The sequence below is a fragment of the Lepidochelys olivacea genome, assembly GCF_965140295.1.
Source record: "Lepidochelys olivacea isolate rLepOli2 genome assembly, chromosome: 6".
Lineage (NCBI taxonomy): Eukaryota > Metazoa > Chordata > Testudines > Cheloniidae > Lepidochelys > Lepidochelys olivacea.
This window is the reverse complement of record NC_140416.1, coordinates 102229053-102789022: the sequence shown is the minus strand read 5'-3', so window position 1 is coordinate 102789022 and position 559970 is coordinate 102229053. Positions and strand designations below refer to the sequence as shown.

Below are 559970 nucleotides of genomic sequence, written 5' to 3'. Positions count from 1 at the left end.
CATTAGAAGGTTTTAGAAATTAATCTGCAGTTGGTTGCTTGACTATGATAGAAAAACTCCTTAGTTCTAACACTCATAACACTGGAAGAAATAATAGCAATTAGTATTATTCCCTCTAGATGTGCCAGGTGCAAAATCAGATCCTTCCGATTTATTAGGACAATTCTTGAATTTGTAGATATCCATTTCCTTACATCATCATCAAGACAAAAAACCCCACCAGTTTCAATTTTCCATGTAGGGTCATAGATATAAATATAAATGTAAAGCAACTTCATTATTTTTCACTCAGATGTATGCTAAACTAAATTACACTGAAATTATATGGAAACAATCAGGACTATCAAAAATAATTAGCTTATGACGGTCACAATCTAATAACGAAGGTAAGATTTTTATGTCAAACTGAGGTGGCTGGAATGAATTGTCCTTGATTTAAAAAAAAAAAAAAAAAAAAGAATTGGGTTGACACACATCAATTACTTGGATACAGCAGATATTAACTTTTCATAATGTTGTACATGGAGGCTGTATTGACGTTACATACAGTGCAATTTAAGGAAATCTTACAGTACATCCTTTTATATCAGTCTCATTCTAATCATATCTTTATGACTGATACTTCAATGCATTGTATATAACACAATGCTTGTGAAAATCAGGGATTAACTGTAATTCTTTTAGAGTTATCCTTTATGCATGATAATAGAAAACAAATTTGCATCATGCACCTAAGTGTGCAAAAATATATGACTAGGGCTCCTAGATGCTATAACAATACAAATAAATAAGAACAATTAATAACAAGCTGGTCTTTAACACTTTTTTTTTTAAGTCTAAGTGAGCACTGAAATATATTAGAGAACTTTAGTTAATGAAGCCACTTAAAAGGAGTATAAATCATACACCTATAGGTTTTCAAATGTGAGATATCTATGATGCCATCTTGCTTTGCTTAGTTTAATAATCCAAATATTTTTGCTTCTTGCGGGACATGATGATCTGTAGTATAATTTGAATTCTCAGACTGTTCTCCCTATATCATTCCCAGCAACACTCCAAAGATAGACAACCATCTCCAACTCTGTAATTAAAGCAAGGAGGAATCAACAGGCAGAGTTGATGCTGAGTTACAGCCTGCGAGACACCTCAACTTTTTGCCCAGATCCTCAGCTGCTGTAAACTGGTGTCGCTCTGTTAAAGATAATGGTGCTTGCTAGCTTACACCAGCTAAGGATATGGTCTTTTGTACTCTGGTATGAGGCACTACCAAGTGTTTCAAATGCACCTGAGAAGCGTCACTTCTAAACATGATGCCTAAAGTGCCGTAATGTGATTATTACTTATAATAACAACTGACATTTATATAGCACCTTTAATGCAGATAGATACCAAGTAATTTATGGATTTTTTGTGCCTGATTCTATGCTCAGGTACACCAGTGTAAATCAGGAGTAACGCCACTGAAGTAAATGCAAATCCAGGGTAATAGCAAGAAAAATCAGGCCATTTAGAAACTGAGAATGAATCAGGCTGTTTATATAAGGATTGTTCATCTGTCACTGAAAATGGCCACTTCTGGGGGTGGAACACAGCAACAATTCTACACCAACAATATACAACTAAACAGGTTGTGCATGTTAATAATTCCTTGTCTTTGGTTATGGCAGGAAGCATTTAGTGAATAGGTGTGTAATTATTTTCCCACACATGTAATGTTTGTTTGCTTGTGTGCATGTCCTGTAAACACACTTCTGCAAGAAAACAATTATTCCAGTCAGAGAAACACCCATAGAGAACAAACATTATAAATGATAATGCACAGTTTCTAAAATGAACTGTACCATAACTAACAACAAAGCATTTATTCCAAGATCTAACTGCCTATCCAGTCAGTTAAACAAACTATGTAAAACTGTCTGACAGTGCCATCTGGTGACTCCCAAACCTACAAAGTAGGTTTACAACATAATCTGAAGATGGTTAGGCTTGAGCTCAGACTTATCCCTTCTGGTAAATTGCTTTACCTACCAGAGAGATATGGATTTTTACCTTTGATCATGAACATTTGATCTCCAACTTTTGCAAGATTTGTCCGGGGCAGGAATACAGCTCCATTGCACGGACAGGTAGTCTTTTTTGTAAATAGGTTCAGGGACTTTCAGATCAAGACCAGGATGTGGATTTGGTGCAGAAGATGACCTGAGAGCCAGAGGCAGAGGCTTCCTACCTGACTCCGCATCCCTGCAGCTCCTAGGTGGTGGAGGCAGGGGTCAGGGAAAGCACTCCACTGCTCCCATCGGCCAGGAACCGCAGATAATGGGAGCTGCAGGGGCAGGGCCTGTGGGTGCAGGCGGTGTGGAGCACCCCCGCCAGCCCCTCCGCCATGTAGAAGCTGCAGGGGGGCCATGACAGTGGGAGCCGGGGAGCCTCCCCCCCCCCCCCCCGCATTCCCCAACCCCTAGCCCTCAGCCCTCTCCCACGCTTCCAAACTGCTGCTGCTGGAACAGGGATTGCCTGGCTCAGGCAGCCCCTGAGCCAGCACCAGCCGCTGCAATAGTCATGGAGGTCACGAATCTGTGACCGCCGTGACAGACTCGCAGCCTTATTCATGATTAGTGATGAGTATGGATATGATTTTGTCATGGTAAAATTAGGCAAAATTCATGGAACGCTCATGGTAAAAATGTATAAAATCAGCATATGGTCATGGCAGGGCTGAAGCCCAAGTTGGAGCCTCACCGCAGGGGGATGAAGCCCAAGCCCATACCCTGCCACACACTGTAGCTGAAGGAGTCACAGATATCTATTAAAGTTACAGAATCCATGACCTGTGTGAGCAGATTGTATTCTTAGCGATGAGCATAAGACCTCAAGGCTTTTTACTTTGACACATGGTGATGTCAGAGTCTGAACCGGCTCCTCAAAGCATTTTTCCCTTCCCATCAGCATCACTTTGGCCTTGCTCCAGTTCAGTTTGAGTCAGCGATTCTTCATCCTGGTGCTGATCTCTTGTCAACATTGTGACATCTTTGCAATGGGGCGAGTGTCTTATTGAAATGATCGAGCTGGGTGTGTTCAGTGTATTTTTGGCAGTGGAGCCTATAACATTTCCCTGCCTCTCCAAGAGGTCTCCTAGGGACATAGAAGCAACGTGGGGACAGTAGTCATCCCTGCAGGAATCCACATGCCACCATATGGTTGCACCATCCACTACAACTAGGTCATGTAATCAGGTCAACAGCACATTGTGGTCGACTGTGTCAAAAGTTGCTGAGAGATTCAGTAATAAGAGCATTGTGGTTTTGTCTCTGAATCCTTGAGGAGAAGAACAGAAATGAAGATCAGAGACTCAGCAGCATGAAACAGGAGCGAAGCAACTCAGTCAAGGCAGAGCACAGAAGGAAAACAGGTAGAAGAGGAAGGGATCAAGCAGCTGATGATTTCTATTGCTATTTTATTTTTCTACCATGTGAATTAATTATTCATGAGGCCTGACATTTTGAAATTAGTTCCACATACTGTTAGTAATGACTGTCAGCACAGTCATCTGACAGTTTTTAACCTACCAGATCTCAGCAGTATCTGAATCCACTTTAAAAGGCTCATCTTGTGTATGTGGGGTATATGTATCACCCATGAAATGGTTGATCAAGTCTGAGGAGTTTCTCAGTAACAGTGTCCTGCACTGAGAATCACTGATCAGCTAATAAAAATGTCCCCTGATGAAATGTTGCTTACTCTAGCATGTTCATGAAGGTGAATTTACCTCTTAATAAAAAACAGTTATTTTTTAAATTAATCTCCAGAATCATTAATAGCATTACCCCATCTCCACAGTAGCTAAGGAAATAAGCTTAATTCTCCTCCTGCTATGGTGAACCCGAGGACTAAGGCAATAATAGCCCAAAACATTTTGTTTGGGTTGTAAGCTGAGAAAACTTTTCCATGTGACTTATAGAAGAAGCACATGTTCTGGGCACCCAAAGTACCTCTTCCGCAGACAGAGTCTTTTCACTAAAATTAGACCTTAAAAATATCTGAGATGTGAAAAGATTTTTGTGAGATTTTCATGAAGGATTTTTAGTACCCTCTGCTGTTATAACCAGAAGGTGTTTAATAAACATGATATGCAGCAGTTGCTAAGCAGAATCTGATTTATATACAGTAGCAGTAAGAAGCATCTACACATCAGGGTTGTACACTTTATTTGACTGTGAATTCTGATTTTCTTATGGAAGCAATTGTGCTGAACTTAATAATCAGCTTACAACATGAGTAGCAGTATTGTAAGTGCTTCTCAAATTACATAGCAAATCTTGTTGTCTCCTTGGGCAAATAAGAAACCTACATCATGAGCTTTAATTGTAATACAGGTCACTGTCAAGGGTAAAACACTTTCCAAACCCTTCTGATTAGCTGAATTGTATAGGACTTAGGGATGGGTGTTATTTCCAGTGCACCAGTAGATACTGCTGCACCTACCCAATAAATAAATGTCAAAAGAAATTGGCATTCAAATACTGCTTTTATTAAGTTAACAATTAAATACAATAAATTTTCATGTGCCAGCATGTGTGTGAGTGAAAGAGGCAGGAAGACAAGAGATTCTGATCTCAGTTACAGCAGTGTAAATTGAGAGTAATTCCACTGAAGACAGTGTTAGTCCAGTGGAATTACTCCAGATCTCCACCTGTGTGCCTGAGATCAGAATCTGGCCCAAAGACAGAGAGAGCAAGAAAGAGGAGGGATGGTTTCATTTAGTGAGTAACATGATTCAGATACACAGCTTGAATAAATCCAGGAAAACAGAGACAAGGATCATGTAAGCCTTCTTGTATATTAATTAACCAGAGGACGAGAACCTGAGATGGTGAAAATCAGCATCGTTCCAACAACTTTGTTGATTTACAGTAACTGAGCATCTTGGCTATCATATATAGGACCTGTGACTGCAAAATGCTTTAATAGGGGAAAATCTAAGACTCTCGATTATTTTTCCCCTTTTTATGATGCTCTTCTCCTTTCATTTGTTTATTCTGAAAGACAGCTGACAATTTTAAAAAATCATTTTGCAGTGGGCCATAGACTACCCTTCCTGATGGTAGAAGTTGAATAATGCCATCGAATGAAGTTTACCTGGCTTGTGTCAAAATAGGCAAAATAACCCTCCTCTTGAACTGTTCCTAGGCATAGCAAAAACCAGTTCTGGGTGTGCTATTGGTGTCAAATTGAAAATATTCCACTGACAAGACTCTGTCAAGTCTTTAAGGGACAGAGTTTAGGTTTTAAAAATACCATTACAACAATATTAGATTTGATAAACAGTCTGGCTATATAATCTTTCTTTCTAGAGGATCCTGAAGTGTTTTACCAATGCTGTGTCCAATCCTGAAAACTTTGGTATATAGTCCCCACTCCTGTGAATAATCCCACTGATTACTCATGGACGTAAAGGTTTTTTGGATTGGACCCGTTATATGTACAGTACCACCTCCTGTAGTCACAGCAGTATGCTGCACAGATTCGCAAATCTAGGGAAGGTTACGGTAAGTAGAACAAGAGTGGGAAGAAAAGACATTTTATAGCCTAGAGTGAAGCTGGCTATTACTTGACTGGGCTAAGAATGCTGTCCATCTGCTTAGTGATGCTGTGCCAATACTATATGCCTTTTTACTTAGGCATTGCTCTGTAGCATTGAGAATCTGGGGCAATCCTATACAATTCAACAAGACATCTAAACATATCAAGTAGGCAAGGGAAAACCTTGACAAGACCAGTTTAAATCTAGCCAGGCCAGTCCTTGCCGAATCTAAAGGCAGAATAAAGACATCTTTGCCCTCTCACTGCCTGGGCCATGCCTGTTGTTGCATGTGCTGTGAGGCACAGCAGAGAATCTGTCCCGTGAGACTGTTCTTTTCTGAGCCACAGGTAGCCAGATTCATCCCTGCAGTAACCCTGCTGAACTTGGGAGATGAATTTGGCTCAAGACCTCTTCTCCATGAAGATTCCATGCTTAAACATCCCTCTCCTTCTGCCCAAAGACAAGATACTCCTCCATGTTGGTGTTCTATCTCATAGGCACGTCCTGAAATACAGGACACAGCGGTCATGCATAATAACCTTCAAAGCTTACTTTGTTTACAGTGTTAATGTGCTGTGTCAAGCTAAGTTCTCACCCTTTTTCCTGCTGGCCTGGTCTATGAGGTTTGCAATTCTCTCAGCCGATCAATAATGGCTTAAGTGGCAAATACAGCTCCCATCCCCCAGTGCTAATAGACCTTCATGAAAGCAGAAAGGATCAAGATAAACCTCAGCTACCACTATGCACCCTGTTTAATGTATGCATTTTTATGGCCTTTGATGTATATGGTTCCATTACTGCCTATGAATACAGAGTGCTGTAGCTAGTTAATGTATTATTTATTTTATTACCCCTTTGTATAAGCTGGTATTTGTAATTTGGAATTTTATACACTTTGGTTCCGTAATGGTTTTATAATGTGTACACAGCTCAATAATTAAAAAAATATATCTTACTACCTCACCTCACGAATCGAGCTTGTTTACATGGCTAAATGCATGCTTAGGTGAAGCACTCATCCACAGTCATCTCCCTTCTTCTCCCTGTCCCCATCCTTTTTTCCTGCCTGGGTCCTGCCAGCTATTCTTGACCCTAAGGGGACAGTTCCACCAACCGTTTGACCAATGTAGTGCAATTTTGTTCTTCCCCTATTGGCCCGGAGAGAGAAGTTTGAATTTCTTTGTTTCCTTGTCATTTGTAGACCTTCAAGAAAATATGAAGGAACAAGAGCCTCAGTAGCCATCACGGGGGGGGTCTACTCACCCATTCATATCCTCCCTGGAGCAGGTGGTCAGGGAGTGGGCAGGGAATGGGTTGAACTGGCTCTAACCTCTTCCACCATCCTCCTCACTGACCAGAGTAGCTAAATCGTAGTGGTGTGGAGGGGTAGTAATTTACTGTGGTATAGGCCAACAGTAAATTACTACCCCTAGGAGCAAGCAGGAGAGAGATTGTGACTCAGAGGGGCGACTGAGTCAAAAAGCCTCATGGGGCTCATTCTGGAAGGTTTCAGCCTATGTTCCACCCCTTGATCAAGACTGCCTAAAGTCAGAATCCCATAGATTGGTTGTGTTTTGACATTGCAAATAGCTCTTTTTTCTGCAACACCAGGATATCATTTTAGAAAACAATTAGTAAGACCAAGTGGGAGGTTTTCAGGGATAAGTATGAATGTCCCCTTGATTTCACAGGCCCCGTGAACATGAGTAACATGATAAAGGGTATTTATTTCATCTCAGACTTGCAGCCTGTCTGTCGTTTGTCATTGCACTCACGGTGGTTTCTGCTGAATGACAAACAGGAGGCACCGCCATGGGAAGTGCTGCTTCAGCACTGAAACAAAAGTCAGCAGTGAGTCAGCCTGCAAATCAGAAGCCTTTTTACATGTGGAAAGTTTGGTGGGAGACGCATTTGCCCCTCTGACCAATGCATTTGCCAGGAAGCAGCTCGCTTTGCAAACATCTTGATTGTTTCGCTCTCCATCGCAACCCCAGGTGGCTCTCTGATAGTGGGCTTGCACATCAGTGACCAGAAGAGAATGACTTAACGTTGACTTGAGCTGCTGCTGTCCACAAAGAGGGCGAGGGGGATGGCTTCCATTTTCAATAGAGTGGATTGCAGATTGTTGGGATAGACAGGACTAAAGAAATGGTCCTGTGGAATTGTGAGATACTTCTGGCTGACTCCCAGGACCTGAGTCAAGCGGGGCTGTGTCTACAATGCCAAGCAATAGTGCTCAGTCCCGGGTCCTGGCTTAACCTTAGCTCGGACTCTCCAGCCCTGAAGGGTCCCTTGGTCTGAACCCTGGGTTAGCACAACTGGAGTGTAGCACGGGCTGAAGTATAGGCTTATGTTGCAGTATAGATTTACCCTCTGTGGGCAGAAAGGGAGAGGACAGGGTAAGAAGCAGCTGACAGTTGGGTCACTGAATTTACATTAGTGGCAAAGGAGGCCCAGTCAACAACATGAGGTGCCCCATAGAACTGCCCCTACCAGACAACCTGACCCATACTGAAGGATGCTGAAGACACGAAACCAACACCTAAAATACCCAAATATGAATTGTTTGGAAGATCAAAACAATACATTAAATTGTTACAGATCCCTACACAGAACCACACAACTACAGACTACCTCACCCCAGTGACATGTGCAAAGCTAAGACAGACTCTGACCAAACACAGAATACCTGACCATAAATTAGAGGTGGGAACCAGGACACACAAAGCACCATTCAAGCTAAGAAAACAACTGCAAGCAGCCAGTGGGATAGAGAAGAGATTGAAAAGGAGAGGCAGATTCTACTCTAGGGTCCAAAACACAGGGGAGTGTAAGAAAGATATTTACACTTATTATCAGAAGTAATGAAAGATTTTTCATCAAAAAGTGATAAGGGGAAAAAAACCTGAGCAGAACTTTGTAAGAAAGAAAAGACATGGCAAGGAAAGTTTCATGCTGTATTGCAACCTGGCACCAAATCAGGAAAAGACAAATGGGCCCAGAGAATCAAACCTCAGACCCACTGAGCTGGACAGTTCATACTTTAGGACAGATAGCCGGGAGATCTGTCCTTCTTTTATGGTCTAGCAATACTTGTGTAGCTTGTCATGTGAGTAGAGTATTACTGAACTGAAAAGAGGAAAGGCTGGTTTCGTTGTTAAGATGCTGGACAGGAGATCTGGGTTCACTTCCTGATTCTCCTACAGACCCCCATGTGACCCCATGCAAGTCGCTTCATCTCTCTGTACCTCTCTCTCCCATCTCTAAAATGAGAATGATAATAATACATCCTTTCTGCTACCCTTTGTCTGTCTTGCCTATTTAGATTGTGAGTTCTTCATGGCAGGGACTGTCTCTTACTTACGTGTGTGTATAGTATGCTTAGCACAATGTGGCCCTGATCTCAACTGAGGCCATAGGTGCTATCATAAAAGTTCTACTAAAAATAAATTGTATTAAACCATTCTTCACGATCTGCAACTGACTCAGTGTAAGTGGCCAGTGTTAAAAGTGCTGAAAGCAAGCATCCCAGCCATTCCACAAAGAGAAGAGCCTTCTCTGTTTAAATTAACCAAGTACATTTTGTTCACACACACTCATGCACGCACACACACACGACAGTTTTGCAAAAATGAGGATGCAGATGAGAGACTCAAGGACAGTTCTAACTTGCCCTCTGTCAATTTACAAGAGAATTTATTCCAGACTATTCATACATGAATATTTAGCATGGCAACAATTACATCCAATGACACCCATGAGATACATAGTACTGAAGACCCTCTCCAAGGAACATACACAATGCTTGATGTCAATTTTAACTGGCCTGACTGTGTGAAATGCAAGAATTAGCTTATTTCATGAGATCTTTCAGTAATCCTTTTTTGAAATTATATTAGTTTAAGAGATATTTCTGCCACGTTTGATACAAAAAAGAGGTGTTATTGATTTACAGTAGCAGAAAGGGGTATGTGACAGAAAGTTAAGGGGGGCTATGGTGGTTGCTCAGGTACATTACATTAGCCTGTGGTCAATCTCATTCTTAATGCAAAGTCCTTGTTTTTGTTAAAAAAGGGGGAGTTCTTAGGGATATTATTTGGTGCTTAAATACCACAATCTTAAGAACACAGGAAAGAGAGGGCATCTCCAAGCCACCTAATAGGGTAGAAAATAAAATACAGCTGCAAACATAAGCTCACTATATATGGGTCAGGAGAACAAATTTTCTGTCCGTATGTTTTTTACTTTGCACAGTTAAATACTCTGTTCCCATCCCTGACCCTAGCTGCTGCTCAGCAGAGGGTATCAATTAAAAAAAGAACGGTGGGGGAGGGAATGCTCATTTATGATACATGTTCCACTTGCAAATCCAACAACATGAGCATGATTTACTCCTTCCTTTCTCTTGACAGTTTCTTGCTGGGCTTCAGGTCTCAGGTTTTGGTCATTAATGTTTTTACTTGTTGTACAGAAACCAGAGGAAGGATTCACTGTTCCCTTTGGTAGTGTAGAGGGGTGGCAAACTTCCAACACAGCCAGAGGAGAATCCCCCGGTGTAGGGACTGCATCCATGCAGGTCCATATGCTGGTCCTCCCACAAACCTAATGGGGGGATGCTGGGAGTGGGAAGGCACAGGGCCACAGTGCTTGCCACTACAGCTATTCTGACTTGCACCGCAGGGTTGCTGTAACTTAGAGCAGCAGCAGGGCAGTTCTAAGTTACACGGGGTGTCACGGCAGCCTGCACTGCAGCCCAGAATTGGGAGGGCATAAAGGTGACTTTTAGTCACCTTTGCCGATCCCCTGCCCCACTTGGGCTGCCCCACCTGGGAGGTGCAGCACGGAATCTGACCCCAGGTGGTTTTGAAGATGGGTGCTTAATAAAAGATATTTAAATACATTAAGGGTGAGATTGGGCCAGGGCCTGGGCCTAGCAGGGTCACAAGGGATGGCGGGGGAGGCCCTTGTGCTCATCGCTCTGTGGAGAGGCTGGGTACAATCCCAGGCCAAGCACTCACGTGAATTATTGTGCTTGGCACCACCAATAGAACTCCCAAAGTGACGTGAGAGCGGGGCAGGCTGAAGACAGGGTCACAACCCTGCACCCCCCTCTCTAGCCACAGGAGCCAGCCCCTTGCAGGGGGAGTTCATGTTGCCACTCCAAAGATGCAGCACTGGCTATGCTCCCCCCTGCACTCCCGGAGGCATTCTGCTTCTGTGGAGCCTCTAGTTCTCCCGCTGCCAGAGCAGGGGCAGTCCGCTGGGGCTGCTATAAAGCAGAAATAATCTCCACAGAGCAGCTCCCCCAACCTCAGGGGAGAATTCCCCCTCCTATGCAGGCGAGGTGCTAAGTCCAGAATCCGAGGATATGACCCTAGATGTGTGACACGCTTCATTAAGTGTTCATGTGATCAACGTGCTTATAATATGTAAACCTTACAAAATACATGAGTAACGTATTGAGAGTTGTGTTAAAGAGCCAGTAAGTCTCACACACATATGTAGATGTTTCCTTTAAAAAAGAACTATTCCGCTTACTCTGGGTCCCTGTGACAGGTTGTCATATAAAGTTCCCGTCACTAGGAGCAAAGTAGATTTAAGGCCATTTCAGCCACACTATGGAGTCTGCTAGCAGACTAAAAGAGATTCCTCAGCAGAACAGTCTTTCGCTGGTGCATCTTACTTGGCTAAAAGAACTTTTTAATACTCCATTATTTATTCTATTGAAAAGACAGAAATCTCTGTATGATCATAATAAATTGTGTTAGGACAATTAAGTGTAACAGTACTTTCTTGTGAGGTTTTATAGCCTTCTGGAGATGTGTTCTTCCTGGTAATGGTAACATCAGAAGCTCTTTTACTCCATCCTGTAAAAGTCACCATAGAGTGTATTCCCAATAAGTGGTAATCATTGTGGCATCCACAATTATTTTGCCAGTGGGATACAGTCTGTAGCAGAAAGTGAGTCCAAACTACACCCTCCACTTGTATGGCTAGGTATTACATTATGAACCCAGCTATGATGAGGCAAGAATGAATAAGTTGCACAATCTTACTCACTGATTTTTTAAAAAAAAACACCTAAGATGATGCAGCAGCTCTGTGTAAACTGGAAAGCTTGTCTCCTTCACCAACAGAAGTTGGTCCAATAAAAGATATCACCTCAACATAAGAACATAAGAACGGCCATACTGGGTCAGACCAAAGGTCCATCTAGCCCAGTATCCTGTCTTCCAACAGTGGCCAATACCAGGTGCCCCAGAGGGCATGAACAGAACAGGTAATCATCAAGTGATCCATTCCCTGTCGCACATTCCCAGTTTTTGGCAAACAGAAGCTAGGGACACCATCCTTGCCCATCAGCCATTGATGAACCTATCTTCTCTGAATTTATCTAGTTCTTTTTTGAACCTCATTCACCTTGTATCTCTAATATTTAAAAATCACACGTTTAAAAGTAAAATACAGTTGGAAGGAGATAAGCTATTAAGAGGTTAGATACTACTGCACAGAGTAATGCAACAAAGTGAAGAGATGAGACTAAGCTTTTTGGCCCATCACTACTCCTTTAAAACAAAACCACAATAACAAGGCACCGAAAGAGAAGAGCTAGCAAAGAGGAGTTAATACCATCTCTGTGAAATGATCCTAGTCCCTGATCATGATGGAGAAAGGTCAGATATTTTCCCACCTTACAGATGGATTCCAAAGAAGACTGCTTGGTAGAAACTCTGTTCGTAGCTTTTGTGCATGTGGTTTTAGTGCCTGTGAAAGATGCTAGTTTGACAGAGCAGGCTTTCTTCTCACTGGGCCTGATTCAGAGTCCATTGAAATCAATGTGACTCTTTCCACTGATGTTAATAGGCTTAGAATCAGACCCACGTTACCCTACCAACTTGCCTCAACACTAGCCTCTAACAGTGGGAGGATCACTCCAGTCTTAGTTTGCACTGAGAGGTGCTTGGGCCCTTGGCTGAGACGGCAAACACCAGTTCTGCTGGTGGTTTTCGTAATGTCGCCATTTGTCCAGTAGAATGTTGACTGAGACCACAAACCCATAGCACATAGGCCACCAGACAGATATTAGTGACTTTCTGTCACTATATGGGCCCAGTCTCGATCCGAACTGCTAATCCAGAGGTGCCATATCCTGTCCTCAAACAACCTATTTTATATTTCTGTGCTGCATTCAAAATCACCTCTCTGTTCCATTTGCAGACTGCCTCAGTGTTACATTTGGGCAAATACTGCTACCCTCTTCCTCCACATACAGACGTACACACTGTCCTTAGTCTTTGGTCCCTGACCACTAATATGTTCTCTTCTCATACTCTGTCCTCTGAGATTCCTTTTTTTTAGGTGACTGTAATGCTAAGGGTATGTCTACACTACGGAATAAGGTCGAATTTATAGAAGTTGGTTTTTTAGAAATCGGTTTTATATATTTGAGTGTGTGTGTCCGCACAGAAAATGCTCTAAGTGCATTAAGTGCATTAACTCGGCGGAGCGCTTCCACAGTACCGAGGCTAGAGTCGACTTCCGGAGCGTTGCACTGTGGGTAGCTATCCCACAGTTCCCACAGTCTCCGCTGCCCACTGGAATTCTGGGTTGAGATCCCAATGCCTGATGGGGCTAAAACATTGTCGCGGGTGGTTCTGGGTACATATCGTCAGGCCCCCGTTCCCTCCCTCCCTCCGTGAAAGCAAGGGCAGACAATCGTTTCGCGCCTTTTTTCCTGAGTTACCTGTGCAGACGCCATACCACGGCAAGCATGGAGCCCGCTCAGGTAACCGTCACCCTATGTCTCCTGGGTGCTGGCAGATGCGGTACGGCTTTGCTACACAGTAGCAGCAACCCATTGCCTTCTGGCAGCAGACGGTGCAATACGACTGGTAGTCGTCCTTGTCGTGTCCGAGGTGCTCCTGGCCACGTCGGCTGGGAGCGCCTGGGCAGACATGGGCGCAGGGACTAAATTTGGAGTGACTTGACCAGGTCATTCTCTTTAGTCCTGCAGTCAGTCCTATTGAACCATCTTATGATGAGCGGGCAGGCGATACGGACTGCTAGCAGTCGTACTGTACCATCTTCTGCCAGGCAGGCAAGAGATGAGGATGGCTAGCAGTCATACTGTACCATCTTCTGCCGAGCAGCCATGAGATGTGGATGGCATGCAGTCCTTCTGCACCGTCTGCTGCCAGCCAAAGATGTAAAAGATAGATGGAGTGGGTCAAAACAAGAAATAGACCAGATTTGTTTTGTACTCATTTGCCTCCTCCCCTGTCTAGGGGACTCATTCCTCTAGGTCACACTGCAGTCACTCACAAAGAAGGTGCAGCGAGGTAAATCTAGCCATGTATCAATCAGAGGCCAGGCTAACTTCCTTGTTCCAATAAGAACGATAACTTAGGTGCACCATTTCTTATTGGAACCCTCCGTGAAGTCCTGCCTAAAATACTCCTTGATGTAAAGACACCCCCTTTGTTGATTTTAGCTCCCTGAAGCCAACCCTGTAAGCCGTGTCATCAGTCGCCCCTCCCTCCGTCAGAGCAACGGCAGACAATCGTTCCGCGCCTTTTTTCTGTGCGGACGCCATACCAAGGCAAGCATGGAGGCCGCTCAGCTCACTTTGGCAATTAGGAGCACATTAAACACCACACGCATTATCCAGCAGTATATGCAGCACCAGAACCTGGCAAAGCGATACTGGGCGAGGAGGCGACGTCAGCGTGATCACGTGAGTGATCAGGACATGGACACAGATTTCTCTGAAAGCATGGGCCCTGCCAATGCATGCATCATGGTGCTAATGGGGCAGGTTCATGCTGTGGAACGCCGATTCTGGGCTCGGGAAACAAGCACAGACTGGTGGGACCGCATAGTGTTGCAGGTCTGGGATGATTCCCAGTGGCTGCGAAACTTTCGCATGCGTAAGGGCACTTTCATGGAACTTTGTGACTTGCTTTCCCCTGCCCTGAGGCGCATGAATACCAAGATGAGAGCAGCCCTCACAGTTGAGAAGCGAGTGGCGATAGCCCTGTGGAAGCTTGCAACGCCAGACAGCTACCGGTCAGTTGGGAATCAATTTGGAGTGGGCAAATCTACTGTGGGGGCTGCTGTGATGTAAGTAGCCCACGCAATCAAAGATCTGCTGATATCAAGGGTAGTGACCCTGGGAAATGTGCAGGTCATAGTGGATGGCTTTGCTGCAATGGGATTCCCTAACTGTGGTGGGGCTATAGACGGAACCCATATCCCTATCTTGGCACCGGAGCACCAAGCCGCCGAGTACATAAACCCCAAGGGGTACTTTTCGATAGTGCTGCAAGCTCTGGTGGATCACAAGGGACGTTTCACCAACATCAACGTGGGATGGCCGGGAAAGGTACATGACGCTCGCATCTTCAGGAACTCTGGTCTGTTTCAAAAGCTGCAGGAAGGGACTTTATTCCCAGACCAGAAAATAACTGTTGGGGATGTTGAAATGCCTATATGTATCCTTGGGGACCCAGCCTACCCCTTACTGCCATGGCTCATGAAGCCGTAAACAGGCAGCCTGGACAGTAGTCAGGAGCTGTTCAACTACAGGCTGAGCAAGTGCAGAATGGTGGTAGAATGTGCATTTGGATGTTTAAAGGCGCGCTGGCGCAGTTTACTGACTCGCTTAGACCTCAGCGAAACCAATATTCCCACTGTTATTACTGCTTGCTGTGTGCTCCACAATATCTGTGAGAGTAAGGGGGAGACGTTTATGGCGGGGTGGGAGGTTGAGGCAAATCGCCTGGCTGCTGGTTACACGCAGCCAGACACCAGGGCAGTTAGAAGAGCACAGGAGGGCGCGGAACGCATCAGAGAAGCTTTGAAAACCAGTTTCATGACTGGCCAGGCTACGGTGTGAAAGTTCTGTTTGTTTCTCCTTGATGAAACCCCCCACCACTTGGTTCACTCTACTTCCCTGTAAGCTAACCACCCGCCCCTCCTCCCTTCAATCACCGCTTGCAGAGGCAATAAAGTCATTGTTGCTTCACATTCATGCATTCTTTATTCATTCATCACACAAATAGGGGGATGACTACCAAGGTAGCCCAGGAGGGGTGGTGGAGGAGGGAAGGAAAATGCCACACAGCACTTTAAGCACAGCACTTTAAAAGTTTACAACTTTAAAATTTATTGAATGACAGCCTTCTTTTTTGGGGGCAATCCTCTGTGGTGGAGTGGCTGGTTGGCCAGAGGCCCCCCCACCGCGTTCTTGCGCGTCTGGGTGTGGAGGCTATGGAACTTGGGGAGGAGGGCGGTTGGTTACAGAGGGGCTGCAGTGGCAGTCTGTGCTCCAGCTGCCTTTGCTGCAGCTCAACCATACACTGGAGCATACTGGTTTGGTCCTGCAGCAGCCTCAGCATTGAATCCTGCCTCCTCTCATCACGCTGCCGCCACATTTGAGCTTCAGCCCTGTCTTCAGCCCGCCACTTACTCTCTTCAGCCTGCCACTTACTCTCTTCAGCCCGCCACCTCTCCTCCCGGTCATTTTCTGCTTTCCTGCACTCTGACATTATTTGCCTCCACGCATTCGTCTGTGCTCTGTCAGTGTGGGAGGACAGCATGAGCTCGGAGAACATTTCATCGCGAGTGCGTTTTTTTTTCTTTCTAAGCTTCACTAGCCTCTGGGAAGGAGAAGATCCTGTGATCATTGAAACACATGCAGCTGGTGGAGAAAAAAAAAGGGACAGCGGTATTTAAAAAGACACATTTTATAAAACAGTGGCTACACTCTTTCAGGGTAAACCTTGCTGTTAACATTACATACATAGCACATGTGCTTTCGTTACAAGGTCGCATTTTGCCTCCTCCCACCGCGTGACTACCCCCTCAACCTTCCCCCCTCCCTGTGGCTAACAGCGGGGAACATTTCTGTTTAGCCACAGGCAAACAGCCCAGCAGGAATGGGCTCCTCTGAGTGTCCCCTGAAGAAAAGCACTCTATTTCAACCAGGTGACCATGAATTATATCTCACTCTCCTGAGGATAACACAGAGAGATAAAGAACGGATGTTGTTTGAATGCCAGCAAACATACACTGCAATGCTTTGTTCTACAATGATTCCCGAGTACGTGTTACTGGCCTGGAGTGGTAAAGTGTCCTACCATGAAGGACGCAATAAGGCTGCCCTCACCAGAAACCTTTTGCAAAGGCTTTAGGACTACATCTAGGAGAACCACAAATGCCAGGGCAAAGTAATCCTTTCACATGCTTGCTTTTAAACCATGTATAGTATTTTAAAAGGTACACTCACCAGAGGTCCCTTCTCTGCCTGCTGGGTCCAGGAGGCAGCCTTGGGTGAGTTCGGGGGGTACTGGCTCCAGGTCTAGGGTGAGAAACAGTTCCTGGCTGTCGGGAAAACCGGTTTCTCTGCTTGCTTGCTGTGAGCTATCTACAACCTCCTCCTCATCATCATCTTCTTCGTCCCCAAAACCTGCTTCCGTATTGCCTCCATCTCCATTGAAGAAGTCAAACAACACGGCTGGGGTAGTGGTGGCTGAACCCCCTAAAATGGCATGCAGCTCATCATAGAAGCGGCATGTTTGGGGCTCTGACCTGGAGCGGCCGTTCGCCTCTCTGGTTTTCTGGTAGGCTTGCCTCAGCTCCTTCAGTTTCACGCGGCACTGCTTCGGGTCCCTGTTATGGCCTCTGTCCTTCATGCCCTGGGAGATTTTGACAAAGGTTTTGGCATTTCGAAAACTGGAACGGAGTTCTGATAGCACGGATTCCTCTCCCCAAACAGCGATCAGATCCCGTACCTCCCGTTCGGTCCATGCTGGAGCTCTTTTGCGATTCTGGGACTCCATCATGGTCACCTGTGCTGATGAGCTCTGCATGGTCACCTGCAGCTTGCCACGCTGGCCAAACAGGAAATGAGATTCAAAAGTTCGCGGTTCTTTTCCTGTCTACCTGGCCAGTGCATCTGAGTTGAGAGTGCTGTCCAGAGCGGTCATAATGGAGCACTCTAGGATAGCTCCCAAAGGCCAATACCATCGAATTGTGTCCACAGTACCCCAAATTCGAGCCGGCAAAGTCGATTTAAGCGCTAATCCACTTGTCAGGGGTGGAGTAAGGAAATCGATTTTAAGAGCCCTTTAAGTCGAAATAAAGGGCTTCATTGTGTGGACCGGTGCAGATTTACATCGATTTAACGCTGCTAAATTCGACCTAAAGTCCTAGTGTAGACCAGGGCTAACTGAAGTTCAGGATTCACTTTCCCTGCCAGAGTATTCATTGGATCTGTTAGACACAGGTACTACAAGTCCTGAATGATTCTTATATAGTAAACATGAAGGACAATCTGTGCTGCCAGTGTAACCCACAAATCCATAGAGAACCTCAGCTGTTTGCCCTTGAGTGTGTTTGCAAAGTGCACATTAAATGCTATTTGGCAAATTGATGCCTAATCTGTAAGTGAAACAGACCTTGGCTACTTTGCTTCCTACAGTCAACCTACAAGTTTCAAACCAATTTGAATAGTTGTTGCTTGAAAAAAAATGTCAGTTTCACTTTAGAGACTGGCCCAAACCAAACCTCTGGATCTGAATACCCCTTATCTTTGGAGAAGTTTATTACTATTTATGATTGATATAGTGCAACAACATGCTAGGCTTTTTAAAGACAAGTGCAAAGACTTGGGGATCCAAACTTAATAGCTGGTCCCTTATCTCTATAATGGGCCAATGCAAAATCTCAGTTAACACAATAATGGGGTTAGTATAAATATACAGACACATAGAGTGACTTTGGGAAAATTCATACCAGAATGGGAACATTACGGCTCAGGCTAATCTCTATTTCAGTTCCATCTAAGGTATTTTATTGTACTTAGTTATTCACATGTATAGAAGTATCAATCCAAGACAGGCAAAAAAGTAACATGCACATGCTTTATATTAACTGAGATGTGTAGTTTCTCTCTTTTGAGTGTGAATCCTCTCAGATGAGGCCACATTACAACTAGAAGTTTTAATATGATGGTGGTATGATTTGAGTAACTGAGGGTATGCATTGTGGTTAGTTATATGCTGGAAGTGCAGAAGAGCTTGCTATTGATGGAAGGCATTGAGAGTATATGGGTAGGGTGATGTTGGGGTGTTAAGGCACATACATGAGAGTTGCCTTAATCGGTGATTTCTTTGGTCTTTTGGTGGGATTTGCACTTGAGCAGCCTTAATTCTAAGTAAACAAGGTTTTCAGTTTGGGACTTGTTACCATTCTGGAAATTTTTAAAATGCTTGAATATTTTTTTACTGCTATTACTATATACTGGAGCTTTTTTATTCTGTTGCAGCACCCAGATTGGTGACCCTATTTTCAGTTTTTATCTTTCTCTTTTGGTCTTCCTCCACTTCTTCTGGAATGCTATCACTCCTGATTCACTGTACTTAGTGACAGCTCACTCTGCTCCTGGGTTCATCACAACTCCGTGTCCTGGGCTTTTGCTTTTCCTCTCTCCTCAAAAATTCTCTATCTAGCTCTGACCCTGAAAACATTTGAAATATCTTGGGCTGTTCTGAATAAGTAAGTAACAAAGTATATATCTCCTTAAAGACGAGCCAGCATTCTGACTTTCTTTTCATATGACCATTGGAAAAATGAGACATTGGACTTTAATTGTTGGAGTTTAATGATAAAATGAGTGACACTGGTCCTTCTTTGCCTTGCTTAAAGAACAGACTCCCCTCACTATAATCTGCAAATCATGGGTTAAAATCTCATGACTTCAAGGGGATTACAGGACAGTTACTATAGGTACAATTTGGTCCAGTACATTTACACAAAATTCAGCCCAGTGTCTCTGCCATCCATCACAGGTCATCCTCAGCTCACCTTATGGCCCAGATCCCCTGCAATCAATGCTGCTCAGGCAGACTATTGCATCTACAGAGAGCTTCACTGGAGTCTATAATGAGACTTCCCTTGAGTGCAGGGATATGCCCATACAAAGATCATTACTAGACTGGGGCCATAGTGAATCCCCAGGAGCTTCCTTTCATTCTGTCCATGAATTCATAGATTCCAAGACCAGAAGGGACTCGTGATCATGTAGTCTGACCTCTTGTATAGCATAGGTCATAGAAATTCCGCCCAAAAATTTCTGCAGCAGATCTTTTAGAAAAATATCTAAACTTGATTTTAAAATTTTCAGAGATGAAAAATCCGCCACGACCCTTGTAATTTGTTCCAATGGTTAATTTACCCTTACTGTCAAACATTTACACCTTACGTCTAGTATGATTTTGTCTAGTATCAACTTCGAGCCACTGTATTGTGATATATCTTTCTCTGCTAGATTGAAGAACTCGTTATTCAAGGTTTGTTTCCTATATAGGTACTTATAGACTGTAATCAGTCACTGCATAATTATTCTTTGTTAAGCTAAATAGATTGAGTTCTTTCAGTCTGTTGCTATAAAGCAGGTTTACTAATCCTTTAATCATTCCCGTGGCTCTTCTCTGAACCCTCTCCAATTTATCAGCCTCCTGCTTGAATTGTGGGCACCAGAACTGGACACAGTATTCCAGCAGCAATCACACCAGTGCCAAATATAAAGGTAAAATAACTTCTTTATTCCTACGTAGATTCCCCTGGTTATGCATCCTAGGATCGCATTAGCTCTTTTGGCCACAGCATCAGCCTGGGAGCTCATGTTCAGCTGATTATCCACCATGACCTCCAAATCTTTGTTAGAGTCACTGTTCCCCAGGATAGAGTCCCCCATCCTATAAGTATGGCCTACATTCTTCGTTCCTAGCTGTATACATTTAAATATATGCTTCAAATGTTTATGGTTTTGGTCTGATCTTTTCCACACCCATCTTTCTCCAGTGAGGCTAGCAAGCGTTCAAGAGCAGCAAGGTTCCCATAAGTTCTTATGATGATTATTCCCTTCACCCAGCAAGCACTGTGGCCCCATTCTTTAGTGGCTATTGATTATTGCTTCCAATTAATTCTGTGTTAAAGAGCTGGGGGATTGTTGGGGTCCAGTCCCAGAATCAGGCACAACAGTTTTGCGGTTACAAGGTTCAGTCAGTGTCTGGTTGGGAACCCCAGTGTGCACAACAGAGACACTCATACTGAGGGCAATGCTAAACTTTAACCACTTCTATTAGCACAATTAGTAAAGACAGAAAAGCTCCAAACCACATAAAAAGAGAGCAAAAATTCAGATTTCAGATGATATCGTGTATCATTCCTCACACATATGCTCACACCCTTCCTTGGGGATCTGGTGGTAAGGGACAAAAATACAGCCCTGCCACAGGCATGCCAAATGAGACTGATGGTCCGGATCCACCCACACACCTTACATGGTAGTCTGGCCCATTACAGGGCTTAGGGTCTGTCATGAATTCATTCAAATGCCCAGCCTCTCTTGCCCATATCTAACTGCCTTACCCTAATAATGTTGGGGTGCCTTTTGTCCCATAGGTTAGTATATATAGTATGATTTTAGCTTATTACCACATATATCAACTTGTTGCCAAGGCAAGTTCGTGGTTAAGCATCTGCCAGTCTATCCTAAAATATCCAAGCATAGTATCAGTTCAATATTCCTGAGGTTACCTGGTACTGTTATGTATAAATGCCTCCTCGAGCCCCCCCAAATATGCTATTTCCATTTTCGCAAAACTCAGGGTAACTTTTGGGCCATTTATCTATGCTCAAAGTCATAGGTCTCAAAACTTTATGCTAACTTACTTATACCACATGCTGACTGCTTAAGCTAATGTCTTACAGAAATCAGGCCAAAATGTTCCTTGAGTTACTGCTAAGTAAAAATAAAATGTCAACACTATCTCTACGGGCTACAGCATGCACACAAAAGTTTTCTTGCCAGTGCTTATGATTTTAACATAAAATCCACTTTAGTACCCTCTAAAATATTTTGGAACACTATAAGTTAAATAAAAAGCTCATTAAGAGAAGCAAGATGCTAACCAATGAGCAAAGGAAACAACTCAAGGAGCACTAGCTGTGTCCAGTTAAATTCAGCAGTTCACAGATGTCCCCATGAAAACACCCGTTTGCATCCAGACTCTGTTTTCTCAAAAACCCAACATATTTTGACAAAGCAGAATATTTTAACCATTTTGTTAAAGAGAACTTTCAATTTTATACACCAGGAGCCCAGTTTTATACACCATTTAAAGCTCCTTCTCAGTCTGTGAAAATAACGCAGTCAGACTCAAATAGTTGAAAGATACAATCGTTTTAAAGAGAGAATTAAAAAGGAAGAAGGAGCATTCTCCATTGGAACTTGCCTCCCACTGAAGTTTCTTTTAGTCCCTTCAGATAATCACAACAGGTCTTTTCCCCTAGTGTCAGTTCACAGCAAATGAGCATCCCCACAGTCAGTGAGTTCCAGCAGTGTACTGACTTCTTCTTCAGCAGAACATTCCCACACAGCCAGGGTAACTGACCTACAATCTCCCTCAGCTTGGTACCTTTGAAAATCTCTTTCTGTAAGTCAGGTGGACATTTGGAGATTTGCTGATGAATTTTCCCACATTTTATGCTGTGAAACTGCAAAGGCAAGTGAGCCAGAGGCATCAACTAACTCATATTAAAATGGTGAATAATACATAGATGTCCTTCCACAAGTCAGTGGGCTCCAAAAGCGCATATGCAATTATTAAAGAGAGGAGTATTGTGAATGGCATGCACCAGAAGGAGACGCAATATTACCGTGTGCAAAGGAGCTATTGTCTTACTAGCCTCCACTGAATAGTCAACAATGTTTGCTTGATCTTAAGTTACGTGTTTTACTCTGGAACCACCTCAGTAACCAAAGATTGAGGGGAATTGTAAAACGGGTTGCTCAAATTACACTAAGCCACTGCACCAAAAGCCCACATCTACCCAGACTGGGAAGGGGGAATGTGAAGGGATAGTGCAGAAGGAAGGGTGAGGGAGAATCAGCTGTGTTTGGAGAGGATAGTTTGGTAAAACGGGGTCTTGAAAGGTTGGCAACACTAGAGCACACACTTAAAGTTGTGGTGCATGGCCCCGAGGTGTACAGTAGGTCTGGTAATGGCCAGGGGTGTGCCCATGGGTAGAAGAATAGAGGACATGTATTCATCAGCTTCACTTTTCCTTTCTTTGCTTTCATGGGTTTGTGTCAGGTGTGTAGCAACCTTAATTGTTACACAAACATAAGTCACTGTGTTCTATTAATCTGATGTTGAGTCTGCTCATTCACAGGGGGCTTATCTGGTCTGTAAACCTGAGGGTCATTGCAAACAGGAAGCCCTCTAGGTACTAAGAGTCAGCATGTTGACTGATATCAGGGGATGGTCCTTTGAAATGAACTACTGGCAAAGACGGCAAGTGCAGTTCAGACTCCTGACTGGCATAGAAAGGGTATAGAGATGCTAGTTGGCTACAGATGTGAGCCTGCCTCAGTGGGGTTGAAGAATTGTTCCTGAGTTCATAGACCCTGTTAGGAGGGTAAGGGGACCTGCTCCTCTGAGCCTCTCACTCCATTGCCTGCCATTTTCTTTTGCTCAGTTGTCTCATTACATACAGCCCAACAATGATCAGGCATTGCATTGCACCCTCTCCTCAGTGCTACCCCTTCTCCTCCCCCAAACATCCCCAGTAACCTTCTCCCCCAAACTGTGGTATGTGTCCCCCAATTCTTTCAACCTTCTCTCCTTGTTTCTCCTTGCCCCTACCCTAAATACTGACTCTCCTCCACCTTCCCTATACCAGTCCTGTCAGACCTCAGTAAATCCATCTCTCTTTCTTCACGGCTGCCTCTCCCTCTCTCTCTTGTGGGTGTGCAGGGGGGCTCCTTACCCTATGCGCTGTCTGTTTTCAGACTATGCAGGCTGCAAAAGACTCAGTACGAGGGTGTACTGGGACTAATGCTTGAGCATGTCCTGGTTGGGGAGTGCTTCTGACACTACTGCCTCATTGTCCCCCTTCAGAACCCTCTTTAAAACTCTCTTCTGATATGACGCCTGCAGAACTTGACAATGGCCAGGCCACTGGTGTGTTGAGATCACTGCCTATTGTGCTGACAGACAGTGTCTCATAGTTTTCTTGTACTCCCCCATCTATCTGTACCCACCTGTTGTCTCTTGTCATGTAGTTAGCTGTAAGCTCTCTGAGGCAGGGACTGTCTTTTCGTCCTGTGTTTGTACAGTGCCTAGCCCAAAGAGGTCCTGGTCCAGGATTAGGGCTCCTAGGCACTAGAATATTAATTATTATTATTTATTTCTATTATTGTAGCAGCTCAGGACCCCAATCTGCTAAGAGCTGTACAAACACAGAGTAAAAAGACATTCCCTGCCCCAAAGAGCTTACAATCTATAAATAAGGAAAAAATAATATAATAATAAAAACAACAACTAACCTTTGAGTGTTCAGAGAAGTCCTTGAGCATGCCAGGGCCTCTGAAAATATTGTTCCAGCATCTAGCTTCCAAATCGTATCCCCGTATTGCCCTCTTGAAGCACTCGACAGGTTGGATGTGACCAAACACATGCACTGGAAACATGACAAGTGCTCAGCTCGCACTAGAGCCCCCCACTGGTGCCCAAACACCTTATTGTGCCCACCCAAGATTTGCAAATGTTGACCCTAATCATTCCATATTTCAGCTCTCCCCCTGTATAACAGAAATACTTCCCTACCTTGCATGGTGTTGTGTGTGTGATGCTTTTGAGGTGCTTGGCTACCATGGCTAGAGCTGACTGGAGGATGATAATTCCATTGACCAGCAACTTCCCAGGTTTCAAAATTGGATTTTGTTCCACAGTGCAATGAAGACAAAAATCTTTCACAAAAATTGAGTTAGGTTGCGCATGTGTGTCCAGCCACGAGGGTAGGGCTCTGGCCTGGAATGTGGGAGCCCAGATTCAAGACCCTGCTCAGCCTGATCTGGGATGACAACAGGACTTGAACCTGCAGCTCTGATATCCCAACCCAGTGCCCTACCCACCATGCTTTAGAGAGAGCCATTTTTGTGTGCACACAAGAACTTTGTCGAAATCCATACGTCTCAGTGAAACATTTCAGCTTCAATAAAACAGCATATTTCACCGAAAAGAAATTTCAGTGGAAATATTCCAAGCACCTCTTACCATGGTGATGAATGCTATGGAAAAGCCTATAAACAAAAAGTCTTGAAATATCTATTTTAAACAATCCACATTTTGTCCAATTTCAACATACATTTCTCCGAGTAAACATACTGGGCTGGATTCTGATTTCTTCAATAGAGATACACTGATTTACACCAGCTGTTCATTACGTTGCACTTCTTATATTTTCAGAGTAGCTGAGAAGGTTTTGCAATTCTAAAGCAACATAGAGGTTTTATTAGTTTCCTGGAAGTTTCAGCAGTGTTTTTTCTCTCCCTCTTTCTTCCTCTCTCAAGAACAATCAGAATGATGGAAAATATACAATGTAGCTATGACTACACCTGTTTATCCTTTGGTCTAATTTTTCTTACGCATTTGTTTATAGCTTTCTGGAAGTAGGAATTCTGCTTTGAACTAAAATCCTTAAAACAGAAATTATAATCATCTCTCACCTAATGCATCACAGAAGAAGAAAGAGAATTTATTATCCTTCAAATATACTTTCACAAAGAATTATCCCAGCAGATGGATTCAGTCTATATGGGGTAGGTAAGAGTAAAATCTGACCCACAGATTTCTGAGCTACTATAAAATAGGCACTTATGTTGGTACCTTTACTAATAAGTGATTGGATTTATATAAATTTAAGTTCCTCTACTTCTTGATGAAGTAGACTTAGGTAAGTGAGGGTTAAAACTATTTTGTGGCTGAAAAGAAGGCTTATTTCTTTAGACAAACCTATATGTATATTACACATTAAGAAATGTTATCCTCTTTCTGATTTTCTATCCTCTCTCTATATATTAGCTGCTAATTTTTGAATTTATCAGTTAGTAAGCGGAGATGGTTTTAGTCTTTGCAGAATTGGTCAAGGATAATAATACCCAGTCTCTTGACAAAAGAATCTCTCAGCTCTTAATCTTCTAGTTCAGTTCTAATTATTGAATCATTAAAACAAGAGACTTTCTTTTGCTTAGTCGATACTTTCATAGTAGTTGGATTACCAAAATTGCCAGTGGGGTTGTTATGGGTTCTACACATGCACTGTCCTAGGTTTAGAATGGAGTTTTCTAAAGTAGTAGCATTTTCGCTTCATTCTGGAAGCAATCTACACATCAGCTGTTTTAAGAACACTCATAGCTGGCATTAGCATTTTTGGGTGGGCCTGGGAAACTTTTGCCATCTACTGTGTTCACAATTTGAGCATATCATCTCTTTGCAAAACACCTACAGAATAACGAGATGTCCCAGAGAATTATTCAGACAGAGAAAAATCTATTCAAGAAAGCTTAAATACCTATCAACCTACATTTGTAAGTGGCCTCCACATTACCACAGCAACAGAACACCTGAAATTAAAGATCTTTATCTAGTTTTGCTGGAACTTAGAAATACGCCACAGAAGGATTAACTACAAATGCTAATAGGCTGATGAACAGGGACTTCACATCTAATAAGACTTGAGTTACACAAACCTAAGGAAGACTATTAGACTTACAGATGCAATTGGAGAAAAAGCCAAAGAAACACACAATATTATTGTTTGTTTAGTGATAGCATCTAGAGGCACTAATCAGGGATCAGGGCACCATTACACAGACCTATATAACAAAGTAAAGTCCCTACGCCAGAGAGTTTACCGTCCGTATTAGAGAGAGACAACGCAGGTGAGGTAATATCTTTTCTTCGACCAACTTCTGTTGGTGAGAGAGACAAGCTTTCCAGCTTACACAGAGCTCTTCTTCAGGTCTGTATGACAGATATACTAATCCACTGGTCAAAGTGACAGTAGCAACCCGTCCATCTGCGAACAGACATTCATAGCTGGAAGCTAACAAAAGTTGTTACCCCCACAGCAGAGTTTTGTTCATATATTGTGGAAGCAGTCCGTGGTAGCACAGAAATCAATGAGATTTACTGGAAATGCCTGGGGTGTCCCAGACACTTGTTGACATAGGATTAAAAGATGGAAACTTGATTCCTCAAAGAACAGATCATGGAATGAGATCATCTATACCAATGCCTACAGAAGTATCAGAGGTATCATGTTAGCATCACAAAAGTCACCCCATGCATGATCATTACAGATACACTCATTGCCAAAGTTGCTAAATCCAAGCAGCACGTGGATGAAGCTAGAACGTCACCATTCTGGAGTGAGTTAGGCTGAAATAAGCAACAATTGACTAATCAGATGACTTTGGAAAGTCATTTCAGGATTTGTTGACCAGGTGTAAGTTATGTTATTTCAAAATTAAGAGTGTTCTCTTCCTCATAGGGAGGAATTAAATGGGCAGAGCCTTTCTGCTCCCTTTGTACCACTCAGGCAAAGCAAAAGGGAGCAGAAACTGGTCTTATGTTTCCACCTAGTGATTCCTCCTGACATGGGGGAGACTTCAGAGAGTACAGAACCAGCTTAGCCAGCTCCAATGCCATTCTTATGCACACAGCCACAGCGTAGGGCATCTGGAGAAGAAATGAACAGCTTGGGATGAGATGTGGCCAGAGTGTCCCCGGCTGGTGACCATTAGCAGCTGGAAGAGTTTAGAGCTGCTTTAAACTCCATCAGCAGCTGCAACTGGCATGAAACAGCCAAAGAGTTAAAAGAAAAGGAGTACTTGTGGCACCTTAGAGACTAACCAATTTATTTGAGCATAAGCTTTCATGAGCTACAGCATCCGATGAAGTGAGCTGTAGCTCACGAAAGCTTATGCTCAAATAAATTGGTTAGTCTCTAAGGTGCCACAAGTACTCCTTTTCTTTTTGCGAATACAGGCTAACACAGCTGTTACTCTGAAACCAAAGAGTTAAGGAACTGTAACTATTTCCCAAACACCTGTGGCAGAGTGCTGAGAGCCAGAAACTGACCCAGCACTCTGCTCACTGCTCTGCTCTGTTCTGCTCACTGTAAGACCAGCTAGTTTCCATGGCGAAAGGCCTGATTGAGGGATGCTGGGGCTAATTACTAGATCAGTCTGAACTGGAGAGAGCTAAGGAGCTCATTAATCCTTTAACTGGAAGAGTAGAAAGGCCCACCAGAAAAAAGTGCAAGGTGGGAGATATGAGAGAGAGAGAGAGAGAGAGAGAAAGGCCAGCAGGCTCAGAGTAAAGGGAGATCTCTGCTCAGAGAGATCTCTTCCCTCTCTGCTCTCTGGTGAAAAGGGATGATATTTGTATGTTACTGTAAAGAGAGTTCTGCCCAGGTCTGCAAAGGGGTGATGGGTGAGATACCACAAACAACCTACATGCTGGGGTTTACAAACCAGAGGTGTTGAAGTCATTTGTACAAGAAAACGGGAGATGTCGTCACAATGCCCCACCCCTGCTGCACCAGCCCAACTAGCTAAAAGAGGGCATGTAAAGAGAAGTAACAAGTTAACAGTATGGGAGTGACTACGCAAATAAGATGGCGCCATGATATTGTGGGAGTGACTATGCCAGCACCTGTATTAGACCACTGAGTAAATACTTCCAGATGTCTGACCAAAGCCAACATTTTGGTTCCAAATTCTGCTGAGGGCTGTTTATTTTTTTATTTACTTGTTTCCCTTTGAATTTAGAAAAAAAAATCATGAAAACGTTCATGTTGGCCTTAGCCTCAGTAAAAGCTTATTTTTACAAAACCCATAATTTGAGTCTAATTTGCCCTGACAGAGTCAACTGACCATGCAGTTACTTGGCACCTGCTGAATGCTTCCCCATTAAGCAAAATTTACGCTAATAAGCAGCGGTCATTACCACTTGCTAACATTAGATTAAATCAGTTACCTGAAACACCTTCTGATAAAGCATAAATCCAGATAAGGCAAATGCCAGGCAAGAGCTAAATTCTAAAATCTTACTCAGTCTCATTGATGAGCTAGATTGTGCCTTCCAGGACCTCCTTCAGTCAATGGTGGTGCGCAAGTTGCACCATCCCAGGAAGCACTGCAGCTGCAGAGTTGGATCAAAAACATTTGTATCAAAGAGGGGAGTGAGACATTACTTTAACTTGAGGAAAAACAAATAAAATATAAACTAGCTAAATTGACTTGGACCAAGAGGCTTTAACCTGAAGATGAGCAGTAGCACTCTCGAGTAAGATACCACGACAGGTGAATAATGAATCAAGAAAGACACTCAGAAGTAAATTTTTAAGGTGCAGGCCTGTATGCCAAAGATGCATGTGCACTTATCTACCCATATTTGTGTAGGCAATAACCCACAATTCCAACAACTAATCAAGTATTTGCATAAGGAAATGAGGAGCTAGGCATCTGCACATCAACCTAGTTAGCACACAGAAGTATAGCAATGGTACACACAAAAACAGGTGCACATTTGCATGCGTATGTTTTGTGCCTTTTAAAACTACGATCCTTAAATTTTCCTGCATTTGCTAAAATAAACCTGATGACCTCATTGTATTATAGCAATACCTTTAAGAGTCATGATAATGAAAATCTGTCACTTTCCATCTATGGTGGATCTATTTTAGGCTGTCATGAAGTGTCCATTAAAAGTGTCCTTTTCTCTGACAGGTTGTGTACCTAGGGTTAAATTCGTTGTACACAGATGTTTATTTTTAGAGATTGTCTATACTGTTTGTTATTGAATGCTTAACTTTCACTGAGGATCAGAAAAGTCCATCACTAAAGAAACTCCATATACATTAACAACTCTGCCATGATCTCTTATTTAAAGGAAAAATATATCTAATGAAAATATAATTCTGAGAGTATTTCTATTGTGAAAGAAAACAGATAAATCTATTTCTATTTAAGCCTAAACTATATTAAATAAAGTTTACTTTTCTGAATATTCTGAATGACAAATATGTAAAGAACAACACATCAGAGAATGTTCATTGTCTATAATGGTGATGATAAAGATTTTACATTCTCAGACAAAAAGCTTTGTGAGGTAGACTTAACATTGTACAAATATAGCAATTAAACTAAAATAACGTGGTTATAAAATACAAATATTGGCATACATTTATTTAGTATTGAATTAGAATAAAAAAAGGAAGGTCAAGAAGTTCATCCTTAATGTTTCACAAACAACCATAATCCTTACCCTGCATCCCTATACACCACTACCTAGCTTATAGGGTACTGAGGTCAGAGCTGGACTTCGCAAGTCTATGGTGTATTCCAATCAATATAGCTTTTAGTGAGTGGATGAGGTTGATTGGGCTCTTTGACTCACAGCAGAATAGTGGTGTGTATCAGCCTTAACCTGAAGTCTGAGAAATCATCAAAGATTTCTCTTATGCAAAACAAAACAAAACCTTCTTGATAGAGGCCTTGATATTGGCGTTAAATATTAACAAAACACACGCACAATCCAATTCTGAGCGATCAGAATTCTGTCTCAGAAGTCACTGTGCATTTCAGGGTTGGTTACTCAATTCAAAGAGTAAACAAAAATAACCTACACTTTGCATAGACTTGATTTCCAGGGACCGCTGCCTCTCTCTCTCTCTAGGCACATATATCATGTGCATCACCATGGAATCCAAGCTAGTAGACTCCCTGAGCTCTTGAGGGAAATACAGAGCCATTCCCCTGACATTTCCTTCCTCATAATGGCTGCCCAGTCTTTATGAGCAATGTCATTAGCAATGAAGTGCAGCTGTCATTTGTGGATCAAGCTCCAGTGGGACCCAACTATCCTATGTTTACTCCCAGAGAGAGAAATTCTCCAGCATCCTAGCTTACTCTGGACCTTTACCATTCCATTATTTACTATTACTTCCTTTTATTAGGGAACATAGATTGGGAATGGATTGTGATTATGAGGGCCCTTTTTAGAGTTCCAAAGGACTTCTACAAACCATCAGAGCTGAATATGGAAGGATAAGAGAGGAGATGTTCGTATTGATCGGTTAGTGTGGTAGTTGAAGTGGAAAAGGATGTGACTTCAGATCTGGGGTCCTTATGTGATGTGATGTGAGAGGAGAGGGAGAATTTGTTTCTGCAGTCTGACTGATGTTATTTCCAGTAGGAACTGTAGTCAAAATCTCATGACCCCAGTATTGCGGCAATCCCAGTAGCTCAGATTCTTTATACTTTTACAGAATCTCAAAGTGCTTTGAAATATTAATAAATTAAGACTCACAACTCCCCTGTGTGATCAGTATTATTACTGTCCATTTTAGAGGTGAAGAAATTAAGGTACTAAGTAACCTGCCCAAGGTCAGGTAAGAAGTCAGTGCCAGAGCTCAGAATAGAACCCAGCTGCCCTGGCTTTCACTCCAGTGTTTTAATTACAATTCCATCAATACGCTACTTGGCCCTGGTCCTGAGAGGTTTTAAGGACCCATAACATCCATTGAAGGCCACACCCCACTGTGGAGTTCTCAGGCTGGCTGAGGCTCTGACAGTGGGATGCTGAACTGTCTGAGCTGCATCTGTCCAAGTCGACTAAACTTTAATTTCCATGGAGGGGTATTTGTAGTGCCATTAGATTTGGTGTCTTGATAGTTGCAGCCGGTTTTCCACCACTCTTATGAAGAGCACAGTTAGCTCTTTACATCCTAATAGCATGCAAGTAGGTTTTCAAACACGGTGTTTAGCCCATGGGGATTGGGCATCCTGGTGTAAATGACATTTGGTCTGGTGAGTCATAAGAAGTGATTCTATCTTGGAAAAGTTCCCACAGTTCTTAGAAAGTATCAAGGTTGCCTCAGAAATAAAGAGTGATCTTTTCCATTATCAGACTAAATAGGATATTTGGTGCGCTCATTTACATGTGATAGAATCGCTTGGGTAGCAACAACATCTAGAAGTAGATCTAATCCTTCTCCCAATAACCGTGACTCTCCTGCTCACAGCGAGTTTGTAGCCCCGCAGTTGTGTGACTTTTGAGAACCAACTGAAAAATGTGGGCATGTTGGTGGGGGGCCTGAATTCTTTTCTGCATTCTTTGCTTTTTTCAAACTAAAATGCCTGAAATTACTTAAGAGAAAATGAATTGTTCACAAGAGTTCCTACTGAAGTGGGGAGGGGGAATTGTCAGAGCTGTTTAAAAAAAAAAAAAAAGACCTTCGCTTTAATGGACAACAAAGAAATCAGTTATTTTTAAATGTTGCCTTTTGTGCAGTTTCTGGTTTTCCCCTCAAGCTGTGTCAAGTGGCATAATAAAGTTGCTGCAGACATGAGAGGTTGCAGTGCTTTCCCCCAGCTTTTCTTCTCTTTTCTATAGCAGCCCCGCTGCTGTTAGTAATGCTCATTTTGTAGCAAAGCTTCTTTTGGTGGGAGGGGAGAGGGTGGGAGAGCTAGCGTAGAAGGAGAAAATTAAAATAACAATTGACTCATATTGTGAGGTACAACCTTCTGACACTGACTCAGCAGGCCTGTGTATTTTTCTCATGGGGGCAATTGGCCAAGTGACACATGCTGACCTGGTTGACTCAGTTAAAGCATTTGAAATGAAAAGTTACTACAGACTTAGAACTCTGTGGGGTCCTTAAATATGCAGCGTCTTCCTCAGAACTTGAGAAAAGGAAGAAATACGTAAAGAGGGTGGGTGGGTGCGTACAGGGAGAACTATAGAATGGACAGTAATGTTGCAAATCATTTACAATTTAATATGTTCAGAGGTTAGACCCAGGGAGTAAAAAGTGAAAGCACCATACTTAAACCGTACCCACAATCCGAGAGAGGAGGGTTCAGAGCTGCCAATTCTAGCACAGCTCCATGTGTGAAATTTCCCAGCGATAAGGAAAAGTCCTTGATTTCCCCCTTAGGATTTCCACCAAGCAGTGGCAGCAGGTGTGGGGATGCAGACACCTATTCCCTACACACCTCAGCAACAAGGGGATTGCAGAAGTGAGCCAGGAGTAGATAGGGGCATTGGGGAAGCCAGTGGGAACAAAGGCATTAAAGTCAGGGGCTACGTAAGGGGGACATTGTATGAGAGACAATCTCCGGGAAGCTTGGGAGGATGTTCCTCGGGGCAGTGTGAGCTTAGGCCTGAGTGGGCAGCCCCCTCCAATCTGACCCCTAATTTCCCTTCCCTTTATTCTGTCTACCACTTCCTCCCCTCATCCTCCATCCAATCCCTACATGAATCTGTGGGCAGCAGAGAGATGACTCTGCCTTTACTCAATCTTACTGCCTGAACCCAGGCATCATTGCTGCCCCCAGAGTCCTAGAGGAGCCACTGCAGCTGACTCCTACAATCTGTCTTGTTGCAGCTGGGGTGTGGATAGGCCTGAGGGGGCCGCCTGACATGACACGTGTTGGCAGCCTTGCTGGATAGGTCAGCTAAAATGAGTGAGTTAACATTCTGTTGAGGTGAATGGGAGCAGTTCACAACTGCCAGAGCTATTAGGCCATATTTGGAGGTGCTGTGTAAGAGAAGAGGAGAACGGAAGGGTTTGTCTACATGAACATTCAGTTGATAGCAAGATGGGATGTGAATCGACCCCACCCTTGGTGGCCACAGACTAACTCTCCACGTGAATCCTGCTGACACACATTAACAGTTTCTTAGTGTGCTTTGAGCTACTCCCCTTTGAAATGATCATTAACAAAACATTAATGAGTGTTTGCTGGCTCCACCCAGACAGTTAATCCATGGCAGGGAGTAGAGTCACCTCCCAGCTTCCCGTCAGCTGAACATTCATATAGACAAGCCCTACTTTACATGGGTAATATGGACATGTCGGTGGGAGCCTAGAGGGAATAATGTGAACATTTCACTCAATTTAATCTCCTTCTAGGTTCACTTGGCCCTGGTCTACATGACAAATTTATGTCGGATTTAACTACGTCACTCAGGAGTGTGGAAAACCATGCCCCTGAGCAACGTAGTTATGCAGACTTAGCCTCCAGTGTAGACAGAGCTATGCCAACAGGAGGGCCTCTCCCGTTGACATAGCTACAGCCTCTGGGGGAGATGGGGTACCTACACCAATGGGATCAGCTTTCTCGTTGGCAAAGGTAGCATCTTCACTAAGCACTACCTGGTGCTTCATTTGTAATGAAAGAGGTGCCTGGGCCTCAGCCATTTTTTTTACATTCTTAACTGACGCGGCAGGCCCAGAGGTGCCGGGGCTATGAACTGCCAAGCCTAGAGGTGCTGGGGCTCAGCCCTGGCACAAATTAAGCACTGGCTCTGCAGTGGTGCAGCTGTGCCGCTGCAGCACTGTAAGTGTAGACAAGCCCTTAGACTTAGCTCTGAAGGTGACCTTATTGTACATCTGTCCGAAAACACGGACAAGCAGAATTGTATTCATTCACACGTGGAAGGTTTTCATCACAGCTAGTCCAGAACGCCACCAGTTACCACTGGCCTCACCGCTGATTTGGTTGAAGTAAGCGATTTGCTTGAATTAGAATCATTGTGATTTGCAGATTTCTCCACACTATTACCTGTTTTCTAAGGTTACAGCATATACAGTAGCATACGCTGATTTGGAATAGTCTCCTTGAAAAGAAAACATTTAATTATTTAAAAAGTTCATTTGGAAGCAATGTTGTGTAACACACTGGGTAGAACTGAGCTAACCGTTCTGAGTGAATAACTTATTGATTAAACATAGTTTTTTTCTGTTTGGCAAATCCGTCCAGGAACAGATCATTATTTCTACATACTAGTTATTATTAAAATAGCATTTCCTTCAACTGTATTTCAGGCGTCAGTTTTCTTCACGGAGACCATTGCTCTGTGCGAGCATTTAATATTCATAATTCTAAATTTGGGCACCTCCATCTCAGCTATTGTTTCTGTCAAATTGGATGACTGTCAATCTTAGGTTGACCCTGGGGATTTTCAAACATTTATAATCATGTCTTTTTTGCTTCCGCCTAAGTGCTTTATATTCTTACTACATACATAAGCTGAAAATTTAAAAATAGTTGAGATATAACAGTGCCTGGAGCCCCCACCCTTCCTCACTACAGCTCAACTCTTTTTTTCTTTTTTAATGACAATTGGTTGGTTGCAAGACAACTGCCATCTTAACAGACACCTCAGGGATCAAACCAGGGGCCTACAGAGCTAAAAGCATGATCCGCTACAGCTCTCTGTCAGGAATAGTCACACACCCATATCCTCTGTGGATCCAGCACAGAGGGGTGGGGGGAATCTGTAACACCACCCTCACCAGTGGGTTATGTTTTCACCTCTCATGCTCTCCCTGTCTCCTACTATCCTCACTCCCAAAAAAGAGGATCTTTGCTTTGGCCATGTAAGCACTTGTGATATATTTTCATGAAAACAAATGTGCATGCACTATGAGCCTCCGCCCAAGCATTTGTGCAACTAGAGCATTGCTTGCAAAAGTCTAACAACAAAGAGTATGAACAGTTAGATTGAATTTGACTGAATGTTTGTCAATTCCACCCCCCTCACCGCACACACACACTGTTCTCCAGATTCTAGGTCTGGAGTTTGCCCAGCAATGCTAAATAAATTGAAAGCAAAATTATTTCAAATAAGGTTCCAAGCATTGTTCCTCAGAATTTTTGGCTTCAAGAATTGTGCATGTCTTGTATCAGGCCCAGCCAAGCCTTGTCTCACCCCTGTTATGATGAGGCTTACACATCAAGGAGGCATCTCATCATCTTTCTGTTTGTGTGACACTGAAGTCAACAGGAGATCTGTGTCAAAATTGATGGCGGGATAGATCAAGTCACATACTGCTTTCTCACAAACCACTGTACCTTTAAGTGATCAAGGGAAAGCAATGTCCTGCTTAAGCCACGCTGCCTACAAGACATGCAAAAAAGAGACTAAGCAGCTGAGGCCAGATGCTCAGGTGGAGTAAATCAGTGTAAGGAGGAGGGTCCAGTAGTTCAGGCACTTGCCTGGGACTCATGAAAGATGGGTTCAATTTTCTGCTCAGCTACAGACTTCCTGTGTGACATTAGATAAGTCACGTAGCCCTATGTTTAAAATTTATATTGGCATAACTATCTAGGTCAGGGGTATGAAAAAAACCTCACATCCCCTAGTGACGTAGGCATGCTGACAAAAGTCCCCAGTGTAGATGTAGTTATGCTGACAGAAGGGTGGTTCTGTTGGCCTAGCTAATATCATGCAGGGAGGTGGTGTTCCTACACTGGCATACGCTGTTTCTACCCTAGGGAGTTATGCCAGCACCTGTAATGTAGATATCACCTTAGTATCTTTGTGCCTCGGTTCCTGCTTTGTAAGTTGGGGATAATGGCACTGATTTACCTCACAGGGTTGCTGTGAGGATAAATATTAAGGACTGTGAGGTGCTGAGATACTGCAGTGTTGGGCCTTATAGGTAACTAAGATTCCTAGCAGATAAATAGTATAGATCTACTGAAGTCAGCTGACAATCCGGTGCTGGCACTAGGCAGAGAGGTGTATGTGTGTAAGCAGTGTCAGGATGAGCTCCACCCTGACATCTGGTGGTGAGGTGTGGCAAGTTGTGGAAAAGAACTTCAGGGGCCGATCTCATTTGCATAGGCACACCCACCCCGCCTAGAATGAGGCCATAGCTGCCCAAATGGTCACTTTGGCTGCTGTGGGATCCCCAGTGTCTCTGTTACTGGGGCAGGAAGAATAAATTGTTATTACCCTGATTATGGGAACTGTGCTTGGAACTGTACTTGGCCTTTTGTTATGATGGAGGGACTCACCATCAACTAAGTAGCACTCGCTAGGCAAGGGTCATGGGTTTTAAAACTCTGTGACTGGAGAGAGGCTGGGGACAAGTATTAATACTTGGTGGCATGGGCCCCTTGGTGAGGGCCTTACATGCTAATTGCACTTCCTCCTCTCTCCACTGTGGAATATCAGAGCTAATTTTGATTCCATTAGGAGTCTAGTTACAGGCTGCTGAGCTCACTTCGAGCTAATGGTGCACCAGCACTGAGACTCCCCTACTGCAAGCTGAATTCACCAAAGAGCTGAACTGACTAAGAGCTGAAATCACTGAGTGTTGTGTTAAGTAGTGGGGGAGCCTGAAGATATATTGTGGAGCAGTTTGTGGGACGCGGAGCAGTTCGTGGGACAGCGGGAGCTGCTTGTGGGCCACAGGGCGGAGCTGAGCGAAGGAGTTCATGGGGCGGCTGGCGGAGTGGAGCGAAGTGAAGACCTATGGAGCTGTGGGGTGGTCAGCTTCAGATCATGTAAGGTGCCTCTTACCCCCGTCCCATCTCCACCCAGGTTGGGAGGTAAAGCTCCGCAGATAAACTTTCGAACTCTGGGGCTGCCCTGACCAGGAACAGAGACTTTTGGGTCATTGGACTTTTGGGACTTTGGGTGATTTGGGGTTGCTGGACTCAAGAACCAAAGGAAAAGGGGCATGCCCCAATTTGCTTGGGGTGGGTTTTTTTGCTCATGGGTTGTGTTATGAATCCTGTTGGTGGTGTTTCCACAACATAATGCCACATTGTTTCTCTCTGTTATTAAAAGGCTTTTTCCTATGCTCAGACTATGTGCCTGCGAGAGGGGAAGTATTGCCTCTTGGAGGCGCCCAGTGGGGGTGGTATCTATTTGTCCAAGGTCTCTGGGTGGGGGCTTGAGCCGGTTTGCATTGTGTTATTGGAATGGATCCCCTAGATATTGAACCCAGCCCTTGTTGCTGCCAACTCTGACGGGCAGAAGGGTTACATGTGTCTGAGCTGTGGTCCTGACTAGACTTGTTCCGTGTAAATGAAACACCTCTTTAGTTTTCTGTAGAACCACATCTTTTGTCTCAATTGAGCAGGACCTGGCACAACAAAAGTGAAATATTTCCCCTTCACTGCTGCTTAGGAACCTGATTCTACTCCCATTAAGGACAATGGTAAACGTCACATAAGCATCATTGATATATAGTCAGGGCCTATGGGTCTAGAGAAGAGAAGAACAATAGAGAAGGGATCTAGAGATGGGCATGGACCTCCACCCTGTATCCAAATATGCTCAAACCTTGTCAAGTTAGGACCAGAATCTGAAAGCTGTGCCTTAGGCTAATTTTTAATGGGGTCTTTAAGAGACTCAGATGTGGTAGAGTGACTGTGGAGAACCAGAACCTTGATGTTCATATGGGATGGAACTCATCCCTGTGCAGGGGACTAACACAAGAACACTTAATTCTTCCAAATAGGGCCTAAGTGGGATATAAGTGCTGCATAGGATTTCTGTTGGCCCGGCGTGAATTTCACCCTAATCCATCCATGCCCACATCTATGGCATACCAACTTGAAAAGCTTGATGTCTTATTTGTCTTTGAGATCAAAAAAACTTGTGAAATTTACCTAACACTGGTCTGATCCTTTGTGCCAGCAGGGTGAGGCATGACCTCTCAGTGCTGGAAAGTTCGCCCACAGATAACGTATACACTGTTTTGCCCAGGGCCATGTTTTTCCCTCATCTGAAAAACTCTCTCTATTTTCTGTATTTATAAAGTTCTTTTGTCAATGATGAAGCCTTCTGCAGTAGTGCACATGTTCTCAGACTAAACACTCAGTGCAAGTCAGGTACAGAGGTGTGTGCTTCTCTGAAGCTGCCCACTTCAGTTTTCTCTTTATCAAATAAATTAAAGGCACTTCATCTATACTTGTAAGTACATCATTACTTCTGAGTGCTATATCATTATTATCAAAGTGTTCTAACACCATCACCGAAAGACCTTGACACGCTGTAAATAACTTTGCCTCTTGCTTTGATACTGCACAGACTCCTGAAATTGTGTTTATTGTCTGCAGGCATTATGGATGCCTAATGTGAAAGAGCTGGAGAGCACACACTCAAAATGAATGGATATATATTCTATTTCTATTCATAACCATTCTCTCCCTCAGACAGGGTTTGATATATCTTCTTGGGCTTTGAGGCCGAAAAGGGAAAATAGACTGATTCTTTCTTTGAGAAGTTTATCTCCCCTCCCCCACCCCGCCTCAATAAATGGAGGGGAGGTAGAGGATTATGGGAATAGTGATGGCTGAACCTCAAAAGATTCAAAGGTTCCACCTCGAAGTTTATTCATAAACTTACCCAGACCCTCTTTGATTTGTGAATCTTGTGTGAAGGCCTCTATCATCAGATTTCAAGTACTTGCTACCCCAAGTTGGCCCAGGCCTACCCAACACAGTCACAATTGTTTAGTACTTCAATGTCCAGTCCTAGACAAAACCAAAAAGTTCAGAGGTCTAGAAAGGAATATATTAAAGCCGATTATGGATCAAGCCCTAGATACACTGAAGACTAAATTTTGAGCTATGAACCACTTTAATAGTTAGACTGTTCTGGGACCACAAAGCAAGGATGACACGTGACAGCAGTGGACAAAGCATTCTCAGTCAAGGGGATTGGCTATGACACAAACTTCTGGAGGAGCACAGGAGAATCCAGAATCTGACCATATTTTGGAAACACTGTAAAAGCTTCCACATTGAAAAGGCCTTTTCACCATAAGAAGGATACTAACATTGACACCCTCTCAAAAAAAGCCCAGTGTGATGGGGTAGACTAACCCACACTGGAGAGCAAGGGGTTAAGGAACAGCTCTGGGCCCAGGCAGCCCCACTCAGCCACCCCTGAAAAGTTCACACAAGTTGGAGGCAAGGCTTTATAAAGGTGAGCAGAGCGGTTCAGAGACGGGCAATAGAAGGGAGCAGAAGTGGAAAGTGCTGCCTAGGTGCTCACTGCCTGAGAACTGACCACACAGACCTGTGCAAACCCAAGTGACTGAGTGTGCAGGTCAGAGACTTGATTGGAGCAATTTACTCTGGGAAGCTAAAGGGGACTGGAGTAGGAAGTGTTCAGGGAGGCAGCAGCTTAGCACCCTAAGGTGTCAGGCAGAGCTGCCCACCACCAAGCCCTGGATCAGAGCCTGGTGGAGAGGGTAGTCCCAGGCTCCCCTACCCACTCTGAGAAGATATTGCAACACCTGGAGTCTTCACCTCGGTGAGAGATCAGCTAAAAAAGGCCTTGACTGGTCAAGGACTCAGCCCCCAATAAAACCTCTGTGCTAAAGGGGAGGAATGGAAACCTTTGGGCTGGAGGCACTGAAGAACCAGACTGAGGTCTGGTCTACACTGTGGGGGGAGGGGGGATCTAAGTTACACAACTTCAGCTACATGAATAACGTAGCTGAAGTCGACATACTTAAATCTACTTACCACGGTGTCTTCGCTGCGGTGAGTCAACTGCTGACATTCCCCCATCGACTCTGCCTGCGCTTCTCGCTCCGGTGGAGTACCGGAGTCGACAGGAGAGCGCTCGGCAGTCAATTTATCGCGTCTTCACTAGAGGCGATAAATCGACCCCTGCTGGATCCATCGCTCCGGAGGTAAGCGTAGACATGCCCTGTGCTTTTCAACAGGGAGGTACCCTGCCAAAGCCCTGCCTAACCATTAGGCAGCACTCTTGGTGACTCTGCACCTTTATCTATACCCAGCCAACCCAAAACAAAAGTAAATTAATAAAATCTAAAGAAAAACATAAACCCTCCCCTAAGCAGATTTTTTACCCTGAAAAGGGCAAGACTCCATGAAATCCACTAGGGACTTTGCTATTGCTCTCAATTTTACATGCAGGCACTCAGATGATGGCTGGTAGGACATAGATTAGACAAATACATAGAATCATAGAATCATAGAATCTCAAGGTTGGAAGGGACCTCAGGAGGTCATCTAGTCCAACCCCCTGCTCAAAGCAGGACCAATCCCCAACTAAATCATCCCAGCCAGGGCTTGGTCAAGCCTGACCTAAAAAACCTCTAAGGAAGGAGATTCCACCACCTCCCTAGGTAACCCATTCCAGTGCTTCACCACCCTCCTAGTGAAAAAGTTTTTCCTAATATCCAACCTAAACCTCCCCCACTGCAACTTGAGACCATTAAAGAAATCCTAAACACACAGGGAGGTCAAGTGTACAGTGAACCATAAATCCTTACCCAGACTTTCCAAAATATCCCAACAAATAAGAAATAGCAGAAATATTTTCCAGCACTACCAGTGAAATAACTCACAGATGTGGAATGTCAGACCAAGTCCTCGCACCTATTTCTTCCACTAAACTCTCTCCTTCAGTTCCAAATCTTGTTTCCAGTAAAGGCTAATTGCCTCCAACAGACTATACCACCCTGAGATCTCATAGCATTATCATATAAACCAATGGTTGACAGAGGATCAAAGGCAGCAAGGACATTAGAGTTCAGAGGAATGTCAAAGCCATCAGTACTTCCACAGCAAGGCATCCTGGTGGCTATATAGCCAGTGAAGATGGAGAGATAGGACATTTAAATAATTGTTATTCAGGTTACTAAGGAATGCTATTCTGCTCAATAGATCTGTTCCTCGGGTGCATTTAAAAGCATAGCTTTACTGACTAAAATAAGTTTTTATCTCCTTTTAATTCCTGTTAAGACAGCAGAGCCAATACAGCCTTGGAAGAGTCAGCTGGATTCTAGTCTGCTTTAATTTACTAAATATTGATTGCAGAACCTTTATTGTTGGTGAGATATGAGCCAGAAAGAACTCAGCCTTGAAAAAAAACCATGTTTTTATTACTCTTTTACTTATTGTCTCTCAGTGATTCCAGCTCAAGTCTGCTCAATGGGGGCTTGAACCTACACTAAGTTAAATCAATGGCAAAGCTCCCATTAACTTTAAGGGTATGTCTACACTTACAGAGTTTTTCCGCTGTCAGTTTCCCCAGTGATAGGGAACTGGTGAAAGTAAAGCACCGATTTGTGTACTCACTTATTTCCACAGGCGTCAGAGAGTGTTTACATCTGCAGCACTTCCATCACCGATGAGAGCAGGGTACTGAGAGCAGCTATCCCACAGTGCAGCTCTCTCCATTTTGACAATAGGTCTTGTGGGAAGGGGATGTGCGGAGGGCATTCTGGGTCCTTGCTTAGTGTCCCGTGATGCATTGCTTCATGTCCCAGCAGCCCCATTACTTCCTTGTTCCTTTCACGGCATTTTTTAACACCTCTTGCTCTCTGGCTTCTTTCCCCGCCACATCTACAAGCAGGAATGGATCCTGCACTTCTGTCCACTGCTCTGATAGCTGTCACTTGCACATCACTCATGGCAGTGCAGCTCTTTCTTAAACTTGCAAAGAGAACTGCAGTCAGAGATGCCTGATGAGCTGCCTGAAATGGAAAGCAGTAACTTTCGATTGCTTTTGGCATTAATGGAGGAGCTGAGCACTGTGGAATGGCGTTTTTGGGCTAGGAAAGCTAGCTCAGAGTGGTGGGATCATATCATTATGCATGTCTGGGATGACTACCAGTGGCTTCAAAACTTTCAGATGTGGAAAGCCACCTTCATGGAACTGTGTGCCAAGCTTTCCCCAGACCTGCATTGCAAGAACACCAGATTGAGAGCTGCACTCACTGTAGAGAAGCATGTGACAATCATTGTGGAAGCTGGCAACTCCAGACAGCTACCGGTTGGTTGCGAACCAGTTTGGAGTGGGGAGATTGACCGTTGGTGCCGTGGTAACTCAAGTGTGCCAGGCCATTAATCGCATCCTACTGCGCAAGACCATGACTCTTGGTAATGTGTGTGACATTTTGGATGGCTTTGCAGAAATGGGCTTCCCTAACCGTGGTGAGGCGCACATCCCTATTGTTGCCCCAGCCCACCTTGGCACCGAGTACATAAATCATAAGCGGTATTTCTCCTTGGTTTTGCAGGCGCTACTAGATCTCTGTGGGCGTTTCACTGATATTAATGCTGGATGGTCCAGAAAGGTGCATGATGCATGTATCTTCAGAAACACTGGCTTGTACAGAAAGCTGCAAGTGGGGACTTTCTTTCCATACCAGCGGATCACCGTCGGGGAAGTGGAAATGCCCATTGTGATCCTGGGAGACCCAGCTTACCCATTAATGCCATGGCCATGAAGCCATACACTGGAAACCTCGATGTCAGTAAGGAACATTTCAACAACAGGCTGAGTAGGTGCAGAATGGCTGTCGAATGTGCATTTGGCCATTTGAAAGCACGATGTTTGTACAGTAGACTGGAAATAAGTGAGAAAATATTCCCATGGTTATTGCGGCCTGCTGTACTTTACATAACATTTGTGAGGAGAAGGGCGAAAGCTTTACTCCTATGTGGAGGGTGGAGGCCGAACGCCTGGCTGTTGAGTTTCAGCAGCCAGATAGCAGGGCTATTACAGGGGCACGACATGTGGCAGTTAGGATCTGGGATGCCTTGAGGGAAAAGTTTGAAAATGAAAATCATTAAACTTTGCTGCTGTACTTGGGAAACAAAGTGTTAACAGCACGCGCTGTGCTACATGGCGCTTCTGTCTGCGATTTCAGTGACGATGAAGTTGACTTGGAGCTGTGATGACATGTACAGAAATGTGAACACACAAATAAAGCTTGCTTCTTTTTGAAAAAATTGTGCTTTTATTTAAAAAAAAAAAAGAAGAGAACACACCACATTCACATATATCCACCCTCAGTGATGGTGGTGAACAGGGTGGGGGACCCGTACACCTCACAGCTGTTTATAACTTCAGCTGTCATTTGACAAGCTGTCTGGAGGTGTGGATTGTGGGGGGAATGGAAAAAATTTGCAGTGAGCCTATAAGAATGTGCAGTGTGAGTTTGGGGAGTTCATGGGAAAGAATTCTGCATTTGCTGCAGTGGGGAGTGGGCACGAATCAGGTCACTCTGCAGTGTAATGAGAGAATGCAACGTATCTGTCTGACGCTCCAAAACATGGTTAGCCTCTCCGTGGCTTCCCTATGGAAAGCATGAGTCTCTTTTCAGTCTCGGTTCTCTCCCTCTTTCCACTTTGTCATGGTTTCTCTCCATTTATTTTTATCATGCATTTCCTCACGAAACATGTCCACCCTTGTGCATCTTGGCCGCTTTCTTATGCATTGCAGGCACTCTGCTACAGTGGGGGGGTGGGTCTTCCACAGTCATTTCTGGGGAGACCAAAGCAACATATTACTGATATACATACATATAGGAATCACTGTGTATGTTTCAATACACCACTGGTAAGAAATCACCATCTTGGTGACAGAAGTGAAGCATCCCTGGTGCACAAGAGCCCAGCAATGGTGAGGGAACGCTGGGTTAGAGGGTTTATTGCACACACCCATTCTGAAAAGGGCAAGCGTGAACAGAGGGCACCCAGCACACAAATAGCCACCTTAGTACTTTCCTGTGCCCGCTACCTGCTTTATGCATTGTCAGAGCAAAGCAACTTACCAGAGCTCTGCTCTCCTGCCTCTGCCTCAGCGGCCGCTCACAGTGGCTAGACACCTCCAGAGCGGAGAAGGGGCCCTGAGCACACGCAGCAACGGGCTCCACAGCTTCCTCAGTCTCCTCCTCTTCATCTATGACTCCTCCTCCTGGCTAGGGCCACTTTCCCCTGCCTCCAGACATGCAGAAGTATCTACTGGACTTTTTGCAATGGAGGTGAGGTCATCACTTAGGAGTGCATCCAACTCACTGTAAAAACGGCAGCTTTGGGGCGCAGGACCAGAACAACCGTTTGCTTCCCTCACCTTGTGGTAGGCGTTCCTCATCTCTTTCACCTTCGCTCTGCACTTCAGAGTGTCCCTGTTATGCCCCTTCTCCTACAAGCTACATGCAATCTGCTAGCAGGTATTGAAATTCCTATGGCTGGAATGCAGCTGGCACTGCACAGCCTCCTCTCCCCAAACACTGATCAAGTCCAGTGGCTCATCATTGCTCCAAGCAGGGGATCGTTTGCTGCATGGAGCAGCCATGGTCACCTGGCCAGATGAGCACTCGCAACAGGAAAGGGAGTTTCAAACTTCTCAGAGCTTTACAGGGGGAGGGGCGGACATCCGTTTACCTGGCATCAGAGCAGCAGAGGTGCTGGCCAGAGTGGCCACCTAGGCACTGCGGGATAGCCTCTAGAGGCTAAAAGCAGTTTACACAGGAAGAATGTGTCTTCACTTGCACAGCACCCCAAAAGAATCAGCAGTAAGAGCTGTACGCCTCTCATGGAGGTGGTTTTCTGTTTGCAATGAAACTTCCGAGTTTCACCACAAAAAGTCATTAACAAGTGTAGATGCTCCCCTGGTTTTGCTTTAAATGGCAAATGTAGACATGCCCTAATGCTGCTGGTTTAAGAAAAAAGATAGCGAATTCTATCCTAATCTAGTCAGATTTTAATACTATGCCTACCTCCATGGTCTCTAAGCACCTTGCTAACTGAGCTAAGGCAAGTTACAGAGCCCAGCCAAAAACACCGACTGACAACCAGCAAAGCAAAAGGCACAACTGAGTGTACTAGTTGCCTGGGTAGAATCGGAGTAAGGACATGAGAATCTGGCAGCACCTCTAACCACTCATGTCAATCCCTAAAAACTGATTTGAAATGCACATTTTTAAATAGTAAATAAAATTTAGCTGCATTACACGCAATTGGCAGTGATGGCTTCCTCAGTCTATGTAGAAAGCTTCAGAATGGTCAACAATAAATCAGTGACTTCTTGTTTTAGTAGTTTTATATTTCAGGGAAGGGAGGTGTCATTCTCTACCCTGCTAACAAAAAAAAAAAAACCCAGCAGATTGTAATAACGTCCTAATTTAATGCCTGATAGGTTTCCTCACTGGGTAGAATAAGAGACAGTGGAACACTCTGGAAGGCCTAGTTCGGTCTAAAAGAAAAAGAAAATTATTCTAAATTTCAATGGCAATACTCATCATATGATCACTGCCACCTAGGCAATGAAATTAGTTACCGTGGTAACCACAGGTTGCATCATTAAGAATTTTTAAAATGTTGACATTTCGGAGGCAGAACTTGAAATACTAGGAGAAGAGCAGGAGAGATGAAGACTTGAGAGAGGTATAAGAAGGAATCAAAGGGTTGAGTGCTTTCAAGAGATTGGATAAGGAAACAATGTGGGGAATAGGAGGCATAGATATATTAAGTGCCTTTTCTGTTTTCTTTCCTAGAATCATCGAAGCAAAGAGGAGAGGGAGGGGAAGTTCCCCTCCATATTTCTCCTTTGTCTCTCTTCCCAATTTGACAGACAGACGGACAGAAGAAAAAAAGAGAAAAAACAGTTAACTGTTAAGGTTGATTGCTGTCAATCTGCAATTATCTCATTCTGCATTGTGCTCATGAGCCTAATGAGAAATGTACACAGCTGGCCAAAAAACAAATTTCACCTCCATGAAAATTTTTGAATCTTTGGAAAAATGTTCATCCCAAATCAGGATGAAAAATCAGAGACTCAAAATTTTTCACAGAACTGAAATCCTGCAATATTTTATTTTGGAAACACTAAAATATTCCCATTACTGGAACTGTTTAGCATTTCTAAAATAAAATATGTTCTCTGGGATCAGTAGCTCTCCTGTCCGGAGCCAAGGAGCCTGGAAAGTAGGGATCTACCGCAATCCACCCAACAGGCTGCCAAGGAGTGGAGGAGCCAGAGCCAGGAACAATTTTCTGATGGGAAATATTTTCCAGGGTAAATTTAACTTTTGTGCAAAGTGATTTTTCCATCAGAAAATTCCTCAGATGGAAAATTCCCAATCTGCTCTAGAAATGTAGAATGAAAACTTTAGTGTCAGGATTTGCACATACTCCCTCCCCCACCCCGGATTTTTCTTTTAAATTTTTCTTTGTTATATATGAAAACAGATACAAATGTTTGATTTGGGGAAAACATTAGATTTGAGTGTATTCTTGTTCTCAGTAAGACACGGATAGCTTGTATTTAATAAATTATTTTGCAGCATAGAACACAGTAACCTGAGCAGCTGATCTCTTAGTGGCAGTCTACAGTTGTTCCCTGATCTGTCCCTACAGTCCAGAGCCCCACCATCCTAGGTGCAGCATGATCTTTGGTCTCGGTAGCCATACCCCACTTCCTTACTCAACAGTGACATATGGAATGAGGCTTTCTTCTGGCAACTCGCAGAAGCTACTAGATCGCACGCCCTGGTTCTCATGGGCGACTTTAATCATCCTGATATCTGCTGGGAGAGCATTACCGCGGTGCACAGACAATCCAGGAAGTTTTTGGAAAATGTAGGGGACAATTTCCTGGTGCAAGTGCTGGAGGAGCCAACTAGGGGGAGAGCTTTTCTTGACCTGCTGCTCACAAACCAGGAAGAATTAGTAGGGGAAGCAAAAGTGGATGGGAATCTGGGAGGCAGTGACCATGAGTTGGTCGAGTTCAGGGAAGAAAGGGAAGCAGCAGAATACGGACCCTGGACTTCAGGAAAGCAGACTTCGACTCCCTCAGGGAACTGATGGGTAGGATCCCCTAGGGGAATAACATGAGGGGGAAAGGAGTCCAGGAGAGCTGGCTGTATTTCAAAGAATCCCTATTGAGGTTACAGGGACAAACCATCCCGATGTGTCAAAAGAATAGTAAATATGGCAGCTGACCAGCTTGGCTTAACAGTGAAATCCTTGCGGATCTTAAACATAAAAAAGAAGCTTACAAGATGTGGAAGATTGGACAAAAGACCAGGGAAGAGTATAAAAATGTTGCTCGAGCATGTAGGAATGAAATCAGGAGGGCCAAATCACACCTGGAGCTGCAGCTAGTAAGAGATGTTAAGAGTAACAAGAAGGGTTTCTTCAGGTATGTTGGCAACAAGAAGAAAGCCAAGGAAAGTGTGGGCCCCTTACTGAATGAGGGAGGCAACCTAGTGACAGAGGATGTGGAAAAAGCTAATGTACTCAATGCTTTTTTTGCCTCTGTCTTCACGAACAAGGTCAGCTCCCAGACTGCTGCGCTGGGCAACACAGCATGGGGAGTAGGTGGCCAGCCCTCTGTGGAGAAAGAAGTGGTTCGAGACTATTTAGAAAAGCTGGACGTGCACAAGTCTATGGGGCCGGATGCATTGCATCCGAGAGTGCTAAAGGAGTTGGCGGCTGTGATTGCAGAGCCATTGGCCATTTTCTTTGAAAACTCATGGTGATCGGGGGAAGTCCCGGACGACTGGAAAAAGGCTAATGTAGTGCCCATCTTTAAAAAAGAGAAGGAGGAGGATCCTGGGAACTACAGGCCAGTCAGCCTCACCTCAGTCTCTGGAAAAATCATGGAGCAGGTCCTCAAGGAATCAATCCTGAAGCACTTACACGAGAGGAAAGTGATCAGGAACAGTCAGCATGGATTCACCAAGGGAAGCTCATGCCTGACTAATCTAATCGCCTTCTATGATGAGATTACTGGTTCTGTGGATGAAGGGAAAGCCATGGATGTATTGTTTCTTGACTTTAGCAAAGCTTTTGACACGGTCTCCCACAGTATTCTTGTCAGCAAGTTAAAGAAGTATGGGCTGGATGAATGCACTATAAGGTGGGTAGAAAGTTGGCTAGATTGTCGGGCTCAACGGGTAGTGATCAATGGCTCCATGTCTAGATGGCAGCCGGTATCAAGTGGAGTGCCCCAAGGGTCGGTCCTGGGGCCGGTTTTGTTCAATATCTTCATAAATGATCTGGAGGATGGTGTGGATTGCACGCTCAGCAAATTTGCGGATGATACTAAACTAGGAGGAGTGGTAGATACGGTGGCAGATAGGGATAGGATACAGAGGGACCTAGACAAATTGGAGGATTGGGCCAAAAGAAATCTGATGAGGTTCAACGAGGATAAGTGCACTTGGGATGGAAGAATCCAATGCACTGCTACAGACTAGGGACCGAATGGCTAGGCAGCAGTTCTGCGGAAAAGGACCTAGGGGTGACAGTGGACGAGAAGCTAGATATGAGTCAACAGTGTGCCCTTGTTGCCAAGAAGGCCAATGGCATTTTGGGATGTATAAGTAGGGACATAGCCAGCAGATCGAGGGACGTGATCGTTCCCCTCTATTTGACATTGGTGAGGCCTCATCTGGAGTACTGTGTCCAGTTTTGGGCCCCACACTACAAGAAGGATGTGGAAAAATTGGAGAGAGTCCAGCGAAGGGCTACAAAGATGATTAGGGGTCTGGAACACATGACTTATGAGGAGAGGCTGAGGGAACTGGGATTGTTTAGTCTGCAGAAGAGAAGAATGAGGGGCGATTTGATAGCTGCTTTCAACTACCTGAGAGGTGGTTCCAAAGAGGATGGTTCTAGACTGTTCTCAGTGGTAGAAGATGACAGGACAAGGAGTAATGGTCTCAAGTTGCAGTGGGGGAGGTTTAGGTTGGATATTAGGAAAAACTTTTTCTCTAGGAGAGTGGTGAAACACTGGAATGCATTACCTAGGGAGGTGGTAGAATCTCCTTCCTTAGAAGTTTTTAAGGTCAGGCTTGACAAAGCCCTGGCTGGGATGATTTAATTGGGGATTGGTCCTGCTTTGAGCAGATGACTTCCTGAGGTCCCTTCCAACCCTGATATTCTATGATTCTATGTTCCATACATTGATATACAAGTACATGGCCAGATCCTGAGCTAATGTAAATCAGCATAGCTCCACTGATGCTAATTGAACTGCACCAGTTTACACCATATAATAATTTGTCTCATTCTTTATTGATTGGAAGAAATTTAGTCAGAAGATAAGATCTGTATCAAAGTGTTGCATTCCTCCAGACAATCAAACCTTTCTTTGCCTTCATTTTCTTTTCCCAGCTCTTATTTCTCCATTATCTCTTAAGAACCAATTTTCCAATGTTGAAACAGTTTCTTTGGTGAATTTCTAGGGGCATTGACATAGTAAGCAGAGAAAACACAATCCTGACAAACCTCTTTAGATTTTTAACATCCAAAAGGCTCTTACCTTGGTTCTGGGATCTTTTCACTGCTCTAAATTGCTCTGAGGAAAGGTCAAGATCTTTCCATGTGTTTGCAGGTCCCTGCCAAGTACTGAGTTGTTATAACTTCCACAGCACGCATGGGTTGCCTTGGTGGGAAAAGGGGACTGTGAGTGCTTAGGCGTTGGTCCCATGACTATTGTTTATTGCATCCTTATACTTTCTCTCTCTTCTGTTTCCCCATTTAGCAACTAAACTGAACAAACAATCAGAACAACACAGAAACAAACAACACAGCCTTAGGTCTAGTTTCTATCTGACTTAAGAGGGGGCAAGCTGGCCTTTTGGCCCAGAAATGAGTGGATTTCCTCTAGCCACAAAGACATTTTTCTTTCATTTCCCTACTTCTTCCTCCTACCTTCCCTGGTGGACTCATGCTGGCAGCAGTTGAATGAAGATAGCCAGTGGGAGTTGGAGGAGAGGCATGTGTTGCAGTTTTCAATCCTCCATACCATTCAGTCTATTCTGGCTTTTGCCTCACACAACCCCAAAGTTGTTTCTAACAGATTGGCTTTGGAAGTTGGAGTGTTTATCTAGGCAATTTAACAGCAATATCTCAGGAAACGTCCAAAAGGAAGCCAAATGCTGCAGGAAGGTTTCATGTTATTAGTTCCCTGGTTTTTACAGGCAACAAATACATTTATATTTGAATGCTGTAAACAGACATGAAGTGACATGCAGATTGGGGAACAGAATCTCTCACTGAGAGTCCACTGCCCTGTCCTTTATACCAGTCCTGTGTCATCACTAAGCTTCTTCCTATCGACTGACTTCCAAAGCAGCCAGCTTTCGAGTGTTTCAGTGAATCACATCCACTAACTCACTTCCTTGCAGAAATCTTCATTTGACATATGTAAGGGATATTTTTAAAACAGCACTGGCAATTTGAAAATCTTGGAATCCACAACTAGCATGGCTATGATAAAAATTCTAGCATTCAATGTGCATCAATAAAATCTCATCTACAGAACCTCCTCAGACACTCAGAGGCACCCTTTTATTAGGGAATGTAGTGTGTCTAGTGGTTAGAGCAGGTGACGGGGACATAAGACTCCTCTGTTCTGTTCCCATCTCTGAGAGGAAGCCTCATCCAGTAGTTAGTCAGGACTCCTGGGTTCTATTCCCAGAGCCACAATTTACTGACTGTGTGCTTGGGAAAGCCTCTTCATTTCTCTGTGCCAACTGAGAGCAAGTTCTAGCAGGAATTTTGAAATGCTGAACATGCTTTGGTCTTGGTCGTGCTTGCAGTTTAACCATGTTCAGCAACCATTGCTGACACCTGTTAGAAATAAATATTTTCCCTAGTGTAGACCAAGTTAATAGGGTGCAAATTTTACCTTCCTATGAGTTTGTCTGGCCAATCAATTATCTAGGTATCAAGTAGCCCACTACGCCTGGTTTTGCAGGTTCATAAGTATCACTCTAAAACACACTTTGCTTTTAACTTGAAACTTGAGGAATATAAAATATGAATTTCCATCCAGGAGCGATCACTAATTTAGGATACAGGAATCTAGATGGGACTTAAACAATCACATTAGCAAAAAGCCTGGCTGTCACGAAACAATTAATAGAGATGAACTTTAAAAAATACTTTATGCAGTAGGTCTGCTCATTTTGCTATGGAATAATCAATAGTTGCACCTATATGTCAAATTAATTAGCATACCTATGAAATGCAAGTGTGCCATCAATACAAGAATGAGTACTGGATGCATGTTTTCAAATTAAGAATAAGCAATATGTCAGGAATATATTAAACTGAATGGAAGACGTAGTGCCAGTGATGTGTAATTGGTTTTTCCATTGTCTAGTACATTTCTGTGGAAGGGTGGGGAGTTTGTTTTTTAATACATTAATTTGTCTCACAGATATATGCATTAACATGCCTCCTAATACAAGAAGAGATCTTTCCTGGCCAGGGTTAATGCCCGAAGTGGGTGTGCTTGTAAATCAATTGTAAACAACTGAGACAAAAAAAATTAGGAATTTCATGCTGTCTGTACCACAGAAATGTGCATTACAGTTGTGATAACACAGAAATACTACTTCATTGGCACAAGTATGTGAACTCACTCTAATGTTTGGAGATTTACATGAAATTGTTTAGATTAAAAACTAATGAATAAATCAGTACAGTCCTTAAACAAATTACTTTCCTCTTAATGCTGTTAGACGCATTTTAGTTTACAATGGATGTGTAGTTTACAGAGTCAGGTAGAGGACTTTCCCATCAGAAGCTGCCTCACAAATCTGCTAGGTTGTTCAAATTTTTTTTGCCATAAGAAAGATTCCATGGGAATAATAGCTCCTTCCAAAATCATTTCCCCATTTTTGGTCTTTCCTAATATTTCCCAAGTTCCTTTCAACAGCTGATCTCAGATTTCAGTGATGACGAGCAATGATCAGATTCAAGTACTCAGCTGATGCCTCTTTGACCCTTCTGAGGGGCCAATCCTGCAAGATGCCCTCCCTCATGTCAGCAGAAATTGAAGGCACTCAGCACTTTGCGGCATAAGAGGTTAGAGCTTAACTTTGGGCCCTGTCCTGCAAGTTACTGAGGGGTCCCCCTTAAAGTAACAACTTGCAGTTCCCGCAGAATCCTCAATTTACCGCATTTTTCTCTTAGTTTGAGATTGCTGGCCAACTTGATCCACAGACCAAAATCATATTACACATCTACCCACATCTGACTGACACCACGTACATCACAATTGGTGGAGAAATGGAAGAGACTTCCACTGGAAATTTCTATAGGGTTGGGACATCATAATATACATGAATATTCCAAAATATTGAAACAAATTGATTTGGCTTCCTTTTAAATTGGACTTTACCAAATAAAATTTTCCTCCCTGTGTCTTGCATTTTGGGACAAGCAGTATCTGAAGCTCTATTATCTCTTCCATTCTGGCTGCCACATTTAGTCTCTTTTTATCCCAGCTTGAAAGATAGGCCAAAGGCCATTTTTATGAGAGCCCATCCTCACATCACTCTTACCAGCCTGACTGGAGAAAAGCTTCCTTGTGCAAGCACCAATAATTGGTTAAGTCCCCTCTTGTGACTGTCCACCAATTGTCAAACACAACAGCTGTTGATAAGGATGGAGATACAGCTCCCAGAAGGAGAGGTGAGTTTAAAGACTGGCTACCATCTAAGGCCTTGTCTACACTACAAAATTAAGTTGATGTAAGTTACAGTAATTATCATGGTTTTTCATGTCCATGCTACCATCCTTCTGCTAGTGGTATGCCTCCTCACCAGGAGCGCTTGCACCAACTTAAGTGGGGCAGTGTGGGGGGCTGACAGTCTGAGCTGTCAGCCGCTGACAGCTGGATCCCACTCCGCTAGGGGTGGTGGGAGGGACTCCAGCTGTAAGCCCCATGCAGGGCTGACAGGGCTAACTACATCGACCTAAGTGTTATGCCTCTCGCGGAGCTGGAGTTATTAGGCTGGTGTAGTGGGTTACTACATCAGCGGAAGCAATGTTGTAGTGTAGACATTTATGGAGTTAGGTCGACATTAGCTGCTTTACATTGATCTAACTCTGCAGCGTAGACCAGGCCTACCTTTTAGCACAGCTCCTGCTGCCGATGGACCATGAAGCTTCTGGTTGAAGCCTCAGCTGTAATATTTTGAAGGACATTTACACAGCAATTCCAGACACCAGATGAGTGGCTCTGTTAATTGTTTTGTGTCGGGACACCAAAGTCCCAATCCAGCATGTGCTTAATTTTAAGCATACTCAATAAAGTCTATTTACAAGTCTAGACCCATTTAAATCAGTTGGTCTACTCACATGCTTAAAGTTAAGCACATGCTTGAAGTGCTCTCCTGGCTCATGGCCCAGTTTCCAGATACAACATATAGTCAGTCCTCAATCTGCAGGCTGCCACTGCCTGAGGGCAACGGTTTAGCACTTTCTGCCCAAGGACCAGCCGAAGAGTGTAGTGAGTGGAGACTAGATGCTACTTGAATGATTTGAATGATTCTGCTAGAGACTAGGGTAGATTTTGCATCTCCTGGACCATCTTATCCTACCCCAGCCAGGGCACTTGAACCCAGCTCTACTCATGGAGACAGTTTAGCTCTCCCTTTTTTTAAAAAAAATCTGTTAATAAAAGTGCTTTCCTAGAGTGCAAAAAGTACAAGGCAACAGGACATAATAACATGTATTAGCAGTCTCTGATATTAATAGCACAGATTGTCACATGATATGACAGTGATTAAAGTGGGCATGGATGGAGGTCTCCCTTTCTTCTAGGACGCACTGTTCCCCCATGCAAACAGAAAATAAACACAGCCCTTCCAGAGCATAAATGCCAATAACTGTGAAATTTTGATTAAATAATAGATATGTGTTCAGAAGCACTTCTTTATAGTATGTGATTAAGAAAGATAACTAGACATCCTTACAGCTATAATGATAATAATTACCACAACACATAAAGTGTAGAATATGACACTGGAAAGGCCATTATTAACCTTTCCCAGGGTTATTTTTTGGTGTGTTTTTGACACTATGGACAGCAGTGTTCAGAGAACTAAATAAAACTCTAGCCATGGCAATTCTTTTCAGCCGCCTCTCTAATATGTTAAAGAGGAGGGAGGGAAGAGTGAAATATCTTTTATTCAAAACAGATGTTTGTTTAATATCAAACATCTGGGCAGTTTTACCAAGATTATTATGTTAAGATTTCTGCAACTATTGGTAATTTAAAAAAACTGACAAAGGGCTTCCCTGTTTACATATAGCTATAAATAATAGCGCTGTGCCTCAGACCCAGGGCCCTTTTATTCCTAGCAAACAAGTTTTATGTCCGTAAAGCACCCCACCACATTGTTCAGCATGTCACACATGTTATCAGATAATGCTAACCTGCAAATTCCACATTATGACACCAATGCGCTTTTGCAACTCCGGTGGTGATCAAATCATGAGCTATTGATTATAACTTTGTAATATTAAAGTTCTACTTTGGTTCTTACCAGTATTGCTTTATATGGTTGGGCCATAGAGAAAGGTTGGATTTGATGGCATCTTATACCATCAGTTTTTTTAGCATCAGAAACAAGGATCTGCAAGACATTCTGAGAGTTTAACTGAGACCCGAAGGCAAAAAAGAACACATGGCCATAAAATGAACAGGCTGACTCGACACTGGTATGAATTGCTCCAAAATTCCTGAGGTTGAAAAAGTGAGAGCTGTTTACAGAGCTTTTGTAATCCACCTGTAGGAAAAAGCTAGCCTCTGTAAAAATCAATCAAGGTTTGGGAGCTCGCCACAAATGATTAAACAGCCTTCCGTGTTTCAACTCCACTTTTCATATGATAAAAAAAGGTACTATTAGTCAGAGTCTTCACATCTGCAAAAATCATTTTGCATGAAGGCAGGAAGATGCCATTACTTTAAATTATGGCATTGGCGTGTGATAGATAGAGTGTGGGAAAGCCATAAATCCTGAGTCATTCTGTTCTGTAGTGTCCTGTAAATAACATAAGAGAACCAATAATCCGAGTGGCACAGGATAGTACTTTGAAACAGCTCTAATTAAGTCAGATCGAACCAAACCCAACTAAGCCAAGGTTTCTTCAACAATTTATTATTGAAAACACATTTAGCTGGAGGCATTCAGAGGAGCTTTGTGAAATCAAAGGCTGCACTGTAATTTAAAGTAAGTTTCCAAGTCACCAACTCATTAATAGTAGAGAAGGATTGCATGGCTGAAAGGCACTGATTCAGAAGTAAAAATATGGAACCATTGGTATCATTTTTGGATGAAAATACAAATGATAAAATAATAATCATAGAATCGTAGGACTGGAAGGGACCTTGAGAGATCATCTAGTCTGTACGCTGCCCTCTTCCCCTATTCTTAGCTCAACTTCAATGCTAAAACTTAGAACTTATGAACGTCTGCTCCCTGGATAAAGGGATTTGTCTGTTTCAGCGCTTGCATTAGGAATTCTGTTCAATCCCCAGTTATATAGGTATATGTGGCATGAACTTCACCAACCTGCTGTTAAAATCCATTTAAAATTATTCCACTACTAGTATGAAGTGGAGATACAGCTACTTGCTTAACTGAGCAGGATTCTTCCTTATTCTTGCATTCTTTAGAACAGAAAGTAACATCCACACTGTCCTTGGTGGGGTCTCACACAATCATATATGCAAGGTAAAAAAATTACGCATCATCTGCCATTGTCACAAAAGATTGACTTTCAATGAGACTTGGGCTCCTGAGTAGTGCTGTTTGGAAATATTTAACAAAACTTTTCTTTTCCTAAATGAAAAATGCCATTTTTGTTGAAATTGAAACTGTTCATGAATGTCTATTTTGACAAAAATTCCCATGGAAGAATATTTTTTAATGATTTTTTCCCCCCATTTAGGAAAATTTTCATTTCAGAAAACACTGAGTTTTCTTTTCAAGTTTTCTTTTATGCACAGGTTTTCCTTTTTATATTGTTTTTATTATTTTTACATTATTTTATAACAACACTAGTAGTGCAATAGTGCATAATCCCAATTCAAAATGAAAACCAAGTTTGGAATGTTGAAATTTCCCACAAAACAGAAATTCTGAGTTTTGACTAGATCTGTTCCTGAGCTCCTAAGTCACTTTTGAAAATGGGACTTGGGACCCTAAGTCACTGAGGATTAGGCACTTTTTAAAATATAACCCTCCCCATCCTATGTTGTGCTGAAGACAGAGGGAATAAGACTTAAAGAGCTTCTTCCCACCCCCAAGTACACCCAAATGAACCAAACCCAAACAAGAACTTTTTTTGTGTGTCTCCCCTCTACTTGCTGGATTGAGCCAGGAGCAGAAGCAGTTGACATAGATCAAGTAAAGATGGTCTTGTCATGTAACTTTCAGCATAACATGAAGCAAGTACAACTCTGGTTAAAAAGAAAAGGAGTACTTGTGCCACCTTAGGCACACCTGCAGTGTTCCATCACCCATTTTATCATGAGTCACATGATATTTGTTGTTTTTATCAAAGCCCCAGCTCATGGAGTCATGTGACAACAAGAAAATCTCATTTTTTTTTAAAGGAAGTTTCTAGGTTCTGAAGAAAAGGTTGAAACTGTGAAATTGCTAAAGACTCAAAATCAGAAGGCAAATGAAAAGAATCCAAAATACATGTGGGGTTTTTTTAAAAAAAAATCTCATTTTTAAATCAATCTCATCAATTCTGGGGGCTTGGCTCATGGTTCGTCAACACTTGGAGTTGGCACTACTTTACCTGTAAAATTACAGGTGCCAGTGTGGAGATCTGATTGAGTTTCCTTTGAAAATTTGCCAGTTGATGATTTACCCCAGTTTTGAGCTCATGATCTGAAATCTCAGGCCAAATTCTACTCTTAGTCACACAAGTGGAACCACACTGATTTCATTCCTATGAAATAGTATCAGTGTGTATATATATATATATATATGGTGTCTGTATATGTAAGAAGTAATGGATTATCATGTATGTACTATGCAATCATATGAAGTCAATGGAGTTGACCCAGGGTATATGAGAAGATAATTCAACCCATAAAATTCAGGCAAAAGATCTAGTAAGGCCAAGAATACTGTGGGGCAAATCCTGAGTTGTTGCTGAATAATTGCTTGATGTCAGTGAAAGTTGTGGGTGCTCAGCAGCTCTCAGGATTTAGCCTGAAGTATTTAGAGAGGCTCTAATCTTTGATATTCCCTGCTTATTCTTTGTATTTCCACAAAATAAGGTACTGATGGCAACTGTATGATCTTCATAAATTAGATAAAGAAGCTTAAATCAATACAATTAGAGTCAATAAAGATAATATGAAGTGGTTCACTTAGGAAAGAACTTACCTAATGCACAGTTACAGACTGTCTATGCAGTAGTTCCACAGAGGAGAATAAAATGGTTACTTACCTGTACAGTAACTGTGGTTCTTCGAGATGTGTTGTGAACATACACATTCCACTGTAGGTGTATATATGTCCAATGCATTCGAGTCAGAGACTTTTGCCAGCAGTACCACTAGGCCACACGTGCCCCTGCTCTCCTCGTGCGCCAAGCTAAGCGCATAACATGGGCATAGTTGCTGTCTCCTTCGCCATTCTTTTGCACCACAGTCTATCTAATGTCTAAAGTAACGGGGAAAGTGGGAGGTTTGTGGAATGTATATGTGCACGACACATCTTGAAGAACTACAATTACTGTACAGGTAAGTAACCATCTTTTCTCCTTTGAGTGATTGCCCACTTATACTTTCCACTATAGGTGACTCACCAGCAGTTCTCTTACAAGTTATGGGACTCCAGATTATTTGAAAAGGGATTGCAACTCTGACTTGCCAAAGTTGGTGTCGTCTCATAAAGCTTAGTAATAGTGCCTGGAGAAGGTCTGAATAGATGACCATGTTGCTGCCTTGCAACTATCTAGTATAGTACTATTGCTCAGTAAGGCTGATGAAGTGGGCTGAGCCCTAATAAAGTGGGCAGTTATCCTTGGTGAAGGAGAGACTTTAGCAAGATCATAGCAAAGTTGAATGCAGTCCGAAATCCAATTCGAGATGCATTAAGCGGTAACTGTTTGACCTTTAACTTTCTTGGCATAGGCCACAAAGAGCCTGGGGGAGGTTCTGAATGACTTTGTGGGGTCCAGGTAGAATGCCAGGTAAAAGACTGTGGAGTCTTTGTTCAGCTTTGGAAGTGTGGGGTTTTGGGAATAATACTGGAAGGTGGATGGCTTCATTGAGATGGAAAACAGATACTACCATGGGAATAAATTTAGAGAGTGGCCTAAGAGAAACTTTGTCTCGATGGAAGACCATAAAAGCAGGGTCAGCTAGGAGATCCTGAAGTTCTGAAAATCTCCTTGAAGAGATGATTGTAAGCGAAAATGCTGTTTTGATCGGCAATAGTGGTAGCACAGTTGTTGCAGAGGTTCAAAGGAGAAACCCATTTACCTAGATAGGACTAGATTGAGATCCCATCAAGGTAGTGGACTAGGAGAGCAGATGTTGAGTAGACCCTTTAGAAATATAGAAACCAAAGGGTGAGAAAAGATAGAAAAGCCATTCAGCGGTGGGTAAACTGCAGAGATAGAAGCCAAGTGGACTCTTAATTGGTAATCCAGTATTTGTGTAATCCCTGTGTGATTAGGCAGTAACTGGTGAGATTGCACCCAGGTTGAAAACCTTGTCCATTATATGATGTATGTGGCCTTAGTGGAGTCCTTTCTGCTGCTCACCAAGATGGCTTAGACCTCCCTGGAGTATAATCTCTTGGGAGTATTCAGACAGAAATCATCCATGCGGTGAGTTGGAGAGACTGGAAGTAGGGATATAGATACTTGCCCAGGTTTTGAGCCAGGATCCTTAGTGGATGCAAAGTTATAAGGGGCTGGATGGAGAGTTGAGGTAAGTCCATGAACCAATACTTTCTTTGACAAGATGGTACTGTGAGGCTTAATGTTGCCTCGTCTCTTTTCAGTTTCCTGAGTACCCTCAGAATGAGAGGAACTGGAAGGAAAGCACAGAGCGGATGATTGGACCAGGGAAGAAGAGAGGCATCTGTCATGGAACCTGGGCTGTAGCCCACCATTGAGCAAAATCTCCTGCATTTGTTGAGGTTGGTTGCAAATACCCTTACTGTTGGAAGATCTGAAGGAGATTGTCCTTTCTGTTTAATCAATCATGCTTGTCTATAAAGTCCCTGCTGAGGGGATCTGCAATGGTGTTCCCTACCCCTGAGGGTGAAAGGCTTTCAGTGAGACCTTGTTTCTTATTCAGAGATTCCTCAGGTGGATGACTTCTTGGTACAGCTGAGACAACCTTGCATCTCCCTGCTTGTTCAGTTAAAACAAGGCAGTGGTATTGTCTCTGGGAACTTGAACCAGTTGGTTCCAAACAGTGGACATACATGTCTTGCAGGCTTGAAGAATAGCTCAGAGCTCCAACTAATTTATGTGGAGCAACACCAGCTGAAGTGACCCAAGAGCTTGCATCTGGAGTTGACTGAGATGGGCCACCCAGCCTTTGGTGAATGTCTGGTACCAGACTCATAGTTGGTACCAGTAGCCAAAAAGGGAACCCCTGGCAGATGTTCACTCCCAATTCCACAAGAAACTGCATTTCCTGAACCAATACAGTCATGAGAGATGAGTCCATGAAAAGGACAAGGGGAGTGGGTTGGGCAAGGAACTTGAACTGGATGACATATCCCTCCTTTACGGTGCTGAGCACCCACTTGACCTACATGATCAGTTTCCAGATTAGTTTTAGATACCTAAAGAGTCAAGTTTCCATTTAGCTGAGCCAACAGTACTGACAGTGCCGATGGTGCTGCGGAGAAAGGACCCAGTAATGGTAAAAGACAGACAGGCGCAGTCCAAAGGGAGGTGACATATGGTTGGTGTTCTGTCCCTGATGGTGTCAAGTATCAGAGGGGTAAGCCATGTTAGTCTGTATCCACAAAAACAACAAGGAGTCCGGTGGCACCTTAAAGACTAACGGATTTATTTGGGCATAAGCTTTCATGGGTAAAAAACCCACTTCTTCAGATGCATGGAGTGAAAATTCCAGTTGCAGGCATTATTATACTGACACATGAAGAGAAGGGAGTTACCTCACAAGTGGAAAACCAGTGTTGACAGAGCCAAATATAATCAGGGTGGATGTAGTTCACTCCCAATAATTGATGAGGAGGAGCAATCAAAACTGCTTCAAAGCTGCAGCAATCTGGTGAGAAGGGCCTGTTGTAGATGATGCCAATAGGTGATGTCAAGGAGGCTTAGTCTTTCTTTTGAAGTTGTCCTGAGATCTCTGCTGACAAGAGGGTCTTTAATACAGCTAAGGTTTAAACTGTTTCCTCTTTGTTACTGGGGTGTAAACCCAGAGTGAATGGAGAGTTGCTCAGAAATCTTTTAAGGTATGCATGGTATCATCCATTTTCTGGGGAAACAATTTGGACCCTTTGAAGGGTAACTCTTCAATGGAATTTTGCAGCTCCCTTGGGATGCAAAGGCTTGCAGCAAACAGGAGTGCCTCATCGAGATGGTTGTAGCTATGGAGTATCAAGCCATGTCAGCAATGTAGATGGCCACTTGAAGCAAGGTTTGGGCAGTGAGGTGTCCTTCAGAAACTATGGCCAAGTACTGTTCTCTGTATTCCTCAGGCAATTTGTCTGCAAATTTGAGATTGCTGACCAATAAATAAAGATGTATTTACACAACAGTGTCTGGTAATTTGACATTCTAATCTGAAGGCTGGCAGTGGTCTAGGCCTTCATGCTATATAGGTCCAGCCTTTTAAACTCCTTGTGTTTAGGAGAGGCCATAACCACAAGAGAGTCTAGAGTCGGGTGGGCAAACAAATCATCAAAGTCTTGCTGATGAACCTGATAGTGTCCGTCCACCTGTTTGGCAGTGGGTGACACAGACCTTGTGTCTGCCAGAGGGTTTTGACTGGTTGCAGCAAGGCTTCATTAATGGGAAGGGTGACCCTTCCTGGGGCAGGAGCCTGTAAGGTATCTAGGAGCTTGTGTGGGTATCCTGTACAAGCTCTGTCTGCACTCCCAGAAATGTGGCCACCCTTCTCATAAGGTCCTGGAACACTTTAAAATCTTCCTTCTCCGGAGATTGGCAGCCTTGTCCAGGGAAGATGATGGGGGGGGGGGAGAAATATCAAGCGGTTCCTCAGTTATCTCCCCTTCTTGTGTAGGTTCCAACAAAGGAGAAAGCTGATGGATGGTAGAAGGGGATTCTCTAGAGGTCCCTGATATAGGTGAAGGCAATCTCCTTCTAGACTGGGATTCCAGTGGAGGACTAGACCTCTTAGAGTAGTCCAAAGTCCACAATAAGGCCAGAGGGGGTATTCCACTCTTTGAACTGCCCACGGTGATAGGGACCATATGGGACATCCTTGTAAGAGTGCCAGTCAGGGATTTTAGATTTAGTACCTCCAGAACAAGGTCTATAACGTGATCTAAAAGACCTCAGAGGGGATATTAGTCATTCATAGTTCAAGTCCAAAAAGGAGATGTAACTCTCCTGGGTAAATTGAAAACAGTCCCAGCTGGTGTTTGTGGAGGTCTCAATGTTGGAGAAACCCAGTGCTTCCCTTTTGGCATGGATATAGAGGAAGTGTGCAAGGGAGTTAGTAGTAGTGGTTCAGGGAGCCAAAACACCAATAGCTAAGTTGCTGCTGATGGAGCCATCATAATGGTAAATACCATGGTTGGCACCAGCGGTGTTGAGACTGACACCATCGGTGCTGGATGGTGCAACAAAGGAAAGTCTGGTGCTGGCAAATGCAAGAGGTCCTTCACTGCAAGGAAGGCCTGTGGAATAGAAGATACCTAAAGAGTCAAGTTTCCATTTAGCTGAGCCAACAGTACTGACAGTGCCGATGGTGCTGCAGAGAAAGGACCCAGTAATGGTGAAGACACTGGTCTTAATGGTCCAGAGGAACTGGAGTCTACAGTGCCTGCAAGCAGTCCTTGGCATGGGAGGACTCACTGGCAGCCTGTGTGATGAAGAGTGGGACTTGACCATTTGTGAGACTCAGACATGGCTAGTTTAGAGCACTTTGAGGAGGCTGCTGGGGATGAGGAGGAATGGTTTCTCTCTTCAGATTTAGGCTTGAAAGCCAGGGATTCCAAGGGGGCACTCCTTGTGAATTAAGTGTCTGTCCTCTTATGGTCAGGGTCCGGTTCTGAAGGATGCATCACCTCCTCCATAATGCGGCCTTTGAGGTGGAAATCCCTGCATTTCTTGTTTGTTCCAGTAAGGAAGGAGCTACAAATCGAACATTTGTCCTTCACCTAGACAAATTAAGCAGCTTTTGTGCCTATCCATGAAAGGGATCATCTCCGTACACATTGCACACTGCCTGAACCCTGTGGAGTTTTCAGGTTAAATCCACCAGTTCTTGTACTAACTATACTAAAATTAAACTAAATTATATACTAGAACTAGAACAAAGAACTAGGGGTCACCAAAAGAAATTAATAGACAGCAGGTTTAAAACAAACAAAAGGAAGCATTTCTTCACATAATGCACAGTCAACCTGTGGAACTCTTTGCCAGAGGATGTTGTGAAGACCAAGACTATAACAGGGTTCAAAAAAGAACTAGATAAATTCATGGAGGATAGGTCGGTCAATGGCTATTAGCCAGGATGGGCAGGGATGGTGTCCCTAGCCTCTGTTTGCCAGGACCTAGGAATGGGTGACAGGGCATGGATCACTTGATGATTGCATGTTCTTTTCATTCCCTCTGGGGCACCTGGCATTGGCCACCGTCAGAAGACAGGATGCTGTGCTAGATGTACTTTTGGTCTGATCCAGTATAGCCGTTCTTATAGATTAAGAAGAACTCTTTATGGAGGCTGGTGTACTGAAGCTAAACAACTATGGAGTGGCCCCTCCAACTCTCACCACAAGTGATGAGACAGAACTGAGAGGGAGGTGAGAGACACTCCCCTTTTATGCCCTCAGTTAAGCATACAAGGAGAGCAGGGAATGTGCACCACCCAGTGGTGCTGCCTGCTGGTAAAAGTTTCTGACTCCAGTGCACTCTCTGCATATATACCTACAGTTGAAGGTATCTGTGCACAATCACTTGAAAGAGAACTAGGAGTTATAACGCCTGGTAGACCAGGGAGAAGTTATTATCATGACAGGTTTCAGACAGGTAGCAGCCATGTTAGTCTGTATCCGCAAAAAGAAAAGGAGTACTTGTGGCACCTTAGAGACTAACCAATTTATTTGAGCATTAAGCTTTCGTGAGTGATGCTTCCAATGAAGTGAGCTGTAGCTCACGAAAGCTTATGCTCAAATAAATTTCTTAGTCTCTAAGGTACCACAAGTACTCCTGTTCTTATTATCATGAGAAGCTTTACTCATTTTAACCAGTGCATTAACAAGAATTACTACATGTAAATCAAGTAGGATATTTATACACCTTACTTGGCAACAGTTAGGCCCAAGTGGGAAACAGTTTCAGGATTCAATAGGAGTACAGGGCTGCTTTCAGACTTGGCTCCTGTACTTTATAAAAGACAGAAACAAACGGAAGAAAGCACAGAAAAAAAACCCAAAAAAGTGGTTCAAGATTTGAAAAGTAGGTCTCTGATGGAAGTTTAGGGAATTGGGCATTGTTTAGCCTGTGGAAAAGAAGATGGACAGATGACATGGTTACAGTCTAGGACTTCATAAAGGGATATTAAAAAGACCCCTTATTTTCATTAATTGATGAAGATACAACAAACAAACAAACAAGACAATGGGGTGTAAACAGACAGAACCTTGTTTGAACAGGTGTACACACACACACACAAACCCCATATATAATCCAAACTCACTCTTCTCCTAGGGTCTATACCCCTTCTGCCAAGTGTTGTTGGCGGCAAAAAGGACTAGGTTCAATTTTCTATGAGTTTCCTTAAACTCACTTATCTAACACCAGCTCAAGTCCCCACCCAGAAACCCGGGAAACTAGATGCGTGACCCTGGGTGCCCCGATGAGCAACTCTTCCCCATTTGCAAACAATGAGTTCAGGGGTTACAAGAAAGAAAAGTTTATTGTGGAGGGGGGAGGGGGGAAGAGATAGGGAGGAGGGGAAGGAAGACACTAGAATTAATTTGGGAAAACCAGCAATTAACAAATTCTGTGATGTAAGACTTCCCCTCTCCCCAGGGTGTCTTAACAGTAGGCCCAACCTCAGTCCTCCTTTGGCCATTGCGAGAGGCTGGTGGGTTCTGGCCACTTCCCAGCTCCCTACTCATGGCTAGCTCTCCTGGGTTGGAGAAGTCCAAAGATCCTAGCAGGTCACTGCTGCCTGGGCTGCTCTGGGGAACTCTACTACCTATGCCAGGTGGAGTGATTTCAATTTTAACTGATGGGTAGCAAGCCCATACCAACATCCTTTGGGAATGATCTGGCTGTGGTTCTGCTGCCACTCTGCGCCGTCCAGCCCCTCAAAGGTGCTGTCACCACCACTCTGAGCTGTCTGCTGCCTCAGAGAAACTGCTGTTCTAACACCATCAATTCCCAAAATGCAGCTGCTGCTTCCTGGCAGCTGCCCTCACTCTGCACTGTCCCCTGGTCACCAGGCTCAGTGCTGAGGAAAGGATCCACGGTATTTACAACTTTGGACAGAGTCCATACCACCAGCAAAGCACTTTCAGAAGCAGACCGAAACTTTTCTCCCTGCACTACCCACCACCACCCAGGCTTCTGTACCCAACAGTGCCAGACAGCAGGGAGACCCCAGGCCGTTCAGGGTCAGTGTCTTCTCTTTCCCAGCAAGGTCAAGTGCAATCTTACTGCCCCCCAAAACTTAACTGAACTTTAACCAAAATGTCCCCAAACTGCCACAAAACTGAAATGCAAATAAGCCCTGGCCTAGTCACTCAACTCCCCTGGCTTTCCAACAGATGCCAGCGGAGAACTCCCTCACCAGTGTAGCTCTGCCCATCTGCAGTTCTTAAGCAGCTCGACACCGCTCTTCTCCCATTTCACCAACAGATGACAGTAGTGAGCATCCTGCTCTCCAAGAGTATGTCTACACTGCAATTAATAACCCGCAGTTGGCCCGTGCCACCTGACACGGGCTAAGGGGCTGTTTAACTGCGGTGTAGATGTTTGGGCAGGTGCCTGGGATCTAGAATCCAGAGAGCTGGGAGGGTCCAAGAGATCTGGCTGCAGCCCGAACCCGAACGTCTACACCACAATTAAACAGCCCTTTAACCCGAGCCCCATGAGCCTGAGACAGCTGGCATTGGCCAGCCGCAGCATAGACATGACCTACAGTTTTAGGCCACAGGGATTACACTAGTAACTCAAAAAACAAAACAAAAGTCTTGCTCAGGATCAAGCTGTCGTCCCAAGCTTGGCTGTTCCTCGGAATTTCTCTATCCCAGGACCTAGCTCCCTTTTTCCCATACAGGCAGTCCAACCCCCTGTATGTTGTGATTGGAAATAACAGGATCCCCCTTCCACTATGAATCTGCAGTAATTACTCTACATTTATTGCAGGATTCTAGATCCTTAGGTTTGAGTGACTCAACAAAGGAGTTCTTCTCTCCTTCCCAGGATCTTAGAAACTGTCACACTGTTACCATCAATTCATGGGCTTAAGATGCAGTACGGAAAAGTGAGGTTAAGAAGATAGAAAGATCTGAAGACTGTAAAGACATCTAGGCAATGGAACAATTAGCTGTTTAGGTTATGGATGGCTAGATCAGTGACAACTGGGAAAAAATGAAACCAGTTCTGCCACAAGGCAGGGGGATGTATTAGATGACCCTTAAGAGGTCCTTTCAAAACATGATGATTTTATAAAATGTGAAGGGATCAAGGAAAATGATTAAGTAAATATATTTAAAATTTGATCTCTAATGTACAATGATGATGTTGGTTATAGCATCCTATAGATTCTAAAGCACCCATCTTTCTCCACCAAGTCTGGGCCTGCTTGCAAAAATATTCACGGACAAAACCTACCTCAGCACAAATTATCTTCAAGAGCCATTTGAATTGAGCTGTTATAAGCAAATATATAGCCAGGTTTAATTACTGAGCTATTTGTAATTTTCTCTCCTGGTGCATCCCATGACTAGAGGTGCATGACATGGCAAATTTCTGTATTTGATAATGAGCACATCACTTCTCAAGAGTGCAGCAAACAAAACAAAAACTAATTTGTAACCACAACTAATCAGGCATCTGCAGGCAATGAGAAACTTCCATCAGTGTCCTCCATGGGTTTCTCACCACTTTATGTTTCTGCATAGGATTATTCATTTTGTGATGTAACCTCACTGACTCCATACACCTCAGTGGAGTTACAGCAGGATTGAATTTGGCTATGGCCCAGGTCATCAAGGTATTTAGGCTCTTAATTTCCATGGATCTGAGTATGCAGTGTTGTGATTTCAGGGAAGTTAGAAGCCTAAATATGTTTGAGGACCTGGGCCTACGTGAGTTGAAGTTAGTTTTTGAAACTACTAAACACGAGAGATGGCTGGAAAATGGCAATAAACAAACAAACATCACACAAAGTTTTATGGGAGAATTTGTGTCTTGTCAAAAGCTTGAAATTTTGAAAAAATTCCACAGCTTCACTAAATGCAGCATACAGGCTTGTTGCAGAAATTAATAGTTGAGGTTCTATGGCCTGTGTCATGCAGGAGGTCAGCTGAGATGATCATAATGGTCCCTTTTGTCCAGAACATCTATAAATCAATGATTGATGAGGAATTTATATGATTATATTTATATTTTTATATCAGACCACCAGTTTTATTGTTGGAAAGACAGCTAAAAGGTAGGATTTCCATGCTTAGCTGATATTTAGATTGTTAGAGACTATCAAGAGCTTAGTGGCTAAGTAGACATCCATCCAACCAAACAGATCTTTAGCTATTCAGTCAGAGGTGAATACTATACAAATAAAGCAATTCAGACAATTCTCCCATATTAGAAAAACGGGATTCGTTCTGGCAGCATCGTTATTTGAACTGTAACATTTGGTTAATATATAAAAGTCACTTAAATTCTTCATCATTCATCACTTTATAGATGTTAAAGCCAGAAGGGACCATTATGATCATCTCAGCTGATCTCCTGCATGACACTGACCATAGAACCTCAACCATTAATTTCTGCCTCAAGTCCGTAATTTCTGATATAGCATATCTTTTAGCAGGACATCCAGTCTTGATTTAAAACATTTATTGTATTTTTATCTTTTATTTAAAGTACAGTAGAACCCTGTTTAGCTGATCTAATCGGGACCGGGGCCAGGGCCAGATAAGATAATCAAAAATTCAGATAAACAGGAAAATGGGCAAAGAGCTTTCCATCCATTATTTTAAGCGGCAGAGTTGCCTTTAAACTAGCTGACCCCTGCCAGAAAAGCATTAAAATATGCCTCCCTTCTTATCTACTTAACAGAATATACAAAACATTAGTTCTTGCAAACAATGTTTTGTTCATTCATTAACAGGAAAACTGACATGAGTTTTTAACAAGTTGTATTAATCATTTTTACACTCTTTACCTCTGAACATTATAGGGATCGTCTACAAAATCTGTTTAATGTTACACAAGACACCATCTCTAGCTTGTTTACACATAACGTCACAAACAGTACAATTTTTAAAAATTCCAAAAATGATAAGCATTGAAACATACCCCCTTTTTTTATTTACAGCATACATGAACTGTTACTTCTAGTAAAGAGTACCAGTTTTTAAAAAAGCAGAAACTCATTTTAAGTTGCAGTGGTTGTTCAGTTAATACAGACAGCTGGATAATGGAGGCTTGGATAAATGGGGTTCTACTATCTCTCTCTTATTTAGCACCTAGACACTATGGTGACGGGTACAATAGCAATAGATAAATCAGTAGATCTATGAAGCTGATTTTTCTCACTGTAATGTAACAAGTGCATCGTATGATAACTATTTCCATTTATAAATGCAGACTTTATAGATATTGCCCAAATGAGCTCAGGCAGTTTTGTTTTGAAGTGAGAATTGGAGGCCTTATGACTACAGCTATAGTTTTAGGGAAACCCATTCATGGATGAGTCTGGGTATGGACAAACCCAAGAAGGAACTGATAATCTCCTGGATCATCCAATGTCTGAGAATCCAGAAATGTCATACATCATGGAACTGTCTCCGTAATTTCCATCAGGGACTGACTACTCCCTTCTCAAAGATATTGGAAGCAAAACAACAACAACAACAAAAAACCTACCAGAGAAAGCCCTGCAGGGATGACTAAGTTGCATCAGTTCTCCCAGAGGTAAAATGTATACAAATCAAATCAAAATATAAATCATTCCACCCTGTTGTGGGGTTTATGCACAGTTTCTTTTAATAAAATATGCAAATATTTTGCAGTAAATTGATTTCCCAGTTTCAGTTCTCTTATCTCCATATTTATTATTCATGATCCTTCTACTCCCCCACTTGAGTAGAGGGAAAGAAAAAAAAGGGGGAAAAAGGGCTGTGTAGAGTTCACTTGCTTTTAGGAACTAGCTTTATTATTGTTATTATTAGCACAAATTTTATACTCCTAGGAGTGAAAGATAAATGTAGATATTACTTCTAATCGCAACCAAAGCTAAGAGGTAATATAATGACACCCTCTTTAATGCAAATCATTGCTATAAATGACTACATTGCCTGAGAACTCTACTGCATGGCAAATTGTAATGAAAGTTTGAATTGCAGGAGCAAAATGACTATTGTTTAACCTGCATCCAAGCTGGATGGTATTACGACTGTTTTTAAACATGTATACATCATGACTTTACAGAGAAACAATCCATTAACCTAGAATTGTTACTGTAAAAATCTTAGTGCTTTAAAAAGAAAAATAGATTTATTTTCAAGCAAATGAGCAGCTGAAATCTGCCTGTGACTTTTACATAACAGTAGCTAATGTAAATACTACCGTGGAGAAGGCACCAAGTTTGATTAGACTGGGGAGCAGCAACCTTTGTTGTTGAAGATCTCTGTTGACATAAAAGCGGGGGTGAGGGGGGTGGGGGGGGAAGCTGTTGAATCACAGGACAGAGCATGCTCAGCCAGGCACATGCCATAGGAAGAGGGGAAGGAGAAGGAAAAGGAAAATGTGAAAAAGATTTTGAAGATAGAAAAGTGATGGGACTCTTTCCTAATTACACGCAAGGCCCGTTGCACCACTCTGGCAGTATGAAGGGATCTTAAAGTGGTTGTAAACTATAGGTGTAAGTTACATTGCCACCTGTGGTAAGGCATGTTGGCACTGCAACCGCTGTTCGAAAGGACTTTAGAATCAAGCCCAATGACTTCTCCCCATTAAGAATCCCACACTTATGGGTAGCACTTTCAAAACCACCTAAGCAACTTGGGGGCCCAAGTCCAATTGACTTTCCAAGGGACTTGGGCTCCTTAAGTGACGTAGGTGCTTTTGAAAATGTTACCCTATACAATGATCCAGATTCTGCAAATATGTGACTAAGGACTAGAGCTGAGCAAAAATCTGCAGGAAAGTTTAGATAATCCACTGGGAAAAATTAAACAAAATATTTTGTTTTTGTTATGGATTGGTTTGACCTGAATAGAAATATTCTGGTGTGTTGAACTGACGTGAAACATTTTGTTTCGGATCAGTTCAAGATTAAACTGTGCTGGCCGTGATGGCACGTTACCTCATGGGCGTTGTAGTCTGGGTACATGTACTCATGGAAAATTTAGATTTTGCAGAAACTGCATTTTCCATTGAAAAAATAATTCCAGTAGAAAATTCCATACCAGTTCTGCTATAGAGTATTTGTGTGAGGGAAGGTAGTGCAGGATCAGATCCACAGCATTCAAATTAGGGATCAAGTTTTCCTCTGGCACAACTCCATTGAAGTAAATGGATTTGGCCATATGCATTAGACCTGAAAAGTGAGTGTACTGCATCAGATCTCTCCAGTTAAAGTCTCTAGTGATACAATGCATGGAGCATTTCAGATCAAATACAGGGAAGGAAATACGTTTAAAGAAAAAAATCACCAATTTCAGATTTTTTTTTTCCCCCGGGGAGAGAGTTTATTGGCCTGATTCTCCACTCCATCACTCGGTTTTCACTGGTGAAAGTCCACTGGCTTAAAAGGACTAAAAACAACATAAAGCTGGTGTAACAGCATTGAGAACCAAGCTCAGTATCTCCGAAAGAGACTCACACCTAGATCCAGTCGTAAAAGAATCCCCTATGCAGTCTTGCAAAATTCTATTTGCTCACTCATCCAGGGCAAGTACTTTTTATTTTTTTAAACAAACAAGTGAAATACCCTTTTTTTCCCCTCCTCATAATCACTGGTCATCAGATTAAAGGGCAGATGAATGGATTTTGTGCCTGGGTTGTTTAATTTTCAGTTGTACAAAGGCAGCCCTGCAGTATCAGCCTCCCTGAAGCGTATCTTCTATCCATACACACATACACACACACCAGATTTCTTAGGTGAAGGACAGCTTTGCTAAGATTCATATAGTAGTACCATACAGTAACAGGCATTTACCATCATGGTCAACTGTGGTTCAGTGGTGCTCTATCATATCCAGTTCTGAACAATTTTTCAAAAGATATAAATTAAACTTCAAAAACTCTCTAACAGAAAAGTCTGCTTAAAAAAAGTTTCTTCCTGTTGCCGAGTATTATCTGTAAGTCCTCCAGCTAGTCTAAAAGCCTCTCCCACCGCTTGGTGGGATTTCTAGTGAATTAATAATGTCACTGATGAATATTCAAAAGTAGGCAGCTATTGTGCCTCCAAGCACATAATTAATTATTCATTACACATTTTTATTCACTGAATTAAAAAACACAGGGTGCTCTGGGAAATGAAGTGTACTTCACTGCAGGGGCATGAAATTCCACACTGTCCCTTTAAGGATTATTACTCTGTATTTATAGTTGCCAAGCAACATAAATGCTGGGCAATTAGATCATGGGTTGTCCCTGAAGACTGATGGGATAATAAGCAGTAGTCAAGTATTAAGCTGACCCAGTAAAGGTCCCACATGAATAAACCTGGGGTAGGACCACAGCTGGCATCTTTCAAATGAAACTTTTACATTAATACAGTATAAAAGGTGCTTCTATTCAGGAATTTCACATGGCAAAAATGCAAAGGCTGTGGAATGGGTTAACACCACTTTACGCGGTGGCAGGTTTAATGCATTTGTCCTTCAGACTAATCTTTGATTGCGAAGTTATGAGCATGCTGAGTCTGAGAAAGGCTTCAAAAACAGAGAGGAAGTCACTGGTTTACCTCCCAAGAGCTGCCTGCTCTCATGTTGATGTAAAATTCTACCCCTAATTATTCAACAAGACTCATTAACAGGAAGAAAATACAGTTTTGTTCTTAGCTTTACAAAAAATCAGAAAAGAATTGTTAAAATTTGTGAAGAGGTTACACTTCTCAACTGGAGATAAACAGGGGCAGAGACAAAAGTGTCCTCAACAGAAAGATAGGGCAGAACAAACCTCTGAAAATTATTGCTTGAAACGGTGTCATAAGTAGCTATCGAATGGATCTCACTGGACAGTAATCCTGTAATCCTGAAACAGAACAAATGGGGTCAGAGTGATTTCCTTAACCAGCTCTTTCAGTTTTGTTGCAAATACAAACTTCAAATTGCTGCTGGCTACTAGCCATCTCTTTCTTCACAGAATTAATTTTTGCAAATCCTTCTACTTAATTTCAGACAATTCTCTTTTCTCTCAAAACTATTTTCAAGTGAAAAAAATCCATAGAAAAAAAACCCCTCACTCACTTCAATATTTTCTCATTAATATTTGTTATTTTTTTAAGCTAAATATGTTTCAGTATCCCCACTGGTGACATGAGATGATGGTTTTATTGTACTTTTAGATCATTAATTTTGTAGAGGAAAATGGGAAATCATAGCTTATCTCTGTCTGCAGACACTTTGCTATGCTAGAGCATGAAATAGTTCTCAGCTGGAGATACAGTAAGGCTTTCTAGAGTTTTGTAATACAAGGCAAAAAGTACAATTCCCAGGAAGTATCATACATCCCTTAGTGTAAGAGAAAAGAGAGTATGTGCATGTAAATTTAACAAAGCACATATCTATATACATCATGTTGCCTTAGACAGTCAGGGGTGTGTGTGTGTGTGCGCGCATTCATTAAATTGTTTATATATTGTAAGCTTGGTTAGTTTTGTAGTGAAAATATTTGGCAGAAAAGGCAAATGCACAAAAATAATTTTACTGACACAATATTATTTGCAAGGAAGCCCCAAAATTTTGCAAATGTTTTATTGTTGATACTTTTAAGCATTTGGAGCAGTATTTGAGCAGGAGATCAGAATAGATGTGAACCCCAAAATAGATTAGGAGCATCACAAGTAATTCAACAGGTGATACTATTGACTATACTCATTAATGGTTTGATCCTGCTCAGCAATCTAGCCCCAGTTAATAGAACCAATCGTGTACTTGAACCTAAGCGTGTGCTTAAGAGCGGTCACTGGATCAAAGCCCGAGAGATCAGCATCTTGCATGACTAAGCCGTAAAAAATCTGTTCACAAGGATACCCCAAATCAGAGAGGAAAAAGAAATCTTATAAATATTGCAAAAAATAATTCAGTGAATATTGCACTTAAAAGGGCACCTAAAGAAGGAGAATGTGGTGAAGTGGGTGTGGCTCGCCCATAAACACTCTACCCTAATGTGTAGCTCATCTACCCAAGCAAGCATTCCACCTGTGAGCTGGAATCAACTATATGATAAGCATGACCAGCACAGCTCAGCTAGGGTGGTGAGAGTCATTTTGCCATCAGGCAGGAATGAGTTATAGCCATGTGAGGCTCACCACCATCTAGTAGTGAAATCACACATGGAGCCAGCCTGGCTTAGGGCACAGTCTTAATGTTCCTTTTATTACTTATTGTTGCATCCAGTGCATATTTCCCACTGACAAGTCAAGAGATGCTGGGAATATTTCTAGGTGCTAAATGTATTCACTTTAATACTTATATAAAATACAATCATATTGTTATTTGTATGCAGACACTATATAATTTAAACTGTCTGCTCTGAATTAATTTTGCTGCATTCATCAATTTCAAAACTCAGCAAAAATTAATTTCCAGCAATTATTTTTAGCAACAGGTAAGTGGCATAAGAATAGCAGTTTGCAAAACTTGAATCCATTTATTGGTTATACAAATGCAAAACACAGGGGAAAGTGGTTTTGGGGTGTGGAAAACTTTAGGACACCTTTAAGTGAAACTGTACATTCATTGTCTGTAATGTTCTGAGACTGACATTCATAGATATATAGGGCCTCCAGCACAGACTCATGGCTCCTTTGCTTGTGAGAGTTGCATGACTTCATGGCTTCATTGGTGGGTGAGCACTAGCAGGAGTCGTCCCGGGAATGGTGACACAGGCACAAGCTCAGACACAACGGGATATGGATTTATTACTGGAAGAGGAGGCAGAGGCAGCTGCCCTCCTGCTGCTGATGCTGCAGATTACAAGACACTTTCACTTTCCCTGGGCAGGTTGCACTCCCAGGTGCCATCTTGCAGGAGTATGTCTTGGCTCAAGGATCCTTTCCCTCTGGAAGGAGGTGCACACACAGACCCAGACAGCACCGTAACTGTTTCCCTGCACTGATTTGCCACCTAGGGTGACCACCTAGCAAGTGTGAAAAATCTGGATGAGGGTGAGGGTCTTGGGGGGCCTATATAAGACATAACGGGACTGTTCCTATAAAATTGGGACATCTGGTCACCCTATTGCCCCATCTGGCTTGGGAATGGGGGCGGTGGGCTCTCCCTCTTTTCCCTGGACAGACCTGGGGAATCAAGCCCATCAGCTGTTTTCGTTAATACTTATTTAGAAGCAACAACAGTGGCCCACTTCCCCTGAGATCACAGTGCCCTTGGGACACTGCTGCTGTAACATCCTTAAAATCCCTGAGACATTCTTCCTCCATGAAACTTCTCAAAGAGTCATGACAGGGATTGCCCCTCTCACGCACACCAAGGCCATTAGTGACAATGGAGCATACGCTGCTCCATAAATATCAACCTGACCTGCCTCTTCCAAACTCAGTGCTTTCTCCCTCTGCCTTGACCATCTCACCCCTGCCCCCGCAGGTGCCTTCATGGCCTTCACATCTTCAGCATCAGAATGAAACGCCTCATCCCCACCTTCAAGGTTTTACACAGCCCTGCCCCTGCCCACCTCTTGTCTCCTGCTGCTTGGGGAACCACACTTCGCTAATCATGCTTTTCCTCTTGCCTCCCTGGTCCATTTTTCCCTCAAGCAAGTACCATGCTGCTCTTACCCCTGAAGCATCCTCCTCCATCCTCTTACACCACCCAACCTGCCATTCCTCCTTCCAACCACGCCACAAAACCTACTTCTTATATTCTCTCTTGCAATGACCCACCCCCGTGCCAAATACCATCTACATTATTAATCATCAATAACAATTAAGCAACAGTAAAGGAACTAACATGACGTGCACCTTGAGAAAGCAAGCTGCCTCACAACCCTATTTTGTATAAACCTCTCTCCCCTGCCTGTCTGGTATCTTGCCTTATGAGTCAGGTCAGTCATATCTCACCTCACCTGAAATCTCCTCAGGGCAGCCATGTTTATTCTCTCTGCAGAGGGCAATGCACACCAAGGAAGTTCTAGATCAGTACTAAATGACAATCATACCTCTGCGTGCACATGCCTGGGATTCAGAACTGTGATATTACACCCATGTTCTGCCATATTTTTTCCCACGAGGGAAATAAAGAATATTCCAAAAGTCTGACGTCCAAATTTAAGGGAAAATCCTGCCCCATTTACAAGGGTGCACAAGGCTCGAAGCACAGTGGAAGCAGCCTGGCATCCATGGATACACAAGCCATAGAAAGACAACTCAGGGGGAATCTGCTCCAGAAAATCCTGATTCATCAAATATGGGAGCGTTTGTGGAAGTGTATTGGTTCAGAGGAACCTTTCCTCAGGAAGATTTCTTAGGTCCAGGATGGAATTCTTGTAGCTTGAGTGAGAAACCCTATTCTCTGTTTCAGAATAACAGCCGTGTTAGTCTGTCTTTGCAAAAAGAAAAGGAGTACTTGTGGCACCTTAGAGACTAACCAATTTATTTGAGCATGAGCTTTCGGGTTAGTCTCTAAGGTGCCACAAGTACTCCTTTCCTATTCCCTGTGTGGGAGCAAGGCATCTGCATTTTTAAAAAGAAATCACTATAGTCACTGTATTTGGATCAGCAGGAAGCTCTGCTGGGCCACTTACCCCTGCTTCTGACTGCGGGGAAACCACTCCCCTTTTCCTGGGGTCAAGCTGTGCTGCTGGCAGAATTCTGAGAAAAAGTCAAGTTTTAGTTCGCATCAGCGGATAAGGGGGTTGTAGAGGGCCAGTCACGAGATACACGGAATCAGAGGGAAGTACAGGGAATGGATGGCACTAAACAGTAGAGTCTCTTGCTGTCCTTGGAGAGTTACCTCGAGAGGAGCTGTTTCCATGGCCAGGAGATAAGAGGGACCCATCAATCGTTTCTGCTAGGTCTGGAACAGGCTTGGGCTGCAGTGGCATCTGTAGTGCCTGGGCTGCTTCTGCACCTATAAAGTTGTCTGCTGCACCCAAGTGAGTGAGGGCCTGTTGTGGAGGGAGTAATTGGGGATGCCCAGGTTTCATAACTCAACTGGTGCTTGTAGGTGCAGTGCCAGTCAACGGGAACTGGTGCGCATTCCAGTCAGAACTTCAGTTTGGGGGTTAGGGGGGTCACGATCATGGTGCCCAGCCTAGCCCCATTCTCCAAGCCTGGGCTCGATTCCTTTGGGCTGGGCTCTTCATGGGGCAACTGGAGATAGCATAGCCCAGCTCGCCACGGTAGTAACACAGAGTAAGGCATCACGAGTACTCTCTCTCTTTTCAGAGACAAGTTTCTGGTGGGCCGGCTAATAGAGTGGAATCTGAAAGCAGGGGAATGGTTGCGACACCCCTCTTCTTTCTTCCCATCGCTTGCTTAGACGATTGTTGATCTGGATAACAAGATCTACAAAAGCATCCAGACCTGCTGGGGTCTCAACTAGAGCCAGTTCATCCTGGACCTTGTCCTGCAAGCCTGAATTGAAGAATTGAAATAACTGGGCCACCTCATTCCATCTGGTGGCTGATACGAGACAGCAGAAGTGAGCTGCATAGGAAGTGGTAGTGACCAATCCTGTTGGAGTTTCTGGGCAGCCTCAGTGAAGCTGGTGTGGTTGGGGTCATCAAAGATGGTTGCTCTCCCCTGCTGAAAGGCATCCCAGTTTGACAGCACTGGAGTGATAGCCTCCAACAGTGGGGAGGCCCAGTTCAACACCTTCCCAGTTAGCAGGGCTGACTACCTGGCCTATCTTGGCCTGGTCAGAAGAGTACATCTGTTGTCAAACAAAGAACAAGCCTCATGAAGCCTCAGAATTTGGAGCGACTTCCATCAAAGCAGTTAGGCAGAGGAATAGTAAGTCCCAGCTCAGATGACAGCATGGCTAGATGGGCCCGGAGCACAGTGTTCAGCACTTGGAGTTGATAGGCTTGCTCCTGCAGTGCCTGATTCTCAGCAGCCAGCTCTGTGTTCTGAGCGTGCAATACCTGCCTGGAGTTGGATCACCTGCTTGTGCAGTGTGAATGCCCCTTGTGGGACAGGGAACTCCACTGGGGTCTATCCTCCTTTGGGCTCCCTCAAGGAGTAGGTAGGATCAGAGCAAGCTGTAAGGACGGGGGCATGGGTGGTCATGCCTAGTGGTTAGAGTTGGAACTGGAGCTGAGAGTCAGAGATGGAAACAGTCAGGAGTCAAGCCAAGGGACAAATCAGGGAGTCAGAGTCAGGTCTGGGGGGCAAAAGCAGAGACCTGGAGTGAGGCAGGAAAGCAGGAATCAGGGGCAGATGGGGATCTGGGATAGGGAGGGCAGGAATAGTCTGGGAGGCAGGAACCAAGAGAAGACAGGGCTCAGGAGTCAAACAAGTAGGCAGGGTCGGCAATGGCAGCCAGCCAGGGATACACCTAGTTGTCTGGAGAACTTCCTGTGCCTCCCTCTAGATGAAGTAGTGTGACCAAGTGAACCAGTGGGACCAGACATCTCCCCCAGTCAGGAGCTTTGTAGGCAGAGCCCTGGGTGAGCTAGAGAGCTGCTAGCCCCCTTCTCCATGGGCATAAACTGGCCATGAACAAATTCAGGCTGGAAATTAGAAGAGGGTTTTTAAACCATCAGAGGAGTGAGGTTCTGGAACTGCCTTCCAGTCGGAGTCGGGGGACGGGGGTGGAGGGGGGGGGAAGGGAGACAGACAACCTAACTAGTTTTAAGATGGAGCTTGATACATTTCTGAATAGGATTATTGTAAGCTGGTTATAATACTGGTATATATTAGGCGACTACACTTGATGGCTCGGGAGTTCCCTCTTCCAGTCATATGTTTCTACTGGCCTCATTTGAGCAGGACTTGAATCTGGGTCTCTTATGTCCTAACTGTGCACCATAGCCACCAGGCTCTTGGCAGTGTTTTTTCTCTTGCTTTGAGAACAAGCCTTGTTCTCAACAAGCCAAACAGGCTCTTCTTGGAGCATATATATGCCATGTCTGAACCCGAACTAGCCACTCTGTGCACCTACTTTCAGCAGAACTTAGTCAAGGGCTTTATTTGTAAGTCCACCTCACCCTTATTTTTTTTTTTAAACAAACAGTCCACTCATAATTGGAGACTACCATCTATCGGGCACTGATTCAGGTCACTATTAGATACCGGTACCTATTGCCACTAATCCCCAAGCTAATGGACTGTAGGTACTGCTCGGGTATACACAAAGCTGGACCTCTGGGGGCATACATCCTAGTACGCAGTAGAGCTGGGAACGAACAGAAGACTGCCTTTAGAAGTCATAACAGTCATACTGAGTATCTCACAATGTCCATTAGCCTGACTAATGCACCCACAACATTCCAACCTTTTATTAATGACATACTCAGGGACATTCTGGAGCAATATGTTGTAGCTTACCTGGATAATACACTTATTTTTTCAGACAATGCCAAACAACACACCAAGCATGTCCATTCCATCATGAAGAGGCCTCTGCGCTACCTTAGAAAAACACACCTTTGATCAGTCCTCCATAGAATTCCTGGGGTTCATCCTGTCCCCTGCTGGTATTGAAATAGATGCATGCAAGTTAAAGGCAATCCTCAAGTAGGCAGCACCATGGAACATTCATGAACTACAACGTTTCCTGGGGTTCACAAACTTCTGCCAGCAGTTCATCCCAAGGTTCTCAGAATGGATCGCCCCTCTTACTGCCCTGCTCTGAAAAAACACCAGTTTCCTCTGGTCTCCAAGGCCCAGCAGGCCTTTGAGTAATTAAAACTCATTAACTACTGCTCCCATATTGCTTCACCCAGGCACCACACAAGCTTGCATCAAAGCAGATGCTTCCAACTTGACAATTGGAGCAATGCTATCCCAAAGGCACAGTCCACAAAAATTGTACTTTAATGTGCCCTGTACTCCAGGAAACTCACACCTATGGACCAAAATTACAAAATTTTGGACAAAGTACTTCTGGCAATTAAGACCACTTTTGAAATGTGGCACCACTATCTGGAAGGAGCTTGGTACCTCTTCCAGGAGTACACTGATAAGAAGAATCTGGAATATTTGCATAGGGTCAAGGCCCTCAAGCAGTGACAACTTCAATGGGCCTTATTGTTTTCACACTTTGATTTTGTAATCTCCTATTGTCCAGGAACCAAAAACAGCAGGGCTGACACACTGTCCCAGAAGGCAGAATACTACTCTAATCTAAAGGACTTGAACCCTAAACCTCCTGAATCCTCAAGCCTCTTAAGTTTCTGGGCACAGCTCCCCAACAAGACCTGCTCACCAGGCTGTTTTGTGTTCTAATCCTGCCTCCACCACTAAATCACTGCGAGGCCTTGGGCACATCTCAGCCCTCTTCTGGTTCAGTTTTCACATGAGATGGTAAAAAAAAGGGGGAATGATACTTAACCACTATTCTCACAGAAATTATTAGTCCATGCCCATACCGTGCTTTGAACATATAGGGTTAGACTCTCTAGTCTAATAAATACATTTTGCACTGTTTGAGAGGTGTAACCTGGATTAAACTGCCCATAAACGGCCAGCGAAGAATAACCCCTGCCTAGGGGAACTCTCTACTGGCAGAAAGCAGGCTGAGGTGGTGGAGCTGGTGCTGACTCCCCACTGTAACAGGAAAGAAGGCAGGGGTCAGGGGCGTGCTGAGGGTGCGGTGGGAGAAGGCTGGGGGTGGGGAGAGTCATGGCAGGGTAGAGCAGAGCTACACCCACCCCTCCACTGGTGTAAGATCACTGCTGACTGTTGCACCAGTATGTTAGTGCTGCTCCTCGGCAGCTCTAATATGTGACAACCAGGTTTCGCCTTGAGTTGCCTGCTGAGTGAAAAGCGTGTCGGAGGTGGGTAGATAAAGCCCTTGTGGAGGGTTTAAGGATTCTTGTCCTGGAAATGTGTTTCCACCATGACTGCCATTTGGTACAAGCTCATGATTCCAAAGGCAAAAGGGAAACGCTCCCTGCAGAAGTGTCTGTTATACTTTAGTCTCTACAGCATAAATGATGTTAATTTCTAGAGGTCCTGCTCCCTCAGGAATTTTTCCCATAGATACAAAATAACCCTTGACTCGCTATTCACTAAAGGGTTTTGAGAAAGATGTTAGCAGACTGGGGAAGGGGCAAGCTTAGAGAAAAGGGTCCTTTTGCCTTTAGTATTATTTTGTTGGGATTGTCAAGATCAAACCTGTTGAGAGGCTGAGATGGAGGGGAAATGAGTGAGACTGTGTGAAATGAGATGAATGACAGTGTGTAAGATTTGATTTATCAGTTATTATCTCTTTAAGTAGTAGACTCTGCTCAGCAGCCGTTGCATGACCTGGACTGAACTATCAGCAAGTACAGCATTGAGCAATAGAGCCAACCCACGTGGCCTAACTTATTACAAAACAGGGTGGCAATTTTTCTCTCATGGGCACCTCTTATCCTCCATCTTGGTGAAAAGAATTTGGTCCTGAGTGTGTCTTACTGACTTGTCCCCCACATTTGTGCTACCTAGGTAGCATGGATCAGTGGATGAGCCTGGGACTGGGAGCCTGGCTTTGCTGATGGCAAATGTAAAGGGTTATATCCGTGCTAAATATCATTTGTCTCCTCAGAGAGCCTGGCCTCTTCTTTTCCCAGTGGCTGCTTGGCCACTGTATAATTGGTAATAATAGTAGATAACTAGATCCCCTGCTTGCCACAACTGAGTTGGGCATCCAATTTGCTAAGCACTGTATGCCCAGAGATAGATCGCAACTCTTTGGGGATGGGTCTAAATAGACAAAACAGGCGGGAGGAGGGAAGTGTTATCTCCATTTTACCAATTTAGGAAGTAAAAAACCCAGATTAGGAGCCTTGCCCCACATCACACGAGGGCTCAGTGGCAAAGCCAGGAATTGAATGCAAATCTTGTGGCCCTAGTTCAGTGCCATAACCACAAGACAAACCTTTCTCCCCTCACATTGCATATTGCAGAAGGATGTAGCAAAGAGAACTCAACCTGTCATCTTAGCTTTGGTTGTAGGCCAGTTGGCTTTGCCTCACTGAAGTCATCCTTGGTTTACAACAGCTGAGGATCTGGCCCTAAAACTGTATTGGGAGTTTTCATTATCAATAGAAAGGAAGCTAACAAGACAGTGGCCACAACAACAGTCACAGGAAGAAAGAAGGAGGCTTCTGAACAGGTACCTCTGCCCTTAGGAGTGTCAAAGGCACAGCAGTAGAGAAGAGAAAGAAGCAAAGAAGAACACAGTGTGAAGGGGAGAGGTGGGGGAACAGGGCAAACTATGCACTATTAAAGCTAAACATTAGAAAACTGTGATGAAAGAAAGTCTATGTCTCAGACCCGATGACAACCCAGCTAACTCAAATGCAAGTCTTCTGGCTGATCCGTCATAAGAACTCTTTGATATATTTCCTTTCTTAAAAGGAGCCTCTTGTGTAACAACCTATATATGCTTATTGCAAAAAAACCCAAACAACAACAAAAGACATTTTTAATTAGACATTTCAAGAAGTGAAGTTTCAAGTATCTGTATTCCAAAATCTGGTAAAAAGTGGGAAATGGAGAACAAAATTAGAACTAGGATATTAAATGCCCAGCTCAAATGGAGAGAAATAAGTGATGTCATAAGCAACAGGAAGATAACAGTAAAATGAAAAGGAAAAGTCTGTAAAATGGAGGGCCATCCAGTTTTAACATACAAGGAGCGTTAGGCAACAAAGAAGAAAAATGAGTAAATGATTTGTTCTGCAGAAATGCTAATGTTGAGATGGATGAGTGGTAAGCAAGAAAGACAATATGAGGAATGTGTATGTTAAAGACATGCTCAAAGTAACACCCATAAACAAAAAACGGAGGGAGTCCAGGCTTACATGGTTTGGTCATGTAAAGTGCAATCCTGACAACTATGTAGGTAAGAGAGTCCCACAGATCAAGACTGAAGGAAAAAGACAGCGAGGCTGACCCAAGAAGCAGTGGCGAGACGTCAAAGGGAGGGCTGGTGATAGTCTATACTGGGAACTTACATTGGCAAGCTACATCTCTCAGGGATGTGAAAAAGCCATACCCTTCAGAGTCGTAGCTATGCTAACCCAACCCCAGGTCCAGACAGCGTTAGGTCGATGGCAGAATTCTTCTGTCGACCTAGCTACCACCATGCGGATGAGAGAACTGCTCCTACTGGTGTAAGTGGTGTCTACATTGAAGCACTACAGTGGCACAGCTGCAGCACCGCATCTGTGCTGCAACAACATTTTAAGCATAGTCACACCTGTAGACACGTTAGCATGAGGTCTGAGAGAGGAGATGACATTGAACAGCGCGCTTTGAGGACTCGTAGAGCAGACCCCAAGAAGTGCAGCTATACCAGAGGCTGGTAGAGTGAGGGGAGCTGAAAGCAAATGGCCTTTCTTATAACTCCCCATCATAAATTAAGACACACACACACACACACAAACAGAAAGACAGAGATAAAAGGCTGTGCGTGCATCAAAGGGAACACAATTCCCTGGCTCTACGGAAAGTTCAGAGTTTTCCTTCCAACAGAAGCTAGATATTGATCCATAGAAAAATGTTCACTTCACTGGAGGCTGCATGACAGCCTCAGCATCTGACACAGAAGAAAGTTGTTCTGAATTCTTTCAGGCGAGTTGGAAGGCAGAGCTGACTTGAGTAACAAGAGGGCTGGGGGGCTTGCAGATGCCCTCTTTGCTGAAAACTTTTTTCTTAGAAAGCAAACTTCATCTTCTCAACTTGTGTTTGGCAGACAGGACAGGAATCCAGGCTTACCGTGCAAAATATTTCATCCTAGCATTAGTGGATGTAGCCCCAAAGAAGTTAATAGCTCCTTTCCTCCTTGGAGCCTTTCCTATTAAACTCTGCTAATCATCCCCCCTACATTCCCATGACCTCCCTCTCACTCTGCCCACAACACTCTTTTAATCTCTTTCTCCCACCAACTTGTCTTCAATCTCTCTCTCTTCCCTCTTCTGATTCCCTGCAGATATTCTTCTCTGCCTTCAGGCAAAGCTGGTCAAGAAGACTGAAAAATTCCTTCTCTTCCCAGTGTTGTACCCGAGAAGGTTCAAGCTCATCTGTATGTGAGCAGAGAGATGATACACTTTGATCTCAACAGCGGAGCCATGTAAAATTATTCAGAAATTTAGAAAGCTCATCAGGACAAGGAATGTTTTTTCTTGGTGTTTGTACAATGCCTGGCATTAATGGGATCCTGTTTGAGGCCTCTGGGCACTGTCCTACAAGTAATTGTAAAGCACTTTTAGAAATTCAGTTGGTAGGACTGGAGCATCAGCATTAGCAAGCTTGGGCTTTGCTAACAGGGTACTAATTGCATGACACCAATCACAGTCCACTCAAGATCAGTGCCAAGTTTCCAGTCCTGGTTTTCAGTTGACAGACAATTTCTTTCAGTGCTGATATTAAAGGTCTGCTCTGTCATCATCTTAAGCCATGTCCATATTTTCTTTGGAGCAATAATTAAAATAACATATTCACCAGCTGGTTTTTTTCCCTAGATTTAATCTGCTCAGGCTCTGATTTACATATTAAAAGCACTAATTAGCCCCTCAGAGTGTCTGAGCACGGATAGTGCAATAACTGGTCATGTAGTCACTGGAGACCACTCCCTAGTGCTTTTGGTAAGATCTCGTGTATACAGCCTCAGTCTCTGGATGGCAGTAATGGCCATGTGTAAAGGGTTGTCTGCTTTGTTTCACAGCATTGAGGGACTGTAATGCTGGATTGCTTCATTCTTGTATTTTTTCGTCTCTTTGAAGTGTCGTGTTTGATCTGTCTGCCTGTCTGTCAATTTATCTTCCCCTGCTCCCTGCCTTTCCCCACCAAATCACGTGTCAGAGACAGAGAGAGGATGGACAGCCTTTGGCCAATGCAGATGCTGAAAATTCCAATCCAATCAAAGGCACAATGGTCTTTTCTCCTAGCTTTGATGCAGCATTCAAATAAATAAGAACTGTACTCTGAAAAAAAAAAAAAAAACCCACCCCATCCAATATGTCCTTTGAGTTATTCTTCCGGCTAAGGATATTTGAAGGAATAATTTAATTTTCTTTGCATGTTTAAAAGTCATCTACAAAACTGTGTAATGCTGGCTCTGATTCAAATTGGCTCATTGGCCTGGAGGCAACACTAGGTAAGGGAGATAACCGGTTTGAATCCTGATTGTTCATTCCCCTATCTGGCTGGAGCTCTGAATCCTGTGGGGAACATAGAGCTCTGCACTTAGCTCCCAGGGTGCCTACCACAGCCATATCAGAGAACCGTGTTAAAACAAAAAATGTGCTCAAACCCCAAGCTCTGTTTCCAGATGTAATTTTGAACCCCAGCCAAGTTCCAGAGTGTACAGATCCAGAAAGGCCCATATCTTAAACAGATTAAAAACAAATCAGTGCCTTATTATGCAGCCAGTGTGTAGCATCAGGCATAATCCGGTGGGTAAAGTTAGCAGACAGACTGGGATTCTAATCCCGACTCTGCCATTCACCTACTGTGTAAACCCCAGCACATCACTGCTGCCTATGATGATATGTATGGCCCTCATTACCACAATATCTGAGCATCTCACCATTACTAATGTATTTATCCTCTCAGCACCTTAGGAGACGCAGAACTTCTGCAATTCCCACGTTAGAGAGGGGAAACTGAGGCACAAAGAGACTGTGTGACTTGTGCAGGGTCACAAAAGGATTCAGTAGCAGAGCAGGAATTGAACCCGGGTCTCCCACAACTCAAGTTAGATCCATAGCCACATGGCCATCCTTGCTCCTCTTCCAGTGATGTCACCACTCTGTACCTCATTTTCCCCCTTCTGTAAAATGGGATTATTGATACTTGCCCACTTATTATGGGGTGCTCTTCTCACCACTGGAGCACCTCCTTCTGGTCGTATCAGGGGATTAGCTCTGACAGGCTGACGACCCTTCCAGAGTTTTCTCACTCCATCACTCTCTCAGAATTCAGCTGATCCTGCTTCGTGGCTTGGTCCTCCAGCCAGGTCACTATAGTTTTCCCCTTCCAACAGTTGCGTGGGTGTGGGTATATCAAAGTCTCCTGGGACTCACAGTCCAGGCAGCCTTCTCTTTCACTGCCTCTTAAAGGTGCCACTTCCCCAGTGGCTGGTAGGGGAACCCAGGCCCACCCTCTACACTGGGTTCCAGCTCAGGTACCCTGAAACAAGCAGCCAAGGTCTGCAGTCCTAAACCTTACAGCTGTATCCCTGGACTGCTTCCTATCTTGCCTTCTCTCACACCGAGAGTGACTACAGCCTCTCTCTCTGCAGCCACCTTCTGCTCTTAACTACTGAGCTTTATACAGCTGCCTTCCCGCCCCAGCTCCTGTCCAGCTGAGCTTCATCTCTAATTAGTCCTTGCTCCCTGGCTTCTCCTCCAGGTGCAGCCTAGGTAGTTAATTGGCCCACCTCAGCACCTTAACCCCTTCAGGCCTTGTGTGGGGTGGACACCCCATCACACCTCCTTTGTAGAGTTTTGAGCTCTATGAAAGAATAGTTCTTCATAGGGCAGCTAAGCATTATTAATGGCTGTCACTGACTTCAATGACAGTTCCTCATATGCAGAGACTGCATAATCAGGTCCCGGATTTATAACAAACTATGGCTGGGGCTTTCTGGGATGCACCCGGGGGTCTAATCTACACCACACTTTTTAAAAAAGTCTGTAGACAGCCTTGGTGATACCAATACTGGAATCCTGCCTACAGTTGTGGTGTCTACATTTACAGAGGATGTAAAAAAATTGGAGAAGATGCAGAAAAGGGCTACAAAATGATCTAATGGCTGGAGAAAATACCTCACAGTGACAGATTTAAAGAGCTCAATCAGTTTATCTTATCAAAAAGAAGATTGAGAGGTGATTTGATTGTGGTGTATAAGTACCATCATGGGGAGAAATACCAGGTACTAAAGGGCTCTTCATTCTAGTGAAGAAAGGCATAACAAGAACCAATGGCTGGAAGCTGAAGCCTGACTAATTCAAATCGGATTTAAACAGTAAGAGGGATTAACCATTGGAACAAACAATCCAGGGAATTGGTGGATTCTCCATATCTCAATACGTGCACCTCAAGACTGGCTGCCTCTCTGGAAGATATGCTTTAGCCAAACACAAGTTATAGGATTCAATATGGGATAACTGGGTGAAATGTAATGTCCAGTGATATACAGGCAATCAGACTGGTAAACCTCTTGAGCTCTTTTGGCCTTCAAATCTATGAATAAAACAGGTGCAACACAGGATTTAGATGGCTGAGGCCAACTAGCTCCAGGGCCAGCATTACAAGTAGGCTGCATAGGTGACCAGTTTGGCTTTGAATTTTTAGGTCATCCCCCATCCCCACCCTACTAGCCAGGACTGCCATCAGCATAGCGGTCTGTCGCTTTTAAGGCACCAATGATCCTCACACTAGCTGGGGGTGAGAACCACTACACCAACATGGCTCTGGCCTGACTACCACCACCACCTCCACACTCAGCCAGGATGACAGCTTTTAAGGCAGGGGCTTGTCTAGGCATCAAACTGTTGCCTAGGAGAAGGAGGAGGAGGAGGAGGAAGAGGGTTACCACACCAACACTCTACATAGACATCTGCTGGCTCGCCCAGGGGAATGAACATTAGTCCAAGCCAGAGGATGGTGATGGGTACACAAGGCATGTATAGAAGAAAGCAAGACTGGGTGGAAGGGAAGAGGAGAAATACAGACTTCATGAAAATGCAGTCCTGAGCAGAACGCATTCCTGTTCAAGTCACTGATTTTGATGAAGTTATGTCTCACCTGCCTGGAGGAGCCTCAGCACCTGGGGAGGATGGGAGGGGGGAGGGTTGTAATACCACAGAGGTAATACTTCGTCTCCCCTAAATCTTCACAAGTGAGGCTCTAAGAGTTTTACTTGGGTTAAAATAACTGCGAAGACTATAGGGCAGCCTGGGCCTGAACTCAAGCTGCTACCTCAAGTTAAAAGCCATGTTACCATGTCTTCATTGCTATTTTAACCTGAGTTAGCTAACCCTGAGTTAAGAACACACCTTTTCTTGAAGTGCAGACATATCTTAGGATACACAGGAGCTCCATAGTAGCAGAGACCTTCATTCCTTCAGTCAAAGGAACCATCCCACATTTTCAAGCACCAAGTCAAAGCTTGCTGTCCACCTCCCCTTATTATCTGAACCCCCAGTCCCCTGATCACTGGGGCCTGTACGTTTTGATACAGATTCTCCCAAATAAAGGGATTTGGCAGGAAATACAACAGGAGCCAACACTTCCTGTTGACTGGAGATTGACAACCAATCATAGCCCATAACATTCAGAGCCACCTTTCGGATTTGGGGTGACATGCAGTAAGATTGGTCTGGAGGGCTCCAAATGCGTGATGCTACTTAACACCACAGTGGCTCCAAAACCCACACACAAATACCATTCAAGCTAATCAGATTTACTCACCTTACAGGCTACGTACAGTCTTAGGCACTATTGCAGTATAAATAATAAACAACTTAACCAACCCCTAAAGCAAGCACAGCCCACATGCAGAAGTACCCAGGTCATTACAGTCACTTGAAAGTCTTGGTTGGCTGTAAATATTACAGTTGGGTGAACTTAGGTGATACGGGACTGTAGGGGGTCCTATGTGCATCGTCTCCTCTTGCACTTTGCTGGCATCTTCTGGCATTACTTTGTATTTTGCATTCCAGCCCTTCGCTCTCTCTAACAACTCAAAGCAAAGCTCAGCTGCAGCCACAGAGTCCCTACTGTTCTTGTGGCTAAGCCACATAACACTGCGTTTTGAATGGACAGCTTTCTTCCAGAGCCCATCAAGCAGCCCCAGGTTCACACAGAAGGGTCGCAAACCCTTTCAGTGGAGCTGGCCTGAGCTTGAGGTTTGTAACAAAGCTTAGATCCAGGTGCGTCGTGTACAGTTCAGCTTTTGTTGTGAATACTTCCCCCAGCACATCAGCTTTGTGGCCTCTCACGTTGTTTACCAGTGTCAATACTGTATTATAGGCATTGACACTTCTTATAGCTGTTGAACATTTTAACAGCTTTCTTACCTAGGGAGTGAAATCTTGCTGTCCATTGCACTGGCAACGCAACTCTATTAACATCCTTGGTGTAACCAAGTTCTGAATTTGGCCCAGAGTCTGTTATTCAGCTGTGAAGTTTTCTGCTTGATATTAATCTCAGAAGAACCCAATTCTTCCTCTTGAGCAGAGGCTGCCACTTGTACTGCATTGTGTGTTTTTTTAAAATAATTTTTAAATTGCTACAGCTGCTAAGTGCAGGTTAAGAGGGGGCCTCGCAGTAATAAATAGGGCACATCTTTTCTCTCCCTGCAGCAGGCCTGATTCAATAGCTTGCATTTAGAATCAAGTCAATTTGCAAGCTCACAAAGCAGTCCTCACCAAGCAGGCCAAAGTCCACAGTTCTGCGTTTCAGCAGCAGAAAGATGTTGCTGAAAATAATTGGGCCTGGCAGCACTGGATTTGTTTCCAAAACCAGTCCAGGAGTTCCAAGGCTCACTGAATCTTTGGTTGCTCTGTAAATCAGCCACATGACTAGATATTGTGCCCAATTAATCTGGAATGAGTCTGACTATAATAACATACATTTGCAACAAGCTGCTTCTGTGAGGGACTTAGGGGGCGGGGGGGAAGTGGCTCTAGTCCTTCTTTTCAGCCCAGCTCCACCCTTTTCCCTTTCTGTTGTCACCGGCATGGCTGCCAGTGCCCACAGGGATGTGGGAAGAGACAACAGCACAATTGGCTTACTGACAACAGAGAGATGTCATGCTGTTAGCCATTGACTAGAGCACCAACACTCTGAAAGGCAATATTGCTATAATACATTCTCTCCAGAGAAAGCCATCCTCAGAACTCACTACTGGTGCTGAAATGTTCCCAGATCTCACTGCACCTTGGGGGTTTTCTTTTTAAAAAACACATTCTGAGCACCAGGGAGCCAGGCGAGCATTGAGAGTTTAACATTGTTGGAAATAGTGCAATACACATGCCACTATATCCTCCCACATTCACTTCTGGAGTGTTTTTTCTTCCCTTTGTGTTGCATCCCCATCGCCATTAACAATGCTTTGTCCTTCCATTTTAGTTTAAGACATCACACCCATGAGAGGAATGAACTGAATTCATCAGTCATGCCAACTCAGAAAAATGCAACAGAGCCATCATCTGATTGTTCCCCGATGCCTTCCCTTTGCTTGCTCTAGTGTTCTCCAGCATGTGCTACATTTAATCACGCCTCGCTCTGTTCCACTAGCATTAGATACAAAGCTACCACCATATTCGGAAGGGCAAGGAGTGGGAAAGATATCCTTCCATTCTACCCAGCAGCAAGTGTCCATTACCTTCCTTAGAATCCAAGGACCACACTGGTTACATCAGTGTAACCCCTGGGCCACTCCACTGAAGCCAATGGAGCCAAGAATGGAGTTAGTAACTTAGAGCAGAATAGGCCTCCTCCTAACATCCAGCACAGTGGGCCGAACTGATGGCTAGCTTGCTGGCCAGCGTCCATCTCAATTTTTTCTCCTTTCCAGGATTTGCTTGAAGAAGTGAGCTAGGACTCAGTGAAAACACCAGCTCAGAAGATGGTCTCTAGGAAGAGTGCCCGCATCATAACTGTATGGCTGTGAGCAGCAGGGAAGTTGAGGTTTCAGCTATTTGCTTTTATTAAACTATTATAGTGAGAACTTACAGAAGAAATCAGATTTAGGGTCTTACTCAGAGACCCCAAACTCTGTTTCCATGTCTCTCTCTAACCTACTTTCCCTTGCCTTGTTAGCTACAAGTAGGGGCCACAAGATCGCACTATGCCACATGAATGGAGATGAACTAGGGAAATAACACAAGAAAGAGTTAACGTCTTTTGCGTCTTGGGAGATTTGCAGCTTTGTGTTAGCATATGCAATACCCTCTTCTACTAGTTTGGGAGGAAAGGGGCTGCATTCAAGTACAAACAGCCAAGTCTCTATTTCTGAGCAAGTGTTATCATCCCCTCTCATTCGATGCTTGAAGGCATCAGCTAGATTGTCTACTTCCAATTTCTTTTCCTGCTGAACAGCTCCCCTCCTTCCTTTTCAAGAGAGACTGGAACGGGGGTTAGCTTCCATCTTTTGGCTCCCACCCCAGCCAAAAAAAGACAATGCAGAGGGAGCACTTACCACCTGCTGGGGTCTTCTCCTCCTTCCCTCAGCCCCTCCCCAAATGGCATATTAGTCGACCCCTGAGGACAGCTCACATTTCTGACCAGATTGAGCACTGGATTCCAACAGTCGCCTGGAAAGTCACTCCAGCAATTAAGTCTTGGTAGCATTTTTTTTTTTTTTTTTTTTTTAGTATGAAGGATATGCCCCACTGTGTGGGGTATTGCAACCACCCTCCCTGTCAGGCCGTTTCACAGTAGTATTGTGGCGCCATGGAGAGGAGCTAATTGGATTTGTTGTCACCTCCCGAAGCTGCCAGGAGCTCACGTCTGCTCTGGTTACAGATGAAGACATCATGGTGACAGGCCTAGAGATGGCTCAGCTGGCATCCTAGGGCCACTAATAGAGCCATGTTGATTTAATGTCCGAGCGGAGAGGTGTGGACAAGCTGTTCAAGTTTTCTATTCCAAACAAAGCAGAGATCTGTTATCAGTTGTCTGCAGGAGCAGTAAATAAACTTCCATGTGGCTCTCGCAGCACCTAACCGTTGCTACAGAAGAATGACAAAGTATTTTAACATTGAGATGGTGCTTTTAAATGAGAGCACTGTCTCTATGGTTTATATTGCCCTGAGGGAAATCAGTTAATTCCTTCATACATAAATTTTACTTAACTATGTAATTATGGATGAATCCTATTAGTCTTTAAATTGCTCACTAGTTAAAAGGTGTGTGTGTGTGTTTTCTATGTCTCTTTTTGTGGAATTTACAGATCATCTGCACTTATGAAGATTAAAAGCCTATTTGCAGGATGGGTTCCCCCCACACCCTTCTTCTTTCCACAGGGAAAGCACAGAATTTACCCAAGGAACATAGCATGCTTCCCCTCCCTGTGCCTTACTGGGATGCCGCTCTTTGCACTGAGTACCATTCAGGTTGTGTTTTCTTTATTTCTAGTTCTTTAGGCTTCTATTGTTAAACATTCCTCTGGCCTGTAGCTAAGTTATAGCTCTGGGGCCTGATTCTTTGCTGCCTTGTACCTACAATGGCCATTTACACCGGTAAAATGTGGAGGTGAAAGGCAATGACTCAGAAGAGTATCCTTGTAAACCCACTTTGCACTGCTCTAAAAGCCAAGTCTCCAACAGAGCTCAAGGCCAGGTGGTCAAGTGCTCGACTCTCAGAACTGCACCCGATTGTCAACAGAGCTCCATTCCCATTTAGGCATCTAAGGAGCCAGATTTTCAAACATGGTTGAAACCCCACAGCTCCCACTGTGACACATTATGGCCAGACTGTCCTAAGAGCTCACCACACTCTGGCTCTGATTCAGGTGCCTAAATGGGAGCTGGGTTCTTTTGAAAACTTAGCCCTAAATAACTGCATAAGGTGCCTGAGTGAATCAGGTTCATGGTTATTAGAAATAACATTTCTTTCGCACCTTCCACTCAGCAATCTCAAAGTGCTTTGGAAACATTAACTGGGTAAGCCTCATCCCCCAGGACATGTTAGCAGTAATTACTCTGCCATTTTCCAGATGGGGGATACCAAGGGGTTAAACAAGTTACCCAAGGTCACAAAGCAAATCTCTGGCAGAGCCAAGAAGAGTACACAGTTCTCCTGAATCATTTCCCCTCCACATGGTGCTATAAATGCTCCCAGTGTCTTAGAACAAAGCCCCATCTCTGCTCCAAGCAACATACATTACTACCTGGAAGCACACAAAAATAAACATTTGTGGGGTTTTGTGCCCTCCTTATTTAATAACTACCTGACTATAGCATTTTTTACCAATAGGTCTTAAACTGCTTTATCATTCTCCTCATTTTACAGATGGAACAGAAGTAAAAAGTGACTTCCCCAAGGTCACACAGCAGGTCAGTAGCAGAGCCAGGAACAGAACTCAGGGAGCCCAGACTAGTGCCCTCTGCCCTAGACCACACTGCCTCCCCTTTAAACATGGTTAGTCCCAGCACACATTTATCTGAAGCGTGGACAGGGCCTTTGCAATACACAGAGCACATTGCACGGGGAAAACAAAGCAAAAACTATCACCAAAGACTAAGAACACAAAACCTTTCTTCCTGCATTCAGCTTCCCAGGTCTTCCTCCCCTGTGTGTGGGGGCTTGGAGCATGCTCTCAGTTCAGCCTTCAGGAGCTCTAAAGGGAATTTTAGTCAGCCTTAGGTGTGCAGAGGGGCCCACCATGCAAAAAATGAAGATGTTTCGAAGCTAAAGGCTGGCAGTCTCTTAACTGGCCCCCCTGTATGGGGCTTTGCAATGTGTCAGCTCAGTATGTTTGGTGACATGCTACAGCAATACATGTAAGACAAGTGAAGGATGGAGGGCAGGCCCTTACTCACAGCTTCAGTGTTACCTTCCTGGAGATTTGGGGGCATGGCTTCCAGGACTCAGCTAGAGGAGAATGTGGTGGGGGTGGGGGAGACACACAGGTGTCCTTGACCATGTATTAGTTTAATTCATTGCTAATCAATTGTGGTCTGTGAATCATGAATGGCTTGCAGAAGCCTTCCTGGTGGTGCAGACAAGGAAAGGGTTTTAGAGCCCAATGCAGAGGCCTGAGGTATTGGGAAAGGAGGGAATTGTCCTCTTCTAGGAGAGCTGTCTCCTTCACATAGGAGAGTTCCATTCTGTTCTAGAGAGGTGTTTACCCCACACTCATTGTTGTAGCAGCCAAGTCGGAGGACAACTGGTTTGAGAAATCGAGGGAGATGACAGAGGAGGCCCCCTCTTGTCACGTATTCACAATCTGTGCCCTGGTTAATACTGTAGCGTAAGATTTTCAAAGGTGGTGCAGGGAGTTAGGAGCCCAAATATCACTGTAATTCAATGGGAATTGGGCACCTCTCTCCCTTAGGAGCCTTTGAGAATTCCAGTCTTAAAGTGTTTAAGCATACAAAGAGTGAAACCCCTCCCAATGGCAGAGATGTTCTCTGATAGGGTGGTGTATGGGGCCTGAGGAGAATCGTTTGTCCCTAGACAACCCCTCAGCGGCCTGAGTTGTTACAGCTCCTAAATAAACTTTTTTAAACAATGCTTTAGACAGATTCACTTTGTTATCATGCGAAAAATTTCCATCTTCTCTTCTAAGACATCTCCTCCTTCCAGGCCTTGCAGTGGTGCAATGCACAGAACAACATTATGCTGTCCTAACTCCTGGAGAGCAGTACTCTCTCTTCTCCTCAGCCTTTTGCCGATGAGCTTGTGTAATTTCAGTTTAATATTTAGGGGTGAAAGTAATATTAAACCCTTACCGGTACGGGGCCCCGGCTCTGGGCCCCCCGGAAGGGGTGGGGCCTCAGGCAGAAGGGGCAGGGCTGGGTGTCAGCCTCCCCCAGCCAGCCCATCCGCACTGCCTGGCCTGCGCCACCCAGGGCTCCAGTGGTGATTTAAAAGGGCCGCTGCCACAGTAGTACTTTCACCCGTTAACGTTAGACACATTCTTGATCAGAAGACTACAGCTTAGCAGGCTTGATGAACTTTTCGGTCTCTTCATACTAGGCTCTGAGTCCAGCTGCTTTGGATATTCTCTCCAGAGGCTTTCAGGACAAATGGTTCAAAGTGCATTTCTATTCACCCATACAAAATGAGCAAACTTGCTCACAGTACAACTCCTGACCTAGTTAAAGAAAACCACCCAGCTGGAAAGGCAGCTGCAGAACTCGGGGTTCTTCAAGCTGACCGCCTTGGAGAACAATGAATATTTGGATTGAGATCTTGATTAACAGAATTAGAAAAGCTCTGATCCCTGAAGACTAGTTGTGAGGCTGCTTCTCCTCAGGGATGAGAGAAAGTGAAAGTCAAAAGAAAACAATATACAGAGTAACTAAATCCTGACTGCAGTAGCTGGAAGGAAGGACATGGCTAAATGCAGCAGTTAGAGGCTAAACGACCACCCTCGATGCTGGCTGTCTAGCACAGATTTAAAGGGCCAGCCAGGAGAGCTATTAATTGCATAAACCCTGCCTGAGAAGTACAGGAGATGCCATGCAGTCAGTAAGTAGCGGACTCTGAAGTCAGACCTTTCTTCAGGCCAGGAATCTGTGAGAAAGTCAGATTTCCAGAACAGTAACCTCCTCTAAGGTATGTGAGCTAGTTGCATCTGTCTTGTTTTGTTCCGACAGACAGGTTAATACATATCCAATCCCTTTTGAGCATCAGTTGCTTCTTTTGATGGGGTCTCACCATCCCACAAAGGTCCATCTGGCCCAGTATCCTGTCTTCCAACAGTAACCAATGGCAGGTGCCCCACAGGGAATGAACAGAACAGGTAATCATCAAGTGATCCATCCCCTGTCACCCATTCCCAGCTTCTGGCAAACAGAGGCTAGGGCAGTAGTTTCCAACCTTTTTACACTCAAGGTCACTTTTTGAATCTAAGGGCAGCTCAGGATCTACCCCACCCCCAGTCCTTCCCCTGCTCACTCCATCCCCCACTCTCTCCATTGCTCACTCTCCCCCACCCTCACTCACTTTCACCGGGCTGGGGCAGGGGGATGGGATTTGGGAGGGGGTGCAGGCTTGCAGTGTGAGAGGGGGCTCTGGGCTGAGCTTGAGGCAGGGGGTTGGGGTACAGGAGGGGGTGCGGGATGCAAATGGGGGCTCTAGGCTGGGGCACAGTGTTGGGATAACAGAAAAGGAGTACTTGTGGCACCTTAGAGACTAACCAATTTATTTGAGCATAAGCTTTCGTGAGCTACAGCTCACTTCATCAGATGCATGTTGGGATACATTCTCAGAAGGAATTTGGGTGCAGGAGGGGTCTCTGGACTGGGGAAGAGTGTTGGGGTGCAGAAGGGGGTACAGGGTCCTGGCTCTGGGAGAGGGGTTATGGCTGGGCAGGGGGTTGGGGTGCAAGCTATAGGGTGCTGGCCCAGGGAAGGTGGTGACGGCTGGGGCTTGGGGTGCAGGAGGGGGTTCAGGGTGCAGAAGGGTGTATGTGTTGCTGGCTCTGGAAGGGGGCTGGGGGTTGGGGTGCAGGCTCTGGGAGGGGGCTCAGGGATCAGGTGCAGCCTCCTGCCAGGCAGCACTTACCTCTAATGGCTCCCGGTCCGTGGCGGGCGCAGCGAGGCTAAGGCAGGCTCCCTGCCTACCCCACTCCCGGAAGGGGCCAACATGCCCCTGCAGCCCCTGGGGTGGGGGCACGTGGCTCCCTGCGCTGCCCCTCTCTGCAAGCACCACCCCGGCAGCTCTCCCAGCCAATGGGAGCTGCAAGAGCGGTGCTTGCAGGCAGGAGCAGTGCACATGGGCAGAGACTCTGGCCCCCTTCCCCCAGGGCCGTGGGGCTGCAGTGGCTGCTTCCAGGAGTGGTGTGGGGCCAGGGTAGCCTTGGCAGCAGCCACACTGTGCTGCCACCGGAGATTGCGATCGACCGGGAGATCCTCTAGGATTGACCAGTCGATCACAATCGACCGGTTGGTGACCACTGGGCTAGGGACTCCAGTATTTCCTGATTAGTTTACTTTGCTCTATCAGAATACTCTTCATATTGGACAAGTGGCGAGCTTACTACCACTTACAGAACACAAAGGGCCAGATTTTGTTCTGTGTTATGTTGGCATGTGTGGAGTTGCACTGAGGTATTGACTGGCGAGATTGAGATCAGAATCTGGCCTGAATTTTTAGACTTCAGAGAGAGCGAGAGAAAAGACGACTGAACACAACATACTGGAGGGGTCTATAATTTGGTCTTTAACCCCAAACTGAAATGAAGATACCAGTAAGAAGCCAGGGCATGCAGAACTGAATGCAAAAGAAGGTACATTCTCATATACAGTACTGTGTGTTGCATCACTGTGTTTACTGTAATTATTGGGAATGTCAGCTGTAGAATGGGCTGAGCAATCTGCAAACAAAACCCAACCCCTTTCTGGCTTTACAAAGTGGAAGGATGGGACAGATCCAAAGCTGAACTGGTAGCAATTCTCTCTTGTCAAATTTCCTACATTTCCCCCCCACACTGGACTGTGTAGCTATAGGGCTTTTCTAAAGGAATCATTCTCATGGAAGTTAGGTTTGGAGCATGTGCTTTTATTTCTATTGGCAGGTGGGTTCTAAAGAATCAAATGCAGACTGTTCTACTCCCTGCTTCTGTGTTCTAGCCAGCAACATTTGCCAAGAGGGCTCTAACAGCCAAGCTATTAGGATGCCCACTTAAAATTCCATCCCCCCCCTCCATCTAGTTACCACTCTATCCCTGCATTTTGAAGGCTAGACAGTCTTTGCTGAGCCAGGGCCAAACCTGTACAGTGCATATTTGCTATTGCACACATCCAGATTAAATGAGTGATCTGGGGTGTGTATTCATGCCTGATTTTGACAAACCCAACAGGGCACATGCATTTTGCAGATTTGGCTCTGGAAGTTTACTCTGGAGCCAGAAGTACCAATAAAGCTGCTTCTTGTGAATAGTAACTTCATCTTCTCCTCTGCCCCATCCTGCTTCTTCCAATGGAAAGACTCACGTTAACTTTAACAGGCATTGAATCAAGTCCTGAGTGGACTCTTCTAACAAACTTGGCAACACATATGCAGACACCAAGACAGTCAGTGAGGGAATCCAATCTGGGACTTTCAGCCCTCAAAGCACTGTAGCTATTGAGCTAATGCAGTAACTGTTAGTTGTGAACAAGAGGCAGGCAATAGTTATAGTTATAGTCTGTTATAGTCACTCAGAAAGAGGTGATCACTCTGTTAAACCAGTGTATTATATACTCAAACCCCAACTGTTCATAATCTGGGAGTCCTGAAGATGACTCAAATCCAGGTCCGCAAGTGGTGGTGGAAGGCACTGCCAGTTGACCCATTAGGCCAAGTATAGGTGGGTTTGATAATAATGATGAGTGGCATTAAAATTGCACCTTTAATTTAAGATCCTAAATTGCTCAGCAAACTGATTATTAAATTTTAAATACATATAATTCACCCATCACTGAAATGAAGTCACTAATGGTATGGAAGACCTGCAACCTTTGAACAAAGCAAATCAGCATGAATTAGCAGTTCAGAACAGACAGTGAAGATCACCATGTGTGACTGGAAACACAAGGGGAAGATGTGGGTATGCAGAACACAGTTATCGAACCTGAAAGTGACCAGGAGAACAGGGTAACATCCTTATTCTTTCAGATAGAACCATAGGATCACAAGTGGTAAGGACTTTGGTTTCACACCTCATACCACTGTCAGCAGCTCCAGAGTCCATCATCACTATGATTAGGCAATATGGATTCAGAGGGAAGAGTGCCTCCTACTGAGTCACCAGAACCAGTGGCTGCAATCTGTTTTTTCCTTGAAGTCATTCTCTTGGCTCACCTTACGTCGTTTGTGAGAGGTGACCAGGTCACAGCACGGGGTGCTATTGCTGCATCAAGTAAATTCCACATCAGGTTTCCTCTAGTTCAGACTTTCTATCCAGCCATTGTTAAAATGTTTATCTCCTAAGAAATAAGCACAAATTCTTCACATTTGGAGGATTTAAATATAATTGAGTCATCAGATAATTTACATGCATTAGGAGGTGATAATGTTCAGAGCCAGCAACCCTGAAAGAATAGAAGACAGACCTGCTGCTGCTGTTTCTTTTTACAGAACACTTTTAGCAAAGTTCACTGATGACACTTCAAAGTGAAGAACACAGTGCTGCATTAGCACTCTGGCCTCCAGACCAGAAGGTCCTAGCTTCACATCCCACGTCAGACAATGGGCTCACACACTGTGCTGACAGTGCAGTGACATACAAGATAAGTGCTATACTCACCTTCACAGGGCCAACCTGTGGACAAACCGGCCTCCTGTAAACATCAAAACAGTGGCCTTTTGCCTCCAGAGGTAGGTAGAGATACATTTTAATCAGAAGAATACTCCGAGTTTCAAGGCCTGCTCTCAGTGAGGAGACCCTGCTAATTTGGGGCTGTGGATATGCAGCTATGAAACCCTGAAGGCTCTGTTTTCTTCATGCTCTTTGCACAGGGAGACAGAGGAAGACCCTCTGTGGTTGCAGGACTCACGGGTGTCCCACTTCCTCACAGGTGTCTCCGCTTTGGCTGATGTTAAACCAAGATCTTCCCTGCCCAGCTCAGCTCTGCTGTCCAGGTGGAAGGATCCATCCCCCTTCTGGAAAAGGGCAGAGATAACCCTGGTGTCCTGCCCCAGCAGTCCCTCCCTCATTAATCAAGTGCTTTCCCAGAGGGACCAGCCCAACATAGCTGACTCTACTTCCAGGCTTAATCAATAAAGGGGAAAACACAGAACCTATTGCCTCTTCTTGTCCCAGGGAAAGTGGGTTCAGTTTTCTTCCCATCGTGAAAGCTTTTTTTAATCACATCACTCAGAATCTGCTTACTTTGCCCTCTGGGTCTGAATGCACTTCTGCAGCTCCTCATATTGGGGATATTCACTCAGGCATGGAGGGCCCATGCAAGCACCCCTACTGGGCGCAGAAACTATACACCTGGTCTACATCACAGACAGGGTCTCTGTGTCCGCCTGGCATAGGCTGAGACACAAGCTATGTAGGTGGACCTAGGTAGGAGCCGTGTATATGCAGTGACCCCAGCATGCCACACAAGGCACGTAGAGCTCCGGCAGGTGCTATAGCCCACGGATTAGAATAGCAGCCATGCAGAGTACTACACTGAAACCTTGCTTCTGGGTGGGGTGGAGGATGGATTTCACCTCCCTAAGGCCTGCACTTCACACACACACACACACACACACACACACACCCTCAAATCCAACTAGCTCATTCTTTAGTAGGGTGAAATTAATGTCCCCTGGGGTGCAAGCAAACCTGGACTGATTTTAAGGGTATATCTAGGAAAATAATACAATAAAACCAAACTCATGTACTAACACATGAATTAACTAACTCTCTCCCATATAGAGCCATAGAAATGTAGGACTGGAAGGTACCTCAGTAGGTCATTAATCCAGTCCCCTGCACTGAGGCAGGACAGTATTATCCAGACCATCCCTGACAGGTGTTTGTCTAACCTGTTCTTAAACATTTTCAGGTGATGGAGATTCCTCAACCTCCCAAGGTAGTTTGTTCCATTGCTTAACTACCCTTCTCTCCAGGAACATAATACTTCTGTTTATGCAGAGATTCCAGTTACACATACACTATAAAGGTTTTGGCCCAAACTCTTCCCTCAGCTGCAGCTGTCAATGGGATGCCATGGCTGTACCAGGAACAAAATCTGACCCGGAATTCACTGAATGTGTTGATATTTGTAACTGTAAGTGAAACCCTTTTAAAGTAACAGCCCACCCAGCTGTCCCTGCTCTGCTGATACAATACCAGTTTTTCAGGGTTGGTACCAAGTACATTAGTAAATTCACCAGTTTCCCAGTAACCTCATGGTGGGTTCCTGTCAAAGACTCCTTTATCTCTCTCCTCTAGTCCTTTATTATCTCTCCTGACCCTCCTTATCTTCCCAGTGTTACAGACATTCAGGGCTGTCCTATTTGAATTGTATCCATTTCTCTCTCCTGCTTGAATGCTGGAGATTCTGGAGTAATTGCTATAAGCATTAAAGTTATCATGCAAATAAAATGTCTGCTGCAAAAGGCTTTCTCATGCCTTCACTCTTCAGTGGGTTTCCCTCAGCTAGAGGAAGTGCTTTTGCTTTCAGTAGTACATATACTCTTGGCAAAGTTCTGTTTTCCATGCTTTGCTGAACTCCTGAACACAGATGTCCCATTTGTGTTTCATTAGTTCATCAGCCTCTCTGAGGCTTTCGACCTCTGCACTAGGCAATAATTACCTGGCTCAAACCCATTCCCTCACCAGCTGGCCTGGGATCTGCTCTGCTCAGACCAGAGTTCTCTCTGCTGTCAGCCCTTTCCAGTCAACTGGACAGCTCAATCAGCAGAAAATATCAAATATGGTCATTGTTTGAGCTCAGCCAGCATTGTTTCTGCTTGATCTGACAATGCATCTCCAAAGAAAGATTATGCTTCCCAAAGTCGAGACAAGGGAAGGTAGAACTGGGGCATCAAGAGCTGAGAGCGGTTTGCTGAATTTGGAAAACCGTTTCTTCAGGCAGTTTGTTTTAAACACCTCCTCTCTGACTGCTTCCGCTTCCCCCACTTCCAGAGATTCTAGACTGGAAGGAGCTCTTATTTGGCTTCAGCAATGCCAGAAGAAATGGCTAACATGGGTGGCAAAAGACAGATCTGACAGTATTTTTATTTCATGAAGAGGATTGCAGGGAAAAGAGTCTGGAAAGGAAACTGGCTGTAAGAGGCCAGCATAGGTCACATTAACACTTTTCTTTGGGCTGCATTGATCACAGGTTGGGAAAGCCCGATTGGCAAGGTTTGATTGAAACAGTCACAGCCTCAATGCGGGCTGCCAACTGCCAGCTGGCCTAAGAGAGAGGAAGGAGAGAAAAAGAGTCAAGAGACCAGGATTCTGTTTTTGACTTTGCTGCAGACTCACTGTGTCTCCTTGGACAAGTCACTTAACCCAGTTTCCCTATCTATAAAATGTGGATAAAATGTATCTCAACCTACTTCCTGGTGGCATTCCAGGCTTAGTATTTGTAAAGGACTTTGAGATCCTTATAAAGACAGAACTGATGTTCATGTGGACAGCCACATGGTATTGTTATTTTATACTTGATTCTCAAAGGCAAAGAAAGAGGGCAGCAGCTCCTTCACCAAGACCACATAGAGGTCAGTAATTCTCAGCTCTGTGCCCAGATCGGGAAAAGACACTCCTGGCCTCTATCCCAGGTTACTAGACAGTGCCTGCAGCTGAAGGGCTTCTGCTAACTTGTGCAAGCTCTGTTGATGCAGGTGACAGTGGACTTCAGATAGGGACCAGTTTTCATGCAGGTGAAATGCACAGGGTCTCTGCAGCTGCTGCTCCAGCCTACAGACCCAGGTAGTGGCCATGGCCTCTCTGCACCACTTGGGCAGGGTATTGGAGTCCCTGAAAAAATGTGACTTCTGTGATTTCCTCCCCTGGAAAGGGCCACCATGTTTTGCTGCCGTACAATATTGCCAACAATACTGTTGAGTTGAAGAGGTTGGCGCATGTTGCCTTACTGATTTTTCCTTAGAGGACATGCTTGATAGAATTGACGGCTTATCTTCGAAACGTTTAGGTTTAAAAGCTATATAACAAACACACCTCAGTTATATTCTCCATGTACAATACCTGTCTTAATGAACCTACATTAAGGGCCATCTGGAGTGTCTCACAAAGCAAGGGATGAAGGAGATAAAAGAACGTGGTAGGTAACAAAGAGGAAAATTTAGCCATTGAAACCAAGATTTCGGCAAACACCAAAAGCTATGCTGCTCATGAGTTAGAGGATGATCATCCTGAGAAGAAACCACAGACAAAAAAAAAAAAAAAAATCAACCAACCAGTGATATAAAGACACGAGGATATGATCAGTGATCTGGTCACCAGGAGCGAGCAGCACAGTCCTGGATCTCTCTGATTTGGATAAAGAAAACAGTATGGTTGGCTGGTTTCTAAATTCCATGGCAGATGCTAGAAGAAGAGCACCTGGATGCTCTGGAAAAATGCTGAGGAATTTCTATTTGTCTGAGTACCCAACAGTCCCATGTAGTCCCGGAAACAAAGGGCATGAGTCAATGTAGACTGATAGAATAAGAATACTTTAGGAACCGGCAAAGAAAAGAGAAGATAGAGATGACACTAACGATCCTGTAGGTGCCTTAGACAAATGAAGAAGCTAGAAAACGATTCTGGAGACCAAACAATGGTGGGGAATCACATATAATTAGAATGTCTTGGATGGTTGGAATTACTGGAATAATTGGATGGTTGCCACTAAAGTGGATGGAGCCAGGTTGCTGGCTTCAACAGCAGCAGGCATCTAAAAGTAGGGTTTCTTCCAGGTACAAAGGAGTGAGGCTCCCATCTCACTAAAAAAATCCTCCAGGGTCTCTACTTTTAAGACAGGGATGTTCTGCAACAAATGATAAATAATATTTTTTTAAGGAATATTAACATACAGGATGCAAGTGCCTATTCACAAATGGGAGAATGTGGAAAAAAAGCCAGAACAGCTATAAAGGGTAGTGAGTGATGGATAATACGATCTTGTGGGCCTAATGGAAACTTGGTGGGATTATTGTCATAATTGGAATGTCAGTATTGATGGGTTCAATCTATGCAAGATAAAACAACAACAATACTTAGCAATGGTACAGGACTTTTCATCTTCAAAGCTCATTAACTAATTAATCTGTACAACACCCTGGTGAGGCAGGTAAGTCTTACGGTTATTATCCTATAGAAGAAGGCAAGCACAGGAAGAAGAGGGGGAAGGTGGTACCATGAGCCAGAAGTATTTACAAAACCAGTGAGCTGTAATTTGATAATGGAGTGGGTGGCGGCAAAATCAAATCCACAAGTGCAGCAAAAGAGATGGGACATCCTAAAAGGCACCACAATTCAGGCACAACAAACACAAGAGCAAGGAATTTGATCCTCCTTCTGGATCAAAGGACAAAGCAAGAACAGAAGGGATAAAGACCCAAGCGATAGACAGAGGGGTATGGTTTGCATTAGAAAGAAAACGGCAGCAAAAAAGCACAGCAGAATGAGTTAATTCCAGCCAAGTGGGGCTAAAAGGAATAAGATGAGATTTCACAAATATACCTGAGGGGAAAACTCTACCAGAGAGATAGTTTCAATGTGTGCATAAGCCTAAGGGCAAGAGACCATGGTCATTCATTCTAAAATGACTGAGCTATTAAATTGGACTTTAACAAGAAAAAATAAAGACCAGATCTATGGACAATTAAGAACTAGCAAAAACCTTGTCAACAGAGCTATTGATAAAATTTGGAATGCAAGGATGAAACTTGGAGCAATTGTATATATAAATAGTAACTGGCTCATGTCACATGAACCCTTTGAACTTGAGTGAATCAGCTAATGAAATTACTGAATTACTGGCTGTTACCTTTTAAGTGCCCAGCACTGCTGGAAATTTCATTTCAGGAGTTTCAAGTTGGAGAGTCAAAAATCCAGAATCATAAAATTGTGTATTTCAGAAGATGGTGACCGTAACCTTTCCATTTCTCCATCCGTAAAATGGGAATAAGCTCACGGTTGTGAAAGGCCCTATACAACTGAAAAGTATTAAATATTATTAGAATATAAATGTTGTTGAGATTCATAGATAGACACAGGATAATTTGTCCCTGAGCCTAGCCTATATTACAGAATAATGGCATTATAACATCTTTATAGTTTTATCTTCCAAAAGGGAAGCCAGGCAGATTATGGTAAGGAAGGCCAGTGGCAGAATTAACGAAGGGGAAAGAATTGGGGTGACGAGCCCTTGAAGGCTGTAAATTCTCTACCAGCTTGGGCTAGATTTTGTGATAAAACTGTCCCCCCATTCGGACCCTAAGTGGAGTTGCAGGTTCTTTCTGTTTGGGGGTGTAGAGGTTCAGCTGTGAAGCATTTCTCAGAGCGCTGGCTTTACATTTTTGGTTTGACCCACAAAAGCTATTTTTTATCACCTTTCCCTTCCCAAACTTAGCAATTTCCCTTCCCACCCCCCACGCACCCTGCATCACAACACTGGGGACAAGGGCAGCCTAAGAATTTTGGAGAAGGTTAGCAAGCTGATGCTTGGGGATACACCCCGCATGTAATAGATCTATTTTACATACAAAGCACGTGCAATGACTTTTTTTGTGTTCTTCTCTGCTGGCTGCTGTGGAGGGGGAACCTACTTACTTGTACCTTTCAACCCTTGAAATGTGCTCTTACACTGGTTTATGTTTTCCAGGCTATTTTTGCAAGAAAAGGGGTGAGAAACTTGCCTTTGGATTTTAAATGAAAAGTGAGTCTCCTTTCCAGGACTAGTTCTCCCAAATCTGAGAGAAACTAGGGCCTGTGCTCTGTGGGGCTTGAGAGCGACCTCTGCTTTTGCAACACAAAATGAAAGCCCCTCTACAGAATTAACCAGTAGCATAGGATGTTTTCAAGATCCGTGTGTTTTTCCTCGCTGGAGTGACCTTTATGGAGCTACCAAAGCTGCTGCAAACTTGCTGCTGCAAGTGTCCCCTTCAACTACATTGTAATTTCACACAGAGTCTGTCCATTATCAGCAGATAGCACACAAGGGATTGCCACAGCAATTACACAGATTTAAAACGTGCATAAAAAGCATGCAACTTGCCCCCTGCTGCTTCTCTGGGCTGCATGATGCCTCCACTTGTGCTCTGTAGTATCTGGAAAACACTGTTGTATATCCATACAAAAGGTACTAAATCAGGAAGGGGAGTGTCTAATGCAATGTGAGTTCTATGGCACAATTTGCCACCTTCCCTAACCTTGATAAATTGATGCTGTCCCAAGGGACAGTAGTACTCTGTCCCCTCTAACCATGATGGTACATGGCACACACTGGGCGCTATAGACTCAGAGTCGCATTACTTTCTGATACAATAAGACAGCCATGTTGGATAGATGCTTTCAAATAAAACATTGCATGCTGAAGTGTGTAGTCTTCTCTAAACCACACCTACACGAAAAATGAAGGCAGGTACAAACTGGCCTGTTTTACACATATTACGTATGGCCCTCACTGTGGCAAAGTTTGGACACCTGGATAGTTCAGATAGGAAAGCCCTCTTTGCCTTATTACATAATTGAGATGTCTTTACTTACACATTATGGGAAAGGCTTATTGATTTAATAAACTGCTTCACTACTGTGGGGAAAAAAAATCACATCTTCTCCTTGGGGAGAAAAATGCATTTTCTGTGCTTCTCCTTGAGTGAACTGTATAGATGAACCATGTGTAGGTTGATCGGAGTAGTCTTTTTTTTAAAAGATTGAGACCTGAATTTCGGAGTGTGTGCTTTTGTGTTATTCAGTACCACTGATACAGAAGGGTAAGGTTGAAGTTCAAGGCAAGCACAGAGAAGTGTAATTTCTCCCTGCACAGTCACAAATAAAATAAGGCTCAGCTCTACAGGATTAAATTAATTAAAGATGGATCTTGTGCTTGATGGTAGTTGATAGAACTGGAGTGTGTAGTGCTTGTATCATGAACATAAGTGGACATCTCTAGTGGTTAGCTAGTGTTTTCTTTATACTCCTGAGTGTTTGCAATGGCATACAAATGTTAACTGGTTTTATCACACAGTCATCATATCTCCTTTCTTTCTACTATTCAGGTGACGCTACTGCAAGATGATTTTACTATCAGCTCAAGATTACATCTGCTTTATTGGGGGTGGGGTGTGTATGGAAGGGTAGCTCTGTTTTATCTATGCTGTTAACCGTTAGTCTCTCCAGTCCTCAAAACACCAGAAAATCATTTATTTTTTTAAAGCCGCATGTTAAAAATTGCAAGCAAGAAATAGCCACACATTCCCTTGAATAAACTGCGAACAGCTTGGAAGGAAATACATGCAGTGTGAGTGTTTATCTGGAAAAGTCAGACCTTATGACATGCACCATAAGATTAAGCAAAGAGTCTTCCAAAGGTGTCTTTAAAGTTGAAAACATAAGATTTAATCTAACCTAAAAATGAAATACTTTTACCAAGAGCTGCAAAGTTTGTATTGCTGTTCAAAGCAAGGACATTTCCTCAAGCATGTTCTGTACACTAGTGTTTCCTATACAAGGGGGACTAGGGATACTGGAACCATATAAATAAATGCCTTTTAACTTTTCTTCTTCTCCCTTGTTTTCGAATAAATATTGAGAAAGATTTTTTCCCTCCTTTTTAAATGCAAGAATCCATTTGAAGGTTTCATTTGTAGCCTCACACTGATTAGTAACTAACATTAAGGGGGTCTGGCATTTGGAAGGTTAATTTTCTTATCAAAACTGTACGAAATCCTAATTTTGCAGAGTAGCAATTTGGAAAAAAAAATCAGCAATGGGAAAATGTTGGTTATGCAGCACTAGACATTCAGTACTCAGGGGATCAATTATAAAAACACTCATTCAGCTATTTCTATTCAAATGAACACCTGAAGAGGAGGTCTCAATGGTTTTAAAAGTGCGTGGATATTACTGGATAAATGTTAGTCCAATAAAAGAGATCATCATCTGCTATTTGTGTGCATTTAAGTTGACACTAAAAAGATCTTTGTGGAGTATTGCTGCTTCTTTTTCTCTTTGTGTGTGCATCTTTTATCTCATATTCCTTTAACAGTTTGTGAACTGAAGAAAACAGACCAAATGAGCCGTTCTTTAATCTTAAAGGGGCAGCGTTTGGTTGGACACACCTGAATGTGGAAGGAGTCTGTTTCCCTCATACTTATGAATATGTAATGATGTGCTTGGAGGCACAGTCACGCACCCCTAATAAGAATTCACGAGTCTGTGTTTGAAAACAGACATTTGCATTTGCCCTCAGGTCACAGTACATGGGTCATTCTTCTTCAAAAATGTATTTGCCTTATTTTCCCCATTCTCAACTCCCTCTCTTTGCCACTTCAAACTATTTTTTCATTTCTAGGTTTTATTTTGAGCAAAATTAAGAAGAGGGATAAAACTGCCAAAACAGTCAATAGTCAATTAGAGTGCGCTTACTCAGGAATGTATATTTATACGTGCAAGTGGAATATATATATTCCATTGTCTGTTTGCCTTGAAATGAGAATGTTTGTCTATTTCATCACCCTTACAGAAAGGGCTTAGGTAAAAAGCAACATGGGCACATAAAACACAGAATTTACACAAAAAAGAAAGAAAAAGAAAAAGCCAAAAATAGAATGGTCAAGGAGATGCTATAAACCAATCTAGACTTAGGATATACTTTTAAAATTTGTGTATATACACCGAGAACAGTATTATCCAAAGACAAATCCACAGAGTATCATAAATGTTAACATCATGTGTTAATATATAATATACCAGGCTACCAGCTTTGAAGATCTGGTAATCCAGGTGGGGGAATAGCAGACTGTTAAGACTAGCACTTAATGAGAATATTGTATTTCTATTATAAATTTCTTGCATAAATAGCTTTCAATGTGTCATTGTAAAATACACCCATAAGGCATTGTTTCGGTTTTTGCACTTTCAGGACCAATACATCTATCAGTGGATGGGGGAAGAAAGCTTGTTTAATTATTTGAAGTTGTAGGAATAGATTTAAGACATGGTTTTTTAATTGTTTCTTTCTCTCCCTCCCCTCTACCTCCCCCCACCTTTTTTCCTGCTTTCTTATAGAAACACGTTGCCAATCATCTGATAGGCCTGATTCTTCTGTCAGAGATCATATTGTATGTGTAAGTATGAGCCAAAGACTATGAAAAGAAGAGAAGAGAATGTATTTGTATACAATCGCATGACTGGGCTATTGTAAATTACTGTAAACAATTTCAGATGTTCAGAATCAAATCACCACGTTAATGTTTACACATTCTAACACCCTGCCGCAGATTGCACCATCACTTTGCTAAGGGTCCACGGAAGTTAAATACCAATCCCAAATCAGGTGGGATTTTGACAGATTTTCAGTCTAAAAGTAGTACATTAACTACATTCTTTCAGAAGACACATTTAACTTTACTTTAGAAATGCTGAGTTAGTGCCTGAAGTGTTTATATCTACTCATATATAAAACAATACACACAATTTATGCACAGATATATAAGAAGGGGTCTAATTATATTTTTTGCACATTTCATAGACTTTGTATTGCTATCACAAGTATGACTTTGGTAGGAGAAAGATTCCATTATGACAGCAATAGTTAAAGAGCAAACCTTTATTTCAGATCGAATAGTGACACCTGCAGTTGAGCCTAACACACTGACGTGCAAACATCTTAAAATTAAAAACATATAGACATATTCTGAATCAAACTGTTCCAGCCGTACACATCTCCTGCTTAATTACACTGATGTACCTAAAATTTGCCTCTCCAATTGGCAGCACTATCAGCATCCACCAGCATGATTCAGCTTTTCTCCTGTAAGGCAAACAGCCTGCCATAATGCGTATAAATAGTCTAAAAAACCTTCCCTGGGCTGCTCAGGGGGAGGATAACTACCCATCCACACACATATCCATAGATTCTTCCTGAAGAAACACTCATTTAAGAAAGTCAATTGTATTCTCCACCTGAATTCCCTGCCTATACAAACCAGACATTTAATCATCTTTTTGTGTAGTGCAATATAAAATGATTGTGTTTGGTCTGAAACAGGACTGTGGTTTTGACAAGATGATTCTCCCGCACTTCCCCCCCACCTTATTTTTGGTGACAGAAGCCCACGAGTGTCAGTAAGTGTGGCCTCTGTCTCTGCTCTCCTCCTCTTTCTCAGATGCTCCAAGGACAGTAGATTTTTTACCCACTCACCTCATTCTTTTCCACCTATTGTTTAAAGTGTACAAGAAAGCTAAAAGGAAGAAAATCCTATTAAAGCTCTTATTTTTCATTGTTGTTTTAGAGACTATTGCTAAGGGGGCCTGGATTCACATATGAATAAGAACTAAAATGTAAACCTTGATCTATTATTTGTTTTCCTCTTTCACTGTTTATTATTCTGCTTCATCACAAAGCCTGTGATAGAAAACATGCATCTATCTCAACACCTTAAAAGCAGACATCGCAAGTGAAGGCAAAGCCACCACTTTGCTACAGAATAAGCATATTCCTTTTTTACTATCAATCTTATTGACCCACTTTCACTGCAACAGAAAGATTCTAACAAAATTCAAGACTCCCCCCCTCCCCCCACCCCAAACATTGTATGAATGAATTTGATGCTCTCCTTATGGATTTGCTTTACAGCTCTTATATCCATTTCTTCCTGCATGTAAATGTCTGCAAGTTTGTGTTTATGCGAGCGTGAGAATGAACAAAAAGATTTCTTTATAACTTTTCTCAATATTCTGCTGATTGCTAGTTCAGTAGCAGATGTGCTATGCTTAATGGTGCATATACAAGAAGCATACGCTAATCCCTAAATGAACTTCTTATCTCTAAATAGATACAGGACAAGCTATATAAACTCAATTTAGTCACTAGGCTATTAAATCTACCAGAACTGAAAAGTGATAAAATATTGTTAAAGCCAAGCAACTGTTAGCAAATACTGAACATATTAATAAAATTAAACAAAACATTGATGACCACAAGTCAAAACAAAGCAGTTACAAGTCCACAGATTCGTTTCTACTATCATTTGCACCCTATTTACTAGTAACAGAAATGCATATATGCAGTTCCAAGCACACACTTCTGGGTTTGCTAGCGTCAGTGTGTCGGTTACAATTCATTGCCAAAAAATGAACTGTCTTTAGATTAGTCTTCCTAGCTTTGCATGAATGCAGATGGGTCTATTACAGGGTTTGAGAGACACGCACAATGACAGGAAGCGTCATCTACTGGGCGGAGCTCAAAACTAGGAAGCCCAACTCTGATAGTTCCAGCTGCGACACGGACTTTCTTTGTGACTTAGGGCAAATCATTTAACATCTACACCTCTGTTTCCTTTTTTTAAGAATGGGAATATTCATCTACCTCATAGCTGTGCCCCCAAGATCTGTGCACATGGGTCTTTTATCTCACAGAAGGGTATGGTTTGCTTGTCAGACACCCCTGCAACAACATTCCCCCTTTCCCTGTACCCTGCAGAGCAGAGAGCAGCCCCAGGGGAATGCCTGTCATATTCCCCAATGGCCCTGTAGAGATTCCCTCGGAAAGATAATGAATCCCAGAACACTGTCATATTGAGATTAGAAATGGCCCTTAACATGAGACCCCGGGGGTACCTGCCAGCTAGAGAAGCCCTAGCAGCATGGTTCCAGTGGAGCCACAGCACTAGAGAAGAGGGAACACCAATGACCCCAGAGTCTCCAGGCAGACGGCTCTGACCTACTGCTGGTCTCCCAGCATTATAGCTTATTCCATGGGTGGGGCACACTCCAATCCCGATCGAAGAACTGCAGGGAAGCTATACGAAAGGAACCTTGGGGAGATTTCCTCCTCTAGAGTACCCTACCATAGATTTTTTGCAGGAATGGGAAATCAGGTCCAGAGTATTGAGAGGCGGGATTCCTTAATCTTTCCACTGAGGTCCAATGCAAGGAGAGAGGCGTCCACTCAAACATACACACACTGTGTGCTCATCAGAAAATGAGCACTGCAGCCTTGTCTTGAACTCCATTGTTATACCCTGTGCCATCTTGAGAGAGAGAGAGGGATTGGCACTGACTTTTCCCATCATAGAAGTAGTGATAAACTAAGTGGTAAGAATATGCAGAGAGCACACAGTAATGGATTAAACCTAAAAGGGGCCCTTTGTTTGGACTGCATCCAGCCCACACTAAATAACATATTGGTGTTCGCAGCATTTCTGGTTCCTGATGCTACCTGCTCCCTAGTCTCCATGGCAGATTCCACCACCCTCCAGTGGGTCATCTCTGTCCCAAAAAAGGACTCTCTGATTCAGGCTTTGTGGGTTCATAGGCCCCTAGACCTGGATCCACTTTAATGAACATGCGGGTAGTGAAGTAGCCCTAGCAACTTTTATCTTTGCAGACCTGGGTTTGAAGGTGACCTAATTCCCAAGTGAAATTAGTTGATGGCTTCCCCGGAGAAAACTGTTCATGTAACAAGAGAATCATGAAGATGACCACACCTCAGCACAAGAGGAAAGCCCCAGGGCTGGTGAGTGCTGAGGTGCATGTTTAAGAGTATCAACACAGCTTCTGTCCACATGGTGCTCAGCTCTAGCCCATGTTAAGGTCTTGTCACCTTGGCTAAACATTAAAAAAAACATTTAAAAGAAAAGGCTGATGCATATGCAAAATGGATTCAAATACTTTCAGATTACAGCATAGAAAAGCTGTGGCCTAGTTTTTGAAATACACATTTCACTTTATGTTGCACACAGCTGGGTTTATATTGGCAATCACACTAATATGCAAAATGCAGTATCTTGTATTCATAAATGACTCTTCATAAAATGCAAGAAGGGCACCTGTCTTCTTTTAAGTCCATAACATGACCAAAAAAATAACATGTATTAATGGCCAACTTCCAGCTCTGACCATAGCCTAAGAGGACATATGCCAGCTGGGTCTGAAAGAGTGTTTGAAGCAAGCACTGTCCCCTGCTCAAAAGGAGTTACATACACTTTGTGGAAAGAGAGACTTGTTAATTAGACACAGAGTATTGGGGAGGGAGTGTTTGTCAAAGTTGACCGCGTATGGAGCAATTATGCAGAAGTGTATACAAACTCATACACATCGTAGACATAGTCTGATCAGCTGTGTGGAATGATACGAGGAGACCTGGTCCAATCAGATTAAGCATATAAACAAATATTCATTGTATGCAGATCAACAAATGCAGCAAAACACCTGAATTCAGTGTTATCGGTGTTCACATAGCTACCAAAAAAAGCAGGCAAAATTACCATGAGTAACCTGGGAAAATTGGTGGTATTTCCTATGTTAAGAGTCAAATATTAAAGTGTCTCATCCCAGTACTTTCAAAGGACAGGAACTGCTAGAAAGGTTTTTGACATGATTGGCCCGCTTCATGGGAAATTACTCCTCTCACCTTCCCATTTGACAGAGCCTGGATGTTTTTATCTTCAGGTCATGATGCAAGACGCATCAATTTTCCAGGATTTTTACTGAGAAGGTGGGTTGCAGTATATGAAATCATTTGACAAAGAAAGCTGGTTTTTGAAAGCTTGATTAAATGGGCAATTTTTATTTTAAGAGATGGATTGAACAGCCAAGTCTCTGCAATGGGGGCATTTAACGTCTGGCTTTGTACATTGTTCAATGTTTGTACAAGCACCTAGAGCCGCATATAGTATATATTAATTTATTTTAAAAGCCCCTAACATTGCATCACATTGTATTAGCCAGTGTCTCTCAAAAGTGCAGTGCCTTTATCATTCATTTGATTTATTTCACAAGGTTTAGGAAGGCAGAGCTCTATTCTCCATGATGAAGTATTTCTTTTGAAATTCATAATTATATTTGAATTGTAGTTCACCACTTTCAGTGCCTGATGCTATTTGAGGAACCCTCACTATGAGCAGCAGAATCATGCTGCACCACTGTCCCATCTTCTGTCACATCTGAACAATTGGTAAATCACTTAGAGATAAGAGTAATCAATAGCAAGAGCTCTGCCTAGAAATATTTGCATACAAGAGAAATGCACAGCAACAGCACAGGAGAAGCGTGCTTCATGTGTGGTATCTCAACACAACTCCCCTTGCTAGCCTTTGTTCTTCCCTGAAGTTTGCCATCAATGATCATTAGTCGCTATCATAGCCTCTCCCTCTTTGCTTTTAATTCAGCATACTAAAGATATCAAATCACGGAAATCAAAGATGGAAAAGACCAAATAGGCCATGTAGAGACTGCAGTACAGGATTGTGTCACACAATGTGTTTCCTGTCTTATCTAAATTACTTTTAAGGTTCTCCTTTAAAAAAAAAATTCTACTAACCAAGGACATTACAAGCTCAACTCCCAGCAGGATCAGCACAGACCACCATCCTTCCACAGTAGGTAGGGTACCATAAGGTCAGGTAAGATCTTATGTTAACTCCTAGTTGTGCTTTAGTCAGGACATTAATGACCCCATCCACGGCAATTTCCCCTCACCGTTGTGCAGCACCGTGCGCGCTACTTGGCTGCCATACCAGCAATAGCTGTACTTCACTAATGATATATATGTGCATACATTATATATTGCCAAGTATCAAAACAAAAGGTCCGTCATCCTCTAAAAATAGAGAAGATATAGTGCACAATCCTGCTGTAAGGCAGCAACTGCTTGTGCAGTGTTATGTAATGTTCATAAAAGGACTCTCGCTGTGATCAGACTGTAACTGACACACTCATGTTTAATAAAATAAGCAACCTCAGGGCAGCTCTGGGACAAAGTCCCTGCCCTCAGGCCACGTCCTGCTTCCTGGAACAAGGAAGGAACAGGATAGGGGAGAGGAGGTGGGACTCAGCAAAGTGGGCAGGATTGGTTGCAGGCAGCAACTCAGCAGCTTCTCTCGCCAACCGTCACTGAACCCTCCTTTCTCATTGCCACAATGCTTTACAGTGGTCCAACAGCCCAGATGTTCGCCAGTCTCCCGGTTATATTCCCTGTGTAGATCAGTGGGCATAAAAGCAACAACCAGTTGTGGGGGTTAATATGGTAAGGTGCCTGGAAATTTCTGGATAAAAGATGTAAGTGTAAAAAATGGATTTAATTCTGCAATACTTACAAAAGCCTGCTTTAAAAGGGAACATGAGGAGATGGAAGATGTTTGTTAACAATTAGCTATAATCTAATAAAGGTCTTTTGACATTGATGCAGAGAGTGTGAATTTTATGTTGATCAATTAGGCTGTCTTGGTTAGCTATTTTACTGATAACAAGAACACTCAGGGTCAAAGCCTATGAGGGATATGTAAAATATAATACCCACCCCTCCAAAAAAAACCTATTATGCTACAAGGACTCCCAAAATGAAAGTCCTCATCTTATCCTTCCAAGAAGGGCAGTGTGCTATAAAGATGGTAGTGTAAAGATACTGTTTTAGTTTCATATGGTAGTGAGCCATTGTTTTGCTAAACTGGGTGTGCTTTTTTTTTTTTTTATAACTAATAGATGACAAGGTCTGCCCAGTACAAAATTTGATATGGATAAAGAAAATTTTGTATGTAAAACATCTGTTTAAACAACTATAGTCATCTTACATGGGCCTTCATATTTCTATTTCCCCCATTCCCAATTACTGCTAATCCAACTCCTGACTCAGATTATATTTAAATTAACAGTATATCCCTTTTCTGCATTCAGTGAAGACAATAATCAGAACTAGAAGGGAGATTGCTGTCAAAAAACAGAATGCATCAAAACAAGAATGGTTTGTTCTTCCATTATAGTTGGTATATAAACTGGGTAAAACATGTGGGGTGGTTATTTTAACAGAGGCTACAAACAGCAAGGATTCACAAAGCTCTACATGATTAAGAGCTACATTCATTGCCAGCGTTTGGACCACAGAAATTTGCTGATATGACTTTTCCCAATGTGACCGACTGGTCGTTGGCTGCTACAATCCAGGGGATAAAAAAGATCTACTGGGTAGAAATTAGGAGTGATTACTTATATTCTCAGCTCTATTGCTGAATCACTGGGTAACCTTGGGCAAGACATAACCTCTATCTTTATTTACCCATCTAATATATGCATCAACTATATTTATTTAGCTCATAGGGGTGTCATGAGACTTAATTAATGTCTGCTCAGAGCTTTGAGATCATCAGATGAAAGGTGCTTATATAAAGTCCAAAATATTATAAAGACAATGAGAAAAATGGATCAGCGCCAAGGCAGTCAATTGGACAAACGGCTTCTCATATCAGCATTGTCCATATTTCAGTTTCTAGTTTATCAGTGGAAATATACACGGCTGTTTAAATAAAAACTCATACATATTCAACTGTGTACAGACCCAGTCACCACAGTTTATAGTTTGAAAACCATTAGAAAGCTTTAAGAGAACGTTAGCAAGTCATATATTGTACCTTTAGTCCTAATAGTGTAATAGTCTATCTTACAGTGTTTGTACACACTAAGGGGAAATTTCCAGTGGCAGCTACCAGCATGTATTGGGGTTTAAGTGAAGATTTTTTATATACTGTAATATTTGATCAATGGGCACTGGAATTGCTTTCCCTTGACTGTTTTACGGGCAAGAGCTTGAATTTAGTATCTGCCAAGCACATCACCAATGCCTAAATAAATAAGAATCTTTTACTTCTCAGAAGATACCCATGTTTTAGTATTGAGACTACAGGCATTAATCTTTTACCAAAGGACTGGAGGAAGGAACTCCTTTCACTGCCTTAATTGGCTGTAGGGATCACTGATTAATGGAAGACCATCTCCTATCCTTCTTCCCCAATTTGGTGATGGGTAACCATAGCTGATTAAACAGCATTCAAAGCCCCGCTGGTACTGTAATCCAAAGTGCAAGCCGCAAAATAGGTGAATTCTCATGTCTGAACTGCTGTAATATGGTTCTGCCCCCTCAGTCCTTAACAGAAATAGCCTCATGCCTCACTGCTACAGATAGGGCTGGTTCAGCCAAAGATGCCAAAACTGCAGCTGTAGGGGCCCTACCATTTCTGGTGTGATCACTGCTCATGCTCCCATGGTACATGAGGCTAAGCATGAGCTACTTTTTACCTAATTCCAATGAGCTCTGTAACATGGAAGTAGTCCCCCTCACAGCAATGACAGCAACACATTTCCTTGTTTCTTCATTGCTGTCTATTGTAAAAAATACAATGTGGCTCTTTTTGTCCAAGAGATTTCAAAGTGGTCTACAATGTAGTCAAAGATGATCTTTATGTTACACATGGGAAACTGATGTGCAGACATGTTAAGGGTCTGAAAATGTAATAGTAATTAAAAAAAATCTGCTATGTAGTTGTGCTTCAGAACTAAACTTTCCCCAAAATTGAAGCAGTTATCTTACAAATGTGAACCATGTCCAGTAACACCTGCCTGAGGGCTCGTCTATACTTAAACCACTATAATGGCATAGCTGAACTGCCGTAGCAGTTCAACATAGACAGTACCACTCCAACGAGAGAGATTCTCCCATCGGTGTAGGTAATCCACCTCCCCAACAGACAGTAGCTAGGTCATCAGAAGAATTCTTCCATCGTCCTGCTGTCTACACCAGTTGGTATAGCTATGTCTCTCAAGGGCATGGATTTTTCACACCCGAGACACTTAGCTATATTGATGTAAATTCCCAGTGTAGACTAGGTCCGAGTCTGCAGACAGCATGACACTTCAGCATTATCATAGAATCATAGAATATCAAGGTTGGAAGGGACCTCAGGAGGTCATCTAGTCCAACCCCTGCTCAAAGCAGGACCAATCCCCAATTTTTGCCCCAGATCCCTAAATGGCCCCCTCAAGGATTGAACTCACAACCCTGGGTTTAGCAGGCCAATGCTCAAACCACTGAGCTATCCCTCCCCCCCCGTTAAAACTCACTGGTCCCTGGACTGAGCTTTGCTTCTGCCAAGTCCTTTGGGGTAGGTCTACACAGCAAAGAAAACCCCCTGGCTGGCCAGTGCCAGCTGACGCAGGTGCGAGGACCCTTAGAGTGGGAGGGTCCCAAGCCTGGAAGTCTACACAGCAATGAAACAGCCCCGCACCTTAGCCAGACTCAACTGGCATGGGCCAGCCACAGGTGTTTCTTTGCTGTGCAGACATACCCCCAAGAGCCTTCATCAGCATGACAACAAGCAAAAGTTTTGTACTAATGGGAAGCCAGCCCCACTGCAGTCACTTACCAGACACAGCCCAAACTTCAGTATTTTTCACTTTTAGGAAAGTTACATTTACTTGACAACCAAGACAACATTCTACTCCCTTCAGCCCCCCACCCTCCTCTTTCAGTCAACAGAGTATACCTTGTAAATAGAAAATTGTCCTAATAAAGTGTGGCATAAAAAAATTCCCCATATCATCCCTGTCAGGTCAGACCAGACCTAAAACTTAACAAGCATCACCAAAAAGGAAATCATAGATCCATCTGGGTGTTCATGGAGCTGGAAGAGTGGATTCACTATCTGGATATAGCAGAAAGCCCTTGCCTCCAATACACTGAAAAAACTGTATGTCTCACCATATAATACGTCTACAACACCTAGACTGTTTTGTTAGAAGCATGATAGTGGTATACAGCAAATTAATTCTGAGAAATACAATCAGTGTATTGTACCATGCCAAAAACCCCACATTTTTATACACTGATGAAAATGAAGAAAAACATGCTCTTAGATGAGGTTCCACAATATGAAAATGTGATTTAAACAGGGAAACCAGCCATGGTTAACTTTTAATAATATCTATATTATTTTATTACAGTAGCACCCACAGCAAGTAAGGCTGAAATTTAAGATTACAGATACATAGAAGGAAGGAATACAACATCAGACTAAACAATTCAGGTGGTAACTGGCTATAGTGGTAACTAAAAATTAACGAGTGTTATCTACCTAAAGAACTCTAGCTTAACTTCAAGATCTCACCTGAAAGGAAAAAACAGCCATGAGATATGAATGAGCTGTGATTTAACGAACACCAAGGTAAAGCAGTACTAAATTGGCCAATCTCAGTTTTTATCTTCTCTGGGAAGATGTACCTGTTATTCATATATCAGATGACACACATCTTAATATACAGATACAAAACCATGTAAATCTAAGACTACAGAGCCCCTACTGGTGTGTATTACATGTACAGTAGGGTTCAAATAATAATTTTACAGCATCTTCCCTATGAAGATTCTCAAAATGCTTCACAAATATTAGATCTCAACATTCCTGTGAGGAAGGGCTGAAACATTATTCTCATTTTACAGATGGAGAAACTGAGGCAAAAAGATCAAGTGACCCAGTCAAGCTTATATGTTCATGCCCATCTCCGGACTAGACACCCTCATCTCCTGACTCAGTGTTGTGCACTGACCATTAGAAAATCCGGCTTCCCAGTGAAAATAGAGAATCCAAAGAAATGTAAAACATTGACAATTAGTTGACTACCCTATAGATAAAATTAAACGCTTAACAAAATGTATCAATATAAATTACAGAAATTAAAAGTTTCCCATACTTGGATATCAAGAGGTTTGAGTCCAGATTCAAACTTTTAGCACCTACTATATGTATGACTAAATGAAACAAATAATGTGACAACCTAAAATTAACACACAGAAACATAAAAGTTATAAACGAGTAAGTAAATAAATTCCCCACTTTAAGTAAATAACCCCAAACTAGAAACTTATTTTCAAGAAAAAAAATCCCCAATTTTATGTTAGTCTTTTAATGATTGTTGGGCCAGACAGTAAAAGAAACTCTGTGCTGTGGCTGTAAAGACTCAAACTGTGAATTTCATGCATCATTATTTCTTTTTAAATACACCCCACAGTAATCAAATCAAAGTATTCTCACTGTTCAAAAAGAAACCAATGGTGAGGAGCCCAAACTTGCTGTTTAGACTTTATCTGCAAAAGGAAGAACATCTGGTGTACTTCTGGCTAGACAGGTTTTAGGGGCAACATCACTGGAGAATACAACGCAGATCCCAGATCTCCAAAGGAAGGATAAGTGTGGAAATGAGAATTATATAAGCACAACAGAAAAAATTCCTTGGGTTGCTTTAGTCTAAAAGCAGGTGATTGGTAGAACCTCAGTAAGTAAAGCTGAGATTCTCGGGAGTCAAATGTGTTTTCAGATGCTCAAAGATTTTTGAAAAAGTTCTCTTGGAGATAAGACTTCACATGATTGATCCTAGCCAAGATGTAAAATATGGAAACTGAAGAGGGAAATCCTTTCAGCCATATTGAGCTATTGCCAAAGAGGTATTAATTAGGATTTTCCTGATGACTAAAGAGAAAAACGTAAATCAAAAAAAAAGTACAGAAAGCCTTCAAACTTTTCACACACACAGTCCTTCTGTACGAATTGTATCTGTTAGCGGGTTAGGAAGAAGTGTACAAGGATGTAATTGCAAAAAATCACTTCTGGGCATGCTTAGTAGGAATCTACAAAAACATTTTTTTTTAAAAAAAGCAGACTACTAAATCTTTGCCCCCTTTGTGCGATCATAATGTATATTTTCCAAATCAGGGCTAGGCAATCCTGTTAGGATAACATTAGAATACTTCTGTCTTATGTTATTTGTGTCATTCTGTCACAAAGAATGAGTTCCCACCGCACAAAGTAGGTTAGCACAAAAACCGGAAGAATATGAAGACGCTCCCTCCTGTAAACAAAAAAGACAACACACTAAATAAGATTAGAATAGGGTCTAACTAATTATTAACTAGCTTTGGGTCTAACTAACTAACCCCTGACTAATTATTCCTGAAAATAAGGAAAGCAGATTTCTCATCAGATGGTTACAACTAATATATACTGTTAAAAATGTTCCTAGCAGACATACTGCTTCTAGTAGTCAGAATAATTTGATCAAGAACAAACACAAAGCCTGCGCCCTCCTCAGAGTGAAGATTAAGAACAGCTAGAAATACCATTAGTACACATACATAGGGCTGCGCAAACAGGGACAAACTACCAAATGTTATATCAGTCTTGCCATTCTCATATTGTGATGGATTAAAATTATTCACAATAAACTGTGGCTAAGACACTGAGCACATCCATCCATCATTCTAGGCTACTCTTATTCCAACCATGTCATCGAGTTGAATCAAGCTTATGACACATCTCGGCAGGGAGATTCCTAAGGAAGCTAATATCTAGATTGAGTACATGAATAATGCATTTTTCCATAAAAGCCCAAAATGTTAGCTTTAGCCTTAACAAGGGAACAGAGTTTTACTTCACTGAACAGGACCAAAATGGAAAATTCTTAAAGTCCTAACAGAGCAACATCAAAAATATTTCAGGATTGGACATTTAGAATAGCACGTGTGTCATATCTGAAACTGAAATTTCTCTCATGCCATGAAACTAACAAAAACCAGTGTGTGAAAAATAGACCAAATTAAAATGGATGCCAGAAAGTTAAAAGCTTGATAGGAATCCTGTAGTATAGCTGAATATTCTTCTCTCCTCATGCACCTAATAGTCTTGGCACAATGTCCAGGCATGGCCGGCTCTCTGCTGGGGACAGCATTCTTGGCTGTGAAGGCAGAGCATGCCCTTTGTCACTCATGAGGAGCAGTCCCATCCAACTGTCTCTTTTCAACAACTTTATCATCAATCTCTTTATTAACAGCTCCACTGCAAACTGAGAACGTAAACAAGGACCAATGCTCATGCCATATTTCTGGAAGGCAAAGAGTACCAGGCACAATGCAGTGTGCAAGTTTGTAAAAAGGGTATTTGAAGCAGAAGAAACTGAATCCATAAAAACTGCTTTTGTTTAATTGTATTAAAAATATACATTTTATCATGCCGAAGGTCTTAATTTAGGAGCAATCTAAAATTGACTGATTTTGGGGGAAAAAAATCAAAGAATATTCCTCAACTTCAAACTCCAGAAACTTCCCTCAAATGATTTCATTTTGCAGCTCAAATTGAACTGTCATATTAGTCAGGGCTACATGATCTAATATACCTTTCAACTTTAATAATTCACCATCCATGCAAAGAAAGTATTTTATGTTTTAAATGCCTTAGGACTGCATATTATTACTATAGAAGCAAACTTATACCATAATATGAAGATAATTGTTTTCAGTGAACTCTAATAAATCTATGTATCAATTAAAACAATTGAAGATTTGTTTTAAACTACATAAAATGTGACCCAGAGTAGCCTTATCAGGAAAATTTATTTTTAAAAAAGACAAAAGTAAAATGTATTCATAAAATGAGAATTGCTAGCTTGTAAATAAAACATACAAATTAGAGGCAAGAAGCAAACAAGATATGCTAGCTGTGAGATGTCCAGTGTCTGTATGGGTCACTGGAATTATGGGGCTGTTTAAATGCACTGGCTATTTTTCTATGTTTAAAAAAAAAGATTCAGCTTACTTAGCCAACTAAGTCTGAATTTTTACAATCATACATTAATAGCATTTTGCTTTATTATTCTTTTCCATTACAGCTGAAAGTCTCATCTGGGTACAAATTCTTATTTAAAACAGTAATTTACTGGAACACTGAGTTTGAGAATATCTGCATATACCATTAAGCACAGTTTTTCCATCCATCAAGAGGTGGTTTTATTTGAATTAGTTTTCTCATTCAATATCTTTAAACCTTATTTTGTTAGTTTTTCATTAAAACACGTGTAGGAGCTTCTTACTTGCACTTAGATGAATTAGAAACATTCCACTACAATACTAGACTTATGTATACACAGACATGCAGAATAATTTTGTGAATGTGACTGGACAACTCTCTAGATGTGAAACCCCCACTCCGGCCCGAAAAACTACATTACAGAATATAGTAAAAACAGAATACGACTAAACTTTATTAAAAACACATTAGTTTAAATATAAAAAAAACAAATGAGATATCCAACAGTAGTTCACTGTATTGTTTTTTAAATAATAATCCATGTACTCTGAAGTTTGATATCAAAGTTAATTTTTTTGGTGATGACAGTGGCAAATGTTTGATGTTTATAGATATTTCAAATATTAGTTTGAGCTTTGTAGACATATGAAATTGCATCTGCCTCTATCAACAAATCTGTGCTTTGTTTCTAGTAAACAGTTAAAAAAATCTTTAAAGATGATTAAAGTAAACTAAAAAAATGGTTATTGCTACTATGTTCTATAGCATGAACGCTGGGATCTTTGAAAACATGCACCTACAAGGCGTATTCTTTATTATTTTTATGGAAGGGTATAGAAGTGGAAATTTACTTAATGTGACTTCCAATGAATTGTTTGTTTACCTATAGTAATGATCACAAGAGGTAAAACACTTCAGCTGCTTTTCAGGTGGACAACCCCAAGGAATTAAAATGATTAAGCTGTAGTGACCATTTGAACATGTGAGAATTCTTTTATAAGTAGTCACATATTTTCCAAGAATGTAAATGGAAGAAAAACTAAACTAAAGGAACAAATATTTACATACCAAAAAGCTATTTTCCTTTCACTGTTAAATTTAGCTGGGATATGAGTATGGACAAGTGTAGCTTTTGGCTTAAAGTGAAGTCAAGTCCAGACTGTACTCTCTCACAAGTGTGTTTATTTCAGCTGTAGATCTGTTTGTTTTACATAGCATTTAAAATGAAGCTCCAGAACAGTTAGATCTTTCAGGGTACATTTAGTGATTTTCTTGTTATATTCTGATTACTACTTAAAGCTGTTGCTCACTTACCACCAGAAGCAATGCTAAGGTGTGATAAGAAATAGTGTAAAATAGAGGTCTAGAGCACTCACTGATGCACAATATAAAAGCAAAATTTTAGCTAGCAATCATTAGTTCACTGAAGCCTAACTCAAACTAACATACCCAAAAGCCACCTAGTTGTGGAAATTAGGAGACATTTATATTAGAAGCACAGTACTAACAGTACAAATTTAAGTCAAATTTAGGTTGCCTTTCTAAATGTTTGCTGGATTTAAAGCTAATAAGCTAATAAGATCAATCAAGTGATGCACAGTTACTGGCACCTTTTGAATTTGTAGTTTCAGTGCATGTCGGAGTCAGTGGAAGAAAAACAAGAGAAACAGTGCCATCTGCTGATAATTTATATAATGAACTGCTTCCAAGACAGGAAACATGGTGCGTTTTACAGAGTATACCATGATGGTTTCAATGAATATTTTTACGTTAGAGCAGTGGTGGGCAACCTGCGGCCCATCAGCGTGCTGGCTGCCGCTTCCTGTGGCTCCCATTGGCTGGGAACAGTGAACCACGGCCACTGGAAACTGCGGGGGGCCATGCCTGCGGATGGTCGACGTCAGCAAAATGTCTCACGGCCTGCAATCAGATTACCCTGATGGGCTGCATGTGGCCCATGGGCCGCAGGTTGCCCACCACTGCCTTAGAGGATAAAAAGTTAGTTCAAGCTTTTTAAAGTTGTAATTTAAAAAAAATAAATAGTCTATGTAAACTGATTATATATGCTATTTTTCTAGTTTTGCCTACTCCAGCCTTTAAGATTTTGATGCAGGCACCCAAATCAGGGAACAAGAAAGGGGTGCTATTCAAATGGATCTGTTCTTTTAAAAACTAAACGACGACAGAAAATAGCAATTTACATTTCTCTTCTAAAAACAGACTAAGATTTAGCATGCTGCTAAATGCCACTTTTTAAATCCAGACTGAATTTAAAAGTGCATTGTTCTTTTCAGGCCGCATTGCATTCTATATCAGCAGAAACAATTAAGTAATTTAACTGACAAGTCTGGAATAAAAACAAACAGGAAAAGCAATTTTGGATATTTGAAGAAAATCAGGCAAATGTGGGATTGTGCTGTTTTTTATTGTGTTTTCAATGGAGAAATACATCATCTGTTTACAAAATAGCTCTTGAAAAATACAAGGAGTACAGATACTATAAAACAAAGCAAACTCCAGTCATGAGACACTACGTACATCATGCGAAAGCAACAGTCTGATCTCCAGGTTATGAAAACTAGAATTAAAAAGTCACTATACAGAAAGATTCCAAGTTTCCAGCTTGGCAAAACTTGGGTGCAGTTACATGAAATGTTTAATAAAATGAAAAAAAGATTTCCCAATGTGTAAACAAAATGACAAAACTAAATTTGTGCCTGGCAATTTCGATCTAAACTCCATAACTACACAAAATACACAGACACCTTGTACACTTCAATTGTTAGTATAACCTTTTTCGAGGTGGATGACAGCAGGCTGCACAGGGCAAGGGAAAGAGAAATATTGTATACTAGACATCTTAGACAAATGGCAAAAAGAAAAACCTCAGTTACTGCACAGCCTAAGGAAAAAAGTAAGCTACACTCTGACTTTGGAAAATTAATTTAGAAGGATATGGGGACAGTGTGTAAGTAATTTAATTTTAACATGGAAGAAGCACATGTAATAGGATGGAGCACAATGGGAGGAGGAAATTCATAAAACATGCTAATCAGAAAGTATGGGAAGGATGATTTTTACCATCCCAGTTTTTCAGACTAAGTAATAACAACAAAGTTTGTTATCTACATCTGGTGTTATCACCAACATCCCTCACATTTCCTAAACACTGATGTTCTGCTGCTTAATCATGAGAGATTCAGTTCTTTTAAAGAAAAGATTTGCCGCTAATCCTTTTTTGCTAGGACTACAGAACAAAAAAGTAGGAGGAGTAAAGAGCTTGCTAGATGTCAAGTGCTTTCTAGAAATATGATTGTTAAAAATTCAGTGTTGTTCAGTATGTAAAACTACTATTTTTGATAAGCCATCTAGAAATAAAAAAAGATTAAAATCGTTGGGGATTTTTTCTTGCCTTTATATTTAAAATTTGAAATGTTTTAATGCAGACAGAACTTTTATGGAGTGTACAAAAATTATCTTATATTTAGTGATCAAAAGGCCATCAAGACAGGTGTTATGCTTCACAGGCACAGTTTATTCACTCTGAAGTTTTAGCAATGGGACAAAATTTGGTGTTTGTGCCTTTGGGGCCCAAAGTATTGGGTTTATGTAACATCATGAGTTTTAATAGCATAAAAAAAAAAAGCATTTATTTTTGACCGTTGTCCTATTTTGTGCATACAAGCTGCAAAAAACATTAAACACAAAAGCTTTTTCCAAGAAATATGGCAAGGGGATCAGCAAGGGAGTAAGGAGTTTGATTAGGTCAAAGGAAAGTGTATTTGCTGTTTGATCGCTGATCTGTATGCACCATAAAATAATCCTATAAATAAAAATAGATCACATCTTAATCATGTCCCATCAAATTCCAAATGCTTCCCAATTATTTTCTCAACGTATGTCATGTAACCTCAAGATTTGACATTTTATTTTAAAGGTTTACTGCTGCTTGATGGTAATTTAACTAGATATACTGTACACTTTGTCTTCAATGCACAGTATATCATAGAATGTTATCCAATTTGCAGATTACTAGTACTGAAGAATCTCTTCAATAAAAATGAAAATATCAGTTGAATATCTAAAATTAGTCGTACTCCAATAAAAAAGGTACATAAAAGTGCATTTAAGGGATTCTTTTGCCAGTTTTAGCTCAAAATTTTCAAACAATGCATCAAACATAAATCCAATCAGAATGTCAATTATGGCTACAAATAGTGTTCATGTTTGTTTTTAAAGGCAGTAATCCTTCGAAATATTTAATGCAACTGTTGCTAACACATTAAAAGTACTCCTGGCTTCACATACTAACCTGGACTTCCAAAGAGGTGGTGATTACAGCCCAGTCAGGGAAGTGCACAAAATATACCTAAATCCATTTGCAGTCATGTTCTAGTCTTGCACCCTCCAATCTCCTTTTTTAGCATTAGAAGACAACAGGTTGAGTTGGCAGATATTGTTTATGGACCCCTGAGGTTGTTTTTACCGATTCAATCTCAGTTTTATTGAATTCTTGATAACAGGAATAGGATTTGCAGGGAGAGCAGGGATATCTGAAAGGTCTGTACTAGGTGTTTTCTGACAAGAAAGAGGAAAAAGGAAAAATTTTAAATGTATTTTAATTCTCAAAAAATATTAGTTTAACAAAAACCAAATATCTGAGCACCAGGTTTCAAAGGTTTATGTTGTAATATATTTTGATAGGGTATTCAGAAATATATACCAAAAATAGCGTTAATTACAACTTTTCTTAGGCAACAGAAAATGTGATAGTTAAGGAAAGAATGTTTATAATAGTCCCTCTCATAGCACGCATTTAGTTTTCTACAAGTTGAAGAAATAAGAAAAATAGAGCTCAACTATAACACACTTGAAAAACTCCCACAAATAGGTTTATTGCACGAGTCCTACAAATGCTATCCGAGATTTTCATTCTTCTTTAGGATGGCTTTAAACTATTTGATATCTGAGACCCTCCACCCCACTTGTGGAGGCACAAGGAAATACAACTGGAACCTATTTATCATAATTTCCTATTTCAGAAACAGGAATCTACATTGCTGATACTGAAAGTTACAGGATTTTATGGTTTGTTCATGAAACCAAACTAAACCACACACTTGAAAAATCAATGCTCATACTGCTGAGTAAGAATTTAAAAATTGTTTACATCTAAAAATTCTAATTGATTATATTGTGTCTATATTTAAAAGATTTACCAGAAAGTTTGTGCTGCCAAACGTATCAGTTACGCTTTCCATATTAAAGAACTGCAAATAGTATAATAGTGTTTGATGGCAATAAGAATGATCTCAGTTTATAACGTTATAAACTGAGAAGAAGATTAATCAAGTTGGCTTCTCCTCGTTTGTGGAAAAAAATGAAAAATATTAAAGAAAGTTAAAACTAATGCAGCACAACTAATTAGTATAAAACAAAACAAGGAAGCAAACCAAAGAACACAGGAATCCAAACATTAATTATGAACAAAAAGGATATAAATTACCAATATGCTTAAAAAACTTTGTATTTCCTATACTTAATTGTCAAATTTTTATTTAAAATAATTTTCAGTTGCCCCTCTCCTGACCATATTGCTTTAGACATCATGGTGATCAAGTTATTTTGTGCTGCTCAGAATTTATTAGGAACGTTTATTTCTTACATGTACAGATGGTCAAAATTCACACAAGTTTTTCCGTGCACAGGGAAAAACAGTGCACATTACCATGACTACTGTGTTTACTGACCTTCCCATATAAATGAATGGAGGTAGTAGTGATGGATATGGCAGTGAGTGTAACAGAAACAGAGCTCAGACATCAGAGTAGCAGCTGTGTTAGTCCGTATTCACAAAAAGAAAACGAGTACTTGTGGCACCTTAGAGACTAACATTTATTTGAGCATAAGCTTTTGTGAGCTATAGCTCACCTCATCGGTTGCATCCAATGAAGTGAGCTGTAGCTCACGAAAGCTTATGCTCAAATAAATTTGTTAGTCTCTAAGGTGCCACAAGTACTCCTTTTCTTCTCAGAGCTCAGACAGTACACAATAGCTGTTGTATTTTTATTCACTTCAAACATTTTCTTGTGCTTTTCCCTCAGTTTACTCCTATTTTTTGGCTCATGTTAGCCAAACTTTCCAGAGCTTTTGAATTATTGACAGGAATAAGGAGGAGCACGCTTCTGTGACTTACTCTGTGCAAAGCAGATCAAACTGGGAAATATGGTGACAGATGCAGCAAGACCAAGATCAGTGGTGGGAAATCTGTGGACGCAGCCAGTCAGGGTAATCCTCTGGCGGGCCGCGAGACAGTTTGTTCACATTGTCTGTCTGCAGGCACAGCCACCCACAGCTCCCAGTGGCTGTGGTTTGCCATTCCTGGCCAATGGGAGATGTGGGAAGCGGCGGCCAGCATCTGCTTGCGGCCCACACCACTTCCTACAGGTCCCATTGGCCGCGAACCGTGGCCACTGGGTGCTGCGGACAGCTGTGCCTGCAGACGGTCAATGTGAACAAACTGTCTCGCAGCCTGCCACTGGATTACCCTGACAGGCAGCAGGTTGCCCACTAGAGACCTAGATACAGCCCACCAGAATTTTGCAACATCCAAACTGCATCTCTGCCACGATTGCAACAAATCATTTTCTGAGATGTCAGAACTACAGAAACTTAAAGAACATAGCTCTTGGACAACTGAAAACTTTTGTTTATTTCAATATTTGTTTCTATGTTAGCTATAAAGATGCTGATTTCTGTGAAGCAAACCATTTTATCTTGCTTTGCTGAGCATCTACAATACATAAAATCTAGTTTGTCACAAACAATCTTGGCACCTACATAATTTGTTTACTGCTTACCCCCATTTCAAATCAAGTTAAGTGAGCTATGCAGCAGTGCAGCTATTTAAACAAGTGCATGTCTACAGGAGGTTTGCAATGGTGCAGCTACATTAATGGAGTAACAATATGCATTAAAACCCCAGTATAGACTAAGCCTTGTTTTAGAACTGAATTTCCATATTATTTGTAAACAGGAAAAACTTAATTATGGTGCTAGACAGCTGTATAGTTGAAGACTCATTCTTTTCAGGGTATCTATCGAGAAGCAACATGCAGGTAGCAGAATATGTGAAGTTACCTTTTTAACATACATTTGAGAGCCTTAAGCAGCTGACTCTGAATAGCAATTATTTAACTGACTTGTTTGGTTTTAAAATGGAAGTTCTCCCCCCCTTAGATTACATCATAAAGGGCAAAACAAAGAAAAAAGTGAACCATACTTTAAGTGTTGTTCTGACATAAAGGTAAATATTAAGGGCACAACTGAGAAAAGATAAGAGTCAGTCCAGCTTTTCTAACGAGCAACATAGGCACTAAGAAACAAAATACATATGTAAGATGTGCTTACTTCACAACATTCACAAGCAACCTGCCATACAGATATCTATATGAAAATGTTCCATTATATATTTCTTTGCTGTCATTTTTAACATTTGGATTTACTTTAATCTCATTATTAGGTCATCATGATTAGAAAATTCACAATATGACACTTCTTTAATGTCAGTACCTGAGGAGCTTGCAGAGATGCCATTGTCTGAACAGTTTCTGTTTGAGAAGAAATATTTGCTTCTGCGTCAAGTTGTTCCTTTAAAAAAAGGAATAAAAAAACGTAACTGCTTGTATATATCCCTTAGAAGCTACACAAACAACATTATAAATACAGCCCAATGTATCCCAGAACGAGCTGCACACAGGCAGAGTCTCCACCGAAACCAGAGTGGCTCTGCACTGGTATAAGTATTTGTCCATGTAAATCTCAATGCAGGATCAGGCATATGCATATTATACAGAGGCAAATATGACTATTCAGTGCATCACTAAATATTTTTGTACAACAAAAAATTAACTGGTTATCTATTAGAATGCCCTGTAGCTTGCCTAATTTTACACAGTTCCTGATTTGTCACTTACACCTTTTCTAGGAATCTTTCACATTTGGATCCATGTGGGTGGAAATCTTTAAACAAGAAATTATCTCCGCATTTTTTTGGTCCCACTCAAAATAAAGTGTTAAGGATTTTTTGCCCCCCATATTCTGTTTAGCATATCATAAAACTCCTTGATCTGTGAAAAGTACACTATAAGCATAGGAAAATGTAAAGTCACAGCATTTCCTGCAGATTCCATTCTTTGCTCTAGCCCTTTTCCATTGACTAGAAAACTTTAAAAACATGAACCAAATGTAAAACATTGCAGTGTTATCTTCCAAAGTCTGCAAACAGGCTGAAATAATAGCTCTGAGATGTGAAATGTCCTATTAATCTCAATGGGATAACTCAAAAAATGGAGATGTTAGTTTCCATTTTAGCCGTAATACCAGTTAATATGCTTTCACCTCAACCCCAAACTACTGTGCAAAGTTCTAATAATTCCCTATCCACCCTGGTATCTTACAGTACAGTTATACATGGTCAGTAAAAATCTTCAGCATGTTAAAAGAGAAAATTTGTGGACAGCATAAAATAATTTAAATTTACTATCAAAACAGGGTCTTCTGTACCAATTATTTAATCCATTAAAGACCTTGATTTTTCACTTTAAATGAAGCATCTGAAGAACCTCTGATCTGACATACAAGAACACATGCGGCTCCTTGTACAGACACCAACTCCGCGGCTGGAGCTACAGGCGCCAACTTTCCAATGTGCCGGGGGTGTTCACTGCTCAACCCCTGGTTCTGCCACAGGCACTGCCCCCCCTCCACCCCTTCCTCACACACTCTCTTGAGCCTGCCGTGCCCTCACTCCTCCCCGCAGAGTCTCCAGCTTGCCATGAAATAGCTGATTGGGAGGTGCGGGGAGGGAGAGAGCAGGGAGCTGATCGACAGGGCTGCCGGTGGGTGGGAGGCGCTGGGAGCGGAGGAGCTAATGGGGGGGCTGCTGACGTATTACTGTGGCTCTTTGGCGATGTACACTGGTAAATTCTGGCTCCTTCTTAGGCTCAGGTTGGCCACCCCTGCTCTAGACTAAGCAATACTGTCATCTGAAAGAAAAACCAACCCATACTGCCATGTCAAAATTAAATGGAACAAAATGTAAGAGGGAGCTTTAGGGCTGGGTGGTGCAATGAGTTATTTGTATTGCAGCAGCAGACTTTTCAGTCATAACTGAAAGGTGTTTGAATTTAACTTAGACTGCAGTGGAATATTAAAAATATAACGCAACTGAAAATTATTCAATATCAGCACTTGTTTGGAAGCAGCCCAGGAGCTTTTAAATGAACACAGCCTTATGGAAGAAGCCTGCACAACACCTGCCAGTACTAACAGCAATGGCTAGAAACATGCATAGTCTAACTTGTATGGGCAACACAATATATTCTATTCTGTTTAAAAATGTAAGAGTCATATATACCTTAGTTTCCATTTTATCATGATCACTCATATCAAGACAACTAGCATCTTCATTTATTTCATCCTGTTAAAACAAAAACTTTTGGTAAAATAGGCAGAAAAATAAAGTGACAAGAAGAAAACTTTTAATGGAACTCAAGATAAACCAGTCACAAGCAGAATTTATACACACCAGTGGTAAAACTGTGTTTTTAAGGACAGAGTGTGGAATATGTTTAGTACGTGTGTTATTGTTTGGAGTATAACAAATGACCTAAGCAATTTCTGGCTTCAAACAATTCTGGTTTCACTACTGTTGATTTAGGATTCTGTGACTATCTAGGTCTCCATGCCCCTTCCTGAGAACATCTAGCCCACTCCATCACACTGAGGCAAGATTATGCATACCTAGACCGCCCCGACAGAGGTTTGTCTAGCCTGCTCTTAAAAACCTGTGATTATGAAGATTCCACAACCTCCCTTAGCAACCTGTTCCATTCCTTAACTATTCTTATAGCTAGAAAGTTTTTCCTAACATCTTACCTAACTCTTTCTTCCTGTAAATTAAGCCAATTACTTCTTGTCCTACCCTCAATGGACAAGGAGAACAATTAACCACTGTCCTTTTCATGACAATTTTTTACTTATTTGAAGACTTGTCTCCCCCTCAATCTTGCCTTCTCTAGACTAAACATGCCCAATTTTTTCAACCTTTCCTCCTGGGTCATGCTTCCTAAACCCTTTGTCATTTTTGTTGTACGCTAAACTCTCAGATTTGTCCACATTTTTCTTAAATTGTGGTGCACAAAACTGAACACAGTACTCCACTTGAGGCCTCACCAGTGCCAACTAGAGTAGAGCAATTACCTCCCGTGTCTTTCATAGGACACTCTTGTTAATACATCACTGAATGACATTTGCCCTTCTTGCATTAGCACACTGTTGACTCATGCAATTTGTGATCCACTCTATCCCCAGAACTTGTACTGTAGTATCACTGCCAAGCCAGTTATTTCCCACTTTTGTATTTGTGCATTTAATTTTTCCTTCCTAGAGTGCAGTACTTCACACGTCTTTATTGAATTTCATCTTGTTGATTTCAGACCAAGTCTCCAATCTTTCAAGATCTTTTTGAGCTCTAATCCCATCCTCAAAAGTGCTTGTGACCCCTCCGCAGTTTGGTGACATCTGAAAATGTTTAAGTGTACTCTTCACTCCATCTTCCGAAAGGTCAACGAAAATATTGCCTAGTACCAGACTGAGAACAGACTTCTGCAAAACACCACTTGAAATGTCTTCCCTATTTGACAGCAAACCATTGATAACTACTCTGAATATAGTTTTTCCTCTTGTGTACCCACGTTACAAAAATTTCATCTAGACCAGTGGTTCTCAACCACGAGTTTGGGGCCCCCTGTGGGGCTGCAAGCAGCTTTCATGGGCTCCTCCAAGCAGGGGCAGCATTAGACTCGCTGAAGCCAAAGCCTGAGCAACTTGGCTTCATGGGGGCCCCTGTGGCATAGAGCGCCAGGCAATTGCCCCGCTTGCCTAATGCTGATCCTGGCTTTTATATGCAGAAAGCCAGTTGTAGTGGATAAGGTGGGCCACAGAGTTTTTATAGCATGTTGGGGAGCCTCAGAAAAAGGTTGAGAACCCCTGATCTAGGCCACATTTCCCTAGTTTGCTTATGAGAATATCATGTGGGACTATGTCAACAGCCTCATTAAAATCAAGATGTATCACATGTTCAGCTTCCCCTCCCATCCACTAGGCCAGTAACTGTATCAAAGAAAGAAATTAGGGTGGTTTGGCAAGATTTGTTCTTGACAAATCATGTTGTCTATTACTTATCACCCTGTTATCCTCTAAGTGCTTAGAAATTGATTGTTTAATCATTTGTTCTATCATCTTTCTGGATATGGAAGTTATGACGACTGGTCTGTACTTCCTTGGGTCTTCCTTTCTCTTATTTACAATGTAATCTCCCCATAAAACAAATGTCTGAGGTGCAGTACAGATAATACATTCAGTCACAGACTAGAGAGAGGTTTAAGGTTCTAACCCAAGCCATCAAGGCTAATGAACACTATACCCCAATGGAAAGGTTTAATTCTCCACTTTCAGCGGGGGTACAGAATTTGCTCCTAGGCCTGGAAAGTCTCAAGCCATCAGACCTGAAATTTCTGAAGTTTTTTCCCAAGGTCCTGTATAATTAGAATCATGGTAAAGGCAGTCTGATTAACAGGTAGAGGGAGATTAAACACGGTTGATACTTCTTCCTCAAATAAGTAAACAAAAACATTTTCTGTAGAACATGTCTCATATATAGCATGTGTGAAGGTATGGTATAAGAGATTTATTAGCAATTGCATGGGATAACTTCACTCATAGCTTTGACACTTGTAAATAATGGGGACACCCCAAACCTATGTAGATAACACCTTTAACATACAAATGTATTCTACTGACAAAATAAATTATTCAGTTATATTTGGTGCCCTTTGCCATAGCGTTGAAGCCCCATGCAAAGTTTAAAAAAACAGACTTTAAAATGAGTGAAATCTTGCACAAAATTATCCTATTTAAATTTCTTTTGTCCTTAAATATTTATTCCCTTACACTGAGATTTTCAAAAGAGCCAAGCAGGTATAGGCATCCAAATCTCACTGAAATGCAGCGCTGTCTAACTCTCTTAGGCTCTTTTGAAAATCTCTGCCTTAATAATTCTTAAAATAGGCAGCAAACACGACCTTAAAACTATTGATAACTGCACTCCTAAAAATTTAGAAAGTGTGTGTCTTACTTTGGAAACAGAAGAAGTGTGTTTGTTCATGCATTCATAAGTACATTTTAACCTACTGATTTAACAATTAGGAATAATGGTCAATAAAAGTGATAGTTGCATTGCAAAGTTCAGTTTATTATTTAACTTTAAACAAAGTAATTAAGGAAGAAAATTACTTGGAACTTTTGTAGGTAATTCCTTTTCTGTCAATGTTGTTTATCTTTTAAAAAAAGATTGTTGAACTATTTTCTGTTTATCAAATTCCAGAAATAAGCTAAATACATTTTGACTGATCATATAAAGCCTGTGTAATGGGTACTAAAAAACGAACTCAAGCTCTGTGCATGCTTTTAAGTTATCACATAATTCAAAACTGCAACTCACTACTGACAAGCACAAAATGCAGGGCCAGATTAAACTGATTAAACTTGAGTACCTTCTATCCTTTACCCTTGGTTCTGTTTTTATTGTGAAGTGCCTTGAAATACATTCACGTAAAGTACATGTATGAAACAAGTTCTTAAAGTTCATTTAACACTAATATCATAAAGATGACCTACCGCCACTTAACAGAACCAATTTATTTTACATGTACTTTTTAAGGGTTATCCAACTAGAGCAGACAGACACACAATTTAAGAAGATCTCTCACTGCAGTACCACATGTATCAACTCTCTGAGCTGGCAACAATACTACTGCTATTTCTTTTGCGTGGATACAATTACGATCAAGGATAAAATACCTCTTCTGTTTTTATTTTCTTAGGAGACTCTTCTTTATGAGGGGAAGATGTCCTCTTCACCCCTACGACAGGGCTAGGTATTTTTGTTGCTGTGTTCCCTGATGGTCTTGGTGATTGGTTTGCCAGACGTGTTGAGGAAACAACTCTAGAGATGGTAGGCTTTGGTGGTGGAGAAATGGCTGGCTGTGTGGCAGTTTGAGGAATGCTTTCACTTGAAGTACCTATGAAATAAATACGATACATTTTAAAATAGTTTCAACATTTACATTTAATGTTCACATCAATTCCACAGTAGTTTGTTTTCTGTATCTAACCCCACTGGCACTGAGTGAGCGGAACAAATAGCTTGGTTCCAGAGCATCAGATTTGGAACACAGACTACCTGAAACCACAGGTTTAAAATCAAAGAATAATTAAAACTTGGACTTTATCAGTCTAACTAGATAAACTGAACATCCTGCAGTTTACTGTATCTGTGTTTGGAGAAAACCTTAAAGGAGACTGGAAGGTCTCTGTTGTGTAAGAACATTAAGAGTAGGCATTCATGAGAAAAAAAATGCCCCTTTCTCTCAGTGTGGTATCACATACAGTGAACTAATTAGCTGCCTCACTCTGCTAACCGAAGATGGTTGCACATATGCAGTTGGTGTAGCCCTCTAGGCATCTTTAGAATGCAAGATAAATATAAAATTATAATAGTGATTGCTCATCAGCATGATTGGGTCACACCACGTAGCTGACTGAGATGCGTGAATTAGCAAATCGGGACTGTTCTTGTTTAAATCTTTTTCCAAAATCCGGAGTAGTGTCACCCCTGACCATCTGTAGCACTGGCTAAAGACAAGGTTGCTTACATTGGAGGCAATTGTGATTTATGACACAGGACAAAGTGGTGAAGTCAGGTCATCCTCATTCAAATTTTAATTGTACTAGGGAGCAGAAATACCCAAGAAAGTGGCACTATGAGGGCTTTAGCCAGTACCTAGCCACACTCTCCTTCATTGGCCTAACTGGGAGCACTGCCATCATCTACACTCTGTTTGCCCTGAGCAAACCTGTGTTGCTATTATGAACAGCAAACATGAATATCCATTTTTAGAGGATTTGCAACTGACATAAATGTAGATTACTGAAATTCTAGTATATTATGGCTATTTTGATAAGTATATAAAAATATCCTGAATCCTACAGGACATGGTTAATGTGTAAATCAGTTCAATGAGATAAGGCTACAACATGCAGTAAATTTAAATCTTCCAAATAACGATGATACATCTTTAGTAAAATACTCTCTAGAAATCAATGCTAACAATATAGTATGTAATTTTCCCTACCCCCTGAGCTTTCACTGGAAATGGTTGGTGGCACAGTGACTTCAGAAGCCTGTATGTTGATCACAGATGCTGCTGTTACAGTTGGAGCAGGACTGCTTCTGCTAAAACATGAAAAAGGCAAAATGGATAACACTGAAAACTAAAATATGCATATGGTATCAAACTGTTTGCCTTTCATCACATATCATCAGCATTGCCAGAGACTTGCATTGATGTGATTTAGCCAATAGCATCAACACAACAATGTTAGAAAAGGCCAAATTATATCATTGCAATTTTATGAAATATAATGTGAAGATAAGCAAGAGTGTTAGCAACATTACTGTTATAAACCTGCACTATGTGAAATACTACAGGAGAAGATTAATTTTATATGAAATAATCCAAGTTTCAATAAAGTTTTTAAAGCTATTTGAAAGGGAAAAAGGAAAAACTCATGTCCATTTTTTTTTAAAAGAATCTATAATCCCCTTTACCTTTACAATAGAGCAAGCCAAACTGAGAAGGCTGGCATGATAAGCATGTGTTAATATCCCATAATATCACATGCACATCATCACTATAAATTCAGTCCATAGATTGCCTAATCAAGAAATTGGGAATTAACAGGATTGCAGCCTTGGTTTTGGCATTATAATAGATTTTGCTATATCAAAAAGGATGGGGGCATGATGTGTTAAAAACCAAAATTTAGGCTAGGTTAGATTTCAGCCCTGAGAACCATGATAGTATGCTTAACTGTACACTTGCTTTCTTTTTTTTCCTTCAAGAAGAGTGCTCAGTAATGTAAAAATCCTGAGAATAGTTTAATAAATGAGAATGATTAAAGAGCAGCTGTCATAGGCATTAAGAAAAGCTAGCTACATTTTTTCTACATGATACTCAATGTTTTATCATTCAATTTGTATATTGCATAGCTGTAGAGAGTCCACATTATCATCAGATACTTTGCATATTAACATAAAAATATGGAAGTGACCATTTTATCAAACAAAGCAAGCAACAGACTGGAAAAAAGTGTATCATTAGTAATGGAATCTAACAGAGCAAATGAAAAAGCATTTTATTAGCTGTAGACAACGAAGACATAGTGCAGTGATCTCCCCCCACCCCCAAAGTTAAGTTTAAGATAAATGATAATGTGCCCTCTTGCAATATACACAGTAAACACATGTTCTCTAACACATGTAACTTTTAGAGGATCATAAACTCGAATAGCGAAGGTTAAGATTAAAATAATTACCCCTGAGAGCTTCCAGAACTGTTCAATGGACTTGTCTTCATAGCACTAGTAGGAGAAGGCACAGACGTGCTGTTATCACTGTCCATAGATAAGTCTAAGCTGCTGTCATTCAGGACTGTCAGTCTGACCCCTTCTGTTGAATGCTACAACCAATCAGACAATAAATCACAGGTGTTACTTATCCCATTAAGGACTGAGAATCAGTTGAAAGTCAATGAAGCAATATTTCAATTATACTGATAATTTTGTGAAAATTAATTAGACTGAGCTCAAACTGATATCTCAAAAAATTTAAGGTTAATTGTCTTGACAACAGTTGCATAGGTAAAGAGCATTTTTAGAGAAAAATAGCACTGATAAGTTCTAGAAGGCACACCAAAGAAGCAAACCAAAACCAACTACATTGAGCGGCTTGAACCTCAAATACAAAGGCTTCTGAAAGTCACACAAAATAGAGATGTGCAGAGTTTTCTACATACAAAGGTTCTACTGGCCTGCTACCAGAACCACTTAATTCCTATGTTCAAAATTAAGGCCAGAATTTGAATGATCCATCATTTGCACCCAGATAATGTAGCATACAAAACCAATTTCTCCTGTACTACTTGTGTATCTAGAATTCCAGCTTCATTTCAAGTTTATTTGATTTTGTGGAATAATAATCTCTCAGTTTCAATCAATACAAGCGTACAGTATCAAGAACTCAAAGAAATTAGGTAGTTGACCTAGTGGTTTTCCAGACCACTGGGTCATTTTTATCTATCATCAGTCCTCATGCTGATCACCGAGTTTCTGTTCATACTCCAGAACTGCCTAATTAGATGCATTGAGTGAGGTTTATATTTTCCTCTGAAGCAGCCAGCATTGGCTAATATTGGAGACAAGATACCAACCAACTAGATTCCTACTGGATTTGTTTCAGTCTACCATGTGCAAACTTTGCTACACAATTTAGAGACATTTTTAAATGGTGACAATGGCTTTAAAAGGATACTAATATTATATTGAGCTATTTATATGAATGCAGACAAGAGAACAGCAATACATAACCATGACATGCATGTTTCCAAAAAGACTTTTTTTTACAAGTCAGCTTTCATATATGATTGCTCTCAGACTACATTCAAAGAGTGAGGCAGGGACTTTTTGCATTAGTTACTTGGCCCATAAACACTCTTTCCTGTTGCAATTAATCATGCTCAAACTAACCAAATAGCTTGATCTTAAATTACTGCTGCCCTTCATGAAATGCTGTTTTGCAGGCTGCCCTTCTTCTCACATGTGATCACATAGGCCTGCCATGCATTTAAGGGGAAAACAACTTTAGACAGAAAACAGCATCTTACTAAAAATTTTCTGTATAAGTGTAGCAGACAATTTTTGAGATTCATTCACTGTCATTTAAATCTTTCCCATCTAGGAGTAAAAGGTTATATCTAAGACAGAAAAAACTGTCAAGTGGAGACCTTTTCAAGTTTTAGGCCACAGCATATAGTCAGTCACATTAACTGTTGAAAGCATTCTCTAACCCACATCTTTAGTTATACGAGCAAATGTGTGTTGTTAGCTACAAACGGCAGCAGCAAAGCGTTCAACATTCTACTGAGTCATAAGAGAGGTCATACAATTTCTTTAGTAATTTTATGGCCTACACACAATCTCAAAACTATTAGTACAACAGGGAGATGTTAGAAAACAAACCAAATTCTTAAATTTGTGTGCACCAGATAATTTTTGTTAATCATGGAAGTGCTGCGTTGTACATATTTCCCTAATTTGGCTTCCAAATTACACTAGCAAAATAGCTTTGAGTTCGCTAAATTAATCAGACTTAAATCTGTTTAGTCTAGTATTTCCAACAAAAATCATCATGTCATACCTGCATGATTTCAAGGAGAAGAGATGAAATCAGAAGCAGATACTTCCAGGAGGTAGGAAGAAAGACATGCATGAAACGTATGTACAAATAATTCAGTATTAACTCATTGGTATTGATGCAACCGGGAACTATCAATGTTAGGACCAATAGATTTTGCAGATCAGGGTATCAGTACCGTTGTACCAGATAGGTTAGAAAGTTTGTGTAGGTTACACAAGTAAAACTGCCCTTTTAAAGTGGGTTTTAGTTATTTTGTTAGTACACCAAAGACCTTTGGGAATCACTAAATTATAATGTAATTAATTATATTATAACATTAGTTATGTTTGTCAGTAATTTGTAGGTTTACCTTTTTCTTTTTCTGAAGCACATGATTAGGTAGCAGTTGATGAAGTTGCTTTCGTTTTACATGCATTGCAGCAATTTTCATATCCATCTCAAACATCTTGCTGTTTATTGCTTGCCTATAAACTACACAATTAGAAGAAGATGATGACACATTGAAACATTGTGGAAAATGCAGTTACTTGCCCTCGAAGAAAGGATTGACATTCCAGAGTATTATTCAACAAGAAGGCTAATATTTCCTCAGTCTTGAGAAAAAACCAACAGCCCTTCCTCCTGAACTGACAATTGCATCACATCTGAGAAGATAGTAAAGTATTTGAGTTTGCTTATATTTTAAAAAAGGAAAATCCATTAAAACGTAAATTTCCTCTCTGAAATATGGGACTGAAAAAGTATTTTAAAAGTATGTGAGCCCCGCATTGTACTTATGAAAGAATAAATTCAAAGATGGAACCAAGCAGAGTCAAGAGGTTTCTTGTCTAACTTGATATAAATTAAAGTTAAGACATTTATTTAGCTCTCAATAGCAGAGATTATCTTTTTGTTATTGTGTTTGTATCAGAATTCCAGCTTCCAGAATTCCATGCCTGACACTGACTGGCCTTGATACATGATCGGGGCCATTAGGTGCTGCTGTGATTATTGGGCCTAAAAATTTACCCTAATTGTAAGTTCAACTGTAAAAGTATGTCAAAGTTCATAAGAAGTCTCAATAATAAATTTTTGCCTGCTTGGGAATTAACCTTGGAAAATAGGTCAAACTGTTTTCAGTAATGAATGCTATGAACAAGTGCAAAAAAAACAGACAGACTGAATTAGTCCAAACAAAAAGAGGCCTACTGACATGATTCAAGGACTGTGCCGAGGTTGAACTTAAAAACAAGAGATATCAGTCCTGAAATTAATGGACCAAAATTGTTATAGCAGATAGTAGGCCTAATTGATGGACAAAATAATGAAGGGATGAACTACGACACCAACTTTTTTTAAGAATCTCAAAAGAGTCAAGAGACATTTCCCCCCCAAAGAGTCTTATCCCAGCGCTCTCATCTTGTCCCATCTCCTCAATGCACCTCATCTTCCCCAACCGCAAGATAGAGGGAGCACACCTGACAGAAGGATTCATTCCTGAGGAAGCAGGCTGTGTTTGGGCAGCCCCCTTACACTGGTATGAAAGGTGTTAACAAGCCCTACGGAGGCTGTGCAGGAAGCAGCCAATAAAAGAGAGGCTCTGAGAAGCTGCCAAATCAGGGTCCAGCAGGCTCATACTGCAGGCAGAAGAAAGCTAGCACTGTAGACAGAGCAGTACTGGGCAGGAACAGGGAAGCCAGAGGAAGCTCCTGCGCGCTTGCTAGGACTGGTATGCTGAGGCCTTGAAGCAAGGGTGAAGAAGGTGCTGGGACAGTGGGAAAGTGGTTCAGGGAAATGTACCGAAGAGTTGGAGGGGATGCGGTACAAGGGTGCCCCCTGCAAGGTCCTTGGCCTGGGACCCAGAGTAGTGGGCGGGCCTGGGTATTCCCCCCTCGCCCCGCCCACCACTCAGTATATTTTCTGAAGTATACCCAAACCAGGGTCTTAAACCTGAGATCCTCTCTCTACTCTTCCAATCATCTACCTTACTGACTGTCCATCCTATGCATTCAATAAGGGAAGGGTCCTGTAGAACAAAAACTTTAATTACATAGTCACAGTATTAAAATGGATATTTATAAAGGGGCTGAATTAAAGTTGCATATTGATGGGGATGGCTGTCGTGCTCCACTAATTCTTGGCTGTGGAGAAGCCCATAAGCTGTTGTGTAAGAATGGCTCTAATGTATACAGCCTTTCTTATTCCAAGGGCTGCGGTCCCTGAAGTAGCCCAGATTCTAGGAGGCACAAAGTTTGCCTACAGCCATTTGCAACGCCCCCCCCCCCACCCCCGAGATGAACAGAATCTGGCTTCTGGATTCTATTCAGTTTTACTAGAAGTGAACTTTTGCAACCCTGCTGTTACCTCATCTATTCAAAGAATTGGAAGGAATAACATTTTCCTGCCTCTAGATTAAGGGTATTACGTCTTGCATAACAGGCATTCAGAAGTGCACTGAATTACTAACACCAGTCAGTGGAAGAGAGACTAGAACTAGATAAGTTCATGGAGGATAGGTTCATCAATGGCTATTAGCCAGAATGGACAGGGATGGTGTCCCTAGCCTCTGTTTGCCAGAAGCTGGGAATGGGAGACAGAGGATGGATCACCTGACGATTACCTGTTCAGTTCATTCCCTCTGGGGCACCTGGCACTGTCGGAAGACAGGATACTGGGCTAGATAGACCTTTGGTCTGACCCAGTATGGCCGTTCTTATGTCCTCCACTGATCAAAGCAGATAAACACAAGTGGGAGCAGTTAACAAAGAGAAGGAACTGCAAAGATGTACTGCTCTCCCAAACCTGGGAGAAGGGGAGGAGCTCTTTCTCGGTTTTTAGTAGAGGAGGCAGAACTGAGATCCTCTTTACTTTAATATATGCCTTCTCTTACGCTAATGTTTCACATAGGTAAAGGTGTGATTGCAGCAGTTGCTGCTATTGTTGCTTCATCATCCTGTCCATAAGGATCTCTAGCTGTGCTAAGGAACATGCATAATGAGGCTGGCACTAGCGAAATTCACTGGGGTGGAGCATGCTCAGTGCAGATGGAATCTTCAGAGGTTCAGCAGAAGTCACTAACAAGCTGGGAGCATATGCAAATAGCAATTTTTAGTTGCTTATAACTTGGTCAAATGTAGGTGTATTTTCACAGGAAAAGCAAAAAGGACCTCCCCTGACACCACAACTATGTCCCTAACAAATTTCAATTCCAAATCCTGAGCTCTTCAAATAATATTTTATATATATTGAACACCACAAAACGTACCTATTTTCCTCTAACCTCATTCCTGGAAACAGCTGAACTCTAAGTTTAAGCAAAAAAAAGGCAGAGAGCAAGCATAGAAAGTTTCAGCAAAAATGGTTGTGTGGCAAAGTTATAAGCAAACAAAGACAGTGGTTTATAACAAAATGTCACACAATCTTAACATTAGGCTCAGTAATGATGATGTCGTCCGGGGAAGGATTTGATGATACCCTTAGATTCCTGGGTGAATTGTAGTGTGAGATAGTCTTTGGGTAGTTTATAGCAGGTGGTGTTGGAGTGTTGTTGTTTGGCCTCATTAATGTAATCCTCATGGTTGAGAATTATGAAGGCACCCCCTTTGTCTGCTGGTTTGATCACTAGCTGGTGGTTGATTTCAGGGACTCCTCTCAGCAATGGAGCGAGTGTGCCAGATGTGATATTTGTTAAGGATTTCACTGTTGATTTTTTTCCCCTGAAGTAATCAACGTAATGATCAAATGTGTGGCTTTTTCCACTGTGGGGTGTCCAGTAAAATGATTCTTTTTTCTTATGATTGTTGGTGGGGACGTGGTAGTTGTGGGTGGCATATTCATTGTTGTGAAAGAATTCTTTGACGCAGAGTTGGTAAAAGAATCTTCTAGTTCTCCACCTGTTAGTATGGTATCAGGTTCTGTGCAGCAGTTCAATCCCTGGGAGAGTACAGATAATTCAGTTCTGGTTAGGAGTAGCCTTGACAAATTGATGATGCTGGGGTGTGTGTAGTGTCCATGTGGTAAGGTCCTTGTGCCATGGTTTCTCTCGGCGATGGTGTTCTGGGAGTTGTGGTAGTTACGTCCACTTTTTGGCTCTGGGTTGGATGGCTGTCAGATTTTTTTTTTTTTTTTTTTAAATAGTTGTTTTGGGTTTCTTGCATGATCTCCAGGTAGGTTTCCTGATTTTTTCCTTCCAGTGCATGGAACTTTGTGACAACTTCTTGTCTGAGGTGGCTCCCTTTTTGAGAACTTGAAGGACAGAAAATAGTTCCTCGGTTTTTTTGAAGTCCTCCTTCACAGCTGTTTGGCATATATGGAGTTGTATGTAGTGATCAGAAAGTTAGAGAGGGTGAGTCTTCAGGTGATGTTTTATTTCTTGCTTTTGCTCAGGAAGCAGATGTTGCTATTAAGTTTTTCCTCCTTTTTTCTTCATGTTGTGGAGTTGCCATTTCAGATGGCAAAATACGATGTCCTCCATTGTTTGCAGTTTTGTTGTACCCACGTTGGTCACAGGATATTAAAAAAACTAGGTGGGTGAAATAATATTAATACCTTTTATTGGACCAACTTCTATTGGGGAAAGAGACAAGCTTTCAAGCTACACAGAGCTCTTCCCGTTTGGGAAAGGTACGCAGCAAGTCACAGGTAAATACTAGGTGGAACACATTGTTTCCCAGTAAGCAGTTTACACGTTTTGTAACAGACCATTGAAGTGGCCAGTTAACACCTCTACAGTCATAGGACAAAAAACGGAAGTTAAGCGGGTTAAGGACTCTTGTAATAAGACATTAATCCTGTCTCTTTATTAAGACCATGATTTTTAGTGTCTAGCAAAGTTATAAATTTAAGCACCCAACTTCATCTTTTGAAGGTATTGTGCAGGTTTCCTTTGAGATGACTGAGATATAAAGATATATCAGATATAAAGTGATTGTTCTGTGAAACGTGTGTGCCCACAGGTGATACAGTATTTCCAAATTGTTCATTTACTTTGAAAATGTTCTTTTTGTAGTGGCTCATATCAGCAAAATATTTTTACTTCCGAACTCCAGATTTGTTTGGTTTGCTTTGTTGAGTGCCATTTAATATTTTTTTTTGGGGGGGGGGGGGGAAGGGGAGGAAGGGGATGGCAGCTAATGGTAGATTGATAAAAGTTTATACAAACATATATAGAGTGATGTTTAAACAAGTTTAAATATCTGCAAACAGCATGATTTATAAAAAAAAATCCTATTAGTAGCACCAGGCAGCTGGCATGAGGTAGAGAGGTTTTGGGCAGGTGCGTGGGGGGTGTTGGCAAAGGAGATGGACTGATGAATGGGAGCACTGGTAGGAAACCGGGAGAAAAAAAACAAGTCAAGAAGCAGGAGTTCACGGCATAGAATGGCATGGAGCCATTCTCCCTAGTCTGACAATGGGGAAAGGGGCAAAGGTTATGGAAAGTATACTAGAGTCTTTTCTATAATAGAAATTTAAGAGTTTGAAGCTGTAAATCCAGAAAATATGCAAATGCTTAAAATTTTACGGATGGATATAAAACTACCTCCTCTGCCCCAAACAGATATAATTCCCATCCTCTCATGGGCTTGTTGAAGTCTGCAGGAGTGGCCCCCTGCTTCAGTGAGCCTCACTGTGTATTTGCAAGGGTAGCACTTTTACAGTTAAAGTGCAGCTTGCAGAGCCCTCCATGCCTCCCCACCCCATTCTCCGCCTACCAGACTTGGGGTGAGAGTGGAAGCTCGGGGCTTCTACCCTACAGCAGGAAGGTGAGTCTAGGGGCTTCTGCCCAACAGGGAGGAGGGGGTCTCAGGGCTGAAGCCCTGGCAGGTGCCTCCCACAGGGAAGAATTCTCTAGCCCCACCACCCCACTGCAATGCAGGAGCTCTGCAGGGCTGAAGCCCTAACCCTGACAGGCATGCCCAGCTCTTCAACTTCTGAAGATTATTGTATGTGGCTCAGAGGGTCAGTAAGTTTGGCCTGGTGTATTGGAAGAGGGTTCTCCTTCTGCAGACCTTAATGAAAACCTAATTTAAACTTCTGGTGCTCCTTCAAAAGACAAAGGAAACACCACAAACGAAAAAATATTCTAAAAATTAGTTAAGCTTGAGAGTATATTATATTATTGTCCAGCTAAAAGCCCTCCCAAATTACACTTTGACAAGGAGTTTATAGCTTCACAAAAGAATAGTAGAAGGCATGGTAATTAACAGTTTAAGGATCCAGTATAGTAGGATTTACATCCAGTTTATGATTCATCACCATCTCCCCATCTGACTTAAAGTTACCACCTAACTTTAATCTTTCACCCTTATATTTGCAAAAATATAGGCAAACTTCAAAACATTACATCACTGAGAGATTAAATCACATTTTCCACTCAAAGCACTTCCCCCGCCCCCAAGTATAATGCCACACTATCACACTACAACTAAACTGTGAGATGCAATACAATTAATTAAATGTACAAATTTACAAGCTCTATACGCACACATGTAACTTAACACCATATAATCTTTATATTTGAGATCTTTCAATTTCATGAACATTGTACTCTACCAAAACAGACTATAAAGAAATAAAGGAAAGCTAAGAAAAAATGGTTACCTACTTTTCATAATTGTTGTTCTTCGAGATGTGTTGCTCATGTAGATGCCATTCTAGGTGTGTATGCACCCACGTGCACAGATGGAGACTTTTGCCTTAGTGGCATCTGTAGGTTTGGCTGTGACGCCCCCTTGAGTGCCGCACTCATGCGCCAGTATATCAGGTGCTGTTGGCCCTATGCCCTCTCAGCTCCTTCTTACTGCCCGCGGTGGCTGGTGGGCACACCTCTCTCCCTTGCCTTGTAAATGGTCAGCAGTTTCTTTCCCTCTTGAACTTCATGCCAGGTGTAAATAGTTTTGTTTTATTGTAGATTAGTTAGTAAGTAGCTGTTAAGTATTGTATTTAGTCAGTTAACATTGTCTCGGGCTTTCTGGGTAAGCACATAGTGAGACATGAACGTATGGATGGATGACCAGGTGGAGGTCCTGCAGATATTCTGAATTGGCACACGGGCCAGGAAGGCCACCACCGAAGCTTGCATTCTAGTTGAGTGGGTGGTTACAATCGCCGGTGGGGGCATCTTTGCTTGATCATAGCAGAATTGGATGCAGGCAGTGATCCAAGATGAGATTCTCTGGGTGGACACTGGACGACCTTTCATCCTATCTGCTACCACGAGGAACAACGGCGGCGACTTACGAAATGGCTTGGTTCTCTCTATGTAGAAGGTTAGCGCTCTCCCGACGTTCCTCCTCAGACCTATGAAGCTTTGGGAAGAAGACCGGTAAAAACATATCCTGGCTCATGTGAAATTGCGAAACCACCTTGGGCAGGAAAGCCGGATGTGTCCACAGCTGGACCTTTATTGATGAAAGGGACATGGCCTGGAGCTTGAGATGCATAAGGTAGTCCAGGATCAACTGCAGCGAGGCCTGGTCAGGCCTAACCCTTTGGGCTGAGGTCCAGCACGTGAATCGTTTCTATTTGGCCAGGTAGGTCACTCTACTGGAGGGCTTTCTACTACCCAGTAGGACCTGCTGGACTTGGGCTGAGCGCTCCTGCTCTTTGGCAGTTAACCAAGCAGCAAGCAAGCTGTGAGGCGCAACGCTGACAGCTTCAGGTGCAGGAGCCTGCCATGATTCTGCAACAGGAGATCTGGCCAGAGGGGCAGCTGCACCGGGGTTGTCACCAACAGATTCATCAGAGTGCAGAACCAGCGTTGGCGAGGCCAAGCCAGGGCTATCAGGATAACCTTGTCCTTGTCCTGTTTGATCTTCATGAGGACTCTGAAGCAATGGCACTGGTGGGAAAGCACACATCAGAGCCCCTGACCATTGAAATAGGAAGGTGTCCGACAAGGAGTCCCTGTCAACGCCCCCTCCCCCACAACAAGCAGAACAGGTGACACTTGCTGTCCGGACAAGTTGCAAACAAGTCTGCCTAAGGAGACCCCCTACTTTTGGAAGATCTCTTTGACCACGTTAGGGTGGAGTGACCATTTGTGGTGAGACAAAAAGACTCTGCTGAGGCGATCTGCCAGGACATTTCTGGTGCCGGGGAGGTGCACTGCCATGAGATGAATGGCATGCTGCACACAGAAGTCCTAGAGCCAGATGGCTTCCTGGAAGAGGGCTGATGACCTGGCTCCGCCTTGTTTCTTGATATAAAACATCGTGGCGGTGTTGTCCATCAGGACTTCAACCACTTTGCCTTGTAAAGTGTGACCGAAAAGCCTTACAGGTCAGGAGAACAGCCCTGAGCTCCCTGACATTTATGTGGAGAGAGTGGTCAACCCCTGACCAGAAGTCTGTGTACTGAACTTGCCCAGGTGGGCTCCCCAGACCAGGTCTGAGGTGTCAGAAACCAGAGTTAGCGACAGGGCCAGGGCTACAAAGGGAACTCCCTACAATACCGATGTGGGGTCCAACCACCATGCCAGTGATGACCAGATGTGGTCCGGCACCTTGACTACTTGGTCCAGGTCATGCCTGTTGAGGATGTAGACCAACGCCAACCACGCCTGCAGTGGCCGGAGTTGTGCATGACAGACCATGTAAGTCCAGGCAGCCACGTGGCCTAGCAACCTCAGGCAAGTGCAGGCGGTGGTGAGCGAGTCGCCCCTTACATGGGAAGTTATGTCTGACATGGCTCGGAAATGGGCCTCCAGAAGGAATGCCCTGGCCTACGTGGAATCGAGGACTGCTCCGATGAACTCTATCCGTTTCACTGGTACAAGGGTTGATTTCTTTTTGTTCACTAACAGGCCTAGATCACAGCAGGTAGAATGCACCAAATGGAGGCTGCTCTGCACTTGATCCCGCGATCTCCCCTTGATGAGCCAATCATCGATATAAGGATAGACCTGGAACCTCCCCGATGCCTCAGATAAGTAGTTATTAGGGCCATAATTTTTGTAAATACCTGCGGGTCAGAGGAGAGGCCAAAGGGAAGTGCCGTGAACTGGAAGTGGTGCTGGACACCATAAAACAGAGGAACTGTCTGTGTCCTTGGAAAACAGAGATATGGAAATAAGTCGAGAGTGGCATACCAGCATCCCGGATCCAAGGAGGGGATGACAGAGGCCAGCGAAACCATGCAAAATTTCTACTTCTTGAGTCGTCGCAGATCCAGAATAGGTCTTAGACCCCCTTTTGTTTTTGGGATCAGGGAACAGCAGGAGTAGAAATCTTTCCCCCACATTTCCTGAAGGGCCTCCTCTACTGCCCCCAGTTGTAGGAGACTGTCTACCTCCTGAACCAGGAGTTGCTCATGAAAAGGGTCCCTGAAGAGGGACTGGGAAGAGGGGGGATGGGAAGGAGGGTGGCCGAAAACTGGAGGGAGTAGCCCACTGACAATTTCTAGCACCCAGTGGTCCGAGGTGACCCTTGACGAGGCCGAATGGTAGGGACGGAGATGGCTGAGGAAAAGATGTGGACGATCCGGGGAGGTGACCGGGGTGTCGCTCTCAAGTGCGGCCTCAAAACACCTGCTTCTGGTCCCTGTGACGTTTCGCTGGGCCAGGCTGCGCAGGTGAATGGGAGGAGGAAGAGCAGAGGTGATTAAAACTAGTGTCCCTTCTCCTTGTAGATACCTGCCGAGGCTGCCAAGACCTTGGTGGCAAGGGCAGCCAGAATTGCTTCCTCGCCATCGGAGACGTATGCAACCCCAGAAAGTGAAGGGTGGCCCAAATGTCCTTCAGACTGTGCAGCCTCATATCCCTTTGTTCTGCAAACAGCCCAATTTCATCAAATGGGAGATCTTGTATCGAGGACTAACATCTCCTGGGATAGGCCCGCGGTCTGAAGCCAGGAACTGTGCCTCATGACCACTGCTGAGGCAATCACCCTGGCCACTGAATTGGCTGCATCCCAGGCCATCTGGAGGGAGCACCAAGTCACTGCGGTACCCTCCTCAACCAGGGCCTCAAACTCCTGGGTCACTTCCTAGGACATGAAGTCCTTAAACTTGTGGAGGAAGTCCCACAGGTTAAAATTATATCACCTCAAAAGAGCCTGGTGGTTCGTGACTCGGAACTGGAGACTGGCTGTGGAACAAAATTTCCTCACGAAAAGGTCCAGTCTCTTGGCCTCCTTATTTTTGGGACCGGAATTAGAATGCCCTTGCTTGTCCTTTCTGTTGGCCACCGACAAAACCAATGACTCTGGGGTGGGTGGGTGTATAAGTAGGGCCCTACCAAATTCATGGTCCATTTTGGTCCATTTCACACTCATAGGATTTTAAACATCGTAAATTTCATGATTTCAGCTATTTTAAATCTGAAATTTCAGGGTGTTTTAATTGTAGGGGTCCTGACCCAAAAGGGAGTTGTGGGTGGTTGCAAGGTTATTGTAGTCGGGGTTGCGGTACTGCTACCCTTACTTCTATGCTCCTGCCTTCAAAGTTGGGCCCTCAGTCAGCAGCCACCATCTCCGGCTGCCCAACAAGGAAGGCAGCAGTGCAGAAGAAAGGAAGGGTGTCATGGTATGGTATTGCCACCCTTACGTCTGTGCTGCTGGTAGGGTGCTGCCTTCAGAGCTGGGAACCTAGAATCATAGACTTTAAGGTCAGAAGGAACCATTATGATAGTCTAGTCTGCACAACGCAGGCCACAGAATCTCACCCACCCACCCCTGTAACAAACCCTGGACCTATGTCTGAGCTATTTAAGTCCTCACCTCGTGGTTTAAAGACTTCAAGGTGCAGAGAATCCTCCAGCCAGTGACCCATGCCCCACGCTGCAGAGGAAGGCGAAAAACCCCCCCAGGGCCTCTGACAATCTGCCCTGGAGGAAAATTCCTTCCCGACCCCAAATATGGCAATCTGCTGAACCCTGAGCATGTGGGCAAGACTCAACAGCCAGACACCCAGGAAAGAATTCTCTGTAGTAACTCAGATCCCACCCCGTCTAACATCCCATCACAGGCCATTGGGCATATTTACCGCTAAGTCAAAGATCAATTGCCAAAATTAGGCTATCCCATCATACCATCCCCTCCATAAACTTATCAAGCTTAGTCTTGAAGCCAAATATGGCTTTTGCGCCTACTGCTCCCCTTGGAAGGCTGTTCCAGAACTTCACTCCTCTAATGGTTAGGAATCTTGGTCTAATTTCAAGTCTAAACTTCCCGATGGCCAGTTTATATCCATTTGTTCTTGTGTCCACATTGGTACTGAGCTTAAATAATTCCTCTCCCTCCCTGTTATTTATCCTTCTGATATATTTATAGAGACCAATCATATCTCCCCTCAACGTTCTTTTGGTTAGGCTAAACAGGCCAAGCTCTTTGAGTCTCCTTTCATAAGAAAGGTCTTCCTTTCCTCGGATCATCCTAGTAGCCATTCTCTGCATCTGTTCCACTTTGAATTCATCCTTCTTAAACATGGGAGACCAGAACTGCATACAGTATTCCAGATGAGGTCTCACCAGTACCTTGTATAACTGTACTAACACCTCCTTATCTCTCCTGGAAATACCTCGCCTGATGCATCCCAAGACCGCATTAGCTTTTCTCACGGCGATATCACATTAGCGGCTCATAGTCATCCTGTGATCAACCAATAGTCAGAGATCCTCCTCCTCCGTTACTTCTAACTGATGTGTCTCCAGCTTACAACAAAATTTTCTGTTATTAATCCCTAAATGCATGACCTTGCACTTTTCACTATTAAATTTCATCCTATTACTATTACTCCAGTTTACAATGTCATCCAGATCTTCCTGTATGATATCCCGGTCTCTCTCTAAATTAGCAATACCTCCCAGCTTTGTGTCATCCGCAAACTTTATTAGCACATTCCCACTTTTTGTGCGAAGGTCAGTAATAAAAAGATTAAATAAGAGTGGTTCCAAAACTAATCCTTGAAGAACTCCACTAGTAACCTCCCTCCAGCCTGACAGTTCACCTTTCAGCATGACCCGTTGTAGTCTCCCCTTTAACCAGTTCCTTATCCACCGTTCAATTTTTATATTGATCCCCACCTTCCCCAATTTAGCTAATAATTCCCCATGTGGAACCATGTCAAATGCCTTACTGAAATCGAGGTAAATTAGATTCACTTTGTCTAAAAAATCTGTTACCTTCTCAATAAAGGAGATCAGGTTGGTTTGGCATGATCTACCTTTTGTAAAGCCATGTTGTATTACCAATTACCCAATTACCATTGACCTCAATGTCCTTAACTACTTTCTCCTTCAAATTTTTTTCCAAGACCTTGCATACTACAGATGTCAAACTAACAGGCCCGAAGTTCCCCGGATCACTTCCCTCCCCTACCTCTTCTTAAAAATAGGAACTATGTTAGCAATTCTCCAATTGTACGGTACAACCCTTAAGTTTACAGATTCATTAAAAACACTTGCTAATGGGCTTGCAATTTCATATGCCAATTCCTTTAATATTCTTGGATGAAGATTATCTGGGCCCCCCGATTTAGTCCCATTAAGCTGTTAGAGTTTGGCTTCTACCTCAGATGTGGTAATATCTACCTCCATATCCTCATTCCCATTTGTCATCCTACCATTATCCCTAAGCTCCTCATTAAAGACTGAGGGAAAGTATTTGTTTAGATATTGGGCCAGGCCTAGATTATCCTTAACCTCCACTCCATCCTCAGTGTTTAGTGGTCCCACTTCTTTCTTTGTTTTCTTATTTATATGGCTATAGAACCTTTTACTATTGGTTTTAATTCCCTTTGCAAGGTCCAACTCTACATGGCTTTTGACCTTTCTCACTTTATCCCTACATATTCTGACATCAATAACGTATTGCTGATCCCTCCCATCTTCCACTCCTTGCAAGCTTTCTGCTTTTTCTTAATCACCTCTCTGAGATGCTTGCTCATCCAGGTTGGTCTACAACTCCTGCCTATGAATTTTTCCCCCTTTCTTGGGATGCAGGCTTCTGATAGTTTCTGCAACTTTGACCAAGTAATTCCAGGCCTCCTCCGCCTTTAGATCCACAAGTTCTTCAGTCCAATCCACTTCCCTAACTAATTTCCTTAATTTTTTAAAGTTAGCCATTTTCAAATCAAAAACCCTAGTCAAAGATCTCTTTTTGTTTATCCTTCCATTTAGTATGAACTGAATTAGCTCATGATAGCTCGAACCAAGGTTGTCCCCTACAACCATTTCTTCTATGAGGACCTCACTACTCACCAAAACCAAATCTAAAATGGCATCCCCTCTTGTTGGTTCAGCAACTACTTGGTGAAGGAATCCATCTGCTATCGCATCCAGGAAAATCTGAGCCCTATTATTATTACTAGCACTTGTCCTCCAGTCTATATCTGGGAAGTTAAAGTCTCCCATGATCACACAATTCCCATTAGTATTTACTTCATTAAAAGCATTAAAGAGGTCTCTATCAATATCCAAATCAGATGCCAGTGGTCTACAGCACACCCCAAGCACTATTCCAGGGGAGGCTCTAGTAGCTCTCTTTCCCAATGTGATTTTTGCCCAGACACTGTCTTATTCATTCCATCAGTTCTTATTTCTTCACAGTCTACCTCATCATTGATATACAATGCTACTCCACCACCTTTGCCTTTATTTCGGTCTTTCCTAAACAGCACATACCCCTCAATACCTGTACTCCAGTCATGACGACTATTCCACCATGTTTCTGTTATCTCTACAATATCTGGTTTCACTTCCTGCACCAGTAGCTCTAGTTCCTCCATTTTGTTACTTAGGCTCCTCGCATTAGTGTACAAACATCTTAATTTTTGCTGTTTGGCTTTGCCCACATTCTTTACCTGATTAGGCACAGACATTCTACTGCCAGTATCACCTATTAGACTGGTATCTACACTACCCTTCCTCCTTACGTCCATTCTCCTACCCACGGCTGTATCCTTTCTTACTTCGTTTTCTTCCCTCTCAATGTTAAAATCCGGCGTGGAGATTACCTGGACATCTCCCAACCATTTCCCCCAAATTCCTAGTTTAAAGCTCTCTTAATCAGTTGTGCCAGTCTCCATCCCAGAAGTCTATTTCCCTCCTTACTCGGGTGCAGTCCATCCCGAGGGAACAGTGCTCTGTCCACCAATGCTTCCCAATGGCCATACATCCCAAAGCCCTCCTTATAGCACCACTGCCTGAGCCATCTGTTGATCATCAAAAATCTTGTCACACCTTTGTTGACCTTCTCTAGGAACAGGCAGAATTCCACTGAAGATCACCTAACCCTCAATTTCCTTAAGTTTCTTCCTCAGCCAGGCATAGTCTCCCTTGATACGTTCCAGGGAGAATCTACCCGTATCATTTGTTCCCACATGAAGGACAATCAGTGGATTCTTTCCCACTCTCATTAGGATCCTTTTCAGCCTCAGGTCCACATCCTGTATCTTAGCACCCGACAGACAACACATCTTTCTGTTCTCTGGATCAGCTCTGGTTACTCTCCTGTCTAGTCTTCTCAGTAAGGAGTCCCCAATCATGTAGAGCTGCCTTTTTCTGGTGATGGTGCAATTTTCCAGTCTATCCCCTGTTCCGTCTGGCTGCAAGTCCTCTCGATTCCTATTCTCTCTTGCAATCCTCTGCAACCCATCCCGTATCCTCCTGGGGCTCATATTTGGTGTTGTCTCCATTGCCTCTTCCCCTCTTCCTATAGGACAAGCTACTCTTCTCTTCTTCCTTGCCCTTTCACCTTCAGTGACCACCTGCTATGCCCCTTCTTAATTTCCCAACTCTACAAACCTGTTCCTGAGCTCTATTTCTCCTTCACTAGCCTGTCTGTTCTTCTGCCTGCCTCTCTTAGTCTTCCACCGAAGCTCCCCTTGCAAACACCTGGCCAACATCCGCCCCTTTCCAGCTACCCAGCTCTGAAGGCAGCATAGAAGTAAGGGTGGCAATACTGCAACTCCTCCTAAAATAACCTTGCAATTCCCCTGCAACTACCTTTTGAGTCAGGACCCTCAATTTGAGAATGAAATCTGTATAGTATAGGGTAAAAGCACACAAAGACCAGATTTCACAGTCCATGACGCATTTTTCATGGCCATGAATTTGGTAGGACCTTAAGTATAAGTATTCAAACCCCTTGGCAGAGACAAAATACTTTTTCTCAGCCCTCTTGGAAGTGGAAGGGATGGAGGACAGGGTTTGCCAGAAGACTTTGGCAATGTTTAGGACCCTTTCATGCACCAGCAGCGTGACATGGGTGGGGGTGGATGCAGAAAGCACACTGAACGAAGTGTCTGATTGCTCCACCATCTCTTCTGCCTCTAGGCCAAAGTTAGCGGCTACCCTTCGGAGCAGAGCTTGGTGCTCCTTAATGTCATCTGATGGGCTAGCAGGGGAGGGCCCCACCACCACTTTGTCTGGAGAGGGGGACGATGACTAACCACTGGGGGAGGACCTCAGGCATCATCCCCTGCAGGGGAAGGGGGTCTCAGGGTGGGCACCTGTCCCTCCACCTCAGCGTCTGCTAGTGCTTCACGCACCGAATCCGTTGCTACTGGTGCCGATTGGAGCTTGTCTGATGTGGCCACCGACAATTGGCGAGATGGGGGCATCGGCATAACCGGCATGCCCCAGGCATTCCAGTAAGACCATTGCGCTGGACACTAGCCCTGTTGCCAGGACGGCATCACTGAGGTGGATGCAACCTCAGGATCCCAGTTGCGACAGTGCTGTTTCTGTGAGGGGCTAGACTCCCTCTCCATGCCGGAGGAATCCTCCTCTGGTGACCAGGACAGGGCCATTGATGCCTGCGTCTGGAGGCTAACCGGCACCATGAGTGACTGGTGCCTCAAATAGACCGGTGCTGGGAGTAGGGGGAGCGGCGCCATGTTGAGGAGCACCCCGAAGGTCTCTGTGACAGTGATAGTCAGCATGGGGAGGGTTGTCACAAAGATGACTGGTGCCGACTACCTGGCGACTGGCGCTTCCCTCTGGGTGAGACTCGATGCGAGGGCAGAAACCAGGAGTGCAGTGCTGGCCATCTGTAGCAGTGAACTGGTTGGGCTGATGCGGAGACCAGGGATGCGGCCACAAAGGGCTCTGCCTCGGCTCCGGAGACCAGCAGCGCTCACTCGCTTTCTAGGAGGCTTTCACAGCTGGCTTGCCCTCATAGGGAACCTTTTCTGGGTCCATCGCTGCACATGGTGCCGGCTGTGGTGGGAGAGTCCTTTGCTCTCTGGGTGCCGGGAAGGCATTGACTCCACCATCATTCTGGATCACCTACCGCTCCCTGGAGTCTGTTGTGGATCCCTTATGGGGGTAGGAGGACGTGCCCCCTCACAGCTCCGGCGTGCACAGGTGACCCTGGCAGGGTCCTCTGCACAATGCCCCTTGGTCTATCTTTCTCGGTACCAGGTCCCACTTCTTGGTCTTCTTGGGCACCAGCAAAGGGGATCGGTGCTGGGTAGAGCCTAGTGCTGGGGATGCACTACACACTAAAGCCAAAGTGCTGGGCATTGCATCCAGCTGGGCTGGCTCCGAGGCTGACTGAAGAACTGCCTCCATGAGGAGGGCCCTCAAGTGAATGTCGCGTTCTTTCTGTGTCCTGGGACAAAAGTTCTTACCGATGCGACGCTTTTAATGTGGGATTCCCCCCAGGCAATTCAGACAGCTACCATGTGGGTCGCTAACAGGTATAGGCCTATTACAGCACATGGCTTAAAACCTGGTGACCGGGGCTTGTCCTGCCTAAGGCAAAGTCCCTGCCAGGACCCTAACTGACTATGCTACAGTTCTTAAGAGCTACTTACTAACTAATCTACAATAAAACAAACTATTTACAGATGGAACACAAAGTTCAAAAGGGAAAGAAACCACTGACCACCTGCGATGCAAGGGAGAGAGGCATGCCGACCAACCACCACGGGCAATAAGAAGGAACTGAGAGGGCATAGGGCTGGTGGTGCCTGATATATCGATGCATGAGCGAGGCACTCAAGGGGGCACCACAGCCAACCCTAGGGATACTGCTAAAGCAAGTCTCTGACAACCGTGCATGGGGGTGCGCACACACCGAGAATGGAATCGACATGGACAAACACTCAAAGAAAAATGTATCTTTAGTCTATATTCCTGTCAAAAATAATTTAAAAGTTACATAAAAATCAATATGTACCCAATAGCATATTACCATCAGATAATAAGAAAGGAGTAAATTCATAGATGAAATTGATAGTCTATGTCAGGTGGGATGAGTACTGAAAGATTATATAGCAATGGGAGCTGGATTAATCCCTTTGCTGTTCATTTCCAGATTAACGTCTAGTTAAGATTCCCCATACCTCAGAAAGAAACGTTTCTGGGGGTATTTGTTAAAACTAACTAAAAGTTTTGGTTTGGATATAGTCTATAAATTCTACTGATAGACCTCCGTGTTTGACAACTGAGATATTCAGAGACCATTCAGAAACGAAAGTCTTGAATGTTGTTTTCAAGCGATAAGAATTTAGGATCTATTTGTAAAGAGTATATTTGCCATTCCAGTTGAGGGAAGAGCTTCTAGATTAGATTTTAGATTGTAAAGCAAGATAATTAAAAACACTAAGTAGGAAGAGTGCTAATCAGCCTGTCTACATTCTCTAGTCAAATCAAAGGAGTGTAGCACTTGCTATCTTTAATCAAGTAGCTTATATTCACTGTTTTGGGAGAGGGAAAGAAATTTCCTTTTGATTGAGAACAGATGTTAACTGCACATAGAAGCACCAAGATTTTCAAACACCCTTCAAAAAAATGTATGAAATCTTAATAAAATTGCCCTTTTTTTTTTTTTTTTTTTAAAAAGGGGGGGAAGGTCAGGGAAACAAAGGGAAGAGTAATGAAAGGATGACAGAATGCAAGTCATTACACAAATATCTCAAATCAAACCAGTTTAATGTTTAAACTAGAGATTTTAAACATTTTTATGTTGGAAATCCAGAGGTCCATTTACAAATGGCTGAATCTTGCATTTCATGTTGGGAGGTGGGCTTGTGTGGTTTCTCTCCCTCCTCTATTTAAGGCAACTTCATTACATTACAACATTATTTTAGTCCAGTTTAAGATACTTTTCCACATTTTACATTTACCACTTATTGCGACTATATTACTGTATGCCAAATTCATAGTATTCACTAAATAAGCCTCAACTTGGGAATCCATAGACAGAGGTTTGTTAAGAAATGCTTTATTGCACATAGTACGGAAGTTATGAAACTATACTTAAACTTTTGTCAAAACAACACTGTCAATACATCTAATCAATCTTCCACAGAACACTGCCATATTCTTAATTTTGCTCTCCAGATGTTATGTTGCAAATTTCCACCAATGTTGTCCTTTTTGGTTTGTCAAAAGCATTTTAAACAGATTGTGAAGTTAGCATGACTTGTTTATTTTTGTGTTGTGTATCATCTCTGAATATAGGTTTCAGAATAGCAGCCGTGTTAGTCTGTATCCGCAAAAGGAGTACTTGTGGCACCTTAGAGACTAACCAATTTATTTGAGCATAAGCTTTCGTGAGCTACAGCTCAAAGCTTATGTTCAAATAAATTGGTTAGTCTCTAAGGTGCCACAAGTATTCCTTATCTCTGAATATAGTCAGTACAACACTAGGAATGAATTACACTTTACTAGTTAGGATGAGCTCCAACATATTGGATTAACTGCAGCAATGCACAAGGTATGTTGCCTAGGTTCTGCTATTAATCTGTTTTCAGTAACAAATACAAACATGGAAAAAGATTTACACTGAAGCATACATTTTCCATTAACATACGTAGGTCACATTTGTTGATTAAGTATAAATGTTTATACTATCACTTAAAGCCATGTAATTTACTATATTGAATAAGAAACATTTTAAAAGTTTTACCTTTTTCAGTGAGAAGTATGTTGCAAATTATGCCTTAAATAAGGTACAGTTTATGAAAAAATTAAATTCTTATGACCAAATTAGTCAGTTATGTCCCAAATATAAAGTTGCCGAGTTGACTGTCCTGCAAATGTCTCCAGAATCAACATACTGAAGCCATCCAAACAAAAGTTTTGCTACTAATTTTCTATACATCCAATAAGCAATAAAACAACCATTATATCATATCCTTCCATCTAGACCCATGGTAGAATATTTTGAAACGAAGGCCACATAATTACACATTCAGCACAAATGAATTAATTTCAAGCTTTTAGAGAAGCCAAGCTTACCTGTGTCAGTGAAAGACTGGATGTCATATGTAAGATCAACACTCAGATTTTCAGAATTTTCTGTCTTCTTAAACACTAAACCAATCACCCACATTGTACGGAATTCTTCCCTGAAAAGTTTTATAAAAAGAATCATGTAATATTGGAAGAAAGCATTTAAATTACTTAATCTAAAACTCAGATGACGTGGTTTGTAACACTGGTGCAAAATTTGATAATGTGGTTGGTTACATCTTAGCTCAACTGGCATGAAACAAGATTAAAGTACCCAGAAATCCAACTGTTAAGAATTCCTACTAAACCATAAATAACAAAAATAATTACTTAGTATTATAACTAATACTAAGTATTAGTATATAAATACTAGTAAAACAAAAAGTCAATTTCATATTACCTACTAATCAGTGTTATTAGCCATATTTTAAAAGGTATAAGGCAAATATAAAACACTTCTTTAAATTTTGCTTTTTCAGTTTCAAGTGTAGTCTGTTTACACAAAAATCTGCAGACGTTAACAAGAAAAGTTACTTGCTTTTTAGTTTGCCTACACAGATTTTCACTTAAGATTTTCAAGACATCTGAGGTGGGCAAACTACAGCCCGCGGGCCACATCCGGCCCTCGGGACCGTCCTGCCTGGCTCCTGAGCCCCCGGCCCCTCCCCCATTGTTCCCCCTCCGCTGCGTGCTCATGCAGGGCAGCGCAGCAGCGTGACTGGCTCTGGCCAGGCAGTGCAGGTGTCAGACATGCTGCTCTGAGTGGTATGGTAAGAGGGTTGGATATGGGGCAGGGGGTCCCAGGGGGCGGACAGGGAGCAGTTGGATGGGGCCGAGGTTTGGGGGTGGGGAGGCAGTCAGAGGACGGGGAACAGGGGGAGGTTGGATAGGGCAGAGGTTCGGGGGAGGGGGGTGAGGGGCAGGGGTCCCGAGAGGGGGCAGTCGGGATGGGTGCAGGGTTCTGAGGGGGGCAGCCAGAGGGCAGGAAGTGGGAGGGGTCGGATAGGGGGTGGGGGCCAGCCTGTTTGTGGAAGCACAGCCTTCCCTAGCCAGCCCTCCATTCAGTTTCACACCCCGATGTGGCCCTCGGGCCAAAATGTTTGTCCACCCCTGCACTACATGCTTTGGTATGTAAACTCAGAATCCTCTAGCAAAGGTCAACTGTTAGGAGCAATGCATGCACTTGTGTGGATCTACACATATCAAAGCAAAGGTCGATAAAGGATCTTGGGTCCAACTGTCCTCATTTCCCCCCCACCCCTTACTGGTTAAAGAGCCTAAATTGCAGAGAAGGAAGATGCTGGCATGGGTCTATCTGCAATCTATTCAAAGAACTACAGTTACAAATAAGGCTACATCTATACACTACCACTTATGTCACTCAGGTGTATGAATATTCCACCCCCCACCCCTTCCAGAGCGACATAAGTCACGCAGGCATAAGCGCACATCTTCTGCCACTCACCGGGGTGGTTTAAGGCTTACGAGAGAGCTTTCTCGTTGGCATAGAACGTCTTCACTACTCACGCTGCAGTGACACGGCTACACAGATACAGCCATGCTGCTGCAGACCTGTAAGTGCAGACATGCCCTAAGTAACCTCTTTTCAAGCACTGCTTATATATATATATCCTCCCACTCTTGGTAGAGTCATTAGTCATTACAATCCTCAAAGAATATGGGTCTGAGAACTATTTAACAAAAGAACGCAGGGACTGGTCTTCCAAAGATGACATAAAACCTAAATGACAAATTAAGAGAGCCATACAGATACTAATTGAGCAATGCACGAGATAAATCACATTTTCAATGATGTTTCCATATCTAAATTTGAGATAGAAATTTGTTAAATATGCTGTACAGAATTCTTTGAATACGGTATAATGCTTTGATCTTTAAGGTACTGAAATATCGTGATCGTTCCCCTCTATTCGACATTGGTGAGGCCTCATCTGGAGTACTGTGTCCAGTTTTGGGCCCCACACTACAAGAAGGATGTGGATAAATTGGAGAGAGTCCAGCGAAAGGCAACAAAAATGATTAGGGGTCTAGAACACATGACTTATGAGGAGAGGCTGAGGGAGCTGGGATTGTTTAGTCTGCAGAAGAGAAGAATGAGGGGGGATTTGATAGCTGCTTTCAACTACCTGAAAGGGGGTTCCAAAGAGGATGGCTCTAGACTGTTCTCAATGGTAGCAGATGACAGAACGAGGAGTAATGGCCTCAAGTTGCAGGGGGGGAGGTTTAGATTGGATATTAGGAAAAACTTTTTCACTAGGAGGGTGGTGAAACACTGGAATGCGTTACCTAGGGAGGTGGTAGAATCTCCTTCCTTAGAGGTTTTTAAGGTCAGGCTTGACAAAGCCCTGGCTGGGATGATTTAACTGGGAATTGGTCCTGCTTCGAGCAGGGGGTTGGACTAGATGACCTTCTGGGGTCCCTTCCAACCCTGATATTCTATGATTCTATGATCCCTGAGGGTTGACTATAAAGTGTAATCCATGTGGATAGCCTGAAAATTTGTAAACTGAACTAGTCCTAGAAGACTCCCCACCACTTCAAGAAGCATCTTTACTTTGTCAAGTATGAAATCTAGGAAGAGACACTGGCAGACTGATAAAGACTGGTTCAGACCAAGCCCAGATGCAACTGATTTCAAAGGAATTTAAGGAATCCAGGTTTGAAAGTTGTGGCTCATATTTAGGGCCCTACCAAATTCACAGTCATGAAAAATGCATCACGGACTGTGAAATCTGGTCTCCCACTGCGAAATCAGGTCTTTTGTGTGCTTTTAACCTATACTACGCAGATTTCACAGGGGAGACTAGTGTTTCTCAAATTGTGGGTCCTGACCCAAAAAGGAGTTGCGGGGTGGGGGGGGGGGGTGTCATAAGTTTATTGGGGGGGAAGAGGAGAGGAGTTACAATATTGTCACTCTTACTTCTGCGCTGCCTTTAAAGCTATGTGGCCAGAGATCAGCAGCTGTTGGCCAGGAACCCAGCTCTGAAGGCAGCGCCCTGCCAGCAGCACAAAAGTAAGGGTGGCAATACCATACCATGCCACCCTTACTTCTGCACTGCCGCCTTCAGAGCTGGGCAGCTAGAGCAGAGGCTGTTGACTGAAGGTCCAGCTCTGCAGGTAGCAACGCAAAGGTAAGGGTGGCAATACCATATCATCCCATCCTTCTGCACGGCTGTTGGTGGTGGCTCTGCTGGTGGTGGTTCCCGGCCAGCAGATGCCACTCTCCAGCTGCACAGCTCTGAAGCCAGAGCCGCCACCAGCAGCACAGACAGAAGGAAGGGTAGCAGTACCACAACCTCTCCTCCAATATCCTTGCAACCCTCCCACAACTCCTTTTTTGGGGTCAGGACCCCTACAGTTACACCATAAAATTTCAGATTTAAGTGACTGAAATCATGAAATCTGCAATTTTTAAAATCTTATGATGATGAAATTGACGAAAATGGATGCTGAATTTGGTAGGGCCATGCTCGTATGTACAAACTTTGTTTACACTTGGAAATTAACCCATTGGTAGAGAAGTTTGTCAGCAGTAACTCCCCTAAAACCAGCAACAAACACGGTTTAACTATTAGGCCTGGTTTACACAACACAGTTAGGATGATACAAGGTAGCTTACACCAACCTAGTTGTGCATGCGTCTGCATTCTAATTAGTCTCCCACCACTGTACGCACCATTACACCAACACAGTATCACCACCTCTCCGAGTGGCATACAGTCAATGTATTTAAGTCAACACAGCGAGTGTAGACACAGCATTCGTTATGTCGACCCAAACTGCCCCACAATGACCCACACTAACTGCTCTGGTCACCATTGTGAAATTCACTGCTCAGGGAATCATGGAGACCAGAACCACCCTCCCCTTTAAATCCCTACAAATTTTTGGAATTCCTTTTCCTACTTGCACACCTAGCAGCTCTCCACTGTTTGTGAAACTGCCTAGCTGACCATGCTGGCTAAATGCTTCTGACATGGCCCTGCCTCGAGTAGACAGGAGATATTGAATCTCCTGGGCCTGTGGGGAGAAGAGGCTGTGCAGACACAGCTCTGTAACAGCCATAGAAACGTTGACATCTACGAGCAGATTGCTCAGGGGATGCAGGAGAAGGAGTACGACCGTGATCAGCAGCAGTGCTGCATAAAAGAAGTTGCGGCAGGCATAACAGGTGGCGAGGGAGAACAATCCAGCTGGTGCAAAGCTGCAGACCTGCTGCCTTTACAAAGAGCTACACGCCATACTCCGCAGAGACTCCCCCCACCCACCCACAGCACCATGAATACCTCCAAGAAGCCTGAGGCACAAGCCCCTGCCATGAATAGCGAGGAAGATATGATGGTGGACAAGGAAGAGGTTTATGGGGAACAGGTGACTGGGGGCTCCAGCAGTGCAGTGAGCCAGAATCTGGTTTTGATTTCATCACAGACCAGCCAATCAAGCACAGGTGAGCCCAATTCAGGGGAAGGAATCTTAGGTAAAAGTATGTAGATAAGTTTTCAATTACATGGAAGTAGCAGAGCACAGTATTTTAACTATTCATTCATTTCCTTATGCTAGAAGAGGTAGTAGTTCAACCAAGAGGGGTAGAGTTGCTATCAGCTTTTTGTTTCCCCTGTAGAGTCGGTGGAGGGGCATGCCATGCAGGGCAGTTTGTTTATATACACAGGGATGTCTTCTGAATCCTCCTGAGAGATCTCGATGAAACTTCGAAGGAGGTATTCTGTAATCCTCTGCCAAAGGTTTAGAGGGAGGGCTGCCTTATTTCTTGCTCCATGGTAGAACACTTTCATATGCCACTCAGTGATAACTTCAGCAGGCACCACTGTAGTACACAGTTACCAGCATATAGGCCAAGGCAGCTTCGGGACACCAGCAGCAGCAGCTGTGCTCTCTCTGCCTTTGTTACCCTCAGGAGTTAGATATCAGCTAAAATCACCACCACCTGTGGAAAATGGTGCCAGTATTCAGTGCCATTGCCTTCTGCTACTAGAATCATGCAACCAAGCAATTCCCTCCTCATTTCCCCAACCTCTGGAAGCCATACTCACCATGGCTAGTGCCGTCCACATGCAGTCCCAAACAGAAGTGAAAATGTAGTGCTCATAACTTTAGGGAAGCAAGAGGAGTGAGTTCAGCATCCTAAGTTCTGCAGTGAATACACTGACAGTGGTACCTCTTTGTTTTATCTTCTGCTGCCTTTGTGGCCTTCAGTGTCTCCCCCTCCACACCTGTGTAACACCTGAGCCAGAGAAGGAGGAGAAGGAGAAAGAAGAGGACTCAGGATGACATGTTCAATGAGATCCTGCAAGCCAGTACTGCAAGGGACAATGAACACAGGACCTGGAGAATGAACACTGTAGATAGCCTGGAAAAGAAACAAGTGAAGAGGAGGAAGGTCTAGGAGTCCCAGCAGGAAAAGGAGGAGATGCACCAGGACATAATGGGGTTTCTCAGGCAGCGAAGAGATGCTATAGACACTGGTGAACCTGCACTTTCAACAGTCCTGGGCTTGCCTCCCCCTGCAACCCATTGAGAACTCAATGCCAGGAAATCCCAATAACCCCTCCCCCCCAACATTCCGTGAAGCATCATGGTTTGCAGCACTATTCTTACCACTCCACCCCGCGGGCCATTAAAGACAATCACAAGCTTCATCTACACAGACACGTGAAAGCTATGGTTAGTGTATATATATATATCTCTAGTGGACATGAATTCTTTCCCCTTCATAAGTTCAATGGAGATCTTGAGTGTCTCAGGTCCGAAGCAGAAACAAATTGCAGATCCAATACTGTGCCATGATATGAGCCTCGCTGAAGCAACAGACACCCCTCCAATGCTTGTTGCTCAGAGAAGGAGCGCAGGCAGGATACAGAGTTCTTGAACCCTGGGACACGGGCATAGTCCCCAGAGGGAGGGGCTGTCTCCGAACAGGGATGACCAGCTAACTTAACATTAACTACTACTAACGCAACAACTACTAACTATGAGAAGAACTGCAAAGAACTATGAATAATTATATACAATGGAAGAAGTCACTCTCTTAGTAAAAACTAAGCACACAAAGGAACAGGGCTTGCGGCAGTGAGAGAGAACTGGAGAGGTGTCGACTTTCACGGCCTATTATGCCCTCAACTGTGAACATGAGGAGATGCACGGTATATCAATGGACACTGGTAGGGAAAACCTTCTGGTTCTGGTGCATATGCAGCCACGTTTGGAATATATATAGGGACTATCACTTGAAGAAATCTGATTGTTCTCTTAATTCGTTGGGCCTTAACTTTTTAATATATTTGTTTTAAAAATGCATGGGTTTTTTGGCACCGATTTTGTTACAGAATAAAATTCTGTTAATAATCTTTATGAGTTCACAGCATATGCTACTGAAGCTCAGCAGTTCTGAAAGAAATCAATTATCTGCACAGTGTCATACAACTCAGAGGATCATTCACAAACAAAATAAATAGGTGCACTGATAATGTTACATTCCTACAAATACAGCAATCACCACATAATTCCTACCAGGCCACAAAAGGGCAGTGGCCAGGTAGAACATACCAAACACTACTCTCTCACTGTGAAAATGGTCTTTCAAAGCCTCCATGAGTTGTATAGTGCTGCACTGAGCTCTTATAATAGTCCTTGTATCTGGCTGTTCAAATTCAGCAGGCAGCCTCTCCACTCTACCCTCCATTTGGATGGCAACTTCTCCCCCTTTGCTTCACATATATTATGAAGGACATAGCACGCAGCTATAATCATTGGGGTATTTTTCTCACTGAGATCCAATCTTGTGAGTAAACAACACCAGCGACCCTTCAAATGACCAAAAGCACATTCAACTGTCATTCTCCATCTGCTGAGCCAGTAGTTGAATTGTTCCTTGGTGCTGTCGAGGTGGCCAACGTATGGCTTCATGAGCCAGGGGTAGGCTGGGTCCCTCAGGATCACTACTGGCATTTCAATATTCCCAATGGTAATCCGCCAGATGGGAAAGGAAGTCTTCGCTTGTAGCTTTCTGAACAGTCCCATATTCTTGAGAATGAGAGCATGCCATGGACCTTCCCTGACCAGTCCACACTGATGTCAGTGAGGCATCCCCAGTGATCAACCAACGCTTGCACAACCATAGAATGGTAGCCCTTTCTCTTGATGTACTCAGCGGCAAGGAGGTCTGGTGCCAAAATAGGGGTATGTGCTGTCTATTACTCCACTGCAGTTCAGGAACCCCACAGCTGCAAATCCTCCTACTATGTCCTGCACATTACTTAGAGCCACAGTCCTGCGCAGTAGGAAGTGATTAATGCCTCTTCACATTTGCATCAGTGGCCTCTGCAGTGGATTTCCCGACTCCAAATTGATTCTTGACTGACCATTAGCAAACTGACTTTGCACATTTCCACAATGTGATTGCCACTCCCATCTCCACTGTCAGTACAGCTCTAATTTTTGTGTCTCTGTGCTGAGAGGCCGGGGCAAACTTAGCACACAGATTTAGGAATGTAGTCTTGTGCATCCAAAAGTTTTGCAGCCACTGGTTTTCATCCCAATTCTGCATTATGATACCATCCCACAAACCAGTGCTTGTTTCTCCACCAATTACAGCTGCTCCATGAACTCCACCAACAATCTTGAATTGATTATCACTATGTCCCATAGCAATCGGTCCCCGAAAGAAATGCCATGATCCCTGCCAATTCAGTTCTTCTTGAAGCTCTGCCAATACTTCAGGATCGTACGCCCTGTGCTTGCAACACTAATGATGATAATGCAGAGGTGTGCAGGCTCTATGCTTCTGTCAGAGATAGTGGACAATGAGGAGGGCCTTGCAGGTTTGCGAGATTTTGAAAAAAAGGTACAAAAACTATGGGATACAGGTAACATTATGGGATGGACACAGCTGCGGACTGAGAAGTTGACCCCTTGCTCCCAGTCACCCCTTGGGCGATTTGTTTTGGCCTTACATGTGTCATGGTTCCTTCCCCACTCTGAACTCTAGGGTACAGATGTGGGGACCTGCATGAAAGACCCCCTAAGCTTATTCTTACCAGCTTAGGTTAAACGCCGCCGCCACCAAAGTGTTACACAAAGAACAGGGGAAGTGCCCACTTGGAAACGTCTCCCCCCCAAAATATCTCCCCAAGCACTACACCCCCTTTCCTGGGGGAGGCTTGATAAAAATCCTCACCAATTTGCATAAGAGTTGCATAGAACACAGACCCAAACCCTTGGATTTTAAGAACAATGAAAAGAAATCAGGTTCTTAAAAGAAGAATTTTAATTAAAGAAAAAGTAAAAGAATCACCTCTGTAAAACCAGGATGGTAAATATCTTACAGGGTAATCAGATTAAAAACATAGAGAATCCCTCTAGGCAAAACCTTAAGTTACAAAAAGACACAAAAACCGGAATATACATTCCATTCATCACAACTTATTTTATCAGCCATTTAAACAAAACAGAATCTAACGCATATCTAACTAGATTGCTTACTAACTCTTTACAGGAGTTCTGACCTTCATTCCTGCTCTGGTCCCGGCAAAAGCATCACACAGACAGAGAGAACCTTTGTTTCTGCCTCCACCCAGACAAGTATCTTGTCTCCTCATTGGTCATTTTGGTGAGGTGCCAGTGCGGTTATCTTAGCTCCTTAACCCTTTACAGGTGAAAGGGTTTTTCCTCTGGCCAGGAGGGATTTAAAGGTGTTTACCCTTCCCTTTATATTTATGACACCATGCATTGCCAAATCTCCCCAAAGGACTGTGCACTGGATGATGGCGGGTTGCACAAAGGGATACCTACCCATGATGCACTACACTTTGCATCAAAAACAAACATGAATTGGTGAGTACACGCACTGCCAACACAAGGAGCCAAGCACACATGTGCACAAGTGACGTACTGACTGGGCGGCTGTATGCAGAGGTAACTTGAGTCGACATAAGTTTGTAGTGTGGACATGGACTTAGTATAGGCAGAGCAAAACTAATTTCAAATATGCTTTCTGTAAATGAAAATAATTTTGACACTTTTACACCATTAGTCAGACCATTTTCAGCACCGTTTCAAGAAGATCTGTTAGCAACTACTTTGAACAGGTAATTTCTAGGGCTGCCAGTTAACTGCCATTAACGCACAACATAAATAATACGTTAATTTTTTAAAAGCACGTTAATCTCAGACAATCGGAGGGGGGGGGGCGCAGCATCAGCTGCTCCAAAGAACCTACCTCGGGTCAGGTGCAGTAACGCAAGAAGCCACCAGAGGGCGGGTGGAAAGAGAAGAGGCTACAGAAAGACATGGTTCTCATGCCAGCTCCAGCAGAGAAGTATTTTTTAAAAGTAAAAACAGGATGGCCAGAGGCTCACCCGAGCCACCCCCGCACTTGCAGGGCTTGCCCCAGCCACCTGCCCCATGCCTTCACCAACCCCCTGCATCCGGGCCTGAGCCCCACAGAAGCTCTGCACTGCCCACAGCAGGGTCTCTCCCCCCCAGCCCCGTGCCGCCCAGGGCTGGGGTTGAGCCTGAGCCTCCCTGCCCCCAAGCTTCGCACTGCCCATAGTGGGGTCTTCCCCCAAGCCAGCCCTGTGCTGCCCATGGCTGGGGCTGACCCCACTCCTGAGCCCCATGCCCCCCAAACTCGGGAGCTGACCCTCCGCCCCCCAGCCCCGTGCCACCTGCAGCTGTGGATGACCTTGTCTCTCCAAGTTGGGGAGCTCACCCCCCTCCTGAGTCCCATGCCACCTACAGCTGGGGGCTGACCCTCCCCCACCCTCCGAGCCCTGGGCCACCTGGGGCTGACCTCCACACCCCCATGCCTGCTGAGCTCCGTGCCGACTGCACTTGGGGCTGAATTCCCAGCCTCCCCAGTTCCCTCCCCTGCTCCTGGCCAGCTTTGCGCCACGCAGGGGTCAGCTCTGAAGCCAGCACTGCCCGCCAGCAGCAAATTTCTCTGCTTTCCTGCTGGCAGTCAGTGCTGTCTTCAGCTGGCCCCTGTGCAGAAGCTGCCACTCTCTGCTCTGCCTTGCAGCCAAGACAAATGCTCAGTTTTGGTGAAAAAGTAGGGATGGCTGTGACAGAGCTGAGAAAGGGAACTGTCCTGGCCAAAATGGGACATACTGTCACCCTAGCTGGCCCGTGCACTATTGTGCCCGGCCCGCTCCTCAGTTGCGGGACCAAGCCCCCTGCGTCGTGCCCCATTGCCCCAAGCCAGCCACTCGTTCCAGGGGTACCCCATAAAGAACATGGGCCTGGTGAGCTCAGCCTCCCTGCACCAGCCTCTCCTCCCCTGTAGTATGAGTCCCTGAGGTAAAATCCACCCTCCCTTGCAAACAAAGGCTCACTCAGCTGAAGGGAGACCACCAAGCTCAGTAAAAGGAGGCGAGCCCAGTACCAGAAGCCACCTTTCCAGAAGCAGCAGCAAGACACCTCCCTCACGCTCCTCCTGCACAAGTTATTGCATGCTACTCCGTGTTGTCACCCCCTGCCCTCCCAGACTCTCCTCCTGTACAAGTCTTTGCTTACTTCCCCCCTCCCCTATTCTCCCCCAACACCAAATGCAGATTTCTAAAATGAAACTCTTCGGACAGGAGGTGTACCTGGTGACCTCAGAAACCCACCTCCACTGGGGCAGCATCAAGAATTCACCTTTCTCGTGCATAACTCACACACCTCTTATCTCCAGAGTACTGACTTTCTGGGATAAAAAAATTTTACCCCTTTCAAAAAGCCAAGACTCCTCTGAAGGACACATACAAAATAGTATACAAAAGGCTAACCCAGGAGCAGCAGAATTAAAAAAAGCCTCCTGCACAATTCAGTCTCCTACTGAATGTTAATCCTGAGGTAAAATCTTTCCAAATCCATGGCAAAGACTCTTTTGAAAAGGACACTAATATATTGATTATATAGAAGAATTTATTGAATTATTCTAGATATTGACATTTCTACTGTGTTTTCATGATCTGGACTGATTAAATATCAGAAAAAGTTAATGGAGCAAAGCAGCAACAGTTCAGGTCTTTCGAATGGCAAGTTTATGTTTAAAATACTTCCAAATGGTTTTTTGTCTATAAAGACTTATCTGTAGCTATTGCATGGCTGAGTCCCAATACCACAGAAGCACTTCAAGTCTGCACTTCCACCTATGTTCTAAGCATGCTTTTGCTTATGGCTCTTGTGCTACAGGTAACCCACCGCCAGCAAATTAATCCAGCCAGCCACAACAGAGTACAGTTATAGAGTTTCAGGATTGCTACAAGCCCATGAATCAAACAAACAAAGTACAACACCTTAACCAATACTACTGCAAAGTGGATAGCTATGGACTGCAGACCACTCAGCATTGTAAATGGTCAGAGGGCTAAGATATTATTCAAATTGCATCTTCCAATCAGTCATACACCTTGCCCTCCCAAGGAACCATTGCATCTCAAATAAGTGATCTATATGACAACAGAAAGACTACAAAGTTGGAGCTTCTGAAAAATGCACTGGCTGTTGCTTTTACTGGTGATTACTGGACATCCTTGAGCAATCACAGCTATCTTGATGTCACGGCACACCTTACTGATGCTGCATGGACACTGCAGTTGTTTGCTGTAACAGTAACTCATACTGAAGAGAGATTATGCTGAAGCATGTGCAGAGCATTTCATTTATGTTGAGAAAGAATGGAATATTCAAGAAAAGGTAACAATTAGTACTGACTGCACATAAAATGGTAGCAGCAGCCAGTCACTTGCCTATTGAACACATGATATGCATTGATCACAGACTGCAGTGATCCATTACAGTGGCGCTCAGTGATGGTGGTTTTGAAAACGTGCTGGCAAAATGTAGAAAACTTGTGGGCCATTTCAAACACAGCCCAGATAACAGTACAGAGCTAGGAATACAACAAGCTGCAAATGGACAAAGAAAAAAGACTCTTGTACAAGATATTTCAACCAGATGGAACTCCACATTGGCTATGATTCAGAGCCTACTTTGCAATAAAGCCACTATCACATGCACATTAGCTCTTCAAAAGCACAATATATCAGTGCCAACAGGTAAGGATTTTGAAAAACTGCAAAAACTAGAAACATTAGTTGAGCCCTGCAGGTTTGTGACTGAACTCCTTGTGGGAGAGGGGAGAAAGAAGAGAATTGTATGTCTCCTGCTCCGTGGTTTTACCTGTATTCCACCTTATGACAGTCTCTGATGATGACCCAGCATATGTTGTTTGATTTAAGAACACTTTCACAACAGATTTTACAAAATGCAAAGATATCAATCTGAGATTTCTAAAAATAGTTACAGCACTAGACACAAGATTTACGACTCTGAAGTGCCTTCCAAAATCTGAGAGGAATGAAGTGTGGAGCATGCTGTCAGAAGTCTTAAGAGCAACACTCTGATGCAGAAACTACAGAACCCGAACCACCAAAAGAGAAAAATCAACTTTCTGCTTCTGAATCATATGATAAAAATGAACATGGGTCAGTCCCCACTGCTTTGGATCCTTATCAAGCAAAACCCGTCATCAGCATGGACGTATGTCCTCTGGAATGGCGGTTGACACATGAAGGGGCATATGAATCTTTAGTGCATCTGGCACGTAAATATCTTGCTATGCTGGCTACAACAATGCCATGCCAATGACTGTTTTCACTTTCAGGTGACATTGTAAACAAGAAGTGGGCAACATTATCTCCCACCAATGTAAACAAGCTTGTTTGTCTGAGTGATTGGCTGAACAAGAAGGACTGAGTGGACTTGTAAGCTCTAAAGTTTTACATTGTTTTATTGTTAAGTGCAGTTATTCTTTTTTTTACATAATTCTACATTTGTAAGTTCAACTTTCATAATAAAGAGATTGCACTACAGTACTTCAATGAGGTGAACTGAAGATTTTTATAGTACAAATGTTTGTAATAAAAAATAAAGTGAGCACTGTATACTTTGAATTGTGTTGTAATTGAAATCAAAATATTTGAAAATGTAGAAAACATCCAAAATATTTAAAGAAATGGTATTCTATTATTGCTTAATTGCAATTCATTTTTATCTAGTAATTTCTTAATTTTAAACAGTTCTATCAATACTCTTGCCCAAATTCACTTTTTGGGTGTGCAACTAAATTATGCTTACAGCAGCCACCAATGGGCCCAATCCAAGAAGCCACTGCCTTGTTGAAGAGCCTGTGTAAAAGGTCACGTGGACTTTCTGTAGATATTTCATAATGAAATGAGCACTGATTTTAAAGCTAAATTCAATATGAAAATGCTTTACACGCTACAGACAACACAAAGTCAAAATGTTACACCTGCAAAAATACATGTTAGAACTGTTCACAAAAATTTATTTCCCAACCTCAGACTTGACATAAATAACCTCTCACTAATCTGGCTATGGCAATTGATACATAGAAAACACCAAGTCAAGTGCAGTTTTCTGGCCAAAAACCAACCAACCAAGCCCAAAACACAGTCCTAACAGTCTGGAAAGCAAAACAACAGAATCAGAACTTGCCAAACATCCTAATGTCAGTTTTGAAACATTTACTTGCTTTCTTCCTACAGGTACCAGACATTAGTGTTTCCTAAAACATTAATCATTGGCAAGTTAAAAAACAAAAGCTATTAGCTATAGATGTATTTCAAATCTCCAAATCTAACTAAGCTGTCATTTTGGCTGATAATGAAATCAATAAGAGACTGAGTCTGTGACTCTTGCTTGATTCTCAGTGCTACTAATAAAAGCATAACAACAGACTTTGGTAATAGTCACTCAGACAATTGAGGCACAAGAGGGGAATACCAAGGTTAGTATTATAGCAACTTTGCACAGTATATATTGTGCTAATTAGTGAAGTTGTATCTCTCCATTAAGGTATTACTACTGCTACAAAAGTATCTGTGCGCTAGCCAAGTGATTTTTATGTAAGTGGATGCCAGACTTTACCAATAATTGCTGACAACTTAAGTCATTAGTCAAGTTTACTTTTAATTAAATGTTCATCCATTTCAGTAATGGATTTGAATAATGTAAATTGTAAATTTTCAGTTATCTGCATAGAATGTCCTTCAATTATTGCATTAAAGAGTGAGGATTTGGCTTACTTGTCAGGATTTTCCTTGGGTGCTGGGAATGACTGAGGATTCACGTGAGCCAGTGTAATGAACTCATTCTTTTCCAAGCTTCCAACTAGAATTCGGATTTTTGACTCCACCAAGCCCACCCTAAATGAATAAAAAAACAAAAAAACACTTACTAATAAGTGGCAGTTTAAAAATACCTGAAATACAACTACACACTTCTGGGAGGAAAAAGCCAAAATGTTCTGGTTAAACCAATATCTGGAAATACCAAGAAACTAAATACTCGGCCAGACAAGCTCACTCCAGACAAATATCCTAATATTACTTTCCAACAAAGCCATGTAGCTTTGTTCAGTGGAATTCCACATCATCTTTTCTTGAAGTCATGACGACCTTGTCCAAATTGCCTGTGCCCAAAATGACATCAACAATGAAAGGTTTTCCTGGGTGTAGTAATTAAGTTACTATGCATTGGTAAGTCTTCAGAAATCAAATAATACCCTAGCCAGGAAAGGCTGAAGGCAGAAAATTGAGAGAGGAATGAATTTGTATTCAGATTAAGGTTTTTTGGATTTTTTAAAAAGCTATTTTACTCTAATGCCTAAACATGTGAAAAAAAAAGATGTATCTTTTGAAGATTCAACACCTCCGCTGCTTCAACTAAGGTGAGAGAACTCAAATATCGGAGAACCCCGAATAAAAAACAGAGGAGAGGGAATGAGATCTAGCTATTCAGGCCTTCTCCATACATCATAAAACTCAAGGTAATATCTTTTTAAACCTTTGCAGGTCCTTTTAAATAGAGTACTGCAGCCAATAATATCCTCCTTCATTCTGTTTCCTTAATGAATTTCTGGATTAATGAAAGAGAGCAACATTATTAATTGTCTTCATCTATTTAATTCCAGAGCACAGAATCTTCACCCACGACAATGTTTTAGACCCATCAGGCACTGGGATTTCTACCCAGAATTTTTTCCGTAATATATGTATTACTTGTTCATTTACATCTCAGGTTGGTTGGATAAAATTATTTTGTAATTTGAGGAATTAAAAACCCCCAGCATGCATGATACTCACCATTCTAGTCGCTGTTTTTCTGTTGGTGCACTTGCTAGAAGTACAATGTAATGCCTTTGAAGATAAAGACAACAGGCTATTCTATTTATGTCTGACACTGGACATTCACAGTTATTAACATCCTTATTAGTTTAAGCTACAAATGCAGACAGAAGAATAAAATAAAGAGCTTAAACAATCTACAAGAGGCTGCAGAGGAGTCTGGTATTAACAGATATTTTTTCAAAAAAAAAATTCAACTCACATTGACGTCCACAGCTGCATTAATATCAACAAAAGGGTAATAAATGCATGGCAGTGCAGTAGCTCTTAAGCCAGAATCTCAACTAAGTGCGACTATGACTTAAATCGCCAATTGCAGAATGCTACTCACTTTGTGGAAGCAAAAGAAATAAAAATAAAAACCAAATATTCAGAGTGCAGCCATCTGGTGTTTTCGTCACAATTATCTTTTTCTCAAGACATAGCTAGATGACTGGTTTGACACACTGGTTTGAGTATTTTATCAAAAAGGTAAATATAGCGATGAAAGGTAATACAAGTATTGCCAACTTTAAGAGGTTTTCCAAACAATTTTTCCTGAAGCCTCCTAAAGTGTCTTTCCTCTCCCCATTAATCAGAGGCTTCAGGATTTACTCTAGAATAATCTACTATACTCACAGATTTTCAATATATTGAGTCAAAAATCTCTAACTGCATAAAAATCCAAAATATTTTTAATGAAGGAAGAACTAGAACAGTTAAACTCAAGGGAGGTGGATGGGCAAGGGAACCTCATTTAAAGACAAGGAATGAATTAAATTTTGGTTATTTTTTAAAAGATTAATGGAATAATAATTTCAAGAAGATCTTGTAAAATGATCTCAAAAGCTGCACTCTACATGCCTAAGACCTAAACCTGCAAAGATTTGGACAGGTAAATTTATACACTGAATAGGATTACTCACTGTGTAAAATTAATGCATACCTAAACCTTTTCCAGATTGGGGCCTAATTTTTTAAGGCCAGTAAGATTAGGAGCTATATCATAGTGTATTTCATGGTTACACACAGATTTATTTATCCACTATCTTAAAAAAAAACCAAAATACAAAACCTTCTGTCCAGAAAATTGCAAGGTCAGTAATAGTGAAACATTGTGATACAATTCCGCAAAATTGTAGGAAAACTTGCAAGTCCACAAGTCACTAGAAAAGTAACTCAAAACCAACAGATTAATCAATATGCACACACATACCTTACCTAGGTCTAAGGGGGAAAATGGACTAAAGTATTCTGGACTAATAGAATTCAAAGGCTTGTACTTTAAGAAACGAAAGGGGGAAGGGAGGAAGAAATTTATTTTCTTTTAAAAGTGGCTAAAATGAAATTTTACTATAAGATTCATTTGGTTATGTTAATATTATCATGAAGCACCTGATGCAAAGAAATGTTCTGTCTTAGTAAAACAATTTTATCAGTTTTTTAAAAAATACTTGAGAAACCACTAATAAGTCGTTTAAATTCCACAGAACTAAAATATTACTTAAAAATGTGCAGTGTCACAGTTACAGACAACAATTGATTCTTTTCAGAGTGCTGTTCCATGAATTCAGCAATGTTATTGCACCCAAATTCATGCACCTGAAGCAGAAAATAAGGGTCTTTTAAATATTACTACTACATTATCTGACTTTATACTCTTATGTAATTTTAATACCAATTCCGCTTAATGAGCACTAGATTTTTTAAATTTTTCTACTTGACACACCAACAGGATCTCTCACAATGGGAAATGAACCTTAGTAGTAAAAGATTTTTATAGTGAAGTGGACATACTTCTAGGTATTTAAAAACATTAATTTTCTAGTGATTAACAAAGCTGCTCTTCAAAGGAGCTTTAAAGGCTTTTAAGAACAATTCTATGAAAACAGCTTGATAAATCTAAAATCCTTGATTGGTTAGTGAAGGATGCTTCATATTCCGATTATAAATCTCTTAAACAATTAAACCATCGTTACTGAAATCAGGATTTTAAATAAACTCAAGTCTATTAACTGTCCTTGTTTAGACAGGGTCAGTGAACGCAGATTGGAATTGAAGAGGAGGAGAAGGAAGGGAAATCAAGATAACCAGGATTTTGTGATTTTTAAGGAAGGATTTTGTGTTGCATAGCAGGGTGAGAAATAATTTAATCACAGGATATCGAGTATTTCCAGCTTTCCAGTGAGAGAGTATTAGTTTCTAGCCACTGGTGCTTCACAAAACATTGGATCTTAAAAGTTGTCATGGGTCCTATGACTAATAGCAAGTAACATCTTATTGTAATTGTCAATCCCTGATTTTCTTACATAATTCTTTTAACTTTACAGTGTCTTTGGTGCTTTACCATGAGGTTAGAAGAAAATAATAATCCAGCTATTACAACAATTTTTTAGCAGTGACACCACTATTGGGAAGTACAGTATATACCTTTCAGAAACATTTGAGTTTTCCTCCATTATGCCTCTTCCTGAGCAATTTTTTAAAAATCAAGACTACTGAATGAGAATTTAGTGAACTGCACTCCATTTTAAATATCCATAATCACATAAAAAGCCAAAAGCCATATATCCTGTTGTGCCTCTTTTATTCAGAATGTTTTGGAAAAAATATTGTAATGAACAATTGAGGGTACCGATCTGGACTTGCCTACTTTAAATAAGGTTTCTCCAAATCTAGGTTTAGTTATATTGAGTTAATAAATGTAAAGTCTTATTATGTGCACAAGATATATTAGTAAGTAAAGTACTCCTTTAAAGTTTCCTTTTTTTTTTATTTACTACAACTGATTTTGTTTACTGAAGTTTGTACAATGTGTTTAAAGTCATTGTATATGGAGAGTATTTTATTACCACACAGTTTTTATTTTTAAACGCTAATATGGAAAGAGTCCATCACTTTTGTCATGTAACTACATTCAGATGTTACACCATGTTGGTAACTTTTTGTTTGTTAATTTTTGTATGAGCACACCAGATGTGATGTTTTCTGTTGTCTCCTTAACACAGTTCTCCCATCTAGAAAATGGAAACAGTAACAAGTGCAAACAGCCTGAACTCTGGTCTCTCAAATTTGAAGTATTGGCAACTATTCAGACAAATCAGACAATCTTTTCTATTTTGAATCCCCTGCAATGCAGGATATATAGTAACCCCCGAAGTTCTCTAGAATATTTGGAATTCACTTAAATTAAACAATCATTTGAGAGAAATTAACTGTCTATTCTGCTGCTGATGTATTGTTTACCAAGGTAATTCTCATTAATAGTGATACACATTTAAAATCTATGCATTTATGGGGTAAGAGTCAAACAGATTTGATATTATTTTAAAAGGTGAACTTCAAGGCAGGAACCATGTCATCTTGTGTCTTGTAGAGCACCAAACATTTTAAAGTTTCAGCAATAAGAGGTTTGAACTGTACAAGGATAATAACCAAGGCTGAAAGAAATCTAGTTTTTAGATCAAAAGGTTTGGCCAAAGTAGCACAAGTTTCTTATTATTATTTCTTATTATTACTGATAATGCATTTGTATTTAGAGTTATTAAAAGTGACTAATCAAAGTTTTAAAAGACTAATATTTTTCTTTTATACATTGTAATTACTACTTTCAAAGTCCTCCCAATTCTGAATATTAATAGGCTTCCATGTACCATTCCATTGTCAAGAAATTAGGAAGTCAGTCATTTTAAGTAGAACCTACAAAGCTTGTGCACTCACTGCTTGCAGTGACTACATCCACTGCTATGTTGCTGTAATTACTGATGCCGATGCACATGCCAGGATATAAAACTATATTAAATAGGTCTTATTTCAAGTCAACTCAGCCCTGTTAGTGTCGGTTACCTTCAAAACTGGGAGAGAGCATTTGGCAAACTGAAAGGGGATATACTTTCAGCCTTTTTAGAGGGCAGTGCTAACAACAACACAAGAGTGAAAACAAAAATTCACTTTCTAAAAAATGAAGTCACCTTACAGTGTCCATTAAAAGCTTTCAAATTGAATCTCCAAGATACAACATAAAAGCTGTTCAGGTGTTTTAAAGCTTTTATCATCCAAAAGATACAGAAACAAAACACAGACACATTATGATGGTCATCAGTCTTTTTTTTAATGGGGGAAAACTGTATATTTCAATCTTGTTTAGATTAATACATAACCACCCAAAACAGGAACAAAACTGTAGAAAATATTTAATCTTAACTCCAAAAGTGGGTCTCCAACAAAATTGAGGGCAAATAAAATGTAGTCCATATATTTTAATAATCTGTATTTATTATAAATTACATTTTTCAGCAAATCCAGTATACATTTAAACAAGCTTCTCCCCTACAACCACAACATACCAGTAGGAACCCTTAAAATGTCAGTTAAACCTCAAGAATTCATTTCCTAGATTTCTCTTAAAAATAAATGTTTAAGGATAAAAATTCTGCAAACTTTTCCCTAATGTAACGACATTACACGGCAGTTAGAAATAAACTAGCTGCAATAAAGATGAATATATTCTGAAGCCTTGATCAGCTTTATTTCTTACTGAGGAAAAACTAGTAAAAACTTTAGTCGATTGAGCTGCCAAATGTACTAAAGGATATATTTTATTATTAAAATGTATGTTGTTTACCATTATGGTAAAAGAAATGCATCTTTCTAGTGGAACAGTTTTAAATATCTACTTTCTCGGGCTAATTTCCTCAAAAAATATTTTGTTTGTGGAGAGGCAGACTTCATTTTACTTGACTTGATTTTGGGTTCTATCAACAATAGCAGCTCACTACCACCACCTGGAACATTCACCAATTGGTCAAACCAACTTCTAACTCAAGTATCCTAGTTTTAACCTACTAATTCTATAGCTCTCCAGTAACGTTCTGCATATCTGATCATAGTCTATTAGGGTGATCAATTATACTATGGAAAAGAAAAAAAGCAGTATAATTATGTTATTTAAGTCTCTTTCCTATAAAAAATGAAAGTACTGCAAAACTGATCTCAAAATTAACCAGGAGAAAAACCCTTCAACAAAACGGAGAACTTTCAAGTTTTTCTTTTTTAATTTTATTTTAAGGATATAGCACTTTAAAGGTTTCTAATGGAAGTGTTCAACCATACTTAATGCTACTGATGCAAGTGCCTGTCTATAAAGTACCATTTTTTTTTTTTTTTTTTGTAAATGATAAGAAACTTAAACATGTCTGCCATGCCATAAAATACATACTTGTACTTTTGAAAGAAGTTTGGAGCTTCAAAAAGTTTGGACCACTCTGCCTTACTCAGCAAAATTTCATCTGTGATAGCAAGACCTGAATTATAAAAACACATTTAAATCCTTTTCACACAGTTGATCCACACCAAGTATCCACAAAAACAGTCCATAAACTAAACAAAGGTTATTTCAAGTTAACTGCTAATTTGCTCTTTTTTAATCCAATGGTCGTCTCATCCAACAAACTTTGCTCCCAGTGGTATTTTATATGTATCGTCATCAGCTACTCAGTGTGTGTTGTTACAAAGTTTCTTAGAAGCTTAATTGGACCAGACTATTGTATTGCAAAGCTCTACTACACCACCAGAGAATTTTATTCTCTTCTGGTTCTTGTTCACTTTCCTGGAATAAGGCTGAACATGCCGCAGAGGAAATGTGCTAAACCCACGAAGGAAAGGAAAAGGTTTTCCTTATAGGGCTTAAATCCTCTTTGGGATGAGGGTTACGTGTTGGGACAGATGACTGTTAGAAATGGGAAAGTGAGCACAACATCCTGATGAGAATTATCAGTATTTCCCCATGTGCATCAAGGCCTTGCCTGGCCAAGACTGTCTCAGTAAATGTCCTTTGACTGTCAGAAGGTTTAACTCAACTGAGGCAAGGTACCATTCTCCTCATTTGCTTAAACAGCTAAGCATCCTGCCTCCTTAGCACCACTAGCACATGCCAGCAAAGACGACAGAATTGCACTGTAGTCCTCCACATGGTAATGCAGACTGTAAGACCACTGGAACAGCCTAGAAAGAACCAATTGTCAGGGTATGATTCCCACTTACAGAGAATGCTACTTTCCAATTAATAATGATCAATTTCTGGAAGGAAGAAATGGATTATTTATAAATATTTATAAATATCCATTAAATTTCCAAGTTACAGACAAAATATGAAGTAAAGAAGACTGACTGATTCAGTTGCTTTAGGAAGGATGCTTGTTGTCGTCAACTAATTATTCCAAAACAATGTTGTGCCTATGATGGAATTATTTTAAAGTCTTTTGGAATATATAAGAGCATAAGATAATACTTACCTTGTTTAAACTCCTCAACCATGACCATCCGTGTAGAAACGGACACATTGTAGGTAGAGTTCTGCTGTGGGTATGCTGGTGTAATTATAGGCATAAGATGGTACCTATCACTGGGATTTACCTATATATAACAACAGCCAATCAGTTTTCTTCAAGCACACACAAAATAAAAAAATTTGGAATTCTCTCTTTGCTAAAATGAATCTTAAATTCCAATGTAACAAATGAGATCTTAGTATACAAATTAGACTGAACAACTGTGCACAGAAGTGGAGAATACTCAAGGATAACATCTTGTCTGCATATTCCTACAAGTAAATTACATTGTGGAAGTTATTCCAAACTCAAATGGAACAGAGAAGATCATAAACTATCAGCATGCCTCACTATCGATACTGGGTAGTTTTAAAAGCTAAAAATACCAACTGAAATAGATAAGTGGTGAATTTATTATTACATCTGCAATGGAAGCTAGCCTGTGATCATACTGAAACACGGGTACCTCATTACCACTTGAGCATCTTGGACACCTTCAGAGAAACAGCTGTGTTGAGACCCTTTGAAATATGATGTCTGATTTATTCCTATAACACTACTGAAAATAAAGAGCCAGTCTAAGAGGAAAGGCTCTGGGCATCCTGAGGGAAGTAGCTCTTGTGTTAACATATCCTTTATTAAAAAACAGCACATGGGGAAATAAAAGAAGGAAACAGCAAAGACAAAATCACATTTAAATAACGTTAAGCTAGTGATCTTGTGTTTTGTCAGGTTGTAAATTTGAAGTTAAGGTTCAAACCCTGTCCTTAACTTACCCTGTTTTGTTTAGTTACTACAGCACATATGGTTCGTAACATCACACACTGACCTCAAACCCCTACAACAGGAACAATAGGGTGACTTAAGAACATTGTTTTAATCTTACTTTACATCACAACCCAGACGTTATTTAAATGTAGACTTTTGTCAAAGCAAGCGGAAAATGTATTTAAAAACATAGGTCATGCAGTACAGCTTTCAAGCCTATTGTGCTCACACTGGCTCCCCCCCCCCCCCAAAGATGAACCGTAAGAACATTTCACTATTGGTGAAATAGTACATTTCCTATTTGACAATACCCCCTATTTACACCTTAAATAATAATGGTTTTATGTTTAGCATAGGATGTTACTCTGAGTCCTTACACGTTTTTCAACTTTTAAAGTGAAAAATATAAATCATGAAGATGCTACGAAGTAGAGAGGTCAAAATTATGGTAACTGAAAGAAAGGCAAAGTTAGTTTTATTTATTTATTTATTTAATATTTGTATTCCCCTTTGGTCCAAAACACAAAGGACATATTATTGCAAAATTTACAACAAATGTACCACAGCAGTTAAAATACAATTTTGAAAATAAGTTAATCACCCAGACAGTGAAATGTCATAAAGAAGTGTGATCTATGTTCTAACAAATTGCTTTAGTGTATGTATCTATTTATATAAAAATTGTACAGGGAGCATTTAGCAAGCATTTATTTAGATCACTTACTGCTGAAGTTGGACAAAAAGCACAGTTACTAAAAAATCTGGAGTTTAGATGTAGTTTACAGAATGTGAACTAATTATGTTCTGCACAGTATGGAAGAATTATAGATGAAGTTACCAGAAAGAAAATGTAATATCCACACATTAAGTTCATTTATAATCTAAAAATAAAGTGTCCCTGGGTTTCTTTAAGCAGTTGATTTACTCTACTGTACAGTGTAATTTATACTGGGAAAAAATAATACACTAACCCTTGGGTCCCATACAGGCAAATTAAGATTGCATTCTTCTGGCTGTTTCAATAGCACTGGATTTGGCCATTCCCTGTTTAAAAAGATTGTAGCACTGAATAAGACTAATGGACATAATGACTTATTCTGTAAAACACACAATACTTTTGAATGTGATCCTTCTTCATTTTGCCCTCCTGGCACAGCATCAGATGATTTTTTTTTCTCTCTTGAAGTCAAGTCAGTCTACTGTTGGTTTTTAGTAGCTGAGCTAACGACTTTACATGGATTTATAACAATTTGCTCCAATGCATCAGCACAAAGCAGTTTGTGCCTCTTAATTAAGGGAATGAAAAAAACAAGTAGCTGTAAAGCAAACTTCTTTAAATTGCTCTTCAAATATACTCAGACTTTAAGGTCAGAAGGGACCATCCTGATCATCTAGTCTGACCTGCACATTGCAGGCCACAAAACCTTGACCACTCTTGTAATAGACGCATAACCTCTGGCTGAATTACTGAAGGAATCACCTCTGCAAAGATGTACTACTAATTCTGTCTTCATGCTAGTTCTGTTCATCGACAATCTAGAGAAGAAACTATCAGTTGTGACTATGGTACACTGCTGTATGATTAGTTACTATGAACTACATGCATTAAATTTAAAGGTTTTTCCCATCCAGATTATTTAAGAAAAAGCATGCCGAATGAAACACTTTCTAAATGAAATGCAACACTTCTTCTCTTCAAGATGCCCTTAACCCTACAGAACACCGCCAATTAAGAAGTACATTTAATAGTCTAATAGCCACCAACTAGGTTTTCTTTAAATTAGTATTATAAAAATGAGAGTTACCTGCAATGGGGTTTTGCAATATTTGTGCATTATGCTCTTGGGCACGGCACATGATCAACAGTTTTTAAAGTCCTCACATAAAACTGGCAATGCATATGCTTTGAGTGTACAGTACCCTATAAAAAGGGGGTTTCAATCAATCTGCTGAATCAGCATCATGTGACATGAGGTCAACAACTTTCTATTTAGGAATCAACCCCCTAAAAATACTAGAGACTATGAAGCCACGGACTTTCAGAAAAAGTGAACAGTAATAATGATCTTCATGTTAGCAAGTTAAAGCAGACATGCTGAATTTAGTATCTAGTTGTCATTTTGTACAAGGATTTTAGAAAGTCTCCCTCGACATCTCACACGAGGGAACACATAGCTCAAGGTTACAGATACAACCCTTCTGGAAAATTTTAGGCAACTATTCTCTGCAAGTTACATGTTTTGCCAAATTTACTTTGCATTTTAATGAACAATCCCCTTGCATACTACCACCATTCCTTTAATGTCTCAGAATATACAATAATTCTTCAACATTTTCGTGCTCTTTCTGATTTAGGACTATGCAAGGGTCACATCTGAAAAGTAACAGAGGTCCTGAGTTACCACAAATGTTTTAAAACCTTCCAGTTAAAAATCTGCAAAATTTTGTTGTGTTTGTGGTTTTTTAAAAGGCTAAACAGTAGTATGTCATATAACCTTTAACAAAAGGCTATGTTGTCTAGCTCATCAGATAACACAATTCACTAACACGGAGGCAGCAATATACTTTGTAAACTACCAACTTAACCTGACACCAGCTGAAGAAATGCCATAGAAACAAGACTAAAATTCAGTGTCTACAAACAATTTTATTTTAGTGTAATCTAAAATTAAAACATACCATTTAGAAAATACCAAGAAAAATTTATGTACAAGAGTTGATGCTATTGCATTTGGATAAAGCTGGCAAGTTCTTGCTACTAACATAGCCCAGGAAACACCACCAAGGAAACCTAGTATATTGGAATAGATGTTGTGGCCTGTTGATGCAGGGGGGAAAAAGACAGAAGAAGAGAGTTAGTCATCATCATCAGTTGTCACTGATAAGAATTTATCGAGAACCTGTTTTCTGAGACTAAACTTACGTTTTGCCCACAGTTTGATAGCTCTCAGTGTTAACCTGAAGTTGTCGATGTTTGGTACTAGATGTAAAATTTCATCGGTTACCCTGCAACCTGGCCAACAGAAAGCACCTGTTACCTCTAATGGTTAACGATAAAGAATCTGCCCTCACCCCACCTTCAAATCTAACAAAGATCAGCACAACAAGAAATTACATTTCACACTTGGCTCACTTATGTTTTGAATGTGAAAATGGTGTTTGCTTTTAATATATTTTCATATGCTTTTTATTATGTTGTACAGCAGCAGCATTTTGGGGAAGAAAGGATAATTCATATAAAAATTAGGGCTGTCAATTAATCGCAGTTAACTCACGCAATTAACTCAAAAAATTAATCACACTTAATCACAGCTGTAATTGCACTTTTAAAGAATAGAATACCAACTGAAATTTTGGAAGTTTTTCTACATTTTCAAATAAATTGATTTCAATTACACCACAGAATACACAGTATACAGTGCTCGCTTTATATTATTTTTTATTACTAATATTTGCACTGTAAAAATGATAAAAGTGTTATTCAATTCACCTACTACAAGTACTGTAGTGCAATCTCTATCATAAAATCGCAACTTACAAATGTAGATGTTGTTGTTACATAACTGCACTCAAAAACAAAACAATGTAAAACTTCAGAGCCTACCAGTCTACTCAGTCCTACTTCTTGTTCAGCCAATCGCTAAGACAGGCAAGTTTGTTTACATTTATGGGAGATAATGCTGCCTGCTTCTTATTTACGTCACCATAAAGTGAGAACAGGTGTTCGCATGGGCGTTTTGTAGCCGGCATTGCAAGGTATTTTACGTGCCAGATATGCTAAACATTCGTATGTCCCTTCATGCTTCGGCCATCATTCCAGAGGACATGCTTCCATGCTGATGACGCTCATTAAAAATAATACGTTAATTAAATTTGTGATTGAACACCTTATATAGTAGTCTTGGATGATGACTCAGCACATGTTCATTTTAAGAACACTTTCGCTGTAGATTTGACAAAACACAAGGACTGTACCAATGTGAGATTTCTAAAGATAGCTACAGCACGTGACCCAAGGTTTAAAAAACTGAAGTGCCATCCAAAATCTGAGAGGGACGAGGTGTGGAGCATTCTTTCAGAACTCTTAAAAGAGCAAAATTGCAGAAACTACAGAATCCAAACCACCAAAAAAAGAAAATCAACCTTCTGCTGGTGGCATCTGACTCAGGTGATGAAAATGAACATGCGTCAGTCCGCACTGCTTTGGATTGTTTTCAAGCAGAACCAGTCATCAGCATGGATGCCTGTCCTCTGGAATGGTGGTTGAAGCACAAAGGGACATATGCTAAACATTCGTATCTGGCACGTAAATACCTTGCAATGCTGGCTACAAAACTCCCATGTGAACGCCTGTTCTCACTTTCAGGTGACATTGTGAACAAGAAGCGGGCAGCATCATCTACTGCAAATGTAAACAAACTTGTTTTTCTGAGCAATTGCCTGAACAAGAAATAGGACTGAGTGGACTTATAGGCTCTAAAGTTTTACATTGTTTTGTTTATGAATGCAGTTATTTTTTGTACATAATTCTATATTTGTAAGCTCAACTTTCATGATAAAGAGATTATACTACAGTATTTGTATTAGGTGAATTGAAAAAACACTTTTTGATTTTTACAGGGCAAATATTTGTAATCAAAAATAAAAATACAAAGTACACTTTGTATTCTGTGTTGTAATTAAATTAATGTATTTGAAAATGTTAAAAACATCCAAAAATAAATGGTATTATACTATTGTTTAACAGTGCGATTTATTGCACTATTCATTTTTTTAATCGCTTGACAGCCCTAATAAAAATTAATACAACATACAAAAAGGGTGGTACCTGCATAACAGCAGTGTACAAACACAACAGAAATATGAAGAACAGAGATGTTGCACACAGACTTCTTATAACTAGGACCAGATTTTTATGCAATTCATTGCTACGGAATTTGACATAAAATTGGACTGCAGAATATCAACAACAGTGTTGAAAAATTAAGCTTATAGCCCTGATGGTTGTGAAATCTTCCAAACATGAACCGTTGCAGTGGTGAGTTTGTAAAGGAACAGCATCAAACAGCTCAGAGATATAAACTATACCATTAACTCAATGGAGTACCAACTCTAAAGCTTATGGATGCATTATAGTACTAACTTTAACAGCTTCACCGATTTTAACAAAACTTCTCCAGTTAACGTATGGTGGCAACTATTGCTGTTTAACTCAGGGAGACAGCTAGTTGGTGGGAACCAGGAGTTCAGGGCCCCTTCCCAAGACATTTCACACAAGCAGAAGGCACAATGGTGCTGAAAATTTGAAGGCCAAATAAAACTGACTTCAATAGAACAAGGAATACTGTCCTGATTACATTTTTATTCTGTACTTAACTGAATAAAATGCCTACTTTTTAAATTTACTTGAAGCAGTCAGAAGTTTCAATTTGCCACAGAAACCAAAGAGCCCTCACTTCAGTTTTTATGACTATTTTGTGACAAAACATGTGACCCTGAGTACAGAGTTGCAACACAGTTGCATTATATAAAAATGCAATTTTCATCTACACTTACATTTTGAGATGTCAATGAAAATGCTTATTTCACACCTCAGAAGTTAGATCAACTATAAAAACTTGCCAAATTTACTGAAGGTCTGACAGGACCCGGCAAGTAATCCTGATACTAGATAGCCCTCAAATCAGTAGTGTTTTGACATTCCTATTTTGCCATGGAAGAGACTGCTACATTTATTTATTTCATGTATAAGTGGCTAGTGCTCTTGGTGAGAAATCCACAACCAACCCAATTTCAAGTTTCTAGGCTTTGATGTTTCAGATATGATTTGACAAGAAGGCAAAAGAATCTGACTAACAAAAAGAACAGCCAATTTTTCAAAATGTCATAATAGTATTGGCTTGGACAAGTTACTTTAAATCTTGGCAAGTTGAGCCACCATGAGTTCACTTAAACTTTGCAACTCAGCTACATACCTATTAAACTGCCTCTCCTCCGCACACACCACTTGAAACTAACTTGACAGAGAAATGGATACTTAAAAATTCAAAGTTGTATACATACCGTTAAGACTTCGTATGCATCTAATGTCTAAATTTTTAAGTAGGCTATCATCTCGAAGGTCCAAATCCTCAGGAATAGTTTGCAGTGCTAATCTTGCAAACAAAATATCAATCTAAAAAAATAAAAAAAAAAAAACAAAAATTGACTTTTAACCCTCAATCAAGTTATTTAGTGCATTATTTTAATCAAGTTTTCTACCATGAAGAAAAAGCATTTATTCCCTTTAGGGTAATAAATCTCTTTCCACAAACTAAATGGCCTAAGCCTGAATGTGTTTACCCCTAATAAGTGTTAAAAGAAATGCTCTCAGCATCCGCCCTGCTTCCTATGATATTACCTCAAAGTCAACTCTAGGATGCAAGAAACGACCCAATTCATCTAATCTGAGGTTGAATAGGGAAACCGGTCAGAGTCAGTTTTCCTTGCAGATACTACTGAATTGCAGAAAAGAAGTGAATAATTTGCCTGGCACTGAACTTGCTGAAGCTTACATGTTACTAATTAAGGCTATTGATTTGTCATGGCTATAATTCCCGTGACTTTTAAACTTTTGTTATTTGTTTAAACAGAAAAAAGTCACGGTCTGAAATCCTGGCAAACCATCAAAGTTTGCATGGTTTGTTTAAAAAGACACGAATTTGGCACTATATGTAGTGTCGTGGCATACATATTTTCAGCGTGTTTAAACTGTAAGTATTATTAAATAGATTTGATAAAAGATCTCTGGAGGCAGCAGAGTTGGATTATCATCAATAAAGGAAGCTGATGGGTTGATAGGTGGTCAGAGAGGAGACTACTTTTAAGGGATGTAAACCACTCACTCCTGTTTTTTCAGTAACTAAACTGAAAATACCATACCTAAGATATAAATCTAGCAAACTGTCTTTTACAAAATACTATTTTCTCTGTTTTTAATACATCTTATCTTGATTACAATTGCTTGTGTCAATACAATATCATCCCCTAACAACCAAAAGTCCTGTAATTTGTAAGGAATGGTGCTGAAAGACCATGAATTTCTGGAAATCCCCACCATCTCTGTTAAGAGCCCTAGAAAAAGGCAACCACCACGCGCAAAAAGTTGTGTTTCATTAAAGTAGGTAAGCAGAAAGGGAGAAACCAAAAGACCAAGGCAAAGACAGGAGCTGGCAGTGTTGTTCGTAGTAGAGTGAAAATATTGGGACCAAAAGGATCACCTTAATTTTTGAAGTAATTTTGAGTTTGAAGACTGGACAATTAAGGGTTAATTTTTGCTAGTACTAATTAAAAAAAACCATAATTTTTCATTGACTTGCAGACAAAGAGTACTCTATTAGTACTAATACTTGCAACATTCAAAAGGTAGCTTTGTCTGATCAGCAGTTCACACAAGCAGGGCCCTTGACATATAACTCTAATAAGAATTACACACACATCATGGGGAACCATAGAAGTGTTAACATTTTGATTATGATTATAGTAAAACAAGACTCAAAGACAGCTGGCTAAACCTTACCTCTATCCCATCAAAACACAGTTTGATAACTGGGACAAATGCCTCTTCAACAGCCTGGAAAAATAAACATTCAGTATTATTTTCAACATGGAAAAGAGTATCCACAAATAACACAATGACAAATTTAAATGATTACTTCGGCATTAGAATTTATATTGACATTTCTTCTCCTTCAGACTCAAAATGATTGCAATAAATAGAAGTAACTGACAAAACTTAATACACAATAGAAGTTGGATGCTACCATTTTAATAGATAAGTTGTGGCTATTTTCAGTTCATGTGAACTAAAACCGTGGCGTGAATCTTGTGGGATTTGACTGTAGTCTTTCCTACTCTTAACAGATGTAAACCACTTTTGCTTTACTTATTCTGTTCACTAATTTTACATCATAATTTGTGTCCTAACAACTCTTTGTTAGAGGACCAACATACCCTTAAGTCTTTTACTTCTTCCTGTAGTTTCAGTTTTTCATAAAATGAGGTGAAAAAGTCGCTCCTGTCAACATGCCTTGGTGCAACACATAATGCATCAATATCAGCTCCTAAAACACATGTTCATAAACACCATGAGGCTACAGACACTCTATACAAATACACAGAGAATACTAGCAACAGCCTACAACATAACATTCTAGCAACAAAGGAAAATGCAACAGTCATCCTTCATACAGCTATAATCTAAGTACAAGATATTTCAAGATGTGCTCCAAAAGTAACAATGAATGTGTCTTTTTACAACCACTGGACACATTGAAAATACCTACATATATATCTTTGGTAAGGGAGGTTTACAAAAGTTTTCAGTAACTGTACATTAAAGCCCCGAGAATCCAGATATACCCATTCCTTGTACAAAAAAATTATATGCATCTCTGTGACTTCAGCCCTTCTCCCTCCCAGACCTTGAACAGAAAGGGTTCAAGGTATCTTATTTTGAACTGATTCTCCCTCCTTTTAAGGCATTATATGAAATTACATACTTACCATAGCCACATGATGCTTCAAAACCAAAGTAACATTTCTAATGTCTTACCTATGACATTTTATCAATACTTCATTAGGTCAGATATATAATTTTTTTCATAATTAGCAAGGTAAATTTTACCTTTTGTGTGCACCCCTAGTCGGTAGGATCCAAACGTAAAAATTTTTCCTCCAACATTTTCTATTACGGATTGTGGAAGATTCTAATGGAGCAAATATACAACTAGTTATTTTATAAGCAAAGTATATTCAGACAATGGACAACAGTTACAAGAGAACATAACAATGCAAACAAAAGTAATTCAGAAAATAGATGTTAAATTGCATAGATTAAAGCTTATTCCTGTTAGGATAGTTTGTTCTCATTTTAAATAAATACACCAACACCCAGAAGTTATCCAATCAATTCTAGGTCACAATAATGGAATTTGGTGGCAGACAAAGGTAATAATTTGACACTCAGGAACCATGCATATGACGTGACAAATATATATATACACTATAGTGCTAGAAATTTGATTACACTAGTTGTAATCATTTGGTTACCTGTGAATCAACAGTCAAAAGACAGTTTCTGGACACGGGGTGTTCTGCTTAAGCTTGCTGTAGTAACTTATTTAGCACATTTGAGACAGAGAGGAACTTAGTCTATTGCATAAAGACTGAGGTGTATCTAATCTGGTATGCCTGAAACCATTAATTATGTTTACAATATTATACGGTTATTTCCTTCAACTGTGATTTACTTCTAGGAAACTTACTAAATATAAATGTATCCAAGACAAAAATCATCAACAAGATGGGCAAGTATAATATTTAAAACTACCAAATCCATGCAACCTAAGCTCCACTTGCCAATTTTGGTTTTAAAATAAAAGTGAAAAATGAATGTAAAGGTTTTCCCCTTCTGTTTAATGTGTGAGTAGACATTCACACAAGGAAAATCTAACTATACAGAGAAAACAGTAAAATCAATTACACACGAAGTAAGTTGAAAAAAGACTTTTAGTTATAGTAATCTTTGGTCTTAAATATATTATGTAAAAATTCACATAGAAATGTGATTTTCAAGTTCATATCTCTAAGAACTTGAAAATGAGAGCAGCTTAAAAAAATATGGCCTGACAATTTAAAAGAGTGTTTTAAAAAAATTTAAAAACCTATTATTGCGCTAAGAAAGTAACAATGAAAATAGTAATTAGGTGTCAATTTAAATAAGTTCTGAAGAGTTAAACTTCATAGGAAAAGTTAAAATGGCTCAATGTAAACAATAAGATCTTATATTTTGCTCTACCTATCAAAATATATTTATCTGTCTCAAAAGAACTTTATTACTCCTGACCACAGGTTCAAATGACCAAACAAAACTATGTTGATAATTAAGTTTGAAGTTAAAATTCAGTTTTTAATAAGAATATATAATAAATTCCAATCCCACTTTAGTAGATGAATAGCTCCCCCCTCCGATTTGAAAATTAAGCAGCAGCTAAAGATAAATCTCTCCACATCCATTAACACAGATGTTTCAGTCTTGCACACCTATCTAGTAAGTGTTTACTAGAAGTGACATCAAGAACATCCAGAAAGAAATGAATCTTACTTTTATTTTCTAGTGAGATAAGACTCAACAGATTAAGTGAAATACATCTCTTGAACTAGGAATACATGCTAGAATTATCCTGTATGCAAGAAATTTTAATACAAGTAACTCTACAAGGAAAATACATCCATACCTTGATTTCACTGATTTCCTGTATCCATTCCTTTACCAGATTATTTAACTTCCCCAAAATTAGAATCCTGTATTGATACATGAGAATTCAAAAATAATAAAATTATAGCAAACTAATTGCTTTAAGATTTTGATCACCATTACAATAAAAAGTTAAACAGAGCACATTGGAAGTCTAACAGCAGCAGATCTTATCTGTTTTAATACAGCTACAGAAATGAATACAGTCTGCAAATATTTCCACTATTTTTGTTACTCCAGTTGAACAAACAAATCTCGTAATCTGAGCCAATAAGGGCTCTTTGGTATACATGTATGCATGAACTGTACACACACTTTAAGCGTGTGCTTCCCAAAGATGTGAACTTTCTATCATTTGCTCAGGTTCACATGTTTTTTGCAGTAATGAACAGTAGAAAGACATGCTTCAGAAAGTTTTAACAGGAAATGTATAGAGGAAAGTAAATGGGACTAATACATAAACTAACACTGCCAAATGCAAAGACTAGCCTTAACTTAGGGACACTAAAAAACTGTTAGAGCTCTGCATTCTGAGGGATTTCTCACTGATTCCTACTGTTGAGAAAAAAGAGTCCAGACATTTTCAATAAGGTTAATTATTAATTTTGAAAACTAAATTTAAACATGATTTTTCATTACACTGAAATACTCTTTAAATTAATATTAGAAAGCAACTACTGCAACATTCACTCACCTGCGCTGCAGTTCCTCCTCTTCTTCAAACACACCGAAGGGCTTTAGGGTATCAATTAATTTCTGGGTAAGTAGACAGTCAATCTCCTTGGGGGCAGCCAAACTGATAGGTGAGGTAATGCCATAATGCTTCTGTAGCTGTTGTGTTTGTTGTGATCCCTGGGTTGTAACTGGACTAAAAAATAATTAGATAAAATTACTGTCAGAAACATGAAAGAAAATAGCAGAAGTTGTCATCATCGAATAACCAGCACAAAGACAGATCAATGAAAAAACAGGATAAATCTCTTATTTGCAGCCATTATATCACATAACCAGAATAAGTTGTGACTTTAAGGTGAGTTTATGTAATGGTTTTAATCTACTCTTGATCAAGGTGTGATCGTTACTGTGAAAAGTTACTATAAAATGTCACCTTACTCAGATCTGGTCCCTAAATATTTTGGTTTACAACTAACTTATGTTGATTTTAAAAGTAATGTACATGTCCACCTGTATAATTACATCGATTTTAAAACAATTGTAATTAAACCAGTGCAATTTGCGTGCATGGACAAGGCCGCAGTGATGTTAAGAATGCGAGAAATTTGCCATCAGGAACAGTTTTAAGATGATAATGTATTTCAGAATCAGGGAAAAAAATACAACTTCAGAAGAATTCTAAAAAACAAAATCAAGAACCAATTAATTAAATTTGAGCTGATTATGTAAAACAGTTAATTTAAAAGAAGATCTAGTTTTATTAGATACAGAAATTGTTTGATAATTGACCTATAAAGAAAATCCTGAAATATATAACCATCCTTGAGTGCAGATGACTGAAGTTCCTTAAAAACAGTCATTCAAATTAAAATTAGTGAACAGAATTAATATTTTTGACCAAAAATGGTCATATCTAAAAAACAGAACAATGAGTAGCGAAAAGATGTTTTGACTAAAATATTATTCTCAAGAACACATGAGCAAGACAAACAGCAGCTCAACAGCAGACTTCAGGAACTCTTATTTAGAAGCCAAAAAGTTGACAGGCTACAAGAGGTACACTAACATTTTTGTTAAGTATTTAGCCATCAAATTTCTCTGGATATGATTAACTTCTTCCAGCTTATATTACAGTAAAGTTGACAGCATCCACTAAAGTTAAGTTGCAATATGTTTTCCCTTACAGCCCAGCCCCCATGTTCCCTCCTTTTCCAATGCTCATAACTTGAGAAATGAACGTTTGCATTGAAAGTTTTCCTTGGTTCACTTCAGCACAAGTTAATTTTTGAAACAGTAAGCTAAATGTTTGGGAAATGTTGTTACACAGGTAGAACTGAAACAGTTTCATCAAACGTTTTACACTTGCATAACCAGACAATGACTACAAGTTTGATCAAAATTGATTTGTACAGGTCTCACTGAAATCTAAGAAAAAAGCCCACCTTGAAGGAAACTGTTTGTGGGTTTGAAATTATGAGCATTGAAAGTTTACTCACATATGCATATAGAATTTTCAGATAGGACTATTTGCTTCGTCTACAGTTTCAAACAGGGATTCTCAATCTATGCCACCACGCACAACGCTACAACCAGCCATAATTTTTTGCTGCCAATTACGTAGATCACATTCCAAAATCATTTGCAGCCACAATTTCTAATTTTATAAATCTAAAATATAAAGTAACAGTTTAAAAAAATTTTAAGTACTGATAGGTTGGAGGATGAGAAGAACAAAGAATGAATAGTGGTGCATGCAGGAGAAAGGGAGGCATGAAGAATTGTAACAGGGGCTAGTAACAGTAGCAGGAAAAAAGCCTGAGTCAGCTTGGAGTGGGTACTGTCAGCAGAATACCTCCACACACAAAAGCTCTCTCCTAAATCATCATTTTTACCAGATGACTGGAGGATAGCTAATGCAACACCTGTTTTTAAAAAGGTGTTCCAAAGGCAATCCTGACAGCTACAGGCCTCTAAGACTAACTTCAGTACCAGGCAAATTGTTTGAACCTATAGTGAAGAACAGAATGATCAGACACAAAGGAGCACCATTACGTTGGGGAAGAGTCAACACAGCTTTTGTAAAGGGAAATCATGTCTCACCAATCTATTAGAATTCTTTGAGGGATTCAACAACCATGATCCAGCTGAAATAGCATACTTGAACTTTCAGAAAGCTTTGAAAGGTCCCCCAGCAAAAGCTCTTTAGTCATGGGCTAAGAGGGAAGGCCCTCTTATGGATCAGTAACTGGTTAAAAAGACGAAACAAATGGTAGGAATAAATAATCAGTTTTCACAATGGAAAGCAGAAATAGTAGGATTCCCCCAAGGATATGTACTGGGACTAGCACTGTTCAACATACTCATAAATGACCTGGAAAAGGGGGGGGGGGAGGGAGAGTGAGGTAGCAACGTTTGCAGACAACACAAAATTACTCAAGATAGTTAAGTCCAAAGCGGACTGAGAAGAGTTACAAAGCAATCTCACAAAACTGGGTGACCAGGCAACAACAACAACAAAAAATCACAGATGAAATTCAGTCTTGATAAATGCAAGTAACGCATATTGGGAAAACAATCCCAAATATATATACAAAATCATGGGGTCTAAATTAGGCATTACCAGACATGAAAGAAATCTTGGAATCATCAAGGATAGTTGTCAAAAACAGCTACTCAGTGTACAGCAGCAACCAAAAAAGCTAACAATGTTAGGAACCATTAGAAAAGGGAGAGAAAATACGACAAAATATCATGCCACTATATAAATCCCTGGTATTCCCACATCTTGAATACCATGTGCAGTTCTGGCTGCCCCATCCCAAAAATATATTAAAACTGAAAAAGGTAAAGAGAAGGGCAACAAAAATGATTAGGGGAATGGAACAGCTTCCATATGAGGAGAGATTAAAAAGACTGGGATTGTACAACTTCGAAAAGAGAGAATATGATGGAGGTCTATAAAATCATGAATGTGTGGAGAAAGTGAAGAGAGAAGTGTTATTTACCCCTTCATATAACACAAGAATCAGGGGTCACCCAATGAAATGAATAGGGAGCAGGTTTAAAACAAAAAAACGATGTGCTATTTCACGTAACAGTCAATTTGTGGAACTCGTTGACAAAAGGTGATCTGAAGGTCAAAAATGTAATGGGCTTCAAAAAAGAATTAAGTAAGTTCATAGAGGATAAGTTCATTGATGGCTATTAGGCATGGTAGTCAGAGACTCAACCCATACTTTAGGTGTCTTTAAACCTCTGAACTGCCAGGACCTGGAAGTGGACAACAGGGGATGGATCACTCCATAAGCCCCCCTGTTCTGTTCATTCCCTCTGAAGCATGTGGCACTGGCCACTGTCAGTAGACAGAATATTGAGCTATACGCACCGCTGGTCTGACCCACATGGTCATTCTTATGTTGTCATAGTGATGCAGGCAGGAGTCACACTGCTGCTGGTCTTCAGACTGGCTGCAGCATCCCTGCTTCTCAGCCTCCTGTTCCCTGTTTTCAGGTAGGCTGGAGACCAGTCCAAGAGGCAGGATACCTTAGCCACTACTATGCCAGTAAAGGGCTCTCTGTGTAGGAGTCCTCATGCGACCCCACTGTGGAGTCAGCATTGAAAAGGGCAGCATAAATTGTTTTACCTGGTGTTTGTGGGTGGGAGAAGTAGCCTTAATTGGAAGCTCCAACTTCAAACTCAGAGGAGACCAGGATCTTCAGTCACAAGAGGTCCCGACAAGCAAGGGGCATGTGATTTCGTGAAACTGGAAAAGTTTTCCTGATAATTAGATGTATTGCCTGGACCAGTAAGCATTGGGTACATTTTTCAAGCTTAGTATTTGATCTACAGAGTAATGGAGCGTTTAGGCTCTGATGCAGAGAATGGTTTAGCAATCTGCTCATCGCATTTGGCATCATGTGCTCACGGAAGTCAAGGTTAAAGTCTTGTAGACAATACTGGCTCTGGCCTTCATTCTTAAATTATATAAATTGAGTTCCATGCAGTTTATTGCATGGATAGTATTATCCCCACAAGACCTTTTAAAAAAAAAAAAAAAAAAAAAAAAAAGAGTAAAGCCCTGTCCTTTCTGTATGGACATTGAAGAGTCTATCATGGATGCTGTAAGAACAGGAACCTGCTCCAGGGGTACTGTACAATCCTCCAGCTCTCCACAACTGTTACATCTGATGCTCTAGTTCGCAGCTTTCCTCCACTGGAGAAACTGGTGCATAAGCATCACATGTTACAATATACTGTTCTTATCTGGGACACATTTAATAAGGAGAACTTTAGTGGGACATCTCCCAGGAAACTGACCTAGCCTAATTACCTTTTATTATCATGATTTGTCTCAGTTGGGACAGTATTAGTAACAGTAAACTTTCAGGAATAAAATTAATCCAAATCTTGATGAATTTTGGGGCGTGCTGAAAGATCCTCCTCTTCAGTAAAACACTTCTACCATAACTGGCAAGATGATTAATACCCTGCAAGCAGTCTCTCCCAGGAGTACAGCAGGAGCAGAAATCTCGAAGTTCACTAGGGATTTTCACCATGCTGATTTAGTTTATAGTGTTTAAATACTACAACAATAAATACTAAAGAAAATCCCAAGGCCTTGCCTCCACTAGAGAAGTCAACAGTTAAGTGATCTGTTACTGCAGGGGTTCTCAAACTGGGGGTCGGGACCCTACAGGGGGTTGCGAGGTTATTACATTGGGGGGGGGGGCATGAACTGTCAACCTTCATACCAAACCCCGCTTTGCCTCCAGCATTTGTAATGGTGTTAAATATATTAAAAAAATTTTAAAATTTTTTAGGGTGGGGTGTCACACTCAGACTTGCTATGTGAAAGGGGTCACCAGTACAAAAGTTTGAGAACCACTGTGCTACTGCATCCACATAAACACAAACAGTTCAGTGTGTCCACATTAAACATGCTGAATTAATTTAAGAATTTTTGCATGTCTACCCTGCTTCAACAGGAGCACTACTCTAAACAATCTCAGGCTATGTCTACACTAGAGTGCTGTACCGATGCAGCTGCGCCGCTGTAAAATTTCTCATGTAGCTGCTCTATGCCAACAGCAGAAAGCTCTCTGGCTGCCATAACTGTGCACACTAGAGCTTATGCCCGCATAACTTGTGTTGCTAACGGGGCGGAATATTTACAACCCGAGCCACATAAGTTTTGCTGACATAAGTGGCAGTGTAAACATAGCCTCAGTAACAATTTCCTCTAGGTACCTATGCCACAGTTCCCAGCACAGCTTCCAGAAGCAGTGAATTCCAAGAGATTTCAAAAGACTAAAGGTGAATTGTGGGGCTGTAATGGAAGAACTAGTTGAACCATACCAGCAATTCTGTCCCCTCAAGCCCCTGTCTACATTAGAAAATTAAGCTGTCTCAACTACATATGCTCGGGGTGTGAAAAATCCACACCCGAGTGACACAGTTAAACCGATCTAACCCTCATTGTTCTTTCCCTGACCTAGGTACTGTGTCTCAGGGCTTGTCTACACTTACATTTTATAGTGCTCTAACTTGCTGGCTCAGGGGTGTGAAAAATCACACCCCTGAGCACAGCAAGTCTGAGCACTTTAAAGCACTAGCGTAGCCAGGCTTCGAGCACGGCGCTAACCCCTCATGGAGGTGGAGTATCAGGAACGCTGGGAGAGCTCTCCCTCAGCGTTCATGCCCGACCACACTTGCACTTCAAAGCACTGCCGCGGGAGCGTTCCAGCGACAGCGCTTTGAATTTTCCAGTGTAGCCATACCCTCAGAGAGGTGGATTACCTACAGCAATGTGAGAACCCAAGCTGTTGGTGTAGGTAGTGTGTACACTGAAGCACTACAGAGGCACATCTGTGCCGCAGCAGCATTTCAAGTGTAGACAAGCACCTAGTATTCCCACACAAGCTTAAGGGATATGCCTTCCTGAGTTTTTGTGGTTCACAAGCTGTCAAGACAGATTCAGAATTTTACTAGCTTCAATAGCAATTATTAGCTTTTTTTAAAACCCCATAAAATACAACAAAAGTAAATGCAATATTAATGTTGAAAAATCAAATGTCAAGAAACACAGAATCATGGTTAAAAGTGAAGATGACTTGACAAAAATTGGTCATCCCTCTTCATTCCACTCCCCGAACAATACATGTTCTGCTTGGGTTTTTAACCACATCAGGAATATCAACTCGTTTTCCCTGGTTCTCCTCAATTTTTTGGAGGGGGAGGAAGGGGGGGAATTGAGGGAAAAGAGGAGGTGGTCTGTGTTTTACTGTTAGCTCTCTGATTGATGGGGCAGGACATCCTTCATCCAACATATTAGCCACTGAAGCTATGCATTAACAAAAAGTTTTTAAACAGTGACTAAAACTCCCTTCCCAACTGCTCAACTTTCACTCTTCTCAACTGTGATGTCACACTAGTGCTAGTCATTGTAAAGTCTTCCTCACTAGACAAGGCATGCCTACCTAAAGGTTTTTGGGTTTTTTAAACCTTCATTATATGTCATAGAAAACAAGGTACAGTTTTTATTTTGCCCATCACCTCAACTATGTTCTGTTTGAATTTGTTCTCTAATAAGAGATGTCTCTGATCCTTTTTTTTTCTTTTTTGGGGGAGGGGTACAGCGGAGGATGGGGTAAGTTACCGCACAAAACAATTTTGGGACCTTATTTGACTGTCTGAAGACAGTAAGTTGAAAAATTCATTCAGTTTACAGCCAGAATTACTGTGGTTTACAATACTGGGCGGTATAATTGTAAACTACCTTTAAAGCTATTGAAATTTTTTTAAAACTTGGCTTGATTTTTAAGGCTCAGTACAATCAAACCAAGTTGAATATGCTGTACATAAAGCTGCATATGAAATTCTAGTCTACATTATATTGACAGTAGCACAACTGAGGGTATGTCTACCGTGGCACTTTTGTCGTTCAGGCGCGTTAAACCCTCTTCCCCTGAACGATTAAAGTTCTACCAACAAAAAGCGCCGGTGTGAACAGCGCTTTGTCCGCAGGCGTGCTCTCTTGCCAACAAACAGCAGCTACACTGTGTGGCTTTTAGCAGCATGGCTGTAGCAGCACAGCCATGTCGCTAAAAGCTGCATAGTGTAGCCATATCCTGAGAAAGATCTCTCTCTTCAAAAGCAATGTCACAAAGCTGGTGGATCAGAGTATCGGTCTCTATATATATGGATACTGCAATGTTGAATAAAAATAACTAGTTACACCAATAGTCACCATTGTTACAGAATTGTAATAAATTTTGTGTAAAGTATGTCATGTAAGGTACGTATGGAAAAAGTTGTGATTTCCTAAGTATGATTATATTGTTTATATGCATGTACCTTTGTATCTGACATTATGAATATGAGCTAGGCACTTATATCTTAAACATGTGTTGTATTCCTAGGTGACATCCCCTAGCCAGATTTACATCAGGGCTAGTCAGCTATGTGTTGATGGCCCATTAAGGATACTTAACTCCCACAATGGGCCACAGAAAAAACACCTCCAGCCCAGATACTGTAGAACCTCAAAAGTTACTAACACCAGAGTGACAAACTCACCAGTCAACCACACATCTCGTTTGGAACTGGAATGTACACATGCAGGCAGCAGCAAGGACCAAAATAAAAAAAAGTAAATGCAGTACAGTACTATTAAACACAAACTACTTTAAAAAAAATGTAAAGCAGCATTTTTCTTCTACATAGTAAAGTTTCAAAGCTGTATTAGTCAATGTTCAGTTGTAAACTTCTGAAAGAGCAACCATAACTTTGTTTCAGAGTAACAGCCGTGTTAGTCTGTATTCGCAAAAAGAAAAGGAGTACTTGTGGCACCTTAGAGACTAACCAATTTATTTGAGCATGAAGTGAGCTGTAGCTCACGAAAGCTCATGCTCAAATAAATTGGTTAGTCTCTAAGGTGCCACAAGTACTCCTTTTCTTTTTGCATAACTTTGTTCAACCATAACCTCCTTCCTTAACTCTAAGGACTAGTCTACACTGGCAACATTATAACATGGCTTGTGTAGTCATGGCAGAGTGCTGGGAGAGACTGGTGCACTGTCTAAAGAGGTGCTTTACAGTGCTAAACCTTTCACACCCCTCAGCGAGAAAGTTGCAGCGCTGTAAAGTGCCAGTGTAGACAAGCCCTAAGATTTGACTAACTCTCCTCATGTGATGTGGACATGTGATCTCGGACTCCATTTTTGTCAGTAACTGTCCATACACACAGGCTTTGGACTTTGTTTGGGACAGTAAATTTCCATGCACGCGGCAGAGGATATAAAAGATACCTGAGACAGCTCCATTTTGCCTCATTCCTGCTCTAATGCTCTGGACTGCGGATTTACAACTAAAAGGAATATTTTAACTATGGACTGAGGATTTTCCAGTCTTTGAAAGTTACCAGAGACACTTTTGGAAGCTAGAAGTCTATACCATCACTGCTACAAACCTGATCTAATCATTTGTATATTTATGATCTATTAGCCATTTATAACAAATCTTTTCTTAAAGAATCTTTAGTTTACTTAGGATTGGTTGACAGTGAGATATTTGGATAAGACCTGAAATATGTATTGACTTGGGGGTAAGTGTCTGATCCTTTGGAATTAGTAGGATCTCAATATGGTGAGCTGGATTTTCAATAACCTCTCATGACATTAGACTTGTTTGTCTGGATGGGAGTCAAGTGGTGGAATGCCTAAAAGGGACTGTGTTAGGGCTTGTCTACACTGGCACTTTACAGGATTGCAACTGTCTTGCTTGGGTGTGGGAAAAAAAACAAACCAAATCCCTGAGTGCAGCAAGTTTCAGTGCTGTAAAGCGCCAGTGTAGACAGTACCCCAGCACTGGGAGCTCAGCTACGCCCCTCATGGAGGTGATTTTTTTTAGAGCGCTGGGAGAGCTCTCTCCCAGAGCTGCGCTGCAACCACACAAGCCACATTAGAGTGCTGCCGCGGCAGCACTTTAATGTTGCCAGTGTAGACTAGCCCTTAGGCTTCTTGTTAACCAGTGTGGTGCTACAGAAGCTCTTTTGCTACTAGTTTGGTGAATCTAATCATAGAATAAACCACCAATTTGAGGGGGTGCGGGGGACTGTCTTCCCTGTTTTTTGCAGTCTGCCCTGAGATGGTACTCTCAGCATGGTCCATCCCAGGCACCCAGTCACAGTACCGGTAGATCCTGGACTTAAAGGAAAAGACATAATAAGTAGTGCTACTGATAAATTAGTCCATGTCTCCCCCCTACCCCAGCGAAAAAGCAGCAGAGTGGAAAGAAATGAAGCTTCTTGTATATATCTTATCGCTCCAAGAAGTGCTATGAACATAATAATAGAGGTACATGTACAGGGTTCCCACCATGAAGAGCATGCAGCCCAGCTTCCAGGAGCCTATATTTATTATTTTCCAGAGTATTAAACATGCAAAAAGGCTTAAGTGTTCATTTTAACCACTGCACTACTGTGTGTCATCCATACAAATGCACTTGCTCTGAAAAGGGAACTGCTATGCAAATCAAACATACTGGGCATATTACCTATTTTCTAATCTTCATTATTTTCAAGCACCCGAAACAGTGAAGCCTTACTACATTATCAAATGAAGCATGATGTAAGCACAGGATATATACTTGGTCCACCCTCAGCGCAGGGAGCTGGACTTGATCACCTCTCGAGGTATTTTCCACCCCAAAATTTCTATGCTTTTATTAACAAATTCTGCCACTGAACTCTACTCAAGCAGTCCTAAGTTCCACTTCCACACCCAATCACAATGAAGTTAAATAAAAGCTAGCTTTAGCTCAACAGGTCAAATGGCTGCAATCAGAAGTTTCCATTTGCTAAAACTAGTGCTGTCCATGGCAGTAAACTAAAAAAAAAACAAAAACAAAAAAAAAAAAAAAACCAAGATTAGTCCCAGTTTTAACCATACTGTTAAACAATAGAATACCAACTGAAATGTATTAAATATTTTTGGATGTTCTTCCTACATTTTCAAATATATTATTTCAATTACAACACAGAATACTTTATATTTTTTATTACAAATATTTGCACCGTAAAAGTGATAAACGAAAGAAACAGTATTTTTCAATTCATCTCATACAAGTACTGCAGTGCAATCTTTATCGTGAAAGTGCAACTTACAAATGTAGATTTTTTTCATTACATAACCGTACTTACTACTTCTCGTTCACAATGTTACCTGAAAGCAAGAAAAGGCATTCACACGGAACTTTTGTAGACGGCATTTTAGGGTATTTATGTGCCAGACATGCTAAACATTCGTATGTCCCTTCATGCTTCGGCCACCATTCCAGAGGACATGCTTCTATGCTGATGATGCTCATTAAAAAAATACATTAATTAAATTTGTGAATGAACTCCTGGGGAGAAAATTGTATGTCTCCGGCTCTGTTTTACCTGCATTCTGTTATATATTTCATGTTATAGTAGTCTCGGATGATGACTCAGCATATGTTGTTCATTTTAAGAACACTTTTGCTGTAGATTTAGCAAAACACAAAGAAGAAACTAATGTGAGATTTCTAAAGATAGCTTCAGCACTCAATCCAAGGTTTAAGAATCCGAAGTGCCTTCCAAAATCTGAGAGGGACGAGGTGTGGAGCGTGCCTTCAGAAGTCTTCAAAGAGCAACACTCCGATGTGGAAACTACAGAAACTGAACTACAAAAAATAAAATAAATAAATAAATGAAAATTTAAAAAAAAATCAACCTTCTGCTGATGGCATCTGACTCAGATGATGAAAATGAAATTGCGTCGGTCCGCACTGCTTTAGATTGTTATCAAGCAGAACCTGTCATCAGCATGGACGCATGTCCTATGGAATGGTGGTTGAAGCATGAAGGGATATATGAACTTTAGCGCATTTGGCACGTACGTATCTTGCGATGCCAGCTACAATAGTGCTATGTGAACGCCTGTTCTCACTTTCAGGTGGCACTGGGAACAAGAAGCGGGCAGCATTATCTCCTGCAAATGTAAACATACTTGTTTGAGCGACTGGCTGAACAAGAAGTACGACTGAGTGGACTTGTAGGCACTGAAGTTCTACATTGTTTTATTTTTGAGCACAGTTTTTTTTTTGTACATAGTTATATATTTGTAAGTTCAACTTTCATGATAAAGAGATTGCATTACAATACTTGTATTAGGTGAAGTGAAAAATACTATTTCTTTTGTTTTTTACAGTGAAAATATTTGTAATAAAAATAAAGTGAGCACTGTACACTTTATATTCTGCGTTGTAATTGAAATCAATATATTTGAAAATGTAGAAAACATCCAAAAAAAAGGGTATTCTATTATTGTTAAACAGTGCAAATTAAAAGATTATTTTTTTTAATCGCTTGTCAGCCCCTAGTTAAACCAAAATATTCTCAGGCATATCTCCTTACACCATTAGTCCATCCTCCCATTGGGACTGTTTTCATTCATTGTGTTGGTACATGTATCAATAAGTTTGTAAACTCTCTAGGATAGGGTTCTTCTCTTATTTTATGCTGGTGAATTGCCTTCCACTTATGGTGCTACATAAGTAAAAGTAATCCTTTTATGAGGAGTACACTGTATTACCTATACAACATTCAGACACATACTAAGAGCAACTGAGATGGCTAAAAGCAAATACCCAATTAAAAACTGCAATACCAGGAAACAGAAATCCACAGTGAGCATCATGTTAGCTAATATAGGTAAAAATCCCTCCGTCATTAACTCGTAATGAAAAATGTCATTAATAGTTGACATTCCCTCACAATTCATGTATTTAATGCCTTATTCAATACCCCTGTTTACTAAAATGTGTGATATCTTTGCTTATGTGAGGAATTTCAGGACTGTCAACTGGTTTTTCATGAAGGTAGCTCGAAAAGAGGAGAGACTTCAAGTCTAAAATTCTTGAGTCTTTTTAAAAAGCCATGCTAATTTAACTCTAGATAAATTAACACTTGCTTTATAAAATTCAAAAGAGCGGATTTGTAATTTTAAAATATTTAATAAAATAACTGTCGAGAAAAACACACTCAAAAAGTCCCATGAAAATCCTGTGCAGACTTAACTTAATCATGGAGCTGCTATCTGTGCCTCCATAATCATAGCAGAGTACCAACTCTGCTAAAGTTACGGTGCGGCATCACTTTCTGTTTAAAGGTGGTTATTCATGGTGCCTTAAAACCCACGCATTGATGCAGATTGTCTTGAAATTTCCTATGCCTCATAGGGGTAGTGAGCAGGGCTAATGGTCCAGACGTCTAAAATACAGCCTCCGATATGAAAACCAAACAAAAAAAACCCAAAACCAGTATTTTACAAAATAATGTATTTTTTTGGGTGCACACCAGAAGCTCCAATTATGGCTCTCATCCTCCACAAACAGAACTCAATTGCTTTGGATTTATTTAGTGTATGGCACCTGCTGCACTTTTGGGGAAGCAAGACAAAGTTAAAAGCGAAGTTTGTAACTCAAGGCTGGAGCATGCCAAACTGATGTGTCCAAAAGACCACAATGCATGTGTAAAGACAAGACTAGGGTTGGCTCTGTTGAAGCAAGAGGGTTCATAGGGAATATGCTGCCATAGTAATTGGGTGGCTCAAGGCGATATGCTGTGGTCACTGAACCTGAGCTGCATGCATGCACAGTGAGCTACCCGTAGCAGCTTTCAGAAAAGTTGTCTTGTGCACATTCCTTGCTCTCTGCCTGCATTCAGCAAGGGCTCCTTCTAGAAGTTTAGCCCTGAGACCAAAATTTCTGGTTTAAGAGGTATTTTCCCAGTGCTCTAAAAACCATATGCAGACTTTTTACTTAAGTACTGCCAAGGAAATTAGCATTAATTGAATAGAGGGGAGAAGAAAGACTCTTGTAAACAGTTAGAATAATGTAATCATGTTTCTTGAACAAGGGGACCAGTTTCAGAGTAGCAGCCGTGTTAGTCTGTATTCACAAAAAGAAAAGGAGTACTTGTGGCACCTTAGAGACTAACCAATTTATTTGAGCATAAGCTTTCGTGAGCTACAGCTCACTTCATCGGATTCATGATCCGATGAAGTGAGCTGTAGCTCACGAAAGCTTATGCTCAAATAAATTGGTTAGTCTCCAAGGTGCCACGAGGGGACCAATGGTGATCAAAGGAAAGAAAGCTGTTGGGTTGGTTGGTCAAACAGTTCCTGATACACAGATCCTCTGAACATGAGCTGCTCATAAGATTTTCAGGCCAGGGGTGAGGAAATGGTGGAGCTGGGGATTAAGGGCAGGAGGCCTATCAGCTCCACATTCTCCCCTCCCATTTGAAATCACCATCACTTCCTCAGCCCCACTCCATTTTTCCTGACTGGGCACTGGGGAAAGATACCTCCCATTCACAGCCATATCCCTCAGGGCAGAGACAATAGAGGGTCTTGCCTCATGCACAGGATGGAGGAATGAGGCAGCAGTGACTGGGGGAGAGTGAGCGAGTATACTGGGTGCTCTGCTTCTCTGGGGAATCCTTGCCTACTTGTGTGTTAGCTAGGATCTGGAGGGTTATAGCCCCTCTCCCTGCATTAGCTGGAATACTAAATGCGCAATGGAGGAACGATGAGAACATGCTCCGAGATGAAAGGAGGAGTACTTCACATGTCTCAGAGCTATTGTTTGAGGGTGCATTTCCTCCAGCAGGAATTCAGCTGAGAATATCTCACTGAGATGACTAGGTCACTGCTCACCTCTCTGAGCCTCTTATGCTTAAGGCTCCATGAGAGACAAAAAGGCATCCTTTAAAAAGTGGAAGTTAAATCCTAGTGAGGAAAACAGGAAAGCATAAACTCTGGCAAATGAAGTGTAAAAATATAATTAGGAAGGCCAAAAAAAATTTGAAGAACAGCTAGCCAAAGCCTCACAAAGTAATAGGGGGAAAAAAAATAAGTATATCAGAAGCAGGAAGCCTACTAAACAAATAGTGCAGCCACTGGACGATTGAGATGCTAAAGGAGCACTCAAGGACAATAAGGCCATGGCAGAGAAATTAAATGAATTCTTTGCATCGGTCTTCATGGCTAAGGATATGAGGGAAATTCCCAAACCTGAGCCTTTCTTCTCAGGTGACAAATCTGAGGAGCTGTGTCCCAGATTGAGGTGTCGTTAGAGGAGATTTTGGAACAAAATGATAAACTAAACAGTAGTCACCAGGACCAGATGGTATTCACCCAGGAGTTCTGAAGGAACTCATATGTGAAATTGCAGGACTACTAACTGTAGTTTGTAAGTATCATTTAAATCAGCTTCTGTACCAAACGACTGGAGGACAGCTAATGTGACGCCAATTTTTAAAAAGAGCTCCAGAGGTGATCCTGGCAATTATAGGCCAGTAAGCCTGACTTCAATACCAGACAAACTGGTTGAAACTACAGTAAAGAACAAAATTGTCAGACACATAGATGAACATAAAATTTGTTGGGGAAGAGTCAACATGATTTTTGTAAAGGGAAATCATGCCTCACCAATCTACTAGAATTCTTTGAGGGGGTCAAGCCTTTGACAAGATCCCTCACCAAAGACTCTAAAGCAAAGAAAGTTGTCATGGGATAAGAGGGAAGATCCTCACATGTATTGGTAACTGGTTAAAAGATAGGAAACAAAGGATAGGAATAAATGGTCAGTTTTCAGAATGGAGAGAGGTAAATAGTGGTGTCCCCCAGGGGTCTGTACTGGGACCAGTCCTATTCAACATATTCATAAATGGTCTGGGAGAAGGGGGTAAACAGTGAGGTGGCAAAATTTGCAGATGATACAAAACTACTCAAGATAGTTAAGTCGCAGACTGCAAAGAGCTACAAAAGGATCTCACAAAATTGGGTCACTAGGCAATAAAATGGCAGATGAAAGTCAGTGTTGACAAATGCAAAGTAATACACATTGGAAAACAATCCCAACTATACATATAAAATGATGTGGTTAAATTAGCTGTTACCACTCAAGAAATATCTTGGAGTCATTGTGGACAGTTCTGTAAAAAAACATCTACTCAATGTGCAGCGGCAGTCAACAAAGCGAACAGAACGCTAGGAATCATTAAGAAAGGGACAGATAAGAGAAAATATATTGCCTCTATATACATCCATGGTACACCCACATCTCAAATATTGCGTGCAGATGTGGTCACCATCTCGAAAAAGATACACTGGAATTGGAAAAGGTTCAGAAAAGGGCAACAGAAATGATTACGGGTATGGAATGGCTGCCATATGAAGAGAGATTAATAAGACTGAGACTTTTCAGCTTGGAAAAGAGACGACTAAGGGGGGATCTGATAGAGATCTATAAAATCATGACTGGTGTGGAGAAAGTAAATAAGGAAGTGTTATTTATTCCTCCTCCTAACACAAGAACTGGGCGTCACCAAATGAAATTAATAGGCAGCAGGTTTAAAACAAACAAAAGGAAGTATTTCTTCACACAATGCACAGTCAACCCGTGGAACTCCTTGCCAGAGGATGTTGTGAAGGCCAAGACTATAACAAGGTTCAAAAAAGAAGTAGGTAAGTTCATGGAGGCTATTAGCCAGGATTGACAGGGATGATGTCCCCAGCCTCCGTTTGCCAGAAGATGGGAATGGGCGACAGCAGATAGATCCACTTGATTACCTATTCTATTCATTCCCTCTAGGGCACCTGGCATTGGCGACTGTCAGAAGACAGGACACTGGGCTAGACAGACCTTTGGTCTAACCCAGTACGGCCGTTCTTATGTACATGCACCCTTGCAACACAACTCTGCCCCCTTTAAGCAATTACCCAAAATGCCAACACCACATGTACTACCACTCTATCCTCACAGATACTGCAGAAGACTTTGGAAACAGAGCACATGAGCACGGTAGGACAAAGTAACAGGAGTACTTGTGACACCTTAGAGACAAACAAATTTACTAGAGCATAAGCTTTCGTGGGCTACAGCCCACTTCATTGGATGCATAGAATGGAACATATAGTAAGAAGATATATACACACACACGTACATACACACAAGATGGAAATTGCCATACAAACTGTAAGAGGCTAATTAATTAAGATGAGCTATTATCAGCAGGAGAAAAAACTACATAACATAGGGAAATAGATTCAATGTGTGTGGCTGGGTCATTGCATATATTGAATCTATTTCCCTAAGTATCCTCACACCTTCTTGTCAACTGTCTAAATGGGCCATCTTGATTATCACTACAAAAGTTTTTTTCTCCTCCTGATAATAGCTCATCTTAATTAATTAGCCTTTTACAGTTTGTATGGCAACTTCCACCTTCCCTGTATGCGTGTATATCTTCTTACTATATGTTCCCTTCTATGCATCCGATGAAGTGGGCTGTAGCCCACGAAAGCTTATGCTCTAGTAAATTTGTCTGTCTCTAAGGTGCCAGAAGTACTCCTGTTCTTTTTGCAGATACAGACTAACACAGCTGCTACTCTAAACCTGTAGGACAAAGTCTAATCCTTCTCTTTGTTAAGCCAAACCTTCAAGTTTAGGTGAGGTGCAGCAAACAGAAGCTACCTAAACCTACCCTACAGTCAAAGAATGACTTATGTCACACAAGCCACCTCAGACTTCAGTGTTACCAACCCTTCACACCCTTTCACTGAGGATTCCTTCTGAGACATTACCCTTAACCAAGCCATGGAGACTACTGTCACATATGCTGACAACCCTGACAAAAAACAAAGACAGACACAAAAAAACACACAACATGCTTGTGCGCCCCTACTGATGCAAATTTAAAAAATTCAGTTCAGAAATGAGGCACACTTATCTCTCAAGGTATACATTCACATGCCAAGATGCTTCAACTTATCCCTCCAACAATCAATACAGCTATATCTAACACAGTGAACACAGCTGGAGTGCATGCAGATAAAGTGTTGTATTCCACAGCTTTGAATTCCAACAAACAGCACATTCTTTGAGTTTTTCTTCATATCTACTTACTGTAGATTCACAGATTTTTAAAGTGACTCCTATATTAAGCCTTGTAATTTGTGATTGACTAAGGCATCTTCCAGTAACATGTCAAATATTGATTTAACACCACCAAGTGATGGAAAAATCTAACACTTCCCTTGGTGGTTTGCAAACCTTTTATTCACCTTTACTGAACCATTCCCAGTGGCTTCTGCCAGCTCCTGGGGGAAGTAGGCAGAATTAAAGTTGCATTGCAGGTGTAGTCATGCCCTAGTTTTCAGATGTTTACATTTAGCCACACTATATTCTGGAACAGCACAAGGCCCCATTGGGCAACCTTAACTCTGCAATAACCAAGTTTGGGGGTATTTATCATATCCATTACAAGATACCAGGTTGCATTCCTGCTAAGAGCAATGTTATAAGCTCCAGGGGAAAATATCTGTCATACTTCTAGGGAAGTCTGCATGTGTCATCAGAATCAAAATGACATAGTATCAAATTAGCTTAGAGACAATCACTGGGTTGGTGTCCATATACAAGTGGCAGAGCACTGGAGAACGCTTTCTGTTTGCTAGAAGGTGATAGCTGTGGTAGAATTGAGGTGGGTAGGAGCTCTACAAGTCCAATTCATAAATTGGAGTATGCAGCATTAGAAGGACATAGCAAGAGAGATATTGCAACAGTATTTTGATTCACATTCACAAGATTATCTCTGGAACAATAAGGACGAGAAATCTGATTTAAAACATCATGTTATTCAGAATGCTATTTCCCCTAGGAAAATATTGTTCAATATTTAAAAATTTAAAAATCAATTCCTCCCTGTGGAAGGAAAAGGCCCGGGTAGAGACCGTCAAATCGTGGAAGTCAACAAATGGCTACGCAGGTGATGTCGGAGAGAAGGCTTTGGAGTCTTTGACCTTGGGATGGTGTTCCGAGAAGGAGGAGTGCTAGGCAGAGATGGGCTCCACCTAACAAAGAGAGGGAAGAGCATCTTCATAAGCAGGCTGGCTAACCTAGTGAGGAGGGCTTTAAACTAGGTTCACCGGGGGAAGGAGACCAAAGCTCTGAGGTAAGTGGGATACCGGGAGGAAGCACAAACAGGAGAGCGCAAGAGGGGAGGACTCTTGCCTCATACTGAGAAAGCGGGAGGATCAGAGAGTTATCTCAAGTGCCAATACACAAACGCAAGAAGCCTGGGAAACAAGCAGGGAGAACTGGAAGTCCTGGCACCGTCAAGGAATTATGATGTGATTGGAACAACAGAGACTTGGTGGGATAACTCACATGACTGGAGTACTGTCACCGATGGATATAAACTGTTCAGGAAGGACAGGCAGGGCAGAAAAGGTGGGGGAGTTGCATTGTATGTGAGAGAGCAGTATGACTGCTCAGAGCTCCGGTACGAAACTGCAGAAAAACCAGAGAGTCTCTGGATTAAGTTTAGAAGTGTGAGCAACAAGGGTGATGTCGTGGTGGACGTCTACTATAGACCACCAGACCAGGGGGATGAGGTGGACAAGGCTTTCTTCCATGAACTAATGGAATTTACTAGATCGCAGGCCCTGGTTCTCATAGGAGACTTCAATATCTGCTGGGAGAGCAATACAGCGGTGCACAGACAATCCAAGAAGTTTTTGGAAAATGTAGGGGACAATTTCCTGGTGCAAGTGCTGGAGGAACCAACTGGGGCAGAGCTCTTCTTGACCTGCTGCTCACAAACCGGGAAGAATTAGTAGGGGAAGTAAAAGTGGATGGGAACCTGGGAGGCAGTGACCATGAAATGGTCGAGTTCAGGATCCTGATACAAGGAAGAAGGAGAGCAGCAGAATATGGACCCTGGACTTCAGAAAAGCAGACTTTGACTCCCTCAGGGAGCTGATGGTCAGGATCCCCTGGGAGAACAACATGAGGGGGAAAGGAGTCCAGGAGAACTGGCTGTATTTTAAAGAATCCTTATTGAGGTTACAGGGACAAACCATCCCGATGTGTAGAAAGAACAGTAAATATGGCAGGCGACCAGCTTGGCTTAACAGTGAAATCCTTGCTGAGCTTAAAACACAAAAAAGAAGCTTACAAGAAGTGGAAGATTGGACAAATGACCAGGGAAGAGTATAAAAATATTGCTCGGGCATGCAGGAGTGAAATCAGGAAGGCCAAATCACACTTGGAGTTGCAGCTAGCAAAAGATGTTAAGAGTAACAAGAAGGATTTCTTCAGGTATGTTTGCAACAAGAAGAAAGTCAAGGAAAGTGTGGGCCCCTTACTGAATGAGGGAGGCAACCTAGTGACAGAGGATGTGGAAAAAGCGAATGTACTCAATGCTTTTTTGCCTCTGTCTTCACGAACAAGGTCAGGTCCCAGACTACTGCACTGGGCAGCACAGCATGGGGAGGAGGTGATCAGCCCACTGTGGAGAAAGAAGTGGTTCCAGACTATTTAGAAAAGCTGGACGAGCACAAGTCTATGGGGCTGGATGCACTGCATCCGAGAGTGTTAAAGGAGTTGGCGGATGTGATTGCAGAGCCATTGGCCATTTTCTTTGAAAACTCATGGCGATCGGGGGAGGTGCTGGATGACTGGAAAAAGGCAAATGTAGTGCCCATCTCTAAAAAAAGGGAAGGAGGAGGATCCGGGGAACTACAAGCCAGTCATCCTCACCTCAGTCCCTGAAAAAATCATGGAGCAGATCCTCAAGGAATCAATTCTGAAGCACTTGGAGGAGAGGAAAGTGATCTGGAACAGTCAGCATGGATTCACCAAGGGCAAGTCATGCCTGACTAATCTAATTGCCTTCTATGACGAGATAACTGGCTCTGTGCATGAGGGGAAAGCACTAGATACGTTATTCCTTGACTTTAGCAAAGCTTTTGATATGGTCTTCCACAGTATTCTTTCCAGCAAGTTAAAGAAGTATGGGCTAGATGAATGGACTATAAGGTGGATAGAAAGCTGGCTAGATTGTCAGGCTCAATGGGTAGTGATCAACGGCTCCATGTCTAGTCGGCAGCCAGTATCAAGTGGAGTGCCCCAAGGCTCGGTCCCGGGGCCGGTTTTGTTCAATATCTTCATTAATGATCTGCAGGATGGCGTGGACTGCACCCTCAGCAGGTTTGGGCCAAAAGAAATGTGATGAGCTTCAACAAGGACAAGTGCAGAGTCCTGTACTTAGGACGTAAGAATCCCATGCACTGCTACAAATTAGGAACCAAATGGCTCAGCAGCAGTTCTGCAGAAAAGGACCTAGGGATTACAGTGGACGAGAAGCTGGATATGAGTCAACAGTGTGCCCTTGTTGCCAAGAAGGCCAATGGCATTTTAGGGCTGTATAAGTAGGGGCACGGCCTGCAGATCGAGGGACGTGATCACTCCCCTCTATTTGACATTGGTGAGGCCTCATCTGGAGTACTATGTCCAGTTTTGGGCCCCACACTACAAGAAGGATATGAAAAAATTGGAAAGCGTCCAGTGGAGGGCAACAAAAATGATTAGGGGACTGGAACACATGACTTATGAGGAGAGGCTGAGGGAACTGGGATTGTTTAGTCTGCAGAAGAGAAGAATGAGGGGGGATTTGATAGCTGCTTTCAACTACCTGAAAGGGGGTTCCAAAGAGGATGGATCTAGACTGTTCTCAATGGTAGCAGATGACAGAACGAGGAGTAATGGTCTCAAGTTGCAGTGGGGGAGGTTTAGATTGGATATTAGGAAAAACTTTTTCACTAGGAGGGTGGTGAAACACTGGAATGCGTTACTAGGGAGGTGGTGGAATCTCCTTCCTTTGAGGTTTTTAAGGTCAGGCTTCAGAAAGCCCTGGCTAGGATGATTTAGTTGGGCATTGGTCCTGCTTTGAGCAGGGGGTTGGACTAGATGACCTCCTGAGGTCCCTTCCAACCATGATATCCTATGATTCTATGTTTGTAAGTAGCATTTCATAATATTTTTTTAAATTGTGGAAACATCTAATGCTCTTCAGTTTTATAGAAGCGCTCAACAAAATTTAAGTTAAATGCATTCCTTTAAACAGCTTTCACCTTCCACCCCAGAGTGTCACAAAAGTAATGGATTGACAGCTATATATCCCTTAAATACATCATACAAGTGTTTGTGGGGCTTCATTAAATGCTTATGAGGCTGGATCATCAAATCAGAAGGGCTATATAACTTTCAGGTAATAGTATTGCAAACAGAATCCCAGTTTGTACCTTAGAATCATAGAATATCAGGGTTGGAAGGGACCTCAGGAGGTCATCTAGTCCAACCCCCTGCTCAAAAGCAGGACCCATACCCAATTAAATCATCCCAGCCAGGGCTTTGTCAAGCCTGACCTTAAAAACTTCTAAGGAAGGAGATACCAACACCTCCCTAGGTAACACATTCCAGTGCTTCACCACCCTCCTCGTGAAAAAGTTTTTCCTAATATCCAACCTAAACCTCCCCCACTACAACTTGAGACCATTACTCCTTGTTCTGTCACCAGCTACCACTGAGAACAGTCTAGATCCATCCTCTTTGGAACCGCCTTTTAGGTAGTTGAAAGCAGCTATCAAATCCCCCCTCATTCTTCTCTTCCGCAGACTAAACAATCCCAGTTCCCCCAGCCTCTCCTCATAAGTCATGTGTTCCAGTCCCCTAATCATTTTTGTTGCCCTCCACTGGACGCTTTCCAATTTTTCCACATCCTTCTTGTAGCGTGGGGCCCAAAACTGGATACAGTACTCCAGATGAGGCCTCACCAATGTCAAATAGAGGGGAACGATCACGTCCCTTGATCTACAGGCAATGCCCCTACTTTTACAGCCCCAAAATGCCATTGGCCTTCTTGGCAACAAGGGCACACTGTTGACTCATATCCAGCTTCTCGTCCACTGTAACCCCTAGATCCTTTTCTGCAGAATTGCTGCCTAGCCATTCGGTCCCTAGTCTGTAGCGGTGCATGGGATTCTTACGTCCTAAGTGCAGGACTCTATACTTGTCCTTGTTGAACCTCATCACATTTCTTTTGGCCCAATCCTCTAATTTGTCTTGGTATTTGAGAATGCCTTAACCATAAAAATAAAAATGGGTCAGACTGCTATCACTACAAAAGGTGTCGTTGTCCCCCCGCTCTCCTGCTGGTAATAGCTCACCTTAAGTGATCACTCTGGTTACAGTGTGTATGGTAACACCCATTATTTCATGTTCTCTATGTATATAAATCTCCCCACTGTAATTTCCACTGAATTCATCTGATGAAGTGAGCTGTAGCTCACGAAAGCTTATGCTCAAATAAATTGGTTAGTCTCTAAGGTGCCACAAGTCCTCCTTTTCTTTTTGCGAATACAGACTAACACGGCTGCTACTCTGAAACCTGTCATTATGCAAGGCACTGAATTGAGCCGTATGGAGCGGAAATCTATCAACTTCATGAAAAAAACTCATACAGATACAGACAGACATCACCTTCCTTTCCAAATGCAAACAGAGGGACACATCATACCAAAAGGACTGAAGGTAAAAAATCCATTACAATCTACATACCACACAGACTATCCTGACAGCTTGTGCCACACTCTCTCAAAGAAATTGCGGAACCACCTGATCAACATCCTCTACAGCAAACAGGGAAAGATTAAGAACGAGCTCTCAAAACTGGATACTCTCATAAAAAACCAACCTTCCACACAAACTTCCCCGTGGCTGGCCTTTACAAAAACACACACTTTGCTTCTCTACAAAAGAAAAAGGACACTAAACTATCTAAACTACTACATGCCACAGGGGGCCACAACAGTGGTTCCCTTAACCCACCCAGCAACTTTGTTAATCCATCCAACTATACTCTTAGCCCAGCAGAAGAATCTGTCCTATCTCGGGGCCTCTCCTTCTGTCCCTCCACCCCCACGAACATGACACACTTCTGTGGTGACCTAGAATCCTATTTTTGACGTCTCCGACTCAAGGAATATTTCCAACACACCTCTGAACAACATACTAACCCACAGAGACCTTCCTACCAAGACTACAGAAAAAAGGATTCTGGGTGGACTCCTCCTGAAGGTCGAAATAACAGACTGGACTTCTACATAGAGTCCTTCCGCTGACGTGCACGGGCTGAAATTGTGGAAAAGCAGCATCACTTGCCCCATAACCTCAGCCGTGCAGAACACAATGCCATCCACAGCCTCAGAAACAACTCTGACATCATAATCAAAAAGGCTGACAAAGGAGGTGCTGTCGTCATCATAAATAGGTCGGAATATGAACAAGAGGCTGCTAGGTAGCTCTCCAACACCAATATTCTACAAGCCATTACCCTCTCATCCCACTGAGGGTTACCAAAAGAAACTACACCATTTGCTCAAGAAACTCCCTGAAAAAGCACAAGAACAAATCCACACAGACACACCCCTGGAATCCCAACCTGGGGTATTCTATCTGCTACCCAAGATCCATAAATCTGGAAATCCTGGACGCCCCATCATCTCAGGCACTGGCACCCTGACAGCAGGATTGCCTGGCTATGTAGACTCCCTCCTCAGGCCCTATGCTACCAGCACTCCCAGCTATCTTCGAGACACCACTGACTTCCTGAGGAAACTACACTCCATCGGTGATCTTCTTGAAAACACCATCCTGGCCACTAGGATGCAGAAGCCCTCTACACCAACATTCCACACAAAGATGGACTACAAGCCACCAGGAACAGTATCCCCGATAATGTCACGGCAAACCTGGTGGCTGAACTTTGTGACTTTGTCCTCACCCATAACTATTACACATTTGGGGACAATGTATACCTTCAAATCAGCGGCACTGCTTTGTGTACCCGCATGGCCCCACAGCATCCCAACATTTTTATGGCTGACTTAGAACAACGTTTCCTCAGCTCTCGTCCCCTAATGTCCCTATTCTACTTGCGCTACATTGATGACATCTTCATCATCTGGACCCATGGAAAAGAAGCCTTTGAAGAATTCCACCATGATTTCAACAATTTCCATCCCCCCCATCAACTTCAGCCTGGATCAGTCCACACAAGAGATCCATTTCCTCGACGCTACGGTGCTAATAAGCGATGGTCACATAAATACCACCCTATACCGGAAACCTACTGCCCGCTATTCCTACCTACATGCCTCCAGCTTTCATCCAGACCACACCACATGATCTATCGTCTACAGCCAAGCTCTACGATACAACTGCTCCAACCCCTCAAACAGAGACAAACACCTACAAGATCTCTATCAAGCATTCTTACAACTACAATACCCACCTGCGGAAGTGAAGAAACAGATTGACAGAGCCAGAAGAGTACCCAGAAGTCACCTACTACAGGACAGGTCCAATAAAGAAAATAATGCCAGTAGCCAATACCTTCAGCCCCCAACTAAAGCCTCTCCAACGCATCATCAAGGATCTACAACCTATCCTGAAGGACGATCCCTCACTCTCACAGATCTTGGGAGGCAGGCCAGTCCTCGCTTACAGACAGCCCCCCAACCTGAAGCAAATACTCACCAGCAACCACACAACAGAACCACTAACCCAGGAACCTATCCTTGCAATGAAGCCCGTTGCCAACTGTGTCCACATATCTATTCAGGGGACACCATCATAGGGCCTAATCACATCAGCCACGCTATCAGAGGCTCGTTCACCTGCACATCTACAATGTGATATATGCCATCATGTGCCAGCAATGCCCCTCTGCCATGTACATTGGACAAACTGGACAGTCTCTACATAAAAGAATAAATGGACACAAATCAGATGTCAAGAATTAGAACATACAAAAACGAGCTGGAGAACACGTCAATCTCTCTGGTCACTCGATCTCAGACCTGAAGGTCACAATATTAAAACAAAAAGACTTCAAAAACAGACTCCAATGAGAGACTGCTGAATTGGAATTAATTTGCAAACTGGACACCATTAACTTAGGCTAGAATAAAGACTGGGAGTGGATGGGTCATTACACAAAGTAAAACTATTTCCCCATGTTTATCCCCTGCCCGCAACATTCCTCAGACGTTCTTGTCAACTGCTGGAAATGGCCCACCTTGATTATCACTAGGAAAAGTCCTTCCCCCCGGTTCTTAATAGCTCACCTTAAGTGATCACTCTGGTTACAGTGTGTATGGTAACACCCATTATTTCATGTTCTCTATGTATATTAATCTCCCCACTGTATATTCCACTGAATGCATCCGATGAAGTGAGCTGTAGCTCACAAAAGCTTATGCTCAAATAAATTTGTTAGTCTCTAAGGTGCCACAAGTACTCCTATTCTTTATACTGAGTTTTTGTTCACTGAATTTTGGTTTTTTAGGATTACACACTTTTGTATGCTCTCAATCTAAAGAGGGATAACTCTTGGGGCATGGGAAATCTGGTTGTACAGGGTTTCCTGGAATGGAAGCAAAATCCTTATTGGGGTCTCCAGGCACTATCATGCAAAACTAAAAAGATCTACAAGAAGTTCATAGAGAAGTTAGGGTGACTCTAGCTACACACGTTCTGAAAGTGGACTGCATAGCAGTGATAGAGCTAGTGGTACGTGTGTGTGTGTGAGAAAATGCTTACTTGCATTTAACATTAGTAGATTATTTTCCACTTGGCATAAAGATTAATGCCTATTTGCATCCAACAGGAGGAAAGCATAAGTATCAAGGGAAAAGTAATATGCTAAGTTTTCAAAATAGTGAGACATTTTAACTAATGCCTCTACTGACCTAAAATAAGTCAGACGTACCATTTCATAAATTCAGAGATTAATTAACATTATGGATTACTTTTATTGTACCAGTTTGTTTGGAGTCATGGCTGTCTAATGAATTTTTAAATTCCCAGTAATTCCGCAGTCATACAAAGTACTACTACAGAGATTTTTTAATAAATAAAACTTGTCAGTCTTTTCTAAGTAGACAGAGTAACAAGTTCACTGAAGTATCAGAGAGGTAGCCGTGTTAGTCTGGATCTCTAAAAGTGGCAAAGAGTCCCGTGGCACCTTATAGACTAACAGACGTATTGGAGCATAAGCTTTCGTGGGTGAATACCCACTTTGTTGGATGCATCCAACGAAGTGGGTATTCACCCACAAAAGCTTATGCTCCAATACATCAGTTAGAGTCCTGTGGCACCTTATAGACTAAGTTCATTTAAGAGATCAAAAGTGCAAGTTTTTAAGATTAAAATTATGATTTGTAAAATTACTAACACTTCCAAAACAAACTATAAAATAATATATTACAGAAGTCCAACTGTACCAAGCAACAAATTAAATTCCTTCATTTTCTATTGCAAAAAAGTTCTCTCAGGATGGAAATCTGTATGACAAATTCAATCCGGAAAAGACTTTACAATTTTAGAGTTAAACCCTATAAATCAAGAAAAGCGTAGTAATAAACTAATAATGTACATAATCTCAAACTTGTACTATATGTGAAAGTTTGGGACTCACCTACTCCCAGGCTTATATGTGCAATGGTTCAACTTTAGAATGGATCCACAAATGGAAGCGTACGTACAAAAAGAATTACTTACCTTAATTTTATTTTCTCGAGACATAAAACCCACTATGGAATTATCTACTGGATATGAGAACCACTTTTTTTGTGGTCTTTTTATAAAAGCCTTGCAAAAAAATCCTATATTGTACACCCCCAACCAAATATAGTCAGCCACTCTTACCATAACGATAGTAATGAAAAAACCTGAGTATTAGTTAAAAAAATGTATATTCACGCCAACCAAATAGTAAAAGATAGCCTTGATGTGTTCCGTTACCTCACTGAAACCCTCTTTGTTTATTCACGCTGTATACTGTTAAATCCAAGATGACTTTGAGCTCTGTGGGGCATGGACTGTCTGTGTGTTATGTTTCAGAGTAGCAGCTGTGTTAGTCTGTATCCATAAAAAGAAAAGGCGTACTTGTGGCACCTTAGAGACTAACAAATTTATTAGAGCATAAGCTTTCGTGAGCTACAGCTCATTTCATCAGATGCATACAGTGGAAAATATAGTGGGGAGATTTTATATACACAGAGAACATGAAACAATGGGGGTTAATACAGACTCTAACAAGAGTGATCAGGAAAGGTGAGCTATTACCAGCAGGGGTGGGGTGTTTTGAGTGATAATCAAGGTGGGCCATTTCCAGCAGTTTCCAAGAACAGTAGGACGGGAAATAAACAAGGGGAAATAGTTTTACTTTGTGTAATGATACATCCATTCCCAGTCTTTATTCAAGTCTAAGTTAATTGTATCCAGTTTGTGTGTTATGTTGTGTTTGTACATTGTGCACAAAGGGGTTCTGGTCTATGCCTGGGGCTCCTAGGTGCTACCATAATACAAGTAAATAATAAAACTAACATTTGTATAGTGCTTAGTACAGTGGGGTCTCCTGACTGGGGTCTTTAGATATTACTGCAATCAAACTAACGTCGCAGGAATACAATATTGCTCTTTTAAAAAACATTCTTGGGATTTAAAAAGACAGCGCATGTAGTTCCTTATTTAAGTTTGAATCATGTGTCTTTCCTTATTACTATCAAAAAAATCGTTCGTAAACCAACATGTCTGATCTTTCAAAAATATTTAATTACCCGCCCATATCCAGGTGTCCACTAAATTTAGACAACAGTAATGGGCCCATGCCAAACAAGAGCCTTCAAATTGCTAAAAGGAAACAAAGGAATTGCAAAACTTCATCTGTTTCTTAGGCTGCATGATGGGGCAGTGTTTCTTAAAAACCTGCTGCAAAGGAAGAGATACCCAGAGCACCAGTCCTAGCTCTTCCAAAGAACTGTAGCCAAGAGATGCATAAACCCCACTGTTTTTCAGAGCTGGAATGGTGGTGGGAAGCAGAGAGAGAAGAGTACGAGGGACTACTAACTACTGGCTCCCACAGGGCAGGGGGCGCTAACGTCATAGGTTTACAGAGTAACCTGAACAGAACTGCTTCTTTCCAGCCTAGTAGAGAGATTGGAGAAACATTTGCAGGACAACAGCTTAGTCCGACGGAATCACAGGTTAGAAATAGAGGTAGAAGAGCAGCCCTTCCGCGTGCATCGCTTCTATGGAAGAGGCTGCCTGAAGGCCGCGCTCAACTCCTCATTGTGTGTGGGGGAGGGAGGCAGGCGTGCGGCCCCCACCGCGCGGTTGCCTGAGCACGGAGGCGGCGCGGCCCCTCACAGTGAAAAGGAGGCCGGCTACAGGGAGTCCTGGCAGAACGAAGTATGGGCTCTTCTAGAGTCTGGTAGGGGGCCGGTGCTACATGACTCCTTCATCCCTCCCATCCTATCATAGGGGGCCTCAGAAAGACCGGGGCCAAGGGGAGCGAAGCCCGGGAAGCTGCAAATCCGCGGCCCCTCACGCTGCGGCACCGGAAGAGTCTGGAGACCTGGGGAGGGGGAAAGCGTGAAGTCCCGCTGCGCAGGGGAAGGGCTTGGGGGAGCGAGCCGGCGAGGGGAGCCCGGCCCCACGCTGGGGAAGAAGGCTCGGGGGAAACAAGGCTCAAGACTTCGAGACACCCTGCCGGGTTCCAACTTACAACGGCATCGTCTCTCCGGCTCCCCCGCTGCCGCCGCCGCCTCTTCTTCGTCCCCCTCCTCCTCCCCCGCTGCCGCCTCCGGACCGGTCACTCGTTCCGCCGGGAAGCGGAAGCCGTGAGCATGATATGGGCCGGAGTCGGGCCCTAGAGGGAGGAGGGAGCTGTTCGCTGGGCCTAGCCGCTGCCGCCGCTTCTCCTTCCTCTTCCCCTCCGGCCTCCTCCTAACATGGCGCCCGGGCGCTACCACAGCAACGTTCTAGAACGGGGGCCTACGCAACGACGCGCTCCCCTCGTACGCACGACACGCAGAGCCTCCGGCGCATGCCCACTGGACCCACAGCTAGCCCACAACACGGGATTTGTAGTTCTAGGCAGGGAGAGGAGAGCAGCGATGGGTTTTGAAAACAAAGTTCTAACGGCCGCCAGAAAGGGGAAGCGCACGCGCAGGAGAGTCGGCCAACGAGGCTTGGTGGGCGAGTCCTGAGGGGGGGGGGGGGGGAGGAGCTCCCGGTGAGCCTGTCGTTCCGTTCCCTTTGAGGACGGTGTCCCCGCGAGGCAGGGAAGTGTTGCGGAGCGGTGGTAGGTGACCTCTCCCCTGGGCGGAGGGCGCTGTGCCGGCCTCCCCGGGTGACAGTAGCCGGGCTCTCGGCAGGCTGCGAACGGACAGCCGCGCCCTGAGCACTAGTGTAGGAGCGCGCTCGGCGCGGAGGGAACAGCCTTCCGGACAGCGCGTTGTAGGCGAGCTGACAGTGAGGTCCCTGGCCCCGGGGATGGGCAGAACTGCGGCTAGCTCTGGGATATAAAGGGGCAGCCTGTGCCGAGCGCTCCTCCTGCGGCGTGTCGGGGTTTGCAAATCAGACCGCCTTCCCGTTTCGTAGCATCCGAGACTCCTGTCCCCGCTGGGGAGTGAGTAGGTCTGACGGGACACGTTTTACACATAGTCGGAGTCGCAGCCGTGTTAGTCTGTATTCGCAAAAAGAAAAGGAGGACTTGTGGCACCTTAGAGACTAACCAATTTATTTGAGCATAAGCTTTCGTGAGCATCCGATGAAGTGAGCTGTAGCTCACGAAAGCTCATGCTCAAATAAATTGGTTAGTCTCTAAGGTGCCACAAGTCCTCCTTTTCGTTTTACACAGAGAGAGAGAGGCAAACAAGGCAAAGCCACGCACACAGAGAGGGAGTCATTGTCTGATTCAAAACTAGGACTCCAGCCATCCATCCTGCTTCTCATGCTGGTGCTCAGACTACTCGGTTTCTCTTTTTATGCACTCCATACAGATCAAAGTTTTTATGGTCATGCCCTATGGAAGGTCCACCAAGCATATGTTGCATGGAACTCCGTTTTTGTACCTTGGAAAGTTGAAGGATTGAGTTCTCTCATTTTTAAAAAAAATTCCCTCCTAGATTTCTAACGTTTCAGCAGCAGTCACGTTAAGACGGTTTAAGAGAATTTAATGGTGTGGTATGAAACTTTGTTTTATTCACATAAACAAATCCTAATAAATATGGACTGCATAAGGAAGAAAGAAAACTCAGTTTATTGTCGCAAAGAACTATTAGTCTCTTTAGGGATTTATGCAGTAGAGTTTCTGCTGGGAAGAAGATAGTCTCAGTAAAGTCCAAACCAAAATTCACTTTTGATCAAGTTTTCTATCAAACACAGGTCTCTCACACTATAAGATTGTCTGAACGCTTCTAAAGACTTATTAAATATTTAAAAATACTTTAAAAATTGTCTCCAAATGAATCCCAGGTGAATGATAATTGGATTGGCTGTCAATGGGATTTTTAGATCCACAAAACATCTGTCTGTTTAGAATACAAGCATTGTTCCTGGCTCTGTCACTGACTTGGCACGTGACCTTGTGCAAGTTATGTTAGCATGCAGAAAAAGAGTTTTGTGTGTTTGAATGGGAACACAGTGAGAATTAATAGATAAAAGTCCTATATTAAAAATAAAATATTTTGCATTTATTATATGTAGTATTAATAGTTCATTATCCTTTTTAGAAATGTTAGATGTTTTTGTTTCTCTTTTCCTTTTCAAACAGCCCCCATAGGCATGCTTTCTGTTTAGGGATGGTATGGTGTTACATTTTCTATAATAAAAAATATTTGAAGACGAATACTATCAAAACCTCATCAGCTCAAGACAGATGGTTTATTTGGCCTTTTTGACAATATACATTAGGTCAATACAAAATCAAAATAACCAAATGAAAGCCTTCCAACTATTGTTGAGAAACTAACTGTGACCAACCCAGGAACTCTTTAGATTTTCCTTCAAGAAGTGCTTCTATGGGAATCTTAAAACAATTTAATAATGGTACAGAAATATTGAATATCCTTTGACTATTAAACCTAATATTGATAATACCAAAACAACACAGAAAATTAATGGCAGATCCATATTGGGTCACCAGGCATTTACCCAGTCACTTTAGTGGATTGGTATCCTTCCACATCTGGTACAAATGGCAACACTTTGTGTGCTCCACTGTCTGTTCTTGTGTAACAGGCAGAGGGTGTGAAGCCCAGGTCAGAATTACCACTTGCTTACTATGCCTCATGTAGGGTGCTCAAAACCCCTGGACTGAAAGCCTTTCTAGTGCCTTAACAGTCTCCTAATAAGCAGAGGAGAGGAAGCAGCTTTACACTTGGAGAGTAGTAGAAAGATAGTCCTTGATGCTCCTGTTTCCTTCCCTTTATCAGTAGCAGCAGCTGCCCCCTTTTCAAAGACTGGGGGAAAGAATCCCATAGCCTTGCTTCTTTCTTCCATTTTGCTAGAGAACCAGAAAAGAATTTGCTGGTGGTGCTAGTCATGTCAACTGCACTAGAGAATGGGAGGCAAGGAACATACTCCCAACAGTGCTGCCCTTCCATGGTGATGGAGTGGATTCTTTTGGACCACCATTTCAAATAGGTATATGCACAAATATTCTGATGTATATGTGCATAATTTAAGGTGTGGTCATAAACAGAGTATTTAGTGGAGTGCAAAGCTATCTACTGTACTATGAGCAGTAAAAGTAATATGTCAGAAATAAAAGTGAAAATTACACAAAGAAATATAAAGAAAATAGTTTCAATGTAATCAATTTTTTTGTAAAATACATTAGAAATGTTCTGCCTTTTCATTAGTGTGATGATGTGCTGGGGTTTTACATCTGTCAGTAGTCTTTCATTCCATTTCAGGATTGTTCTTGAAGAGATATTCTGCCTATAGACAAAAAAGATTGACAAAAAGTAAAGGTAACAGTTTTACAGACTCTAAGTGTTCAATTTTAAACTTCCCCAAATTAACAGAAGTTTAGAGGATGACACCACTTTAAACAAAATCCAAGCTCCAAGATGGTAAAGCTGTAAGCCCTGATAGATATGCCATCAATTTCTATGACATTTTTTAATACTATCACCCCTCTTTACACAAAGTGTACAATTACTTCAAGCAAACAAAGATTGTATCACCTACTACTGAGGCCACATTGTCCTTCCCCATAAAGATGAAAATCCAGGAATGTGTACATCTTCTCATTTTTTTCCTTAATGTAGATCATAATTCTTATTCTTAATAGACTGAGAGCCCTCCCTTCTCCCTATAGATGGATATCATTCTGATTCTGTACATCATTGGGCAGAGAGCAACAATGTAAGGACATTATATACTGCCCACAGTAGCACAAAACGGATGCATTCATTCTAAGCCTTGACTAAGCCCTGGTCTACACTGCAAATTTATGTTGGTATAACTACGTCACTTAGGGGCGTAGAAAATTCACACCCCTGAGTGATGCAGTTATACTGACCAAACTCCCAGTATAGACAGTGCTATGTTGATAGGAGGGCTTCTCCCATCAATATAGCTTCACTAAGGCATAGAGTAGCTACACAAGCGAACTTACTGTGGTGCAGCTGTACTAGTGCAAGCTCTATAGTGTAGACATAGCCTAAGTGTTACAAGGGCGCAGCTGCAGCGCTCTTAAATGTAGATGAGCCCTTAGAGGAAGCATCCGTTAATATTTCCCCTTTCCTCCATGCAAATATTTTTTATATATGGTTTAGTGGAAAATTAGGTAAGATCACCAGGATGGCAGTAATTCTGCTCATCTTTTATGGCTCACTTGGGAGCTTGGCTGTGTGTTTGTGCAGGGTATTAAGGAGGCATAAGGCCCCTCCTTATTTCCCTGTTTGAGCAACCTGCTTTGGAGATCCTGTGTGGTGGGTAGGGAGTAGAAGCCCAACCTCCCATCCCAGTATACCAGCCAGTACAGCTCAGCTGATACAGAGGGTGAGCCAGGACCAAATTGTGAGAATCCCTCCCATACTCCTGGGCAGTGCAGCTACATGCCATCCCTTATTGGGTTGTTTCTAAGGTGCCAATCCAGTCCAAAAAGATTAGGTTTCTGTATGTTCTACTTTCATAACAACTCTTGGTCTCCTGAACAGTAGCAATTTGAGTTTGGGCCTCCTTCAGCTGCTGCTTAAGATAACTGGAATTTGCCACTGATGTCAGTTGGAAGAGAACTGGGCTCTTTCTTTGATTTCATAAGCCTTTGCTATCTAAGCCGTGGTCTACACTAGGACTTTAGGTCGAATTTAGCAGCGTTAAATCGATGTAAACCTGCACCGTCCACACGATGAAGCCCTTTAGTTCGACTTAAAGGGGTCTTAAAATCGATTTCCGTACTCCACCCCAACAAGTGGATTAGCGCTTAAATCGGCCTTGCCGGGTCGAATTTGGGGTACTGTGGACACAATTCGACGGTATTGGCATCCGGGAGCTATCCCAGAGTGCTCCATTATGACCGCTCTGGACAGCACTCTCAACTCAGATGCACTGGCCAGGTAGACAGGAAAAGAACTGCGAACTTTTGAATCTCATTTCCTGTTTGGCCAGCCTGGCAAGCTGAAGGTGACCATGCAGAGCTCATCAGCAGAGGTGACTATGATGGAGTCCCAGAATCGCAAAAGAGCTCCAGCATGGACTGAACGGGAGGTATGGGATCTGATCGCTGTATGGGGAGAGGAATCCGTGCTATCAGAACTCCGTTCCAGTTTTCGAAATGCCAAAACCTTTGTCAAAATCTCCCAGGGCATGAAGGACAGAGGCCATAACAGGGATCCGAAGCAGTGCTGCGTGAAACTTAAGGAGCTGAAGCAAGCCTACCAGAAAACCAGAGGGGCGAACGGCCGCTCCGGGTCAGAGCCCCAAACATGCCGCTTCTATGATGAGCTGCATGCCATTTTAGGGGGTTCAGCCACCACTACCCCAGCCGTGTTGTTTGACTCCTTCAATGGAGATGGAGGCAACACGGAAGCAGGTTTTGGGGACGAAGAAGATGATGATGAGGAGGAGGAGGTTGTAGATAGCTCACAGCAAGCAAGCGAAGAAACCGGTTTTCCCGACAGCCAGGATCTGTTTCTCACCCTGGACCTGGAGCCAGTACCCCCCGAACCCACCCAAAGCTGCCTCCTGGACCCGGCAGGCAGAGAAGGGACCTCCGGTGAGTGTACCTCTTAAAATACTATACATGGTTTAAAAGCAAGCATGTGAAAGGATTAATTTGCCCTGGCATTCACGGCTCTCCTGGATGTACTCCCAAAGCCTTTGCAAAGCCTTATTGCGTCCTTCATGGTAGGACACTTTACCACTCCAGGCCAGTAACATGTACTCGGGAATCATTGTAGAACAAAGCATTGCAGTGTATGTTTGCTGGCGTTCAAACAACATCCGTTCTTTATCTCTCTGTGTTATCCTCAGGAGAGTGAGATATCATTCATGGTCTCCTGGTTGAAATAGGATGCTTTTCTTCAGGGGACATTCAGAGGAGCCCGTTGCTGCTGAGCTGTTTGCCTGTGGCTGAACAGAAATGTTCCCTGCTGTTAGCCACTGGGAGGGGGGAGGGTTGAGGGGGTAGCCACGCGGTGGGGGGAGGCAAAATGCGATCTTGTAATGAAAGCACATGTGCTATGTATGTAATGTTAACACCAAGGTTTACCCTGAAAGACTGTAGCCACTGTTTTATAAAATGTGTCTTTTTAAATACCGCTGTCCCTTTTTTTTTCTCCACCAGCTGCATGTGTTTCAATGATCACAGGATCTTCTCCTTCCCAGAGGCTAGTGAAGATTAGAAAGAAAAAAAAAACGCACTAGTGATGAAATGTTCTCTGAGCTCATGCTGTCCTCCCACACTGACAGAGCACAGACGAATGTGTGGAGGCAAATAATGTCAGAGTGCAGGAAAGCACAAAATGACCGGGAGGAGAGGTGGCGGGCTGAAGAGAGTAAGTGGCGGGCTGAAGACAGGGCTGAAGCTCAAATGTGGCGGCAGCGTGATGAGAGGAGGCAGGATTCAATGCTGAGGCTGCTAGAGGACCAAACCAGTATGCTCCAGTGTATGGTTGAGCTGCAGCAAAGGCAGCTGGAGCACAGACTGCCACTACAGCCCCTGTGTAACCAACCGCCCTCCTCCCCAAGCTCCATAGCCTCCACACCCAGACGCCCAAGCACGCGGTGCGGGGGCCACCGGCCAACCAGCCACTCCGCCACAGAGGATTGCCCAAAAAAAAAAAGGCTGGCATTCAATAAATTTTAAAGTTGTAAACTTTTAAAGTGCTGTGTGGCATTTTCCTTCCCTCCTCCACCACCCCTCCTGGGCTACCTTGGTAGTCATCCCCCTATTTGTGTGATGAATGAATAAAGAATGCATGAATGTGAAGCAACAATGACTTTATTGCCTCTGCAAGCAATGATTAAAGGGAGGAGAGGAGGGTGGTTAGCTTGCAGGGAAGTAGAGTGAACCAAGGGGCGGGGGGTTTCATCAAGGAGAAACAAAGAGAACTTTCACACCGTAGCCTGGCCAGTCATGAAACTGGTTTTCAAAGCTTCTCTGATGCATACCGCACCCTCCTGTGCTCTTCTAACCGCCCTGGTGTCTGGCTGCACGTAACCAGCAGCCAGGCGATTTGCTCAACCTCTCACCCCGCCATAAACATCTCCCCCTTACTCTCTCAGATATTGTGGAGCACACAGCAAGCAGTAATAACAGTGGGAATATTGGTTTCGCTGAGGTCTAAGCGAATCAGTAAACTGCGCCAGCGCGCCTTTAAACATCCAAATGCATGTTCTACCACCATTCTGCATCTGCTCAGCCTGTAGTTGAACAGCTCCTGACTACTGTCCAGGCTGCCTGTGTACGGCTTCATGAGCCATGGCATTAAGGGGTAGGCTGGGTCCCCAAGGATACATATAGGCATTTCAACGTCCCCAACAGTTATTTTCTGGTCTGGGAATAAAGTCCCTTCCTGCAGCTTTTGAAACAGACCAGAGTTCCTGAAGATGCGAGCGTCATGTACCTTTCCCGGCCATCCCACGTTGATGTTGGTGAAACGTCCCTTGTGATCCACCAGGGCTTGCAGCACTATTGAAAAGTACCCCTTGCAGTTTATGTACTCACCGGCTTGGTGCTCCGGTGCCAAGATAGGGATATGGGTTCCGTCTATGGCCCCACCACAGTTAGGGAATCCCATTGCAACAAAGCCATCCACTATGACCTGCATATTTCCCAGGGTCACTACCCTTGATATCAGCAGATCTTTGATTGCGTGGGCTACTTGCATCACAGCAGCCCCAACAGTAGACTTGCCCACTCCAAATTGATTCCCAACTGACCGGTAGCTGTCTGGCATTGCAAGCTTCCACAGGGCTATCGCCATTCGCTTCTCAACTGTGAGGGCTGCTCTCATCTTGGTATTCATGCGCTTCAGGGCAGGGGAAAGCAAGTCACAAAGTTCCATGAAAGTGCCCTTACACATGCGAAAGTTTCGCAGCCACTGGGAATCGTCCCAGACCTTCAACACTATGCGGTCCCACCAGTCTGTGCTTGTTTCCCGAGCCCAGAATCGGCGTTCCACAGCATGAACCTGCCCCATTAGTACCATGATGCATGCATTGGCAGGGCCCATGCTTTCAGAGAAATCTGTGTCCATGTCCTGATCACTCACGTGACCGCGCTGACGTTGTCTCCTCGCCCGGTATTACTCTGCCAGGTTCTGGTGTTGCATATACTGTTGGATAATGCGTGTGGTGTTTAATGTGCTCCTAATTGCCAAAGTGAGCTGAGCGGCCTCCATGCTTGCCTTGGTATAGTGTCCGCACAGAAAAAAGGCGCGGAATGATTGTCTGCCGTTGCTCTGACAGAGGGAGGGGCGACTGACGACATGGCTTACAGGGTTGGCTTCAGGGAGCTAAAATTGACAAAGGGGGTGGCTTTACATCAAGGAGTATTTCAGGCAGGACTTCACGGAGGGTTCCAATAAGAAATGGTGCACCTAAGTTATTGTTCTTATTGGAACAAGGAAGTTAGTCTGGCCTCTGATTGATACACGGCTAGATTTACCTTGCTGCACCTTCTCTGTGAGTGACTGCAGTGTGACCTAGAGGAATGAGTCCCGTAGACGGGGCGGGGGAGTGTGTGTGGAAAGCAAATGAGTACAAAACAAATCTGGTCTATTTCTTGTTTTGATCCACTCCATCTATCTTTTACATCTTTGGCTGTCAGCAGACTGTGCAGAAGGACTGCATGCCATCCACATCTCATGGCTGCCCGGCAGAAGATGATGCAATAGGACTGTTAGCAATCCGTATTGCCTGCCTGCTCACCATAAGACGGTTCAATAGGACTGACTGCAGGACTAAAGAGAATGACCTGGTCAAGTCACTCCAAATTTAGTCCCTGTGCCCATGTCTGCCCAGGCACTCCTGGCCGATGTGGCCAGGAGCACCTTGGTCATGACGCTGATGGCTACCAGTCGTACTGTACTGTCTGCTGCCACAAGGCAAGGGGTTGATGCTGCTGTGTAGCAATGCAGTACCACGTCTGCCAGCACCCAGGAGACATAGGGTGACGGTTACCTGAGCAGGCTCCATGCTTGCCATGGTATGGCGTCTGCACAGGTAACTCAGGAAAAAAGGCGCGAAACGATTGTCTGCCCTTGCTTTCACGGAGGGAGGGAGGGAACGGGGCCTGACAATATGTACCCAGAACCACCCGCGACAATGTTTTAGCCCCATCAGAGCGCTCCATTGTGACTGCTCTGGACAGCACTCTCAATTCAGATACACGATTGTTTGCCGTTGCTCTGATGCAGGGAGGGATGACTGAGGACACGGCTTACAGGGTTGGCTTCAGGGAGCTAAAATCAACAAAGGGGGTGGCTTTACATCAAGGAGTATTTCAGGCAGGACTTCACGGAGGGTTCAAATAAGAAATGGTGTACCTAAGTTATTGTTTTTATTGGAACAAGGAGGTTAGTCTGGCCTCTGATTGATACATGGCTAGATTTACCTCTCTGCACCTTCTCTGTGAGTGACTGGAGTGTGACCTAGAGAAATGAGTCCCCTAGAGGGGGGGGGGGGGAAGCAAATGAGTACAAAACAAATCTGGTCTATTTCTTGTTTTGATCCACTCCATCTATCTTTTACATCTTTGGCTGGCAGCAGATGGTGCAGAAGGACTGCATGCCATCCACATCTCATGGCTGCTCGGCAGAAGATGGTGCAATATGACTGCTATCCATCCTCATCTCTTGCCTGCCCAGCAGAAGATGGTACAGTACGACTGCTAGCAATCCGTATCGCCTGCCTGCTCACCATAAGACGGTTCAATAGGACTGACTGCAGGACTAAAGAGAATGACCTGGTCAAGTCACTCCAAATTTAGTCCCTGCGCCCATGTCTGCCCAGGTGCTCCTGCCCGATGTGCCCAGGAGCACCTCGGACGTGACGATGACAGCTACCAGTCATATTGCACCATCTGCTGCCAGAAGGCAATGGGTTGCTGTTACTGTGTAGCAATGCAGTACCGCGTCTGCCAGCACCCAGGAGACATAGGGTGACGGTTACCTGAGCGGGCTCCATGCTTGCCGTGGTATGGCGTCTGCACAGGTAACTCAGGAAAAAAGGCGCGAAACGATTGTCTGCCCTTGCTTTCACGGAGGGAGGGAGGGAACGGGGGCCTGACGATATGTACCCAGAACCACCCGTGACAATGTTTTAGCCCCATCAGGCATTGGGATCTCAACCCAGAATTCCAATCGGCAGCGAAGACTGTGGGAACTGTGGGATAGTTACCCACAGTGCAACACTCCGGAAGTCGACGCTTGCCTCAGTACTGTGGAAGCACTCCGCCGAGTTAATGCACTTAATGCACTTAGAGCATTTTCTGTGGGGACACACACACTCGAATATATAAAACCGATTTCTAAAAAAACGACTTCTATAAATTCGACCTTATTCCGTAGTGTATACATACCCAAAGAGATGCTACTGTTTTAATGCACTTTTCCTTTGGGCCTTGTCAAAAGTATCTGAGAAAACAATAATTATCTTACCAGGAAGTCAACTGGATCATCAGGCCTGATCTTGCAACATTCATTCAGCCCTTGCATAAGTGTTGGCATGACATTCTTCATTAAGTAGTTCCTTAGAGGAATGGACTGGGCTTCAAGTAATTCCTGTTCCTGCCTCTTCACTTCCTCTAGACATTTATTCTAGAAGTAATAATAATTTTTAAAAATTTCAATTCTATTAAATAGCATTTGCCAAAAATCTAGAATGGTGGCTTGTAGGAAAAACATGATCAGTTAGAAATACTGGTAATTTCTTTAAAATGTTTGAACAATTTGTACCTGGGTTCTTGTATTAGAAGGATGGGGCACAAGGGTGGGAGGGAAGGAGGAGAGATGAAAAGGATTCAGTCCAGTGAAGAATGAGACCATCTCCCTTCGACTGTTTCTTTTGATTTTCCTCTCTATCTAAAGTCTAAAGATGTTTTCCATTGCTCCTATTGCCAAAAGGTGAACATGTTTGCAAGTCCCAGGCAAAAAACCAACAGTTCTTTTTGCATGTGCCAGAAACTTCTTGAGTCCTTTTTGGGCACTGTTTTGAACTTCACAGAGAACCCTTTGATCTTACTGGATGGTTCTACAGAACAGCTCATACAAGGTTGTGGTTTTTTTTTTAAAGTGCCAATGGAGTTGCACCTTCTTACAGCTGCTGAAGTTAGCCTTAAGTTTGTTACAGTCCTTTCTTTCCCAGCAGTAACCTGGGTTATTAGTGGATATAGAAAACAGTAGAAACTCTGGAGAACTCAGCAGATGGCTCTTTCCCATTCAAAAACTGGCACAAGAGTCAGGTTCATACAGTAATGGCTGATGAATGGGTGAGAGGAGGCCTAGATGCCGGCCTTCTAAATCAAAGAAGCAGATATTTCAGGTTTCCAAGTCCACATGGTTGACATACCTCAGGAGTTTGCAGTGTTGTAGCAGTGTTGGTCCCAGCATATGAGAGACAGGGTGGGTAAGAATACCCTTTTAGTGAACCAACTTCTGTTGGTGAAAGAAACACACTTTCAAGCTTACACAGACTCTTCAGGTCACGAAAGAGCTCTGTGTAAGCTTGAAAGCTTGTCTTTCACCAACAGAAGTTGGTCTACTAAGATATCACCTCAGCCACCTTATCTGTAATAGCTCAGAAGTGACATTTGACAAGCTTTGGATGTGGTTTGTGAGCATGGACATAGATGGCATGAGAACCTTTACCAAGAGGGAAATGGAGGTGTTGAATGTAGCCTTCTTCTTGTTACTGTCCTTAGAGCAGATTGATAGCTATTTAGAATTCCAAAGTGCTTTTGTATTATATAGGTTAAACTTGAGCACTCACTTTATATTCAGTGTGGAGTTTTCACTTCTGAGTGGTTAAAGCCTTTAGACAGTGCATAGATAAGACAGTTGGTTCATTAACATAAGAGTCCACATTATGCTTTAAGACAAACTCTAGGGGAAGGTAAAACACTGCTTAATCCGGAAAAAAAATGAAGATGTGTGGAGAGATAGCAAGGGCTCTACTTGGCACTCCTATATTTCAAACTACAGTTACAGTAACTGCAAATGCTACATTAAAAGTGAGTAGTTTCGGGGCATTCCCTCTCCAAGATTCATAAGCACATACAAAAATGAAAAAAGACCTACTGTGGAATTATTGGCCTGTATTTAAGTTATAAAAAATATAAGAGTTGCTTTCTGGGATATAATATCCTGACTCTGCAGAGGACCAAAAAAATTGCTGGGGCATGCACTTACAAGTTATTCACCTTAAGACCTTTTGTGAATCCTACCAACCAAAACCTGAGAGTGTGCTGAAGTAAACAGGAATAAATGTCAATGTGATGCTCTTGTACCTACTGGGGAAGACATCCCTGATTCCATAGTATGTACTAGAAGTGGACTTCTGATTGCATCACATACTTTACGCTCTCCACTGAAAAGCCTTTCTATAGCTATCAGAGATGCTTATCTTTATAGGCTGTTAGAGATAGATGGTCTGGATTGCAGTATTGAATGGATCTTCGGGTTAGATTTAAAGATCTTGTTTGAAAGTTATGTTCCATGGATAAAGACAGCCCACTCATGATATCAGAGAATGAAGGATATCAAGGACACCTGGGCAAAAACAAAATCCTGCCTGACTTTCCATAGTTGGGAATCTGAAGAATGGGTGGGTGAGGAGCAGCCCAGCTCCATGCTCTAATCCTTGGATATTCTAGGTAATTTACCAAAATCTGGGGCATTTGTTCAACTGGTTTGTCTCTAATAAGATATCAGAACTTCGCAGATACTTCAACTGCAATGTGCTGGGGATGCAAACATTGTTTCAAAATATGAGATGCTTTGCTAAGACCAACTTCTGAGACATTCTCCTTGCCCCTGATGATGACTGCTATAAGGAAAGAAATATGGGATTCTGCCTAAACACAAAAGCAGAAGGCTTCTGACAGGAGCTGAGGGCTGTGAGTGCCCCTTGTCAGTTTACATATGCCACTGGAGCTTGTTTGTCACACTGGACTAAGACACAGTGTTGAGCTAGCAGTGGTTCCCAGGCAAGAAGAGCTAAGCATATTACCAGTAATTCCAGTGCATTAAAGCACTGATAGAGTGCCCAAATGGACACCTCAGCCTGAAATGGTGGCATCCAAGACTATGCAGATGAGGGAAGAGAGGAAGGGGAAGAAGGCAAAAACAAAGACCTGCTAAAAGTTTAGTGGTGAGGAAAGCGATTATAGCAGGATCTGTCAAGTTCTGTGGGATAGGGAAAACAATTCCTCCAAGAAGGAAAGTGTGCAATCTTCTGGAGGAGGAAAGTCTTCAGTGGATGGAGATTAAATAAAGGGCACCAAATACAAAGCCTGTGAAACAGAGCTGGAGAATATGCCTGGCCAGATCTGCTCTACTGTCCCCCACTTGGGAGAACTGTTGCGCTGGGGCACTTGAAGCAGCTGAACAGAGTGTGGTGTTAGTCAGGGCATGTCTACGCTTACTGTGGATCGCTGCTGTGGCGATCGATCCACTGGGAGTTGATTTAGCGTGTCTAGTGAAGATCCGCTAAATCAACCGCAGATTGCTCTCCAGTCGACTCCGGTACTCTACTGGAACGAGAAACATAAGGTAAGCATACGTGAATAACGTAGCTGGAGTTGATGTAGCTTAGGTCGACTTATTGTGGTGTCTACACAGTGCTGGGTCGATGGGAGAAACTCTCCTGTCGACTTACCTTATGCTTCTCGTTCCAGTAGAGTACCGGAGTCGACTGGAGAGCAATCTGCCCTTTATTTAATCTCCATCCACTGAAGACTTTCCTCCTCCAGAAGATTGCACACTTTCCTTCTCGGAGGAATTGTTTTCCCTATCCCACAGAACTTGAAAGATCCTGCTATAATTGCTTTCCTCACCACTAAACTTTAACCAGGTCTTGGCTTTTGCCTTCTTCCCCTTGCTCTCTTGCCTCATCTGCATAGTCTTGGATGCCACCATTTCACGTATTTCACGTAGCTGGAGTTGCGTAACTTAGGTCAACTTAGCCCCATAGTGTAGACTTGCCTCAGAAGGGACCAGCAAAGTCAGTCAACATAGGGAGAGGGAAGAAAAAAAGAGTCTCAATACTAGCACGAATACCCATCTTCTGAGAGAAGAGGTTACTCAATGGGTAGCCAATCACGCAACCTCTGAAAAGTGGTGAACTGCGTCTTGTATTCAGTCTAATGAGGCCAGGAGGGAGGCAGAAGGGAGGAATTGTTCTCTTTGATGCTGCCCTTTTTGACCCTTGCTCTCCTCTTTTCTTTCCCCAAACGCTTTCTTTGCCCTAATTTTCTCCTTTTGTTTGATCTTCCTCGCCTGCTTCATTCCATCTTGTTAGGAAAAAAAGGGGAAGTAGGACTAAGGTAACTGCTGTTCCTTGCTTATTGCATGTAGTAGGCAAAAAAAAAAGAGGGGAAAAAAGGCTGGATGGACCGAAAAGGGAATATTACAGTAGGTACACTACAGAGAGGAGAGAATGGAGTTACAAGGTCTCACATTCAAAACCCATAAAAGGAAATACTATTTTAATTCAACACAGTTTAGCCTGCAAAACTCAGGACCACGAGGTATCACTGAGGCCAAGCACTTAGCAGGATTCTAAAAAATTATTAAACCTATGTAGATAACATGAATATCCAGAGTTATAAAAGTAAATATTAAGTAAAAAAACAAACAAGGGCTCTGGAAGGGATACAAGTCCTTAAAATGAGGGCATAATCCAACCTCTAAATCTTGAGAGTTATCATGAAACTTTTCATGGGAGGGCAGAGTGTTCCAAAATTGCCTACTAAAGGGTTTATTTTCTTGAAGCAGTTGGTACTGGCCACTGTCAGACGCAGGGTACTACATAGGACCACTGGACTGATGCAGTATGGCAATTCCTATGTTTCTATAGACAGAGTTAAGTACTGCAGATAATTGACAAATGTTGAATCCTTATCAGTGGAGTCATAAAGATGACAATCAAGACTTTAGCAGACAAGAAGAGAGAAGAAAGTAAACTGGAGAGTTCCTGGCAGGATGGAGGAGGAGGAGGAGGAGGAAAATGCTCATAGCATCCGACGAAGTGGGTATTCACCCACGAAAGCTTATGCTCCAATACGTCTGTTAGTCTATAAGGTGCCGCAGGACTCTTTGCCACTTTTACAGATCCAGACTAACATGGCTATCCCTCTGATACTTGACATATTATAGTAGACAATTACAAATGGCAAGATAAAGCAGCTTATTACTGCTACTGTTTGGCTCCATAGAAGGATTTCCCTGAGTTTTGTCAGTTCATTTCAACACCAGCAAGAAATGACATAATGTTAATTAATTTTGATTTCACAGGCTCAATAAGGTGACTGAAAGGTTGGTAAGAGGGAATCTTTGGCTCTCCTGGGTTCTGCCCCTTTCAATGTCTGAGTGGTTCTGCAAGTTTCAGCAAGTCCACCTGGAGACCATTTATAGTAGCACAAGACAGCTGGAATCTTTATGCCTACTGTGTGAGCAAAAGTGTGCAAAGGTAGCCAAAAAGGGAGCATGGAGAATGCACACAGGAGATGTGTTGATTCAGTGCATCTCCTTGAAAGCCTCATCTGGGGCAGCTCCAATGGTGCAGTAGTCTTTGCCCATCTGTGGCAAAATCCCAGAGGAGGGGTAAGGTGATGGTGTAACTCACTGTGGCACACTTGTGTAAGGGCTACTAAAGCCCTTTTTCTTCAGTTTCTTGCTCTGGAGTTTTCCAATCAATATCTGAAATCTCACTGGACATTTATAAGGCGTTAAGAGGAGGAAGATCATCAAGCTTGTTTTAAGGATATTTTGGTAACGACACTCAAAAGCTTCTGTTGTAACTTTATTAATATTTGAACTCTTTAACAAGGGTCTCAAAATACATCCGATGAAGGAAATATGAAAACAAATATGCAACTTGGTATAGGAGACTACAGAGCAGATACCACACTTTTGAAATGGAACGACACTGCATATAGCTCTTACCCAAGCATCACATGCATGCCCAAGTCAAACATTTTTGCATAAGGTCAAATGATAAGGCTACTGGAGATCCCATAACTGCTATTTTCTAAAACAGGTATATAATTAGGTTTGTGCAGAACTCTGTAATAACTTACCCACTCTTCCCAGTTTGCCACCTTTTCAGCCCTTTCCTCAGCGTCTTTACGCTCCTGTTCAGCATTGTCTTCTGCTTCTTTGGCAAGGCGTGCTTCGGCAGCTTTGCGTTCTAGTTCTTCCATTTCTTCATCTGTCAAACCATAATTTCGAGGTTTTCCAGTTTCTCTGATGATCTTGTTTACAATAAGTCTGTTCTCAGGATCCTCAAACTTTGCTACATCTTTTAAACATAAGAACAAAGAACATAAGTGTCCTCATTAATTACAGGGGAAAGGGATTTCAATGATTATTGTGAGACCTTTAAAATATATTTGATATATTAGTTAAGGTTAGCCAACACTTTCCATCATAAAGAGCCTGTTTTCAGTTGTGGTAAACTGTGTCAAACTTCAACCATCTTGGCTGAAGTTTTCTACGCCAGGTGTCTGCTCAGGCTGACACATATAAGGCTTCAGCTAAAATGATTGTCATTTCTGAGAATGAGATGGGAAAAAATATTGTTTTGCCCACTATTAAACAAATTCTTACAACTGTTTTATTGAGTAACTCTAGCACCCCCATACTTTGGAGCAAGGGCTTGAAATTTGGCAAGGGGGTGGTCTGCGGTAGGAATGTGCCTTTTACCATCCCTGCAAAAGTTCATCCATATTTGGCCAAGTGATGAGACTATGAGGAAAAAATGCAGTTCAGATTTAGGAGAGACTTGTTAACAAGTTTCGTGTCTAAGATCTCAAAGATGCCATCCATAGTGAGGATGTTCCATCCCCACACAGATTCTATCTGTGAGTAGATTTTACGAACACAATCACCATTGAGTGATTAATTGTGTATGCTGCAACAAGGCCGCAGACACTGAGCAAGATGCCTTGTAATTGCTCTTCCACTCTGCTGGGGTTGCTGTGGCAGTGGACACTGGCACTGAGAGCAGGGCGACTGTCTCTGTGCTCTCAACACTATCTCTGTTGGTGCCCAGGCAACATGGAGGAGCCTGACGTGAATGCAACAGGTTGAGGGACAGGAGGCAGAAGGAGTGGCAGGAGGTGAATAGAAGCATAGTTGAAGAATAGTTGGTGTTGGTCCTGCTTTGAGCAGGGGATTGGACTAGATGACCTCCAGAGGTCTCTTCCAACCCTAATATTCTATGATTCTAAGCAGGAAGGAGAGTGGGTTGCAGGAGCTGGAGGGTCCAGGCAAGCAGGGTTTTATTTGGTTTTTTTTTGACCGGGGTGTGTGTGTTAAATAAGCACGGAGGGAGATGAGGGCTGGTGCAAAGGAACTGGGAAGGGTTTGGATACGGGCAGGGGGAAAGTAAGGAGGACAAGCCAGGGGCACAAGGGTTTATAACTACTAGAATACATCCAGAGCCTGGAATGGAACCCAGGAGTCCTGAGTCTCTGCTTTCCTCTGCTGTCATACACCATCCTGGCAACCGTGGATGTAGAATTCCTCTACACCAACATTCCACACAAAGATGGACTACAAGCAGTAAGGAACAGTATCCCCGATAATGTCATGGCAAACCTGGTGGCTGAACTTTGTGACTTTGTCCTCACCCACAACTATTTCACATTTGGGGACAATGTACACCTTCAAGTCAGCAGCACTGTTATGGGTACCTGCATGGCCCCACAGTATGCCAACATTTTTATGGCTGACTTAGAACAACAGTTCCTCAGCTCTCGTCCCCTAATGGCCCTACTCTACTTACACCTCAAATCAGATGTCAAGAATTATAACATTCAAAAACCAGTCGGAGAACACTTCAACCTCCCTGGCCATTCAATTTCAGACTAAAAGTTGCAATTCTCCAACAAAAAAACTTCAAAAACAGATTCCAATGAGAAACTGCAGAATTGGAACTAGTTTGCAAACTGGACACCATTAAATTAGGCTTGAATAAAGACTGGGAGTGGATGGGTCATTACACAAAGTAAAAATTATTTCCCCATGCTAATTTTTCCCCTACTGTTACTCACACCTTCTTGTCAACTGTTTGAAATGGACCATCCTGATTACCACTGCAAAAGTTTTTTTTCTCCTACTGATAATAGCCCAGCTTAATTGATTAGTCTTGTTACAGTTGGTATGGTAACACCCATTTTTTCATGTTCTCTGTGTATATATAGCTTCCTACTGTATTTTCCACTGCATGCATCCGATGAAGTGGGTTTTAGCCCACGAAAGCTTACGCCCAAATAAATTTGTTAGTCTCTAAGGTACCACAAGTACTCCTTGTTTTTTTTGCTGATACAGACTAACACAGCTACCACTCTGAAACCTGAATTTACAAAGTAAAGAAACTCCAGAACTAAGGTTGTCTACAATCTTAATTTACTGCTTGTGCATATGAATGATTGCAACTTCCTGCTCCTTTTATACTGTCTTTGATTAGATGGTCACATACTGTTTTTCCCCACAGGACCCCTAACAACAATACTTTAGTATTAACCATGGATAGAAACTTCCGTATCACATGGTCTACAATTCTGCTATTCATCTACCCATCTAAATGGTTAAGACTGCAATACAAATGCTACAGAAGTCATACTTAACTGCATAGCCTCAGAAATATACTTGTCTTTTTAAATAAGAGCTGAGGTTATTTAAATAAAAGAGCCACAGAGGATACATCTACATAGCCCACAGCAGTGAGCCTCTGAGCCCAGGTAAACATACTCTAGATTGTGGGGTTCATACTAGTGCTCTAAAAATAGAAGCCCACCACCCTCTCTAGGCTTCAGAATCTGAGCTCAGCCCAAGCTGCAACTTCAAAGCACCATCTACACAGCTATTTTTAGAGGGCTAGCATGAGCCCTGCAACCCCAAGTCTGTCAACAGGGGCTGGGAGGCTCATTGCCCTAGGCCATGCAGGTGCACCCTTAAGGGGTCACAACAACTGGGGAGCCCACAATTGAGGTCTTAAAAGGCAAGCACTGTTAAAAGGATAACACTGCTTTTCATTGAATAAAAGTTTCTTTATCAGTGGTCTCACCCACTGACTAAGCCTCCCTAGATTCCTGAGTTATCCCCAATTTGCAGATGGGAAAGCAGACAGAAGTTAAGTGCTTTACATAACTCGTGCAGAGAGAAAAATCCAGATAACTTGATACCTTCCTGTTTAAACCACAGTGCAGACATAAAAAAAGCCAGCTCAGAAGGCCACATTTTTAATAGTTGGCAGTCTTCTAAAATCCTTGATGATAGTAAAATCATAAAATTCAAATATTTGGATCAATATTAAGAAAAAGCCACACATAAAAAAAATTCCCTACTCTACAACAAAATTATATCCCCCTTGTGATTGGGCCAGCAACCTTTCATAAACTCTCTCATGGCCTAGAGTCAAATTACAGGCACCCTGCCTCAGTTTCCCCTCTTGGACTATTCATGTAAATTTCACTTCAGGCTTTTTCTTGATCAAAAGATATCCCTCCTTGGGAACTAGGTTTATCAATATAGATTAAATGATAAAACTCAAAACCAAGTCCCTTCATAAGTCCACACAACCCAAGGTTTCTCCCCTTCTTCCTTGGCCTTCCTACCTGAGCCCTTTACCATCCCTACCCTGCTTGTACCAGCCTCCCTGCCTAGTACACTTTCTACACACTCTACAACAACTTTCTGACTTTCCCCCAATTCATTGCAACTTCCTGCTCCTTTTATACTGTAAGGTGAAGTTCATGCTGTATTCAGGGTTGGTTTAGCCCCTGGCTCTTCAGCCCATGGAGCAAGCCCTACCCTGTTACATTCCCACTAAACCCAGTACACCCAATCAGCTTCCCCCAGAAGAAGTGTGAGAAAACAATCAGGTTTGCCGTTTGATCTTCGGGTCACTAAATGTAGGCTGTGATGGACCTACTGGGGATGAGATTTGGAGTAAATCTCAGGAAAAACTTCTTAACTGTAAGAACAGTAGGACAATGGAACAGTCTGCCCAGGAAGGTTGTGGAAGCTCCTTCACTGGAGGTTTTCAAAAGGAGACTGGATAGCCATCTGTCTTGGATGGTTTAGCCACAGCAAATCCTGCATCTTGGCAGGGGGTTAGACTACATGACCTGTGTGGTCCCTTCTAACCCCATGATTCTATGAGGTAGGGTGAGAGAAGTGGGTTGCAGAGCTAAAGAGCCTTTACTGAAATTATTCTTGCCATAAGTCATCTTTTTGCACCAGAAAACTGTAAACTTGCACACTTCAGTTGATTGCAGCTGCAAGGATAGAAGCAGTTCTGAAGGTAACCAGGACCTAAGCCTGTTGCTTTCAAGATGAAAGTCAAAATCTTAAATTGCATATGGAAATCAGCTGGAAGCTAGTGAAAACTGTGAAACATGGGTGTGATGTCCCTGTAAGAAGCACCACCAGGCAAAGCAGCATGCCTCCTTTGGCACTAGCTAGAGTTTCAGAATAGTCTTCAGGTGTAGCCCAAGGCAGAGGACAATGTAGTAATCTAATTATGAAGTGAAGTCAACATCAAAAAGAGAAAAAAAAATCATTCTTATGAAGCACAGATTAAAAAACAAACCCATTCTAGGCAAGTGCTACTACCTAGACTTCCAGATGAATATGTGTGAATATAACTAACAAACGATGGGCAAACCCCCTCAATCAAGAAGGCAGAAATAATTACCACTTCTTCCATTTGCTTTCCCTGTCTAATAGCATTCCTTGGTCTTCCCTGAACTGAGACGTAGGCCTTGTCTACACTGGCAAGTTTCTGCGCAGTAAAGCAGCTTTCTGCAGTGCAACTCCCAAGGTTTACACATTGCTAAGCTACTCTGTGCGCAGAAACGCCTCAGTTGCAGCGTTGCAAAAGAACCACCTCCGCGAGAGTTGTAAGCCTTACAGCACAGAGGCTCCAGTGCTGTATTGGCAGTATAAATACATTACAGTGCAGAAAGCAATCAATTGGCCTCTGGAAGTGTCCCAGAATCCCTCAAGTGGCCACTCTGCTCCTTGTTTTGAACTCGGCTGGCTGCCATGAAGGCATGTGCCCTTCCCCTTTCAAAGCTCTGTTTCTGACAAGTGCTGGGGAGGGAGACAGGGGCTGATGTCGGGGTTTCCCCCTCCCCCTGTCTCAGGACTGGTTGCTTCCTGCTGCTCTCTGAACTTACAAGACAGCATGCTGACACACTCTGTCCCCCAAAACACACTCTTTCCTGCCCCCTCCATACACACACACTCCCTGTCACACACTCTGCCCCCCTTTCCCCACACTTCAGTTGAAAAGCAGCTGGCAATGTAGGAAAATGCCCACAGAACAAGGAATTGGGAAACCTGCATCATGTGACGCTGTACCTGCCCCATGAGGCATTGCAAACCCTTCCCAGAGCACCCTACGGCCAGCTGCACAGTGGAATAGCTACTACAATGCACTGCTCTCTTTGCCCTTGCAAGAGCTGCTAATGTGGATGCGCTCCACCGTCACAAGGAGCGCAGTGTGGACACACAATAGCAGTTTAACTCTAGTGCTTTAATAAAAGGGGTATAACTTGTTGGGCAGAAACTTGCTAGTGTAGACATACCGTTAGCTAGCTAACCTGCATCCAACTCCCACTTTAGTAAGACATTGAGGTAAGTCAATCAACTTCACCATCTGGATCTGATAAGGAATGTTGTGGAGCCAGTTGCATTTGCATACTAGATGTAGAACTGATCAATGAAATTGTTTTTAATTGTTCACTTTATTAATATAACTTCATAAGCAAAGTTTTATTAATCAACATTCATTCATAAAACCGGTTACCCCAATAACTGGCTAATTGAGTTTCACTTTCAATCCAATTGCTGCTTAAATCGCTGAAACTTACACTGTTTCAACATTGTAACTTCTGTTCACTGTTTGCCATTCCTTACACTTGTCCATATTGTAACTCAAACTCCATTTTAGCTTGTCCCAAACTCCATTTTAAAATGCTCACTTCATTTTGTAAAAGCTTGCTGCAACCTTCATTTTTGCAAAACCCTGCTGTAATCTTATTACTTTAGTTTAGATGTGTGAATGAGGTATGTATGGATGATGGAATCAACCTCCAGCCCCAGCCTGTCCTGATGAAATAAAGTGTAAACACCCAACCGCTAAAGATGCAGACAACAGCACTGACAAAGTAAGAGGAGTCCACCCTCAAAAGAAAAGAACAAAAGTACAATTGAAGAAACATCAAAGCCAGGTCCTAGGCTGAAAGTCATGTCTGCAATTGACAGGTGATCAATCACACCGAACCCAGAGGCAGGGTGACACAGCAAGACCTATAGACTCTGGATTCAAACTAAAGCCTACAAAAAGGATGGGTGAGATGGAAGACTTTGAAGGGTAACATTCTGCTGCCAACATGGAAGGGCATCGGTGCATGCCCAACAGAGACCCAGCTCTTCCTTGTGCCTGGTTTTCCTGGCCAGTTTGCCGCCACAAGCTACAAACCTAAGCCACGAACTCAAGCTACATTCAGGACTGGTAACTATACAGCAGCTGCAGAACCTGTATGTGTGTATGAACGAACGTGTGAATGAATGTGAAACTGAATGAAATGTTATAGCTATAACTGACTGGCTACTATGATTCTTTTTGTATTCACAATAAATGTGACATTTTGTCTTATCCTCTTTAATAAGATCCTGCTGATTTTTTATTTTATTGGTTTAACATAGAGGCACCAGAGCTCAAATATTCTCATTATTTCCCCATGTGCCCTCCTATATGCTTTGAACGGGAGGGACAATAGAATAGACGCTTCTGAAATACAATATAAGAACCCTCAGGACAGATGAAAAATTACCTAATGTTATTACCCACTAGGACTTCTTAGGGAAAAAAAGGAATGGAATTCCTCATGAGCAACTCTACCTATGCTTTCAAAGGTCCAAAAATATGTCAACTACACTTCATGGTCAGTGTGACAAATCTGAAAGGATCAATATGGACACATGGTCTTTGTCCATTGCAGAAGATTTCCTACCAGTACAAGTAGCACAATCTCTGTACCATATTTATAGAATCATAGGACTGGAAGGGACCTTGAGAGGTCTGTAGATGGTCTGCTCAAGGACTGAATGGAAGAAAAAAAAAAATCTGGGAACTCCAGGTATCACCAGGGTTGTTTCACCATAACATTCTCATTATCTGAGTCCACAAAAGGGACATTCAAGACAGGGTGATAATTAGTGTGATTATCCATATCAAGGTATAGCTTTTTTGTGCACAGGCTGAACATAGCTTCTTAAGCAATGCTGGCATATTGCTCTCATTTTGTTTCTGAATAATCAGGCTCGATTCACCAACCCCAAGAGTTCCAGTGATCAGGTTTTGTGGATGGTATGTTGGAAGACATTTTTTGGGGGTGTGTGTGAAGGGGGATTTCAAAAATTTCTTATGTCATAGCATTCAGAAGCATTACAAGAGTTCCCTCCCCAGTGCCCTAGCCATCGTCATGCTTCATCTGTTGCAGATCATTTATATACCATCATGACTTGTGAGAACAAAGCTGAGGAAAAGGTTTATTGGGTGCCATGATATTGAAAATCAAGGACTGGATATTACTGTACGAATTCACCAGCCATCAATAGTGGGGTCTGTGTTCTCATTATAAAAGGATAGTTCACTTAGCCTCCAAAAGTGGAACCTTTAAAATGGGTACATTGTATGAGCCAATGGCAGTTAGAGTACATTTCCCCAAATTATAAGAGTAAACAAACACTCCTGCAGTAGTGCAAGCATGTTCTTAGATTTGTACTTCAGTGACCATTAAAATATGCCATTTTATCTATGTAAAAATATTGTATTATTTCCATGGAAGAAAAATATACTATGTTTCTAATGGCTTATATAAAAGTTTGTTTTTATTCCATACCAATAAACTGTGGATGTATTTCAAGTTCATCAAAATAGTTGACAACAGTCTCATCTTCAGTGTTTAACTCTCTGAAGAGACTGAGAGTTCTCAAGAACCGGTCCTGAGTATAATGAGTTCCAGCCACAACACTCTCTGGAAGATTCATTACTCGGTTTTTTAGGAATTCATCTGAGGCATTCAAAGAAATAACATATTCTGTGGAAAAAAAACATTTTTGAGAGTTAGATGTAATGTCATAATTTTTGTTTTATTTTTCTGCTATCACTAGATATCATCTATGAATAACAAATTCCAAACTACTAGTGAATAGAAACAGATGTCAAATCTTTAAATCTCTCCATACAAAACGGCATTACAGAACGCTCTGTCTCCAACTGTGTACGCTTGTAGCAATTCACCAATATTTAACAGTGAACAAAAGTGCTTTGGAAAGAACCCTGATATTCCAATGTTATCTCAGTTAAAAACCGTAAAGTTTAACTACAAACTATGGACCATATCCTGCCACCCTTACTTATTGAACTCAGTGGGACTATTTGGGGTGTAAGGGACTACTCAACATGAGTAACAGTGGCAGAATCTAGTCCTAAAGCCCCACAGAAAGCTACTATACACACCAGTCAAAATGCTTTAAATAGTAAAATCTGAAAAGATCTATGTGAATTGTGTGGCCAATGTAGTAAATAGGACTGGAAAACTTAACTCATCTATTCAAAAGACCTCATGGACTAGATTACTACAGTCTGGGATTTCTAATCTCATAAATAAATGTACCTATGCTTGGGTTAAGTAAACTATCAGGCACCTAAGCAGTACATAAAAATAAAATATGCCAGATGCAATATAATTTAGTGTCACTGTTATCTGTAGTACAGTGGTAGGGAAAAATACTGGAAAGGCATGTGAAAACATTTTACTTTGTATTAGTTTAACAGTCTCAATTTTTTATTCTTTATAAAATAAAAATCTTTATTCATATCTTTATTCAGCTTCAGTGAAAATGCTCCCTCTGCTGACAGGTGGGCTTCTCCTGTCAGTATAGGCAATCCACTTCCCTGAGAGGCAGTAGCTATGGTAACAGGAGAAGCCCTCCCATTGACATCACGCCAGGAGGTAATCAGTATACTTGTGTTGCTAGGAATGTGGATTTTCCATGTCCTTGAGCAACATAGTTATACCGACATAAGTTGCTAGTGTAGACTTAGGGCTAGTCTACTCTGGCAACGCTAAAGCGCTGCCATGGCAGCACTGCCACCTCCATGAGGGGCATAGCTACCAGAACTGGGAGTGCAGCTCCCAGCGCTGGGGCACTGTCTACACTGGCGCTTTACAGCGCTGAAACTTGCTGTGCTCAGGAGGGTGTTTTTTCACCCCCCTGAGCGAGAACTTTGCAGCGCTGTAAAGCGCCAGTGTAGACAAGCCCTAAGCCTCAGATAAAGCTGCCACTAAAGTCAAAGGAAATAAGGACTAATTTATCTCATTTTATAAATACCATTGTAAATTGGTGAAGCAGTTTAGCAAAGTCAAGCAGTAACATCTTTTCTCGGGGAGAAATTTATAGAACCAGGTACAGCATAACAGTCAGTAAAACTCAGAAAATGAACAAAAATGCTTCCCACCTCAGCATAGCCATGGGTTGAGAGTGCAACCTTCTCTCATATAGTCACTCTTCTTTTCTTGGAACAGTTGTGTTTTTAGACCTCCCCTGCAGATCCTGTTGCCAGGGTCATCACAGTGCATCACAATGATTTATTCATGTTTTCATTTTAAAAATGTGGACTACAAGTGTCTCAATTTATGAATAGAAGAAGCTGCTTGGTTCAAAAGTTAGTGCTTCATCATCTGTTGCTGTCTGTCTAGAGGTCTGGACCAAATCTTTGTTCCAATGAGATTAGGGCCACTATATGCTTAAATCCAGCAACAGAAGGAGTGCTTCTTAATGGTGTGAGGATTCTTTTAAAACTCTGCCCTTTGTAGTATAGTAAACTTACCAGGAGTGATTAATTTATTATAGCGAGGCACTTTGCTTCTTGTCTCTTCTTCCTCATCATCTTCAACTAAAATAAAAGTACTATATAATTAACACTGTCACCTGAAGAAACTATATTACTAACGTTAACTAAAGAGGTGCTAGTAACAATATCTGTCCTTTATGTAGTACCAGTTCTTTATATGGTCAAATGACACTAACTAATGAATCCTGACAGCACCATTGTGAGATAGGTGGGTAAATAATTCAGGAAAAAAAGTTTAGATACTTCTAAATAAGAAGCACAAATGATGCTAGATCTTCATGATTCAGAAGAGTTCTATTGTTTAAAATTAGCTTGGTGCATATTCATTCTCTCTTCTCCCCCCTCCCCCCGATATGGTATATGAACATCGGACACAGAGATCCGGCCAGCCAATGCAGGATTCTGCTGAGAGACACACTTTTCTACATCTCTGAGCTGGAGCAGCATGCACACCCACCATCTTCTGGCCAACTCCTGCTACTGGCAATAGAACATATACTAGCTGTTTTGGGGAGCTGGGGTGGACATGTCTCCGAATGTGTAGATAATGCCTGCTTAGAGACTTGGGGAAAGATCCTCAACTGGTGTAAATCACATAGCTCCATTGACTTCAGTGATTTTCAGTGGAGTTATGCTGATATACATGAACTGAAGCTCTGGGCTGGCCCATTAGCTGGACTCTTTTCTTAAAGCAGTCCTGTGGAATTCTTACATAGGTGGAATAGGCTCCTAATCTATTTCCCCCCAACAACTCACTATACACTAGCTCAGCACACAGAAGGACTGAGCCCTCCATGTTTGTACATTTATTTATTCATTCCTTTATTTACCAGGACATATTTTGAAAACACTGACTTCCTTAACTAAAATGAAGTGATATAGAATCCTTCAATTGCAAGCTTCTTGGGAAAGGGACTGTTTTTATATTTGTGTCCTATACAGCAATCAGCATAATGCTGCTGGTGAACATATAACAAATAATAATACTCTGCATAGAATCATAGAGCTGGAAAGGACCTAGAGGTCATCTAGTCCAGTCCTCTGCACTCGTGGCAGGACTAAGTATTATCTAGACCATTCCTGACAGGTGTTTATCAAACCTGCTCTTAAAAATCTCCAGTGATGGAGATTCCACAATCTCCCTAGGCAATTTATTCCAGTGCTTAACCACCCTGAAAGTTAGGAAGTTTTTCCTAATGTCCAACCTAAACCTTCCTTGCTGCAATTTAAGCCCATTGCTTCTTGTCCTATCCTCAGAGATTAAGAAAAACAATTTTTTTCCTCCTCTTTGTAACAACCTTTTACGTACTTGAAAACTATTATCATGTCCCCTTTCAGTCTTCTCTTTTCCAGACTAAACAAACCCAATTTTTTCAGTTTTCCCTCAGAGGTCATGTTTTCTAGACCTTTAATTATTTTTGTCACTCTTCTCTGGACTCTCTCCAATTTGTCCACATCCTTCCTGAAATGTGGTGCCCAGAACTGGACACAATACTCCAGTTGAGGCCTAATCAGTGGGGAGTAGAGCAGAAGAATTACTTCTCGTGTCTTGGTTACAACACTCCTGCTAATACATCCCAGTAGTACGTTCACTTTTTTTTTGCAACAGCGTTACACTGTTGACTCTTATTTAGCTTGTTTCAGAGTAACAGCCGTGTTAGTCTTTATTCGCAAAAAGAAAAGGAGTATTTGTGGCACCTTAGAGACTAATCAATTTATTTGAGCATGAGCTTTCATGAGCTACAGCTCACTTCATCGGATGCATACCGTGGAAACTGCAGCAGACTTTATATATACACAGAGAATATGAAACAATACCTCCTCCCACCCCACTGTCCTGATAATAGATAATAGATAAGCTATTACCAGCAGGACAGTGGGGTGGGAGGAGGTATTGTTTCATATTCTCTGTGTATATATAAAGTCTGCTGCAGTTTCCACGGTATGCATCCGATGAAGTGAGCTGTAGCTCACGAAAGCTTATGCTCAAATAAATTGGTTAGTCTCTAAGGTGCCACAAGTACTCCTTTTCTTTTTACTATATTTGCCCTTTTCCAGTCTTCATACATACATAACAAATACAGCAGAACTCTGTAACTTACGATTAAATAGATCTTTTGCCTGGTCATAGGTCTTTGGAAACCCATCCAAAATATATCCTTGATTCTTGCAAGGCATAGACTTTAGCTTTTCTTTCATGAATCTAATCACATACTGATCATCCAGACGACCTGAAAATTTAACATATGCATTCAAATAGAGTTAACCTATGTATGGTTTATGTGGAAGATAAACATCTGAAAGATTTTACTAACATTTTTATACACTTGTCAGAGAGTCTTTGAGTTGAGATCTGAGAATGCCTAACTATCTGCTTGGCATCACTATTTGGTAACTACACAGAATCACCTATGGTAATATGTACTGATATGTTACAGAGTCTTCAGAGTACTACAAAATTATCATCAGGTATAAAATGAAAGATTCCTTTCATAAGACTGTTTATGTTTGATGAGTTTAACTATTATCCCAGGATCAAAGGAGTAAAAATAAATAAATTGGACATAGTAGTATAACATACTGGTAACGTCCAGGGACTTGCACTCTCTCCTGAAGCATCTAGAATTAATTTCTGAATTTACTTCACAAAACAAAAAAAACATTTAGAGAGAGGAATGTAGCAGAACAGTTAAGCTTGCAAAATGTTGGATTTTACTAAGGGCCTCAAACAGTTTTACAAACACATATTCAATTTGTCATTAAAACACTTGGCAAAACCCATGTGAGACAGGTATCATGCTCACTTTCAGATGGGTAAACTGAGACACAAAGTAGTTTTAGTGACTTGGCCCAGGTCATTAAATAAACATTACAATAAACCCCCAATGTCCTGGGAATAAAACTCAGATTCTTACTTCATCTGTAATCATGACTCCAACTCCCTCCCCTTCTTTTTGCTTCATTTTTAAAAAGTCTTAGTTAAATATATATAATCCACTGTAATCAAAATATTTTGACTGTAAAAGCTTTCATTGTTTTAACAGTAAAGCAAAGTCATGCAGGAGATAATGCAGCAGTGCTCATTAATTTTGCAGATAAAGCATACATTAATTAGACAAAACAATCCAGTGCTTTTTCCTGGGAAATCATTGCAGACCTCAGTGTGTTAAGAAACACAAGGCCAAAAGCACACATGATTTAGCCACAAATAATAATTAAAACACTTATATGGCACTTTTTCCATCCACAGGCCTTAAAGTATTTTACAAACATGAGTAAGCATTATTTACCCTTCACCAAAGGGGGGAACCAAAGAACAAAAAGTTAATTGATTTTTTTCAAGGTTAGTTGCGATCAAGAAACCCAGTAAAACCTGGCAAGCTTTTTACTTTAAGTGACATTAATTAGGCTTTCACTTCTGAAAGGTAAGCATGATATAATTAATTACAAAATATTCTTGCCAAGAATCTAGAGAGACTGAATATAGAGCTGTAAGTAAAATGTCAGTTTGTAGTGTCAAAAGGGCTGCATAAAAATATATGCAGAAAACAATTGCTACTATTATAATAGCTTTTCAGTGTTTAAAAATGTATATGACTTTTAACAGACACATTAGTTCAAATTTTGCCCCGTTACTCTCATACAATCCCAATTATTTCAGTGGAATTGTACAAAGGTAAGTGAGGTAAAGGTTCATAACACTGCAAACAGAAGGCATGACCCTTGTCTTCAATGGGAGCTATAAGGTCTAAAGGTACAGGCACAAATCAATTTCCTGATTTTTCATTTGTATAAAAGTTACATCTATTAACTAAAATCCAGGCTACCATTATCAGTATGCCTTTCCCTTTCACACCTTACCTCCATTCTGCTCCATGTTTTCTTTGACTCCATCTAAGAGTTCTTGTGCCTCTTCTATACTGTTCCCTTCTTCTTCTTCATCTTCTTCTCCCTCCTCTCCCACCTCTTCAGTTTCCACTGTTTCTTTAGGAGCAATAATTTTTTCCTATATACAAAAATAAGGTTCAAAAATAGTTTGGCTAAATTCTGCCTTTGGTATTAGACAGGTATAATTAAGGACAACATTTGGGCAACTGTCCGCATCTTAGTTTCAGACTAATAGCTGAAAGCCTGTGCTGTCACACAGGTGTAATTCGTAAAGTTATGTATGTAAAAAAGCCAATAATGGCTCAGGTAGATGGTAACAGACCATGAATCCCAATGACGATTGAACCTGGTGATATTTTAAACAAAAAGCGCTCTCAACCATGCTTGTAGCTGTTTCCATTGCTTCACATTGGTTCAACAGACATTCTAGGCTTAAGAGTGATCTTTGGGGTTACTGTGTGTGCTGATTGTGTTGTGTGGCTGGTTTTGTTGATTTGTGAGTGGGGAGTGTTGTGTGGATGGCAAATGAGGGGAATGTGCCACAGTGACGGTCTATGTGTATTTGGGGTTATTGTATATGCTGGTTATGTTGTGGAGGGGAGGCTATGTTGTGGGTAGGGGGGAGTTGTGCAGATTCCTTCATACAACCAATGAAATTTTTGCATGCAAAATAGCTGTAGACTAAGGGCGGTGATTGGGTTGATATCACAATGGTCTAGGACCCTTGGCATGGCATAGACACATGCCTTCCTGTAGGTGTACACAGTACGGGTGTAACTCAAAGTCAAAATGGCCGAGAACTTAAAAATTAGATGGTAACAGACTCCGAATCCTAGTGATGATTGAACCTGGTGATATTCTGAACAAAAAGAGCTTTCAACTGTTCTTGTAGCTTTTTCCAGCTTCACACTGACTCAGACATTCCAGGCTTCAGAGTGACACACATAAGAACATAAGACACACGGAGTGACAATCCTGGAATTTTATTATATAGATATGGAGCTCATCTAAGGCTCTAAGCTGTGAGGTTCTGAGCCATCTTCACTAATTACAATCAGTTAAAATAAGGCGTGCTCAGTACTCAGCATGTCACAAGATCATGCCTTTACAGCCTAGGTTAAATAAAATATTTTTTGGCTTTTGCAGATATTGAAAAATGGAAAAGGCAGGGATTAGTTTCAACAGCAACAGTTGGGCATCTACAATGGAGTTAGGATATTTTTAATTCCTCATTGCATTCTACTAGAAGAAGGTTATTTCCTATGGTCATTCTTCAACTTCTAAATCACAGTTTTCTAACTAATTCATAAATGATTTCAAACATTTTACATTTTAAAACTATGAAAACCAAAATAATAATCCTAAAGAAGAGTTACCCACGTACCAGATTTTCCATTGCTTCAGAAATTACATCCTTTATTTTAATGTGATGTAGCATATAGTGTTTGCAGAGTTCTTCAGCAATGGTAGATTTCCCAACTGCAGGAGGACCAAGAACACAAATTTTGACTGGCTGAAAGAAAAAAGATAAAAAGGAATTAAGCAAACAGTGTGATTGTTTTAAATGACTGGTCTTTCCCCTAGGACCAGTAGAAAATATATGAACAAACAAATTAACATACAATTGGATACCTATTTTAGATGAACTTTCAGTGTATAAATTCTGCCCTTGGATGTCCTATTTCTGGAGCTCAGTGTCTCCTACAATTCTTGACATCTGGGCAGCTCTCCTCTCTCTGCAGCTTACAGAGATGGATCAAAGTTTTGGAGCCACATGGTATGGCCGTGCTCCCTCAGCTCCTACTTTCCTCTAGTTTTTCTGACGCTGACATGTGTGGACAGTGCTTTTTAAAGCTCCCAGTTTACATCTGCCTATGGTTTTGGGTTGCGGGGGGAGGGGAATGTCAAAATTTGGGGCAGGGCTGAGCAGCAATTGTCCTCCCAGCCTCTCTTCCCCTGTTGGCCAGTTTTTTTAGCCGTGTGTTGGAACCCTCTGGAGCCTGGGCTGCAGTGCATCCTGCCGGCTCCTCTGCACCTTCTGGATATGGCAGAGTACCCTAAAAAGCACCAAATGAAATCCATATGGTGCTCCATCTGTGAGACTGCCTTCCCAGGCTCAGCAGACAGTGATGTGTACCCAGCCTACACCCAGCCTTCTACCCCTAATTCTGTTAGGTCCCAGTGCTATGAGTCAGGCAGGCGTGTGGAATCCTCTCGCCACCAGAGCAGCTGTGGTTCCGACATGGCAAAAATGGACCAAGAATCTATAGGCAGGGCAGGGAGAGGCTCCAAGTATGAGGAGGGCCTAGTGAACCAACTCAGGGGGTAATTCCCAGTGGGCCCCTGGAGAAAAGAGAAAGCAGATTTACAAGGTCACAAATCTCCCCCTTCCCCCAAGTTCTAAAAATGGATTCTGATCACTCTGGAAAAAGAAACAGGGATCATAAGTAGGGTGACCATATTTCCTTATGCTGAACACGGGACACCTGGTAACATTACTCATATTCAAGTGATTTAAGCAGCAATCAATCGTACAAACATTCAAATTAACATCAAGTTGACTGAGCCCCTGTTAAAAAGAAATACTGCGTAGTTGGATTCTTTTTATTTACCTTATTATCTTGAAGGCTTTAGGGTTCACACGGGGAGGGGTGACACACATGCACTCCCATTCACCTCTCTCACAGGGGGTGGGAGTGAGACCAACAAACCCGACCCTCCCTGCCCAGCGCTCACTGCCCTCCATGCCTGGCTGGCCAGGCTCTCGGGACCGACCTGCCTCTCCTGGTACCTGGCACTGCATCTTCCTGAGGCAACATGTTGGGGGGAAGGGGGGGCGGGTGTGTGTGCACACAGGGTCACATGCCCTCCCCGTCCCCAGATTTCTACCAGGGTTCACACCAGAATGTGGCCAGCAGCAACCTTTCAGCACTGTATGGGAGGGAAGGGACAGGAGCTGCTTCCAGCTGCAGGGGAGAGGGCGGGGCAGGGATGACCTAGCCCATCTCTTGGCAGAGCTCATCTCCCCTCCACCCCACCGCTCCCGGGTGGCTGGAAGCAGCTTGTCCCTTCCTGCCCGCACAGTGACAAAAGGCAGCTAACACCTCAAGGCTGCTGCTGGCCACTGACATAACCCAGCCACCTCTTGTCCCTCAGCTACAGTGCAAGCAGGAAGGGTTAAGTCCTAGGGATGCATTGTGCACCAGGGCCCAGGGAACTTGACTGTAGGGGCTTCAGCGAACCCAGGGCAGGGGGGATGAAGAGGGTGCTAAGCCTCTGCTATGGAGCCTGCAGGTTCAGGCGTGAACAGGCTGGAAATCGCTTCCCCTCTGCCACTCCAGAGCATAGTTGAGGGGCAAAGTGGCTTCCCCATGCCAGCACTGTGTGGGGCTTTGGCACATACAGGTCTCGGCTCTTCCTGGCCAATGCCCCAGGCCAGAGGGTCTTGGGATTTCCCAGGGCACCAGCCCAGCCAGACGCAGTAGGGGGAGGAAAGAGTCTGCTGGCCAGGCTGGTGGTGAGTTCAGTGCTCTAACCAGGGGCTGGTTTTCTGCCCAGTGCTGGGAGCAGGACATGTCCTGCCAGTGGGGATATGGAGGAGTAGCAGGGCTGCCGGGGGGGAGGGGCACGGGAAGGGACAATGCAGGGGACAGCGAGAGGGGGAGCATGTAAAGGGCCAATAGGTGAGCAGCAGAGGCGACATATAACCAGTCACCACTTGCCCTCACTCACCAGCCACTGCAGCTCACAGGCAGTGCCAGCTGGAAACGGGGAGGGGGCCCTGCTGGCCACGAGCCAGCATGCAGCAGGGGCTGCGCTAAGGGACCAGCCCCTGCCACCAGCCTTGCACACCCACCCCCATAGTCAGCCACTGGACCCAAGCCATTTACCGCTGGTAGGCGGGAGGCTGGCAAGCAGGGATCTAGCCAGCAGCAGGACCTGCCAGTACTGATGCGGGGGAGACAGAAAATATGGGACAATTTTCCCATTTTTAAGAAAAAGTCAGGACACTTGCAGGAGGGCTTAAATACAGGACTGTATTTTTAAAAACGGGACGTCTGGTCACCCTGGCCAGATAGAAGCCCGCTGTGAATTTTAAGAGTCTACTCTAATAACGTTTAACAATGTAAGTAGAACTGTGCATGTGTAAAAGATTACAGAGTAATCATGTTTTTGAGGAAAATAAAAGATGAAGTAGCCACAAAGCTAGAAGAAACTGGTTTGAGCTAACACTAAACCTATGCTGTCAGGGGATGAGAGTGAACATGGAAATCAGGGACTAATACATATGTTTAAAAAACAACAACAAAAAGTTATAAATAAAACTGTGTAACAAAGGGAGGTTGAAGCTGTATGTCCAGTGTTGGAAGTGATTGTGATGAGATCATCCTGATGAGCTTCCCACTTGTAATTCATCACTACTTGATGAGTGTTTTTGCCTTAATAAAGATTTGTGAGATCCATCTGATGAGTAAGAGAATCTCAATTCAGTAATAACCACTCCTCCTCCTTCCCAATCTGGCCAGGAGGGCTCTGGAAGCATTTCCCCTCACTCCTCCCTGAGTGAATAGGGTTCAGCAGATGGAGACTCAGAAAGAGATCTCGTGAGATGACTTCAGATTTTCAGCAAGGCTAGCAGCAAAAGACCTCACCAAAGTCATGACAGAGATTGTACACTCTCTCAGCAAGCTAAAAAAAAAAAAAAGCTTAAAAAATTAAAAAATAAAATCAAAGAAAGTGAAAAAGGGGAAGAAAAAAGCATTAAAGAGATAGTATGAGCCCTTTCACTCCTCCCCATCTTCCAAAGAGGAGGATGGATTGTCAGGCTCTGTCTCCCATCATGACCAGGGAAAGACTCAGGAAAGGTATTTTCCCCCTGAGAAATTCAAGGCCATGTGAACCAAACAATGTTGTATCCACTATTCAGATTCAACCTGAACAAAAAACTGAGAGTAAGTGTACGAGCAAATTTCTCCCTTCAAAATTCTCTCCAGAGGCCCTGATTCCCCCTTTGAGGAAGTAATTACAGATGAATGGGACAAGCCAGACAAAGGTAAGCACATTGACAGAACTGGATCTTGGGTTCTACAGGATCCAGGAAACAAAAGTCCCAGTTACTGAGATATCAAAGGTCGATGCAACTGTAGCATGTCTAGCTAAGGATATGGTTCAGAAGCAGAGTTCTAACCGAAGGATCTCATGGATAGAAAAATGGAGGCCACTCTCAAAAGAGAGGTTTTAGAGTAGCAGCCGTGTTAGTCTGTATTCGCAAAAAGAAAAGGAGTACTTGTGGCACCTTAGAGACTAACCAATTTATTTGAGCATAAGCTTTCGTGAGCTACAGCTCACTTCATCGGATGCATAAAGTGGAAAATGCAGTGAGGATATTTTATACACACAGACCACAATCTTTCTGGTCACGCGATTACAGACATGAAAGTTGCGATATTACAACAGAAAAACTTCAAAACCAGACTCCAGCGAGAGACTGCTGAATTGGAATTCATTTGCAAATTGGATACAATTAACTTAGGCTTGAATAGAGACTGGGAGTGGCTAAGTCATTATGCAAGGTAACCTATTTCCCCTTGTTTTTTCCTACCCCCTCCCTCCCCACTGTTCCTCAGACGTTCTTGTTAAACCCTGGATTTGTGCTGGAAATGGCCCACCTTGATTATCATACACATTGTAAGGAGAGTGATCACTTCAGATAAGCTATTACCAGCAAGGAGAGTGGGGTGCGGGGAGAGAAAACCTTTTGAAGTGATAAACACCCATTTTTTCATGGTCTGTGTGTATAAAACATCCTCACTGCATTTTCCACTTTATGCATTCAATGAAGTGAGCTGTAGCTCATGAAAGCTTATGCTCAAATAAATTGGTTAGTCTCTAAGGTGCCACAAGTACTCCTTTTCTCAAAAGAGAGTGATGCCTCCTCAGCGTCCTTCGGGGCGTCCCTAGCAGCTACTTGCTTTGCAGGGCATCTCTCTTCTGACTGAAAGATCTCAGAGCCCTCAAGGATAGAGATCACCCTCAGACTGATTCTATTTTAAAGAAAGTTGCCCTGGCAACAGCATTTGCTCAATGGATGCTATGAGATTCTCAGCCAAAGCCATAGCCTCCAGCTCAGTGACCAGATGCCACTACAGACAGGTGTAGTACTCTGCCGAATTCACAGAAGCCCTACGTTTTGGAGATAAACTAGCCAAGGATAGTGGCAGACAATGCTGCAAAATCTAAGCAATCCCTTCCAACACAACACCATGCCTTTAAGAGAGTACATGACAGCGTTCAAACAAAGGTTTTCCTTTTGGCCTTCATCCTCACAGAAAGACCAGTGAAGAGACAGCATGTTCTCCAGAGGAAAGCCGTGGAACCGTGGCTCGGGAGAAAAGCCCCAAGGGAACCCGGCTGCTCCTAAAGGCTTGTTATGACAAAGACCACATAGGTCTTCACCCAGAACTGAGCTTGGGTGCAGGATTTACCATTTCCTGGAGGAAAAGGTTGCTTTGACCACAGACCTGTGGGTCAGGGAGATAGTGAGCCAGGGATATGCTCTTAAGTTATGAGCTCCATCCCATCAATTTTTCATCCAGTCCCCCATTTAAGGGACAAATCTTGTCTCTGTCCACAAGCTTAGAAAAACCCCTTGCAGTGGAATCAGTGTGGCTGTACTGTGCAAAGGTAAGCAGAATTTGAAGAGTCTACTCTCCGAACAGAACAAAAATTGGCTTTCTAAGCCTCAGGATGCAGTGAGGATCTGGATGGGGTAGTGGATATACTACTACCTTTCTCCATGAGAGGTGGCACAGGAAACACAGGTGTTATTTCAGCTCTAAAACCAGACCTGCAGGTCTATGAATGACTCCTCCCTGTCAGTTCCACAGAGATCCACAGCATACTGCCAAGCCATATGGGCTAGGCATTAGCATCAGGATTCAGGGCTAAACGTATACTTGCTAAAATACCACTCTACAATGTAATTGACAGTAGTATGTCCAAAACTCACCTACATCAGGATCTACTAGTGCTGATGCATGTGCCTACATATGGTACCACTAACTTCAGTAAGACTCTGGACAGGGGAGGGGTCTGCACTAGCAGTTCCTGAAGCAAGACAGGGGCCTAAAACTATATACAAACATAAGACTCTCTAAAATTCTCTTTTGCCTGTCAATAAACAGTTGATCGGGCTGGTCATACGTTGGGCCACTGATAATAAGAGTTTTAACATCATCCCTTTCCCACCTCCAAATTGTTTGTATCAGTATTTCATGTATTTACTTGAGTGTTCTTTTTTTGAACTGGTATGTCCATGTGATCACAGATCTAGCAACCCAGCCCAGCCCTGAAAACCCCTTTCTGTGCATGAGTGCTGGGACTTTCAATGAACCACAAGAGTTTTCCTTTGTTCTGGACCTTCTGCATCCATGGAGGCTTGGACAGGATTTACTCTTTACACACTGATATCACAACAATCACAGTCATAGCCAGGAAACTTTACAAAATTAAAGACAAAAGAGTAACTGCATGGTCACAAAAACTCTTGGACCATTGGTAACTATACTCCTGATCATTTGAATATAGCCAAATATTTAGCCCACTTAGGAAAGAGTGTTCCATATGACATTTGGAACTGGGTGAGGGAACAAATGCCTTATAACGGAGCCTGCTGATTTAGTTGTAACCAGAGCACACAAAGGACATAAAATACTCTCTCAGCTACTGATCCTAAGGCCAGGTCTACACTACAAAGTTTTGATGGCATAGTGACGTTGGTCAGGGATGTGAAAAAACCCACACACTTGACTGTCATAATTATGCTAGCAAAAACCCCTCGCCCCCATGTAACTGGAGCTATACTGGCAAAAGAAGCCTTTAAGAAGTCAATATAGCATATGTTACGTCGGGAGGTGATTTAGCTATACTGATGAAAGATCTCCTTGTGCAGGTATACACTGCATCTCCACTGGGGGGGGCTCTCTGCTGATATAGCTATACAGTACCAATGTAGCTGTATTGGCAAAGCTTTTCTAGTGTAGACTAGCCTTAAAATCAAAACATCTGAGTAAACACATGTTTCTTATTTCATTCCAAAAGTCACCATATTATGGTATATCACATGAAAGAGCTAATTCCGGAGCCACAGCCCTCTGCTGATTTCACCTGCAGAATTTCAGTTCTAGGGACAACAGGAAAAGTATTTCTTCTCTTTAGTTCTTCGGTCCTTCTTTCAGTTTTAGTTCCCAATATATTGTATTTGTCAGTTTATTTTGAAACTCTTAACAGCATTCCAAATATTGTCACTTAATGTATATTTATACACTCCTCTTTGAAAAATATCAGAGCACTTCAATACAGCATACAGGAAATAATTACCAGTAATTCCCGACTTTGCTTGTATTCTTTGAGGACTTGCCCAATATTCTCCACCAGTCCTGTCTGAGCAACCCACTTAATGTTGAAGTTCTCCTTCAAGAATACAGCTTCCATCCGCAGGTTCACAAGTAACATATCCAAATGTGTTTGCTAAACAAGCAAAAGTACATTTAATTGCACACAGAATTCCCTGTTTGATATTAAAGGGACACTGCCAAGTAGCTTAATCCCAAAATGTAGGTCTTTTTAAAAAAAAAAAATGGAGGGGTAAGGAGTGCTGCTTTACAAAACCAAAAATTAATATTTTCAAGATTTAACAATTTAAATGAAAACAGGTTTTATTTTTAATTTAAATATTCCCATGAAGTGTTGGAAATCCAGCCACTATACCACTGGTTTGTGATCATGCATGGAAACCAGAGAGTGGAACTTTCATTTTCTAAGCAGAGTGAAGGGCAAAAAGTAAACAAAGGGCCCTAATCCAAAGTGCACTGAAGTCAATGGAATGACTCCCATTGACTTTAGTGGGCTATGATTTAGGCCTAAAGACAAGAATTCAATTTTAAAATTTTAGTTTTAATAATCTAGCTTGTTATTAATGACAAAGAGTTAAGGAAATAATTATGTAATATGATTTTTATCTTGATAGTCTCTCTCCCAGTCCTAACTCCATGCTGCAAAGACTACCATCTGTGGGCATTTTGTTACTGTAACCAACGAAGCAGCAGTCATTATTTCCATCTCTCTTAACTCCTGAATCTATTCTCATTCAGAGATTTTAATGATAGAAGGACTTTTATAACACAGACCATATTCACCCAATTATCCTTGCACTGAAATATTAAAGGGACACATTCTAAAATGCCTTTGACAATTCATACTTAGTTTACTCCAAGCTGCTTGTAAGAATACAGAAACAATTCACATCTGCCACATCCTATTGACTAATCAGAATAAAAAATTTTGTAGCTCACTATTTACATCTTATTTCCTCTATAAAGGCTCAATTCTATGCGGGCCTCCTGTGAGGTGCTTAGCATCTTCAACTCACATCAGCTCCAATACGCCACTGGAAAGCCTCAGGATCAGGTTCTACATACTAGCAAAAACTCCTCATAATTCTCTATTATGTGGTTTATAACTTGCTTCTTCATTTACTTTATCTAATTATAGTTTATGCACTTTTGTTGACATATTTTTTGTGTAATATCTTTGTGCTGATGTAAACAATAAGAAAAGAATACATTGCATGGCATTTATATTTTCATCTCATATCCCTTCCTTAAAGAAGATATTCAAAAAAGGAAACAAAATACTAACCGTCAAGTCTTTGCTTAAGAAAGCGTTTTCTCTTGGAATCTTTTGGATTTTTCCTGGTCCAACATTTTTGCTAATGCACTGTCAGAAAACAATATTGTACACATATTAAATTGGGTACTCATCTAATCCATACTTCTGACATGCACAGCAATCTGAAGAACATGTGTGTACTAGTTCAAGTTTAGAGACATGGTAGAATACCTCTGCTAGGCTGTATATCAGATCTTTTTTGCTATCTGTACTGAAAAAAATAGTGTTGCAAGCTTTCTATTTTATGGACCACATCGTAAAGCCAAGAGCCAACCATGGACCTGCTTTATTTCCCAACACTCCCACTACATGATTCTCAAAATATTTTATTCTGCAGATGACCAGAAAAAAGGCTCTGAAGTCCATGGATTACCATCTGACAATCTCTGTCCTAGTATGTTCAATTTTCAGTGTCGGTAGGCAAATCAATTGCCAATTACTTCGAAAGCACTTTTAAATAATAGAGATTTAAAATCACCAGATTGCTACTTCACAGCAGGTTACTTTGCTGGATTCTGCTTCAAGGCATGTGATTAAACAAAGTAACAAACTATATTCCTACAATTCTAGGGAAAAAAGAATTTCAAAAAGACACTGACTGCCTAGTTACAGTATATACGAACTGGATGAAAACATAAGGTCGAATCCATCAGCCCTTTATCACAGTCAAAACCCCTTTTGAAACTAATAATTTTGCCTGAATATGGACTGCAGGACTGGGCCCACATTTTGCATTATAGGATTTCAAGACTAGTTTTTATAAAATTGTTGCACAGAATCATTCAGAGAAGATTCAGGGACTTTTAACAGAGTGAGGCCTAAGGATTTACAAGACTAAAAAGATACCTAGACAAAGAAACAAAATCTTAAGCTGTTTTACCTTAACTATGGCCTGAAGAGTATGTATAGATTCATCCACTGCCACAATGTAGTGAGTCCTTGGCCTATGGTCGGCTATATTTTGTAACACCCTGCAATATAGCAAATGCAATAAATGCCCATTAGTGGAAGGAAAAATATTGTGTCTTTAATATGAAATATAATATAGAAGCAACCCCGAGGCAAAGGGTATGAGGAAACTCTGAAGGTGAATATTCCAAAGCATGCTATTTTCATATTGATTTTTATTCGTAAGATAAGATACCTAGATATCTCAGTTTGGCCAAGACAATTCAGGAATATGAAACAATGTCTCTAGAAAATATACGCCAAACTGCTACTTGTCCTTTCTATCCTGGTTTCAAAAACTGTAGTGCAGTTCCACGTTGGTTCCATTTGGTTGACTGGTACTATGTTCTGGACATGGTACTTCTACGAATTTCTTGAAAGCATGGCCTCAATGTGCCTGTAAGTTATTACTTCCAGAAGGCCTATTTCATGTTGGAAATATTTAAAACTCCATTTGCCTGAAAATGATGTGCCAAAGTCAACTGCAATACAATGCCATTTTAAAATATAATTAAAAAAAAATGGTAGCAGCTGTTTGAAATCTCCACTGGTAGGTATGGTTTTGGTACATATATGGATACTAAGCATTTCTAGGGATGGCCATCCCTAAAAAGCATACTTACGCTGCTAAATCAACAACATGAATGGTTGGAAGAAAATTGTTTCCATCTCCAAAAACTGGTATTGCAGGAGTCTCACCAAGCCAAGCTGTCTGAAAATAAATACAAACGAAGCAGGAGGGTTATATTTAATTAGAGTTGCAAAAAGGAACATATGTACAGTTGGTGAAACTAGGTACATCCTGAATTTTAATGTTCAGTTTCTTGGATGTGAGTCTGAGCCACAGCTGAGTAATCAATTCTGCGAGCTGCTGATGTAGGCGAGCAGTCTACAAAGAGCCTACAAAGTTAGTGGGCATTTTTGACAAAACTGCTCAGTTTTGGAAAAGCTTTATTATTATTATTTTATATCTCAAAGGATATAAAATGAAAATAGAAATAAAGAAAGCTTCAGGGGCGGGGGAAAAAAAAATCACACTTTACTGAAAAAAACATTGTTCTCCTAATCCCCAACAGGCAGGCTGCATACTCCGTTGGGGTTCCATGATAGATATACGATATTGGGGGTTGGACTAGATGACCTCCTGAGGTCCCTTCCAACCCTGATATTCTATGATTCTATGATTCCCTGCCCCCTGGCTCTCCCTTCCCCAGCCAGCCTCCTCTTGCTCTCACATTCTCCCTCCGGCCTCCCCTCCCCACATCCACCTTTCCCTCGCAGGGACCCCCCCCACCACATTGTCCTTCCATTCCAACCTCGGTTCCCTCAGCCCCATAATTCCTACCTGCAGCCTGACTCCCCTGCATCGCCCCAAAATCCCTGTCCCCATCCTGCTGCCTGAATCTCCATCACCTGCCTCCTGCCACCTAAAGCATCCCTGTTCCCCCGACTGCCCACACATCCCCTGAACCTCTTTAGCCTCCTCCCTCTGCAGCCCAGGGGTGACTGAGGGGCATCGCTTACAGGGGTGGGGGGAATGGGAGGGTCTCTCTTACCTTCCCTCCAAGCGGCACCATCCCTGGGAGCAGGGGCTGGGGCCCGGGAAGGGGAGTCCTGGCCAGGCTGGGGGCTCTGCCCTGGGAGAGGCTCCGGGGGCAGAGCAGGAATGTTACTGTCTTACACTATACCCTTACCAACATAGGATATACTGGGATATAGTTCAAAAAGTGGGGAATGACTGAATATGATTTAAACTAAAAATCTGCTAAATGACTCAATGTGGCCATGTCCACACTACAGGCCTAGGCTGGCATAGCTGTATTTATAGGCTGGGAAGAATTTGATTTTTTTAAATATATAATTTCAAGGAATAATATCAATGTTTATTCTAAGCATTTTTTCTTGCACTATCGATTGAAATAGTCACAGTTGTGGGAAATTAGAGGGTGGGGTCAGACAATTATTTAATTGCAGTCTCTAGTAAGTTCTCAAGCAGCAACCTAATTTCCTTTTTTTCAGGGTTACTGGCCTATTGGATGGAGGAAGCTGTAGAACTGATATATCTTGATTTTAGTAAGGCTTTTGACACAGTCCCACATGACAAACTCATAAGCAAACAAGGGAGCTGTGGTCCAGATGAAATTACAATAAGGTGGGTGTATAACTGATTGAAAGACCATACTCAAATAGTAATTATCAATGGTTCGCTGTCAAACTGTGAGGATGTATCTAGTGGAGTCCTACAGGGGTCTATCCTGCATCTGATACTATTCAATATGTTAATTAATAACTGATAATGGAGTGTAGAGTAAGCATATAAAAGTTGCAGGTGACACCAAGATGGAAGGGTTGCTAGCCCTTTTTAGGACATGATTAGAATTCAGAAAGACCTGGAGAAATTAGAGAGCTGGTCTGAAATCAACAAGACGAAATTCAATAAAGACTAGTGCAAAGTACTCCACTTAGGAAGTAAAAATCAACTGTACAAATACAAAATGGGGAATAACTGGCTAGGCAGTAGTATTGCTCAAAAGGATCTGGGGGCTATAGTGGATCACCAGTTGATTATGAGCCAACAATATGATGCAGTTGCAAAAAAAGCTAATATTCTGGGATAACAGGAGTATTGTATGTAAGACACTAGAGGTAACTGTCCTGCGGTATTTGGCACTGACAAGGCCACAGCTGGGTCTGGTTTTGGGCACCACACTTCAGAAAGATGAGAGTTCAGAGGAGCGCAACGAAAATGTTAAAAGGTTTAGAAAAACAGACCTGTGTGGAAAGGTTAAAAAAACTGGGTATATTAGTTTTGAGAAAAGAAGACTGAGGATAGACCTGATAACAGTCTTCAAATATGGTAAGGGGTTTTATAAAGAGGATGCTATTCAGATGTTCTCCATGTCCATTGAAGGTCGGACAAGAAGTAATGGGCTTAATCTGCAGCAGGTGAGATTTGAGTTAGTTATTAAGAAAAACTTTCTAACTATAAGGATAGTTAAATACTGGAATGGTCTTCCAAGGGAGGCTGTGGAATCCTAGTCCTTGGAGGTTTTTAAGAACAGTTTAGATAAACACCCGTCAGGGATGGTCTAGATTTACTTGATCCTGCTTCAGCACAGGGGGCTGGACTAGATAACCTTTCAAAGTCCCTTCTAGCCTTAAATCTCTATGATTCCATATTGGCATAGCTATGCCAATACAGACCCCCAGTGTAGACACATCATGTGCTGTCAGAATGAAGAGTTCTTGCGGCACAGTAATACCATCTCCACAAACAACATTAGCTATGTCAACAGAAGTACTTTTTTATCGGTATAGTTGTGTCTCTAATGGAGGTTTTGCCAAAATAACTGGGTCAACTAGTGTGTGTATTTTTTTCACACTACTGGTCAAAACAATTATGCTGTGTAACGGTGCGCAACTCACCCCTGTGGCACCTCCTGCTGGTTGTCCAGGAATTAGCTCTTTTTACCAGCTCCAGAGCACCCTCTGCTGGTGTCCCGCCACTGCTGGCCCCCGTGTCCCTCCCGGACCACGGTGCCCCTTTATCTGGGGGTTCTGCCACAGCAGTGTCCCCTCACTCTCAGGGTTTCCCCTCCCCAGGGAACCCTCAACCCCCTAATCCCACCTTGCCTCAGCACCTACTGCCAGTCATCATCTAGCCCCCACTCTCTGGGGCAGACTGCAGTATAAGAGCCAGTAATCATAGGCAAGGGAGGTAGGACCTACTGCCTTTACCTAGCCCCGGGCTGTCCCTTCGCAGCCCCAGAACCTGTTTAGGCCCCGCGCAAGGCCCTGCAGCCTGGGGGTTTCCAGGCAGGAGCTCCCCAGCTCCTTTTGCCTTTCCCCAGCGCCGCTCTACTCAGGTAGTTTGCTCAGTCCCCAGGCAGCCAGGTCCTTCCCTCTCTACAGTCAGAGAGAGACTGCCTGAGCTCCTGGCTCACAGCCTTTTATAGGGCCCAACTGTGCCCTGATTGGGGCATGGCCAAACTGTGGCAGCTTCCCCAGTCAGCCGAGGCTTGCTGCTTTCCTCAGCAGCAGCCCCCTCGCAGCTGAAGCCCTCTCCCAGGACTGGTTTCAAGCCCTTTCAGCCCTGGAGCAGGTCACCACCCTGATACATGCTGGTATAAGTTTTAAGCATAGACCATGGGAATGGACTTCAAGAGGCATTGGATCAGGTGCTCTGCCTTGTTAGTAGAGACATTGAGCATACAGTAATACTGTAGTTAGAAGTTTGTTAAATTCCCTTTCAGTTTACTTTTAAGAACTGTGCAATATTAAACTAAACTTCACCAAAATTGAAAAAGTCTACCTTAAAAAAGTAGTGAAATATTCCTTCTTCAGCTCCATACTGAAGGCCTGAAGCAACAACATAGGTTGAAAATTTGTTTTTGTTCTGTGGAGTAAAACAGGAAAGTTTTAAAAAACACTATGAACAATGTTGTAAATTAAATTTTGTTGACTTACCGTGAAATTGCACTTGAATTCTATATATGGAATAGTTCACTTACATCACTTCAGCGTGGAAGTGAGATGAATTCCTACATAACTACTAATGGGGAAATAGGCCTTTTGCTAATACTGCCAGCAGAAACCAACAGTGAAACTAACAAGCAGGCTAGGAACTACCATTCCCAAAAGTATCCTGAATCCAAGTGAGATTCATCAAGAACAGACAGGCCACTCGTGCCAGTGGGGCTAATTAAATCTGCATGAAAATGATCTAAGTGCAGCTCTTCTTTTGGATGCAGAGGACGAGGAGAGAGAGGAATTAAGTATTTTATCAACATGTTATATCCACTTTTCTGAGATAACTTCTTTCAAGAGACTGAATTGTTACATTCCCATCCAGCATCTTTAATGACCTGAAAAATCAAAAGAAATTCTACTAAAAGTGGTAACATGGATAAATTGCTAAGGATAAATACAAAAGAATAGCTCAAAGTATGCAGGGACAAAATCAGAAAGCAGAAGCAGAAGTGACTGTCTATTTTTTTCACTATGAGGATAATGTATCTCTTGAAATCACTTTTACAGCATTTCAGAAACATATAATTATAGTTATAAACTTGACTTTATAGACAAAATACTACATAAAGGGAACCTGGTTTGCATATTTAAATAAGTAAAAGTTTACAATAACAAACAGGAAATATTTCTCAGATCAGTTGACTCTAACAACTTTTTAATAATTATTGGAATAAAAAGATTTTGAATCAGGGGAGATTAAAGATGGAATATTTACCATAGACCATTGAAATATGAGCTAGTGGGCCTTTGAAAGGATTCAGGACTTCTAAAAATATCTTTTCAGTGCCATAAGTCATGTGCATGAGAATGTATTATCCACCATTGTGACTATAAAAATTTTATTAACATTTTGAATAATCAAGCTGTAATCTTGCAATGTAGGTCTGCTGGGATATATTGACATACCGGTACATTGTGATTCATATATTTATGTAATATGTTATAGGTCATTGAGGCCTGGTACGAATAACGCGTGCTTGACATGAATACGTGCACTGTAAGTTGGCAACCTAAGCAAGAACTTAAGGTCAAGAACTATTAAAACTATTTGTGCTAAAACAATCTTGTTATGTTCAGAGAAAAATACGGAGAATCAGCAGAAAAGGAAACAATACCAGCTGGATTGATATAAAATTATACACAAATCGGAGGAAATGGCATGCCTTGGATAATGGCGGCCCACCCAGGATTGTCTCTTTGGAATTGTGTGGGTAGAAGGCTGAGTAAACAAAGGCAAAGAACTGATGACGTGATGAAATGGACTATAAATGGTGGCCTACGATTTCTGCAAATTGCAGTTGTTTATTAATCCAGAGTCCCGGGTGGATATAGATGTGGTTTTCGCCAGCTCCCCGCATCTTCTGATCTTATGATCAGAAGAAATTTCAACTGACCATCGGGACCATTCTGACCTTTGGACTCTGGTATAGTATGTTTGGAGTGTGAATGTGGAGTGAGTAAGGTTTGTTTTGTAATCAATAAAGAGCATTTAGAGTATTATATACCAACACCGTGTCCGGTACCTGCCTGCTCCCCATCCTGTAGGGAGACCTCTATTGTGGGTCTAACATGTGATGGAGAATGTGGAGGGGGAGAGATATTAAGGAGTGCCAGATTTCAAGACGGGGGGAGTGTTGGGGGAGTCCTTATTTAAGATCAATGAGGGTGACTCCTTTTTTGTGAAATTTGTAAGAAAAAAAAAAAACAAGTGGGAAGATACCGCATGGTGTTATTGTAATAATGTTTAAAACACTGTTCAGAAGAGAAGTAAAGGGATGGAAGAAGCAACCCTGTGGACTAAAGTTAAAGCCCCTACTCTGTTAGAGGAGGAGATTATTGCTTTTGAGATGTGCCCTTAGATGGAAGGTGCAATGGAACCAGATGTAATATTTGATACCATAGAAAACATGTTTGAGAAACATGTACAGCTGCACAAGCCTAATGCCAGTAAAAAGCAAACGGCCATAGTATGACTGTAGTGGCAAGCTGTAAAAAAGGCAATTGCATGTAATGAGGAAGTCCGTGCAGAGTTACAAACATTACAAGAGAATTTTAAAACTTGCCAGGAAAATTTGAAGCGGGAAGTGAGGCAGACACAGATCATGCAAACTCAGTTCGAACAAATCGGGAAACAAAATAGGAAATTGGAGAAAAGAATGATGTATTGGGAAAAGCTTAAAGCAGACAAGAATAATTTAGACCATCAAGTGATAGAAATGAAACAGTTAATTCAAAATTTGACTAAGGAAAAGGAAAAGGAGATCGCAAGCGTTTCTCACAGTTGGTGCAAGAAAACTATAGCAACATTGAAAAAGCATGTGAAAATACAGGAGCTGCAAGTTGGGCTGTGTGTCAAAAAGAGAGAGATTTGGATTTGTATTCCAATGATATTTGGTATGGAGAGTACCTGTGAGGGGGTCAAGAGAAAAGGGAATTTGATCAACCTCGAGAGGGGCTTTATACTAAGCTGAGGAAAGAAATAAGAAAATGGCTGGAAGAGCCTAAGACAGAAAAGGCTGTAGCAGTGATAAAATGGAGATCAACCATTAAGAATGCAGCAGGGGAAATACAGTCAGAGCAGACACAAATAATTCCTGCAAGTTCGTCAGACTTACAGTTGATGGTAAAGTCAGTAGGCCCAGTAAATATAAAAAAATTGACTACATGGCTAGTACAGTGGGCAGAGTTAGGAGGAACAGAGAATTTAAAAATGAGTAAATCTTATAGGTTTATCAAGGCAGTTACCACTGGAGAAATTAGACAGACAGTAGATTGAGTGAAAAATGCTTTGGAGAGGCAGCCAGCACACCAACTGATACCAATTTATTATGCTGTTAGGGAAAGAGATAGGTCAAAGACCCATAAAAGTGTTATCCAGTGCAGATTACATGAAGCCTGGAAATTTACCCAGGGATTACCTGTTAAGGAGAATAACATTGCAATTATTGGTTGAAGAAATACAATCAGTGACTAATCCCAGGGCAAAGGTCGCCAGACATGTCACAGCTGATTCTCTGATGGCAGTTGATTTGAATCAGAGATAATTTTAAAATGATGTGTTTAAAGGATTGGACAAAAATTTATTAGTGATGTCTACTAATTTGGTGAACCAAACAGCCCAGGATGAGGGGTTAACTGTTATGGATGCACTGGAGCACTGAATAGTATCCCAACAGATGATGAAAGGGCGAAGCCAGGTAAAAGGATTAAAACCCAGAGTACCTTTTGTTGAAGCAATAATATTCAAATGAAAGTGCTTGTAAATCAGGATACCGTAAAAAAGGAAGCAGCTGTGGTAGAGGACAAAACACCCTACAAGAACGTAGAGGGTGGAATAATCAAAATAAGCCCTAAAAGGAAGTAGATGTAATTCGGAATATCGCTTGAAGGTATTTAAAATTGAGGGGAGTAAATATGAATAAGTGGAATGGGAAACATACTAATAAACTGATCAAAGAAATGCAAAGGATGAAAGAAGAAATGTTTAAGGAGCAGAAAAAGGTTGTAGGTATGCAAGCTGAGGGTTCAGAGAAACCTGCTCGATAGGAAAGCCATGATGACAAGTTGCTCCCACTGAAAATGGGTCCTCAGGAGTGGGAGATGGTAACTAGATTAAAATGGAATTCAAATGGGAGGGCTAGGACAACTGTCATTGTGGGAGATAATGAACTAAAAAATGCCCTATTGGATAGTGGGGCTGTTGTAAATATTGTAAATAAAAGTTGTAATTTCTCTCGATATGTGTCAGGAGATCATTACAGCAGCCTCCTTTTTGGGGAAGGAGTAACAGGAAAAATGTATCATTCAGTAGAAATAGCTATACCCAGAGAGAGAGAGTGAGGGATTTTTGTTGTAAAAAACAAATGCTTCAGATAGATCAGGCGGCTGAGCCACTAATATTGGGGTCTCCCTTTTTGAAGAGGAGTTGGTTAGTTTTGTATTTAACTAATGAAGTTCTGTGGCGTGTACCTGGCTGTACAGAAAGCGTCCTGACAGCAGGGTACATTCCAAGAATATATGCTGCAGAAGCAGTGGAGAAAATTATACTGGATCAACAGGATGTGTGGGTAAAGAAGTTTCCCGATGTATAAATTAAAAATAAAGCAGGATGTGGTAAAATCGAAGCATGTGTTAAAATCGTGGGGGACAAAGTGCCATGATTAATGTATGTATGTAAATTCTTGTGTGGCTCAGAACAGTAAATTATGAAAAATCAAAAATAAAGTAATGTATTTAAAATTAATATTAAAAAATCATGTCCTGAAGTCTAAATGGGTTAAACCATTTTCCATCATAAATAAAATTTTACCTACTGTAGTACAGATTTACATTTAAAAAAAAAAAGTGGGTCCACACATCACAATTCAAGTTATGGCCTAAAAATTAAATAATGTTCCTTTTTATTCTTTTAGTTTATCTTACAAAGAAAAAGGAATGCCCAATTGCACCGAAAATTATCCTGTCTGGACCTTGAATTTAAAGTGTAAATACGGTGCTACAATTTTTGTAATTGGCTTATTGCTTATGCTTGCTTTGCTTTGCATTTTGTGCTTAGTGAAAAATTGTGTTGTGTGAGTTATATTTTAGAAAAATAATAGCACCGGCGCTCAAGCAAAAATAAAAAAGGTTAGTATAAGTATTTAAAATAACACGTCCGAAAGCATCAGACATTATTCCTATGGAATAATAGCCATGGCTTCAATATTAAGAATCCTCATAATTCAAAAAGGGTAAAAATTTCTGGCTTTTATGGTTTTTGAATATTTGGACAAATTTAGGGGTACATAAATATACATATGGAAGCACCTCTAAAATGAAGGTACGCATCAAAGGAAATAACACATTAAACTATTAGTGGAACAGAATTAAAAAACCAACCAAACAAAACCAAATGTAAAAAAAAAAGCCTTTTAAGATAAAATTTGAAATATGGTGGAAAGATGGCAAAAATGCGACATCCAAATATCTAAAGCCAAAAAATTTAAAAAAGCAATCAAGGTATTTGTACATACTAAGGGGGGAAGGTCAACTAATGTTTAAATTTAGTTATAATGAGAACAATCTAAATATAAGTACTCTGAACTGTACCTTTTAAAGTTTAAAATTTGATGTAGTCACCCTAAATGTCTAATAAATAAAAAATTGGCTAATACTCATGTAAAATAAAATAAGTCAATGGCTCTTAAATTATGAAAATATGGAGTAATGGCAAATCCTTCCATAATAATAAGATTAAGTTGCTTTAAAAAATTAATGGGAAAATGTATTTTCAGAAATATGGTCATTTTTTATGTTTATTAATCAAAAACCAGTAAACAGGATTGCACCAGAAATCATGGCAGATGAGCCATATAAAAAAAAAGTAATCAAAGCCCCAACTATTGTAAAGCAAACAATGTAGTTAAAAGATGTGCAAGTAAACATAAATGCACAACATCTGGAGTGCATGCAATATGCCTTGCCTTGATTACAAGCGTGGCAACAACAATGGGGAAACAGAACCATACAAAATAAAAAAAAGTATAGGAAAATATATGGTAGGTGGTACTGGTGCTGAAGCTGAAGTTTTAAACTCATTTAATATTAAGATGTTACAAGGGAAAATGTCAGCGTTGGGTAAAGTTTGGGGGCTATACAGACACATGTAACACAATTTTGGTGCACTATTGAAACAAAATATTAGAAGTGTAAAACTCCAATTCAAACAAGCCCAAGCCTTAAAAACATCTCTAAATGTAAATCTATTTGGTGCGTCTAAGATTAACAATAAAACTGTACTAGCAATACAATGTGTACAAATGCAAAATTATCAAATAGAACTGTAAAGTAAGGTTTGTTTTGTTATCAATAAAAAGCATTTAAAGTATTATATACCAACGTTGTGTCCAGTATTTGCCTGCTCCCCATCCCGTAGGAAGACCTCTATTGCAGACCTCTATCTGACAAACAGTGCTCTTCAACTTCTTTTGCAATATTCTTTAAAGCCACTAGATGTCACATTCTAGCCATGCAGTGGGTTCTAGCCCATGAAAGCTTATGCCCAAATAAATTTGTTAGTCTCTAAGGTGCCACAAGGACTCCTCGTTTTTTTTGCTGATACAGACTAACACGGCTACCACTGAAACCATTCTAGCCATTGTAAACCATTTCTGTGTTAGTATTTGTCTTGTTCTTTGTACTGAATGTCCCAAGCTGAATGTTGTCACAACAAAGACAAAGAGATTTCATGTGGTTATTTTTCAGACTAATTAACAAGAAAGTTTTCCTATCGCTGCAAAATAATGCCACGAGAAAGCTTTTCCAACATTCTTCTCTGATGCATGCACCAGTTTAAAAGGTAATTATATACTAACACCTTTAGTAGCCTGGTTAGGCACAGACTTAGCACATAGGAATAGCCACACAGATTCAGACCAGTGGTCCATCTATTCCAGTATATTTTTTCTCATAAGGGCCAATGTCAGACACTTTGGAGGCCAGGTGTAACCTCTGGCCCCCATAATGGGTAATACTGTGCCTGTGAGGGAAATTTCATAACATACATATCAGGGAAGTAAAGGCAATTTTTTTTGGCTTGCCACAGCACTTTATACAATATTGTTGATTGTCTTGTCATGCCATGGCTAATGTTCTGTATTGTCATTAGCCATATGAGAACCAAGTATGATTTGCAGTGCCATTCTCTCTCTCAGAACAAGGGGTGCTACACTTAATTCAGAGTAAAAATATTCATTTTTGGTGAGGTCATCATTCCCCCCCGGCCCAAACTAGACTGACTGATGTCCAAGCTTATGTACAGCCTAACCCTGTAAGATAGTGAGTTCCCCCTACAAAGAGATGAATGCTTTCATGTCTCATGGTGCCCTCATCTAAATATTTCTTGGAGGCTTTGAGCATCTTGCAAGGCCAGGTCTATACAGAATGAGTGGTTTTCCCTAGAGTACACACTTGTATTTCCTGGTTTCCAGTTTTCTGCTCTAACCTCTACAATGCTCTAAGGAATTTAGTATGAGCCAGGAGAGCAGGAATTGGACTGCTGTTATTATTATTTATATGGCAATAGTGATCAAACATGAAGAGAGACAGTGTCTTCCCGAAGGAGCTTAGCAATCTAAAAAAGACAAAGACAGATGAAGGGTGAGGGGAAAAAGTTATAACATGCATGCAAAGTGATCAGAGTGATGATATGCACACTAGGTGTTTGGGATGAGTATGTGGCCCTGATTCTGCAATGGAGTACACACAAGCCAATGAGGCTCCATGCAGACACAGCAGTCTGGCGGCACACAGCCTGTTGCAAGATCAGAGTCTGTCTAGATACTCACTGCTCAGAATTTATGTGCCCCATCACCACAGTATCTATCTGAGAACCTTCAAAGTATTTAAATTAGACATAACAATAACTTAGTAACTAACCAGAATTTATTTGCTGCTGTTCTTCTTTTCAAATTACACATTCTAAATTCCCTTTCCCCCACCCTTCCACACCCTTGTCTTTTCCCCATAAAAGCCCCCAACTCCAATTCTATTTCTAATATAACAAATACATGAACACATATCTTATGAAATAAGTATGATTTATTCATTGACTCAGTAAAACAGCATGAATTTGTAGTGGAAATAGGTTAATATAAAATAAACACACACATTTAAATCTCTAAAGGGTCAATTCCCTTCTCAGTATTTTTACACATTTCACATTACCACCACTGGGAGCTATTCACATTTATCAAGGAGTTAACATACTTGCAGAAATCAGTTAAACATTGCAGACAATTTCTATTATTAAGATGATGTTATTCTTCAGTTTAAGTAAAAAAGAACTGCATTCAAATAGGTTATTTTGTGATACAGTACTTACTGTTTTTCCAAGTTTGATAATCACTTTTTCAGCATTTACATGGTCCATAAAGTTAGGGTGAGGTTTTCTTCTGCGATAATCTTCTTCAGTAAAAGGAATTTCTGAATCATCCTGTAGAGAAAAAACTCTAAGAAAAATGTCCTACTTTCCTGAAAAACCATTCAAAAAGTTCTACATGGCTTAAAACCAAGATATTTTTAAAAAGTACACAGTCATTTTAAATTCAATTTACATTGTATATAAAAAGCCTCTGTTTTTAAACATGTATAAAAAAGAAACTCTCGAAATCTTTGAGAAAAAAATCAAATGATCAACGCTTTTAAAAATGTAGATGTATCAAAACTATTTAAAAGGAAAACAAGCATAACAAAATCTTGAAGTTTGCTTCTCACATCATTAACATATACAGTTTCAGAAAGACTTTAAATTTGTGAATGTCAAAAAGATGCTACAAAATGCCACACCTGGTTATCTATGGTCCCAATCCTGTAAATTTTACATGTAACTCCACACACGAATAGTCTATTTAATTAGTTTACTATATGTATACATATATAAACTCAAAGTTTTGCAGTCAGTGACATAGGTGCAAAAATCAACAGTGAAAATAAGTTTGCTGATGTTGACCATGTTCATTACAACTAGGGTACATACTACAAATATTTAACAGAAAAGAGAATATTCAGCAAAAATGAATATTACTTACTGGGTCAAGAGGTTTGCTTCGTGCCCATGTCATTATTGTTGAAACTAAGATAAATAACTTTCGTTTCTCAAAATGTAGTACCTCTCCATGTACTGCTGTATAATCAAAGCAAAGTGAATCATAGAATCATAGAATATCAGGGTTGGAAGGGACCTCAGGAGGTCATCTAGTCCAACCCCCTGCTCAAGGCAGGACCAATCCCCAACTAAATCGTCCCAGCCAGGACTTTGTCAAGCCTGACCTTAAAAACCTCTAAGGAAGGAGATTCCACCACCTCCCTAGGTAACCCATTCCAGTGCTTCACCACCCTCCTAGTGAAGTGCTTATTTTACTGTAAGCAGCATTACTTCTACTGTATTTATGTTTTCAAGTAATAACGTTCCACAATAACAGTTACTACAATGTTCAATGTGACATAACTTTTCCCCGCAAATAACTGTCATTAAGTTTGATATTAAATACATATTTCTTATTGCTTAGCAAATTAAGATAATATAATAGGATTAAATTGCCAGAAATTATCATCTCTTCCCTTAAGATATACTGTGAAAAAAATCACTTGTCAATAAAGATGAATCACTGTGATCTTGATAGCAAACTAAAATATGTATTGCTTTCATGGTTAGAATAAAACATTATAGAATTATTCTAATAATGCAGCCCCCTTATTTTAATCCAGAGCTAAATAATATAGTTAGGGTTAAGGTTTATTTGTTTTCCACTCAAATAACTATGATATGACCTATATATTTACACTGTAAACATGCAAGTATAATTGTCTTAAATGTTATATGAATACCTTCTCATTTTCACTGCAGGAATCTTTTGCAAAGCAGTTAACATGGGTTAAATTGTCGGGTGTATAATAGCAAGTGGTGGGTCATAATGGTTCTACTGAAGTTTTAAGTCAAAATATAGTTGAAATTGTTTTGCAAAATACGGAATCTTGATGTCGATATGAATGGCAAAGGGGAAAATCTTCCACCCAACTACCAACCCAAACAGATTAGCTGGGCAGTAGGCAGTTGTTTGAAGGAAATAAATGTCCCCTATCAGGTCACAGAGTGGCTATGGAGCCATTTGATGGAGGCTATTCCAGCTCAACAGGTAGAGAAGGCACCATGGCCCCTTAAGAAGCCCAGATGAGAGGAGGATTGGAGGATCTGCATAGCTGCAGATTTTTTCCTGTGCCTTTCCCCCTCTCCTGTCTTGTCAAACCCTCTACTTGCTGCATTGCAGAGTGTCCCCACAGAGTCCAAAGCAAAGCTATACATGAGCACTGTTAATAAAGGATGCATTGTACTGTAAACAGAATTTAACCATTTCACATTTTAATTGCATATCCAAATTAATATGTGGTCCAGCTGCTGTAAAGCATCTTGGTGGAAGATGCATTCTTTGCTGCTAGGAAACCAACAAGCCGGAAATGGAAAGAAAGCTATCTTTCTGATAATGAGGTTTGAGATATCTTGTCAAAAGACAGCAAAGCAAAATACGACTAGTAGGGTGAATGGAGAATTCTGATTTGATGGAGTTTTACACTCTGTGTCACAAATATGCTACTCTGTTCATTGAGAATAAAATGTACATTGATTTAATAGCTTTCCCTTTAAAATACATTTGTATTTATTTTTGGCTGCCATTGTCTTGTGACTTGATCAAAAGTTTACTGACTCCTTTGAAGTACAAATGTGTCCTATCCAATGTGTGTTGCAGTAATTAAAGTTCACCATTTCTCCATACTGCTCTTTCATCTAGGAACCCGGTTTCATATCATAGCAAATTACAAATCTCAATTTATTTAACTAAGTTTCTATTGCAAATTCTGATTGCTGCATAACAGGGAGTTTTCTGTTCAGTTACTGATTATACTAACCAGAAGCAGCCCAAGTAGCTTCTTCAATTTGATTTGCATCTTCAGTGATGTTATAAATAATGACATCACACTCAAGTAGGTGACCTAGAAGTTCTTCTCGAGTAGAGATCTGGAGAAAAAAAAACCCAACAACCCAATAATCTTTTATAGAAAGAATGAGTTCCCCTGCCCAAAATTGGTCATTTAGGTGTCTCAAGTCGGGCACTCAATTCTTGAGGCATTCAGAATAACAAGTCACTGCTGAAATCTTGGCTTCAGTGAATACTTAAAGCCATCATACATCTCACATTGCTCACATAATAAACAAACACATCATTTCCATGAAGTATGAAGAAATGGATAAAGTGGGGAGGAAAGACAAGGAGTTCAGTTTTGGCCATTCTAAGGTTAAAGTGATAGTGAGAAGGAGATGTCAGAGAAAGAGGCTGAGATGTCTGGATGTAGAAAGACAAGCTAGGAGTAGAAAAGTAGACAAGTGAGTCATTAGCATAGAGATGTCAGTCTATCCATGCATCTGATGAAGTGGGCTTTAGCCTGCAAAAGCTTATGCTCAAATAAATTTGTTAGTCTCTAAGGTGCCACAAGTACTCCTCCTTCTTTCTGCTGATACAGACTAACACGGCTACCCCTCTGAAACCATTCTATCCATTGTGGATCTGATCCAAAGCACACTTAAAGCAATGTGAGTCTTTCCATTAATTTCAGTGTTCTGTGGATCAGGCCCTTTGTGAGCTGATGAGATCACCTAGAAAGAGGCTGTACAGGAACGAGGGAGAATAAAATACAAATGTAGTACTTCTAAAAGAACACGTAGAAAATAATTTTAGAAATATATAAATCATACTCACAAGTCTACAATATATATTATATATATATATATATATTTTTATGGTTTGGAGTAATCCAAAGTTTGTCTTAAAGATGACCTAAAAAGACAAAAATATTTATTTACTACCAATTTAACAAGACTGTTACTCACTGTGTAAGTTTCCTGAGCAAAATCTGGTTTCATACTCTGTGCCTTAGAAAGAGTCCCCACTATTTGGTAGGCTCCCTCCTTTGGTTTACTGAGAGTAACATCTATAACTGACATAATTTCATCTTCTTCTTCTTCTTCTTCCTCTCCCACTTCTTCAAGTGATGCTCCAGCAACACAGTTAGATAAATACTACAACAAACGAGACAGAAAAAATGATCTATAAATAAAAGGAGACTCAGTTTAATATCTGTACACATGGTAAACAATTTCCCTCTTCAATATTAATGCACAATTTGTGTTTATTTCAGGTACAGTAGATACAGGGGTTCTCACAACAAATTTTTTGGTGGCCTCAAAATGCGGCCACCAACTCTTGCTGGTGGCCACACTAACAATTTTTCCTAAAATTCTTAATTAACTTTAGGAAAAATAAATAAATATGCACATACCTATGTCCAAATTATTGTAATTTATTAAATCTTTTTACAGACTCAACAATAAAAATAATGTACAGTTGTCTCTATTCTTTACTGGACCAGAACAGAAACACAAATAAGGTGTTCTGAAGGTTCTTGACTTTTTTGTTGTTGTTTCTTTTGCTTTTTAAAAAAGATTTGCTAGCTAGTAAGTCTGCTGCTGTGAAAAGTGATATTAACAAACATACAAATATCACTTTTCACAGCAGCAGACTTACTCAGTCCTGGCAAGCCCGGGGACAAATTAAGCCTTTGATGGGAAGGTCGATGGGGGGAACTGGGAGACAGGGAGATGCATGACAGGCCAGCAGAGGCAGTGGGCACCAGGGGTGATGCAGGGGGAGCCCCACAGCTGGGATTTAGAACTCCATGGCCAGAGCCTGCTTCCCGCCACCCCAGGACTGGAGCCCGACCCTACTGTCCCCAGGAAGGTGGGGAACTCACTAGCTGCCTGCTTCTCCAGCATTTGTGTCTCGGGGGGGCGAGGGAGGGGGAGTGGCAGGGTCCCCCTCAACCACTGCCCAGGAGGCAGTGGCCGCAAGAAAAGCCCCTGATGACCACTTGCGGCCACGGTGGCTGCATTTGAGAAACACTGCGTAGAACCTCAGAGTTACAAACTGATCAGTCAACCACACACCTCATTTGGAACCAGAAGTAAACAATCAGGCAGCAGCAGAGACAAAAAAGAGCAAACACAGTATAGTACTGTGTTAAATGTAAACTACTAAAAAAAAAAAGAAAGCAGCATTTTTCTTCTGCATAGTAAAGTTTTAAAGTTGTATTAAATCAATGTTCTGTTGTAAACTTTTGATAGAACAACCATAATGTTTTGTTCAGAGTTACGAACATTTCAGAACTACAAAGAACCTCCATTCCCAAGGTATTTGTAACGTTAAGGTTCGAACGTAATTTTTCACAGATTAAGATATCAGCTTTTCATTGATGTCCTTCAGCAATTGCTCACTTTTTAAAAAAAGACAATGCCTATGGCAGGAAATTATAGTTGCATTTCATTTAAGAAACACTGCTTCAAATTCCTTTAAAAATCTTGACTTGTTTACTTAACACCTGGGTAGAGATGAGCCAAGGGAGTGTTCTGTAGTTAAGATCTGGGATTTATAGACCAATCAATCAGATTTGAAAGTCCCAAAAACCATGTGTAAAAAGAAAAGGAGTACTTGTGGCACCTTAGAGACTAACCAATTTATTTGAGCATAAGCTTTCGTGAGCTACAGCTCACTTCATCAGATGCAACACGAAAGCTTATGCTCAAATAAATTGGTTAGTCTCTAAAGGTGCCACAAGTACTCCTTTTCTTTTTGCGAATACAGACTAACACGGCTGTTACTCAAAAACCATGTGTGTGATTCTCATGAGATTTCTGCCATCTTGGATTGAATGATCTTGATAACAGCTATTCATGTAAGATTTTGTTCACATCAGATCCTGAACTGGATTCAAGGAGGGACCAAAACCACAGAACTAATTTGGATTCAGGGATACAAATCTGAATTCTCTCAAATTTCTTTCTATATTTATCCAATATAATCAGGGAATCTATCACCTTGGTATCTAAGCACTGTACAAAATTAGGCCCCAATCCTACAGATGACTTCATATGGGCTTACAACTTAACCAAGGAAGTCAGTGGGGCTCTGGGTATAGTGCAGCTGCCCATCCATGTATAAGAAGCTAAAGGATCAAAGCATTTAGTACTGGTGTCAAGATTCATAATAAAAATTATGTTATTTCTCTCCTTCCCTAAGGAACAAAGATATGTGAATTTCTCTTCAGAACTTGTCTAGACTAAAATAAAATAACACATTTTAAAAGTCTAGAGTAAACAAGGCACACTGACTTTAACACATGCTAAACTGGTGAGTTAAATCTTGGGGCCAGCCTAACGTATATACAGCCTTGCCAATGCTAAACTTTGGAAACATATTAGTTAACACATTCTCACATCACATTTTAAATCCTAGTCTAGGGTCTGTGGTTGTAAAGGGTTTCTATCCTGGTTTTATCACATCTGTACATTGAAGCATTTTAAGACTGAAATAATTTTTAAATATAAATGCATGGTCATTATTTGCACGGTTTGCTTTTTGCATTAGCCTCAGTTAAAACAATTAAAACAGACTAGTCAGTTTCACTTTTGTTTATACTAACACTGCTTGGTGTCACTTATTAGCAGCTAGATAGTGTTTGAGTATCAAGCTGCAACCATTAAAGTTGCAAACAATGGCTAGCGTGTGTATGAGAGATGGTGTTTAAATCCAAATAGATGACCAAAAAAAAATGTTTTCCCTGACATATCATGAAACATTGGTTTTGTAAAACTTTAATTGAAGAAACCTAAGAATTACACAGTTCTGAGGGTGAAGGCAAATCACGCAAAATAAAAAACAACACTGTTATACTTGTGACATATTTAATTCCAGTATTTTGAAAGCCACTGACATGAGAAATAAATGGTGTACACTATTAGAAGGCTGAATTAATGAGCTTCTTAACTCACTGTGGAGCATGGGTTGTTCAAAATCCCACTTTTGTGATACCAAGTTCTGTTCAGTGTGACTATGACAATGCTATTCAAAGATGTCAAAGCTCAACGGTAGATCAGAAAGCAGGGCTCAGATTAGGTTTGCATGCTAGTACAGCATGATGGCACAATTTCCTTGTACCCTTTTCATGTTGCCTTCTTGTTCTCCAGAGTCTCAGCTTTTATTAAAAAAAAAAGACTTCAGCTGCTGTGGCTGTTGAGAGTAACTCAAAAAAGTGAACTGGCCAGTGTTTGCAGAAACTGAAACAATAACTCTGAGGTGTGACCGACCCCATTCATTTAAATGAAGGCTAATTCAGATAAGGAGTAATAAAACTTTAAACATCAATATTGTTAACTATTTCATTGCTCATGAAAGCATGTAAGAAAGGAGAGAAAATACTATATTATGAAGATTTGCACAGTCTACTGTAAGTTACAGGTCCTTTAAGCATAAGTGAGAAATGCCAGGACTACAATAAAAAAAGTTTTTTCTGTACAACTATACAAGGAAACCCTCTGAGTTTAGATATGGCTAATACATGGAAAAGATGCTTTTGCATAGAATTGAGCAGTTCCCTGAACGAAATAAGCTGTATTGGCAAAAATACTTTTATGCTGTTATAACTGCATCTACAAAACTAGGGCTTTTGGAGGTATAGAAAAGTTGCAAAATACATATACACAATAAAAAGTTAGAAATAATATTAAGATGCCAACATAGCTTCATCAGGAGCTCTTTAATACCTGAAAATTAAAAAGGTAACCTACAAAAAATGGAAACATGGACAAATTGCTAAGGAATAGAACAAAAGAAAGGCTAAAGCACAAAATGAGTTACACATAACAAGGGACATAAAATGCAACAAGAAGAGGTTCTATAAATATATTAGGAGCAAGAAAAAGATGAAAGAAAGTTTAGGTCACTACTTAGTGGGGAAGGACTGCTAATAATGGCTGACATAAAAAAGACTGAAGAGTTTAATGCCTATTTTGCTTCAGTCTTCATTTAAAAAGTTAATTGTAACCGATGCTTAACACAATTAATATTAACTAGGGGAAAGGAACACAAGCCAGAATAGGGAAATAACAGGTTAAATAATATTTACATAAAGTAGCTATATTCAAATTGGTAGGGCATAAAGAAATTCATCCTAGGGTACTTAAGGAACTAGCTGCAGCCATCTTGGAACAGTTAACAATTATCTTCGAGAACTCATGGAGGACTGGTGAGGTCCCAGAGAACTGAAGAAGGGCAAACAAGGACCTACGTTTAAAAAGGGGAATAAAAAGGACCTGGGGAATTATAGGCCAGTCAGCCTAACTTTGATACCTGGAAAGGTACTGGAACAAATTATTAAACAATCAGTTTGTAAGCATCTAGAGGATAATAAGGTAATAAGTAATAGACAATATGGATTTGTCAAGAGTAAATCATGCCAAACAAACCTAATTTCCTTCTTTGACAGAATTACTGGTCTAGTCAGGGATGAAAGTAAGTCTAGGGACTTACTGGTACGGGGCTGGGCTGGGGCCAGCTCTGGCCCCTGGAAGGGGTGGGGCCTTGGGCCCTGTACCGGCGAGTGCCTCCTTCCCTCTCCACAGGGTAACAGCGGCAGCCGGGGGCTCTTGCAGCGGTTTAAAGGGCCCTGGGTGATAGTGGCGGCCGGAGCCCTGGGCCCTTTAAATCGTCCCCGGAGCCCTGCCACCGCTTCCCCAGGGCTCCGGCAGCAGGTCTCCAGGGACGGGGCTCCGGCCGCCACTACCGCCCCAGGCCCTTTAAATCGTCCCCGGAGCCTGCCGGAGCCCTGGGGAAGCGGTGGCAGGGCTCCGGGGACGATTTAAAGGGCCCAGGGCTCGGCCGCCGCTACCGCCCTGGGCCCTTTACATCTCTGCCCCAGCCCCACCTCAGCACAGGGAGCTGGACTTAATGACCTCTCAAGGTCCTTTCCAACCCTACATTTCTATGATTCTATGGTATATCACACTTCTAACTGACTTTACTATATTGGCAATAGTTTCTAGTGTAAACTTGGCCTGAACTTGGAAGAGTATTGCCACATTTTTGAGAGGTCTGATGGTCCTGGTGTTAGCACTGTAGCCCTGAAAGTGGCTCTCCCACTGGGTGAAACAGAGTGGGGTTGGGGGAGGGCCTGGACCTAGCAATGACCTTGTGTTCTAACTTGTGTCCAAAATAGTCCTGGGGGAAAAATTAGGAAGGCCACTGTGCTCCTAATATTAGCGTTGTTGTCCTCATGGACTTGGTGATGAAATACTAGATATGAACATGTTACGGGCAGACATGGCATCTCAGACCAGTCTGACCATAGGAAAAATGTTGCTGAACTCTGAAGGCTACGCAATTATACTATTTCCACACAAGAATAGACAAACTGACATGAAGATCAAATAATGTCTTTACCCAGAAATAGCTTGATCATGTTACTATTTAGTAGGTGTTGGAAAAGATCAGTGTTGGACACCAGGGTGTATACCTATGCTGAGGTCAGAAGTGACCACCATGTTGACATTGGGACAATCAAAATAAAATTAAAGAAAGTAACATCACGCAAGGCAGAGGGTACATATATGTCTAGCAAGTTAGTAGATCCAGCAGTGAAGGTGAATTTCAAGCAGCAGCTTAGCAACAGATCTTAAGAGTTAAAGGCACTCATGGAGGTCACAGAAGAACAATGGGAGTTTTTCAAAGAAGCAAGTGTGGATGCAGCCAGGACTTCAGTGAGGGTGGGAAGACCTAGGAAAGAAGACTGACTCCAGCCCAATACATGGAGGCTTGTTGAAGAGAGGAAGGAATTAGAGAGAGAATTCAACAAGAATCTGACAGCAGTGAGAGCTATTCTGCAACAAGAATATGCAGACTAAAACAAGGGAGTTAAAAGATAAACCAGAAGAGATAAGAGAATGGATGGAAGCTGAGGAGGCATACAAGAGTATTTTAAAAAGCTTTTTCTAATATCTAAACAACTGACATCACAATTTTTAAACCATTGTGCCACCGTGAATACCCAAGAAGGTACAGTTTTAAGCACAAAGGAAGAACAGAGAGCCCACTGGATGGAACATTTACAGGTTGTGCTCAACCAGATAGAACCACTAATATACACTGAGGTATGTGAAGAAATACCTTCACCTATATCACTAAAAATAATAACCTTTGAGGAAGTAACTGAGATCATAAACCAACTGAAGAGAAGTAAAGGCTATGATAAGATAGATGCTAAAATGTTAAAAGTCAGAGAGTAAGTGATGGTGAATTACATGTGCAGGTTGTACAGAATGGGAAAATAAGATCTGTCCTAAAGATTGGAGAAGAGGTTTTATCTGCAAAATTCCTAAAAAGGGGGACCAATTTATTTGTGATATCTGGAGAGGGGTGACACTCATATCTGTACTTGGAAAAGTGTTTTGCATTATCATTTTGAATAGGATGAAAACTGCTGTTGATAAATACTTGTGGATGAACAGGCTAGATTTTGATCTCGTGGGTTGTGTTCAGACCAGATTTTCACCTTGAGAAGATGATTGAGAAAGGCCTAGAATGCCATCAGAAACTGGTTTTTAACTTTCTTGATTTTAAAACAGCGTTTGTTGATGTCCAAAGAAAAGTCCTCTGGAAGGTCTTGAGTCACTATAGAATTCCATCAAAAATTATTAATTTAATAAAAGCTTTGAATGACAAGTCTGTGAGCTGTGTCAGGACAGAAAGTAGAGACACAGAATGGGTTAAGATTGTTACTGGCATAAGGCAAAGTTGCATATTATCCCCACTTCTCTTCTGCATTGTCATAGACTTTGTGATGAGAAGAGTGATGGCTGCTGCTAAGGACACTGGTATTGTTTGGGGCAGAGATAAGCTGCAAGACTTACATTTTGCAGATGATGTATTCATACTGGATACCAAACTTGGATGGAATGAAAAGACACTTTATGAGCATAAAGCAATACACAGAAGAGCAAGACCATGGAAATAGGAGAGAATGCTGTCAATATTGGAGAATGTAATTGATGGAGAAGATTAGGAAAGAGTTGATGACTTTGTCTATCTTGGAAGAACAATATCTGCTAATGGCCAGCTTAGTAAAGAAGTGAAGGCAAAACGCAGTGAAGCCTGTGGATCAAATTCCTGTTTGTCAAACATCTGGAAGAGTGAGAAAATACATCTGCACACTAAAATGAGATTGTGCTATGCTATTATCCTTCCAACGTTATTGTAGGCTTCAGTAACATGGCAGATGGTGGAAGTACACAACAAGAGGATGAATTAATTCCCCCAGTTTTGTTGGGAATTCATTGGAGAAATTATGTAACCAATGTGGAAGTGCTGCACCACAGAAATCAGCAAACTGAGAACTGAGTAATTAGATAGACAGAGCTATGGTGGTTTGGCAATGTCATCAAAGAATTACAAGGTATGAGATTGGGTTACACCAGGAGGGAAGAGATAGGGTTGCCAACTTCCTACTCGCCCAAAACTGAACAGCCTTGTCCCGCCTCCTATGAGGCCCAGCCCATGCCCCACCCCTTCTCCAAGGCCACGCCCCCTACTCACTCGATCCACCCTCACTCACTCACTCATTTTCACCGGGCTGGCTCAGGGGATTGGGGTGCGGAAGGGAGTGAGGGCTCTGGCTGGGGGTACGGGCTCCAGGGTGGGGCCAGAAATGAGGAGTTCAGGGTGAGGGAGGGGACTCTGGGCTAAGGCAGAGGGTTGGAGTGTGGGAGGGGGTACGGGATCTGGGCTGAGGGTGTGGGTTCCAGGATAGGGCCAGAAATGAGGGGTTCAGGGTGCGGGAAGGTGCTCCGGGCTGGGACAGAGGGGTTTGGAGGGTGGGAGGGGGATCAGGGCTGGGGCAGGGGGTTGGAGCATGCGGGGGAGCTCCAGCTGGGGGTGCGGGCTTTGAAGTGGCACTGGGGATGAGGGGTGTGGGGTGCAGGAGGGTGCTCTGGGCTAGGATCGAGGGGTTTGCAGGGTGGGAGGGGGATCGGGTGGTGCTTACCTCAAGCAGCTCCCATAAGCAATGGAAAATTCCCCATCCAGCTCCTACGTGGAGGCGCAGCCAGATGGCTCTGCGCGCTGCCCTGTCCACAGGCGCTGCCCCCGCAGTTCCCATGGGCCACTGTTTCTAGCCAATGGAAGCTGCTGAGCTGGTGCACGGAGCCCCGTGGCTGCATCTATGCCTAGGAGCTGGAGGAGGGACATGCCACTGCTTCCGGGAGCTGTGCAGGGCCATGACAGGCAGGGAGCCTGCCTTAGCCCCACTGAACCGCCGACCGACCGGAGTTTTAACAGCCCGGGCAGCAGTGCTGACCAGAGCTGCCAGGGTCCCTTTTCGACCAGGCATTCCGGTTGGAAACCAGACACCTGGCAACTCTAGGAAGAGAAGGTGTGGAGGGCAAAGAATGACTTATCCTAGTACCACTGAAAAGGATGCTGCCATCCTGGAGACAACTTACGATGCAGTCAAACATCTTTCTCCGGAGAGATAACAGTGGGAAAAATGGGTTGCTCTATGTGCCACTGGGCACAGGAGAGATTCTAAGTCTATGTAAATCTATTAACATTGCACCTCAGCATACGGTTCCCATTTGGGAGGACTGGCGGGGGGCACCCCATAGTGCTTATAGCCTTGTAGCCCAGCAAGCAGTTGCTGATGATGGGGGTACTAAAGAGATCCTGTGGTCCAGGTGATGTTGCCTGCATCATAGCTCAGCACGTGCCTTTGTGCCCAGGGAAGCATGTGGGCTGGCAAAAGTGCCCTGGCACCAGCATGTGGCTCCAGGAGGAGTATTGCCATGCCAGGGAGGCTGTGCTCTCGGTGATGGCTAGCACCTTGTGCTGGGTCATGGGGCCGCTCTCTAGCCCTGGCTCTGGCATCAGCCACACCCCAGCAGGTTGTTCACGCCCCGTGGGGGTGGGCAGCGATGGGGCCGTATCCCAGCTTGCGGCTTGAGGGGAGCTCGGAAGGATCCTGCGGCCCAGCCCCCTCCCAGGGACGCCCCACCCCGCGGTCACCTTCCCGATGCTGCTGCCGCTGTAGGAGTCCAGATGGTTGAGAAAGACCCTCTGGCTGCGAACGGTCCCTTCGGCCGCGGCCACCGCCTCCTCCTCCTCCGCCGCCGCCATGGCGCTCGCCGGGGAAGCCGGGCCGTTGCTAAGCGACCGAGCCAAGCGGCAGCGTCCTTCTCCGCACCGGCCCAGGCATCGGGGAGGGCCGCCACAGGGCCGGGCCAAGAGGCGGGCAGGGGGCGGTCCCTGCAGCTGGCGAGGCTGGTGCCAGGGCGCCTCCGGGGAAGGGAGGCTCCCGCTCCCTGGGCAAAAGCCGGGAGAGAGACCGATACTGGGGTAGGCAGAGCCCGAGTCGAACAGAAGGGAAAAGGGCACGAACCTATAACTATTCCCTAAAAGAGGGACAAAGATCTACAGAGACAGAGCTATGGTGGAGGCGGTCCAGGAACAAGAGGGGAGAGAATCATGACAGAGGCAGAGAGTTTGACGTTTTAAAACAACACATGCTGTAATCGAGAGTGGGGCGTACTGGAGTGGGCCAGGTCAGTAAGATACTTGCCCAGCTCTGAGCTGAGGTAGGTGAGGAGGAAGCATTTATGTTCATATGGATTTATTTGTTTTTTAAATAAGAGGGTCAGTATTTCATAGGCATTTTCACTAATATGGTAGAACCCCTCTTTTATGAACTATCTGGAGATGGAAGTTCATAAAATTGAGTATCTCCAAGTCTCAGTACCAAAGTTGCAGTATAGGGCACTATATTACTTTCTTCTTATCCTTTGAAACGAGGCAAAGCATTTCCATGGCACTGAAAGCATTAGGATATCACTTTTGTTATGTGATTTTTTTTTTCCTGTTGGGAAAAATAGTTCATAAAACCAGTTGTTCATAAGACTGATGTTTGAAAAATCAAGGTTCTAGCCTGTGCAGATTTACAGGAGAATTAAGTGGAAGATAAAGGCTGGCCAGAAGTCCCTCAACCCTGCACTTTTTACACACCCCCATCCTAAGAAAAAACGGGAGAGGAAAGAGGAACAGTGCTGGTAAAGCAGCTCTGTGCTTATCAGACAATTGGTTACTACCATTACATGTTTCAGAAGTAACGGTCAGATGAATATATGGTCCTGCCTCAGCACAGGGAATAGTCTACCTTACCTCTTGAGGTCTCTTCAGCCTTAAAATCATAAATATGTCCAAAAGGCATTTTACAGTTGTGGACTTGCTCGTAGTTCACATTCTCTATATTGCAAGTTCTGCATCTTCATGCACCACTGAGCAATTATGTTATCAGTGTATGTATGCACTAGCACTTTAAGAAGAAACAAGAACATATTCAGCATTTAGGTTAATTAATCCCATGTTTCAAGCTTACTGTCTTTGCAAATCATCTCTCCCCTCAACCTTCTTTTGGTTGGGCTCTTTGAGTCTCCTTTCATAAGGTAGGTTTTCCATTCCTAAAATCATCGCAGTAGCCCTTCTCTGTACCTGTTCCAGTTTGAATTAATCTTTCTGAAACATTAGAGACCAGAATTGCACAGTATGCCAGAGATCTCATCCCTGCCTTGTGTAAGGGTACTGTCACTTCCCTATCTCTACTGGGAATACCTCACCTACTGCATCCTAAGACTGCATTAGCCTTTTTCACAGCTGCAACTCATAGTCCTCCTGTGAGCAACCAGTATATCAAGGTCTCTCTCTTCCTTTGTCACTTCCAACTTCTTCTTAGCATCTGTGCGTGCCTCAGGTGGCACATGACTAGGATTCATCACCCAGTTTAGTCCATTAGTTGGATCATTAGCTTTCTTAGCTCAGGCTAGGTACTGAAGGGGAATGCGACAATGGCTGACCTAGGTTTCCCCCATTACAACTGAGCAGTCCTCAATTTATAGGAAAAAGTTGCTATAGAGGCAGCAATTTTTTTAGAAGGATCTCTGCCTCTAAAAAGTTCAGCACCAACTCTGGTACTTTTTAATATAATGCAGTTTTACAATGAGAACAGCATCTGACCTTTTTGCAGTTTGTTTGCTTAGCAAAAATGTTATTTGTGTACTGTATCAAACAACTGACTGCACTGTTAAGTATATGAGCTTTAGATACAACTTCCATTGACCTTATTAGGTGTTTGCAACTGAAGTTTGAGAAATAGTGTTTAAAAGAGCATTTTGTATTTTTAAAATTGTAATATGCAAGCTACTAGCTGAAAGACAGACTTGAGGTATGCATAATAACTTTTAGATTATCACTTCTTATATGTACTGCATAATCAGCAATAGCAGATAAACAACAGCATCATTCTTTATACAAAGATGAACTCCTCTTATCCTATTTTACATTTGCATTCCAATACTACTCCGAACTGGAGTGGGCTCTCGTCCCGATATATCCACAATTCAGAGCTCTAAGTACATAGCACATTCTTCAGCATGGCACAAAATCTTTGGTAACATTTTGAAGAATGGAGTTGACCTCAGTACTGACAGACATCCTTAGAGCAGGCAGCTGTTTATAATCTCTTAATAAGATAGTCTCAAAGTGATTAAACCGTGCTAATCTTTGAGACTTTTCATAATGTCCAAGGTTGTGTTTTGCTGTCCATTCCCACTTTTATTTAATTGAAAGCCTATCCATTCTCATCCTTATGGAAGGTATATCCGTTCACAGATCTATGGCTTTATCAGATGCCCAGCAGCACAGGATCAAGGATTCAGATAGGTATATAAAGCAAACAAGTACGGAATTGTACTAAAAGGTCTACTGTTAATTAGCATTTCAACTGAGCCTTTTCACACAGCAGCATTTTCTAGTATAACTATTTAAGAGTATTCCCACATATTACAAGCATACTAACCCAACTATGTGCATGACTAGAATCCCTTTTCATTTTCAAGTTATAGTGTAGTCAATTATTTCCTAGGGAAGTGAGGCCTCATCTGGAGTACTGTGTCCAGTTTTAGGCCCCACACTACAAGAAGGATGTGGATAAATTGGAGAGAGTCCAGCGAAGGGCAACAAAAATGATTAGGGGTCTGGAACACATGACTTATGAGGAGAGGCTGAGGGAGCTGGGATTGTTTAGTCTGCAGAAGAGAAGAATGAGGGGGGATTTGATAGCTGCTTTCAACTACCTGAAAGGGGGTTCCAAAGAGGATGGCTCTAGACTGTTCTCAATGGTAGCAGATGACAGAACGAGGAGTAATGGTCTCAAGTTGCAGTGGGGGAGGTTTAGATTGGATATTAGGAAAAGCTTTTTCACTAAGAGGGTGGTGAAACACTGGAATGCGTTACCTAGGGAGGTGGTAGAATCTCCTTCCTTAGAGGTTTTTAAGGTCAGGCTTGACAAAGCCCTGGCTGGGATGATTTAACTGGGAATTGGTCCTGCTTCGAGCAGGGGGTTGGACTAGATGACCTTCTGGGGTCCCTTCCAACCCTGATATTCTATGATTCTATGAAGTAGGTGAGATCTGCGGCTTACACAGCCTTCCAACAAGTTTATGCCTTCTGGTAAAGGCTTCTCAATTTCTGTTGTAAAGCTATAAAAATATTCCTTGTCAGCCATAGGCATACTCAAATTAAGTGAAGAGTTACTATAATGTAATACTATCCTTGAAGTTGTTCACCAATGTTTAAGTACTTGATCTCCACCCCTTTTTTACATTGGCATGTTGAATAGTAATGCAGATCAATTTTAAATGCTCTTATATATTTATACACTACAGCCAAAAGGTATTGTTTAAGCTACCATGTGTTTACTTGACTTGTGTGTCTGAGACTTGCACGTTTAGAAAGATATAGGTATACATTTTCAATTTTGGGGGAGGAGAATAAAAAGCGGATCATACATAAGTTTGTGCATTTATTCAAGTGTCTAGTCATTGAAATAAACAGGTGCGTTGTTACAGGGGTAGATATTAAGATATAAACTTGGCAAAGTACATTTTCCTCATAGAGGATTAAAGCACATGCCACAAAACTGAAAAAAAAAAAAAAAAAAAAAAAAAAAAAAAAAAAGGAACCATTTTCTTAGAGCATGAAAATACTTTTAACAAAATTATATATTAACATGAGTTGTTTCAACCTACTAAGATAATAAAACAAACATTACACTTGAAAACAGAAGCTCTGACTGTAGGTCCCTTCTCAGTCAGAATTACAGCATCATTGCCACAAAACTATAATAAATGCTCAACTTGTTAACTGGTCCCTCAAATTAATGTGACTGATCCTCAGCTGGTGTCAATCAGTCTAGTTCTGTTGAAGTCAGTGGAGCATGTTTATTTACAAAAGCTGATAATCTAGCCCTCTTTGGATTCACATTTACTTTTTTTCTAGCATGAAACAGACAAATAAAGGCAGAATTACATAAACAAGGATGCATAGATATTGAATAGTACAAGTGTGCAAAACAGTGATCATATAATCATAGAATGCTAGTTCAATAGTACTGGTGCTTTAAACCAACTGAATACTTTTCACAAAGTCTCTTCCATTCATACACCCAAATCTCTTCCACACATTCAAAAACTTACAGTAGCACAATAAGTTTATAAAGATCTTTGTATTTTTTTTATAAAATAGAAAATATGCGACTGTCTCCCAATTCAATATCAATCTCTGAATGTTTCATACAGCCTTAGGTTTCAAACCAATACACTGCATTGACATTATATACTTACTGTTCTTTAGGACAGGACACTGTACAATTGAGGGAGAAGAGGGCAGCCTTACAGGAATACCTAAGCACTGCACTGTAAAAAGTAAAGACTGAAGCAAAAATACTTGAGTATATTCTGTACATCATGTAAACAAACGTTTAGAATAGTAAACAGGCTAAAATGTCTTCCACCCCCTCCCAAAGTTATTAGTATGGTCTAAATTTAAGAAAAAAAATGTCACCTGTTCTTCCTTGTTTTCTTCTGTGCTTATATCATTTGCAAATTTAGAGGATACATTCATATGCCAACAGTTATCTTTTGTTTACGGGTTGGTGGTTGCCGCCAACAAGGGTACACTGAATAATACTGAACATTGCTTTTAACTCAACAAGGACACCAAGGTCTGGTCTAAACTAGAAATCAGGTCAGTTTAACTACATCGGTCAGGGCTATAAAAAAGTCCTCACCCCTGAGTAGTGCACTTAAGCTGACCAAAATCCCCGAGTAGACCGCTAGATCAATGGAAGAATTCTTCTGGCAGCTTAGCTATCACCTCCTGGGGAGGTGGATTTCCAACAGGAGATGCTGAAGTGCTACAGTGGCACAGCTACAGCGGCATGGCTGCAGTATTTTAAGCACAGGCAAACTCAGAGTAAGCAATGTTCAAATGATGTATGATATTGTGAGGTTCATACCTTGTGAATGAAGCAGAGAGTTTTCAGGTTTGCTTACAAAAAAATTGAGCTGAAATAGATATCCTCTAAGTGGAATAAAGTAATTCCCATTAATTTAGCTAGAGCAAGTAGTTAAAATTTGGTTTTAAGGAGCAGAGTTAAAATTTACAGATAGACATTAAGAAAGTATTACTACTTTCATACATGGCATTCAAGATTTGCACAGTACCAATTAAGATATTTCTTAGAATAAGATATTAGATCATATTGCTTTGGAAAGAGATCAAATTTCTTCAAATGCTGTAGAAAGCAAGTCACTGTCAACTGATGATCTACAGCAGAGTTTAACAAAAAAGGTACTACTTCTACAGTCCACCAAAATAGCTTAAAGTAGCCTTGTGGACAAAGCAGATCCATAGCAACATTCATATTTTACAAGTCAGTTCTATTGTAAGGAACTTAGATGTTCAGGCAAGAAATGAAGCTTGATATACGTTTCTGGCTAGATCCGAAAGGAAAATCTCAGTAACTCATACTAAGAATTCCCACTATTATTAACCATTCCCCAACATGTGCTTGTTACTGCAGACTGAATCACGACTGCCCATCCCTTTTTAAAGCTTCTAGTCTCTGTAGTAGTGCATTTCCAAAAGCTTCACGATATGCTGGGCTAAGGGAGTCCAATAAAGAGTAGACAGTCTCATGATACGCCGTTTGTAAGCCATCATCAGCCTGGTCAAAAGCATAACCCACCACCTGTTGCAAAGAGACCCATGGTTAATTTTTTTGCAGTTAGTCATTTAGTCATAGGAACCATAAAAAAACCCCCACAAAATTAGTCACATTAGTGCACTGAATGAAGGATTGCCAGACCCAACAAACCAATACTATACTTTGTTTGTAGTGTTGTAACCATGTTGGTCCCAGGATACCAGAGACAAGGTGGGTGAAATATCATCTTTTGTTGGTGAAAGACAAGCTTTTGAGCTTACACAAAGCTCCTCTTCAGGTCTTGAAAGGCACTTAGTGTCACAGCTAACTACAACATGGAACAGACTATCCGACATAAATAGTTAACACGTAGGAGATCATTCAAGGTGAAGTGTATTTAACTGACACTCAGGCCTGGTCTACACTAAAAAGTTAGGTTGACACATTTCTGTCGCTCAGGGGGTGAGAAAAATCCACACCCCCTGAGCAATGTAGTTAAGCTGACCTAACCCCGGATGTAGAAAGTACTAGGTTGACAGAAGAATCCTTCCGTCAACTTAATTACAACCTCTCCGAGAGAGGTGGATCACTTAAGCTGATGGAAGAACCCCTCCCATCACCACAGATGGTGTCTACACTTGAAGGCCTATAGCGGCACAGCAGTGCCACTCTAGCACTTCAAGTGTAGACAAGCTCTGAAAAAGTGAAAAGCTCTGTGTAAGCTCGAAGGCTTGTCTTTTACCAAGAGAAGTTGGTTCAATAAAGCCTATACTTCCTCTTCCCTACTCAAGACGTTAAGTAACAATTCATCCTCTAAAGGAGTTTCCAATATTCTGTTCTCACAAAAATTGAGACCACCAAAGACACTAAATATACAGAGGCTTACTTTTGAATTTGGCTGGAAGTTCACTTCACCACACAAGCAATTTAAATAGTGTGAATGGGAGATGCATACATAGAAATCAATAATTAGTGTTTCTCATTAAGATTACAGTAGTCTGTTCTATAAAATGCAGTCTGATGTGGGCACAATATCATCTACTTTTTCTTACGCCTGCTGCAATTGTTGTGCACTTTTCTCAGACAACTGTGGACTAGAAGATTGAAGAACTACAGTGAAAAAGGTTTCAGAGTAGCAGACATGTTAGTCTGTATTCGCAAAAAGAAAAGGAGTACTTGGGGCACCTTAGAGACTAACCAATTTATTTATTTATTTTGTGAAGCTCACGAAAGCTTATGCTCAAATAAATTGGTTAGTCTCTAAGGTGCCCCAAGTACTCCTTTTCTTTTTACAGTAAAAAAGTCACCTGTAACACCAAACATTTCAGTTATCTACTTCCATCTTTATCATTCTGTAGATGTTTCTGATAAATGCCTGCTTTTCATAATCTAGGTTAACTGTTGGGTTATTAAACTAAAAGCATTGGAGAAAACATGAGGATGGGCATTACCTCACTTCTTTAAACAGGGTGCTAAAACGTACCCTCTACTTTAGCTAAGAGTTAATGGATTATTATGGGGCTTAAACACTTCAGTTTTGAAAGTAAAATGAGGCACAATAGCACATGTCAAGGATACCACAAGCCTCAGCTCTTAGGTTCCAGGGTTGTGTCAACTGGTCAGAAATTTATTTTTTAAGAAGTTATCATCTTTATCTAATGCCTAACTTTAGCACCAGTTACTGCTTTCAGCCCATGTTAGTGAAACATAGAATCAAGATAAAACCATGCAGAGAAAAATATTGTATACCATACCCCAGTTATGCAGGGCATAATCACTGTTACAACATACAGAGCTTTACTTGAAATAGTGGTCATTGCATCAGTTCTAACTTAACATTTTTCCATTCATGTAAGATGCGCTTTGGCAAGACAAGTGTGTAAAATCTTCCCCTTTTGGATTTAATTGAAATGGCATAATAGTAGTTCCCTTAAACGCTGAATTTTGAAATATGAAAAAAGAGTCTCAAATGTATTCAATAAAGAAAAGAGCCTATGCTGCTTTGATGACAACTGAAAACTTTTACTAGACACCTTTCAATTAATATTTATTGTAAACAAATAAGCTTTATAAAAGGATAAACGGGTTACCCTAAGTCCTGCTTCTGTGAGCTCCAGGCAATATCTGTTTCTTTCCCTTGTCTCCACATTAATATATGCCACAGCCTCTGCACATGGAAGGTTTTTTGAGACAAACATATTGCTGACAGCAAACAGAACATCATTCACAACAGCTTCCGCCTCTAGTCTCATATCCTTCACATCTGTTCCTTCAATGTCCTTATATTCAGGATCTTCTTCAAACCCTGTGTTACTGGACAACTCCATGGGATTGTAATCAGTCTCCATTCTGTGGATGGAAACACCATATTCAATTTTATATGGCCACAAATTATTATGCAAAAATCAATGATATAAAACAGATTTTTTTTTCCAACAGAAAGAACTATTTTAAGACACATTCAATGTCCTGCAAAACCAAAGGAAGATATGGGCCCTGTAGGGCTACTAGCAGGTCAACCAGGATTTTTTTTTAATTGGAGAATCTTGAAAGACAAGGTATTAACCACAATGTTTCAGCATAACAAACTCACAATTCTGTGACTATGGTATTAAAGTAACTGATAATGCACACATCTATATTTTATAAGCACAGTATGCAGTGTTCTTAATACACAAGCAGTTATGAGTCTGTCCTAAACAACTTATCTGCTGGTCCCCAATGAGTCAAGAATTGATGTCTGCATCAGCAGGAGCAGGAAGGGGAAGAGAGAGGACTCAAATGAAAGCTCAAACTCTTGGAGTGAAAGTGAAGGGTCACTAATATTTAAAGGAGCTAGTTAGTAAAACTGGCTGTTTGCCTGTAAAGAAAGTCAATTCGTTCAGCCTCTCTCTGTATCTGTTTGTTAATACAAAGGTCAGTAGCATGTGTTCACAGTTGTAGTTCACGAAAGCTTATACTCAAATAAATGTTAGGCTCTAAGGTGCCACAAGTCCTCCTGTTCTTTTTGCCGTTACAGACTAACACGGCTGCTACTCTGAAACAAAAAGGCTGAACACTGGGACACGTTTTCTGCGTTCGTCCCAAGATGCAAGTCATGCAAGATGAAAGGCAACGCAAACCCCCTTTGCAAGCCCCACTCTGTCCTCGGGGCAGGGTGCTCCCACAGCCCCGTAACACACCCACAGCCGAGAGGGCTGGTGACCTCCCGTGCACGCCCCGTGCAGCAAGGCGCCTCACGCTCGAGAACGACCCCGCTCCCCCGGCAACTCCCTGGGGCTACAGGCAGAGGCAAGAAGGGGCCGGAAGAGCAGCTCGCAGCAGGCAGCCCCGCCGCTCCCTGGAGAAGGGCCTGCAGCGCAGCCACCGCGGTGACAGCCGCACAGCGCGCAGGAGAATCGGGCAGCGAAGCCTCGTTAGTGCCACCCTGGGTTTGATACGGGGGGAAAAACCCCTTAACACAGCGACGGGACGGGCCCTCCAGCTGCCGCCTCTTCTACTGCCCCCCGCTGCCACAGGCCGAGACCCTTCACCTGTCCGCCACAGACGCACCTCTCGTCCGTCTTCTACGGCCGCCGAAAAGGAGCTTTGTGGCTGGCCTGCCACCCACTCCGACTTCCGCCTCATGCCCGCCCCTTCACTTCCGCCCCCGCTCTGTGACTTCACTTCCGCTGAAACGTCACCTTGGCGTCACTGTCGCTCGGTTCCGGTGAGGGTAGAGGCACGTAGGAGGTGGCTGCAGGTCCCCTGAAGGGACCGAAGCCAGGCGGCAGTGCGCGCGCGCTACCGCGGTGGAGCCCCGAAATCACCAGCCGCCCCCTCGCATCCCGGGGCGCTGAGAAGATGGCGGCGGCGGCGGCTCAGTGAGGATGGAGCTACCTGTCATTGCCTTCTTCCCCTGAGGGTGCGGGGTCCGGCCCCACGGGGTGCGAGTCGGGGGACGGGGGACCGCAGGGAGCTCTTTCCCTAGCAGAGCTGACTCGAGCCCGGCAGCTCCCCGCCCCCCGTCGCCCCAGCCGATTAGCCCCCCCACTTCCAGCCCAGCAGCTCCAGCCTAGTGACCCCCTCCCGTCCCCGACCCGCCACCATGCCTTGGCCTTTCTCAGAGTCCATCAAGAAAAGGGCCTGCAGGTACCTGCTGCAGAGGTACCTGGGCCACTTCCTGCAGGAGAAGCTCAGTCTGGAGCAGCTCAGCCTGGATCTGTACCAGGGTACCGGCTCTCTGGCGCAGGTCCCTCTGGATAAATGGGTAAGAGAGGTGCAGTCCCCACTACCCTGCTGCTCCTGAGGGATCAGCCCCAGGCCCCTCCCCTCCCTCGGGTGCCACCTGTTTTATTTTTAAATCACCTTTTTTGCCTTAAAAAATAAAGTCAACTCTAATATTTTATCTAGGGAATTGTACTTGTCGCCATGGTGTCTGAGTACCTTGCCAAAAAATAAATAGATAGTTTGGTGCAGTTGGTTTTCCTGCCCTGCCCATGTGCAGTAACACTGAGTGGGGTTTGGGTGCTTTTAAAAATGTTGTTTGAAAGCAAAGGCAAAGAGACTGATCTTGAGCCTGGCCTCAAGATGGCAAGATAGCTGGTCAATCAGCTCTTCGAAAGGGAGGTCCATTCTTCAGTGGGCTTATTGCTAAAAATGCTCCATCTCCAACTCTGTCCTGGCTTTATGGACAGCTCCACTGTCTTGAATAGAGGAAGCTCTGCTGTCATGAAAGGACCTGGTAGGGGAGAGGGAAGTGATAGCTCAAACCCAGAGCACTCAGAGCTTTAATAAATAGTTCCCTGGCTTAGAAATGGACCCGGTATTCGGTTGGTAGTCAACAACAGAAGCAGTGGGAGTGGGAGGATCTTGCTCTGCTGGTGTTGCTTAGCCCATGGAATGCCACATTCTGAACAAAATTGATTTTTTTCAGGCCTTGCATATTCATTCCCAGATATAGTGTTACAGTAATCCAGCCTAGCAGTCACAACAACATGCATCTTTATGGCTGGGTCTGTATCTATTAATATTTGGCAGTCTCTTGGCCAGCTGTCAGAAGAAGGAGGTATTTCTAGGAGTTGTTGACATTTGGGTCTCCATTATCAGTGAGGATTTTAAGGCTGAGCATCGTTTTGACTATATGTGGCTTGACTGATAGGATGTCAGTTTGTTCTTCACAACACCTTCCTCTTTTCACAACACCTTCTTCTTTTCAATAGCATCACTTGTTTTGTCTGTGTTAGGATTTAGTCAGCTGGTCTTCATCTTTGTGTTGATTTCTTTGAGACACTAGGCTAGGTAGTTAGTCATTTTTGCACTTTTTATGATGGAGATGTAACTCTGGATGGTATTAGCATAGTCTCAATCTTTTAATATGTGTTTATACAAACATTGAGTTAGGTGGGGGAGAGGGTAAAGGACTGTGGAATGCCATAGGTGAGAGTTTGGAAGGCATGGGAACTTGCCAGTCAGAACTATCTAGGTCTAGTCTGAGGTAAATCAGGAGCCATCTTAATTAATGTAACTCCACATAACTCTGAATGGTCTGTAAGGCAAGTCACTAATATATTGTGGCTGACGATATGAAATACCAGGGTGGCCTAGTAGCATGAATATGGCAGTTTGCTAGCTGTCCATGGCTATGAACAGACTGTCCAACCACCAACAAAACATAAATTGCTTCTGTACCATATTCTGGTATAAACTCCAGCTGAGCAGGTTCCAAAATAGTGGTAGAGGTCAGTTGTTCTTGGAGTTGATGCTTTGCAAGCTATTCAATCACTTCGCTGAGGAATGGGAAATTAGACATTGGGTGGTATATTGTGTCATATTACAGATCTGAATATGCCTTTTTTGTTGTTGTTGTTGCAAAGGTCCTAAACTTCTCTCTTTCAGGGAGTTTTTGAAGTTGGTAAATATGTGGCCCCAGAACTCTTAACTGCCCTTCACCAGTGAAGAAGGCCATGGGTCAGTCTCATGGGGTCCAAAGTGGTGCCATCATTCCAGAATGCGTTTATGTGAAATCTGGGTTGTAGGCCTTGGTTTGTTTGTTTGTTTGTTTGTTTAAGCCCTTAATTCTGTAAACATGTGTGCTTAACTTTACTACTAATAAACTGCCACTAAACTTTGTTAATAGTAAAGTTAAGCATGGATGTTAATGTTTGCAAACTTGGGATCTAATTCTGTAAAATAGGTATTATAGTAGGCGTGTTGTGTTTTACGTAAAGGACTTCTGAGATGCCCTAGATAAAAGACACTTTGTAAATGCAAAATATTAATTTCTTCATTTGGTCCTGTGGGACAGCTGTTTTTGTGTAGTAGGTGTGCAGACTTAATGTCTGAATAAGATTTCAGTGCCCTCTAGTGGATATTAAAACAGCATTTGCTAGTTACACTAGACTTGAAAAATAAACATTATGAACCCTTGCAATTTATGTAAAGTGCTTGGTGTATTAAAGAAAGTTAGTAAAATGTGCATATAATGTTCATTTTCCAGTTTGGAGAAACTTTTTTTTTTCTTTGCTGGGCAGTGTTTTCTGGCCTATAAATTAGTGAGTGGCTAGTGCTTTTTAGATATGGCTCTCTCATTCATGACAGAAAGATTACAAAAACAGGTGTTGCAAAAGTGCTATAGCTGCTTTTTTTTTCAAGTCACTTTAAACTTGCTGTCTACATGTCCTCAAGGAGGCTGTAGTTTTAACCTTAATTATTTTCTCATTTTTGTTCTGTTTTTGAACTTTGTTCTTCATCGACTGGTTTCATTTAATTTTTTAAAATATTTTAAAGTATACATAATATATACACCATTGTCTTGGTGTTTACCGTATACAGAGGGACATGTTCTGACCTCCACTGTACTTGTGCAACCCCTTTGACCTGAGGAGGGTTGCATTGTCTAATGAAAGTCAGAATTTAGCCCACAATATTTGTGATTGAATATATAAATATGCTTAATGATTGATTTCACTGCTGCTTCTGGAGTTAACCCTGCAAAGCCTTTCCATGTCCTGAATTCTCATTGACTCCAGTGGAAATTCCTCAGTGATGTAGGATCAAACCAGCAGTTGGTGTAGATACGTGGAGTTTTACAATTTTATTTTAAATACTTTTTAATCATTTATTCGCTAAACAGATCTTTATCTTTTATTAATGCCATTTAACTGTAATAAACATACACTTGTATTTTTTCTTATAGTTTGCTTAAAATAGTTGGAAAGAATAATCACAATAAATTTTACTTTCTGTTTCCCTATATGTAGTTTGTAAAAAGAGATCTGAGGCCAGACTTATTCAAAATTTGTTTTGATATGCTAGATTTTATTAATATTCATATATATAATTGTCCATACATGTAGCTCAGATACATGTGAAATACCACAGTTTGAATTTATACCTCATTTTTGTGGTAGCAACAAGTTTTTCCAATGTACACTAATTTTTTTGCTCATACTTCTGCTACGTGAAACATTTCACACTGTTGATTGATAACTACAGTTACTGCATTATCTTTTATTTTAGAAACAGGTTTAACTGCGTTGAATGGTAATCGTCGTATACATATGATAAATCAAATTGTTTCTTTCCAAAACTGTTTCAGGGTCTGATTCAACTCTTGTTAAAGTCAGTGAGACTCTTTACATTACTCTTAATCGATGCTGTATCAGACACTAAAATAGTAAAGCACATCAAAAATTCTTAAGAATGTAAGTAGGACCAACGAGAAAAAAAAACGATTGAAGGCAAAAAGTATAGACAGAGTAGGGAACTGGCAGCCTGTGTTTAAAAAGTGATTTAAATTAAACTTGCAATTTTTTCATATGTGCAAGGCCCAACTTCAGGCACATGAGTAGTCCATTTATGTTGAACTCACACGACAAAAAATTCTCATATCCATAACTGTTTGCAGGATCAAGGCCTGAGAATGTTTTATGAATCATGATTCTTTGTGTACTGACCTCCAGACACTGATTGGAAGTGTTAGTGAACAAGATTGACATACAGCATTTTTACTGGTGTACATGTGTTTTGAAGATATACTCATGTGTGAAATTAGTGAGTGTATATTTAAGATGTAAATATTCCTTCCCATTGGTTAGTCTTTGTTGGCAATAGGATGCCAGCACTTTTCACTTTATTATTAGAAAATTGTCACGCTTGATAAATACATACATATAGGCATTTTATAAAATGATGAAACAACCTATATTATGGTTAAATTATATGTGGTCTTTAGAATATTATGCTTGTTTAATAAAACATAGAAACATAAAATGTAGGGCTGAAAGGGACCTTGATAGGTCATATAGTCCTGCTCCCCATGCTGAGGCAAGACGGATATACCTAGACCATCTGTGGCAGGTATTTGTCTAATTTGTTCTTAAAAACTTCCAATGATGGGGATTCCACAACCTCCCTTGGAAGCCTATTCCAGTACTTAACTATCCTTACAGTTAGAAAGTTTTTCCTAATATCTAACCACTGAATACTTCTTGTCCTACTTTCAGTGGACGTGGAGAACAATTGATCCCTGTCTGCTTTATAACAACCCTTAACATATTTAACAACTGTTATCATGTCCCCCCCTCAGTCTTCTTTTCTCAAGACTAAACCTGCCCAGCTTTTTTAACCTTTCTTCATAGGTCATATTTCCTAAGCCTTTTATAATTTTTATTGCTCTTCTCTAGACTCTCTCCAGTTTGTCCACATATTTCTTAAAGCATGGTACTGTGTTCCGTTTTGGGCTCTCTAGCTGAGGCTGATTACCTCCCATGTCACACATCTGACACTCCTATTAATACATCCCAGAATGATATTAGCCTTTTTCGCAATTGCATCACGTTGTTGGCTCATTTGTGATCCACTATAACCTCCACATTCTTTTCAGCAGTACTACTTCCTTGCCAATTCACCATTTTGCATCTGTGCAGTTGATTTCCCTTCTTCCTTTGCACACTTTGCACTTGTGTTTGTTAAATTTCATCTTGGTAATTTCAGACCAATTCTTCAATATGTCAAGTTTATTTTTAACGTTAATCGTATCTGCAAAGTGCTTTTAACTCCTCCCAGCTTGGTATCATCTGCAAATTTTATAAGCATACTCTCCATTCCATTACCCAAGTCATTAATGAATATGTTGAAAAGTACCTGATCTGGGACAGATACATCCTTCCAGTTTGACAGCGAACCATGGATAACTACTCTGAATTCAGTCCTTCAATCAGTTATGGACCCACTTTATAGTTATGATGGAGAATTTAAAAACTGTATATTTAAAAAAAGCTTAATTTGGATCTTATTTAACAATATATAAACATGAAAAACTTAAATGAGCATAAATTAAAGGGGTTTTCTTTTAAAAATAAGTGATCTTTTAATGCAAAGAAATGTAGCATTGGAAAAAAATGGTTGGAATTTGTATAGAATGGATGAAAGCTACAAAGAGCAATAACAGGTTTTCTCTGGGATGTTTTCTAGAACTGAATAGGCTTTCAGAGCTGAGGTCTCCTTTTTTATTAGCTATCTCTCCAAAGGAATCATCCAGTTCACCTTCCTGTGAGTCTGGAACTTAAGGCAACATGATAGTGTGAGCCCCTTACTTCCATTCATCAGAAACCAATTTTAGTATGAGGACTGGTGTATTAAATATGAAGGGTCTATGAATAGTACTGTTTTTGTAGAACACCAGCCAGTCAAGTCTGTTCTGATTTTTACATTTAAAAAATAGTGGTAGTTTGAATTTTGAATACTGGAAAAAAAATACTAGTTTTGAACATTACTGGGAATAACTTTTTCATATATTTAGAACTAACAAGCAGTCAATACAGCATGCAGTACAATAGAAATAAATCTTTTTGGCTCAGTTATCACAGTCAGACAAGTATGGAATGAGCATTACATCAAATTTAGTTATTTGGCTTGTGTCCTAATCAAAGCTTCTGGTCACAATGAACAAACTGTTTTTATCCATTTACTATGCTGGCCTTTCCTATAGCTGTAATTATTTTTTCTTTTTGTGGTAACATTTTAAGCTGCAGTACTATAATATTTCTGTTAGGAACATATGGAACATACAGAACAGTTCAGTAGTATAGATCATAAGAAAAACCACAGCAGGAATTGTATTCGATTAAAAGTTTAGTGCTTAATTAGCATGCATCATTGACAGAACCAAAGTAGAGGATAACTTCCAGTTTTTAAAATACATTAATTTCTTTTAACATATCTTAAATGTTTTGATTCTGTTAATATGAGCGTAATTTTGGATTCTCTCCTTTTAGTGTCTTAATGAGATTCTGGAATCAGCAGATGCACCTCTGGAAGTCACTGAAGGGTTTATCCAGTCCATTTCTCTGTCTGTTCCCTGGGGGTCATTGCTACAGGATAACTGTGCACTAGAAGTGAAAGGATTAGAGATGGTCTTCAGGCCAAGGCCTCGTCTTGGTAGGTTTACTGCATTATCTTATTTGGCTTTTACATTGATAAATTAGGAGTATTCTTTATGTTCAAATGTTTGAGATTATACTGGCAGTTTTGCTTCAACCAGTGGTTTTTTTGTTGTTGTTTTTTTTTTATAATATTACACGTACAAGATAAAAAATTGTGCCTAGGCACTATTTGTTTAAAATATGTATCTTAGAAAAAGAGAATATAATAATTATCAAGTGTTCTTCAATAGGTCAGCGGTTTAATTAATTTAAGTCTATAATATTTTGAAGTTCTGTGTCTTTGCTTCCGCATTTACATAGATGTAATTTTAGACATTAATAAAGAAATGTTTCCTCATAAGTGTCCGTTTTGTACCTAACATTTTATAGTCAAACAGCCATGTTCCCATATTTTTCTTTTTTATAAAAGCAAATCTAAATCTTCTTCATTTTTGCTTCTGCTTATTTTTGACTCATAGGAAAATTCTCTAGAGACCTTAATTGGGACTGGTCTACCCATAATGTGGCATGCTGCCGTGTGAGGACCACAAGTTTGTATTTTGCTTCATTTGTGCTATCTGGACAAGCTGTATTGTATAGGTAGCCCTTTAAATAGTGGATAGAAGAGAGTGTTTTATTAATTATCTATTATACAATAGCTCCTACTGGCCAGTTTGAGTAGATACTGAACTTGACTGGTTGGGAACTGATTACTGCTCATGGCTGGAGGATGGTGCAATGGCATGGACTTATTATGGGGAGAGATGATGATACTGTTTCTTGTGGGTTTGTCATTGGGTGGCTGCTTCACATATGTCCTCTTGTGGCCTCTGGGTGGCCCTGCAAGTGGGTTCCCCACTCCCACCTCAGTTTCCCCCTTCATGGGGCTTCAGTAATTCACAAACCCTTGTATCCATTTTCACCCCTTCCTGGGTTCTGGTTTAATGTAGCAAACATTCAAAATAAAGTTTGCAATTCCATTTGTTACCCCTTATCAGGTCACTCCCTGGCCTTTCTTGCCTGTAGTCTCACTCCCCAACTTTCTCTACTGGAGTCTACTTGCTCCCAGCAGCTTCTGTACTCCACGTTTGGTCTCCCTGAGAATCCCTTCTCTACAGCTTCTTGCTGCTCTTTGAGGAAATCAGCTGATCCCCATGTGCCTCCTTAGTAACTAGGGTTGGCTGCCCCCTGGTCTCCAACCCTTAAAGGGGTGAGCCATCCTGCTGCAGGGTTCTTTCCTACTCTTTGCAGAAAAGCGCTGTCATGCTGTCTAGAGTGCCTACCTCAGGGCAGACTGTGAAAAACAGGGCAGACACTCCAAACTGTCATCTATAATTAAATTTCACCAAGTCAGTAACAAATGTGAACTCCTGGATATCTATAACAGTCTTACCATGGAGTCACAGACAGGCCCCTTACACTCTCCAGTCTATCTCCCCTCCCCCCGCAAACTGGACTTAATAAATGGGTAAATGGTCACTTACACCAAAAATCACACCACATTCAGGTTGATTCCTGTCCCATGATACCAGTCACCTACCTGGATCAGTTGGTACCCTAGATTTTACACCAAAGACACAGCCTGTAGCCAATCCTGTAATAAACTCTCAAGGTTTATTAACTAAGAAATGGAAATGAATCATTTACAGAATAAAGTGAGCAAACATATACACACAAATGAGTTAACATCTAAACCCTAAGAGTGACAGAGTTGTAGTGATCTGCCAAATCTAAGTGTCTTTCAGAGTGGACCCAGGAGACAGCTGGACAATTCTCATGCCTGAGTTTACAAGTTCAGAGCAAGCATTTTCAAAGTTATAAAGCAAAACGTACATATTGGGCGAGGGGGGGGGCAGGGAAATAGCTCAGTGGTTTGAGCATTGGCCTGCTAAACCCAGGGTTGTGAGTTCAATCCCTGAGGGGGCCATTTAGGGATCTGGGGGAAAAAAAAAAATTGGGAATTGTGCCTGCTTTGAGCAGGGGGTTGGACTAGATGACCTCCTGAGGTCCCTTCCAACCCTGGTCTTCTATTTTATTTATTTTTTATTTTTTTTTATTTTATTTTCTTATAGCATGGAATACAAACGTTGCAAGTAAGATTAATGCATGTAGCAACTTATGAGTATTTCATAGTGTCTAAACACACAAAATACATTCTGATAAGACTAATACCTGTTTTGAGCAAAACTAATGTACAGGTGACTTGTTCTGGTTTCCCCAGGGTTGTCAGTTCTTAGCTAATGCCTGGCATCTGGCCTGCCAGCATCACAAGCACATTTTGGTGGCTGGATGTAAATCTACTCCACTCTAGGCTGCTACATGCTCGCTGTCCATGTGGGACCCTGGTGCTATGCACTAAAGGTTCCCTAGTGTGCTTTGATCTGTCCTGCTTTGAAATGGGAGTGGATCAAAGTGCACTAGGGAGCTTTTAGTACTTGGCAACAGGGTCTGCGTGGACTAATTCATGGTAGCCTAGTGCGGGATAGATTTACACCCCAGCTTGCTGTGAACTAAGTATTCACGTAGAGAATCCCTTTGGTACTGTTCCCTAGTACAGTGGCTCTCAGCTTTCCAGACTACTATACCCATTTCAGAAGTCTGATTTGTCTTGTGTATCCCCAAGTTTCAACTCATTTAAAAGCTACTTGCTTACAAAATCAGACATAAAAATGCAAAAGTGTCACAGCACACTATTACTGAAAAATTGCTTACTTTCTAATTTTTACCATATAATTATAAAATAAATCAATTGGAATATAAATATTGTATTTACATTTCAGTGTATAGTATATAGATTTTATACAAATTTTAGTTTGTACTGACTTCGCTAGTGCTTTTTATGTAGCCTATTGTAAAACTAAGCAAATATCTAGATGAGTTGATGTACTCCCTGCATGCCCCTGGTTGAGACCCATTCCCCTAGTACACAGAAGTCTTCTTCGGAACAGTGTTGGAGGGACTGGTAGAACCATCCAGCTTGTCTGTGTCCACACTGGCACTAACCTAGTTCAGACGAAACTGGTTAGGCTGAGACGTGGTCTGTTCTAATGCATTATTAACCATGTATGGACTATTTGGGGCGTTTTTGTTTGTGGATACATATTTTTATACAAACATCCTACCGGCTTAAACTGTTTTAATTTTTATAGTATAGAACAGACCACAGTGTCCTTTAGACTGCTCAGGATCTGAATTTTGAATAATGGAAAGATAAGAGAAATGCTTTTATGCTGCTTTTAGACACCATAAAGAAGTGACAAAAGGCATAAGAACATTTTTTGTCTCTTTGAAAGTCCTATTTGAATAGGTTTCTTTTAAAATCATGTATATTTTTGTTGTTCTATGTTTCATTCTAATTTATTGTAATAAAACTTAAATCTTAGGCTAATTTTACTTGCTAATGTCCATCTAAGAAGATATTATCTTACAAAGAATGGTAATAATAGGTAGTAATAAATAGGAGGAATGGCCTTCACTTTGGTGCTGGAGTCTAATATTATGAATAAGTATGTGAAAAAATACATTATTAATTATTGCTTTGTACTAGCTAGGATCACTGTTTTTGTGGGGTTCAGGAAGGAGTTTTTCACTGATCATGCTTTTCCTTTCCCCGATTGTCAATGAGCTTTATTTTATTTTTTTGCATGGATGTGTGGTTGTCCTTTGCTGTCACAAATTGTTTAAAATTGGAGCATGTAGGAAAGAAATATTGTCACCAAGCAGCTACAGCCACAAGATTAATACATGGTGTAGGGATTTTTTAAAACAGACCTAGCTACCTTGAGGTAGTTAATCCCATCTGAAACACCACTGAGGTCCTATCATGGATGCAGTTTAGTATCTACTGTAGTGTTAGCTTCAGTTGGGCTTGTCTACAGTGGAACTTTTACCTCAAATTAATTGATGTGCCTTGTTTACTTTTAATACGAGCAAACGTCAGACTGTTATCAAGTTAGCTGTTAGAGATGACCGTCAATTGTGTTATCTGGCATCCTAGGGTTGACCTCTATCAACAAACATGATTGTAAAGATGTCAAATAGCGTCTAAGGCCTTGTCTAGACTAGGATTTAAAGATGTGATGTTAGCACATTTTAAAAATCTAGTGTAGATGAGACACGTTGCTTTTAACACATGCTAAACTGGTCAAGTCAAATTCTAGGCTCCCCCTTAGTGTTTAACTTGACCAGTTTAGCTAATACATGCTAATAGCATGTTTAAAAAGTCTAGCTAGGCCAGACACAGTGCCCTCAGCATGTGCTAATGTGCTAAAATCACACCTTAAATCCTAGGCTGGATGAGGATTGAGGTGTTGAGTGATGTTTCAAATCTTGTTAGCTTCCTCAAGGTAGAGATGGACTTCCTGTAGATTTGGACAGTGTCTAGTACATTTTTGTTGCTACCACAATCTAACTAATAATTGGTGCTCCTCCTTAATACCCGGAAGTCATCTTCAATTACAGCTACCTCAAGGAAGCTAACTCCATTTAAAGAACAGCATTTTTTCTTAGGCCTTGTCTATGCCTAGTCTTGCCTACAGAAGTCACACCAGTGTAATTAAAAATCTGTTTAAAAAACTGATTTAGTTAAATCAGTGCCAACCCTTCTGTGGCCCCACTTGCACTGGTTTAAAACTGGTTATACTGATTTATCTTGTACCTATAAACTTACCAACAGAAGCTAAAAAGAAAGAAGCCAATTTTAAATTGATTTGAGTGTGTCCATGCAGGGGTTTGTACCAGTTTAAGTAATGGTTTAAAATCAGACTTTTAGTTAAACTGGTGCAGCTTGTGTGTAGACCATACCTTTGTCTAGATATACCAAACAAATAATTTGTTTGCTTTGGTTTTGTTGGTTTTACATTTATGGCCAAATATATTTAAGACTTTTATCTTATTCTACAGCATCTGGTTCAGAGCCTATGTATTGGTCAAGTTTTATGACCACTAGTATGCAACTTGCAAAAGAATGTCTTAGCCAAAAACTGACAGATGAACAGGGAGAAGGGTCTCAACCTTTTGAAGGGCTTGAGAAGTTTGCAGAAACTATTGAAACAGGTATGACTCTACTATGCACCTTGTGAATTAACATCTTAAGTTACATTGTGTTAGCCTACACCATGCCATAATATTACAAAATGAGAGCTCACTTGCAACAGCTTCTCTTCTCTCTCAACTTTTTATCAGTGACTCTATCTTCTACCAGTTAAAACAGGAGAGAAGAGCAGGGAAATAAAACCACAGTAGTAAAAAAAACCCAAAGAACTGTTTCTGCAGTGTGCTGATTCAACTCTTCATTAGAGCCAAATTCTCTCATTCATACCAGTATAAATTTGGATAATTCCTTTCATTGACAGGGCTGACTGGCAGAATGTCTTGTTTCTGGCAGTGCTGGTTTAGCACATCATATGACAGTTGGATCAGCATTGGTGTTAATAGCCCTAGGAGAAAAAACCTGGTAGAACAGTCTTCTGTACAGTTCATGTTTTTAGCATAACAAGGCATTGGATGCAGTTTTGAAATTTTGAAGTGGGTTTTCTTCAGATTGCTTTACATTTTTTTGAATGTCCAACTGGAAGAAGCTAAGACTTACTGATAGAAAACTAGGTTCTCATTTGGAATTGTGATATTGTATTAGATGCTATTCATAATTCTAACAATGAAATAAATATTAGCTTTTAATCAACAAAGAAGAATTGATCTTTTTATTCATATATTAAGTCATCAGTGTGTCTCAGTGATTTTAAATGGTCATGATGTAACTGTATTGTCTTCTGGTTTCCTCACGTCAGTTCTAAGAAGAGTGAAAGTTACCTTTTTAGATACTGTTTTGAGAATCGAACATGTGCTGGAAAATTCTAAAAGTGGGTCTGCACTTGAAATCCGAATTGAGAAGTAAGTGTTGCTTAAAATAAACATTTTTTTTCTTGTCTTTATATGCACAGATTTACACACAGGCACACATCCCCTCCCACAGTATAGCCCTGAAGTCCAAGTCATCCATGCTGTTGACTTTTGATGCCTTAAGTGAATTTTCTAGTAAAATGTTTCCACCCAATTCTTAGCAGGGTTACTTACTCTATAATTGTCAGAAGCGTGCCAGATTTTCAACAGATGGCAACATTGAACGGCTCCCATTTTGATGACAAGAGGGTACATCGCCATAGCAAAAAAAGACCAGTGGCAGCAAGAGTCCGAGCCAGGGTCAACTGATTCAGGCTTGTGCTGCAGGGTTAAAAATAGCATTGTAGATTTCGGGCTTGGGTTGGAGCTTGCGTTCTGAAACCCAGCGAGGGGGAAGTGTCTCAGAACCCAGGCTTCAGCCCAAGCCCAAATGTCTACACTGCTATTTTTAACACTGCAGCATGAGCACCGTGAACCTGAATCAGTTGACCTGGGCTTGGAGACTTGCTGCTGCAGAGTTGTTTGTTTGTTTGTTTGTTTTTTCTGTGTAGACATGCCGTAAATGAGGGACTAGATTTTTCTTAAATGGTCAACACCCAACAGCTCCCATTATTAAATCAGGCCACTCCATGTAGGTGACTGAATTGGAGCTTAACCCTTTAGAAAATCTGGCCCCAGTTGTGGATGCTGAGCACTTTTGAAAACCTGACCTCACAATTCTATATTTAGGAAAGAAGCCTTAATCCTGCAAAAGCATTACTGTACCAGATCAGTAGAAATCCAGCTTTTGCATAATCTGCTAGAAGTACCCACATATGGTGTAAAGCAAATTTTATAAATAATTGAAACTTGTGAACTGTAGATGTTCTTAAGGTATTCATTTAGCTCATTTGGCTAATAAGCTCATTTTAGTTGGTGCCATGATGAAAACAAAAGTATCTTACTGTATTAAGATCACTACAAAATAATGTTTTTACATACACAAAAATGTGGATGAAATATTGTTTGTTCTTAAATAAATAAATAAAAATAATTGTTGCAGTTGCTGAGTTCAGTTCAAGAGAGAACCGGTCAGTAAACAAGTCTATCTGAACCCCTCCACCTTCCCCCCCTTTAAAAAATCCCCTGTACGTTAAAAGCTACCCTTAAACAAACTTTTTGAAGAGAGAACATCTAATTCAAGTGTTATAACAGAGTGGTACTATTTGAGTTATTTTAGTTAAGATAAAATTATGTGTGTGTTCCCATTGTAAATTATATCTTTTAAAATTTCTACTGTTCTTCTATTTATACAATTCAGTAATATTTTAATAGATAAAATTTCATTTCAGAAATTTAGAAGGGTTAATTTTGGGCATGTCCTATGCATAATTTAAGTTCTGTTAATTTATTAAACAAAGATGACTGACATAAAGGAAAGTGTTCCATCCAAGTAGTGCTTTAAGAGTATATAAAATACATATGTTGTAGATGTATCCACTCTAAAACCATACTTTAGTCATGAGACTAGAACACAGTTATAGATGTCTTAATGTAAACAAACAAAAACAGTAATATAGGGCAAACTTCTTCACTTTGAGATAAGATTAAACAGTAAATAGTAGGATCTCATATTAGGGCACATTGACTTCAAACGTATAGCACAATTGCTATTAATAGTGTCCTGCAAGAACCTCAAGATTTCCACCCATTCGCAGAAAGTGGTGGTTTCTCCTTTCACATCAGTCAATGTCCTTGTAAATAATCTATGTTGAGAAAGCATATATAAACATGAACTGTAGGCTAAATAGCACAGTAGAAGGTAAAAGTGTGCATGCCATCCCTACCGTGCTTATTTCCTTGCTTTTGTCTCCCAGAACTATGTACTGTGATGAAACTGCTGATGAATGCTCTGGAATTAATGTACATCAGCCCACAGCTTTTGCTCACAAGTTACTTCAGCTCTCAGGTGTCTCTCTCTTCTGGGATGAGTTTCCAGCATCAGCGAAGTCCTCTCCAGTGTGTTCAGCTACACAGTTGGTAAAAATAAATAAATCATATAAATATGTAGAGTTGATGAAGGATAAAATATATTGTATTGTAATATACATATAAGCCTAATACTTAATAAAGGAATTGAACCTCTTCTTGGAACAATATTTAGGTAGCTCATTGCACTCTTAGCTCATTTACATAAGTGGTTCTCAAACTACTGAGCCCAGCGACCCTTGTTGAATTTGGGCAAAAAATTTATAAATTCCTTTGTCAAACACTTATATTATGTAAGAGTGGAGATGGTAAGGTCTGAAGAGCAAAATTATAGAAGACTAAAAATGCAGTACTTGAATCTCACTGTATCCTTAATCTTTGTAGAGAGTCTGGCATCTCTCCATAATTTACTATTTGAAGAAAAATTCCATCATTTCCTGACGCTTCAAGATTCTGAATGCTTTTTGATACCTGTTTATTTAAAATTTGCTAGTAAATATGTTTGTTAATACAGATGTCAGATTTGCACTTATGTGAAACTGTTTTTCATTTACACGTAGTATAGATTTATCAGACTTGTATATGTATACTTTGTGACACATACTAGGATGCTTGCTAATTGCCTCTTTTTCCCCTTGCATTTTAAAGGCAGCGGAACCAAAGCTTTCCCCTAGCTGGAACCCAAAAATTGTGTATGAGCCACATCCACAGTTAACCAGAAACTTGCCAGAAGTTGCTCCCTCTGACCCTGTGCAGATTAGTAGGCTGATTGGTAAAATGAAGTTGAGCCTTACATTAAAGCAACATGAAGTACTTCCTGGAGCTAAGGTTAGTTGTTGTTTTATATTCTTTAACTAACTGGACACAGTCAAGTAGCTATTTGGTTTTGGTTTTTGCCTACTGCAAAAGTTTTGAGAGTTTTAAGGAAAAAGAATTGGTTTGGGCTATGTTTAATTTTGCTAATTTTATTTTCAATGATCTGCATTTAAAGGCAATGCAATAACCCTTGTTAGAACATCCCTTCTTTAACCAACAAGGTCCTAGAGTGCTGAGAATACGTTGTGGAATGCATGGAAATGCATGTCTAAACACCATGGGCAGATTTGCTCTGTTCACAAGCCACTCTATCAGGGGAGTTGCACACTCATAACTGAGTGCAGAATTTGTCCCAGTATGCATTTGGGGGGTCTTATTTTCTTTGGTAGGCAGGCATGTTGACCATTTTCATACCCTACTCACAACTTCTACCAAAGCAAATTGTAAAAGAAGCTATGATAAATCATTTGGTGATTTCATTTAAACTACTTTCAAAAGTACAGACAATATAGTGATGTCTGTTTCTTAAACAAGGTGCAGTGTATCTTAGAGACAGCTTGAATTCTATGTATTGCAATAATTCCCAAGAGAATTGCTTTGTTTTCATGAAAAGTCCGGTTGCTACCCATTTATTTTTTTGCTCTGTGTATTGTAGCCTCCTGATTTTGAAATTTAAAAAAATTTGACTTAAAAAAAATCATTGATTTAAATCAGGTTGAGGCTTGCTTTGTAAAACTAATTTGAAAATTTATGCTATTGAAATTTTAGATTAAAATTTACAGTGAATTAAATTATAATGCTGGGTTTTAAAAGAAAATGCCACTACTGGGAGGGTATTTTATTTGAATTTTCCAAAACTTCTGTAGACAAAACAGAAATATTGAAACTATAAGGCCCTGATCCTACAAGCGTTAGGCAGTATAAACTTTATTCACATGAATATTCCTATTAACTTCAATAATAAAATTGGCTCTGAAATCATCTTCAATGAAGTGTACTCACATTGGTGGTTTATAATGTGCTCTGATACCTGCGGATAAAAGGTAAATGATAGAAATTATTTTAAAATTTAAATTGAAAATACAATTAATTGAAACAAAGAATACAAAATACAGCAAGCAGAAACTACTCACTATGGTTTCTACTACAGTGAGGAATTTTGTTACATATCCTGCAGTTGCTGGTTCATTTTTTAGAACTTTTTTATATTTGTTCAGTCCAGAACAATTCTTGACTTAAAGTCCTTGCGGCAACATTTGCTGAAAAGGAAGATACCATGAAAATGCAGTGTGGGAAATACAGAAACAAACTATTACAAGATATTAAAAGCTCTGTGGTTATCAGTTCTAGATTTACTAATAGCTAAGTGCTTTACTGCAACCCTTTTAAAGATCAAAAGATTTCCTACTGTCAATCATTACATTTATTTAAAGGTGGCAGGAAAAGAACCTCTTTAGTTCAAGATCTGAGTCTAGGACTCTATGTTGCACTTATATTTGGTGACCTGTCCAATGCCTTAAATAGAACACAGTGCAACATTTCTGGCATGCTTTGTGCGTTGTTGGGTATTGTAGTGGGAGAAACACTGAACAAATCAGTTGGTGTGATAAACGCTATTGTGATTTGTAAGTTTAATTACATTCTGTTACTGACTTTGAATATTGACTTCATCTTTTTGCATTAACTGTATACAAAATACATTTTGTTTAACACTAGTCAGTGAACACTATACATGTTACATGGTGTGCAAAATTAAAAAGTGAACTCAGTTTTGATTTTGGTTAATTCATTAAATAGACTATACATATTCATAGAAATAGAGAAAAAGTATACAGAACGTGCAGTTGGTTTTCTTCTTCAAAACATACAGTCTAGTCCAAGATTTCCTCCTGATGGGTCGGTTTGGTTTCTTTATTTAAATATGTGATTAAATAAGGTGTTTAAATTAAATCTATCCAGATTTTAACCCTCTCAGGAACTAACAGAATTTAATTTAATTTCAAGTGCTAGCACAATTTAATAATTTGAATCTTCTTTCTAGTTTTCCCAAGGAAAGGAAAAGCTGGTAGGAGCCAGTTGTAAAGTTTTAGGGATCACCTAGACCAGTAAGAGGTTTGGTCACTTCCTGCCTTGTTACCTTATCTGATCTATGCTGTGCTGCTTTGGTTCAGAGCCCTGATACTAGCAGCCTACCCACAAGCATAAAGTCCTGGCTTTCACCAGCCTAGTTACTCCTTGCAGGGTGACCGCAACAGCCCTTTGAGTGCCAGGTCTCCCTAAATTCATCCACTGTGAGTTCGTAACTACCAGACCCTCAGACTTTTCCCCTCTGGTTCTTCACCTCCGAAGGTGTGAAATCCAGCCCCGCCCCCAACCCCTCCCTGACATCTTTGGTGCACACACTCACCACAGTTTGTGCTTCACAGACCTGCTTAGGGTAAAATAAATAAAATGTTATTTAATAGAAAAATCACAGATTCAAAGATAATATAGTAAGGAAGAGAAAACATATACAAGTTACACAATAAACAAACATACAGACTCAGCTTCAGGCTTTACACTTCTACATTAGATAAAATCCCTGTTCTAATGTAAAATAGTTGTTGCCTTTTGAATAGTGTTCTGGTGTACCCCGTGCAATAAAAGGGATCCAGGGTTTCATAGACAGCACCCGCTAAGTGACTGTCGCTCAGTTTCTAGATGAAAACTTCAGTTTTAAGCATCCTTTTAAATAGGCTTTTCTCTCTTTTTATTTTTCTCTCCTGGCATGGTGACTGATCTGTACTAGAAAATTAGATTGTCTTAATTATATCACTCAAGGGTGTGAAAAATCCACACCCCTGAACAGTGTAGTTAAACCGTCCTAAGTTCCTGTGTAGACTGTGCTAGATCAACAGAAGAATTCTTCTGTCAACCTAGCTACAGCCTCTCAGGGAGGTGGATTGCCTATGATGATGGGAGAACCATTGTTGCAACTGCGCTACTGTAGCATTTCAAGTGTAGACAAGCCTCGAGAGTGCAGAAAATTCCCTCTTGTGTTGAAGCAAGGATGTCACAATGTCTTTCCATTAACTCTAATGGTCTACCCTTGTATTATGTAAATGACTCTTGGGAGGTGCCCTCCCACTCTGCTTCAGTGCCCTGTTGCCTTATAGTTACAGTTTCCTATATACACATACATACATAACCCTGGTCTGCATACGTATCTCATGATGACCATAAAGTTCAGAACATTACAAGCTTTCATAAAAGACCATTCTCAATATATTTGTACAGTATAATTACTTTGCATGAAATCAGGTGATTTAACTGCTTATTTAGGAGGTGAGAGTTAAACCTCCTGTTCTCACTTGGTGTGAAAGTCAAGGTCCAGACACACCATTGTACAAATAAATTGTAATTGGTTAGTTGCTTTATGTCCTTTAGTTATGTGAGGACTTGGCATGAGCATTGGTGTATGTCACTAATAGGTATTTAGAGAGTTGAACAAGAGAGAAGAAATTATTAATGAACCGTAATTAACTATTTAATTTTTATTTTTAACAAAAAAAATCAAATATATGTATGAGCTGTAGCAACTATAGATAGTAACTTGTCATTTGTCTACAGTAATGTTATCCCTTTCGTAAATGGTAGTTGTGGTACTCCCTATCACAAGACATCTTCATGAAGACTACTTGCTCCATCAAATCTTTTCTCCAACATATAACACTTGCCAGTGGAGCAACAAGTGAGAGCGTAAGGGGTTTTAGAATTGGACCCTAATCTGTATGAGCCCCTAAGCAAGTAATCCTACAGCAAACATTGGGAACAAGCTCAATTTGTGGTGCAGGCTAGTGGTCTGGAGAGAACTAGTTTAATTTCCTTGTTTTGTTACTGTTGTTACAGTTTATAATAAATCTTAGGTATAACCCAACATTATTTAAGAAAATCAGTAATTTTTTATAATATAGATAAATACTAGCCTATGTGAAAATTATTTGAATTTTTAAGGAAATAGTACCACATAAGGTGCAAGTTTTACTATCCTGTATGTAGTATATAAAATAAGCTTTATGTTGGTGCTAGTAATTACATGCAAGAGTATTAAAGAAACAAAATTGCTAGTTGCTTAATGATGATCATGTTTTTTCCTCCAAGGGTGCATGTTTTTTGGATGGTTTTGTTTGTTTTGTGTACAGCATAACAAAATAAATGATCTTTGGCACAGTAGCAATGTTTTGTAGAAGTGCTATGTAACTCAAAGTTGGAAGCAATTGTACAGTTAAATTTCAGGCTGTTCCCAATTGGAAGAATATGAAGGTTCAGTCCCAAATGTTGCAGGAAGACTATATCCTTCAAAGCTTCCAGATATAACATGCAGTTCACTTAAAAGCAGCATGGAGGTGGTGACATAGGAGAGAGTGAAAGAAGGAGAATTAGGACTTTAGTTCACTTTCCCTACAAAGCAGTGGTTGTCAACCAGGAGTACGTGTACCCCTGGCGGTACACAGAGGTCTTCTGGGTGTACATCCACTCAGCTAGATATTTGCCTAGTTTTACAACAGGCTACATAAAAAGCACTAGCAAAGTCACTACAAACTAAGTTTTCATACCGACACTGACTTGTTTATACTGCTTTATATATTATACACTGAAAAGTAAGTACAATATCTATTTTCCAGTTGATTTATTTTATAATTATATGGTAAAAATAAGAAAGTAAGCCATTTTTCAGTAATAATGTACTCTGATGCTTTTGTATTTTTATATCTGATCTTTTTAAAAAAATAGTTTTTAAGTGAGGTGAAACTTGGGGGTACACCAGACAAATCAGACTTCTGAAATGGGTACAGTAGTCTGGAAAGGTTGAGAGCCACTGCTATTGAGTGGTACTGTACACTATCTAGTGACTTGTAGTTGATTGGGGAAGCTTAAGTGACATGTCTTTGTTCTAAGAGTTTATAATTTTTTTTTTTTTTTAAGTTGGATGTGGATGGGCAGGTAGACTCAATACACCTATTCCTGTCACCGAGGCAGGTACATCTTCTATTGGACATGTTAGCAGCCATTGCTGGACCAGGCAAGTAAACATTATATTAATATTAAATGTGTATTTGATGAGATAGAAAGTAGTAAAGAAAGCTTGCGTAATAAACAAGTCCCCTGATTAGGTATATAGTAATTACTATAACAGATTACTAATATTCATGATCTATTTATTTGCATAATGATAATATCTAGAGGCCCCTATCATGTCTCCGGGCTTCATTGTTCTATATGCTGTACACATATGCAATAACCTTTTTAAAAGAGTTTGAAATCTTAGTTTGTGCTGAGCTAACAGGTGGAGAATACAATTAAATGTCTGGGGAATAGGAGTGGTGGAGGGAGAAAAGGACAACATAACAGTGAAACGGTTTTGTTTGGTATAGTTTGGACCAGAGGGGGGTCCATCAAGTCCAGCTGCACTGATGCAGCTGTGCCGCAGTAGCACTTTAATGAAGACACTCTACACCAATGGGAGAGAGCTCTCCTGTTGGTGTACTTAATCCACCTCCCCGAGAGGTGGTAACTATGTCAACGGGAGAAGCTCTTCTGCCGACATAACGCTGTCTACATGGGAGGAGGGAGTTTAGGGGTGTGGATTTTTCATACTGATATGGGTCTGTAGTGTAGACCAGACCTAATATAACTATGGATGCTCTCATTGTTCATATAAATATGCAATCCTTTTTGGAATCATAGTGTATAAAATAATAAAACTTATTTTACTGGATCAAGTGTATAACTAGATATATTCCCAATGCTGCAAATTCAATTACTATGTCAATTTAGGTAATGATTTTAAGATCCTTGGAAGAATGTTGGAAATATTTTCCTATTCCATTCATTAAATGGGGCCAATTCGTGTTATAATGTAATTTATAGATGATGTGTCCATAAGTCTCTAAAGCCAACATGGACCAGAACTTTAAAAAAAAGATTCTGTAACTGTTCTGACTACATAACCTCAAAATCTTCCTCTTAGGTTTGGGAGTAATAATACAGAAGGAAAAAGGGTTAGTTTTCCATGCTGGTTTGTATTTGAGAAGTGAAAATGGAAGATAAATTCATAAAATGTCAGTCTGTTTTCTGACTAGTTGAAGTTTTCCATGGCGGAATGGAAAGGAAATACAAATTATGTTTCCATTTCCTCTATTTGAATATAGAGAGCCCCAGCAGGATAGAATTATCAAATAAAGATAGAAAGAACCGACCCATGCAACAGGAGGACGAGTATCGGATTCAGATGGAGCTGAAGCGTTACTTAAGAAAAGAATCTTTGTCAGCAGGAGCATCATCTGAGCAGAGCTTTTATGAGACCGAGACTGCCAGAACACCTTCTAGCCGTGGTGAGTATGAAACATGATGCCAGTATGTCAGACAGCCTAGTATCAACATCATGCAAAATAATTTTTAATGTACTGTACTAAAGCACTCTTGATCTTTCAGAAGGGCCAAATAACAGTGACCTTTATAGACTTTTAAACTTATTGTCTACCATTAATTATACCCTTAAATCAGGATATAAGGTCTATTCACGTTACTAGCCCAGACTGAAGTCATAGTTCGTTTGAGGCATTTAATAGTCTGAACACTAATGCACAACGAAACAGACACTAATTCTGTAAGATCCCTTTCAGAACTAATGGTTGAAGGAACTAAATGAAATGTAGAATACTATAAAACTTTCTTTTGGTTTTCTATTATAAAACCTAGTTTAAACATGCATGTACTGGAGGAATGTATTTGAATTTAAGACAGGAATTTCATGGAGAAGAAACCTGGAATCTGAAAGATGCCAATATTTAGATTAGTACAGCTCCATTAACAAAGGTTTACAGTAGTCTGTTATTTTATTTGTTCTTATATAATTTATTTAATGATTGTTTATATTAAATGTGAACTGCTTTACTTTTAATTTTGAGCCCATGGATAATTTGTTACTGGTTTTTTTAGGTGCCAATTCATATCTGATTTAGCATGGGAAGTGCGAATTAATCACTGCAACCTTTAGCAGTCTTAACCTGAACATGAAAATAAATGGAAATATTTTATATTATGTGTACTCATAACATTGCTGGAATTTGGTGTTGCCTTGGTCACACGCTCTTTTTTGGAAAAATCTTTTTTTCCCCCTTGGTTATTACTGGGCTTCAGTATAAGTTAACTAGGAAATGCTGTGAATAAACTTTTAGCTAGTTAATGTCATATCCAGACTATTTTGTTTCTGCAGCTATGATTAATTTGGTGTATTATAACTAAAGTTAATGTTTGTCATTAGAAAAAAAACCCTATTGATTATACATAATTTCTCCTTAGAAGAAGAAGTTTTCTTCTCAATGGCTGACATGGACATGTCTCACAGTCTCTCCTCTCTTCCACCTCTTGGAGACCCACCAACTATGGATCTAGACCTGTCTTTAACTAGTACATACACTACTACACCAGCAGGATCTCCACTGAGTGCTACAGTGGTATAGTATTGTTTACAGTTAATATCTCTGTAGAGTAAAAGGTTGGGTTTTTTTTTTTCATATTGATTCCTCATTGCTAATGCCTAGTGAAAAATTCTCAGATAATAGTAAGTACACACCTATTAAGCTTTCTGTTCCAGTGGCAAAATCAACTAGCAAATTTGTATGGTTCCTTAATGCATAAAATCACTTTCTGGCTTTCCTTTATTAAGGAGTTAGGTAGATTTTCAGTGGTATTCCCGCAGCAAGTTGCAGCTTTGAAACCTGGGATTCTATAAGTTATAAATTTGTTTGTCTAGCAGACCAGGAAATAGACTATGTATGTTTCCAAGCTGCTATAAGTTTAATGTGGAGTTTTTGTGACAGACCCTTGTGTTACATTTCTATGTTTAATATACAAGGCCAGGAACAGAATAAAAGCACACAAAGGTGTGGTATTGCCTAAGTTAAGGTCATAGCCTGTAATTCAACAAAGTATTACTGTGGTTTAAGTTCATCCCTACTCAGTTCTTATGCACATGTTTTTAAATACTTTGCTTAATAGAGGTCATAGAGAACAGTTCTAGTTTCCTTTGGGTAACAGAAGAACATGTGTTAGTTGTGAGGGCAATGTTATCTCCCTTTCAGAAATACAAGGGGAAGATCATCATCAGAGCTAAAGAACGTAGCTTGACACCCAGATAAACAATAGACAAATTATTGATTAATATATCATGAAAATGACGACAAGCTGGAAAACTACTTTTTATGGTATATATGCACAAGGGTCTTGCATACTGTCTTTTGGTCACACGTTACTGTTTGCATTAGATTAATCCTTGAGAACTGTTGTGTTATGCAGATGAGAGATCAGATATATTTGTGTTTTAGCTTCAGCCAACTTGGGGTGATTTTCATGACCCTAATAAACAAGAACCACCACCTCCACCACCAAGAAGTTCATCATTTACACCCAGTATTGTTCACCAAACTCCTTTAAGAAGGACTTGTAAGTAAAAACGTGTGTTTACTTCCTAGTCATTTTATACTGTTGTTAGACATTTTTCATTGTTGTTCTGAAACTTGTCAAAAGGGCATCAAAATCCAGAAGATCAAAATGTCACCTTTCCCTAATTGCTTCTTCAGTTAATGTGTAGTCTTTTCCTCTAGACAATACAGTTTAAGAAGGTATGCTGAATTGTGCACTTCATGACTTAGATCTATTGCACAGATTGCTGCTTAGCTGCTTTCTCATAAGTGAGTGAGAGGTTTACATGGATGTTCTTCATTTATGTGGGGGATTTGGCCTAATTTAAAAATGAGGTAAGGGAAGAGTAACGTCAACAAAAGTAGTTCTACACAAGGTGTAAATCTTCTATAGTAAGACTCAATATATTACAGTGTATAAAATTAGTCGTATTGTGATTTGCATAGTATTCATAGTTTGACGTTTGTGCATTTCTTAAGGCTATGCTGGTTAATAGATGTGCAAGTTGCTATTGAAAACTAACTTTTAGTGAGAAATTTAATTTAATTTTGTATTTCAGCCCTTCCATCCAGATCTGTTTCAGTGGATGAATCCAGGCCTGAACTTCTTTTTAGATTGGCACTGGGCACTTTCTCAGTATCTGTACTTCACATTGACCCTCTGCCACCACCTGAAACATCACTGAACCTTAACCCACTGACACCAATGGCACTGGATTTCTTTACCCGAATAGAAAAGATTGATCCAGTTAAGTTTTCAACAGAAGATTTTCTGTCCTTCCGAGAAGTATTTGCAGAGGCTTGTTCTCATGACCACCTTAGGTACAACTTTGCCTATTAACTAATACAACAAACAAAGAACCAAATATTCTTTTAAATAAGCTTTGACAACTTAGGTTTATGCCCATAAATATTTGGAATCAAATCATACTTTATTTGAAGTACTAGAAGTTTGTTTTTTCATTAAATGTTAAAATAGTTTTGGACGGTTTGAGTTCCAAATGAAAAATCTCAGGAAAAGAAAGAGAACCATGTGTGCACAACTCATCCTAAATCTCTTCGTGCCGAGATAGATCAAGACAGATGCAGGTTCTACAATCAAACACACACAGTCTGGAGCATAAATTAGGATGTTTACCTATTTCTTAAAGATGCTGTATAACCCAGAGATAGTTTATAGAGCAACTTTATTACACAAGTGGTCTTGAGTGAGATTTTTTTTCTTTGTGGTGCAAAATGGGACGTCAGTTGGGGCACAATAAAAAAGTGAACAAAATCATCCAGGAGTCAGGAACCAATTTTTCCATGGCATAGTATTGCTAAATTACAGTATGTGCATTGTAGAGGTTTTATGTGTTCCTCTGAAGCATTAGGCATTGGTCACTGTTGAAGGCAGAATAGGTGGATTCCATTATCCTAGGTTCCTAATGTCAGAGCCTATTATAAGTACTAATGGAGTGATACTCAGACCTCAGTGGTTCAGGAGCCAAATTAGCAATTAATGTTACCCAAAAGAGCCACAGTAGTGTTGATTCATGGTTTCATTTACTATTATGTATATTATTCTCACAGGAAAGTGACTGTCCTGACCAAGTATTCTACAGTTGGTTAATAACATAGTAAAAACATCCTGATTAGCTAATAACTTAGATTGGTTAATAATTAAATCACACAGAGCTTTAATATCATGTGCTGCAAAGAACTTCAGGAGACACATTAAAGAGCCACTTGCGGCTCCTGAGCCTCAATCTGAGTATCACTGTACTAATTTATTTCTTTATAGCATACATGTACATATTAGGGCTGTTGATTAAGCTACTCCTGGAGGAATTCTGTGCCCCTTCTCCGGCAGCCCAAGCGCGTCCGCTGGGAGCAGCTGTCAGGAGAGAGTAGATCACCGCAGGTGGGGAGGAGGGAGGCTGGGTGTGTGTGCATGTGTCCGTGGAGAGACGTTAAGGTAGGCTTGCCAGGCATCTGGTTTTCAACCTGAACGCCCAATCGAAAAGGGAGCCTGGTGGCTCCGGTTGGCGGTGTACCGGGTGGCAGGGGCTGAGGCAGGCTACCTGTCTGCCCTGGCTCCGCACTGCTTCTGGAAGCAGCTGCCAGGTCTCTACAGCTCCTAGGCACTGGGGTGGCCAGGGACTGGGAGACTCTGCGCGCTGGCACTGCCCCAAGTGCGAGCTCCACAGCTCCCATTGGCTGGGAACCGCAACCAGTGGGAGCTGTGGGCGGTGGTGCCTGTGGGCGTTAAGGCAGCATGCACTGCACAGAGCCTGTTGGTCGGCCATGTGCCTAGAGGCCGTAGGGATCTGGTGGCCGCTTCCTCAGAGCCATGGTAAGTGCTGCCGGGACCCGCACCCCAAGCCCTCTGCCCCAGCCTGGAGCCCCCGCCCACACCCCCAGCCAGAGCCCTCACGCCCCCCCCCCCACCCCAACCCCCTGCTTCAGCCCAGAGCCCCATCCTGCATCCCAAACCCCTAATTTCTGGGCCCACCCCAGCCCCTGGCCCCAGCCCAGTGAAAGTAAGTGAGGGTGGGGAAGAGTGAGCGATGGCATGGCAGGGGGGTAGGAATGGAGTGAGCTGGGGGCGGGCCTCGGAGAAGGGACAGGGCGGGGACGTTTTGTGTGATTAGAAAGTTGGCAACCCTATTTTAAGCGGGTGGGGCTGGGCGCGTGCCTGCATGCGAAAGAGTGAGAGAGACTCACTTGGTCCCTCTCGCTCACTGTTGCTGCATCCCAGGCTTGGAGGCATAGGACTGTGTGAAGCAGGCTCTGTCCCTGAGGCAGAGCAGAAATGTAACAACGAAGAAGGTAGACTGCTAATGTTCCCATTGTTAGTTAATTGTTCCCATTCTTAGCCAATTAAGGCTCCTTTATCTTGCCAGAATGGTGTAAAGGGGCCTTATTGTAAATGTCAGTAACGGAATCCTCCGCTAGCAAGGTCTATGTGCTTTCTCGCTTTTTTTTTCCTGTGCCAGAGAGGCACAGTGGGGTTAGATTACAGCTCAGGATCTATTTTACTTGTCCATTTAAAAAAAAAAAATACAGGACAGTGATTAGCAAAACTGTGTGAAAGTCTGAGAAATTTAAAGCAACATTTTACTTTACAGAACACCACAATAAAAGTAATGTAATTTAAATGAAAATCCAGGATTATAACTGGAATGCAGGGTATTGGCTACCAAGTATTTGTAACTTAATTTTCATGTGTTTAGGAAATGCTGAGCAGTTACTGTGATTTTTTTTTCTGTATGGTAGTTCAAATAAATTACCAAAATAAGTGAAACTGGTGTGATTATATTGCATTATTTTAACAAATAAAATATGCAGAATTTAGGATTTTTTGGCACAGAATTTAGGATTTCTTGGCACAGAATTCCCCAAGGAGTAATTAATCGCAGTTAACTCACGTGATTAACTAAAAAAAAAATTAATTGCAATGTTAAACAATAGAATATTGATTGAAATTTATTAAATATTTGTTGATGTATTCCTATATTTTCAAATATATTGATTTCAATTACAACAGAGAATACAAAGTGTACGGTGCTCACTTTATATTATTATTATTATTGATTACAAATATTTGTACTATAAAAACAGTATTTTTTAGTTCACCTCATACAAGTACTGTAGTGGAATCTCTTTATTGTGACAGTGCAATGTATGGATGTAGATTTTTTTTGTTACATAACTGCACTCAAAAACAAAAACAATGCAAAACTTCAGAACCTACAAGTTCACTGAGTCTTACTTCTTGTTCAGCCAATCGTTAAGATAAACAAGTTTGTTTATATTTATGGGAGATAATGCTGCCCGTCACCAGAAAGTGAGAACAGGCGGTTGCCTGGCACTTTTGTAACTGGCATTGCAAGGTATTTATGTGCCAGATATGCTAAACATTTGTATGCTCCTTCAGTGCTTGCCCAACATTCCAGCGGATGTGCTTCCATGCTGATATTTTATGTTATAGCAGTCTTGGATGATGACCCAGCACATGTTGTTCATTTTAAGAACACTTTCACTACAGATTTGGCAAAACACAGAGCAGGTACCAATGTGCGATTTCTAAAGATAGCTACAGTACTCGACCCAATGTTTAAGAATCTACAGTGCTTTCCAAAATCTGAGAGGGACGAGGTCTGGAGCATGCATTCAGAAGTCAAAAGAGCTACACTCCAATGTGGAAACTACAGAATCCGCACCAACGAAAAAGAAAATCAACCTTCAGCTGGTGGCATCTGATGATGAAAATGAACATGCATCAGCCCACACTGCTTTGGATCGTTATCGAGCAGAACCAGTCATCAGCATTGACACATGTCCTCTGGAATGGTGCTTGAAGCATGAAGGGACATATGAATCTTTAGCACATCTAGCACATAAATATCATGCGATGCTGGCTACAACAGCACCATGCGAACGCCTGTTCTCACTTTCAGGTGACATTATAAACAAGAAGCAGGCAGCATTATCTCCTGCAAATGTAAACAAGCTTGTTTGTCTGAGCAATTGGCTGAACAAGAGTGGACTTGCAGGCTCTAAAGTTTTACATTGTTTTAATTTTGAATGTAGGGTTTTTTTGTACATAATTCTACATTTGTAAATTCAATTTTCACGTTAGAGATTGCACTACAGTAGTTGTATTAGGTGAATTGAAAAATATGATTTCTTTTGTTTCTTACAGTGCAAATATTTATAATAAAATATAAATAGAAAATGAGCACTGTACACTTTGCATAATGTATTGTAATTGAAATCAGTATATTTGAAAATGTAGAGGGATAGCTCAGTGGTTTGAGCATTGGCCTGATAAACCTAGGGTTGTGAGTTCAATCCTTCAGGGGGCCATTTAGGGATCGGGGCAAAAATCAGGGAGTGGTCCTGCTTTGAGCAGCAGGTTGGACTAGATGACCTCCTGAGGTCCCTTCCAGCCCTGATATTCTATGATACTGAAAACATCTAAAAATATTTAAATAAATGGTATTCTATTATTGTTTAACAGAGCGATTAATCGTAATTAATTTTTTAAATTGCTTGACAGCCCTAATATATATGTATACACACACACACACACACATATATATATATACACGAGACGTTTCTGAATTTTCAAAGTGGTTACTGCAATCCATTTTATACATATTTATACCTTTATTTCTCATAACAGATTTATAGGTACTGGCATCAAAGTCTCTTATGAACAAAGACAAAGGTCTGCTTTTCGATGCTTCAGCACAGATTTGTCGATTGGGCATATGGAACTACTGGAATGTCTTTTCTCTACCGACTCCTGCTCCATTCAACCTCACTACACAGAGGTAATTAAAAATACTGTTATTAACCAAGCACCAGGGCAATTGAAATGTTAACTGGATAGGTTTTCAGAAGGGAAATCATACTCTATTGTTAGAATTGGAAAAGTTAAGATTACTAATTTATTGTATTTTTGTAGTGATTGGGTAGTATTAAGACATGTCTTAAATTTTAATTGAAAACTCAGATAATGAGCCACAGTGTCCCCTCTTTCCCTGCCACCAAAGGATCAAGCCTGTAGAGTTCTCTAATGTTTTGTGTGTGTGAAGCAAAAGGAATTGTGTTTTGAAAATTAGGTTGAAACATTTCAAAGTGCTGCGTGCCACCCCATCCACCCCAGTGGGCAGATTTTCTTAGGTGATGGCTCTTGGCCCAACTGCTCCTTGCTCATACTCAGATTGAGATGAGCCTATGATATTGGATTCATGATGGTGGCCCTAGTTGCTGTCATTCAGGCGCTGTATTCCATCTGCTCTCAGCCGCGCCTGTGCTTGTTGATCACTTCCTATCTGTCTCCTCAAATGTGGTATGTGAGGCTCAGGGCTTTCTGGACAGTCTCCCCAGTTTGAATCAAAAGTTGTGGCTCTTTATTGGATCTGTGGCTATCAGACAAGCAGCTGAATACTGGATTGACTGGCAGTTTGGGCCAGATAGACTATGCTTTTTCCTGCTCTCTGGTTCTTTTGTTTGTTTTACATCTATTAATTATTTAACTTTTTATTTTCAAGCTGCTAACATTTCATTCTGAAAAAGGAAATGATACACATCCTCTTTCATGCCTTCAGCTCCATTATAAGCACTCAGATAACAGAGGACCTCAGGTAAGGTTGAAAAAAAAAACAACCTGACTGCATTGTTGCATTATGCTGTAGCATAATATTTTTTCTCTAATCTTTAAAGGTAACTTTATATCTTGATGGTTGCATAGAAAGATGTATATTGCAAGCATCCTTTGTTTTTCTAATGTATTTTTCAGTATTTCATTGAGAATATTGATGTGCTTATTTCTGTAGGGTAGTCAAGGAAGACTGAGCTCTGTTCCACAGAAAGCAGAATTGCAAATCAAGCTAAGTCCAGTATTTTGTGAACTGGATATCAGTATTGTGGACAGACTAAATTCTTTGCTTCAGCCACAGAAACTAACCACAGTGGAGATGATGGCATCTCACATGTACACATCTTACAACAAACACATTAGTCTGGTGAGTGAAATTAATTTATATGCATGCTGGCAGGCCTGGAGCTACCAGGAGGCAACAGGAACATTTTAAAGGGTCTCAAAATTATTGTCCGGCCAGAATAGGTACAAAGCCATCCAATGTAAAGTAGTGGGGTAGCAGCAGATTGAAGAGTTGTCATCCTTTTATATAAATTATAAATAACAATAAAATACCGACACATTAGCCAAATTTTACTTTTTTAAACTCTTAAAATCCAAGATTTTCCAGGGATCTAACTACCCCCTAGCCTCTTGGAAGGTTGTTTGTTTTTTAAATGCAGGTGCCCCAAAATACCCATTTGATCTTCCGATAATGGGAATCTAGAAGCAGCCCTGCACCCCTGGTTTAAATTCTATACTTGTGTAGCTCTGTCCTGAATATTTTATTTTTTTCAATCCTGATTAAGTATAGAAGTTTGACAATACCTGTTCTAATAGCTTAGCGAAAAAAAGTATGGGTGGTCCATATTCTCTTATAGTTCACGTATAGTACTGTATGAAATTGTATAAAAAATGCAGCTTTACCTATTACAACCATTGTATCAAGTCAGTAAAGTGTTTTTTTTTTGTTTTTTTTTAAATGCTGCTTCTCTAGTTTGTTTTTCACCTTGTATTTTTTAGCATAAAGCTTTTACCGAAGTTTTTCTGGATGATTCACATACACCTGCAAACTGCAGAATTTCTGTGCAAGTCACTTCACCAGCATTAGATCTTTTTGTTCGCTTCCCTATACCTGACCTACGATCAGATCAGGAAAGAGGACCATGGTTTAAAAAATCACTTCAGAAGGAAATCCTTCATCTTGAATTTACAGACATGGAATTCAAGACTGAGTTTATAGGAGGTTCAACTCCAGAACAAGTTAAATTAGAACTTACCTTTAAAGAGCTAGCTGGTAAGAAGTACAAATGTTATATTAATGCTAACTATACTTTTCAATTGTCAAACAGTCATTTGGTTGACAAAGAGGTCTTGCAAGTTTAAACAGAACTTTTGCCCTCTTGAGAATACAACTTTCATTTTGCACTTAGGAGCATTTTATCTGTGTTACTTCAGTTTCCGTATTTCTATGATAGAACCTCAACCCAAGTCGAAGTATATATCTTAGCATAATACAAAACTGAATCAGAATCCCAGATAATTAAGCTTGGTGTTTAATGTTTTTAGTTGTATTATATAATTAAGGTTTCTGGTTCTTAGCTGAAATATGCCAATACAGGCAAAAGCTTACTGAAGTTAAAGTAAAGTCTTTCTGGGTAATACAGTTTGTTGTTGTTAGGAAAAAAAAGAGATACTTAAAATGTGACTTGTTTTACTGGTGTTGCTCGATATCAAGATTGTAAAAGTACTAGCTTCAGAATTGTTAAAATCATGGAGCGGGGTTCTGCTCAGCTATACCTGCAGGCAGACTCTGGCCCCTGTATTTTTGATCTTTCTACAAACTTTTCTCCTATTTAAGGCTTATTTGAAGAAGATAAAACAGAATCTTCAATAAAATTCTTTCAAGTGTCCAGTGGCATAGATGGAGATATGATATCATCTGACAACTTTGATTGGCCACGGTAAAATATCTTTAATATTTCATCATAATTCTTTTTAAAAGCAACACTTTCTTTAATAACTAATATAGTCAGAGACAGTTACTTTAAATATAAGGCACAAAGTAAGAATGTGTCACTATTGATCCCTGTAATTGAATAGAACCTAGAGATGAAGAAATCTTATCTTGCAGAAATAACACAGATCTTTATTAATGGATGGAATGATTTCTGGATGGAATGAGCCAATTATAAGTAAATTCCTACACTTTTGGTGGGGAAAAGCTAGGTGAATGGAGAATTTTGAGGGAAGAAAGCTGGGGGCTGTCTGGGACAAGGAAGCTGGGTGGGTGAGAGAGTCCAAAGATGTTATGTGGGAGTGATGGCTGGTGGAGTTGCCTGGAGGTAATGGGGTGACTGGAGATGCTAGCAGGTGGATGGCTCACTACTTGGATGCACGGAGCATTTTCACCAGAGCTCTTATTAGATGGGTAGGTACTGTGGTGCCTGGGGCTGCTGAGATGCATGAGGTGTGAGTGGTGCGGGAGGGAGGAGACATCCTGATTTAGCAAGCTAGATGGTGAGGGAGCCTGGAGTCAATATTGGGCCCCTCGCCTTGTGCTGCTGGTACAGTGCTACTGTCTCTTCCTGGGATTCAGCAAAGAGGGGAGTGGGAGTGGGAGGCAGAGAGGCTTGCTTGTCAGCAGGTACCACAGCAGCCCCATGTGGCAAGAAGGCACAACTGTATAACTTCACAACAAATAACTGCTGTCTTTCCCTGGCTCAGCTGAACATGTGAGGATCCCGATGAGCTGTGGGAGTGCATGATGGCACTGCCAGATGTGTGATGTTTGGCAGTATGATTGCTTTTAATTTTTGATTTGAGTAAAAGTTTAAACAGTTTTCCATCCGTACACTGTTCATGTTCATTTTACTTTTTCTCTTACTTCTGAAATTATTATACTCTTAAAGTGAAAATCTAACACACACAATTAATTTTTAACTGTTAAGATGCTGGTGCAAAACCAGAAAATTTGAGCGAATACTGAACCTCTTCTTAAGCCTGGATATTATAGTTCATATCACATAAAAGGATGTTTAATGTTTGGGAGACCCCTGGTTAGATGTTCATACTGTCTATAATATAAAGGCCCCAACCTATGTAGCTACATAAATTAAAGAGGCAATTTCAATCCAATCTCTGAATGTCCTGTTTTTTATTGATTTATGCCAGACCATGTAATGGAGTCTCACACTTTTTTGGATGAAAGTTTACAATGTGATGAATTCCTACGTACAATAGTACATGTAGGCAATGTAACAATTTGGACATCTAATGTGTTAGTTTATACATAATATATGTATCAATGCATTTCACAGGCTAACTCATAAAAAAGGCACATATACATCTCCAGTGGATATCTACTGTAAAAATTCTCAGCATATATCACTAATAATTTATTCTGCTTGCTTTTTTTAATATCAGGATTGTACTGAAAATAAACCCACTGGCTGTACACTCCATTCTGGAAAGGATAGCAGCTGAAGAAGAAGAGGGTGATGGAAACTTTCAAGAGGAAGAGGAAGGAGGATCTCATTCTCTTAAAGATGTCTGTGATCTTAGAAGACCAGAGCCTTCTCCTTTTTCCTCTCGTAGGGTCATGTTTGAAAATGAAGAGGTAAAACAAAGTCTTACTGTTTACAGAATCTTTGTAGATACAAATGAATATTACCTTTCTGGCTTATATGCAGCTTCTGTTCCAGATAACCCTCAACAGCTTAAGATTGTGTTTTGTTTTATTTTCAGATGGTGATGCCAGGTGATGCAGTTGAGATGACCGAGTTTCAGGATAAAGCAATCAGCAATTCTCATTATGTACTGGAACTCATGTTACCAAATGTTCACTTAACGCTGCCAAACAAGACCTTTTATGAGAAACTTTACAATAGGTGAGTATAAGCATTAGTTTGCTTGGTTAGTATGACCTGTATTTCTGGTCAGTGTATTCATTGGTCATAAGAACAACTAAGTCAGTAGCTGCAGTAATTAATTTGACCTGTAATATTTGTACAGCTCTATAACAATGTAAAGTGTTGTATAAATGCTATTCTAAGTTATTATCAGAAGTGCAATGAAGTCTCCTCTCTGGACCCTATCTGAGCAGCCAGCCACTCAAAACAATTTGGCAGATCTTTTCTATTGAGAATAAAATAAATAAGTTTTTGCTTCCACCAAATGAACGTTTGTTTTAAGATCTTACAGTTGCCACAATCTAGTTGAATTCCTCTTCAAATTCCACTTCAGAAATTGTTGAATTAGATTCTTTTCCCTTCCCTTTGTGTGGTTTTAAGTCGGGCTGTTGATTAATCACAGTTAACTCATGCGAATAAATAAAAAAAAATAATCGCGATAAATGGCAGTTTAATCAAACTGTTAAACAATAGAATACCAATTGAAATTTATTAAATATTTTGGATGTTTTTCTATATTTTCATATATATTGTATTCTGTGTTGTAATTGAAATAAAAGTGTATATTATTTTTGATTACACATATTTGCACTGTGAAAATGATAAACAAAAGAAATAGTATTTTCCAGTTCGCCTCATACAAGTATTGTTGTGCAATCTTTGTTGTGAAAGTGCAACTTACAAATGTAGATCTCTTTTTTTTTGTTACATAGCTGGGCTCAAAAAAAAAAAAAAGCAATGCAAAACTTCAGAGCCTAGAAATCCACTCAGTCCTCCTTCTTATTCAGCCAATCACGAAGACAAACAAGTTTGTTTACATTAACAGGAGATAATGCTGCCCTCTTATTTACAATGTTGCCAGAAATTGAGAACAGGCATTTGCATGGCACTTTTGTAGCTGGTATTGCAAGGTATTTACCTGCCAGATATGCTAAACATTCATATGCCCTTTCATGCTTCGGCCACCATTCCAGAGGACATGCTTCCATGCTGATGATGCTAATTAAAAAAATAATGTGTTAATTAAATTTGTGACTGAACTCCTTGGGGGAGAATTGTATGTCCCCTGCTCTGTTTTACCTGCATTCTGCCATATATTTCATGTTATAGCAGTCTCGGATGATGACCCAGCACATGTTCATTTTAAGAACACTTTCACTACAGATTTGACAAAACGGAAAGAAGGTACCAATGTGAGATTTCTAAAGATAGCTACAGCACTCGACCCAAGGTTTAAGAATCTGAAGTGCCTTCCAAAATCTGAGAGGAACGAGGTGTGGAGCGTGCTTTCAGAAGTCTTAAAAGAGCAGCATTCCGATGCGGAAACTACAGAATCCGAACCATCAAAAAAGAAAATCAACCTTCTGCTGGTGGCATCTGACTCAGATAATGAAAATGAACATGTCGGTCTGCACTGCTTTGGATTGTTTTCGAGCAGAACCCATCATCAGCATGGACGCATGTCCCCTGGAATGGTGGTTGAAGCATGAAGGAAATATGACTCTTCAGTGCATCTGGCACGTAAATATCTTGCGATGCTGGCTACAACAGTGCCAGCAGAATGCCTATTCTCGCTTTCAGGTGACATTATAAACAAGAAGCGGGCAGCATTGTTTCCTGCAAATGTAAACAAACTTGTTTGAGCGATTGGCTGTACAAGAAGTAGGACTGAGTGGACTTGCAGGCTCTAAAGTTTTACATTGTTTTATTTTTGAGTGCAGGTTTATTTTTTATATAGTTTTACATTTGTAAGTTCAACTTTCATAATAAAGAGATTGCAGTCTAATTGTATTAGGTGAGTTGAAAAATACTCTCTTTTCCCAGTGCAAATAATTGTAATCAAAAATAAATATAAAGTGAGCAATGTACACTTCATTATTCTGTGTTGTAATTGAAATCAATATATTTGAAATTGTAAAAAACTTCCAAAAATATTTAAATAAATGTTAAACTCTTATTGCTGAACAGTGCAATTAATCGCAATAATTTTTTTAATGGCTTGACAGCCCTAGTTTTAAATAAAGCAGATTTGATAAGGCAAAGTAAAGAAAAAAAATCACCATTTGCAATCTTAGCACCAGTAATGTACAACATAAAAACATGCAAAAATAGTAAAGAAAAATTGAACCAGCCTTGAAAGAATATAGAGAGAAGTCGATATAGAAATCAACACTTAAGTACATAGTGAAATAGCAAACCAAAATTTTATTAAATTTCTAATCAATGTGCATGTACTTACACTAAATTACTCTAACCCTAGCCTTGAAAAATATGAAGTCCTATCTTTTTTTAGCCTCAGCTATCCCTTAGGAGCCTGACTTTGCTCTCTGCATGACACCTCAGCCATTAATTAAGTACTCCATGCCCCTTCAGTCCTCTCATTGGACAAGTCTTGCAAAGTCACTTCCACTTCAAGCAAAACCTTTTACTCAAATTACCCAAAAGACTGTCTTAAGCAAAGAAATCTAGAATGTGCATCTTGTGAATTTCTTTAATATCCAGGAGGCAACCAGAGTAACTGTTTTTGGCATATCCATTGAATTAGTGTATGTAAAGGATTTGTGCTGCACAATCAAATGCCTGACATAATTAATAATAATCAGATTTTTGTAAAAGATCTAAAGAGCAGATTATTAGGATTTCTTTGCTCACTAAAATATGTTACTGCGATTTGTGCTCTTGAGCTCATCTCATCCTTTTGCAGACTATTTTGTATGAAATCTGTTACAGGACTGTTGTACATTAATTTAGCTTTAATTCGAGTGGCATTTTAATCAGATGTTTAATAATGCAACAATAACATGTTTTTCTTTCTAGGATCAGCAATGACTTATTATTGTGGGAACCCACAGCTCCATCTCCTGTAGAAACATTTGAGAATATTTCATATGGTGTTGGACTGTCAGTCGCCAGCCAACTGATCAATACTTTCAGTAAAGACAGCTTTAGTCAATTCAAATCTACAATTCATTATGGTAATGTATTTTATAAATCCTCTCGAACAACAGTGGTACAAGGTAGATATACTTGCCTGAGACTATTAAGTGTACAAAGGGAAGACTTGAAGATATAAAATCAATTATATATCCCACAAAGAAATGTGTAAATGAATGTTTTGATATGGATAGAATGTTAGCTAAAATACTGCTGTGAAATTGAATGTTATTAAAGGTGAAAAACTTGTAATTTTCTTTGATAACTTTTGTATTTGTTGTATCAAGATATTTTGTTGTTGTTTTCTTGTAGATGATGAGAGTGGATCTGAGGAGGAAACTCTACAATATTATTCCACAGTTGATCCAAACTATCGTTCACGCCGGAAGAAAAAGCTTGAATTGCAAAACAAGAACACACAGAGCTCTCTCTCTGTTCTTCTAAATGTTAATCATGGATTAGTGTCAATATTCACAGATGTAAAGGTGAGGTTTCAGGAACGGAAAATATTGTGCTAAGTCTTAGGTTTACTTACAGGCATAATGAAAAGGAGCACTAGTGGCACCTTAGAGACTAACAAATTTATTTGAGCATGAGCTTTCGTGAGCTACAGCTCACTTCATAGTCTCTAAAGTGCCACTAGTACTCCTTTTCTTTTAGCGAATACAGACTAACATGGCTGCTACTCTGAAACCTTACAGGCATAATGTATCTTGTTATACTGACAGGAGCTCTTGGTGCTATCTGTTGTATTATGGCTTTATTAGCAGTTTTGTTGTACAAGTAGTCGTATGAGTGTCTTTCAGATATTAGAGTCTCACTATCTTAATGATATAGTTAAGGATGCATCTGACTATGATTCTGTGTTTAAACATTTTTGATTACTTCATATTTGATGTTAGGAAAATTAAATACAAGGAGAGGAGAGCTGTATTGTAGCAAGTGACACGTTCTATTATGCTGTCCTAAGCAACAACAATAATTCCACAAGCAGCTATATGTTTCTGATTCTTTCTTCAGCAGGATGGTGGAAATATTCTGGAAGGCAAGCGTGGTGAATTCTGGTTTGAGTTCAACAGTGGTTCATTATTCTGTGTGACTAAATATGAAGGTTTTGAAGACAAACATTACATCTGTCTTCATTCTAGCAGTCTCAGTTTATATCATCAAGGTAGGAACTTAAAATGTGAGTGGATGTAAATTTGAGTAAAGATTAATAAATAGTCAAATACAGGCTCCTTGGGGCAGGGACAGTCGTTTTATTCTGTGTACAGCATTTAGCATAATGGGGTTCTGGTCCATGACTTGGGTCCCTAGGTACTATAGTAATACAAATAATAAATAACAATAATTAATATGTTTGCTTCCGGATCATCTAGCTTCAAGTGACCTCTGCAACTGCTGGCCTACAAAACTCTCAAATGTGCAGAAACTGTCTCTTTTTCAAAAAGTGTCATTCTCATTTGTTAATTTCCATGTAATTCCAAAATAGTACAATTCTGTGTGCACTCCTTGAAATCCTAATTTAGGTTTTAGGTCATTTTCTGGCTGGCTAAAGTGCAGTCAGCCAGTAAAGTATTTTAAAGTGACCTGACAGCTCCGTTGTAGCCAAGGAGGAGAGAGTGGGACCTGTAAGTTTTAAGGTTTCCTGTTCCTATAACCTCAAATGAGTGGCAATGAGGTTAAGGGAATTTCAATGTGAGGGCTTCTATTAAGTTGGGGGATGACGTACATCTGGCACTGTGTCTCATGATCTTCACCAGCCTCCCAATCACTAACTTCTAAGGACAGAGGATGTACAACAGCAGAAACTTTCCTATCACTCATGTCTGAGCTCTTGTTTCTGTTTTTTGCTAATACTATGGCAAAGTTAATTGCTGTTAATTAGCTGGAGAGTTAAAATGATCTTATCACCAGGTAAGGGTAGACAGATTTCCAGTAGTTTTACCTAAATCACAAACATCTCTGCTGCACCGGATAACCATAGCTACAATCTCTATACAGGTGTGGTGGATGGAGTTGTCCCTCCATCTGAAATACGACTGCCTAACACAACGCGTCCACACTGGTTAGAACCTACCATTTATTTTTCCGAAGAAGATGGTCTCAGTAGGACTTCTTCAGATGGTGTGGGAGTGGACTGTTTAAGTATGCTGTCTGTTGCAGTGAAAATCCAGTCACATAAATCGGAGAGCAATACAAAGGTTTGTGTTTCCAACTCTAAGCTTTCGTGCATCGTCTAGATTATTTCAGACACCTAATTTACATGAAAGCATTTACAAGAATTCAAACTTTCTTCTAAAGGTCATAGATAAACACAAATAACTACAAACTTTGAACGATGTCCATTTTTAAACTGTTAGTTTAATAGCTATTGAAATCTGAATGCTTTACTAGACTTTAAAACTACTTTAATATTCCTTGTGGTTATGTCTGTTATTTAGCAACATAGCCCAATTCTTCATGTGATTCCTTGTGCTGATCACTATTGCTTTTATCTAAAGGATCTATATTTTTTGGCCAGTTAGTCTTCTTACCTATTCTTTGCTCTCTTTTACCTCTGCTATGCATTTGTGGAGGCCATTCTCCCACCTCAGGCAGGGATAAATACAAAGAGCCATAAGCTTAGTGTTCAGTTCATTGGCAGCTTTGCCTGGTAGGGAAATATTGCATCTTTTACCCTAAAGAACAACCTTTGCCTGCCTACTTCCAGTCTCACTGTTCGCATTGGTAGGAGTTCATTTGGCTTGGCTCCTGCATTCATTGATATGGGCAGAAGATGAGAGCTCTGGCTCTGCTTTGCTCTCTCTCCCACCCCCACTACCCGCTCCCAGAATCCAGCAGCTCTTGTAGTGGCACACAGGTGGGATGGAAAAAGAGGAAGTCTCCAGTGACAGCCAACTTCAGACCATCACAAGGGCTCAATGGCTTCAAGCTTTGCCAGGGCCTTGACAACCTCCAGCACAGGGACACCAATAGACCTGTAGTTCCCATTCTTCATGGACCCCAGAATGATGCAACAGATCATTGGTCACCTTCCTAATGCTCTTTAGCCACTGCCTCTAACTACAGGGCATCTCCACTAGCCACCATTGATCTTCATAGAATCACAGAATATCAGGGTTGGAAGGGACCTCAGGAGGTCATCTAGTCCAAGCCCCTGCTCAAAGCAGCACCAATCCCCAACTAAATCATCCCAGCCAGGGCTTTATCAAGCCTGACCTTAAAAACTTCTAAGGAAGGAGATTCCACCACCTCCCTATGTAACCCATTCCAGTGTTTCACCACCCTCCTAGTGAAAAAGTTTTTCCTAATATCCAACCTAAGCCTCCCCCACTGCAACTTGAAACCATTACTCCTCGTTCTGTCATCCGCTACCATTGAGACCAGTCTAGATCCATCGTCTTTGGAATCCCCTTTCAAGTAGTTGAAAGCAGCTATCAAATCCTCCCTCATTCTTCTCTTCTGCAGACTAAATAATCCCGGTTCCCTCAGCCTCTCCTCATAAGTCATGTGTTCCAGTCCCCTAATCATTTTTGTTGCCCTCCGCTGGACGTTTTCCAATTTTTCCACATCCTTCTTGTAGTGTGGGGCCCAAAACTGGACACAGTACTCCAGATGAGGCCTCACCTATGTCGAATAGAGGGGAACGATCACCTCCCTTGATCTGCTGGCAATGCCCCTACTTATACATCCCAAAATGCCATTGGCCTTCTTGGCAACAACGGCACACTGTTGACTCATATCTAGCTTCTCGTCCACTGTAACCCCTAGGTCCTTTTCTGCAGAACTGCTGCCTAGCCATTTGGTCCCTAGTCTGTAGCGGTGCATAGGATTCTTCCATCCTAAGTGCAGGACTCTGCACTTGTCCTTGTTCAACCTCATCAGATTTCTTTTGGCCCAATCCTCTAATTTGTCTAGGGCCCTCTATATCCTATCCCTACCCTCCAGTGTATCTACCTCTCCTCCCAGTTTAGTGTCATCTGCAGACTTGCTGAGGGTGCAATCCACACCATCCTCCAGATCATTAATGAAGATATTGAACAAAACCGGCCCCAGGACCGACCCTTGGGGCACTCCACTTGATACTGGCTGCCAACTAGACATGGAGCCATGGATCACTACCCATTGAGCCTGACAATCTAGCCAGCTTTCTACCCACCTTATTGTCCATTCATCCAGCCCATACTTCTTTAACTAACTGCATCAGCTGGGGTAAGTGCCTTTCCTTAGTGATCTCCACCACAACCAAGCCATATTTCTGGAAGTGCTGCAGTGGCTTTTGATAGGGACAGGGGGCCTCCCTCTTCCAGCTGCAACTGGGCACTGCCCGGAAAAGGCAAGCCATAAGATAGATTTTAAGGCCGGAAGGTACCACCAGCTCATCTAGTCTGACTGTGACATTTCACAGGGTACGATCTGGACTGCTGGAGAAGCTGTGTCTTCTCAGTACTCCAGCCTGGAGTGCCTTTTACATTTCTTTGCAGTGAGAACCACCACTCCTAGCCAGTTCACACGCCGCCTCAAGCATGCAAAATCACTCCTAGCTGTATTACATAAATGCTCTGGCCAGCCACTCATTAATTACATACAGGGTGACAGCAGCAAATTCCTGGTCCCAGACCTTCCACCAGAAATGTATGTCTTGTACTGCCCAGCACCCACTGAACAATGCAAGCTTCTATAAAGTCTGTCATTTCATCCATGGAAAATGACATGCACAGTCCCTGTTATCTCAAGTGAAGGTTCCCAACTCTTCAATCCAAACACACACTGGTTTAGGTAAAACAATAAAACAAGTTTTTTAACTACAGAAAGATTTTAAGCGATTACAAGTAATAAGGCATAGAAGTCAGAATTGGTTACAAAGAAAATAAAAAGATAAGATGCAAATGAATACCTAACTTAACAAGCTAAGTGAACTTAAAAGCAAAAAGGTTTGTTTTCACCAAAGACTTAAGCAATCTGGCTGGATTGCTTCAGCCAGAACCCCCCCTTTCCCAGTTCAATGATGCTTCCTTTGTCTTTCAGATGTTGTAGCTATCATGAGTATAGATGAAGGGAGAGAGGTAATTTGTGTTCTGTGTGTCCTCCATTCTTATACCATTCTTCCCTCTTTGAGGATTACCTCCAGCTGGAGTTCAAGCGACAGCCACTCTGTTTACACGGGAACCCCCAGTTCTATTGTCAGTATGCAAAGTTCTTGCTTTCACTCTTCTTCCTGCTAAAGAATGGCCATTTAACTAGGTGATAGTCTATAATACAGTTCATCTGATTATGCTGATACAGTGGAGCCCCAGCCAGGTATCTTCTATCTCTGAAAAACTGGTTTTGGCTTGCTTTTCTTAAACTTGGAACATGATACAGTTATGTTATACAGTAGAATCTTCTAACTTTACATACAATGTTGATACACCCTATTTTACCAGGACAATAATGTTCAGTATATTATGAGTTTCGAAATGATACCTCACAAGGCATACTCTGTACAAAATTTATCATAGTCTTGTAAAAATGGTGAACATGGGTTACAGCCAGTCGCACTGACCTCCTGTATATCACAAGCCACCAACACCACCCAGTACCCACACTAAAACTAAAAACCAAAATTAGACCAAAGTATTACAGCCCTCAGGAGACTAAACTATTATGTGCCACAGGAAGACAATAAGTAGGGCCAAGGTGCACCAATGTCCAAGGACTCTACGATGGCAGGGAATTGATTACTGAGATGATTTCATTAAGTGACCCACGCTCTACACTGCAGTGGAAGGAGAAAACCCTCCAAGGTCACTGCCGATCTGACATGGAGTGAAAATTCCTTCCCAACTCCACATATGGCAGTCAGTCAGCCAACTAAGCTCCCGAGAGAGAGAACAAGAATGCTTAGTGCCCCCTCAAAGCACAAACACAGAATATGTTGGTAGAAAAAGAGAATCCCATCCAGACCCACTTCAGGCAACCAGCTGAAGCCCTGAGGCATGAGATTATAGGAACATAAGACATAAACCAGAAGGGCACCTTCAGGGCTGAGCTCTGCCTCCCTCTCCCCCCCCAGCCCATGTCCATCCCCATCCCCATCACAAGCAACCCTGTCATACAGTCCCATTCATAAATTTGTCCAGCTGTCTCTGAAAACTAAATTAACTAATTGTTTGCCCCCACAACTCCTATTTGGAGGCTGTTCCAGAACCTCACTCCTTTGATGGTTAGAAACCCTTTTCTAATTTCCAGCCTGAATTTGTTCATGGCCAGTTTAAACATATTTCTTCTTGTGCCAACATTGTCCTTTAGTTTAAATAGTTCTTCACACTCCCTGGTGTTTACTTCTCCCACCCCCTTCCCAATGTATTTATAGAAAGCAATCATATCCTTTCTCAGCCTTCATTTTGCTAGGCTAAACAAGCCAAGCTCTTTGTATTCCATTCCTCTGATCATCATAGTAGCTCTTCTCTGCACCCATTGTAAACTGAATTAATCTTTCTTGAACATGCGTAACCAAAATTGTACACTGTATTCCAAATGAGATCTTACCAGTGCCTTATAAAATGGCATTAATACTTTATTTCTACTAGAAATGCCTCACCTGATAAGTCTTAGGATAGTATTTGCTTTTTTCACAACCACACCACATTGGTGGCTCATAGTCATCCTGTGATTAATCAACACACCCAGGTCTCTCTCTTCCTCTGCCTCTTCCAACTGTTAAACCCCCAGCTTATAACGGAAATTCTTATTATTAGGCCCTGGGTACATGGCCTTGAACTTTGTACTATTGAATTTCAACCCATTTCTGTTCCTTTTAGTCTTCAGGGTCATCCAGATCTTCCTGTATAATATCCTAATCCTTCTTGGTAATGATGATGCCTCCCAACTTTTGTATTATCAGAAAATTTCACTCACATACTACTATTTTATGTGCCACCATTAATAAAAATATTGAATAAGATTGGTCCCAAGTGTTCACTGAGGAACTCCATTAGTAAATTCCCTCTAGTTCAAGAGTTCACCTTTCAGCACAACCCATTGCCAGTTCCTCACCCCACCTTAGAATTCTTGTACTAATCTCCATCTTCTGTAATTTGATGAATAATTTCCCATGTAATACCATGTCAAATACTTTACTGAAGTGGAAGTATTTAGATCTTTCCCTTATTTTAATAAAATTGGTTATCTTCTCAACACAGAGTAGGGAGTGACCCCTCGTTGTCAGGCTTGTTGATGAGCACTAAGCCCTCCGCAATTCAACATTAAGCACAAGAAAGGAGGAAAAGGGAAAATTCAGGTCAGAACTTGACTTCAGTTCTCAGTCCACAGTGAATCAGCAAAATCGAAGGATAAATGGGAACTAGCAAAAAGCTTGTATAAACCTAATCTCTCTCTAAAGGAGGAAAAGGTGTGTCACTCATAAAAAAGGGAAAATCTAGTACCCTCAGATCATCTTATCTGTAGAGGAGTCTGAGCCTCCAGCCCTGGAGAGGAAGAAACCAGGAAAAGCTCTTTCCTCTGTACCAGTGTGAGCTTATGTTCTGTTGCCCTAGGTATTAATGCAGGGCATGCAGAGACTTCTGAAGTAAGTGACTCATGAAATGGAAAATGAGACAACAGTGAGTACTTTCCATCAGCCTCTAAGAAAAAAGTCTGAATTGTTTCCATCCAGTTATAGGAAATGTGGTTAAGTCAGGGTGGGAGCAAATAAGAGAATTGTAGAGATAATCAAAAATGTTCTATCTGATTGTTGGATCATATTAAAGAAGTTCTGTATTAAAATCACAGATGAGTTTGATTCCCCAGAGTTTAAATTCCAGGGTATTACTAATTAAGAGGTCTCTTGGTTTTTGGTACTGTTTCTCTCCCTCTATGTGTGAAACGTGCAAGCTGCTAATTGCGTTAGTACATTCTAAGACAGAGTCTGTTCTCAAAGCAATTCACACAGAGACTCAAAGCAATACTTTGTAACAACAGAAACAGCACCCAGAGACTCCCCGCCCTTTTGTTGTATTAACAATTGTGATTAAAATAGAGATAGAGAATGTATGTGGATGGATGCTTGGTGTGGATAATAACTGAATGATCAGGGAGGTGCCAGCCTAAGAATCCACTGTCCATCAGCTGAAGAAGGCGTCAAGTGGAAATAACCAGAGGACCCACGGAGGGAAAACTGGAATCCACCCAACAGCCTCAAGAATGGGAGAACCAAAGAACAAGATAACATCTAGCAGCACGGAGCTGTCAGGAATGTGCCATCTGCTGATTGATTCAGCAACAGCATGATGAAGCAGTTCCCATAGACTGGCATAGGAAGACATTCCCATAAAAATGGACTCTAGAAAGTGAGAACTTTGGGGTCTGATTCTGCAAACCAACTTCCAGGAGCATCAGATGAGCATCTGACAAGGCCCTGCTCTCTCCTCATGTCCAGGCCACCTGGCCAGTGGCTTGGCATGAGCAACTCTAAGGCTGGTAACTATGATAACAACCTTGCAGAACCTGTGTGTGTGTGTTTGTATGAATGAATGTGTGAATAAATATGAGATTGAATGGAATGTTATAGCTATAACTAACTGCTTACTGTGATTCTTTCTGTATTCACAATAAATGTGGTATTTTGCCTTTTCCCCTTTAATAAGATCCTGCTGGTTTTTATTTTATTGGTATAACATGATGCCTAAGTTAAAATCAGCATGTGATTTGACTGTTGCCTATTTAGTTATTGAAATGATGGTTTCTTCAAAAGTAGACCTGTTGTCTAAGGAGCCCATGGAGTTTGGGTTAGAAATTGCTGTATAGTTTAAAATGAGGCAGCATCTGCCTTTCTCCAAGGATAACAGCAGCCACATTGTATCTGGGCCTGGATAGATTTTCTTTCAGACCCAACTATCATATGTAAAATGGATCCTTCATAAGGTCTCACTGTCTGTAACATTTGCGTCATATGCATCTTTGGACTTCTAAAGATTTGTGGCATGCAGTACTATAGCTAAATGATGTTTGTGATTGTAGAATAGAAAGCCAAACTGAACATGTAATTTTCTCTCTAAGTATTTTGAGAACAAGCTCTTTGATGAAGCAGTGCACAAAGGAGTTCTTTTTTGAAGCAAAAGACAGAAAGACCCTATGATCAACAAAGCAGAAGAGGAAGGACTGCAGAACATTATTTAAAAAAAAAAAAAAAGACAGTCACTTTGTGGCTTCTTCTCTTAGAATGGCTGCCAGATTCCACCCTAGATGTGGTTGCATGTCAGTCGTTTTTGAGTGATCCCCGTGAATATAATCTGTAAAGTGCCTTGGGATACTTCAGGGCAAAAGATGCTGTGTGTACATACAGAAAGGTGGTTATGTTATTACTTAAAACTAGAAAAATCTACTCCTTTTAAAGAATATTGTGTGTTTTGTTTGTTCATTACAGTGTAACTTCTTGGCCTGTTTTGGTCTTCACATTACTGTTTAGACCAGCACCCCTGAATGATAGTGGTTTGATATTCATAAAATATAATTTTTACAAAAAAGGTTAGACTGTGTTAACCATGATTTCAATGACGTGACTGTAGATGCATAGTGTTTAACTTCTTGAAATAATATATTTCTGAATTCAGACTTATGACCCAATCATGTCCCCTTGAAGGCAGTGGGAGTCCTGCTGTTGACTTAAATGGGAACAAGATAAAACCCACAGTTCAGAGTCCCAAATCTCAAAACATGTACGCTAATTTGCATAATTTTTCTGTGCAGGAATTTCTGGTTGCTGTTGGGCTGAGAGGAGCCACTCTCCAGCACAGAGTATTGCCTTCAGGTCTAAGCTGGCATGAACAGGTCAGGTTAATGTAATTTTCTTGATTTCATGTTTAATTTCAGTTTTACTACTGATTGTTTTAAAGATTGAACTGATCCTTTGTGAAAAATCTTTGTCTTTTGGCTTTGTGTTTGATTCAATATCACTATCTTACTGTGTTCTCAGAAGTGTTATTGCTGTCCTTTGACATTCTTTCCCCTCTTGCCTCCAGAGCATTGCTAGAGTTTGATCTTGTTGTGAAATGCTTATCTGTGTAATTATTTCCCATCTCATTTGCAACAATTCCTTCTACTGTGATCATTCTGTATCCTACCCTTTCAACTTCAGGAAATCCAGAATGTTGACCTCAGACTGCTCTCTCACTTTTAGGTAAAAGATCTCAACACCCCAGTGCTTGATTATGTTCACCATTTTTATGTCCACCTCTGAATCCAATAATATAAATAATTCTCAACTGAAAAAAAAAAGGCTATTAAGGGACTCTCTCCACTTCAGATCTGCAACCCTATAACTGTCTTCATTTCCATCTATTCATTTAATTTCTTAAATCACTTCTCTCCTATCTCTTTCCCACAACTTCTTTTAATAGTAGTAGTTGGAATAAAAAACTTTGGAGCAAGAGTGAATGACTGATTAAATATAAGCCTGTAATGCCAGGCTGCAGCAGAATAAAAGGCTATATTGAGATGTGTGAATATAAAGGTTCAGTATATGACAAGAGAGAAAATTCTTGAGTACACAGAACTGAAGTGAGAGCCTTACCTGGAACACCTTTGGGTGGTACCTCTTTATAAAAAGGATAGCAAGAAACTAGGAGGGCAAGAGCAGTAAAGAAAATGATGGAATGTATCATACATGAGTGAAGTTTGAAGAAATGTAACTTTTGTAGCTTAAATTAAGGGAGCGGGGGATTGTGCTCGCTGAGAACAAATACTTGAAGGGAAAAAATGTAGAGGAGTAAACTCAAATAGTATTACAAGAAATGTTGACCTTTTAACTAAAGATGGGCAAGTTTAGATAAGAGAGAGAATTTTCCTAATAGTAAAAACTTGGCAAGAGTAGTGGTTCAGACCAAATTAGTGGGTGTGGGGGGGGCGGGAATAGACTCTAGGGAATAATGTAGATTACTAAATGGGGATATGGTAGAGGTCTATGGCCGAGCCAAGCCTGATCCGCCCTGAGACCTTCCCCCCTTGAGGGAGCAGTGGGAAAGCCTGCGGGGAAGGTCTCTCGGCGGTTCAGGCTTGGCTCAGCCTCTCCCAAGGGCCCCCGGGCTGGATGACGGTGGTGCCCCTGGGCCTAGCAGATCCCAGAACAAGAGCAACATCTTCAGCTGGAATCTGGTGGAGAAGCTGAAGAGACACAGGCGGGACAAAGTGGTGGCCAGAGGAGAGGCCTCCTTCTGGGGCGCAGGGGAGGGCAGGCAGTCCGCTGGGACGCCAGCCACCACTATGCAGCCGTGAGCTGGTTCTTGGGACTCTGCTGCTAAGGGGAGCCCGTGAGCCTCCTGGTTGGGACATGACCCCCTGCAGAGCAACACGGCTCCCTCCTGGGCCTCCCCATCACCCCCTCCCCAGAGCTCTTTCCAGCCAGGAGCCAGCATGGGGGAGGGAGAGCGATGATCTGTCTGCGTCTTGGCTGCTGGCAGGAGCTGGGCTCAGCAGAGGGGTCTGCTCTGTTGTCTTAATTTATTTCCAGCCCCCCTTCCCCCATGGCAAGCCCCCCTTCCCTTTAAAAAAGGGAAGGAGGAGGATCCGGGGAACTACAGGCCAGTCAGCCTCACCTCAGTCCCTGGAAAAATCATGGAGCAGGTCCTCAAGGAATCAATTCTGAAGCACTTAGAGGAGAGGAAAGTGATCAGGAACAGTCAGCATGGATTCACCAAGGGCAAGTCATGCCTAACTAATCTAATTGCCTTCTATGACGAGATAACTGACTCTATGGAAAGCAGTGGACGTGTTATTCCTTGACTTTAGCAAAGCTTTTGACACGGTCTCCCACAGTATTCTTGCCAGCAAGTTAAAGAAGTATAGGCTGGATGAATGGACTATAAGGTTTATAGAAAGCTGGCTAGATCGTCGGGCTCAACGGGTAGTGATCAATGGCTCCATGTCTAGTTGGCAGCCAGTATCAAATGGAGTGCCCCAAGGGTCGGTCCTTGGGCCGGTTTTGTTCAATATCTTCATTAATGATCTGGAGGATGGTGTGGATTGCACCCTCGGCAAGTTTGCAGATGACACTAAACTGGGAGGAGAGGTAGATACACTGGAGGGTAGGGATAGGATATAGAGGGCCCTAGACAAATTAGAGGATTGGGCCAAAAGAAATCTGATGAGGTTGAACAAGGACAAGTGTAGAGTCCTGCACTTAGGACGGAAGAATCCCATGCACACTACATAGATTCATAGATATTTAGGCCAGAAGGGACCATTATGATCATCTAGTCTGACCTCCTGCACAATGCAGGCCACAGAATTTCACCCACTACAGATTAGGGACCGAATGGCTAGGCAGCAGTTCTGCAGAAAAGGACCTATGGGTTACAGTGGACGAGAAGAATGAGGGGGGATTTGATAGCTGCTTTCAACTACCTGAAAGGGGGTTCCAAAGAGGATGGACCTAGACTGTTCTCAGTGGTAGCGGATGACAGAATGAGGGGTCTCAGGTTGCAGTGGGGGAGGTTTAGGTTGGATATTAGGAAAAACTTTTTCACTAGGAGGGTGGTGAAGCCCTGGAATGCATTACCTAGGGAGGTGGTGGAATCTCCTTCCTTTGAAGTTTTTAAGGTCAGGCTTGCAAAGCCCTGGCTGGGATGATTTAGTTGGGGATGAGTCCTGCTTTGAGTAGGGGGTTGGACTTGAGGTCCCTTCCAACCCTGATATTCTATGATTCTATAAAATCATGAATGATGTGGAGAAAGTGAATAAGAAAGTGTTATTTACTTTCACATAACACAAAAACCAGGGGTTACCCAATGAAATTAATAGGTAGCAGCTTTAAAACAAACAAAAAGAAGTACTTCTACACAGTATGCACAGTCAACTTGTGGAAATCATTGCCAAGGGCTGTTGTGACAGCCAAAACTATAACTGGATTCAAAAAAGAATTACGTAAGTTCATGGAGGATAGGTCCATGAATAGCTATTAGCCAAGATGGTCAGGGATGCAACCACATGCTCTGGGTGTCCCTAAGCCTCTGGCTGCCAGATGCTGGGACTGAACAACAGGGGATGGATCATTTGATGATTGCCTTGTTCTGTTGATTACCCTTGAAGCATCCGGCATTGGCCACTGTTGGAAGACAGGTTACTAGACTAGATGGACCATTAGTCTGATCCAGTGTGGCCATTCTTAAGTTCTTACATCCTTATGTCGGAACTAACATGCACTTTTGTAGTTGTTGGGTTGGATTAAAAGGTTTCCATTCCTACTGTCTAATTCTCAACAGTTTGGGGGTTTCCTTCTCACACGTTCTGCCCTTTTACATAGAACACTCTCCCTTCCTTTCAACTACTGAGTAAATGCCCCCGTAATATTTTGAGTTTCTCCCCCTCCTTCTCTCAAACGTTTTGTTATACTATGTATTAAGGATTATCTCTTTTAAAAATCCATGTTTACTAAACTAGCATATATTGAAAGATCATAATCATATTTTTGTGCTTGTAGATTTTATATTTTTTGAATATTTCTGATGAGCCTGTTTTGGGATATAATCCTCCAGCTTCCATTACAACTTTTCATATACACCTCTGGAGTTGTGCTCTTGATTACAGGTAAATAAAATAAATGTATGTTTGTCTCCTTATGGTGCAGTAACTGTTTAGTTAGTTACTCTTTAGGAATACTCCAGTTTACATATCAGAATGCATATTTGTGCAGGCTTGTTTTGAAGAAAATTTTATAACTAAAAATATAACTCTTGATCAACCTTTAAGATTGCATTGTTGCATTTCTAAAATATGTAGGATGTATTAACATTTTTTCTCCTTTTTTGTTCTTAGGCCTTTGTTTTTGCCAACCAGATCTCTACTTACTGTTGAAACTTTCAGCATTTCCAGTAATGTTGCACTGGATAAGTCCTCTTCTACTCTCAGGTATAAATTAGAGTGTTCATAAAATATGGAAGCTCACATAACCATGGTAGCCTTTATTTCTTCTTCGAGTGCTTGCTCATGTCCATTCCACGTTAGGTGGTGAGGCACACCACATTCACAGTTGCTGGAGATTTTTCCTTCAATGGTATCCATCGGGCTGGCTCTAGTGCTCTTTGGACTTGGTGCTTACAGTTCCCACCCAGGTCCTCGCCTCCCTCGGTCAGTGGAGAGACCCCTGGTTGGTAGGCTTTGTCAATCCCTATGCTTCAGTATCCCTAATCTTGAATGCATCCAAGCTAGGTTGGGGGGCTCACCTCGAGCACCTCAGGAATCAAGGTCTGTGGTCCCAAAAGAAACTCTCCTTATATATAAATGTCAGAGAGCACAGAGGGGTCCGCCTAGCATGTTTTTATCCCAGATTGCAGGCAAGGTTATGCAAGTCCTTACGGACAACATGGCAGCCATGTTTTACATGAACAGGCAAGAAGGGGCATGCTCGTCCCCTTGTGTCAAGAGGCCATTTACTTATGGGAATTCTGCATAAAGCACTCGATCCACGTTGAAGCTTCTCACCTTCCAGGAGCTGAGAACAATCTGGCAGATCACCTCACCAGATCTTTCTCCTCTCACCATGAGTGGTCCCTTCATCCTGATATAGTCAGGATCATCTTCCGGCAGCGGGTGACTCCCCTCAGAGACCTGTTTGCAACCAGGCAAAACAGGAAGTGTCAGTAGTTTTGATCTCTATGCAGGAGCAGCCCAGGCTTGCTCACGGATGCCTTCTTACAGATGCCTGCTCCCCTGGACAAAGCACCTGTTCTGTGCGTTTCCCCCCATTTCTCTCATGTACAGTCTTACTCAAAGTCAAGCACGACAGAAAGAAGGTTATTCTTGTGGCCCTAGCATGACCATGCCAGCACTGGTTCGGAATGTTATTGGACCTGTCCGTAGTGACCCCCATGCCGCTCCCTCCCCTTCAGACCTGATCTTGCGTAATCATGTCTGATTGCTCCACCCGAATCTTAAGGCACTCCACCTGACCATATGGAAGCTCCATGGTTAAACCCAGCAGAGCTGGCCTATTTGGAGCAAGTCTGCCAGGTATTGCTAGGTAGTAGGAAACCATCTACTAGAGTGACTTACCTCGCCAAGTGGAAGCATTTCTCCGTGTGGTTGTCCCAGTGAAGCATCTCACCTTCTAGGTCACCTCTCCAGTCTGTGCTGGAGTATCTGCTTCATCTGAAACATCAGGGCCTACTCATCTCATCAGTTCAGGTACATCTAGCAGCCATCTCAGCCTTCCACCCTCCGGTGGATGGGAGTTCGTTTTTTTCTCACAAAATGTCCATTCACTTCCTCAGGGGCTTAGACTATACCGGCAGATTTGTGAACCCATTCCCCCATGGGACCTAAACCTGGTCCTGTCAAGATTCACAGGCCCTCCCTTTGAGCTGTTGGCATCATTCCCCTTGTCGGACCTCTCCTGGAAGTTGCCTTCCTGGTAGCGATTACCTTGGTCAGGAGGGTTTCAGAGATCAGGGCCCTTACATCAGAACCCCTGTATACAGTGTTCTTTAAGGACAAGGTTCAACTTCACCCCCCAACCCCGCATTCCTTCTGAAAGTAGCCTGATTAGCGTGAAACTGCAATAGCTTCCTGCCAGTATTCTTCCTGAAACCACACAAGAATAGGGAGGAGCAGTGTCTCCACACTTTGGACGTTAGGCATGCCCTGGCTTTCTATATAGAAAGGACTAAACTGTTCCGTACATCCAAGCAGCTCTTTGTGGCAATAGCAGACAGAATGAAAGGTCTGCCAGTTTGGGCCCAAAGAATTTAATCCTGGATCGCTTCCTGCATTCACTCGTGCTATGAGCAGATGGGTGCTCCATCTCCTGCCCTCTGCACTGCCTACTCGATGAGAGCTCAAGCTTCCTCAGCGGCGTTTCAGGCCCAGGCGCCAATCCAGATATTTGCAGAGCGGCAACCTGGTTCTCGGTGCGTATTTTTTCATCCCACTATGCCGTCACCCAGCAGGCTAGAGATGATTCCAGGTTTGGTAGAGCAGTGTTGCAATCCTCATGTCCGTGAACTCTGAGCCCCCCTCTTAAGGTACTGCTTGGGAGTCACCTAATGTGGAATGGACACGAGCAAGCACTTGAAGAAGAAAAAGTGGCTACTAACCTTTCTGTAAGTGTTTTCCTTTGAGATGTGTTGCTCATGTCCGTTCCACAACCCACCCTTTCGGAGTTAGCCTGTGAGAAAGAACTGAGAAGGTGTGGAGCTGGCCAGGCCCCTTATACCGGTACATGTGTGCGCAGCATCAGAGCGTACTAAAGCCTGCCCAACAGATACCACTGAGGGAAAAATTTCCATCAACTGTGCACTCAGCGCGCGCACGCCGCCTAACATGGAAGGGACATGAGCAACACATCTCAAAGAACAACAGTTACAGAAAGGTTAGTAACCATTTTTTCTGTCTTTTGTGGAGAAAATGTTCTCCTCAAGTGGAGAATTACATCTATTCCAGACTATGTATTATACTTTGCCTATATATAATCCCTTGGTTTGCTTAAATCCATTGTTCTTGAGTGGATTGTTTGTCCCACTGCTAATTGTTGTTGTGACACCTTTAAATATGCTTGAAAAATATTGTAAAATCAGGTGTTTGTGTGTGGGCTGCTGAGCACGATGGCATCTTCAGATCTTTAGAACAAGGATTTGCTTAGGTCAGGTTGAATAGTAGATAAAGAAATACTTAATGGTTATAGCTCATCCTAAATTAATATTAGGTTTCAGAGTAGCAGCCGTGTTAGTCTGTATTCGCAAAAATAAAAGGAGTACTTGTGGCACCTTAGAGACTAACCAATTTATTTGAGCATAAGCTTTCGTGAGCTACAGTGAGCTGTAGCTCACGAAAGCTTATGCTCAAATAAATTGGTTAGTCTCTAAGGTGCCACAAGTACTCCTTTTATTTTTGTTATTGTTATTCCCCTATTTTTACTTGAGTATTGGTTCTTTGGTTTTTTATTGGATTTAAACCCTGTTTTATATCACCTGTCCCTTTTGTGGTATCCTTTTAAATGGTCTTGTAATAGTGCTGTATTCTGGAAATAAATGTTAAGTTGTTAAAAATATTTTAAACCTCTGCCATAATATAATAAAGGAAAGGTTAGCCTAACTGTATTGCCTTCCAAGGAATCTACTCATTATTCCCAGAAGGCTCTAGGGCAGCGATCCCCAAACTTTTGAGGGTCACCCCAGCACACACACCCCATCCGTGCCCCGTCGGGGCTGGGAGCAGGATCCCTGCTCTGGGGAGATGCGGGAGACTGACGTGGACAGGAGTACAGGAGCTGAGGCTGGGGCCGGGGCCGCAGCGAGGGGTGGGCCTTGGGTCAGGAGTGGGGCTGTGGTGGGGGCCAGCAGCCAGGCCTGTGGCCAAGTGTGGCTCTGCCCCTGACCTCAGCCCCAGGCCTGGAACAGAGCTGCAGCCAGTGGCCAAGGCTGGGGGCTGGTGCGGGGCCAGGAGCAGAGCTGCACCAAGGCTGGGGACAGTGCCCCATAGTTTGGGGACCTCTGATCTAGGGAGACTACATGTAGCCCTGGATAATTTACAACCCCACAAAAGGTTAAACTGATGATAGTAAAAATTAAAATTATTTTATTCTCCAATAATAGTCTCCATGTCCTTACAACCAGATGAAAGGATAGTTATTAAAAACTGTTACAATGGAGAGTAAAAACGTTAGGATTTAAATATGTTCTGGCTTTTTACATAATGTCATATAATTTACTTTGTGTGAAGTGCACAGTTTTTAACCTGGAATTTTTGTTTCCCATTTTTCTCCTGTAGAATAATCTTGGATGAGGCTGCTTTGCATTTGTCCGACAAGTGCAACACTGTTACAGTGAATCTGCAGAGAGGTAAGGGTGTTTTAGAAGCAATAGTAACCATATGCTAACCTTATAAATATAGCTTTCAGAATTTAAAGAAATCTGCAGAAATATTAAAAACAGTCCAATAGGCTACTGGAGAAGAGAGCTGGGTTTATAGTGACCAGCAAGTTAGACTTGAATGTGTAATGTAGTATAGCAGAAAAATGTGACCAGTGTAATTTTAAACTGTATGTGCAGGGTCATGTCACAGAACAAGGAAATAAAAGTTCTTTTCTGTATGGCTCTAGCAGGTTCTCTTGGATCATTTGGGTGGCCCAATCCACGGAACCTGGTTCAATGCAGACATAAAACCCACTCCATCCGCACACTCCTAGTTGTCACCTACCACCCCATACTGGAACCCATATGGGATATCATCAAACAACTAAAATCCATACTCAAAGGGGACCCCATCCTGAAAGAAATATTTCCTGAGCCCCCTCTTCTGACCTTCAAGCAGCCCCCCAGCCTCTCTAAGCTAATTATCAGAAGCAAGCTCTCCACAGACAAGCGGCACCAGACCCAACCAGTACATGTGCAAAACCTACAGACTTATATCCATTGCTACAATGATTAGCATCCCCCCCACAACATACCTTTCAAGGCAATGTAGTGGAAGATACACATGTGCATGAACATGCATATGTATACATCCATGCTAGAGTCCTAAAAAAAGAAGTGCGAGAATTCCCCAGACCCAGCTCCCCACTCCAGAAAGAGAGATGGCAGCTGAGGACCCCCTTGTTCCTCCAGACCTGGCTTCTTGCTCCAAAAGGAGAGATGATGACTTGGTAACATGGTCCTCCCTGTTAACTGTGATACCGTCTCTCCTTTCAGAGCAGGCCCAGAAGCAGAAGAGGTGTGAGGAGACGGTGTCCTTGCCTCCTTCACCTCTTTCACTTTGGGTCCATTCTGGAAGGAGAAGTGGCAGCTCAATAACCTGGGCCACCCAAGTTACTGAGCCACCACCTCTCCTTCTGGAGCAGGGAGCCAGGTCAGAAGTATTCTTACTTTTCTCTATTTGTTGATTTTTTTCTGTCCTCCCATCCCCCAATATTAATGCTGATATTTACCCAGAAAACCCAAGTTAAATTTTTCCACTGATTTTCACCCCATGTTTTTTTACTTTTTGTAATAAACATAAATAAATTAACAGGAAATTTTGAACAAAATAAAAAGCAAAAATGAAGACGCTTGCTTGTGTGTTAAGGTATTTAAAGGGCTGTTTCTGAGGAAGTGGTGGGGGCACTAGCCTAGAACTTGTATGCCAGTTCAGCTCCAAGAAGGATCTATCAGGTCACTGTTTTATGCCACCTGTTGGCACCCTACTCCATAACACACAGGCAGGGGTCGGGCAGGGCGTGCAGTGCTCTACTTGATTCTTAGCTGGCAGAGTAATCCTTGATTTGGCCCCATCTGGCCAAGAACTGGGGAAATGGACAGGTGGCTTAAAGCCACCATTCTCTTCTTCACTCAGCTGCACCAAATGTAAACCAGAAATAGCTGAGGATTGAGCCCAGAGAGCTCCTCTGATGTAAGGCAACATAGAAGCATAAAGTGTGTTGACAAGACCAAAACAAACAAAATTTAGTTCATTATGCTTCTTAACAGAGATTAATAATTGGTGATTTAAAAAACAAACAGAATTTAAGATGACATTTGTTGTTGGGCAGTGTTTAAAGTATTCATTTGGACTTTCAGATTATATTCGTGTTATGGATATGGGACTCTTGGAACTCACCATAACAGCAGTAAAACCTGGTTCTGATGGGGAGAGAGTAAGTACTTAAAATAGAAAGAATAAAATAATAATGTTAATCCTAAATGATAAAAATACATATTTTGTATTTTGATTTTAAAACATTTTGAAAAGCTTAAATCACATTTAGGATCAAATCCTACTTAACAGTTTTAAAACATTCCTTCTCTCATCATCAGATTGTGAGATTTCAGGTTCCAAAGTAGTTTATCAATTATGTTCTGTTTCTAAAGCTTTTATATTGAATGATCAGACAACTAAGTAATCTAGATAACAATAAATCTGTGTATACTCTTCATATGGAACATTAAATTGATCTTGGATAGATTTCTGACATTGTGTTATTGCTGCCTAGCTTAAGCCACGCTTTGAGCTACACAGTTCCAGTGATGTAATCCATATCCGAACATGCTCAGATTCTTGTGCTGCGCTAATGAATCTTATACAGTATATTGCGAGTTATGGCGATTTGCATCCACCTAGCAAAACAGAGATTAAACCTGGAGTCGTCAAGCGGAAAACCAAGGTATGAAATGGCAAAGGAACACTAGCTCACCTCACACTACCATCATCACATTTTCTAATCAGACACATTAGCTGTGCTTTCCACAATAATAATCATAGTAATAATAATTAATGTATACTTTTTATAGAACTTTTCTCACAAATACTTAACTTATTGTGTGGGCTTAATGTCTCTGAAGCAGTTCTCATAGTAATTGCTTTTTGCAATAATTTTTCCTTTCCTCTTGGCACTCAACATGTAAGCTCAACAGTACAAAATCCCTTAGATACCATCCTGATACACTTAATTCTCTTTTTGAAGACAAGATTCTAGGACATATATATGCCTGTCCACATATGACTATTTCAAATACTGCAACACCTAGGCATTTCTCTAATACAGCGTGTATTCACACTCAACGGTGATGTTACAGACCTTCAAAATGTTTGCTAAAACCTTTTTGCCTGGATAATCTAGGGTATAGTCCCAGTTTACATGTTTATTTTAAAATGCAATTATCTTCCACACTGTGGTTTTACACTGGAATACCAAACCGTGAAAGTAAAAATCATATTCATAAATACTTGTTAAGCACAGTGCTTCAGTTTCTTTATAACTGTAACTTTATATAGTTCTTCTGTTTGTAGGCAGATGCCTCTAGCCGACCATCTTCCCAAGGACTAGTCCTTGCTGAAGCAGAACAACAGATTTTACGGGATTTGATGAGTGATGCTATGGAGGAAATTGAGATCCATCAAGCTGCTTCCCCCATTGGGCCACAATCTAATGGTAGAAGAAGCCTAGAATCACATTTAACCCTTCAAAATTTTCTATCAGATTTCAGTCTTAATGCCAGTATTGCAGAAGTAGCAACTTAAGGTTAAATTCAGATATATGTAATGGAATAAGAGCAGGTAGTTAGAACAGTAGTCAATGAATTTGACCCTTTGGGACTCAGTGTGTTAGGGATCTGGGCAGACATAAAGTGATAAGACATACTACATCAAGTAGGAAACCAGGAGCTCATTCACAGCAGTCGAGGCAGTCCAGGAGGATGGAGTAGTAGTCTGCAGTATCAAAGGAAGAACTTAAATTCAGGAGAGTGATCTAGGGAGAAACCATTAGGAGAAAGAACAAGGTAATTGATTATGTAGGAGGACTGTGATTTTTTTTTTCCATGGTAAGAATTAAATACCAATTTGAAATTGGTTAAGGATATTGTATTGTAAGATGTGATGGGAAAGATGAGAGGCTATGTTCTCAAGTCTGTTGCTAAGGAATGGAAGATTAGACATTGGTTGCTGTCATGTCAAGAGTCTCATTTGATTATGAGATCTTCAGTTTTTATGTAGTAAAGACAGTTTCCACAGGTTCTCTGTTTTGAGTCTTAATAGTAGATTAATTTTAGAAAGATGGGTTTGTTGTATGCTAGGAATGTATTAGCCAGATAATATGCATATTTTATTTCTGATTGTTTTAACACTTAATTTTAGAACTATTCTAATTTTCACAATTTCAGTCATTTAATCTTGGGTGTATCTTATAAAGATATTTCCATTGAAATGCCTTTCTTTATGTCAGGAATCTTGGATGAAAAGTCTCAAACCCAGGAACCAGCTTGCTCAGATCTCTTCCTGTTTCCAGATGAAAGTGGGAACATCTCGCAAGAGCCAAGTCCCACATACACTTCATTCACTCACCATCTGATTAAAGAGGCGATGGGAGACATACCTACTGAAAATGACGACTTCTGTATTCTTTTTGCACCCAAAGCTGTTGTTTCTGTAAGAAGCTCCTAATATTAAGAAATCTAAGACAGACTGAGGAAAGTACATTTGAGACCTGTCCCTTTAGATTTTGTAACTTTCTACCAACTGTCTGCTGACATTGATGGGTGGGCAGTAGGGGTATGGAGGGGAGAATATTCCTTATATTTCGTTATCTTTGAAATGTTGCCATTTTGGAGGAAGTCCCACTATTCATATAAAAGATATGTAGCAATTTTTTGGAATAAACCTGAGAATTCACGTCATGCATTGTTCCTCCCAGGAATGACAACAAATATACTAGAATATATATAAATGTTATTTAGTCCTCTTCTATTATGATTATCACTTAGTAGCAAATTTGCATTTTTCCTGTGTTGGCATTTCAACATATCTTTAATCATGACATGTAGTGTAGTTGAAAAGGCTTATAAGAAAAGTACAGTACTTACCAAGATATTTTATCCTTGAAGCATTTGTCTTGTATCCATTTATCAGAAAATCCAAGTTTTAATTTAAAAGTAATGCCAGCCTTTTTCCATTGCTGTTATAGACTGTATTACCAAACTTTGCACAAAAGTTTCTGTGGGTAAACAGCAACAGCATCAGCAAAAATATCAGTTCTTAACTCCCAGTGTTTCACTCACCACTGCACAAAAGATTTATGAGACAGAGTATTGACACTTAAAAAGTCTTCTCTTCTCTCATAATATCACCACTAAACTATCACTGATAAATTGCCTTTATCTAGACAGACCAGAGTCAACTCTAGACGTCTGATATTGAGCCCCCCATTCACTTGGCTAACCCTCAGAAGTTCCACCTCCAGCAGTACTGGCATAATAGTAGCACTTCCACACTATGTTTTAAGACTTAATTTTTCAGTTTGGATGAAGAGACATATTTTATTTCCTTTCAATTTTCAGTTTACTTTATCTCTCCTAGCTAGGAGATATCAGGTTATCTCATTGGGGCCAACTTTCAAGACAAAGCTGTCCTGAGTCTTGAGGCCATGCAATCTTAGAATTATAGAAATGTAGGACTAGAAGGGATTTCAGAAGGTCGTGTAGTCCACCCCCACACCCCTCCATGCTGAGGCAGGATTAAGTATACCTAGACCATCCCTGATAGGTGTTTTGTTTAATCTGTTTTTAAAACCCCACAAAGGCATGGATTCCACAGCTTCCTTATATAACCTGTTATTACCAAAACAGGAACAGTTATTGGGGCTGTATTCCATATTCTTCATATAGAAGCAAAGAGGACACTGATCTGTTTTCATCTTGAAGAAATTAAACAACTGAATGAAGAAATTAAGAATTGCACTCACTTTCCTGTGTCACTTTCTTAGGAGAAAGAGGAGGAGCCAGTAGTGAAAATAATGGTTGATGATGCAATCCTGATAAAAGACAATCATTTCAGCCTGCCTGTAAAAAAGACAGATATGAGCAAAGCCCCCCTACATTTTCCTATCCCTTTGGTTCGCTATGTTGTGAAGGAAATCTCTCTTGTTTGGCATCTTTATGGAGGAAAGGATTTTGGGACTGTACCTACTTCTTCTCCAGCTAAAAGTTTTATGTAAGTGCTTTAGGTAACTAAGTATTTCTTTTTCAGATCCACACATTCTGCATTTGATTTCAAAACGAAGAGTTAGATGAACTTAATGTACTTTCTTTTTATAATGAATATCCTGTTCAATTTAATTCTGGAATGTATTTCTCCCACCCCTTAATTTGAACGAGTTCAAATTTGTTGACCTACAGGGTACATTGAAAGTCAAATGTATTCTCCCAAGCTTTCCCTGCAGGGAGTAGGTTTAATTGGGGATGAGTGTGTTGAAGGTGGTTGTGGAGAATGGAGTCTGTTTTGAGGATATTAAGCAGGTTGGAGGAGAGTGAATATTATTTTGGATAACAATAGGAGTTATTTTATTAATGGTAATTCAGTGGAAACAGTGTATATGTTTTATAATATTTTTCAGTGCCTCAAGCTCTGCATAACTATTACAGTGAAAATGAGAGAAATATTTTTAGTTTACATTAATACAGCAATTTTTCAGTGTTCCTTTTCTTTTTTTAACCAAAAAAATATTTAGTAAAACCCAATAAAATATGTATGTTTGTGTGGTTAGAGATGGTATGGGCCGACTTTCAATTTAAACTCAGAAAAAATACTTCTTTTCTCCCATTTCTAGTAGTCCTCATAGTTCTCCTTCTCACACACCAACAAGACATGGACGTAGTACGACATATGGGGGAAGAGGAAGGAACCCAGACTTCTTAATGGAAATACAGTTAAGCAAGGTGAGATAATAACAGAAAAATCTGCAGACACGAGAGCATATATAATATATATTCTAAAGACTTTATAAACCCTAATGATGAGCTCTTGACTCCATGAAGCCAGAAAGCTTACCAGTAAAAATGAGCATTAATCTTACTTAGATGCAGAAGTCCATTAACATAGTTATGCTGAGTGATGGACTTAGAATTTCTTTACCAAATGAGTTTGCAGGGCTGCATGGTTGTCATAGTGCAACTTTGTTTGTTTAGCAACCATATTTGAAATGAGGGAAGCTGAACAGTTATTAAAATATTTGCTTTTAATCCTTAAAGTATTTTTATTTTGACAGAATCCTTTTTTCCCCACCACTTTTGCTATCCTTATCATGGTAAAACTTTCCTTTCCGTTTACTCAAAATTGAAATTGCTATTATGAAGACATTGTTGTAGAAATTTCCCTCAGAATTAACTGTGAGATGTCTGGGGTTACTCCGTAACTTGATATTCAGTAATATTTGGTCACCTCATGGCATCATTAATACCATTTGCCACAACAGTCTATTACTGCTATAACCAAATTATGCTAATTTACATTTAATTTAGTTATTTTTAATGATATACTCAGCTTTAGTATGGAACTTAGAAAGGTGAATGTGAGCCTATTAAAATATCATTAGCAAACAGCTACTGGTTAAGCAAATTTAAAGTAAATAGATGGATATTTTTTAAAATAGCCAGAACCATTTTTCCTTTTTTCACTCTTACAATGTTTTGGAAAGTCTCTTGAGCATGAAAGCTCTTATGTAAAACCAAATTATTTCTATTCTTCAAATTCCTTGTACATTTTGTATTGCTTAAAGTAATTCAGCCCATTAACTGTTAATGTGAAGCAAAATGTGTGATGATTTTCTATTTTATCCTTTTCTGAAGACCTATTGCCATGGTAAAAGGAGGGAAAAAGAAAAGTTAAAGATTCCACATGAATATTTCAGTGATTCTGTCAAAGTGTAATGGCTCCCTCTATGTTGTTGCGGATGCTTTACATATATACTAACAGCATATTAAGGTTTTCCTCTCTCTAGTGCAGTGTAAGGATATAAATCAGTTGCTATGCTGATGCAAAGATATTTATCTGAAAATAATGGGGTCATAGTGTGAAAAACATAAGGATTCTGAACAGTGCTCAGATGTCAAATAACCTGACTTAGAAGTTGACAATTTGATGATATCTTCATGGCCAACGTTCACAATATTATTACAAATATCATGGATTGGGCCACTTTTAAATATTTTCACAATCATGATCTATCTGCAGGCAACCTCAGGAATTTGGGCTCAGCTGCCTGCAGTTTCCTTGCTGGTCATCAGAGGTCACTGTCCCATTTGCTGTGCTTGCAGTCCTAATCTACACTAAATAGTAGAGCGGGGAGGTTGCTGGAGTGTGTAAGGGGGAAAGGAGGAGGATGTCTTGAGGATTAACGGGCCATAGGAGTGGAGGAGAGGAATAAGTGGGGGTTGCTGGAGAGAAGCACTGTGCGAAGGGGAGGCTGCCATCAGGCAAGGGGGAAACAGGATTAGTGAAGTGTTGCGGGGGGATAATGGCTGGAGTAATGGAGGGATTGGGTGTATGTACACAGGGAAGTAAGAGACGAGAAAGTTGCTGGAAGAGGTTGACGGGATCAGGAGCATGAGTTTCCTGGTATGGGGCAGAAGCAGAACATCACTGGAGACCACATGGGGAACAGGCAGTCCGTGAGGAAAATGCCACCCTAGGACTGAGAGGAAAATAAAAGTCTGTGGCAGGATGAATAGGTGGAAAACACCTCTTCTCTCTCCCTCTCTTTTTGTGTTTGTATATTCCATTTGCTTCAGGTTGAATCTTCATCCTAAAACATGAATGTGCAAAGCAGGGTCGGGAGGCTTTTCTGTTAAGAGTGCAGACATCAGACCCCCAAACCCCATCATTTATTTATTTATTTTAAAATCTCATGATTGTAAAGCCCGATCCATGATTTTTAAAGTCCTAGATTTATCAGTACTGTTATATTGTAAAGACTTGTATGCATTAAACCTTAATATCCCCTTTTGCCTTTCTGTTCCAAGGTGAAATTCCAGCATGAGGTATACCCTCCAGGAGGGCTGGAATGCGAATCCAGTCTGTTGGAGCAGCCAGTGTCCCGGCAGGTTTTTATTGTTCAAGACCTTGAGATCAGAGATCGCTTGGCTACATCACAGATGAATAAATTTCTCTATCTCTACTGTAGTAAGGAGATGCCCAGAAAAGCACATTCTAATATGGTAAGGTTGTGAAACGTATTCATAGCATATTATAGTTTTAATTTTGAGAATGGTGTGGGTTCCTTGATATTGCAGAAGAGCAAGTATGAGATCATGGAATGTTGTAATAGCATAAGCTTTATGTCAATGTAGGATATTTTCTTAATTTCTTGTGGGTAGAGTTTGGTATAAAAGGTCATCTCAAATAATAATCTTTCTATCCTGTTTTTCAAGGTTATAGCAATTTTAAAATAGATCTAACACACACATGCTTACTTAAGTTGTACTGTGTCTTCAGTTTTGAGTATGCATCACTTTGTGTGTGTACACTTCGCATTTCAGCTTCGTATGGAGGCATATACACCTAGTATATTCATGTCAGAGGCTTTGGAGACCTGTTTCATTTGTAGCTTTCCTTTTCCGGTGAACTTTCAGACATACATCAATCCATGATAAGTTACTCATCCCATGTTAGCTATATAATTGGCAAATTGAGATATGTTACAAGGATAGAAGTTGTAATCATTTCAAAGTATGAATGAAAGGTGAACACTTTTCATTGGTCAATGTTTTCGGTTTGGGTTTTTGTATTTTTAACGTATTGAGTTTGTCTTTGTCTCATTCTTGTTCTGCAGCTAACAGTTAAAGCATTACATGTCCGTCCAGAGTCTGGCAGATCACCACAGGAGTGTTGTTTACGTGTATCACTAATGCCACTTCGCCTCAATATCGACCAGGTTGGTGATGCTAGAGACACTGTCCATTAGATGAAGCATCATTGTGCCATTTGGATTGTGCCAATGTACACTCTCTAAATGCTTGTTTGGCGAAATTTAATATGAGTACTATTATAACCTTTACACTCATAACCTCTGAATACACATTTTATGGAATTCTTTTGTGGGTTTGATTGCCTTCTGTTATGTAAGTTTGGATTCCCTGCAGCTATACATATATCTTCTTGTACATTTGCCTATGTCCGTCTTATATGAAAAATCGCTTTTAACAATTGAGCTTGTCTAGTGCTCATCCAACACAGTGACTAGACTTTTTAATTTAAAGACTAGTAATATCTGCAGAAATGCTATGCTCTCAAAGATTGCACTTCATTCATTGAGACTTCTGAAAAATTCTGTGACTTTTGAAACAGTGAATTTTTAAAGACCTGAGTACACTTGCGCTTTGGCAACACTTGTATAGCTTTGTCACCCCAGTAAATTGTCATTGACTTGAAAGTAAGTCCAATAATTTTGAATTCTAATGTGAAGAAGACAAGTCAATAATATTTTAGTTAGAAGCACATGACATGGTAAGACGGCAGTACCACAAGCTCTTTGCCATTTGTTACTCTTAACACCTATTTGGAACATTAATGGCAGAGAGCACTGAAAAGAGATGTAAGAAATTAGTTCTATCAGGAAGTTTTTTATTTGTTTAGTATCCACTGTGTGTGAGGCCTCCCAAACCCAGAAGTTCTAAAAGTTTAAAAGTGTAATGACTTGGTTTTGGTAGAAATGAGCAATATGACTTTGAAATTCTCTCCTTGACCTTGACTGATTTCCGCCGACTATGGAGAGGGAGAGTTTCAGAAGTACATATGACATTTAGGTGTCTACCTTCCATTGGCTTTCAGTGAATGTTAAACACGTAACTTGCTGCCATTTGTGCCTCTTAAATTCCTCCCTGCCATAGTCTGTAATAATTTCATACTATATCCACCAAGAACAGAAATATAGCATGGAAGTGCTGCCATCTACCAGCCAAGAAAATTCCCCATTTGAAACATTCCTATACCATGTTTTTAGCTTTGCCCAGTACATGATGTCCACTTTTTCAGCCACTGGAGAATGAACCACATTCTGCCTTGTGTTCCCTGGAGGAAAGGGCCTCCGCATTGGCTTTGGGGCCCCCAATAATGACCTCCTCGACTCTTTAGTAGTTCAGTTCCAATGGATCCATGCTAACAGGTTCCCCTCTAGCTACGCAGAAGAGGCCAAAGGAAAAGTAATATAGTCCTAGACTGTATTCTGTGAGGGTTGGTGCAGGGACCATGCATGTCCCCCACCCTCTGAAGGGTCCCGGGAAAGGGATTGGGACAGTACCGCAAAAGCAGCTGCGCCACGTGCTGTGCAATCCAAGGGCAAGTCCCACATTTCTGCCTATGGCTCTCCATTGTACAATATAGGTCAGTGTATTGTTTGGTTTAGGTTGCAACTGAAAAAAGGACTTGAGCTCTGGATGCTAAAATGTATCCTCTTGTTCCTTTGATTGATGTACAAGTCCCCACGGAAACATAACATCCAGGATTGTGGATGGTTTCTTCAGAGAACTCTAGATTGAGGTGATTTGTTTCCTTTCCTTCAATGTGATTGCATTATTTCTTTATTTTAGGATGCCTTGTTTTTCCTGAAGGATTTTTTCACTAGCCTTTCTACAGACGTGGAAGTCTTAATGACTCCGGATCCGGAAGGTACTATTATTGGTGTAGTAAGCTGGAAATACATACTCTACCCCCTCTCCCTCTTTCTTTCTCTGTCTCTCTCTCGTGTGTGTGTGTGTGTGTGTGTGTGTGTGCGCGCGTGCGCACTTGCATGTACACTATTACATGTCATTTATTTATTAAGCCCAAAGCTTTCAGAAGAGTTCTCTAATTTTGTGTTGTTCGTCGAGTAGATACAGAGCTGTATTCCAGTTAGGTGTATGCACGCTCAGCGTGCTGGAGTTAGAGATGTTTGCCTACCAGTACGCATAGAGGGTTGTGTTTGTGCCTCATGGCTGTGGCCCCTCTCCTGGCTATATGAGCTGTTCTCCATTGGTGCTGAGAAAGAGGTCTCATAAGACCAATTGGGACTGCTCCAGGTTGCGGGACGACACCTCTGCCTCCCCCAGAAAAGGTGCGAACCGGATTGGGACTGAATCCAGTGTGCAGGATGGTACGGGTACCTCTGGACCCTTCTCTGGTACTGAGTGGAACGGGTGGAAACTCTGGGTCTGGCCTCCATTCAGTCCAGTACTGATGGCTGAGGTGCTGGTCCCAATTATGTCCACGTCATCCACGAACCAGGCAGCAACAGATCTCCTCTGTCTTTCAGTCCTGCCCTTACCGTTAGCCAGAGGTGCGCCACCTATAGCTCCTCCGATGGAGCCAGCCGCTGAACCCTTGTGTCTGTTGGCACCACATCCAGTTGCTCCCCTCCCCGTGAAGCCAGTACTGGAATCAGTACAGGGGACCTCAACACCAGGACCCTCTTTGGCTTCCCTGCCTTCAGCACCACAAAGGCTCCCATGGTGGCTTTCATCATCCTTGATGTCAATGCACTCAGGTGCTCCAGTATCGCTGTTTGTGCCAGGACTGATTCTGCCTGTGGCGCTGGCATGCTCGGTACTGACAGGACTGCCTTCACTGGGGGCACTGATTCCTGCCTCTTTCTGGGCGATGGATGAATCGAGCTACCTATTGACTCTCTCGGGCATCGCTCCTCCCATGTTCCCAAGGTCACAGGGCTCTTCTGATTCCGAGTCGGGATTGTCATCTTCCCATTCCACATCCCCTGACAACCTCTGAGGTCTGCCAATGGACCAGTATGGTTCCCAGGATTGGCATGTACCCCGAAGCTGGGACATAGGGCCCAGGCCCTATTGGCCACCAATGCCCTACCCATATAAGGCATCTCCTTGGCCATAATAGTTGGAAATAACAGAGCTCAGCAGGGTAGGCACAGGCACCGGCTTCCTTTGGGCCCTGGGGGTGCTCAACCCCTGGCTCCACCACAGACCCCACCCCTTCTCCCAGGTCCCCACCCCCTCCCTGCTTCTTCTGCCCCAGCTCCACCCCTGCCCTGCCTCTTCCTGCCCAGTTCTGCCACCACCTCTGAGCACGTCCTGTCCCACTCCCTCCCCCCAGCGCCTCCTGCACACCATGGAAGAGCTGATCGCGGTGGGCAGGAGGTGTTGGGAGGGGGCAGGAGGAGCTGATCAGCGGGGCTGCCTGCAGGTGGGAGGCGCTGGAGGGGGGAGCTGGCTGCCTGTGTGTGCTAAGCACCCACTAATTTTTTTCTGTGGGTGCTCCAGCAATATTCAGCGGCTATCCAACAAGTCCTGCTCAACAATAGGAAGTCCTCCACTAGGATGGCCTACTTAGCAAAGTGGAAGAGGTACTCACTGTGGTCCTGGGCTCATGAAACACAAGTGACAGGGGCTTCCATCCAGGACATCTTCGCGTACCTCCTACATCTTCAGAAATTTTGCCTTGTGCTCAGTTTTCTGAGAGTGCATTTGGCAACTATATCTGTGTTTCATCCCCCTGGAAGTCATTTTTTTCCAATGCCATGGTGAGGAGATTTCTGAAAGGGCTTATCCTCTTGCATCCTCTGGTCTGAGATTCAGTTCCCTTGTGGGACCTAAACACGGTTCTGGCAGCTCTGATGGACCCTCCATTTGAGCCCCTTGTGTCCTGTCTGCTGCCCCTCCTCTCTTAGAAAACCACGTTCCTGATAGCCATCACTTCTTCAAGGAGGGTGTGAGAGTTGCAGGCGCTAATGGCTGAACCTCCTTACATTCAGTTCTCTAAGGACAAGTTAACGCTGCAACCACACCCAAAGGTTTTATCCAAGGTGGTCTCTCAGTTTTTTCTGAATCAGGCAGTGTATTTACCTGTGCTTTTCCCTAAGCTGCACTCTTCCTCAGAAGAACAGCGCCTCCGTGCTCTGGATGTCAGGTGATGTCTAGCCTTTTATCTAGACTGTCCTAAGCCATTTTGTGATTCACCTGACCTGTTCGTACCATATGCGGACTGCATGAAGGGGCAAGTGGTCTCTGCCCAGACCATCTCTAGATTGATAACATCCTATATCAAAACTAAGTATGAGATAGCTTCGGCTACACCTCCACCGTGGCTATGGGCTCACTCTGCGAGAACGCAAGTGACAGCAATAGTGTTCCTCCGTGATGTTTCCATACAGGACATTTGCATGGCAGCCATGTGGTCTTCCATATGTACGTTTAAGAACTATTATGCTACTACTGTATCTTACAGAGTGGATGTAGGCCTCCGAAGAGTGGTTTTAAAGTCCCTATTTCTTAGACTCGGAGCCCCGCCTCCAGATTGGGGTACTGCTTGTGAGCCACCTAAGTGGAAAGCACATCTGCATCTACTCGAAGAAGAAATTATTACTTACTGTAACTGTGTTTCTTTGAGTTGTGATTCAGGTATGTATTCCGTGGTCCACCCTCCATCCCCTTTGCATTGGAGTCTCCTTCTGTGGGTTTTCGGTTGGAAGGAACTGAGGGGCATTGGGGCAGCGCTGCCTCATATAGCCAGAGGAAGCGCAAGCACCACCCCTCTATGGGTACTGCTAGGAAAAGTCTCTGGCTCCAGTGTGCTGGGAATGCACACACCTAAGTGGAATACACATCTGCATCACATCTCGAAGAACCACAGTTACAGTTCCTTCATCAGTTTTTGGGTACCCACATAGGTCCTCAGCACCTCTGAAGACCAATCACAAGATATCTCTCAAGTTGGGCACCCAAAAATTGAAGTATACGAGTGAAAGCTTCTGAAAAGTTGTGAGCGTATATGTGTAAAGTGTTGGAGCTATGGATAAACAAAACAAATGATTTTTCTCCTTCTCTGTTAAAGGGTATGTATAGTTACTAATTTAAAGTTAAATGCAGCTCTTGCAGAAGGAATCATATCCTATATTTATATGCAAGTAGTAAAATGTTAGTATTAAGTTAAAGTAGTATTTCCATTCAACTGTCATTGTAAACCTGGCCAAAAATGAGAGAATAAGATTTTTTTTAATTAAGTATTATTCTCCCTTTGACTATATTGTATTCTCTTCTGTGTATGTAAACAATTTTAGATCACCTACTTTCCTTGGTGCAACTTGCAGAAATATACAGGCTGTGTAATTCTCAGCAGGGTTTCTGGTAAAATTCCATGAATGCTTTTGCCAGCCTACAAATGCTTAGAAATCGCAAAGTTTACTTGAAATTCTGAAAATTTTACTCAGTCTATCAACAAGAGGAGCTTGTTACCATAAATCTTTACTCCTGACTTTTTTTTAATGATTTATTTGTTAGCTTTAGCTACCTATAGAACTATTTATAACTTTACATATTGGGAGCATTTTACAAATATGGCTATTCTTGTGAAAATCCAGTTTGTTCTTTGAGTGCTTGTTCACGCTGATCCCAATCAGGTGTGCGCACGCCGCGTGCACAGTTGTCAGAAAGTTTTCTCTTAGCTCCCGTCAGGTCGGCTGTGAAACCCCCTGGAGTGACGCCTTCATGGCGCTCAATATATGACCCTGCCGACCTGACCCCCCCTTCAGTTCCTTCTTATCGTCCATGATGGCCACTGGAACAGTGCTCACTTGCTCAGCAAGTGCTCCCTTAGCGTTCTTCTATCAGTTATAGTTAGTGTTACAGTAATTTAGTATAGATAGTTAGTTTAGATAGTAGGTTGAGAGCAGGGGTCTCTCCCCAATCCCTAACCTCTCTCTGGCTCTGGGGCATGCCATGAGCCCAAACCTTTAAGCCCTGCAGTGCTTGTAAAAAGCCTGTTCCCATCAGTGACCCCCATGACTCTTGTCTAAAGTGTCTGGGGGGAAGCGCACCAAATGGAAAGGTGCAAAATCTGCAGGGGTTTTTGGCAAGAACCAAAAAGGAGCGTGATTTCCCACTAAAGCAACTGTGAATGGAATCCACTCTCCGCCCACAGCCGGCTGCGGACCACCGAGACCCGGCACTGGGCACATCCGTACGGAGTGCTCTGGCATCCATACGCAACACAGTGCTGAGGAAGGACTCTACCACAAGAGACCCTCGGCACTGGCGCTCCCCGGCTCCATACCCAAAGATAGCGGCCAAGCACCGCTTGACTTCTCCTGTGCCGCACAAGAGCAAGGGTACAAGCCTCATCAGCTGCATTCCTGGCCCAGATCCCGATACAAGAGATCTGCAGGGCAGCAGCTTGGTCATCGGTGCATATGTTTACCTCTCACTATACTATCACCCAACACGCCAGAGATGATGCAGCATTCAGCAGGGTGGTGCTCCAATCAGTGATTCCTTAACTCTGACACAACCTCCAGGGTAGAGCTTGGGAGTCACCTGATTGGAATGGACGTGAACAAGCACTTGAAGAAATAAAAACGGTTACTCACCTTCTCATTCTTCGAGATGTATTGTTCATGTCCATTCCAATACCCACCCTCCTTCCCCTCTGTTGGAGTAGCTTGCAAGAAGGACCTGAAGGAGGGTCGGGTTGGGTCGGCAGGGTCATATATTGAGTGCCATGAAGTGCCACTCCAGGGGTCTCCACAGCCGACCCAATGTGAGCTGCTAAGGGAAAACTTTCCGATGACCACGTTCACAGGGCGCGCACACCTGATTGGAATCAATGTGAACAGCATATCTTGAAGAACAACAGTTACGAGAAGGTGAGTAACCGCTTTTTATACACCACAGTGCGTTTAACTGTAACAGCATGGATTTGTTTCATTAGACTAAAAAAAAAAAAAGAAAAGAAAACACTTATTTAACAGGCTGTTTGAAATTACTGTGAAAGACTATGAATTATTTGTTTACTGTATGTAAATTTTTATTATCTCAGTTAAAAAGTCTCCTGGTGCTGATGTAACCTGTAGTTTGCCCAAGCATGTCAGCAGCTTCAAGGACCCAAGCCCAGTCATTTCTTTCTCAGTACACAAGCAAACAAGCCAAAATGATAGTGTTGATTCTGTGGATATGGTTAATGGAGAGGACCATCATTTTTCACATGAAGAGATCACATCGTTCAGCGATCAACCAGTCTTTTTCAGGTAAATTTTGGTTGCAGGATTTCCAGAGGGGTACACGTATTCCACCATTTTAACTGCTTTTTATAAAATATGGCATTACAATAATTTCTGTGCAGCCTCAATGGGCATGATCTTTTTCCTCCAGAGCTTAAATATAATACTATGATGTATCATTGAAAAATAAACATTTCTTGAATTTCCTGTTAGCTTTTTCAAACTCTCACATGCATATGAAGAAAATGAAATTCAATAAAAGCTCTGATACATCACCGTAGATGAGCAAGGTGTGTTACCAAGAAATAGAATGACTGGTCCCTGCACTCAAGAGCTGAGTCTAAATTAAAATTAACGCAATCAAGGATGACGGTGAATTAAGGGAGGGTCTGGATGTTATGGGAGAGAAGAGGGTTACAATAGTAAAATATCATGAGATGAGCTTTAAAGTAGTTTTGCCCTAAAAAGTGACTGAAGAAATTGCACCTTCTTATTCAACAGTTCTGCCTTATGTATTCAGTTATAACTACTTATAACGATTAACTTTTCACTTTTGTTAGCACAGCAGAACCAAGCTGTGGGAGAGTGAGCTAGATTCTGTCCCAGCACATGCATCACCAACAGAATGGTTAACTACATTCCGATTGCTGGGCCAAATTCTGCTCTCATTTTCATGTGTGCAAAGCCACTGAAAACAGTAGAGTTGCACCAGTGTAACTAAGGGCAGAATTGGCCCTTGGAAAGGATTGTGCTGATACAGTATTGAGAAGGAATACATCTTGTCTTTCTGATCTCAAGATTAATTTGCTGGGCTGATAGTTAGAAAAAGATTATACAAACTTTTACAATAAGCAGATTTGATCTTGAAGTCATTGAAACGGTGAACATGGAACCCCACTTTTTATGCTCCCTTTTTGGAGTAGAACAACAGTCTAAGGTGCGCTATACTGATATATGCCTTACAAAAAAACTGAAGAGAATCGTATTATAATGTGACATGCGCTTATTTGTGATTCATACTTTGGTTTTCCTTTTGAATGGCTTCATTTATTTCCTGTTTCAGTTTCTCTCACTGTAATAAATTGTTTCCTTTGTATATTTCAGAGAATTTCGATTTATATCAGAAGTTCCAATACGTCTTGATTACCATGGCAAACATGTCTCAATGGATCAGGTTTGTTTACAACACAGAGACTATCTGATAAAACTGATGTTTTGTGTTTTCTTTCCATGAACAAAACTATCCTTTGAGCTACCTTCCCATCTGCAGTGTAGTCTTGAAAATTCTCAAGTATTACTTATTTAAACTTTCAGTGGAACTAAATAACATGGAACTGTTACGTGAGAACAATGGGGTAGATCCTTGGGTCTGGTTCACCATTATTCAGCACAGGAAGTTGTAGGACTGGGGACAAAGGAGACTGGCGTTAAGCCACTTTTGTGTACCTTCTTCCCTGAATCCTGGGGTTGGTTGGGTGTTGAATGCCAGCCACTCTCACCCAGCAGGAGTGGCCCTCAAGGGACCATGCCAACATCTGAGGGTGCATGAAGTGCACTAGAGCTCCAGCTAAGCCATTGGGTGCACCCCTTGACACACCGCCATACTGCTGGAGAGGCCTGTGCCATCCAAAGATTTCCCTTACACCAGTTTGCTAAGTTTGTATTGTGGCTTCTTTATCCAAAGCACCTTGTGTCAGTTTTAATCTGGCATAGTTCAAAATGCTGTAATAAAATAAATTTATGGGTTACGGGGGTAGGTTTTATTTCCATGTATGCAATTTAAAATATATTCAATAAAATTTGCATTTGATCCAAGGTTCTCAAGTATTTATTTCCCAACTTCAGATTGTGTATTGCAGATAGACTTTTAGATTAATCAAGTATTTAATTTTCAGGGTACATTAGCTGGGATTTTGATTGGTCTTGCACAATTAAACTGCTCAGAGTTAAAGTTGAAGAGACTTTGCTATCGACATGGGTGAGTTTACAAAATTTTAATATGATTTTTTTTCTGGAAATTGGATGTGGACGTTGCAAGTAATGGGGTATACCAAGCAAAAAGCAACATCTCATATTAAGCATATTTAAAATTCCGAGCACATTGCAATGATTTTTATAAGGAGAAACTTCATTTTTAATGCACTTGAACTGTTTGATTATAGACATTTGTGCTGTGAATGGGGTGAAAACTAGGGCAGAGAATTGTCTAATATGGCTCCAATTCAGGAAAGCATCTCTGTTCAAAACAACTCTTAACCGTGTACTGAACTTGACCATAAAATCTTAAAATTAAACATATACTCAAGTTCTTTCCTGATTCAGAGCCTATGGGAATAACATGAAGCTGTACTGCTGCTTTATCAATTTTCCCCATAAGTTTTCTTCCACTAACATACTCCAGAATGCAATTGTAGATTGTTTTTTTTTTTTACGGGGGAGAGCAGAAAGATCAAATACCTCAGTTCGCCAGGGCTAAGTGAGTATGGCATTTGAGCCTTCACTTTTCCTCTTATTTTAGTGTTTAAATGTCTTTTCTTGTTCTCATTCACTGGAAAACACATCCCTCAAGCCATGGAATCATAGCATTGGAAGGGACCTTGAGAGGTCATCTAGTCCATTCCCCTGCCCTTATGGCAGGACTAAGTATTATCTAGACCATTTCTGACAAGTGTTTATCTAACCTGCTCTTAAAAATCTCCAGTGATGGAGATTCCACAACCTCCTAGGCAATTTATTCCAGTGCTTAACCACCCTGAAAGTTAGGAAGTTTTTCCTCATGTCCAACCTAAACCTCCCTTGCTACAATTTAAGCACATTGCTTCTTGTTCTATCCTCGGAGGTTAAGAAAAACAATTTTTCTCCCACCTACTTGTAACAACCTTTTACATACTTGAAAACTGTTATCATGTCCCCTCTAGGACTTCTCTTTTCCAGACTAAACAAACCCGATTTTTTCAGTTTTCCCTCATAGGTCATGTTTTCTCGACCTTTAATCATTTTTGTCACTCTTCTCTGGACTCTCTCCAATTTGTCCACATCTTTCCTGAAATGTGGCACCCAGAACTGGACACAATATTCCAGTTGAGGCCTAATCAGCACAGAGTAGAGCGGAAGAATTACTTCTCTTGTCTTGTTTACAACACTCCTGCTAATACATCCCAGAACGATGTTCGCTTTTTTTGCAATAGCGTTATACTGTTGACTCCTATTTAGCTTGTGTCCACTATGACCCCCCAGATCCCTTTCCGCAGTACTCCTTCCTAGGCAGTCATTTCCCATTTTGTATGTGTACATCTGATTGTTCCTTCCTAAATGGAGTACTTTGCATTTGTCCTTATTGAATTTCATCCTATTTACTTCAGACCATTTCTCCAGTTTGTTCAGATCATTTTGAATTTTAATCCTATACTCCAAAGAACTTGCAATCCCTCCCAGCTTGGTATCACCCGCAAACTTTATAAGAGTACTCTCTATGCCATTATCTAAACCATTGATAAAGATATTGAACAGAACCGGACCCATAACTGATCCCTGTGGGACCCCACTCGTTGTCCTTCCAGCATGACTGTGAACCACTGATAACTACTGTCTGGGAACGGTTTTCTAACCAGTTTTGCATCTACCTTATAGTACCTCCATCTAGGTTGCATTTCCCTCGTTTTTTTTAATGAGGTCATGCAAGACAGTACCAAAGCTTTAATTATCATTGCTTTCCATAAGTACTAATAACTCTGTCTGTTACAGTTTGTTAGGTGTGGATAAGCTATTCTCTTATGCCATCGCTGAATGGCTTAATGACATAAAGAAAAACCAGCTACCAGGAATCCTAGGAGGAGTAGGGCCTATGCATTCATTAGTGCAATTAGGTGAGTTCAGTTCTGTTACTGTTCTAATACATATCACCCTGGTCTGCATGTAGCAATAGCAGATAGTCTGCATGTAGCATTTAGCAGCTTTTCAAGGTATAAAGATTTATATAACAAGTTATGTGTTTTGCATTCTGGCTGTAATTTCAGTTCAAGGTCTGAAGGACTTAGTATGGTTACCAATAGAACAGTACCGAAAGGATGGTCGTATTGTAAGAGGCTTTCAAAGAGGAGCAGCTTCCTTTGGTACTTCCACTGCAATGGCAGCTTTAGAGCTAACAAACAGAATGGTTCAAACCATACAGGTACATTTTACATTATGTCTGAGGTTAGACAAGAGAACAAGTTTTTTAGTAATAATTATTACAGTAGTCCCCAAAGGCCCCACTGTGGATCAGGGCCTCACAGTGATGGGTGCTGTACAAAAATGGAAAACAGATGGTCTCTACCCAGCGGGCTTATTTGTTTTCACTTGAAACACTTGCAATATGGAAACATTGACAGCAAATAAATCAGGGTAGATAAAGATCACGCTTTAAAAAATTAAAAATAAATTTTTAATTTCTATTATGATTTGTAATGTATATGCTAGTTTTTTTACCATCCTCCTCCCATTTTATCATCTTTAATTGTGAAAGTGGATATTTTGTCCTTGTTAGTAGAATTACATATTTTAGATTTCACAGAGGAATTTTTTTCCACTAAGAAGTTTTATTTTTAAAATGCTCATCCGTGCTGAGAGAGACAAGCCCAGGGGCTCATTCCTTCTGTGAGATCAGCACAAAATTGTAAGCAAACAGCCTGTGCTGTGTTTGCAACCAACACTCCCTTCTGATCTGTTGCACATCCAAGAGTCAGAAAAGCCAAAATGCTTGGACAAAGCTGTACTCCTCCATTAGGATTTGTAGTTTTGAAATCAGTGGGACTTGTGCTCTTGAATCACTCACATGCTTTTGAAAATCCCAGTTAAGGCACCTAAATATGGGTTTAGAAGCCTAGCTTTAGGCTCCTACTTCTGAAAATTTTGACCTGTGTATATAAAAAGTTCACACTAACTTTATTAATGTTTTCAAACTTGGAATAACTTTCTGCTGTTAACATTGAAGTAATTTTGTTTTTAAATGAAAATAGTTCTATGCACTAAGAGAAAAGAGTTTATTAAAATTACAATTTTAGCCCCTGAAGCTGCAAATACTTCCTGTGCACATTTTTAACTTTATGCATATGAGATTTCCCATTGAAGTCAATGGCATTATTCATATGATTAAAGATACATACCTGCTTGTGTGTTTTAGGAACAGAGCCTTAATTTTCAATTTTCAGCTACTGCCATTTTGTAAAATTCAAATAAAATATAAACCTTATCAGTAGCGACAATTAAAAAGCAGCATTTATAATTTAGTTTATTATAACATAATTTAAAATTGCAGTGTCATAAATTTTCAAGATAGTTTTACAAAGCCCGAACCTGATTTAAATCAATGATTTTTTTTAAGTTATTTAAATTATCATTTAAGTCAGTGATTAAAATCACCTTGATTTAAAATCATTCCACTGTGAAGCAAAATTAAAAAGGAGTTTTAATGTTATGGTATCGCTGTACATTGAGACAGAGGGAAGGAGGAGAAATTATGTTAGTTCTGATGACTCCTGTGGTGGTTCAGTGTGTAAAAGTGATGAGACTGTTTTACTAATATGTAATGTAGAGTGTAATATAAACCCTCTGAGGCCATATTTGTCTGCCCTTTTTAAACTCATATTTAATACATAGCCTGTATTGTGGTAACAACTGATAGAGGGAGGAATGCATGTAAAATGCATATTCATATCTTTAAAAAAAAAACAAGAACGTACGTGATGGATTATCATTGTAATTTTGTAAATCGGGTTGGTTAGGTATGTGATCAAATGCTATATTAAGAATGTATTAATTTATTTTTCATTTGAACTGATCACTAGGCAGCTGCAGAAACTGCTTATGACATGGTCTCCCCAGGTCCTAGTTGTATGGAGACAAAAAAGGTCAAACGATTCTCTCGGCATCGCTTAGCTCATCAGCCAGTAGACCTACGGGAAGGTGTGGCCAAAGCATACAGTGTGGTAAAAGAGGTATGCACAAATGCTGTTATTTTTGACCAAAGTGCAATTAAACCTTGTTAAAGCAAAATATGAAATATGTAAGATGGTATTAAAAAGTTCTTATTTTGAAATTTCAGCTGGAGGGAAATATCAGATAATTTGAAACATACAATCTAATTCAGTAGACCAAACTCTATAAAAGCGTCACATGTAGGGAAAATCTGAGAAGCAAAATTAGGCCAAGGCACCTTCCAAACAAGATGAATTATAACCTGAGTCAATAGAAAATCTGTGTTCTACAAATTTGCATTCATGGAATCATAAAAATGTGGGCTGAAAGAGACCTCAACAGGTCATCTACTCTTTTATCCTGAGCTGAGGCAGGATTATGTATACCTAGACCATCCCTGACAGGTGTTTGTCTAACCTGTTCTTAGAAATCTCCAATGATGAGGATTCCACAGCCTCAGTACGTAACTTGTTCCCATGTTTAACTATCCTTATAGTTAGAAAGCTTTTCCCAATATCCAACCTAATCTCCCTTGATATTGTTTTGCTGATTTGTCCTAGTGAATATCAACAACCTTAGAAGGACGTAGCAGTTATTCTTATCTTTTGGCATCTAACACTATCTAAAATTAAATTTCAGGCATTTATGATTTAAGCAGCAGCCTGTGCATGAAATGAGTGAAATTTGTCTTTCTCTACCATAGCAGTATGTTAAAAAGTTGAATTATTATCTGTGTTGTAGTTAGTTGTATTGTGGTTCAGTTATTTGTTTCATCTCTTGTGTGTTAGTAAAAATGTCCATCTTTTTTTTTTTTTTATTCTGGTCATTATTTGGGGTGACATTTGTGTGATAACAATAGTTGGAGGACAGGTGAGTCTAACTGAGGTGAGGAAGTTTCAGTGAATTCCATCATTTTGGAATAGCCCAAACCTGCTTGCTCCACAGCCCAAGAAGTTCCCCCAAGCAATTATATTAAATCAGTCTTCCTATGTTTATCAGATTTTAATAAGAAAAATATCAAAACAATCACATTAAACTTGTCTAGTTACCGTAAAGTGTTGATGTAATACACACACACAGTTTTCTGCTGAGCAAGGACTTGTCTACACAATGGGTAATGCACTCCATGGGGTTTTGAGTTCTAAAGCACACTAATGTGTTGCATGTTACTTGCCCCTTGTAGACTCTGCTGGCGCACTTTAACATAGTGCTGTTGAAAACAATTCTACATTAAAGTGCACTAGGGAACCATTAGTGCACAACAGCAGAGTCTACACAGACCAATTTATGTGCAGCATGTTAGTGTGCTTTAGAAATCACACTCCCATAGAATGCATTACCCCACCATGCTGACAAGCCCTAACTGAAGTTGTCCATAAAATTAGAAAAGGATGGATTTTCTTCTTAGGTAACTGGTTTTTTGTTTTTTTTCTCAATTTCCCAAGGGAATTACAGACACTGCCCAGACCATATATGAAACTGCTGCTCGAGAGCATGAGAACAGAGGGGTAACGGGAGCAGTAGGAGGAGTCCTCCGCCAAATTCCACCAGCTGTGGTGAAACCTCTCATTGTCGCAACAGAGGCAACCTCAAATGTTTTAGGTGGAATGAGAAACCAAATCCGTCCGGATGTGCGTCAAGAAGAGTCACAGAAATGGCGCCTTGGGGAGGATTGATAGTTTAAATATGACTCAGCAAGAGAATAACTATGCTGGAAATACATAACATTATGTCCCAGTGGCAGCTTTAGATGGAACTCATTTCATTTCATTGTGTTCATCTCAGGAACGAGGAGGTTTTTCAAACAATTTAATATCAAAACATCCAACCAAAAAGTTCAGAAGTGAAAAGCAAATTGGTACTTGCTTGTGGACATGCTGCGTGTTACCAATACATTTGGTAGCTAGTGTCAAACATAGTGGAGCATTTGCTGCCAAGTCAGAAACATGCTTGCTGTATTTCAGTTACCATATTTTTCTTGGTTCATTTGATTTGCCATTAGAATCAGCAGCCCCTTTGTGACACTGTGTGTATTTTAAAAGTTTTCTTGAGCATGCTCAAAGAACTGTCTTCGATAAAGGGTTCCATAGATGCTCTTCAGTAACTAAATAGTAAGAATTTTGTTTTGGACATCAGACATGGAAACCATATGAAAAGAAGTCAGACAGAATGTTATAATTTTATGGGTCATGAGCATTGTTTTTAGTGTGGCACTTACAACAAGGACAGTCTCTTGGTAACTGTTCAGCAATTACACTGTGTCCATATGCTTGTGAACAATAATTGTCCCTCCTAAATATCAAATTCCTTCTTCTGTGGGTTTTTGAAGAACCTGAATGTTGCAGACATGTTCTGTTGTGTTGCACTTTAAAGGATATGGCCTGTATATTGTGCTTTTTTTATAGTGTGAATAAACAGTAATGTGCATTATCCTTTATGATTTAGAAACTTATGCCAATTTTTGAAAGGGACAACGTTTGATGAAAATTTTAAGGGAAGAAAAACAAAATGCAATGTGTCTTGCTTTGTTTAAACTGCCTATTAAATGAAAAATACTAGTTTCTTTGTCTTCTGATCTACTGTTGCCTATCATGAAATAACTATATTTTAAAAATAAAGCAGTTACAGAACTGATGTAGGTAAGGGGTAAGCAGAGTACAAAAATACAATTTCATAATTTAGTTTAAAATTCTATGCAGAATATATTTTAATAATCTTCCCTTTATTTAAAGGTTATATTGTTACAAACTTGTTTTTGCCATTCTCACAACATGGTATATTTCAAACTCCTATTATACAATTTTGATTAACTGAATGTCATGAGCAGCAATTCAGCTCCTGCTTTATTATTATTATTTTATTTTAAAACAAAATGTTACTTACAAACAAGGTCTTGGTTTTAAAAATGGCACATTTTACTGCTGGGTTTGTTAGATATACTAGAATCCACTTAATTGGGGTACCCCTGTCACTGGCTGGTTGTATCAATTAGGCATCTTGTCACAGCTGAGAGGAGATGCCATTTATCTTCCACCCCCCCAAAAAAGCTGAAGATTTAATGACATGAACTATTGTCTGTTGGGGTTTGTTTTGGGGGTTGGGTTTATTTTTTTCCTTGTCTAATTATTTGGTAATTTCTATATTAAAAGATCAGAGGGGAGCATTTCACACATGGGTAAATGCATCATAATCACTTGACGCCACTTGAATGAATCCTTGTAAGTGGAATTATGTTATAAGTAGTATACTGTAGCTGCAGTCATTACCATTTGCTACTATTAGGCTAGTATACCAATATATCAGCCATGCTGGTAAAGATCCTTCCAAGTTAATTGGCATATACTATAATAGACAACGTAGATCTGTCTATTTATCATATATATAAACTATTTTTAACAGTTGAATTTAAAGAAATGGCTGTTTATTTTTACTTCATTTACAGATTCCCCACAATCAAAGTGTACAGGGAGATGCCCTTAGAATACATTATTTCTACATAGATCCACACTGTCAAGGTATAATATTATATTTTTATAAGCTCTCTTTTTTATTAAGTCTCTTAATAGTTCAAATTTTCAAACGTCACTTTTCACTATTTGTGCTGTTTACTGCTTGCAACTTATTTAACCTGCTCAATAAAACTGATCTGTTTATGGCTAGCTTCTTGGTTCTCATAGGCTAGAAGAATTTTGTTTAGGTTGCAAAAGTTGAACAGAAAGGTTTACATTTAAATTAAAAAAATAAATAAATTCAACCTTTAAACTAGGTCACTGTCTTAAAATGTGTTGCAGATGTGCATACCCTATGTTCTTAATCAAAAAATTATATAGGGTATAGAACAAGGGATTCACCAAATGTGCTGTTTGTTACTATAAGTGTGTGTGGGGGGCACTTTACAAAATACACAGGATAAGGTTTAACTAAAACTTTGATTATAGTGGGTGATACATCTGTGTATATGTAATTTGCACACGAACTTGCAAATCTAGTGCTGTATATCTCCATTAGCATGATGAGATTTGTGATAAGGTTATTGTACTTGAGCTCTTCACTGTAACAAACTCTGTTATAGTTATTAACATTTTTCATAACTCCAAATGAGTTTAATCAGATCTGAACACACTGTATAATGTGTAGATGTGTAAATAACATACACAATTCTATTTTGCTTTCTTCCCTGTACACATTCACAAAGGTGTAAATACTGACCGATGCTACTTTTAATACTGCTTAGTTTGATGCTATCCAGGGAGACAGGCTCAAAGCTATCATTTTGATTTTCTTAAGCATCTTGGCTCTTAACAGTATAGTGGCAAGTGCCCTGGAAGTACCTGGTCTAGAGATCACTTCCATCATTCTTAAAAATTTCTTCGTAAACATCTCTTCTGTGACTAAGAGGAGCCTATAACTGGCTCCATTTAGAAGCAGCTTCCATTTCCTTTCAGGTATTAGTTGGCGGCTGTTAAACTGCAGAGCAGAACACAATTTTAATAATACAGTATACCCAGTACTTACATGCACATAGATTAGGGACATGTAGTCATGTCGCCAATGGCTACATACTTGGTGGATGTGAGTGTTTAATTTTTTTCATCACTAAAAAATCAGTTACAGTGGGGATTTTTTTTTGTTTGTTTTTTTTGCATCTATTATTTGCTATTGTACAGTTTATCAATGTTTAATGTCACTGGTGAGATGGGTTTTTTTGATAAAGCAAAATGCTATTTAATAGCAGGATGACATCAACAAGCTAAATTCCTTTTTTACTGGAGTTGATCCCGACACCTGAAAATGTGATACCTAAACTTTAAGTACATTCAAATGTTTTTTGGGTATTTTGTTTTTGTTTTGTTTGTTGTAAAATAACAGTGAAATCCAGCAGTTAATTTAGATTAAATATATATTCCTAACTATCCCAGCTCTCACAGCAATACAAGGTTTTTCAACAGATGTATATATTAAATCATTTTGCACCCATCTTTTCATCTAGTCCCATCCATTTCCAGCCTTCACGATGTATGCTTCTCTCAACTATTTTAACTTGCTATGAATCTGGTTTACAAATTTAAAAAAAAGCTATTAATTCCGGTTACTACATAAATATTAATCATGTATTTACACTGGATTTCCTTAAAAACAAACAAACACCCTAATGTAGCTCAGACAGAAAAGGAACTGTGTGTATATGTATGTGTATATTTTTTACATGTTTGCTGGTAAAGTAGTTTTGTGGCATTATTTGTATATAATTTGTTAGTGTAAAGACAGTAGAATCTTATGAAGTTAAAAACCACTCGTGAAAGGAATTAAAATATTTAATCTTCCTTTATTTTGCTTAAAGTACTTGTGCCCTCCATATATATATATTTGAGAACTATTTTTAGATCATAACTTATCTGCACCAATCTTGATGTATATTTTAGTATATTAAAATGGTAAAAGCCTCATACAAATAGGCTGTTCTGTTCAATATACTTAATGGAAAAAGCTGTGGATTGGTATCAATACTTAATAAACATCTTACTCTGCCTCAAGTCAGTTTTCTAATCCTAATGTGTAAATTTAATATAGAAAATGACCTCTCTTTTAAAAAAAGCAGAAGTAACTATGAGCCTTTCACCTGACTTAAGTTGGTATTGTTTTTTTAATCTAATGTTGTATATCTATGTTAAATGAGTATTAAGGTTGCAAAGTCAAGCCCTCAAAAATTAGAAAATACCAGAATTAAGGTTGCCTGTGCCTCTTAATTCAGCCCTCTTCTACATATGCATTATGAACCAGCTTTACTTTACCTTATGCTGTTTTTCCCATAGATCCCCTGCCTCATTTGGTGAATGGGAAGTTACTCAATACTACTTTTATCCTCCACATTCAATGTCTGGCCCCAGGTCTTTGTTATTGCACACCATTCAAACCCTGTACTGAATGAATACAAAATTATTAATTTCCTGATGGCTGTGTTAATAGTGCTCTCACCATAACATCTAAGTGCTTCACAAACATTAATGAATTAATCTCCACACCACTGTGAGAATAGGTGGTATTATCCTCAGTGTCTAGCTAGAGAACCAAGGCACAGAGTATTTTGCATTTTTGTAGCACTTCATATGTTCAAAGCACAGCTCACTTGCAGTCATGAGTGCTCACCACTTCTGCAAATCTGGCCGCAGGTGTCTCATGCAGTTGGTAGCCATCTTTGAAAAGCTTAGTTCAAGTGACTTGCCCAGCTTCACACAGGAACTCTTTGTGCAGAATCTAATTCTGCAAGTTGGCATTCAGCTTTCTTATCCAGGAGACAGTTTTTCTCTTCCTACAATCTCCCCTCTCATTCACTACACACCTTCCAACTAGTGCAACAAATGAGGTAGGGGTCCTACAGACAACAGCCTTTACTACACACCCTGATTCATTCCCAGAACAGATGCATTCAGCAAGGGTCCTATGGAAAAATAGTATGAGATCATGTCATTAAAGACTATCACAGTGCAAATACACAAAGGGGCTGAATTAAGGTTGCATAGGCAATTAAACAGATGTTAGACTTCTTTTGTAATGTGGGCAAAACATATTTTCCCCCTAAGCTCACTCTCAGACATAACTGAGCTGTTTTGCTGAAACTTTTTTTTTAAAAAATCAGCCTGTGGCAGACACCCAGCATGACAAATTTCAGCTCAAATAGTTTGGTAAAGGTAGAGGTGACTGAAGACAGGGTGTTGCACTTGGAAAGTGGTAAGTAACTTTAATTGTATGCTTTGCTATTAGCTCTTTGTATAGCACAGAGAGAATAGTGGTATTATCTTGTTTGTAAATGCTATGGAGTGAACTGTGTTTGTCAGGGAGAGAGCCCCAGGTGTCAGGCTTTCCAAAGACCTGATCCTTGTGGAACTTGGAGGAAGACAGGATGTTAAGCCCCTTTTAGCATCTGAGTGTAACAGGCAAACTCTAGGGCTGTCTTAAGCACAAGCAGCTACTTGAGGCCCAAAAATATGAGTCTGGAAAGTTAACATGCTATTCCCCAACCTCCATTGCAAGTTGAGCAAAGTGACAAGTTCAAGCTATACAGAGAAGAAGATGGCTCCTGGTCAGGAAATCTAGGTAGACGTTATTCTAAAATAGTAACATGGAGTTGACTGTGCCTTTTAATGAAAGGTTTCATGCAATGAAATAAAGAGAAGTGAGTTTAAACGTGTATTTACATTTATATGAATTGGAAGTGACCCCCATTTTAGACCATATCATAGCCTTGTTGATTGGGTGATTTCAGTGCATTTAGATTCATAGATACTAAGGTCAGAAGGGACCATTATGATCATCTAGTCCGACTTCCTGCACAACGCAGGCCACAGAATCTCACCCACCCACTCCTGTGAAAAACCTCTCACCTATGTCTGAGCTATTTGATGCACCTATCAGACTCCAACATATTGAGAAAAATCACTCTTTAAACATGTTGCATCAAAATATGACTGTCAGTAACGTCCAGCTGCCCAAGGCACAAAATCTGGGGCTCAGAGAAAGGAGTGTCTAGCCAGGATCTAGCAGAGCAGCCTATGGTGGACTGCAAATGTCCACCCAGATGCTTGCAAAGGAGCATTCAGGGGGCTGCAGATGCCCATTGTGGTTCTCATGAAGCAGCCCTCAATGGGCTGCAGATGAGCTTGGCATTTTTGTTTGGAAACCTTGCAAGGCCTTGCTTCCTTTTCTTTTTCCTGTTCACACATCTCAGTGAGCAGCCCATGGTGTGGCACTTATCCCTGCCTCTCGTGATTAGTGTAGCATCCCATTCACCGGGGGCTTTCTTGAACCATTCCTGGAGAATTACCCCTCTGGCATCCTTGCGGTTTCTCCCAAGGTGCTGATCCATAGTTGAGGTGCCTTTGCCCAGGCGTGTCTCTGCTTTGAGGAATGGCGCTATATAACGTAAACAGTAATCATGAAATAACTCGGCCTTCCACTGATACGAAGGGTTTTGAGCTGCTCTATTTTGTTAAGCATAGCACTGAGAACATTGCTTTGCCACCATTCACTGAAAATAGGGGTGGAAACCAGAATAAAATTAATTAAAGTGGTAAGAAATTGGTGACAGCGGTAGACCATAATATTAAGATGCATAACAATTAAGTGTATACTAAAGAAATGTTTGGTAGTTGAAGTGTGCAATGTTGGCACACAGCCAAGGACAGTGAGATGGCAGTTTTAAGCAGTTCAGCTTATGGCCAGTATGTTCTTCTATTTCTACCAACATGCCTCCAGCTTTCATCCAGACCGCACCACACGATCCATTGTCTACAGACAAGCTCTAAGATACAACCGCATTTGCTCCAACCCCTCAGACAGAGACAAACACCTACAAGATCTCTATAAAGCATTCTTACAACTACAATACCCACCTGCTGAAGTGAAGAAACAGATTGACAGAGCCAGAAGAGTACCCAGAAGTCACCTACTACAGGACAGGCCCAACAAAGAAAATAACAGAACGCCACTAGCCGTCACCTTCAGCCCCCAATTAAAACCTCTCCAACACATGATCAAGGATCTACAACCTATCCTGAAGGACGACCCATCACTCTCACAAATCTTTGAGAGACAGGCCAGTCCTTGCCTACAGACAGCCCCCCAACCTGAAGCAAATACTCACCAGCAACCACACACCACACAACAGAACCACTAACCCAGGAACCTATCCTTGCAACAAAGCCCGTTGCCAACTGTGTCCACATATCTATTTAGGGGACACCATCATAGGGCCTAATCACAGCCACGCTATCAGAGGCTCGTTCACCTGCACATCCACCAATGTGATATATGCCATCATGTGCCAGCAATGCCCCTCTGCCGTGTACATTGGTCAAACTGGACAGTCTCTACGTAAAAGAATAAATGGACATAAATGAGACGTCAAGAATTATAACATTCAAAAACCAGTCGGAGAACACTTCAATCTCTTTGGTCACTCGATTATTCTTCAATTCTGCTGAATTGGAATTAATTTGCAAACTGGATACAATTAACTTAGGCTTCAATAGAGGCTGGGAGTGGATGTTTCATTACACAAAGTAAAACTATTTCCCCATGTTTATTTCTCCCCTCCACTGTTCCTCAGATGTTCCTGTTAACGGCTGGAAATGGCCCATCTTGATTATCACTACAAAAGGTTTTCTTCCCTCCCTCCCCCCACTCTCCTGCTGGTAATAGCTCATCTTAAGTGATCACTCTCCTTACAGTGTGTATGATAACACCCATTTTTTCACGTTCTGTGTGTATATAAATCTCCCCACTGTATTTTCCACTGAATGCATCCGATGAAGTGAGCTGTAGCTCACGAAAGGGCTTATGCTCAAATTGGTTAGTCTCTAAGGTGCCACAAGTACTCCTTTTCTTTTTGCAAATACAGACTAACACGGCTGCTACTCTGAAATATGTTGGGAGTGTTGCCAAGTCTCACGAGAAAAAAAAAAATGGCCCTGTCTTTCCAAAGAAGCCCAACCCCTTTCAGAGGGAGGGTAGTGGGGGTGTTTACACTAATTCTATTTTTTTAGTAGTTCTAGTTCTTCTTTGAGTGCTTGTTCATGTCCATTCCAATCAGGTGTGCGTGCACGCATGTGCACAGTATCTGGAAGATTTTTCCCCTTGCAGCGTCCGTCCAGTCGGTCCGGGCACCCCTAAGAGTCGTGCCTTCATGGTGCTCAATATAGAGCCCTGCCGACCCACCACCCCCTCAGTTCCTTCTTATCGCCAGTGACGGTAGGCTGGAACGTCCTGTAGCCCTTGCTTGAGCAAGCGCGTTCAACTCCAGTTGTTTGTACAGAGTTAGTTTATCTTAGTAGTTAGTAATTAGAATCCCCAGAGCTGTGGTAGGCCATGGTCTCCGGGGTTTAAAAACTGTGTGGTCTGCCCAAAGCGCATGCCAAAGAGCAATCCACACTCTCGTGTTTACGGTGCTGTCAAGGTTCCTTCCCCACTCTGAACGCTAGGGTACAGATGTGGGGACCTGCATGAAAAACCTCCTAATCTTATCTTTACCAGCTTAGGTCAAAACTTCCCCAAGGTACAAAATATTCCACCCTTTGTCCTTGGATTGGCCGCTACCACCACCAAACAAATACTGGTTACTGGGGAAGAGCTGTTTGGAAACGTCTTTCCCCCCAAAATACTTCCCAAAACCTTGCACCCCACTTCCTGGACAAGGTTTGGTAAAAAGCCTCACCAATTTGCCTAGGTGACTACAGACCCAGACCCTTGGATCTTAAGAACAATGAACAATCCTCCCAACACTTGCACCCCCCCTTTCCTGGGAAATGTTGGATAAAAAGCCTCACCAATTTGCACAGGTGACCACAGACCCAAACCCTTGGATCTGAGAACAATGAAAAAGCATTCAGTTTTCTTACAAGAAGACTTTTAATAGAAATAGAAGTAAATAGAAGTAAAGAAATCATCTCTGTAAAATCAGGATGGTAGATACCTTACAGGGTAATTAGATTCAAAACATAGAGAATCCCTCTAGGCAAAAACTTAAGTTACAAAAAAGATACACAGACAGAAATAGTTATTCTATTCAGCACAATTCTTTTTCCAGCCATTTAAAGAAATCATAATCTAACGCATATCTAGCTAGATTACTTACTAAAAGTTCTAAGACTCCATTCCTGGTTTATCCCCGGCAAAGACAGCATAAAGACAGACCCACAGACCCTTTGTTTCTCTCCCTCCTCCCAGCTTTTGAAAGTATCTTGTCTCTTCATTGGTCATTTTGGTCAGGTGCCAGCGAGGTTACCTTTAGCTTCTGAACCCTTTACAGGTGAGAGGAGCTTTCCTCTGGCCAGGAGGGATTTCAAAGGGGTTTACCCTTCCCTTTATATTTATGACAGGTGCCTAGGAGAGGGTCACCAAAAGGATCGCTGTGAGATCTGTCGCAAGTTCCACCCTAGAACTCTTAAAGAAAGGGAGCAGTGGCTTAAAGTGATCCTCATGGAGGCAGTTCTATGCCCCCATTCAGTTGTGGGCTCAGGGGACCCAGCTCCTAGCAGTTCCTCATTAAAAATATTAAAATAATAAATGTGTGTGTACTTCCATTATTAAAAAAGGTCATCTTCACTCACGCGATCCTCCATGGTCTCTGTTGCCTCAGTGTGGTACATTTCCATGTTGGACCATTGACGCATATCCTGGTATGGGACAAAATATTGGAACGTAGGATGTGTCAAGTAGGAGGGCCAGAAAATTCATGAATTTCGGAGTGTTTTTTTTAATTGAATGAGAGGGGGGATAGGAGGATTCTAAAATTCTAGTGATGTGCATTGACACCAGTCAATCACCAAAACCACTCCTACAATCATTTTTAAACTATAATTTGGTAAGTCACCTATTACAAAAAACCCAAATAAGCAATCTCCAAATTAAACAAGCCCAGAAGTCTTTGTCTTCCCAGTGTTCTTGTTGCCTTCAGCATAGGTGGGCGAGAAAAGAGGTAATTGCATGATGCCACTGTCCCTTATTTTATATCCTCAGCCCCTGTGCCTGGAAAACACTAGCCCAGACATGTCCTGGTGGGCCTTGCTGAGTCCCAGAGTTGAGCAGTCCCCCAGGTGTGGTCTTGCACAACTGAGTTATACATTTGAACAAGTCCCATTGGGTGGTGCTTGCACAACTCTCTTAGAGAATTGTAAATACCTTGTTCAGAACTCCCCTGCTGATTAATGGTGGTTTAACGCCCTCTAGGTGTTGGTCACCCCCTATTGTTATTGTCGCTGGAGAACTAGCAGTGGACGACTCCCAAACTCAATATATTTCAATAGCAACCATATGTAAATTCTCATAACTTCATACATACTAACAATATACGTATTTGGAGAGAATAATGGGTCTCAGCAGATCATGACCTTGCATATGATATCTTACATGGCATGCTTTGTATGAAATATCACAACGATATATGAATGATGAATATGGGGATTACAGGGTGCTAGTTTGAGGTACAGTGTGTCACAGGCATGCCCCTTTAAGGGGGCATAGAGGAACATTTGGGTGGGAGTTGTGCGACAGAGCCCAAGCCAGCCCCCATGGGGGGAGGAAAGGGAGGGCCACCCAGTCCCGCTCTGCCCACATCCCGGCTCAGGGTCCAGTCCCAAACACAGCTCTGCTCTGCCCCCAACCCAGCCCCAGCCCCACTTCGCCCCCTGCTCCGCCCCCAGCCCAGTTCTGGCCCCAGCCCCACTTCGCCCCCTGCTTCACCCATCCCAGCTCTGCCCCCCAGGCCAGCTCCACCACTAACCCCAGCCCTTCCCCCATCTCCAGTTCTGCCCCCACCTCCACTGCCAGCCCAAGCTCCTCTACTGCAGGATCTTGGCTGTGCTGTAAGGGAGGGGGTGGCGTGGACAGATTCCATTAGTGGCAAGGGGGGCGTGACAGGGAAAGTTTGGGCACCGCTGCCTTAGTCTTTGCCTCTGTTGTGAGCAAATCACTAAGACTATTTTTTAAAGGATTCCCATCATTGTATCTGATCCTTCTGCATCTGGAGGAGAACGGTGAGTAGAGAAGCCTTCCAAAAACCCTCTGGCTGCTCCTGCGCTTATTAATATGCCTTAAGGGGTCTAGTAGTAGTGGCAAGATTTTCAAAAGCGATATAGGCATCTGGGGGGATGCCTTAGGGGGATTTTGAAAACCCCATTAGACACCCATCCACATCTTTAGTCACTTAAATACTTCTGAAAATCTGGCCCTAAGTCACTTAGGAGCCCCACTAAGTGTCAGTTAGACTTAGACTTCTAAGTCATATGGGCAGTTTTGAAAAAATTACCCACCCTGACTGCCCTGACAAGCATACAGTCTATAAAGATTTCATCAGGAATATTTCATCAAACAATAAATGTATGTACACTCACAGAAATAAAATAAAATAAGCAATTAGCAAATAAAAATTAGCCAAACTACTGTATCCCAGTGAGTGTCAGTGTTTTGGATATACCTCCATAAAAGACTTCTGATATTGGGCTCTTCCTGCAGTCATGAATGAGAGAGCTAATTGCAACAGAAAAGAAATACAAATTTACATTCCATTTTCCAAAGGCTGATTATGTTTGTATTACATGGAAGTGTAATAGCCCAGAGGTTAGTGAGCATGGTGCATGCTGATGGTAAGAAGCAAGTTGTGAAGAATTACTTCAATTAAGAGTGAAAAAAGATTGGACAAGGTGATGAAGAGATGCTTTATTTTAACTCTGATTTTGACAAACTACAGAAGACACGGTGAAGAAAGTGTGCATGTGAAGCTCATTCTGTACCCAGATCCATTGTTATAACAATAACACCTAGCTCTCACATAGCACTTTTTCACCCGTAGATCTCAAAGCACTTCACAAATGAGATAAAGATCATTGTCCCCATTTTACAGATGGGGAAAAATGAGGGGAAGTGACTTGTCCAACCAGCAGGCTATTGCAGAGCTGGGAATAGAAGATGGGTCTCTTTCCAGGCTAGTGGTCTATCCACAGCATCATACTGACTCCAGTGCTTTAAGGCCCTTGAGCAGCAGAAACTTGGTAAGTTCTGAACATGCTGTGCCAAAGAGGAGACTGAACATTTGGAGGAGATACAGTGACCCACAGAGAAATGGGGTGTGGCAAGAGTGTGTTTATAAAGTGATGGGTTGGAAGGACCAGGGGATTGCTACGTCTGTGTTCTGGCATGGCCAGTACGTTAGGTAATGGACTGGACCCAAGCTGGTAAAGGGGGCACCAGGTCATCTGAGTGGAAAGGGGACAGGGATCTGATCACTAATCCATTAGACATGGCAAAGTTGTAAGGAGAAATGCAGTGACTAATTGTACCAGCCTGTTGTTTATACTTAGATCATCAGCTCCAGGGCGTAAAGAGAAGGGTCTGCAAGGGGTTGCAGATTCAGCAATAAATAAATAAATAAGCCGGGTCCCTGAGAAGCACTCTTTGAGCACTATCTAACCAACTGCTGCTGCTCTCAGGTTATGATAGACCCCTCCCCCACTTTTTTCAGACCACTTTTTTCAAACTCTTTGGGGCAGCGACCATCTTTTTGTTCTGTTTGTACAGCACCTACCACAGTGGGGTCCTGGTCCATTATTAGGGCTCCTAGGTGCTACCGTAATACACAATAAGTAATAATAATAGTACGGGGCCATAGGTGCTGACTTCTAAGGGCTCCGGTAGGTGCTCGAACCCCCTCTGCTCCTGGCCCCGCTCCGACTCCACCCCTGCCCTGCCACCTCCCACCCCCATTCCAACCCCTTCCCCAAAGTCCCTGCCCCAATTCCGCCCCCTCCCTGCCCCTATTCCAACTCCTTCTCCAAATCCCCACTCAGCCCCGCCTCCTCCCCTGAGTGAGCCATGTTCCTGCTTCTCCCTCCTCCGTCCCGGAACTGTTTGGCAGCTGTTTGGCAGCGGAAAGCACTTGGAAGTAGACGGAGGAGCGGGGATGTGGCGCGCTCAGGGGAGGAGGAGGAGGTGGAGGTGAGGTGGGGCAGGGAACTTGGCTGCCAGTGGGTGCAGAGCACCCACTAATGTTTTCCTGTGGGTGCTCCAGCCCCGGAGCCCCCACGGAGTAGGCGCCTATGTACAGGACTATGCTTGAGGACAGCGATCCATGAGTAATAAATACTATTTAAAGAGAATTCAGGCATATTCAAAAGCCCTGTTGCTTTTTATACATACTTCCTGCTTTATTAGGAAATGTAGTTCCTAGTGTCATTAGTGTTTTGCTAATGTTTAACTCTCCTATACATGGGCCCAGGATTTCCTGCAACTACTGAACAATAGTTCAGCACTAACATGGCATGCCCCTATCTACCCAGTTCCAAGGGCATAATTTTGAGGACTAAAATAATCAGTTCATCTCATGACTTCAAACCATTTTTGAGCTCAAGGCCTCCAATAGGTGCTATGAGCTCAATTTCTGTTGGTCTTTTCATTGTTGTTTAATACTTTGCAAGTAATGCTGAACCTTTTCTCTTTTGCTACTCGCTACTGCTATCTCTGAGTGCTAATATTACAGTCTCCTTAGGATCAGGAAGTCAGTGGGCCAAATGCATCTTGTGTAAAGGGGAGTGCAACTACATTGACTTCATTACTTAGATTGTACAGTCTTTGGCGCAGGACCTGTCTCTTTGTTCTGTGCCTGTACAGCACCTTACACAATGAGGTCCTGGTCCATGACACTTAGGCACCTTGGCAATACCATCAATAATAAATGGAGCTGTGCCCTTTTACTCTAGGGCTGAATTTGTCTATCTGTGGCTAACATCATCCCAGAGCGTTGCTTTATTTTGTTACTGTTCTTATTCCCTCAGACCTGTAATTTAGCACCAGGTAGATCCTTTTTCTCAATACCAGAGGTGATGCGCCTCTGAGGGCATTCTGTGTTCATGCAATGCTCTTTAACAATTCTTTCAAAAAAAGTCCCCAAAGTTTGAGGAGCTCTGTGGACATGGAAATATAAACTGGGCCCTGTCTCTTTGGACTATCCCTCAGCACACTGCAGAAGTGACAGGAGGCAATTACAGAGGAGCATGTCCCCCTACATTAACCATTACTGTCTTTACATCATCCCCTAAAGCCTCTTGTACCATTTAATGTGAAGATCCACACTGACATAAAGAGAGGTTTTCAAATGCTGTTCTCATCAGAACCCTTTTTCTCGCTGTCCTCTGCCTGAATTATTATTGATGCTTCCTTCTATTAAGTGTGAAGTCCTAAGAATAGCTGTTAAAACATATTTAGGTTGTTGCCAAAATGGCCAGTAAGTCTGATGAATACAGATGAACAGTCTTTTCGTTTTCTCCACCCAAAGGATCTGGGAGTTATAGTGGATCACAGATTAAATATGAGTCAGGAATGTGATGCAGCTATGAAAAAGGCTAACATCTTTCTGGGGTGTATTAATAAGAGTGTTGTATGTAAGAAATGAGGTAATTGTTGGACTCTACTCAGCACTGGTGAGGCCTCAGCTGGATTACTGTGTCTAGCTCTGGGTGCCACACTTTAGGAAAGATGTGGACAAATTAGAGAGAGTCCAGAGGAGATCAACATAAAAAAATATCAAAGTTTAGAAAACCTGATTTATGATGAAAAGTTAAAATAACTGGGCAGGTTTAATTTTAAGAAAAGGAGACTAAGAGGGGACATAACAGTCTTCAAATAGTTTGAGGGCTGTTATAAAGAGGACTGTGATCAACTATTCTCCATGTTCACTGATGGTAGGATAAGAAGCAATGGGCTTATTCTGCAGCAAGGGGGATTTAGGTTAGATGTTAAGAAAAAATTTCTAATTATAAGGGTAGTTAAGCACTGGAAAGGCTTCCAAAGGATGCTGGGGAATCCCCATTATTGGAATTTTTTAAGAACAGGTTAGACAAACACCTGTCAGGGATGGTCTAGGTTTACTTGGTCCTTCCACATCTTAGGGGACTGGACTTGATGACTTCTTGAGATTCCTTCCAGCCCTACATTTCTATGATTCTATCTCTGAAACTAGCTGATAATTTGCTAGTACTCTTTATTTGAGCATAAGCTTTCATGAGCTACAGCTCACTTCATTGGATATGGAACAGCTTCCATATGAGGAAAGCTTAATAAGACCCAGACTTTTCAGCTTGGAAAAGAGATGACTAAGGGGAGATATGGTTGAGGTCTATAAAATCATGACTGGTGTGGAGAAAGTAAATAAAAAGTGTTATTTACTTCTTCTTATAACACAAGAACTAGGGGTCACCAAAAGAAACTAATAGGCACAAAATGAACAAAAGGAAGTATTTCTTCACACAATGCACAGTCAACCTGTGGAACTCTTTGCCAGAGGATGTTGTGAAGGCCAAGACTATAACAGGGTTCAAAAAAGAACTAGATAAATTCATGGAGGACAGGTCAATCAATGGCTATTAGCCAGGATGGGCAGGAGTGGTGTCCCTAGCCTCCATTTGCCAGAAGCTGTGAATGGGAGACAGGGAATGGATCACTTGACGATTACCTGTTCTGTTCATTCCCTCTGGGGCACCTGGCATTGGCCACTGTCGGAAGACAGGATACAGGGCTAGATGGAGGTTTGGTCTGACCCAGTATGGCTGTTCTTATGTTCCATCTCCCTACTTTTTGTGGCCTTACATCTCATCTACCATATTTCAGGACAGGCCCTATGCAGAGCTCCATTTGGAGCAGGTCAGGGTCACTGCTGAAGTGGTTGGAACATTGCTGTGTTTCTCTTTTCCCTAGTGACTGGGAATGTTGCCTCTTCTTTGTTCCCATCTAGAGAAGACAATGTCCTTATGACAGGTTTCAGAGTAACAGCCGTGTTAGTCTGTATTCGCAAAAAGAAAAGGAGTACTTGTGGCACCTTAGAGACGAACCAATTTATTTGAGCATAAGCTTTCGTGAGCTACAGCTCACTTCATCGGATCCGATGAAGTGAGCTGTAGCTCATGAAAGCTTATGCTCAAATAAATTGGTTCGTCTCTAAGGTGTCACAAGTACTCTCTTTTTTTTTTTTTTTTTTACAATGTCCTTAGTTATTTTAATTTCACTTACATCCTCTTGCCCTATCCTGCGGTGTTTCAGCACTTGGATACTATGCTATCCTGTTACCTGTGGGTCATTCACAGCTACTGCATACTAATGTGTGCATTCAAGACCATGGGTGCAGAATGCCATCAACTGCATGGGAATAGGTATCGTCGCTAGATAAGCACCAGCACAATGAACCTGGTCCAAATACCTCCTGGCAGGAACGCAAAGGGCACCAAAATAGGGCCCAGATCCTGTCAGCACTATTCAGCATCAATGCTTTCTGACAGCGTGAACAGGAGCTGGCAGATTCCTGCCCAGTGCGGGAGGCAGACACACAAGCACAAACATTTGCAGCTGCTGTAGCCATCTGTGAGACAATTAGCTCTCCGCATTTGAATCCTAGTTGGCAGCAGCTGCTGCGTCTTTGATTTTATGTTTCTACGTTTTAACAATTCAGAAAATGGAGTCAGGGCTGGCCTCCCAGGCCTGGAGCCCTTTCTCCACAGAGCAACAATAGTGCTGCTGAGTGCAGGGCAAGCTCCCGGGCCCACATCAAGCAGACTGTGAGGCTAGTGGTTGCAGGAGACCCTCAGTTGAGAAGTGGCCCACAAGAAGGCAGACCTAGGCTGTAAGGAAAGGGAAGCTGGTAAACCCTGCTGCTCCTTTAATAGGCGTAGAGGGAGGGACTGAGCTGGGCAGCTCAAGCATCACCAGCTGTTTCTCATCAGGAGAAGGAAGAGCGGAGTAACTGAGCAGCTGTAGTCACCACCCTTGACGCAGGTTGGGGGAATGATAAGGAGGGGGACCTGGCTCAGAATGAAGGTTTTGGAGATAGAGGGCAGCAGCAGCCACAAAGCAACCCTGTCCTACAAAAAGAGTGTGATGTAGTAGGGGTGGGGATGATTGATTGGATTTGGGGCCAGAATTGATTGAGGCTGGAATCTATTCTGGGGAGACAACATGGATTGGCTTGAATGGGCAGAACTGATTGGAAATACAAATGACTTATTCAGGGGTGGAATTGATTTGATTTACTGTGGGAAGTGCAGAGGTGGCTCATGGGAGTTGTACGTTCATGGGTTCAAGGGTTAAAGGAGGTGGGAGAGTGGGTGTCTTTTAGGGGGAGAAGGTAGCAGTGCAGGTATTCCGCACCTGGCTTACTAAGCCTAGTGCGCTGCCATGAAGCTGTCAGGTGTGGTTAAAGTAGACTGGAACAGGAAAGGGTTGCCCTGCCACCCAGGGATGAGGAAGAGGAGTTCGCCCTCTGCTTTCAGCAGAAGAATCATAGAATCATAGAATATCAGGGTTGGAAGGGACCCCAGAAGGTCATCTAGTCCAACCCCCTGCTCAAAGCAGGACCAATTCCCAGTTAAATCATCCCAGCCAGGGCTTTGTCAAGCCTGACCTTAAAAACCTCTAAGGAAGGAGATTCTACCACCTCCCTAGGTAACGCATTCCAGTGTTTCACCCCCCTCTTAGTGAAAAAGTTTTTCCTAATATCCAATCTAAACCTCCCCCACTGCAACTTGAGACCATTACTCCTCGTTCTGTCATCTGCTACCATTGAGAACAGTCTAGAGCCATCCTCTTTGGAACCCCCTTTCAGGTAGTTGAAAGCAGCTATCAAATCCCCCCTCATTCTTCTCTTCTGCAGGCTAAACAATCCCAGCTCCCTCAGCTTCTCCTCATAACTCATGTGTTCCAGTCCCCTAATAATTTTTGTTGCCCTTCACTGGACTCTCTCCAATTTATCCACATCCTTCTTGAAGTGTGGGGCCCAAAACTGGACACAGTACTCCAGATGAGGCCTCACCTATGTCGAATAGAGGGGAACGATCACGTCCCTCGATCTGCTCGCTATGCCCCTACTTATACATCCCAAAATGCCATTGGCCTTCTTGGCAACAAGGGCACACTGCTGACTCATATCCAGCTTCTCGTCCACTGTCACCCCTAGGTCCTTTTCCGCAGAACTGCTGCCTAGCCATTCGGTCCCTAGTCTGTAGCTGTGCATTGGGTTCTTCCGTCCTAAGTGCAGGACTCTGCACTTATCCTTATTGAACCTCATCAGATTTCTTTTGGCCCAATCCTCCAATTTGTCTAGGTCTTTCTGTATCCTATCCCTCCCCTCCAGCGTATCTACCACTCCTCCCAGTTTAGTATCATCCGCAAATTTGCTGAGAGTGCAATCCACACCATCCTCCAGATCATTTATGAAGATATTGAACAAAACCGGCCCCAGGACCGACCCTTGGGGTACTCCACTTGATACCGGTTGCCAACTAGATATGGAGCCATTGATCACTACCCGTTGAGCTCGACAATCTAGCCAGCTTTCTACCCACCTTGTAGTGCAGAAGGGGAGCTGTGCTTCACCCAATCCACCCCATCGATTCCACAGCTTCCTCAGTACTTTAAACCCTGACAGTCAGGAGAAACTTTCCAGCCCTGCTTCTCACTCCTCCAAACCAAACAAGAAGAGGGGTGAGCAAGTTGTGCCTGTTGATCAGGGGAGATACTCAATCCCTGACTTTGTCCTGGCCCAGCGAGGTCATGTTGTTCTTTTCTCCTCCCTCAGAATTTTTGCTGAGACAGGACAGCCAGGGCAGTGTTGGTGTGTGGAAGGGGGTGTCAGGTTTTGAGATTGACACCTTTGAGGTAGAAAAGAAGAGGACATCTGGGATGTTCCCAAGCCCATCAAACTGGGCAGTTGCAGTATGCACTGAACACTGTGATGTTTCTCAGGGTACACAGGGCTTTGAGTCACTGTGCAACCCTCTGCCTCCAGCGTGAAATAATCCTGCCTGCGCCAGCTGGGTGTCTTATCCCTAACACCACTAGCCTTTCAGCCACTCAAGCACTCTCCTCTGGACTATGCCAGCCCTGGCTTCACCTTGCAGGTTAACAATAGGTGCAGCCTGATCCCAGAGTTCCTTTGAAGTTTTCATCCTATGATATCCAGCCCCTGACACTAGCTACTCTAGCTAATCAGAAATTCCAGATCTTCTGTCCCTAAGGGTGCAGCATACCCCAGTTTTACCTTAAACCTCCACATAGGACTAGAAGCGGTTATGGTGACCAAAGTACACTATTAACTCCACAGGCTGCACCTAGAAGAAGAGCCACGGAGCAGGGAATTAATTGCAAGCAGATTCAGCTGTGCAGGAGTAAGCAGGGCCCATAAAACCAAGAAGCTGGCAATGCCTAGGGGCTGCTGCTGCTGGGAAAAGGCAGCCTCTCTTTGGAAAAAGGCAGGACTGTTTGTAGGCTGCAGGGGCATGGAGGTTGCTATCACCTCTGGGGAGGAGGGTTTGCAGCTAGTACACCCAGAGTAAGGAGGGAAACCAGGAGTTAGGGGAAGCAGTCCAGGGAAGGAGCAATAGGTGGTAGGAGAGGAAAGCCCAGAAATGCTGGGTGTAGGGTCCCTGGCTGAGCCCAGAGCAGAGGGCAGGCCTGGGTTCCCCTATGGGCCACCGAGGCAGTGAATGGGAAGATTACCTAGCACGGATGAAGGAAAGACTTTGATGTACCCCAGGAGGGGGAAAACACTGAGTGATCTAGCCAGAGAGCTGAGTCATGAAAAGGATGCTGGGGTTCCTGGGAGCTGCAGACCTGAAAGAGAGCAAGATGATGTGACAATATGCAACCACAGAAAGGGATGTTAGTCTCAAGAGCAAATCCCCCAGAGTGAGCAAGAGGAAGCACCAGACAAATGGTGAGTGGTGCGCCCTGTGACACCTCCACTCCTGCAGACCACGGAGCACTTGTAAGCATTTATATGAAATCCAGTAGATTTAACTAAAAATGAGAGAAAGTGATGGACGCACATGGTTACAATACAAAACAAAATTGCAAAATATGAACCTTGGTCTACTTCTGTTAATAGTTACCTTTCCTAGTTAAGAACATAGTTCAATCTGTTGCAGAGCTGACTGGCTTCCCAAGAACCAGGATCTAAATGGTCATCAAAACACCTCAGCTCCAAAAAGGGGTTTCCTTAATGAATTTGTGTGGAGGGTGAGAGAACCTGGATTTGTGCTGGAAATGGCCCACCTGATGATCACTTTAGATAAGCTATTACCAGCAGGACAGTGGGGTGGGAATAGGTATTGTTTCATATTCTCTGTGTATATATAAAGCCTGCTGCAGTTTCCACGATATGCATCTGAGGAAGTGAGCTGTAGCTCACGAAAGCTTATGCTCTAATAAATTGGTTAGTCTCTAAGGTGCCACAAGTACTCCTTTTCTTTTTGCGAATACAGACTAACACGGCTGTTACTCTGAAACCGGTCCCTTGTCTGTGTTATACTGAAAACAGCCTTTTGTTTCTAGTCACAGACAAAGCTAACCCCTGTCTTGCTGTAATGTTCCCTTTTTAATCTTCAAGTAGCTTTGATTGTTTGCAGTTGTGTCTGATGGTTTCCCGTTGAAAGTCTTTTTTTTGTGAAAGGCTATACAATTGATCCTTGCATTGTGGTAATTCTCCACTGCCCGCGTGGGCCATTGGTGAGAAACTTTATTCCCTGGTGACTAACTTTTACACCAAGTCCATAAAGTGTACTTTCAATATAAATTCACTCTTCTGTAAATATTACCATCCACACATCTCACAAAGATTATGAATCTTTGCAAGTTTTCTGTAGCTACCTGACATGTTACTCTTTGTGTATAAATATTCTAATATGTTTAGTGTAATGAGTTAGTCAGGTCTGAAGTGAGTTCTTTGCTAAGGAGCTTCTGTGCCACAAGCACACTTACGGATCTCCTGCAGCAGCTACCTCAAAAAATTAGGGGATCCTGGGAAAACCTGGACAAGTGGCAACCCTAGTCCTGTCCTCTCAAGCCTGCCTCTAGCAGGCTTCCATGACCCAGATACTGTAAGCTGCATGGTACTGCTGCCCCTGATTGTCTGTTCAGCTCTCGTTGGCCACTGCCTGGATGCTGCTGCCTGTCTGAGCCTTTGCACCCCTCTACCTTAATTGTAAGCATGGGCTGGGGTTAACTAAGGGTATCTGAGGTATGACTGCAGCTCACGTAGGCATACCCTGAGCTAGCTTTGATCTAGCTAGGTCAAAGCTACTTGGGGTAACAATAGCAGTGTGTCTGTGACACACAGGTGTTGAGGGTCCTGTGTAGACTTTTAGTCAGAAGGTTAGTCCATGGTGGTGTTGCAGCTACAGTACTATCATTGCTCAAGCTAGATCAAAGCTATTTTGAGTCCTCTACATGAACTTGAATCACACCTCTGATTGCCGTATAGACCTATTTTAAGTGACTGATTACATGTGAGAGGGGCCTTCAAATGAGTGGGTCTCCAGGATCCCAGATGCCCTTGAACTGGCCCTAAAAGCTTCCCTATTGTGCTCTGCCAATGTGTATCAATCTTGACCCAGAGGGACAGACTCTAGTGGTGTTTTCTGCACCTATTCAGTACTTGACTTCGCTGCTGAGACCAGAAAAGCCACCACCGTGATTGGTATTGTATATACCTGGCCTGAGAACTTCTTGGTCATCTGACCTGGTGGTGTATTTTATCTGTAGTTTCTAATCCAGGTTATATGATCCTTGGGGCAGGGACTATTCATTTGAGTTCTCTACACACAGTAAGTAATAATCACCTCATTTCACATAGATCATCAAATATGGGAATAATCTTCATTCCCTATGGAGCTGGATTGGATTGGAATCAGTCTTACTTTTGGTAATGCAGTATTCTGTAGTAATGGTCCATATCCTATCACAATAGGGCTATTGTAGTATGACTTCAAGGGCTGTCCAGAACAGCAGTGTTTGGGTCCTGCTGTCAGGGTGCCAATGCTGAGATGATGGGGCATCCAGGATTTCCAGGTTTATGGATCTTGGGTAGCAGATAGAATACCCCAGGGGGAGGAACCTTCTGCAGGGATAATCAAGGTGGGCCATTTCCAGCACTTGACAAGAAAGTCTGAGGAGTTTCTCTTTCTACAAGAAAAAACAGGGATTATTAAAGGGACACCAAGAAGCACTACAGTTTAGTCCCCAGACTTATGTGTAAGCGTACTAACAACATTAAAAGACCATATTAAGATTGAAAAAAACCAAGCTTTCAAAAGTTAGGAAATGTCAAAATTAAGGTTGCCTGGGTTGGGATTCTTCTGCCCATTTCCCCCAAGCTTGACCCCTTCTGCTCTGTCCCCTCTAACCTGTCCCAGTCTTGTCTCTTCCCCAGCTCTGGCTCCTTGTCCTAGTCCCATTCTCTACTCCTCAGGCTTCTCATCTCAATCTCCCTCCCCAGCTCCCAGTTGACTTGCCCAGTTAGTCTAGGTCTCTGTCTCACGTTGCCAGTCCCACTCTACCCCAGCTCCAGTCCCTTTCTCCCTGTGTGTGTCAACCTCCAGTCCCAGTTTCTGTTTCCTTTTTCTCTGAATCTACTCCTTTGCCAGGTTCAGCTTTTGTCACCTCTGCACTCAAATCAGGCAGCTTCCCTCCCCTATGGCTGCCTGGGTTTGGCAGGAAGGTCATTGAGAACATGCAGGAAATGAGCTCCCTACTCTCAGTTTCAGTGCCTCATGCAGGCCTGGCCCAGAGCAACCCACAGGGGGGCAGTTGCAGGGAAAATCATGCTCAGTGCAGATGGAATCTTAAAGGAATTTAGCTGTTAAGCTCTAGCAAGTTTCTATTGACCATTTGCAAACTAATTCCCCCTTGCCCCTCCACTAAGTTTGGGCAGTTTTTCATAAGGATGGCAAAAGACACAGCCATGTCACAAACGCCATCCCCTGACAAATTTCACATCACTGGTCCAAAGCATGGGGAACTTTATTCTTCATCACTGACAATTTAAATCCAGATTGGATGGTTTTTTTTTTTTTTTTTCCTAAAAGCTATGCTCCAGGAATTATTTCAGGGAAGTGCTAGACTAGATGATCACAGTGGTCCCTTTTGGCTTTGGAATCTATGAATCTAGAGGTTCTCAAAGAAAGTCACCAGATTTTTTTTTAAAAATGTGCAAAACATATTTTTCTATAGCCTCATTCTTGGAAACAGATGCATCATTTCTGTTTGAAATGTTCCAGTAAAATTCAGCCTGAGGCAAACTCTTGAGCTGAAACTTTCCATGTGAAACAGTTTGGTAAAGTTATAAGCAAGTGACAACAGGATCTTCTAATGGGAGGTTTTGGTTTCATTGCATTTGCTTGAAGCTTCAGTGAAAGACTTCATTTCAATGTGCAGTTTTTGCAACCCAAACATGGCAGTTTTTTGCCAGGGCATGAGAACTATAAGGGGAAACTGACTAGAAACCAAAGTGAAACAGAACCAGCTGAGTAAAATGCAAAAAGTAAAAAATGCTGCATAAATTGGGAAATTCAATATAACTTTTTTAAAAATTCACTTTTAATAATCCAAAGTGTCATTAATAAACCTGTCAAAATCCTTTGAACAGTCACATACTTTGTAAATTATGATATCCCTTTCATTTCATAGTTACTTGCAATAATTTATAACCCATGTCTAACTAATCAGCTCTACTCCATTGAACAAGCTGTCGTACACAATCACATTACAAAGGAAAAGCCTCCCCCTTTGGGGGAGCTTTTGATTGAGTGACTTAATTCTTTGCACATCTAGAATGTGAAGTCTTTGGGTTCTGTGTAAAATTAGGAGCATATAGTGAAAGATTGTTAAACCTAGTTAGCCTATTAGTGGGACCTGCTTTATTTTTGGTTTACATGATAAAATAACTATCTTTTTGCACCAGAGAATAACTCCTCAGTCTGTGGCTTGTTGTGTCACATGTGGAAGTGTGATAGTGCATAATTAACAAGGATGAGCTGAGTACTAAAAAGCCTCTCTCCAATACAACCTGTCAGATTAGCAAAACTAAAAGCGGTATACATTTGTCAATTAGGTAAGGAAAGGGAAAACAGTGATTTGGCACTCGATACTGTGTGTTATCAAATAAAACACAGTAATAAATTGTGATAGGATGATTCGATGTGATATGATGATAGTTTATCCTCTGGATGAAAGAGCCAAGTATGTCGAACTGTATTTCTTCACTTAAGCACATGCTGCGTGTTGCTCTCTTGCAGCCCCAGAGGAGACTGAAAAACTAATTAAACAGCTTTTTATTAATCAGTTTGTCTTGAATATATGTTACCAGTTTTCATTAAAATGAGAATTTCTAACATTATAGAAGGATCAGAAAGTTTTCGCAAACAAAGAATATATGAAAATAACTCAGTTTCTCTTCTGCCTTCATTAAGATTGACAAGTGCATTCAAATGTCTGAATCCTGTAGCAGGATTTGCTGTCCTGATAAAACTAGGCATATGGTTACTTTACCAATAATTAAATACCACAATTCTAAACCAGAACAGAATATATAAAGGGGCACTGTGCCACCAAGATCAGAGATTGGAAAAATAAGTCAGTAACTCTACCTACCCTCTACTTGGATCCTAGTCATAAGCCCGAATTAAAAAGATGGATGTGCTGATCTAAGTAAATCATTATCCTGTGAGTACCAACTCAGGAACACTTTGATATGGCTAATATTTTTGCCTATATGCCAACTGCAGTGCTTCACAAACTATACATTCAGCACCATGGAAATGCAGCCTACTCTGGGAGGAGGCAACCGCACACCAGCATAGTATGTATATTGTACGACCGTGAAGGGAAATCTTAGCTAAGGAGTAGAGCTGACCAGGGGACAACAGCTCTGTTTGGTGGCAACTTCTGAAGTCTTGAGACTTGCTTGCAAGCAAAACCCTTCAAATGTTTTCACCAACATGAAATTGTCAATGCCTGTTTTTGAATTGAAACCTGAAGTTTTCAATTTGGGGAGAAATGTCAAAATGCTAGAGTGGGCATGTGTGCTTAGGACACTGGCCTTGGGACAGGAGGAAACCCAAATTGATGTCCCTCCTCTATCTGGTTCAGAGTAGAGGGTTTTTTCATCCCAGATCACTGATTCAGACAGAGCAGGGACCTGAACCTGCATTTCATCATGTACCAGGCTAATGCCCAAACCACCATGTCAGCATTTGTTTTGTTAACTCTTGGCATGGACCCACAATGCATTTCAACAAAGGCTTCTGAAACAGCATAATTTGAAAAAAATTCAGTTTGTTGAATGTTCCAACCAGCTCTGCATTTTAGATCTGAGGTCCTTACATGACCTCTCCCTCCCCACTGCTGTTTAATGAATTTAGCGTTGTCATAACCCGGTGAGGTAGGAAAGGGCTGTTATTCCCATTTCACAGATGAGGAAGGAGAGACTAATGGCTTGTCTAAGGTCACACAGGAAACTCTGGAGGACCAGAGAACTGAAACTCCCAAGTCCCAGCTAGTGCCCTAACCACCAGACTATCCTTTTTCCTTTCACTCAGAAGAGGCTCTTCTAAACTGGATGGTTCCTGTGATGTCCTGTCCCTTTAAATAGCTTGTTCTGTATTCACCCTCCTCAGTGCATTCCCACTTTCATTTTGGTTTCCATTTGGCTGCCAGAGCAATAAAGGCAGCACAGAGACAGCTGCGTTTAAATCCACTCCCCTTGTGTCTACTTCCGTCTCTGCTTGGTACAAATATAACAGTTCTTAATTTAACTCAGACGGCTGAAGAGCTGGATTGGTACTGCTAGGATCTGAGTCTCTGGTTCAAGGGACTTTGGCTATTCCGTTATACAATTGATGGTTAGATCATTACTTTGTCCCCTTAGGCTGATGAGCTGGATGCATCACGTATATGCAGAAGAAAAGAATATGAAGCCTTGGTGAACAAGGTTGTGCATGTAAGTGAAATGTGCATCTTTGATGCATGACTGGGCACTTGCACTGTTAATCTTGATTCACAGAGACAGTTTCGTGAATAAGTGTCCTGAATTTTGGGTTGAGGGAAACTTCCAATCGACCATACACCTTTTTAGTAAAATGCATTAATAGAGGACAGAGGTTTCCCGTCTCCTTCCCGGGGCTTCCTGTGTGATTAGCGGAAGCCCCGAGGATCCCCTTCCATTTATTTCATCAGCTCCTTTGATTTTAGGTCATGAAGAGAATCCTCGGGACTGGCTGTAGGGATTCTGCTGAAGTCCTCCCCCAGCAGCCTGTGTGTGTGTGCGTGCATACATACACACCCTACTGTTAACTCAAGAACAGACTCAGGGATCCCAGGTTCCCAAGATGTTGCCCCAGTAAGCTGTTCCTGTAAGGTGAAAGGAAGGGACCTGCCCTAGTAGAATTGCCAGAGTTTACCCAGGATTTCCCTATGCCCTTCAGGAAATTCCCCAAGAACAGATTAGATCTGTTCACCCCTGGGAGGATACAGATTCAGCCTTCTGCTCAAAGGATTGACACCCAAGCAGAACTTTTCCAAAACACAGTTTCTTTATTTAGTGTACCCAATCTTTCCTAACACAATTAATCTAAACCTAAATTTAAAAAATGAACATTAATCCCTTAGCCCAGGTATACAAGCTAAAGTACCCAATACTGTAATGTCATACAGATAATGGCTTAAGTGGTTAGGTTCTGCACATGGTGATCCATCATGTGTGGGACGCTGACAGCAAACTTTATACATACACACCACAGACGCTCATCTTTATTGATCCAGGCATACACATTTATTAACCCTATTTCTATCCTATATTCTATAGCATCCTCGCTCTCCGTATTTGCCTTTTCTTTGGCTTTGTGTAAGGGCTTGTCTCGACTTCTGTTTAAGTTGATGCAAGTTACCTTGCTCAGGTGTGTGAAAAAGCAACCCCCCTTGAGCGACGTTAGCTACATCGACTTAGAGTAGTGTCTACACTGTGCTATATTGGCAGGAGACACTCTCCTGCCAGCATAGCTTCCACCTCTTGTTGAGGTGGAGTAATTCTGCATCTTCACCAGATTGGTGCTGCTGCGTCGATTCTAGCACAGTAGTGTAGACTAGCCCTAAGGATCCTTCTGCTCTGTCCCAACAGCGCTGCTGCTTCCTCCTTCTGTCATCTTCTGCTCCTAACTTGACTGACTCTTTTATACAGTTTTTGGCCTGTTCTGATTGGCTTGGTTCCCAATCCTATCATTAGCATATCTATCCTCCAACCATCTTTCCACCCTCTCTGGCCCATACTTGTAGACCAACCACAACTGCTAAATCTGTCTGTCAATTAAAGCTGTTACAGAACAAGTTTTAGTATTAGGGGATGTTTTCTAGTATGGTATGGAGACCCTCACCTAGTTTTGGACTGAACATGCCTGACTGACCCCTTCCTTCAGTTTTGGAGTGACCGTTACCTGGCCTCTGTCCATATCTACCTACCAATATACTAGCCATAGGCCAAGCTGCTTAAAACTGCTATCTCACTGTCCTTGGCTGTGTGCCCACATTGTGTACACACACTTAAATTACCAATGTCCTTATTTCTTTATGCTTATGAACTTATGCACCTTAATGTTAAGGTCTACTGTTGCCACCCCATTTCTTAGCAATTTATTAATTTTATTTCAGTTCTTCCCCTATTTTCAGTTGATGGCAAAGCAATATCCTCAGTGTTTTGCTTAAGAAACAAAATAGAACTCAAAATCCTTTCATATCACTACTAATTCTTTTGCTGTAAATATTTTTCTGCTCTAGGCAATTCCCTTATCTGTCATACTGGCAGAAAGCCTTGACTGTTCTTGCCAGGAAGTATGGCTAGATAAGAGACCTTTCACTGCCTGACTGCTGTGGCAGTAGCTGCTAAATGAAGGCTGATCCCCCTTTTTTCCTTAATAATCTTGCATAGACGATGACAATAGAACTAGGAGGAATTTGTTCTGAACTTCTGCTCTACCACAAAGCTATGCTTTGAACTGATCTGCTCTGCTCTTGCCTGGTGAGTTGTTGGCTAGTGTTAATTTAGGACAAGGTCATGGCTTACTATGGAAAAATCCTAAGACTACTTCAACTGTCTGAGGCACGTAGCAGCTAGAGCGGTGGGGTTTGCCTTCCCACCGAGCTTGACTCTCCAACTCTGTGTATATCCTGAGGTCTGCAGATAAATTTAATGGAGCTCAGGCCTTCTGCAGAGTGCTGGGAGATTCATGCTGATGGCCAATCTCCCACCTCACGCCGTGGTAATATTCCTGCTGGCAGTATGGTCTCCATCAGCTGCCCAGCCCATCTTCTTGACCCAAGTGTGCCCAGGAAGAAGGTGCAGAGCAATAACCCAAAGAAATTAATGCTGACAAGGAGAATATTAACTCGCATGGGTATCTCCTTGATGGTGCTGTGCAAGGTGGCTCTTCTCCAATCCTATGGTTCCCCATTTAGCCTCTGTGTGTTCCTCTGCGTCCGTTCAGCCCTAAATGTGTGGGGCAAGAGGGAGAGGAATGATCCCCCCTTAAACTCAGCTCCTCTTCCTCCAAAAGAATTTTGGGCATTTGAGTAGATTTTTACCCTTTTCACACTCAGTGGTGCTTAAAACATAGTGGAGATTTTAAGGCCCATAATTTATAATTAAGACTAAGATTTTGTCACTGATATTTTTAGTAAAAGTCAGGGACAGGTCACAGGCAATAAAGAGAAATTCACGGAAGCAGTGACCTGTCCCTGAATTTTACTAAAAATATATCCATGAGAAAATGGGAAGCAGCTAGGCAGCTGTGGGGCCAGCTCGGAATACAGGGTGCGACACCTGTTCCCACAGGCCACACCAAAGTTGGCCTTGGCAGGTCATTTCTCAACATCAGAATATTTTGTGTACATACATGTGTATTTTGCAACAACCCTTCCTGGAATGGGCTCCTGCATGCTGGCATTGAACCAAAAGATAAACGTAAATCAGTGCTGCCAGCAGTATGGTTTTCTGAGATTGGGCCACAATGTTTCAGACTCTGTGGCTAGACCCTTGACCTTGAAGTTGTCTTTCCATTGACTTTTTTACACCTATCTTTGTCTCAGACACCCCACGCTTTTTGAGTCAACTATCAAATCCTAAGTTCTTTTCCAATAGCTCTTTTCAAAACTTAGCCTAATTGAATTTTCCCTTTTCCCAACAGAAAAGGATCCAAGGTTTTATTTCTTTATAGCTTACACCTCAAAACAGTAAAAACGTATCACCCACTGGCATTTTTATGCTCTGTGTCAACAGTACTGTTCCCAGAAGGCCATTTTCTTCCAGAGCCTTTAGAGCTAAATAAGCCTAGCAAAAATACATAGGGCCTGATTCTCCATTCTGTTATACCAGGTTGATGCTGTTGTGACTTCACTGAAGTCAGTGGAGTTTCATCATCTAAAAAAGTAGTATAATGGAGTGGAAATCAAGTCCATTATCTCTGCTGTAAGGGCCAAGTCCTTGACAGGTTCTATATAGCCATAGGTCCACTAACTTCAGTTTGACTTATATCAGCTGAGGATCTGGTCTTTAGTCTTTTATCAAGAGAGCAATTTTGGGTAGGAGGATAAGAAGTACTTGAAGCTCATTTCTGCTCATCACGAACTGGTCAGGAATCCTTTGACCAACTGTTCTTTTGTTTTGAAAAAAATGCCAATTTCTCAGAGAAAAATCTGTTGTGGATCAGTCTCAGGTTCAATGAATTTCCCAACCTGAAAAAATGTTGAAAGTTTCAGAATTCCAGCAACCTTTTGTTCTGATGTTTTTCAAAATAAAATTTTCCAGTTTTCTGGTTGAAAATGACTTCTTGTTTAGAAATTTAAGGCAAATTGGACCTCCCCCTGTGGTGTGTTTTTTTTTTTTTTTTTTTTTTTGGTTCATGGATATTAATGAGAATTTGACGTTTCATCCTATTTTGGGATGAGGGAAAAATATTGAGTTCTCGAAAATATTCATGGAACAGGAAAACCATTTCCTGCCCAGCACTGCTCATCATTCTATCTGCACAGGAATAGACTCGTCTCATTCCATGACTATCTGATTTGCATAGGCAGGCTTCACAGCTAATTGGCACTATAAATTGTTTGATGAATCCTTTCAGAAAAACCCTACCACTGAACCCTACCACTGAAGTATTATTGAAAAAAGTGCCTGTTGCTGTCTAGGAGAGAGGTGCATGAAACATTCACCAAACTAAAAGTGTGTTAGTGTTATGGGACAAAACTTGCTGGGTTTTTGGAGATGGTGGATAAGCAATAGACTCTTAGTAAATTGATGAATTGCCCTGTAGGGGCCAACTCTGAGAGTGCCTTAATAGCTCCTCCAATCCCATTGACTTCAAGGCTCATCAAGGGATGCAGGGTACCGCTCAGGCCCTTAGGCCCATCAGTGGGACTACTCATGTGAGGGGTGGGGCTCATCATTAGTTTTGGAAGAGGGTGCTTGATATAATTTCCAATGTGTGGATGGGTTTTGTGTGTGCATGTGACAAAACAGATGGATGAGGATTCATGAAAGAAAATGTGAACTTTGATGCATTTAAATTAATTACCAGAGGAGAGGATCTCTAAAAATTGTGGTATGTGCCGAAGTTTAGAACAATGATTGATCACTGGCCTTGGTTTCTGGAGGAAACATTGCTTATCCTTATTGTGAACTTTTTCGGAAGATGCCTGCAGCTTGTGTGTATACAGCAAGGCTTTTGGGGTCTCTTTCCTGAGTTATTGCTTTAAATGACATTCTGCTGGTAGCATTGATTGCATCATCCACGTAATCTGCATGAATACTAGGGAGTAGTGAATACATTTATCCTCCCTTTAATAGATTTTTTTTAGCATTATCGCCTTAAAGCTAGAAACCACCATGGAGGGTGTTGAAGTGACTTCTTATGCTTGTGACAACATAAGAAAGGTCACAAGCACAACTTGGCCAATGTCACAAGCTTCCCTGTTTCACCACAGTAGATTTGGAAAGCCACGTATGAGCAGTGCTGCCAATGCATGATCTTTATCATGAGTCTTACATACTTGGTGTTTTCCCCAAAAGCCCTGTTTCTGGAGTGAGGTGAGTACACGATTCTCTGGGCTTTCACTTGGCCTAAAAAAAAAAAAATTTTTTTTAAGGCCTTGTTGTGGAGAAAAGCTTGTAAACTTGACCCTCAAGGCAGAAAAGAGAAAAAATCCCATTTATTTTGTCTTTTTGGACCTGACTCCTCATCTTTGAATGCTCATGGCTGGCTGAACTTATGAGCTTCTTCCAAAATAAGAATTTAGCTCTGGAGATGATGGGATGACATGGTGACTGATGGAATAGATGCTGTAGATTTACAGTAATATCCTCTAAACATTGGTTCTCCTCAAAGAAGATCTGTGTCTTAAGGCTTGTGATTTCTACAGGGCTTGCACAGAGCACAACAAGCCTTACCCTTCCCTCCCCACTTCTTTCTTTCTTCCTGTGCTGTTCCCCCCACATGCACATTTCAAGTCAAGAATCCTTCCCAGGATGGCACTCTTACAGGCGGCCTATCACACTTTCATATTTATTTTCCATGCCTTTCCTATCACAACACAGCACTTAACATTGTTAGAAGAATGTTTAATTGAGCCCTCCAAGGCTAATAATCAAAGTTACTGTAATCTAGGCGAATACAGTGTAAGTGATCTGTAATGCAAGCGGAAATAGGAGCCAGAAGCCAGAGACTTTTACATCTGCTTCATGCATTTATAAATAAACACTTTGCTTTTCCCTCGTTGGTATTGTGGGTTCAATCTATTGATCTGAGATTCCAGTAAGTACTGTAGAAAACCATTACCGGTATATTTGCAGGAAGCTAGGAAATCAAATCATGTAATTTATAAATCCCAGAACTAAACAGTTCATAAACATGTTAATCTCACACTGTTTGGTAGCGATGTACAGCTAAAACAAACAGGGCATTAATTTGGGGTTTGATACAATGTCCATTGACATCAGTGGAAGTCTTTTCCCTAAGTTCTGTGTAAGAAGCATTTCCCCCTTAGATGTCTACATAGACATGAATATGTCAGAGGGTTAGTCAGCCCAAAAAGAGGAAAGTTTCTTGCCTTTTTAGGTCCTCAAGAATAGTGGGAAAATGACACATACATTCATACAATTTTTTTAATTCTTTTCACTTTTCCCTCAATGATTCTCACTGAGTAAGTATCCCGTCTTTATTTTTAACTGAATGCAGCATATCTGGGTGGACCAGAAGCAGATTCTTGCTTACAAATGACTCACTGGAACAAGTGATCAGTTCATATTGATCTCAAACATGCCAAAATGAGTAAAATTCACACAGTTAGGGGTAAACCTCATTCCATGATCACTTAACCCACTCTAGTAATAGGATGGGTTTCCGCTGTGGGGCTCCCCCAACTTCTCCAAAAGGCTTCCTTTGCTCAAATGAAAAAGGATCCACAGGAAATGAATTAGGTCAAGATTTAAAAAACACATCAATGGAATTAGGGGCAGCTGGACAGATTTCTTAATCAAGAGCCATTGGAATTGCTGGTTGTCATGACTTATATTTTTATTACAAATGCTAATTACGGCTGTGAGTAGAAGGTTGTTTTTTTTAAACTGATTTCATGACCTGTTGAACACATACAGCTGTATTGTATTTGCCCTTTCTGCTCTCTGCATTGTTCTGGGTTCACAAACTTATTTTCCTTTCATAGTGATGCTGTCTGACTGGTTCCAAGCACACGCTATATTTCTTTCTATGGCTTGTAGATATATAATCTTGTACTATGATTGGTGTTAGGATATAGATATTCAGGCCTGTCGGTAAAGGCCTAGACTCTAAGAATTTAGGTGTATTCTTATCACTTGGCTAATTATAGAGGTATAAAAGAGAGAATCAAAATCACTGTCTGCTGCTGTAAGGGCCTTCTCTTACTGTCACAGTCTGAGGCCCTGTTCTTAGGCTAAGGCCTTTGGCTAAGCAGCAGAGGCAGCCATAAGCTGGGAAGCGAACGGTCACATCCTCACATTCCAAACTAGTCACATTGAAATAAGGTGCTATTGGGCTGTCAGACACTATCAGGACAGGATTGTATTCCTATCACCTCCAGAGAAAGGGAAGTGCCTAGAAAATGTAAAAGGAAACTTAGTTTGATAGCATCCTGTCTGGCAAGAACTCACTTATCAATAGCTGGGATGTGAAATCCTCACTTCTGTATTGTCTTGTCATTATAGGTCCCACTTTGCTATTGTTTGTCTGTATAATCTCTATCTGGTTCTGTGATTGTTCCTGTCTGCTGTATAATTAATTTTGCTGGGTGTAAACTAATTAAGGTGGTGGGATATAATTGGTTACATAATCACGTTACAATATGTTAGGATTGGTTAGTTAAATTTCAGGAAAATGATTGGTTAAGGTATAGCTAAGCAGAACTCAAGTTTTACTATATAATCTGTAGTCAATGAGGAAGGGGGTGGGAGGGTGAGGGAAATGGGAGCAGGGAATGGGGGTAAGGAAGTTTGGAATCCTGTTTGGCTAAGGGTAGGAATGGGAACAGGGACACAGGTGTAAGGCTCTGTGGTGTCAGAGCTGGGAAGGAGGATACTAAGGAAGGAAACTGGAATCATGCTTGCTGGAAGTTCACCCCAATAAACATCAAATTGTTTGCACCTTTTGGACTTCGGGTATTGTTGCTCTCTGTTAATGCAAGAAGGACCAGGGAAGTAAGTGGGTGAAGGAATAAGCCCCCTAACAATTGGGTCAGATCTCCCAACTGTCAGCTTGTGCCTGTCTTACAGGAGTACATGAATGAAGTTTCCCTGCTGCCCAGTGCTGATTTGGGATAGAATTACTATTTATTGTGGTAACACCTAGGGACTCCAGTCGTAGACTAGGACCCCATCGTGTTAGGTGCTGTACAAACACAAAACTGCCTTTTCCCCACAGAACCAACAATCAAAGTATAAGAGGACATAACAAATGCACAGGGAGCATACAGAAATAAACAGACAGGGAGCATAAGGAAATAAAATTAAATATATTTTGTCTCATTGATTTATACCAACAAAAATAAAAGCATATCCAGAGCTCTGGGTGTCTTTACCAGACATTAAGAATACAGTAAATTATTATGGAAACAAATGCAACAGGTACAGATTCTTCATCTAGATTTTGGAGAAAAATCAAAAGAATCCTCGTCTAGCTGACAAGCCTTGAATGGAGTCCTTGGTCATATTAGCAATATATTGGAGCGTGATCTTCAGCTGGTGCATAGAAACATAGCTCCATGGACTAGAGTGAGCTACCCTGATTTACACCAGCTGAGGATCTGGCTCAGAGATTCTCTTTAACAGCACAATCCATCTTCACAATATTACAAATAATGTAGAAAATTACTCCAGTAGTTGAATAACTCTACTCCTGCAAGTAGTCACACTTGCTTCATTGGGGCTACTCAGGTGAGTAAAGTTCCATAATTAAATGCTTAAGGCTAGGATTTCCAAAAGAGCCTAAGTGACTTAGGTTCCCAGCACCATTGAGTTCACTTTGAAAATCCCAGCCTACATCTTTAAGATTGGCTCCCAAAAAGGCCATTTATTTGTGTGGATTTTTTTTAAACAAGTCAGGTATTCACACTTTATGGAACACTTTCATGTAGTGCACAATATTTATGTATCCAAGATATTAGAAACAACTGTCAAGCATTACATCACTAAGACTATTAGTAAAAATAGCAAAGATTAACAATAACAGAGCCAGATCCTTAGCTGGTGTAAAGTGTCATAGTTCCTTGGAGCTAAACAGATCTATACCATTGGTGGATCGACTTCATATTTACATCTACCTATTTGTAAGCATTGTACGCTTCACACATTGCAGTTCAGGTGTATACAGTGGTTAACACTGAACTCTATTAAATGGTCAATAGATAGGATGCAATACAATTTTTAACCCTTTGGTTATTTTTCATACGTAGACCATCGTTCTGATTTCCAATTTGAGGGATTTTCCTTTCCTGTGACTGATAAATGAGCCAGCTTAGATCAATGGTGTTTTTCCATGGTCTCTTTAAGAAGCCATCCAAGCAGAATATGACGTAAGGACAAACTACCCTTTTTGCTGTGGTACTATGCTGATGGCATCTTAACTTTCATGCATGATGACTTGGTGGGCTCCTCATCAACTCTTGAAACTTCCCTCTTTGCTATCTACCTGCGTCTGATAGCGAAATTCTGTTATTTTTGTCTTCCTGTGAGATAACTACTCAGCTGCAGAGGCTGTGCTGGGTTTCCTGACCAGACAGGATTTTAAAGCATCCTTCCAATATCTGTTGCATAAGTTTCTCTTGGGTGACACTGTGTTAATCATCTATATTGGGTGAATATTTGGTATTTGTGCATTTGGACGCATAGCATAGCAGTTGGACAAACCATGGAGAAATAATTAACCAACAGGATTTACTCTAGTTAAGTAAGCGTTCAATATTTACAGGCCAAGCTAATCCTCAGTAATTCATGTTAATCTCTTTAATATCTGAGAAATGTGACCTCAAAATGAAGCAGAAGCAGAATTCTTGCATTAAGATAACTTGCTTCAAGCTGGAAGTAAAATATGAAGATTTCCCTTGAGGTGCTAGGCCTTTTAAAGGAAATCAGCTCTGAATAAATTGTATATAAACTTTAAAAACCTTCTCCCTGAAGTACTTCCCAACAAATACATAAATCCCGGGTTTAAGGCAACTGTTGGTGAAAGCAGGAGAAAATTGGGAGCCAAAATTGAAAAACTTGTCTCAGGAACAGCCCTTGACAGCTTCTATTCTGCAATAAGAAAACAAAAATGTGATAGAGTCCAGCAGAAAAGAAATGTAAGCCCAACGGTGAAGATCAACATGGTGGCTTTTGTGTCCTTGTGGTCCCTTGACCTCTTGTGTTTTCTCATAGAGGATGAACAATGTGGCAGTTAAAGATGATGATTGCTATAGATGGCAAAGCAAACCTAGAGTGTTTAATGTCAGGTGATCAGTTGTCTCCCATGGTTTGCTGGGGAAGACTAGTATGCAAGAGGAGATATTCCGGTCTTGTAGATATTTCAGACCAAAACGTAAATGTTGGGATGCTCGGACTGCTAGAGACCCAGGCCAGCAGACAGACTGATTTAGCCTGAACATTAGTTAGTTTCCCTCTGCTTTTCAGGGTGTAAATGAAAACTAAATAGCAATACATGCTGATTGTCATTAACAAAGATGCTGGTGTATGTGTTCATCTTGATAGATGTATTTGGTGCTATGACAAAGGAAGTACCAAATGGCCAGTTGTATTTATTCCTGATGGTGTCAGTCCAGAAAGGGAGGTGCACAAGAAAGACCATGTCAGCAGCTGCTAGATTTATAAGGTAGCAAATAAACAGACACACCACACACATTTCTAAGCACACCTGCACCACAGACTGTGTCAATGTATGGTGATACTATACAATACACCACATCCCACCACTCCTCTTCATCTGGACCGTGTGTTAAATTGCTCTCATTTTCACTCTGGCTTGAGAAATGAAGGTCTGATGGAGAACTTGTGGCCATTTGTATTACTCTGAAGTAAATATGAATGTCATTGACGTACTGGAGTGGAACTGTGCTTTGAAAGATGAAAAAGGGATGGGGTCACCCAGAGGCAGGGATTTCTGAAAACGTTCTCCAAGTAGTGATTCCTGATAGCTTATTTTCCACTGAAAATTCCTTAGAGGTCATCCAGTTTTTATAAGCTAAATTTGTGTATGATTCAGAGATCATATTTCTAGCACTGACACAAGCTAAACTCCTGCCATAGTCTGTGATATTTCCTCTTTAAACTGACATTGTTTTCAAGGGCACAACAGAAGGAAAGGGCCCATTTAGTATGTGTGACAACATACAGCCCTCCCAGGCTGATGGCAGGAACAGATATGGCAGTGAACCATGAAAGTGTCCACCCCCTCATTAGGACATAAGCTGGGCTCAATGAATGCCATTAGTAGATGCCTAATTGCTACAAACAGTGCTGAGGTTTAGCAGAGTCTGTCTCTGTACTGACAGATGTATACAGATGGGTGCTTATTAAAAATTTTTAATAAGGAAGGAGCTAGCTTGATGACCCTGGAAGCTAGGCTCTAGCTACAGTAGTGGGCTTCCCTACACAAGTTTCCTGTAGTTAAGCCCTCCCCACCTCGCCCTGCCAATGTGCCTCATCTTGCCTTGGAGACTGGGCACAATTTTGCATCTCACTGAGATGCAGCCACTTCAGCAATGCCAAGGGCCCCTGAAAATAACAGATCTCCCCATCAGGGAATGTCACTTGCAAAGGGGATTCCTTGGATGACCGAGCCAGTGCAGCTGGTTCTGTACTGCCCCACAACCACCGGTGTGGTCCAGGGAGATTGGGGGGTGGTCGGTTGACAACTGCATTCAGGCAGCTGTTGGCTACAGCAATGGCCCCTACAGGGCCATTGCAACCAAGTGTATGCTAGAGCAGCCCTAAAGCTGCAGTAATTTACGCTAGGTGCCAGGTCGACCTCCCAATTTGCCCCAGGATATAGGGAGGTACCATAATGACCTACCACCACCCTTGTCCGCCTCCCTTGCCCTGCTCTATTCCTGTGCTGAACATACTTTGGGCAGGATCTCTCTGCTAGGACTAGTGACATCATAACCCTCCCTCTAAACTCCTCTCTACTCCCTCCTCAAACATCCCTCCTCGGAAGGATGATGGACGTGCCCATAAGCTCTGGAGGACCAAGGAACAAGAGACAAAGGATATGATCCCATGCAGATTGTCTGCCAGCAGGCTCCTTCCATTTATGTGGAGGGACCTGCTGCTCAAGGGCCTCTGGTCGTCCATTAGTGGTCTGCTCAGGTCAAATTTTTAGGCCCAACCCAGACTCAAGCCCACCCATCCTGAACCCAAGAGGGTAGAGTCATTTTCTGACCTGATCTCGACCCTTCCCCTTGAACCTGAGTTAGTGCAGATGCCTCCTCCTGCCCACGGGATTGGCTCTCCTCCTTCTGCCCGTGGGATCAGCATGGCTGCATGCCCCACTCCTGATGTCTGTCACGCCCTGCCACGCCATGTGCCTGCTGCGACTCCTTGGCACACTCCCTCTGCCGCACACCCAGGCAGTGAGGTGCTGCTGGCAGGGGAAGCAGGCCATGCAGCCCCTGTGGTGCCACCCCCATGGGCAGGACTTGGGGAGCTGACTCGTGAGAGGGTCCAGCTGTTTTCCCACCTGGATCTGACACTTGCAGTCTCGTCTCATGGGGTTTGGGTTGGGTTGCAGGGCTCTAATCTCAGCTCTGGTGGTATGACCCTGGGAGAGAGGCAGTCTCTCAAGTAATTGAGTTCCAAACCGTTTATCCCTTTTACCAGAGGCAATACCTTTATCTCCACCTAGCAATTTACTGACAGCCATGTAGAACCTAGAGTGCTGGTGCTATGTACTCCCCACAGGAAATTCTGCTTCGTAACCAGGCAGCTCCATTGTCTTGTCTTTAGTTTTCTAGAAGTCTTATTATAGTTACCTAATCTCCAAGTCCTATTACAGCAATCTAGCCTCAGAACTGTTCTACAGGACAAGAGTTTGCAGATTTTAGGGTGAGGCAAAGAAACATTTGTTTGCTTCCTACACAGTCACAGCATATGATCTTTAAAAAAAAAAAAAAAAAATCGGTTGCCGTCAGCCAGACTTAATATAAGCTTTCTGCTGCTATTGTTTTAGCTATGTCCCTTCCGCCTGGAGGGTCATCTTTAAATCACCGAGAGATGGTATTGAGGGGCTACTGTACAGCTAATGTATTTATATGGTCCCCTGTCACCCTCACAATCTCTAATGTAGCTGTCCCCACAACACCCTGTGCGGTGGGGAAGTGCTATTATCCCCCTTTTACAGATGGGGAAATGAGGGTCAGAGAGACTGTGACACAGAGGCAGGCCACTTGTGGAACTGAACGGAATCTGGGTTTTCCCCAGCCTAACCACTGGGCCATTCTTCCTTTCATGACAGCAAACAAGGGTACCACAGAGATGGTCTGAACATTTGTCTAAATGAAATTTCAAAGAAAAATGGACTGGGGAGACTTGTAAAAAACCTCACACAAAGTTGAAAAATTTTTACTGAAACAATTGGACTAAAAATAGATAAAATAATTTGCTTGTTTCCCCTCCTTCTTTGTTTTCTGACCAGTTTTTTGGTACCAATTAGTGCTAATCATGCTGGTGTCTTTTACATGTGAGTTAAAACTTCTCTATCATTTACTATGGGCTACTAAAAGTAACTGCAGGAAAGTAATTTTCTGTTACAACCTGCATTTGATCACAGCTACAATTGACTTCATATCCCCCTATCAATTGGAGGCCTATGCACTTTCTAAAGGGTCTGTGGAATCAAGCAAAGCCCCTCAGATGCCCCAGAGCCTGCTTGCTAGTGAACAGCTCCTAGAATTAGCAATCCTGCAACATTAATACAATATAAGGTTTAAAACTCCAGATGTGCCTGAGAATGAAATAAATTTTCAGCTACTCAATTCCTTTTTTTATTTCAGCCAAGGTAGTTTTTCTTTCTTCTGTGAGTAATTTTAAATATTTGGCACCGTGTGACCACAAATCAGATGAGTAGTTTTTAATCAGTGAGTTGAACACATTTCATAACTACCTCCTTTGCACATCATGGTACAGTGGAATCTGCCCATTGTGAACTCGGTTCTAGTGAAATTCCATATACAGTGAGGTTAGTATTGTGACGGGATCCCCCCAGGGATTTGCCTGGGACTGTTGTGCCCCCTTAACTCTCTCCAGCCTGGGCTCTCTCACAATGCCTTGCTAGTGACCAGCAGGAAGCCACACCAGGCGCTGGGATCACTCAACACAACAGCATGTTGAGCCCCACACCCTGCTACATTGTATGAATGCTCCCCGAGCCACTCATGAATCCCGTAGAGAAAGGCACCAGAGCCAAATCCTCCCAGCTCCAAGTACTGTACTTCAGGAATCTACCGTCTTGCACTGTTTAAGACGAGCAATGCAGATTTATTAAATAGTTCACTACTTCATCGATGGAAAATGGACATATACCAGCCTTGGCAAGACTTGAGATTTGCCACATACTTCATACAAACTCACTGGTCAAGATAAACCGTTAAACAAATTTATTGACTATAAAAGACAGATTGTAAGTGATAGACAAAAAGTCAGTTATAAAGTTAGAAATAAAATATAACCACGCAGTCTAAACTCTCAACCCTATTAGACTGAGCAACAACTCAATTAAGCAGTTGTTCTCAGCCACTGGATATTGCAGTCCTTAGGACACAGATATTGCAGTCCTTAGTATACAGTCCTTGAAATCTGGGCCAATCTCCTCTGAGTCTTTTCTTCTCAGTGTCTTAGTTGCTTGCAGCATAGGTGGGGGCAGGAGAAGGGCCCAGTATGTGTCCACTCTGTCTGTTTTATACCCTCAGTCCATGTGCTTGGAAAACACCAGTCCAGGCATGTCTGGGTGGGCCTTGCTGAGTCTCTAGGCAAGGCTGAGAAATTCCCCTGGTGCAGCCTCATGCAGGTGAGTCATTGCATTGTAACTCCCTTGTTGGACAATAGCTGTTGATGGGTTGATTGATACGCTGCCCTGGTGTTGGCTACTTTCCTTGCTGTAGTCCCTGGGGAGCTAATGTCTGGCTGATTCCCCAATTTATAGCATGTTTTAGTGACCACCATACAACACAACTCTCATAACTTCACATGCATTAATGATATACACATATGGATAGAGAAGTGACTTTCAGCCAATCGTAATCTTTTCCCTGATACTTTACAGGACAAGCTTTTTATGTAAGGTCACAATTATATAAAAATGAGGAATATGGGGGTTCCAGGATGCTCCACCAAGGTATAGAATGTCACAAATATTTATTGGGGCTTGGAAATACCCAAATAGGGTTTGAACTCTGAGATACTCGCAATCTGTGAGCAAACTCAGGAATAAGGTATACCTTTTGAGAGTAAAGGTTTGCAGATCAACCAAGCACACAAAGCCTATATATACATTTCAGATCATGAACTACCAAGTTTTTACAGATCAAGGAAATTAACCATAACCATATAGAAGACAAGATTTTGAAATGAATAGACATATTGGACCTTGTCCTTCATGTTACCTTAGTTGAGGTTTCAAATCTGAAAATAGTTGGTAAAATGACTTATGAAGAGAGAAGCTAGAGAGTTCAAACTGTTCTCATGATGAGCCGGTTTCTCTGTTGTTAGTTTCACTGGACATATACTGACAGGTTTCAGAGTAACAGCCGTGTTAGTCTGTATTCGCAAAAAGAAAAGGAGTACTTGTGGCACCTTAGAGACTAACCAATTTATTTGAGCATGAGCTTTCGTGAGCTACAGCTCACTTCATCAGATGCATACCGTGGAAACTGCAGAAGACATTATATACACACAGAGACCATGAAACAATACCTCCTCCCACCCCACTGTCCTGCTGGTAATAGCTTATCTAAAGTGATCATCAAGTTGGGCCATTTCCAGCACAAATCCAGGTTTTCTCACCCACCGCCCCCCCCCCCACACACACAAACTCACTCTCCTGCTGGTAATAGCCCATCCAAAGTGACCACTCTCCCTACAATGTGCATGATAATCAAGGTGGGCCATTTCCAGCACAAATCCAGGTTTTCTCACCCGCCCCCCCGCCCCCGGGGAACACACACACACAAACTCACTCTCCTGCTGGCAATAGTACTCCTTTTCTTTTTGTGAATACAGACTAACATGGCTGTTACTCTGAAACCTGTCATTATGCAAGGCACTGCATTTAGCCGTATGGAGTGGAAATCTATCAACTGCATGAAAAAACTTGTACAGATACAGACAGACATCATCTTCCTTTCCAAATGCAAACAGATGGACATCGTACCAAAAGGACTGAACGTAAAAAATCCATTACAATCTACATACAACACAGACGATGCTGACAGCTTGTGCCACACACTCTCAAAGAAACTGCGGAATCACCTGATCAACATCCTCTACAGCAAACAGGGAAAGATTAAGAATGAGCTCTCAAAAATGGATACTCTCATAAAAAACCAACCTTCCACACAAACTTCCCCGTGGCTGGATTTTACTAAAACTAGACAAGCCATTTACAAAGCACACTTTGCTTCTTTACAAAAGAAAAAGGACACTAAACTTTCTAAACTACTACATGCTACAAGGGGCCACAGCAATGGTTCCCTCAACCCACCCAGCAATATTGTTAACCTATCCAACTATACTCTCAGCCCAGCAGAAGCAGCTGTCCTATCTCGGGGCCTCTCCTTCTGCCCCTCTACCCCCACGAACATGATACAGTTCTGTGGTGACCTAGAATCCTATTTTCGACGTCTCCGACTCAAGGAATATTTCCAAAATACCTCTGAACAACATACTAACCCACAGAGACCTCCCTACCAACACTACAAAAAGAAGGATTCTAGGTGGACTCCTCTTGAAGGTCGAAACAGCAGACTGGACTTCTACATAGAGTGCTTCCGCTGATGTGCACGGGCTGAAATTGTGGAAAAGCAGCATCACTTGCCCCATAACCTCAGCCGTGCGGAACACAATGCCATCCACAGCCTCAGAAACAACTCTGACATCATAATCAAAAAGGCTGACAAAGGAGGTGCTGTTGTCATCATGAATAGGTTGGAATATGAACAAGAGGCTGCTAGGCAGCTCTCCAACACCACTTTCTACAATCCATTACCCTATGATCCCACTGAGAGTTACCAAAAGCAACTACAGCATTTGCTCAAGAAACTTCCTGAAAAAGCACAAGATCAAATCTGCACAGACACACCCCTGGAACCCCGACCTGGGATATTCTATCTACTACCCAAGATCCATAAACCTGGAAATCCTGGACACCCCATCATCTCAGGCATTGGCACCCTGACAGCAGGATTGTCTGGCTATGTAGACTCCCTCCTCAGGCCCTATGCTACCAGCACTCCCAGCTACCTTCGAGACACCACTGACTTCCTGAGGAAACTTCAATCCATCGGTGATCTTCCTGATAACACCATCCTGGCCACTATGGATGTAGGAGCCCTCTACACCAACATTCCACACAAAGATGGACTACAAGCCGTCAAGAACACTATCCCCGATAATGTCACGGCTAACCTGGTGGCTGAACTTTGTGACTTTGTCCTTACCCATAACTATTACACATTTGGGGACAACGTATACCTTCAGATCAGCGGCACTGCTATGGGTACCTGCATGGCCCCACAGTATGCCAACATTTTTATGGCTGACTTAGAACAATGCTTCCTCAGCTCTCGTCCCCTAAAGCCCCTATTCTACTTGCGCTATATTGATGACATCTTCATCATCTGGACCCATGGAAAAGAAGCCCTTGAGGAATTCCACCATGATTTCAACAATTTCCATCCCACCATCAACCTCAGCCTGGTCCAGTCCACACAACAGATCCACTTCCTGGACACTACAGTGCTAATAAACAATGGTCACATAAACACCACCCTATACCAGAAACCTACTGACTGCTATTCCTACCTACATGCCTCCAGCTTTCACCCAGACCACACCACACGATCCATCGTCTACAGCCAAGCTCTGCGATACAACCGCATTTGCTCCAACCCCTCAGACAGAGACAAACACCTACAAGATCTGTCAAGCTTTCTTACAACTACAATACCCACCTGCGGAAGTGAAGAAACAGATTGATAGAGCCAGAAGAGTTCCCAGAAGTCACCTACTACAGGACAGGCCTAAAAAAGAAAATAACAGAACACCACTAGCCGTCACCTTCAGCCCCCAACTAAAACCCCTCCAACGCATTATTAAGGATCTACAACCTATCCTGAAGGATGACCCAACACTCTCACAAATCTTGGGAGACAGGCCAGTCCTTGCCTACAGACAGCCCCGCAACCTGAGCAAATACTCACCAACAAACACATACCACACAACAGAACCACTAACCCAGGAACCTATCCTTGCAACAAAGCCCGTTGCCAACTGTGCCCACATATCTATTCAGGGGACACCATCACAGGGCCTAATAACATCAGCCACACTATCAGAGGCTCATTCACCTGCACATCCACCAATGTGATATATGCCATCATGTGCCAGCAATGCCCCTCTGCCATTTACATTGGTCAAACTGGACAGTCTCCACGTAAAAGAATAAATGGACACAAATCAGATGTCAAGAATTATAACATTCATAAACCAGTCGGAGAACACTTCAATCTCTCTGGTCACGCAATCACAGACATGAAGTTTGCTATCTTACAAGAAAAAAACTTCAAATCCAGACTCCAGCGAGAAACTGCTGAATTGGAATTCATTTACAAATTGGATATTATTAATTTAGGCTTAAATAGAGACTGGGAGTGGCTATTTCCCCTTGTTTTTTCCTACCCCCCCCCCCCGACGTTCTGGTTAAACTTGGATTTAAACTTGGAGAGTGGTCAGTTAATAGTGAAGAGAGTGGTCACTTTGGATGGGCTATTACCAGCAGGAGAGTGAGTTTGTGTGGGGGGGGGCGGTGGGTGAGAGAACCTGGATTTGTGCTGGAAATGGCCCAACTTGATGATTACTTTAGATAAGCTATTACCAGCAGGACAGTGGGGTGGGAGAAGGTATTGTTTCATGGTCTCTGTGTGTATATAATGTCTTCTGCAGTTTCCACGGTGTGCATCTGATGAAGTGAGCTGTAGCTCACGAAAGCTCATGCTCAAATAAATTGGTTAGTCTCTAAGGTGCCACAAGTACTCCTTTTCTTTTTGGACATATACTATGCACATTCAGAAAAATTGCTCTGGAATTAAGGGATTTCTCTTTTCCTCAGCTCTATTCTCCTAGTGAAGTTATAAGGTTTGTGCTTTAGCAGTCCACAGCGTATGAGCATTATTTCATCTATACAGCTCTCTGGCAATTCTAACTTGTCATGGACATTCAGCCTTGTGGATCATCTACATAGCTGCAATGATGTGAGACTCCATCAGAAAACTCCAAGTCACCTCTTTAATGCTAGTGCACAAACAGTGAAGCTTTGCCTGCATTGGCCGTGGGGGACAATTCTGGTCCGCTTGTGGAGGGAAGCTGGGATTAGGAAAATTCTGCTTTGCAGTATGCTACTCCACAGAATAATTATGGCCCCAAATTTGGAGTTTTTGCTAAAGAACTGGCCCATAGACAAACTTAGCCCCTATAATCCCTGTAACATGCTTCTAGCAACATTATAGCTTGCATTTATACCAACCATGAGGAAATGTGGGGGTGTAGGCAACACCATTTGCTTTTTATAAGATACACAGAATCAAATTCTTGTGTGTATTTTAGCACAATTTTCTAACCCCCCCCCCAACACCCTTACAATTGCTCTTGTTCTTATTCTTCCTTCTGTTCATTTTTCTCTGTCTCCATCATGTCCTGCAGTGTCCCTCTTAGAGATCCCTTCTTTTCCCCTTTTCTGTCCCTCTTACAAGTCACTTTTGTCTTTCGCTTTTGTGTGTATCCAATGGGGTCCTACCAACTTCAGGTTCTTGGTGTCCTTTCCTTGCCCCCCTAGAGGCTCTGTGTTTCCTTCACATACCCAAGCCAGGGGCCCTGTGTATCCATCTACTCCCACATCCCTCCCCTTCCACTCTAGGGGCTCTTTGCATCTTCTTCCTGCTAACAGTGGTTATTTGTCTCTTCTTTATGTCCCCAATGAGGGGGGGTGTCTCCTCTCACAGTGGTAGCTGGACTGGAAGGTTGCTTAGGGAGAAGGGTGAGATGGACTCAGTATTACCAACCTCAAGAGATCAAAAATTATGAGTCAGACTGTAACAATCGTGATTTAAAAAACATCAAATAGCATGTTTTAGCTTGTCTTTTGACTTTAACTCCCCTCTACTCCTCAGTCTCTGTCTCATGGCTACTATGACACTACAGGGCCCATGTGATCTAGTCACCTGGTGCTGGATTCCATCTTGGGATACCAGTGTTTTTCCACTGATTGGCATGGGAACCAAGCTTGGAAACAAATGGTTCCCACCATATGTAAAGTCTATATAAGGCAGGTGAGTGACATCATAGTGGTTCTTCACTGACTCCCTGCCAAAAGAGACTCCTAAAAACACCCGAGGAACAAAGATTGAACTGGGGGAAAGTGCTGGACCCAGGCTAAAGGAATTTTTAGCCTGTGAATGAAACACTTGGGGATTCCAAGCTGTAAGTTACTGAAGCTTGGCCCTTAAGAATCTCTGCAGCCTGCTTGAATCATCATTTGGGGTGAGAATTTGCTACTCATATTCAATCTCTTCAGTATACTAAACTTAGTTTGTGTGTTTTGTTTATTTGCTAGGTAATCTGCTTTGATCTGGTTGCTATCCCTTATAATCACTTATTAACTACAAAAGATAGATGTTAAATTTGTTTTGCTTTTTCTGAAGTCAGTGTGTATGAAAATCATAACTTGCGGCAGAAAGCTATTGCATATCTTTCTCCACATTGAGGGAGGGGGAAAATTTCTTGGGCTTATGCTGTACAGTTCTCTGTGCAGCACAAGACGGTATAATTTTGGGTTTACACTCCAGAGGGGGGTGCATGCCTTAGGAACTGGGAGGTGCTCTAGCTGGGCCTTTCCATGCAGGGGTTCTATAAAGAACCTGTGTGTATGTAACTGCAGCTGGGTGTGTCCCTATCTGTATGTGTGCTGGTAAAGTGCAGGCTGGTCACAGCAGTACAGTGTAAAGGGAGCCCAGGCTGGTAGGTCAGTGATCCTGCCCTTTCAGTGGGAAGAGTCCCTCATCTTCCTGTGCATGGGTAGGACTGGCAAACCCAAGCCCCCTGTACCCTCTTTCTCCCTCAGTGGAAACATTCAGCATGTTACCCTGTGGCAGAGAGCTACCTGTAGCACGGAGAAGGCTACAGGTACAAGTGGAACCAATTAACCTGTTTCTAGTGGGAATTACTAACCCTTGGTGGTAACTCTTGGGTTAATGATGTAATTGGCCCAATAACTGGGAGGATCTAGATATACTTGGGAGGAGCAGAGAGCTCAGAGGTTGAGCTGGATGGAGGAGAGAAGCTGGGTGGAAGGTGGCTTCTCCTGTATACATGTACTATGCCCTGCCCTGTTTGAAAACAGAAGATTAAAGATGCATGTGGTGGAAAAGAAATAGAGCATATTTGTTTGTGACTGGGGACCATGAAAGCAGACTAGACGGTGCTGCTCACTGGGTGCCTGTGACATGCCCCTTCTATCTAAATCAGGGTCCTGTTCTGACACCAGTATCACTCCTCTGCTAATCTTTAGCAGATGTGCAGGCCTTGTAGGTTAGCTTCCTTCTGGAGGAGAAATCAGTGACATGGAGGCTGGATATATTCTAAATGTAATTTGCTTTATTTACATGCACCCCCAAGTCCTGAAACAGAGGTGGTCAAACAGCATGCAGGCAATGCCTTGTTTCAGGGGCGCCAGCCCAACACCAATGCTTCGTTCCCATGGAGCAGCTTAGCCTCAAGAGTTGTCTGTAATCAGAGACTGAGGCAGAGATTAAACTCTGTCTGCTCCCAGCTCATCTACTAGAGACTTGTATAACAAAAACTAACAAGAACACAGCATATTTTTCAAAGGCTGAACATTTGGTCACATGTCAAGAACAGGTATGTAGATGATTGTGTAATTGTGCCACCTGCTGATTCCTGCTATAACAGGACACACAATGAGTGTCACTCATAAAGCATTCTCTCCATTATGGTGTGGATTACTTGAACATAAAACAACACATCCCTTACAGGAGTTATTCCTATGTAAGGTAGAATGGGGCCCACTGTTTTTACTCATTTATTAACAGCGGGAAAGGCCAGGGCAAGAAGAAGGGGAAGGGCCCCGCTAAAACCACTAGGCCCTCTATGGCAGAGGCCACCCCCACTGCTGCGGCCCTGCCACCGACCACGACGTCCTTCCCCGCTGCCCCCTCCACCAGCTCTGCGAGTGCCCTTACCTCAGCCCCCAGGATGTATGCCCGGCCAGCGGCAGCCCCCCTGCCTGCCGCCTTGTCATCTCTCCTGCCCACCGCCTCTACCACCATCAATAGTGGCCAGGGCCCCTTTTCCCACCATGACAAGGAAGCACGGTGTCCGATGCCTCCTGGTGCTTGCCTCGCCCCATGAAAAGACCTACGTGTGGGCGTTGGCAAGGGTGGTGGGGCCCTCGGCCATTGTGGCGGCCTCCAAAATGTACAGGAATGTCATTTTCTTCTTAGCATCGGAGGCTGCCGCCCAGGAAGCGGTGGAGAGGGGCCTGGCGGTGCGGGGAGGGGGGGTGTTTGTCCCCCTTGAGCTGCTGGAGGACCTGGGCATCCACCTGGTCCTGACCTCTGTCCCTCCTTTTCTCCCCAGTGCTGCCCTGTTACCCACCCTTTCCACCCTGGGGAAATCTGTTTCTGTTATCAGCCCTCTCCCATTGGGCTGCAAGGACTCCACCCTCCGTCACATCTTTTCCTTCTGCCGGCAAGTGCAGCTTCTACTGCCGTCGGCGGCACGTGACAGAGAGGCGCTCGAGGGGTCCTTCCTAGTCCTCCACCAGCGGGCCCGTTACCGGGTGTATTTCTCCACGGGGGAAGCCTGGTGCTACCTCTGACAGGCGTCGGGGCATGTCAGGAGGGACTGCCCCTTAGCCTGGCAAGGAAGGGCACCTGGGATCCCCGAGACCCGGCAGGGCATCGGCCCCATCATTGCCGACACCCCTGGCCACCCGGTACCCGAACCCGCCCCCCCCCTCCTCTTTGAATCACCACTACTCCCGCTCAGGCCTAAGGGGCACCTCTCCTACAACACCCAGATGAGCGGGAGAGCCCTGCCCTCGCTGCTGACAATCTGGCGGGGCCTATGGAGGAGGGTGTGGCAGAGATACCACCAGCCCTGGGAGAGAGCCTGCCCCAGGGAGAATCCTCCCTCCCTTATGCCACCCCACTGTTCCGCCCCCCAAGTCCCTGAGCCATCGCCTTTACCCCCTGACACGACCCCTGCTAACCAGCCCCCAGATGATGCCATGGAGGGCTGGGCCCTAGTCCAGGGGAAGCGAGGCAAGCGGAAGGCTCGAGCTCCACCTCATCTACCGAACCGGGGGGCACCAATGCCGAACCTTCCGCTTTGCCCACGAGTGCGTCCCATCCACCGGTGTCAGCCGGGAAAGACGTGGTAGCACCGGAAGGTAGTGTCTCCCCTCCAAGGGAGACCCTCCCCTTTGAGACCCTCGAGGAAGCCCCTTCTGTCCTAACACTACCCAAAGCCCCCATGAACCCTGAGGCAACCGCCGTGGCGGGTGCCAGTGGGGAGAACCCCGGGGTGGCAGAAAGTGTCCTCTCCTCCATGTTCGAAGAGATCAAAGCCCTAGATCTGACCCCGGTCGCCCAGGGGGAGGACGACCTTTTGCCAGCAAACCTCGATTTGGGCGACCTCACTCCACCCCTCTTTTCCCCATGCTCCCTCTCCCCTAACTGCTGCTTCTGCTCCCACTTCCGAGGAGCCCCGGACTCCTCCATCGACCCGGCCGCTGATGGCACCCTGCTGACGATCACCGAGCCTGCTCACGTGACAGCCGGCGCCACGCGGCTGGGACACTAGTCGCCGCCTAGAAGGCGGGCCTAGAAGCTCCAGCCCATCAGGCACCCCATCGGGGGGTCTGCACCCTGCTTGCCTGTTTTAGTGGACCACAGGGCTGCACCAAGGGCCCCACCGGGGAACAACTGGGAAACGGTAAACCCCCCGCCCCCATGAGCTGCGAGGAGAGCTGTGGAAGTTTTTAGAGGATGTCCGTGGCTCCCGCAACAAGGTACAGCTTGTTCTCCAGTGATGGGGGGACTTCTTTCAAATTCTCCAGGCCACAAGGGCCCTCATGGGGGAAGGTAAAGGGATGGGGAAGCAGGATGCCGTGGCCTACTGGCGGGTCCACGTCTTCCGTGAACAATTACTCACCTATGGGATAGCTTAAGGACTGTTGCGCGGGCCGTTTGGGGATGTGAGTGTCCCTGCCAGTGAGGATCCCCCCTGGCCCTCCCCATGACACCTCTCACCATTGCAACGTTGAACACCCGGGGTTGTAGGATGGCTCTCCGCAGGTTCCAGGTGCTCTCCTTCCTTCGGGAGGGTGGGTACTCTATGGTTTTCCTGCAGGAGACCCATACGGATCTGACTGCCGAAGACAGTTGGCGGCTGGAGTGGGGGGATAGGGTCTACTTTAGCCATTCCACGGTTCGACAGGCTGGAGTGGCGACCCTGTTCTCCCCTGACCTAGGGCCCGAGGTGCTAGGGGTCGCCGAGGCCATGCCGGGTCGCCTGCTGCATCTCCGGGTCCTTATAGAGGGGCTTGTGGTTAACCTTGTTAACGTCTATGCCCCGACGTCGGGACCGGAGCGGCTGCAGTTCTATCAGCAGGCATACACCTTCCTCAGCACCTTAGATTCTCACAAGTGCCTGGTCCTGGGAGGGGATTTTAATACCACCCTTGAGGAGCGAGACCGCTCGGGGACCGAGCAGAGCCCAGCCACCACGAACACCCTCCGGGAGATAGTTGAACATCACTCCCTAGTGGACATCTGGCGTGACCACCACCCGGATGACACTTCCACGTTCACCTTTGTCCGGGTGGGAGCCCATCGGTCGAGCCACTCCCGGTTGGACCGCATTTCTTTATTATGCCTCCATCTCTCATGAGCCCACTCCTCCAGCATTCAGCTGGCCCCATTTTCTGACCATCACCCAGCCACCGTGACAGCCTCCCTCTGTGCGGAGAGGCTTGGGCTGGCCTATTGGCATTTTAACAACAGCCTGTTGGAGGATGAGGGCTTCGTGATGTCCTTCCGGGAATTCTGGCTGGCCTGGCGAGAGCAGTGGCGTGCCTTTCCCTCAGCACGGTGATGGTGGGACCTGGGGAAGGTGCGCGCCCGTCTTTTCTGCCACGACTACACCCGGGGCACTAGCCGACGGAGAAATGCGGCGATAGAGCAGTTGGAACGGGAGGTCTTAGAGTTGGAGAGGCGCCTGGCCACCAGCCCCGAGGACCCGCTCCTCTGCGGAGAGTGCCAGGAGAAGCGGGAGGAGCTCCGGGCCCTCGAGGACCGTCGGGCCCAGAGTGCCTTTGTTCGATCCCACATCCCCTCCTTCGCGGCTCCTGCTTCTTCTATTCCCTGGAGAAAATGAGGGGGGCCAAGAAACATGTCACCTGCTTCCTGGCAGAAGACGGCACCTCCCTCACGGAACTGGTGGAGATGTGCAGGAGGGCCCGAGCCTTCTACGCAAGTCTTTTCTCCCTGAATCCAACCGACCCTAGTGCTTGCAGAGTGCTCTGGGAGAAGCTCCCTACAGTCAGTGCGAGCGACCGAGACCGGCTAGAGTTGCCTCTCACTCTGGCCAAGTTCTCGGAAGCTCTCCGTCGTATGCCCACTAATAAGTCTCCAGGCGTGGACGGGCTGACCATGGAGTTCTACCGCATGTTTTGGGACATCCTTGGCCCAGACCTAGTCACTGTCTGGGCCGAGTCTCTGCAGAGCGGGGTCCGCCCTCTTTCATGCAGGCGAGCTGTGCTCACCTTATTGCCGAAGAAGGGAGACCTCTGCGATTTACGAAATTGGCATCCCGTCTCGCTCCTCAGCATGGACTACAAAATCATAGTGAAAGCAATCTCGCTGCGGCTAGGGTCTGTGCTGGTGGACGTGATCCATCCAGACCAGACCTATGCCGTCCCGGACCGCAGCACCTTTGATAACCTATTTCTGGTTCGGGACCTTTTGGAACTCGGGCGTAGAGACGGTCTGTCGTTCGCCCTCCTGTCCCTAGATCAGGAGAAGGCGTTCGATAGGGTGGACCACGGGTACCTCCTGAGCACTCTGCGGGCGTTTGGCTTCGGACCCCAGTTTGTGGGTTTTCTCCAGGTGCTGTACGCTTCCACAGAGTGTCTGGTTAAGCTCAACTGGACCCTGACTGAACTGGTCAACTTCGGGCGAGGAGTATGGCAGGGGTGCCCCCTGTCGGGCCAGCTGTACGCTCTGGTGATCGAGCCCTTCCTCTGTCTCCTCCGCAGGAGGTTGACAGAGTTGGTGCTGTGGGTGCTGGAGCTGTGGCTGGTCCTGTTGGCATACGCCGATGACTTGCTCCTCGTGGTCCAGGACCCGGGCGACTTGGCGCGGGCGGAGGCTTGCCAGGCCATCTATTCGGCAGCCTCCTCCGTCTGGGTCAACTGGGTCAAGAGCTCTGGCCTGCCAGTAGGAGACTGGCGGCAGATGAGCTCCCTCCCACCCGTGCTTCAGACCATCCGGTGGAGCACGGGTCCACTGCTCTACCTTGGCATTTACCTTTCTGCCACGCATCCCTCTCCGCCAGAGAACTGGGAAAATTTAGAGGGCGGGGTGATAGAGCGGCTCCAGAAATGGATGGGACTACTCAGATGTCTCTCCCGCCGAGGGAGAGCGCTGGTGCTTAATCAACTAGTCCTGTCCATGCTCTGGTACCGGCTCAAAACCCTGGTCCCGGCCCCAGGTTTCCTGACCAACCTCCGGACATCGATTCTTGGGTTCTTTTGGACAGGAATGCACTGGGCCCCTGTACGGGTTCTTCATCTACCCCTGATGGAAGGAGGACAGGGCCTGAAGTGTCTGCACACTCAGGTCCGCGTCTTCCGCCTCCAGGCCCTACAGAGGCTCCTTTATGGTGCAGGCAGTTTGGCGTGGAACATACTGGCGCACGCCATCCTGCACCGCATCCAAGGGCTCTGATAAGACCGGCAGCTCTTTTATCCCCATCCGGGAGGTCTTCCGCGAGACCTCTCCGGGCTGCCGGTCTTCTACCAGGACCTCCTCTGGACTTGGAAACTGTTTTTAATGACCAGGTCTGTGGCGGCCACCGAGGGGGCAGATCTCCTTGCGGAGCCCCTGCTACACAACCCCCAGCTCCGTGAGCAGGTGGCGGAGTCCTGCTCGGTGCACCAGAGCTTGATCCTGGCAGAAGTCACGAGAGTTGGAGACCTCCTGGACTATGACTGGGGAGACTGGCTGGATCCCCTGATGCTCGCTCAGCGCATGGGGCTCTCCAGACCTCGTACCCCCCAACGCGTACTTCAGGAGGTGAAGGCCGCTTTGCCGCCCGCTGCCCGAGCTTACCTCGACCGGGTCCTGCTCGAGGGCACGCCCCACCCACCCTCTACCCCAGGCCCGCCGGATCTTTTAATTGGACCCCCAGCCCATATACCCAATCGACCTCCTCACCCCTTTACTGCGAGCCGGCTGCATGAACTGCAGATGGTATGCTTCCAAACCGCGCCAAGGAAACATCTATACATGCTCGTGCCCCACACCCTTCACGCCCTCACCCTAGTGTCCCGCCCCGACACAAAGTGGCGAGACCTTTTTGCCACCTTTTGGAGGGTGAGCAGCCCCGGTGGGCCAGCCTATATTCCACCTTGGTTCTGAGGCCCGTCGGGGACATCAGTTGGCGGCTCCTTCATGGAACTGTGAGCACGGGCACATATTTGGCGCGGTTCACCCCCATCCCAGATACTTGTCCCTTTTGCGGTGTGAGGAAAACCCTGGCGCACGTATATTTGGAGTGCGCCAGGCTGCAGCCCCTGTTCCAGCTCCTCACAAATCTTCTATTATGTTTTTGGTTGCATTTTTCCCCTCACCTTTTTATTTATGCACTCCCCATCCATGGTCTCACACAGTCGCGGGATCTCCTAGTTAACCTCCTCCTGGCCCTGGCTAAAACAGCCATCTATAAAACCAGAGAGAGGAGGTTGGCCGATGGAGTTTTCTGTGACTGTGGGCCGTTTTCCGATCCTCAGTCCGTTCACATATCCGGGCGGAGTTCCTCTGGGCGGCGTCCACTGACTCTCTTGACGCTTTTGAGGAGCGGTGGGCGCTGTCCGAGGTTCTCTGCTTGGTGTCCCCGTCCGGTTCCCTTTGTTTGACCCTTTGATTGGGGGAGAGAGTAAGGGGCCCCAGCCATTGCTGCTACGGACACCACCACCTTAGAGGGGTCCTTTCACACGTGGGTGCACGTGTTCCCCCGCCCCCCGGATTGTTCACCCCACAGACTGCCCCTCTTGCTGAGTGCTTGCAAAGGAGGGAATTGTTGGTGACACTGAGCGTGGTGCCAGGTAACTCGGAAGGATGGAGACCACGAGAGTCGAGGAAGCCCCCCCGCCCTGGGCCCAGGCAAGCTTGAACACTTCCCTCCCCTGAAGCTAATGAGAAAACAATTGTGATCAGTTGCTGTGTTACACATTGCATATGCTGTTTTTGTTTTGTAAGTGTGTTATGCAAATAAAAAACACTCTCCTGCTGAAAAAAAAGACCCCACTCTCCTGCTGCTCTCTGGCCATGCTGTATCACAATACATAAAGCATTGCTCCCCACTGGCTACCTTTTCAATAATTGGTTTCAGAGTAACAGCCGTGTTAGTCTGTATTCGCAAAAAGAAAAGGAGTACTTGTGGCACCTTAGAGACTAACCAATTTATTTGAGCATGAGCTTTTGTGAGCTACAGCTCACTTCATCGGATGCATACCGTGGAAACTGCAGCAGACTTTATATATACACAGAGAATATGAAACAATACCTCTTCCCACCCCACTGTCCTGCTGGTAATAGCTTATCTAAAGTGATCATCAGGTGGGCCATTTCCAGCACAAATCCAGGTTTTCTCACCCTCCACCCCCCCACACAAATTCACTCTCCTGCTGGTGATAGCCCATCCAAAGTGACATCACCAGCATATTGGTTTTGATTAAATTTTCATGAGGAAGATTTCTGAGGATGAGTGTTTTGATCACAGAGAGAGCAAGAGTCCAGAATAACCAATAGTCCAGTGGTTAGGGCACTCACCATTACAGAATGAGAACAAACGTCAAAACATCACCGTTTTTTTTGCGAAACAGAATTCTTGTTTTCTGGCCAGCCCTTAACGATCTTCATCATCACAACCCACATCATGACTCACTAAGGTAAGCGTAGCACAACTAGCATCATGGACTTTCCTATATTTCCCTTCACAAATGCTGGTGCATTTCTAAATGAAGTCATTTTTCAGAATGTGAGACATGTGAGTAATAACATGTCAGAGTTTTAAATGGCTTTTGAGCCTTTTTGGCCTCATTTGGACAGGAATCTGTGTCTGAGGGCAGCCAGCACACACATGCTGAGCATTACACATTGCAGCTGTGTTTTGAACTTTTACTGATTTGAAAAAAACATTTCTTTATTGTCTAAACTGGATCAAAGAACTGTTGTTTCCTGTCTCTCTTGCTGTTACTGTAACCTTTAGAATTTTTGTGTGTCACACTCAGAAGAGGAGAGTGATTGATTCCAGTGAAGATTCAACCAGGGGAGCATGTACAGAAAGCCTACATTTAGGGTAGATTGTTGAACCAACACATTCTATTGGCCTCTACTGATCAATAGGCAGCTTATACTGAGCTGTAGGGCCTACGCTACAGATTCACACATAGTGGGCCTGCTTATCTACTGCTTTGTACCTTCCGTACTCATTGAAAGTTGTGCCGAGTGCATTGTGATTAGGTAGCATTTCACACAGCTATAAAGGCTTTACAAGGCATGGGCACTAGAAAGAATCGTGTCCAGTGACTTCTGCATTATAGTGTATGATGTGAAGGTTTAAGAGCACTCCCTTGTATACAGTTTCATAACGTAACTGGCCATTGCCTTTCATCTAAGATGCTTATGTAGAATACATTTGTTTATACCTTATGGTTATACAGGCACTCAGATAAAACGAATTAGGACTTTCTTATAAAGTGCTCATGTCATCTGATGATCTAAAAGCACTTAATCATTATCCAAACCTCAGAGCATTCCTATCAAGTTGGTAAACTGAGACATAAGTTAACCTCTTTGCCTCTGCTTATCTATTTTGCTTAAGTTATTTGTCCAAAGTTTACATAATTCAAGCAGCAAAACTGAGAAAAGATCCCAGAAGTCTCAGACCGATACCCAAATCATTAGACATTCCTTCCCAATAAAGATCTTGTGAAGCTTTTATGATCTTCCATATCACATTATTGCTACAGTATAACAAAATGATGGATAATACTATGTTCTCTATTAAGATCCTCTTCAAAATCCACTTGTGACAATTTGATCACTTATTCTACGTCCAGTAAAACAGTTTCCTGCATACACATGTGATTTCAAACACAGTTCTTAGCCTACTTAGATTTCCATACACATACAGCTATGTGTCAGTGTACAGTAATTGTTGAGAACTTAAATGAGAAATAATAATACTTAACTCTTTTATATAGTGACGTACAAACATTAACTAATGAATATTAACCACTTCCCAAGGAGAGAATAAACAAATGTTATCCTTATTTTACAGATGTGGAAGCAGAAAAAGAGAGGTTATGTTATTGGCCCCAAACCACACAAGGAGTGAGTGGTGTTTAGACAGGAAGGGTAGTCCAGTGGCTAGTGTGATAGCCTGGGTCTTGGAAGACCCAGGGTGAATTTGCTGCTCTTGCTACAGATTTCCTGAGTGACTTTGGACAAGTAACGTAGGCCCAGATCTTAAAGATATTTAGGTGTTGCTCTGCCCAGCATTGAAGTAATTTAGATGGCTAAGATACTCAGGCCTTGCAATGCTGAGCAGAAGAACACTTAAATAACTATAAAAAGCTGGCCTTGACCTCTTTGTGCCTCAGTTCTCCATCTGTAAAATGGGATGACAGAGAAGTACTATCTCACAAGGGGGTTGTGAGAATACATACATGAAAGTTTGTGAGGTGCTCAAATACTGTGATAACAGAGGCTATATAAGAACTGAAACAGACAGTGTAAGAGCCTAGACTAGAACTCCTGTCCTGTACCCATTATGTACTGTTCATGGCTTTTATTTATATGACCAATAGTAAAACTGTGTTGATCCTGCCCACATTTTTCTCCATGAACTTGGTGGACAACAAACATAAGCTTATTGAGATGATAATAGGGCTCTGCAGTTATCATGGGCAAAATTCTGCCTTCACTTTCTCTAAGCAACCCCACTAAACCTGCTTTGGCATGATAGACTGCAATGGTTTCCAAAGACTTATGGCAGAAAGTTGTGTGGGCTTTAGTGATGTCCGTGAGGATGTTAAAAAACCCATATCTATATAGCTATATCTATCTTATCATTAGAGATGGCCAAAATGGTTCAGGGAGGTCCTTATTTTATCAGAAACAAACCCAATGCCAAAGAGTTCTTAAGGTTCAAAAAAGGGTAACTTTTTTCCTGTTTGAACGTTAATAATTTTTCCCACTTCTGCATAAATTACTCCTCATCTTACTTCTCTGGAAATTCTGCCTCTCACAAACCTGCCCTGCTGCTTCTCCTTTTATCTAAGAAGGTAATCCGAGAGAAGAAACCTTTCTATTTTGATGTAAGGCTAGGGTGTCCTATAGTATTCTTTCATTTAGAGCTAGTCCAAACTTGGCATATCCATCCCATGGGAAATTTTGACATTTCAAAATTCGTTTACATTCCAAATCAGAATGAAAATAAAACATTTCAATATTTCCTGTGAAATGAAATTTTCAAGAACAATTTGTTTTCAGTCAGTCAAAATGTTCTGCTTTGATAAAACTGAAATATTTCAATCTGATTTTGACTTTATTATATTATGGTTTATAATATATCAAACAAAATAAATTTGTAAACAATAAGCTAAGAAACAAAAAGTTGAAAATATTCCATTGCACCCTTCTTGAAACAGTTTAGATTTTTTTAATGAAATTTTGTCAGAATTGACATATTCCCACAGAATGTTTTACATTTGTAAAAAATAAAAATAAAAAAAAGGCATATTCCGAGGGAAAAGCTTTCCATCAGAAAATTTTGAACCTGCTCTGTTTTCATTGTAATTTAGGGCCACTCTACTTATGCTTTTCATAATATGCATCTTGGCTCCCAGCAGCACAGGAGTGAACCCACTGAATGAGGAAATAACACTTGCTATTGCGTAAGGGCTTGAGCCTGCAAGCTGTTGAGCACTTACTGAAAAATGGTGAGTGTCATCAATTGACTTCAGCTGTAGTCTAATGTTCAGAGCCCAGTTCTGCAAAGCGCTGAGCGCTCTCATCTCTAGTGGAAGAGTGAATGGAAGCTACCCAAAAAAGAGGACCTCTGAGAATAGTTAAAGATGTCAGTCATATCAGTTAATTTTCCCTTGATCCACCTTCTATTCTATCTTTCAATCTCTAAGGCAGTGATACTTTCAAAAGACTAAATTAACACATGCTACAGAACCCTGCCACCATGCATTTGCACTATGTTCAAAAGTTTATGCAGCAAGTACACATTTTAACAAAATAATGTAACTATAGTTTGTATACATATACGTGCACGTATGCATATATGTGATGCATGAATCAAGACGGTTGAGGTGTTTAATACCTATTTGGTTCAGTCCTCCCTAAATGAGTTAATGGTGACCAGATACTCAACACAATTACTATTCACAAGGGGGAAGGAGCACAAGCCAGAATAGGGAAAGATCAGGTTAAAGAATATTGAGATAAATTAGATGTATTCAAATCAACAGGGCCTGATGAAATTCATCCGAGGGTACTTAAAGAACCAGCTGAAGCAATCTCAGACCTGTCAGGGATTACTTTGACAACTCCTGGAGGACAAGATGAGGTTGCAGATGGTTGGAGAAGTACCTATCTTTAAAAATGGAAACAAAGAGGACCTGGGAAATTATAGGCTAGTCAGCTTAATTTCAATACCTGGAAAGATACTGGAACAAATTATTAAACAATACGTTTGTAGTTACCTAGTGGATAATCCGGTTATAATAATAGACAACATGGATTTGCCAAGAACAAACTATGCCATATCAAACTAATTTTTTTATTTGACAGGGTTATTAGATAGAGGGGAAGCTGTAGATGTGATATTACCTGATTTTAGTAAGGCTTTTGTCACAGGTCCACATGACATTCTTATAAGCCTAATAGGGAAGTGTGGTCTAAATTAAATTACTATAAGGTGGGTGTATAACTGGTTGAGAAACCATATTTAAAGAGTAGTTATCAATGGTTTGCCATCAAACTGGGAGGATGTATCTAATGAGGTCTTGCCAGGGACCTGTCCTGGGTTCAGTACTATTTAATATTGTTATTAATGACTTGGATAATAGAGTCGAGAGTATGCTTATAAAATCTCTGGATGACACTAAGCTGGGAGGGGTTGCAAACACTTTGGAGGACAGGATTAGAATTCAAAACAACCTTGACAGATTGGATAATTTGTCTGAAATCAACAAGATGAAATTCAGTAAAGACAGGTGCAAAGTATTTCACCTAGGAAAGTAAAATTAAATGCACAACTACAAAATGAGGAATAACTGGCTAGGCAGTAGTACAGCTGTTAAGGGTCTGGGGGTGGGGGTTAACAAAAGAAATATGAGCCAACAATGTGATGCAATTGCTAAAATGGCTAATACCATTCTGGAGCATATTAACAAGAATGTTGTAAGTAAGACACAAAAAGTCATTTTCTAGCTTTACTTGGCACCGCTGAGGCCTCAGCTGGAGTTTTGTGGCAAGTGTTGGGGTTCACACTTAACAAAGATGTAGACAAATTGTAGGGAATCCAGAGATGAGCAACAAAAATTAAAAAGTTCACATAAGCTGATATGTAAGGAAAGGGTAAAAAAAACCCAGGCATATTTAGTCTTGAGAAAAGAAGACTGAGGGGGGATGTGACAGCAGTCTTCAAATGTGATAAAGGCTGTTATAAAGAGGACTGTGATTAATTGTTCTCCATGTCCACTGAAGGTAGGCAAGAAGTAATCTGTTTAATCTGCAGCAAAGGAGATTTAGGGTAGACATTAGGAAAATCTTTCTAACTATAATGATAGTTAAGCACTGGAATAGGCTTCCAATGGAGGTTGTGGAATTCCCATTCTTGGAGGTTTTTAAGAACGGGTGCGAAAAACACTTGACAGGAATGGTTTATGTATACTTGGCCCTGTCTTAGTGCAGGGGGGCTGGACAGGTGATCCCTCATAGTCACATCTAACGCTACATTTCTATGATTCTGTGCTTTAAAATAATGTTGTTTGTCCAGAAGTTTCTAAATCATTTGGTATTTTGCTTCTCAGCACTGAATACTGGAAGTTCTCTTGTGCTTCTATGGCTTTAAAATGCTATTTCTATTTTAAAGTTTGTGAGTGAACGGTGTGTTTGTGAGGGTAAGGGGTGTAATAACACTTTCAGAAGCTAATGAAAAGTCTACAGAATTTCAGAAAAAGTTATATATTTTTCTATAGGTGTTTTGGATCATATGTGGAATGGAACAGAAAAGTATATCCCTGCTGTAGAATTATGTAGGATGGTTCAACAAACCTATGGAAAGGAGGACATTTTTTTATTAAATACTCTGTTTTTAGCATGAAATCTATAGGGAACTCTTTACATTTCTATAGAACCCTGTTGATTTAATCCTTTTAAAATTTAATAGGACTTTCCCAAATGGCTGCTTTTCCTCTTCAGCCTTTCATAAGCAACACTTCCAGTTGCGTGGTTGTTAGGCAACGATTGTCAGTATTCTGATGGTTTTCTGACCAAGTCTATTTCAGTTTTAACTTGAGACCTTAGGGATCTACTCCACAGCCCACTGAAGTCAATGAAAAGACATTGAATTCAGTGGGCTTTTGATTAGATCCCAAATCAGGTTTTGAACCAGGTTTCCAGAGGCAAAATGCTAGTTTGCTAGACCACTGGCTATTCAGAACACAAGGAGCTTGTCTTCACTGCAGAGTTAACTCACTTCATAACCCCAGTGTTAACTCAAGACCTGTCCACACAGAAAACCACTTAACACAAGTCTGGTACTTTTTGCTGGCCCAGTGGGAGAGGACCAAGTTAGCACAATTCAGCAGCTGCTAACACAATCACTCTGCGCAGTTCCAGACTCCTTTTGCAGTGTGGCTGCTCTCACTTGAGCTAGGCTTACTCACGAGGAGTTAACTCATGTAGCTAAGTTAACTCTACAGTGCTGATTTAGCCTACATTACATGATAAAGAATGTGCTCATGCATTCCTTAATCATGCAGATCTTCCACTAGCATCAGCCTGATTTCAAATGCAGTTATTGTACGGTTGTCTCAATCATACTTCTGTTTTTTCTTTTTTTTTTATGAGTATACCCCATGTATGTCTAATCTGTATTCTCGTGTATGTATTCTACAGCACCACAGATGTGAATTTTTCTTTACAGACAGGTAGAAAATACAGGTCTTTGCTCCTGAACAGCTTACAGTCTACTTGTGAACTACAGTCATTCACTCAAATTGTGCTCTCAGTTCCACCTGTGCAACCCTTGTTGAATGTAGCGGGGGTTACACAGATCTAAAAGACTAGAAATTGTCCCACTCTAGGGAATGTAGGGTTACATTACATTCTACCCCCACCAAAGCCAGAGCAATCCCCAAAAGGTATAACCTGGCAATCACGTAAACAGCATGTTTTGGATTGGACCATTTGGAACACCTTATTGACCACAGGGGGAAAATAATGTGGACGCTGAACATCAATTTAAATAATGATCCTATAAGACCTTCCAGTCACTATAGTCTCATCTGAAAATGTTCCTTATATTAAAAATGTATTCTTTCAAATGTATGGTACTGGGGTTAGCTTCATAATACTGACAGTAGCTGTTATAAAATGGCTTTACTTAGAGAACTATATTCTGATGTCAGATACTTATCTTTGTTAGCAATATGAATATTTAAAATGATAGTGTGCCAAATAAACTTCAGCCATGAATATATAACTATATCATGAAATGTGATTCAGTCATGAAAAATGTTGTCCATTAGCTGGTAGAAGTAGGTGCCTACATGGAGTTTTCTACTGAGATCAGCTCCCCAAGCTTTCATGCATAATGAATGCAGCCAGTGCACACAATGGGGTGCCATAGTAGATGGATATTAAGGACAGTTTACGCACTGATATGTTGAAAGATTTTCTTGTAACTTTGCAATAAGCAAAACTGTGCTATCGTGCTAATGAAGAAGCAGACTTTTTCTTTGGGCATTCAATCGAAATGGATGTTCTAAGAGTGTCCAAAGAATTCTCCATCTGGATGGACTCTGATTTGGTGCATATCCTAGGCAGGCAGCCTTTGTAGAGTTCTTTGGATTTCTTTCTGAAATGCTTGCCTACAATGACATACAATACTGGATTAAGGCAGCTGTTGCTATAAGCACAGTATGTAGCTACCTGGGTCACCAATTCACTGACCTCTGTAGTAATGCAGTCAGAAATGCTGCCGACCTGAATTAATATGTCAATGAATGTGGTGATCTGGAAAGGAAGCCAGCAAATGATAAACAGCAAAAGGACAGCAAGGACCAAGATGGTGGCTCTCTTCTCAGTTTGGAGTTCTGTGAGTCTTTGTATTTTGTTGCCTCGTAAGGCTTTGATTATTTGAATAGTACAATAGGTAATTACACAGAGTGGGATCAAAAAGCCCACAGTATTCAGCACAATGTTTGTTGCAATTGTCCAGTGGGTGGATGGATAATGAAGAATGCAGGCTCTGCCCTTGATTTCTTCCACATAACCGACAGACCTGAACACTAGAGCAGGAGAACATATGAGCAATGCAGACACCCAGATGATAAGGCTATTCCATTTGGCACATGTACCTCGTCGCATACGTCCAAGAGACATGGTTTTCACCAGGGCCAGGTAGCGATCGATGCTCACCATCATCAAAAAATAAATGCTAGAATAAAAGTTCATGTAAATGATTGCATTGACAACCTTGCAAAGGAAAGTGCCAAAAGGCCACTTAAACTGATTACTGATATTAATGGCCCAGAAAGGTAAACCGCAAACTAACATCAAGTCGGAAACTGCCAGGTTTGCCAGGTAAATTTCAGCCACCGTGCAGCGACTCTTGTGGAAACACAAAACACTGAGGACAAAGCCATTCTCTATCACTCCCAGGACAAAAATGACCCAGAGGAACATAGGCTGAAATGTATATAACCAATCCCATGCATCCAATATAATGCAGGTAGAGCTGCTGCTGTTTTCTGATGTGTTGTGTGAAAAAGACTGACTGGTTCCAAGCTTCCAGGTAGTCATACCACTGGAAACATTTTCTGCTGTGATGGAATCCATTTCTCTGCTGGAAAATAAAATGTGAAATAAGATAATTCTATACTGCACATCACTGCTAAAGACATGATAAATAAAGTAAAAATGACTGTTTATACTCCCTAGGAGCATGTCTTTTAACGGAATACAGACTGACAATTAATTGTATATAGCATGTGGTTTATCCTCTTACAGATACTGCATATTTGAAGAGGCTTTGAGACAGTAACCACAGGAGCATTCCAGGTGGATCTCGTTCAAGTGACTGAAAACAGAAGAGATGAAACAGTGGAAGATCTGTGGTTTGGGATGACTGTAGGGTGACCAGACAGCAAGTGTGAAAAATTGGGACAGAGGTAGGGGGTAATAGGAACCTATATAAGACAAAGCCCCAAACATCGGGATTGTCCCTATAAAATCGGGACATCTGGTCACCCTAGATGACTGAGGCTGGGACAAAATGTTTTTATGGATCATTAATTCCAGCAATATAAAGTAGAGCATTTTTGATACCTTGAGCACACTATTGGTTTTCTTCATGGTTTATCTTTTTGTAGTGTTAAGTATAGTCTCCTATAGGACAGATTTGTAGTCTCTCTCTCTCTTTCTTGATAGTTTTATGGTGTGCAGGTGTTGTGCTTGTGGCATCTCACTTGTTGTTTTATACCCTTCCTTGAAAAGTGGTGATTTGGTTTCTACAGGACATGATGATCCTTTTCCCCCTCTTTTTTTAATGGTTTTTAGACTACAGGGATGGAATGAATGTTGTCAGCAGCTAAGCACCACATTTTCACAAACAACCATTTAATATGCAACTGCGATTTTGGACGAGTAAATTTGTGAGTGCAAAACCTGCATCTGCTAGCAAATTGGGTCGCTTGCCTTCTCATGGCTGGATTCATATGCTTATTTTTTTTGCATCTATAATACCCTGCCTGATCCACAGAGGGCATGAATGTTACAGCCCCAATAAGAGAGTCCTGCTTTTAGTCTGGAGGACCCTGTTTCAGTTCCTGGTCTGATGGCCAAGATGGTGTCTGTCACATAAGTTCGGGCCTGTCCAGGATTTCTGTGGGACAATTTTGATGCCAGGTGACAACCTCTTTGAGAATGTGGCCCTGTATTGTTAATATTGCACAGCTTGGAATACCTTCATGTTTCAGGGGAAGCATTTCATAGGCACTAATGTCACTTAGGTGCATACATACTGTTGAGTTCACATGGAAGTTGGGTGTCTAGCTGCCACTCTGGGCCTTTGAAAATCTGCCCCTTGCTTGTTACTATTGTATTCATAGATTCCAAGGCCAGCAGGGACCATTGTGATCATCTTGTCCGACCTCCTGCATAACACAGGCCATAGAACTTCCCCAAAATCTTTTAGACAAACGTCCCATCAAGATTTAAAAATTGTCAGTGATGAATAATCCACCACTACCCTTGGTAAATTGTTCCAATAGCTAATTACCCTCACGGTGAAAAATTTATGCCTTATTTCCATTCTGAATTTGTCAACATCCAGCTATTGGATCGTGTTATACCTTTTTCTGCTAGACTGAAGAGCCCAATGTCCAATATTCATTATCCACATAGGTTATGGACTGCAATCAAGTCACCACTTAGCCTTCTCTTTGTTAAGCTAAATAGAGTGAGCTTCTTGAGTCTATCACTATAAGGCATCTTTTCTAATCCTTTAATCATTCTTGTGGCTCTTGTTTGAACCCTCTCCATAATTTCAACTTGCTCTGGAATAGTAGACACCAGGGCTGGACATAATTTTCCAGCAGCGGTCTCACCAGTGACAAATACAGATGTAAAATAACCTCTTTACTCCTACTAGAGATTCCCGTGTTTATGCCGCTAAGAGCATACTGTGACATTTTTAAACTGCAAAATGGTCTTCCTGGGTTTGAGCGTAGCTGTCGGGACTGAGCAACAGGTATGGACTTGCCTTATGCCAAGTCTTTAAAATGCGGTAACTTTTATTATAGTCTTATTGGAAGCTGAGTCAAACGTATTTTTAATCAGGGCAGTTGTCTGATACGGCTGGCACCTGGACAGCAAAAGGACAACTTTAGATCTCACTGGAGGGGTCTGCTGTCTATTATGCAAATATAGGCTGTGCTCCGGTTACTGCCGTTGCTAGCTGACTGCTGGAAATGTACAATCAAACCCATACTTGCTGGATGCAGGATTACTGCAAAGCTGACGGTAATTGATTAGTACTGTGGTATCTCAGAACCCCAGTCAAGATCAGGATTCTTTTGTGCAAGGTGCTGTAAAGGCAGGTAACAAAGAAGATAGTCTCTGCCCCAGAGAGTTTAGAATGTAGATGTCAGATAGGGCAGGGGAGTGAAACAGACAGAGGGGGCTGGGAAGATGAGGTAACTTTAAAAGGAACAGAGTTTAGCAGACAAGTAGATATCCTGGTAATCTGTGTATTCATTCCCCATGAGCAGTATCCATGCAGTGTTCTCAACTGTCCAGAATTCACATTGTCCAAAATATAACACCTTCTCACACCCATATCTAAACTCAGGTGCATATCCCTGTCCTCTGACATCATCATTTGCTCTCTGTTCTTCTCAGAACCCATTCAAACAACCTCCCTTATTGTCTTCAAATGCCTGCCTGGTTTTGGCCCCTTACCCATTTTAGTATTGTCTGAAGAATTAGCAGCATGGCTTGGTGAGTTACGCTGTGACCTAAGGTCTTGGGGACACCTTGATTTTTGGTGCTGTTTGGTACAATCAATTTGGATTTACTTACTACAGTTTAAAACCAAACACACTCATACTGGGAGTTTTATGTGTCACATTGTGCGTATTTTGATTGTAGCTCCCCCTCCCACCCTGGCCCTTTGTTTGTTGCTCACTGTCTCATATTGTAAAAGCTGTTTGGTGCCAGGATCATGTCTTTGTGTGGACTCCTTTTATGCAGTACAGGTATAATGTTAAGGCTCTAGGAGCATGACCTCCACCATGCTAAGCAACATTATCACTGCAAACTCCTTTGTACAAAAAAAGGGCTCCCACCAGACTTCTCTCTCCTGCTCTATTCAGCCTCCTGCAAAATGCTGAAATCACTTAGCAAAAGTCCAGTCTTGGTAGTGGCAATCTTTCACCCAGTTTCATACAACACTGGTATCTGGACACCAGTGCTAATAAATTAAATATCTGAGAGCTCTGAGGCTGTGGTAGGTCCACTTAATGTGTTGCAAATAACTTTGTTTTACTCCTTCTTCCTGTAGCACTTACAGATTTACGCCATAAATGTACGCAGGAGACTGGTGGATGACTGCCAATCAATTGGTCATTCCTGAACAGAAGTCCTGTAGGATACTGCAATTAAACAGAAGTTGTTTATCTTCCTGTTAGTAACATAAAAGGTTCTGAATTGGTGAAGAGCAATATAAGACTCCTTTATGTTGTGCTCTGTGGTTGAACATATGCACATATTTAAAAGCCATTCATTTGCAATTCAAAGAAAGTTCATAAAGGTTGGAACATTGCTTGGCAATTTCTTATTCCTTCTCCTCATGATTATGACTAGCAGAAGAAGAATATCCCACTGCAGAATGTTAATTTTACAGTGAATAGCAGCACAACAAGGAGAGAGTACATGTTTTAGGATATTTCTCCCTCACCTCACCTCATATCTTTGGGATTACATTTTTGGAAAGGAAGCATTTACAAAGACAATTCTGTAAAATAAAGCAAATTATTGGCATTGTAGCCTATGCAATGACCGTGATTTTGTTTTCTGGGTACTGGACCCTCATACTTTAAGAAGTCTGCTCTCTGCTGGAGTTAGCTAGCTTCCATTTTGTGCTCAGTTGAGATAGTATGTGTGAAATCCTCTCCTATCTCAGTGCCCTAATCCACAGGCTAGTTTGAGGCAGATTTCTCTCCTGCATGAAATAGAGATCCAAGCTCCCCCTGCATATCAGGCCGAGTGGGGATTTGAACCCAGCTTTTCCAGATTCTAGCTGAGTGCTCTAGTTACTGGGCTAAAGGCACCACTTCCTCCATCAGCTATATTTTGTATTGTTCCTGATCTGGTAGGCATGTTCTTTAGCAGCCTCTGAGCACCCCTACCTGCCAGGGCCCCAAAGGCAAGATACATGGGGAAACATCTAGTTTGTGAATCCAGCTGCAGCTTAGATATGAGTTAGGTGTCAAGATGCTCTTAAGTGGCTTTGTGCACGTCCAGTTACAGAAATTTAGGCACCATGGGGACTTTAGTGGTGGAAACTTAGGTGCCCAGGGACTTCAGGTACCTTCAGGGCTAGGCAGCAACTGAGCGGTGGTTTTGTGAATGCCAGTGGTGCCTAAATGTCAAATTTAGGCAGCTAACGTGGCAGTTAGGTGCCTACGTCCCCCTTGTAAATCCAGCATTAGCTGAATCATCCAAAATTCTGCTAGAGATGCCCAGGCAATCACCAGTGAGCTTGCTGCACCATCCTTGAAAGGAATGCAGTATGCTTCCCTCAGTGACCAGCCCCTTGGCTAGCCTGTGTGGAGTGGAACCATGATCCAGCCCCCATCCTCAGTCTGGTCCATCACCTTTTGAACTCAATGGAAAGACTCCCATTGACGTCAATGGGGGTTGCATCAAGCTGCCTCTCCTTCTGTGCCCTCTTTGAGTTACTGGGGGCTGAAGCGACCAGAGTGTAAGTTCCCAGATTCTCAGGATTCTGGCCAATCCCTGAATTGAGCTGAAAGATACAGGAGCATCTTGGGTTCTACCTTACCCCTCCCATCTGTGAGCATCCATGCAGGGGCTAGCCAGAATCTGGCCCAATGTTAGTTATAAAACTTTGGAGATGAAAAGCACTTTGTAAGAATCAAATATTGGTACAGATGTGGGAGTAATTTATGAATGAATTTATGAACACTGCATAAGCCAGGATTTTGAGATCAGTTTAGGTAATATATTTAAATGCTGCAACATGTTCTCTGTAGTGTAGACGAGCACTCATTTGATATTACTACTTATTTTTTCCTGCATTTACTGAGCGATCCATGGTTTACACAGCTGTGGAAATGCTAAGTGTCGTAAGCCATGGTTTTCAAACATTTACAGTGACATCACACATCCATTAGCTTATTTATGATAAATTATGTAACAATAAATAAGTTACATGTTTACACACAGAGTGTAAATATTGACCATGCACGATACAGAAAGGCTAAAACCCAAGACAGTACCTTTCCAAGGATGGGTTGGTTTCATTTCTTTGTTTAAACACTGTCCAATGCTAGAAAACCATCACAACTAAATAGAAATGGCTAGGGAACCTCAGCTGAAGTAACCTGGCAAACAGCTCAGGATTTGGCTCAGAGACTCTGATGTTCATCTCACCTTTGCTGTGCTGCAGATTTTTTTGCACAGTTCTCTGTGTAGCTACTTATCTCATCTCTCACAAGATCAGGCAGGCATTAACAGTAATTGCTTTCTTTGCTCTGAAGCCACTCTTCACATTTCAGACTGAGGAACTACTGGAAGTTAATTGTTGAACACAAGGCACTATTTCTAGAGTGCTTAAGGTCTCTAGTCTCCTAGGGTCTCTCTGATGTTGTAAAATATATGCATATCCTGAAATGGCTGTTTGATTACATCAACTGGAGCTTTAGGGCTGAATTGAGTCACCCCAGGTTTCCCTGACTCAAGCCTTAGTGGGATCCAGGAAGTGGGCGGGCAAAGCAATAGACAGATATTTCTTGCTTTTGATGCCATGTGGTGGGGTGTAAACACCACAGAGGTGAACAAAGGGTTAACAGAAGTCTGAGAGCTCAATTAACCCCCTTTGCTCTATCTGGAGGGTGTGTCAGGCTTGGTTTATCAGACCCAGCTGGGGCAAAGCTAAGCCTTCTACATAAAGGAAGGAAGTGAAAGCTACAGGGGAGGCTTAGGAGGAAAGTAGGCTGGAGTTTCCCTTCACTCTGGGAAAGGAACTATGAGGAAACTGTAGGAGAGGAGCTAGCCCCACCCGTAGGCCCTGTGAAAAATAGCCAAGGTAGTTGATGTTCTGGATTTGGAACAAGGACCTGGGGAGACACTGGTAGGACTAAAAGCTCAAGTCAGACTGAGTGGGGATGGCTTTAGTTTGGTTTGTTTGGGGTTTTCTGTGTTCTGTTGGGAGATACAGGGAGGAAGCCTGGGAGTCTACCGCTTTGTGAGAAAAGGGGAATGGCAGAGGAGCCCTGGATGGGATTAAGATGCTCTGTTGTTAATTAGAGTTGTGGGACATTGCTACTCTGCAAGGAGTAAGACTTTAAGGTGATTTGGCTGGAGGACTGAGTCACCAAACGAAGCAGATCATGGAGGGCCAAAGTGGCTGTTGGCAGGGACACCAACTGCGGAGAGCCTGCTGTGCCATGTCCCCTCATGTGGAGGTGCGTTGGCCAGCAAGTCGCTTTTCTGTGTGCTGCCTGTGGAAGTGTGAATAACTTCTATCCCCCCCACCCATAATTAAAGGAGGAAGAGACTGTATTATTAAAGTAAAAATGCCCATTTCTTGACAATGGTGGCTTTCACTAACTAGGTACGTCACAGCTAAATAGCTATGATTTCTGACTTGGGTCCATTGAGAAATAACGGTAATTGATAAATAATGTTCTGTGTTTGTGTAGAGCCTAACACACAAGAAGACCCTAACCCATGACTGGGGGGTTACTAAGCACTAGTGTACTACACATAATAAAAAAATATAATACGAATGAGAGAGCACCTTCTGCTGTGGAAGCTCCAACATTATTTACCCATGTAGAACCCAGTCCTGCAATGCAATTCATGCAGGTTGTCCCCTTTGCCCATGCAGTGAGGTCAGTTGGGTTCTAGGACAGCATAGGAGTCTGCTGACATATAACTCATTGCAAGGTGGAGGCTTTTAAACATAATTTAGGAATATTTTGTTCCCTGGTAAGAAGTGGCCATGTCTGTGGCTTTTGGAGGTGCTGACCTGCTCTCGCGGGGCAAAGATGCACAAGTGCGCATTTTTGAACAGAAAATACTGAAACTTAACTGTTGTTGTTACTACTACTGCTCTTCCAGCTTCGTTCTCTTAAGAAAACAATGTCCAAGTGATCTTGTTTGTGTATGAATTTTTGTCTTCCATGACCTCTTAGTATTGAGGCCAGTGAAGGAATCACTGACATCTCTTAAAGACATTGGTCCAAATTCAGCAGGGACATAACTTCACCCGAGATAACAAAGTGTCAGCTTGGTCCATTGATTTCTTCCCTTCTGATTCTCTGCTGCTAAGACCAGAACAGGCTGAGCTGTATCATTGCCAACACCTTAATGTGAGATTCAGTCACAACATCCTGAGCATAACTCAGCTTCTCTGCTCCAACGGTTTCTATATTTTTAGTCATACAAGATATCTGACTTCCCATTTGACACCGTGGATTAAATTTATGGTGAGCATAAATTGGGCATATACCTCTGAACTCAATGGAATGACAACTACTTGTAAGGGAAGGCATCACTTGGCCTAAAATGACTGGAGATATTAATGTGCTAGATTTTGTCAAAAGAGTAGGCTTATCTCAGGAACCTACTCATGACTCTGAGTTCTGCATTGCCTCAAAATGGTAAAAACACAGCATGGAAATATCTGTGATGAGTTAGCTTCAGGATCCATTCAGTAAACCCAAGATAAGCTTTCTTGTGTTAGTCCTCATATGGACAAAAGTCCCACTGACTTCTGCAAGATTGTGGGTAATCAATATGTAGATCTCCTACTCACCTAAGCCTTTACCAGGTCTACCACATCCCATCTGCTGGAAGATTATCATGGCAGTAGTGCCTCCGAGCCTCTAGTTATGAACCAGGACCACATTTGTACTGTACAAACACTGAAGAAAAAGATGGTGCCTGCCCAAAGAGTTTACAATAGACGTATAAGACAAGAGCCAGCAGGTGGATACAGACAGAAGGCAGAGCACAAGGAAAAAAGGAGAGAATTCTGGTCAGCATAATAGGCAGTGATCTCAGCACACACCAGCTACCTAACTGTTCTCAAATGAGGAAAAACAGCTAATCATAGAAATGTAAGTTAGGGCTGGAAGGGACCTCAAAGTCATTAAGTCCAGCCTCCTGTGCTGAGGCAGGACCAAGTAAACCTAGACCATCCCTGACAGGTGTTTTTGTCCAACCTGTTCTTAAAAACCTCCAGTGAAGGGGATTCCACAATCTACTCCAGAGCTCAATTACCCTCCTAGTTAGAAACTTTTTCCTAATAGTTTAATCTAAATCTCTCCCTTGCTGCAGATTAAGCCCCTTACTTGTTGTCCTACCTTCAGGGGACATGGAGAGCAATTGTTCTCCATCACCTTTATAACAGCCCTTAATATATTTGAAGACTGTGATCAGGACCCCTCCTCATCTTTTCTCAAGACTAAACATGCCCAATTTTTTTTACCTTTCCTCATAAGTCAGGTTTTCTGAACTTTTTATATTTTTATTGCTCTCCTCTGGACTCTGACCAATTTGTCCATATTTGTCCTAACATATGGCACCCAGAACTGGACACAGTACTCCATCTTAGGCCAGTGCCAAGTTGGGAGGGACAATTTATCTCCCATGTAAATACCAATCCTGTTAATACCCCACAATCTTAGTCTTTTTTGCAACTGTATCACTGTGATGGTATCCAGGATCAAGAGGCACCTCATCATTACCTGCCCTTAATGTGAGGTGGTCTTATCTGTACCTGCTGCAGCTCAACTCCCTGAAACCAACAATGCAAGCACTAATGTCCAGGTCTCCCCAGGTCTTCCTCTCTCAGTGCACGCTAGTGATAGGCATACACCACCCCCAGAGTACTCAAGAGCGCTCCCTGAAGTGCCCAGACCCTTGCCACTGAACGCTCACAGAAATTACATCAAGCTGGGAAGGACTGCAAGCACTTTGGAAGACAGCATTAGAATTCAAAATGACCTTGACAAATTGGAGAATTGGTCTGAAATCAACAAGATGAAATTCAGTAAAGGCAAATGCAAAGTACTTTACTTAGGAAGGGAAAATCAAACACACTGCTACAACATGGGGAATAACTGAGTAGGTAGTAGCACTGGTGAAAATTAACTACGGGTTATAATGCATCACACAGTGAATCTGAGTCATCAGTGTGATTGTGACCCTAAGAACTGCTCAGTGCCAGCTGGAAAAAGATTCACTATTCTATAACAGCAACTTCTAACAGGCCTGACAAACTCACTGCACCTAGCACACTGCTTTCATAATATTTATCTATAATGAATGCCATGTGAGATCTCAAATGAAAGCCTGGATCACACTCGTCATTGATAACATTGTGAAAATATATATATACAAATACCACGTAAGAAGTTGTGGAGCTCACACATATACACACACACAGGAAAATGTTTTAAAGTCTAAATCAAAGCAGGGTTGACAAATGGCTTTTTGCCAGACAAAAGGAGGTATATTCACCTGTTTGTTTTGGTTCACTTGTAAATTGAACATTGTAAGCTAAAACAACAAAAGCCTTATTTTCATACAAAATCAGCAGGAGGAAGTGAAGCCAGCATAAAAGCAAATAAACCCCAGGCGGGAGGACAGGTCACCCTGACTCTGGGAACCAACAATGAATTTTGAGGATATAAGGAGAGGCAAAAGGACACCTTGTCTTCCTTCACCAAGGAAGGAAAAAGGACGGCACATTTTTCAGTCACAAAAAAGGGATGCCAGCCATGTTGGCTGGAGATAGTTAATCCCATCTAATGTTGCTTTGGACAACGATTTAGCTGGTTAAGGTTCAGTTTGCACTCTGGGAAATGAGTTATAGAATATCAGGGTTGGAAGGAACCTCAGGCGGACATCTAGTCCAACCCCTGCTCAAAGCAGGACCAATCCCCAACTAAATCATCCCAACCAGGCCTTGTCAAGCCTGAACTTAAAACCCTCTAAGGTTAAAACTACCACCTCCTTAGGTAACCCATTCCTGTGTTTCACCACCCCCCTAGTGAAAAAGTTTTTCCTAATAACCAACCTAACCCCCCCCTGTTGTAACTTGAGACCATTGCTCCTTGTTCTGTCATCTGCTACCACTGAGAACAGTCCAGATCCATTGGAATGACCATTCCAATGAGTTTGGCATAGGTGTTAACATATTATGGTTCAATTATTTAGTAATTTGGGTCTTAATAAGGGATGGGTTCTGCTGTAATATTCAATGGGAGTTCAGTGCATGGTTGGTATCATGTCCAGAGTAAGCCCATCTGCAGTATACATAGATCTTACATTTACATAGGTTTTCTTTTAGGAGCTACAAAGGGCCAAACCAGTATTCTGTACATCCCAAATACATGTGGCTAGCTTTACAATACAGATGATTGCCATGGGCAGCAAAATACTAGGGGCAGGAGGAAAATGTGGTTCGCAGCTGTTTATTATTTTGGGAATAACGGCAGGCTCCAAAGTGCAGACGTTCACCCAGGGCAAAAATCCCAGAGCTGATGCTGTAAGTAGGGGATTAGATCTTAGTTACAAGACAAATGTAGGGCAGAGATATCAATACTGACACAAAAATGATATTAATAAAATTATATCATGTTATATATCATTATAAGATGTTATTAAACTTGCTTGTGTGTTAACTGAAGCTTACAATATATTTATCATTGCTTTCATACATACAGTGCTTGGATAAAAGTATGTCAGATGCATGTATTTTTGTTTGTTTAATTAGATGAAATATTCAAGCTAATCAAAGGAATTTTAGGAGGCTTCTACCTTATCTTCCAAGGACAAGCAACTATCCGGGAAGATAAACATGGCTTTACAGACATAAAATGTTTATTACCTCCAGGTCTTTCTACACTGACCTTGGAATGCAGTTTTATAACTTCTATTTTGCTTTAATATTCTATACTATTTGCTTTTATACTATGTAGGGTAGGGATAGGGTCCAGAGTGACCTAGACAAATTGAAGGATTGGGCCAAAAGCAATCTGATGAGGTTCAACAAGGACAAGTGTGGAGTCCTGCACTTAGGAGGGAAGAATCCCATGCACTGCTACAGGTTGGGGACCGACTGGCTAAGTGGCAGTTCTGCAGAAAAGGACATGGGGATTATAGTGGACGAGAAGCTGGATATGAGTCAACAGTGTGCCCCTGTTGCCAAGAAGGCTAACGGCATATTGGGCTGCATTAGTAGAAGCATTGCCAGCAGATTGAGGTAACATCACTGGTGAGCATCATCTGGAGTAGTGTGTCCAGTTTTGGGCCCCCCACTACAGAAAGGATGTGGAGAAATTGGAGAGAGTCCAGCAGAGGGCAACGAAAATTATTAGGGGGCTGGGGCACATGACTTGCGAGGAGAGGCTGAGGGAACTCGGCTTATTTAGTCTGCAGAAGAGAAGAGTGAGGGGGGATTTGATGGAAGCCTTCAAATACCTGAAGCGGGATTCCAAAAAAGGATGGAGCTCGGCTGTTCTCAGTGGTGGCAGATGACAGAACAAGGAGCAATGGTCTCAAGTTGCAGTGGGGGAGGTCTAGGTTGGATATTAGGAAAAACTATTTCACTTAGAGGGTGGTGAAGTACTGGAATGGGTTACCTAGGGAGGTGGTGGAATCTCCATCCTTAGAGGTTTAAGGCCTGGCTTGACAAAGCTCTGGCTGGGATGATTTAGTTGTGTTAGTCCTGCTTTGAGCAGGGGTTGGACTAGATGACCTCCTGAGGTCTCTTCCAACCCTAGTCTTTCATGATTCATTATTATGATTCATGCTTTGTACAGAATATTTGATAAGAGTCTGTAATTACAATTGTAAATATACTTCAAATGGTAGATTGAAAATCTAGAAACCATTTAGTCAGAAAACCAACCAACCAGCCAGAGTGTCTTATCAAAGAATAGGACATATCTCCCTTTGTATAAGATACCAGCTTGATACAAAGGTAATCTTTTTTTAAGAAGAAAAATCATATAAAACATTCATGTTTTAGGAAGAGACCTGATTGTGAAAGGAATGCAGGGTATATTATCAGAGTAATTAATCTAAGTAAACCCACACAAAGCATTCTAGAAATATCCTAATTGAAATGAATTTTATAATTGCTCTTAAAAACTACATTCAGAAAATACATTCAGGGATGCATCCGATGAAGTGAGCTGTAGCTCACAAAAACTTACGCTCAAATAAATTTGTTAGTCTCTAAGGTGCCACAAGTCCTCCTTTTCTTTTTACATTCAGAAAAGACTCTAGGAAAAATATGTATAGTTAGAAGTGTTTTAAACCTTGTTTATTCCTTAAATGTTTAAATGGCAAATACCTTTGTGAAACCCACACTTGCAAATAACTTAGCTAAATGCAAAGCTCCTAATATCATTTTTATGTAAATGGTAAAATGCTTTATTTCAAGGTCATCTGATGCTTTAACTGGTTACTAATATGAGATGTCATGTGAGTATAGAAATATTTATATTAATGGAGAAATGAATCATATGGCAATGCTTAAGCAGCCCTTCACCAAACTTGTGAAGACAAGAAGAACCTCTCCAAAGATTAGTAAAAAGAAAAGACAATATTTCTTTGACCATTTAAGAATTTGAAAAGACTATTTTGAGAGCTGACTTCTACAAAGAAAACAAAAGTATTTGGATTCATTTGAAACTGAATTTGAACTCCTATTAAACTCTGATGGAACTAAAGGGTTATCTAAGAAAATGGACTGAATAAAAAGGAAGAATTAAGTTATCTGATGCTTCCTGCCACAAGAACAAAGACAATTAAAGAACCATTGTGTCTTGATCAGGCCAACTGCATGTTCAGGAGCTGCAGGTGTCACCTAAGCCAACACAGAAGACATGAAGCCAATGAAAGATTGACAGCAACCAACTTTGAATCTAAACAGGCCTGAAAGAGGAGCATTTTCATAATTTCATGGAAATAGGACGGAAGAGAGCAAAAAACCCTGTGAAGTGAGCACCTTTCACACACAAGCCTCTGCTACCCTGCTTAGACAGCAAGCACTCCACACTCTTCCAGTCCATCTCTACAAGCAAGCTGTTACACATAGGTAAGAAAACAGAGAAGACTCAGGAAGAAACCAATCCAAGAAAAATCTCCCTAAAACTTCAATGTGGGTGGGTCGGTGAGAGAAAGTTAACTACGACACTGACAAGGGATTACCTTGAAACTTGTATAATTCTTCTGGAATGTAGAAATTGAAATGTGATCGTAACTTAATATTTTAAGTTTTTCCTGATAATCACAAAGTGGTTAGACCATGTATTTCTGAAGACTATACAAGGGCTAAACATTGCTAAACAGAGAAATAGTGGGATTTAAGATTCTTAATATTGGTTAATAGACCTATCTCAAAACAGATCCTTAAATGGCTTCTTCTAAAATATTTTCTTTGATTTCAAAGGATGTACTTCAGATTGCTTACTTTACCCAACTATAAACTGACTGGTTATTTATTAATAACTAACAGATCTACCCGCCCTGAAATAAATTCTTTTTCCCATCTATCAACATTCTTAATGATCTAAGGATATACTAAATAATGGATTCATAATAATTTTGGGAAACAGTATATGGTACTTTGGTTTTAGTTTACCAGGAGAAAAGTGCCCCCAGAGGCAGTTCACTCTCAAGTGTGTACTTTCTGTTGAAAGCTCTTCACAGAGAGACATATAGAAGAGTTTGTAATGGAAGTAACCAGTTTATCATTTGTGTTTTGTTTTAATGTTTTCTTTTCCTTTCTTTAATAACTGTGATGATTTTGCTTGGTCTTAATCCTGGTGTCTGTAAGGTATGTAAGAGAACCCCTGTGACTAAATTAGTGGAGTCAGAATGCCTGAAATAGTTTTATGAAGAGCCTGTATCAATCCATCTTTTGATTTGGTTTTGTCAGATCTGGCAGTAAGAGGAACAATTAGTAAAAGCTAGCATACCATTTCTTGTTTCTCAACACAGCCTTTCTCCCTGAAACTGTTTTCCTAACCAACCTTCTGCTTTTACCGGTCTCACAGCATGTATGCAGACTGAATATTTTCATGGTGATTTTGTGTATTTCCTATACAAAATGACCTCAGTTTGTGGGTTCATCTCCTTGAATCTCTTGTGTAACATGAACTTGGCTAATATAGTTGAATATCCCCCTGAGAATACTTACTAATTTAGAAGACTTGCTCCTTTATGTAAACTTTAAAACTGCAGTAAATATGTTTATCGAGGGGCCATCTGAGCTGTGGAAAAAAGAAAATATATGCCAGACAGAAATGTTGTGATAAGAGTGAAAGGTAAAAAGAAACCTAGTTAAAATCTGCTTTAAGTAAGGGTGGCTCATCCTGCAATATTATGCACAAAGAAGAATGTCTTCCACTGATTCTATTTTTTCATAGATTCCACTGTTACGCTGGCAGGCTAGAGGCCAGCTCTTGCCCATGCTGCAGGCATTAGCTAAGACCTGACAGCCTCATAAATGGAGACCAGACCAGGTCACCTGTTTGTTAGTTTTGATCCAAAAACTGTAGGTATTAGTCTTATAAAATGTTTTTAGTGTTTAAACTCTATGAAATGCTGCTATGTTGCTACATGCATTAATATCACCTATAATATCTATATCCCATGTTATAAGGTAAAATTTAAGTGTTTGCTTTGTAAATGTAGAAGTGGTTGCTCTGGTGAGAAGCATTACCAAGTGTGAAGTACTAGTTTGCCAGAGGAGGTGTCCTCTCCTGACCAACAAAAGAAGGCCCATAGACACCAGACAAACCCTGGAACATCAGAGGACAAAAAACTTTGTTGATTGCTCCCCCCTTCACCATGAAGAGGAGATGTGCACATGAACTTGTCCCATTATCTTGAGCTCTGGGGGAAGGGAATTAAGAAGAAATTGCATCTTTTTGGCTGCTGAAACTCTCAAGGGCCAGGTTTCAGAGTAACAGCCGTGTTAGTCTGTATTCGCAAAAAGAAAAGGAGTACTTGTGGCACCTTAGAGACTAACCAATTTATTTGAGCATAAGCTTTCGTGAGCTACAGCTCACTTCATCGGATGCAGAGATTCCCAGGGGCTGCCTCTCGGTCTGCCGTGAAGGACACTTTGAATAGACAGATCACTGCAACTCTGTCACTCTTAGGATTTAGATGGTAACCCATTTGTATGTATGTGTTTGCTTGCTTTGCTTTGTAAATAACTCTCTTATTACTTTTTCCTAGTTAATAAACCTTTAGAGAGTTTATTACAGGATTGGCTACAGGCAGTGTCTTTGGCGTAAAATCTAGGATACCAATTGATCTTGGGTAACAGAGTAACAGCCGTGTTAGTCTGTATTCGCAAAAAGAAAAGGAGTACTTGTGGCACCTTAGAGACTAACCAATTTATTTGAGCATGAGCTTTCGTGAGCTACAGCTCACTTCATTGGATGCATACCGTGGAAACTGCAGATCTTGGGTAAGTGACTGATCTCTTGGGACTGGAAGCAACCTGAAAATGGTGTGATTGTTGGTGTAAGTGACAATTTATCACTAAGTCCAGTTTGTCTGGGTGGCAAGATAGACTGGAGAGACTAAGGGGGCTCTCTGTGATGCCATGGTAAGGCTGTTCTAGTGATCCAGGAGTTCACATTTGTTACTGGTTTGGTGAAAGCTAATTATAGACCCCACCACTGGTTTGGGACATCAGCTGTGTTCCCTCTAAGGTGCGTGGCTGCACAGGAACCCATCAAGGGCCGCACACTTAATGAGGAGAGCCGTGCAGGTACGCAGCCACAGGGGTCTGGAGAGGAGAGAGGTGGAGAGTGAGGTTCAGGGCCGGCTCTATCGTTTTTGCCACCCCAAGCAGTGAAAAAACCTGTCGCCGCCGAATTGCTGCCGCCACCGAAACTCTGCCGCCCCTTTCTGACTGCCGCCCCAAGCACCTGCTTGGAACGCTGGTGCCTGGAGCCGGCCCTGGTGAGGTGGAGAATAGGGGGTGGGCGGGGAGCTTGGGGCATGCAGGGCTGCAGTGGGGAGAGACACCTCTCCCCCAGCCCCGGGGCTGCAGTGGTGGGGAGAGGCACCTGTCCACCAGCCCCGGCCCAAGTCTTGGAGCTGCTGCGACTGGGAGAGGCACCTTTCCCCTGACCCCAGCACCAAAGCTGCTGCGGCAGTTTTTTGAAAATCACTTTTGGAAACAGTTTGAAGAATAGGAGCTTATGCCTAACAGTCTCAATGATAAGAACATTTAACATCTCCTACTTATGTGTACGTTGCTCTCATTTTGAAAGTCTTTAAAGATTACAAAGGAGACCTTTCTGTTCCACATTAAGATATTGTTTGCTGTTAAGTAAGAATACATGAGAATTAAAAAAGTCATAATGTGTCATAGGTCTAGTAGTGCAAGCAATCAAAAGCACCAAAGCGGAAATAAAGGAAAAGCAAATGAAAAATCTTTCCCTATTTCTGTTCCCTTTATAGGAAAACAATGCATATCAAGAAATAAAGAAAACATACTGCGATAATACACTTTGAAAACTAAATTTTAAGAGATCCCACAGCATGTAATCTGATGGCACAGTATGAAATTACAGCTGTCATATCGCATCTATAGGTAAGTGCATTGGGCTCATTTATATTTGGAAAAGATGAAAAACAATTACTTCTATTGTTTTTAAAGTTGTCTCAGTTACCAGCAAATCCAGTGGAAAAAACAAGTTGCTAAATTTCCCCCAGGAGCAATCCATTCAGTTCTGATGCTGTTCCTTTCTATTACCTAAAGGGAAATGTGGAATAGATGCAAAACCTATCCTGCTGCAACAAAGCAGCAGGAAAAATTATTACATAAAGGGGAAATCTGGAAGAGTCTTTCCAACATAATGCCTTTGTTATAATACCCCAAGTGACCAGGGGATAAAAACTATGGAGTCTGATCCTGTTGTTACATGACAGGTTTCAGAGTAACAGGGGTTTTTCAGAATCGAAAGCAGTAGTAACTTAACTGTTTCTCCACAGGCAGGATCAGAAATAAATCAATGGGAATGCAGTGCTTCCATCTGAGAAATGATTGATACCAAAAAGCATGTTCTTATCTAAAACTACTAATAGATATTAAGCACACACACATACACAATAGGTTTAGGATATCCTGGACATGGGCGGCGGGTATAATAGGCAAGAGGAGGAATTGCCTCCCCTAGCAAGTCGTACCTGCCACCCTATACCTGGGCCATGATGCCCCCACCTGCCTCTTCCCCTCCCTGCTCTGACACTTCCTGGAGGCTCCCACGGCCTACTGCTGCTGCCTGGTGTGAGTCTTCCTCCTCTACTCCACTCCATCCTCCTCCCCCTTCGGAGGTCCCTGCAGCTGCCGGTGTGTGCATCCTCACCCCCATCCTTGCAGGGTGCGGGTTGTGTGTGTGTGTGTGTGTGAGGATGTGAGCAGCAGGCCGGGGAGTGAGGAGGGGAGGGGATCCCCGAGTAACTTTACACAGTGAAAAAGCCTTTTCAGACCAGAGACCTAGTAGCAGATCACTAAAACTGTTAAGGGCCATTAAAATGGTAAGGAAGCCATTTAACAGGCATTTGCCAACACCCAGCAAGCCTTTGGCCACATTCAGCTGGCTTTGATATTGTAGGAAAATGTGTTCTTGGGGTTAAAAACAGTTTCCAAACGAAACCGTCCGTTATTCTTTGTACCAAGTAGAAATATTTTTGACTAACCTGGCTCAAGGAGGAGCTGACATAGCCAGTGAGTTTATTTCTTGATCTAGTCATTTTATTCAAACCCAGTTTAAGTAAGCGAGTCTGGCAAGGAATTCTGTGCAAGAACAGTCATTAAACTACTGCCCTGATGCAGGTTGTCAATGACAAACACTTTTCAAAAGAAACGGAGTACTTGTGGCACCTTAGAGACTAACCAATTTATTTGAGCATGAGCTTTCGTGAGCTACAGCTCACTTCATCGGATGCATACCGTGGAAACTGCAGAAGACATTATGTGTTTATATAATGTCTTCTGCAGTTTCCACGGTATGCATCCGATGAAGTGAGCTGTAGCTCACGAAAGCTCATGCTCAAATAAATTGGTTAGTCTCTAAGGTGCCACAAGTACTCCTTTTCTTTTTGCGAATACAGACTAACACGGCTGTTACTCTGAAACTTTTCAAAAGGATAGATTAGGCTTCAGGGCGCAAGTAGCCTGACTTTTCATGTCTCTCTATACAGTATATACCAAATTCCCTGCCATGCAGAGGAGAATCCATCTGGCAATTGATCTATAGCTGTTTAGTTTCCGTAGGGGAATGTTATTAGCGCTTTAAAGGTGAAATGGGGGTAGGGCCTCGCGGTGAGGGAAAGGGAGCAGCAGGGTGAGGAGGCGAGCGGCAAGCCAGCTGCACGGCAGGCGGCAGGGGAGGTTTCGTGGCGGGGGAGTCTGGCAGGGAGGTGAGGAGGTGAGCGGCAGGTGGGCGAGGGAGGAGGTGAAGAGGTGAGTAGCGAGTCAGCGGTGAGCAGATGCTATTTTATGCTGAAATCTTGTACAAATAGTGAGCTCCACTCCCTCACCCCCACCCCAACTTCACCTACATCTGAATGGGAAAACAATAATTTTCTGGGCTTGAGACTGATCCAGAAACAAAACTATAGGGTTCAGATCTAGGGATTCATGTCCAAACCCCTTTCATCTGGATTCAGATTTGAGATTCCAATTTTGGTCCATTTTACTTAAAACTAAAAGCATTGTGACAATAGTGACAGAAAGTATCCCAGCAGGAAAGAACTACTAACTGAATTCAGGCTCATCTCTGCAGGCCAGCGGGGGTATTTGGTTAGCTTTGTTTAACAGGACACTCAAAGGAGCAAGCAAGGTGAATTGGTTTTCCTCCATTACATCATTTACCAGCATACTAGGGGAAGTCAGCCATCAAAATCTTTGGTCTCTATATACTTGACACCAGGTCAGAAATAGCAGTCTGCAGCTGTGAGTACTATACCAATTGTAAATAGTCTTTTAAAAAGTTCCAATAAAACAAATGAGGCCCAGAGATTAACCTTTAGCCTCTCCTTGCATTTATCAGCTGCTTTAATGTTTGCCACTTTTATTCATGGTGAATAAACATCATTACCCTTTGTTATTGCATCTCATAGCCTAGCTTCCTTGCCAGAGTTTAATCTCTTATGGTTTTTGTTGTTGTTGTTGCGGGGATATTACTCACTGAAAATGTAGTTTGAAATATCTATCACTCAATCTGTCCCTCTGGGTGGACGCAGCATGGATACAGAGCCCTTAGAGAGACCCAGTTCACCATTGTTCTAGGGCAGTGGTTCCCAAACTTGTTCCACCGCTTGTGCAGGGAAAGCCCCTGGTGGGACGCGACAGTTTGTTTACCTGCCGTGTCCGCAGGTTCGGCCGATCGTGGCTCCCAGTGCCCGCGGTTCGCTGCTCCAGGCCAATGGGACCTGCTGGAAGCGGCGGCCAGTGTGTCCCTCAGCCCGCGCTTCTTCCAGCAGCTCCCATTGGCCTGGAGCAGCGAACCGCTGCCACTGGGAGCTGCGATTGGCCGAACCTGCGGATGCGGCAGGTAAACAAACCAGCCCAGCCCACCAGGGGCTTTCCTTGCACAAGTGGCAGAACAAATTTGGGAACCACTGCTCTAGGGCTACCTTACAGCAGCTAACCTGGTGCAGAATGGCTACAGGGCAAGCATAACTCCCTGCTCCAAGGAATACCCTTGGTGAAAGGGCTTCTACACCGGATCCAGAACTATCTCCACCAACTCTGCAGTATGTTGGTAGCAGGCACAGGCGTAGGGGGTGTTTGGGGATGGGGGCAGAAAGGAGGCTACTCTGCTGCTGGAGAGGACATGGCTGAGGCAATTCTGCACCATTGTAATAGCCTGAATAGGAGAAACAAGCTGCCTCCCTCTGTCCCTAAATTTGCTTCGTCACAGAGATGGATCAGCCCCGCTATGCCTGTAAGTGGCTGTATTATGTTGCCCATACTGCTCCTAGCTACACATTCTTTATGTGCCTTTGTGGTGGATACCTGTGGTGTCGATCTGTACGGCTGTGATTTAGTCATGGAGGTCTGTGGCTTCCAAAGACCTCCTTGACTTCAGCCAGCGCTGGCTGGGAGCTGCAGGGGTCCCAGTCAGCGGCGCAGAGGGGCTAAGACAGGCTGCCTGCCTGTCCTGGCTTCGTGCTGCGCCCTGGAAGTGGACAGCAGGTCCGGCTCCTGGTGGGGGGGCAGGAGGTTCTGCGGTGCATGCTGCTCTCGCCTGCGGTTCCCGGCCAATGGGAGTGCGGAGCTGGCGCTTGGGCAGCTTGCAGAGCCCCGTGGCCCCCTGCCTAGCAGCCGGACCTGCTGGCTGCTTCCAGGGCGCAGCCAGGACAGGTAGGGACTAGCCTGTCTTAGCTCCACAGCACACTGACCGGACCTTTAGCAGCCCGTTCGACGGTGCTGACCAGAGCCACCAGGGTCCCTTTTCCACTGGGTGTTCCGGTTGAAAGCTGGACTGCTGGTCACCCTAGTGGTGCGGGCCCCTGGAGCTCTCAGCCTGCCCGCAGCTGCCCATGCTCCCCATTTTGCCATGGATATTTTTAGTAAAAGTCAGAGACTGGTCACGGGCTTCCATGAATTATTGCCCACGACCTGTCTGTGACTTTTAATAAAAATATCCGTGACAAAATCTTCGCCGTATCGATCCGTCCTCAGAACACTGCGACTGTGTGCTGCTCACAGCTTTTCCCTCAGGAAGGCCCCACCCAAATCTTTGGGCTCACAGGGAGTAGTAACTCAGCCATGGTAGGGACTTCCTTTCGCTCTGATTGTTGTTTTCGTTCAATTGAATAAGTCATTTTAGACTGAAAGTGTTTTCATCCTGACCAAGGACATGGGAGGAGGGAGGAAGTCTGCAAGGTGGCAAAAAAAATCCTGGCAGCTACTGGGCGATGACTAGCCTGCCCACACCCAACCTGCAGGAGCAGAAGTGGTGCTGCCTATTGCTTGGCTGGCCCTTAAGTCACTCTTAGGATGAGAGTGAGATATCCCAGGTGTACTGTGCCTAAGGAAAATTCTACACCACGCTTCAGGTTGACTGGCCCCCTGCTCCCCACAGACACAGGAGGAGGTGATGGTGTGAAAAATGAAGAAGTAATTTGCGGACCACTAGTTTCCTGTCCCCACATCCAGAAGATCACAAACACAAGGGAAGGGAGGCTGAGGCTGTGGGGGAGGGGGCAGCCTGGGGGGAATAGGCAGGCAAATCCTGCTTAGTGTTCAGGGTGAAAATTGTGAAATATGACCGTTTTGGATACGTTTTCGGGATGGGTGAACTAAAACCAAATTTTGCATCAACCGCCCCCCCCCCCCCGGTGAACTAAAGCCACAATTTTGTGCGTCCCTAGCTGAAAAGCATGACACAAACTAAATTAATTATTATGTACTTCATAAGTAGCTAGAAAACCCTACAGTGTCTCACTCACATGCCTTTTCGCCCAAGGACTTGTGCCCTGTGTTTGGCTCATTGCTGAGAGAGATGGTTAGCCATTAATATAATGTTTCCTTTCCAGTAGCTGGCTCGCTGTCTAGCTACACAGTGTCTTTATAATCACATTGTTCTGCTAACCATAGTGTGTGGGAAGCAAAGGTCAGTGCACATTTTCACGTCTCCAACAGAGCAGCGGGGGAGAAACAAAACACTTCTTGAAGAAAAAAAATTAAAAAGAGTTTTGGCATCAGGATGCTCCGCACAGACTTCCTCTTCTTCGCATGTGACAAGTGTTTGCCTGGGAAGTCCAAGCCAGAGCGGTAACTAGGCATATGTGTGCCTGGGACGAGCAAGTATATTTGCGTCCCCTACCAGAGGCCACATGCCCCCCCCCCATATTTTTTGGTTGCATCCGCCCAACCCAGACAGAGTAGGTGGCTAGGTGGCCGCCTGAAGTGAGTCGGGGGTGGAGGTGGTGCCCCCACCCTGAGCCCCGCCACGTGGGGCTGGCTCCATAGGCAGAATTTGACTTCTGTATTTGGGGGGCATAGGGCTTAATAAAAATGTTTACGGCTAGAGAATATGGCTGTTAGACACACCAGTGTGTATACATGATGTGGTTGCACATTCACACAATCAGAACAGAACAGAGCTAATGTGGTATGATGTATCTGACACACAAACACCCCCTGACCCTTCCTCCTGTTCTTTATACATAGCACCAGAATGGCACTTCATATCTCCAAGGTGTTTTATAAATACCTAATTAATTCTCATAACCTCTCTGGAAGTAGGCAAATTTCCCTATCCCTAATTTACAGATGGGGAAACTGAGGCACACAGGCTCATTGGCCTTCCAAAGGCCAAGAGACATCGGTATCTGAGGCAGGATTAAAACTAAGGAGTGGATGGCTCCGAACACCAGGCCTGGCCCTTCTCCCTGCACCATCTCCTCCTAAGCACATACTCCACATATGGAGTTGTGTGCATGTTCTAAACACATTTGATAACAGCTCTTTGATCATTATTCCCGAAGAGGGGGAAAGGGTCAGTTCATTTCTTATTCAACTCCACCTGTGCCACTGGAGAAGGCTCCTTCTTCACCCCCCATTCAAAGGAGTTTGCATTTGCAATTCCTGCATTATTTCCTCTGGCTACATTAGAGTCACTAGTATTTTACTCATCATGACATATAAGTCACCAAAAGAGCCCTGCATGAGTCTTTATTCAGTGCTTCCCATTCCTTCCCTCCTCAATAAAAATATAAGCCTCTACTCCCTAGTTTATGGTGCCCTTACCAGTCAGCTAACTCCGTGCAGCAGTTAGTGCTGAAAGTACCTAATAGCATGTCATGCTCACACTGGAGCTTCACTGGAGGGAAAGCAAAACCCAAAGGAAAGGACAGAAAAATGAAAATCAGTGGCTGAAAGTTCTTGAGACATTCACCTTCTGAAAGCAGCTGCAACAAGTGGTATTTCTTTATTCTCCATGCCAGGGCAGAGGTGTTATATAGCAGTTGAGCTACATACACAACTCCACTTAAAACTCATCAATTAGCACGGTGGTGGTGCCTTCTTTTGGCTCTCCCTTCTGTCAGACTGCACATAAAATACACTGTAACTCTTAGTGCAATTTAGCTCCTCTCTGGTAGCAGCAGAAATGAAGCTCTTTTCCCTGGGTGGGAGCTTTACGGCTCTCCTGACTAGGCAGAGTGTGATGGTCTAATGGCCAAACAACTTTTGCCGGTGTCTCTTTCTCTGCACATTGAATATTTCATGGAGCGATCTGACTTTTGGATGAACTGGCTGTAAGCACTTTGCTAGTGGTACCATGTGGACACTGTGCCGGCTCCTAATAGATGAGGCTGGAATTCACTTCATCCCTTGCCTACCATCACTACAGCCAGATAGAGGCGCCATTGATGGTGGCTGCAACAATGCTGCACACTTTTACACATCACGAATACATTTTCACACATGACTTGTGCACAGCTCCAGTTCCTCAAGGGAAATCTGCTTGTCACTATTAGCCAAGGCAGGCTCGTGTCTAAAAGCTCTAAGGACTTGTCTACACTACAGAGTTTGGTCGATGCAGGTTATGCCGATGTACAGCCACTGCTGTAATTAAACCTCTGTTGCATATCCACACTATGCTCTTTGTGTCAGTGGAGCGCATCCACAATAGCCGCTTTTGCATTGACTGAGAGCAGCGCACTGTGAGTAGCTATGCCACTGTGCAACTGGCCGCAGGGTGCTTTGGGAGGGTTTGCAATGCCTCATGGAGGCAGGTACAGCATCACACGATGCAGGTTTGTCAATCCCATCATTCAATGGGCATCCTCATAGATTGTCAGCTGCTTTTCAACTGCCCTGGTAACCTGCAACTCAGTTATCTCTGTCAGAAAGCATGGAGCCTGCACTGCTGTTAAGTACTGTGCTGTGTGTTATGAACACAAGGCTGTAAGAGGAACCCAACGGGGGGCTATATTAACACTGAGCCACAGTAATGTGCGTTGCTGTAGTGTGCGGAGCCTGGCATTGTTGGTTTGCACCATGCTATGAACCTTGTAATGCTTGCTGGGTGTGTGACTGAAAAGTAACACTTTTTAAAGTAGCACTTGGTAATATGACCAAACTGGCATTGCTGAACACTAACAAAAGAAGCCCGCAGAAGTGTGTGTATGTGGGGAGTGTGTGACAGGGAGTGTGTTTGTGTGTGTGTGTGTTGGGGAGAGTGAGTGTGTCAGCACGCTGTCTCTTTAAGTTCAGACACCAGCCGGAAGCAACCAATCCTGCAGCAGAAGCTTTTGCACATACTGTTGGTGTTTCCCTGTTCCCACACCCCAGCTCAGTAAAGAATGGTACACCGGTGGCGGGAGGGGAGCACCCCAACATCAGCCCCTGGCTCTGCACAGCACAGCACGTGTATGCTCTTTCCCCCGTACCCCACAACAGCCTGTCCTGCCTGCCTGCTGCTGTGGTCCCAGTGCTGGGGAAAGCAGGATTCCGTGTTAATGTTTTGATTCTGTTTCCCTCCGAGTTCTCCCACAGATCAAGGAGAGCCACCTCCTCCGCTGTAGTCCAGGCAGGAATGTATTTGCTGGCATGCTCAGCTGGGCAGTAGCTATGTGAACTCTTCACGCTGAGCAGTTTCGAAGCTTCCTGGGGCTTTGAAAGGGGTGCATGTCTGTATAGCTGGTTGCAGGGCAGCGGAGTTCAAAACAGTGAGCAGAGCAGTCATGTTGGGCATTGTGGGATACCTCCCACAGGCCAGTTATGGCGATGTAATGAGCGCAGTGTGTACACTGATGCTTTGTCGATCTAACTTTCTAGCCACAAAAAGCGCTACACCTCTTGTTGAGGTGGTTTAATTTTCTCAGCAAAGCAGGCGGGTTTTGTCGGCCAGAGGAGCATTGTAGTGTGTACACCTCCACTGCTTTGATGACGAAAGCTGCCATTTGCTGACAAAACTGTGTAGTGTAGACAAGGCCTAAGTATCTAAGAATGGCTGCCCATTGTGCCTGGAATCTCATCATCTCTTCTCTCAGGGTCACAGTCTTCATCAGTTCTCATCACACAGGCAGCTGATTTCTTTAGTCCTCACTGATCCTGGGACTGGTCAGTCCCTGGTGCAAGTTAGAGCAGTCTGATGGATGTTATAACTTATGTTCAGCTGGCTGCAACCCCAGCCGCCGATGCCACGGTGCAGAGATAATCCAGCCAAAGCCCTTTTTTTTCCCCACTAAGACCCATGCTGGCAGCTCTATGGAACCTGAGGATTCCACCCAGGCACAAGGAACCTGCTGCGCTGGGCATCACAAAATGGGGAAGAGATGGCCAGCCCTCTGTGGAGATAGAGGTGGTTAGGGACTATTTAGAAAAGCTGGACGTGCACAAGTCCATGGGGCCGGACGAGTTGCATCCGAGAGTGCTGAAGGAATTGGCGGCTGTGATTGCAGAGCCATTGGCCATTATCTTTGAAAACTCGTGGCGAAACGGGGAAGTCCCGGATGACTGGAAAAAGGCTAATGTAGTGCCAATCTTTAAAAAAGGGAAGAAGGAGGATCCTGGGAACTACAGGCCAGTCAGCCTCACTTCAGTCCCTGGAAAAATCATGGAGCAGGTCCTCAAAGAATCAATCCTGAAGCACTTGCATGAGAGGAAAGTGATCAGGAACAGCCAGCATGGATTCACCAAGGGAAGGTCATGCCTGACTAATCTAATCGCCTTTTATGATGAGATTACTGGTTCTGTGGATGAAGGGAAAGCAGTGGATGTATTGTTTCTTGACTTTAGCAAAGCTTTTGACACGGTCTCCCACAGTATTCTTGTCACCAAGTTAAGGAAGTATGGGCTGGATGAATGCACTACAAGGTGGGTAGAAAGCTGGCTAGATTGTCGGGCTCAACGGGTAGTGATCAATGGCTCCATACCTAGTTGGCAGCCGGTATCAAGTGGAGTACCCCAAGGGTCGGTCCTGGGGCCGGTTTTGTTCAATATCTTCATAAATGATCTGGAGGATGGTGTGGATTGCACTCTCAGCAAATTTGCGGATGATACTAAACTGGGAGGAGTGGTAGATACGCTGGAGGGCAGGGATAGGATACAGAAAGACCTAGACAAATTGGAGGATTGGGCCAAAAGAAATCTGATGAGGTTCAATAAGGATAAGTGCAGGGTCCTGCACTTAGGATGGAAGAATCCAATGCACCGCTACAGACTAGGGACCGAATGGCTAGGCAGCAGTTCTGCGGAAAAGGACCTAGGGGTGACAGTGGACGAGAAGCTGGATATGAGTCAGCAGTGTGCCCTTGTTGCCAAGAAGGCCAATGGCATTTTGGGATGTATAAGTAGGGGCATAGCGAGCAGATCGAGGGACGTGATCGTTCCCCTCTATTCGACATTGGTGAGGCCTCATCTGGAGTACTGTGTCCAGTTTTGGGCCCCACACTTCAAGAAGGATGTGGATAAATTGGAGAGAGTCCAGCAAAGGGCAACAAAAATGATTAGGGGACTGGAACACATGACTTATGAGGAGAGGCTGAGGGAGCTGGGATTGTTTAGCCTGCAGAAGAGAAGAATGAGGGGGGATTTGATAGCTGCTTTCAACTACCTGAAAGGGGGTTCCAAAGAGGATGGCTCTAGACTGTTCTCAATGGTAGCAGATGACAGAACGAGGAGTAATGGTCTCAAGTTGCAGTGGGGGAGGTTTAGATTGGATATTAGGAAAAACTTTTTCACTAAGAGGGTGGTGAAACACTGGAATGCGTTACCTAGGGAGGTGGTAGAATCTCCTTCCTTAGAGGTTTTTAAGGTCAGGCTTGACAAAGCCCTGGCTGGGATGATTTAACTGGGAATTGGTCCTGCTTTGAGCAGGGGGTTGGACTAGATGACCTTCTGGGGTCCCTTCCAACCCTGATATTCTATGATTCTATGATTCTATGATAACCCTCAGGGGCATTGCAGCTAGAGTGGAGGCCAGAAACTGGCCCTCTTTGTAAAATAATAATTAATAATGCATTGTACTCTTACAACACCTTCCTTCCAAGGATATGTGCCTAGGCTTACTTGGTCCTTCCTCACTGCAGGGAGCTGGACTTCTCAAGGTCCCTTCTAGCCCAACATTTCTGTGATTCTATGACAACTCATTCACTGAGTGAGCCAGCACTTTTTAATAGTGTACAATAATAAGACAATAGTTTAAGCTAGAAAATGACGGTGAGGGTGAATGTACTATTGTCAGTTGAAACTACAATGGCAATTTCAGGCTGCCAGAACTTAATTAGCCAAGACAGAATTTGTCCTGTACAGTACACTTAATATTGCTATCTTAGGCTATGGCTACAAAAGGGAGTGATAAAAGGGTGACAAAAAGGAGTTTGACTCCCACCTTTTGGTAGCTGCACTGTATTTTTCCCCCCTTCTCCTGTATCTTTTCCAGCATTTTGGGAATAAACTGTGTTTTTGTGGTGGTGGTGTTAGCAGAAGTTGAGGATTTGCAGGTCAGCTTCCTATTGAAAGAGAAATCAGTGATGCAGACTATGGGTATATTCTGAGTACAATTTGTTTATTTTTACCCTATATATATCAGTCCTTGTACAGAGGTGGTCACCAACAGCATGTAGACTCATAGACGTTAAGGTCAGAAGGGACCACTATAATCATCTAGTCTGACCTCCTGCACATTGCAGGCCACAGAACTAGGGATATAAATATCATTTTTAAAAGTACCCGTTTATACTATTAAAATTATATCGGTTAACTGTTTAATGGTTAACAAGTTCACAGTCCACCCCTGGCGTTGGGGGGAGGGCCCACGGCCCACCCTGCTGTCTCTCCTCAGAGGTGGAGTACAGTGGGCTGGAGGATCATTTGCATGTGCATGGCTGGGCGCTTCATGACTTGCTCTGATCCCACCCCTTGCTCTCCCAGTTACTAGGCACTGCCTAGTGCAGCTAGTTGGTGGATCGCTGCTAGGAAAGCAGTGGTGCCAGGGCAGATCCAAGTGTTCTGGCAGATCCAGTGGTTCCCAGGCAGACTCACCACTGCAGCCAGCTGCAAGAGAAGCAGAGATGGAGGGGTTGCCAGGCTTCCCCCAGCGGTGCCCTCTCTGCCAGGCATGGGCTGATCCAGTGGTGCCCCGAGCGGCAAGAGTGCTGCAAGCTCCAGCGCCCCTCGGGTATTGCTGCAGCGTTTTCAATGTGCACATTAGGTATTACAATGTCATGAAATTATTTTACCAGTCCGTTGTAAACGTTAACTGCAATATATTGGGGGAATTACAGACCAATCAGCTTAACTTCTGCTCCCAGAAAGATAATGGAACAAATAATTAAGCAACCAATTTGCAAACACCCTAGAAGATAATAAGGTGATAAGTAACAGTCAGCATGGATTTTTCAAGAACAAATCATGTCAAAACAACCTGATAGCTTTCCTTGACAGGGTAACAAGCCTTGTGGATAGTGGGCAAGCAGTAGACATGGTACATCGTGCCTTTAGTAAAGCTTTCGATACTCTCTCACATAACACTAAACTGGGAGGAGTGGTAGATACGCTGGAGGGTAGGGATAGGATACAGAGGGACCTAGACAAATTGGAGGATTGGGCCAAAAGAAATCTGATGAGGTTCAACAAGGACAAGTGCAGAGTCCTGCACTTAGGACGGAAGAATCCAATGCACCGCTACAGGCTAGGGACTGAATGGCTCGGCAGCAGTTCTGCAGAAAAGGACCTAGGGGTTACAGTGGACGAGAAGCTGGATACGAGTCAACAGTGTGCCGTTGTTGCCAAGAAGGCCAATGGCATTTTGGGATGTGTAAGTAGGGGCATTGCCAGCAGACCGAGGGACGTGATCGTTCCCCTCTATTCGACATTGGTGAGGCCTCATCTGGAGTACTGTGTCCAGTTTTGGGCCCCACACTACGAGAAGGATGTGGAAAAATTGGAAAGAGTCCAGCGGAGGGCAACAAAAATGATTAGGGGACTGGAACTAACTTATGAGGAGAGGCTGAGGGAAGTGGGGATGTTTAGTCTTCAGAAGAGAAGAATGAGGTGGGATTTGATAGCTGCTTTCAACTACCTGAAAGGGGGTTCCAAAGAGGATGGCTCTAGACTGTTCTCAGTGTTGGCAGATGACAGAACAAGGAGTAATGGTCTCAAGTTGCAGTGGGGGAGATTTAGGTTGGATATTAGGAAAAACTTTTTCACTAGGAGAGTGGTGAAACACTGGAATGCGTTACCTAGGGAGGTGGTGGAATCTCCTTCCTTAGAAGTTTTTAAGGTCAGGCTTAACAAAGCCCTGGCTGGGATGATTTAGTCAGGGATCGGTCCTGCTTTGAGCAGGGGGTTGGACTAGATGACCTCCTGAGGTCCCTTCCAGCCCTGATATTCTATGATTCTATGACCTTCTCATAAACAAACTAAGGAAGTGCAACCTAAATGGAGCTACTAGAAGGTGGGTGCAAAACTGGTTGGAAAACCATTCCCAGACAGTAGTTATCAGTGGTTCACAGTCATGCTGGAAAGATGAGTGGGGTCCCGCAGGGATCAGTTCTGGGTCCGGTTCTGTTCAATATTTTCATCAATGATTTAGATAATGGCATAGAGAGTATACTTATAAAGTTTGCGGACAGTACCAAGCTGGGAGGGGTTGCAAGTGCTTTGGAGGATAGGATTAAAATTCAAAATGATCTGGACAAACTGGAGAAATAGTCTGAAGTAATAAGATGAAATTCAATAAGGACAAATGCAAAGTACTCTATTTAGGAAAGAAGAGTCAGTTGCACACATACAAAATGGGAAATGACTGCCTAGGAAGGAGTACTGCGGCAAGAGATCTGGGGGTCATAGTGGACCATAAGCTAAATATGAGTCAACAGTGTAACACTGTTGCAAAAAAAGCGAACATCATTCTGGGATGTACTAGCAGGAGTGTTGTAATCAAGACACGAGAAGTAATTCTTCTGCTCTACTCCACATTGATTAGGCCTCAACTGGAGTATTGTGTCCAGTTCTGGGCACTACATTTCAGGAAAGATGTGGACAAATTGGAGAGAGTCCAGAGAAGAGAGACAAAAATGATTAAAGGTCTAGAAAACATGACCTTTGAGGGAAGATTGAAAAAAATTGGGTTTGTTTAACCTGGAAAAGAGAAGACTGAGAGGGGACATGATAACCGTTTTCAAGTACGTAAAAGGCTTTACAAGGAGGAGGAAGAAAAACTGTTTTTCTTAAGCTCTGTGGCTAGGACAAGAAGCTTAAATTGCAGCAAGGGAGGTTTAGGTTGGACATTAGGAAAAAACTTCCTAACTGTCAGGGTGGTTAAGCACTGGAATAAATTGCCTAGGGAGGTTGTGGAATCTCCATCACTGGAGATTTTTAAGAGCAGGTGAGATAAACACTTGTCAGGCATGGTCTAGATCAGTGTTTCCCAACTTGGGATGCCGCTTGTTCAGGGAAAGCCCCTGGCGGGCTGGGCCGGTTTGTTTACCTGCCGCATCCACAAGTTCGGCTGATCGTGGCTCCCAGTGGCCGCGGTTCGCTGCTCCAGGCCAATGGGAGCTGTGGAAGGGGCGCGGGCTGAGGGACGCACTGGCTACCGCTTCCAGCAGGTCCCATTGGCCTGGAGCAGCGAACCGCGGGCACTGGGAGCCGCGATTGGCCGAACCTGCGGCTGCGGTAGGTAAACAAACCGGCCCGGCCCACCAGGGGCTTTCCCTGCACAAGTGGCGGAACAAGTTTGGGAAACACTGCTCTAGATCATACTTAGTCCTGCCATGAGTGCAGGGGAGTGGACTAGATGACCTCTCGAGGTCCCTTCTGTCCCTGTTGTCTTGATATTACAGGGCATCCCATGCCTCTCATCTTTATAAAGCCTTTCTGGGAGTGTACCCTTCTTAGAGACAGACCCTGGGCCTCATTCTGCTGAAGACTCCACTCCTGTGACTCCACTACTCTGAGACTGGGTCTCTGGCTTCAGCATCTCTGGTTCTCAGTATGGCTCCTTCAGTGGGTCCAGATGAGTTGGGACTCCAGTTCAAGACTTCCCCTCTTAGGAGCTCTGCAACTGAGAGCTGTTTGCAGTGACACAGGACAGCCTCTTCAAAACAAGATGTTCTTTATCAGTCCACAGGACAATACTATTCAGGAACACTGGGTTAAAATGGTAAAGAAAAGCGTAAATGCACAACTCTCCTGTAATCCGTCAGCATCGTCTTGGATGATTAGGAGGGTCCCTCCTTGCACTGCCTGGAAGACAGATTCCTGCCTGCAGCCAGCCTCCCTGGCCCTGCCCAACAGTTATTGGATGGGATTACATTCTTCTGTTCTGTGAGCAAGTCTTTTAACAGGTCAGTTCTTTCTCTGTAGTTGCATTCATGACTTTTTTCACTTGTACTCTCCTCCCTTCCCTCCTCCTTGGGTTTAGGCAGGGCAGAAGCTGTGTTTATACAGGTAATCACCCACCATATTCTAAAAAGTTCTCTTGCCCAGCAGCCATTAAAAGTTAATGGTCCAGTCATGGGTCTCCATGGTATCTGTAAGGTAGTTGTAGTCACATGTTGACAGTTCTTGAGTGTTCATTCACACAAACCCAGACATGCCAAAATGACACACACTCAGTGAGAAATTTCTGGAAAGAAGTCTGCTTCTTGAGACCAAGCAGATAACACTACAAAAGTGAATGAGCAAACTGAATGACACACAATTTTCATAATAAAGAAATTTCCCACATTTTCCACAGTGGCAAAATATCCCATTTGAAAACTTTCTTTTAGCAAGAAACACAGACATGCTGCAGAGTGTCCGGATGGAGTTTTTTGAATGTAGAAAAAGTAGAAAGTAGAAAAAGAGAGAATATGAGCTCTGGGACACAGGACAGGGTAAACCAGGCTGAGAAACAAGCAAGTAGAGGGGAGAATGCTGGGCTTGGGAAGGGAGAGAGAGATTTTTAATGTTCAGAGACGGGTTTATGACACAGTATGGACCAGGATCCAGATCTGAATTATGAACATCCCAAAATTTGGATCTGGGGTTTTGGTTTGGCCCAGTATAAAACACAACTTTGGTCCTTAGCTACGTTTAGAGTTCAAACACCCTGAAAGTTCAGCAATGCCTAGATCTGGTATTTAAAATCAAGCCTATTTTAATTTATTTTCCCCTGTACATGATGAGAACTCATTCATTCCATCCTAAAAACATGTTTAAAACTTCAATTTAATTAATGTACAATGGAATCTATATATACAGTGAGCTTAGCAGCAGATAAGCTCCTTGTTATGTGCCGCAGAATGAAACCCCCTCATATTTAACAGCATTGCAATGAGCATAGTGAAACTGTGGGTTGAATGACTGTATAGTGGGAGAAAATGACTTATTGGGTGGGGAGACTCACTACATTTCACTAAAAAGCGAATATTTCTAAAGCACTGAATGAAACATCTAACCAAGTATTTTTAGCCAAACATCATACACCTCTCCTCCCTCTAGCTCAGGGAAGCAGGTCCATTGCTGAGCCAAAGGGCTGGGATTTCTTGGTTGTAAGGTATTCAATTTACAGAAAAACAGGCACAATTATGTGTGGGAAATTTTCACTCTTTTCTTCAGATGAATGATGTAAATGGAAGCTTTGTCCAACATGCCTCTACAAGCTCCTTTTGTTACCATATCTATATTTCAGTGTACAGCATCCTAAACATGCAAGAACAGCTTTGATGCCTGACTCACTCTGACTTTGCATTAAACTATGATGGTATAAAACCAGGCCTTTCCACTCTGAAAATGAACTGGCAACTCACAATTTAAAAAGAAAAGAAAAGCACCATTTGGAAAGTTTTTCAGTTTTAAAACATTGCCTTAGCTCTTGTGAAATCCTAGCCTGGTTTCTTCCACACTTAAAAGCCTAAGAAACCCCTTTCCCTTACGGTATTTATCACAGATCTCTGCAAACAATCCCAGACCAGTAGGGTGCTTGTTTATCTGTCAGTGTCTCTATTTGCCAGCTGGACATTTTATTATTGTCTAGAAGAAGGAAAATAAAAGATTAAAAGATCCATGTCCAAACATGGGAAAGGAAATAAATTAGCAAACCAGATTTGATCCTAATAAAAGAAGATATCAGAATTGTCTGATGAAAATAATTCCTGATTTCTTTTTACCAAGGAGGATGGTTTCTTGGGGGCCAGGAAATAAATAGTACAGCTGCTTGCAGCACCCCATTGCATTGCGTTAACTCAAGAGATGGCTACAGGGCAGGGCTCCATGCTGATGCAGCTGATGCATGGCAGTATAATTTACCTTCCTATTAAGATGCCACATAATTCTCTGCTTATGCAGCATATATCCACATGGAGGCCATTTACCTCAGTTTGTCCACTTGCCACTTCACCTTCCTTTCCCAGGCCTGTGTCATTTGCTGTCTTGTTCCCCCAGAAAAAGGATTTTGGTGTGTTTCCATGCTGTCCTTACTAGGACAGAATGGGACGTAGCAAGAAACAGACCCTTGAGGACAGTAACAAGGAGAGCAGCCTGTGCAAAGGACCGTCCATCTGCAGGGTTTGAATGTAGAACCTTCATCACTGAAAGCATGAGTTTAGAAATATGGAATATGTTTTTAATGGTGAGAATAATTAACCATTGGAACAATTTACCAAGAGTAGTGGTGGATGCTGCATCACTGACAATTTTTAAATCAAGGTGAGATGTTTTTCTATAAGGTCTGTTCTAGGAATTATTTTGGAGAAGTTCTATGGCCTGTGTTATACAGGAGGTCAAATTAGATGATCACAATTGTCCCTTCTGGCCTTTGAACCTATGAACCTACAGCCCAGGGATTCATAGATTTTAAGGCCATTAAAGTACCATTAGATCATCTAGTCGGATCTTCTTGCATAACAGAAGCCATAGAACCGTACCTAGTAATTCCTGCATCTAGTCCAAGAACTAATAGTTGAATTAAAGCATGTCTCTTTGTATTGTCTTCCCCATCTCACAGTACTGTTTAGCTGTGGTAACAATTAGTGATGGGCCAGCTACATGGATTTCTGATCCTTCCTGGCCAGGCAAGGAATACAGTAAGAAGAGCTGTCAAGGTACCTTCCCGACTCTGAACTCTAGGGTACAGATGTGGGGACCTGCATGAAAGACCCCCTAAGCTTATTCTTACCAGCTTAGGCTAAAAACTTCCCCAAGGTACAAGCTTTGCCTTATCCTTGAACAGTATGCTGCCACCACCAAGCGTTTTAAACAAAGAACAGGGAAAGAGACCACTTGGAGACGTCTTCCCCCACAATATCCCCCCAAGCCCTACACCCCTTTCCTGGGGAAGGCTTGATAATAATCCTCACCAGTTGGTACAGGTGAACACAGACCCAAACCCTTGGATCTTAAGAACAATGAAAAATCAAGAAGAAGAATTTTAATTAAAGAAAAGGTAAAAGAATCACCTCTGTAAAATCAGGATGGTAAATACCTTACAGGATAATCAGATTCAAAACATAGAGAATCCCTCTAGGCAAAACCTTAAGTTACAAAAAGACTCAAAAACAGGAATACACATTCCCTCCAGCACAGCTTATTTTACAAGCCATTAAACAAAAGAAAATCTAACGTATTTTCTAGCTAGATTACTTACTAACTATACAGAAGTTGTAAGGCTTGCATTCCTGTTCTGTTCCCGGCAAAAGCATCACACAGACAGACCAACCCTTTGTTCCCCCACTCCAGATTTGAAAGAATCTTGTCCCCTCATTGGCCATTTTGGGTCAGGTGCCAGCGGGGTTACCTTAGCTTCTTAACCCTTTACAGGTAAAAGGATTTTGCCTCTGGCCAGGAGGGATTTTATAGCACTGTATACAGAAATTTGGTTACCTTTTCCTTTATATTTATGACAAGAGCCTATGTCACCATATCGCTTGTGCTGAAACATCTTCTGTACAAGTTTTGCTGGCTTAGCTGAGCCCTCGTTTCTGGGAATGCTGTCCCCAGATAGCAGGAGAATGGAGTTATAACATAAACTGGCAACCATCCATTTCTAGTAAACAGATTCCTGGGACCAAATCTCCAGCTTGTAAATGTCATAACTCAACTAAAGTTGATGGAATTATGCCCATTTATACTAGATGATGATCTGGCCCCGGTGGTAATTGCATCAGTTGGGAATCTTTCTATCTTTACACTTTGATGGTATTTGGATTAGGCCCTAAGTGGACATTTTGAAGGCATTGCCGTTTCTTTTTTTTCATAGGGTAAGGTTTATCATTAGCCATTAGCATTAGCGGAGAAAAGTGAGCCGGGATGAGGTGGAGTATTATTACTTCTCAGCATGCCTGTTTTTCCAGGATCAGATCATACCCTGGAGGGAAGTTTCTTCCCTTTGCCTTTATACAATGTAATTTCCCACTCCCAGCATAGTATGCTCTCCCTGAGAAGGACCAAGAAAGTGTTTTCTGATGGGAAATCACATTGAATAAAAGCAAAAGGAATGGGATTCCAGAGGGACCAACCGAGGTAAGCAGGAAGATGGGACCATCGCTCTTCCTCCTTATAGCACTCTTCACTCTGCCAGTGCAGAAAAAGGGCCCAGGAAAATACCTATGGCCCGCTGCTCCCTCAGCTACCCAGGTGCAAGTCCCATTAAAGTCAAAAGAAGCTGGGCTGCTTGCCGTGACACTTTCTCTTCTCCTGAGGCTATCTGTAACCTTGGAGGTACCTCTCAGAAGAAACCCTTGACTGCATGTTGACAGTCCCACTATCTGAAATTAACCAGGGCCTCATTCTGTCCTCAGTTGCAGCCATGTGACACTATTGAGATTAATTGGTTTGCATAAGCGTGAAAGCTGAACATTGTGCAGAGTAGGCAGCATCAGAGGGTCCATACGCCTGAACAATCAGATCAAGGGTATTTTAAAGAAAAATAACCCCCTAGAACTCAGTTGAGGAGTCAGAATATTGAAAGGATATAAAATGTACACAGTGCTGAAAGCAAGCTAAACTCATCACTATGAGGAAATTACTCGGTACGTAAGGAAAATCATTCTCAACATATATTTGTCTTAAACCCTCAAAACCTGTGTTAGCACAACAGTAAGGCTATGTGATGCAACAGGGGTCCTTGTGCAGGGACTCAAGGAGAGAGGATTCAATCTGGGCCCAAAACATTCCACTCAGGTTTGGGATCTGGCAACTTTGCAGCTAAATCTTGTACCTCAACATTTTGTAATTTGCCCATTCCGTTATCAGCCTGATATCTAAAATGTCCCCCTCTTAGCAGGTAACTTTGCACTCCCTGGCTGTCTGGATTTACCTGTTATCTTTCATCATATGCTTAGATTGTAGTCTTCTATTTCGGCCCAGTCTACATCTAAAAGTCAGGTTGATTTAGCCACGTCAGTCCGGTGTGTGAAAAAAACCACCTACTCCTGACTGACATAGCTATGCCGACCTAGCCCCCAATGTAGACACAGCTGTGTCGATGGAAAAAATGCTTGTGTTAATCAATCTACCATCATGAGGGAAGGTAGTTTTCCTACAGTGGGGGGGGGGGGGAAACCCTTCCATCAGCATGGGCTGCATCCACATAACAGGGTTATGCCAGCATAGCTATGGTGATGTGGCTATGGTGTCTGCCTAATGTAGACATACCCTTAAACTGTAAGCTCTTAGCCATTGTTCTGTATTTGTACAGCACCTAATGCAATAGGATCTGAGTCCATGACTAGCACTCCTAGGAGCTACTCCAATACACATAAATAAGAAGGATACTACGGTGCTGTGATGACATTTCACTGCTTGCCAGTGTATGTGTTGTAACATCTAGAAACCATGGGGCTGCACACACAGCAGAATAATGCTCCCTTAAATTCCCTTTCTTTATCTTTGCCCCTAGAATGTGAATGGGACGTACATACACATGGGTGGGATATATATATGCAGATGTGTGACGCTGAGTTCAGGGAGCCATGAAGTGCTGAGATCTAAATCTGCTTCTCCCACTAATTTGTTGTGTGACAATGGACAAGCCATTTAATCTCTCTGGGCCAAGATCATAAGTGGGCAGTTCTGGTCTCCCATGTTTAAGAAGGATGAATTCAAACTGGAACAGGTACACAGAAGGGCTACTAGGATGATCTGAGGAATGGAAAACCTGTCTTATGAAAGGAGACTCAAAGAGCTTGGCCTGTTTAGCCTAACCAAAAGAATCCTGAGGGGAGATACGATTGCTCTCTATAAATATATCAGAGGGATAAATACCAGGGAGGGAGAGGAATTATTTAAGCTCAGTACCAATGTGGACACAGGAACAAATGGTTATAAACTGGCCATCAGGAAGTTTAGACTTGAAATTAGACGAAGGTTTCTAACCATCAGAGGAGTGAAATTCTGGAATAGCCTTCCAAGGGGAGCAGTGGACGCAAAAGACATATCTGGCTTAAAGACAAAGCTTGATAAATTTATGGAGGGGATGGTATGATGGGATAGCCTAATTTTGGCAATTAATTGATCTTTGAGTATTAGCAGTGAATATGCCCAATGGCCTGTGATGGGATGTTAGATGGGGTGGGATCTGAGTTACTACAGAGAATTTTTTCCTGGGTATCTGGCTGGTGAGTCTTGCCCACATGCTCAGGGTTTAGCTGATCGCCATATTTGGGGTCGGGAAGGAATTTTCCTCCAGGGCAGATTGGCAGAGGCCTGGGGGGTTTTTGCCTTTCTCTGCAGCGCGGGGCACGGGTCACTTTCTGGAGGATTCTCTGCACCTTGAAGTCTTTAAACCACGAGTTGAGGACTTCAATAGCTCAGACATAGGTCAGGAGTTTGTTATAGGAGTGGGTGAGCGAGATTCTGTGGCCTGCGTTGTGCAGGAGGTTAGACTAGATGATCATTATGGTCCCTTCTGACCTTAAAGTCTATGAGTGGGTGCAACTCCTATTTACTGCTGTGGGAGTTGCACATGTTAAATATGGGCTGAATTTGGTTCTCAGGTTCCACCTGTGGGGAGAAATCATACTTTTTAAACTATCTCCTCACACAGGGCTTGTTCTATTTGTAAAAGTGCTTAAAGGTGGAGCTATCTTTTCAGTCATGCTGCGGCTCCAGCCTACCCTTTTTAAAGTGTTATTTGCATGCATAGTTGCATAGCAGTTGCAGTCAGGTAGTTAGACACATAGGTTCCTCTTTGTGCCTGCAATTCAACATCGGGAACAAATATTGCAAATGCAATAGGGAGGCAGATCAGCCCTTTGAAAACCTAGCTCTGTGTATCTGTCTAGGGAGAGATTTTTCAAAGACACACAGGGCAGTCAAGGTGAGATTTTCAAAAGCACTGACTGAAGTATAGGGCTGGTCAAACTTCTTTTTTTATTGAAAACTGAATTTTTGACAAAATGAAAATTTTTACTTAAAACATTTGTTTTCCTTGAATTGTCAATTTATTCTTCTTATTATGTTATTTTTGATTATTTTATGTGGGGGCAAATAACCTCCCCCCCCTTTTTTTTTTAGTTTTCAGCAGCTTTTTGGACTAATTTTTTTCATTTTTGACTTTTGGTTGCTGAAAATTGAAAATTTGTAGAGTATTTGTATTTTTGACAAGATTCAAAATTTTGCCACTGAAAATGTGTACCAAAATGAATTTAAAAAACAAATCTTTGTTTTCCGACCAGCTCAGCATAGGAACACAAGACCCATTGATTTAGGATTTGTGCCCCTAAATCACTTAGAAAATCTCTCCTTCATTTTCAATCCCTTTAACTGTAATTTGTGCCTTTGAAGATTCTCCCCTTACAATCTATCTCATAATGTTTTATTTTAAGACTAGATTGGTGGAAACGGACACAAACTCTTTACAGGTTTCAGAGTAACAGCCGTGTTAGTCTGTATTCACAAAAAGAAAAGGAGTACTTGTGGCACCTTAGAGACTAACCAATTTATTTGAGCATGAGCTTTCGTGAGCTACAGCTCACTTCATCGGATGCATACCGTGGAAACTGCAGGAAACTCTTTACAGGCACTATACTGATACCTTACAAAACTCCTGTTGCTTTTTGCCTGAGGAAGGACTTCAGATATATAGTGCTGAGAGTATCTTAAAGTTATGGCCCACATTACTGGTGAGCTCCTCCAATCAAGAACCCGCACTGGTGATGTCTGGATTGTGGAGTGTTCAGGTAGCGCTGACTAAATTCAAATCCTGTTTTAGCATGCATTGGGCTCATTGTAAAACCCCTGGACATTTTTCTGGGGGCTGCCTCTTCTTCTTCAGTTGTTCTAAAGTCCTGTCCAGGAATTTGGCCACATCTATTCCTGGATCTTTCTCTTCCCTTCTGTATAGTCTGTATAGTTCTAAACTTTACAATAATGAAGACAAGTAAACCTGGGACAATTCTCAGTTAGGAAGAAACTCTCATTTAAACATCTTTCTCTCTTTCATCTGCAAATTTCCACAGAGAGAAGACAACAATAACAATAACAACAGAAATCATATTATTGATATGACTTGCTATCCCAATACTTTCAAAATGGCATGCTGGAATATGAGACTTTGGGGTATTATGGAGTGTAAACAGAAATTTTTCTAACATATTCTGTATTTTAGCCTTAAAATATATCATTGTTAAAAATAATAATATCCAACAATGTAGTAAAAAGAAATTCAAACTTGGGGATCCTAGTGACAAACTATTTGAATTCCCCTGTCCTGGTGTTCTGCTGTTGTATAACTATTGTTATAATGCTGCAACTTCTCTAAAAGTCACCGAGTGCGGCACCAGGAGTGACTTAAAATGTCCAGCATATATTGTGACATTGTTACCTGCTCTTTCTGCCATATCTTCCTAGAAATAACTCCAACTCTAAGCTTCTTTTATTATCATCAGCTTACAAGTCACATTTTTTTTTGACAAATTAAACTTTTCCTTTACTATAATATAAAGCAAGGTGTAATTTTTAATAAGAAGCTTGATAATGTTTAAAAGTAAACTTGAACTCTGTCAACTTTGGTGTACATTGAACATTTTAGATTTTCATATTTATCTTCCGTTATTTATTAAGCACAGATAATAAAGCTCAGGAATGCAAGATACACATAAAAAGACAGTCCCTGCCCCACAAAGCTCACAATCCAAATAACAAGCACAGAAGACAAGACACCCGTAAAGGACACAAAAGAGAGAGTTCACTCAGTATGTTTTCTCTACGGTTTGTTTGGCAATCTCTCACTGAAAACAAACTAGGAAGTTTGTGGTCTGAATTATTTTGCACTTTTGTGAGACACAGTAAGTAACCTTTGGTTACAACTAATGCTTTGCCCTCTGACATGTAGTGTAGTCACTTGGCAACTGAAATTCCACTGGGTCAGTTTTCAGAGTAGCAGCCGTGTTAGTCTGTAGCCGCAAAAAGAAAAGGAGGACTTGTGGCACCTTAGCGACTAACAAATTTATTTGAGCATAAGCATCCGATGAAGTGACCTGTAGCTCACGAAAGCTTATGCTCGAATAAATTTGTTAGTCTCTAACGTGCCACAAGTACTCCTTTTCTTTTCACTGGGTCAGTGACACGTTAGCTGCTGTTAAGGGGTGACATTCTGGGCTGCAAATCCCATTAATCATCAAAACTACAAAATATAGAGTCTAACAGTAAAACAAAATTTGAAGCAATAATCATAATTAATAATAACCCTCCCTTGAAGCATAATCTGGTTTGTAACTGAAACATAAACAGAGGGAAAAAAATCAAGGAATTTGTCTGAGGAAGAAAAGAAAAATTGTGGTGAATTTGAATAATTGAGGGCTTTTCATATTTGCTTAAAGAGAAGCAGGAACACGTACCTTCACGCCAAATACACCTCAGAGGAGGCAAACGCTGGTAAAGAGAGAGATTTCTCAGTGGATAGGCAGGCTCTGGCTGCTGTATGAACGAATCCAACTTCTGGTTTTCTGCTCAACTCTAGACAGAATAAGCTCATCCCACTGTTCATGACATCAGACTCCTGGATTATTTCCCCCCCCCCACACACACACAATCTCCTCCAAGAACAAAGTTTGGCAGCTGTTTTCAATATGAGGTCACTGATACTTAACTAAACCTTGTGAATAATACACATCAAGCTAAAATCTCAGCCTGATATGGAAGAAAAATTCCTCTCCCTTCCTGCCTCCATCAGTTTAGGCTTGATCCTGTGTGGTGCAGAGTGCTTTCTTAATCCTGTTGTTTTCGCTGGGAATTGAAGGTGCTCAGCTATAGAGCTGGTCAGGAATTTTTCTGGCAAAATGTTTTTTTCACTGGAAAATGCTGATCCATCAAACTTGAAACTTTTTGCGGGAAAGGATCAGGTTCGACAAATTTTTCTACTAATTTTTTTTTTGAAAATTCCAGTTTTCTGCTTCAAAATGACTTTTGGTTTTGCAATTTAAGCAAATTATATTTTAAAAAATCAAATCTGAAAATGTAATGTTTTGATTGACCCAAACCAATTTTATTTTTTAGTTTGCAAAATTTTTGAGATTTTGACTTTTCATACTGATTTGGGACAGAAACTTTTCTCAAAATCTTAAAAATGTTCCTGGGAAAGGCAAATCATTTTCCACCCAGCTGTACTGATTGCCTTACAGGGTCGGGACCTCTGTGAAATTCTTTAAATCAGAACAGATTAAATACCCGCTGTGTCACTGCCAATGTTTTTTCTCAGAGGGATATATCTATTATTTGTGTTTTCACAGACTTCATAAGACTCAGAGAGATTTACTCTCCCTCAGGAGAACTGTTGGTGACTTTCCCTTGTTGAAATATGTTTGCTGTTATGGTTTTCCCTTTCATGAAGGGTGGAATTCTTCGTAGAGAACTTGTATGTGCTCTGTGCATCACTTAAGTGGGATTTTTTTTAATTATGGAGGAAGAATTTGGTGTATGTAATTGAAAGGTGATGCCATTCTGTTTTCTGCATCCTGTAGCTTTAAATGAAGAGGTGCTCCCTTGTCTTTCTGCAGTGGTGGATGCCACTTTTTGTTTCAGTTCAGATGTGCAATATTACAAGGTGAACATCTATGTCTGTCTTTCATGGAGACATTATGTTCGTTCTTTCTTGATTTGATGTTTTCTCTAGTCCAAACCAAAAGTCATCTAGACCAGTGCTTCTCAAGCTATCTGATGTGGGGGACCGGCAATTTTTCCCCCCAATGTGTGCACAGGCCGGCACCGGTCCGTGGACCACCACTTTGAGTAGCAGTGATCTAGACAGTAAAACCCAGGCTCTGTTCTCTGGGCGTAATCCACCCCAGTGCAGCGGGTTAGCACAAGGTTGTATGGAACACTTAAATCCCACTTAAGTGATGCACAGAGCACATACAAGTTCTTTACAAAGAATTCCACCCTTAATTAAAAGGAAAAAACCCCTTTCAATTACATACAACAAATTCTTCCTCCATAATTCAAAAAAAATCAAGCAGACATTTTTGTTACTAGCTTAGTCTTATGAGAGGTCTGTCTTTATGTTGTGATCAAAAGCACCTGCCGGAAAAGGCATTTAGCACCTGTTCTTTTTCCAGTTCTCTATCTACGTCCTTCAATTCACTCTCTAAAGTAACATTATTATTTAAAACTTCTCAGGCCAATAAGAAGGACAATCATTTCCTTTCCAGTCCACTGTTAGCAGCTTGTTTCAGTACCTTTCCCTTTCTGAAACCCTTGTAATAGCTTGCTCAGTATATTTCTGTATTGTCTTAACCTCTACCAGGTAAATCATTAGTCCTCATTCCTTCATGACACCACCATTTCCCCTAGTTCCGGCCCTCTTTTCCCTGTGCTAGTACTCTCTGGTCTAATCATATAATCCCAGAACTCATAGCTTGTGGACTCTTTATTCTGTGTTTTTCATTCAGTCCTTTTGTTAAATCTTTGCTCAGTAAAATCTAGTTTGTTCGGGACATTTTAGAACAAACTCTTCTGGGGGTTTTTCTGTGGTAGAAGGTGGGGGAGATCTGCATGGTAACAGAAAATTTGCAATACAAATGTTGCAAACTTAATTATTTAATGCCCTTTTAGTATCTGTGGAAGGGGTTCTTCTAGCCCATTTGCTGCTGAATGAAAAGCAGCAGATCTACTGTGAAAAGAAAAGGAGGACTTGTGGTACCTTAGATACTAACAAATTTATTTGAGCATAAGCTTTCATCATTGTTGAATAAAGACTGGGAGTGGATGTGTCATTACACAAAGTAAAACTATTTCCCCATGTTTATTTTCCCTCCCCTCCCTCCCCCGAGCAATGCCCCTCTGCCATGTACGTACGTTGGCCAAACTGGACAGTCTCTACGTAAAAGAATAAATGGACACAAATCAGACGTCAAGAATTATAACATTCAAAAACCAGTCGGAGAACACTTCCATCTTTTTGGTCACTCGATTACAGACCTAAAAGTGGCAATTCTTCAACAAAAAAAACTTCAAAAACAGATTCCAAGGAGAGACTGCTGAATTGGAATTAATTTGCAAAATGGATACAATTAACTTAGGCTTGAATAAAGAGTGGGAGTGCATGGGTCATTACACAAAGTAAAACTATCCCTCCCCCCCCCGCCTGCTGTTTCTCAGACGTTCTTGTCAACTGCTGGAAATGGCCCACCTTGATTATCACTACAAAAGGTTCCCCCCCTCCCCCCGCTCTCCAGCTGGTAATAGCTCACCTTACCTGATCACTCTTGCTACAGTCTGTATGGTAACACCCATTGTTTCATGTTCTCTGTGTATATAAAATCTCCCCACTGTATTTTCCACTGCATGCACCCAATGAAGTGACCTGTAGCTCACGAAAGCTTATGCTCAAATAAATTTGTTAGTCTCTAAGGTGCCACAAGTACTCCTTTTCTTTTTATCAGAAAAAGGTAAACTTTTTTTTTAATTGGGCCCTCTGTCCTTGATGTTATACTGATACACAGTCAGAAACAGAGCCCTTCTCTCTGTCCAGGGTGCTGTTAGAAGTGCGATTTACTTGGTGCCTTTGGACCTAGTAGGCTAGATTCTGGTCTCCTTGGTGTAGAGGACATAAAGAGATGTGGCCAAGAGTGTGTCATGCTACAGTGATCCCAGGCTGGTGTAATCCATCACCTTCTGGTCAGTGACATGCCAGAATAATTGGGATGCTCTAAATTACCCTGGGGTTGAACTGACCCCTGATTGCCCCAAGAATTGGTAGACTGCTGTGATGTCATAAAACCATCATTAGTCTTGCTTCTGGCCTTGTACTGAGCACAGTTTGGCCAGATCCAAGAATCAGGGATCAGTATGTTTACTAAAGAGTTGAGGGGGATATTTTCCTGACAAGCACTCATGAAATTTAATTATCCCCATAATAGTGCCAAGCCCTTCTTTTATAATGAGAGTAATTCCTCAGCTTTTTATATGTTCTGGAAGAAAATGTTATGTTTATCTTTCCCCCTTTACATATTTGTGGAATGATATTTCCTAAGCCCATGGGAGAGACAGTGCATACTAAGAGTATAGGAAGCTCTGAAATATAATGCCCCAGTACATAGAAGCTTTTCACTTTTGCTTTTGCTTCCTTTTCAGTTTTATCTCTGGAGCTATCCTCATTTCGCATTTTCTTCTTAACTTTGCAAACTCTTGGCTGATTGAAGCTGATAAATTCAGAATGAATCTTTCACAACCATTCAGCACTGCTATAAATGATCCAAACTCTAAAATATTTCAGGGTACAGCCACATTCTCCGTAATGCATTATTTTTCAAGGGATGTTTCTGCATCTCTGCTATGCCCCAAACAACTTCCATGCAGGAATAAAGCACTTTTTTTCTTTTTCTACCTGTAAAATCATATTTTTAGAGTCTTCTCAGAAACTCTGAGGATTCTTACACTTTCTTCGGTATCTTTCCCAATAATCAATGTGGCTTCCAAACAACAGATGACCCCATTTAACCCCTGCAGCACATAATGCACTATTCTCTGAATGCTGGTGTACTAGCTATGCCCTTCAATGAAAAATATCCTCTTCCACAACCCGCTGATATGACTGAGGCTAATGAAACGTTATAAATGTCACCCCTCTTGCCAAATTAGCACAGAATTCTTCTGCTTTTGGAATTTGATATCGATTCACCTACAACCAGGAGTTTACCGGGACTTTATAATCCTCACAAATTCTGAAATGCCCATCAGTTTTTGGAACATGCACAACTGGTGCCGTCCATTCCCTGAACTTGCCAGGTGAAATTATATCCTATTTGTGCAATTCTTCTACCTACCCATCTACTGGCCCCTTAAAGGTTCTATTAATATGTTTAATTTTGGCACCACAGAGCCAGGCTTCACAGGTTATTCATTGTGGTCACACAACAGCAGGATTCACAGTCCATTTGTTGTGTACTCATGCTACGACTATATAAGATGTGGCATGGAGAATATTCCTAGAGGCAATAAAGAGCTAAGCCAATGGTATCAGACATCAGTGCCCCCAAATGCCAATGGCGAGGGGGCCAGTCGTGTCATCTGCTCCGAAGAATGAAAGGAATGCAAGCCTGAAAGTACTTGTGATGTAACGAGTGATTGCCTGCACATTCGGATTCGTATCTCCTCCACTAGTGACTATACACCAGAAGAGCCTGACTCCTATCCTTCTGCAAGGGACTGCTTCTCCCCACGCTGGATGTGATTGTGGGCATTCTTTGGGAGGAAAATGGGGCCCCGAGAACCTCTCATCACAGATATGTACTGCATATGGGGCTCTCTCTGTCTCCTCTCCATTTCCAGTGTGTTGGAGAAGGGTTATATACCTTAGAATCATAGAGTATCAGGGTTGGAAGGAACCGCAGGAGGTATCTAGTCCAACCCCCTGCTCAAAGCAGGACCAATCCCCAACTAAATTATCCCAGCCAGGGCTTTGTCAAGCCTGACCTTGTCCTTTATTGACAATGAGGGAGTAATATTTTGAGCATAAATAGGATTTGCTGTAAGACCACTGAACATTTCCTATATAAATAAGAGTGGGACACTGGCAAACTAGGTGCCAGCTCATGCCAAGGCCCCTAGGCCTCAACTAAACAATGACAAATACAGAGCTGGAACCAGTCTGGTTTACCTGTGTGTTTAGACTTCATGAAATGCTTGCAAAATGCTGCATGCATCAATTTCACTTGTAATATCTGTATCTCATGTTATAATGTAATAGTTAAGTGTTTGCTCTGTAACTTTAAATCACCAGACAGGAGAGAAACATCAACAATACTAGTTTCCAACTGGAGATGTTATTCTCTGCCTAACAAAGGAGGCCAATTAACACCAGATGAAGCATTGTGCATATTAGAGGACAAAATATTTTGTTGATTGCTTCCTTCCCCACCGCATGTAGAAGAGACGTGCAAGTGAATAGCTCCCAACGGCTGTATTTGAAGCTCAGTGCAGAAGGGGGGAAGAATAAAAAAACCTAACAAGGAGGAACAGTATCTTTTTCGCTGCTTGGACTCTAAGGGGCAAGGATTACTAAGCATACGCAAAAGATCCCCAGTGCTTGGCCTGGCTTAGCCCTAAAAGACATATAGAGCTTGCTTATTGAATGACATAAATTCACACCGTGTAGAGGTCAAGCGCAGGAGTTTATTACGGATAGTGCTGATGGAGTGTTACCTTGCTTATTAGGCTCAGAGACACTGTCAAGTAATTGATTAAAATGGAATTTATGGATTTTTTATGGGTGGGGGAAAGTGACGGGGTAGGCAGTCCCACTTCCCCAGATAGGTCTAGCAGCAAGACATGATAGCACAGTAGCCAATGGTCAAAGGTTACATAATGTCTTTGCCCATGGTTTTAAGTTGACAAATTAACATTTAACATTTAATTAGTACTTTAATAACTGTATTAGCATAAAATATATTTGTTGAATTTTGATCTGGGTTTCATAAGAATGAAGTAGCTCCTTTGATTGTTTAACAGATACATATTTAGGGGTAAAAGCAATGAAACAGTGAAACATGGAAATAAAGATTGTCTTTGAAATTGTTTATTTGTGTTTTAAGGCAGGTGTTGGTCCCTGGGAAAGGGAGGTGGGAGGAGGCCATATTTTATACCGACATGTTTGAACCTTTCAAAAACTCAAGATTGGATGTGTGGGAAGAACATTTACCTACAGAAGAAACTAACACAACAGAAACAGGACTTCTTTGTTCTATTTGCAACTTTGAACAAAACACAATTATTGCCCCCAACATTTGGCGTTTTGATGACCAGGCATATTTTAGCAAAAGCAAGGTTATTTTTGGTTATTTTGCTTTTTTTTTTAGCTATTGCTAGGTTTTTGACCTCTTGACCAAACTCTGGACTTTGGACCTGTACACAAATTTATATACCAGGTTACTACATTAGCTATGGATTTTAAACCTTCACTTATCCTAGAAACTTCTGTTATGTTTTGAAATTTAAGATTGGAACTCATTTGTGTGTATATGTTTATCTGCTTTAACCTTGTAAATAGCTCTCTTATTTCTTTTTCCTAGTTAATAAATCTTTAGATAGTTCATTATAGGACTGGCTACAAGCATTATCTTTGATGTGAGATCTAAGGTGCAGATGACTGGCCCTTTGGGACTGGGAGTAACCTGAATGTTGCTGTGATCTTTGGTGTAAGGGACCACCTATCACAAAGATAAGCTTACTTGGGTGGCAAAATAGATAGAAATACCCAAGGGGACTGTGACGTTCCTCTGGTGTTATCTGGACAGGTGATCTGCTAGGTTACTCCAATCCTCGACTCTGGGAGCCAGCCTTACTCTGCTCTGCTGTGAGAACCCCCACTCCTGGGCTGTTCACACACAGCCTCTAGCATGTAAGCTGCTCCTTGGATTGTGCAACCAAATGACACTAGCTAATATCTCCAGTCCCAGACACAACCCTGGGAACCTCCATCTTGCAGTGCCCAGTCATGCCCACTGGACTCTGCAAGCTTATATGAGTTCGTCAATTTAATAAAGAAATTGATATGTACCAGGCTTGTTATCCCAACGGGAGTCTCTGACATGTTTCAAACCAAACACACTGCTTCAGGTAGAATAAACAAACAGATTTATTAATTACAAAGATAGATTTTAAGTTATATTAAGTGATAGGCAAAAAGTCAGAGTGGTTACCAAAATAAAATAAAATATAAGCATGCAGTCTAAACTCTCAACCCTATTAGACTGGGCAACATCTAGATTAAGCAGTTTTTCTCACCCCTCTGGATATTGCAGTCCTTAATATACAGGTTTGTTCCTTAAACCTGGGCCAATCTCCTCTGTTGGAGTCTTGTCTTTTTCTCGGTGTCTTGATTGCTGAAAGCATAGGTGGGGCAGGAGAAGGGCCCAGTATGTGCCCACTCTGTCTGTTTTATAGCCTCAGCCCATGTGCTTGGGGAGCACAAGTTCAGGCATGTCTGGGGGGGCATTGCTGAGTCTCTACAAGCTAGGCTGAGCAATTTCTCTGGTGTGGCCTCATGCAGGTGAGTCATTGCATTGTAGCTCCCTTGCTGGACAACGGCTGTTGGTGGGTTGTTTGACACCCTGCCCAGGTGTTGGTCACTTTCCCTGCTGTAATCCCTGGGGAGCTAACGTCTGGCTGATCCCCCAATTTACAGCATGTTTTAGTGACCACCATACAACACAATTCTCTTTACTTCATATGCATTAATGATACACATATATGGATAGAAAAATGACTTTCAGCAGATCATAACCTTTTCCCTGATACCTTACAAGGCATACTTTATATGGAAGATCATGGTTATATGAAAATGAGGAATATGGGGGTTACAGTACGCCCCCCCAAGGTATAGACTGTCACAGGGACTGTCTGGGACTTCACGTTAAGGCTGCTATAATGCCTGAGGATACTCAGTGGGTGGAATCTATGTATAAAACTCACAGCCAATTTGGGGTATATGCCCTGCTTCTTAACAATCTGCCCGGAGGTTGGTACTGATGCTCTTGAGCCACTGCAAGACAGCTTAGCACAGAGATTCACAATTAGAAATGAGGTCGTAAAATTTTTGTGCAACAGAGTGTTTAATATGGGTCCATAGTGAAGGTTGTGGCTAACAGTACTATAGAGCAGAAAGGTCTGGTGCAGAACAGCAGTATCCTAGGTTGTCCACCCCATCGGTCTACAGGTTTGAACATACCAGAGGAGTGCAGACTACTGTTGTATTTCCTGGATAAAGTTTAGGCAGGAGGATGCTTCTGTCATTTCCTGATCCCTGGTCATGGTCAGAGCTGAGAGGCGTTTTGAAGTCGCCAAGCCAACTTCTAATTATACACCTGGCCCAAAGTCAGCACCCTCTTCTGGGCTCCTCTGAAAGCCATGGAATGTTTTCCTGCTGATGATGTTTTCCTCATGTGCTTCCTGCTTCATAGGACATGGCCACACGAATATGTCAACGGTAGGAAATCGCTTTGGAATATATGAAAGTAGTTTCTCACTGGCTTTTTTGGGAGACAGGTCTGTGCTGTCCAGGCTTCCTTGCAGTTTAACTTTGTAGGGAAGCCAATAGAGCCTGTGTCTGATGCCATTTGCAGGGCAGGGAAGGAAGAGCTTCCTGAATGGCATGAACAAGCTCAAAATGACATGTTACTATGAAAACCTGCCAAAGAAGAGCTGTGGTTGCGAATGCATTTGGGATGCTGCAGGGTTGGACTGTTTCCACAGCTTCTTGTTCTAAAAGCTAATGCTTTTCTTCCAGCAGTGGCTACAGGCCTGAGGGAATTATATGTTTACAGCAGGGGTCTAATCTTTCATATGAAAGCTTTGATGGTTTTCCAGAGATGGTGAACCACCGGCTCTAGTGGAGAAAAAAATAGATCCCCCTGACATTTTTTATGGGATGTTCAGGGCGAAGTGCGTCAGTAATCTGTTTAAGCTTCAGTTAGAGAAGGGCCCAGGTCACAGATCTGTACACAATGTACTCTGGGGAAGTTCAGATTCCAATCCAGATGCAAACTTGGTGACCATGGATATATATATACACTACACATCAATTTCAGCGGCAGGTAGTTTGCAGGCAGCTACATACCACAGTGAAAAGCAGGCTGCGTTCACACTGCTGTGTGGCAGTGAAAGGCCCCAGCAGAGGGGAGGCAGGAGAAAGGCTTAAGCAGCTGCTGGAGCCTTTCACTGTGGCATGGAAAGGCTCTGTCATGGGGTGGGGGGCAGCAGGGAAAAGGCTCCCCCATACCAGAGGCTTGTCCTGCAGTGGGGAAAGGCTCCAGCAGCTGGAAGGCAGCTGGGCACTACTGCTGAAAATAGCAGAGTACAGGGGAAGGCCTGGCTTGGGTGAGTAGAGAGCTGTGTAGGGTATTGTCGCAGGGCAGGGTTCTCTTACCCTGGGTTCTTACTGTAAACCGTTTGTCATAAATATAAAGGGAAGGGTAAACCTCTTTGAAATCCCTCCTGGCCAGGGGAAAGCTCCTCTCACCTGTAAAGGGTTCAGAAACTAAAGGTAACCTCGCTGGCACCTGACCAAAATGACCAATGAGGAGACAAGATACTTTCAAAAGCTGGGAGGAGGGAGAGAAACAAAGGGTCTGTGTGTCTGTTGGTATGCTGCTTTGCCGGGGATAGAACAGGAATGGAGTCTTAGAACTTTTAGTAAGTAATCTAGCTAGGTATGCGTTAGATTATGATTTCTTTAAATGGCTGAGAAAAGAATTGTGCTGAATAGAATAACTATTTCTGTCTGTGTATCTTTTTTGTAACTTAAGGTTTTGCCTAGAGGGGTTCTCTATGTTTTGAATCTAATTACCCTGTAAGGTCTCTACCATCCTGATTTTACAGAGGTGATTTCTTTACTTCTATTTACTTCTATTTCTATTAAAAGTCTTCTTGTAAGAAAACTGAATGCTTTTTCATTGTTCTCAGATCCAAGGGTTTGGGTCTGTGGTCACCTATGCAAATTGGTGAGGCTTTTTATCCAACATTTCCCAGGAAAGGGGGGGTGCAAGTGTTGGGAGGATTGTTCATTGTTCTTAAGGTCCAAGGGTCTGGGTCTGTAGTCACCTAGGCAAATTGGTGAGGCTTTTTACCAAACCTTGTCCAGGAAGTGGGGTGCAAGGTTTTGGGAAGTATTTTGGGGGGAAAGACGTGTCCAAACAGCTCTTCCCCAGTAACCAGTATTTGTTTGGTGGTGGTAGCGGCCAATCCAAGGATAAAGGGTGGAATATTTTGTACCTTGGGGAAGTTTTGACCTAAGCTGGTAAAGATAAGCTTAGGAGGTTTTTCATGCAGTTCCCCACATCTGTACCCTAGAGTTCAGAGTAGGGGAGGAACCTTGACACCGTCCTTACTCACACCACTGGCAGATTAACACCAAGTGCTTTATTTACAATGTGCTTTGTAAACATTTGTTCCTTACAGCATAAGGTTTATCCCCAAGGGTTGGGGGAGAGATCTCACCTCTCTGAGATCTTGGGCTTCTCTGGCCCTTCCTTCGAGCCTAGGGTTGCCAACCCTCCAGGATTGGCCTGGAGTCTCCCGGAGTCGGCATTGATCTCCCAGTGACTATTGAAAGCAATCCGGGAGATTTTAATAACATATTTTAAGAAAATGACATTATGTCATGTTAGGGAAAAAAATCTCCCGGAATAGTTTCAGTCAAAGTTGGCCACCCTATTCCAGTCTTCTTCATGCCACTTTTAACTGTTTCTAGCTGACAAGCTGAATCACTTAGTACTTAAAGGTTTCAGAGTAGCAGCCGTGTTAGTCTGTATTCACAAAAAGAAAAGGAGTACTGGTGGCACCTTAGAGACTAACCAATTTATTTGAGCTTAAGCTTTCGTGAGCTACAGCTCACTTCATCGGATGCATACTGTGGAAAATACAGAAGATGTTTTTATACACACAAACCATGAAAAAATGGGTGATTATCACTACAAAACACCCATTTTTTCGTGAAGCTATTACCAGCAGGAGAGTGGGGTGGGGGGAGAGAAAACCTTTTGTAGTGATAAACACCCATTTTTTTCATGGTTTGTGTGTATAAAAACATGTTCTGTATCCGATGAAGTGAGCTGTAGCTCATGAAAGCTTATGCTCAAATAAATTGGTTAGTCTCTAAGGTTCCACAAGTACTCCTTTTCTTAGTACTTAAACTATCTCACCAATTTACCCCATGTGGTGACACTTCCAAAGTGCACAGAGTGGTGAGTCTGCCTAAGGCTTGGCCTACACTAACCAGCTTATGTCGGTATGACTACGTTGCTCAAGAGTGTGCAAAATCCACACCCCTGAGCGACGCAGTTATACCAACTTAACCCCCGGTGTAGACAGCGCTACGTCTATGGAAGGGTTTCTCCTGTTGATATGGCCATCAGCTCTCCAGGAGGTGGAGTGCCTGTGCCCATGGGAGAAGCTCTCCTGTTGGCATAGGTAGTGTCTTCACTAAGCACTACAGCGGCACAGCTGCAGCACGGTAAGGCTATGTCTACACTAGCACTTATGTCGCTCAGGGGTGTGAAAAAACACCCCCCGAGCAACATAAGTTACACCAACAGAAGCACCGGTGTGGACAGCACTACCTTGGTGGGAGAGCTTCTCCCGCTGACATAACTACCGCTGCTCATGGAGGTGATTTTATTATGTCAACGGGAGGGGTCTCTCCTGTTGGCATAGAGTGGCTACATGGAGATCTTACAGCAGCGCGCCTGCATTTGGTACAGCTGTGCTGCTCTTTGCACTTTGGTGTAGACATGGCCTGAGTGTAGATAATCCCTTAGGCTCCTCACACTGTCCCAGGTACCTACTCGGTACATACCCCACCCTTCTGGCGTGTCTGTACTCTCCTTGCCTAAGCTGTGTCTCGCCATCTATACTGCTACTTAAACCTGTGCTGGGCGGCTACATACTCTACTCGCTGCTGAAAGAAACGTGCAGTGTAAACGTAGCCTCTGTACTCTAAATTCAAGGGTCATGTTGCCACTAAGCATCTTAAACATAAGGAATTCCTTCGCTCTCATCAATCCCAAGCTTCTGCAGCATGTTTCCTTTATTATTTCGTGCTCTCTTGGCACCAGGTTATTTTGGGTTTCTAATGTTGTGTACTGTTGTGTTCTTTAGGGCCCAGTTCAACTAATGTCTGGGGACAGAGCCTCATCTGGTATCAATTGTCTTAGCTCCATTGAAGTCAATGCCACGTTGACAGTTTACACCAGATCGTGCTCTGACCCCTGACTTTCTTGCAGGTGTATGACATGGGTGTGATCCAATACCCACTGAAGCCAGTGGAAAGGCCCCCATCAAGCCTTGTGCGTGTGAGTGACTCCGCCCTCCCTTGTGTGGTCTACTTGTAGGCCAGCTAGAACTGCAGTCCCTGAGCACAGATCGAGAACTTCTCCTTACCTACTCCTCTAGCACTCCCGCTGCGCATGGCCAAGTGAACGGCACCCACAAAATGCAGGAGCAGGCATGTAGACTGCATGCCCACAGAACCATTCCATTTGGCTGGAGAACATGTCTACTCTCATTTCCTGTGCCCCACAAGTCATGGCCAGGGGTGACAGCTTGGCGTTTTATCCCACAAATCAACCTTCCAACTACACCTCGGGCTCAAAGTTAACACAAGCTCCTGGAGTTCTCTGTAGCACCTTCCAGTGCTCCCTTGGGAAGGCAGGGGCCATAGCTCTTTGCTATCCCTCTACTGTGAGCTGTGGCTGAATGACACAGTTAAGCCCGTATGTGTGATAGGGTGTACAAACCACACACTGGAGAGCAAGGCGTTAAGGAACAGCTCTGGGCCCACCCAGCCATACCTGTAGGGCTTGCAGAAGCTGGAGGCAGGACTTTAAAAACAGGAGCAGGGCACTTCAGAGGGAGGAAATGTAAGGGAGCAGAGGGCTGTTCTGAAGGGAAAAATATTACCCAGGAGCTCATTGCCTGGGACCTGGCAACGCAGGCCTATGCAAAGCAACGGAGCAGAAACAGTGACTGAGACTCCAGGCCAGAGTTTTGATTAGAGTGAGTTACTCTGGGAAGCTAAAGGGGACTGGGGTAAGATGTAGTCCAGGGGAGGGCAGTAGCTTAGCACCTGATCAGAATTTCTAGGCACTTGGATACCACAGTGGTGCCCATGGCGTCCGAACCTGCTACAGACAGGCAGCCAGACAAGTCAAAGAAATCTGTCTCAAATGGCCACTCTAGGGACTGACAATTTTTTTAAAACAAAGGCGACGTTTAGATGAAGGTGGATTAGAACTGAATACAATCGCCCTGATCTTCTGTTGTTGCCAGATAGGGCACACTGCACATTTCAGGAGAGACAGGGTTGCAAAGGTGAGTTCAATCCACCTCTGTGCTCCTCAGGCCACTGTGCACTGAGCTAGACTCCTAAAGGCTGCTTTATCTTCCACTGGCTGCCTATGGCCACCAGAGTGGCAGATGCCCAAATGGTCACGGGGAACACAGGACTGGCTTAAAGACATTTCGTGAGCTGTACCAACCACTCCTCTGTCTCAGCTCAGAGTCTAGGCTGTTGTCTTCATTGCTAACAGTCTGGCATTGTTCACCAGCATCCATTCACTAAAACTCTTTAGAAGGCAAAGGTACATTAATGTATACAGTCAGTAAACTACCAATAATATCTATCTAAGAAGTGCTGGAGCTTTAGGGAGTTTCCATGCCTGACAAAGTAGACCTTCTTTGTCAGCTATTGCTTGGAAATGATGCTAACTGTGCTGTTCTCTCTTTCTTTTGAAACTGGACACCAACAGAGGTCTCAGTGCTACATCATTGTATAGGTGACAGGGTCCCAGGAATAGAGTAAATGCTAAATTCATTTTCATCAGTCTCATTGAGCCTCTTGAAACTGTCCCTTGCTAGGGAGACAATGCCTTTGTGCTAGGCAGCCCCACATTAGCAGTCAGCCTGAGCAAACGGAAATACAGCAGGATTTTAAAACCACATCCTTCTTGTGTGACTAAAACAAGACACAGAACTTTAGTCTGTACCCTTAAAAGGCTTGTAATCTAGTTAGTTCCAGGCGAAACTGTTCAGACCCAAATAATTAGAGCTGGATAAGTCATTTAGTTCATAAATTTCACTTTACTATTGTTAGCAAGCAGTAATTATAATGTAAGTGGCCTAACACTGCTAGGTCTAGTGGAAGAGGCATGCTTCAATGAGTGGTTTTAAGAAGAGAAGGTGAGCTGCCTTTTGTGCCCAGGTGGCAGGGATTTCTAAATAGGAGGGGCTGCATGGAAGAAAGCATGGAGATGAGAATTGGAGAAGGATACACAGGAAGCAGTGAGGCTGGAGGCTCTGAGGAAGTGTAGGAACAGGAGGAAATGAGCGCAAAGAGGCGAGAAGGTTTATCTGCTTATTTCCCAAGCTAGCCACGCTAATAGAGAAGGCTGTGGATTAGTGACAATAATAAACCCAAGGTTAAGTTATTGATTCCATTCAAACAGTGTGTGGGTCAGGATACCATCATCCAGATCCCATTTTGACAAGCAGCAGTATCTGATTGCAATAAAAGTCAGGAAATGAAGGAAGGGAAGTGGCTTTTTATCCTCCTAAATATTACCAGAGGTCATAGAAAGGTAAAGATTCAGTTACTGCTTTTTGGTTGGTTGGTTGGTTGTTTAACGTCTGTTTTTTACACTCATCATCTGCTTTTTCCTGGCCAAAGCCTTATTGTCTGAGTTGAATTGTATTTACTATAGCAGAAACACTGCAAGGCAACTGAACGGTATAAAGTGGGAGGGGAGGGGGAAGAGATGTCAGCAAAAAGCTCATCACTTCAATCAAGTCATTGAAAGAAATCAAGAATTCAAGAATCATTGAAATAAAGCCTCCCAAGATGGGGAAATGTTTTGATAAAAAGATCAGGGCAATAGCCCTGGAAAAATGCATTGCTTACTAAGGCAAGACAGCAGAGTGGAATACAATGCAGGATTAGAGAGCATGACAAAATGCAGCTGTGGAAGGGAGGAATACAGCTAGAATCATAAGGGATGGAGGGCAAGATTTAGAAAGTATTTAGGTACCTAAAAATTCAGGTAGGTGCGTTGTGGGATTTGCAAAAGTGCCCAGATGAGCTAGGTGTTTAATTCACATTGGCTTGTAATGGGAGTAAAGTGCCTAACCTGCTCAGGTGCTTTTTTAAATCCCGCTATGTGCCAATCTTAGCAGAGCTGGTCAGGAAAATTACCATGACACATCTTTCCATCAGAATTTGCCCATTCATCAAAAATCAAAATGTCTTGTGGAAGTGGTTAGATTTTCACGAGCTCCCAATGGAACCCAGGCAGGCTGCAAAACTGGGTAGGCCACCGAGAACCCTGGGCTTCCAAACTCCTTGGAATCTGTAGCTGCCTGTCTTGTGAGCTGGAAGGAACTGGGGACCCTGGAAGACCTGGCAAAAGCCAACTTGAAAGTGACATAATTCTTGTCAGTTTCATGGGTGCCAAACACTGAAGAGCAGTGGTGAAGTTGACCAGACTCCTGTTGATCTGACAAGTTCCTAGAGTAATTATTTATCTGAGGAACCCTCTTACATTGTGGCATCTCTTGATGAAATTAGCTATGCTGACTACAGTCACACCCTTTGTACTCTGACAAACCTTGATGGTGTGGGGACTAGATTCAGTAGCCTTCCAGAAAAGCAAATTGGAAACTCTTTGGCAGCACTAGAGAAATTAAAACAGTTACCTCTTTACTGAATTAAACATGAAAATGAATCATCATGACCGTGATGGCTGTGTACTTTAATTCAATATTGCTTTTAATTAACATTATGCTGCTGCCCCTGCATATCTAGTTGTTCAATGTTGCATTGAAAATACATGATTGTATTGTAGAAATTGTCCTGGAGAAAGTTGGAGGTTTTGACAGACGTGCTGCAGCTAAACTATTTAAAACCTGGAAAGGTGAAAGAGATTGGGGGAATAAGCCTGTTAGCTTGATATTTCTACTAAAATGGTTAATGTTGACATTTAATTTGTCACCATTAGTGTAACATTGGCAAACCAGGTGCCAGCTCTTGCCAAGACTGCAGACATTAGCTAAGAATTGACAAACTTGTAGCTGGAGACCAGGCCAGTTCACACGTATGTTAGTTTTACTCAGAATAGGTATTAGTCTTATAAGAATGTATTTAGTGTTTGCTCCATGAAAAGTTTGTAAGTTGCTGTTTGCATTAATCTCACTTGCAATAACTGTATTCCATACTATAAGAAAATATGTAAGTTTTGCTTTTTAACTTTGAACGTGTGTGCTCTGAACTTATGAACCCAGGCATGAGACTCCTCCCCTCACCCATCCACAAGGGCTATCAAAATCAGATGGCCCATCAAGGAACATCACAATACAGAGAATTGGTTAATGGCCCTCACTGCACCTGGGAACTGCTATGTGCAAGGAAGCTCCTCCTGTAGGTTTGGAAGCTGAATAAAGGCAGTAAAACAAAACCACAAGAAAATTTTCCATCTTTTTGCTTGTCTGAATTCTGAAGGGCCAGAGACTCTAAACTGAAGCCAGAGATTCCCCAAGGGCTGCCTCCGGGATCCACCCTGAAAGAGGACTTGAATTGGCAGATCACAACAACTCTGACACTCTTAGGATTTAGATGGTAACTCATTTGTGTGTATATGTTTGCTTGCTTTAATCTGTAAATAACTCATTTCTTTTTCCGAGTAAATAAACCTTTAGATAGATTTTTACAGGATTGGCTACAGGCGGTGTCTTTGGTGTAAGATCTAGTGTACCAATTGATCTAGGATAGGTGACTGGAAGAAACCAATGTGGTGTGATTTTTGGTGTAAGTGACCATTTATCACTAAGTCCAGTTTGTCCTTGGGGAGCAAGATAGACGAAAGCTTATGCTCAAATAAACTGGTTAGTCTCTAAGGTGCCACAAGTACTCCCTTTTCTTTTTGCAAATACAGATTAACACGGCTGCTACTCTGAAATCTAAGATTAGATAGGCTTTTGAAGCTGACATAATGGTTCATATTGGCACTGATGACACTGCATAGTGGGATATCTTGCAAGATAGTAAATGCCCTCAGGGAACTCACAAGAATACTGAAGAAGACTGTCCAAGGGATCTTCTCTGAGAGCCTTCCTGTCCCATAAGCAAAGGAAGACAATAGGCAGAAGATTCTAGAAGTGAATCGCTGGCTAGCTAAGTGGTGCATTGGGCAGGGTTTTGGGTTTGTGGAGCACTGATCCACCTTCTATGGCGAGAGTTGGTGGTATTTGTTTGGATGGCCTCCACCTCAGTAAAAGGGGGACCAATATTCTTGGGGACAGGTTGGCTAAAGTAGTTAGAAGAGCGTTAAACTAATAACAAAAGGGGAAGGTAAAAAGAGGGAAGATATGAGTATTCAGCACAAAACTGAGATGTCGAGTACAAAATTAATTGAGGAACCAAAGGACATCAAGAGAAGGAATTCTTGAATTGCCTATAAACCAATGCTAGGAGCCTGGGTATAGAATATCAGGGACCTCAAGAGGTCCTCTAATCCAACCCCCTGCTCAAAGCAGGACCAATCCCCAATTTTTACCCCAGATCCCTAAATGGCCCCCCTCAAGGATTGAACTCATGACCCTGGGTTTAGCAAGCCAATGCTCAAACCACTGAGCTCTCTCTCTCCCCAATAATAAATAACAAAAATTGGCATTGCTCATTTATGAGCATAAATTTGATCTAGTTGGTATTACTGAAACCTGGAGGTATGATTCCCATGGCTAGAATGTTAAAATCAATGGTTAACCCTATCTAGGGAGGACTGAGTGGGCAAAAGGGGAGGGGAAGTGGCACTTTGTCAAAAATGGCATTACCTGTTCCCAAGTCACTGAGAACTCAAGAACATTTTCCTCTGAATGCTTATGGATCAATGCCCTAATAGATAAAGCACAAGATGGGATATTCGTTGGTGTCTGGTACAGACAACTAAATCACACTAAGGAACAGGACGATTGGCTCCTTACACACCTGTCTACCTTGTGCAGGAAAAAAAGCCTGCATGATCAGGGGGGATTTCAATTTGAGTGACATGTTGGAGGTCTCATGCAGCCAGCACTAAAACATCCTTGGAATTCCTATAGATGAAAATTACCTAACTGAAAAACTACTTTGTCCAACATGGTGGAGTTCTAAATTAGACCTCGTCTTGACAGATAAAGAGGAACTGATCACTGAACTAAAAATTAATGGTAACTTAAGTGCAAGTGATAATGATTTGAGTATATGTATTATATGCAAGCAGATAAAATCCATATATATACTTGATGCTTTAAAAGATCCAATTTCACAATGATGGAAAACAATTATGAGTCAAATCAGCTGGAAGAAAGAATTTAATCAGACAAATGTGACTGATAATTTGGAACAGTTTGGAGCACTTTACTCAAAAGCCAGAAAGCCTCTGTAATGCTGGCAAACCAGGTGCCAGCTCTTGCCAAAGCTTTAGGCCTTAGCTGAGCACTGACAAATTCAGTGCTGGAAACCAGTCTGTTTCACCTGTGTGTTAGCGAGGTTAAGATGGGTTTTGGACTTATAAAATGTGTTTAGTGTTTTGATTTTATGAAATGCTTGTAAATTGCTGCATCCATTAATCTCACATATCTTTATCACATGTTATAAAATATTTATTTTTTTGCTTTATAAATATAAAAATGTTCGCTCTGAAACTGAACCTCTGCGGAGGGATCATGTCCTGCTCATCAAGAAGTCTATCAAAACTAAATGGGCCATTTTGAGACATCACAATACAAAGAATTTGTTACCTGCTCCTTCACACCCCTGAAAAGGCTACCTGTAAAAGGGCTCATCCCATCACCTTGATTTCTGGAAGAAGGAAATAAGAATAGCTGACAAAAAAACCTTTTAATCTCTTTTGTGGTTTGGGCTGTGTCTACACTACACAGCTTTTAGTGACAGGGCTGTGTCACTTCAGCTGTGCTGCTAAAACTCGCACCGTGTAACCGCTGTTTGTCAGCTTTCCTGCTGACAAAAACCTTCCACCCCCAACGAGCGGTGTTTGCGTTGTCAGCAGGAATGTATCCACTAGTATCTCAGGTTTCAGAGTAGCAGCCATGTTAGTCTTTATTCGCAAAAAGAAAAGGAGTACTTGTGGCACCTTAGAGACTAACCAATTTATTTGAGCATAAGCTTTCGTGAGCTACAGCATCCGATGACGTGAGCTGTAGCTCATGAAAGCTTATGCTCAATGGGTAGTGATCAATGGCTCCATGTCTAGTTGGCAGCCGGTGTCAAGTGGAGTGCCTCAGCGGTCGGTCCTGGGGCCGGTTTTGTTCAATATCTTCATAAATGATCTGGAGGATGGTGTGGATTGCACTCTCAGCCAATTTGCGGATGATACTAAACTAGGAGGTGTGGTAGATACGCTGGAGGGCAGGGATAGGATACAGAGGGACCTAGACAAATTGGAGGATTGGGCCAAAAGAAATCTGATGAGGTTCAATAAGTATAAGTGCAGGGTCCTGCACTTAGGACGGAAGAACCCAATGCACCGCTACAGACTAGGGGCCGAATGGCTAGGCAGCAGTTCTGCAGAAAAGGACCTAGGGGTGACAGTGGACGAGAAGCTGGATATGAGTCAGCAGTGTGCCCTTGTTGCCAAGAAGGCCAATGGCATTTTGGGATGTATAAGTAGGGGCATAGTGAGCAGATCCAGGGACGTGATCATCCCCTTCTATTCGACATTGGTGAGGCCTCATCTGGAGTACTGTGTCCAGTTTTGGGCCCCACGCTACAAGAAGGATGTGGATAAATTGGAGAGAGTCCAGCGAAGGGCAACAAAAATGATTAGGGGTCTGGAACACATGACTTATGAGGAGAGGCTGAGGGAACTGAGATTGTTTAGTCTGCAGAAGAGAAGAATGAGGCCGGATTTGATAGCTGCTTTCAACTACCTGAGAGGTGGTTCCAAAGAGCATGGTTCTAGACTATTCTCAGTGGTAGAAGAGGACAGGGCAAGGAGTAATGGTCTCAAGTTGCAGTGGGGGAGGTTTAGGTTGGATATTAGGAAAAACTTTTTCACTAGGAGGGTGGTGAAACACTGGAATGCGTTACCTAGGGAGGTGGTAGAATCTCCTTCCTTAAAAGTTTTTAAGGTCAGGCTTGACAAAGCCCTGGCTGGGATGATTTAATTGGGGATTGGTCCTGCTCTGAGCAGGGAGTTGGACTAGATGACCTCCTGAGGTCCCTTCCAACCCTGATATTCTATGATACTCCTTTTCTTTTTACTAGTATCTGAGGAGACTGTTAAAGAGCAGCTACGATAGTAAGGCATTTTTAAATCAGCAGATCCCAATAACTTTCACCTGAAAGTTTTAAAAGAGCTGGCTGAGGCTCTCACTGGACTGTTTGTGTTGGTTTTAGTAAATCTTGGAACACAGGGGAAGTTCAAGAAGACTGGAAGGAATGTTGTGCAAATATTTAAAAAAGAGTAAACAGGATGACCTAGGTAATTATAGGCCTGTCAATCTGACTGATCCCACTCAAAATAATGCAGCAGCTGATATGGGATTTGATTAAAATAAAGAATTAAAGGAGGGTATTATAATTAATGCTATATCAATATGGGTTTATGGAAAATAGATCCCATCAAACTAACTTGATACCTTTTTTTAAATGAGATTGCAAGTTTGGTTGCTAAAGGTAATGTCAGGCTTTTGAGTTCTAGGCAGTCATGCCTAGTGGTTGGAGGGGTGGTCAAGAACACCTCGAAGCTGGATGTAAAGTCAGGACGGGTCCAAGGGCAGCACTAAAACTGGGATCTGGGCACAGGCAGTGGATCAGAACCAGGGTCAGAGTCCATAAACAAGTCAAAGCAGGATTGTAGTTAGAGTCTGGCAGCAGGCCAAAGATCGAAACTGGGTTGAAATCAGTCCAAAGATCTGGGGGTCAAGAGGCAGGTGCAGAGCCGGTGAGGGTCAGGAATGGGGATGGAGTGAGGTCAGAATAGGGTATGGGCAAGGCTGAAGAGGGCTGGATGAAGGCTGGGGCAGGGGCAGAAAGAGAAACAGGGACAGGATGGAGGGCAGACAGGAAGCCTAGGGAGTCTGAGGCAGCAGGAGGGTTCCTAGCTGTTGTGCAGACTAAATTGCGGTCCCGGTGGTGATAGTGAAATACTTGTGCTTGGGGTCATCTGACCTGGGCCCTGCCCAGGGACAGGCTGCTTCAGCATGGCTGAGAAATGAGTCACTGCAGGCTGTGCAGGAGGGGTGAGTCACTGCAGCTGAGGGAGAAGCTCTGGTCCAGCTGTGGATTTGCCTCACAGGTAATAACACTGCTGTAATAGACTTAGATTTCTGCAAGGTGTTTGTCTTGGTTTTGACATTTTGATTAAAAAAACTTGAAAGATATACAATTAACACGGCATATGTTAAATGGATTAAAAGTGCGCTAAATGATAGGTCTCAAAATGTAATTATAAATAGGGAATCCCCATCGATTGGGTATGTTTCTAGTTGGGTACTGCAGGGATTGGTTCTGTTCCCTACACTATTTAACACTTCTATTAATGACCTGGAAGAAAACAAAAAAGCATCACTGATAAAATTTGCAGATGACACACAAATTGGGGGAGTGATAAATAATGAAGAGGACACGTCACTGATTAAGCGTGATCTGGATCACTTGGTAAACTGGGAACAAGCAAACAATAGGTTTTTTAACACAGCTAAATATAAATGTAAAGAATGTAGGCCATACTTACAGGATGGGGGAAGTTATTCTGGGAAGCCGTGACTCTGAAAAAGATTGCCAGTGGAGAGGGGGCATGGTAGATGATTCTCTGAACAAGAGCTCCCAGTACCGTGCTGTGGCCAAAATGCCATCGTTGCAAAATGCTATCAACAGGGGAATCTCAAGTAGGAGCAGAGAGGTTATTTTACTCTGTATTTGGTGCTGGTATGACTGCTACTAGAATACTGTGTCCAGTTCTGGTGTTCACAATTCAAAAAGGATGATGATAAATTGGAGAGGGTTCCAAGAAGAGCCCCAATTATAATTAAAGGATTTGAAAACATGCTTATAGTGATAGATTGAGCTCCATGAGTCTATTTAGCTTAACAAAGAGCTGGTTAAGGGGTGACTTGATTACAATCTGTAAGTATCTACATTGGGAACTAATATTTAATAATCGGCTTTTCAACCTAGCAGAGAAAGGTATAACATGATCCAATGGCTGGAGGTTGAAACTGGAGAAATTCAGAAATAACACATACATTTTAAACTGACAGTAATTACCCATTGGAACAAGTTGCCAAGGGTAGTGGTGGATTACCTATCACTGACAATTTTTAAATCAAGATTAGATGTTTGTCCAAAAGATGTGTTCTAGGAATTATTCTGGGTAAGTTCTATGGCCTGTATTATACAGGAGATCAGACTACATGATCACAATGCTCCCTTCTGGCCTTGTAATCTATGAATTTATGAAGAGAATCTTATCAAGTTAACACGATTCTTTACATTTTTAAGGCACTATAAAACACAGGTGCCTAGAATCTCCCCCAGCCTTCGCTGGTTTTATACTGATGTAACTCCATTCATTTCCATAGTGGAACTCAGATGAGAGTGATGCTCTGAAGCTTAACTTCATCTTTAAATATTTCTAGGTATTAACATTTCCTCTCACCCATGGATGTCTGTATTTTTGACGTTGTCCATTTGTTTTCCTCTCCCCGTCTGCCTTCCTCTCTTCTGTTCTCACCTGCCCCACAATTCTGTGTGTTTTCGCACTGGTGGACTTTTACACTTTTCCTAGTACTGCTGGGCCTTGTTCTCCTGTTTAGGGATTGACTTGACCTGATTCCCATTAAAGTCAATATAAAGTTGCCCATTAATTTCAGTGGTAGCTGGATCAGGCCCAATACAAGTAACACCTATTGACCTCAGTAGGAGTAACTCCTATCTTGGTGAGGAGGGAGGAGAATATGGCCTCTGTTTCCACTGAGATTTGGATGCAAACTGCATATTTGGATCTCCAGTCCACTCCCAGTATTAAATGAGTTCCATTTCTCTCGCAAAAAGGCTTATGGGCCCAATTTTTGTAAGCAGCTTCTTCTCTACCATTAGGGATCCTGCAAATCAATCACCCTCTCACTTTGGGGAAGTTCTGGTTTTTATCTGAGCATCCAGGGTCTGATTTGGATTTCACTTTGAGTGGTGTAAGTTGGGAGAACTCCACTGAAGTCAGTGGAATATACCATATAAAACAAGTGTATAAAGACCGTAATTTCAAAATATTTCTTGAAATGTTTAATTAGCAGTGATGGGTGGTGCGGGGGGGAGCTCAAAAGGAATGCAGTTTGGATGTGGTAAGTCAAAACACTCAACAGTTCCAGCTGCTTGTCTGAGCTTTATCCAAACTTCTTCAAAGAAGTTTGGTAAGATTTTTGAAGGAAGATACAGCAGGATTCTTTTTTTTAATTAGATTGGGTATTTTTAAGTTAGATTTTAGGTATTGTTCCCAGAGCAATCGCAGATGGTGGCCCGTAACTGACAAAGGACTGCACCTGGGAGTGATGGTAGTAAAGTATGCGTTTCTTGTCTAGACAGGAAAAAGAGGGAAGGTTGTCAGATGCAGGAACATAAATGGGAAGTGGATGAACCTGGAAAAAGAGAGACTTAAATAACTGGAGACTGAGTGGACAATTCCCACGCTTCCTGGGGCGGGGCGGGGGAAGCCACACATCCTGAACTGCCATTTAAATATACAAACCAACAGATATCCAGGAGTGAACTCTTTAGCATTGTGTTTTAAATAGAAAAGTGAGTTCCTTTTTAATTTCCCTAATTATCTGAAGTCCACTTCAGAATGGTAGAAGCCTAGATAGAGCAATGGAGTTTGACATTTGCTAGGGAAACAATATGCTAATTCTCAGCATCATTAGAGGACAATCATTTTATTAAAATAATATATATGGTATAATTCCAATAATTTGAATTGCCTCCATCCAAAAATCCTAGTTATCTGAATTCATGTGTCCTCCATGTAGCCCTATGTTTATTAATCACTTCTGTCTATCCAAACTCCTGGTTGTCCAAACTTTCGGACGTTCCACAGAGCATTCGGATAAATGGGAGTGTAGTGTAAACCATGGCATATTAAAAATAGGTTCCTATGTGCAGGAAAAATACAGTATAACCTGTTGTATTAGATGCTGAAGAATAATAAGAAAATGGAAGAGGTATTTTTTTGGGGTGCTAGGCAGAAACAAATCAAGTCTTCATACTTCATGTCCTTCTAAACAGCAGATGGTAACATGTTTTTCATCAGCATTCCACCAGAGGTTAATCTGATGCCTTTGGAAATGACAAAAAAGAGAAAATGCCTTCGGTTAAACCTGCTATTTCTCGGAATGTTGTCCATAAACAAGGCATATGTCGAAATATTGCATTAAGTATTGTGGCTTATTCCAAAGCAAAATGTTGGCTTATTCCCTGGGATCAAGGCTGACCCCTCATTCCAGCCATCATCCATGCAATTGAGGAAGTCAAGATGGTTCTTCCTTGGGAGCTGCCAGAGGTAGGACTTGCTCAACTGGAGGGGCGGTTCTTGATTGCTATCTAATCTAAGCATTGTATGGCCTAATTCTGTACTGTGAGATCCAACCAGAGTGTTGTCATTGGGAGCAGGAACAGGCTCTTATATCATCACTGTGGTAACTATTTCTTCCTAATACTTGCTGTGCTAATGCCTTTCATTTAGTTTTCATGGGGTTTTTTGCTGAAAACACCAACTGAACAGCTGATTCTCCAGCTGTTTCCCTTGCCGGCTAGAACTCTATCCAGAAAAGACAAAAGTGAAGTTGATCATCAAGGGAAAATGCTTTGTCTACCTGTCTAAAACTAGTTGTTTTATCAAATAAAGGCATCTGCATAAACATGGTCAAAGTGGCCCTCACTCTCAGGATCTTCTGCATCTATTAGATTTCTGGGACTCCCAGGTTGCTCTGGTAACCATGACAGAACTTTAAAAATCTGTGGCTAGTAAAGAGGCTGCACCCCTTCCTGTGAGTTGCAAGTATCGCTTCAATCATTCATGCCCTCACCGAAGGACTGTTGTGAGGGGATCTACCTGGGGCTGTCTGGGCCTCCCACTTGGAGCTTGGCTGAGCTAGAAGTGCAGGTGGCTCTTGCATGAGGCAGACAAAGGTGGGGAAGATTCCATGCATTGCTGTATCCTGCAACCATTGCTGCACTCATTCAAAAGCAAGGGACAATCTGGTACTATCCAGTACAGGGAGGCTGAAGCACAGCACTGGAGATCTGGGTTTTAGCCCTGATTCCACCACATGTTTCTTGTAGGTGATTGGCCAAGTCTCTTAACTTGTTTTCCCCAACTGTAAAATGGGGATAGTAATGTTCTTGGCGTCAGTGAAGTGGGGTGAGGTTTAATTATTGGACATTGCTAAAATGTTCTGAAAATCTCAGATACAAGCTGTTCTAGAAGAGCAAAGGGAGCTCCATGACCCTGTGTGGCAGAGAAAATGAATAGCTTTTGAAAAACTTCCTAGAGATAAACTAACAAAAATCAGTCACCAGGCCCGTCCATTTGATGGTGAAGATTAATTGCAAATATGTGTAAAGTAAATCAAGTTCTTGTAAATTAGGTTTTTGGTAGCTGGAAGCTAAAGTAATAATTCTGAGCTGAAATATACAGCTTCCCAGCTGGCACCTTCTGCCATGGTTCAGTGTGCCCAAAACTGCTTTAAAGGGTGCATTTTAAATGCAGATTTTATTGAACTCACTTCACCATTGGCATAGGGACAGTTTGTGCTCCCATTTGGATGTCAGTAGACAAACTAGGAGGAGACAAATAATGCTGGCAAAGTAGCATCTCTTTAATGGCAAAACAAAATGCAGATAAATAAATACAGACTCCAGAAGAGTGCTTCTTTTTGCAGAATTGGATTGGAAGGAAAATGCTGTTGTTTAACAGATCCATGCTGGCTTCTGTATACCTTGATTATCATGCACATTGTAAGGAGAGTGATCACTTTAGATAAGCTGTTGCCAATAGGAGAGTAGGTTTGTGGGGGGGCGGATGGGGAGAAAACCTGGATTTGTGCTGGAAATGGCCCACCTTGATTATCATACACATTGTAAGGAGAGTGATCACTTTAGATAAGCTATTACCAGCAGGAGAGTGGGGTGGGGGGAGAGAAAACCTTTTGTAGTGATAAACACCCATTTTTTTTATGGTTTGTGTGTATAAAAACATCTTCTGTATTTTCCACAGTATGCATCCGATGAAGTGAGCTGTAGGTCACGAAAGCTTATGCTCAAATAAATTGGTTAGTCTCTAAGGTGCCACAAGTACTCCTTTTCTATATGCAGAAGATCCATACAGACCTATAATACCTGTGTTCAATAGATACTATTCATGCTGCTTGCTCTTACTTGTATTGTTCCTGTGTAATGAAGATTCTGCCTCGGTCGCTGTTTTGTAGATACTTTTGTTTGGATAATTTGGTATTTTAGGATGCAGAGGATAATCCGGAAAAGAGTGTGAGCTGCCTTGGTCTTGTCTGACAGTTTGGTAGATTAATATAGTGACAATGAAATGTTTCAGGAAAAAGCTTGTGGAATGTGTTTTCTCTCTGTGCATGCCTTTTAGATCTTTATGCTTTAGGTACCTACAAAGCAGGGAATTAAAAATTTTCCAGTGTAAACACTTTGAAAGGGGTCAGGCCATCAATTCCAACTCAGAGTGAAGAGCTAGAGCAGGGATTGGCAACCTTTGGCACGTGGCCCGTCAGGGAAATCCGCTGGTGGGCCGGGACTACTTGTTTACCTGCAGTGTCCACAGGTTCGGCCAATCACAGCTCCCACTGGCTGCGGTTCGCCGTTCCAGGCCAACGGGGGCTGCAGAAAACAGCACGGGCTGAGGGATGTGCTGGCCACCACTTCCCACAGCCCCCATTGGCCTAGAACGGTGAACCCGCAGCCAGTGGGAGCTGTGATTGGCTGAACCTGTGGATGCTGCAGGTAAACAAACTGTCCCGGCCCGCCGGTGGATTTCCTGGATGGGCTGTGTGCCAAAGGTTGTCGATCCCTGAGCTAGAGATTACAGCAGAATTTGCAATAGGCATGAAATCCAGGAATTCAGCCCTGCCCTAAAAGGTTCTTGCAGGCAAATCTAAGGAAAAATGCCTATTTTTTACAGGGAGGAGAAGGCTGGTTCCCCACAATTAATCCTCCTGAGTTAGATTCTGACAATAAAATAATTTATTAGAGGTTTGAGAAACAGAAGTTCACAGTCTTCCATCATCTATAATCTTGACCCTTGAAGACATATTTGTCTTATTTAAATGGAAAAAGGAGTACTTGTGGCATCTTAGAGACTAACAATTAGTTTCATTTAACAAATTAATTTGTTAGTCTCTAAGGTGCCACAAGTACTCCTTTTCTTTTTGCGGATACAGACTAACATGGCGGTTACTCTGAAACCTATTTAAATGGGTGACACTCGCTGATTTTTACTGGGGTTTTCTGATCAAGAGTTGATCTTGGGGTTCACTTTGGAGATCTCACTGATAAAAGAGAGAGGCAGATTCAGGTGTTTCCTGAATGGCTTGCCCAGCTCTAAATTTAAGTGATTTCCTATCGGAAAAGGCTAGGGATTGGAAAACTTCTGTCTTGATATATACATCCTGTTCAACACTTTTGATTTCAGTGGGGTAGCATATATTTAGCACTCAATGACAGGTTTCAGAGTAACAGCCGTGTTAGTCTGTATTCGCAAAAAGAAAAGGAGTACTTGTGGCACCTTAGAGACTAACCAATTTATTTGAGCATGAGCTTTCGTGAGCTACAGCGGCTGTAGCTCACGAAAGCTCATGCTCAAATAAATTGGTTAGTCTCTAAGGTGCCACAAGTACTCCTTTTCATTTAGCACTCAGTGTTTATCTTCAGGTTGGATAAATACCGCATAGTTTGCAAACCTTATGCAAAGTATCCAAATCTCTAAGATCTGCAAACCTGATCTGGAATTTAGGAAGAACAAAATCTCTCATGAGATTTCTTGTATTTCTAACTTTTGGTCAGCCTTGAAATACTGCAAGTGGTAAAATACCTCCTGTTATTTTAGCATTCTGATGGTGGTCCCAGAAGTGTGAAGTGCATGAAAAGGAAAAAGAACGAAAAACAAAGTTATCTGACCTTTTCTGGAAGTTCAGAAACAGTTTGGTCTGGTCTTAGAACTTCATAGAAGTTAGGAACTGAAAAGACCCATTTGGTCTATTTCTTTGCCAATGCAGCATTGTTCTCTACAATATATTTTCTAGACTAGTTTTAAAAGTCTGACATGTTGGGATTTCTGTCACTTTCGTTGGGATTCTCGTCCACATCCTAATCCATCTCATTGGCAGAAAGATTTTTCTTGACAGAACTAAACTTTGTCTTCCTAATGTCATCCTATTACATATAGCTGTGCTCTGTACACCACACTAAGTAATTCCGTTCCCTCCTTGGTCTTCACACTTTTTAAATATATGTAAACTGTTTTTCTCCATTTTCAGCCATCACTTAGCCAAACTATAGACATGAATTTGGGGCTAATTGATGGGGTCATTTGTCATTATATTCTAAGTCACTGGAACCAGCTCTAGGAAATACATAGTTATTTTAATAAAAAATGCAAAATGCCTTCAGAAACATCAAGAACTCTGTGGAAAGTCCCAAATGCCTTGTGGGAAATCAGACCTTTCTCAGGTTCCCAATTCAGTCTGGTTGTTTCAACACATAGCAACATGTTCATTTTTAAGATGCTGTGTCAGAATGTGTTACAGTCTGACATTGAATTGAAAAACTGAAGGCGGGAACAAGCAAAATCCTTTGCGTGGCTCAGGAACCTGAGAGTGAACCATACTCACTTCCATCCATAATGAACTGGGGTGCTTCTTAGAGTTGCTTACAGTCAGCACTTGTACAGGCAGAAATGTATTTTGTGACCAGAGAAAAGTCAGAGGAAATTTGACGGAAGAAGAAAACAAAGAAGTAGTGTTCAAGGTGGATTCATAGAAATCAATAGTGCCATTTTATTTATTTTTGAGTAGCTAGGCAAGCAAAATCTACCTGCTTCATTTAAATTTCAAAACAACTATGGCAAAGAACATTACATCAGCTAAGAGCAATGAAACAATGACAACAGGTGCAGGGAACATTAGTTGGAAGTGAAGTTAATTATTCCATTATAATAATAGTTTTGAACTGCCATATGTAGTAGGAAGAGAGCCTGAGACATAAGCCCTTGTATTAGAGGCCTGGTATGAGGCAGGACCTGTTCACAGAATTTGGCAAGAGCAGGGCAGAAATACACATTCCTAAGAAATGCTAAGGGTACTCACACAAACACATCCTTATATCAAGTGGTACCAGAACATCCCAATATCAAGGAAGGTACAAAAACATTCCCCAAGGATAACAGGAACACACTGACCCTCCTAAAAGATACGATCAGGATAACATTGCTTAATAGGAATGTTTTGATTGAACCAACATTTACAAGATGATGGGTGATAACTAGCCATGTCAGGGGGCAATAACTAACTATATCAGAGGCAGCAATAACTTGTTTGTATCAGGGTATAAAGATGTATCTCAGAGGGTCATTGGGCAGTTCACTTGAGGGCTGCTGTGCCAGCTGTCTGCACAGAGCTGGAGCAGCACACAGGGAGAACACACACATGCAGCCAAACCTCTAACCACACCATTCTGTTTGTCTGGCTAGTAAGTGATCTAAGAGGACTTTAATCGCCTTGTTGTATATTAGATTTAAAATAATAATAATATACTACGACATTAACGATGTGATGAAGCTTTGGATATCAATATGATCTTTAACACTGGCACATCTATGCCAAAGATCTCTGGGTGCCATAGCAAGAACACAAATATATCATTTAAAATAAAATGCCAGCATGGCCAATTTGTTCTTAGAGGAGTAACAAAGGCTGAGCAACCCCAACCAAATAATCCCACGATCCCACAGCACATGGAAGTACAAAGAGAAAGAAAAAGGTCTTGAGCCTAGCCATGAAGAATGCCAGTAGTGACTTTTGTGTATGTCAGAGTGGAGAGGGTGCCACAGATGTTGACCTGTAATGTTAAGACCCCATCTCCTGAAATCTCCAAGCTAACAAAGTGCCACCAGTTTCCAACGATTGATCATTTGGCTCTGTATTGTAGAGAGGCAGTATCCACAGTGGAAGGATGGTCCAGTGATTAGATGCAAGCTAGCCTAGGACTAGTGAAACCCAGGTTCAGCTCCTTGTTCTGTCAAGTCATCTTGTAGGTTTCAGAGTAGCAGCCGTGTTAGTCTGTATTCGCAAAAAGAAAAGGAGTACTTGTGGCACCTTAGAGACTAACCAATTTATGTGAGCATAAGCTTTTGTGAGCTACAGCTCACTTCATCAGATGCATTCAGTGGAAAATACAGTGGGGAGATTTATATACATAGAGAACATGAAACAATGGGTGTTACCATACACACTGTAACCAGAGTGATCACTTAGGTGAGTTATTACCAGCAGGAGAGCTGGGGCGGGGAGGAACCTTTTGTAGTGATAATCAAGGTGGGCCATTTCCAACAGTTGACAAGAATGTCTGAGGAACGGGGGAGAATAAATGGGGGGAAATAGTTTTACTTTCTGTAATGACCTATCCACTCCCAGTCTCTATTCAAGCCTAAGTTAACTTAGCTGAAGAAGAGCTCTGTGTAGCTTGAAAGCTTGTCTCTCTCACCAACAGAAGTTGGTCCACTAAAATATATTACCTCACCCAACTTGTCTCTTACATTAAAGATTGTGAGGCATTATATGGCCCGTCACAGTAGTAAGGAGCTAAAATGGGTTTTGGGATGCTCATCAGTCGTAATCCTATTGTTCTTAAAGGCTGTGACCAGATATAGGGGATACTGTACCTCCCACCAGTAAACATGTCCCATATTGTTTACAGTGCTTCTTTTCTTTTTTTAATAGCTCAGATGTCTCTGCCTAAGAAGTGAATCATAGAACTAGAACTGGAAGGGACCTCAAGAGGTCATCTAGTTACATATTTGAAAACTGTTATCATGTCCCTCTCAGTCTTCTCTTTTCCAGACTAAACAAACCCAATTTTTTCAATCTTCCCCCATAGGTCATGTTTTCTAGACCATTAATCATTTTTGTTGCTCTTCTCTGGACTCTATCCAATTTGTCCACAGCCTTCCTGAAATGTGGTGCGCAGAACCGGACACTATACTCCAGTTGAGGCCTTATCAATGAGGAGTAGAGTGGAAGAATTACTTCTTGTGTCTTGCTTACAAAACTCCTGCTAATACAGCCCAGTCCAAATTTCGCTTTTTTTGCAGCAGCATTACACTCTTGACTCATATTTAGCTTGTGGTCTACTCTGACCCCCAGATCCCTTTCCGCAGTGAAGTAGCTAAGATTCTAAGGTTTTGAGGAATGATCCTATAGTCATTACTGAGGAAGAACTCCCCTCTTTTTCACTGGGAGTTTTGCTTAAGTAAGGATTACAGGATCAGGCCTTATTTTTATTGTAGCTGGTGAATAGCCATGTACAAACCCCCCCTACCTAACCAAACAAAAAACAAATAAACCCCAAACCCAAGGTTTTCTCACATAAGAAAAGCTTTTTTTAAAGGGTGGGGAAACGATTAGAGTTGAACCAGCCCAAACAGAATTCAGAGTAGCAGCCATGTTAGTCTGTATCTGCAAAAAGAAAAGGAGGACTTGTGGCACCTTAGAGACTAACAAATTTATTTGAGCATAAGCTTTTGTGAGCTACAGCTCACTTCATCGGATGCATTCAGTGGAAAATACAGTGGGGAGATTTATATAAGTTGATAGATTTCCACTCCATACGGCTAAATTCAGTGCCTTGCATAATGACAAACAGAATGTCTTTGAACAGAGTCCTGAAGACAGCCCTCAATGGCCTCTGGCACATGAATACAAGGAGGGAGCTTCCATGAATTGCTGAACCATGAAGGCCCTGTTCCCAGCACCATCCAGATGGAACCTTGGGACAGAAAGCAAGGATAATTCAGTTGATTGCAAATGTCTTAGAGGAACATGGGGACAGACAATCACTCACGTACTTCAGACTTAGATTATTAAGAATTATATATATTGTTTGTAAGACCTTGAATTGATCCCATTGGTTTACTGGTAACCAGTGCAGACTATTTACTGCAAAGAGCAGACAGGAAGCTCTTGAATATAGGTAGTTTATGTGATGTAGTGAAGTCAGGAATTCCCCTTGTATCTGTGCTGGTTTTATTGGATTGTAACAGGGAGCTTTGCCTCTTAATGGCTAGAGGGTCTAGGGCAAGCCAACCCTGATTACTAAAGAGGCACGCCTGAGTTAGATCAGGTAATTCCCTATAAAGGGCAGCCAGTGGCTGTAATGAAGGGTGTGGCTCAGAAAACTTCAGGAAATAAAAGAAATGCTTCTGCAGGGAAGATCTTGATAGTAACAGGCTTGCAAGGTTGATCCAGAATTCTGAGGCTCCCGCCAGGTAGAGCCTGGGAGTAGCCTGCCAAAGCAGGAAAGGGTCCTGGCAGGAAGGCCTGGGAGTAGGGTGAATCAGACTGCTGGGAATGAGCACACTCCATCAGAAAGATCTGGGATTTCCTTATGCAGATTACAGGCCAGAAAAATCTGGTTGTGATCCAGCGAGGGGGTAAAACCAATGATCTGTGTTTTGGGATGTTGAGTCTTATTTTGGAGCTTTATTTATGTAACTGATCTTGGACTCTGATAAGGGGTGGTGAATAGACAAGAAACTCCTGTGGGGGTGTTTAAGAAGCCTTTTGAGGGGGAAACTGAGGCAGGCTGCCTGTAGCGTAGCCCCTCGCCATGAGAGGGTTCCTGGGAGTTGGCTGACCCCATGACATGGATCAACAATTGAAAATGCCCTAAAATACAAAGGTTAAGGCAAATGCGCTACCATTGCAAAGCTGAACCAAATAGTATTCATTTTCTGAGAACTCTGTGTCACAGAGTAAAAGACTCTCAGGATTCCAAACTAGGGTCCTGATGCACTGGAAATTAGTTATGCTGCTGTATCACTTTGTACACAATTTCCAGATGTCTAGTTCTTAGATTACAGTAATTAGGGTGACTGGAAACCTTGTTCCAAAAAACTTGGAATCTTGCCAGAGGACTTTAGAGACCAGGCACTTGTCTCCTGAAAAGAGACAGATATGCAGGCGAGCACTTTGGTTTGCACAAGATTTTTGCCGTACTCGAAGAAACTTTTTTTTTTTTTTAACTAGCTTTGATATTTCCTGGACAGACTCTAGCATTAAAGAATACATTCCTCATATACAAAATTTATATTCTGATTGTACTTGTTAATCTCAAAAAGGCTGAAAAACAACATTCCAAACCAACTGAGTTAGAAATAGGATGGTTTGAAAGGCAGACTAAGTAAACAAAATACCATTCTGTTCTCAGGTGAATTAACACCTTTGTGTTCTAAAGTTCTTGTATTTCTCTGGCTTCCTCACTTTTATGCTGAGGTTGGTGTTTTGCATACAAAGGAAGGGCTATTTCCTCTTCGGATTTTTTTTTTATATACACAAAGAGTAAAACAAGTAGTTTCACTCTAGATGACTTATTTTATGTTGTGAAAAACGTCTGAGGAAAAAAACAAATCTAAAATGGCATTGAGAAAGAAAGCACAATGTGTCTCACAACTCTGCCCTCGGGCAGACAGACTCCCTTCTTATACTTGGATTGTAAGCTCACTGGGGCAGAGACTTTTTGTTCTGTGTTTGTACGGTACCTAGCACAATGGGACTGTGGCCCACAAGGAGGGTCCCAAGGCGTTACAATAATGTAGATAATTAATAATAGATGCAGTGTGCAGAAAACAGAATAGTAGCTACCCCTAGTTCACCACACTCCTAGTCCTATTAGGAGTGAATTTTAGCTTTTCATTATACATATTAGATACAGCAATCAAGGAGAAACATAGCTGTTTCTGTTTAACATCATTAGCTGCAACTAAAAAAAACCCCAGTTTTGAAGTCAAATGTTCATAAGAATAATTTGGTGTACTAGTGGCCTTTTCAAATTCAATACTTTCAGCCTTTCATTGCTCATGTAACAGATAGAGAGTAAAATGAACATTGAACTTTAAAAACAACTCATCCGTCAAGAAGAACTATACTCCTATTTTTTGTAAGGTTATAATTAGTCACTAAAAACAGTTCTGAAATCTTTGTGTGTATGTCCCACCAAATACTGGCTCAGTGGTATGAGCTGCAGTTTGTCTTACTGTAGTAATACTGACAGACAGTGGAGACACGATCACTAAGGGCCTGATTCAATAAAGCACTGACTTCAATGGGACTTCAGCACTGTGATGAGTCTTCAAAGTAAGCTCATGTTTAAGTACTTTGGTGAATTCGGGTTTTAAATGGCCTAATCCAAAATTCATCGTTGACTCCCATTAATTTCTAAAGCTGATCAATTTTTTTTTTCAGCAGACCAGTTTTCCAGGGAAAAATACTGTTTTGTCAAAGTCAAAACATTTCATAAGAACATGCTGATGTCAGCAAAATTTTTGACAGAAAAATTCTAGAATGATTTGAATCAAAATGTGGTATTTCATTTTGACTTTCTTGTTTCAATTCATTCTGGGTTTTTTGTTTCATTTTGACTTTTTAACTTTTTAATTTGTTTATATTTCTATTGTTTCAACATTGTCAAAATGAAACCGTTCTATAGGTCGTTTTGATGTTTCTGAATTGAAACATTTCGATATTTCCATGCCATTGCAAATTTAGAAACTCCAACTTTTTGTTCTAATTTGGGATGAAAGGAAATTTTGAAATTTAAGATTTTTATTTCCTGTGGGACAGAAACTCCATTTTACCATCAGCTATATTAACATCAACTGACTTAATATCAGGCTCTAATTCTATTGACAACGGCAGATCATTCCTAGGGCTTGAATTGGGAAAGCTGCCACATTTTGTATTTTTCCAATGACAAGACTCTTCTGGCATTTAAATGTTTGTTTTGTAAACTGTGTATATTTTTAAAATGCTGCATGCATAATAAGTATGTATTGGAAAATGGAAATGGAAAATGATAATATATGCAGAGTTGCTACTCTTTATATTAGTCTTAATAAATATTCACAAGAAAGATTGTGAAAAATAATTAATGAAAGCAACTCTATATATTGAGGTATGTTAGACACAGATCATGGAAGCATGGCCATATTTCTCTTCCAGGCTGTGGCATTATAATCAGTACAACACTTTCCTTATAGTAAAAAAAAAAAAAAAAAAAAGTCCTTAAAAAGTTGCTGTGGGACATATGAATTAACTTGAAGTAAATATACAAGTCTAATCAATTAATGAAGGGAATAAAATGTTCCTGAATAGAGTTCTTCAATGAATAATAAGTATTTGAAATCTTACCATTCTGATTGTGTTATAAGATGGTATGTTTTCCTGCGAGATCTGTTGCTGTGAGTTTATTGGGAAAGGGAGTTAGAGAAACAGTATGAGATGGGTGAAGTGGCGCAATTAATTTCAACAGTGTTTTGATTATTGCTTGCAAGATTTTTAAAAAGTGTCACTTAAAGTCTGGCAAGCGATCTCTGAATGTCTAGCATTGCTAATTGTGTTCCACTGATACTGGCAGTTTCCCATACCTTTCTCTTTTCTTAATTCACATTAAACTCCCATCACATCACTAGTAGAAAGGAGAAAGGCAGAGAAATACAGATAAGCCTAATTAATCTGGATCTCAATCAGCATTAAAAATGGACAATTACCAGAAAAATACTGCAGTTATTCATCTTGCCAACAAGCTAGCTTGGAATAATACCCCCCTCCAATGAACAACAAATGCTTCTGCCACAGGGGATCGATCTTCTGCCCTTTCCCTTAAGAATAACAACTACCCCATCCGAAGGGTGGTACCTCACCCGTACATTGGATTATTATTATTGTCTTTTATTTAACATGATTACAGTGTGGCACTCTATAGAGCATGGAAGAAGACTGTGACATTCCCCAGGGTACAATTGGGACTGCTGAACAACTATGTCACCTTAATTCTCTAGCTTGGAGTGCCCTCTTACACTGCTTTGCTGTCAGAACATCCACTCCTGGCCTGTTCACACAGCCTTCAGCATGCAAATTCACTCCCAGCTAAATACAAGAGCACTCTGACCAGTCACTCATGAATTACATATAGAGTGAAACCCGCAAATTCTTAGTCCAACCCTTGTCCCCCAGAAATGTGCATCTTTTACTGCTCAGTACCCTTCTGAACAGTACAAGCTCATAGAAAGTCTCTCATTTCATCAACAGAAAATCAAAATGCACCAGTCTTGTTATCCCAAATGGAATTTCCCACACACTTCAATTGTTAAGATAAAACAATAAGATCAGTTTATTAATTACAGAAAGCTAGATTCTAAGTGATTACACGTGATGATGCATAAAGTCAGAATAAATTACAAAAAGAAAATAAAAGAGTAAAGAACAAGCTAATATCTAACTTAACAAGCTAAGTGAACTTAAAAGCAAAAGGTTTCAGCTGACGATATGCTACAGCAGTCTGTACTAGCTGAAAAACCTTCCAGCTAGGACCACCCCTTCCCCAGTTGAATGATACTTTCTTTGTCTTTCAAGAGTTGTAGCTGCTGTGAGTAGAGATGGAGGGTGGGGAGAGAGAGGTGTTGGAGGCCACTGTCTCGATTCTTATACCACTCTTTGATGATTACCCCCTGTAACAATGCTGGTTCTGGTGGGACCCAACTGAGAGTGCCAATTCAGGACAAATTGCTTAAAGCAGGGCAGTTACAGCCCAAGCCTGGGGTTTCTGTGAACACCAAGGCAAACCAAACCAGCCAAACAGAGAAGACTTTGGTTTTACCCCACTGGCTAACCACAAGTCACACAAGCAATTCCCTTAGACACTCCAGTTTCCCAGAATCATCACCACCAGTGCCACTTGTTATGGGGACGAATGGTTATGAAAACCAATGCTCCAGTAAAAGAAAAAGGTTCTCTCGATCCCAAAGGACCAAGCCCCAGACCCAGGTCAATATACAAATCAGATCTTACCTACAAATCACGCTGTTGCCAATCCTTTAGAATCTAAAATCTAAAGGTTTATTCATAAAAGGAAAAAGATATAGATGAGAGCTAGAATTGGTTAAATGGAATCAATTACATACAGTAATGGCAAAGTTCTTGGTTCAGGCTTGTAGCAGTGATGGAATAAACTGCATGTTCAAATTAAGTCTCTGGAGTACATCCACAGCTGGGATGGGTCATTCAGTTCTTTGTTCAAAGCTTCAGGTTGTAGCAAAGTCCCCTCCAGAGGTATGAAGCAGTATTGACGACAAGATGGAGATGAGGCACCTGGCTTTAATAGTCTCTACCAGGTGTTCTTACTGTAGAAAATTACAGCAAAATGGAGTTTGGAGTTACATGGGCAAGTCACATGACTCAGTTTTTACAGGCGACAGCCATTGCCCACATGCTATCTTGAACGTCTCCAGGAAGACTTCTTATGTTGATTGGAGTTTCCAAAGGTCTATTGTCAGCTAAGTGTTTCTTGATTGGGCACTTAACTTGCAAATTCCTTTCTCAAGAAGCTGACCAAATGCTTTACTAAGGACTTGTCTACACTTACATTTTATAGCGCTCTAACTTGCTGGCTCAGGGGTGTGAAAAATCAACCCCCCCTCCAAGCACAGCAAGTCTGAGCACTTTAAAGCGCTAGTGTAAACAGTCTCCGAGTGCTGGGAGCTAATCCCCTCGTGGAGGTGGATTACCAGGAGCACTGGGAGAGCTCTCTCCCAGCGCTCGCGCACGACCACACTCGCACTTCAAAGCGCTGCCGTGGGAGCGCTCCCGCGACAGCGCTTTGAAGTTTCCCATGTAGCCATGCCCTAAGGCTACTTCAGAATTCAAACACATTGATATACAAGTACATAGCCAATATTCATAACTTCAACTACAAAAACGAGGCATGCATACAGAGAGCATAATCATAATCAGCAAACCATAACCTTTCCGTTGACACCTTATACGACAACCTTTGTACAATATTTGCTGCAAATATAAAACAGTGGGTTGCAACAATGATCTATATGGTCACGGGTTACATTAATAATGTAACCCCCCAACTGGGGTATAGACTGCAAGCAGAGCTGTCCCAATGGGGAGCCCACACTTTGGGGGGCCCGGTGAACTGGCACGATTGACAGGTGCTACATGGGCGGCAGGTGAACCACTGGCTTGGGGAGGCTACCCCCAGCTCTGCCCCTTCCACCTGAGGGAGACACACCCACTGCCATGAGGGTGCTGCAGCCTCCTCAGCTCCAGAGCACTAGGAGGGAGAGCACACAGTGGGCGGGGCCATGCCTGGCTATTTGGGGAGGCACCACCTCCCCTACCCACCCCCGCGTGGTTGATCCCAGAAGTGATGTCACTTCCGCTCCGGGCCTTGCATCCCCCAAGGAACGCTGAACCGTGTCCACTGGGAGCTGCAGCGAGCTGTGCTTGCGGACAGTCATTGTAAACAAAATATCTCACGGCCCGCCAGCAGATTACCCTAATGGGCCGCGTGCCGAAGGTTGCCGTCTCCTGGTGTAGACCATCACAAAGACACAATGCCTGCTCTAAGGAGTTTATAATCTTAAAGCCTCATCCCGCAGCTTCATCCATGCAAGTAACCTTGACTCATGTACATAACTCTATCAATCTTCAGTATCCTACCCTATATTGGACAGTTAAGAGGTCAGTTGTACAGTACACTGGGTTTTCAGATAAACCAGACAGATTTGCTTCAACCCCCACCCCCTTTGTTTTATAGAACTCCCCCTGTTCTGTACATGAAGGGGTCAGAAAAACCACAATTTAACCCTAGATTCTTTATAGAATGATGACCTGTCTGAGCATTTCATAAGGAAAACAAACAATTACATCCTACCCTATTTTACCACTGGTGAGGTTTTAATCATTGTGACAAGTCCAGCATCTCTATTGTAAGGAAGGCCCACTCTTTGAACAACGAGCTGTGGAAGTATAACATTGTATAAGGGGACATGCTGGATACATTGTATATGAGAGGGCATGCCAAAACATGTTACAAAGTATCTAAGGGAGCACACGTAGGGACAGTTAGCTTTTGAATGGAGAAGCAATTAAGATAGAGCCAGCACGTCTAAGAAGCAGGCATCAGAATGGAAGGTGTGAAGGGCAATTAGTTAAGTTAACTGGAAGCTGTTAAAGGAGATTGTTAAGGGTGGCAGGTAATTGAAGATACGTGACTGGTCTCAGGGATCTCGGTGGTGACTAAAATCTTTTTCTTCTTTTGTCTGTAACTTCTCTGTAACTTGTTCTCCAAAAAACTGTATAAATTAAGAGACACAAGCCCCACTTGGGGGGCTCACTTCTAAATGTATTAGCAGAGCAGCTTTGCTAATAAAACAGAGTGGTCTGATAAATTGTGAGTCTGAGTCAAACTTTGACAGAGCTTTCACATGATAGGAGGAAATTTCTGAAATATGTTTTATCAACCACATGCCCCCACGTCCATTATTTGTGATGAAGGATGGAGTGGTACATGCTAACGGTTATAAATGGGCATAGCTCTATGGATTTCAGTAAAGCTCTGCTGGTTTACACCAGTTGAGGACCTGGTCTATTGACTCTAGTTGGTGCTTTGAGTGGGTCACTCTCATCACTTTTATCTGGAAGCTTTTCCCTGTTATTAAATACACTATTTTTTGGCCTTATAAAGTGGCTACTCTTTTGAAAATGAAATAGAGACATCAGAAGACCATTAGATAGTTTCATCATCTTTCTTCCTCCCAGACAACCAGCAGAAAAATGAGCCAAGCCCGTATTTATTTTTAATTTTATACAGAAAAGGAATCTTGTTTTTTACCTCTAGGCCTCACACATATTTCATATCTTGTACTGAATCAGTGATGGTGCCAGGTTTAGCTCAGGTTCCCTCTCTCCCGGGGGAATGTTTGAGGTGGTTCAAACTAGTAATAACAACATTGCTTTGGAGAAGGCCTACAGCTACGAAAGTGGTTGGTGCCAACCAGAAAGGGTGTGTCCTGGAAAGTTTGGGGATTGTGATGATTCAGTGACTCTCCTACTGGAGTAGCTTTACAAATTAAAGCTGCCCAGTGCCCACACTAACTGAAACCTCACCTGGGGTAGCAGCAAAAATGCCATCTACCTTCTTCCAGAATGGCTCCTTTCAAACATGTGAAGGTCTTAGATTTCCTGGCAAGTTATTTACTTCCAACAGGGAGCTTTTGCTGAATTTGGCCCATCATTTTTAACCTCTGTGGGAGTGTTTACAAAGTGTAACACAAGCCAAGCATCCCAGCGCTGTTGTTTGATAGTCTGAACCTCTGAAGCACTTGAGAACAGTCACATCAAACCATTCCTCTTACAAATGTGTGTATTACAGAATAAACGAAGGGGCAGCCTTTACAGATACACACAATCAACCTCTTCATGAGCGGGACATTGTTCACTCATTACACACTTGTCCAGCTATACTGCCAAATAGGGTTAGCAGTAATTATGTAATTGTTTAAATTACTTACCGGTTATTGAAAGTTCATTGTCAAAGCACTTGGGTGATGTACAAAATGAATACATTTATACATCACAAAGTGGGTCCAATGGCTCTATGGAACCTGCATCAAACCCTATCCTACATCTTGTTGAAAAATCAACAAGACCTACACAGTGGTTTCTGACAAGTTATTTCTGAGACCACTTTGCACTCATGGTAGGTGAAAGCGGGGGGGTCAAGTGGTAAAATGATTTGATTTTTTCTATTATTGTAGAACCTAGGAGCCCTAGTCATGGAGTAGGACCCCATTCTTCTAGGTGCTTTACAAAGACAGAACAATAAGAACGTAAGAACAGCCATACTGGGTCAGACCAAATGGCCATCTAGCTCAGTATCCTGTCTTACAACAGTGGCCAATGCCAGGTGCCCCAGAGGGAATGAACAGAACAGGTAATCATCAAGTGATCCATCCCCTGTTGCCCATTCCCAGCTTCTGGCAGACAGAGGCTAGGGACACCATCCCTGCCCATCTTGGCTAATAGCCATCGATGGACATATCCTCCATGAATTTATCTAATTCTTTTTTTAACCCTGTTATAGTCTTGGCCTTCACAACATCCTCTGGCAAGGAGTTCCACAGGTTCACTGTGTGTTGTGTGAAGAAATACTTCCTTTTGTTTGTTTTAAACCTGCTGCCTATTAATTTCATTTGGTGACCCCTTGTTCTTCTGTTATGAGGAGTAAATAACACTTCCTTATTTACTTTCTCCACACCCGTCATGATTTTAGTCGTCTCTTTTCCAAGCTGAAAAGTCCCAGTCTTATTAATCTCTACTCATATGGAAGCTGTTCCATACACTCCCTTTCTCAAAGACCTGGTAGTCCAAGTGTAAGACAAGACACAACAGATGGATACAGATAGACATGGGAAGTAACAGGAAAGAATGAGTCAATATTGGTCAATGTGACAGGCAGTGGTCTCAGCACACCATAGCAGCCTAACCATGGTTAAAAGTTTTTGGTAGGTGTTACAGCAAAGGAGAGGTTTGAAGGAGGTAAATTAGTTTAGTGGATATTTCTGAGAAGTTTCTCCAAGCATGAGGGGCTGTAAGTTTAACTTTTTCCTGCAGCCATATTAGGAGACCAGCAGCCATGAGCTAAGAAGCAGAAAGTCACATCCTCACATTCCATTAAAACAATGTAATATCAGGCTGTTAAGAAGGCTCCTGTCCTGATAGTACCCACCATCACCCCATAAAGAAACAGATCTTAAGATGGTTAAAGAAAACTTTGTTTGATAGCATTCTGTCTGGCAAGAAATCACTTAACAGTTGTGTTTGTAAAATCTATACTTCTGTTGTTTGCCTTTATGGCCCTTACTTCTCTATTGTTTGTCTGTATGATCTTTATCTAGTTCTTTGATTGTTTCAGTCTGTTACATAACTAATTTTGCTAGGTGTAAATCAATTAAGATAGTGGAGTATGATTGGTTAAAGAATTGTTGTACAATATGTTAGGATTGGTTAGAGAATTGTTTAGTAATATTTTAGCAAAATGATTGGTTAAGGTACAGCTAAGCAGGACTCAAGTTTCACTATATAAATTGGATCCAAAAGAAGTTCTTGGGAACCAACTCTAGGACACAGCCCCAAGATCAGAGCTGCCAGATCTCAGCACCCTGCCAATGACACCATGCAGAAGCTGGAGTCCCCCGATGACCTAATCCTACCTGGCCATCAAGAAAAGTTCATCTCCCTTATTGGGAATGGTGAGCATTGTATGCTTAGCGTGTGCATTCTGTTTTGGTGATTGTTAATAAATGTAGGTTATGGATATTACTGTGTAAGGCTCTTTTGCTGGTAAAAGATCCTGTAAACCCACAAAAGATTATGCTTTGAGCCCTGCATTGGGTAAGGGTGGGTATTTAAATTAACCACATTACACCCTGGGAATTGGGTAAAGTTAGGTGTCTTTTGCCTGGAGCCTTAAGAACTGGGAAAGGGTGGGGATGCCTAAATTAGCAAGATCACGCCTTGAACCCATGGAATGGTAAAGTTGGATGCCCTAGAGTGTGTGTAACAGAGAATTTTGTGTGGGTAACAGGGCACAAAGGTGCTTGATCTCAGCAGGACAAGATTGCATTTTTCAAGGGCAGAGAAAAGAATGTTGCATTAATTGTGATGTGAGATGATGAAAGTCTGGATGACCAGTGTGTGGATTCGCAGGACAGGCCATCTTATTATTAGTTATATTACAATAGCATCTAGGAACCTTAAGTAATGAGGGGCCCCATTGAACTAGGCACTGTACATACACATACATAGAGACTGTCCCTACCCAAAAGAATTTGCAGTCTAAATAGACAAAATAGGCAAAGAGTGGGAGAAAGGTATTATTATTCTCATTTTACAGACGGGAAACTAAGGCATGGAGGTTAAGTAACTTGTCCAAGGCTGAAAAGCAAGTCTGTGGCCCAGCCTGGAACTGAACTCAGATCTCTAGCACCCCAATTCAATAACTTAAACACAAGGCTATCCTTTCTCCCCTATGGGATAGCTACCCTGACGAGTAAAGATTCACAGCTTTTAACATATAATTCTATCTAGTTTTATCATCCATGTATTTTTAAAGTAAATTAAAATAGCAGCAAATAAATAGTAGAAAGTGCATAAGAAAAATATCTTGAGATAAATAATATATTGCACTTACATTGCAAATTTCATCAGAGGATCACCAAGCACTTGACACAAAGATTAGTTAATGAATTATCAGTGAATTATAATAATATAATGAAACCTGCTGGCAGTAACAAGCCCTTGCCCCTTGGCACTTTTTAAACTTAGTCACCAGATGACTACAAGGCAGGCAGACAGGCACAGCACTGAGGCAGAGACAGAATAAGATCAAGGTCATTGCCAGTGCTGGGAATAGAACTCAATGGTCTTGACTTTTGGCTGCTGATCAAAACCCCTCAATGAACACCCTACATCACGACCATTGAAAAATACAACTCTTATGGCTAGCAGACAAAAATACCTAACAAGCCCTCAGTATTTAAACAGAATTGTTTGAATCTACAAGTGTCCCATTTTATCCTCTTCAATTTTCTCCTTGGTTACTGTTAGCTTGTAGCTATTTGAGTGGCTGCTGTTTCTCAGACTTACTCTTTCTGTCATGATGACAGAACCCAGATCTCAGTGCAGATTCTTTTCAGGCTTATGGGTATTGGAACCAGAGTTTTTTGTGCCATGTTTGCCCTCTAGGATGTTGCTTACCTCACATTAGTAAAGCATGTACACGCTCTGCAGGTGCAATTACTTAGGGGCATGACTTGTCTGGCAGCCAAGTCCCTGTGATATGCTCGGGACCAGGCATGAAGTGACAGTTCTTCTGTCTAGAGTAGGTACAGAGAAAGAATAATTGTCAGGATTTATTGACGTCAAAACAAGATCGCAAACCAGGAACAAAATAAAGCACGTACAGTTCACAAAGCAGTGAGGCCCTCAGAGTTTCTTTCCACAAGCTCAGTCTCCATCAGTCAAACAAAGAAAAGGAGAAAACAAATATGACTAAACTCATCTTTCATTATAAATGGGCTAAAATGGCTTCCCTATGCACTTACAGGACACCTCCTGTTCCCCAGTGCCTCTCAGAAGACACCAGGATTACAGTGGCTGCAGATTTCACAACACTTGTGGAGGGCACAAGGGATCCTGTTGTAAGGCTTGCATGGAGCCTGTACTGACCCATCATGCTGCTTAGAGTCCCAGCTCACTCTGCTATTCCATTCACTCAAGCTGCTCTTACAGGGTGTTAGGGTTTGTCTTCCCAGGGAAGTTAGTGTGCAGTAAGCTAGCGTGTGACTTTAAAGCTCACTAGCTAGTCTGCACTAACTCCCCACATGGACACACTTACAGAGCACTAAGAGTGCCCTCAGGAAGTTTAGCTTAATGCCCATTCAAAGTTCAGTGAGCTACTGCACACACAGTCAGAGTGTCCACATCAGGAGTTAGTGTGGAGTAGCTAGTGTGCTTTAAATTCACATCCTAGCTTGCCGTGCATTACCTTCCCTGGGCAGGTAAGTCCTTGGTCATATCTGCAGTAACAAGCCCCTGCCCCTTGGCATTTTCCAGCCGGTAAAAGGTTTAGTGTCCTTTAATTATAGCTAATAGAATTGTACACCTGCTATTATAATAATATCATTAGCAGCAGCAGCCAGTTTTGTCCACAGGGCTGCCAGCAGGTTTAATTATATTATTATTATTCATAGCTAATGATTATTATTTTTGCAGCATAGTAGCCCCAGGAGGCCTCTGGAAGGCCTGGGGCTCCATTGTGTAAGGTGCTATATAAACAGACGGGCCCTGGCCCAAAGAACCTAAGTCTAAATTAAGAAATGCCTTAAGAATAAAGACATTTTGTTTGTATATTTACTAAAGAAATGAAATAATCCAGTTGTAAAAGCAAAATATTTGCCAGCCTGTGACAATCTACATTGAACAAACTGTATAGATTCCCATAAGCAGCATACGCGTTTTAGAGCCCATTATTTTCGAAGGAGTGGCAGAGGCAGATGGCTGTAGTGTGCAGTAAATGTACAAGGGTAGTAAGTGGCTACAACAAACAAAGGAAGGGGAGAGATTTGTGGAACCGCTCTCATTGTTGCAATAGTGCCAACTCTTGTGATTTCATCACTAGTCTCATGATATCTGGTGTTTTTCTTAAATCCCCAGCTCCTAGAGACAAGTGAACACATGAGATGTTATCCCTCAGGGTTGAGAGCAAAAGCTGGAAAATGTGACCGAAATGCAGCTCAAAGGCCCGAAGACTGGAAGGCAAACAAACAGAATCCAGTATTTATGTCACTTCTTAAAAATCTCATGATCTTGAAGCCAGTCTCATGATTTTTCAGTACTTGGGTTGGCACTAGCTGCTGTAGTGGAAGGATGTAGCTGCAGAAGGTTGAGGTCATCCTCCATTTTAGAAGGTGAGTCTTTGGACTCTAGGGGGCCAGATCAGAGAGTACCAGGCTGCGGCTTAAAGCAGGGGTTGGTTTCTGTGTTATGTAGTGCTTAATAAAAGAAGATAATGCCTTCATACAAACAGCAACACAGGCTGGACACTGAATGTAACAGTGGTGGGAACCTGTTACACAGATCGGATATGTGTTCACTAATGGGTTTTGTATCAATTTTCAGTGTTTATGAGATCTGATCCTTCTACTAATTCTCACTGAAGTCAATAAATACCATCGCTTCTTTAGTAATACTTGACAGATAGAATGGGAGTAGTGCATGCTAGGGACTGAAGAATCAGGTGCATATATTTATATGAATGAAGGAGAAAAATCTTTCTTAAGGAATCTTTAATTACGTAAGATGTCCAGCTATGTCATGTTAAGTTAGTCATAGTTTGGAACTCCCGAGGAAAAACTAACTCCTCTGCTTGAGTTTAATAGTGGAAAAGTTGACTATTAAATGGCAGCCCTTGTTGCTTATCTCAAGTAGTATGGAGACTGATTTATAAACTCTGTCACAAACAACCATCCATCTCTCCTTATTTAGGATTCTTCCCATTTTATTGGTTTGTTGGTCATTCTTAAGGCTGGTTGGAGACCAAAATGTTTATAGCACAGCTAGTAAACTGCATGGAATAAAAATTAACTAGTTAGAGGTACATCCCACATTTCACCATTGGACCTTGCAAATTAACTTAAAGCCATATAAATAAAAAAAAACATGGAAAGAGGAAATCGAACTGCTAAATGCTGATGACTGGGTGGAGATTAAAGGTAATCTAGGTATGGCCCACACCTAAACAAACATTTTGCTTTAGTTTTTAATAAGGGTAATGTGGAGACAGCGGTAGGGTGACTAATGGGAAAGAGGATGTGGAAGTAGAAATTACCACATCCAAGGTGGAAGACAAACTCAGACAGCTTAATGGGACCAAATCAGGGGGCCAGATAATCTCTGTCCAAGAATATTAAAGGAAATGGCACATGAAATTGCAAGCCCAATGGCAAGGATCTTTTAATGAATCTGTAAACTTGGGGGTTGTACCCTTTGCCTGGAGAATTGCAAATGTAGTACCTATAGTTAAGAAAGGGGGAAAAAGTGAACTGGGTAGCTACAAGCCTGTTAGCTTGACCTCAATTGTATTCAAGGTCTTAGAACTAATTTTGAAAGAGAGAGTAGTTAAGGACATAGAGGTAAATAGTAACTGGGATAAAATGCAGCATGTTTTTAAAAGAGGTAGATCATGCCAGACCAGCCTGATATCTATCTTTGAGAAGATAAATGATTTTTCTAGACATAGGCAATGCAGTACATCTAATCTATATGGATTTCAATAACACATTTGGTAAACTTCCACGTGGGAAATCATTCGTTAAATTGTAGAAGAAGGGGATTAATACAAGATTTGAAAGGTGGGTAAGGGACTGGTTAAAGGGGAGACTACATTATTTCATGTTGAAAGGTAAACTCTCAGGCTGGAGGGAGGTTACTAGTGGAGATCTTCATTAGTGACCTACGTATAAAAAGTGGGAGTGTGCTAATAAAATTTGTGGCTGACACAAGGGTAGGAGGTACTGCCAATATGGAGGAGGACTGGAATATCACACAAGATTTGGATGACTTTGAAAACTGGAGTAATAGAAATGGGATGAAATTTGATTGTGCAAGGTCATGCTTTTAGGGATTAACAATATGATTTTTTGTTATGAGCTGAGGCCACATCAGTTGGAAGTGACAAGAGGAGAAAGACCTGGGTGTATTGGTCAATCACAGCATAACTATGAGCTGCCAATGTGATGCGGCTGTGAAAAAGGCTAATGCAATCTTAGGATGAATCAGGTAAGGTATTTCCAATAGAGGTAGGGAAGTGTTAGTATCATTATACAAGGCATGGATGGGACCTCATCTGGAATACTATGTGTAGTTCTTATCTCTCATGTTTAAAAATAATTCAAACTGGAATAGGTGCAGAGAAGACCTACTAGAATGATCAGAGGAATGGAGAACTTACCTTACAAGAGGACACTTGAAGAGCTTGGCTTGTTTAACCTAACAAAAGGAAGGGTAAGGACAGATATGATTGCTTTCAGTAAATACATCAGAGGGATAAACACCAGGGAGGGAGAGGAGTTATTTAAGTTAAGGACCAATGTTGGCACAAGAACAAATAGATGCAAACTGGCCATCAATAAGTTTAGGCTTGAAATTAGATGAAGGTTTCTAACAATCAGAGGAGTGAAGTTCTGGAACAACCTTCCAAAGGTGGTAGTGAGGGCAAAAAACCTAACTTGTGTCAAGACTGACAAGTTTATAGAGGGGATGAGATTGCCTACAATGGCATATGCCCCATCTGCAACTTTTATTAGCAAATATCTCCAAAAGCAGAAGAAGGGACACTAGATGGAGATGACTACGAGTTACTACAGAGAATTATTTCCCAGGTGTCTGGCTGGTGGGTCTTGCCCACATGCTAAGGGTCTAACTTATTGCCATATTTGGGGTCAGGAAGGAATTCTCCCCAGGTCAGATTGGCGTGGGGGCTTTTCACCGTCCTCGGCAACGCAGGACATGGATCACTTGCTGGTTTGAACTAGAGTAAATGGTGGAATCCCTGTAACACAGTGTCTTTAAACCAAGCTTTGGGGACTTCAGTTACTCAACCAGAAGTTATGAGCCTATTACAGGAGTGGTTGGGTGAGGTTCTGTGGCCTGAAAAGTGCAGGAGGTCAGACTAGATGATCATGATGGTCCCTTCTGGCCTTAAAGTCTGAGTCTATGAAACAGAGCCATGACAGGATGCTAAAAAAACCTTCATGCTCTTTCTTATCCAACACAATTACACTGATAAAATGGCTGGGCGATGATGTTTTATGTGTAATCCAGATCTTTAATGTCATTTTAATATTCCTTTGGTTTGTCTGAGACAAGTAAAGCCATGTGGATGGAAATGGGCAAATTGCTTCTCAACAGGTCAAAATCACTTTCTTCAACCTAAAGTTATTTAATAAGTTTGACTTTTATTTTTCATTTTAAGTTCTGTACAAACTTCAGGCTACACATGGTAAGTAGGAGAAAAAACTCCATTAAGTTTCAACTTGAATCCCGCAATTGCAACTTACAAGAAAAAGAATAGGAAAGGATACAAAAACTCCCCTTCCTGCTGTTATCTGCAGCTAATTCTGGCTTTCTCATGGGGTAGGGAGGTTGTAAGAGGAGTCATTCCTTGGACTACAGACCCAGCAATATGGAGTAAGATACTGGACCCATGGAGAAGAAACAGGGTGAAATGCTGGGCCCATTGTAGTCAATGGCAAAACTCCTATTCACTTCAGTGGAACCAGGATTTGACCCAGAATCTTTGAGCCTGAAAGCCGCAGGATAGATCCAGGAATTATTTTGGGGAAGTTCTATGGCCTGTGTTATACAGGAGGCCAGACTAGATGATTACAATGGTCTCTTCTGGCCTTGGGATCTATGAATCCACAAGGAAGGCATTTGAACGTAGGTCATCTACATTCTAGGTTAGTGCCCTAACCACTGGGCTACTGGGGGTGGGGGCATGTGCATAGCATACCTACCAGATCAAGCAAGACTGGCAGGGAACACATCTAGTTTGCAAATCCCACTGGGGCTTAGGTGTGAGCTAGGTACCAGGCAGTTCAGTGGGATCAGGACTTAGGTGGCTGTGTGCATATGCACCAACAGAAATGTAGGCATCAAAATCCCTTTGTGCATGTAGACCCAGTGACTAGGAGGCAGGAAATCCATGGGAGCTGGAGGTGTTGGGTATCTTATAAGATCATTAACCTTAATTTAGTGCATTAACCTTAACTCAGCCGGAGGTTATGGTCCTATTGCAGATGTGGGTGGGTGACATTCTGTGGCCTGCAATGTGCAGGAGGTCAACTAGATGATCACTATGGTCACTTCTGGCCTATAAGTCAACATTTCCATTTCTGTCCTCCCACAGGGTTCCCAATCCTCACCCCAAACCCTGTTTCCCCTTCCCATCTAAATTCAGTATCTTAAAACAACTTTTCCTGTGTCCAAGGCTCTGGTATCAAAGGGAGAGGTCAGCTCTTTGGGGAAAGGACTGTCTATTATATATCTGTTCAGTCTCTAGCAGAATGGGACCCCAATGCTGAGTACACCCTTGAAAGATAGGTAAGTAGTATTTTCCCTACAAGAAGACAGGTAAGGCTACACAGAAAATCACTGGCAGAGCTTGGATTGGAACTCAGGAATTCCTGACTCCTTAACTTACGCTAAGTACACTAGACTATGATGTTTCTGATGTTTACTAGTTTAATGTAGAGAACAAACACAGTGCCCATATAAATGAGGGGCATAAAAGAAAACAAAAAGAACAAAAAGCACATGTGGAGGAGCAAAACCACAAGACTTTGAACCTTGTGTCTTAGACACTGCAGCCTGCATTCTCCCCTGATCACCATACATGTATTAAGGATACATGAAGAAGAAATGCAAAAGATAAGCTGATGGTCTGTTTTTCCAGTGCTTCCATCCTTACTGGAACTGATACATCTGGTATGTACTATATGTTTGCTGTGTTGGTCCAAGGATATTAGAGTGCCAAGGTGGGTGAGGTAATATCTTTAACTGGATCAACTTCTGTGTAATCCCAAAGGCTTGTCTCTCTCACCAATAGAAGTTGGTTCGATAAAAGATATTATCTCACCTATCTTCTCTCTCTTTGTACCAACTGTATGCAATTTTAATCTAATTGTTTTGTTTGCTGCATATGCAAAGGAATCAAGTCAGATAAGACAATAATCCTTTTCCGTACCATACATCACTGCTGAGTCTAGAATGCGGCATTCAGCTCTGGGCACATCAGTACAAGAAAGCTTTAGAAGATAAATGGTAGAGAATCCTGAAAAAAGGGACAATTGGGTCTGGAGGGACTCACGTGAAAAGATAAATGATGGCCACACAACATCTGAATGGGACATAACTCATTGCAAGTATCTGAGAGATGTAAAGGTCAAGAAGGGAGCGGAGCAATGTCCAAAGGAGCTGTAACTAGAAGTAATGGAATGAAATTAAAAACACTGAGGATATTTTTTGATATTCAGCCTGAATTTGCCAACAGTGAGATTTATTAGATTGTTGACTAGTTTCCCAGGGTTGTGCTGTGTGCAGATTAGTAACTGCTAGTTAAGTCCAATTACTTGGTAGAATTATAGCACAGGGAACATTCTGGCATTGGCAGCTAGGGGAGGACTAAGGGGTTTAAATTGAATTTTTCTTTTTGAAACTTTTTTATCTGAAAGACCATAAAATAGGCCCAGTTCCATTGAAGTCAACCGGCATTTTGCCATTGGCTTCAGTGGGAGCAGGATGAAGCCTGCTGGGAGCAGGACTGTGAGGTGACCTGATTAGGGTGTTATGTACTAACCGATAACAATAAGTAATTGCATTTTTCATTTGTAAACTTCAAATCACGTTCTATAAGGTACCTGAGCACCACTGTTCTCCTTTCACGGATGTGAGAACTGAGGTGCAGAATAGCCCAAGGTCCAAAGCATGTCACTGGGAGAGTCAGGAATAGAGGATAATTCTCCAGCTTCCAACCCTGTGCTCGATGCAGGAAAAAAAGGCTTATACCTATGTTTGTACAGGACTCTACATAGCTGTTCAAATAGATATCTCTCATACACATATCAAAGATATCACACTACCATCAGGATACATTGCCATCAGGAAAACGGGATATATTCTGGCTGTGTTCTATCAATCTTTAGAACCGGCTTTGAGAAACACAAGTAAGAAAATACCCTTGAGCAGTCTGGCACTGTTCTTTTACACTGACTCCCAAATGAACAACACGCTGCTCTCACTTGCGGTCACACATGTGTTAGTTAAAGGAGAAAGGGTGGCCACCTTGGGATTTTGTGTTAAAATATCACTTTGAAGAGAGAGCAGGGTTTGCAGAGGGAAAAGATGGGTAAGCTGAAAGGGCGAGTAACTGACAGGCTAAGAATAAAATAGCTTCAAGATGTGGCAGACTGAGATGGGACAGGATGCACTTTGAATCCTTATTTCAGCCACAGGAGATTTCAGAGTTCTCCACAAACTTTGAAGCTTCTAACAGGTCCATGGCTGCAAGTAATATACACCATGGCTGCTAACTAAACAGTGCATTTATGGCATGGGGAAACAATTGCAAATACCTGTGTAGTAAAAAAAACCTCAACAACATACCAGCTTGTTCATTGCAAACTTGTTATTAGCCTATATAATGTCAGTGACAAGCTTTAGAAAGAGGGATTCTAGTTTCAGCTAAGATAGTGGGACAGATCTGCAACAGGTGTAAAACTTGTGTAGCTTCAATGAAGTCAAAGGAGCGATGTCAGATTTACACCAGCTGTGGTTCTGCCCCCCTCCCCATCTTCTTTACAACTAGAAATGAGAGCTATTCAAAGAGAAATGGCTACTAGCAGGGCCTGATTCTCCACTGTATCAATTTTACACTGATATAACTCAATTAAATCCCATGGAGTTTCACTGGCATGATATCAGTGTAATGGTGTGGAGAATCAGGACCAAAGAGACTAGATGAATCTAATGTTATTTTGTAACAAATAACATTGGTATAACTGGGTAAAAAAGGGTACATGAAGGGAGGGAGAGCCCCAGCAAAGATCCCTGTTTTGTGCTCACTGGGTGATAAATGGTATCCAATCAATAGACTCTGCATGCTTGAACTCCACCAAAATCTTCTACAAGGTTTCTGAGCTACAGCTAAAGATAAACCTCACTTATGAAAGTACTTTCTCACCTTGTGCTCGTGGGCAAAAGCAGCCTAAATTTCCATATAGTGAAAGAGTGCAGCAATACTAATCCAAGGCATGGTGTAATAAGCAGAATTTCTCCATTCTTGCCCTTTTTGCTGTAACTAGCAACACTGCTCAATGTCTTTCTACTTTCGAGATTGCTTTGGTCATCACCTTGGTAATCCACAGGAGAATTTGGACGAGTTGTAGTGTCTAGAGCATTTTAGTGCACTATATTTTAGGCAGGATAATGTTGGAAAATATGTATTTTTGTACCCATAATACACAGATGTCCCTCTGCCTTAAAAAGTAAGGGAGGAAAAAGAAATGGATGTTTCTTTGTTCAGAAATTGACCTTCCTTAAAAAATAAGAAGCAGAAACAGGATAATACACAAAGAGAGAGCAGATATGCAGGCAGAGCTATAAAGTGAATAGATAGATACCTTTAATTACATTAGACCACTAAAAATATCTGCCCCTGATGTTTATGCTGCTAAGTCTTGAAACACCACGAGTAGGTGTAGGCTGGTGAAAGAAGATGGGTTGACCTTGATTTTAAGTTTTCTTGCGAGGGTGAGTTTTAAATATGAACAGAATAAAATCATGAGGACAAGTAGTCTTTAGTTAGCATGCAGTTAGAAACTGAAGCACTGAAAATGTCAGGGGAGCTCAGCATAAGCAATTAAGCTGAAAAACTGTTATCCCTGACAGCAAGTTTTGTTTGGTGGGAGACTAGTTGAACTGGTGTTTTCATTCTATGATAACAGACAGGGTTAACATGATAATAGACAGCATTTTACTGAGAAGGAACAAGTGACTTGGATTGAGTTAAATCACTATTACTTGTGAAGTACCAGTTTAGGCAGCTATTAAATTATGCTAAAATCATCTACTTTGGTTTTCAGATTTCAGTCTCACTCAGTCCTGGCTTCATGCTTTTGCAGAGACAGCTCTGAGGATTCTCTTTCCATTAGATTGCTTCCTTCGAAAATATTGTTAGATACACCACCCACTCCAGAGATGTCTGGGTGTGATGCTACAATAAGAGTCCATTGCATCACCAAGTGAGAACCCAACCGCATTGGGAAAGAGAGGAATCTAGTGGTCAGAGCATGGGACTGGGAGACAGTAGTCCTGGGTTCTATTTTTGTATCTTTCACATTGGACCATTGTGTGACCTTGGAAAAAGTTGCTTAATTTTTCTAGGCCTTAATTTACTCAAATGGATATATTAATATTTCAGGGGCTCAGATACTATGGTGAGGAGCATGATAGAGAAACAGTTTAGATTCATTCTTAGATTGATAGATTTTCCTCCCACACAGGAGTGTTTTGAAGGGTTTATTATGTAAATACTTTAAATACTTTTAAACTTTTAAACTGTTTTGAGAAAATCAGATGTAAGGTTCTCTCAAAGTGCAAAGTATTAGTAATATTTCCTTATCTCGGCCTTTTGTTGCAGCAACTAATACAGAAATACACATAAAAACCCAGCTTACTAATTTCACTATGGGTAGGTTTAACACAGTCAGTGAATGGTAGATGGCAAAACAATGGATATACTCCATAAACACAGATTTATTTATGAAATGATCCCTATTGCTTACAAAAATATAATCAAAACAACATTTGCTGCCTCTTACATAAAAAAGAAAGATATTCCCCAAGTCCCATCAAACCTCTGCCTCAAGCAAATGCTGGAGAAAGGAAATTAACCTTGTGTTATGCCCTAAAGATCAAGCAACTCTGTTTTATTGGTCCAGTGGGGAAGTGAAGTCCAGAATGAATTATTTCCACTGACAGCTAAGAGCAGGTCTACATTACGCTTTTACAGTGGCCCAGCTGCACCGACGCAGCTGTGTCACTTTAGCATTTCTGGCAAAGATGTTCTACGTCAACAGGAGAGAGCTCTCCCATTAACTTAATAACTCCACCTCCACAAGAGGTGGTAGCTATGTTAGCGGGAGAAGCTTTCTCGCTGACATAGTGCTGTCTACACCGGTGCTTAGGTCAATATAACTGCATCGCAGAGAGGTGTGAATTATTCACACCCCTGAGCAAAATAGTTATACCAAAGTAATTTTATAGGGTGGACAGGGCTGAGTCACCGATAATGTGACATTTAAATTAGGGGCTGTTTGTCAGCAGTGTCCCAAGCCAAAAGGAAAACACAGGCCAACAGATGACACCAAAGTAACCTTTGTAAAGGTCTTCCATAACAAAGGAAGATTAGAGATAGGGTGATAACTGGTGAGAAACTAGAGCAAAGTGTGTGTTGGCTTTGTATGTAGGGTCTGCTTTAAGTCCTGTACCCTTAAGAGTAAAGCAGGCACCTTGAGCTGTTTGGAGGTTTTTCCTGTGACTAAGGGCCAGCTTTTCAAAAGTGCAGAAGCAGACAGGTGCCTAAAGGGATTTTCAAAACATCTAAGCAGTCTTCAATGGGTGTTTGGTACCTAATCTGCACAGGGGCTTTTGGAAATCATATTGTGAAAGTAGAATGAATTGTATTGAAATTATAATTCATTAAAGAAATGCTACTTGAAGGGTTTGTTGAAATATAGTTGTCAGGAAGAGAAACATTAAGGAGTGTGAGACAATGGGTTCTCAAACTAATTAACTTAAAGCTCCTACTGAGCTAGGAGATTGGCAAACGTTAGTATGCAAATAAGATATGTATGTATATTTGTCAGTTTCTGCTTTCTTTTGTCTCTTATGTTAAATTGGCTTTGGCTTAGCTGTATAAATAAGTTATCTTGGGCCTCAGAGAGGGGCTCACATCTGGGTGCATTAGCAAGGCGCTTTGCTAATAAACAGAGTGGTCTGACAAATTATGTGAGTCCTGAATCTGGCTTTGACAATATTTAGATGTCTAAAGACGAAGGTAGGTGCCTAAACCTTTGAAATCTGTCCCTAAATATAAAATGGTTGCTGCTACAGAGCACATTCTTGTATGGATACTTTATATTTGTTGTTTGTTTCTTTGCCCTTTCCCTTAGTCTAGAGGGATAGCTTACTGAAGAGCATAACAGGTTTCATGTTATGATCACAGGAAGTATAAAATATAAAAATACCTGAAGATATTTAAGAGGCTGGGCTTTGAAAACTATAGTCAAACCTTGGTACAAATTTGAGACTGCTAGTTCAGTGGCTTACAGCATGAGAAGCAAGCTAATGGCCTTAGACCAGCGTGTTGCATGAATACTTGCAACACAAAAGCCCCCATTATAAATGGAACTAACTGTTGTTCATATGGACAGACACAATCTTACTCTTAGGCATGATCCCCAAAATGAGGACAAATGACAGAGGAGTATAGGAAAGGCTGTATTGCCAGTAAAGTCATGGACAGAATGCGGGCAATAAACAATAAAGCACGGAAGCCGGAGCCCTACCACCCAGGGCTGACAGCCCAAGCCCTGCCGCCTGGGGCTGAAGTCGAGAAGTTTACATAAAATCACGGAATCCATGACCGACTCATAGCATTAAGCATGCTGTATCCATTTGGGGCATAAAAGACCAGACTCACAAAGGTGTTAAAGCACCTAAAGATGCATCTAGGCAGGTCTTCTCTTGTAGATGCTTATCCTGCTTAAAGAATGAGGCATACTTGTGGCACCTTAGAGACTAACAAATTTATTTGAGCATAAGCTTTCGTGAGCTAAATCCCACTTCACCGGATGTATGCAGTGGAAACTACACTAGGAAGATAGATAGATAGATTACACAGAAAACATGAAAAAATGGGTGTTGCCATACCCACTATAACAAGAGTGATCAGTTAAGGTGAGCTATTATCAGCAGGAGAAAAACAAAAACAAAACCTTTTGTAGTGATAATCAGGATGGCTCATTTCCAACAGTTGACAATAAGGTGTGAGTAACAGTAGGGGGAAAAAATAAGCATGAGGAAATAGTTTTACCTTGTGTAATGACCCATCCATTCCCAGTCTTTATTCAAGCCTAATTTAATGGTGTCCAGTTTGCAAATTAATTCCAATTCAGCAGTTTCTCGTTGGAGTCTGTTTTTGAACTTTTGTTGTTTTAGTATTGCCACTTTTAGGTCTGTAATCAAGTGACCAGGGAGATTGAAGTGTTCTCCAACTGGTTTTTGAATGTTGTCATTCTTGACGTCTGATTTGTGTCCATTTACTCTTTTACGTAGAGACTGTCCAGTTTGGCCAATGTACATGGCAGAGGGGCATTGCTGGCACATGATGGCATATATCACATTGGTAGATGTGCAGGTGAACGAGCTTCTGATAGTGTGGCTGATGTGATTTGGCCCTATGATGGTGTCCCCTGAATAGATATGTGGACAGTTGGCAACAGGCTTTGTTGCAAGGATAGGTTCCTGGGTTAGTGTGTTTGTTGTGTGGTGTGTGGTTGCTGATGAGTATTTGGTTCAGGTTGGGGGGCTGTCTGTAAGCAAGGACTGGCCTGTCTCCCAAGATCTGTAAGAGTGAGAGATCGTCCTTCAGGATAGGTCTGTGGGGTTGGAGCAAATGCAGTTGTATCTTAGAACTTGGCTGTAGACAATGGATTGTGTGGTGGGTGTGGATGAAAGTCCCCTCAGACAGAGACAAACACCTACAAGATCTCTATCAAGCGTTCTTACAACTACAATACCCACCTGCTGAAGTGAAGAAACAGATTGACAGAGCCAGAAGAGTACCCAGAAGTCACCTACTACAGGACAGGCCCAAGAAAGAAAGTAACAGAATGCCACTAGCCGTCACGTTCAGCCCCCAACTAAAACCTCTCCAGCGCATCATCAAGGATCTACAACCTACCTTGAAGGACAATCCCTCACTCTCACAAATCTTGGGATTCAGGCCATTCAAGAAAGAGATCTTGGAGTCATTGTGTATAGTTCTCTTCAAGTGTTTAGTTCTCTCTGTGTTCCAAGTGTGCAGGGCCATTAATCGACTTCTGCTATGACGGGTAGTTAGTCTGGGAAATGAGCAGGACATAGTGGATGGTTTTGCAGCGATAGGTTCCCTAATTGTGTTGGGGTGACAGATGGCATGCATATCCCCATCTTGGCACCAGACCACCTTGCCAAAGAGTACATAAACTGAAAGGGATACTTTTCAATGGTGTTTCAAGTGCTGGTGGATCACAGGGGGGCGTTTCACCGACATCAGCATAAGATGATCGGGAAAAATTCATGGCACACACATCTTTAGGAACTTGGCTCTGCTCAAAAAGCTTTAATCTGGGACTTTCTTTCCAGACCACAAAATGAACATTGAGGATGTTGAGATGCCTATAGTTATCCTGGGGGACCCAGCCTACTCCTTGCTCCCATGGCTCATGAAGCTGTACACTGGCCGCCTGGACAGCAGCAAGGAACAGTTCAACTATAGGCTCATCAACTGCAGAATGGTGGTTGAATGTGCCTCGGTCACTTAAAAGGACGCTGGAGACGTTTACTAATGAGGTGGAACTTTAGTGAAGAGAACATCCCCATGGTTATAGCTGCCTGCTGTGTGCTCCATAATATCTGTGGGAAAAAAAGGGTGGAAATTTTCCACAGGGATGGGCAGTTAAGGCAGATCACATGGCAGCCATTTTTGAGCAACCAGACACCGGGGTACTAAGAAGAGCACAGCAACAGGCGCTGCGTATCCACAAGGCTTTGAAAAGCTGTTTCAGTAATGAGTCACAGTAATGTGAGCTGCTTGTCTGCATTGTGATTTCCCAAAGCTTCACCTGGCTTGTATCACAGTCCCTGTAAAGCCAACCCCCTGCCCAAACCCACTGCTTCTACTCAATAAAGAACATTTATTTCTCAAATCCATCTACTTTATTTAACAAACATAAGTAAAGAGGGAGAACAGAAAAAAAGTTAGCCTTGGGGAAAAGGGGTTGTAAAGTTGGAACGGGAGAAACATTTTTAGCTGTGTAACATAACACTGCATTCTAGACCATAAAATGTCTGGGAATGGGCACTTTCTGTTCCTTGTAACCTCCCCCTGAGTTAAATGAAAGGGATAATGGACTTTTCACCCACGCCTCATGGAATGCTTGGGGGAGGTGATTCTGCGCCAGGTGATGCTGGCTGGCTGTCCACCAGGGTCTGCAGAGGGACTCTACCTTCTTGTTTCTGTTTCTGCAGTTCAACCAGATGCCTCAACATGTCTTATTGGTCCCGCATAATCCAAAGCATGTCATCCTGAGCCGCACGCTCACGCTCATGGGAAGCTTTCCTACTCTCCATGTCCATATCTAACTTCTCAAACAGTGAAATCCTCAACGCTCTCAGCTCTGTGACAGCTGTCCTAGAGGTGTTCATTATCTCGGTGAACATGTCCTCCCACCTTCTCTTTCTCCTCCTTCTAATCAGTGAAAGTCTGCCTTTAGATGTTGAAGGCATGCTGAAGGACAGATTTCCAGCTGTCAGTCATGGGAAAAAAGAAAGGAGCCATTGTACATGCAAAAAAATGTTTCCATAGCAAGGCCATTTTTGTTTAAAAAAAAAACAAACTTATTACACTAGGTGCAAACCATAACATAATTAGAATCCGTAACCGTTCACTGCACTGATTTGCTGTTCCAGCCATGGTGATTAGGTCCCCCCAGGCCATGGGTGACCGCACTTTTAAAGAAGTTTATGGCAGGCTCATGTTGGGAGCAGAGGTAGCTAATGGAACAATGGCCCTTTCCCATAGCACCACAAGAAGCTGTTTACGAACAGGGCGAGAGGGGGGGAATGTTTTCACTCCTAAATTGTGGAATCACACATGTGGGCCCCCAGTCCCCTGTCAACCATTAGCAGCTGCGTGGTTTGGTGATCCAGAATATGGGGGAGGAGGGGGAGTCTACATGCTCTTTTTTTCTTGTAAGAGCACTTTTAATAAGAACTTCCCCTGTTTCCCCTAGGTGACCCTATGTGATATCAGTCTCCTGAGGTAACAGAGGCGGAAAGGAAGGAGATGCTGCAAGAGTCTGGGTATAGACCTGGTTCTTATGCTGCTATGCTGTGTACCACAATGATGCCAACAGAATTAGTTCAGGAGTTGCATGGGAAAGTGTCCTACCGTGGTGGAAGAAGTAAGGCTGTCCTGCCCAGAAACCTTCTGCAAAGGATTGCAGGGTACCTCCATGAAAGTTTCCTAGAGATATCCCTGGAGGATTCCCAGGTTCTTGTAAGCAGAGAACCACAGAACCTCGCTTTTTCTTCACAGTAAACATGCAATACCACTGAACATGTGTGCCTGCTAAAGTTTAACTGGACTTTGATTGTAACTGTATACTCACCAGAGATGCCTTCCCTGGCATCATGGTGGCCCACCGTGATGTCCTGCCACCCACAGGGCTCCAGGATTAAAAATATTTCCTGGCTTTCGGGGAGAATGGATCCACCATTCGCCTGTCTCCCATTCTTCTCCTCCTCCTATTCCTCATCCGCCATATCATCCCCCTTGTTGTCCCTAAACTCATGCACCTATGAGGGGTCCCTGTTGCTTGTGGGAGTACTGGTAGGGTCACCCCTGAGAATTGCATGCAGCTCGTTGTAGAACCAGCATGTGTGGGATTTAGCACCAGAACGACTGTTTGCTGCCCTTGCCTTCTGGTACGCTTGGCGAAGTTCTTTTATTTTCTCACAACACTGCTGTGTGTCTCTCGTGTAGCCCTTCTCCCCCATTCCAGGAGAGATCTTTGCATAGATGTCAGCATTTCTTCTGCTGGATCGGAGCTCTGCCTGCACACACTCTTCTCCCACACAGCGATGAGATCCACCACCTCCTGTGCAGACCAGGCTGGAGTGCGTAGTCCCCATGATCAGCTGTGGTCAAGCTGGCATGCTCCCAATGCTAATCAAACAGGAAATGGGAAATCAAAAATTCTTGGGGCTTTAGCAGGGGAGGGCCTATTTCCTGTGTACCTGGCTGCAGTGCAGCAGAGTTGAGAATGGTCTCCAGAGCCGTCACAGATGAGCATTGTGGGACACCACCTGAAGGCCAATTAAGTCAAATTACACAACGCTGCTTCTGTACTACCTCGCAGTCGACCCATGAAAATCAAGTTAAATGCTACGCCACTCACAGAGGTGGATTACAGAAGGTGACATTAGACGCGACTTAGGGTCAGTGTAAAGGACCCGGTAGTGTAGACACATACATTAACAGGTTGACTTAAGGAGGCTTCCTTCGACCTACCTCTGTAGTGTAGACCAGGCCAAAGTGTTATTTACTCTTTCTCATAATACAAAAACTAGGGGTCACCAAATGAAATTAATAGGAGCAGGTTTAAAACAAACAAAAGGAAGTATTTTTTCACACAATGCAAAATGTGGAAAAAAGACCAGTAGCTGAGAAGTCCTGTGTTCTAATCCAAAATCAAAAGGTAACTTTACTGTGATGTATAAGTATCTACATATGGAGAAAATACCAGGTACTAAAAGGCCGTTTAATCTAATGGAGAAAGGCAAAAGAAGAACCAATGGCTGGAAATTAAAGCCAGACAAAATAAGGCATACATTTTTAACGATGAGGGTGATTAGCCATTGGAACAAACTACCAGGAGAAGTGTTGGATTTTCCATCGCTTGATGTCCTCAGATCAAGACTGGATGCCTTTCTGGAGGATGTGCTTTAGCCAAACATAAACTATAGCGCTGAATACAGGAGAAACTGAATGATATTCTATGGCCTGCATTAGACAGAAAGTCAGACTAGATGAATTAAAGGTCTTTTCTGGCTTTAAAATCTAGGAAGTTATGAATACAGCCTGGGCCTGGCTCAGTGTTTGACGCTGGGAAATAATTTAGGGGCCAACTGTGGAAGACTTACTTATTCATGGGGGTAGTCCCAAATTAAGTCAATGGGACTACTTGTGTGAGGAAGTGCCCTGCAACATGAGTAAGGATTAAACAGTCAGGCCTTTAACCTCCTTTTACCCAAGTCATCTTCCTGCCATCAAGTGAAAAGCTTCATTGTTACAGAAATACTGCACCTGAGATGAGCTATTCTGGGGGAGGACGCTAAACAAATTGGAAGAAACCTGTGCTGAACCACTGGCATATTTTAACCAGTGACTTATCTGAAGAGAGAGAAGAAATAGAATCTTTCTGTGGGCCATATTCTCCTCTGGGCTCCTTCAGTGAGTTACTCTGGGTTTACACTGCGAGCAAAATGTGGCCCTGAATCACTTTCACGTATAAAGGCAAAAATCTGCATGTTTTAACAGTTGATTTAGCCCTGTGGACCCAGGTTGCCCACTAGACATTGTTTTTTTAGTTTCAAAGAAGTTAACTTCCTTGATTTCAACTGCTCATGTTGTAATATCATGATCTGAGCTGACCAGATTACATGACAACTATGAGGCAAACCATTAAAAGTACATCAATGAATGTCTTTTAGCACAACTTTGACAGTCTACTGTATATGCTACAATACCCCTGTGGCCTGGCATATATAAGTAAAGCACTCAAGCATCTAAAAAAATAGCAGCAGACAACATAAAATAGCCATTAGCAGAAAGAATGTCGACTCCTCAGGAGCACGACTTTTTATGAGTACCACACACATAGGCACCACATTAAAATTCATACATCTGGCAAATTCAAAGTCCGGCGGTAGAATATTTGGGAACCTATTCACTAGCAAAGAGAACTAACCAAATACCAGAGTAAAGAAACAGTGATGGTAAACCCGTGAAAAAATGTAATAACCGCTCACTAGGGGTGTTCAATGGGGACTGAACTTGGGATCTCTCACACTAAAAATACAAGCCTCTATCGCTTAAGCTAAAAGAGCAGGCTTAGGGGCTGGCAGCTATAGCTGACTCATTAACCTCTAGGGTGGACCAGCCACTAGCCAGGGATAAAGACCCATACTGCCAGATAGCATCACAGCAGAGTGGGTGACGCATACATTCAGCAGCCAAGGGCAAAGTGAGTTGTGGTCCAAAAAGCTACATTCTCTCAAAGAGCAGGAAGATCAGGAGTACTTGTGGCACCTTAGAAACTAACAAATTTATTTGAGCATAAGCTTTCGTGGGCTACAGCTCACTTCATCGGATGCATGCAGTGGAAAATACCTGTACGAATTTTTTCATTAAGTTGATGGATTTCCACTCCATACGGCTAAATTCAGTGCTTTGCATAATGACAGGTTTCAGAGTAGCAGCCGTGTTAGTCTGTAGCCACAAAAAGAAAAGGAGTACTTGTGGCACCTTAGAGACTAACAAGTTTATTTGAGCATAAGCTTTCGTACAGCCCACTTCATTGAATGCATGCAGTAGCCCACAAAAGCTTATGCTCAAATAAATTTGTTAGTCTCTAAGGTGCCACAAGTCCTCCTGTTCTTTTTGCAGATACAGACTAACACGGCTGCTACTTTGAAACCTGTCAAAGAGCAGGATGGCCTATGAAATGATTAGTGCATTATTTGGAAAGATGAATATCATCCCTTTTCCCGCACCTCCTAAAAACCCTGTATCTTGTGAGCTAGTAAAATAGTCAATTAAAAAATGCCGTCAGCAAATATTTTACCCCAGTGTGTCCTGTACACCTCTAACATTCTGTTGGCTTTTATATTTCTGTCTAAGAATATTAACTGAATGGAAACTGAGTCTTATTGAGAGATTCCTGTGGGCTTACCCAGTGTTAGAAAGTAGCCAATAAAGGGCCAGATCCTACTGTCCTTACTAAGTCCAAGCTCCCATGAACATCAATGGCAACTGGAGTTTTGACTGAGCAAGGAATAAGGACAACCAGAGTTGGCCCATATTGTTTCAAAGGCAGGTTTTGGACTAAAGATGATCTGAGGCAAGCCCTCCTCATACACGGATATCCTGCGAGATCCCCTCTAATGGAAGGAATACAGTGTAGCAGAGTTTGGGTGTATTCCCTTTTAGGCCTTTCTGCATACTTCATTCATTTATAGATCAACTATTCATTAGAATCTTTATCTTCAAGAAACAGTATGTCTGAAGTTCAAGGCCCAGAACACCGGTTCTTGACTGATAACTAATCCTACGCAGGATTTTTTTGCATTAGGCTGGAACTACAGTGAAGCATCAGCCAGTTGGTTTTTCTGATCCTGCTAGAGCATTGCCAGCTGTAACACATCCTAAATGCAGTACATCTGGGAAACCTGGAGGAAAGAAGGGCTAATAGTGAGACCCATACAGGAAAGATAATAGTAAAGCCAGTAAAGTACTTGGATACCTGTAGGCCATTGATGGAGTATGATACCTGACTTTGGCCAAGCAACTTCAGCTTGAGTCTAGAAACATTGAAAATGCTTCCCCCAGAGGTATAAATTCACTTCAGTATTCAGTGACAGATTGATCCAAGGTATAAAATAACGCCACACACCATTTGCAAATCTAAGAATACCAGATTTCCAGTGGTATATGGAAGTTTATTCTAGCCAAGGAGATTCATGATATATCAGATCATAAAAAATCACATTATTCTGATTACCATTATCCCTTTCCCACTCCCCACTTCAATTCCTAGCTAATGAAAGTGACTGCTAGCTCGAGAAGTGACCCCGAGTCCTAGCACTACAACTTACTTCCACTGAACACCATCAGTCTACATGACTCCATTGACTTCAGTGGAACTATAATGATCAACACCAGGTCAAGAGTTAGTTCTAGGGTTGGAAAAACCCAGACTTAGAAAAACTGTTTTCAGTTTTATAATATATCCTGTTCTGGTGCTAGTGACAAAGATTTCCAGTCAAAGTACTCTTTTCTTCCCATTATTTTATACTCTCCATCGTCTTTTGAATGGGAAGTTTCTCATTTTTACAGGCTTTCCCCAGCGAACATTGCTACTTCAAACTAAATGTCATGAAAGGCAAAGCCCCAAAATTAAAACCAACATCATTTGAAATCTGCTTGAGACAAATCTAAAGTGTATGGTGTTGTGCAGTTTATGAAACCTATTCATGGAAAAGAGGACACTCCTGTGAAGAACTGGAACATTTGACCAGTGCTATTTTTTGAGTCCTATGAAATGTAAAAACTCTGTCAAATATCCTGGCAACTTCTTTCACAATAAACAAAAATTGCTCTCCTTCCTTCTCCTGTGTGAGATTGTAAATATCCTTTTTCTTATCCTTCTTTTCAGAGTAACCTACTTAAAATAGTACAAGGTGAACCTGAAAGTACAGAACCACATGGGACATAATATAAATTCTGGAAGAGAGCAATAACTTAGCATGGTGAAATCAAATGTACTGGGAAGTGACCACACCAGCATTGTTTTTAAGGAATATTAGGACTCTCCTAAGAGGTGAGGTAGCTAATCTGTTAAGGGGATTTTCTACAATCCTGAAAGGTGTGGGTTTGAGTTTTGCCTGGTCTCACGCTGGAAGGCCACCTCCAGTGCACCCAGCTACAAATGGTTACCTGATCCATCAGGTTAGGGCTGCCACAGGTGGTTGGATGTGATGCTGGGCACATAGCTCCCTTGTGCACCTTTGCTATGACACTATTATGCCTTTACCAGGTCAGCCCAATGAGCCATTGGCTTGGGAGAACTTTGAATGCTACAAATAGCTGTGAGATTTTGTGATAGCTTCCCTAATCCCCAGCACAATCACCCTTCTAGCTGGAGATGGGAACAAATACATTGACATACACACCTATTGTAGGAACAGCAGAGCATACCTGAATTGCAGTGATTCAGCCTATTTCCTGAATAGTTCTGTCACATCTGGGTGCTTTAGATAGCGAGATAAATGAGTTCAGACTGAAGTGAGTAATAAAACTTTATAGCAACTTTCCTCCAAGATTCAGAAAAGTGCTTTGCAAAAGGTGAGTACTAATTACCCCCTTCTACTGACAGGGTCATTTAAGCACATTTCTGATTCTCCACTGCCTTGCAATTTGCGTAGTCACTGGTGCCTGCTTGAAGTGAGCATAAAATGCTACCATTTTGGTCTATGGTCCGGTCTACGCTACAGACCTATATTGGTATAACTACGTCGCTCTGGGGTGTGAAAAATCCACCCCTCTAAGGGAAGTAATTTTACAGACCTAACCCCCACCATGTAGACAGGGCTATGTTGGTGGGTGAGCTTCTCCAGCCAACATAGCTACGGTCTCTCAGGGAGGTATATTAACTAAGCTGACAGGAGAGCTCTCTCTCGTCGGTTTAGAGCATCTTCATTAAAGCGCTCCAGCTGCAGCTGGCCTGATGCAGCATTTTAAGTGTAGACCTGCCCTCAGAACGTATCATACTCACTATACGTACATGTAAATGTCTAGCCAAGGGTGCAAGGCAGTGGAGAATCAGGCCCAAGGTGTTTAAGTGTCCTACCTAAGATCATGTAGGAAGTCAATGGCAGAGTTCGGGATAGAATTCAGATCTCCTGCCTCCCAGTTCCCTGTTCTAACTATTAGACAACAACACTGCCATCATGCAACGGATTCATATGCTAGAATCTAAAGGGTCAGTTCAACAAACTAGTACAGAAAGTGATTCACATTTTCCTTTATACCTGCATAGTTTTCTTTATTGTCCATGATGGCCTGCTATTGAATTTCCTTAACACACCTGCTCTCAGTTCCCTGGGCCCTTTGGTCATAGTAGAACTACAGTACAATTACCAGTTTGGAAATAAAGACTACGACTAATGGAAATTCTGCAAATAAAATAAAATAAATAAAATTCCTTTTGCATCAGGATGAGAATGTACCATGAGGACTATAGAACAACTGCAGGTACACTGCAAACTTTAACTTGTTACATGTAAGGAAGCATAACAAGCCAGCTTTCTGTTTAAGTACAATCATCTCAAACCTTTACTCTAACGAGTCTGGAATTAAAGGCTGCAATCGAGAACAAATAATACAGAGAAATTTCCCATCCAAAAGAGAAAGCGCTACTCCTCTGAGTAAAAGAGAGCAGTAATAGTCACATTCTTAGAGCATTTTTCAATTAGCCATCATCCAAAGAGAGAGAAGTAGCAGAGTGTTACAAATGCCTCCAATAAAAAATGAGTTTGCAGTTCGAGCTGGGCAAAGTTCTTCTACAAAACTTTTTTTTCAGCAAAAATGCAGGTTTGTCAACACCAAAAGATTTCACAAATTTGTACTAGTCTTGCCAAATCGTTTCAGCCAGAAAACAAAATCCTTTAAAAAAATGCTACATTCTGACATTTTTGAAATGAAACATTTTGATTTTTTGAGTCAAACCAACATCTAATTTCAAAATTTCCTTTAATTTTATATGAAAACCAAAAATAATCAAAACCATTTTCAATGATTGCAATCAAAAGGAAACTTTACAGTTTTGTCAAAATGAAACTTTTCATTCAACCCAGTGTTTATTTTTCAGCACTGCCAGCAAAGCAAAAAATCCATTATTTGCATATCTCTCATTGCAATATTCTTTATACAGAATATATATATATAGATAGGGTTACCAGATAGCAACTGTAAAAAAATGGAACAGGGGGTGGGGTGTAATAGGTGCCTGTATAAGAAAACTTCTCAAAAAACGGGATTGTCCCTTTAAAAACAGGACAGATGGTCACCCTATATAGAGAGATATCTATATGTCTCTATATATTCATTTGATCAGGAAATTCTGAATCCTTTTAGGAAGGCATGTTGTTTGCACGCTCAGCATAGTATATTTCCATCCATGATCAAAACATATTTAACAGGTAAATTTACATCATGTGACTCTTTGCAAAGACTACTCCTTTTGGTAGGTTAAAGATACAATTCTCCTCTTTCATCTCTACTTATGTCTACACTTCAGTTGAAGGTGTGATTGCAGCTCATATAGATATACCTGAACTAGCTTTAACCTACTTAGAGCAAGTACCAGTAGCAGTAAAGCTGTGACAGCACAGGCTTCAGCATGGGATGGACAAGCCTGCCAGGGACCTTGGGTACTTACTCAGGCATCTAGCCCACCCTGAAGTCTATGCTGTCATGGCTTGGTACTTGTGCTAGTTAGGTAATTCAGGTATATCTCCGCGTGCTGCAATCACACCTCTGATCGCAATGCAGACATACCCCTTATGGTGGATCTTGACTTTGCTGCACTGCTCGGCTCTTACATGAGTTAAATTCCCAAAGATGTCAAATTAGATCAAAGGCTAATATTCCCCTGTTGATGTATTCGGCTAAAATCCAAAGGGAAAAAGCCACTTGAACCATTCCTCCTGCCTGAGGAGGTTGTGAAGGCCAGGACTATAACAGGGTTTAAAAGAGAACTGGATAAATACATGGAGATTAAGTCCATTAATGGCTATTAGCCAGGATGGGTAAGGAATGGTGTCCCTAGCCTCTGTTTGTCAGAGGGTGGAGATGGATGGCAGGACAGAGATCCCTAGATCATTACCTGTTAGGTTCACTCCCTCTGGGCACCTGGCATTGGCCACTGTCGGTAGTCAGGATACTGGGCTGGATGGACCTTTGGTCTGACCCAGTATGGCCATTCTTATGTTATTATGTGTGTTAAAGGCCACACTTAAAAAAAAATAATAAAAAAAAATGGCCTCTAATTTCCTACCTCCATGTTGGAAATCATGAGTAAACTTCTGGGCCCTATGAAATTTGCACTTTTCTTCAAAGCTCAAGGTAACAGACGATGTAAATTCTATTCCTCCCAGGACTACTGCGCTATATTTTAAAGGATCATTTGTCATTACCATCTGTGATATGTTTCCTAAGTGAGATTCATCTGCAAATCTTTTAATACTAGTTTTACCAGCAGAGTGATTTGTATAAATAATAAAACAACCAGAGCGCTGAAACCAAGCAGCTATAAACCAAAAAACCATAAATTCCATTTATACTTTTCTCTTGTTTTCTACTGTCCTTTTTAATCCACGTTTTCCTTTTTTTATGTTCTTCCCCTGGGCTGTGTACCCTATGCAAATACTCTCTGAAGAATATGTTGTCCAGTGCTTTTGCGAAGTCAAAATAGATTGATGTCTCTTTTATTTACAAGGAGCATGGGCTTTCTTTCTTTCCTTTTTTTTTTTTTAAGAAAACAATGCAATTCCATTAGTATAAATGCATCAACATTTGTTTAAATTTTGAAAGGACTAGAAATCTATTATATGCATATTTTAATGTGGAAGCTAATGGATGTTAAATACATTCCCTGCATCAATTTGGAATGATTCTCACATTTTCAGAACTTAAGTTTGCATCAATACATCTCAACTTGAACCCAAATGACAACTAAATCCTTACAAAAACCTTCTCTTCCTGAATCATGTTGCAAGTCATTCAGCCAAGCTGAAATTTTCCAAGAAATCTTCCAGTGATCCTTTAAAAGAAGTTCTGAAACTCTTCCATGCAATTGATATTGACAAGGACGTGTCAGCTGTGGTTGAGGCTGTTTTGGATGAGCTTCACCACAGACAGGAAGGAAGATTCTTAGCCTTAGACAGTGAATGAAAAACTGAGGTTGTGGCATTAGCTGTGGTTGAGGATGTTTTGGACGAGCTGCAACAAAGAAATTCACACTCTTTTTATTCTAGCATTTTATATCCACAAATAAATACCCACTGAGGCATAGCAGCCAATATTGAGTGAGTGTCTGCTGAGCAAAGGAAAGACAACACCTTGGGAATTTCAGTCTAAGACAGCTACTGAGGTGATACATCCAACAAGATAGGAAAACTGAAAGGCAACCAAGCAGAATGAGGTTGACATGAAGCCCAAGTTGGACCTAGCAGGGTTAATTCTCAGCTTTTAATGACATATGCCACTATGAGGAGGAGAAAAAAAAGTGATGCTGTCATAAATATAAAGGGAAGGGTAAACCCCTTTGAAATCCCTCCTGGCCAGGGGAAAGCTCCTCTCACCTGTAAAGGGTTAAGAAGCTAAAGGTAACCTCGCTGGCACCTGACCAAAATGACCAATGAGGAGACAAGATACTTTCAAAAGCTGGGAGGAGGGAGAGAAACAAAGGGTCTGTGTGTCTGTCTATATTCTGTCTTTGCCAGGGATAGACCAGGAATGGAGTCTTAGAACTTTTAGTAAGTAATCTAGCTAGGTACGTGTTAGATTATGATTTCTTTAAATGGCTGAGAAAAGAACTGTGCTGAATAGAATAACTATTTCTGTCTGTGTATCTTTTTTGTAACTTAAGGTTTTGCCTAGAGGGGTTCTCTATGTTTTTGAATCTAATTACCCTGTAAGGTATCTACCATCCTGATTTTACAGGGGGGATTTCTTTATTTCTATTTACTTCTATTTTTATTAAAAGTCTTCTTGTAAGAAAACTGAATGCTTTTTCATTGTTCTCAGATCCAAGGGTTTGGGTCTGTGGTCACCTGTGCAAATTGGTGAGGCTTTTTATCCAACATTTCCCAGGAAAGGGGGGGTGCAAGTGTTGGGAGGATTGTTCATTGTTCTTAAGATCCAAGGGTCTGGGTCTGTAGTCACCTAGGCAAACTGGTGAGGCTTTTTACCAAACCTGGTCCAGGAAGTGGGGTACAAGGTTTTGGGAAGTATTTTGGGGGGAAAGACGCGTCCAAACAGCTCTTCCCCAGTAACCAGTATTAGTTTGGTGGTGGTAGCGGCCAATCCAAGGACAAAGGGTGGAATATTTTGTACCTTGGGGAAGTTTTGACCTAAGCTGGTAAAGATAAGCTTAGGAGGTTTTTTATGCAGGTGCCCACATCTGTACCCTAGAGTTCAGAGTGGGGGAGGAACCTTGAAAGATGCTCAAAACCAGAGCTGATGAATGGGTACAAATATTTTGCTTCTGTGCCATTGTTTAGCACGTAGCACCTGAAGGGAAAACTGCAAGAACTTAAAGCTTTGTGTATCAAAAATTTGACATTTTAAAGTTTTTTATGTGGATAAAAGACACCTTCTCACCCTGCTCATGTCTACATTTGCTCCACCTGGTTCCCTGTACTTAACATTCCATGGTTCATCTCTCCTGCCCTCTTCAGGTATTCTCATTCAATACGCTCCCATCCTCATGCTCATTCCCCTCAATTCCCTACCCTGTTCTGTGCCTTACTGCCCTCTTCTACCTCTGACTGCTCCATAGCCTGCTCTCACTCCTACATTGCCCTTCCAGGCCCTCCAGGCCCATGCTCCCCATCCTTTTACCATCTTCTCTGCTGTCCCTGCTCGGGGCCCTCTGTGTCCTTTCCCTTCCTTCCTGAACTCCCCTAATCCCATCTGAGTGCCTCATCCCATTTTCTGCATCCCCTTCCATGTCCCCTGCCTTCCTTTTGGCATCTATCTGCTCACATTTTCTGTCCCTCTCCCACTTTTAATGTTTGGACATTTAAAATGCTCAAAGCAGAGCAGGAGCATGGGGAGCAGAGGAGGGTGATGAACCGGGGTTGCAGAGCAGGAAGCACTGCTGGCCTATCTGTTTTTTGAAACTTTACTATTGAAACATATATTCTGTAAACCCTTTAAAAATGTTGTAAAAACCAAGAGTGGATGCTTTCAAGTTTAAATCCCGTCTGGTGAGCAGTGCTGTCAACTTCAAGCATTTCCCCTTCCCCCAGCACTCACAAGTCTTCCCCCAGCCAACATGTACACATGGGAGTGAGATGCATCATTTTTGTAGTGTTTATTAATATTTACGCATGTGGAAGTAATATACATGAAAATGATCTAGCGAGGGATGCATTTTTTTCTCTGTATTTGCCCACATAGCTATATAACTCCACCATTATGGAATCAGTCTTGAAAAAGAATCCAGTGGGAGTCACTCCCTTCTCATGGAGGCAAAGGTTGAAATTCTCCACTGTGCACAGAATTAGCCAAGGCTCAAGTGGGGCATTGGTCTTGCTCTGCCCTCTGCATAGGGATGCATTTCACTCAACAAGGGTGAGATCAGTCTCGTGTTTTCAAATAAAGGAATCTGTGAAATACAGGGCAAGGGAGAAAAATAATTAGAGAGTTTAAATAAAGTTCAGAGACACAAAAATGTGTACCTAAGTAGCTTCACACAGTGTGAGAAGTTGGATGTCTGGGCAGAATGTAGCATGAGAAGTTCCAGAGGGAGGAAGGCCGGCCCAAGGTGCTAGCCTGGAACTTGGGTGACCCAAGTTCAGATCTCTGCTCTACCACAGAGTTCCTGTGTGATCTTGGGCTTGGTCTACACTTAAAATTAGATTGACCAAGCTACAGCACTGAGGGATGTGAACAATGTTGTGCCCGGAGTCCCAAAGTTAGCTCAACCTAAGTCTCAGTGTAGACACCATTAAGTTGACAGAAAAATTCTTCCATGGACCAAGGTACCATAACTCAGAAACATGGCTTAACTACATCAATGGAAAAATCCCTTCCATTGAGATAGGAAGCATCTTCATTATGATGCTATATTCAATTGATCTCAAGTGTAAAATCTGAAGAACCATCACTTCAGACATCTGAAAAAGATTTTTAGGAGTAAAATTAAGGGTTTTTTGGAAAGGTGTTTGCCTTCTAGCCTTTGGTTTCCAAGTGGGTTTGACCTCTCAATGTTTCTGTTTGTCCAAAATTGGCTGGAAAAAAGAAAAAAAGCTGACAATTTCAGTCATGTCTGTAAAATTCTTGATTTCCACCAAACTTTGGGGAAAACAATATCCATATATGAAATGCAAACCAAATGTGAAATTTCAGGCGAATAGTTTTGGGAGGTTGGAGAGGAGCTGAAAATCAGGCTTATAATAAGAGGAAAGCTGCAATCTGAATTACAGATGGATTAGCACCACACTGTAATAATGTGGCAAGATTCTGTGTAATGCTCAAATTGTTTTGTTTTTGTTTTTAAAGAGAGAGAGAGAGAGAAATACAGGGAGACAGAAAATCTTATGCATGACTTGGGAAGAGCCTAAAGATTTCTGGGTCATAACAGATATGTTGGCAATATGTCAAATAGTATATCTGATGTCAGTGACTGCATGATATTAGACAATTTTTCAGATACTGCCTCTTCTTCTGTATATCTGGCTCACGAGACCAAAAGATGTGTGTCACTCTGCATTAAAGGTCTATAAAGAACTCTCTTTATTAAACATTGTAACAGCTGTTTGGATAATGACTTACCCTCAAGTCCCTTAGCCTTTTTTGTCTCATGTGAGATAATGGCAGTGTCTTCACATTACCACATTTGCTACAAAAAAGAATAGTGACGGGAGTTGCTGTTTTTAAAGCATTATTTAATATGGGCCATCACACTGTGAGTGGGTGATACCAAGGCACTGGAAATAAGCACTTTTCAGCCTCTAATAGGGAAAAAACTTGAGCGCTCAGGTAAAAACTAAACAAATGCTCATCAAATTTAATGAGGATGTTTTCAGTTCTGCTCAAGAGAATACAGACAACCATCCCCACACAACAAAAAGTTTATGAGCCAGAAGAGTCTCATTACTGAAGTGTGAATGTTGAAAAGGGGAAGGTTTTGGGTGGCATATGCAGTGCGCTGCTATTTTAGCACCTCTGTCAAAGCCTGAAACATCCTAGGCAAATCAACTTGGGCAAACAAATTTTCTACATATTCATTAATTAAAACTACTAATTATCTGCTTGAGGAAACTCCAGTAGCTGCAAAAAGCCTTGTGTGAGAAGGCAAGCAATAAGGCAGGAAATATATTATTCTTCCTTCCACTAACTGGAAGCTAGTAGCCAGATTACAATGATGGATGAAGCCTCAAAGGGTTCAGAGGTTCACGCTATAGAAACATCCTGAAATCCAGATGTTTATCTGGCGGACACCTCATATAAGCTAGATAGCTAGAGATAGGCCAGGGCTGTGAAACTGGATTCTGAATTTGAACTTTCCCCAAATTTGGTGGGGTTCATATGCACGGTGTTAGTTTGAGTCCCACCTCTAATCTAAACCTCCTGAGTATGCAAATTTGAGCTGGAACTCTCACAAGAGTAGCTTTTCACCTGGCAATTTTTCATTTCCTATTCTGGGCTCCACACAGAACCAGGAAGTTCAACAGAAAAAGTGACACAAGAATTTAAAATAGAAGATACAGCTGACATTGGTTAGATTGGAGACCACCTCTGACTACAGAGTCCACCATGACTGACAACCTATGTAATGCCACCTACCTTTAACCTGGTCATTCAATCCCTACCTCCCATGTGTCTGTTTATTCACCTGTTGCATATTGTCTAAATCCTAGCTTGTAAGATTTCTAGAGGTAGGAACTGTCTATATGATGTTTGCTTGAACATTGCCTAGTACAATGGGCTCTAATTCCTGTTTGGGGTACTAAGCACTGCCATCATAATAATGGTAGTAGCAGAGCATTGTCAGACCTCTAGAACCGTGTGGCTTGAATTAGGCTTCTAGTTTATGTTGCTCCTTATTTATCTGAACTCAGCTAGCCCATCTCAAATTGGAATTACAGCAGAAGAGAATATGGAATTTCAATGCTTTCAAGCTGAGTAAGCAGAAGCTTTCTAATGTTTTTATTTCTTTCAATCTGATATTTATTTCTACACAATGCAATAACAGAAGTCTCCCGTTTACTTCTGTATCTGTGAATTTCTGCACTAGTAATTCCTCCTCCACTGGAGACAGAAAAAATAATTGCGTCCAATTCTTGTTCAGTTTCTCTATAATATTGACCCATGCTTCTACTTGCACTGTTACTATACTTTATTACTGAGATAAGGCCTACAGAGGAACATCCAAAACACATGATCCCTGATCACATCTGGAAAGAATGCCAGGTGGAAGGAGCCATACAGAAGAACTTCTAACTAACTTTAATAAACTTTTTAGTTCTCATTTTCACACTTCATTGCACTTCTGTGTTCCATCTGGCACATTAGAGCAAAGTACTAAAATATTGCTAGAAAGCTTGTTCTCATGAGATTTGCAGACAGTCAGCAGGGTTAAGAGACTCAAATACCTAGAGTAATTTTTAGACAAAATCTAGACATTAAGGTGTTTATGTAAACTGTACTCAAACTCTGAACCGTTGGAGTTTGGTTCACCAGTAATGAGGGAATGAGAGCTTGGTTGGCTCCCTAAAATTGAGTGTCAATATTTATCAGAAAAAAGAACAGGAGTACTTGTGGCACCTTAGAGACTAACAAAATTATTTGAGCATAAGCTTTCGTGGGCTACAGCCCACTTCATCGGATGCATAGCATGGAACATATAGTGAGAAGATATATATATATATACACATACAGAGAACATGAAAAGGTGGAAGTAGTGTTCTCTGTGTATATATATCTATATCTATATATGTCTTCTTACTGTATGTTCTAGTCTATGCATCCGATGAAGTGGGCTGTAGCCCATGAAAGCTTATGCTCAAATAAATTTGCTAGTCTCTAAGGTGCCACAAGTACTCTTGTTCTTTTTGTGGCTACAGACTAACACGGCTGCTACTCTGAAACCTGTCAATATTTATCAGAACCTACCAAGTTGATCAAGAAGACTCAATGGTCTTTTTGTGCCACAATTATTTTTCTTCCACACCGTTTTTTCATTCTGTTGCTGTACTTTAAGGGTTTACAAAATGTTGACAATGGTCAGTAGTTTAATAATGTTAAAATTAATATCAGAAATAGGATTAAAGAGATTCTGATCAGAGCCACAGACTAAAGTGCAACAGAACAGTTCCGGTATCAATTCATTCTTTATGACCAATAAGACATAGAACATAAGAATGGCCATACTGGGTCCAACCAAAGGTCCATCTAGCCCAGTATCCTGTCTATTGACAGTGGCTGGTGCCAGGTGCCCCAGAGGGAATGAACAGAACAGGTAATCATCAAGTGATCCATCCAGGCCAGCCAACAGCAATTCTGGGCCCCCGGGCAGAACAGTCAATGGGTCCCCAGACTGCGCAGACACGGTCTGCCTGACATTTGAGCGGTGCTGCGCCTCTGCTGGCTGGTGCCCAGCAAGCTGCTTCCGGCTGTGCTGCTGGGCACACTCTTCTGGCACATCCAGAGCTTCCACATACCCCCCTGGCTGCCTTTGCCGCCACCGGTACCAGCCTGCGCTGAGACGGCTACCACTGTCACCGCTCCCTGCCTTGCCCAGGCTCAGATTCTGGGGACAGGAGCTGACTCTGAGCATGCCGGGGAAGGCGATGGGGCTCCGGCTTGTTGGCCACTGTCCCTAGAGAAGCTGAGCCCCAGGGCAGATGTTGCGCTGCACACAGCAGCATGGCTGGAAGAGGAGAGGCTCTGGCCCCACCTCTTCCCTTCCAGCTCTTGCCCCGCTCCTTCCTCTCCCCAGCCAGGGCTGTCTGCTGGGTTGAGTGCCCCGAGCAGGCATCTGGGGAGGGCGGGAGGGCGACCCTTCCCCAGCATCGCCTCTGAGCCCTGAAGCCTGCCCAGGAAATTGCCCCCTTTGCCCCCACCCCTGTCAGTGGGCCTGGATCCATCCCCTGTCGCTCATTCTCAGTTTCTGGCAAATAGAGGCTAAGGATATCATCCCTGCCCATCCTGGCTAATAGCCATTGATGGACCTATCCTCCATGAACTTATCTAGTTCTTTTTTGAACCCTGTTATAGTCGTGTGTGTATTTAGCATTACTAAATAACAAAGAAGTAAATTGTATCATTACATAGGTTTTGCTTTTACTCCTAAAGCAAGTTGCAGTGAAAAAGAATTTTTGTTTCAAGGCTCCTTATGTTATTTGGCAGCTCCAGACTAATGGCTCTGAGTTATAATAACTTGCATTTTTACTGAACCGTGAACAGTATTTTAATATTTAAAATTAAGTTAGTTATTCCCTGTCTTCTAAAGGGCTCCTGTTTTGCTTGCTACAAATCAGAGATAGCACATACCCAATGGAGACTGTTTGACTCATGTCACAGCAAAAGATCTTTCCAGCAAGCTGGAAAAAGATATAAAAGAGGGAAGTGACATTATCACTTGGCCTCACTCCTCCCAAGATTTAACAGCTGGAAACACTTTAGGAACAAAGACTGAACTTTGGAATGGGGACCCAGGCAGGACAGGAGAATTCCAGCCTGTGTATGCAAATGCTGTGACCTGCTTGCACTATCTAATAGGGTGAGACAATTCCCATCCAGTTTACAGAACCTAGATTGTGTTTTTGTTTTATTTCTTATGGTAATCTACTTTGATCTATTTGCTCTTACTTATAATCACTTAGAATCTATTTTCTGTAGTTAATACACCTGTTTTATATTTTTTACCTAAAACAGTGCAAAAGGGAAATTTACTCAGGAGCAGGAACTGGTACATTGTCCTCTCCACATTGAGGGAGGGGCGGACTGGAAAATAAACTTACATTGGTCAGGGTTTTGACCAGGGCAAGATGGTTCCTCTCTGGGGTCCTAGGCTGGAGGCTGAAGCCTCTTTATTGTTGACTCACTGGCAAAGGCACTCAAGTAACTGCTACTGGGTGTGTCCCTGCCTGTGTAAATGCTTGTGTGAGCGCAGGACTGGGAGAGGTCTGCACCTTTCCACAGCCTCACAGTGAGTAAGGAAGCCAAGCTGGTGAGACAGAAGGCTCAGCAGTACCCCAGTTCCAGGTTGCACCCTGAGGATGTCTCACACATAGACCTGGCCTTAAAGATTAAAAAATCCCTTCCCACCAACCCCACAAGAAAGCTAGGCTTCCACTGATGGGTGCTCACAGAACACACTGAATTTCTTTCTTTAGCAGAATTTCTTCCTCTAAATATCTCTGTTCCTTCTTCTCCCCCCATTTCTAATGTCTCGGTATTTGTTATTTCTCTCCACTCCATTATCCATCCAGTTTGTTTCACTGTAGGTTTTACTCTGGCTCATCTCTGTACTCCTTTTTTTCCTCCAAAGTGAAACATGAACTCAGTAATGTTGCAGTCTGACATTTGAGTGGCTTTAGAATTATGCAAAATGAGCTTGTCTGTTCAGACTTTACATACGACTGATCCTGATTACAAGGATTTTCCAGTTCTTCACTGGCAAGTCACCGATTTCACAGCCCTACAACTTGGAGCCACAAAGTCCCTCCCAGCTGACCTCCACGAGTTCAAGAGGGGCAACTACATGCTCATAAATAGTGACAAAGACAATCTGGAAGATAGTACATTGATAAGTAGCAGGTTCCCTGTTGACCAACTTCTTGTAACTCAAAGATTCCCCTGGAAGTATTTATCACAGCTGAGATTATTTTCCTTAATGTATTCCCATTTCTAAAGCATGTTCTGGAACCCTTCATAGGAAGGTTTTCTTATCTAAAGATTTTAGTATATCACAAAGCATTACAAAAACATTTAATAAAAATACCAGTACTTTAATCAGCTTTGAAACTCTGTTTCCCAGGATATTACTATTATATGCAGAATCTTTGTTTACAAATGAAAGATAAAAGTGTTTAAAACAGAGCAGTGACACTGACCAATTCTGCCCTTAGATGTGCATGACTGCCTTCCACTGATTTAAATAAAAGCCTTATTTCACATATCCAGGGTCCGAATTCTGTCTTAGTGGATATGTGGTATATAACCATGCCACACTATGCTGGGCTCTCATCAGATCTCATAAGGTAAGCAGGATCATGCTGGGTCCAGCATTAGTAGGCATCACCTCTCATGAGAATTAGACAATAAAGTCATTTATGGATACATATCATTTATGGATGTATATTCTATTTCCCATACAAATCTGAGCAAACCTCATGTGGACTTATTCTGACAGCTCAATCTGTGGAAAAAAATGCACACCATGTCTTGATATTTTTGCTTTCAGAACAGAATTTCCAAGTTATATGTTGCGCTGCACATCCTGGGCTGTGACGCCCGGCTTACTTAGGCCAGGTCTACATTACAAACTTCCATCGGTAGAACTGTGCCATGCGGGGGTTGGGGTGGTAAAAAATCCACACCCCTGAGCAGCGTAGCTATACAACCTAACCCCCGCTGCAGATGGCGCTATTTCGATGGGACAGCTTCTCCTGTTAACATAGCTACTCCCTCTCATGGAGGTGGATTAACTAAAAGCATCTCCCATTGGTGTAGTAGCATCTTCAATAAAGAGCTGCCACAGCACAGCTGCACTGCTGAAGCTTTTTAAGTGTAGCTCTGTCCTTAGAGTCAGGGCTGCTCTCACTCACACCACGCTCCCATTGCCCCAGTGGGCTATTCTAGTAGTGGAGGGTTGCCAACTCATAGAGACGCCACAGCCACGCCAAACTTTTCCCAGATCCATCCCCTGCCCCTGGCCTGGGAGGGCTGGTGGTTGGTGCAGGAGCTGTTATTGAAGAGTACCCAGGAGCCCAGCTACTCCAGCTTTCTGGATGCTTGGTTTTGCCATAGCAGCACAAAGCAACCAACTCAAGTTGGCCCCCAAATCTTTTTTTCGTAACATTTATATAACAACTTTCATCTGAGGTTGTCAAAGTGCTCTACATACCTCAAGTATTTAATCTTTATACCACACTTGTGAGGTAGGCAAGTATTATCTCCAGTCTGTAGACGAGTAAACTGAAACATGTCAAAGTGAGCAGTGACTTACAGAAGGTTAATCAGTGACTTAATAGGAGATAACTCTGCTATTCCTCTCCTCTGCCCACATGGCATTTGATGGCATGGTACTTGGTTAAAGTTTTTCAAATAAAGAGCAAGAACTTGACACAGACGTTGTTTCTCTGTTCTGGAGACGCAAAGTGAAATAGAAAAGAATAAAAGAGAATTGTGTTTATATAATACCTAAATCCCAGAGCATTATTTACAAAAATAAAACGACTGTGAATTCTCTAGACCAGAGTTCATTTTCATCCCCGATTTAAATATATCCCCATACTATGAAAACCAGCTGTTGACCATTAGGCCAAATGCTTGTCAGAAGTCTGTCACAGGATTTGAATGTTGTTGTAGCCATGTCATGTTAATATCCCAGGATATTAGAGAGACATGGTGGGTGAGGTAATATCTTTGATTGAACCAACTTCTGTTGGTGAGAGCGGCAAGCTTTAGAGCTTACACAGAGCTTACACAAAGCTTGTCTCGCTCACCAACAGAAGCTGGGCCAATAAAAAATGTAACCGTATCTACCTTGTCTTACAGGCTATCAAAGCACTTATAGCTTGAAGCCAAAGGGACTACTATGAGTAAGTTACTCACATGCATGAGTGATGGCAGAATCCTCTCCTTAAGGTGCATACGGACAGGTGTATAACTTGGAAACATTTCCTTTCTTTATTTTTTGCTTTATATTTTAATTGACTAGCTCAGATATGGACTTTTACCATTTAAATAAATAACGTATATGATAGCAGAGCGAGACCAAACTGCAAATAACCCCATTGATAAGAAAAGTCTTGACTGAGGCTTTTACTATCGTGTAGCATTGGCTTCCGTCATTGCCAGATTTTCAAAACGGATCAGCATTTTGAGTGCTGAGCTTTTTGAAAGTCTGGCTTTAATTATCACCATGGGAGCCACTGGAAGCTTTGAAAATCTGATATTAAGGTGCCTAAACAGGAGCTGAATTCTTTTGAAAATCCTGTACACTCTCAGAGTGATGGACATCATTTGCCAGTTATGTAGCCTCTGTGTGTGAGTTCAGTATAGACAACACTGGCTCTTTCTTCTTCCTTGCCTCTTCTGGCACTGCCATTTTAAAACGATGTTCAAAGCACTGGCCACCAGCATGGTGGATTTTCTCAATTCAACTAGATTGCAAAATAATCTATTTCTATTTTTTAAAAACAGCTTGACAGGTGGTATGGCTGAGTAACAATAAAATAGGACAGCGGACATATTTAATCAGCCTGTGAAGCAGTAGTAAGAGCGCCAGCTGGACCAGCAAGCTCTCATCCCCCACCATCCATCTGTGTATAAACAGTGTTTATAAATCAGTGAGATAAACACAATGGCTTTGTTTATAGCTAGTGGGAAAAATTCGAGCAAGTGATGTAAATGCATAACTAAGTGGGAACAGGGTGCTTCATTCCACACTGAATTGCTGTGGCCATGTGTCTACCATGATGCCAAAAAATGGTATAACTGCTAGTGTTATAGTGTATATTGGACAAAACTCTGTTCATCATTGTTGTGAGAAGGACATGACTAACGCTTTAGATAGATCACTGAGCCAGATTCTCTTGTGCATTCTGCTCCCTTTGCTCCTTTCATACAAGACAAAGAGGCTGAAAAGCAGCTGGATCTTCCCAGCTAAGAATCCCCTGGTGTGGCGAAGTTCTTAGCTGGTGCAGAGATAGAGTAACCAGCTCCCTCCTCTATCCATCCCTGGCATAGGGGCTGTGGCTGGATCATGCTGTGTTCCTAAAACCTTCAGCACAGGTGCCGACTTTCCAAAGTGCTGGTGGGTGCTCGACCCCCAGCACTGTCCCAGTCCCCACCCCCACTCCACCCCATCCCCCAAGGCCCCACGCCCGCCCTGCCTCTTCCCGCCCCTGCTCCACCCCTGCGCTACCTCTTCCAGCCCAGTTCCGCCCCCTCCCCAAAGCATGCTGCATCCTTGCTCCTCCCTCTCCCTCCCAGCCTCGAGCATGCTGTGAAACAGCTGTTTGTGGGGGGTGGGAGAAGCAGGGAGGGAGGGGGAGGTGCTGATCCGCAGGGCCAGTATCGGGTGGGAGGCGCTGGTGTGGGAGCTGATAGGGGGCTGCCAGTGGGTGCTCAGCACCCACCATTTTTTCCCCGTGGGTGCTCGAGCCCTGAAGTATCCATGGAGTCCGCACCTATGATCTCCAGCCAGCATATCATCCCTTGTGGACTGTTAGCAGCTGGCCTTGTTTAAAAACAGCACAGACTTACCCAAGCGCTACTACAGACCCCGCCAGAGAATCCATGGCCCCAGTCACACTGTCTGTGATGGTGCTGGAAATGGTCTTGTTTTGTCTGTTATTACTATTGTTTGTGTTTCCCGCAATTCCTTGAGGTCCCAGCTCTGAATGAGGGCCCATTGTGATAGGCTCTGCACAAACACACAATGAGCGGCAGTCTCTGCTCTGAAGCGTTTAGTCTGTAAATAAACAAGACAGAATACCATTGGGAGGGAAAACAGAGGTGAAGTGACTTGCCCATAGTCCCTCAGCAGGTCTATGGTAGAGCCAGAATCAGAACCCAGGTCTCCTAGCTCCCAGTCTAGTGCCCTAGCTATTAGATGCAAATGCTTCCTAAACCTATGCTTAAGTCCCTTTGTTTTCAGTTTAAACAGATTTTTACTGAAAAATGTCCACATTTTACAAAAAGTATTATTCAGGTTTTTTTGATTCTCACCCTACATTTGTATCATCCAAATATATAAAAAATAATTTGTTTTATTAGGAAAATATAATAGATTGCATGAGATATGTATTACGATAATACATTAGTCTGTGTGTATACACAAAGCTGCCTATTGAAGTAAGGCTATGTATTAGTCTCGACCAGGGGTGGTCAACCTGTGGCTCCAGAGCCACGTGTGGCTCTTCAGAAGTGAATATTAATAGATTCATAGATATTAAGGTCAGAAGGGACCATTATGATCATCTAGTCTGACCTCCTGCACAATGCAGGCCACGGAATCTCACCCACCCACTCCTGCGATAAATCTCTCACCTATGTCTGAGCTATTGAAGTCCTCAAAACATGGTTTAAAGACTTCAAGGTGCAGAGAATCCTCCAGCAAGTCACCTATGCCCCATGCTACAGAGGAAGTTGGAGCCAACTTTCTAATGTGCCAGGGGGTGCTCACTGCTCAGCCCCTGGCTCTGACACAGGCCCTGCCCCCACTCCATCCCTTCTCTCCCCCTCCCCTGAGCCTACACTGTCCTCACTCCTTCTCCCTCCCCTCCGAGAGCCTCCTGCATGCCACAAAACAGCTGATAGGGAGGGAGGGAGGGGAAGGTGCTGATCGGCAGGGCTGCCAGTGAGTGGGAGGTGCTGGGAGTAATGGGGAGTTGATGGGGGGCTGCTGAGGTATTACTGTGGCTCTTTGGCAATGTACATTGGTAAATTCTGGCTTCTTCTCAGGCTCAGGTTGGCCACTCCTGGTCTAGAAGATACATGCAATAAACAAACAGGCACACACGCGAGGTCTGAAGTGCGTGCGCATCTGAATGTACTGATGAATCTCATGCCCACCACGGACACATTTCAAGCTATTAGCAGATAATGGTTTAAAGATTTGACACATTAAAAGGGGAAGAAATGAAAATCTGTATCAGAATACATTTCAGAACACAAGTTTTTAGAAAAACAAAAACAGGAGAAAAGGCTGAAGTTGAGTGTATGTGCTGCAAATGGTGTGATCCAATTATTAAATGTAAATATTTATAGGCTAATACTCCTAAGACTCCAGCAGTGAACTGTTTGTTCAAATGAAAAGTTTTATTTGGGGATTAGAGATATATTATTTTCTTAAACTCAGAGGCGGAATTGTGTTTTGAGTTCTGTTTTAGTTCTGCAGCAAACCACATTGATGATCAGAATTCAAAGCATTAGTCTACTGAATACTTTTCCCCCTGTCTTTCCATCCACCAAAATAAACCCCGATATTTACCCAGAAAAATTATTAATAGTTTTTGCACTGATTTTCACCCGTTTTTGTTGTGGTAATAAACACTGATAAATTCCCAAGAAAAATTAAATAAAATAAACTGAAAATGAAGGGCCCTCAACACGAGCTGAAGGTGGACCCACTGATGTCAACAGTTGCCAGCAAAGAGCCATTTCCATAGTGCAGATGGGGACTAGATAACGGCATTGCCATTGTACAAAGTTGGGATCATCTGAGGTGTTTAATTGAGGAAATCCAAATGTGTAGGAAACTGTTACATTTCCCCCTTCTTTACCATCTGTCTTGCTGAGAATTTCTTGCATTGTGGGCATGATTTATTTTTAGTTCGTTCCCCGCAGTTGCATGCGCTTTGTTGACTGAAGCTTTTGTTGGCTATTGCATAATCTTTTTCTCAGACATTCCCACCTAACTGAGCTCTTTACGATCAGCATCTACGTCCATTACAGTTGTGCCATGGGCAGACATTTATAGAACAACACCATATCAGATCTGGAAGTTGGAGATTTTCTTCCTCAATAACAGGAATCTGATTCTTTTCATCTTATTATCATAAATGTTAATCATCATTTCTTCCTTTACACAGGGGAAATAACTTGGAACTCCCACATAAAAAAATAACACATTCCCTGCAGGGAAGTCACACATTTCAGGAACTTTGTAGCCAAGTGGAAATAGAAAAATAGATTCAAATGCGTCAGATGCTGCTCTTTGTTCTTTCCTTTGGCTTTTTATTAAGTAAATATTATATCCATCATTTAAACACTCAGCAGAAGGCAAACAGTATGGTTCAAATAAGGCAAACTGAAATCTTTGGCTACCACACT

General features: G+C 42.0%; 6 protein-coding genes and 1 pseudogene across 14 annotated transcripts; 2 read left to right on the top strand and 5 right to left on the bottom strand.

The window, feature by feature from the left end:
- Window positions 1-122709: 122709 nt before the first annotated feature.
- Window positions 122710-218874, bottom strand: PAPOLA (poly(A) polymerase alpha). Of its 3 annotated transcripts, none has more exons than XM_084632382.1 (22): window positions 218625-218864; window positions 190143-190316; window positions 189429-189495; window positions 187817-187898; window positions 187144-187253; window positions 186710-186763; window positions 185215-185326; window positions 182075-182164; window positions 181831-181969; window positions 180123-180195; window positions 178348-178468; window positions 177273-177357; window positions 172034-172087; window positions 170975-171094; window positions 156849-156958; window positions 138033-138154; window positions 135805-135947; window positions 134562-134659; window positions 133228-133448; window positions 129722-129784; window positions 127876-127953; window positions 122710-124881 (listed from the first exon to the last, which is right to left on the bottom strand). In XM_084632382.1, the coding sequence occupies exons 1-22, from the start codon at window positions 218630-218632 to the stop codon at window positions 124786-124788; spliced, it is 2220 nt and encodes a 739-aa protein (XP_084488508.1). In that variant the 5' UTR covers window positions 218633-218864; the 3' UTR covers window positions 122710-124785. The 3 variants fall into 3 exon arrangements, with proteins under 3 accessions (XP_084488508.1, XP_084488507.1, XP_084488509.1); XM_084632381.1 differs by having other exon boundaries at window positions 134562-134662; window positions 218625-218862; XM_084632383.1 differs by lacking the exons at window positions 122710-124881; window positions 127876-127953; window positions 129722-129784; ... (6 more) ...; window positions 172034-172087; window positions 177273-177357 and adding an exon at window positions 177381-178057 and having other exon boundaries at window positions 218625-218874.
- A 280-nt stretch (window positions 218875-219154) lies between these two features.
- LOC311522849 (uncharacterized protein) lies at window positions 219155-225197 on the top strand. 2 transcript variants are annotated; one of them, XM_084632386.1, is made up of 3 exons: window positions 219155-219203; window positions 223523-224129; window positions 224700-225197. In XM_084632386.1, the coding sequence occupies exons 2-3, from the start codon at window positions 223544-223546 to the stop codon at window positions 224777-224779; spliced, it is 666 nt and encodes a 221-aa protein (XP_084488512.1). In that variant the 5' UTR covers window positions 219155-219203; window positions 223523-223543; the 3' UTR covers window positions 224780-225197. The 2 variants fall into 2 exon arrangements, with proteins under 2 accessions (XP_084488512.1, XP_084488511.1); XM_084632385.1 differs by lacking the exon at window positions 219155-219203 and having other exon boundaries at window positions 221872-224129.
- Window positions 220773-284281, bottom strand: AK7 (adenylate kinase 7). The gene is made up of 18 exons (XM_084632384.1): window positions 284086-284281; window positions 275034-275222; window positions 274055-274163; window positions 272179-272273; window positions 271473-271583; window positions 263394-263477; window positions 259705-259793; window positions 259014-259104; window positions 258104-258181; window positions 256784-256933; window positions 249789-249917; window positions 248378-248522; window positions 246619-246747; window positions 244493-244558; window positions 242499-242696; window positions 234657-234877; window positions 229018-229176; window positions 220773-221845 (listed from the first exon to the last, which is right to left on the bottom strand). The coding sequence occupies exons 1-18, from the start codon at window positions 284194-284196 to the stop codon at window positions 221807-221809; spliced, it is 2193 nt and encodes a 730-aa protein (XP_084488510.1). The 5' UTR covers window positions 284197-284281; the 3' UTR covers window positions 220773-221806.
- A 4338-nt stretch (window positions 284282-288619) lies between these two features.
- On the bottom strand, window positions 288620-293769 carry GSKIP (GSK3B interacting protein). 2 transcript variants are annotated; one of them, XM_084632624.1, is made up of 3 exons: window positions 293669-293769; window positions 292207-292465; window positions 288620-290161 (listed from the first exon to the last, which is right to left on the bottom strand). In XM_084632624.1, the coding sequence occupies exons 2-3, from the start codon at window positions 292462-292464 to the stop codon at window positions 290000-290002; spliced, it is 420 nt and encodes a 139-aa protein (XP_084488750.1). In that variant the 5' UTR covers window position 292465; window positions 293669-293769; the 3' UTR covers window positions 288620-289999. The 2 variants fall into 2 exon arrangements, with proteins under 2 accessions (XP_084488750.1, XP_084488751.1); XM_084632625.1 differs by having other exon boundaries at window positions 293650-293746.
- A 91-nt stretch (window positions 293770-293860) lies between these two features.
- Window positions 293861-373511, top strand: ATG2B (autophagy related 2B). Its single transcript, XM_084632623.1, has 42 exons — window positions 293861-294365; window positions 300376-300538; window positions 305425-305577; window positions 306312-306414; window positions 308280-308442; window positions 309040-309219; window positions 314173-314269; window positions 315399-315581; window positions 316552-316706; window positions 317577-317694; window positions 318233-318494; window positions 322843-322993; window positions 323717-323809; window positions 324002-324190; window positions 324829-325102; window positions 325667-325769; window positions 327232-327424; window positions 327553-327695; window positions 330534-330691; window positions 330963-331135; window positions 331671-331821; window positions 332655-332854; window positions 340383-340463; window positions 344110-344216; window positions 344445-344537; window positions 348393-348463; window positions 350177-350253; window positions 350590-350760; window positions 351387-351528; window positions 352321-352523; window positions 353857-354083; window positions 354700-354808; window positions 356891-357085; window positions 357700-357801; window positions 359456-359534; window positions 364686-364893; window positions 365971-366040; window positions 366762-366844; window positions 368611-368732; window positions 368883-369037; window positions 370692-370841; window positions 372267-373511. The coding sequence occupies exons 1-42, from the start codon at window positions 294204-294206 to the stop codon at window positions 372495-372497; spliced, it is 6243 nt and encodes a 2080-aa protein (XP_084488749.1). The 5' UTR covers window positions 293861-294203; the 3' UTR covers window positions 372498-373511.
- A 34400-nt stretch (window positions 373512-407911) lies between these two features.
- Window positions 407912-408602, bottom strand: LOC311521493 (annotated as a pseudogene). The gene is made up of 2 exons: window positions 408402-408602; window positions 407912-408104 (listed from the first exon to the last, which is right to left on the bottom strand). The product of its transcript is annotated as an uncharacterized misc_RNA (transcript).
- A 25433-nt stretch (window positions 408603-434035) lies between these two features.
- BDKRB2 (bradykinin receptor B2) lies at window positions 434036-476250 on the bottom strand. Of its 4 annotated transcripts, XM_084630674.1 has the most exons (4): window positions 476161-476250; window positions 449543-449615; window positions 438645-438728; window positions 434036-435421 (listed from the first exon to the last, which is right to left on the bottom strand). In XM_084630674.1, the coding sequence occupies exon 4, from the start codon at window positions 435412-435414 to the stop codon at window positions 434281-434283; it is 1134 nt and encodes a 377-aa protein (XP_084486800.1). In that variant the 5' UTR covers window positions 435415-435421; window positions 438645-438728; window positions 449543-449615; window positions 476161-476250; the 3' UTR covers window positions 434036-434280. The 4 variants fall into 4 exon arrangements, with proteins under 4 accessions (XP_084486800.1, XP_084486801.1, XP_084486802.1 ...); XM_084630675.1 differs by lacking the exon at window positions 449543-449615 and having other exon boundaries at window positions 476161-476236; XM_084630676.1 differs by lacking the exons at window positions 449543-449615; window positions 476161-476250 and adding an exon at window positions 443141-443215.
- Between the last annotated feature and the right edge of the window lie 83720 nt (window positions 476251-559970).

Excerpts from the sequence above, each read along its gene's own strand:
- PAPOLA (XM_084632381.1), bottom strand. Across the intron at positions 133,449-134,561 it reads TTCCAGTGAAAGCTCAGGGG|GTACTTCAAGTGAAAGCATT; the intron begins GTAGGGAAAATT and ends TTTATTTCATAG. Across the intron at positions 127,954-129,721 it reads ATGATAAAATGGAAACTAAG|GAACAACTTGACGCAGAAGC; the intron begins GTATATATGACT and ends CTTTTTTTAAAG.
- ATG2B (XM_084632623.1), top strand. The coding sequence starts at position 294,204 with ATGCCTTGGCCTTTCTCAGAGTCCATCAAGAAAAGGGCCTGCAGGTAC. Across the intron at positions 332,855-340,382 it reads AATCGGAGAGCAATACAAAG|GAATTTCTGGTTGCTGTTGG; the intron begins GTTTGTGTTTCC and ends TTTTCTGTGCAG. Across the intron at positions 354,809-356,890 it reads TGGAAATACAGTTAAGCAAG|GTGAAATTCCAGCATGAGGT; the intron begins GTGAGATAATAA and ends TTCTGTTCCAAG.
- LOC311522849 (XM_084632386.1), top strand. The coding sequence starts at position 223,544 with ATGCAGAGCTCATCAGCAGAGGTGACTATGATGGAGTCCCAGAATCGC. Across the intron at positions 224,130-224,699 it reads AGGCAGAGAAGGGACCTCCG|CTGCATGTGTTTCAATGATC; the intron begins GTGAGTGTACCT and ends TTTCTCCACCAG.
- BDKRB2 (XM_084630674.1), bottom strand. The coding sequence starts at position 435,414 with ATGGATTCCATCACAGCAGAAAATGTTTCCAGTGGTATGACTACCTGG.
- GSKIP (XM_084632624.1), bottom strand. The coding sequence starts at position 292,464 with ATGGAGACTGATTACAATCCCATGGAGTTGTCCAGTAACACAGGGTTT. Across the intron at positions 290,162-292,206 it reads TCACAGAAGCAGGACTTAGG|GTGGTGGGTTATGCTTTTGA; the intron begins GTAACCCGTTTA and ends TCTTTGCAACAG.
- AK7 (XM_084632384.1), bottom strand. The coding sequence starts at position 284,196 with ATGGCGGCGGCGGAGGAGGAGGAGGCGGTGGCCGCGGCCGAAGGGACC. Across the intron at positions 258,182-259,013 it reads CTCTTCAGGCCATAGTTAAG|TGCATTAGCAAAAATGTTGG; the intron begins GTAAAACAGCTT and ends GTTTTCTGACAG. Across the intron at positions 229,177-234,656 it reads TGGCAAACTGGGAAGAGTGG|AATAAATGTCTAGAGGAAGT; the intron begins GTAAGTTATTAC and ends TATTACTTCTAG.